The following is a 576716-nucleotide window of genomic DNA, read 5'->3' on the forward strand; positions in this document are numbered from 1 at the left end:
GTCATTATTTCAGGAAAAAGAAATCTTGGGCTTTGCTAAGGATTGCTACCTTCCTTTCCACTGGAACAGAGACCAAGTCCTCCAGCTGGGCCTAAACTAGTCTTGAGATCAATCTCTTTCTCTCCTTGCAGAGATACATTTTAATTTACTGGCTGATTTCCCTAGGTTTTGAAATGGCCCCATAAAATTTTGGAAGGCATTTTAACTTTATAAGGCAATTATATGAAATTAATTGTCAGAAACTTCTTGAGCCAACTTGAAATCAAAACAAACCATTTTCTCAGGCTGTAGACTCTAATTCTGCTCTAATTTTTTTAACTGAGTATTTGAATTTAGGGGACTATTTTCAATAATGTACTTGGGAAGGCTGGTTCTCTTCTTTGAGTTTGCAGGGATTGAAGAAAGAACAAATTTCTACCCATCAATTTCAGCCCCTGTGTTATAGCAAATACTCGGCGCCCAGGAAGAGACAAGCAACAAGCGCTAGGGAATCAGAAAAGACTTTTTATTTGTCACCGGTGCCAGCCCAGCGGAGTCAACTCCAAAGGCTGAGCATCTGGCTTGGGTTATACTGATCTTTTATACATATGTGCTTCCGGGTTGGGCGGGACTAGTATACTCAAGCTTCAGATTCCTGGCTTCTGGCTGATGCAAGAGGAAAGCAAGATTGCAGAAGCCAAAAGCATGCAAGGGGACTATCCGGCCTTGGATATCCGGCTGGCCCTTTTTATTCGCATTTACCAGCTTTCCTTCTCAATTGGAGAGATGGATCAGTATTATTTCATAGTTAACATGATTCCAGTGAATGTTGAACAGCTGAGTTTCAAGGGAAGAAATGTCTTTATAGTGTTTGTCAACTCTTGTGGTGTGAAAACTCCCACTATTGCTGATTTCAAGCTATCAGTGAGGTGTTAACCAGCAACCCAAATTCCTGGAAATACAATAGTTGGGTCTTATGAGCTCCTGAGAGGCAGCTCCAGAATAATACTGCAAGTGACTCGGCCAAATAGTGCCCCAAATGCAGGCTTGGGGACACTGGTGTGTTGTCCCTGCGATGTCCTGGAATTGGCCTTAGAGGTCACTAGGATATCACATAGCAAATCGTGACAAAGTGGCATTTTCAGATCCAGTGTGTGTGTTACCCAAAAACCCAGGTTAGTTTGAAAAAATAATGTACCCCGGAGAGCTGGACCCTAAATGTCCCGTTTAATTCTCATCGTTGCAGATTCTAAGTCCTACGATTAGAGTCATTGAGGATAATCCAGAAGGCATTTTAGACACAGGGGCCACTCACAGCTCTGTGGCTTGTTTAAACTGCTATGTTCAGCACAGGCTGACCACAGAACAGAACAAGCAGCTGGAATCCAGCTTGGATGCCACCCTTTGTAATGGACTACGTTTCAGGTTTACATCTGAAAAGCCACAGAGGCTGAGGATGCCTGGGGAATGTCTTCATTATCTATCACTTGAGGGCATCTCTTCTTTTTATTCATCTTCTTAAAATAGAAAGCTCTTTTTCAAGGAAGTTTTTTTTTTTTCTTTTATTGTGTCTAGTCATTCTGCTGACTGGTGCACTGTTTTCTTTCTTAACGAATGGATTTTTGTCCTGTCCCTCTATATTCCTTCTAACGATGGGAGACAACAGAAATCTAGTCATCACAGTGGAGAGCAAAGCAAATTTCAATTGAGGGCTGCTTACAGAGTTTGACCACATCTTTTGAAACAGCCCAGTCAGCAAACGTGGAGTAAGAGGACCAGGCCTCTGGTACAGCTATCGATAAGAGCCTCGAGCTTCGTCTTTGGCCAAGCGATACTCAGCTTCCCCATCTGAAAGTTTCAAGATGAAACTTCCCAACACTCAAAAACTTTGTCTTGATTTCAAGTTTCTTTCTAAGTTTCATTTGTTGTTTAATTCATTTTAGCGGATACCTACAGTGTTTCAGAAGCTTTACTGGTTGATGAATGAGATTTTGCATCCGCCAGGGTTCTTCTGTATCTGGCAGGAAATAAACGGTATAAACAAAGAGCTTAACTGAAGAGAATTTAATGAAGAGACAACCTCCAGAGCTGTGAGCAGGGTTAAGGGAATCATCAAAGCGTGATAAAGGGCCCAGAACTAGCAACAGCAGGAAGCATGAGATGCCATGAAGGGGTGATTTTGCTTAGAGGGGAGAGGGAAACAAGAAGGAAGTCTCTGTGATCTCCTGCCAGCGACCCCCATTTGCGAAACCCTACAGGAAGACCGAGGGCACGGAGTCAGGTGAAGCAATCTAGGAGGGCTAACCTTCTAGGGTTTCCAGCAGCCTGGGGAAGGATGGAAGATGGATCCCTGGACCAATCCTCTGGTAGAGAGTGGGCACTGTAGAATCAACAGCATTGACATCTGCCTTGCCTTTAAAGAGCTCTAGGCTAGTTAGAACAATCGCGTGAGCAGGTCTGCCTGGGTAGTGGAGAGGTGGAGCCTTAGCCAGGAGCCTTAGAGAGGCATCTTGGCTAAGCCTGTGGTGGGCTCAGGTGTGTGGAACTGAAGACCTCTCAACAGTCTACTTCATAAATTAATTTACATGAGCTGATGGGTGGGTGTGGGGCGTTGTTCAAGGGAGTAAGGAAGATATTGGTTTCCAAAACCAAGGGGCAAAGACAAATGAAGAAAAGGATGGTATCTGCTGGGTGAGAAGAAAAGTCAGAAGACAAAAATATTAGATAAATGAAGGGGTAGGAGTTAGTAAGTATCAACCATGAGCTGGTGGTAGAGAGTGGAGTATAGGGTAATTCACATCATTACAGTCCTTTTGCAAATGAACTAACAAGGAAGATGGTTGGAATAGGTAGTTCTTTGAATTTTGGTCAGGCTCATATGCCCACCGAACAATGGCGCTCCTACTCAAACAGGCTGTCGTTACAAATTTCACTGGAAAACTTCACATGGAGTTTAAGTCCAAGAATTGAAGGTTAGAGCTTAAAATGTACAGTCTTAGCATCCCTTACTATACTTTCAAACTGTGTGCAGAGTCTGAAAATAGTGGGTAAAGTAGCTTGGAATATCATCCCTCCCAATTTCAGGTTAAAGCTATAAAGTTGGGTGAACTTGAGAAGATAAGAACATCTTCTCTTATGAAATAGTTAAATCAGTTCCTCTTGATATCCATGGGAAAGTATGGATGGCCCTATAAAAATGATATACCAGATGTATGCTTCAATCTGTGAATGTATATTTCTATCAGAAATGCCTTCGTGGATATGTATGCCTAATTCCTTCGTATCCATTTCCTAAGTAGTACAAACCAGGGGCTCGCACATCCTCCTTTTAGGGAAAATGGGCATGCCGGTTGGCCAGCTGTGACTCCATGATACATCAAACCACTTGACAATCTATTCCCAGAAGAAAAGGAGCTGTGGTTCAGATGTAGGCTGACCCAGCTTAAGAGTGGTGGTGGGTCTGTTTAATGATATCTTAAAGAGAAGTACAGAGCAGAAATATGAATAGCGTGGCTAGCTTTAAATCCACAAGAAATTATAACTGTGAAAGAGCCTTCTCCAAACTTGGTCCTGAGGATGGCGCCTGCTGGGACAATGACTCATTTCTGCATCCCTGAGGTCATGGGTATGGTCACTTTTCATGCATGACCAGAATGATGATGAATGAGCAGGTGTAGCAATGTCTAAGAGACATTCCGAGGTAGTGCCCCATTGTCTGGTGTTCAGGGAAGGTAAGTCCACATATATTTCAAAAGCCCTTCATTATTAGTGGTGTTAAACTCCCACCATTATCATCAGTGAAACCCTGGCTGCTGAGACCATGATACCATCTCATAAATCAAAGGAGCAAGGAGCATTTTTGTATTTTCTTGCGGTTACTAAGAAATATCTATTCTCAGCACAATTTTCCCAGAGGTGTTTGGGATTTGGGGAGGGGAGTGATTTTTCTTTTGTTATAATTTCAAATTTATAGAAACGTTGCATATGCCCTTTACCCAAACCTACCAATTATTTACATTTTTCTCCATTTGCTTTTTTATTCTCTGTATTTATTTTTATACGTGTGTATTGTATATGCATGTATATTACTTATTTTCTGACCAAATGAGGGTAAATTGGACACTGTGACTCATTATTCTTTAAACTAGCATGTATTTCCTAAGAACAAGGTCATTTTCTCACATGCCATAGTACAATTCCCAAAAGCAGCCATTTAAAAAAAAAATTTTTTTTTAACGTTATTTATTTTTGAGACGGGGAGAGACAGAGCATGAACAGGGGAGGGTCAGAGAGAGGGAGACACAGAATCTGAAACAGGCTCCATGCTCTGAGCTGCCAGCACAGAGCCCGAAGCGGGGCTTGAACTCACGGACCGCGAGATCATGACCCGAGCCGAAGTCGGCTGCTTAACCGACTGAGTCACCCAGGCACCCCAAAAGCAGCCATTTTAACACCTTTAATAATATTATTATTATTATTTGAATGTTTATTTATTTTTGAGAGAGAAAGAGAGCACGAGCAGGGGAGGGGCAGAGAGAGAGACAGGGAGACACAGAATCTGAAGCAGGCTCTGGCTCTATGCTGACCAGAGCCCAGTGTGGGGCTCGAACCCACCAACGATGGTGAGATCATGACCTGAGCCGAAATTGGACGCTTAATGGACTGAGCTACCCAGGTGCCCCAACACTTGTAATATTATTATCTAATTTGTATTCCTTATCCAAATTTCACTGATCATCACAATAATAATCCTTTATAGCTTTTTTTTCTTAGTCTAAAATCCTATTCAGTATCATGCGTTGCATTTAGTTGTCATGCCTTGTCCTGGTGCCCATCAGTCGAAAAGCCCAAGGAACATATCTGTCATCCAACAAATTTGGGTTTGTTGATTCTTACTTCAGTTTCTGTACCAGACCCTGAGAAAAGCTGGTTGGTGCTCAGTGCCCTCCTGCCTTTGATAGTGTTTGAATCTGCGGCTTTACTTTCCCGGAAGTCTTCGTGTGTGTGCAGCTGGAGATTGAGCCTTGCTTCTGATGTTTCCCCATCTGTTATTACTCTTCATGCGGACTTATCACTTACAGGGTAGCTAAGCATACTATAAAGGCTGGGGCCTGATGGGGAGGCCACCCTAAGAGAGCAGGGGCTGGGGAGCCAGGGGTCTGCCCTTTCCCTCGGGTTTGCTGGTCACCCTACTGGAAATGAACCTTTCCAGGATGGCTTGTCTTTGGGGTCGATCCAGTTTTGTGGAAAGGCTTCAGGCTGTTCATCTGCACATCCTTCTGTCCCCTTTGCAATCAGCAATCGCTCTCTGGGCGACCAGGAGGCAGGGTGTTCACTCTGAGGGCGGAGTGGCCCTCTTGTGGCAGACATTTATATATCCTGGGAAATAGATGGCCCATAAAAGAAGAGCAAGCAGAAGAATCAGAATGTTAGAGCAGTATATTGGTTTGCTTGGGCTGCCATAACAAAGAAGCACAGACTGGGTGGCCTCAACAGCAGAGATTCACTTTTTCTTTTTATAGCTGTGGAGTCTTGAAGTCTGAGACTGAGGTATCGGCAGAGTTGGTTTCTCCTTGGCTGCAGATGGCCACCTTCTCCCTGTATCCTCACATGGTCTTCTCTCTGTATGTATGTCTGTGTCCTCATCTACTCTTCTTATAAGGACACCAGTCACACTGGATTAGGGCCCACTCATATGACCTCATTTTACCTTAATTACCTCTTTAAAGGCCCTATCTCCAAATATGGTTTCATTCTGAGGCCCTGGGGGTTAGGACTAAAATGTGGTTTATTTATTTTTATTCTTTATTAATTTTTTTAATGTTTATTATTTATTTTGGGGGGGGGCAGGGATAGAGAGCGAGGGAGACACAGGATCCAAAGCAGTCTCCAGGCTCTGAGCTGTCAGCACAGAGTCCAACGTGGGGCTCAAAGCCATGAACCGTGAGATAGTGACCTGAGCCAAAGTCAGATGCTCAATTGACTGAGCCACCCCAGTGCCCCTAAAACGTGAATTTTAGAGGACACAATTTGGCCCCTAACAAGCAGAAAGGAGATCTTAGAGATTGTTTTGCTCAAATCCATCATTTTAGAAAACAGATTAACTGAATTGTTCAAGACCACACAACTAGAAAACAGCAGAGACTTGGCATTTACATGAATGTTCTATACTACTCTTTGTGTCTGGAAAAAGCCCACAGCAAATTCAGGATGTATGTAAACTGAAAGAGAAAGCTCAAAGTTGTAGAATATGAAGTTGACTAAAAGGCAAACATCTATGCCTATTTTACTCAGGCTTTTAAAATAGTTGTTCAATTCTTTAATTAAGAATGCTAATTAAAATTTTTAAGAAGCGCCATATATGCAATTAGCTTTAAATGACAATAAGATGTGATGAATATAAAACCTAGTATATGACACGAGTATCCGATTATGTACATATATGTGTTCTTAGATGACTGTCATCACCATGCATCTGGTATTTTGTTTTTCTGCTCCCCTTCATGTTTGTTATAAACATTCTCACTTATATCATCATGTCTTCCACATGCTTATAATGGTTATAGACCATTTTCTCCTGTTGTTACTACACAGTTGGCTAAACCATCTTCCTCTCTGTCCTTCTCTCTCTCTCTTTGCTGTTACGCACATTTATTTGGCTATAAGGTAAAGGAAATGATGTTTATTAAATGCCTACACTGCAAAATGCTTAACATAGAAGAGGATCGGGATTTCCACAAACGGTTTTGAAAGTAATTTCCAACTTTCTTTGAGAAATTGCGATTATACAACACCCATATATCCTTTACCAAGACTGACCTATTGTCACTATTTTGCCTCATCTCCTTTCTCTCTCTTTCTCCATACATTTTTATGTTTATGTCTATGTTTATATTTACACATGTCATGCTTTTAGAACTTATTTTATTTTATTTTATTTTGTTTTTCAGCATTTTTTCAGAGTAAGTTGCATACATCATGTGTTTCACCCCTAGATGGCTAAGAATATATTTTCTAAGAATAAAGATATCATTTTACTTAACTGTGCTATAGTCAGAAACTTCAGTGAATTCAACATTGACACAATTCTTTTACCTAATTGAGTGTCCATAGTCTAATTTTGTCAAGGGATCTAGCGATGACCTTTATAGCACTTTCTTCTCTTCCAAACGTAGGATGGGGTCTAGGAACAGTATTGCATGTAGATGCTGTGATTCCTTAGTTTCCTTTCATCTGGAACATTTCTCTAGTCTCTCTTTTTCTTTTCTGGTATTTACATTTTGGAAGAATATCATCCCCTTCTATTTTTATTAATAGAATGTTTCTTATTTTGGGTTTGCGTGGATGTTTCCTTATGATTAGATTCAGGCTAGACATTCAGGTCACGTGGGCCAGAATAAGAGAGGCAGCATTCCCAGACAAACTAAGAAACTCTTGAGAATAAAAGAGGGTGCTATCTATACTTGTGCCGAGATAGATGCGTAAACGTGGATCATCTCAGGTAAACTGAGATGTATGACGAGCCTCTTCATGTAAGTGATTATTCCCATTGCCCGGTGTCCATACTGGAACCTGATTGGCTAGGTCACTTGCTAAGGTGGTGGGGTCAAAAGCTAACCTCAGCTACTTTGGCTGCCTGTGGCAGACCAGAAATGCCCTGTGATCAGCCCTTGGGCCCTGGGAGTGGTGGGTAAATCTCCAGCTCTTTCACCCTTGGGTGGGGTGGCTCTGAGGTGCCTGTACCGAGCTATCTCCCAGAGTTTCCAGTGCGACTGACCCCCATTGCCTGCCGCAGCATGGTGACTGGCTTGTTATCACAAACCGTGTTTGGCCTTCCTTGTCTCCCTCCTGCCTCCCTGCAGGCCCTTCCTGGGATTACCTTCCAGATAAACTACTTGCACTTTAACTCTTGTTTCAGGGTTTGCTTCGGGGGAGCCCAAACTAAAATGACCAGGAGAGGGGGATTAGCTGTCGATTAGTGCTCATTGTCATACTTTATGGCCAGTTAAAAAACAGGATTCAAGAACAAGTCACAAAGTCACAAACCAGCCAGAGGTCCCACAGAAGAAGCTAACTACACCAGCTTAGTTTCTTTCCTCCTGTGAGAGGAAAACCCAACTAATTATAGTAACATTCCGATAGGAAATATTTACACTTTTACACTCCGCATCAACAGAGCAGAGCAGGATATCATGATAATACCATTGCCCCGGTACAGGACAGGGCAAAGTATACAAATCTAGGGAATCTATCCTTTTAGGGAAAAATACTAATTTTCAAAAACAAAAATCTAGGTGAGAAAGAGAGATTTAAAAATCCTATGCTGTCACAAGTAAAACTTCATTATAAAATGGGTCTTAGTCTGATGATCAACAGCTTGGGTTACGTTGGACCGTACAAACGTGTTTCGTGTTCAAACCAAAAGCCAGTCAGTCCATATTCCAAATTCAGTATCTGGTGATTTTTTTTTCTCCGAAGTCACTCAGTTTCCCCAGAGAATTTTCTCCTGCCCCAGGGAAATACATGCCAGGTGACTAGCATCCTAGAAGAGAAGCGAAGCGGTAAATGGAGAGATGGAGATTGTACAGCTCATCTTTCGTGATGCATCCACTGTCTTAATTCCTTTGTTCCAGTATGGTCTTATCCTGTCCTTAGCTGTGTTTCAACTAGGTGACTTTCAACTCAAGACCTCTCCCGTTCAGTTTCACTCAGCTTTGCCAGGCTGCGCAGGAATGGGGTAGGCGATCTGAAATTATAACTGCTTCTTGGGCCCTGGGCTAACCCTATGGCTTTTCAGCTCTACCCTTCACCCCCACCTTCTGTCGTATCTGGTACATCCAGTTACTTTTTTTTTTTTAATTTTTTTAATGTTTATTTATTTTTGAGAGAGAGAGAGATAGAGTGTGAGTGGGGGGAGGGACAGAGAGAGAGAGGGAGACACAGGATCTGAAGCAGAATCCAAGCTCTGAGCTGTCTGCACAAGAGCCTGACGTGGGGCTGGAACTCACCAGCTGTGAGATCATGACCTGAGCTGAAGTTGAATGCTTAACCAACTGAGTCATCCAAGCGCCCCTGGTACATCCAATTCATAAGCTTTTCTGAGACTCCTCTAGGTGAACCATCTTGTTTTCCTTTCCCAGTGCCCTCTGCCCCATGTAGGTGTCAGCTTGCTTCACTCCATTAAGTCAGTTGCCACTAATCTCTCTGTTCAGCCCTCTGAAAATTTGTTGGTATATCTTGTCCACTGTGATCTTTTCTTCCTTATTTTCGTGGAGTTTTCATCTAAAAATAAATTCTTTGCTGCCATTTTTGGTAGGGCTTGGGAGAAGTTGTGGAGATGATGCCCGCATTCAAGCCACCGCAGCTGATGGGAAGCCCAGCCCTTCCTTCGAACTTTCTTTTTTTGGGACCCTTCTTGCCAAGCTCTCCTCAGTTCAGGCTCACCACGCCCAGGAAGCACATGGCTCCCTTTACTGCACCTTACTCCAGTTGTTCTCACACCTTGTTTATGCTGTTCTGCCTGAAATTCTAACTTCTCTTTAACTTTCTGCTTTAGGTACAACCACATTTTGGGAAGATCTCTATTTTAGAACTTATTCCAGATTTCCTTGTGTCTTGAATTAGTTGAGTAGGAATTTGTCTCCCTGCACCTTGAGGGTAGGGAGGGACTTGACCTTGTTCAATATTTCTCTCCCCGAGACACGCTTTATGAGTAAATATTTTCTAAGTGTTTATTCCACTGTATTAAATTGAAATAATATTTTTTCCCTTTGTTATGTTTCTGGGATATCTATTTTTTCTTTCAAATGGGATAACTGTGTGTGGTTGATGGAGTTTCTGGTCCCAGTTCTTCACTGCAGTGTGACAGTTACACACCCACACCCTTGCCATGGCCCTGGGGGTGGGTGGTGCCTCTTCCCTGCCTCTCGACTTTGGCTGTGGCCACCTGGTTTGCTTTGATGAAAGGGGTGTTAATGGACAGGATGCAAACAAAGGCTTGGAAAGAGATTGTGTGGCTGGGCTTCTTTTCGTCCTCTTGTCATCACTAGTTCTAGGAGGAAGAGAGACATTTGGAGCACAGCTCCCCTAGCAGATTGAAAGATCTGCAGCTCGAAGGAGAGCTATCCAGCTGACCTGCCGATCTGGGAGTGCGGCGCTAAATATTTCTTCTTGTGTGCCACTTAGTTTTGGGGTCAGTTTGTTCTGTAGCAATATTTAACTAATACCTGATGTCAGAAGGAACAAGTGCTTTTATATCCTTTCTTTGTTCTGTGCTGGTTTTGCTCTCTAGGAAGCCGGAAACCAATTTACCATGCCATCAGCATGATACATGTGTATCTACCAAAAATACTCATGTGGCTCTCCTTGATTTGATCATAACATCTATTTTTAAATGCCTTAAGAAAAGAAAATAGAACAATAACCGCACCACCACCACAACTCTGGACCTTATCTTAGAGTCACTCTCAACTGAATTCATTCCATTATCTTACAGTCTTTTTGGAGAAATAATAAAACCCATTAAAGATCTGTGTCCTTTTCTCGAACTTTGGTAACTATAACTTTAATTTGTAATATAATTATGTAATTATGTGCAATCCATATAGTTGTTAATTATATGGCACTGCTAAGCTGAATCCTTTTTTAAGGAAAACAACCTTTTTGATAATGATTTTTAAATCAGAGACTTGGGGCACCTGGGAGGCTGGCTCAGTTTCGGTTAAATGCTCAGCTCTTGATTTTGGCTCAGGTCATGATCTCACTTTTTTTGAGTTCAAGCCCGGCATCTGGCTTTGTGCTGTTAGGGTAGAGCCTGAATGGGATTGTCTCCCTCGCCCTCTTCCCTCCCCTGCTTGCTCTCTATCTCGCTCTCTCTCAAAGTAAATAAAAATAAACTTAAAAAAAAAAATAAATTGGAGGGCACCTGGGTGGCTCAGTGGGTTAGGCAACTGACTTCTGCTAAAGTCATGATCTCACCATTCCTAAGTTTGAGTCCTCCAGCCCTACTTCCGGTGAACACGAGCCCCCATTTGGTTAAAAAAACACACAAGCCCCACTTCAGGGGAGCCCTGCTTCTCTCTCTCTCCCTCTCTCTTTCTGCCCCTCACTCACTGTGCCCCCCCCTCAAAAAATAAAAAAGTAAATTGGAGACATGACAAAATAGTCATATGTTGGATCATTCTCATCAAATGCTATTAGTTTCCTTCAACACCCACAATTTACTTTTAAATTTGTTAAAGCCCAGCTTTGTTGTTTCCACAATACAAATTAAAATTAAACATAGTGGCAAAAAATTCTTTTATATTCTCGAATTGAGAGTTGGCCAATTTACTAAATCTTTTAGGCTGTGAGGGTTTTTTTCTTTAGTGTAAAGAATCAGTTATGCCAATATCCTGATGGAACTCGACTTGCTTCTTGCTTCTACTCCGGAAAGGATGGCGGAATCCACGGGAGCAAGGGTAACATTATAATGATAACCGTGCATTTGCTTCTTAAGTTGTTGTACGAAGAATGTTTTCCTAACGCAGATGCATACGTATTAGTAAAACTTACTTGCCGCACACATCACAATTTTATGAGATGGCCATTTATTTTGCATCCGTGGTTAAGAACCCCTAACGTAAGGAGGGTTCCTAAATGTCATGTTGTAATTATGCAAAAGAATTGCTGAAGTGATCGGGGGAAAAAAAATGGCATTGTTGAAAAGGCCTGTAATTGAGAGCTTGACCGAAAAAGAGGAGACAAAGCGAGGGTCCCTGGGCTTTTGAGCTAGTCCAAGTTTAACAAGCTCCCTTGGGCTTCCTTCACAATTCCCAGAGGAAGCAGTCCTGCCTCTCTTGTCCTCCTGACCCCCCATTCAATCATAAAGCGACAGGCTTTAACAATCCCAGAACAAAAACCTCATTGCCCAATTTAACCTTCCAACCCCCAGAGCTGCATGGTCCGCTAATCCGGCGCACAAAAGCAGGCCTGCTGCTCTTTTATTCTTCTGGGGGCTGGGCGCCGTGTTGAGCTCGACAGCTGATCGGCTCTGGAACGTCCCAGCAGCGTGCCTGGGCCCCCCGATGTTTATTTAGCGGCCCGCCGCCCCGGCGCACGGCCTCCCCGAGCCGGTTCGCGCGCGCTCGCCCGCACCGGAGCCATGTACCGGCGCAGCTACGTCTTCCAGACCCGCAAGGAGCAGTACGAGCGCGCCGAGGAGGCGCCGCGCGCCGCCGAGCCCGATAGCCTGGCGGAGGGCCGGACGGCGGCGCCCAGCCTGGCCGCGCTGCAGGGGCTCGGCGAGCGCGTGGCCGCTCACGTCCAGCGGGCCCGCGCGCTCGAGCAGCGCCACGCTGTCCTCCGGCGGCAGCTGGACGCCTTCCAGCGCCTGGGCGAGCTGGCCGGCCCCGAGGACGCCCTCGCCCGCCACGTCGAGGGCAACCTCCAGCGCGCCCGGGACCTGGCGGCCGAGCGCACGCGGCTGGAGCGCCAGGGTGCGGAGGCGCAGCGCGTGCTAGACGAGTTCCGCTGCAAGTAAGCGGCGGGCCCGGAAGGAGGGGGGGTGGGGTGAGCGGAGGCAGGGTAGGGGCGGTCGCCTGGCGACCCAGGACTTCCACCCCGCAGAGGGCGCGCGCACCACCGCGCCTCTCACCCACCTAGGACCCGCTTCCATTCCGATGGCACTTCACGGTTTGCACGAAACGGCATCATTTGCTTGTAATGTGCTTTAAAATGTAGCTATAATTTACATGCAGTAAAACGCACAGGTTTCGGGGCGCTTGGCAGGCTCAGTCGGTAGAGCCAGCGACTCTTGATCTGGGGGTTGTAAATTTGAGCCCCACGTTGGGCGTAGAGATTACTTAAAAATAAAATCTTTAAAAAATGCACAGGTTTTAAGTGCATAGTTCAATGAGTTTTGATGATGTATGTACCCATGTAACTACAGAAACAAGCAGGGAACTTTGACCACCCCAGAAAGTTCCCTCCTGTCCTTTCCCGGTCAGTCTGTACCTCTCCCCCACAAAAAAGCGGGAGGCGCCCAGTGTTCTGATTTCTGTCACCGTAGATTAATTTTGTGGAATTTCACAAAAATGGAATCTTACAGATTCGTGCTTGTATGTCTGGCTCCTTTTGTTTTTGAGATATATTCATGTTATTTGATCCTCACAGCCGTATCCTGTAATACATGGTACTGCACCTGTTTTGCAGATGAGGAGACTGAGGCTTAGACAATGTCAAGATTTAGGGCAAGGTCACTCACCTAGTGAGTCCCAGCAGCGGCACGGAATTCAGGGCCTCGGCGTGCTGAGTCTAATCATCTTTACCGCATCATAGTTGATACCCGGAAATTATTTCAATGTGTGTCCTCTAGAATCTTGCTACTCAAATTGTGATCTGTGGATGAGCAGCATTGCCATCATCTGGGAGCTGGTTAGAAGTGGAGTTAAGCTTGAAGCTTCAGGAGCCCTGGTCTAGGGCATGTCCCCCTTTCCCACAGAATGAATAAGATGATAAGATCGCCTGAAGAATTGGGGCATGCGGACCTGGGTGGCTTAGTGGGTTTAGCCTGACTCTTGATTTCGGCTTAGGTCACGATGTGAGTTCCAGCCCCACATGGGGCCCTGCGCTGACTGCACAGAGTCTGCTTGGGATTCTCTGTCTCCCTCTCTCTCTGCCCCTCCCCCACTTGTGTTCTCTCTCTTTCTCTCTCTCTCTCTCAAAATAAATAAAACTTAAAAAAAAAAAAAAAGAATTGGGGCACCTGGGTGGCTCAGTCAGTTGAGTGACCTGCTTCGGTTCAGATCATGATCTCAACAGTTCATGAATTCAAGCCCCACATTGGGCTCGCTGCTGTCAGTAGAGATCCTGCTTCAGATCCTCTGTCCCTCTTTCTCTGCCCCTCCCGCGCTTGCATGCTGTCAAAAATAAATAAATAAATGACATTTAAAAAAAAGATCACCTAAAGAACTATTAAAAAGAAAAAAGGATACTCAGCAATTTGTCCCCATCCTCCAAGGCTATAAATACAGGAACCTGTATTTACTCTGCAGGGACTACTTCAAGGAATTTATTTATTTATTTATTTATTTATTTAATTTTTAAAAACTTACATCCAAGTTAGTTAGCATATAGTGCAACAATGATTTCAGGAGTAGATTCCTTAGTGCCGCTTACCCATTTAGCCCATCCCCACTCCCACAACCCCTCCAGTAACCCTCAGTTTGTTCTCCATATTTATGAGTCTCTTCTGTTTTGTCCCCCTCGCTGCTTTTATATTATTTTTGTTTCCCTTCCCTTGTGTTCATCTGTTTTGTCTCTTAAAGTCCTCATATGAGTGAAGTCATATGATTTTTGTCTTTCTGTGACTAATTTCATGTAGCATAATACCCTCCAGTTCCATCCACATAGTTGCAAATGGCAAGATTTCATTCTTTTTCAGTGCCGAGTAATACTCCATTGTATGTATATACCACATCTTCTTTATCCATTCATCAATCGATGGGCATTTGGGCTCTTTCCATACTTTGGCTATTGTTGATAGTGCTGCTATAAACATGGGGGTGCATGTGTCCCTTCGAAACAGCACAGCTGTATCCCGTGGATAAATGCCTAGTAGTGCAATCGCTGGGTCGTAGGGTAGTTCTAATTTTAGTTTTTTGAGGAAACTCCATACTGTTTTCCAGAGTGGCTGCACCAGCTTGCATTCCCAAGGAATTTATTTTTTGATGATCCGGCCGGTGTAAAATACATGCCAACGTGGCGGTGTGATCTGCATTAGCAAAAGCCTGGAATGAACCTAAATGCCTATTCATAGGAGATCAGATTGTGCTTCATATATGCAATGAGATGCTACCCAATTGTAAAACAAGAGAATAGCATGTTACTATCCTTTACTTTTAAAAAAAAAGGGGAGAAGAGTAGAATTTTTTGCTTGCATTAGGAAAAAGGGGACACAGACACATGCAAAACCCCAATGGAACTGATTACCTGTGGAGGATAGGGGAGTAGGAGCTGGGCAATGGGAGAGATAGGAAGGGAGACTTTTAATGGAACAGCTTTTTAGGTAATTAAAAAAAATTGTCTATTTTATGTAAGAGATTTATCTATTTTAAAATTACATAAATTAATTTAAATATACAGATGTCCAGGCCCCACCCTGGACCTCAGATGGGGCCCAGGAATTTTAAGTTTTATGAGCTCCACTGATGAACAGCCAGGTTTGGGGGCCCCTGGTCTAGGGTAGTCAGAGCGTCTTGTCCAAACGTGCTCTATGTTTGAGTTCCACGTTCTTTAAAAGAATTTTTTTTTTAATATTTATTTTTGAGAGAGAGATAGAACACAAGTGGGGGAGGGGCAGAGAGCTTGGGAGACACAGAATCCAAAGCAGGCTCCAGGCTCTGAGCTGTCAGCACAGAGCCCAATGCCAGGCTGGAACTCACCAACTGTGAGATCATGACCTGAGCCGAAGTCAGACGCTTAACTGACTGAGCCACCCAGGTGCCCCTGAGTTCCACATGCTTAATCTGAATCTTGGGCAGGTTATTCAACAATGTGTACTGAACATATTAATCAGTCAGACTCATTGATTTCATTCCTATCAGCCCTGTTTCTGGGTATGATCCCTAAAAACAGATTTGGAGCCAGAAGAAAGGATCTGGAAATCCACCTGTTACAGCCCTTCATGGGAAAACTGTGGGTGGCAGGACTTGAACTCGGGTTTTCGCATCTTATGCTTTCTAGAACACAGGGTCTTGAAGAGAAGTCATTCTTGGATTCCTGGGGAGTGAGGTCCAGAGATAGGACTCATTCAAATGAAGCTCATGTTTTCTAAAGCAAAGGGAAATGTACACTGGTTCAGACACCCAGGGCAGCTCCACAGGCCAACAGGAAACCCTGGATCCCCAAATGGTCTTTGCTTAGTTATTAGGCCCCAGTCTACTGAGATTTGGCTGGGTGCACAGGACTCCTTTGAGCCCTCATTGAAGGAACGGCCATGTTGAATTTTCCTGATCTTTTGGTGATTTTACTTGGTTCTGAGTTGTATGTTTGTCGTGGAGCTGTCCCTTCAGACTCTGTGATTTATTTAATAATTTCCATTCATTTATTCCCTCCCATTGCCCCCTTGCAGATACTTTAATATTCCGACTAAAGTCTTGGGATTTGAAAATTGTAATAAAAATCATACCCATACCCCTGCATGCAGGGGTATATACACACCAAATTTAGTTTTACATCCCAGAGGTGACTTATTGGTTAGCCAAAGCCAGGTGAAAATAATGCAGCCTTGGTAGGCATATTCTCTTCTAGGATAGTTGAATAATTTCAAAATCAGGTTTTCAGAACATCAAATAAAGACTAAATAAAACAGAATGAAATAAAAACAAGTAAAACTACCAAAATACATTAATGAATACCGTCAATTATCTAAATTGCTAAAAACCAAAAGTAATTATGTAAAACAATCAGGTAATTGAAGCCAATGCGTTTTTTCACTTTATGAATTCATTTGTATATTCGCTTATGTGGATATATATATGAATATATCATGATTTCTTTTTTAAACTTTTAAAAAATTTTTATTTATTTATTTTGAGAAAGAGAGAGAGAGAGAGAGAGAGAGCAAGCAGGAGGGGGAGAGAGAGAATCCCAAATAGGCTCTGCACCGTGAGTGCGGAGCCTCAAACTCACGAACTGTGAAATTATGACCTGAACTGAAACCAAGAGTCAGACGCTTAACCGACTGCACCACCCAGGTGCCCCATATCATTTCTTATTATGAAGTCTTTATAATGAAATCACTTGCCTTTAATATCTAGACTTGTCTTTACAGCATGAAAATTACCCACGATAACACATTATTGCATTATTTATCAAACATGTTTTTAAGCTACAGAAATTCTTGGATGTTTCTAGCAGGAAAGAGCGATGAGAAAATTTGGATTTTTGTTAACAGTTTTTTTTTTTTTTAATCTTTTTTCAACGTTTTTTATTTATTTTTGGGACAGAGAGAGACAGAGCATGAACGGGGGAGGGGCAGAGAGAGAGGGAGACACAGAATCGGAAACAGGCTCCAGGCTCCGAGCCATCAACCCAGAGCCTGACGCGGGGCTCGAACTCACGGACCGCAAGATCGTGACCTGGCTGAAGTCGGACGCTTAACTGACTGCGCCACCCAGGCGCCCCTGTTAACAGTTTTATTCGCGAAGCTAACTAGCCATTAAAACAGAATTTCTGGCTCCATTAGAGCCACACACAAAAGACACTGCTAACTGTGACATCCTGGCGGGAAATGTAAGACTTGTATAAATATGTTTTGCTTGCTGGTTATAGCTGAGCTTCTTAGGTGGCTTTAGAACTGGGAGTGTGTGCAGTGCACATATTCCTGATTGTTCTTTCCCGAGGTTGGGACTCGCCCTACAACAGCATGGTTTTCTAGAGGCCTCTTTCGGTACTTGACTTGAGCCCAGGGCATGCGTGTGCAGGGGCCCTGAAACCTATGCTTTGTGGGTTGGGCTGAGTGCTAATTAGGATTCGCTTCAACCACAAATGGTGTAAACTCCAAAGTGACATTGGCTTATCCAGGATGGAAATTTGTTTCTGTCTTGTGGAAGGTCTGGCCTAGCAATTCAGCATGCCACTCTGCAGTATTTGAGGCTCAGAAGGCTCTGCCTGGCCTTCTGCAGGGTGGAGGAAAGGATACAGAAGGGCACACCCACAGCATCTCTTATGGAAGATATTTGGAAGCTGCCACAGACTTATGCTTATATCCCATTGGTCAGGACTTAGTCACATGGCCACACCTAGCTGCAAGGAAGGCTGGGAAATGTAGTCTTCCCTCTAGGCAGCCTTGTGCCCCTACCCATATCAAGGGCTTTGACTCTTGGAAGAAGGCCATGATGGATACTAGGGGCAGCTTATAGGGAATGAGGGCGGAGTCATTTGGGAAGGAGCCTTCTCTTTTTCATAAGGGGATGAAAGTCCCCCTAGAGGGAAACTCTCAAAACAGAATGATTTCTGTGGTCTCTCTGCCTCTTGATCTCTATCATTTTCTTCAAGTCCAGGGAAGAAGATGACTAGGAGGGAAAAATACACCTGTTCCTAGTATCTGTTGCTTTATCAGTTTTGTGTATGTTTAAATTTGGGAGGTTTCCCTGCTCTACCCAGGCAGCATGGTGTGGCTATCAGGGCATAGTTTTTGGTGTCAGATTCAAGTGTGAGTCCTGACCCCACCCCTCTTTTAGTTTGGGGTCTTCCAGAAGCCGAGCCTGATAAAGGGGTTTGAGGGCAAGTAGCTTATTTGGGAGGTGACCTCCAGGAGCACAGGTTGGGAAGTGAGGAAGTGAGGCGGGAAGGAAAGGCAGAAAACACTGAGTGCCCTCAGCAAGTTAACCTGGAGCGAACTTACCAGATGGAGAGACACTTCAGTTGTCCTAGCTGAGGGCAACGGGGCTGGCGTACTTATGTACCCACTCACCTTCTGTCAGAGGTCGAGGGCTGCCCCAGGGGCACTGACTCTGTGGCCTGTCCAGCCTGCCCTGCCCACTGGCCCAGAGCAGGCCTTGAGGGCACAGAGATGAGGGTGAAGTGCCCTGAGCATCTGCCCAAAGTTATAGGCCAGTTTCCCAGCCTCAATTTTCTCATTTTCCCCCGGTGGTGGGAGGGTGGGGGGAGGGCAATGATAACTGCCCTCTTCCAGGGTTTTGTAAGGATTAAATGGCATAATCCAGAAAAACGGACACATGTATAGACACAATAGTACAGGCAACCCAAACAAGGTCAAGGTCAGGTTAGTGGTGTTTGTTGTAGGTCATGTAGGGTGGTCTCCCATTCTCTGTGTCACTGCTGTACTTGGGTTAGGAGTGTGTGGAGATACGATTCCCTTATCCTTGATGTGGCTGGGCAGGGGTAGGGGGGTGGTGGAGGGGTTGGAGGGGGCGGAGGTTGGGCCTCCAGGCTGGGGGACTCTGGGGGACTCCTGTTCACTTACCGCTCCCAGTTACCCCCATGCACGGTGGCCACAGCACCACTCTGTGAGTGCGCCATGCTGTGGAAAAGGTGAGGAAGCGACAGGCTCAGCGGTGCAGCATTAGCTACTATTTTAAACTTAAGGACCTCTCCTTTTTTTATTTTTTTTTTAATGTTTATTTATTTTTGAGACAGAGAGAGACAGAGCATGAATGGGGGAGGGTCAGAGAGAGAGGGAGACACAGAATCTGAAACAGGCTCCAGGCTCTGAGCTGTCAGCACAGAGCCCGACGCGAGGCTTGAACTCACGGACCGCGAGATCATGACCTGAGCCGAAGTCGGACACCCAACCGACTGAGCCACCCGGGCGCCCCAGTTAAGGACCTCTCCTTAAAGAGACAGCATATACTCTGTAACGCTGATTGTGTGGTCATTACATATGGAATCATGGAAGCTGCCCAACTTTTGCTTATGTGTCCAATTTGCAGGTATGAAAACGAGTGTGAATGTCAGCTGCTCCTAAAAGAAATGCTGGAACGGCTTAACAAGGTGAGCTGAGCACATCCATGAGTCTGAGTAGGGACAGAATGGAACTAAATGGCTGAAATGACCATTGTGCATTCCTCTCTGTGTCTTTTTAGGATTTGCCTATTTCTTTTGCTGTCACTCTTTCTTGAGTTCACAATTGCTTTTTTTTTTTTTAATATTTATTTTTGAGAGATAGAGCATGAGCCGGGGTGGGGCGGGGGGCAGAGAGAGAGAAGGAGACACAGAATCCGAAGCAGGCTCCAGGCTCTGAGCTGTCAGCATAGAGCCCGACGTGGGGCTCGAACCCACAAACCATGAAATCATGACCTGAGCTGAAGTCGGACGTCTAACCAACTGAGCCACCCAGGCGCCCCTTGAGTTCATAATTTCAACTAAATCTTTTTGTGAACTCACATACCCAAGACACATACTCCTTTCCCACCACACACAGTGTCTTGCCAGAGAATCCGAGACCTTTAAGCTTATGACAGCTAGGCTGTCAACACAAGGCAGCATCACAGCGACCCGCTGGGATTTTGCCATTTCGATGTACCGGTCCCAAACACCAAACTCAGGAAACTTGCTTTGGTTATTGGGATGCAAGGATAACTCTGTTCTGTTGGCTGAGAGTCTCTTCTACAGGGGAACTCTCAGAGAACAGAGGAAGAAATTTCCGAAGAAATTTCCATTTCCCTTCAAGCTCTCCCCTCTTGGAGCCTGGAGAGCAGCTATATGGAGGGCACCAGGGATTCTCAGCTTCTTGCTGGGACCCTCCTGCAGAGTTGTGTGGGGTTGTTCTTTGCAGGGAGTTTCCTTCTTCAGATCCTCCGTCATCAACGTAACTGATTGGATTTTCTGCTCTAGCCAGGGGAACTTGACTACCAAATGGAATAATCCTGGATCTCAGAGGTTGGGCAAAACCAGGGATGGCAAATAACTGTAATTTCAGAGCTCAAATGTCTTGAGCTCATGGAGCTCTGTTCCGTTGAAGGGTGGCTTATTTCGGGCACATGGCCGCTTTCCCCCTTTCCCTTCCTTCCACACCCGTAATTCCTCATCAGAATTGCTGATAAAACACAGCACCTTTCCCTGCTGGGCCCAGATGTGTGACCCTAGGATTCTTCTCCACCTGGAGCCCCAGGCAACCACTTCAGATAGTTGAGGTTAGCTCAGGATGTTTGCCAGTCCCTGGCTTTGCCCAGCCTCTGTTGTCCAGGATTAGTCTGCTAATCAGTGGGAGTTAGAACCACAACTAGGGAAACTGAATTTTTCTTTGTCTGTGTTATCTACCACGTGATGCTTCTGTGTCCTTCCCTTTGTGAGCATATAATGCATTGCCCAAACAAGGACACTGTGTTTTGAAAGGAGCTGCTGTCAATAGTTGCCAAGGCCAAGTGATAGAAACTGGAATAGTCTCAGGCCAGCCAACATGTGAACACTCCGGATATAAACACAAAGGCAGGGGTGGGAGTGTGCTTCAGGAGAGCCCTAAGTGCACAGGCTCAATGATTGGTCTTGTATTGGGTTGGGTTGCTATGGCCCCAAGTCTGTTGAAGGTGGGATTTGGGTGTTAGCATCAGGCATCGCCCAGCTGTTCTGCTCATATTTGTAGCTCATCCCCATTCTTGTTTTTGGTGGTGATCCCGGGCTGCCAGATGGGGCTGCCATCTTGTCCACAGACCACTACCTTCAGGGACATAGGTGCCCGACACCCTTCACTTAGCTGCCAGTTCAGCCCCTCCCCAACCCACCACATTTTGCTTTGTGCGTATTTGTCCTCACTGCAAGCAGACCACTCTCCGGACCTATTTCTGAGGTTGTCACTCATGCAGTGCCATCGTGTGCACTCTTCATAGAAGAGGGAGACAGAATGTAGTCCCTCTTTTTAGCTTTGGTGGAAAGTAACACCAAAGATTTATTTATTTATTTAAAAAAGTTTTTTTAACCTTATTTATTTTGATCAAGAGAAAGAGAGCAAGTAGGGGAGGGGCAGAGAGAGAGAGAGAGAGAGAGAGAGAATCCCATGCAGGCTCTGCATCATCAGCGTGGAGCCCTACGTGAGGCTCGAACTCACTGTGAGACCATGACCTGAGCCAAAACCAAGAGTTGGGTGTTTAAGTGACTGAGCCCCCCCACGCGCCCCAGTAACACTGAATTTAAAAAGAAGCTCCAGCCTTCTGTTGTTTTTCTCTTGTTACAAAAGCAATAACGTATTCTCAGAAGAAAAACACGGCAGTGGAGATCATGAAAACTAAGGGAAAAGGCCTCCCCGCCATTTTGTCCCCCTGAAACCACAGCTGCAACACCTTTGTGTATATTGTGACAGGGAGTCTGGACAATTGAAGTATGGGTCCCATTGAAGTAAGGGTTACGAAAGTTCTGGGGAAAGATGCTACCAGCAGCTCGGGCCAGAGCCATCACAGGGCATCTGCGTGGCTCTTCCCTGGATCCAGGGAAAGACACTTGCACCCAAAGTGAGCTATGCAGCCCAAAACGGGAGAACAGCTTGATCACAGGACCCTTCTCGCCACTGTCGCGTATCTGTGAGACTTTGGGGGAACTGCTTCATCTCCCTGAGCCTCAGCTCCTTCATTTCCCAAGCGGGAGCAGTAAGAGTTGCCACCACCATGGAGCGGATGTCTGTCGACCCACACAGTAAGAATGAAGTGGCAGGATAGTGCATGTGACTTGCCTGTCGCGGTTATTATCGCAGAGCCCTTGATGTGATGGATGCCAGCTTAGTTTCCCCAGAGGGTGGGATTCATAGCTCTGGTGGTGTGCGAGGTGATTTTAAATTTTTTTTTTTTCAACGTTTTTTATTTATTTTTGGGACAGAGAGAGACAGAGCATGAACGGGGGAGGGGCAGTGAGAGAGGGAGACACAGAATCGGAAACAGGCTCCAGGCTCCGAGCCATCAGCCCAGGGCCCGACGCGGGGCTCGAACTCACGGACCGCGAGATCGTGACCTGGCTGAAGTCGGACGCTCAACCGACTGCGCCACCCAGGCGCCCCAAGGTGATTTTAGATGGTGCGTGGAGGAACCATTTTTTGGGAGCTCTGAATTTATTTTTATGGTTGCCTTGACATCATCAAAAAGTTCCTTTTTAAATGCATGCAAGTGAAAATGAGTCAGTTTGAAGAAAAATATGGAGTGACTAATAGTACAGGTGGTGCTCGGATGTAGCAGGAATCACGACACAGGGATTGGCCGCCCGGGCGCTAGCTTGGAGCCTCAGCATAGTTGTGTGGTTATTTATTTCACCCTCAGAAAAGACCCAGTCCAGACCCTTTGTTGCCAGCGAGGAGGCCCACCCTTGGTGAGATTCAGTGACTTAGGAGCCCCACAGCCCATCCTTGGCAGGCGTAGTCAGGAGCCAGGTGTAGTCAGGAGTCTTTTGTGTACGTGGCTCGTTCCCTGCCTCTGGTCCCTGACTCTCAGGAGACAGACACAAAGCCAGAGTCTCTGGGTAAAGATGGCTCCTTCACACTTGATGTTGGTGCTCCGTCCATATCCCCTGGGCCACCCACTGAGGTCACACAGACCTGCTGAGCATACTGGCAGCTTCCTGCGTGTCTCTGGCTGTGGGGATGTGCATGATCCGCTGGAGGCATAGGCTGGAAGTGAGGCAGTTAGCTCCCCAGGAGCAGCCCTGGGCCACTGAGGGGTGGGAGTGGGTGGATGTGTTCCCCAGCTGCCCCATCCCTTGTAGCAAGGGTTCACAGGTGAGTTCTGTTGAGTCTCTCCACGTGCCCCCAGCAGGACTGAGGTCTGGTTGTCCACGGCGGTAACCTACTCATTACACAGCGTTATTGCCTTTTGTTCCTTTCCCCGGATCACTTCCTCCCTTCCAGTGCTTCTTGGAATAAACAACATGTACCCAATCCTTGCCTCAGGGAAACTGAAGGGGCCGGCCAGGGGAAGGCTGGACCTTCTTGTTCTCTGTCCATTGAGATGGTCACATGAGAAGATGAAAATGCAAGAGTATATTCATGTCTTGTTGGCTGGTCCTATAAAGGATTTTGGTGGACAAATCTTGGAATGTCTGCACACATCAGATCAACATGGTTTTGACTGTCATCTTAGTCTCAGCACCCCTTTCCTTTGCTCTGGTCGAAGAGATTCATTCATCCCTAGGTGTGGCCATGGAAAATGGGGTACAGGAGAAACCATTGACCCGGTGTTTGAACCATGTTTGGAAAATATCACTGTGTATGTTGACAAGATTGATTGCTGCTGCTTTCATCAGACTGTTATCTCTGAATATTGCCCATGTAATCACATCTCCAGAACAGAGTTACTGTATTTGTAACAGCCACATAACCTAAAACAAGCCACTCTCTTCTAGGCATTTGGAAATAAAATAAATTCCTTAACATACCACTTACATACTATGGCCAAAGGTATTTTGATGTAGTAAGAATTCTTGATGACTTTTAAATATTTGGGTTTGGCTGAACTCCAGGACCCGTTTTCTCTCTGTATATATGGTTATTGGTCCCAATAATGCCCAATGTTGCTTATTTTAAGAAAACTATAAGGAGGCTTTCAGGTTTCTCTCCTATTTTCCTTTAAAATCCCCAGAATTTTAAAATGATGTAGGTTCTAGTCAAATGCTTTCACTTAAAAACAATTTTTAAAGAAACACCTAAAGCTGTCATAGGTGCGGTTTTTTCATGCAATTTGTATATCTTTAATTTGTCCAGGAAAGGGTAAGAAGCAAGGGCATTTGGGGAACACCAGGGTGGGGCTTGATGCCTTCACCTTCAGGGCTACAGGCCTTCATTTGCCTGAGAACAACTCTGGGGCTGGAGATGAACTTCCAGGGCAGAAAAGGAGAGGGAACTGGGAAGGCTGAGTTCAGGAGGAGGCTGGGGGCAGGGAGGCTGGGAGAACAGAAGGGGAGAGGAGGAGCCAGGAAGAGTGCCCAGAGAGAGAAGACAGTGGGAAGGGAGGGAGCAGAGTCTAGAACATACTCAGCACCGTCCTCCAGGCCAGCCTGAGCCCCGGGAAGGAAGGCAAACCTACAATTTCTGGAAAGGTTTTTGGCGTCCAGGGTTGAAGTGTTTTTAATTAAATCCTAATTAACTAGAAATCTCAATGAACTTGAATACCCATTCTTGAGCAGCTTTTCTTTTGGGGTCGGGAGGAGGGGGTGGCTGATTGGATGCTGGATTTGAGGCTGGGTAAAGATACAGACAGTGGGTTTTTAAAGGGATTTCTGGCATCCCTGTGACTGGGTTGGCAAGGCTGATTCTTCAGAGGCACGCTGGACTCTAGTTATTTCTCTAGTTTCTTTCTCAAAAAGTGGTTTAGATCAGCGATTCTGAAATTTCCATGTCCACCAGCAGCACCTGGAGGGCTTGTTAAAATACACATTTCTGGGGCGCCTGGGTGGCGCAGTCGGTTAAGCGTCTGACTTCAGCCAGGTCACGATCTCGCGGTCCGTGAGTTCGAGCCCCGCGTCAGGCTCTGGGCTGATGGCTCGGAGCCTGGAGCCTGTTTCCGATTCTGTGTCTCCCTCTCTCTCTGCCCCTCCCCCGTTCATGCTCTGTCTCTCTCTGTCCCAAAAATAAATAAAAAACGTTGAAAAAAAAATTAAAAAAAAAATACACATTTCTGGGTCCTGACTGCAGAAATTCTGACCCAGTACATCTGGGATCTGCCAGATATTTTACACCCCGAATCATTGTACACTTCTCATTTTCCCTCATCATCGGTAACCACACTTCAAGAACCACTAGGTCTCAAACACATGCAGCATCAGGGTTGGAATGTTTTCTAACATTAGACTATTGACCCAGCGTCTCGATTCGGAAAGAATCTAGATGCTTCTGCTGGTGGAGCTTTTGAAAATGCAGCTGACAGCATCCAAAGCATAATAAAAACACCAGCGTCCACACATTTCTGAGTTCTGGTGCAAACAAAAGAAAACACTTCCAAACGAATTTTCCTCAACATACCAGCAACTGCACATTCCAGAGGTACCTACTCACCTTTGGGAATTTGGGGGACGGTTTATCAGATGACTGTCCTCAAATCAGAAGAATGTGCGTGCAGAGGCATCTGTATAATCCCTATTTTAAGGGCAAATATTGGCTAGCCTTTGTTATCACCACGAGCAGCTTTAAAGGCTTGGCTGATGGAAGCTGAGAGTGGTTGTTTGGGCACCATCCTAAGAGGGAGATGTGGAAAGAAAGGCAGGCACCTTGCAGGATGGGGTCAAGACTCAGCACTTAACTCTTGACTAGTAGAGACAGATTCTAGTCCTGTTGTTTCCCGGTAACTTCCGTTAACTAGCTGCATGACCCACTGGTTGATCTGGCCTCAGCCTGGCCATCTATAAGGAGAGACTCTAGTTTCTGAGCTGCGATTGGCAGAGCCCACAGGCCCATGGAGCTGCTGAGGGGCCTCTGAGGGAAGAGGGTTGCTGGATGGACCCCACTGTGGTCATGCTGTTCCAGAAACACGTCTCTGCATTGCCGCTATGCAATGACATCCTGGGATATTTTGTGGGAAGGATGACACATGTGACTTAACAAACGCTTGAGGACCAATGATCTCGGGGTCCTCTCTATTTCTAAAAGTGTGAGTGTTCGATCCCTTTATAAGTAATGACACAAAGTGTCCTTGAAACCGTATTCCCTGTTCTTCAGCTCTGGTGACTGTGGGTCAATCATGGATGAGTTTTTGGTAAAAATGAAGATGCGTGAGAATTCTCTGTCCTGCTTCCTCCTCAGCAGTCTTAAGAGGGGGGTATGGTGAGAGGCTGGGGATGAGATTAGTGGGTAGGGAGGGTAGAAAGATATCCAGAAGGACCAGTTCAAGGTCTTCCACCAACTCTGTCCCAGATTGAGCCCTGCCCAATCACTTCCACAGCAAACCCCTGCTCCTGAAGGGGGTACAGCTGCATCCCCAAACACTTTGATCCTCCTTCCCATCATTGTGGTCTTATTAGGACGATCAGTCAAGATGGTGGTCTTGTGACCCATGATGGCCATCACAGCCCTCTCCCAGAACTGAAGAGACACAGAGATGAATTCATTGGCAGCTGGGTCATCCTGAGGGCGGAGCCATTACCTCCTGCTGTTTAGATTCCCAGGACTGTCCTGCTTTCTGTCTTTCTTGAGCCCCGGCTGCCTTCCCTTTGGTGTCTGTAAGTTATCCTGGCTCTGTCTGGTTCCTCAGCCCTTTCCCATTGCTGGACAGTCACCCAGGCTTTCTTTGCCCCATGCTTTCTCTCTCAGAGGGGCTTCGCTAGGCTCAGGTGATAATTCTGGGTAGTTCAGAGAGCCAGTCACCAGGGCCTCCAAGGGACCTGCCCACTTGCCCTGGGGAATTAACACCTTGATTGTATAAGGGCATATTCGTTACTGTCCCTGGGACACAGGATTTGAGGGCCCATCGTTAAGTCCTGAGGACAGAGCTCATCAAAAGTCAGTGAACGATCAGATCAATTCATTAATCAAAAGAATGAGCCCAGAAACTGAACACCCATAGTTAGATTGCACATGAATTTAGTTCAGACCGTTCAGAGTTCAGAGCCCTGTACCTGGGAACATGCATTCTTGTCTTGTAATTTGGTTCATTCTTTTACTTCTGATTAGGAAAAAAAAGACTTCAGACCCTGTTTCGGTCTCCCAAAGGGTGCGATTTTCCCCTATGCTGTTGTGTCTGCCAGTGGGCAGCGGAGGCCGGCTCCAGGGCCAAAGAGTGAGAGGAGCCTTGGGGAAAGCAGAGGAGTCTAGGGGCAGTGGGCAGGGGGCCAGCTCTAGGCTGGGGTCCTTCCCTCCTTCTGTCTGAGGGTTCCTTGCCTGCTTGCTCAGTGTTGGCCTCCCTGGTACCCATAGAGGGACTTCAGATTCTTCCAAGGGAAGGATTTAGTAACTGGAAATTAGAGGAAAGACACTGGGGACATTCCCCGCCCCCCAGGCAGAAACCTGGAGGAGATACCGAGGAAGAATGAGATTCTCCTTTGTGCCTAAAATTAATCCTGTAGAGCTGCGTTGTCCAGCTGAGGAACCACCAGCCACGTATGCTGGGGAGTGATTGAAACACAGGGAGTTCAAATCACAATGTGTTGTAAGTATAAAATATAAGCCAGGTTTCAAAGACCTTGCCTGAAAAAAAAAAAAGGATGTAAAATATCTCATTAATAACTTTTAAATATTGATTACAGTGGCGCCTGGGTGGCTTAGTTGGTTAAGTGTCCGACTCGTGATTTTGGCTCAGGTTATGATCTCACAGTTCATGGGATCGAGCCCCACATTGAAGTCTGTGCTCACAGCGTGGAGTCTGCTTGGGATTCCCTCTCTCCCTCTGTGCCCCTCCTCTGCTCATGCATACATGCTTTCTCTCTCTCTCAAAATAAATAAACTTAAAAAAAAAAGTGTTTACATGATGAAAAGACAATATGTGGGGTATATTGGGTGTAATAAAATATATTACTAAAATTACTTTCACCCATTTCTTTTTATTTTATTCCATGTAGCTACCAGAAATTTTTAAAATTATGCCCGAGACTTGGACAGTGCTGTATTAGGATAGCTTATTTCATTTTTACTTGCATAAACCCTATGCAAACAGGAATGCTTTAAGATGCATTTCTGATGTTTGCCAACTGACCCAGTTGATTTTGTAGAACTCTGAAGTTCTTTTAAGAGAAACTCAAAGTTATTTTTGGTAGATAAAATACCCTCAGAAGTTCGAGTTGGGTGGGGATTAACTGCTCCCCTACAATTTTGCTCAAGTTTCGGACCAAATTCACACAGGCACATATTTCTTTTTTTCCCTTCTTCTTTTTTTAATGTTTATTTCATTTTTGAGAGAGAGAGAGTGAGCGTGAGCAGGAGAGGGGCAGAGAGAGGGAGACACAGAATCTGAAATAGGCTCCAGGCTTCGAACTGTCAGCACAGACCCAACGTGGGGCTTGAACTCACGAAGCCGCGAGATCATGACCTGAGCCGAAGTCAGAGGCTTAACCGACTGAGCCACCCAGGCGCCCCGGGCACGTATTTCTTAAGTAAACATTTTCATACAGCCTGTTTTCTAGTCTCACGAAGTCCCAGCTCTCCCACATGGCAGTTGCTGACACAGCACTTTGCATGAAAAGCTCATTCAAAGCAGGTGATCCTTTGGAGTCAGAAACCTGATATCTTTATTGTTAGCCTCCAACAATCAAAATCTTCCTATGCCAGTCATCTTTTATAGGAGTGATGAAGGAATCAAGTGCCTTTCTGAGGAGTGCAGGCCAAAGGCCTCCCTGGAATCTAAACCCTATTTGTGCAAAAGTGGGATTTGTCTCAAAATACCTGGGCCCTTGCACATGTTGACTGTTGTAACTCTGTTCACACGAGGGTGGACAGTGTCTTAAATATGTTAGCCAACCACCTATCTGCCTTTGTTAATGAAAGCCGATTGCTACCATTCATGCTTTTTAAAAAGTCATTAATAAGTCAGTAAAAATTCCCTCAGCAAGACCTCAGGTATTGGCAGTTGACATTGCAGGGGGGTCTCAGGAGAGTGACAGTCTTGAGGAACCCAAGCAATGCTCACCTATAATAGCGTGCTGGACCCAAGGGACACTCAACCTGTAATACTACACTGGACTGCGGTAGCATTAAGGCAGTTCCAGCCATCACAGCACTGTCCTATTAAGAGCACAGTAATCCGGGGCGCCTGGGTGGCTCAGTCAGTTGAGCATCTGATTTCGGCTCAGGTCATGATATCACAGCTCGTGAGTTCGAGCCCTGCGTTGGGCTCTGTGCTGATAGCTCAGAGCCTGGAGCCTGCTTTGGATTCTGTGTCTCCTTCTCTCTCTGCCCCTAACCTACTCGCATTCTTTCTGTCTCTCTCAAAAATAAATAAACATTAAAAAAAAAAAGAGTATAGTAATCCAACCTATTTGGTTCATCCAAACAAGATCAATGAGATAAAAGTCGGTGAACTATCACAATGTTTGATGAGGACACTCAGCCTTGTGTCATACATGTAACTTCCCACTTTAAAGGAATAAACAGCATTCACCACAGCAATCATTCTAAAAAATATGCATATTGTATTAAAGAAACATCGTATCAGAGTAAGTGTCAGCAGTACTTGGGAGAAAACTATTAAAACGAAGGTTTCATCGTTAACGGAAAATTCTTTCTCAGTCTTAGAAACTCAACTTACTGATGCTGAGATATAGAACAGATATATAGCTGTAACTTAAATTTTAAGGCTGTTGGTATGTAAATATATGCTAATTTTCTCCCCGATCTTTTAGGGAAAATCTTTGCAACCCTGACACTATTGACATTTTGGGCTGGAGAATTCTTTGTCGTGTGGGGCGTGTATTGTAAGATATTGCGCAGCACTCCTGGCCTCTACCTACTAGATGCCCGTAATCACACCCCACCGCCCAAGTGGTCACAATTGAAAATGTTTCCAGATATTACTAAATGTCCCTTTGGGGGTAAGAAACTCAATCTCTGTTGAGAACTGCTGTTCTTGACCAGAATCAGTGGGCTCACCCAATGCCTTATTGGAAATGTGGAATCTTAGACACTCTTCCAGACCTACAGAACAGGAATCTGTGTTTTAATAAGACCCCAGCAGGTCCATGTGCTCATATGCCCGGCCGATTTCACACCCATGTATCCCTGCCTCCACGTGTGGCTCCCTTTCTCATTGCAGGAAGCTGATGAAGCCTTACTGCATAACCTGCGCCTTCAGATCGAAGCCCAGTTTCTGCAGGACGATATCAGTGCAGCAAAGGACAGGTACAAAAAGGTAACTGTGACCCTTCTGAAGCCCGTCCCTCAGATAACCTGGTTTGGGTTTGGCCAGACAAGTCCAGGGCACTCGTGGCTGAAACATGAGCCTGCTATCGTGGGTTACTTTTGTGTGGATTGCTCCTGAACCAAGGGGGCGATGGGTTGGTTGCTGGATGGCACTCAGGGAGCCAGACATATGTAGAGGAGGAGTCAGTAATGTGTGCGTTGAGGGGAGGGAACTGATGTCCGTTTCTTACGTTACAAAGTTATCGTACATAGATCCGTCTCGAGTGAGCTAGGATCTGTCCGTTGTTTCGGCTCAAAAAACGCAGAAATACAGAAAATGCGATGTAGCTATTTATTAGCCCTGCCTCTAAGCCAGTTAGTTGAGGGAGCACACGGCATTCAGGAGCTTCTTCTCAGGAAGCATTCCTCTCTGCCTCCCGCCTCTGCTAGCTGCTCACAGGCCTGACTTTGGGGGGCTTTAGCGTACTGGAAAGATCAAATCCTGGAGCTGTGTAACCATGGGCGAGTGCCGTCCCCACTCTGTGTTGCTTCATCTTCAAAATGCGGATGCCAGACTCTCCTTCTGCACAGCTGTGTGGTTAACTGAGTGTAGCAGACCTGTGAGCCTGGCCGTGGTCCCGGGGGCTGACCTCTCCAGTGGGCTGTGGCCTCCCTCCACCTGCCAGTATCTGCCGCTGGGCCTCCGGACGCTCGCCAGGCAGTGGAGGGTGGCTGTGCCTCATGGCAGGTGTTGGGGAACTAATGCCGCGGGAGCAGCTTCAGCCAGTGACGGATGCACATTGTTGGATTCTTACCCTAGCTCCCTCTTACCTGCTGTTCTGCGTGACTCCCAGGATCCCCAGCTGGCCTGAGCGCCAGGCGCCCATAGGGGTAACTTACCTGGTAACATTCTTATTGGCTGCCTTGCCTTTCCTGTCTCACTTCTCCCTCCAATAATGTTTCCTGGCATCTTCATCCAAATGAACTGTTTGCACTCAGACCCTTCTTTCGGGGCCTATATCTGAGCCGACTCAGGGTGCTATATAACAAAGTACCACCAACTGGTTGGCTTTATACACAACAGAGATTCATTTCTTACCATTCTAGAAGCCAGCACACTGAAAGCAGGGTGCCAGCCAGCATTCCCAGGTTCTGGTGAGGGCCCTCTTCTTCGCTTGCCGATGTCCCCCTATCACTGTGTGCTCACCTGGGCTTTTCCTGATATCAGCTCTTTGAATTTTTTTTAAATCTTTTTTTAATGTTTATTTTTGAGAGAGAGAGAGAGAGAGAGAGAGAGAGAGCGAGCAGGGGAGGAGCAGAGAGAGAGGGAAACACAGAATCCAAAACAGGCTCCAGGCTCTGAACTGTCAGCACAGAGCCCCACACTGGGCTTGAACTCACAGACCGTGAGATCATGACCTGAGCCGAAGTCGGATGCTCAACTGACCGAGCCACCCAGGTGCCCCTCGCTCTTTGGTGTCACTTATAAGGGCACTAATCCTGTCCTGGGACCCCATCCTCACGACCACATCTAAATCTAGTTATTTCCCAAAGGCCCACCTCCAAACCCCATCCCACTGGGGGTTGGGGCTTCAATATGTGACGTTTGGAGGGACACAACATTCTGTGTCTTTCTGCTTCTGGGGAAACTGATGCACTGTGGTAGTATAGGTGAGACACCGGGTACAGCCTGGAGCCTGGTGAGTGCTGAGTAGTGTTAGACTCTCTTCCTGCCTCAGTGTGGACCTGTCTCAGCACAATGGGAGGCCCCGTTACTCATACTGAAGGGGTCCCCTTCCCTATGGTGTTCCTCTGCTTTTCTACCAGGCCTGGCCTGTTTCCTCCCCCCACCACTTCGAGGCTGTTTAGAACAATGATAATAATAAGAGCTCAGACTGTGAAGCTTTTGTGCATTATCTCGTTGGTCCCAACAGCAGCCTCCTGAGATAGTGTCTTAGGGTGGGCTGCCTACGAGGAGAGCCCAAGTGGTGATTTTCGTGCGATTGCTGTATTAGTGGTGAGCTCCCAGGAGGAGAGGAGGGGGAACGGGGCACGGGGGTAGGAGCTGAGCAAAGGTGTGGGATTAGCTGGAGTATGGTTCAGCTTGATCCCACGGGGGGCTCTGCAACATGAATCACTCACTCCACAAGGTTGGTCCCACTTTGAGGCAAGAAGGTTGGCCTTTTGTCCTCCTGTGCCAGAGAGTCATTGGTCTGGGGTGGGGGTGAGGTGGGATTGGGGGGGCATTGCTTCCTGGACAAGATGGCCATTGTCTGGAGGAGGGCAGTTCTCTGCACTGTGCCATCAGCCCTCATGCACGGAGCTGGGCACAGGTGTTCTTTCTGCTGGGAAGGGGGATCAGGACCCCCCCTCCAGATCGTTAGTCCTCCTATATGGAAGAACCTGAATTTTGGGAGATTTAAATTGCTTACCTGAGGCCACACACAGCTAGTAAGTGATTTAGTCTGGGACCATCCTTGGAAGCACTGCCCTGTTCTGGGGTCAGAAAGGGTCTTTTGTACTCTGCAGGGTCTCTCTGCCCCCACCTCTGCTTTCTCTTGTAGTTTTGCCATCCTGGGCTCTAGGAAGACCAGCAGCAAAAGCATCCATGTAACGGAGGGGAAATGGCGAGATCGACAAGCCTCTTTATTTGTCTTCTTGTTCTTGTGAAGATTAAAGGGAGTGTGAAGTGTCCACACGGGTCTTGGTCTGTCCTGTCTGTGATGGTGAACATGTGAAAGCATTCATCCCTGGGGTCACCTGGTCCTGGAGGCAAGACCTCAAGGAGCCCAAGTTTTAATGAGAATGCTTTCCTTCCCCCAACAGAATCTTCTGGAAATTCAGACCTATGTCACCATCCTGCAGCAGATTGTCCAGACCACCCCTCAAGCATCTGCCATTACAAGTGGGATGAGGGAGGTAAGAATCAGAGCCCAGTCTGCAGGGAGAGCATACCTGGGGAGGGCGCCTACACCCACAACGACCTAGTTTAGCAGAGACTCAGGTAAGGCTTCAGGTCAGGTCCGACTGGGCACCGAGCCGCATTCCCTGGTCACGCTCTCGCTCTGCATTTGCCTTTGAGGTTTACCCTTCCCTGCTTTCACTCAGACTGGGAACAATTTAGGCATCTGAGGACACAAACTGTGTCCCTGACCATTGTCTTAGGCATTTCCTCTTGAGAATTTCAGGCTGTTCTTCCTTGCGTAGTTCGTAAGAAACTGCCAGACTGTTTCCCAAGGCGGTTTGCATGGTTGCAGCCCATCAACGATGAGTATGTGAGCGTTTCTGTTGTTTTGCGTCCTTGCCAGCACTGGGGATGTCAGGTTTTTATTCTGTTTGTGCTTTTTGCTCATCTAACAGGTGTGTTGTGTATCTCACTGTGGTTTTAACTGGGTCCCCCAATGACTCATGATGTTGAGCCTCTTTTCGTGGGCTTATTTGCCATCCATGTATCTTTTTTGTGGTATCTGATCCAGTCTTTTGCCCATTTAAAAAAAGTGTTTTCTTTTCTTATTCTCCTTATCAATTTGACCGTAAATTTTGAATACAGAGAGACCCAGACAGTACGTGGCTGTATTTTCAAGGTTGGCCTCTGTTAATGATTATGTAAGTTTGTGGAATGAAAACTACTGTGGAAAAAAAATAGAGATTACAGAGGCTGATTTTTTTTAATGTGAATTTGGATGTAAAAGCCTTTTTAAAAATTTTTTAAATTTATTTTATTTAAAAAAAATTTAATATTTCCTTATTTTTGAGAGAGAGAGACAGAGCATGACCGGGGGAGGGGCAGAGAGAGAGGGAGACACAGAATCCCAAGCAGGCTCCAGGCTCTGAGCTGTCAGCACAGAGCCCGATGTGGGGCTCAAACCCACAAACCGTGAGATCATGACCTGAACTAAAGTTGCATGCTTAACTGACTGAGCCACCCAGCGCCCCACTTTTTTAAAAAAGTTTTTAAATATTTAGTTTTGAAAGAGCGAGAAAGAGGGAGAGCGAGAGAGAGTGGGGGAAGGAGACACAGAAAACGAAGCAGGCTCCAGGCCCTGACCTGTCAGCACAGAGCCTGACATGGGGCTCAAACTCATAAGCTGTGAGATCATGACCTGAGCCAAAGTCCGATGCTTAAAACCGACTGAGCCACCCAGGTGCCCCCTCATTTCTGATAGAATGTTCCACATTCCTTCACTGAGCTCTCTAGCTGCTGACGTCGTGTTTTCCTAATGTGGTTTAGTGGATTTTTTGATGCATAACACGAGACATGTAAAAATAAACTGACAATAATGCAGATTAAAACAAAAATGTCATGGTGCCCCTTCTCCAGAGGTTGTGGTAGGTTGTTACAAGGTTTGGGGGACTGGTCAACTGGTGAGATTCTGTTATTCTGCAAGGACGACTTGGGACAGTGGTGCTCATACCCACTGACATTTGGAATCACCTGGAAGTCTGTCCAGACCACACCCCAAGTCAATTAATCAGCTGCCTGGCAGGTGGAGCCCTGCCTCAGTCATTTAGAAACTCCCAGGGCAGCGTGTAGACAAGCTCCAAACTTGTGGGCCAGGGGAGCTGGCTGCTTGGGTCTTTTTGTTTTAACTTAATATTTCTTTATAACAAAGCCAAAGAAATCCCAAAGCTTCCTTTGGAAGACACTTTATTTTTTAAAAATGTTTATTTATTTTTGAGAGAGGGAGGGCACAGGAGGGTGGGAGTGGTGGGAGGGTGGGTAACAGGGAAGGGGGAGGGGGAGGAGGAGGGACAGAGAGAGAGAGAAAGAGAGAGAGAGAGAGAGAGAGAGAGAGAGAGAGAGAGAGAATTCCAAGCAGGCCCTGAGCTATCAGCGTGAAGCCCGACCCAGGGCTTGATCTCATCAACCAACATGAGGTCATGACCTGAGCCGAAATCAAGAGTTGGATGCTTAATTGACTGAGCCACCCAGGTGCCCCAGAAGACACTTTAAAACTCTGCTGAATAACATCTGTGAGGTAGGAAAGTTGCTTGTTTTGGCCTCCATGGGGATATTCTTGTCCACATCACCCATCAGTGACCATTTCAGGTGACTGCTCTCCATAGTTGATATAACTGAGGCTTCTAGAAGGACCTAAAATAGCTTCTCTTGAAGCCTTAATTTTTTTTTTTGTCAGAGGTTTCTTTCCAGATACCTTATTTATATTGTGCAAATTCATGCCCCCCCGCCCCTCCCCGCCCCCCCCCCCCCCCCCCAGTTCAAAGCTCTTTTACACCAAACACACTTTTTAAATCATGCATCTATATTCTTGTAACAAAATTCTTCTGAGTTGTAAGAATATAGAGACTGTCTGGACAGTCTGAGAGCTTCAGTGATCGTCAGTGATCTTTGCCTCATCTGGAAGCTGGTCAGAAATGCAGAATCTCCAGCCTGAGTGCAGACCCCCCTGAGTAAGAATCTTCCTTTAGCGAGACCCCCCAAAGATTCACATTACAGATGGAGAAGCACAGATTTAGAAAGCACCACGTTCTTTATTACTCTTAGCCTAAAAATTCTATATGTGAGATAGATGGTCCCTTTCAGGTTTGTCTGACTGACTCTTGTTACTTAAAAAATGTGTTAAGTCACCTTTGCAAAATGAGGCTATAATTAGTGTCGTTTCCTAGGACAGCAGGTCAATGGTTAATGTGTCAGTAAAGCATAATGTCAGTGCCCTCTAGCTAGAGGCCACTGAGGACGCACCTATGGTCAAATAAAGCCGGGTGTATTATTCACTGCAGCAAAGGAGTGTGTCCCCTGGGGACTTGCAGGGTGTCTCAGAGGAGGAGGGATGTGTGAGAGGATCGAGGCCTGTGGTGGGTAATTCGAGGGGAGGGATCAGCTAAGCAGGGCTCTGCTCTGGGTTGGATGCCCTCAGGAGAGGGCTGGTCCTATGACTGAGTATCCTGATAATTTGTACCTAGGAGGGTATACTTGGTAATCAAGCAGCATCGCTTGTTACTGGGGCGGGGGTGGGGGGGTGGGAGCGGGAAACGTTTGGTCATTTTTGTGGGTGCCTAGACACAGGACGGTCTTGTTTCTTTCTCATTCCGCCATGGTCCCAGTGGTGACATCTTCAGATGTGGGGAGGGGGCATCCTCTATAAGTTTGTAAGTAGGGAGCACCACGGCCTGGCAGTTAGTGCCAGCTGCCAGCAGCCAGGCTGTCTTTCTTCCTTTTCAATGAATATCCAAGGGTCTATTGTGCGTGAGACACTCCCGCTGTGGGTTGGAGGGAGCAGGGGTGTATGATGAGTGGGAGCTGGGCATTGAGGAGAGATAGGGCCAGACAAGCGGGCAGGCCCCTGGCAAGGAGGTGGTGCAATGTATTTGCACTTTGTCTGCCTCTATCCCGAGGCCGCAGGCCTAGAATTTGCAAAGTGTGGCATAGATGCATATCTTCCACACACTGGTGCTCAGAGTCTGAGTCCCCCTCTACCCCCCGCTACCCCTTCGTCTGCGCCTTTGAGGCAGGGAGGTGGGGACTGAAACACAGAGAAACAAAGAGGACAGAGATAGAGAAGCCGACTGAGAGACACAGGTAAAGAGACACAGAGATGGACTGAGAGAAAACATGCCTCCATGCACCGAGAAACACAGGAGCACACCAGCCCTGGAGTGAGCACACAGCTGAGGAGGGCCGTCTGCAGTTAGGTCTCTGGTTTCCCCTTCTCCCTGGGCTCAGGGACAGACAACAGAGCCCTATGAGAGGCTGCATCCCCAGCTTCCCTTTTGCGGAGGAGGAAGCACCTTGTCCGGAATCTTTTAGCCAGTGTATGGCACATGCAGTCTGAAATGTGGGTCTCGTAGCATTTATGGTTCAGACGCTGAAGACAAAGTGGAAAGGCATTAACTAAGGGCGGCCACTGGGGGCCTGTCTTAGTCAGCTCAGGCTGCTGTAACAAGCAGCACAGATGGGGCAGCTCACACAACAGACATTTGTTTCTCATGCTTCTGGAGGCTGAAAGTCCAAGATCAGGCTGCTGGCAGATTCAGTTCTTTTTTTCTTCTTTTAACTTTATTTGTATTTTGGGAGAGAGACAGAGAGAGCAGGGGAGGGGCAGGGAGAGAGAAACAGATCCCAAGCAGGCTCCACACAGTTAGCTCAGAGCCTACCTTGGGGCTCGAACTCACGAACCATGAGATCACGACCTGAGCTAAAATCAAGAATCAGACATTTAACCAACTGAGCCACCCAGGTGCTCCCAGATTCAGTTCTTGATGAGGGCCTGCTTCCTAGTTTGTAGACAGCTGCCTTCTTGCTGTGTCCTCACATGGTCTTTCCTTGGTGCATCTTGGAAAGAGAGAGCACTCTGGTGTCTCTTCCTTTTCCTATAAGGACACTAATCCCACCATGAGGGCCCCATCCTCATGACCTCATCTAGATCTAATCACCTCCTCAAGGCTCTAATTCCTAACACCATTGCATTGGGGGTCAGGGACTGAGCAGATGAATTTGGGTGGGGTGGGGAGGATACCCTTTTCCCTCTGGATTTGCTCACACATCAAGTGCATGGGAGTGCTGAGTCTGGCTTTCTTTGTGCAGGAGAAGCTCCTGACGGAACGAGAAGCCGCTGTCCTGCAGAGCCAGCTGGAGGAGGGCCGGGAGGTAGTGTCCCTTCTGCAGGCACAGAGAGCCGAGCTGCAGGCCCAGGTAGGGTGTCACACTCTCGTGTCCACTGCTCGCCGTTGGGCATTCCCACCACACATGTCAATAGGGTTCTACAACACATTTTATTCAGGTGTCAAGTGCATGCAGAAAAGTGTACAAGTATCCATCTGAGGGAATTCTCACGAGTGTCACATGCCTGTGTATCCAGTGCTCAGAGCCAGAAACAGGCCATCCTGAGTAGCGTGACCAGCTATGCTGCTTTAAGTGAGGATTTCCCAGGATGCAGGACTTTCAATGCCCGGACTGGCCAAGTTCTGGGCAAACAGGAACCATGGTTCATGCTATTCCCAGGCCCCTCAGGGGTTCCCCTTGTGCCCACTTTGAGTCACCACCACTCCCCACCAAGGGTAAGGCTGTCCTGACTCCTGCACAATTGATCCGTTTTGCCTGCTTTAACCTTATCCTTAAAAATAAGAAGAGATGGACACATATTGGGATTTCTATCCTCCAATCTATGCTTCCTGTTTCTCTTTTCATGACCTAAAATCTCCCCTTTGGAATTTGATTACAGGCGTGGGAAAGGGTGGTCATGTCAGTGTTTGCCTCCCCTCAGGATTCATTCGTATAAAGCTCCCATTTCTACCCCTCCCCCCCCCTTTTTTTTGGCAAAGCTTAATCTGAAAACTAAAGTCACCGGAAGAATGCTCTCCTGTTTCTGTGGCCTTCCTTCTTGGTTAGTGAGCTTCGTGGTTCACACCCCTGATTCCTTCCAGTTTGCTTTCTCTCATTACTATCCTGTTGTAATGGGAGACATTGGGTTAGAATACTAAACCTTCATATACTGTGCAACTACATTCCTAAATCAAAAAATAAATGGACATTTGGTTTGACAAGTACACATGAAGGGACAAGAGAAGAAAAAGTTTGGACTATTTAGGAAACCTGGAACATTTATATGTTATATGTTACTCTGTCTCTATCCAATGTCTGCAAAATCAAAAAAAGTTAACACCACACAGATCTGGTGCTTTTGTAGGTATTCAGTGCCCTCCAGATCTGCCCGGGGTTTCATGAGGGGACCATTGAGTTCCAGAATCTTCATTTCTGCCCCACCACACACTGTCACTATGCAGCAACTCTCAGGGGCCACTGAAAGCAAACCAGGGTCTGGTGATTGTCTCCCGAGGTAAAAATCACAGCTCGAGAAATCAAGTACTGCCCTTAAAACTCATCCTTTCATGGCAAACCACGGGTCGGGGACCAGATGCACCATTTTGGTGACTTGGTAATTTGTGGCTTCCTCTGAGGCCCTGGAAGAATGGAGTGAGAGTGAGTGAATGTGTGTGTGCGTGCACATGCATGTACATATATGTGTTTATGTGTGTAGACGTACATGTGTGTATGTGTATATGTGTGTGCATGTTGTGTACTATATATATGTCTATATTCATATATGTGTATATATGCATGACTTTGTATGAACGTACGTGTGCACGTGTTTATGTATATATGTGTGTATGTATGCGTGCACGTGTGTGAATGAGAGATTGGAGAAGTGGATGCAAGCCCACTGGTCCTAGAGACTGGTGTTTTCCAAACCACTGTTTACAACGTATTATTGGGTTGTAAAATGAATTCAGCAGAATTGAGTGGCATTAATAAAGAAGAAATTGACAACACTAGACTAAGAATAAGAAATAACAGAGTACATGGCATGTAACAGTGGGATTTGCTTTGTGAAACCTGTGTTTTAAATATATATGTTTGCATATTTAAATATATATATTTGCTCAAATGCATACACACATGCACACACACGTTTGTATGATGTGTATGGTTTGTGGTGTTAAATGTGGCTCTTTAAGTGGGCGTGGTGACAAAGTTGAAAACCCTGCCCTAGATACTGAGAAAATGAAAGAGCCCAGCTGATGTGGTAAATTCCTGTTCCGGGGCAAAAAGGTTTCTGTCTCTATGTACATATATGTATTTGTTGAATGTAAAAGTAAGACATTTCATGAAGGATCAACTTAGTTTCTGAGGATGTGAAATAAATCTGTCTGCTTGGCCACCTGTCCCCTTCCATAGTTGCTGCAGGAAGGCTTTTAGGTCTTGCTCTGACATTGTTGTCTCTCTAAATCGGGGATCTTCACTTTTTCTGTGCCCTGCCCCACCCCCCAGCAGTCTGGCAAAGTCCGTGGTCCACTTCTCAGAAAAATGTGAAAGGCTGTATAATAAAAATAAAGAACATATAATTAAAAGAAAACCAACTATATTGAACCAGTTATCAAAATATTACCAAATCATTTTCTATATAATAATACATGTGCTCATATTAAATACCACTAGCAGTGGGTCTAATGCAACACAAGTTGTGTTTTCTCTCGCTCCTGTCAGGAATTACTACACATGCAAGGGCTTGAAACAGTAGTCCCTTGTCTCACACTTCCATAAGTTAGAAGGCTGGGTGGGCTTGGTTGGTTTTTCTGCTCTGGGTCTCACAAGGCTGATACAAAGTTGTCGGCCGGCCTCCTTATCTGAAGGCTCTTGGTGGAGAATCTTCCAGTCTCAATCAAGTTGTTGGCAGAACTCAATTCTGTGTGCAGGTGGGATTGAGGACCCTATTTCTTGCTGGCTGTTGGCCAGGAGTTATTCTAGAAGCCGCACACATGCCTTGGCTTATGGCCATCCTCAAATCCAGCAACAGCGCATAGAATCTTTCTCAGGCATCTAATCTCTCTGACTTGTGCTTTTCAGGACTCATGTGATCAGGAATAATCTATAATAATCTCCCTATTTTTTTTAAGTCCACTGATTAAGAGCCTTAATCATATCTGCAAAGTCCCTTTTGCCATGTAACCTAACATATTCATGGGCGGAAAGCTAAGGGGCAAAGGTCATGGGGACCACAGTCTGCCTAATTAGCACTAATTAAAACACAGATGTGGCTGGGCCCACCCAAGAGTTTCTGACTCGTTCTGGGATGTGGCCCAAGAATTTGCATTTCTAGATTTCCAGCTGATGATGCTTCTGGTCTAGGAATCACACTTTGAGCACACTGGTGTAGGGGTGGGCCCTAGGTTGGGTCAGAATGTTCTACATCTGGCCTACCTTAGTCCCTGGCTTGGGGCTTTCACATCCTATTTAGGAGTCGTTCATGGCTGGCTTTTTGTTGATTTTGAAAGGTTTTAGTGACTGCCCAATAGAGTAGCTAAGCTGAGTGCTGTAAGGGAGATTTGGTGGCTTAGCCCCTCAGTAGTGCCAATGCTGTGACTAGGGACAGGGGAGGGGGGTGGGGCAAAGAGAACTCCTTGTAGCCTGAGGGCTTCAACCTGGCACAACCAAGGCATATGGTTCTGCCTGTGGTTGGAGCTTCTGATGCTTCCAGAGCCCTCCATAGCATGGTCCTTAGGGTGAGGTCCTTAAACCAGCAACATCAGCATCACCTGGGACCTTGTCAGAAATGCACATTCACAGGCCCGGCCCAGCCCAGACCTACTGAGTCAGGAACTTTGGGGTGGGGCCCAGCAATCTCTGTTTCAACAAGCCCTCCAGGTGGTTTTGCAGGCTCAAGTTTAAGAACCCTCGTCCAGGGGTACTTGGGTGGCTTAGTCAGTTAAGTGTCCGACTTCAGCTCAGGACATGATCTCACAGTTCCTGGCTTCAAGCCCACGAACTCTGTGCTGACAGCTCAGAGCCTAGAGCCTGCTTCAGATGCTGTCTGTCTCTTTCCCTCTCTCTCTGCCCCTCCCCTCTCATGCTCTGTCTCCTCAAAAATAAATAAACATTAACAAACAAACAAAACACTAGTCCAAAGGATGGAAGAAACAGCACCCTCAGTGCTGGCAACCCCTTCTTTGAAGCTAAACATAGTCCATGCATGAGACCACTGGGATGGTGCTTCCCAGAGGTGGAAGAAAAGGGACAGGCACTTCTGGCTCCCTAAATTACATTTCACTGAGAGTTTCTGAGGCAGGGACATGGAAAAAGTCATGTATTACTTGGAAAGAGTGAACCTCCCGAGTATCGTTTCTCATTAAAGTTGCCTAGCACCATCTAGTGGTAGATTTTGGGAAGACAGCATGTAATCCGTGAAGGGCACTTGATTTCTTCCGTTTCCTTCTTAAATTGTTTTTCTTTTTTTTTAATTGAAGTAAATTAGTATACAGTGTTATGTTAATTTCACGAGTACAATGTAGTGATTCAACAATTCTATGTGTCAGTGCTCATTAAGATAAGTGTACTTTTAATCCCCTTTATCTGTTTCACCCTTCCCCTCTGCCCCCTCCGCTCTGGTGACCACCAGTTTGTTCTCTGTATTTAAGACTCTGTTTTCTTTGTCTGTTTTTTTCTTTGTTTGTCCACTTACTTTGTTCCTTAAATTCCACATGTGAGTGAAATCATATGGTGTTTGTTTTTCTCTGATTTATTTCACTTAACATTATACCCTTTAGTGTATCCATGTTGTTGCAAATGGCATGACCTCTTTCTTTTTTATGGCCTGAATGGTATTCCATTGTATATGTATATACCACATACATCTTCTCCATGCATTCGTCTACTGAATGGGAGGAGATATTTGCAAATGACATATCCAATAATGGATCTATATCCAAAATATATAAAGATCTTACACAACTCAACACCAAAAAACAACTAACCCAATTAAACATGGGCAGAGGACCTGAAGAGACACTTTTCCAAAGAAGACATACAGATGACCAACAGACCCATGAAGAGATGCTCCATATCACTCATCAGCAGGGAAATGCAAGTCAAAGCCACGATGAGGTATCACCTTACACGTATCAGAATGGCTAAAATCAAAAACACAGGAAACAACAAGTGTTTGTGAGGATGTGGAGAAAAAGGAACTTGTTTCCTTTTTTCAAAAGACCTTGGACCCAAAGGAATCTGGGGGCCTAAGAGGACCGAAGCAGGAGGTCACCCGTCCAGATGGGGCTCACTGTGAGGCACTGCCAGGGTCCCATTGACCCATGCTGTGCAAAAGCAAGCCCCACAGCTGTGCTTGAACGCTGACTCCTTCGTTCATCCGTGACTGCCAAGTTCCATGTGAGGTTCAGCAAATACCGATCAGAGCATGATGTAGTTCCTGCCTGCAGCGGCTCACAGACGACCTAAACGGTCCAAGGAGAAACACAGCAGTCACTCTTGCTCAGGATGAAGTTCGGGTTGCAGCACGGCCCACACCTTCCACTTGCCTCGCTCTCCAGTCTCCATGCAGCTACTCCCCTCCAAGAAGCCCTGGGCTGGGAGTGAGATGCTCTCTCTTCTTCTCCTGACCCTCCTGTGGTTTCTGACACCTGCCCCTTGGCTCATCACGTCTCCTCTTTCTGGAAGCACCTTCTCTTCTTCAGTACCCAGGACTGGCCTTCTCTGACATCTTCCAGCACCTGAGGGTCTCCCTGTACTTTGTGATGCCCTGGGCATGTCTCTGTGACCGAGCCACCTCCCCACACTGGGCTGTGGGCTCTAAGGAGGAGCGTCCGCATCTCATTCTCAGGCAGCCAAGCTGGTGCCAAGGTTGTTCACATCAGAGATGTCTCTTTAGCCCCCTTTAAGGCAGTGAAAGTGGGGCTCTTATTATTTTTCTTGAACACCCCTCTTCTGATACCTCCCAGGGCAGGTATCCCTCCCGCAAATTCCATCAGAGGACAGCCATCACCCACCCACCCACCCACCCCCAACAGCAAACCACCAGCTCGTGAGATACACAAAAAATCATGCTTGCCCTGTAAGGTTCAAAGGTTACAGGTGACATTTTTCTAGTTTCTGATTTCCCGGTTTGTGACAATGCTTTGCTATCCCGTTTACCATTTAGAAGTTGGCTAAGTGAAGGTGCTCAGGGACGGATGGGTCTGTGCGTGGATCACCCTCAGTCTCCTCCCAGGTCTTCAGTGAGAACATGCTGGTGTTGCTTGCCTGTTGATGTGTGGGAATAGGGGGTTTTCCAAGGGCCTGGAGTGAGTGCACGTGTGTGTGTGTGTGTGTGTGTGTGTGTGCACGCACGTGTACTGCTCACCTGCAGTTGGGAGGAGGCTGACACAGGGAGGCCCATGGTTTTAGGAAGTGTCTCAGACCCTGCACAGGTGGCTCTGAATCCTGTACTTATTGGCAAGTCACTTTGTGCCTGTGTGCCTCAGTTTCCTCAAATGTAAAGTGGGTGCAGTGGCATCCCCTGCCCATATGGTTGCTGTGAGGCTCATGACTTGTTCCCAGTGAGAAGTTGCCAGCACAGACCATTGTCCCCACCCCGGGCCGGGGAACCCATACCCAAAGGGGGCAATCGATTCGCTTCACTCATAATCTTTGCTTATGTTTACTCTGTTCTGGAACACTTCAAACATATACAAAAGTGAGAGGACAGTCTCATGAGCGCCCGTACCCCCATCCTCCAACACATGGTCCCTCCTTCATCACCTGCACTCCACATACCCCCATGTGATTGTGAAGCAATCCCTGACACCAGACCATCTCATCAGGCAGTATTTCAACTGTACCTCTAAAAGATGAGGGCTGCTTTTATAGAATGTGAGGCCGTTAACCCACCTTAAACATTTTTTTTAATGTTTATTTTTGAGAGAGAGAGAGAGAGAGAGAGAGTGCACTTGCAGGGGAGGGGCAGAGAGAGAGGGAGACAGACACAGAATCTGAAGCAGGCTCCAGGCTCGAGCTGTGCTGCCGGGGCCCCAGCGTGGCCAGGGTCCCCCAGGTTTGTTCTCGGGACTGCTCCATAGAAAAGAACGTCTGACTTCAGGGTTCTTCCACTCCTGGATGGCTTCTTGTCTCTGAGATTCGAGCTTCAAAGGGGGTCTTTTAAATTCCTTATTTCCTGGAAGCATTTCCTAGAGTGTATGAACCCTGGCGTAGGTAAGAAAATGTGGCCGCACCAGGAATTAGTGGTATGCCTTGGTATTTGACATGACAGGTAACTGAATTTAAAATCTTTTTTATTTTATTTTTTTTTTAACGAGGAACAGAAACTCGATCACAGTAGCTTAAGCAGCAAAGGGTGCGCTGTGATTTTCTTTTGAAATAATTTTAGACTTCTCAAACGCTACAAAAATAGCACACAGGTTTCTCACAGACTCTTCACCCAGCTTCCCCAAATGTTAGCACCTTCGCTACCACAGAACCATGTCAGGAAATTAACGACAATACCATCCTGGTAATAGACTTGACAAACACTTCACAAATACCCCACCAACATTTTTTTCCGGTCCTGGATCCTACTTGCGATTTAGGTGTTGTGTCTCCTTAGTCTCCCCAATCTGAGATAGTCCCTGCCTTTCTCTGTCTTTGATGACTTTGATGGAATTACTTTGTGGAATGTCCCTCCTTTTGGGCTCCTCGATGTTTTTTCAGGATTAGGCTGAGGCTATGCATTTGTGGCTGGAATCCACAGGAGTGATGTGTCCTCAGTGCGTCTCATCAGGGGAGTGTCATGTGGGCATGTCTTCCTGCCGGTGATGTAACTTGGATCACTTGGTTAAAGTGGCGTCTGCTGGGTTTCTCTACTGAGAAGATACTCTTTTTTCCCCCAGAGGAGCAAGATATAAAAGGTCGTTTATGAGATTTGAGAGCAGGGTGTGGGGCAGGAACCAGGAACTTGGATCTGAGGCAGCTGCTTACTCCCTCTCTTTCTTCTCTCTCACAGGCTCTCTCATCTCTGTTTGCCTTTGCCCTTAGGCTTCATTTCTCTGCCCCTCGGGAGAATTGCCTTTGTCAGTTTCTCCATGCACGTTATGAAAGATGGCCACTCCAAAATGGCGGCCCCAAGGTTATATGAATCTGCCACCCACTTTCTGCTGTTTCTGAGATCCCTTTCCAAATTCCACAGGGAGGAAGCATGTGATAGGCCTGTCGGAATCAGGCCCAGCCCTGGTTCTGTACGTCTGGTCAGGAGAGTGGAGTCACACTGCTGCTGGGACTCCTCTATGAGTGAGATGGTACAGGCATCAGACAAGGGGGATGACATAGGCTGACAGATGACTTCCCAAAGTGTTGAGTATATGTACCCCTTCTTTTCCTCCTTCCCTCTCTGCTTCCCTCCTTCCCTCCTTCTCTCCTTTCCTTTCCTTTCCTTTCCTTTCCTTTCCTTTCCTTTCCTTTCCTCTCCTCTCCTCTCTCCTCTCCTTCCTTTTTTCTTTCCTTCCTTCCTGATGCAGTAGATACATTCCTGAAAACCTTTGTAAGCTGTTTTCAAATGTCATCACTTAGGGAACTTCACTATTCTAAAGCGACATCTGTATGTAAAGTGAGGAATCAAGGGCACCTGGGTGGCTCAGTGGGTTAAGTGTCTAACTCTTGATTTTTCTCATGGTTTGTGGGTTCAAGCCCTGCATTGGGCTTCATGCTGATAGTGCTGAGCCTACTTGGGATTCTATCTCCTTCTCTCTCTGCCCCCTCCCCCGCCAAATAAATAAACTTTAAAAAAAAAAGTGAGGAATCAGGTGTCCTCCTAGGAATAATCATTCTCTAGATTTGTCCAATATGCACATTCAGCTGCATGTGAGATACCTGGTGGCAAACATACATGAAGTTGAATTCAGATACCTGTCCAGCCCCCCCACGACTCACTGTGTGGACCAGAGACAGGGCCAGTAACGTCACGTGGGCACTGGTTAGAATTGTAGAGCTTCTGGCCTCCCCCAGACTTGCTGAGTCGGGATCTGCAGCTTAACAGCGTCCTCCAGTGGTTCAAATGTGCAGTGAATTTTGGGATGTTCTAGGTACAAGTGGCTTTTTGGTTTGGTTTGTTTCATTTTGTTTTGAGGACTGATAAGGCACGGTGAATTCTTTTCTACTTGGGAAAATGTGATTGTAAAAGTCACGACTGCACACATACTAAGCTTGTAAATAAATACACATGTTGCTCTTTGCACATTGTTGGGAGCTCTTAAAGTGACTATAAGGCCACCTTATATTCTGTCATATTTCTATTTTCCTACCTCAATTTGGACTTGTGCTGTGTCAGTATGCACCCGCCCCAACTTAATCATTTCAGTGAAAATAACATCTTGTCTATTTAGTATGTGTGCTTTTTTCTGTTTATCTTAAATTTTTTTTTAATCTTTATTTTTGAGAGAGATACATACAGAGTGCGAGTGGGGGAGGGGCAGAGACAGAGGGAGACACAGAATCTGAAGCAGGCTTCAGGATCGGAGCTGTCAGCACAGAGCCCGAGGTGGGACTTGAACTCACAAAACTGAGCTTAGGACCTGAGCTGAAGTTGGACGCTCAACCAACTGAGCCACCCAGACGCCCCAGGGCAGTTCTATTTATCTTTTAGCCAGGTTTATGCTAACTCAGAATGTGAGTGATACAGTTTATTTGAATTGTACATTTTATTCCACAGACAGGGGTTTTCTTTTTATTTTCGGGGTTTGTCATCCGGAGACGTCTGTGTCTTGGGGAGAGGTGGGGTGGGTTTCCTTATGGCTGTGTCTTTGCCCACAGACGGCAGCCCTGGAACAGGCTATTAAAGATGCCCACGAGTGTTACGATGACGAGATTCAGCTCTATAACGAGCAGATCGAAAGCCTGCGGAAGGAGATTGAGGAGACTGAGAGGAGCCTGGAGAGGTCTTCCTATGACTGCCGGCAGCTGGTGGTTGCCCAGCAGACCCTGAAGAACGAGCTGGAGCGGTACCACCGGATCATTGAGAACGAAGGCAACAGGTGTGGTCACAGACGGGCACGGCCCAGAGGCTGCATGTCTCTCTCCGTCCCGGCCGCTGGCTTAGTTCACAGGTCCTCATTGGGTGCTTCCTGTGTGCCAGGCACGGTTCCAGGTGGTAGGGGCGTGGCAGGGGAGGAATCGCAACCCTGTGGCCTGGTGGAGCTGGAATGCTAGTTGGGGAGGCAGCTGATGGATGGCTTTGTAACAGATGACAAGTACCAGGGAGTGAATTGTGATGGGGGAGAGGGGAGCGGCATTGGGGTGATGGTGGGAATGTTTGAAATTTTAAGTAGGGTTGTCGCAAAAGACCCCATGGAGAAGGTTGCTTTGGGTCCCACGGGCCTCTGGGGACATAGATGTCTTAGCAGGTGGGATGACCGGGAGTATTTAATGAGATGCTGCAGGTGAGGTGCCTAATGCAGTGCCTGGCACTCGACAAGCGCTCGGAGGTGTTGGTGTTATTACTGCTGCTACCGTCATTGCTTTTCTCACCTGGCCGCGTCAGTAATGTGGCTGTCAATGCACTGGCTCGTCTTGTTCATAGTGGAGCCGTGAGTTAAGCTCCATTAACTTCAGGATAGCTGAGAAATTACCTCTATCCCTATCCCCTACCCCTGTCCCTACCCCTGTCCCCTATCCCTATCCTGTTTCCCTGTACCTATCCCCTATCCCTGTCCCTATCTCCTGTCCCTATCCCCTATCCTTATGCCCTCTCCTTATCTCCTGTCCTTGTCACCTATCCCTATCCTTATCCATGACATTATCCCTATCCCTGTCTGTCTCCCTATCCCCTATCCCTATCTGCATCCCCATCCCTATCTCTCTCTCTCTCTCTTCCTCTTCCCCTGTCTCTATCTCTGCATCGTCTACACCGACACCTACAGTCTCCATCATGACTCTGTCATCTGGGTGTACTGACACCTACACTTACATCTGCATCCACAGCCGCACCATCCACCTGTACATGTATGCCACATTACCTGTGTCATCTGCTTCTGTGTCATATAATCTGTACCTGCACCGACAGCATTACGTTTACACTGACACCTGTAACATCTACCCCTACACCTATCCCTACATCTACATCATCTCCGCCTACCCCTACACTTACGTCTACACCATCTATGTGTATATCGTCCACACCTCCATCTACATCACCTCCATCCACATCTACACCTACGTCATCTAGGTCTATGTCATCTTCATGTGTGTGGACACTTATACCTGTACCTACATCAAGTGTGTCTGCACCTACATCATGTCCGTGCATACCTATATCATGTACATGTGCATCTATCCATATGTGCATCTGCATTATTTATATCTACACCTACATCATCTATATCTGTGTCCATGTCCCTGGCCATATCCATAGATATCATTCAGAGAGCAGATTGGAGACTCATAGAAGATACCTCATAGAAGGACTGTCACTTTAGTAAGTTGTGGTTCTTTGATTAAGTTTTGCTGATTTGGGGGTTTAGACTGAATTAAAAGAGAAGCACCCAGAATTGCCCCACCAGGAGCAGTTCTTTCCTTGTCTCGTGAAATTTTAAGTAGGATGGTCACCAAAAGACCCCATGGAGAAGGTTGCTTTTGGCCCCACAGACCTCTGGGGACATAAATGTCCCCATGGGTGCTCTGTCTTGGCTGTGAGTGCTCCAATGTTTTAGCAGAGAAAGCAAGATTTTCTTTTTCTTTCTCTAGTTATGGTCAGTGGATTGTTGCATAATCCTACATTATATTTGTGTCACAGTGTACGCTTTATGCACGCGTGAAAATATGTCTTGAACTGGCATTTAAGTGACTGTGTGGAGATTTTTGTTTTGGAGGCAAGACTTCATAAAAAGGTCATTGGGTTGCCTTTTTGCTGATTTGCTTAGAACTTCGAATTTTGTTGTAATTTCAAGTTGGTAGAAATGTTGTAAGCATAGAACAAGGAACTCCTGAACACTCTTTTCTCAGACTCACCACTTGTCTACGTTTTGTCTCAATTGCATAGTCAGTTTTTTCTCTACTTATATATAATGCATATTATGTTTTAAAAAAGAATTGGGGATGCCATATCCTGGTTGCTGTAAATACTTCCACCTGAGCTCACTACTTTTTTATTAAAAAAAGCAAAAACTTGGGGCGCCTGGGTGGCGCAGTCGGTTAAGCGTCCGACTTCAGCCAGGTCACGATCTCGCGGTCCGTGAGTTCGAGCCCCGCGTCAAGCTCTGGGCTGATGGCTCGGAGCCTGGAGCCTGTTTCCAATTCTGTGTCTCCCTCTCTCTCTGCCCCTCCCCCGTTCATGCTCTGTCTCTCTCTGTCCCCAAAATAAATAAAAAACGTTGAAAAAATAAATAAAAAAAAAAAAGCAAAAACAAAAACTCTGTTCAACAGAGAAGTGCCATTTTTTACATTACAAGCAACCCCCATTTTATAATTCTCCTGTGTGTTTCACAGGGTATGACTCGAGCTCAAAGAAACCCTTCACATCCTCATCTAGTGTATAAGTGTGTATGTTTCATGAATAATGTGATTTAGAGAAAGCTTTCCTCATTTTTGGTCACATTGAAGAGTCACTCTTAATCCCCCACCATCTGTTTGGTTTGATGAATTCAAGGTGGCGATCATCCTCTTTCTGGTTCTTTCTCCAGGCTGAGCTCTGCCTTCATTGAAACTCCTGTCACCCTGTTCACCCCAAGCCATGGAACCTTTCTCAGCTCTCGGCTTGGTGGGAAAGGTAATGCTTCCTAACCCTGGCTTCTGCTGTTTTCTATCATGGAAAAGTGGGGGAAAAAATCAAACGGCTTTCTTCCTGAACTTAACATTTATGCTTCCTTCTGATCCATTTGGAAATTAAACGCTTTTATATGAGGTCTTCTCTCTCTGATTCACTCCCACAGGTGCTGAGTGACTGAGCCAGAATGTTTACAAGGAGAAAAATCAGACTGGGGGATAGGCCACCTTGGGAATGTCATCCTTGAACTTGAAGCATTAAATTGGGGGGAAATATAATTCAATATTCACCTTAGCAAAGGAAATGAGCAATGCCGTGCAAAAGTGCTTAATGCAGTGTCTGGGGCAGAGTCCACGCTCAATTATCGCTCACTTCTCTTCCATGCAAAACCGAGCACAACCAGCTTGGTTGGCAACCATGGCTTCCGTCTTTCACGTTTGGTCCTTTGGGGATGGTTTCATGCAGCTGAGAGATGTTACCTTCACAGCTAAATCTCCCTAGTGCTGAACAAACACAGTGTTGTAGGAGAAAAGAAGAGGGTGTTGCCTATAGTGTTTTCAAATCCACGTCCCTCAGAGAGCTCAGAGGGATTTGTGGAAATGGGGTTTCGGAGTCTGAACGTGTTGGAAGGGGGCAGCAGTCCCAGGGACTGGGACTAGCTCTGGGAGCATGCGGCCACACACGGGGCCCTGTGCACACAATGGTCCCCACACTTGGTGTAGTGCTCTGCTGTCACTGTCTTGAAATTCTTTTTTGTTTTTTCTGTATTAAAATTTTTTTTTTTTTATTTTGAGAGGTGAGGGAGAGAGATAGAGAGAGAGAGGGGATGCACACACGTGGGAGAATGGCAATGAGAGAGGGAGAGAGAGAACCCCAGGCAGGCTCCACACTGTTAGTGCAGAGCCCAACGTGGGGCTTGAACTCACAAACCGCAAGATCATGACCTGAGCTAAAATCAAGAGTCGGGGGCTCAATTGACTGAGCCACCCAGGCACCCCACTGTCTTGAAATACTTCATGATTTTGAACAGGGCCTTTCCCTCTTGTACCAGGCCCTGAAATTCTGCAGCAGTTCCTGTAAGCCCCCCCTTCCCCCAGCAGGCTACCTTAGACAAGTCCCTTTGCACATCCCTTCCTCCCTTATGGCTTCATGGCTCATTTCTGCCATTCCCTGGTCACTTAGCTGTCTGAGTCAACCGGTGCTAGGTACCTTCGCTTTGTCTGTCAGTCCTCTGGTTCATGGGGGGAGGGCATGGATAAGACCTCTGAGATGAAATCTGCTTGCAAGTGGAGTTGAAAAGCCTCATAGACGAGGCAAGGCGAGATTGTGTGTGTTTTCTTAACCGTTCAGTTTTTCCTTTTAGAAGACAGCCTTGGGATCAGGGGATTCCCATCATTTCTGAATTTAGTACCTCGCTTCCTCTTTGGCCCAGGAGGAAAGGGATGCTACTGAAGGGGCATTTGTATCTATTTAGCTTGGGATGCGTGTGGAGCACAGGAGATTGAGTCCCCTGCCTGAGGCCATTCAGAACACACTGGAGGCCCAGTCCGCTCTGCGAGGATAACTCTGTGGAATGAGTTCCATCGACTAGCCGGTAGAGCCAAGTATTCACCATGAGCTCAGCAGGGGCTGGGGTGGGGACTCCGAGTGTTACTGCAGTAGAATGTCTCAGTAAGTCGCAGCCAGTGGGGTGGGAACTGTGAAAACTGTCAGAACAGGCAGTACCTTCCCTCCTCTCTGCAAGCCCAGAGGGGTCAAGAGACTTGCCCAGATTCACACAGCTGGTTGCAGAGCTGGGACCTTAATGTGGGCCATGAATGCTGCTGGTCAGATCCAGGCATCTTTCTCTGTTCTTTTTGCCCCATGTATGGTAAACTCTACCCCTGCGCTAGGCCTTGGTCTCCAAAATAGCATATTTTCCCACAAACACATTTTCTTCCTCTTCCATTGACAAACTTGACTTATGCCCCTGCCCCCTCCCCCCCTTTTTTTTAGATCTCACTAGGGCTGTGCAGGATATAACAACAGCAAAACCAAGACAGAAAGGTCTCCCCAAGAACATTCCAAGGAAAAAGGAGATTATAGCTAAAGACAAAGCTGATGAGAGTCTGGAAGACATACCACTGAAAGGTCCAGAAGACACAAAGCTGGTGCAGGTGGTACCCAAAGAAGAAGGTGAGTCTAAGCTTGAATCAGGAGCCGAAGAAGCCAGTCTCCCAACCCCAGAAGGGGCTCCGGAAGACGTGCCAGATGGAGGGAAGATAAGCAAAGCCTTTGGGAAACTGTTCAAGAAGGTCAAAGACAAAGTGAAAAGCCCCAAAGAACCCGAGCCTCTGGCTGACCTCTACACCAAAGGGCGGTACGTGCTGGTTTCTGGGGATGCCAGTTATGTGGACCCTGGGTTCTGTTCCTTCTCCATCCCAGCCAAAGGCGGAGTGGTTATTTCCATTGAGGATGACTCTGTACATCGCGACAGCGCTGTGGAGCCTTCTCCTGAGCCGCCCGGGCCCCCTGTGGAGAATGGACAGGGGGACCTTCAGGAGAAGGAAGGCGGAAAGGCACCTAACCAGCATACTGCCGACAAGGAGAATGAGATTAGTGCCGAAGAACCGAAAGGGCCTGGGGAGAAACATGATGACCAGAAGGAAGAGAAGGAAGAGAAGGAAGAGGAGGAGGAGGAGGAGGAGGAGTCCAAGGGGCCCTGTCCCGTGATCACACCTGGTCCAGAGGGACCATCTACACCCCAGTCGCAAAGGCCTGGGGTCGGTCAGGGTGGATCTGGGGGGCACACGGCTAGGAGCAGTGATGCACAGGAGAGAAGTCCGCCCAGGACTTTGGCATATGAGAAGGTGGAAGTGATGGAATCCATTGAGAAGTTTTCCACGGAGAGCATCCAGACGTATGAAGAAACGGCTGTCATCGTGGAGACCATGATTGGGAAGACGAAGGCAAACAAGAAGAAATCGGGAGAGAAGAGCTGTTAAGATGCCCGGGGTCAGTGGGAAACAACGTCTTTGGGGCCACTGTAGGGGAAGTGCCTTGATATTTTAGAACAGATGACAAAAGAGTGAAGGTTCCTTGTTTGGATTAGACCATAGTTGGCCCTTCTGACGTTGCCAATGAAGCCTTAATTAAAAAGTTTTCTTTGCTTGCACACCCTTTGTCTAATTAACAGGGGCCTTGGGAGTGTAGGTGGGTCAGCCATGCTCAGGACAGGGATGCCCTGTTCAGGGGCCATCAAACCCTGCTCCTTTAAGGAAAGAGACATGCCCTTCATCACTGGTCATGGAGAGACTCATTAGAGAGTCAGGGAGTGTCTGGGCCTCACACAGAAACATGCTAGTGGATGCATTGGTGCCTTTTTATTGCATCTCAAGCACAAACACCTGTTCACATGGAGGAGTGTTTTGTTAGAGGTGCATGATGAAAGGTGTCTGTCTTAGTTTGGGTTCGCTGAGAAGTTGATCCTGAAGCAGGGATTTGAGTGTAGTTTCTTTGGGGGTGTGATCCCAGGAAGCGCCAGAAGTGGGGTGCAAGAGGGATCCCGGGATGGCAAGGCAGCCAATAAGAGGTCTGCTACCAGATCAGTTAGCACTGCGGGCACTTGGAGCTCAGTCGCCCCCAAGGGATTCTGGGAGATGGAGTAGAACCCATGCCCCAGAGTTATCCTGCCCGAGTGAGGAGGGAGCAGAACTATCTCCTCCTGTCCGCCAGTGGGGAGGGCTGCTCCCAGGGCACTGACTTCAGGGGCAAGAAACCCTCAGGTGCAGAAATATAGCTGCAGGCATTTGGACATCGGGCATGGAAATACATGGGTCATGAGGATCTAACTGGGGCACCCAGGCCGTCTGCCACAGCTTATGTCCCGTGTCCTTTTGTCTGAGTACTGAAAATGTTCTCACTGAGAAATTGCAATCCTAGGTCAGGTTCAAAAAGAAAAATCAAATGTCACTGCGTAGTTCCTTGTGTGGGATTTAGTTAACTGATTAGTCCAACAAGCACTCATGAGCATATACCATGTGCCGGACAGCGTGCTGTGCTGCTGGGGGGAGATTTTTCACGTTTATCAGTGATCTCAATTACCGTCACACACATACACACGCACGTGTACGTATAGATACTGTGTCACATCCTAGGAAACAAATTCCTTCAAACTAGAATTTTTAAAAAATTTTTTAATGTTTACTTATTTTTGAGAGAGAGAGAGAGAGAGCGTGAATGGGGAAGGGGCAGAGAGGGAGGGAGACCCAGAATCTGAAGCAGACTCCAGGCTCTGAGCTGTCAGCACAGAGCCCCACCCAGGGCTCGAATTCATGAACTGTGAGATCATGACTTGAGCTGAAGTCGGACACTTAACTGACTGAGCCACCCGGGCGCCCCACTTCAAACTAGAGTCTTTACAAAATTTCTGTGTTGCCTCTAGGCATCTGTTTTTCTACTACCGGTCCAAAAGAATTTTTTTTTTTACGTCTACCAATTGAGAAACTGCTCCTACCCTATGTAGATGCTCATATGGGCACTGAAGAAATATGCTTAAATGGATTATTACATCTGCCTAAACAAAAGTATCCCGTAAGACAGTGACACGTTATTAGACAAAATTGATGGAGTCGTAAATTACATTCTATTATTTCTTTGTTATGAATAATAGAGTATTTAATAGTCACCTTTCCTATTCAGAGTGGTAAAAAAAACTTGTTCTGAATTCATTTGAGGTTTTGACTTCAAGAAAGAAATATGCTTTTGTTGTTCTTTCTAAAAGATGAATGGAAGGGCCCACTCCATTGCACACTTTTGAAATATTTATAATTTAAAAGCTTAAGAGAGAATGATGGAAACCATTAGCTAGAGCCCGGAATGTACTAGGAATTTGGATCAGTGTATGTTATATTCAACATCACAGCCACTGAAGGCTTTATCTCTTCCCCGTGAAGTCTTTTTACTGTGTGGACTATATGTTCAGTTCATATTCTTATTTTCAAAGGCAGGGTATCACTTTGGAAAGAAATGTTATTTTTATATTACATTCAGTCCACCATCAAAAATGGACTGGGGGTCTGTTCTGTGCCATGCATGGTTCTGGGCACTGGGGAGACAGCAGAGAAAAATCAGACGTGGTTCTGCTCTCACAGACATGACATTTTGGCATGGGGAGGAAGGACATGCACAAGCAAGCAGATAACTAAGAGAAAATTAGTCTGACAATACTAGGAAAGGAACCAACAGGACGACATGTAAGAGTGGCCATGGGTCTACTTTGGACTGAATGGTCAAGCAAAGACCCCATGAATGCGGTGACATGTGATCTGAATGACAAGGTGGGCCAGTCATGTACAGACCTGAGGAAAGAGCATTTAAGTGCAAAGGCCCTGGGGCAGGAATGGACTTAGCATGTTCAAGGAGGCGAACTAAAGGGGACTACAGAGGGACAATGGAGGAGGGGAGGTCAAGGAGGGAGGCAGGAACCAAGAAAACACTATTTCTTGGCAGCCTTGCCTCAACCTCAAGCTGGGCTCGCCATGTGGAATGTGGGACTGCATACAATGGACACCTTGGGGTGTAGTTGGGCTAGTTGCCCCCAGTCCCCCAGAACCCTACTTGCTCTTTTCTTGCCTCCTTATCTCCACTTGCCCTGCTTAGTTTGTTTTCCCAAGGAGCTGAAGAATGGGTTCATCTCCTAGCTATCCCTCTCCCTGAGGTCTCTGAAAACAAGCACTTTATAATTTTCTAAAAACCGTTTCTTGTCAGTAAACACGGGGGCTCAGAGCAGGCCTTCCTGTAGCTCAGTGACAAGAGCACCCTGGAGCTTGGACAAGTCCTGGAGTACCTAAAGTGCCAGTGCTGCAGGTGGCTGGTCCTAACTGTTGCACCAGAGTCCCAGCCTCAGGTCCGGGACTGAGAGTCTCCTGAAGCTGCCTCCTCCACAAAGAAGCTGAATCCCAGCTGCCCACCCCTCCCATCCGCCAAGCGCTGAGTCGGTGACCCGTAACTGCTGTCGTGGAAGCCGCCATGGGTGTTGATCCCCCAGTTTCCCTGACCCTCACTGTTCTGGTTCATGCCTACATCCCCACGATTCTCATGCCAAGCACATATGACTCTGACTTGGGGGATCCTGTGGTATAGGATTGTGCTCGGTCCACATACCCGGCAGGTTGGGAGCACTGAGGTGTTGATGCTCCTGGGGGCCACCCTTGATCAGGATGGATAGGACCTGGTGCATAAATACCCCAGCTCCTTCTCCCCTCCATTGGGATAACTCTGAGGTGTTCTACACTCCCCCTGGGGGGTCTGAGCCCCAGCTGCCCGCAAAGAAGCCCATTCACCCCATGTCCTGAATCAGTTTCCCTCCACCCCTGCCTTACTTTCTTGTCCCCTGTATATAGATGCTCCTTTCCAGTAAACGACTTGACCTCAACTCCTTGTTTTAGACTCCACTTGTGGCAGGACCCAACCTAAGATTGCTGGTTGGCACATGCCCAGCAACAACCCCCACTCCTCAGGTGGCAGCCCCAACTTTGTGGGTTTTTTTAAAAAAGATTTATTATTATTTTTTGGAATGTTTATTTTTGAGAGAAAGAGAGAGAGAGACAGAGCATGAGCGGGGGAGGGGCAGAGAGAGAGGGAGACACAGAATATGAAGCAGTCTCTAGGCTCCGAGCTGTCAGCACAGAGCCTGACGTGGGGCTCGAACTCACAAGCCGTGAGATCATGACCTGAGCCGAAGTCGGACGCTCAACCGACTGAGCCACCCAGGTGCCCCACTTTGTGGGTTTTTTTTTTAAAGGTTTATTTATTTTTGAGAGGAGGGGAGGGGCAGAGAGAGAGGGAGGCACAGAATCCAAAGCAGGCTTCAGGCTCTGAGCTGTCAACACAGAGCCCAACATGGGGCTTGAACTCACGAACCCCAAGACCATGACCTGAGCTGAATTCAGATGCTTAAGCAACTGAGCCACCCAGGCGCCCCTCAACCCTGCTGCTTTAGTATGAAAGCATGCTAACATGCAATATAAAAGTGAATAGGCATGACTGTTTTCTTTCTTTCTTTTTTTTTTTAACTTAAAACAAATTCTTTCAGAGAGGGATAGAGTGTGCGAGCAGGGGAGAGAGGCAGAGGGAGAGGGAGAATCTTAAGTAGGCTCCAGGCTCAGCTCCCACAACTGTGAGATCATGACCTGAGCTGAAATCAAGCCAAATGCTCAGCCAACTGAGCCACCCAGGTGCCCCATGACCGTTTACAGTAAAAGCTTACTTATAAAAACAGTCAGAGGGCTGTATTGGGTCCCTGGGCTGTAGTTTGCTGATCCGTGATCTAGGGCGTGCTCCAACAGGGTCTAATACAAAATTAATTTACATATCAGAAGACATTTCTTTTTCTTCTCTTTTTCTCTTTCTTTCTTTCTTTCTTTCTTTGAGAGAGAGAGAGACAGAGAGCATGAGGAAGGGGCAGAGAGAGAGGGAGGGAGAGAGAGAATCTCACACAGGCTCCACACTGTTAGTGCAGAGCTTGAAGCAGGGCTCAAGTTCTCCTGAAGCGGGGCTTGAACTCACGAACTGTGAGGTCATGACCTGAGCTGAAGTCAGGTGCCTAACCAACTGAGCCACCCAGATGCCCCAGAAGGCATTTCTAACCTGGCATCTCTACTTGTTTCTTCCTTCCCCTTTCATGTTGGAAAGTTCCATTTAGGTCTTCCCTTGACTTAAAGCTTCTATTATAAGAAAAGATCTTCAAGCAGCCATTACAGTCTAGCTTTCCTACAATTTTTGTATCATAGGTTTGTCCTTGGGATGTTGCTGGTGAACAAAGTCACCTCAAACCTCATAGGACATTTGGCACATTCATGATAGAGGACATCCTTCAGATACCTTGATTAGTACAAATGCTTGCCTTCAATTTCTCATGCTTGGATAAAAGCGAATAAATGCCACAAAAAAACCCACACTGACTTATGTTTCATTCAAACAAATAGGGGTTTTGAGTTGAGATGTATATTCTATCATGAGATACCTCCCTGGTCAATAACTCTGCTGTGTTGGTATCCTTACTAGTCACACCTGCCCCTTCACTTGCATTCTTGTATCCTTCTTATCAGGAGTCTATTGGGTGGCTTATCTGTCACCTGTGGTCAGTCAGTGGCTCCAGAGAAAAAGATAAGTTGCAGCCTCTGCCTTCTGTCCAGCCTAGAGTAGCCCATGGGGTGTCCTCTTGGGTGCAGATGGACATCTTTGAAGGCACTGTGAGGTGGGTCACCCACACTGGGATGGGGGGGCAGGTTGGCCTGAAACCTCTGTCCATGGTGGAAATCAGTGTCAGTTACCATCAAACCAAAGGAATTCCCAGACTCAGTTGGCCGTCATGGCATTGGAAACTCTGTGGGCTGAGATTTCCAATCACCCCTGCCCCAACCCAAACCATGCAGGAATTTTGCAATATGTAGTCTTCGTCTCTTTGGGCCGAGTGCATTTCTCACCATCAGTTCATTCCATCCCCAGGTTCAAAGCAGCGAGACTCTTCTAACAGAAAAATGAAGCTGGCAGGCTGACTTGGAGAATTTGCCTTAGGTTAAATTTCCATTCCTGGTCCCTTATAAATCCAAAAACAAATTCAGCGGGAGTGTTTTGAACCCAAGGAAAGGGTTTCTTGGCAACTAAATACATAAGAGACTACTGGAAGAATTCAAGAACTACTTGATTAATTTGCAATGCAAAGAAGTGACCTTTCTCCCTAGAGCTCCAGGTGCTGGTATCCCCTATATTGGTTATCCCCTCTCCTGTGTCAATGTCCTTGGGAAGCCAAATAAGGCACAGGAGGCTGTGGGTGGCCATGGAATCTGACCATTGGCAGGTGGATGGTGTTGACTGGGGATGGCTTTTTGTGCAGTGGGCTCTGTCCTCAACAGACTTGAGCTCTTCAGAGACTAGAATTCTCCTTTATACCAGCCTGTGTGTTTCGCTATGCTTAACACCTCTAGATCCTGTCTGCCAACTTTTGCTCTCCTGACTGTCCATTTCCCTAAGCACCCACGTGCTGAGTGCTGGCCCTTCCCCCAACTTTGCATTGACCCCTTCTTTGGAGACAGAGAACCACCCAGCTGGCTACAACCAAATTATCTTCCCTGGTGCTGATGTTACTTCAAACTCTCAGAGTTTTTGGAACCCCTTATTCTCTCTTACAACCATGGTCTTTAATCTTGGCATTTTGATTTTTAGAAATTTCTATCAAATTAAACTCTTTGCATCCAAGAACTTACTCTGGCTATGAGAGCACCAGTTCCCCTAATTAAGCATTTCTCTCTCTAAATCTAAAATGCTTCAGGGCATCTGGGTGGTTCAGTCAGTTAAGCATCTGACTTTGGCTCAGGTCATGATATCATAGTTTGTGGGTTCGAGCTCCAGGTCAGGCTATGTGTTGACACAGCCCAGAGCTGGAAGCCTGCTTTAGATTCTGTGTCTCCCTTTCTCTTCCTCTTCCCCACTCACACTCTCTCTTTCTCTCTCAAAAATAAACATTTAAACAATTAAAATGCTTGGCTATGTTTCCCAAAGGTTTTATAGTATGTGGTTTTCACTGCGATGAAAGGCATTGATCACCTGAAAGCTACTCTTACTAATTTATAAGTGATACTAACAATGACAGTACAGTAATAACACAATAAGAATGATCAGTTTTAACTTAATCTTTTGGAAATCAATTTTTGGACTTAAGTATTGAAAAGCAGTGTCTCGGTTTGTCACAACCTCAGACTTTGGACCTTACTCCTTTCAATGGCTGTTTTTGGCCTCTCTAAAGATTTTACTCATTGGGTTTGAGAAGCATTCTATCATAGGAGAAAATTAAATGTTGTTTTTACAATGAACCATGATAAATAAAATAGATTAATGTTTTATTAATAACTATTAAGATTGCTAGAATAGCGTGTGGTTACATGGGTTACAGCTACTTTGTAATGCTGTTCATGACTATCCATGAAGAGAGGTTTGCCATGTAAATCAGTATTTACTATATTTTAAGAGAATGTCAAGCTTTATCTGTGGTAGAGGTCATTGACCAGTACTGGCCAATGCATAGTAGCTCAAACGGTATACAGTAAAACCTTGGATTGTGAGTAACTTGTTCTATGAGTGTTCTGCAAGACGGGCAAACATTTCTAATAAATTTTAACTTGAGACACGAGCGATGTCTTGCAATATGAGTAGTACGTGATGCCGAATGTCACATGATCACCACTGAGCCAATGGTTCTTGAAATTCACTTTGATATACAAGTGCTTTGGATTACAAGCATATTTCCGGAGCAAATGATGCTCACAAACCAAGGTTTTACTGTATATGTAAATCTCCTTCAGGCTGAACATAAAAGAGTGGATGAGTGTCCTCCATGGGTTCTCTTCTGTATAGTGATTTAGCAGTCTTGTGTTCTGATCACAACCCATAAGATCGAAGATCAAAGCAGCCTGAATCCCTGAGTCTCTGGCCTTGGGGAGTCACCTGAACCCTCAGAAGAATTAGTGTGAATGATATACTTTTGCTGTGTTAAGCCACTGATATTTTGGGGCTGTTTGTTATTACAGCATAACTCAGTCTAGCTTGATGAATGAATACATTCTATAGTAGTCTTTCTAAAGGATTTTTGGCCACAACCCACAATTAGAAATATTTTATCTTGTGAGCCAACACACACACACACACACACACACACACACACACATTCAAGGCAGATATTTTAAGAAATACTTACTGATATGCATGATGTATTCCGTTCTATTCCAGTTCCTATTCTATTCTATTTTATTCTATTCCAAAATGTTGGTTTTGACTCCCTAAAATTTTTTTACAACCTAATGGGATATAACCTGGGTTTGAAAAATGCTGCTGTAGATTGTAGTTTGTATATGATTTATTTTCTAATTATGAATCTCTTAGGCAAATATGAAGGCAGGCTTTTTATTTAGCTCTCTCTTTGGCAACTTTTTATCATCTGCTCCTAGAACAGATGACAGTGTTTTTATAGAATATATATCACATCCCACATAATTTCTGGAAGGTAATGCTTTATTGTTAAGTCTCCTAATTTACAACATGTCTTTTTAAATTTACTTAAAAAATCCTGTCATGGGGAGTAACAATGTTAACTTGAGTAATCATTATTCACTTATTTTCATTTTTTAAAATAAATGATTATAAATAACTGTCTCTTGCATTAGGATCAGGGATATCATAAAAACCTCACTAGCTGGACATATTTGTGTGTTAATACTGGTGCAAAAAATGAAATAGAGACCAAATATTTGTATATAGCACTATATATATTTTTATATACTGTATACTTATATCAAAACTTGCCATTTCTATTAAGAAGCTGATAAGTTACTCTCTAATTTCATAAACTATACCACAGCTGTGAAAATATGGACAACTATTTTATATTTTTGCTGCTATATAAGACATTTAATGTTTATACAGAGAGCTGCAAAAATCACAGAGGTGATGTAATGGGAATCAATGAACATTTTCACCTGAATTTCCGCCGGCCTTTTTCTTCAGCCAGAATCATCTTGATAGTCTCTGAATATTCTTTTAGAGATGAATATGGTGTCTGTTTCTTCAATAAATACACATACACACATTTTAGGTATATGTGTGTATATACATTTATACAAGTGTATATATATATACACATACATACACACATGTATATAGTCTACATATGTATATATATTTCTGTGTGCACTTGTACACATATGCACACATAATGTCCTTTGGTTTATTTTCAGACTGTTAATATGAAATGGATTTTTGATGGTTTCCATTAATTTTTTCTTTAAATCTAAAGTGGTTTAAAAAGACCTTCGTGACAGGTAATAAATTTCTTTTAAAAATCATAAATATTATTACATTTTAAAGCATCGTATAGAGAAGGTCAGACAGTGTTAGAGAAGACAGAAATTCATGCCAATATGGGGGGGGGGAGGAAGAAAATGGGCTTTCCAGAGTTTTCTCTTAAAGTTGCCACCTTCAGGGAATGGAACCTAGTGCCCTGTGTTGCTGGCTTTAAAGGAAAGGCGCTCCGAGCTTCGCTACATGCTCCCATGGGAAGGAGTGGTTGACCTGTTCTTGGGAATCAAATCAAACAAATAACTCATTTCTTGGGAATGGGTGGGACTTGGGACTGGGGATGAGGGGCAATCCTTGGGTAGAAAAACAAAGGGATGACGGGTCAGAGAGCATTTCTATTTGGTAATGAAATGGTGCTGTGTCTTTGGGGGGCAGGGAGAGACACCTGTCTCCTTTGGGTTGCATGTTGAATATCTTCATGGATTGCGTAGCTGTCAACATGGTGACTGTGTGCTTTCCCTACGGAGGCCTTCTCTGGCTTCCTTCTGGGCCTCACGTGGCTGAGAGATGAGTCAGCATTCCTCCTCCCACCCCCACCCCCCCACTTTGGCAGAAGAGGCTTCACACAAATGGAGGTCCACATCTTCAAACATGCCCCTTTTCACCCTTCACACGCCTCTTCTAGAACACAGGCCATTTCCCCAACACAGCAAAGAAATCACAACCATATGTTCTGGAAATCAACGCCCGAGTATATGTGTGCCAAAAATACTCATCCCATGTCTCACTTACATCAGAGTAAGAAGCCCCAAAGTGTTTTGGGAAAAGGAACGTTCCTGTGTTCTAAGCTACTAAGCTATTCTTTACTAGACATGTTGCCAGACCTGCCTTGCCTTTTTTTTTTCTTTTGGATAGCTATGTGAGGAACCCCAGAAAATTGGGGCTGGGATGAATTCTATACAAACTGAGTAATTTTGGCTTCTCTAGCAGATTTTACCATAACTCAGAGCAGCAGCTGGTGAAAAGGACAGCCAAGTTACGCAGGTTTTATATGTATCATGCTGGCTGAGTAGGACAACACCTGTTGGTGTTGGTGGTTAAGATTTCCAATGCTCATGCTTTTTGACTCTTTCTTTCCCCAGCCAGTAATCAGGGCTGTCACGGATGGCGCCTTTCGCATCATAACCACCATCTACGTCACTGAAAAATCTTGCTAAGCTCGAAACATTTTCCCCCAAAGGATCGACGGCATCTGTTGTGCTTTAGCGATTCAGAGCTCACCTTCTGTTATAATCTTTTTCTTTTTATGTAACAAGTCCTCAGTTGAGACCATGAATAAGCGTTCTTGGAGTCACTGTGCGTGGCGTTTTCAAAGCAGTCTCTTCTCAGATATGAAAAAAATGGAGGAGAAAGCTGTCCCAGTTTTGTTTGCTGGCTACCACCTATTTGAATGACACAAACAAAGAGCTTAGAGTCACAAATAGGACATAGGTGTTGGTGGGAACACTGTATTTGGGGCCGAGAATGAAAAAGATTGCTGCCATTGTAACAAAAAGAATCACTGACAGTGAGCGAAGCTTCAGATCGGGAGGCTGGGATCGCTTGTGTGAGGGTGACAGTAACTGCGAGGCTCCTGACAGAGTGTGGAAGGAGGACAGAGAAGGCAGAGATGGGGGAGTGGGGGAGGCGGTGGCGGCCCAGGCGCGGTGCTAGTTCTCGCGCAGGATGCTCTTCAGACTTCTCTCCACGGCTTCATCCAGCTCCTCCTCCAGCTCCTCCTTCTTGGACATGGCCAGCTTGGACTGGTAATCCCTCACTACCTGGTCAATGTAAGGGGCGCTCTGCGTGCCATGCAGCATCAGTGTCCACTCCTTCAGCACCCCCTTCTGGGGGGTGCTCCCGACAAACCCCAGCTCCAGGGTCCAGGTTCCTCGAGCGTCTTCCCCCCACGTGTGGGTGGTCATGAAAGGCCACTTGTCAAAGCCCACCTTGGAGTCGTCATCCCGCGGACGCCGGCTCAGCAAGATGGACTTGGTGCCCATTGGGGAGGTCATGTTGATGTTCAGGTCTCCTCTCCTGCTTGCATTGACCGTGATGACAGCTTGGACGTGCTCAAGGTAGCGGACGAAGTTCTCTTTCCCCTCACATGCGTCGGTCGTGAGGGTCAGCACCAACTTGCCAGTGGAGGGTATTTTCCTGAGGGCAAAGTGAGGAGATATGGTAAGGGTGGGCACACTAGACTTGGGGTTTTGAAGGCAGGTGCAGGTACCAGGCAGGTTCAGCCTTGGGGCTGATCAGACAGACCAGCGGTGTGACCCCGAACACCTTACCTATGCCCTCTGAACCTTCTGTGCGGAAGGGGTGTAGTGGATGCCGTTCACTCCCTTCTCACTTCTAAGTCACCTCTGAGTTCACCTGTGGCTGCCCTGACTGCTTCCCACCTCAGGTATCAGCATCTCCTGCCTTCTTTCCTGGAGCTTTCCCCCACATCATGGGAGCTTCCTCAGCCAAGGTGCAGGGCAGTCCCAAAGTGTCAGGGATTTAACTCCTCAGGGACAACTCTCTACCAGTGGTTGGGATAGAAAGCCATAGATAAATAGACCCTGGCTTCCCTGTTCCTCAGCAGGACAACTCAATGTCCCCAGTGGGACTGAGCCTATTGCCCACAGTGACAACTCGCTCATCAATGCACTTCTGACTGGCTCATTCATCTCTGTTCCTCGCTTGTGCTTCCTGGGGTCATCTCTCAAAACGTTGTCAGCACCCAATTTCACTTCCGGGTCTGTTTTGGGACAGCCCAGGCTGAGACAGGAGCTCATAATGCCTTTCTTTTAAAGTGCAAAGTATCTTGATAAATAGAAGTTATTGCTCATATGATTATTACTATCATCGAGAAAGCTGAAATGGGGTTAATTAAACCTAGTGAAAGATTCCTCAGTTGACTTCCCATGCAACCAATCTTCTTCCCGGATATGGCCTCCTTTGAAGGCAAGATGCTCAAAGGTTCTTGAGTCAGAAACATAATAAACTACATTTGAGGATGGCACGGTGTAATGGAAAGACTCCAGACTTCAGGAACAAACCTCTCTGGGTTAGAATTCTCTTCTATGCTTACTGGTCAGGAGAGCTTGGGCAAATTATTTAAATACTTTGAAGTCTCACTGTCCTTATAGTTGGGTTTTATGAAATTAAATAAGACCATGTATGAAAACACAGAGCACAGTGCCTGGATCATGGGGTTTTCCCTATGTGAATATTCTCCCTTGACACAATTTTTATTTTGGAGCATAAAATGGTGGGCATTTTAAAGCATACGTCTTGTAGAGCCCATCTACAAAAAGATGATCACACACCCAGCTCAGAGGCAAGTCTTGGTTCTGCATGACCCTTGGAACCAAAGCCACAAACCTGGGAGGGCTTGCTGAAGCTTACCCTGTAGCTCAATGATAAAGTCAGTACTCTCCTGAGGAAGTTTCAAAATATATGCTTTAATAGCTTCATGGAATGCTGCCGTATGCACTCTGCATAGACGTTGATGCTGAATGAGGCATGAAATATCCATTGGCCATGGAGATCCAGTGATGGTGGTGGAGGTGGTGTACCAAACTCTGGGAAAATCATCCAGTTTGGTGGAGAGCAAGCCTTAGGTCAGCTTTGGAGGTCAAAGTATGGAAGGCCACTACCTAGATCTCTTAAAAAAGATGTATTTACTCACAATAGGGTCAGCAATGTAGCGGGTAAGCTAATACATGACCAACAATCATTTGGGCTCCTGCCTATAGGTAGAGAGCTATGTGGGTAGAATGAAGGTCCAGTCATAGGCAAAGCATCTGTACTATCTGAGCTCATCGTCCTTACCTGTACAATGGAGATATTTCTTCTTATACCGAAGAATTGCTGTGCAGATAAAATACATACATACACTCATGTATCGTACAAATACAAACGCCTAGACCAGAACTGACCATTAGAACTTTCTACAATGATGAAAATGTTCTGTATCTGTAGTGTCCAATATAGTAGCCACCGGCCACATGTGGCTATCGAGCACCTGACGAGTGTGAGTGAGGAACTGAGTTTTTAATGAAATTTAATTTTAATGGTTAATTTAAATGTATTTAATGTCATTAAATAGCCACCTGTGGCTAGTTGCTCCCATACTGGGGAGCACAGATCTAAATTATTTGCATATGTTCATTTTGAACCTGATGCCACCACCACCATCACCATGAAAATCTCTCGGGCTTCTGTTGTAAGCACATTCCATTTTTGTCAAACTGTGGATCCTGTTTGGCAGGTCTCCCAGCCGCCTTGCCGGAGGCTCCTGGAATGTCCAGACCTCAGGTATGAGTGCAATGCCACATTCCTTCTGAGTTTCTATACAGACAAAGAGGCAGGTCCCAAATGGAGGCTTTCCTTCTAGACTTGAGCCTCAGGGGCTCTGGGACTCCCCAAGAGTTCACTAAGTGACAGTCCCTTTAGAAGCCAATTCGTGGAAACCCTGGCAGAAAAGTGACATTGCTGCTCCCGGGGGGACACTGGAAATATTTCTTTGACTGGCTAAGGGTCAGTGATGGCATGGCCACCGAAGCTGGGAATCAGATCCCCCCCGCCCACATGCAACGGGGTTTCTGTAAATGAACAACAAGCTCCTTCATACAGGAAGGAAGGTATTCCAGGGCCGAGATGAGCTCTTAGGATAGAAAGGGAGAAATCCATTTTGGACCAAACCTGAAACAACCTTCAAGCACACCATGGCTAAGGGGGCTTCAGTAGACGCCATGACTTAGCCAGATTCCCTCCACAGCTGCTTTGAGCTTGGACAAATGACTCTCGGCTACCCTCTTCCCTGCAGGAGGGGAAACTAGAAGACAGGCTCCCTATTGCTCTGTCTAAGGGATGAGAGAGCATATCCGTGAGAAGGGCTGGAGGAGGCTAAAAAATGATGGGCATTTTGCTCTCACCTTGGAAAGCAGAAGACAGATTGGAGTGGGCACAACCACACCGCTTGTATTAGGATTCACAAATTGTCCCAGCAGCCTTGGGGCTGGGGTATGCGTGGGAGGTGGAGTCCACTCCAAGTACCCCTGGGGAGTCTGGCTTATTTAGTGCCATGGAGGTATTGCTTGCCTTCGAAACTCTGCCATTCCTGCCCTGCCACGTGAACTGCCCACTGAATGCATGGCGACCAGGCCCCCGAGAGAGGGAACATTCCAGTGGATTCTTCTTGGAATGCTACATCACTTTGAAATGAAATGAAAAGCCCCGTGTGAATTAAAAGTAGCAAGCTTGGAAGAGAAAGAACGCCATTTCCCCCCTCAGAGGTAAGCTTCTCGGCGGGTATCATGGCGTCCGCAGAGCAGAGGAACAGGATTTCCAGGGGTTTCTTACCACCGTTTTTTTTTTTTTTTTTTTTTTTTTTTTTTTTTTTTTGGCCACTTGTATTTTCTGCAATGTATTTCTCCATGTATTGCTTTTATGAGAGGAAAAGGAATACAATCCATCCTTATTTTGAAGGAAAAGCAAATCCTTATTTGCTCAGGAAAAGTTAATTTATAGGTCGAAATAGGAGATGGTTGTTTGTGGAACAAGAGGAGACTCCGCTGAGATCCTTAAACAGTCCTACAGGCCACATTCTGGAACTCATTCGCTGCAGAAAATGAAGCACCCATCGAGAGGTTTGAGCTACTCTCTGAACTTTGAGGGAGTATGTACAGAAGCCTCGTGTTTGAGTCCTATAGGTCAACTCGGGGGCCTGAGGATGGCTTGTAACTTCCTTGCGTGTTGTTGCAAATAGTGAGTGGCCCACTGCCTCGCCTCTAGAAATAAGCACTGCTTCCCAGAAGGAACCTGTGGCCTGCTACCTGCGTTCTGAATCCTCAACTGTGTAAAAATAATTAGTTGCGCTACAGTTGTTTTATTAGGGTAATGATACTATTAATAACAGCCATCCTTTCTTGGGTGTCTAAGATGTCCGCTCCGTGGCAGGCACAGAAAAACACTCAACAGGTGGGCATTCCTCACACAGGAAGACAGTGCAGCTCGGCAGTGACAGGTCCCACCGCTGGTTCATGGCCAGGTACGTGCTTCTCTCTCTCCCTCCCCCGTGCTGCTTCTGGCATTCACATCAGGTTTTAACATCTACTTCCAAATTCACTTAAAATTCCAAGTTTGCCACAGCCTTGAAGGAGCCGAGCAGACAGATCTCTTGGGTGGGTGCAGGGAAGGGCGGGGACAGCCCATGCTTCCGCCCTCAGAGGACGCGCGGCTACCGCTGGCCGGCCAGCAGGCCTGGGTTTGCTCTGCTCACTGCACGTGGCTGGCCTGGTGCAGACGCTCAGGCCAGTTATATTTTTCCTTCTAATTTTAGTTGCACACCCTCCCCACTGACTTTGCTGATAAAGTCTCTTTAGAAAATTGCTTTTCAAATTGACTGCTTCCCTGGGAAGATTAATGCTGAGGAAACCCATAGACCTGATAGTTGGCACTCGGCCCACTCAGGGGCCGTTTCTGTGAGCCCCACACGTCAGAGCAAGTGGCTGTAGATACCTCTGTCCCAGCCCCTCAGGAGAGTGATTCATGGTGACCAAGGCCTTTTCTGTCAGTAGCACAGAGGCCTGGGCGCTGCCCTAAGGACCAACCTGTACCACCCTCTGAGTTTCGCAAAAAGTACATCTGGGGCACCGGGGTGGCTCAGTTGGTTAAGCGTCCGTCTTCAGCTCGTGTCATGATCTCATGGTTCATGGGTTCGAGCCCCGCATCGGGTTTTGGGCTGACAGCTCGGCGTCTGGAGCCTGCCTCAGATTCTGTGCCTCCCTGTCTCTCTCCCACTCACACTCTGTTTCTCTCCGTCTCTCGAAAAATGAACAAATGTTAAAAAATAAAAAAAACAACAACAACAAAAAAGCACATCTGCCCTGGATCTCACCCACGTGCACCTGAGAACAAAGTCAGGTGTGGGGTGGATGGCAGTGCAAAAGGTGCCAGGGGACGCAGAGTCCTTCCAACAAGGCTGTGGCCTCCTTCCCCAATTCCTCTGGCTGGAGAGCGGGTCCTCCCACCAGCGTTTAGCCAGTACTGCTGGCTGAACATTTATTCATTCAAACAATATTTGCCACGTGACTGCTGGGCACCGGGCACCCTTCCAGGCACCGAGGCCATACCAGCAAACAAGACAGACTAGGTTCTTGTCCCTTGGAGGGCCCAGCTGAGTCAGTGCTGAAATGGCTTTCCAGTGTCCTTTCATTTAACACTAGGTGCCGATATGGGGTAAAGTTCCGAGCTGGTTGGGAGCTGCTGGGCCCGTCACATCTCTGGGCCCCAGATCCTCTAACTGGAACATGATAGACTTACCGCCTCTGGCTCCAAATTCAACATTTATGTGGATCACGACAGAATGCTATGCATACTGAGAAACTGAGATAAACTGTCCTTCATCACAGCCTGCGTTCTCTGCCTCACTCTCTTCCCTCCCCCCGGCCTCACAAATGCACAGAGCTGGGGGATTACGAGGGATCCATCCTTGTCCGGAGAGCGCTCAGAAAACAAGGCCTGCTATCAACGTGTACCTGGACTAAGCTGACCATTCCTCTGCAACCCGGCCACCTTTCTGTTAATTGTGGGCGGAGCTAACTGTGGATAATGCCTTCATGGCATGGCCGTGGGGATGTGTCGGCCCCTACCTGCTGCTGCCTGAGCTGTAAAGGAGCAAACACCATAAGCCTTTCTCCCTCTTGGGAAGTCCCTTTCTGCAAACCTTTCCCTCTCTGCAACAAGGGAAGGAGGTTCCAGGCCCAGGGCTTTGACTGACGTTGGAGTTGCTGGTTCTGTGAATCAGAACGATTTACTTTCTCTTCCTGAGCCTCCTGCCCTCTCACCTGTAGATGAGACTACCCCTGCAGCCTCCTGTGATGAAATGAGGCAGTGGGAGAAAAGCCACAGCCTCGGTGACCAGCGACCGTCTGAGAGCAGCTCTTCTGGGCCCGCCCTCTCCCAGGACCGTCTCAGGCAGCCGTCTGGGCTGCTGGAGTGTCCTGCAGGCCATGTTGGGGGGGAGCAAGCGGTGGACCCGAGCGCAGGGGACCCTGGGAGAGGCACAGGCTGTGAGACTGGGTCGGCTTTCCTTCAGGCTGGACTTGACACCCCTTCGCGGGGTTGTTATCTGATGTACGCTTCGGGTTCTGTGTGCGTTCTTTAGCAGCCTTACTGTGATGGCATAACGACCAGATGGGCGTCGGGGCTGAGCTGTCCAAGATGGAGGCCGCCTGCCACATGAGGCCACTGAGACTGAAATGAACTGAAATTGGGCCCGATGGAAACTTTGGTTCCCAGGCACATGAGCCACATTTCCAGCGCTCCCTAGCCACGAGCTATTGTACTGGACGCTCAGATACAGAACAGCTTCACCACGGTACCAGCCTTCTGGGCCTTCCGAGTCACGCAAAGACTGTTCCGAACTCGAACAAGGGCAGCACAGCGGTCAATGCCCGTTGAATGTTTCCTTTGGATTTACCCTTCCCTTCCCCATTTGGACAGTGGTTCCCAGTCTGGTCTCCATTCTGTCACCTTGTTTGTAGTCTCTGGCAGAGACAAGGACTCCAGGAGGGCAGTTATGGAGTTTGGGGAGGGGGCCCACCCTCTAGGTGGGTGTTTCAGAGTCCCCGCCCCAAGGAAGGTTTTACTAGAGGAAGCCCCCCAGGCCCTTCTGCTATCTGCTGAGCCTCACCTCCTCCAGCAGGGGGTTGCTGAGATACACGGAGAGGCTCCTCAAGCGATGGAGTTCTGGCATCAGAGTGCCTGGGTTCAAATCCCAGTTTGGGGCTCAAGAGCTAGGCGTTCTTTGGTGTGTCCTTAACCTTTCTGAGCCTCTTGTCACATGTAATGGCACTCCCCAGCTGCCAGCAGGGCTTTCTGATGTATCACCTAATGTAGGGCCCGAGCGCACAGTAGGAGCTCCCTAAGGCCAATGTCATATAATGAGACAAGCTGAGGGGTTACATTCAGAAGGGCTTTGTTTCAAGTCTCAGTTAGACCTTTGTGACCTTGAGCACACTTCTTGTGCTTTCTGCATCCGCCTCCCCACCTCTTCCTCCCTCCCCACCTCGTGAAGAGGTAACAGTGATGGCACATACCTCCTGGACTTAACCACGATTGATTACAAATAGTGTAGGTCAAAGGCCTCACCCCAGCCACCTAGGAGGTGTTTCTCTCTGAGGCACAACATGGGACCACTTTGCTGTCCATCCTGCAAAATACTCATACCCTGGGTGTGTGAGGTAGGGCACACCCTCAACGGGGTGGCTAGATAGCTTAGGTGGATGTAAAAGCACACGGCACACAGTAAGTGCCCAGTGAAAGTTAATTCCTTACTTACAGCCTCCGTGACCTTGACCGAGTCGACCAATTTGTCTGGGCCACGGTGAAGCCTGTCTTACCGGGCAGAGGGGCACAAGGATGAACAGAAATGATTCAGGTGCATGGCAGCCTTGGGAAAACTGATAGGAAGGCTGTAGGAGCAGCTGTTTTTTACTAGCATGTCAAGTGGGGCTTATGCAGCTCTGTTTAAAAAAAGTTATTAGTGGGGCACCTGGGTGGCTCAGTCAGTTAAGCATCCGACTTCGGCTCAGGTCATGATCTCACAGTTCGTGGGTTCGAGCCACATGTCAGGCTCCATGCTGACAGCTCAGAGCCCTGAACCCACTTCGGATTCCCTCTCTCTCTGCCCCTCCCCTGTTTGCACCCTGTCTCTCTCTCTCAAAAATAAATAAACATTAAAAAAAAAAAGCTATTAGAGAAAGGACTTGGGCTGATGCTTTACTTTTCCACCTAGTGCTGGAGGGAGCTCTGCTTAGGAGATCATGGACTGGTCATGGACAATACAATGTCCACTTAGTGCCATTTTCTGGGAGTCCAGGGAATGAACAGTGAGGACGGTGGCTCAACCAACAGTGGTTGGGATGTTGGGAGGACAGTGTACGTCACAACTTTGAATTCATATAGGAATCAGACAATTATGGCATCTAAAATTCTACATTATGATCTTTCCTTTTCCCACAGTGTGAACTAGGAGTGTCCAAAGTCACAGATGAGAGGGAATGGGAAAGTTACATTTACTGAGTGCCTACTATGTGCCAGCATTATGTCTGTTGTCTTATTAAGGTCTCCCAGCAGCCTAATGAGGAAAGAGAGAAGGAGGTTTTGCTTCGGGAAATAAGGAGGGAATTCAGGGGGTATAAGACTTTAGATGGCAGAACCCCCTACATATTAATTTGCACTAACTTGTAAGGACAATGTAGCTTCTCCACATGCCGGAGAGGTATCAGCACTTCCTCAGAGTCTGCCATCAAAGAGCCCAGAGATGTTCATATTCCATTACAATTACCGACAGTATCTTCGAGTAGCATTTTGGTCATCATTGCTGCTCTGAAATGATCGTGGCCATTAGACTTGCATTAGACTCCTGCCGCTAGGAGCTTTTTACGTAATGTGTTGATGAGAGAAAGGACATACATTACTTCATCACGAATTTGTTTTTCAACAAATTTTTATACCTAGTTTTCAATATTATTGGCTTCCTTTCTTTGTAGTCCTATGTATTTTATCTAGTGCATCTAAAAACATCGTGCTGAGATGGGGTCCGTAGACTTCACTGTCCTGGCAAAGGGGCCAAGGTACAAAGGTTGAGGATTGCTAAAAGAGATGTTCAGGGAGGTCAAAAGTATTGTCCCAGTTTGGTGAAATCAAGATTGGAGTCTAGGTCTGAGTAACTGATTTGTAATCTGCAGAGGATCTAGGACCGAGGGTGAAAAGAGAGGGAGGATGTGCTCTGAGCGTCTCACTCTGACCAAACTCAGATGATCGACAGAAATGAGGCCAGGGTGGGTGGTTAGAGGGATGGGTTTTAGCACTATTTAAATGACATAATCGCAGGTGTGTTTTCAGAATCGAACACTGCACAACAATGAGAGTGAAGGAGTCACTACTGCACATGAGCACTGGGGTCATAATATTGAGTCAAAGAAACTGGACACATCCCTATCATGTGATTCTAGTTAGAGAAAGTCCAAGAAGTGGTAAAGCTAATTTATAGGGACAGGAATGAAAATGGTTGTGTATAGGACGTGGGGATGAACCGAAAGGGGGCACAAGGAATCCTTCTAGGGTGATGGAATGTTCCATCACGTGATCGGGTGGTGGCTACCTAGATGTATACATCAAAACCCAAATAATGCATTTAAGTTCTGTGCGTTTCACTGTATGTAAACAATGCCTGCATTAAAGAAAATAATGATAAGAATTGCTACTTTCATCTTACTGATGAATCAACGAGGAGAGAAATTAAATACAAGGGGTCCTTATTATCCAATCCTCTTGCTGTGATTGGAAGTTAAAAGGGACGTAGGTGCAGGTGACCAGACTGGTGGTTTCTGTGTGGGGAACTCCTCACTCAAATCCCTCCAAATGGCTTTCTACCTCACTCAGAATCAAATCAAGTCCTTACGCTGCCTCACCAGTAGAACGAATAAGAAAATTGTGTTATAGTCACATAACAGAACATTGTTTAGCCATGAGAATAAACCAACTACAAGTACGCTAAACATGGATGAATCATTCTGAGTTAAAGAATCCAGATATAAAGGAGAAGACAGTGTCTCATTTCATGTATATTAAGTATAAAACAGGCCAAATAATCTACGGAGTTAGAAGAATAGTGGTTACTCTTGGGGAGGCCATGATGGAAGGGGACACAAGGGACTTCTGAGATATTGGTCACGGTCATGGTCTATTTAGTGATCTGGGACCTAGTTACACTGGTTGACTTGTGCACTTAAAAATAATAGTATAAGCCAGTGAAACAATAAAGGATCACACCTAAAAGCACGGGTTCAGAGTCACCTAACTGTGTTCTACGTACATGGGACTCCTGGGCTTGTGCAGCTCTATAGCTCTGCCTGGAAGCTGGTTGTCCCTGAATCAAATCCAGTGTATCTCAAGCAGACAGAGAGGGAATCTGAGATTGTTGCCAATGCCACAGCACCACCTCTGGGGTGTTTTCAACATGCAACTGCCACCCCCCACTTACTCAGGGTCCTGCACGGAGCCTCCTACACAGTGGAATCTCTCGGGCACAGTTTTCCAGTCTTTAGCCATTTTCACCATGGCGCCTGCATCAAGGACCCCGTAGCCAAAGAGGTGATTAAACTCCAGGCCAACCCCATTCCTCCGCCATTGATGGACCTCGTCGTGAAGCTGGTTCCGTTTGGAGGTAAGCACAGTCAGATGCTGTATGTCTCTCCAGGTCAGACCCAGGCTGGATACCAGAGGCAGAGAGATTTGAGAACAAGGGTAAGGGGGAGGGCACAAGGCAAGAGAGAGAGAGAGAGAGAGAGAGAGAGAGAGAGAGAGAGAGAATGACTAAGCACATATACCCTTTGTAGGATTTGGAACATCTATGAACCGCGAAGGGAGGATTTCCATGCACCATCTAGAGCCGTTATATATCTACATTTAAACATCTTGTCTTTCTTACTTAAATAAATTTACTTCAAATGCACATTCTAACACACACTGGAATGGCTGAAACGAAAAAGACTGACAATACTAATTACTGGCAAAGATGTGAAGCCACTGGAGCCCACATACTTTGCACGTGGGATTGTAACTTGCTGCTGACACTTTGGAAAACCATTTGGCTGTATCTTCTCATGTTGTCCCAGTGTCCAAGCTATGGCCCAGAAGCTCCATTCCTAGGTATGCATCCCCCCAAAAATGTGTGTATATATCCACCTGACATGTACTGGAACGTTCACAGGCCCAAACGACAAAGCCCCAAATACCTAGCCACAATAAAATGAATAAGCCAACTGAGGTGTATTTATTGGATGTGAAATGCTGTCCTACAATGAGAACGAATGAACTATAGCTACGCTGAATAATACAGATGAATCTGTCAAATAGAATGTCACCCTAATGAAGCCAGACACAGAAGAGAACATACTGTATACTATTTCTTTTGTTTAAAGTATCAAAACAGACCCAACTAATCTGTGCTGTTAGAAGTCAGGTTAGTGGTTAGTCTTGGAGGAGGGGCTGGAAGGTGACACAAGGAAGCTTCTGGGTGAAGGCAGTGCTCTGCTTCTTGATCTGGGTGTTGGCTCCATGGCTATGTTCCATTTGTACAAATGAGGCTGTCATTTCTTCAAGGGCAGAGATGGTATCGTCAGCATATTCGTGTCCCCCGGGCCCAGGACAGCAGTCCTTTGTACGCTGTTTGTCCGGTGAATAAGCACATCTGCTTGCAGATGCTACTGTCTTTGGAAATAAGCGTCTAATATAACTCACTGCCTGTGTTTTTCAAAGGGCAAGTCAGACCCATCTGTGGGCCAAGAAAGCAACTTAACCGCACAGATTATCTATGTGGGCTGCACATTAAAATCTTCTGGTGAGACATTTCAAATCCCATTGCTTAGGCCACATCTCAGACCAATGAAATCAGAATCTCTGGGAGTTAGACTCAGGCTTTGGAAATTGTTAACACTTCCCAGGCCAACTCTAGTAGACAGCTAGGCTTGAAAACCCGTGATTTAATGAATGGGACTATCATTAAAAAATGAACAGAACAGAACAGAAAAGAGTAAGAGCGTGAATTAGCATGTACTACGGGAAACTATTTTTCTTGGAACTGTGTATGTGTGTGTGGTGTTGGGTTGCTATGCAAAATTTATTCCTGAGAGTCATAATCAAAAAGTTGGAAAAACCCTGTTCTGTGGTTCTCTTTAGAAGTCAAATAATTCAAAAGACCAGGAACAACATAACTCATTTGATTTCAATACATGCAGCGTTCATTGGTTCAAAGCCTTGAGTCACAGCCAAAATATGCCAATGATTCATGTACTCTTGCAATGCAGACCTTCAGCTATTAAGGAGAAAGTTTCAAGGAAGGTCACTGCTTATTTGGGAAAATTATGAACATATCTTGATATGGTTCCCAGGACCCAGGTGAATGGGGTGAAACTTCCAGAAGTTGATTATGGCTAAAAGCTCAGTGTTTTGGTGGAATGAGATTCTGAATTAATTAAAAACAGAAGTGTTGATAAATGAGGAGCTGGTGGTCTCGAGATGATCTGAGGGCAGGCTGGCAGGTGGATTATCGCCCATCTTTGCTGGGGGTTCTGCCACAAAAACATGCAATGCTTCCTGGAGCTTGGAGAGCTCGTTAGATATTTCTCCACAGTTTTATTCTCATGGAGTCCATGAGAAATAGAGAGAATGCATCAGAACAAAGATCTTCTCACTTCTAGAATAAACCAGATAGACCATACTCTTATGTAACGGAGTTTGTGACACTGTTTGGCCAGCCATTTATGCATACCTGAGAGGTAAAACTAAGTCCCTCATGATTCCCCCTTCTGAACACTTTCAGAATTGACAGAATACACTGTTGTGCAAAACAGTATTTCTTCCATCTGCTTTAAGCTTTATTCCTACCATGGTAGCTCAAGAATTGTAGGCTATGCTTATCAAATAATAAAAAATAGTAAATTTACAGATGATCTACAATATAAAGGTCACTGTGAACAGTGTAATAGGACAAATAACATGAAAAATATTTTATATAATGGTTGGGAAAATAAGGCACAGGTATATGGAAAGGTCCTGCACAATGAAGTGATTCTATGAAGGTTCACTGAGTGTATACCAGCTCTAGGCACTGTGATAGTTGTGGGCATGTCATAGGAAGCTCCCTGTTCTCTCAGAGGCTACAGCCCAGCGGGAAAGACCGATAACTCAGTGTTTAAAAAGGGAGGGCTGCCATGATGGGGGAGCTCTCAATACCAAGAAAACCAACAGTGGAGCCGATGTGTTATCCCATCTAGGGGGCTTCAGACTCTGGTCCTCAAGTCTCCTGCATCAGAATCACGTGGGGACTAGTGACAGATGTAGATTCCTGCCTCAGTGCCCTTTCTATATTTTTAAGGTAAGACAACAGAGATCCAGAGGTGGTAAATGATTGCCCATGTAGATACCGGGAGACTGGAGGACATAGCTATTGTCTCCCTCATATCTACCCTCCCTGTTCCTTTTTAAGAAAACCTCAATTTTATTCAGAACAGCAACGTTACCAGCTACAAAGCTATAGTTCCCAGCCTCCTCTGCAGTCTGGGGTGGTCATGTGACAGTTCTGGTCAATGAGAAATAAGCAAAAGCCACTCGGTGAGGCTTTTCAGAAAAAACTTTAGACGAGGCTGACTCCGATGGTGGGTATCTTTTGTCCCTTTGCTCTTCCAGTTTTTTCTATCTGAAATATCAGTGTGATGGCTGGAGCTCCAGCAGCATCTCGAGAACATGAAAGTGGAAGAGTAGAAATCTAGGAAGAGCTGGATTCCCCACATCCCAGGGGCACCCTCAAAGTAGCCCTGGGCTCCTTACCTCTGTTTCATCTTTCACATGGCAGAAAAATAAAACCCTGTCTCAGTTTAACTACTGTCATTGGGATTTTCTGTTTCCAATCTTGACCCAGTCAGAGGCAGAGTCCAGATGGTCACCTGGCAAACAACAGTATATCCTGATTCATAGGTTCATGGAGCTCTTGCTTTACTGCATGCCCAGGCCACGGAGCTTCCACAGGCTGGCTACTTACAGAGTCCCTGGAACAGCGCTTGAAAAGACAAATCCCTGGGCCATCCATAACCCCAGAGATTTGTATTTGGTGACTCTTGGTTGAGATGTGGGAATCTATTGTTTTCAAAATTCCATCCAGTGCTCAACGTTACCAGTTATCAGGGAAATGCAAATTAAAAGTAGAGTACAATTCTACTGAACAGTCATAAGAATGGCTAAAGTGTGGAAGGCTGGCAATACCAAGTGTTGGCAAGGATGTGGGGCCACCGTTAACTCATACTGCCTGAGCAAGCGTCAATGGCTATTTGGAAAAACTTTGAAAAACTGGGGGTATCTACTAGCACAGCACATATGTATATCCCGTGACTCAGCATTTTGAGTGCCTGGTATGCACCCAACAGAAATGCATTCATACGTTCACCGAAAGAATGAATATGTAAGAATATTCACAGCAATATGACTCATAATAGCCCCCACCTGGAAATAACCCAAGTATTCATTTATGCAGTGGGGTAATTAACAATGAGGATGAATGACCCATAGCCACACACGACACTACGGAGGAATCTCTCAGACATACTATGAAGCAAAAGAGCATATACTGGTACTTAGGTAATCGTCTGTTTCTTGATCTGGATGCTGGTTAACAGGGGTCTGTTAGCTTTGTAAGAAGTCACTGAGCTGTATCTAATATTTGTGCACTTTTCTCTGTGTCTCTTACGCTTCGATTAAGAGTGTACATGAAAAAAAATCCATCTTCTGGAAGGTCAGTTTTGGAAACTTTAGTCAATATGTGGGCCATATTACCACAGATGGTTCCATCAAGCCACAAAATTACCTCTCTATGACCTACCCCTCAAACCCAGCTCAGCCTTCTCGAGCCACACAGAAAGCCCTGGGTCATAGAGAGAATGCAAAATATTTGTAGCTGGCAGTCACCCCCTGCCCAAAGAAATCATTTGGAGTTTTTTCTACTGTTGGTCACACTGGGAAATGTGAACAATATTCCCTGTGACTCAAGAAGCCATTTTCAAGCATATTGGCAGAAAAGTACATTATTCAAGTAATGACTGGGCAGGACAGAGGAATAATGGCTTCCCTTTTTTCCCCTGGAGTCCTGGGGGGTAGTTGTTCCCCTTTCATGGGTCCTGATGGGCATACATTTACGTAGGATAATTTGTTTATTGCATGCAAACTGCTTTGGAAAAGCTTTCTTATTGGACCTCTGGGTGGCAAACAGCCCTCGACTGCTGTCGACACAACTGGGGGTCACCAAGGTCCCCAAGTTGTCTCATCTCACAATAAAGAGAGATGAGTTGCTGGAACTGTTCATGGAGGGGCTTTCCCAGCCCCTCCCCCTGGATGATCTCCTGGGGCTATTTTGCTCTGACCAGTGGTTTTAACTGCCGGCTACTGGAGCTGCTTTGCCGACAGGTGCAGAAAGCCAGAGGAGCCTTGGAGATTCCCTCCCAGGCATGGCTCTCAGCCAGTGACTGGCCACCACCAGGACATGGCAGGCCAGCATCCTTGCCCTGAGGGAGAACATATTCTGAGGCATAATTTACACGCCAGAGCTCCCCATGGGATCAGGCTGAGGCTGAAACTTCTGAAATTGCATCCTTACTTGGATTCTTCCTCATCCTCAACCTGCTTCTTCTACTTTATCCTGGTTTCTCCCGAGAGCCCTTTCTTAATAAATTGCTTGCCACCAACTTCTATCTCAGGGTGTGGACCCAACCTCAGGCAGTTGGTGTTCTCGGGAATATTAGGACTAGCTCCTAGGATGGGCTTGAACCACCACTGGCAAGGATCACTTTTTTCCTCTTTATGGCAACAGAGATTTAAAACCATTGCTCCAAAACAAAGTGTGCCCAGGTGGTGATGCCTTTTCTGTAAGGCTATCTGCAAGGGTGTTAAAGAATGGCGAATGATTGGTGCACAGCCCATGAACCTGTTTAGAGATCCAGCAGCCTTGTTCCATTATGTTGATGTATTTAGGTTGTCCTTTTGTGTGCACAGAGGCCTGGGCAACTGACTCTTTGCTTGCCAAAATGCAAGGCGACTTTGAGTCAAGTTCTGTCCTCTTAGATGGAAAGGGTGACCAGAAACCCCTTCTCAGTTTTGGAGCACCCCCGATCCCTGTTCTCTTCAAGGCTCAGTGGCAGCCAGCAGGCTCCCACTGTTTGTCTGCTCCCGCCTGGAGTGAGCAAAGCCAGCTCAGACACCGGGGCCTGACAGGCCTTGAGATAAACAGTTTCATCTTCAGGAAATGCACATACGAAGCAAGTTTTGGTTTCTGCACTTCATAGGAACACTTCAATCAGTGTCTCCTGGAATCCTAAAATTTCCACCTGATTTTTGCTAGAAGAATCAGAGTTTGGCCTGATCCAATGAAAGGAGTCACTCCCAGTTGGGGGCCTTATCTGTAAGAGGAGGGCAATTACGCCTTTTCTGCTTAAAGACAGAGTGTTGGACTAGATAATCTTTCAAAGTCCTTTCCTATCCAGGAATCAACGCTTACCTTCTTTGCAAGTCAGAAAGCACACTGTATATATGGAGAGAGATGAGGAGGGCTGCCTGGGGATTGACGCTAGAAGCTCCGGTTGCCTAGCAACGACTGACAAGGATGGGAACTCAATGCCCCTTCCCCAGGGACCTGAATCCAACCTCTCACAAGTTGCTGGTGCTGCATTCTTGAACAACTCCCCACAGCGTGGGCATCTGCAATCACACCACACGGGTGATGCCTGAGACCACATGTTCAGCTCTCAGAGTAGTGGGTGGGTAGGAAACTCTGTTGGGGATCAAATCCAAGTGTGTCCAGCAACAGCAATATGCGGCCTCTCCGTGGGATGGTGAGAAAAGAGAAGATAATCTCCTCCTACCTGTAGCTCGGAAGGTTTCTTAGTAAAGCCCATTTCCTGGTCTACATTGTGTGATTCTGCCCACCTCGTCTCAGTGTTAAAAGTGAATTCGCCTTATAAGCTAATGAATCTTCACTATGGGCATCCTGATTACCACACGTTCTGAAATGCTTTGCTAGATACTAGTTTGGCAATAGTTTTCTTTCATTTAGCTGATGGTCTTATGGAAGTAAAACAGTCAAAGGATCCAGATGGTTTTCACAAAGAAATATCTACCTGCCCCTACTTGGTATCTGAGTAAGCAGCTGATATGCACTATGGAGTGTCGGGGTATTGTGCTTTCCTAAGGATGTTATTTGTGGAATGTGTGTGTATGTGTGTATCACTTAGGGCCTGTGGTTCATTCAGAAATGTCCATCACAGTCCATTGGCCCTGACTCTTCAACACTCTCACACCCACTTTTGCCTCCATAGACACTTGGTATTGGGTAGAAAGACAAATGTTAGTCTACCCTTGGCCCCGAGACGGAAACATACTTAGCCTCTAAAGCCAGTGCAAACACTCCAGCTGCCTCGGGGGCAGCCGCGGATGTCCCAGAATGCCTCAGAGTGCAGTTGCCATACAAATCTGTGGTTGCCTGGAAGGGAAGATATTCAATCATGAGCGAATAAGTCACGCTAGTTTGAACCCCAAAACAATATGAGGCAGAGGGTTGTCTATTTCTTTTATTTAAGTTCTACCTTGTTCTGAAGATTAAGCTGAAGGTAAGGATAAGCTAGCATCCATCTATCTATCTTGCCATACCTTTTATTCAAGCTTCCTAGTAGCCCATGCAAAAAGGGACAACCCGTGCCAGTCTGAGTGCTCACAAGATAAAAAGAAGTCAGTTGTTCAGAGAGGCATATTTGCAGTTATTCCAAAGACTAGAGAGACATCTGTTTCCTGGGTCCTGACAGGAAAATCTATAGGTGAAAAGTTGACAAGTCAATACTACCTCCAAGTCAGTGCAACCATGAGTATCATTGCCCTGGGATCAGTTGGGAAAACCCAAGCTCACAGTGTCATTTGTCCCCCTTCAGAAAGGAAAGGGTGGCATTTCCAAAGAGGGAGGAATAAACACGCTGGGCTAAAGTTTGCCTAGAAGGACAGGCCAGTAAAAAGAAGATGTTTCTCTAGATACCATGAGGAGATGCTGGGACACATGGAGCCACGATAACGGATGTGTGAGAAATCACTTCCAGAATTCTTAAGTGGGGAGACTGATCCATCAGGTTTTAAAGGACTTACACGAAGAAGAAAAAAACTGCTCATTTTCAATGAGCCAGGGTGAAAGCCAGGGGCTTCATTAAGATCATGTATACACCACAGGACTTCTCCTTCCTCTGTTTGTCTGTAGGATCCTCAGAAAGGCCTATTAGCTTGAGGTACAAAGTGTCAGAGGAGTTTAAAGGCATCTATTGGGGGAAAGTTACAATATTCAGAGTGAACTCAAGGCCCTTCCCGGGCCCAAGAAGAAAGAGAGTCATAGACAAGGTTGAGGACAAAGTGACACCATTGGGGTAGGGAGGGACACCTTCTGGCGGGAGGGGGGTGCGGAGGAGTGAAGCATCACAAACAGAACAGGATTGGGGCCTCCCTCACTTCCTTTCTGCTCTGCTCTTCTCCCTTTCTGCCCATATAGCTCTCCTAGGATAGGAGAGGCTGAAGCCTTCTTCTGCTTGGGAGGAGCGGGCATACTTGCTGGTTCCCCAAGACCAAGGGGGAGCTCAGGAGGGCTCAAGGAAGGAGGCAGGTAAGGTCTGTGTCCCTTCCATAAAGGGATCTCTTGGCTCACAGGAGAGGTGAGGTGGGTGGCCAGTCAAAATGGAGCTCAGCAGAACTACTGAATCACCAACCAAATTCAGGGCTTGGGGGTCTGAGGAAAGGCTGATATGTGAGTGAAATACCCAGAGAGAGGAAGAGATCCAAAAAGGCTCATTATGCTCTACCGATTAGATTTTAAAGGGATCTGGAAAATTCACCATGTTACCTAGCTGCCCAGGAAGGAAGGACTGCTCAGAAAAGTGCAATAAGTAATCTAACTCTGGGATGCTTAATCTTTTTTTTTCCCCCTCAATTATGGACATATTTTAAAATAGAATGAAAACCATTGCTCTTGCCTTGAGAAAACACGTGTGTGCCCAATTTTGGAGGGCTTATGGACCTACTATTTTTTAATTACTGTAATAAACGGATGGGCTCTTGGCTCAGATGGTGTGATGCCTCAGTTCTTTTCTTTTTTTTTTTTAAGAGAGGGGGACAGAGAGAGCACCAGAGCGCTCGCGAGTGGGGAAGAAGGGCAGAGGCAGACAGAGAATCCTAAGCAGGTTCCACGCTCAAGGCAGAGTCCGCCCCTGGACTCTCCCACAACCCTGGAATCATGACCTGAGCCGAAATCAAGAGTCAAGGCTCAAGTGACTGAGCCCCCCAGGTGCCCCGATGCACTAGTTCTTAATATTAGTTCTCCTTATAAGTGGTGTGCTGCGGCAACTTTTTGATCATCAGAGTTTGTCATTATTTGTAAGGCAAAACAATAAACAAGAAAGACAACCTATGGAAAATATGCTGGAAAGGAAGCACAGTTCTTGTTTCCGACTTGCACACCGTATGGCTCTACCTTGATAACAAAGCATTACCTGCCCTGAAAGACAACGGATCTCTAGAGCCTCAACAGGTGCGCTGACTCTTTGAGGGTAGGAGGGGAGATCCCCTTCTTCCCATGAAGTCACACAGTGGTGACGCATGACGTCACTCTGTACCTGACGTCCCATAGCGGCTGTGCACTTCACCGCCTCACCGAGGGCCCGGGGCTGCACTCACCACGCCGGCCTCAGGGTTCCTCTTCCTCCCGTTGCTGAAGGTGGAGGCCAAGGTGGAGGAGCAGCTCTCGTCGTACAGGGCGGTTCTGCCGTCGTTGATGGCCGAGTTGATGGAGATGGTCCACATGCTGGAGGCGTAGCCATCACAATTACAGTCGTCGTAGCTGCCGCCGTCCCCGGAGGCCCACACGTAGATGCTGCCTTTGCCGCCTCGACCCTGGGGAGGGGGGCACAGGGAGGGAGGCCACCAGATCCCACGCGCCCCGCGGGGGAGGAGGTGGTGCGGGCTGACGGAGAGGAGGGGGCGGGGCCCCGTCCCGGGGAGGAGGGGGCGGGGCCCCGTCCCGGGGAGGAGGGGGCGGGGCCCCGGCCCGGGGAGGAGGGGGCGGGGCCCCGGCCCGGGGAGGAGCTGGCCAGCCTGGGCGAGCCAGGTTTCCTCGGCATCTGTGAGCGGCTCTGTGTGCCTGGAAAACCACTCTGCTGCCCACAGGGCGCTGTGAGAATGCTCCTTCTTGTGTCCGAAGGATCCAATACAAAAAGTTACCTGACTTTAGTGTTTGAGCTTGGGGGTAACACGGTAAGAAAAGCTGGAAGAATCGCCTTAAAATTTACAAGAAAATTGCTTTTAAAAAGCTAGAAAGGTAGTACATCCTCATGGTAAGAAATCAAAGTATATGAAAAGAAAAAGGAAAGAAAAACCCTCCTACAGGTCATCATTATCACCCAATTCTTGTTCCTCCTTTCAGACTTTTTTTTTTTCAGCAAAAATGTAAATGTACATTTATATTTATCCTTAGCTCTATAAGATGTAAAAGATATTTATATATCTCTGATTTTCTAGTTATATATTTTATATATACATTTACATATATACGTAGATATTTTAAGTTTAAAATACACATTTTACTCCAACATATATAAATCTTGCATATCAAATATGTGTGTGTGTGCGTGCATGTGTGCAAGCTTGTGTGTGTGTGTGTGTGTGTGTGTGTGTGTATTTACCTGGTTGGATCATACTAGAATTCTTTTAAACACAATATTATATGACATTTTACCTGTGTAAGGGAACACCAAATATAGGAAGAAAGTTTTATGTGAACAAAAATAACTTTAAACACATAATAATATGCACAATGGTTATTACTATGTGCTAATTAGTTATAAACAGCAAGCTTAGCTATAAATCCCTACAGTTCATGTTGCTCTTCTGTTCAACCACATTCTTATTTGCCTGTCCTTTTCTTTTCCTGTTCTTTGCCTTCTAGGAGTAGTCTCTCTCCCTCCACAACCCAGGAGTGCCCATCCCCTCTGGCTTCCTATGTTCTGACTCTGGGGGCAGTAGGGCTGGGGGTACTCTGTTTCCCTGCAGGCTAGGTGGGCAGGGCAGATCAGCCATGCAGTGTGGGAGGTAAGGGCAGGTGTACAGCCTCCGCCCCTACTCCCCACCCCCTTCCTTCATGGCTTGGCCCAGGGCAACTCAGTAACTCCCCAGGACCAGAAGATATGGATGTTATGACAGAGAAAGTCTGTCCCTGCGTGGCCATCAGGGGTCTATGGTCCTGACTCAGGGGCTTAAGGGCAGAGATGCCAGAAGGCAGAGAGACAACCGGATTACCTCCAAGGTCTCTCTGCCTCCTGGCAATGAGAAAAAACATTTTGATTGCTTCTAACAGGACTTGGAGTTAATTAGCCTCTGATTGACTGAGTCGATACATCAACAAAGATTTATTCAGCCACCAGCTGAGAACGGTCACAGTGTCTTGGAAAATCAATACTGGAAAACTCCACCGAAGTCAGTAACTGCTCTCAGAAACCAGGACAGACGGGCAAATGTATCATCCCTACAGCTGGTGCAGGGGATCACACGCTCAGACAGACTCAGATTTGGGCTCAATGTCAAGAAATGGCACCCAATGAAATTGAGACAGGTGTGGATCAGGGTAAACAGGTGAAGCCCACCAAACGTGGAACTTTCCTCTGAATCAGTCCACAGATGGGCTGCTGGTGAGACAAAGCAACCTTTGCTAAAAGGTAATCGGTGCTAGAAGCATTGTCACTGTGTTGTAGGGTTTTGGGAGACGATTGTGACTCTAATTTTTCAGGCTTCTCTGTATTCATGCCTCCTCTGCAATATGACTTTGCAGTCTTGCCCACCAAAAGGAGAGGTGTACTTCCCACCCCTTGAATCTGGCTGGCTTCCTGTCTTTGCTTTGTCCAACAGAAAGTGGTGGAAAGTCAGGCTGTGTCAGTTCCAAGCATAGGTCTCAAGAATCCCTCAATTCTGTTGCACCATGGAACAAACCTGAGTTGGTCTGCTGGTTGATGACAGATTTAGCCCAGATTACCATCCCAGCTGACAGCCCACAAGTGGCAGACATAGGAGGGAGGCTACTCCAGACCAGCCGGTCTGTAGTTCACCTTCTAGCTGACCACAGATGCATGAGTGAGGCCAGCTGGCATGAGCCGAGGCTGGCCCAGATCAGCAGAACAACCCAGCTGACCTGCAGACCCATGAGCAGGACTTGAATGGTGGTTGTTTTAAACTACTGAGTTTGGGGGGCAGTGTGTTATGTGGCCTGGCCCACTGATGCACAGAGCACAACTGTCAGCCTGTTTCTGAGGAGTAAGCAGCAAACATTAGTTTTGTATTGGACTGTAAGACTTGCCCACAAGACTTGCCACTGTGATTCCTAGCAATAGTAAGCCTTGTTTTTCTAAGATGTGGTGTGTGTGTGTGTGTGTGTGTGTGTGTATGTGTGTGTGTTTATATGACATAATAATAGTTACATCTAATGATTGGGTATCAGGACCAAATAGTCCCCAAGTAGTCTGGGGACAGATACATGGGAAAAGGGCACCTATAAGAGAGCTGGTTATGGAATGGGTCTGTTGCTGGCACACCTTACTTTCCTGTTAATTGATGCCCCAAGATCTAGTTCTGCCCCCAGCTGCTCCTTAACGGGAGCTGGGCAGAAACAGACCGAACAACTGTGACCCATATTCCAACAATAAGTTGGGGAATACAATGAAAGAAACTAAGATGATAATGAGAAGAAGCACTACTACGGCACTTACTGTATGCCAGGGACTGCCCTAAGGACTTTACATATTAACCTATTGAATTCGATGTGAAGCACCATTTATACTAACCACAGGAAGGGTAAAATACTTAGAAAGAAACCCAAGAAACTAAGAAAAAAAAAAGAGCTAAGTACTAAATAAGACTTTGAAGGCTTTGAAGACTATGGAGGGACACATGAAGATTTGACCCAATGGAAAGACACATCAACACATGATGATCTTGGACAGAAAGAAAGCATTGCAGAGATGTCGATTTTCCCCAAGTTAACTTATAAATTTAACATGCCAATCAATACACTGTATCAATCAAGGTTCAGTCAGGCAAATAATGCTGTATGTAGTTCAACAGAAGGAATTTTATCCTGAGACTCCGTGGTAAAGGAGAACCAAAGACCAGATGGGGTTGGGAGGCTCACCTAGAGACTTGGATGAGATGGGTCAGCAGTCTGCACTGCCGGAGGGAGCTGGGCCTGGAGGGTCGGCTGTCTGCTGGGGCTCTCCCACCCTTCGTCAGTAGCACATGCTCATATAGTAGACCGGCCATCAGACTCGCCCCAACCCTTTACATTGGAATTCCCTTCTCCACCTCCACTTCCCCTCCTACAGGACTTTTTCTTTTCTTTTAAGAAGGCAAGTGCATCACAATGACTCTAAACCCATATCTTTCTATAATAACACTGAATGTAAATGGATTAAATGCGCCAACTAAAAGACATAGGGTATCAGAATGGATAAAAAAACAAGACCCATCTATTTGCTGCCTACAAGAGACTCATTTTAGATCTGAGGACACCTTTAGATTGAGAGTGAGGGGATGGAGAACTATTTATCATGCTCCTGGAAGCCAAAAGAAAGCTGGAGTAGCCATACTTATATCAGACAAACTAGACTTTAAATTAAAGGCTGTAACAAGAGATGAAGAAGGGCATTATATAATAATCACAGGGTCTATCCACCAGGAAGAGCTAACTATTATAAATGTCTATGCGCCAAATACCCGAGCCCCCAGATATATAAAACAATTACTCATAAACATAAGCAACCTCATTGATAAGAATGTGGTCATTGCAGGGGACTTTAACACCCCACTTACAGAAATGGATAGATCATCTAGACACACAGTCAATAAAGAAACAAGGGCCCTGAATGATACATTGGATCAGATGGACTTGACAGATATATTTAGAACTCTGCATCCCAAAGCAACAGAATATACTTTCTTCTCGAGTGCACATGGAACATTCTCCAAGATAGATCATATACTGGGTCACAAAACAGCCCTGCATAAGTTTACAAGAATTGAAATTATACCATGCATACTTTCAGACCACAATGCTATGAAGCTTGAAATCAACCACAGGAAAAAGTCTGGAAAACCTCCAAAAGCGTGGAGGTTAAAGAACACCCTACTAACGAATGAGTGGGTCAACCAGGCAATTAGAGAAGAAATTAAAATATATATGGAAACAAACGAAAATGAAAATACAACAATCCAAACGCTTTGGGATGCAGCGAAGGCAGTCCTGAGAGGAAAATACATTGCAATCCAGGCCTATCTCAAGAAACAAGAAAAATCCCAAATACAAAATCTAACAGCACACCTAAAGGAAATAGAAGCAAAACAGCAAAGGCAGCCTAAACCCAGCAGAAGAAGAGAAATAATAAAGATCAGAGCAGAAATAAACAATATAGAATCTAAAAAAACTGTAGAGCAGATCAACGAAACCAAGAGTTGGTTTTTTGAAAAAATAAACAAAATTGACAAACCTCTAGCCAGGCTTCTCAAAAAGAAAAGGGAGATGACCCAAATAGATAAAATCATGAATGAAAATGGAATGATTACAACCAATCCCTCAGAGATACAAACAATTATCAGGGAATACTATGAAAAATTATATGCCAGCAAATTGGACAACCTGGAAGAAATGGACAAATTTCTAAACACCCACACTCTTCCAAAACTCAATCAGGAGGAAATAGAAAGCTTGAACAGACCCATAACCAGCGAAGAAATTGAATCGGTTATCAAAAATCTCCCAACAAATAAGAGTCCAGGACCAGATGGCTTCCCAGGGGAGTTCTACCAGACATTTAAAGCAGAGATAATACCTATCCTTCTCAAGCTATTCCAAGAAATAGAAAGGGAAGGAAAACTTCCAGACTCATTCTATGAAGCCAGTATTACTTTGATTCCTAAACCAGACAGAGACCCAGTAAAAAAAGAGAACTACAGGCCAATATCCCTGATGAATATGGATGCAAAAATTCTTAATAAGATACTAGCAAATCGAATTCAACAGCATATCAAAAGAATTATTCACCATGATCAAGTGGGATTCATTCCTGGGATGCAGGGCTGGTTCAACATTCGCAAATCGATCAACGTGATACATCACATTAACAAAAAAAAAGAGAAGAACCATATGATCCTGTCAATCGATGCAGAAAAGGCCTTTGACAAAATCCAGCACCCTTTCTTAATAAAAACCCTTGAGAAAGTCGGGATAGAAGGAACATACTTAAAGATCATAAAGGCCATTTATGAAAAGCCCACAGCTAACATCATCCTCAACGGGGAAAAACTGAGAGCTTTTTCCCTGAGATCAGGAACACGACAGGGATGCCCACTGTCACCGCTGTTGTTTAATATAGTGCTGGAAGTTCTAGCATCAGCAATCAGACAACAAAAGGAAATCAAAGGCATCAAAATTGGCAAAGATGAAGTCAAGCTTTCACTTTTTGCAGATGACATGATATTATACATGGAAAATCCGATAGACTCCACCAAAAGTCTGCTAGAACTGATACATGAATTCAGCAAAGTTGCAGGATACAAAATCAATGTGCAGAAATCAGTTGCATTCTTATACACTAACAATGAAGCAACAGAAAGACAAATGAAGAAACTGATCCCATTCACAATTGCACCAAGAAGCATAAAATACCTAGGAATAAATCTAACCAAAGATGTAAAAGATCTGTATGCTGAAAACTATAGAAAGCTTATGCAGGTAATTGAAGAAGATATAAAGAAATGGAAAGACATTCCCTGCTCATGGATTGGAAGAATAAATATTGTCAAAATGTCAATACTACCCAAAGCTATCTACACATTCAATGCAATCCCAATCAAAATTGCACCAGCATTCTTCTCGAAACTAGAACAAGCAATCCTAAAATTCATATGGAACCACAAAAGGCCCTGAATAGCCAAAGTAATTTTGAAGAAGAAGACCAAAGCAGGAGGCATCACAATCCCAGACTTTAGCCTCTACTACAAAGCTGTCATCATCAAGACAGCATGGTATTGGCATAAAAACAGACACATAGACCAATGGAATAGAATAGAAACCCCAGAACTAGACCCACAAACGTATGGCCAACTCATCTTTGACAAAGCAGGAAAGAACATCCAATGGAAAAAAGACAGTCTCTTTAACAAATGGTGCTGGGAGAACTGGACAGCAACATGCAGAAGGTTGAAACTAGACCACTTTCTCACACCATTCACAAAAATAAACTCAAAATGGATAAAGGACCTGAATGTGAGACAGGAAACCATCAAAACCTTAGAGGAGAAAGCAGGAAAAGACCTCTCTGACCTCAGCCGTAGCAATCTCTTACTCGGCACATCCCCAAAGGCAAGGGAATTAAAAGCAAAAGTGAATTACTGGGACCTTATGAAGATAAAAAGCTTCTGCACAGCAAAGGAAACAACCAACAAAACTAAAAGGCAACCAACGGAATGGGAAAAGATATTTGCAAATGGCACATCGGACAAAGGGCTAGTATCCAAAATCTATAAAGAGCTCATCAAACTCCACACCCGAAAAACAAATAACCCAGTGAAGAAATGGGCAGAAAACATGAATAGACACTTCTCTAAAGAAGACATCCGGATGGCCAACAGGCACATGAAAAGATGTTCAACGTCGCTCCTTATCAGGGAAATACAAATCAAAACCACACTCAGATACCACCTCACGCCAGTCAGAGTGGCCAAAATGAAGAAATCAGGAGACTATAGATGCTGGAGAGGATGTGGAGAAACAGGAACCCTCTTGCACTGTTGGTGGGAATGCAAATTGGTGCAGCCGCTCTGGAAAGCAGTGTGGAGGTTCCTCAGAAAATTAAAAATAGACCTACCCTATGACCCAGCAATAGCACTGCTAGGAATTTATCCAAGGGATACAGGAGTACTGATGCATAGGGGCACCTGTACCCCAATGTTTATAGCGGCACTCTCAACAATAGCCAAATTATGGAAAGAGCCTAAATGTCCATCAACTGATGAATGGATAAAGAAATTGTGGTTTATATACACAATGGAATACTACGTGGCAATGAGAAAAAATGAAATATGGCCTTTTGTAGCAACATGGATGGAACTGGAGAGTGTGATGCTAAGTGAAATAAGCCATACAGAGAAAGACAGATACCATATGGTTTCACTCTTATGTGGATCCTGAGAAACATAACAGAAACCCATGGGGGAGGGGAAGGAAAAAAAAGAAAAAAAAAAAAAAAAGAGGTTAGAGTGGGAGAGAGCCAAAGCATAAGAGACTGTTAAAAACTGAGAACAAACTGAGGGTTAATAGGGGGTGGGAGGGAGGGCAGGGTGGGAGGGAGGGCAGGGTGGGTGATGGGTATTGAGGAGGGCACCTTTTGGGATGAGCACTGGGTGTTGTATGGAAACCAATTTGACAGTAAATTTCACATATTAAAAAATAAAAAATAAAAAAAAAATAAGAAGGCAAGTGCATTTATAAATTTTTTTTAATGTTTTTTGTTTATTCTTGAGAGAGACAGAGCATGAGTAAGGGAGGGGCAGAGTGAGAGCGGGACACAGAATCTGAAGCAAGCTCCAGGCTCTGAGCTGTCAGCACAGAGCCCGACGCGGGGCTTGAGCTCACAAGCTGTGCGATCATGACCTGAGCCAAAGTCAGACGCTCAACCAACTAAGCCACTCAGGCACCCCTGAACACATCATCATCAAATAGTGAAAATTTTACTTCTTCCTTTCCAATTTGCATGCTTTTTGTTTTTTTGTCTTACCTAACTGCTGTAGCTAGGACTTCCACTACTATATTGGGTAGGAGTGAGCAGAGTAGGCAACCTGGTCTTGTTCCTGATCTCAGAGGAAATCCTTTCAAATTTTCTCCATTGAGTATAATGTTAGCTGTGGGTTTATCGTATCTGGCCTTTATTATGTTGAGCTAGTTCCTTCCACATCTAATCTATCAAGGATTTATATCATGAAAGGATGCTGTATTTTGTTAAATGCTTTTTCAGTATCTATTGAGATGATCATGTGGCTTTTATCTTTCATTTTATTGATATGCTTGAGTTACATTTATTGATTTGCATATGTCAAACCATCCTTGTGTCCCAAGGATAAATCCCATTTGGTCGTGGTGTATAATCCTTTCAACATATTCTTGAATTCAATTTGCTAGTATTTTGTTGTGAATTTTTGCATTTATATTCATCAGGGATATTGGTCTATAGTTTTCTTTCCTTGTGGTATCCTTACCTGGTTTTGCTACCAAAGTAGTGCTGGCTTCATAGAATGAGTTTGGAGGTGTTCCCTCTTCTCAATATTCTGGAAGACTTTAAGGAGGGCTGATGCTAATTCTTCCTTAGATGTTTGGTAGAATTCACCAGCAAAGCCATCTGGACCTAGAGATTTCTGATTTCTGTGTTATTTTTTAATTGACTCAATCCCTTGATTTGTTATTGATCTGTTCAGATTTTCTATTCCTTCCTGATTCAGTCTGGGTATATTGTTGCTAAAGTGTATCCATTTGTTCCAGGCAATGTAATTTGTTAGTATATAATTATTCATAGTGGTTTCTTAAAATTCTCTGTATTTCTGTAGTATCAGTTGCCATGTCTTGTTTTCCTTCTAATTTTGAGTCTTTTTTTTCCTTAGTCTAGCCAAAGAATTAGTCTTGCTGTCAAACGTGTTTATCTTTTCAAGGAACAGGTTTTTAGTTTTGCTGATCCTTTCTTCTGTTCTTCTGGTCTTTATTTCGTTTATTTTTGCTCTGATTTTTATTATTTTCTTTCTTCTGCAATCTTTGGACTTGACTAGTTCCTCTTTTTCTAGTTCCTTGAGGTGTAAAATTAGGTTGTTTGAGATTTTTCTTATTTCTTAATATATATGTTTATTGCTATAAACTTTCCTCTTAGAACTGCTTTTGCTGCATCTTACAAAATTGGGTATATTGTATTTTCATTTTAATACGTTTCAAGATAATTTGTTTCTATTTTTAATTTTTTGAAAGTGTTTATTTATTATTTTATTATTTTTGACAGAGACAGAATGAGAGTGGGTTAGGGGCAGAGAGAGAGGGAGACACAGAATCGGAAGCAGGCTCCAGGCTCTGAGCTGTTGGCACAGAGCCTGACAGGGGGCTCGAACTCATGAGCTGTGAGATCACGACCTGAGCCAAAGTTGGACGCTCAACCAACTGAGCCACCCAGGCGCCCCAGTTTGATTCCATTTTGATTTCTTCTTTGACCCATTGGTTGTTTAGAAGTGTGCTGTTTAGTTTCCGCATATTTGAAGATCTACTCACCTTCCTCTTGTTGAAACTTCTAATTTCCTGCCTTTTGTGGTCAGAGAAGATAGCTGAAATTGATTTCAATCTTTTTCAATTTGCTAAGATTGGTTTTGTGGCCTATCATATGATCTATCTTGGAGAATGTTCACAGGAACTTGAGAAGAATGTATGCTGTTGGTGGATGGAACATCCTGTATGTGTCTGATAGGTCCATTTATTTTATAGTGTGTTTCAATTCCAGTGTTTCCTTGTTGATTTTCTGTCTGCACAATCTCTCCTTTGCCGACGGTGGGATAGTAAAGTCCCCTCCTGTTATTGTTTTGTATATTTCTCCCTTAAGATTTGTTAGTATTTGCTTAATATATTTCAGTGCTCAGATGTTGGGAGTGTATATGTTTATAGTTGTTATGTCTTCTTGACGTACAGAGGCTCCCCAATTTATGATGGTCTGACTTAGAATTTTTTTACTTTGTGATGGTACAAAAATCATACTCAATTCAGTAGAAACAATGCGCTGAATTTTGAGTTTTTAATCTCTTCCTGATCTAGTGACATGCCGTACTCTGTCATGATGGTGGGAGGCAGCAGGAAGCTTCAGTCTACTCACCCACGTGATCATGAGGGCAAGCAATTGGTATACTTGCAAACATTCTGTACCACATAATCATTTTGTTCTTCACTTTCAGTACAGCGTTCAATAAATTACCTGAGGTATTCAAGTCTGTATTATAAAATAGGCTTTGTATTAGATGGTCTTGCCCAACTGTAGGCTAAACTAAGTGTTGCTAGCACATTTAAGGTAGGCTAAGCTATCATGTTTGGTAGGTTAGGTGCATGAAATGCATTTTCAACTTATATTTTCAACTTTTGATCGGTTTATCAGGATGTAACTCTAGTGGAAGAAGATCGGTGTTGACCCTTTTATCATTATATAATGACCTGCTTGGTCTCTTGTTGCCAATTTTGAGCTTGAAGTCCATTTTGTCTGATGTGAGTATGGCTACACCTGCTTTCTTTTGGCTACTATTTCTTGGAGTATCATCCTCTGTCCCTTCACTTTGAGTCTATGTGTTTGGAGCTGGGAAGGGTCTCCTGAAGGCAGTGTGCAGTCAGGTCCTTGTTTCAATTCATTCAGACACTTTGTTCCTTTTGATTGGTAAGTTCAATCCATTTACATTTAAGGTGATTATTGATATATGAGGACTTACTATTGCCATTTTATCTTTTGTGTTCTGATTGTTTTGTATCTCCATTGTCTCATCTTTTTCTTTTTCTTTCTTTCTTTTGTTTGATTTTTAGGTTGGTGGTTTTTTATGACATTTTGCTCAGTCCTCCCCTGCTTTTTATTGTATTTTATTTTTTTAAACTTTTTCTCAAATGTTTATTTATTTTTGAGAGAGAGAGAGAGAGAGAGAGAGGGAGGGAGGGAGGGGGAGAGAGAGAGGAAAACACAGAATCTGAAGCTAGCACCAGGCTCTGAGCTGTCAGCATCTGACATCTGACGTGGGGCTCGGACTCACAAACTGGGAGATCATGACCTAAGCCGAAGTTGGAGGCTTAACTGACTGAGCCACCCATGTGCCCCCTCCCCCGCTTTTTAGATGTTTTGTTTTTGCTCTAGATTTTTGTTTTGTGGTTCCTGTGAGATTTGTATAAAATGTCTTATAAATAAAATAATCCTTTTTCTGTTGATAGCAACTTATCTTCATTTGCCTCTACAGGTTCTGGCATTTTCCTCCTCCCTTTTTATACTTTTGTTATCACAAATTGTCTCTTTTTATGCTGGGAGTTCATTTCCAAATTGTAGTAGCTATATTTATTTTTAATGCCTTTTTCTTTAAAGCTTTATGTTACATTTAACATCCTATTATAAGAGAGGGTTATAATTTTATGATTCTATCTATCACCTTTGTAAAAATCTGGGGTATTTTTGTCTTTTCATTTTAGGCAGAAGAGTTCCCTTCAACATTTTTTTTTTTAATGTGTTTTTTTTTTTTTTTTTTTTTTTTTGAGACAGAGAGAGACAGAGCATAAGCAGGGGAGGGGCAGAGAGAGGGAGACACAGAATCCGAAGTAGGCTCCAGGCTCTGAGCTGTCAGCACAGAGCCCGACACGGGGCTTGAACTCACGAACCGTGAGATCATGACCCGAGCTGAAGTCGGACGCTTAACCGACTGAGCCACCCAGGCGCCCCTCAACATTTTTTGTAAGGCAGGTCTGGTGGTGGTGAACTCCATCAGCTTTTGTTTGTTTTTCTCCTTCATATCTGAAGGGTCACTTTGCTGAATAAAGTATTCTTGGCTGGAAATCTGAATTAGGACATTCACTCTCTCCTGGCCTGTAGTTTCTGTTGAAGAAATCTACTGATAATCGAATGGGATTTTCTTTGTAGGTTATGTTCTCTTCTCCCCCCCCCCCCCCCCCCCCAGCTGCCTTTAAGAATCCTTCTTTATGGTCAATTTTTGACAGCTTCGTTATAATATGTCTTAAAGAGGATCTTTCAGCATTGAGATACTAAGGTGACTAATTAGCTTTGTGGACTTGTATGTCTAGTTCTCTCCTTAGGTTTGGGAAGTTCTCAGCTATTACTTCTTTAAATAACCCTCTGTCCCCTTCTCCTTCTGGTATATCCGTAATTCTTTTGTTGGTCCCCCTAAGGGAGTCTGATAGCTCTTGTATGGTTTCTTCACTTCTTAAAAATCTTAGTTCTCTCTCTGCTATTACCTGAATTATTCTAGATTCCTATCTTCTGGCTCGCCTGTTTTTTCTCTTTCTTCCCTCCCATCTGCTCTGTTTCCAATACTTTGTAATGTGTTCTTCATTTCCTCTGTTGAGTTCTTTAGTTTCAGAATTTGAGTCTTTTTGGCAAAGCACTCCTCCTGTTCATTAATTTCATTCCTCAGTTCATTAAATTGACTTTCTGAGTTTTCTTCTAGCTTGCTGAATTTCTTCATAACCAGCTATTTTGAATTCTCTATCAGTTAGATCCTAATTTTCTGTGACTTGGAGACTGGTTGCTGGAGAACTGTCTGCCATTTGCTTTTGGTGATACCATCTTACTGTGATTTTTCATGGTGTTTGATGAGATGAGCCTCTGCTGACACATTTGAAGTAATGGATGCCTTTCTTATTTTGGTAGAGTTCTATTGACTTTGATTTTAACTGTTCAACCGGTTGGGAATGAAAGACCTTTCTTTTATTTTCCAGCAGGTGACGATATAGTGTAATTTTTTCCCCTCTTACCTAAACTGCTTTACGGCTGTATTTGGGAGCACACACTTTCCACCCACCACCTGCTCTTCTGGCGGGGTCACTGAGGCTGTCATAGTTACCCGTGCACTAGCGTCTCACCAGTGCTGAGGTTGCCAGGGTTGCTGGCATGCGGCTGGGTCTGCTAGGGTCATGGGTACTGCTGCTGCCCAGGGTTGTTGGGGATACCACGGTCTCGGAGGCCTCTGCCACTGCCAGGGTCACCGGGTTTACAGGCACCACTGCTGCTGTTCCCCTGGTTTTCCTGCCTCCATGAGGTCCAGTCTACCCACCTTCAGTGTACAGATGTATGGTTCTCTGTGGAGTCCTGATGTGCTGTCGAGGAACCCCTGTTGGGTGATGGGTGCCCTACTCATTGCAAATTAAAGGAAGAAACAAAAGATTTCTCAGGCTGCCATGTGCTGATGTCACTCCCCCCAAATTTCTTAACAGTTCATGCAGATTTTGTTATTTTGCTCATAATATAAAAATGTCACAAATCGCTTACCATCTGCTAAGGTCAAGTTCTAGCCAGAGACTGGTGCTATGGCTCTGTGTGCCCCCACCCAGGACATCATTCTTTCATTCTAGGAGGTGGAAATCCACTTTGTCGGTCCCTCCTGCTCACCAATCAGTAGCGACCTGGACGAATGACCAGACCAGGCCCTGGCCCACTGGTATTACCTGCTTGCAGATACTAGGGAGGCAAGCCTGTTGCAGGTTGCCTCTTCCTAAACACTCAGTTAGACTAGTTTTTATTTTCCAGTCACTTTGACATCTTAATACAACATTGACGTACTTAAAAAAAAGTTATCACGTTTTTTATTGCAAAATCATACTCATTGTAGAATAACTGAAATTTAGACTCTGAACAGGAAAATAAAAATCCTTTCTAATTTTCCACAAATAGAAAAGATCCCTGGTGATATTTTGTGGATTCCTGCCAAGTTGATATATAAATGCTAAGTATAAGAACAGGTTTAGGGTTAAATTAGGATCATAAAAGAGATCCACTTTTGTGGCCAGAATGCTTCAAATGTATATTCACTATTATATCAGTAACATTTCCTAATGTAATTAAATATTCCTCTACACTGTAATTTTTATTAGTCTTATTCAATAGCCATTCCATAATTTATTTAGTCTTTTATCTAGACATACCTGGAAGGCTGTTTCTAAGTTTTAAAGTTCTGCGATGAACATCATTTTATATGTCTTTGTATTTCTGTTTATTTCCTCAGGCAGAATTTCTAAAAGGGGGAATTTAGGGTAAAAAGGAATGAATGTTGGAAGATTCTTGATGTATATTGCCATATGATTGCTATTTATAATGCATATGAACAATTTATTTGTTTCACCATCAGTGTGTAAGAATTCCACAATCAGCCCCCATGGTTCAAGATTGAGAATCCTACATTTAAAAAATCTAGTTTTGCCAATTAGGTGGGCAAAAATGGTACCTTGTTGTTTTGAGTTATAAATTTTTCCATGACCATTGAGTTTATCTTCTTGCATTCTCATTGCTCATTTGTACTGCTGCTTTATGAATAAGGTTAGCAAAGCACCAAGCCATAAAGATAATATCCTTTGCCTATTTTTTCTTTCGTATTCTTTTTGATTTGTTAGAGCTTTTCCTATATTAAGGACCTTAGCCAAATTTCTGTCATTTATGTTACATATATATTTGCCCAATCTTTTCTTTTATATGTTGCATTTTGACTTACAGAAAATTTCCCCCCTATATTGCATAAACCTATTAATTTTTGCAAATACTTATTTTAACTACCGCCTAGAACAATGTATCGATTTGCAAACACTGCTTTTCTGTACTCACAGTTCACTGAACAATTTTACTCAAACTATTCACAAACATCTTTGACATTGTGTTTGTCCTCACTAGATCACTGTTGAGTTGCCTTTCGAGTCACCTAGAAGTTGTTCTGGGTGCATTGTGGTAGTCATTGGTGCTATCTGATAAATGTTTCTAGCTGTCCACAGTTTGGGTCCATGATGACATCCCTTTGTGGTTGGGTGGGGTCCTGTAAGCCATTTTAATTAATGAGTTTTGAGTGGCAGTGACTGATACATAGTGTCATTTCTAGGCTGAACCATTGACTGGTCAGGGCCAAATGCCGTGGGACACCCTCTTTCCCTCGGCACAGTGACGAGCAATGTTCCAGATGCAAGCTCTGTTCTCTGAGAGACTGTGATAAGCAGAGCTCACTATTGACCATGGTGATGCGTAGCTGAATGAGGAATAAACCTTTGTGGTCTGAAGCTTCTGAGCTTTTGGGGCTATTTGTTACCACAGCATAATGTAGCCTCTCCTTACTGACCCAGTTCATCATGTCCCTTTAATTTGGGTTATATCAGATGCACCATTAAAAAAAAAAAATCTCTGTGTAATGCAGTCCCTGGAATTTTTATCCCAAGCCACAAGTGGCCATCTGTATAATATTAGAGCAGCTGCTGTTTTCATTTTTCCTAAATTGTGTATTCTTACTTTTGACAGCTTATCCACCTACTGAATTGCTTTTTATTTGGGGGGATGAATAAAAACCTTTTAATCTGAAAAATATTAAGCACAACAAAAGTAGAGTGAATAGTATAATGAATCCCCACGGATCCATTGCTGAGCTTTAACAATGACCAGGCTTGCAGAAATTTTGAAAGGTTTTATGTAGTAATATTTCTTACTTAGTTTTGGTAAATATTTTCCTTTTGCTTTTATGCTTAGAAAGTCCCTCTCTGCCACAATATCAGTGATTGGATTATATTTCCATGCAGCTGTTTTGTGTGTTCATTATTTGTCACTTCTAGTCTTTTCTGTACTCCGTGTTGAAGGTGGTGGTGAATTCACAAAGGGCTTTAAATGGGGACGGTGGATCCTCCTGTAAGGAGCTACGCTTACGCTTACTTTCAGAAGGCTGCTGGCTTCAACTGTAGGAGAAAGGGGCTGGTCTCAGTTTGTGTTCCTTCATAAAAAGACCCTGAGACCAGGGCCAGGGAGCAGGTAGTTAATCTGGGGGGAGGTGGTCTCAAGAAGCCTAAGTTAGTGGCAGGGGGACAGGAAACAGGGAAGGGAGAAACATCCAACCGAGTGTGAGCTGATGAACAGGTTGTCCCTGTGGGAGCTGGGGTCAACTTCTCTGGAGAGCCCCTGTGACCCTGCCACCAGGACAGTGCAGCTGGGTGGTGGCCCCTGGGGTGTTAACTCCTCCCAGTCTGGGCTGTGTGCACACTGGGGAGCACACTCCACTGGAGCCTGGCAGGTCCTCACCCAGAGGAGTAGAGAGGCCGGCTGGCTGGTGAGCAGGAAGCCTCGGCTGGCTGGAGCTGTGTGCCACAGCCAAGTCACCAGGATCACGGCGTCTGCCTCATGTCCCCATCGGGTTCCACGGGAGTTCAAGAGTGTGCTGGTGGTGTCATGATCTCTGGAAAGGCCAACAGTGGATGGTATGGTTGCCCTTGGCTTCTGATTAAATCCTTCCCTCAAGGCCATGTTTAATGGCGCCTATTGTTGCCTCTAATTATGACCTATTTTGCCATGTATCCACTTTGGAAGGAAGACCCTTATGCAATCGTGTCTCATTTCTAGCAGGATCCAAACACACCATGATTAACCTTTCTGATGTCAAGGGGGTTGGTGAAGGGTTTACATTCATGTCAATCCCTTAAGCTGGTTGGTGTTTTCACTGGGTTCAAATAAGTCACCACCGCCAATAAGGCCACAGGATGAGTGACCAAGGGTCTTGGTTCTCCTGGGACTGGGAGCTCCTTGGAAGTGGGACTTTCAGTGTTAAAAATGGGAAACCAAGATGGTTGACCATCCCACCTATGGCTGGCCAGCACTTAATAAGTTTCACCTAAAACCTGCCAGCCTTTTCTTCCATTTCTCTTGATCACAAATAACGGGGACTGTAAGTGCAACAATCATTTCAGAGAATGGATTGCAGACTCCACACTTTGGCAGCTCCTGCTCAACTGTGAACCTTTGCTTGGTTCCAAAGCATAAATCAGGGCTCATGGAGTGTTCCTGAGAGCTCCTTGGCAGGAGGCATCCATTGCCTGCCAGAGGCCCCAACATTTGCTGCCACTGTGTCAGCCCCACTGCTCTGATTAAGTTTCAGCAGGCTGCACCAGGGCTCTGCCTTGCCAACACCCAATTCATCAGCGTCTCCCTAGGCAGCCCTCTGCCCCCCTTGCCTGGAGGGTTCCTTTAGAGCCACACTCTTGCAAGTGATCTCTCTTTACTGCATTCCAGTCCGAAGATCTGGGATCTGTGCTTGGGTCCTTCAAAATCCCATAGGGATTGATTCCTAAACAATCAGTGCTCTGTCTCATCTGTGCCTCAGAAGGCTTTCTGTAGCCTCGTCTTTAAATATTCCTGTAGCCTTGTCTATTTCTGTAGCCTTGTCTTTAAATATTCCCTCCGGTAGCAATCCTGAACCGTGATTACTAAGAGGTTGGGGTGTAGCCATCAAAGCCAGCCACAGACTTACCAGGGTTACCCTGGGTAGCTGTACTTCCTCAAGATGTGGAAAGAAGTTCATGAATCAACTGTCACTTTCCAGGCCCTCTGTGTCGTCGGAATTGCCTTCTGGTTGTCAGGACAGCGTCAGACTCCGTGGTCCCCAACGTCTGGGCTCTGTTACTCCACCAGTCTCTGCAAAGGCTGTGTCTTTCTGACCAGCAAACACATCACCTTACTGGTCCTTTATTACCCAGACAGCGATGACTCCAAGCCTAAGATTAGGTTTTGTCAAACTGCACCCTCGAGATGGCAGCAGATGGCAGTGGGTGTCGGCCCACGTCCCTTAGACCTTCCGTGCACTGTGATTTCCAAATGCCAGCACAGCATCGGCATCTCTTTGTAGAAGGGCTTTCTCCCAAGAGGCCGACAGCTGGTGGGCACACCTGCCCCAGGGGGGCCGCAAGTACTGTGGCATTTATGTGGATCAGGATTTTCACCTCTGATAGCTTCAGGGTCCATGTGGTTTTCCAGCTTCCTGGTGGGACTGAGCTCAGGGTGTTCACAGTGGTGGCTGGCTCGATAACACACACTTTCCTGGTCCCTTTCTTCCCTGTCACACCTCCCCATTCACTACTGGGGTTCCCTTTGCCTCCCAAAGCAACTACTTGAACAATCCTTTTTTCAGCATCTGCTTTTGGGGGGGCTCCCAAACTAAGAAAAAAGTCAATTATTGGATTATTTCATAATTCAGGGGTCTAGGACTGTCACCTACTTCCCACAGAAGATGTGAAAAATGCTTTTACTATGTGGTCAACATGTAGACTAGAAAGGGGAATAAAAAGTTGCCTCCTCTTTTTTCTTGTCTGCTCCTTGCTGCCTCAGGTATTCATCGAGCAAATTTAGGAGATACAAACTCAAATCCCTAAGGAGTCAGGTCGGTGATGTTTATGTGGAGAACAAATGTCAGACAATTGGGAGTGGGGAGGTCTGTGGCGAAGAACACATCCCCAGAAAGGTCTCTCGACTCTTTTTCCTCTTCTTCTATCATTACTATGTTGGTCAAACAAAACCTACCTGCAGGATGCTAACATTCAAAGACAAGCATAAGACCTACCTTTGTCCACTAGGTAATTATCTGACTCCTTTGTTTAGGTGGAGACCATCTTTCAGAGGTGGACTTTCCTTTAGAGTAGACCAGACAACTGAAATAACTGAGAGGAGATCTTTGCTCATGTATCATATACCATCATGCACGAGATTCTACAGTTCTGTCCCCCCAAATTGTCACCCTGAAACAAGGAAAGAACCACTCCCACAGCTCGGGGTTTTGAAAGTCGAATGAGAAATCATGTATTTTTCATTATACTTCACTTTCTAAAATATTTACGTGCTGTCATCTGAAGATAAGTCATAACAATTTTTCTCTTAAGTTTTGGAGCAGTTGGCATGCTTTCCAGAACAATCACACTTGAAAGGGCCTTTTTAGTTGTGACAGGGGAGGCTACAGATGGAGGAGAGAGAAATACTCAGACTTAAGATGCGGGGAACAGTTCAGAAGTTGTGGAAAATGACAGGAGCCACTGGGGAATGTGCTGCATTGAATGCCTTGTGCATTTGTAAATTGCGACCGAGGGCGGATGCACCTACATGTCTCTCTGTCGGCCTTGTATGTCAAAAAAATGCTTCTCAGTGGAAATCCATGTCTGCTGGACATCTGCCAAGTGTCCCCCAGGGGACTTGTTGTCACCCGGTCCTGGGCTCGGATGTGTGACCATTTCTCTCCAGCCACACAGTGAACAGTGCGATATGCAAACAAGCTGCCTGTGCGTCTAAGTTTCATCCTAACAACTCCTAAGGGTTGAGGCACTGAAATGGCACTGAAATGGGGCAGCACCATTGACTCCTACCCCCTCACCCGTCGATCCTGTCGCTAAGCCCCCTCTATAAACTGAACTGTGCTTTTCAAGCATCAGGGGCCCTTGTGGTTGTCTCAGATGGGCTGAATGCCAATGGCATCATGAGAATTTTTGCAAGCTTCTCTTCTGAGGAACGATATTAGAGAATGAAGGAAAGATGACTCTCAAGGTGCCAGATGAGAATGAGTTGTAATGGGATCAACGGTCAGCCATCTTGGCTTTCAAAAAGGGAGTCAGGTGACATCAAGAGTAACTAAAAGAGTGACCATACTGTTTCTGCACTGCTCGAGTCTGGCAAAATCTCTTTTTTTGACTTTCCCTTCTAAGACTGAAAGGTGTATGGTTTTCTAGGGCTGCTGTAGGAAAATACCACAAACTGAGTGGTGTAAACCACAGAAATATATTGTCTAGACATTCTGGAGGGTCAAAGTCAAGGTGTTGAGAAGGCTGGTTCCTTCTGAAAGCTGGGAGTGAGAATCTGTCCCATGCCTCTCCCCTAGCTACTGACAAGTTTGGGTGTTCCTTGACTTGTAGAGGCATCACCCTGATCTCTGCCTTCATGTTCTCTTGGCACTCTTCCTGTGCATCTGTGTCCAAAAATATAAAAAAAATCACGTTTTTTATAACATGATTTTTTAAAAATGCTTATTTATTTTTGAGAGACAGACAGAACGTGAGCAGGGGAGGAGCAGAAAGAAAGGAAGACACAAGACACACAATCTGAAGCAGGCTCCAGGCTCTGAACTGTCAGCACACAGCTTGACGCAGGGCTCGAACCCACGAACTGTGAGATCATGACCTGAGCCGAAGTCAGATGCTTAACTGACTGAGCCACCCAGGCGCCCCTAAATTACCTTTTTAACACAGACACCAGTCATATCAGATTAGGGGCCCACTCTGCTCCAGAATGAACTCGTCTTAACTAATTACATCTTTCATGGCCCTATTTCCAAATAAGGTCCCTTCGGAGATATGGGGGGGTTAGGATTTCAATATGTGAGTTTTGACTGAGGGCGGGGAAAATCCAGCCCACAACAGAGAAGAAACATGGTGTTATATTTCTATCGAGACTTCTGGAAGATTTCAACGGTTTAGAAGAAACTTCTCCATCAGTGGTCTGAAAAGCCAGTGTGGGGGTAGACAGCTGCCACTTGACATTACCGGAATGGAAAAGAAGGGGCTCTGTTAGCAACCTTCTGACTGATCTCTGACCCTTCAAGTTCTAAACCTTTCCAACAGAACCACATTTGCTAGTTTTGGAGCCCAGCAGAGAGAGAAGTGTCTGCCCTAATTTGGGGTCAATATTCCCCCTCAGGCATTGGAGGGGAGCAAACGGCAGTTGGAATAGAGCCTGACAGGTTGTGACAAACAAGAATGCTAATGGCGTCATGTCCACGTAGAAGGAGCACATGAACATAAGCCCCAAGCAAGAGGAAAAGTGGATTCAGAGAAGGACACACAGAGCCAGTGAGAGACAGGAACTATAAGCATGGCCAAGACCCATGACCGTGGGGTCCCAGTGGGAATCTCCACACACTCTCGTGGCTGGAGCCCTGCAGCCACGCTGGGTCCAGAACGTCTGTCTGGTCCTAGCCTGTACGAGGTTCTGCCTGAATCCCCTCTCAGTGCCCTTGTCTCTCCTCGTGCATCCCTATAAGAAACCCCTGAAGTTGAGCCACTGGGCCCCTGCTCCTGCAGCTCAGAGACAAACCAGAGCATCTGGCTTGGTAATCAATCCCTTCAACATACCACCTGCATAGGGTTGTGCAGTGTTCCAGAAAACGAGTCACCTCTGCTGCCTTTTCCTAGTCACTGGGGATGTTTTTTTAAGTTTTATTTATTTTGAGAGAGGCAGAGACAGCATGAGTGGGGGTGGGGTGGAGAGAGAGAGAGAGGGGTGGGGGAGAGGGAGAGAGAGAATCCCAAGCAGGCTCCATGCTGCCAGCTGCGGAGACTGATGTGGGGCTCAAACCCATGAACCATGAGATCATGACCTGAGCTGAAACCCAGAGTCGGAAGCTTAACTGACTGAGCCACCCAGGCACTCCAGCACTGGGGATTTTTTAAAACCACATTATCCTGTGGTCTTAGTATCTTAGGGTTACCGGATTCATTTTCTAGAAGTCAGTTAGAGCAGCACCTCTCAAACTTGAGTGTGACCTTGTTAAAATGCAAATACTCTTTAAAAAAATTAAAAAAAATTTTTTTTAACATTTATTCATTTTTGAAAGGCAGAGAGAGACAGAGCACAAGTGGGGGAGGGGCAGAGAGGGAGACACAGAAACAGAAGCAGGCTCCAGGCTCCGAGCTACCAGCACAGAGCCCGACGCGGGGCTCGAACTCACAGACTGTGAGATCATGACCTGAGCCGAAGTTGGCTGCTTAACCGACTGAGCCACCCAGGCACCCCTAAAAATTTTTTTTTAATGTTTATTTTTTTTTGAGAAAGAGACAGAGACAGAGCATGAGCGGGGGGAGGGGCAGAGAGAGAAGGAGACACAGAATCTGAAGCAGGCTCCGGGCTCTGAGCTGTCAGCCCAGAGCCTGATGCAGGGCTTGACCTCATGAGATGAGTAAGGTGAGATGAATGACCTGAGCTGAAGTCGGACGCTTAACGGACGAAGCCACCCAGGTGCCTCTAAAATGCAAATTCTGATGTATCAGGTGGGTGGGTGGGGCAGAGCCTCTGCATTTCTCACAAACTTGCAGGTGGGCCAGTGGTCACACTTCGAGCACCACTGATGTGGATTATCACATCATTGATAATCAGTAAATAATCAGTAAAGAAGATGGGGCGCCTGGGTGGCGCAGTCGGTTAAGCGTCCGACTTCAGCCAGGTCACGATCTCACGGTCCATGAGTTCGAGCCCCGCGTCAGGCTCTGGGCTGATGGCTCGGAGCCTGGAGCCTGTTTCCGATTCTGTGTCTCCCTCTCTCTCTGCCCCTCCCCCGTTCATGCTATGTCTCTCTCTGTCCCAAAAATAAATAAAAAACGTTGAAAAAAAATTAAAAAAAAAAAAAATCAGTAAAGAAGAAAACGAGGCACAAAGAAGCTAAGGACTAATCCGAAGTCCTGTGGCCAGAAAGGGATAGGATTGAGATGAGAATTCTGGCCTCCCAGCTCTGAAGCTCAGCTCTCTAACTTGCACATCCCAGTCCTTAAAAAAGTCCCTGCAGCAGAAGCACACCTCTTGTCATGCAAGCTGGCTGTCTAGTGAAAATGAACACGGGGACAGACCAGCAGAAGAGCCCAGGGTTCTGATGATCCAGTGCCCCAGGTGTTTCCCTGGGTGTGGAGCCTGTGACAACCGTGATTGGGAGAGAAATCAGGGATGGAAAGACACAGGGGCCTGGCTGTGTTCCAATAAAACTTTATTTGCAAAGACAGCTAGTGTGTTGGGTCTGGCCTGTGGGCCAAGGTCAACTGAGCCCCTCTCTAAGGGGCTGCACTTTGTTTGACCTACTGTTTACTATTGTTTAGGGCCCAGACACCGTTGATTTTTGTCCATTGAGATGGTTTAGTCCATTAAGACTAGAAATTGCAGAAGCAAGAAACAATTTGAGGATCCCAAAGTTAAAATTTACACCTTAATTTAATCAAATCAAATTGAACTAATTTAAGCAATTCTTTTACAAATTTTATACTTCGTAGTATTCATAGATTTGGATTCCATAGAAATATGAAAAAGGACATGAGAACAACAGTTAAGGAATGATTTTCGAGGCCATGGTTGGTGAACAGAGGGGAGAAAATGGGATAGGAGAAGACTTAGCCTAAAAAAACCCCACACTGTTAGGCCCAAACTTAGTTCTGAGCTTCCTGGCAGCCAAGGGAAAGAATGAACCTCATTTCTAATGTCTTAGAATGGGTTCACTAGAAGCAGAGCCCAAGGCAGGGACTTGAGCTCACCAGGTGTATTAAGAACGTGCACTAAGGGGAAATCTGTCAATGAGGGAGTGAAACAAGATAGGCCAGGTAGGAACCTCAAAATGGTGTGCTCTCAAGCAAAGTCAACCCTTGCTTGGCCTGATTCACTGGGGTCTCTGGAGCATACATTATACTGCAGAGTGGTACCTACTGGGGCCAAGTGGTCTGGCCTCTTCTACCTGAATCAATCATTGGCTGTGGGCTGCCTCCTCGGTGTGTGTGTGGGCATAACCATCTGGATGAAAGCCTCCCATCAGCTAGGGCAGTTCTACAGGGAAGGGGCAGCTGTGTGAGTCATCGTAGCTGGGAGGTTCCCCCTCCCCACCCCACCCCCACCCGATAAAGGGGACGTAGTGGGCACCACTGACGTTCACCACAGTTTTCTATAGGACTTTTAATCTTTGAACCATCCAATTTCATTCATGTATTAATTCCACATCTACTTATTGAACAGCTGATCCACTTTTCAAGCACTAGGCCAGTTTCTGAGACTAGCTGGAGAGGAAAAGACCTGTTCTCTTACCTTAGGAAACGTTTAGAAAAAGTTGCCTTCACGATTATCAAAAAGATAAGTGTTGGTGAGGATGCGGAGAAAAGTGAACCCCTGTGCCCTGTTGGTGGGAATGTAAATTGGTGCAGCCACTATGAAAAACAGTTTGGAGGTTCCTCAAAACATTAAAAACAGAACTACCATATGATTCAGCAGCCCCACTTCTGGGATAATCTGAAGGAAATGATAGTACTATTTTTTAAAAAATTTATTTAAGTAGACTCCATGCCCAGTGTGGAGCCCAAAGTGGGGCTTGAACTCATGACCCTAAGCTCAAGCCCTGAGCTGAACTCAAGAATCAGATGCTTAAAGGACTGAGCCACCCGGGTGGCCCTGAAGTTACTATCTTTAGATATCTGCACCACTATTTCACGTCAGCGTTATTTACACTAGCCAAGAAATGGACACAACCTAAGTGTCCATCAATGCACGAATGCATAAAGAGAATACTGTATATACACATACATATATACCAACCCCCCCCCCCCATACCAGAATATTATTCAGCAATAAAAAGAAGGAAATCCCGCCATTTGTGCCAACTTGGATAGACCTTGAGGGCATTATGCTATTTAGTTGTCCACTCTAATTTTCTTCAATATTTTTACCTGTCTAAGCTACTGTTAAATTTCAGGTGTTTCATACCCATACCTATTTTGGTGATATAAATGTGTAAATAATAGGTTCATGTATATTTCACATAGACCATAAATAACAAAGATAAACATAAAACGGATGCATTTTGCAATTAATCTGTAGCAGTGCTAGTTTATATATCCAAATATGGCCATATCCATTTCATCCATTTGAAATTGGCCAAAATCCAAGAAGCAGACTTTCTAAAAATTCCTAAAAGGCACTTGCAAAAGTCCATATACTAAACCTCACACACTTGTCTTTCCCTCAGTGAGGACCTGGTTACTCTTACTCTACCACCATTGTTGTAATATTAAAAAAAATGTTTTTTAATATTTATTTTATTTTTGAGAGATAGAGACAGAGTTTGAGCAGGAGATGAGCAGAGAGAGAGGGAAATATGGAATCCGAAGCAGGTTCCAGGCTCTGAGCTGTCAGCACAGAGCCCGATGCAGGGCCCGAACCCACGAACTGTGAGATCATGACCTGTGCTGAAGTCGGATGCTTAACTGATTGAGCCACCCAGGTGCCCCACCATTGTTGTAATCTTGGGAAAATGCAACTCCTGCCCATGGCTGGTTAGACAGGCAAACTAAAAGCATCAAGAGGGTATCACTATCACTTGATGGTAAGTCCAGTCCTGAAGAAAACACTAAATACAACAAAATGATTAAGTACTCTTGAGTGGTTGGTGTTGTGGCACAAATGGCGATAATTTGGCACATCACAAGGGCACTAGAAGACTTTGAGTTTGGCAATTCAAATCTGGAGACTTCTATCCAAGGCCCAGGACTCTTAGAGCTGGGACAGGCCATCCCCAATGTGCCCTGTGTTCTTGACGCATAAAATTCACAAGCTTAGTGAAAACAAAAACAAAAACAAAACAAAACCCTGTGCTTTACTCCACAAAGTTTTGGGGGGACAGGTTAAGCGTCCACAATGGCCTGGATCAACACCAACCCTTCCCGGGGCACTTCTCACTACCAAACACTGGTATATTTATCTCATTTACACCTTACAATGATCCCAGGAGAAATGTAGGATTATCACAATTTTACAGGCAAGAAAACAGAGGCGCAGCAAGCAAGGTCAAGTCATTTGCAGATACACCCAGACACTGACTGATGGAAATGGGACCTGAACCCAGAAGACTGATCCCAAGGCCTGGCTCAGGTCTTGTCCAACGTGATCCCTACTCTGAGATGCATGGAGGGTACCAACTTCTCCTCCATCGGTCGCTGACCTGGCTGCCCTCCCTTTGGGGGCTCTGCCTTGGTCTCTTTGCCTTGAGTTTGTCCATTCCTGGGCTAATCCCAGGGATGGGGAGCCTGGAAATCCTGTGGCTCACAGCCCTGCCATGGGAATATCGCGGATCCACCACCCCGTCTGCACCCAGACTCCACTGCCTGGGGGCTGCTCCCAGCTGTTGTGTGGCAAGGTGGGGGTGCCAACACAGACCCCAGGGTGGCCGTCCTTCCTCCCCGGTCTTCACAGGGGTCAGACTAACATCACCATCTGAAGGCACCCCTGCCACCTTACTCCCCCTCCCCTTTGCCCTTTAAAGGAGTCCCCTCTGATAAATCTGCATGGCTAACCCTGTTTGGGGGTCCATTTCTTGGATGCCCTGAGCTAATGCACAGGGTAACAGCCCCACCTCTGCCCCATTCCCTGCTCCTTGTTTCATTCTCATCACCTCCACTGGACACCCCACCCTCCACCCCTCCCTCCAGAGGACCTGGGCCTGGTGGGCACAGGAATGATCTTACCTTGTTGACGCCATCGGCCATGGCCTGAAGCGTGAGCTCCCGTGGTCCATCCACTGTCTTCCCGTTGTCTGTCGGGCCCCAGCTGGCACTGTAGATGTCGATCAGCTGAGGCATGTGGCTGATGGAAGAGGCCTCAATGATGTCTGTCATGAATGGCTGGTCTAGCATCCGGATACCTGTAGACCCAATTGGACAGGGAAACACCATGTTTTGGTCCCCCAGTGCACTGGAGATGGGGGAGGGGTGATGAGGGCTCAGGTCCTGGGTGTGGGTGGAGGGCCTGCCACCTGGGTGTCCTGGGGGACGCTGCAGAATCTGGAGTCCAACCTCAGGTTGTGTGGGCTACACCTTTAGAGGCTAAAAGAAGGACACATACACTGTCCCACTCAATCCTTTTAGGACTCCACCCACACCTTTCCTTATATAACTGAAGAAATTTTTTCCCACTGGAAACTTTACTAGAATTTCTAATGGGGAGAGACCACCTTTGCTGAAGAGATTCCTTGATAAGTCTATTTCCTTTTCTCTTTTTTTTTTTTTTTTTTTTAGCGCGCGGGAGAGAGAGCACGTGCATGTGAGCAGGGGGTGGGAAGAGGGAGAAAGAGAGAGAGAGAAAGAGAATCTTAGCGTGGAGCCCCATGTGGGGCTCTATCCCATGGCCCTGGGATCATGACCTGAGCTGAAATGAAGAGTTGGACATTCAATTGAGTGAGTCACTTAGGCGCCTCTTGATAAGTCTATTTCTTTTATTTCTTTTTTTATCTTTTAATTTAATGTTTTATTTATTTTTGAGAGAGAAAGAGAGGGAGAGAGAGAGAGAAAACGAGCAGGGGAGGGACAGAGAGAGAGAGGGAGACACAGAATCCGCAAAGCACGCTCCAGGCTCTGAGCTGTCAGCATAGAGCCAGACACAGGGCTTGAACTTGGGAACCACAAGATCATGACCTGAGCCGAAGTCGACGTTCAACCGACTGAGCCACCCGGGTGCCCCGACAAGTCTATTTCTAGGTGGAAGCTCAGCCTCCAGTGACTAGGTATTGACCAGGGGCCAGGGGAGGGGGGCGGGGAAATAAACCCACTGTGCGTGACAGTGGGCTGGTGGGAATTCAATTGATATTAAATTTTTAAGAGAAAATCCTAGAGGATAAGGGGCAGAGAGAGGAATGGGGACAGTGCAAAGATCGAGGGAGTCAGAAAAAGATGATTCCCAAGTTGCATGGTAGCTAGAAGGGGCTGTGGGGAGGACAGAAATGTTGTATGGGTAATTCTGAAATATCCTGGAAATGGGGTGCATGATACAACCCCCTCCTCTTTCTCCCCTATGTTACCTTGGTAAAGTTTGTGCTACTCCAATAACCTGTAGGATGACTTCTTGCTGGGACATTAAAAAATTTGAGTCCTGCAGTCCACGAGTGTGTGTGGGTAAGCCTGAGCTGCACAAACGGATGCAGAAGGGACATGCCTGTGGGCGTCCACAGTTCACACCACCTTCTGGCTGTCCAGAACAAGCCTCTCCAGGGTGAATGCAGCAGCCACCACTGGGATGGGCATTTTGCCCTGCTACTACCCTCCAGACATTGCTGCTTGGTGCCATGTCATACTGTTCTCTGCCTGACACGCTATTTCTCTTCTGTGCTAAGTAGCCTAGAATGTTAGAGTTGCTGACCTAAGTTGTTCTGTCCACAGGAGTCACGAAGTAAAGGGACCGGGCTCTACACCATCAAAACCTGGATCCTGACACCTCTTACCTATATTTATCATGGTCAAAAGACATGATTACACAAACATCTCTCTCTAACATAGCATAACATTTAAATAAGGACAACCCAGGTCCTTGCAGGGCTTGCGATGCTGACATGAAATTGTCTTCTCTCTAAGGGTCTCTCCTCCCTCCTCAGTGTCCCATAGCTACCTTTGTCCTTGCATACAACTTCCCCCAGTGCTCCTCCTTCTCCTGACTAACGTATGTGTTTAGTAGGCATTTCCCTAGCAGTCTTTCCGGATCCGGCATCCCCCGTGAGCACCACACTTTCAGCCTTCCAGTATAATTATTTGCTTGTGAGTCTCATTTGTGGAAGATTACAACCTAAAGCAAGCACTGCTAAGAGAGTCATCCAAAATAGGGGGTGGGGAGGACATGGAGGAGGCAAATCCTCTGCACAGCTCTTGTTTCTGTTTTTGGAAGCCACTGCCGACTTTTGACTTCGGTCAATGACAATTTGTTGATTGCACCTTCACCACCTCCTGGAAAACATCCTTTTACTTTAGACTGAAATAGACATAATATAGCATTTGTTAGCTGAATAGCCAACCTTAGATAGTCAGTTTAACACTGTTAGTGCCAAAGATAATGCTTCCAAAACAAGTTGGACCTTATGGTTTTTGCCTGTTTAAGCCTGCACTCCCTGCTCTCGGTTCTGAGCACGCTTGCATTTCAGTCGACTCTGTGTCTCCCGGACTGCGATCTCTGAGACCCAAATAAATGTTTTTAGTTGCTTCATAGCAATTCTGCGTCAACACATTCATCACTACACAGCAAAATCTTTTGAGTACAGGGCATGTGTCCATTTTGTTCTTTTCTTGTGTTCTAGGTTATCAGCATTATTTTAAGCTTAATAAATATTTGGTGAATAGATGTATAGTGTCGTTACTTGAATTGATTTTTTTTTCCCTAACAGAAAGGACAGGTCCAGAAGAACAAATAATAACATGTCGAGATTTCCCATCCTCTACCCATAAATCAGGTCACTATTCTTGCCAACAAATATCCAATTATCAGTTAGCATCCTTTCTCTTGGGAGAAGCTCATATTGAATGAGGAAAATCTTTGGTTTGAACTTTCCAGAAGCTAAGTTTTACGGTTCATTTTATAAGGGATAGACGTCTAAAGCATCACATTTTGCTTTGGCCCTACCTGTAATTTTATTTATTTAAAAAAATTTGTTCGACAACAGTAAAGCAAATAGTGCAGCTGCTTTTGGCAAGAAGCCATGCCCACCTTGTGGGTAGGGAAACCTCGCTGAGAGGCTGGTATTCACTTGCCTGCAAGGAGAAAACTCAAATGGTCTTGAACTTGTGTACAGGGTCAATGGCCGGAACTGAACAGCCTGCTTCAGCTGGAAGGTGAAAGAGATTCAACCCTGCCAAAGTGGATCTGGACTGTCCCAGATGCCAACCGATGGCAACACTGAATTTCATCCACTGGATTTCATCCACTGCACTACAGCCAGTGTGGCACATCCAGATCTGCCCTTTACCCTCTCTCTTAGCAGCTCCGGTGTCTCTGCCTCTTCCTCTTCCTGCCCTCCCTGGCTCTCTTTGTGCTGCACAGAACATCAGAGCTGCTGTGCATTAATCTTCTGACTGTTTCAGAGTCCAGGGAGTCAAGGGCCGCCACAGACTGGGAGCAAGGCTCTCATTCATATTCTGGGGCCAGGCGCCCGACATTCCTTTAATCTAGTTAAGCTCAGGAGGAATGAGGCGTGCATTAATTGAATGAGATACAGTGTTCATTTTTGCAAGCGACTGCACCATTAGTAGCCAAGACAGAGGCTCAGGGTGACCTGAGGGTTCTCTCTCTCCTCTGTCCCTGGATGCTGTAGGAGTTAGAGGGGGCACAGAGAGACAGAGACAGAGAAAGAAAGAATAAAGGAAGGCAAGAGAGTAAGGGCGAGAGCCAGAGGGAGAGAGGGAAGCCGAGGGGGCTAGGACTTGGTGTTTTCACATTTGTAAAATGCTCTCTACCAGCTGGTGTGATTCAATGGCATGGAGAAACCCAGTGCACGTCAAGATTTCTACCCCCCCACCCTGCAGTCCTGATCACTGCACTAATGACCGATGGGGACACTGTGACTTCCTTCTCTAAGAGCTGCAAGGCCCAGGGATTTGAGCTAAATCCTTTCTATCTCTGCTCATATTACAAAAGGGGAACTTGTACCCGACACTGGCAAAGCCGCACCTGCCAGCAAACCTCAGTGTTGCTAATCACCACCTTTTGTGCTCATGAATATTAATCTGCAGGCCCAGGAGGGAATTCATGCTGATCTAGGTCTAAAGGATCTGAAAACATGTTCATCATGTGCTAATATGTGATTTTCATTGGTTTCTTTTAAAACTCAGATAAAGTACCTGTGAACTCAGTGAAATGTTAAGAATTCTACTGGCCAAATATGGGAAAGCAATTCATTGCTGCAGAGAAATTTCAGGGTATTTTGATAACGGTCAACCGTGCGTTTTTCAAACTCTTTTTCAGAACCTTTGAACAAAGGAGATCCCATTTCCAAAACTCAATGCATAAATCTGAATGCTCTGGCTTAGCAAGAATGGCAGGTAAGGCCAATCCCACCTGGACTGGCCCTACCCTGGGGTGGCTCTGAGGACCTCCGTGGAAGCCCAGGTGTGGTGCTGTAAGGCCCGCCCACTAATCAGCTACTGTGCCCTCATCTTATTCGCTGCCACCTTACTTTGTTTTATTCATAGCGGCCACCATTGTCTGATATTATCTTGTTCATGTGCTCATTCTTCTTCATTCACGGCTTGTAAACTACGTGGAGACAGGCGTCTTGTTGGCTGGCTCACAGCTCTGTCCCACCACCCACAGCAGAACTGGGGACATGGTAGGCACCCAACAGTCACTGTGGAGCCCTGGAACGGATTGTCAGCAAGAGACAGCATCTCCTAAGGCGCGGTGCAGTTTTTGAGCTTTAATAATCTCAGAAGTATAAATCTGACAAATTCACAAGGAACATCATTTGAAGGGTTCATTGTTTATACTTGTGCATTTTATTTTGCTTTTGCAAAGTTTGAATACTATATTTTTAATTTTAATTCTTTGTCTTAATCCCTTTGATCGAAGATGTTAAACACTTAAAAATAAAAGTAAGAAAAGAATTAGGTTATTTTCTTAAAGAGTTACTTAAATAATGGCATTTTCAAAGTCAAAAAATGGAAATTAATTTTTTTCTTCAAAATTCATAAAAGTAAGCAAGTGGATAAAGAAATGTAAATAATTAAATCTTCAAATACACATAGTTCTGAAGTTATTAAAGCTTCAAGGTGAGCACTTCTGGAACGTGTCATATGTATGGGTTTACATGTTACAGAGTGTTAACTCTTTAGGAACCAGACTAATTGGAATTTTTCCTCCCTCCCTGCAATGCGTCATCTCGAAGAGGTGGTAACAACTGTGTCCATGATAGGTAACAGAAATCAAAGAGAGAGCTAGTTTTAAGGAGGAAGTTTCTCAAAGTCACACCTATCCAAAGGCAGAGTGGACTGTGTTGGAAGGGAGTGAGTTTCCTGTTGCTGGAGGTGTGTAGTTCCAGGCTGGATCCAGACTATATCAGAAAAGTAGGAAAAGAGAAGTTGTTCAAGCATTTTAGTGTAGGGGGTCAATGGTAGAATTTCTGGCTTAGGGCATTCTAGGTGCAAAATTATCCTATAGCTTACAAGCTGTGTGGCCCCAGTTTGGTTCTCTGTAAAAGAGGGATACTAATATATATATATATATATATATATATATATATATAAAAAATTATAATATATTAATATAATAATAAATAGTATAATAATAATAATTATTATATATTTATTATATATAAATATATTTATATTTATTTATATAATTATTATATATTATATATAATATAGTTATTATATATAATATTATATATATATGCAAAACTATTTACTCAACTCTTTACACAATCTTATCATGCATCATTATATATGTATATATACATATACGTACACATACGTATGTATATATACATATATATGTACATATGTATATGTACATATATGTGTACACATGTATATGTACATAAATGTGTACGTATATGTATATATGTATGTATATATACATATATAATGATGCATGATAAGATTGTGTAAAGAGTTGAGTAAAGAGTTGTGCATCGCACTGACACATTGGAAGAGTAAATAATGTGTTATTTACTACTACTGCTGCTATTATTATTGCTATTATTATTATATTGTTGCTACCCTTATGCAAGTATCTGTGGGTTTGTGGACTAAAGGATCTTTGGGGCCCAAGATTTTGAGATTCTAATGAATAGGTGGAAATGATGAGCCCCTGGAAATTTACACACTCTATTTGTAACACCTGAATGGTGTTATATTATGGTCGATGGATGGTCGTGATACTTGTCAGCCTGGAGCGGCTTAGGGCATAGGTATAAAGGGGTCCCCTGTCCCTTTTTCAATGGTGGGCCCTGGGGCAGCTCCTACTGGTGATGCCAGCACTTAGAACATTATCATGGTGCCCTTGGAAGGGAGGGAAGAGGGGAGAGGATATAAGAAGGCTCAAGTCTCCTTGGAACTAATTTGATTGGGATAAAATAGCAAAGGTGAGATGGTACTGGTGGAAGACAAGATACTTTTGCTTCCTGGTAGAAATTCTATCGGCTTTGGGTCCTCAGATCCTAATGCCCTTAATCTTTCAACTCCATTCATCCATCCATTCTTCTGTCCAGTGATTAATCTCTACTGCTTATCATGGGTTTATTCACTGACCCTTCCTTCTCTTTATTCCTTTTTTGCTTCCCGTCACTCAGCAAATAGGCTCTGAGCATCTGCTGGGTGCCAGACCTTGTTCTGGGTGCTGAGGTGAGAGAAAACAGACAAGGCCCCTGTCCTCAAGCAGGCTGTTTTCTGCCTGGGGAGAAAGATATTGATCAAATAACCATGTACAAGAATGTGGGCAATAACTGGACAGTGGTTAGTGCCAGGAAGAAAAAACTGCATGCTTTATCAAGTGTAGATGAGAAGGCTGGTCTGGAGGTGATGCTGAAGGTAACAATGGGGAACCTGAGAAGTGCAGGATAAAGAGGTGGCCAGGTAAAGCCTATAGGGGAGGTATTCTGGGACGAGGGAAGAGCAGATACAAAGGCCCAGCAGTACAAGGAGTGTGGCTACACTTCCTGATTTACACTTGCTAGGCGGTTTTATCTAAATTATATTTACCCGGGGACTAACCATATATGCACGGGAACTTGAAACATGATGAAGATGGCACCACAAATCAAAGGGACAGGATGGATTACTGAATGGATGATATTGGCGTCATGTTGGGAGAAAAATATAACTGGATCCCAAGCCAGCATGACATGCAAATGTGGAATCCGGACGGACTAATGATCTCACGTGAAAGTTTGGGAGAAGGTATTTGCACTGACTGTAACCGACCAGGGGCTAAGATCTAGGACATACCAAAAACATGTGCAAATCAACAAGAAAAAGACAGGAACCCCGGTGGAAAAGTGAGCAAAGTTTATGAAGAAAAGAGAAACCCAACAGGCTAATAGGCAGATAAAGAGATGCTCTATGATTTTTTCCTTTTTTCCCTTCAGAGGACCCATTTTATCATCTTATCTCCACTTTCCTATTTCTGGACTAAGATTCTACATTCCCTTAACTGAAACCTTTTTTTTGTTGTTGTTGTTGTTTTTTTGTTTTTTTGAGGACAGGATGAAGAGAGACACAGGACTCAGGAAGGGCGTGGAACAAGACCTCGGGCGCCTCTCTAACCTGTGATGGGACACCTCCAGACTGCCAGGGACTAGCAATGATCCAAGATCACCACCAGGTGGCGCTCTAGACATCCCTAGCTCAGAAACCCGCAAGAAAGCTTCTCTGGAAAGGTATAGTTCATTTAGAGTAATAAAAACTAGCCAACTTCTGGAATTGCCAGCCAGAAGGAACAAAATGTTTCCCATAAATTTGTAAGGTCTAGGAGGATGAAATTCCGCTTTTATTGTGATTCTTGAGTAACAGTCCAGGGCTTCCTCATGAAGAATTCCTCGTGCTGCTCCAGTAAAGCCCAGAGGACACTGGGTGTCCTAATGGGCACAGGATGATGGGGACCAGACTTCTGAGCCCCTTAAGCAGTTAGCACCAGCAGAAGTTGTTACAGAGGAGCACCACTGGGATTAAGGGAGCGGAAAAGGAGGCTCCTCTGCTTAAAATCTTTGTGTGGCTAGGCATGCCTCCCACTAGTTCTGGCCTATTTCTGGAACATTGGAGCATTGCTGTGAGACCTGAGCTGTCTGGGGTTTCACAAAGCACAGGTCAGGTCGTATCTTTGAGGGATCAGGCTGCAGTCACTCACCTTTGGGATTGGGACTCAGTTAGCAGGTGAGGCAGAGTTTATGGGTTGCACCTGCCTGAATCCACTACCCTGTCCAGGTGTCTTTGCCTGGGGGGAGGCATTCTTTGCCTCAGGACTATGCTCCACCCATGTGAACTGGCAGGCTGGACAGGGTGCTGAGGGCCCAGGAGGCACTCCCCCCCCCCCCCCCACCAGTGAGGGGTGGGAGTTGGTAAACAGCCTCTTCACCTCGGGGGTGCAATTCTATAGTCCCTCAGAGCCCTGCTTGTCCTCAGCTCATCTACACACCCTTTGTTGGCTTCCCTCCCTTAGCCGCCTCTCTTCCTCTTTCTCTCTGGCTTCCTGGGATCACCCTCCCAAAGAAACTCCTTGCTCCTGTAAGCAATTCATAAAGGGAGCCCTCACTAAAATGGAATCAGTAGTCCAGAAGGGGGAGCCATATCACTCAATATCAATTACAGGAAGAATCGTCAATTACAGATCCCAGCAGAATTGTCAGCAGGAAAAAATCAATACTTTCCAGCCCCAACTGGAAAAGATGTACATTGCATCTCCTATGAGAAACTGACTATGCGCGCAACTCAGCCAAAAAGAAACCACCCTCACCCCAAACTCCTGCTTTTCTCCAATGGACTTCCATTCAAAACAACCCCTCTCAACTTTCTTCTCCCTAAAATGACATTCTTCTGCTTTGTGGGAATTGCCTGTGGTTTTGCTATAGCTTGCACGTCCTGAATTGCCATTCTCTGTTGTCATAAATGTAAACCTGTTTTGCTGGCTCTTTTATTTCTTAGGTTAACACACTCAAATCTTTGTCTCACGCTTCCCTTTTAGGGAATTCCAATGAAAAGAACAGGAAAATGAGGTACATTTGGTGAGCTGCTCAGATGTTTTCAGAGTGCAAATACTAGGAGAGAAAAGGATAGAAGGCAGATGGAGAAAAGGACCCCAGTGAACCCTCCTAACGCTTGAGCTGCTCTTAACTCAATTTTGCAGGGACTAGTTCTAAGAATCCCTGTTCAAAAAAGCCCAGTTACTTCAGGCTCCAAAAGTATTTTGAAACTGTACTTTGGGATCCAAATTATTTTGAAAACCATAATTGTGAATGGGAAATCCAGGTTTGAAGTTTTCAGTTGCCTCCAGTTCTGTCCTGTGGATGGGGAACCCACCTCGCCTCAGATACCACCCAAGGTATGAGCCTGGCTTATAAAATATTAACTGAGTGTTATTCTTTCCCCTGAGCTCATAATGGCTCCTGACATTTTAATGCCAGCATTTTGAATGCATACAAACTAGAGAGAGCAGAAACCCAAGGGGCAAAGCTTCCCCTATTTTGTATTTCAGAACTCTCCAGATGGATTCTTTTGTGAAATTCAGCACCCAGCAAGCCTCTTAGCAAACAGTGTTGAAAGAGGTTGGTGGTGGGTTTGTATAGGTTGTTCTTGCTTTATTTAGGTCCCTGGAAATGCAAGCGTCAGCACAAAGTATGTTTATGGTTCTCTTAAATTGCTAGGAAAAAAAATACCAAGACAGTTGTAAAAAAAAGAAAAACAAGGTTGAGTGACTCAGCCTGAACAAATTAAGAACCCATTTGATGCAAAACTTGGAATGTGCCAGGAGTCACTCCATTCTCCTGCATCTTGTTGACAGCTTATGAACCCCTCCTTCTCACTCCCTCTCTTTTTTGAGAGGAAGATGTTGGTTTCTAAGTTTCTAGTGATCTGCCACGTCATTTCTAAAGCTGCCTTTAGGATGAAATTGTCAAATGTCCTTCCTGTGGAACATGATACAAAGGTTTAGGTAGAATATATTTCCTTAAAGATGAGATGCACTGTGTAAAAAACCGTTTTTTAGAGTTTTGAGTATGTTTACAATAATTTGTATGCATCTCTTTATATTCTACAGTCTTTATTTGAGTCTTGTTGATAATGACACAAAAGAGTACAGCAGTGCAATTCCATTTATATTAAAGTTTAAAAATTGGCAATAACCAGTTTTTGTTGTTAGTAATCGGGATCATGGTTACTCATTTTCTTTCTTCTTTCTTTCTTTCTTTCTTTCTTTCTTTCTTTCTTTCTTTCTTTCTTTTATTTTGACAGAGAGAAAGAGTCTGAGTAGGGGATGAGCAGAGAGAGAGGGAGGGAGAGAGAATCCCAAGCAGGTTCTGCACTTTTGGCACAGAGCCTGATGCAGGACTCGAACCCACGAACTGTGAGATCATGACCTGAGCCGAAACCAAGAGTCAGATGCTTAACTGACTGAGCCACCCAGGCGCCCCAGGATCAGGGTTATTCTTGTGTATATGGGTAGTAACTGGGAGGGGACATGACAAGGCCTTTGGGGTGCCTGCGATGTTTTGTTTCTTGATGGTTTCCTTGGATGTGGTGGGTTGTGAAAACTCACTGAGCTCATGAGCCATGCCCTTTTCTGTATTTATGTTACACTCGAAAAAAAATCTGAGTTTATTGATACTGCCAGATCGATTAAAAAGATTGTCTTTTTCACTCTTGCTAAAGCTATTGGACCCAGCCCTGCTGCTCCAGTGGGATTTTTTTTGCCAGGTCCTGGCCAGGCTGGAGACCGCAGTGTGATGCCTTCTGGCTCATGGCACCTGCTGTTTGGCAGGGACAGCTTACCTGCAACCTTGGAGTTGTATGCCACTCCGACCCCACAGATATTGTTGTTGGCTGCGGCAGAAACCTCCCCTGCACATCGGGTCCCATGGCTGTGGAGAAAAATAGAGGGAAGTTAGACACGGCATCAAAAGACTCTGGGGGAGGTTCCTTAAATTCTATCAACTGGAGGGGCGCCTGGGTGGCGCAGTCGGTTAAGCGTCCGACTTCAGCCAGGTCACGATCTCGCGGTCCGTGAGTTCGAGCCCCGCGTCAGGCTCTGGGCTGATGGCTCAGAGCCTGGAGCCTGTTTCCGATTCTGTGTCTCCCTCTCTCTCTGCCCCTCCCCCGTTCATGCTCTGTCTCTCTCTGTCCCAAAAATAAATAAAAAACGTTGAAATTCTATCAACTGGAAGCAATTTGCTGTCGATGGTCTGGTTAGCCGGAGCTGGCAGATTTTCCTTCTGTGTATCGCCTTTCTTCCCCCTCTCCCCTTCCACCTATTTTCCTGACCTTGACCTGCTTCTACAAGAAGGAGGCTTCTCAGAGCATTTTCCACCTTGAAATCTGATCTTTACTTTCAAATCTGAAGTGTCTTCCTGCAGAAAATACACTTAGAGGTTTCCAGGAAACACCAAGCATGAGAGGACACGTGTGTGCTGGTCGGATCACAACACTTCAGCACTTCCTAGTGGTTGGAGAACTAGGATTGTGGACTAGTGGTTATTTTCAAGGCTGGTTCTCTACACAGGCATGCAAGGCTGCCTGTCAGGTATAGGATAATGGTTACCTACCTCTTCTGGAAGATAGCCTCCTTGGAGGGCGTATGGAATGCTATAGATTCCCACCTTCCTCCAGGAATAAGAAAGCATGTGTTGGCAACATTTTGCATGCGATTTCAAGGGACTCACAGAACCTTTGAGGCTGACCAGATTAAGGAGCCCCGCCAGGCATTAGATAACCTTTCCAAGGTTTTCCCAGCCTTATGAGTCTGAGCAAGGCCTTCCCATGGCTTATGTTCTAGAACGTTATCGGGAGCAGACACCACTAATTTTTGTCCTTCTTGTTTTGCTCTCTCCTGCCTTCTACTAAAGGGTTCCAAACAGTTCTATCTGTCCCGTGTGCATTTCCCCTCCCGTTGGATTGAGCTGGCCTGGGGACTTGCTTTGACCCACAGAGCACAGTGGAGATGTGATGTATCACTTTGTAAGAGGGCTGACAGCTTGGTGCCAGGTGTCAACGAGGGGAGCCTGGGCTAGCCTACAAGTGGACGAGACCACGTGGGGGGAGAGAGAGAGAGAGAGAGAAAGACCCAGCAATTTCTGCCATTCCAACACCTCAGATGAGGCTCCTGGCACGTGAGGGATGATGCCCTCCTCCTCCAGACCTCGCTAGATCACCCCGGTGGGCGGCACGTGGAGGGAGACTGGCTGTTCCTGCCCAGCTTACGGGTCTGTGAGCAAATAAGTGTTCGTTTTTTTTTAGGCCACCAAGTTTTGGGGTAGTTTGTTAAGCCACAATGGACAACTGAAACCAGCACAAACTCTGAGCCTATCAGAGTGTTGTGTTCTAGCCCTAAACAGCATTCAAGATGTGGGAGATTCCGAAGGTACAAGTCCTCTGAAACTACTGGTCCCCAGTCCCCAAAAGTCCATTCTAATGGTCCATGAAGCAGCTAAAGGAATAACTGGGCCACATTATCCGCTCTGCTGGAAGAGTGTCAGCACCGCCTGCTGAAGGGACAGGGCGGTGAGCGTTGGCTTTTCCAAATACGATAAGGAAACATGGGTGAAGGGGTTTATTGGCTGCATGGCCCTAGGAGTTTAGATTTCTAAATTGTTGACTAGTGTGCTGTTTGCATCATCCTCTTGGGGCAAGCAAAGCTATTGTTTCAGCCCTTAAAGAACCACACCCGAGGACTGGGTATGGGGAGGGGGATATATATATATATATATATATATATATATATATATATATATATAAAATTATATACTCATCATATATTGTATGAGCAAAAGTGGGGGTCCCTGGGTGGCTCAGTCGGCTGAGCGTCCGACTTCAGCTCAGGTCATGATCTCGGGGTTCATGAGGTCAAGTCCCACATCTGGCTCACTGCGGTCAGTGTAGATAGAGTCTGTTTTGGATCCTCTGTTTCCCTCTCTCTGCTCCTCCCCTGCTCATTCTCTCTCTCTCTCTCTCTCTCTCAAAAATGAATAAACAGTAAAAAAAAAAATAAAATAAATTAAAAAAGAAAGTAAATCCTACCTCCATAAAGGCTACATCTTTCATGGGCTCCAAATGTCCTTTGGAACAAGAATGAAATCTGTATATTGTGTTCAGGTAAACTGTGTAGTTACAAGGGCAGAGGATGGCCCTAAAAAAATCTATGAAACAAAGTGCTGTACACATAGCTGTCTACTTGTCTTTAAGTTTTCTGTGGATCACATTTGAAATTTTTGAGAAGGTGCTCAGTCTACCACGGATGAGATTTTCATAGCCACCTATTCCAAATGCTGAAGGACCTTATTCCAAATGCTGAAGGAATTGCTAAATAAAGTTCTGAAAAGCAGCACGGAAGCACACACATATGTGTGTATATGTGTATATATATATATATATATATATATATATATATATGTATGTTTGTATATGTACATATAATTAAATATGTACATTCTTTTAAAAATGTTTTTAATGTTTATTTATTTTTGAGAGAGAGAGCGTGATGGGGGTGGTACAGAGAGAGGGAGACACAAAATTCGAAGCAGGCTCCAGGCTCTGAGCTGTCAGCACAGAGCCTGATGCAGGGCTTGAACTCACAAACTGTGAGATCATGACCTGAGCCGACGTTGGATGCCCAACCGATGGAGCCACCCAGGTGCCCCTGACATACGTACATTCTTTATGTTGATTCATAGATCTACTTTAAAAGTACATAATTGGAAGAGAGCCAAAGCATAAGAGACTCTTAAAAACTGAGAACAAACTGAGGGTTAATGGGGGGGTGGGAGGGTGGGGAGGGTGGGTGATGGGTATTGAGGAGGGCACCTTTTGGGATGAGCACTGGGTGTTGTATGGAAACCAATTTGACAATAAACCTCATATATTGAAAAAAAAAGAAAAAAAGAAAAGTACATAATTAAGTATATAATGATATATTTATATATAATATATACTCATACATTCTATATAATCCATATATTTAAATACATGCTTATATAAAGTACCTACCAGATATAAAGTGCATATATATATCCTTTACATATATGCACATGTATTTTTTAAAATGGAATTTAATGGATACTGATTAAATTAAATTATTTTTTATTTTTTTAATGTTTATTTTCGAGAGAGATTGGGAGACAGAGCACAAGCGAGGGAGGGACAGAGAGAGAGGGAGACACAGAATCTGAAGCAGGCTCCAGGCTCCGAGCTGTCAGTGCAGAGCCCAACACAGGGCTCAAATCCACGAACTGTGAGATCATGACCTGAGCCGCAATCAGCCGCTTAACCGACTGAGCCACCCAGGCTCCCCTGAACATATAAATATTGAAATAAAAGCTTAAAAATCAATGCCATGTCTAATTTGGCTAAGCACTAATTTCCTTATTATTTAATAATTAGCCCTGTCAAGATATCCTCTCCGAGAGCTGACGTGTGCAATTAGACCTTGCCTGGGATAGTCAGTTGTGCCAGCATCCTCGGAGAACACGGATGGCCTCATCGTGAGGGGAGCCCTGTCCTAGGTGACGAAGGAGGCAGGGAAACGAATACCCATCGGCCACTCACTAGGCCGTTATCTACTACCAGATGCGGTGCTCAGTGCCTTGCTCGCCTCGCCCCCTTCGGGCCTCCCGGGAGGGCTATGAGAAACCACGGCCCTGTTTCACAGACATCAGAGCTGAGTCTCAGAGGTGCTGGCCCAAAGGCGCACAGCTAGAAGATGGCTGGGGCGGGGCTGAGACCAACACTCGGTTACTGAACCGCCCCGCTACGCTCCTATCTTTGCCCTAGACTGCTCCCCAAAGGCTAGTGGATGAATGTGTGTGAACTGGCTGGAGCGAACTAAAGGCACTCAGTGCTTCCATAGCCTTAATTTTGGCCTTTAAGCGGGGAGACAAGCGTTGTGGGCTCTCCAAAGGAACATATGGGAAGAAACGCTTCATTGCTAAATTAGGCAACACTAATTATAAACAACTAGTGGCAGTTCCCTATAATTGTTCATGGCACCATGTCTTTCCACACCCCTGGGGCTTCACAGGCTCTGTTCCCACTGCCTCCAATGCCTTCCCCTGTCTCCTGCCTTCCTGATTGTCTCAGACAAGCGTGCCTGCTCCCCCGAAAGTCAGGAAAATCTTTTTCCAAATCCATTTTCATTTGGCCTCTTTGCTTTCTTGAGAAAGTTCAGTAGCTCCCTCTCGCTTCTAGAATAAAACATATGTCTGTCAGATGTGGAGCTATAGGGGGTGAGGAACACATATCAGCCGCTCAGTCGGCCTCCTTCTAACTGAGGCTAATGGGAGGGAGGCAGGTGGTAGAGTCACAGATGTGTTGCCAAAATGGCCCCAACCCACCACTCTTCCGAGTCCATGCCCTTGACAATGTGCTTTTCTTGCTCCTTCCATGAAGAGGTGAAGCCTGTTTCCCGCCTCCCTTGAATCTGGCTGGACTTGTGACCTGCTGTGGCCAAAACAAGGTGGTAGAAATGGGGAGCTTACCCCTCAGCTTGAGACCCTGCCTAGGTGTGTGTGGACAAGCCTGGGTAAGCCTATTAAGTGATGAAACCCATGCAGCCACGACCCCAGGTCCCCCAGCTGACGGCCACCCGTCCTCCAGACATGTGAGAGAGGGCATCCTATCAACTGGCTCCCAGCCACCCTGCAGGCTGACCGTGGATGCATGGGTGAGCCCAGCCACAAACCCGAGCCTGGTCCAGGTCAACAGAACTGCCTAGCTGACTCTACTAACTTTTGGGACGATTTGTCATGTGACATTATTTGGCGATCGATAACTCACACATAAACAAACAAGGCTACAGGGACAACCCATGCTTAACTTATGGGGGATTGGGGTTCAAAGCTGGACTCTCATGATGACTGGGGCTTCCCCAAAGAACTGCAGCGGCTGTAGAGGTATCCAAGTGAACACCTGAGGCGCGGCCCCGACCCTGGGGATCTCCAAAGAGACAGCCCAGGTACACCCCTCCTTTCCACATCGCTGGCCTTTCGCTAAAGGGATTTGGTCATCCCTCTCGCCCTCCCTAGCCAAAGTCATGTCCTTCTGTATGCACTCCGTTCAAGGCACAGTGTAGGTATACTGAGTAAAACGAATATAACAACTCTCATTTATTGATACCTACTGAGGGTTGAGCACTGTGCTGAGAGGGGTGCCTCAGCACCTCTGTTATTGTCCCCGTTTACAAAAAGAGGAATCCGAGGCACAGGGATAATAAGTCACTTTTCACGTAGGAGGCAGTAGCAGAATTCACACTCAGGTGAATGTTCCCAAACCCCTGCTCTTACCCAGAACCCTTGACTATCATCTATTCCTGACTAACAGAAAAGTGCGGACAGAAAGCGTGACAGTTAATTTTATGTGTCAACGTGGCTGGACCAAGGGGTGCTCAGATATGCGGTCAAACATTATTCTGGGTGTTTCTGTGCGGGTGTTTTAGATAACATTAACATTTTTTTTAAAGTTTATTTATTTTGAGGGGGGGGAGAGAGAGAGAGAGAAAGTGTGTGTGGGAGGGGCAGAGTGAGAGAGAGAAAAGGAGAAAGAGAAAACCCCAAGCAGGTTCTGCACTGTCAGCACAGAGCCCAACATGGGGTGCAAACTCACAAACCGTGAGATTATGACCTGAGCTGAAATCAGGAGTCAGACACTTAACCGACTGAGCCACCCAGGTGCCTCTGGATAAGATTAACATTTAAATTGGTGGACTTTGAGTAAAGCAGATTGTGCAGCACCTTAATGCAGGTGGGCCTCATCCAATCAGTTGAAGGCCTAAATAGAACAAGAAGAGTGACCTTCCTGAGCAAGAGAGAATTCTCCAGCAGACAGCCTTTGGACTTCATCTGCAACATTCCCTCTTTCTGGGTCTGCAGGAGGCTGCCTTTGGACTTGAACTGGAACATCAGCTCTCCTGGGTCTCCAGCTTGCCAGCCCGTGCTGCAGATTTTGGGTTTGCCAGTCTCCATCATTGCATGCGCCAATTTTCTATAATAAATCTCTCTCTCTCTCTCTCTCTCTCTCTCTCTCTCTCTCTCTCTCTCTCTCCATATCCTTTTTGTTCTGTTTCTCTGGAGGACCCCGACCAATACAAAAAGTAACTGAGTTTTCACTGGTTCTTTAGCTCACTCATCTGTTGGTACCACTGGCCAGGTTTTCTGGTACAACATTATCTGTTACTTTGCAACATGATTTTTGTTGCTGGCAGAAAATGCTAACTGATCACCAAGCTCATTTTCTTTTCTTTCTGGGATCCAGCTAAGCTCCATTTCCAGGTCTCCCTTGCACTGGCATGCAGCCATATGACTGGATTATGCTAACGTGATGGAGGCATACGGATGCATGCTGTGTCGGGGCATAAATACCACCCACGAGTGTCTATCTGTGCTCTTTCCCCTCTTTTAGTTTGACGTGGACAAGCATGGTAACTTTGGAAATGTGTGTCACAGATGAAAGAAGCCCACATCCCTGAATCGCTGCTTGGAGGGCAGCTGTTCCTCCAGAAGACGTGCAGGAACTGGTAGGTGAATTATAAATAACTTTTATTGTGTTAAGCCACTAAGATTTGGGGATGTATTTCTTATAGGTGCTGGAATAACCTGAACTTGTAAACTTAAAAAAAATTTATTTTTGAATGTTTATTTATTTTTGAGATGGAGAGACAGAGTGTGAGTGGGAGAGGGGCAGAGAGAGAGGGAGACACAGAATCCGAAGCGGGCTCTGGGCTCCGAGCTGTCACCATAGAGCCCGATGCGGGGCTTGAACCCATGAACCGTGAGATCATGACCTGAGCCAAAGTTGGACACTTAACTGACTGAGCCACCTGGGCGCCCCTGAACTAGTAAACTTTGATTTTAATCTTATTGAATAGTTCTACCATATTTATATTAGTAGTTGCTGCTTGATCTCTTATCTGGAAGGAGACATTCAAATAGTAAGTAACTGAAAGAAACGAATTTGAAAGATATCGTAAGGACCAAACAGATGACAACAAGGGGGACAGCAAGGATGTTGGATGACAAGCATCAGAATAAGGCCATCCTCGAAGAGCAGAAAAAAGTCTATCTTGTCTGATCTCTTATTCTCTACCCTCCTCTGAGGTTTGTGTGGTGTGTGGGAGGGCCTTTGGGCATTGGCCGATTTAATGGACCTTCTGAGGCTGGTGAGCAGAAGTGATTCTGTTAATGGCATGAGACCTGGATGACATTTTGGTGTTTCTATTTTGGCTCAGTTTATGTTTACTATTATTATTATTATTATTAAAAATTTTTTAATGTTTTATTTATTCTTGAGAGAGAGAGAGAGAGAGAGAGAGAGAGACCAAGCACTAGTGCGGGAGGGGCAGAGTGAGAGAGGGGCACAGAATCGGAAGCAGGCTCCAGGTTCTGAGCTGTCAGCACAGAGCCCAACGTGGGGCTCAAACTTATGAGCCATGAGATCATGACCTGAGCCGAAGTTGGATGCTTTACCAACTGAGCCACCCAGGTGCCCCTATTATTATTATTTTTATTTTAATGTTTATTTATTTGTGAAAGAGAGCATGGGTGGGGGAGTGGCAGAGAGAGAAGGGGATGGAGAATCCACAGCAGGCTAGGTGCTGATAGCAAAGAGCCTGATGCTGGGCTTGAACTCACAAACTGTGAGATCGTGACCTAAGCCAAAGTCAGATGCTTAACTGACTGAGCCACCCATGTACCCTGTTATTATTATTATTATTATTATTATTATTTAAAAAATACAAACAGGGGACATGGGTGGCTCAGTCAGTAAGCATCTGACTCTTGATGTCTGCTCAGGTCATGATCTCACAGTTTGTGGGATCGAGCCCCACATCAGGCTCTGTGCTGACAGTATGGAACCTGCTTGGGATTCTCTCTCTCCCTCTCTTTCTGTCTCTGCCCCCCTCTCTCTCTTTCTATCAAAATAAATAAACTTAAAAAAATACAAACAAATTCAATGAATAACATAATTGCATATGAATCTCATATGGCTACCACCCAACTCTATCAAAGCCAAATGTTTCCCATACTTCAGATTTTTTTGTGTGAGTATGCTATAGCTTATTAGATCAGCCATCTACTGATAGACATTTGGTTATTTTTATTCTTTAGTCTTGTGCATGCGTGTACAATTAATATTATGCCATATTTGATTAAGCTTTTTTTGCAAATCAGCCTAAAGAAAAATACAGATTCACCCCCCCTCAAATTGCTTAATATATCTGTACAAAAATGCTAGTATCCTAGATAACCACAATGCCATGATCACACATAATGTAACTAACAAAATGGTAGTAGTTTTTCAGAGAGAGCAGGAAGACAAAGCCCTTGCTGTGATGGTAGAATGAAAGAAGGCAGTGGCAGTGTGCAGAGAAAATAGGAAATTGATTCAAGAGACATTTTGCGAACAGGGGTGTCATTCAGCAAGATTTGGTGATATAATGAGCACTTCTAATGTTGTTCTCTTAAGATACCTTCAGTTTTCCCATGAGGGTAAATTAAATCTCGTTCAACCATGTACATACTTTCATTCTATGATAGACCATATAGTTCTTAATTTTAAAGCATATGCCTTGAGGAAAACGAACCCTTGAAGGAACACAAGGGCAGGTAGAATAAAGAACACATACCCCATTTGTCACAGAGACTCTGGTCACGGCACAAAATTAAACAGCAGAGCGAATATGTAGTACGGTTACAGTCTCTGGTCTAATCCCCATCTTCCTGAGCAAAGCAAAGTGTGGAGTTCTGTGCATGACTAATTAAGGCACCCTGGATATTCTCATGACCAAAGGAGTGTATAATTACAAGGGTGCATTCCATGTATTTTTATATAGGGATAACTATTTTTAAAAATTTTTTTTTAATATTTATTTATTTTTGAGACAGAGAGAGAGAGCATGAACAGGGGAGGGTCAGAGAAAGAGGGAGACACAGAATCTGAAACAGGCTCCAGGCTCTGAGCTGTCAGCACAGAGCCCGACGCGGGGCTTGAACCCACGGACCGCGAGATCATGACCTGAGCCGAAGTCGGACGCTTAACCGACTGAGCCACCCAGGCGCCCCAGGATAACTATTTTTTCAAGAAATAAACATTTACAGATTCACTCGAAGACCTCCCTGGGCCCATACCTCTCTTTGCTTCCTCGTAAGTGACCACTGTACCCAGGTGATCCTTGGAATCCCTGTGCATGTTTCTATACAATTACTTTATAATCAGATGTACATAAGCATATATGCCACTACTGCTTGTTTTCCAACTCAGTATACGTGTTTCCTTGTATACAATCTTCTTAAAATTTGCTTTTTGCTCTTGAATTTCTGACGTTCATTCATAGACTCTGGTGCGTTCATTTTTAGTGCTGTATAGCAGCACTGTGTGTAGTCCATTTATAGACAGGCTGCAATTTACTTGTTTGTCCTCCTAGGGACAGGCATTTGGATTGTTTGCAATTTGCTTGCTCTTACAAATAATTTGAAAGGAAACATTCTTGTGCGTTATTACCCGGTGCACGTTTGTGACCGTTCCTCTAGGATATGTATGTAAAGGTGAAAACAGGTTCTTTGAATATATATGACCTCCTGCAGAGTGGGAGAGTGCCAGCATTTAGTATCATCAAACTTGACCTTTTTTGCTTATCCAAAGGTTGTGAAATGGTATTTCATTGTTTCACTTTGCAATTTCCTCATTACTAGGAATGTTGAGCATCTTTTCATACACAAGTTAGCTCAGGTGTTCTGTTAATCATCTGCATATAACCTTGGTCCATTTTTTCTATGGAGTTATTTTTTTTCATTGACTTGTAGCTGTTCTTTTTAAAAAAAATATATATACATTTATTTATTTACTTTGAGAGAAAGAGAGAGAGAGAGCAGAGGAGGGGCAGAGAGAGAGGGAGAAAGAGAATCCCAAGCAGGCTCCGCGCTGTCAGCACAGAGCCTGACATGGGACTCAATCCCACGAACTGGGAGATCATGGCCTGAGCCAAAACCAAAAGTCAGACACTTAAGCAGCTGAGCTGCCCCGGTGCCCCTGATTCGTAGCTGTTCTTTATTGGATACTAACCCTTTTGTTTCGTAGAACTTGTTGCACATAAGCTCCTGGTCTGTGGCTTGTCTTTTAACTTTGTTTATTGTGATTTTGAACCAAAATGTTTAATTTTAACTTAGCTTTCTCAATATTTTCCTTTTCCTTGTGGCCTAGTGTCTTGTTTAAGGAAGCCACTCCTATTCCAGGGTCATAAGGACATTTTCTTACAGTTTACTTCTAAAAGATTTATATACATTTAGGTCTTCATTTCCCTAGAATCTGTTTATGCTCTGTGCGTGATACCTATTTTCCCATATGAATAACTAGCACCATTTATCGAATATCACTACATCATCCTTTTTCCATTGTGTTTATTGCCATCTTGGCCATATTAAGATTCTTTTATGTGGTGGTCTGCCTCTGGGTTTTCTATCCTGTTTCTTTGATCTTTTTTTCACTCCGTGTGCTAACGCCGTTCTCTCACAATTATGATGGTTTTGTAATGTTTGATATGTGGCAGGTAGAATTTCCCCACCTTGCTGTCGTGGTTCATCTTCCCCTTTTATGTCTTCTTCATTTTCATTCTCCTCCTCCTCCTCCTCTTTCTTTGTCTTCTTATTGTATTCATGACCCTTTGCTGTACCATATCAATTTTAGGATCAGATTTTCTAGTTTCACAGAAAAATACTATTGAGACTTTAGTTGAAATTGCATTGAATTAACTTCATATCTTTATATGGTTCCATCCTCCCATCTGTGAACTTAGTAGGCAACGCCATTCATTCAGGACTTCTATGTCTTTTCTAAATTTTATAATTTTCTCCTTAATGTTCTCATGTATCTTTCCTTAGATTTACAATGATTTCATTGGCTATGAGATGTGGCATGGTGTCAGATAAAAGAGAGATAGGCAGAATTCTTATTTCATCCAGCATTAAAGAGAGTGCCATCAAAGTTTCAGCATTAAGAATAATGTTTGTAGGGGCGCCTGGGTGGCTCAGGAGGTTATGCCTCTGACTTCGGCTCAGGTCATGATCTCACGGTTCGTGAGTTCAAGCCCCACATTGGGCTGTCTGCTGTCAGCACAGAGCTTGCTTTGGATCCTCTGTCTCCCTCTCTCTCTGCCCCTCCCCACCTCACACACACGTTCTCTCTCTCTCAAAAATAAATAGCATTGTATGTCAACTCTACTCCCCCAGCCGTCCAGAAGAAGCACGTTTGCTGTAGATTTTTAATAAACGGTGTTTATCTTCAATTCAATAATTATCTCTTCAACTGCACCCAGGCTAGATGTTATCACATTCGTTGAGACTTCATTCCAAGTGCAATTGGTTCCTTTTTTATATTCATGTTTATTTTTGCTTGTGTTTCCCCATCATTTATTTTTCTTTTTAAATGGATGTTATCCATGCATTTATCCCTCGAAGCAAACATAACATAACTTGCTTTATTGTCTTTTTCAAGTCTTTCCATAAAACTAATTTCACCTGGTATAAATTCATGTCCTGATTTTTAAATTGTGTTTGATGTGTTTTTTTCCAGATATTTTGGAATGTTAGTTTGTAGGCTTAGTTTGAGTTGCAGGGTATTTTTTCCTTTTCTTCCTCTCTTCCTTTGGGCTCTTTCCTCGTTATTGTTCCCTTGGTTGCTTTAATGGGCTCCTTAGCTCTATATCCCACAACCAAGTCTTATAATGATGTTTTAGGGCTCTGGATTCACAGAGATACTGGAGATATGGGGAATTCATTCAGCAAGCCAGTGAGAAACTTGGCCAGGTTCATGGACATGAGGCTGTCTTTGCCTTCCAGACTCCAGTCTCCCTAGGTCTATACAGATTCTTACATAAACAGAGCTCTATATGGCTAGCTACGGTCTGTTCAGCCATGTCTTTGGAAAAAGAAGCTTTCATGTCACATGAAATGCAGAGATCAGCCATGTTTCCTGGCTCATATCCAAAGGTCTCTACAGGGTAAGACTTTGGAGTAAGCCCAAAGGTTTGGATAGGTAAGCATGTAGAGCTGCTTCTGGGGAAAACCTTGGGTCTGCTTACAATCATCTAGTACTTTCTGGAGAAGTGAAGAGGCATTCCATCTTTCTGATGCTAGATGCTAGGCTCTTCAATTTTCCCCACAGATCAATCTTGTTTCATGCATTTAAGCTATCTCCGGATATAACTCTTCTTTTAAATCAGCACTGCAGAAACAGAGACACCAGACTCTCTCCAGAAAGTTTAACCTTGAGCTACTGTTGTCTCATGTCAAAGGCTCAGATGAGAGAATGAAGGGCTAAGAAAGATGGGTGAAGTGTTGGGTCATCCATTAACTCCTTTGGAAGAAACTCCCCTCGTTTTGTATCTAGTTGGGGAATCTTTGACTTAGCTCCTATAGACACCCCTTCACTGCATTTCACAATTAATATTTGCTGCCATTTAGGAAATGCCTACCACGTGTCATGCTCTGAACCAAGTATGTGTCTCTAGTCCCTTATACAAACTTCCATGGTGGAGTTTCAGGCCCAGTTTACAGATAGGGGGAACTGATTCAGGGATCACTTAATCTATGCCAAGCAATTAACATGACACTACATTTGTCCATCATAATCTGCTGTGTTTTTCTCCCATAAGGAAAGAATTATTGCCACCTGAGTACCATAGAATCTATATGGCATGCATAACATTCGTTTCCAAAGTAGAAATAACAATACCAACATACAGATTTCTTCTATGATCTATATAATTCTCTCCATAACCCCCAAATCTGTGTTATGTCTATTTCTTTTAGCTGAGGGGAAAAATTTAAATAATGAAGACTTGCCTAATCCAGGTAAGGGACCAGAAATGTTTTAAAAAAACTTTGTGGGGGTGCCTGGGTGGCTCAGTCGATTAAGCGTTGGACTCTTGATTTTGGCTCAGGTCACGATCTCATGATTTGTGAGATTGAGCCCCATATGGGGCTGTGAGCTGTCAAACATGGAGCCTGCTTGGGATTCTCTCCCTCTCTCTCTGCCCCTTCCCAACTTGTGCGCAGGTGCGCCCACGCTCTCTCTCAAAAATAAATAAACTTTAAAAAACAAGTATATGGTATTTCTCCGATGGCTCAGTATAGCTCACAAAGTTAAACTGTGTTGGATTTCACTGTGTTCTGATTTGGATAGAGAGACAGTTGATTACAAGCAGCCACATTTGAACTAATATGGGCTTATGAGGTTTTCTCAAAGCTCACATGAGAGAAAAAGTTAGATTAGGTCTTTGAAAGCAGTTTAAATTTTATTATCCAGGAGGTGATTTCAGAATTAGTTCATAAAGACAGACGGGAAAGATGTTCATGCATTTCTAAACCATTAAATGTCACCAGGGTAAAGTATTGGTTTCCATCAACGGGCAAATAACCAACCGGAGATGGCCGTTTTTCTCACATGTTCATTTTTGGCCTGTCACATAGAGTTCTTCAAAATAAAATATGACTTTTAATAAGAAAAAAAGTTAATCACTAAAGATCTTTCTTTTTTTTTTTTAATGTTTCTTTATTTTTGAGACAGAGAGAGACAGAGTGTAATCGGTGGAGAGGCAGAGAGAGAGGAAGACACAGCATCTGAAGCAGGCTCCAGGCTCTGAGCTGTCAGCACAGAGCCCGACGTGGGGCTCGAACTCACAGACTGTGAGATCATGACCTGAGCCGAAGTCGGACGCCTAACTGACTGAGCCACCCAGGCGCCCCCTTTTTTTATTATTTTTTTTTATTTTTTATTTTTTATTTTAGATCTTTCTTATTTGAAGGTTTAACTAACGCTATCAATCACACAAGCCCACGTGGAGATAAATGTTCCTCAGTATCCATTTATTGTTCTTCCTTCCCTCACCCCCATTTGGGTTGCTTGAGCAATAAATGTCTTCTCTCTCCCTGAATTTATAGTAAACTTTTTGTGGCCAGGAATTGCATCGAATCCCAAATCTCTTACTCTTTAGGGCTTAATAGATAGAGTGTGCTGCACCCTTGTGATGCTCCATAAATATTGCCGATGGCAGGGATGACATTTCAGTGGTGAATGCCTGTCAAAGAAATGCTATGCAAGAGGGATTTTTATGGACAGCAGCACGGTAATGGAATACAGATCTGCAATGCATCACCAAACATTGACCTAAAACCGAGCAAGGCTGGAAAATTATTGACAAAGCGTGGGCTGCAAACCTCGGAAGAAGCGGGAAGCTCTGAAGTGGACAGATGTCAAGGCCACTCAACATCTCGGCGTGGCTGACAAGGTGTGCCGCCCATCTATCAACCAGCCAATCAACATTTACTGAATGCCAGCGAAGAAAAACATGTCATGCTAGATCCTGATACCACATAGGAAGTCGGTTATATCTGTTCTGCATATTAGTGAGGTTCATTAAATGTGCATGATTTTCTACCTTTTTGCAATTTGGATTACTACTACTACTATATTATTGCTTTGCTTGGCCATCTGTATTTTCTTGCTTGCAAGCTAGGAGGAAATTTACTCCCTTTGCAAATTTCTCAACTGTGTTTCAAATATATCTCTAGAGCTCAGATACTGCATGTAATTATTAAATGGTTCACAGTAGAATAAATACACTTGCTCTGCTTGAAAAGGAATAATCCTACAAAGTCAAATTTAGCACCGGGCAAGAAATTCTAATATCCCCATCCTCTAAAAGCAGTTCTGCATATGCATGAAGTTTGCTTTCATAAACGGTCCTTGGCTGGGAGTTTTAAATAGGTTCTTGAAGAAATGCACACTTGAAGGTGCTCACGCTCAGAGGAGAGCACCTGAAGAAACCGGCATGCCTTTGTGTCTGCAGAACTGGCCAGAGACTCATGCTGGCACAGCAGCGAACACAGCTCCAGCCAAAGGCAGGTGCTGGCTCAAGGTTCCCGGAGCCTCTGGGCAGCAACATTCCCTGAGTGCGGTGAGAGAAGGGTCCTCATCTATGCCTCGGGCCCAGTTTCTGACCCAATCACAAAATCTTTCCTCCTTTCTCCTAAAGCCTGTGTGATGCACACCTCTTCCATGAAGCCTTCTTAGAATGCTGCCCCCTGTCCCGGGCTGTAACTCCCAGGCCAGGTGTCCAGGTTACCTCCTGAACATGTCTGCACCTCCCGCTTCCCCTCCTTCACCTAAATTGTACCCTCAGCCTGGAATATACCCCTTAACTCTACCAGTTACCTTCCTTCAAATCCTAGAGCAAATGCTACCCGTTCAGGGAAGCCTGTCTCTGCTTCTCTGGCTAGAGATAATTTTGCATTGCTCCATACTGTCCAAGGCATCTTTGTTATGAGGCAGTGCGTGTGATGACCCCGTCACTGGTGTCAAATCCTGTCTCCACCACGTATTAGCTGTATGACCTTGTCCAAGTTACTTGGCCTTTCTATGCCTCCATTTTCAAAATGGGGATAGTCCTGATAAGAGTTATTTCTTTTTTTTTTTTAATTTAATGTTTATTTTTGAGATAGAGAGAGACAGAGTGTGAGTGGGGGAGGGGCACAGAGCAAGGGAGACATCAGAAGCAGGCTCCAGGCTCTGAGCTGTCAGCACAGACATGCAGCTCGAACCCCATGAACCGTGGGATCATGACCTGAGCCGAAGTCGGGCACTCAACCCACTGTGCCCTGATAATAGCTATTTCAAAGGTTTATTATGAGAATTAACTGAATTAATACATGCAAAGCACTGAAAACAGTGCCTTAAACACAGTAACTGCTTAATAAGCTGCTATTTTAGCCCTAGCTACACTTAGCACTGTGGTGATTTGGGCATCTGTCTCCACTCATAGGACATTTTGCAAGCTCCTCAGAAGTTCGCATATCAAAGCTAATAGTTTCATAAATACCAAACTAAATTATGCCCCATGCTTTTTAAATTTACTTCTTATTACGGAAAAAAAAACCCCAGAGATCTACAAAAGTAGGCGGAAATCTCATGTACCCATGATAAGCGTTAGCACTTACTAACCCATGACCATTTTATTTTCTGTATTCCTCCACTCATCTTCTTCCTCCTGTCCCAAGCCCTAAGTTATATGGAAGAAAATCCCAGGCAAATATTTCAACCAGAGGGAATTCTGAATAAACTTATCCTACATGCATGGATAGGATGTTATATTCAACTTCTCCTTGGGCCAAGAAGGAATCATCTCCAGGACCCAAATTTTCAGACCACAGGTCCTGCTAGTGGTGTGGGCTTGGACTTTGACCCACTTTCCTTCCATAAGCATTTACAATAATAATTATGTTTCGAGAGGCCATGATTTGAACTGGTACCATCCAGTCTTTATAATAACAAGATGGTGGATAAGGATCTTTGAATATGACTTGCTTATTGGGAAAAGCCCTATTTATAGGTCAAAGTGGCTCCTGTGTCTTGAGTCAGTGGCTTCCTAATAAGCAAAGATCCTACATGCTTGATTCATTATACTGTGTCGCAGGCAATCGGACACTGGGGAATTTTTACCACTGACAATGAAGAATTGTGTTGCAAGAAGCCCTAATTTGCCCTAGTTAGACGATTTTAGCCAGTTTAAAGTTGAACTTTCAAGAACAAGTTTGCAAATGAAAGTATTTAAAATAGAAGCCAATTCTGTTTGTTTGTTTGTTTGTTTAAAGAATATTCTTACAGCATATCACACAGGGAGACTTGCTTGGGGTGATTGTGCTGGGTTCAGAAAATGGGCCGTGGTGGGGCGGGGGGGGGGGAGGGGACCATTGTGTTGGTTATATTTTTGTGCCTGCATCAATCCACCAAAGATTAATTTAGTACCTACTAGCTGTAGAGAGAACAAGTGACACATGTATTGCTCCTGCCCTGCTGTCATGTGGACAACTGGTAAGCAGTCATGTTGAAGCCGGGCACCCCCTCTTGGTCCTCCTCAGTGCAATGTTCCAAACCACCATTACCCGTTAGGTCTTGCCCTTGGCTTAGTGACATCTGTCTGGGGACTTCACATCTCTGTGTCTGAAAAGTGTTTATTTGCTAAGGGTAAGTTAGGAGGTCGGGTTGTAAGTTGTGGAGGGTATGAGATGCTTCATGTCAGAAGTTCTCAGACCTTTGGGATACACCCTCATCTCCTAAGCAGACCCTTTCGAACACGACGTGATAATTTTAAAGCTGTCATAGAAGAAGCTGATGAAGAGTAAATTGTGCTGTTGAACATAGGTAATGATCTTTTTTAAAATGTTGCAAATGTGACTGGTTTTTCTCCTTTCTTCTTTTCTGCATTTTTTGTAATTGCCAAACCCCCAACTCATGTGCCCTTTTGTGTCCCCCAGTCACACTCTGGTCAACTTGCTGACTGTAGGGACAGAGTATAAGTCACCTGGTCCACTGGGGACCCATATCTGGCCACTGTCTGGCCATCATGCTTTGTGTCTTTTATCATAAAAATGTTGCTTATAAAAGAATGGTACAGTTTGGATTTAAAAACCTGTCTGAAGCTTGGGTTCAAGTGTTGGCTCTGACACATCCTAGTCTGACCAGGGAAGAGACACACAACCTCTCTGAGCCTGTTTCCTTCTCACCGAACAGAGAACGGAAACATTTATTTTGCCTACACACGTTTGCCATGGAAGTGAAAGAAATGAGTAGAGTGATGTACACATATTGTTATACCATTAATTGAAGTTCATATGTTCTTATGAACTTTATCCAAGAACATCAATAATAGGGAAGCACTAGGTTTAAAACCTAGCTGATTTTGAGTAAGCAAGCCACACGACTTTATTTCTCAATATCTCTCATATGCAATCAACCGTAAAGGCAAGAATTTTACTTGGAGAAAAAAGAGACTGCATGTTTACATGTTTAGTAGCAAAATAGGCGGAAGAAAAGTCACACCTTTGGAAGGACCATTGGGTACGTTAACGTGGTAGGACGCCAAGCAATGCTTCGAACCTATGGGTTGATGACACTGCATTGTGTATTTGGAAATGGCTAAGAGAATAGATCTTAAATGACCTCATCAACAAGAAAAAATATTTCTTTGGTACTATGCATGGTGTCAGATGCTAACCAGACTTAATGCAGTGATCATCTTGTGACATATGCAAATATCAAATCGCTATGTTGTATACCTGAAATTGGTATAATGTCATATGTCGATTATGCCTCAATTAAAAAAATACTTCAAACCTTTGCCAATTATGCTTACTGCTCCATTGCAAGGAACTACATGAGCCCTTATAAGGTTACAGCAGAAGCATTTTTCCAAAACACATAGAAACAGAGCAGAGGGCCAAAACAGTTGTCTTCAACAGATCAAGTGGAACGAGCATGTTTTTTATCATCTTATGGTGGGTTGAAAAGGATTTCTTATTATTTCTATTTTCTTTTGTCTTTTTAAAAATGTTTATTTATTTTTAAGAGAGAGACAAAGAGAGACTGAGGGGCAGAGAGAGAGGGAGACATAGAATCCAAAGCAGGCTCCAGGCTCAGAGCTGTCAGCACAGAGCCCAGTGCGGGGCTTGAACTCACAAACCATGAGACCATGACCTGAGGTGAAGTCAGATGCTTAACTGATTGAGTCACCCAGGCGCCCCATCTTCTATCTTTAGTAAAGTGGCAAATAACTCCCAACTCATCCAAACAAAATAGTCCAAGACCATTCTAGAGGAACATTGCCATATTAACAAAATCCAAGAATTTAGAGAATGTAGCTATGACGGAGAAAAATCACAGTATAATTTAGGGAAGCACTAAGATTATTTTCCTGGGAATAGCCAAGTTTTCAAAACAGAGTCAAACAAAACCCCCAGATCTAAAGTCAAAGGTGGCCCCCGAGGCCCAGTATACCTGTTGAACCAGTCGTCTGTGTATCGAGGGTAGGGGTAGGGGTCATTGCCGCTGAAGTCATAGCTCGCTTCGGCGTTCTGAAAAACACAAGGCGTCTCATTAGGTCAGTCAAGCCAGGTGGACAGGCCAGAGAGGATGCTTCAAGACATGACTGTCTGATGCTTACAGGTTCTCTGTGGAGTGCTGTGTTAATGTTCCTCCCTGGGCCAGCCCTTGCAAAGGGGTGACAGAGCTGGTGTGTCATTGGATCTCTCTGTCCCTCCCTTTATCCTCTTCCCAGACTTCCTCATTCCATTCTGCTTCAGGCCCTCAATGAACTAGCAAATTTGAGTCCTGTGCTCTCCAGGACTGTCTCCATTTTAAGTTGAGTTACCATCTGTGGGTGAATGGGCTTCACCTAGAATCCAGGACTTATGTTATGCTTCCTTGGCTTGATGGTCAGAATGCTCTCGGTCTTATGTCACAAGTGAGGCAATCTCTGGAGTTTTCTTGCTTTGTGCAGAAGGCTCCCTGCTTCAGACTGACCTAGGCTTGTGTCCTTTATATTTATGGGTGTTAAACCTCTGCCCAAGCCCCTAACATCAGCACAATATCAACCTCATTGAGTCACTCAACAAAGGTCAGAGTCTAATATATGCCAGTGATTATGCCAGATATGGGAACGCCCTTGTATAACTTACAGCCTAGCTGGGGGCACAGACATCAATCAAATGACCAAACAAATAAATATACAATTATGAACGGGGAGTACTCTACACCCTACAGTATTTGGTTAGAAGTTTAAATTCTATGCATCTAACACCTCCATTTTTCCCCTTGAGAGTCTCCCCCCCCCCCAAGAAATCAATTACATATCCACTTAAATAGTTTTCCATTTAGGCCTTTAGTTGGCCGACCTTTTATTTTGGCCCATGATGGGAAATGATCTACCATCTTTTGGAGACTAATTCATCCTTCCCACTGCTTTCTCTGCTTGCCTGGAATGCTCAGAACGAGAATCCCATTTTTCTCTGTTCTGTTTTTGAGTTTTGCAGTAGAGACCCAGATGGCTTCCTGGTCCACAGTATACATTTGGCTAGAAAGCACTGGATTAGGCATATATTCCAGTGTGGGCATTTCTTGATTTCATGGGTCCTGAGACATTTTCAGGAATCGTGCCCTTGTATGAGGTAAAACACTTTAGTCTGTAAACTTTATGTATCAGTGGCATAATGTTTTTAAAAGCAAACTGATGAATTCCATTAGTTTGCGTTTCCATTTGCTGGATGGACAAAGGGCTATTAGTCACCAGTAGTTGTAGTAATCAGAATTATAATACTAATTTATTTAAATAAATGTTGTGTTTGGGATAGACATCACCCTGAAATTTGTGTTTTTTTTTTAATTTTATTTTTTATTTTTTAAAGTTTACATCCAAATTAGTTAGCATATAGTGAAACGATGATTGAAATTTGTGTTTTTATTTTTTTCCAGTTTTTATTATTTAAATTCCAGTTGGTTAACATGAAGTGTAATATTAGTTTCAGGTGTGGGATGTAATGATTCATCACTTATATGCAACACCTGGTGCTCATCACAAGTGCCCTCAAGACCCATCACCCATTTAACCCATCCTCCCCACCCCCCGCCCACCTCGCCACCAGTAACCATCAGTTTGTTCTCTCCAGTTAAGAGTCTGTTTCTTGGTTTGCCTCTATTTTCCCCCCACTATGTTCACTTATTTTGTTTCTTAAATTCCACACATGAGTGAAATCATATGGTATTTATCTTTCTCTGACTTATTTTGCTTAGCATAGTATTCTCTAGCTCAATCCACCCCATTGCAAATGGCAAGAGTTCGTTCTTTTTGATGGCTGAGTAATATTCCATATATCTCACATCTTCTTTATCCACTATATACATGTATATATATCTATATCTATCTATCTATATCACATCTTCTTTACCCATTCATCAGTTGATGGACACTTGGGCTCTCACCATAGCGTAGCTATTGTTGGTAATACTGCTGTAAACATTAAGGTGGATGTATCCTTTTGAATCAGTATTTTTGTAACCTTTGGGTAAATACCAAGTAGTGCAATTGCTGGATCATAGGTAGTTCTATGTTTAACTTTTTGAGGAGCCTCCATACTGTTTTCTAGAGAGGCTGTACCGGTTTGCATTCCCACCAACAGTGTAAGAAGATTCCCCTTTCTCTACATCCTTGCCAACACCTGTTGTTTCCTGTGTTGTTAATTTTAGCCATTCTGACAAAAGGTGTAAGGGGATATCTCATTTTTTTTAATGTTTATTTATTTATTTTGAGGGAGAGAGAGAGTGCAAGCAGGGCAGAAGGGTGGGGGGTGGGGAGAGAGAGAGAGAGAGAGAGAGAGAGAGAGAGAGAGAGAAATATCCTGAGCAGGCTCTGTGCTGTCAGGGCAGATGTGGGGCTCAATCCCATGAACTGTGAGATCATGACCTGAGTTGAAATCAGGAGTCAGAGGCTTAACCAACTGAACCACCCAGGTGTCCCATCTCATTGTGGATTTGATTTGTATTTCCCTGATGATGAATGATGTTAAGCATCTTTTCATGTGTCCGTTGGCCAGCTGGATGTCTTCTTTGGAAAAACATCTATTCATGTCTTCTGCCCTTTTCTTAAGTGGATTATTTGTTTTTTGGGTGTTGAGTTTTAAAAGTTCTGTATATATTTTGGATACTAACCCTTTATCAGATATGTTGTTTGCAAATATCTTCTCCCATTCCAAAGGTTGTCTTTTAGTTTTGTTGATTGTTTCCTTCACTGTGCAGAGATTTTATCTTGATGAGGTCCCTGTAGTTTATTTTTGCTTTTCTTTCCCTTGACTCAGGAGACATGTCCAGTAAGAAGTTGCTGCAGCAGATGGCAAAGAGGTTACTTCCTGTCTTCTCCTCTAGGACTTTGATGGCTTCTGGTCTCACATTTTGTTCTTTCATCCATATTGGATTTATTTTTGTTTATGGTGTTAATTTTTTTTTTAATTTAAGAATTTTTGGCATTATTGAGGCATTGATATACTTCATGTATGATGAGTTTGGGCATGTGCCTACACCCATGATAACATCACCCCAGACAAGGTGCTAAAAGCATGTTCATCACCTTCCCAAATTTCCTTTTGTTCTTTTGTGTCTGTGTGTTATTTATGTTTTTGTCTCGGTGAGAACATTTAACATGAGATCTACCCTCTTAACATAGTGTGAAGCACACAATACCGTATTGTTGACTGTGTTGCACAGCACAGTTCTAGAACTTACTCGTGTGCATAACTGAAACTTCATACCTATCAAAAATCAATCCCTCATTTTCCACCTTCTCTTACCCCGTTGGAAGTTTGGGTCAATGCATCTTCTGTGTCAAATAAGCCTATCTTTTATTCTAGAATATAGGTCTTCCTTTAACACCTGGTCATCAGAGAGGACAACTTCCTGTCTCCTCTGGCCATAATGATTGGCTCCAAATTATCTGTTCCTCCTTCTCCCCTTTGGTCCCAAACTACACTCATTTACCTTTTTAAAAAAATTTAATTCTCTCTCTGGTCTCTATTTCCCGTCTCTGGGAGACACTCTCAGATCAGGCATGGTTTTTTTGTGTGTAGTTTTATTTTTTTTACTTTTCTTGAACTGTTTGGATTTCAGTCCTTTTGAGGGATACTATTTTGAAATAGTTACTATGTTTGGTTACCCTAACGTTCTCTGAGTTTTTGAGACAAGAGCATTCTTAGGTAGAGTTGGTAGATGGAGTGTCGAGAGAAACCCAAATTAATACTTTCTCTTTGGGGCTTCAAAGCTGGAGTCGAAGCCGAAGCAACAGACTGGGAGGACTGTAGGCTGAGCCTAGTTTGTTTCTCTACAGAAGAGAGCAAAATTGCCTGGCATAAGGCAAGTTGGACAGAACATTCAATACGTAGCTATTGTGGGGCTCTCAGAGGGGGCCCTCTTTTTTTTTGTTCTGGAGTGGGATGGGGGTTGGAATGTCCAAAGTCGGAGGGGTCTGGGACTCATCTGGGGACAGGGGACTCATCTTGTGTTGCTGCAGATCAGCAGCGGCTCCCCGGGATGTCTGCGTTTGGGGACTTGGGGTGGCCCCACTCTGCATTTCTTTGGCCATCATGTGGAGCAGTGGGCAACAGAATACTCTGTGGGAGGCTGACAGGGGTGAGAGTGTGGCAGTAAAAATCAGCTGGCCTAGAAAGCTCGGGAGTCAGGACACTGGGGATCCAGGGTTCAGGCAGGATCCACACGAAGTGACAACCAATCCGTGAGAATGGGGACGCAAGAGTGGAATCCAGGGGCACAGACGCGAGCCGCAAGTGCACGCACCCCGCATCCTCAGCGCTGTGCCGGTCCTTTGAAGCTCAGGGACAATTCTGGAGACAGGAGCGGGGGGCACCCCCTGAACTGACCAAGGTCAAATTTCTGCCTTGAGCGAGTGCCATCAGGCTGGCAGATAAGAAGTTAAATTCCATTAGAGAAAAGAAAAATCGAACTGGTCTGCACCTCTGTGTTTGCTGCCTGATTGCCCACGGTCACACTCTTTCACCCGGGTTCACTTTTCTGGTTTATAATTATTACCTGTGATCTGGGCTGAGGCTTTTTGCCTCCAATTCCTGGTCCTGGAGAAAATGGCTTGCCCTGAGGTGGGTGGGGCTGGGGGGAACATTGAAGAGATCTGATGGCAGAACTGGCACCTGAGAATCCGTGGAACCCTGAGTCCACTTTTGTAAGACGAGAAAGACCGTGTGTTGTCAGGGGTCAGATTCACTTGTGAAGGTTGAAATGGTTGATGACTTACAAACTTTTTTGCTGTTGTCTTTTAGTTAATTTGGTGACTAATGCTTAATTCCTTGTGGAAGAGTCTAGGCTAAGTATCGAGGAAGGCAAGTGGCTGCTCTGGCATGTCTTTTGGCCAAAAATCAAACGGTTTATGGCCAGAAAGAACAGTGAGCAATTTTTTGTAAGTGTTCTGTTTATACTTTTATAGCCCAAACCGAATCATTTATTGATTTGAGTTACAATGTTGCCTTCCATAAAATTATTTGTGTACAGGAATAAATTAAATGGGGCTTGAGTTATGCTGGAATATTCTAAAATAGCCAATAACGTGGACGTTTAGGGGGAAGTGGTGTCTCTGGAAGTTGAATGCTCTGGTCATCCCAGGCTAAGCCAGCCGCTTGTTTTGATTTGGATTCTTCCATAACTTCTTTTGGAAACGCATTAGTCTTATTTTCTTGCTTTAGAAAATACTAACTGTTTAGCAAACATAATTTAATCACAGATGATTCAGGATCAGGATGATTCAGAGTCATCATGAAGAACTTGAATTATCATTGTCCCGTCGTGCAGAAAGTGAGAAGGCTGGACTGAATCCAAACCGACCTCAGGGCTGCCCTGGAAGTTATTTCTGGAAGAAACTTCTGATAATGGTTCGTTTCTCTTATAAGAGTTGAGTGTGGGAGGAAAAAATAAACCCTCTGGTACTTAATAATTCTGGGGCTTAATTTCTGAATATTTGACTGCGGGGTCAGAAAGCAGGTCTAGATTAGTCCTTAGAAAAGAAGTTTCAGGGGCACCTGGGTGGCTTAGTCGGTTAAGTGTCGGACCTCAGCTCAGGTCATGATCTCACAGTCTGTGAGTTCGAGCCCCATGTCGGGCTCTGTGCTGACAGCTCAGAGCCTGGAGCCTACTTCGGATGCTGTGTCTCCCTCTGTCTCTGCCCCTCCACTGCTTATGCTCTGTCTCTCTGTGTCTCAAAAATAAATAAACACCAAAAAAAATTTAGAAAGGAAGCTTAATAGTTATGACTTTGGTTCTTGTTTGTACTGTGAGCTTTCCACCAGATGGCCTGCCTGCACATTAAGCTAAGAAAGGACAGGAACTTACTTATTTTCAAGTAATCTTCTGATTTCTCATGTCCGAGGTGCTGCCTTTGTGCAGCCATCAAAGTCACAGGCCGACAAATGGCACATTCGGATGCCAGAGCTGGTCTCACCGCGAAAGCTGGCGGTGAACCCAGTGGCAACCATGCCCCTTGGCTTTCACATACACAGAGAAGCTTCTAAGACTCCCCGAGACTGAACCTGGCTCCGGCACTGCCACTCTTGCCCCCAAATCTGGAATTTAATGCCTCTGGGACCCGCAGACTGTCCCTGTTGGGGTTGTACACAACAAATGTGTCTGTAGGCATCAGCTTGGACTAGAAAAAGGGAGAGAGGCATTCAGGTCAGACAGATCTGGTGTCACACCTAAGCAGTTTGGTCTTGGCAATGATCTTGTTTTCTGGAAACCCTAGTTTCCTCATCTTTACAATGCAGGTGATAAGATGTAAGTACCTGGTTGCTATGAGGGCAGAATGAAAGAATCGATGTAAGCTGGCAAGTGCATTGCCCCAAAATGGGGGCATTCTCTCACTCCTACTTCTTCTGTGTCCTTCACTCTCTTTGATCACCGATAGCAAGAGTCACAAAATATGGTATGTACCAAATCTGACCCTCTACCTGTTTTTGTAAATAAAGTTTTATTGGAACATAACCATGTCTATTTGTTTAGTGGCCACTGGCTGCTTTCACACTCCAACAGCAGACTTAAGCGGTTGTGACAGAAACCTACAAATCTCGAAATATTTACTTTTATAGAAAGAGTTTGCCAAATCAGGCTGCCCTCTGAGAGCCCGAGGCCTACACTATAGCATCCTGTGCAGTCCTTGTCTTCCTGAGGGCCCCCTTTTGCTCTGAGACTTGCCCGTCCCCTTTCCTCTTCTCTCTAGGTGGGTTGTAGCTGCTGAAAAGGAATCTGATACAAACTAGCCTTACTACATGGCTAAGAGTTTGACATTTACGTCTCCAGGGTCTCATGCCAATCAAAGGTGGGTCATCGGGTGTTACTATGGTCAGAAACTGGTAGGGGCACTCTTGGAGGCAGAAGGCTGGGACTGTAGGGAGGCCTCACCATTATTGCCACCATCTCCCTGTCCATCACTGGTTGAAGGCTGTTTCTAGAGGCAACAACCCTCTAGGCCTTTGTCTCTCCATCTACAAGTGTCCTGTCTGCCACACAAGGCCATACTCATCTTTCATTTTGAAATATGATGCTGTGCTCACATTCTGACAATACCTAGCTTTCCTAATAGGCCAAGGTAGGTAACGTGGGGATCCATGGCTATGAGTGAACAGACCTCTTTAGAGCGCGAGGAGCAACCTCTGTAGTCTGACTACAACATTGGGAATGTGGTCTTTTTTTCATCAGGGCTACCCATGCACAGTTGTGCATAAGGGTGCATGTCCAAGGGGAGGAATTCAAGGCTGCCCTGGACTCCACAAGCTGTGTGCCCTGGGGTGGGGCTTTAAAAAAGAATTGGCCTGTCTTGGGGTGGGGGCACTCTTTTCTCATTTGTTTGCCCAGAAGGGAACACATTTTCTAATTTGCTGGCCGGGAAGGAGGGTGTGGTTTTGCAACTCACCCACCAGCAGGGAGCGCTTTCATCAATGCCACACAAATGCATGTAAGTGCTACCATGTCCAAGAACTATGGCAAGTAGATCTCCCCAGTTAGAGTCATCTGTAAGCTCAGATATCAAAGAAATTGGACCAGGAGACAAGGTGTGCCCTGTGAAATGTCACACTTAAATAATATCTCAAGTGATAGGAGTTTATGAGTACAGCGTGGCATGTGATTAATCGCCAATGAGATTTCCCACAGCTATAGGCACTCAGAACAAGAAAGTACATCTGTCTCGTTGGTCCCTTTATTCTGCCTTGCTACTTTCCCTGAAGGCATTTAACCAAATAACCCAGCTAGGAGCTGTGTAACCGTATTAGCTGAAATTGCACTGCGCTCCTGGACTAATGAAAGAGAAATGAGTTTCCCCAGATAGACTTGCAAACTGCAACCATATTGCCCCGGAACAAAGCTCGTCTGTATGGAAACTGAGCAGCAAAATAGCCCAGTCCTTTAGAGCCTACAGAATTTTGCTGCTTGCATCTAATATGGTCATGGCTGAACGTTCCCAACTGTGCCTATTTTGATTTTCCTCAAATAATTCTCCCACATGCACTGCTTTAACGATAATGTTCAGCTCACTTTTGACTGAAACCAACATTAAAGGGATTTATGTCTATATTAAGTCTGGCCGTAAAACTTAATGAAATTTAACATTTCTCCAGCACTCAAAAATTAAAAAAAAAAAAAAAAAGATGCATAGTCAGAAAATTGTTTGAAATCTTTCTTTTATACTCCTAAGATTGCCAGAGTTGTGCATTTTTCCAGTGACGGGGTGTTCTCTTATTTGACGCCTCCTACCATCACTTCCTTCTTGCTCTGGTAAATTCCAGTAATTTCTCTAGCCACTGGAATATTCTCGGGGTAAGAGAGCAAGGTAGCATCCTAGCCAGGCCGGGCAAGGATCACCCCAGACGGTGTCCTGGACCACTAGACTTTTTATATTTTCCAAAGCTAAACAGCTCCTTCCTTGGCCCACAGGGTCACTTTTATCAGCAGATTTGAGAGAGGTTCTAAGCACTACACATAAGAAGAGAAAATAATATTAATTCCCAATGGTTAACACAGAGTCTTAAGAATGAGTGCCCTTTAGGGGCTCCTGGGTGGCTCAGTTGGTTAAGCCTGTGACTCTTGATTTCATCTCAGGTCACGATCTCGCGTTGTGTGGGATCAAGCCCCGAGGGGGGCTCTGAGCTAACAGCGCAGAGCCTGCTTGGGATTCTCTCTCTCCCTTTCTCTTTGCCCCTCTGCAACTCGCACACATGCGCTCTCTCTCTTAAAATAAATAAACATGAAAACAAAGAACGAGTGCTTTTTTGTTTTCAAAGGAGTTAAAATTCTCTTATTTTATTTAATATTCTCCCAAACCCTGGGGATAGGAGAGCAGGTGTACTGAAGGAAGAGGTAGGGCTATCTCTGAGAAACAGTCAAAGCAACATCTTTGGTGGCTTCTGTAGACTTATCCCTGCCTGTCCACATCTTGACTTGTCTTGTCACTTCAGAAGGCCAATGAAATGGGTTTTGGCTAGATGAGGCTGATTCCCACCCACGAAATTTAAGAGCTGCCCTGAAAGTGTGAATTCCTGGGGTTGACCTGCTGCATTGACGAGAAGCTGCCACTCACCACAGTTAATCTCTGAGGGCTGGCTCGGTTCCACTGATAGGGTCCCTCACTTGTTCCGAAAGAATTTACATCTTTATTATCACTAGCTGCCAAGTCAGATTTAGCATTTCCTTCAATTACGGATGGAGGCTACAAGCCACGATATTATTAGCAGGACCTGGGAGCTTGTCACCAGCATGTAGTTTCATATCACGTTACAGTTGTTGCAGATACGCTGAAATATTTTTCCTATTCACTCCTACCTGCCACTAGATTTTGTTGTTCAACGTGTTGAGAAAGAATGATATGTATTAACATTTCACACTTGTATTCTTACACGTGGATAACTGTGTCTCAATACAGTTGCTTTCTTTGATTATTTCATGTATTTTGTTTTATGAATTTAAAATAGTTTTCTGAGAAGGAGGGGAGAGAGCTGTGTGTGCAAATTGGTGCCATTTCTTGGAAGAGGAATTTGGCAAAATCTACCAAAATAAAAGATCCACAGACTCTTTGACCCAGCCATCCCACTTCTAAGAATTTATCCTAAAGATATACTTGCACATGTATGAAACATTTGCTTTTGAGTGTATTCCTGGCAGCATGATTGTAAATGTTCAATAGTGGGGCCGACTTAAATAAACAATGGGGCCTCCATAAGATGCCAAACTCTGCAGGCTCAGCAAAGAATGAGGGACCAAGCCTATCATGAACTCATTCCTAACAAGTATTGTCAAGTAAGAAAGGCAATGTGTAGGGGCTCCTTGGTGGCTCAGCCGGTTAAGCGTCTGACTTTGGATCTCGTGGTCCATGGGTTGGAGCCCCACGTTGGGCTCTCTGCTGACAGCTCAGAGCCTGGAGCCTGATTCAGATTCTGTGTCTCCCTCTCTCTGCCCCTCCGCAGCCTGCACTCTCTCTCAAAAATAAGTAAACATTAGAAAAAAATTAAAAGAAAGGCAGGGTGTAGGAGCCTTGTGAGCTCCTAATTGCACAGAAGAGAAGGATATTTTTATTTTTTATTTTTTTATTTTTTAATTTATTTTTTATTTTTTATTTTTTTTTTATTTTATTTTTGGGACAGAGAGAGACAGAGCATGAACGGGGGAGGGGCAGAGAGAGAGGGAGACACAGAATCGGAAACAGGCTCCAGGCTCCGAGCCATCAGCCCAGAGCCTGACGCGGGGCTCGAACTCACGGACCACGAGATCGTGACCTGGCTGAAGTCGGACGCTTAACCGACTGCGCCACCCAGGCGCCCCGAGAAGGATATTTTTAAAGTATTTTTTAAAAAGTTTATTTATTTATGTTGAGAGAAAGAGGGGCACAGAGAGAGAGAATCCCAATCAGGCTCCACCCTGTCAGCACAGAGCCCTACACGGGGCTCAGACTCACGAACCATGAGATCGTGACCTGAGCCGAAATGAAGAGTCAGACGCTTAAACCACTGAGCCACCCAGGTGCTTAGAGAGCATATTCTTTATAGTAAATGCATACAGTATTTCTGGAAAGATACCTAAGAACCTATATATACTACTCTGCCTCTAGGGAGGGTCATGGGGTCTGGGGTGGAAGACAAAATTTTCATGGCATAACACTTGATTTTATGTAAAAAAATTTTTTTTTGCCATAATAACAACAGGTAACACACAATGAGTGGTTGCTTTGTGCAAGGGGCTCTTTCGGATGCTTTGCATGCGTCAGCTTCTCCTTACAACATCCTTAGGGGGTAGACAATATTCTTATCACTCTTGTTCCATGAGCAAGGAAACTGAGGCACAGGGACACTGAGTATTTTGCCTGAGGTCACAAAGATGAAAGGAGACAGAGTCTCTGACAGTACAGAGCCTGCTTAGCATTCTCTCTCCCTGCCCCTCTCTCTCTTTCTCTCTCTCTCTTCCTCAAAATAAATAAACAGTCTGACTCAGAAAGGCCTCTCCTCTAACCATGCAGTCTTGCTGCTCTGCATAAGAACATACCATTCCAGGGACACCTGGGTGATTCAGTCGGTTAAGCATCCCACTTCAGCTCAGGTCATGATCTCACGGTTCGTGAGTTCGAGCCCTGCATCGGGGTCTCTGCTGTCAGCACAGAGCCGACTTTGGATCCTCTGTCTCCCCCTCTCTGCCCCTCCCCTGCTAGCACGAGCACTCTCTCTCTCTCTCTCTCTCAAAAAGAAATAAACATTAAAAAAAAAAAAAAGGAACATAACCATCACATTCTATTGCATGCGTTGCTTAAAAGAGAAAAATACCTAGCAAATTGAAGTAAATACACAATTTAGTGTACTTACACCCTACAATGTCCATGGGTCATTTTGTCTAAATCCAAGTGTGTAAATTGAGCCAATAATTGAACCCCCACCCAAGACACACCTCACTAAAGGGCCAGGAAACACATCTCTTTCTTTGCGTGATCCATTCATTTTTCAAACAGCATAGTTTTGGTTAGTAAACTCTCTCATCCTAGGTGGGTATGACGCCTTTGAGGCCCAAAGCAGCAAATATGCTTTCAAAAGAGAAATCTCCTTCTCCTCCTTTCAACGGCAAGCTTCAAGCTAGTCCCTTTTCCTCTCGATTATGTTGTTCCTCTTAGAAGCAGAACTCTTTTTGAAAAACAAACATCACAGTGTATGTAAGCATGGGTGGCTGGATTCCTCAGAAACTGAAATCTTGGAAATGCTTCTTCTTCTTTTTTTCCCCCAGAGCCTCTTCAGCACTACTTGATGGCCCTAGGCATTCTTAAAAAAAATTTTTTTTTAATGTTATTTATTTTTGAGAGAGAAACAGAGCATGAGTGGGGGGGAGGGGCAGAGGGAGAGGGAGACACAGAATTCTAAGCAGGCTCCAGGCTCCGAGCTGTCAGCACAGAGCCCGATGTGGGGCTCAGACCCACGAACTGTGAGATGATGACCTGAGCCAAAGTTGGACGCTTAACCGACTGAGCCACCCTGGTGCCCGTTGGTGGCCCTTGGATTTCTGAATACAGTTTGAGAACTGCTGGCCAAGAGAGATGTTTCATGCGATGCATACACGCCGTGCCTTCACTAATACGGCCTTGCAGGCCAGACCGTGACTTCTTTCAAAGCAGTCCCCCAATCCTTCTTATTATGCAGCGACAGACAAGTCTCCGTTAAGCGCACTGTGTCTTTAATACCTCCCTCAGCCTTGCCATACGTCTTCTTATCTGACAGAGGCAAGCATTGGCAGGCAGGGTATCCAGCTTGAGTTGTTTTCACTGTATGTATTTTGACAGTTACCTTCCATTTATGTCAAGGGATATTGGTTGTTTATCTGTTTGAAATAGTGATTTATAGTTTCCCTTCAAAACACATTCATTTATAATAAAAGAGGTGAGTCAATTTAAGGAAATCTCCTAGGTAAATAATAACACCCGTGGCAAGAATCATGCAGGTGTGTTTGTGACCGGTCAATGTTTGGGAACCACTGGAATAAAGCACTGGCAATATCACGGCTTCGGGTTCTCCTGTTATCAGCAGACTCGGCCTCGAGAGGGGCCAAGAACTGATTATCTGCACAGGGGATCTGAAGGAGTAATGGAAAAGATTTTCTGTCCTCAAATCTCAATCTTGTCACTTGTCATTTCGACGTTCTAGCTTCCATTCTTTACATTCTGTAGGCTCTTGGCCTTTATTCATTGTGTTCGGCCTGTCACCTATTTATTTTTTTCAATGAACAACTATTTCTCGAGTACCAACTACTTGCCAGGCATTGTAGAGTAGCAAGCCACTTTTGGAGAGGAACATACAAGAGCTGGGGTGCCTTGCCTTTGGCCGTCATGAGTGAATACATTAATTATGGACTGACACCCAAGTGTTCAACACAATCTTTAGCAGCCAACTGTGCCTTTCAACTCAGGCTGCTCAGGGGAATTGCCTGGGGACCTTCTAGAAGGATGGATACTTGAGTGACCCCTGGATTCTGATTTAATTCATCTGGGGCGGAGCTTGGGCATCAGTAGTTAACAAAACCCAACTCTGCAGGCGATTCTGATGTATAGTCAATACAGTGTGGCCTAGGGATCAGTAGCACTGACATCACCTGAGCACTTGTTAGAAACGCAGAATCTTAGACGGTACCCCAGGCTGGCTGAATGTGAATCTGCATTTTAACTGGCTCTCCAGGGGATTCGTGTATGCACACTGACTCTTTTATTTGTAAAGTGCTGCAAGGGGTCAGGCTTGCCTGTGGCCCTTCCCTTCCCCTTACACATCCATAATCTCCCTGTTACAATCTTCTCCACCCACTTCCCCTCCTCCCCCATCCACCTAAACTCTACGACAGGAAGAAACTGAATTTGATAAGCCATTCATATCTTAGGATGAATAAGTTCAGTACAGTGCCTTTTCCAGTATTATTTGCTTTAGCAGAAGGGAAAGGACATGGAAAGGAGCCAAAGAACTCAATCTCTAATAGTAGAGAATGAAGGGTGGTATTTTGGAAGCATCAGGAGCTTCTTGGCATCTTTCAGAGTGAAGTGCTTTCTATGGAGAAAGTCAGTTCTGAGAATAGAGTTGTCACAATGGATTACTTGGCTCTGAAGACGTGGCCTGATAGACCAGGGAAAACAAGAAAGCAAGATAAGGTGTGCGGTTACTACGCATAATATTATTGGATTGTCTGTGCTCCTGGCAGGTGAGAGCTGTCACAGGAATTGATTCTGCAAGAAAGAAGAGTGGAAGTTCAAAGTGAAGGTTTCCTGCTGTTAAATAATTTTTGATGAATATTAAGGTGTGAATTATTTTTTGCTTCCTGCTGCTTAAAATAAAGTTCTGTCAAAACTTTAAAAATATACCCAATTATAGACAAAACTTAATGCCAAGCTGTTTTAATAGCAATAGGAATTAAAGCATTTCTTTAAAAGTGTGTGTATATTTCAAAGCTGCTCAGTTGTACAGCCCTGCCTCTTTCCTGAAAAGAAACAATATGGGTTTCCTGGGTTCTAACAAGTGATATAGACAAACTAAAGTTAACGCAGTAGGATACAATTTGGATTTAATAAAAATGAGGGTGCACAGAGACAATCACCTCTTTGAGCATAGATCCCGCTTGAAGCCAATGCTGGTGTACAACCTGTTCCGTCAGCTGGGTGGTCAATCCTCCCGGCCCTGTGCTAACCCTGCTGGATGCCCCCCCCCCCCCCACACCTTTCCCAGGGCTCTTCACTGCCGAGGTGCCTCTGTGTCCCCACAAGGACAAGGCTGACCTTGAGCGAGTTGCACAAAGGCAACTGGTGGATGTGCTGAGAGCCTTTATCACTTCATTACCCGTCACATCAGGAGAGGGTGACAGAGGCAGCAGCTAACTTCAGGTTGAAGGAAAAGAAGAGATGTGGGTTTAAGAAAGGCAGTCCAAGTTAGTCTTGGCAACTTAATGAGAAGATGGGGAGAGCGATCCCACAGGAGACTGCAGGGATGTCCTCCTGGACCCAGGACGGAAGGGGGGGGCAGCCCTCGGAAGGGTTGACAGTAGCTGCTGTTGGACCTCACCCCTTGTCTGGGAGGGAAGATTGAAGCGGCTGGGAGTCGCCTGTTCCAAAGGCTGTTCAAGCCCGCTTCTCCCAGTCTCGCAAAGACAGAGTGTGCTCTCAGGCCCTGCAATGGCAATCGTGTAAATCAGCAGGACGAGAGTGAGACATTGTTTTGGAAAAGGAATCAGAAGAGCATCTAGCAGCCAGGGTCTAAATTTGTGTTGTCAAGGTGACGAGGTACAAGTTGATTTGTGCTTCCCTCTTTTGGCTGTGTGTTCTGCGATGTTGTAGAGATAGGAGATCACTGCTTCCCCTCCCTCAGGTCCTCTGTGTGTTCTGCTCGCCTCTGAATGGCTGCTGGGGTCCCAGGCCACTGCCTATGAGTCCAGATGTCCTGGGAGAAAGGGAGACACCGCTTTATAGCCCTCCCTGTGTGACTGACTCAACAACTTCAGTATTGCCTGCCTCTCCCTTTTTAGCCCTAAAAATAGCAAAGAGTTCACTGATAACTGAGTCACCTCAGCGAAGGGGCTGTCCAGTCCAAATGTTATTTATTGGAGACTATCTCCAAAAATGCTATTTTTTCCACCTGTCAGAAGCATAGCAACATGAAGAAGTAGATCACACAGGGGTCTATTGTTAGTATACATACAGGTACAAGTTTTAGGTATAAATCACATACGTGTATAATTCAACACAAATTAATGTTGGTTGAGCCTCATGGTAGTTTTGAGAATTGAGTATTGTAACCCCCATTTTACAGACAGGAAAACTGAGGCTCTGGGGGAATGTGACTTGCTCAAGTCTTTTTAATTAGAATGGGTTGACTTTGTCCTGGGAATGTGATCTGATGGAGACTCATTCTCTTCTCTCTGCAGGTCTTTCCTACCATGAAAAGTGGGGAAAAAATTACGAGACTTATCCCAGTACCCTTGGAAATGGGTGGGCACGTTAATATACCTGAGATAAATGATGTAGCAGCAAGATGTGTGTGTGGTGGTGGTGGGGGGGGTGGGTCTCAAGGTTTTCCGTTGCCACTTACTTTCTCATCCATACTAAATCAAACACAAAATCTTCCCGCAATCTTTTCACTTGTCTTTTTTTTTTTTTTTTTTCCAAAGTTAATTCCTGCTTTGGTGATTCCTTTTAGGATAACCTTGCTAACAGGAGAGGATGGATACCGGGTGTTATGATCTTGGGAGAGAAGCCAGAAGGAAGAAAGGCACATTGTAAATATCTTAGTGTTTACAGCTGGGGGAAAAAAAAAAAGCTAAGTGGATCAGTTCTGTTCCATGAAGAAGTTGTTTGAGTCTTACCTTTGAACAAGCCCAATTTCATGTTCCCGGCTAATGTGAAACGTGACACGGAAAAGGACTGATCCCTAACTGTTCTGGAGGAAGATGAAATGCACGTCTGGTTCCTTTCACAGCTGTTCATCATTTTAATTGGTTTCGAAGCCAAAAAAACTTGACAGCGCTTGTGATGGGAATCCAACTTCATAATTCAGAAACTATGGAAAAGTGATTACAGCCTTCATTTGGAGGCTGTGCACATACTTTATTAAGTTGCTACGAGGATGGAGCGCCAGAATCCACATTAATCACACCGTCACTTTGTGCATGGGGGCTGCACCAGTTGAATTATGGGTGCTAGTGTTTTGGGAAGGAACTACAGTGCTCTAGACCTTTTGGGAAGCACATGCCCTGGCTTATGGGGCTCCTCACCACCCCATTACCATCCTCAGTCGTGGCATTTCTAAGACCCATGGAGAATGCTCATCTTCCCCCTTGCCTTCCCGTTCCATGGTCTTCTCCCCCCTGCCCCACTGACTCCCCTTCAGTTCCATCTCTGCACCTCCCTTTTGATCTTCTCATAGTGCATAATCGTCCCAATCACAGACACCACATCTCATTCTTCGCTCTCCACTGCATGGTCTCCCGCCCCTTCCTTCACTAATCACCACAATATCTCACTGGAGCCTGCAAATCCCCTGCCCACTCTGCCTTCTCTTTGTGACTTCTCCAGCCCATTGGTGCCTGCACACTTTCTATCAACATCAGACCACATTCCCTAGAGTGGTCGGCACCACGGTCTCACTCCTTGGCTTAACCCCCAAGGCTATTCATGATTACCAGATTTCTCTCTAGCTCAGGGGTCCCTAAACTTTTTCTGGAAGGGCCAGATGGTAAATATTTTAGGCTTTGTGGACCCCATGGTCTTTGTCACAATGACTCTTTTCTGCCTTCGGTGAACAAGTGGGTGTGGCTGCGTTCCCATAAAACCCTATTTACAAGGAATAACCGCAAAAGGGCAATGGGTAGGCTGTAGTCTGAGGGACCCTGTTTTGTTGTGAGTTGAACTGTGTCTACCAAAAAGATATGTTGGAGTCATAACCTTGGTATGGAAGACCAAATCCCCCGTGAATGTGACCTTATTTGGAAATAGCACCTTTGCAGAGGCAAACAGGTTAAATGAGGCCATACTAGGTTAGAGTGGGCCCTAAACCCAATGACTGGTGTCTTTTTAAGAATGCCATGTGGGAGGAGCTGGGTGGCTCAGTTGGTTGAGCGTCTGACTCTTGATCTCAGCTCAGGTCATGATCTCACGGTTCACGAGTTCAAGCCCTGTGTGGGGCTCTGTGCTGGTGGCATGGAGCCTGCGTGGGATTCTCTCTCTCCCTCTCTCTCTCTCTCTCTCTCTCTGCCCCTCCCCCACCCACTCTCTCTCACATAATAAATAAATAAACTTTTTTTTTAAAAAAGAACGCCATGTGAAGGGATAGAGACAGAGACACAGAGGGAGGAGAATGCCAGCTGGAGGTGGGGGCAGAGATTGGAGTGATGGCTCTATAAGCCAAGGAATGCCAAGTGTTGCCCACAATCACCCGAGACCGGGAGAGAGGCATGGAACCAACTATCCCTCAGAGTCTCCAGAAGAACCAGCCAGGTTGTTACCTTGATTTCAGACTTCTGGCCTCCAGGACTGTGAAAGAATAAACTTCTGTGGTTATAAACCACCCAGTTTGTGGTAATTTGTTACAGCAGTCTAGGAAACACATATATGGCTTCAGGCTCTAGTGTTACCTTCCTGTACTCCCTGGCAATCGCTCCATCCATGCCTATGCTCTATGCTGTTTCATCTGCATAGAGTGAAGGGAGGAGAGTTCCCTCCTCCCTAAACCAGGCTAACTTGAGTCAGCTCAAATATCACCCCGTTTAAGAAGATCCTTCCCCATGTGACCCTCTGTCTTGGCTAGATATCCACTGACAATACTTGCCTCGCTTTTCCATCCTATCCATTTCACTGTAAGTGGTTCAAAGATGGGGACAGTGTTTTACTTGATGCCTCTATGGACATAGGGGATGTCAATGCATGTCCAATGAATGAATGAATGAACTAATTGCAAGACAAATGATTGTCTAAACTCATTTTGTTAACTCTAGCTTCACTGGACTGTGGAAGTTATCAGGTGGAACGTGCCCATTTTCTACCTACCAACAAGATGATTAAAATAAGATTGTTTGTTTTTGGAACCGGGCAGAACAACACAAGCATGCTTCCACAGTTTTTCAAACCTCTAAAATTCACCTTTTCACTAGTTGTGGTTTTGTGAATTAAATGTTAATTTCCCCAAACTTCCTTTTCTATGTGCCAGTGTCCTATTACTTTATTTATACCATGATTAGCTGCGGTGGTGCTGTCTGCAGCATTATTTGCATATTTTAATTGCATTTTTCTCCTTATTATTTCAGAAAAACAAGGGAAAGTTGGAAACATGAAATAAGTTGACACTAGACATAAAAATAGAGGTCTCATACACTTCATTCAATTGAAACAAGATAGAAATCATTGTGTGTCGCAAACGGTACACAATTGAATTTAACTCAGCTGTGTTCATTTGCGACAGAAAAGAAGAAAAAGTTTTAAATATTTCATCTTTTTGAAGACAAATCATCCAAAATTGTATCTAATAATTCAGATATAGTAGGGATCGTATAATTATGATAATATTTTTAGCTTTCTGGGAATATAATCACATTATAAATTCACATTTAATGAGCAAATTTGGGAACTGCATATATTTTCAAAAACTTTCAAATGGAAAAGTAATAAGAACTCCATTAACATAATTTCCTTCACTTGAAAATCCCAATATCTATTTGTCTACAAATCTTGATGAAACTTTTAAGATACAGACATTGATGGGAAGAGGAAAGGAAAGGAAATGGAGTGTCCTGGGGTAGCTTGACTTACGGCTCTCCCCAAAACAGGCAAGTGATTTTCTGGAGTCATTGGACTTGAAGACATCAAGTCCACATCCTGAGCCCCTTATTCCATGCTGGGGACACAGCTGGAATGGATGACTGGACAAGACCAGATCATAGCTTGTTCACTCCCAGACTCATGCTACATAAGTGAGAACAGTGTTCATGGAGAAGAGTATTCAACCCCCAGAGCAACTGAACTGTTTCTAGACTCCTTGTACTCTAAGGAAATTAAGTAGCAGTTGGATTTCCATAGGGCCCAGCAATCCCAAGATAAAGGAAATCTTCATTTCACACAAAAACTTGCATGTGAATGTATATGGTGACTTTATTTATAACTGTCCAAACTGGAGGTCATCCAAATGTCCCACAACTGGACAATGGATAAATCATGGTATACACACACACACACACACACACACACACACTGGAATACTACATAGCAATGAAAAAGCAACAAATATTAATATATACAACCACATGGATGAGTCACAAATACATGACCACAGCCAGATTCAAAAGGCTAAGATTCCATGTATATGACATTCTCTAGGGAAGGTATAACTATACAGACAGAAGATAGGTATGTGGCTATAAGGGAGTGAGGGTGGGGGTTTCAGAGGGGTTGCCCACAAAGGACAGCATGACTGAAGTGTTTTGGGGTGATGGGGATGTCCTGTCTCTTGATTGTGCTGGGAGTTATGTGATTTTATGCATTTGTCAAACTCGACCAAAAAGAATACATTTTACTTTCTGTCAAAAAACAAAAAACAGAAAAAAAAAGGAAATTAAAAAACAGCCATTGACTTAATGGCCAGAGTGATTGTATGTAACAATAAGTAAAGTGCTCTTATCTTGGTGAAGTATTATAGATGCTTTCTGGTCATAGCTTTGGAATGTACTGCCTTTTCCCTCAAATGTTTTTATTTATTTATTTGTCCATTCTAAAGACCTGTGTTCAAAAAACTTGACTACTAGGTGGGTCATGAATTCTCTCTGACTCGGTCAGCAAGATGCGAAAGTGCTGCATTTGGTGTTTTCGCTGCTGGTGCATGCCATCACAGGACAAGCTAAGTTTCCTTCAGGGTCATATTCTTTCAGGTTCAGAAAAAGTTTAACTCCATTTAAGGAGAAAAAAAAAAATACCTTGGGGGATATAGTCAAAATGTGTTTGTTAAAAAGGGTCCTATTTCTTGAAAAGCAAGCTGTTCCAGATGGGGTTCTCTGGGATGTGGGGGCAGAATGGAACTCTGTTTCTGAGAACCTGGCACACATCTTGGAGAATGAGAGCTTCATCCTTTTCTCAACCCTAACCCTTTTCTCGCCTTCCCATCCCCACCAGCAGCTCATTACTCGGTTTTTAAATTGAGGCTTGGCTGGCAAGAGAGCTTCTCTTCAATTCGTCTTCATCTCTGGTTAATTACTGTAATTGACGTAACACTGTTTCTATCCCTAAATCTATTAACCAGCAAATGTTCAAGTCATAAACTCTCAACTCTCATTAATCTCATTGCTTAACAGTTTTTTTTCCTTAAATCATGTGTTTTATTTCCTCATTATGGAAATTTCAAGTCCACAGTGAAAATAGGGACACGTTGACCTCAGCATCACCTTTGTTTTTCAAGGGCATTGGAGAGTCTTTGAACGTCGCAACCTTCCCTTTATTTTCCCTCTCTGTGAGATCGAAAGGAGAAGTGATGTTCTTGGGAGGGCTGTAAGTTGATTCAGTCTTTTCAGAGGATAATTTGATAAGCTTTATCAAAATTAAAATTGCATGTACTACTTGACCCAGAAATTTCACCTCTAAGAATTTATTCTAAAGGGATAGTCACACAAGAATTCAAAGACTATGGGGGCACCTGGGTGGCTCAGTCGGTTAAGCGGCTGACTTCAGCTCAGGGCATGATCTCATGGTCCGTGAGTTCGAGCCCCGCGTCGGGCTCTGTGCTGACAGCTCAGAGCCTGGAGCCTGTTTCAGATTCTGTGTCTCCCTCTCTCTGACCCTCCCCCGTTCATGCTCTGTCTCTCTCTGTCTCAAAAATAAATAAACGTTAAAAAAAAAAAATTAAAAAAAAAAAAAAGAATTCAAAGACTATGGTTAAAGAAATATATTCATTCCATAGTTTACAGTAACAAAACATTGGGGGAAACCAAAAAGTCAAATTTTAGGGGCCGAGTTAAATAAATTATGGTGTATCCATACTATGGGAGAGAATATGTTGTTACATAACAAGGCAGATTGTGCAATATGATCTACTGTATGATTCCGATTTAGGGAAAAAAGTCTGGAAGATTCACACAAAACAGGTACTTCATTAAAATTGGGAAGCGAGCGAGGGTTATAGATGAGGGATAGGAGAGGGGAGAGAGGGAAATGGCAGTTTTTCTTTTATCTAATCTTCTGTATATCTAAATCCTTTTTATGAGGACCAAGCTTCCTTTTCTATTAAAAATGCAAATATGGAAAAAAGCAAGAGTGACGCGGCTCTCAGGATTTAGTAATCATGATTAAACAACATCCCTCTCAGCCTATACAGTGACTGGAGAGTTTCCAAATGTCTTGGCATCTATTTCCTTCTTTTATTATGAGACAACCTGGGGAGATGGGCGGGCATGTATCTCCTCCTAGCGGGCAGTGAAAATGCTGACCTTTGAATCCCTGCTTTTCCCACGTTCACGGGGCGTTCTCAGTAGTAACTGATTTCTAAAATAGCTCTTTTGCTAATAGGTTATTTTTTAAAATTGTACTTTTAAAACTGAAGTATAATGTATCTGTAGCACAGTATGTGATGCTAAGGGTGCAGCCGGGAGAATTTTGACAACGTGTATACCCATGTAAGCATCCAGGCAGTCAAGATACAGAACATTTCCATCTCTTAAGAACCTCTCTCATGCCCTTCTCAGTTAATCCCCATGCACCTCGGCCAACCACTCTTCTGAATGGAACCAGCGAGTGTGTACTTTTCTGTGTTTATTCTCAGCCCTCTTCAGCTAACGGTGTTTTTGAGGTCCGCCTATGTTGTTGTGTGCATCAGCAGTCTGTTCCTTTGGCTGGAGGATGGTATTCTGTTGTATGAACACACCTCGATTTCATTTATCCATTCACTTGTTGATGGGCATTTGAATTATTTCCAGTTTTTGCCAGCATGAATAGAGCTGCTATGAACATCCTTATACATGTCTTTTTATGAACCTATGCTTTCATTTCTCTTGGGTAAATGCTTAGGGGTGGGATAGCTGGTTGTATGGTAAGTGTGTGTTTAATTGTGTAAGCGACTGCCAAAACTCTTTTCAAAGTACCCCGTTCGGCATTCCCTTTAGCAATGTATGAGGTTGCAGGTAGTTTTTGCCCTGTGCAAATACCTACCTCTGGGTGACTCTGTGGCTATTTTTGCGTGGGGCCAAGGTTGAAGGAAGTTTTCAGTAAACACAGTACTGAGCCTTTACCGAGTTCAGGCCCTGTCCTTCCCCAGATTATAGACCCACCGGATAAATGAGACCTGGACCCTGTCTCAGGAGGGGCATCCCCTCTCTCTGGTTTTTTGGCTGGCCGTCCTTGGAGCTGCAAAGTCTAAGAAGTCTCTAGGCCTTAGCATATTTTCAAATCCTTTTTGTGTATTTTACTTCCTTAGGTACTTGCGATAGATTTTCTTGCTGTTCACTTGAGAAATCTCCCTCTTACTCTCCTGCATCTTTCCCTATATCAGTTGCTGAGTGTGGCCGGCACACACAGCCGTGGGGACTAATGACCTGGCTATTCATTCCGAGCTCCTTTGCTACAGGCACATCCCAGTCTGGTATTTTTCAGGGCACTCTGCACCCGCTATGGGCTGTGCACAGGGAGTTTGAGGCATGGATTGTGTCGCTTTAATGATTGTCTTTATTTGTATCGCAGGTGAGGTTTTCCATTATGGTGGTAACGTACAGTTACCTTCGGAAACAATCTATTAAGTCAAAACAGTGAGTTGAGTAAAAATGATTAAATAAATAATTGCACAGTGGGTCATATTTAGAACACCCCAGCTCTGGTCCAATTCCTCACTAGCTATTAAAGACACTGAGCAATGTGGTTAATCATCATAATCAAAAGAGATTTGCTAAGCACCCATTGTCATTCAGGATATAATGAGCCCCAAAGTAGATACGGGTCTCTGCTTGGGACTGAACATCAGTGATACTGTTACTAAATATATTCCTATCAAATTCTTTGTGATGTCTAACTCTCCATGATGTGTGAAAAACCCGAGCATCCAATTAATTTCCAGATCAACGCTGCGTGCTTTCTGATTAAACATCATAAATGCTATCCAGAGCTCTCTGTGGGCTGGTCTGGGTTCCTGCTGATGGTGGAGCAAGGCTTTAAGATTGTTGCTAAATCCTCCTCTGTTTCCCAAGACAAGGCTCTTTCTGGACCCTAGTGTGCCTGAGCTTACAAGGTGCCTAATGAGGCTTGCAGTATTTGACAATATTTTTGTCTTCTCTTTTTAGAGAGATCTGTTCTGCGCATATCACCTTATTTTAAATGTTCCTGACTTGTTTGTTGTAAGAGGAAGAGGGGAGTAATATTTAGTGAGTATCTCCTAAATTTGGGGTACTTTACATTTTCTCTTGCTCTCTGTTTAAAAAAAAAGCAAAACCTGACAGCTCTTTTGCAAGTAATCTTTCTCTTAGAAAACTCTCCTTTGTGTTCTCCTGGCCTTCCATTCTTGCCCACCCACAATTCATCTCCAGAGCAGACAGATCTTTGAAAAATACCAAATCCCAGGCATCTCATTCCACATCCCACCACTGCCTGGAAGAAGAAAATTCCCTATGCTTCTAGGATGAATTTGCAAATCCTTATGGCTCACAAAGTCCACACTTTCAGGTATCTTTCCTCTTGCCCAGTGTCATCTGGGGCCATTTTCTCCCTGAATTGATATGCTCCTCCCTTTCCTTCAACACGCATGCACAAGGTTTCTTCAGGTCTTTGAAAGGGCTGAGCATATTCTTGCCTCAGGGCCTTTGCACAAGCCGTTTCCATTGCTGCCAGTTACCTGTCTAACTCCTCCTCATCCTTAAGGCATCTTCTCCAGGGAAGACTCAGACCAGATCAAGTTCCTGACATTACACACATTTAGGGGACTCAGTAGTCTTCCATCATAGGAAGGCACCACAGTGACAAATAAACAGTCCTTTCTGTAATTATTTATTTGGAGTCAGTTTTCCTTCTACACGATACGGTGTTGAGGGTAAGGACTGTGTCCCCCTTATTCATCAACGTAGCCACGCTGGCCCCCAGTAATTCTTGCCCCTTAGTATTCTTGACCTTGCATAGAGTGTCCCACAATGAAGAAGGCTGATCCATAGAACAAACAGGATATTGTGAAAGGGTGGTGGGTGGCTTCTGAGGCTCAATCGTGACAGGCGTGGTCGCTTCCATTTTGCTCCCTCTCAGATCACTGGCTCTGGGTGTGGTCAGCGGCCACCACGCGGTTCATGAAGACCGGCACAGGGGGAGCGACTGTGGCCTCTTGCCAACAGCCATTCCCATGTGATCCATGTTGGAAGCGGATAATCTAGCTTGGGTCAGGCCTCCAGATGATGTGGCCCCAGCTGATATCTCAACTACAACCTCAAAAAAGATCCTGAACCAGAGCCATCCAGCCAAACTTCTCCTGACTTCCAGACCCACGGATGCAGTAGGAGATAAAAACTGTTGCTTTATGTGTCCAAGTTTTGGCAGTCATTTGTTATCCACAAATATTATATTATATCGATAACTAATATACCAGATATTTTATTAGGTAACTAATATGCCACACGTCCTTGTGTAGTAAAAGCACTCAATAAATAGTTGTTGAACGAATAAACGAAAACATGTTTCTTTTCTTTTCTTTTTTTGTTTTTAGAGAGAGAGAGAGAGAGCGAGAGATCGAGAGTGGGGGAGAGGGGCAGAGGGAGAGAGAGTGTCTTAAGCAGGCTCCATGCTCCGCACAGAGCCCGATGCAGGGCTGGAACTCATGACCCTGGGATCATGACCTGAGCCAAAATGAAGAGTTGGACGCTCATTTGACTGAGCCACCCGAGTTCCCCGAAAATATGTTTCCATTACCTTTGAGGAATGTATAATTGAGAGGTTGACGTACCTGCCTCAAATCACAGTAGATAAATAGTAGAGGCATGCCAGAACTCAGATCCACACGTTTGTGTGGCACTCACTAGCACCATTTCTATTAACCTGTTTTATCCTCCTTGAGGAGAGAGATCCTAACATCTAGTTGGCCAAAGGAGTTTTTGTTCAGAACCTTTTAGCAAGCACACCATGGATAGGGTGACCCACTGGTTAGTTAGTACTAAAGTCTCCAAAGCGGGCATACCCATCCCAGGGGCTGGGTAAAAGGATCCACTGGGGTGTGATGATACAATAAATATTAGAACTTGCTTTTTTTTTAAGCTTGATTAAAAAATTATGTATTTATTTCTAACTGGAGTGAGAAAAGCATGGCATAAAATTGATCATCTTAACCATTTTAAAATTTTTTAATGTTTGTTTTTGAGAGAGAGAGAGTGTGTGTGTGTGAGTGGGAGACGGACAGAGGGGGAGGGAGACACAGAATCCGAAGCAGGCTCCAGGCCCTGAGCTGTCAGCACAGAGCCCAACATGGGGCTTGAACCCACAAGCCGTGACATCATGACCTCAGCTGAAGTCGGACATTTAACGTACTGAGCCACCCAGGCTTCCCCATCCTAACCATTTTAAAATGTATTGTTTGGTAGTGTTAAATATATTTACATTGTTGTGCAACCAATCTCCAGAACTTTTTCATCTTGCAAACCCGAAATGCTACACCTGTTGGGCAGTAACTCCCATTCCCTCCCCAGCTCCTGGCAACCCCCATTCTGCTTTCTGTCTCTAGGAACTATGACTCTAGGAACCTGATGCAAATGGAATCAAACAGTGTTCTTTTTGTCACTGGCTATCTCACTTAGCACAATGTGCTCAAGTTTCATCTATGTTGTAACTAGGCAATAGAATTCCCTTCCTTTTTAAGACTGAGGGATATTCCATTGTGCGGGTATTTTGTTTATCCCTTCACTTGTCGAGGGACACTTGGGTGCTCCTACCTTTTGACTATTGTGATGAAAGCTGCTATGGACATGGGTGTGTATTATCACATTTTAAATATTTATTTTTCTCTTACCCTTTAAAGGTTCCTTTCTTGAATTTTTATAACGTACATAGTCCATTGGTATAGCAGTACATACATACACTGTGTGAATAAATAAATAATTATGAATATATTCAGAGAGGCTGTTCAAAAATCTCTACAGATAGGGATATGTGATTAAAACTACAGATCTGTGAATCAGCACCTCAGAGTTTGCTTCCGGGGGAATTCAAGACATTAACAAATGCTAAACTCTTGGAAATCGCTCAGTCACAGTGATTAACATCTAGAGCATCATGCATGGAAAAGGAACATAACTTTGACTTTATGTCTGTCATTCTCCAAAGCAAGTGCTCAACAATTTCACTTGCTTATAAAACCAATTTAGCTTTTGTTTCTTAATCAGTGATTTTATTGGAAGCGGGGAGAGTTTCATAGGATTTTAGAGTTATAACAGGCAAGAGTCCAATTTTGTCAGCTTACAAATAAGGATGCTAGCCCCTTGGACATTTAGCAGCTTGCGAGAGGCCATGCTGCTGGAAAGCGGTATTGCCCTGACTGGACCCACATTGCAACTCTCTGGTCTCCTGTTTCTACCAAAGCCATTTTCTTACATCTTGAAGGAACAGTTGGTTAGATTGAGGTATTTCAGCGGACTTTTTTTTTTTTTATAACATTTATTTATTATTAAGAGATAGAGGGAGACAGAACATGAGCATGGGAGGAGCTGAGAGAGGGAGACACAGAATCCGGAGCAGGCTCCAGGCTCTGAGCTGTCAGCACAGAGCCTGACGCAGGGCTCGAACTCACGGACCGCAAGATCATGACCTGAGCTGAAGTCCGACGCTTAACCGACTGAGCCACTCAGGAGCCCCTCAGCAGACTTTTTTTAAAGGGTCAATGTAAAAATTTTAGGCTTTTGCAGGACTGACGGTGTCTGTCACAACTACTCTACTGGGTCACTCTACTGTGAAAGGAGCCATAGCCAGCAAAAAAGTGTGGCTGGGTTCTGATAAAACTTTATAAAAAGAGGTGGCTGGCCCATGCATCAAGGTTTGCCAACATTTAAGGGAGATTATAGAGGAGACACAGGTTCTCTTTGCTTCCATGTTTAAAAAATATTAATTTTTCAGGTTCTCCTTAGAGCTGTTTAGTATTTGTGAAATAATTTATTCTTTTTTTTTTTTTTTTTTTTTTTTACTAAGTAGGTTCCATGCCCAGGGTGGGGCTTGAACTCATGACTCTGAGATCAAGACCTGAGCTGAGATCAAGAGCCCTTCGCTTAACCGACTGAGCCACCCAGGTGCCCCTGAAATAATTTATTCCTCAGTAGCATGCAGTCCCTTGGATACCAGCTTAGTGTGCTTTCTTTACAGCCAAAGAATAGCTTACTTGGTCCTAAGATGTATCATTGTCATTTGTCACGCCCCCATGTTTCTGTCGTGTTATCCCGATTGCCAGCCATGCTGGGCATTGGGGCTACTGTGTTCTGCTTCCTCCTTCTCGTACTTGCTGCACACACACAGACAAGTCTTCTCCTCCCCCAAATGTTGAAACAAGAGTGTATTTTTTTCATTGTGTCAATATTAATTACTCATAATTTAGGGCTCGATATTATTTTCTCTATTAATTTCCACACAGTGGAATGAGTCTAATTTGAATGATAAGGTTCATTTGCATTTAAATTGATATCTTAAGCATTCCCTGTGAGGAACAAGTAGCATCCATGGTTCTAATTATAAGCATTGTTTCTGGGGCAGGTTTGTTTTCCTTTCGAAGGATTTGTAAATATGATGCATGGAGGTTAAAATTGGTAATGAGAATACAGCTCATTTGCTAGCTGTAGGAGCTCAGTTGAATGAAGTCAGCGTGACAAATGGTGAACTTCACACTTCACTCTACACTAGCTGTGTGAGCTAAGGGAGTTCACTAACCTCTCTGATCTTTAGTTTTCTATCTTTGAGAGGCACATAGTACATACACAACAAATGGTGGGTATCAGTACTGATGTGATTCGGAAGAAGCTGATGGAGACAAAAAGGACTAAACAGAGGGGATCAAAATATTAGAACCATGGCAGGGAGATGAGCTGGGAGAGAAAAGATGGGTCTTGTACTCTGTTGACAACAATCAGTCCTCCCTGAGGGCAGGCAGATATGGGAGTGAAGACCAGCCAAACAACAAATGAAAAGTCACAAACCAAACTATCGTGGAAGATAGCAGAACTGTGGTTGCTTGCGAGTGATTAGCAGAGTGGTTAATGATCCTGTGCTCTTTTTCACAGATAATGTATTTTTCATTTGTAAAGTGCCTGGTAAGACTCCCAACAAGGTACTGACAGTATCAAATGACTCAGTGTCTGTTTGGTCACCATGCTGGCACCCACACAGAGACTGGCTCCTTCCCACTGAGTCTTCTGGAACATTCTCTGCGAGTTGAGCAGGGGACATGTTTGTGTCTGTCTGTGGGGCCTGGAGGAGAAGAGAAGGGAGGGTGGTCCAAGATCAGTACCAGAAGGGCATCAATGCTTTCAGCGTTCTGGGGAGGTGTGTGTGTGTGTGTGTTTAAATCATCATTTTTAATTTATTTTCTTTTATTAGCGCGAGAGAGAGAAAGAGAGAATCTTAAGCAGCCTTCATTCTCAGCGCGGAGTGCGACAAGGGAGCTCAATCTCACAACCCTGGGATCATGACCTGAGCTGAAATCAAGAGCTGGATGCTCAGCCGCCTGAGCCACGCAGGCACCCCTGTTTTTTTGACAGATCAGCAAAGACTTAGTGTTCAAGTCAGTAATATGGGCAATCCTGCTCCTTTGATTCTCAAGCAGGGCAGAAAATCATGTTTTATAGATGGAGAAACTGAGCACCTTCAAGATCAAACAATGCATTTTTACTCACAGTCACTCAATGGGAGTCCTTGGACTCAGCGCTCCCTGAATAGCTTAGATTTACACTAAACCTCTTATTTTAAAAATTGGCAACGTTTGAGCTATAAAACACAAGCTTCTATTTCCATAGCTTAATGAAAACATCTCCCACACACTGTAATACATCTTATTCTTCTTCTGCCTAGCAGAGCACGCGTCGTGGCGAGGTTGTGTGTGCGCGACATTAAAAGTACAGACCTCGCCATCGTCCTGGGGATGATGAGGAGGAACATTGCTCAGAGCCAAGCCCTGGCTTCCTGCACTTGGCTTCAGGTTTTAATTATCTGCTGATAATTAAGGGTTCTTTCTTTGTGACAAATAATTTCCCGTAGGTTGGGAGCCTGCAGGGTTACTGTGGTTGGGAAGCTAATCTTATTTCTATGTCAGAGATTCTCTCTGCCTTGGCCACGTAGGATGGAAAATTCAGCTTTGTCCAGGTTCCAGAGCGCTGTCCCAGAGCAGACTCAGAGATGAAGGCTTGTGGGATTTATTGAGATGATTGATTGAAGATGTGGTCTCCCAGGGGAAAACCAGTGAAAGAGGGGAGAGAAGCAGGATAGAACGAGGGAGGAAGCCAAGTCAAGACGGGATTTCGGGCAAGTCCTGCGGGGAGCCCTGGAGGGTGAATTGCACCTCAATGTAGGGCAAGCCTCTACAATTGGAGGCAGAAATCGAGCAAAGTCAGGGTGGGGGCACACAAAAAGGGTACAAAGGGGTCAGAGCGGGCCAGACATAACCTGATCCAGAGGGTTCTCTTTGGTGGCAGAAGGTGGGTTGGGAGGACTTAGCAGGTGGAGATTGTGCTTAGAGGGGCCAAGAGGCTTGAAGTTCCCTCAGAGGGACCCACAGCTGGTTGTCTGCCTGGGCTAGGTTTTGCCTGAGCACGTGGAAACATCCAGATATGTGGTTCCGCACTGCGATGTGAACTGGCATATGTAGGGGAGCAGGTGCAGCTATGCCTCAGGGTTGGGGGGTGCTGGAGACTCTAGTGGGAGGACGAGCTCTGCCGTCCTCTGGCCAGTCACAATCCTCTTTGGCCTCAGTTTCCTCCTATGTAGTGAGTTAGGGACTAGACCAGAACACCTGTCAAATCCCTAGAGTTGTTACCCCAAAAGCCCATCTTCCCACATACCCAGGACAGACCATCTTTCCTCCATTTGCTTCAACCATGTTTACTTAGAGGCACTGAAAAGAGATTAAAAACTGTTAAGTGCCCTGGGCGTTTGGGTGGCTCAGTCGGTTGTGTCCAACTTCAGCTCACATCATGATCTCATGGTTCATGAGTTTGAGCCCTGCATTGGGCTCACTGCTCTCAGTGCAGAGGCGCTTGGGATCTTCTGTCCCCACTCCCCCCCCCCCCCCGCATCCTGCTCATGCTTAAAAATAAATAAGCATTAAAAAAAAACAAAAACAGAAGTTGTGTTTTAGGGGTGCCTGGGTGGCTCAGTCAGTTAAGCATCCGACTCTCGATTTCGGCTCAGGTCATGATCACACGATCTCACTGCTGGTGAGGTCAAGCCCCGTGTCAGGCTCTGTGCTGACAGCTCAGAGTCTGGAGCCTGCTTCGGATTCTGTGTCTCCCTCTCTTTCTGCCCCTCCCCCCCGCTCACACTTTCTCTCTCTCTCTCTCAAAAATAACTAAACCACTCAAATAATAATAATGAGAAGAAAACTTAAGAAAAACCACTGGTAACTGCCCTGAAATCAACCTACAGCGCAGGCAGCTTTAAGGAAACATGTGCTGGAGAAATGGGATGTCTATTTCAATAAGGACTGAGAAGTCTTAGGGGATGAATTGTGGCCACATGGATCCACCTCAGAGTCTGCACATGTGCTGCAGGAAGGGGTCTGATTTGCTGGACTTCCAGGTAGAGCCATTTTGGGCTCATCCAGGTTGTTGCTGGCCTCAGAACTGGTTTACCTGGGTCCCCACTGAGCCTGCAGAGCTGGGGTGGCGGCGGGGAGGTGATGCCCTACCCTCAACCACCTGCGAGGTTTGTGCGTTCCGTTCTCCTCCAGGTGGAGGGAAAACACTATTTTCAACGAAGATGACCTGTTTAGTTTTCTATCGCTGCTGTAACCAGTTACTACAAACGTAAACAACGAAAATACATTATAGTTTGCAATGGTTCTGTGGTCCGAAGTCTGGCCCCGTATCAGTAAGCTAAAATCCAGGTGTTAGCAGGGTGGTTTCTTTCGAGAAGCTTTAGGGAGGAATTCGTGCCTCGCTATTCAGGTGGTTGGCAGAATTCAGTTCCCAATGGGACCAGGGTCCCTGTTTCCTTGCTGACCGAGCTGAAGGCCACTCCTGGCTTCCATGCCACCCAAATGCCTTGGTTTGGGTCTCCCTTTCTCCATTTTCTGGTCCAGCAGTAATGGGTAAGTCCTTGCCCTTGTAAGTCTCCTCTGTCCTCTCGCCTCTCCAGCTTTCCTCTCTTACTTGTGAGAACACGTGATTACACTTGGTCCACCTGGAGACTCTCCCTATTTTAAGTTAACCTTAAACCCATCTGCAAAGTCCCTTTTGCCATGTAAACTATTCACAGGTTGCAGGGATTAAGGCATGGATATTTTGGAGGGCCATTATTCTGGTGACCCCATGGCCATTCTGTCATCACATCTCCTCCCTACCCTTGGTTCGGATTGAGACCTTTTCTTCAATCTTTGAGGTCAAATCTTTCTTTTGATGTCATTCATTCATTCATTCATTCATCAATCATTGATCAGTCACCTGTTTGGTTGCACCTCATGGGCCAAGTAAGCGTTGAGGCTGTGGACAGTAGTAAGGTATGGACCTTGTCCTTGCTGAGGAGAACCACAGCAATGCAATGCCTGGCTAGTGACACCGTCAATGCCCAAGATTCTCTTCACTAGGCCAGGGCACCCACGCGCCAGCTCTGGGAGTGTTGGCTGCTAAACAATCACCGCTGTCCCCGTTCTCTGGATAATTTGCCTTTGGACAAATGGGACTCGCCAAGCCCAGGGAGTTACACAGGCCCCAGGGACCACTGGAAGTTAGTGACTAACACAGGAGTTCAAAATGCTGAGCCTCAGGGAGGGATGTACTTTGTGATGTGATTCATGCTGTAGAGTTTCCCAGGAGTCAGGCTGAGGCTAGACGTCTGTCCTGCCTTGCTTCCCATCATCCCCTTGTCCTGAGAACGGGCACCCCAGAAAATCACTTTCTCAGTTGCTTTCAGGGGATGCGGCCTAAGGTAGTAGTAATGATAATAACCAGTGTGCACACACACATTCTACTTTTATAACAACGAAGAAACACAAATGTCATGCTTTCCATAGGTCCATGCAGCTATGTCTCACTGGAATACATTTCTAAGTGGCCTTCAAGGCCAAAACGTAATTCAAGCAGGCAGTAGGGTAAGTGCTTTGCATTCCTTCAGTCTCTGGGACTTGGTTTGGCGTTGGCTTAAAAAGCAGAACAGAGGAAGGCTATTCATGAACTTTTGGCACACTTTGTAACAATGGGATAGGGAAAATTAGAACAACACACTAATTGACTCTTCGAATTTCATTTTCAAAAGGGCCTTCGTAACTTCATTATGTGTCCTTAAGGCAGGAAGGGAGGAGGAGTTAAGAGCATGGCCTCTGAGGTCTCACCATCTCAGGTTTGTGGCCTTCTTCTGCTAAGGTCTAACTGTGTGACCTCAGGCAAGTTGCTTAAATTGCAACTTGCACTCCTTAACAGCGGTGTGTCTAATATGTCGGAAGCAGTTCTAAGGGCCTTGTGTACACACTCACTTGACTAATCACAACCATCTTTAAGGTGTGGCAAGTACAATACTTATTAATAAGTATTACTAACCCATTTTACAGATGAGACACAGATTAACTTGCCTAGGGTCACATAGCTAGCAACTACGTCGGGTGGGATCAGAACTCAGGGGGTTTCTGGTCCTAAAGCTCTTAACTCCCATACTAAATTTCCCTGCCCCTCCGTTGTAGCAGGATTACTGGTCCTAAAGCTCTTAACTCCCATACTAAATTTCCCTGCCCCTCAGTTGTAGCAGGATTATTATTTCTGACGGAGTTATTTTTGCGCTAAAAGCAACCATATTAACAAATGTAAAACCTGAACAACAGTCTATTTTTATTAACTCAGAGGAAAGGCAAGCCATTCAGTTCATGCTGAAATCTAATCAAGAAGTCTATTGCTGTATAGCAAATAGACTTTTTCTATTTTCTATTGCTGTATAGCAAATTCCTACAAACTTAAAAGAACACAAGTTTATTATCTCAGAGTTTCTGGTCATGGGTTAACGGGGTCCTTTGCTCGTGATCTCGCCTTGCTTAAAGCAAGGTGTTAGCGGGGGCTGTAATCTCATGTAAGGCTTGGGATCCCCTTCCAGGTTCACTGGTTGTTGATGGAACTCAGTTGCCTGTGGTTGTAAGACTGAGACCCTTAGCTTCTTAATAGTTTTTTTTTTTTTAATGTTGATTTATTTTTGAGTGAGAGAGAGTGCATGCACACGAGTGGGGGAGTGACAGAGAGAGAGGGGACAGATGATGAGAAGCAGGCTCTGTGCTGACAGCAGAGAGGGTGACACGGGGCTCCAACTCATGAACAGTGAGATCATGACCTGAGCTGAAGTCGGTCTCCTCACCAACTGAGCCACCCAGGCACCCCTGACATCTTTAGCTTCTTTTTAAATTTTTTTTTATGTTTTTATTTTATTTTATTTTTTTTTATTTTTTTATTTTTTTTTTTCTTTTTCTTTTTTTTTTTTTTTCAACGTTTTTTTTTTTTTTATTTATTTTTGGGACAAAGAGAGACAGAGCATGAATGGGGGAGGGGCAGAGAGAGAGGGAGACACAGAATCGGAAACAGGCTCCAGGCTCCGAGCCATCAGCCCAGAGCCTGACGCGGGGCTCGAACTCACGGACCGCGAGATCGTGACCTGGCTGAAGTCGGACGCTTAACCGACTGCGCCACCCAGGCGCCCCTGTTTTTATTTTATTTTTGAGAGAGAGAGAGAGAGAGAGAGAGAGAGGAGAGAGAAAGAGCATGGGGGAGGGGCAGAGAGAGGGAGACACAGAATCCAAAGCAGGCTCTAGGCTTTGAGCTATCAGCACAGAGCCTGATGCGGGGCTTGAGCTCACGGACTTTGAGATCGTGACCTGAGCCGAGGTTGGCCTCCTAACCGACTGAGCCACCCAAGCGCCCCCCTCTTTTAAAATTATTTTTATGTTTTTATTTTGTTTCTGAGAGAGATGCCTTTAGCTTCTAGCTCCATTCCCTGACATGTGCATCTGCACAACATGGCAGTTTGCTTCTTCAAAGCCAACAACTCAAAGCCTCTGTTGCTTAAGATCACTCTTGCTTCTTCTTTTTCTGATCTATAGATCCTCTTTTTATGGGGCTCCCCTGATGATGTAAGACACCTAGAATAACTTCCACTGTGATTAACTCAAAGCCAGGTGATTCAAAACCTTAATTACACACAAACAATCCCTTTAACCCTGCCCTATAATGCAACCTAGTCACGGGAGTGATATTGCACCATATTCCTAGTCCTGTTCACACTCAAGGGGAGGAGATTATACAGGGCATTTAAACGAGGGGGTGGGTATCTTGGGGGCATTTTAGAATTCTGCCTACTGCAAAGGCTTTGGCTTCAAGGAAAAATGATTGAGAGATTTTAAAGAGAAGAATGGGGTCTAGTTGAAATCAAAGTGTGGTCCTTATAGTTCTTGAATACAACTACACAAGCGTTCTTTACCTGAGGTCTGGGCATTGTTTCTTGGTCTTTGTTGCCACATCAGAAAACTGAGACTGGATGATGGGTCAGACCTTTAGTCTCCATCAGATGCACAGTGGCCCTGGCAATGACCACAGCTAGGCCAGGCTCTAGTGGACACACCTACTTGGGCTCTGTGGCTTGACAGCCAGGTTTGGACAGGCACTAGAGATGGCCACCCATTCCTTCCTTCTGAATGGGGCATGTGGATTCAGGAAGCTGGGCAGACTCCCAGATATTCAGGACTGTGGCTTTAAGGAAATACAGTTGGGAATAGGCACGCGAAGAAAGGAGAGGGTAATGCTGACGTCACCTTAGTAGGGGCAGCATTTTTCATCATGGCTGCAGTAAGGAGATATTGGCACATTAATTATTTGTAAGGTCTGCTTTAAGCAAGGCTTGGTCACCTAAGCATTTTTGATTCCCTGAGGTAAAAAGCCAAAGTAGAAAACTTTAGTGAAATGTTTCACATCTTGGGAATTCAGTGAGCATATCTGATCATGAGAAGGAGAGTAAGAAAGTAACAAAAGCCGTAGAGAAAATATTTTTTACATTTACATAAATGACTTTCTTGTGGCTTGTCATGTAATGTAAATATTGGTATCCTTTTTCTGAATAGATACGGTTGGTGATTAGCAGAATAGAATCCTAATAGTCTCATTGGCACCCATCCATCCATCCATCCGTCCGTCCATCCATCATCCATCCATCCATTTATCCATCCATTCACAATTCAGTTATTTATTTATAGAAGAATCTCTATTAATGATCTCCTTGGGGAACAAGGCCTCCAGTTGATTCTCTCATGAACAGAAAATTGAAAGACATCTTGGTTTTTAAGCCGTTTAAATTTAGTCAAAGAGATGAGACTGCGTCAAAGGCCGTTAGAGAATTTAAGGTAAGAAAATGACTTTTGTGGGTTGCTTTTAGTCTGGGCTTCTTGGTGGAAGCAACTCTCTAGATGAAAAACTAATTATAATCCAATCATCCTTTGTATAGAACAAGCTTCTAGACAAATTCATATGCTGTCTCAACCTAAGAGAACATTCTTTAAATGCATTTTAGTATCTTCCCTTCTCTAACTTTTGGGGCTACTTCCTTGTTCTTGCTGTTGTGTTCCCATAGTGGGCAGTATTTTTATTTTCAGGACCACACTGTACACATTACGATGTAATTATATACTTACAAGTGTGCCTCCCCCATTGAACTCTGAAATCCCTTGGGGGCGGGGACCAGATTTTTCACATTTTATAGTCCAGGCCCCTAGTACAGCATCTTGCACATGGTAGAAACCCTACAGGTCTCTTAAATGTTGACCTGGTCCAATGGAACAATAACTAGTCAACTGAGCAACAAGGAAAAATCGATTATCCAGATTTTTCTCTTTGTTTTCCCTGTAGTTATACATCTAGGTCCAAACAAGTAGATTCATTTCAGTTAAACCAGATTTTATTTTCTTCCATTTTTATATCAAAGTACATTCCTGTAAAAATGAACAGATTCCTCTACCACATGGGTTGAGTCAGACGATACTCATTTGATGGATGATCTGTCCAAATGATTAAGAAAAAGTTCTTATTCCCGGTAATCAGTCTGGTGTCCTGGTGATAAAGCACTTACTATGACCTGGCCAGCATTAGCAAGTACACAGAAAGAAGCCAACTCCTCCTTCCAATAAGACATAAAGGTTGTTTAAACTTCAATTTCAAGTGCAATATTAATGTGGTTATTTAAATATTAATCGGTCTAAAAGCCCGGAGCCATGCATGTGCTTAATACTTCATAGCATCTGAGTCATTCGGGGCTGAGGACTGAGCCCATCTCCAGCAGGTGCCCTTTCATCATGGCGGCCACCTGCCACCTGGAGCCCTGGTGCGCATGTGGCTGCCAAACTCAAAGGCCCTTCCTTTGGGCTCAGAGATGGCAGCCCTCCTCAGTGCTCCAGAGGCCCCTCTTCAGAGACAGTCACCTGTCAGGAACCCATCAAAAGAATGGAAAAGTGCAGGTCCTGAGGGGTGGGCTTTTTTCTTCTACAAGAACTTCTTTTGGTGAAATAACCCTAGAGCATCAATATATCACGTTCCCACTTTTGAACCAAACCAAAGGACATAATTTGTCCTCTCCCATATGGGAACTTAATTACATTTTTACCACCTGACGAGCTGTAGACATTACAGAAAAGAAATAGCTCTTGGCTACCTGCATGTGAATCATCCATACTGGGAGTCATATTCTCTTCAGGCCTTCAGCCACAGAGACTTCAGTTAATTCCGTGGCCCTCTATTTTCTTCACCAGAGACAAGCATTATGGGGAATGGAATGAGACATCCACCTATGAGGTGGTTGACAGCTGGGAGTAGGGAGTTTTGCATGCTAGAGTTTCCCTTCGTCGCTGATAGAGGGCCATCATATGATTGAGCTCCTGATTTCATTTGCAAAAGTAGGAATGGTGAATCAATATTCAGTGCAACTGAACAAATATCTATTAAATGTCTGCTAACCATCGTGCTAAATGTTAAGGGGGACACGAAATTAAAAAGTACACACTTTCCTACGAAGAACTTGTGATCTAGTTGTAAGGTTGTCATACATTACAGGGGAACAGCTTTGCTGAATGAGTGAATGAGTGAGGTGCCAAAATGAATGATGAGATTAATCATCAGAATCTGGGAAAGCTTTCAAAGAAATACACGTTACAAGGCCTATCCCTAAAGATTTTGATTCAGTAGGTCTGGGGTAGGGGCAGAAACCTATATTCTCCTTACCAAGGAAGGGGTCTAGAATGGGTAACTTTAACAGCCGCTGCATAAAAACAACCATAATATGTCAGTAGTGGATGACAACAAATATTTATATCTCTTACGGGTCTGCAGGTTGGCTGGGAGTTTGATGATCTAGGCTGAGCTCAGCTGGGTGGCTCTGCTTTCTTGCTTCTGGGGTCAGCTGGTTTTCACCTGCTATTGGTGGGGCTCCAAATGGTGCCTCTGTTTCTTATTGCCGTTCTACAGATTGATGAGAGTGGCTTAGCTTCAGGCTCTGCCAGCTCCTCACCACCCCCCCCACCCCGCGCCGGGTCCAGTGGGCTAGCCTGGGCATGCTCTTCTACTGGTGATGGTAGAGGCATAGGAGGGCGCATGGGAACCCGCAAGGCCTCTTAAGGCCTCGTCTCTGAACTGGCACAGCACCTCTGCATTATTAAATTGCTTTAAACAAGTCATAAGGGCCAGCCTGAATGAAGACAAGGGGTGGGAAATTTACTTCACCCCTCTAGAGGAAGTTTCTGCAAAGCCCCACAGCAGAAGCCACAGGTCTAGGGAAAGATGGGTAGTTGGTGAATGTGTTCTTCTACAGTCCATGGAGAAACTCCAGCAAGAGCACGTGAATCTGCATTGATTTTCAGCACAGGGTCCAGGGGCTGCTCGGAGGGTGACCCACAGTTTCCCAGCGGAAAGATGAAGGCTCTCGGGAAAGACGCAGCCCATCACCCCTGCCAGCAGGGTAGATGCCTGCGGCCTGCCCTGTTGTCACGTAAACATCTGGAGATGTCATTCCCTGGCCTGGAGAAATCCCCATTTGGAAAAATTGCTGTCTTACCATCCCTACACTCGCCTTGGAAATTAGCCCTCCCCTCTGAATATCCATGAATATCCTTTTAGTTCAAAGATCTGTGACAGAGAAGTGGCGTGTGGATCCGAAATTCTCCTTCCCAGGGCCATCCTTCATTATATCCCTGGCCGTGAGCCAAGGGTTTTCTTTCTCCCTGTGTCACCTGTTTGCCTGGATGTTCTTTTTCAAATAAATGTCTTATTTTTTTCAAATAAAACACACTTTACCTTTCAGAGAAATCTCATAGAGTCTCTTTGGTAACTTCCACTCTTTTGGCTTCAGCTTTACAAGCTCATGACCTTACCCTTAAGTCTGGACGAGGCGCCCTTTTTCTCTTTTGAGAACTCTGAGCTGACTGTGGAGTGCACCGAACGATGGCACTGGTTTTTTAAGGCATTCCCCTGCTTCTCCTCCAGCAGGACAAGCTGCCGTCGTGTGAAGTTGTAATCTCAACTCTTTTGCGAAGGAGATAAACATTTGTGTATCTGCCCCCACCCCCCCACATTATCTCAATGATACCATGCAACAAACCTGATGTTCATTTTTCCCATTTCACAAATGAAGAAATTAAAGCTCAAGGGGGTTTACAGGGTTAGTCTAAGGCTGCAAAGCTATGAATTAGGGAGCCAGTTGTCACACTCAGGTTTGACTCAGTTTCCCACTGTTGTCATACTATAATCCCACCCTTGCTGGCTGATTTTCAGCTTCCGGCATCTGCCACTCTGTGTCTGAAGACTCCCTATCCACTAACTCTATTCTGCGTGTATGGTGGGGAGGCCAGGAGAGCCAGGGAGTTAGCCCCTGATCTCCCCACCCTATACCTGCTTCTGGGGCACAGCCTTCAACCACTGATTGACAAGAGTTGGGTGATAACTCTGAGAAGGCTCTGTCTACACTGCTTCCCAGAGTGCTACAGTCAGATCAAGCTCCCATTAGCCCTCAGTGGTAATTGGCTGCCTAACAAATCCTTTCTTGGCCGCTCTCCTTTCTGATATCACTTCCCTTCTCCCCGGCTAGTGCTTCCTGGGATCTTTTCCCAAATAAACGACTTGCCTTTAAATCTCTGTCTCAGGTATGCCTCTGAGAAAACACCAAACCACAGCGAGAAGACTCTTCTTGGATTATACAGAACCACTAGCCATTTCTTCGCCCCTGTACCTCAGCAGAGCAGGCCTTGGAGCAAAGCAGGAGATGCTCAGTTCTGTACCCCCCGCCCCTCCTCTGAAAGCTGCCACCTCCATCACCTTTCACATGTTCTTGAAGGAGTCTCCCTGTTTTCTGTACATCTGGAAGGACCCCTAGGCTTGGACCAGTACTGTGAGCACAGACCTATGGTGGTCACCACCTGAGGGCTGCAGCGTAAAGTGATGAACAGCCCTGCCTGCCTGCCTGCCCCTCACCTGTTAGATGCATCCCACACCTGTGTCCTCACTGACTCGGACTCCTCTGGAGAACAACCCTGTCTGGTTTCCCTCTTCCTCTGGGGGCTTGCCTATAGCAGGCTCAACACACAGGGATTCAACTGAGTTTGAGCATACATCCAGACCGTTTGCACAGAGAGAACAGGAACTCTGATTTTGACTCGGTCTAAAATTGTTTCTTGGCCAATACCCATTCCATGTTATTACTGACGGGATGGAGAAAGGAGGATTTTAATCATTTGGAATAGTGAGCATTGACCAGGGGGACTGGATCCCTTGGATTAAATTCAATCACAGAACCATAGAGTAATAATAAAAGAAGTGTCTCTTATTATCCTTTGCCCCTAACAATCAACAGATTCACTGTAGATTTGTTGAATTAAATTAGCACTAATGACTTACATTTATATACTGATTTTCAGTTTTCAAACGATTTCAATTCTCAGTTTAAATAGAGAGAACACTGGAGTACCAGCATCCTCAAATTTGTCTCTTTAATATACAGAATAAAGAAGATTTGAAAATAATTCTGCTTTGGGAAACATTTTGCCTGATTTGGTTATCAAGCAATTTTTGTCATAGCCGTCTAAGAACCTCTGATAGAGCTTTCCCTTCTCATTGCAAATAATCAGTAGCAAGAGGGAATTTTCTCCACACAATACATTTCTGTTTATTGTAAACCCTTAATACATTTAAGGGTCATTAACCCATGTGAATGTTGCCAGAACCAGGCCCATATGACCTTTGGCCTCTCACCCATGTCCCTGCTGAGCTCTGTCCAGCTGCCTGCACCACGTCTTTTTGTCAAGGGCTTTCTCTGAGACCCTGGAAGGTAGGAGGTGCTGGAATGTTCACATCCACATCCCTAGGACCAGCCTTCAACCAATGACTGATGGGAGTTGATGTACAAAAACCCAGCTCTGGCCCGCATATTCTACTCCATCTCCTGGATTCCCCAGTGAGCTTGAGTTGGAGCCTCTCCCCATGGTGACTTTGATAACACACCATCTATGGCCTGCCTTCCCTTCCATATCTCATTCCCCCCTCTCTCCTTGCTTCCTAGAATCACCTCCCAAATAAACTACTTGCACTGTGACTCTTGTCTCAGGGTCTGCTTCTGGAGAAACCCAAACACAGACCTTCCCAAAGCACATTTCACTAGAAGCGCTGGGCAAACTCATCACATCCGAGCCATTAAGTCACCTAACAAAGTGTGACGCTGCCTGTTAATCCTTTACTCAAACAATTTTTGAGTTTATCACCGTCCACTGATTTCATTGCTCTCCCGGGCAGCTCTCCTCCACTTGCCATTCTCATTCTCTTAATTATAGTGTAAAATTTTTAATTAAAAATAAAGAAGATAAATTTGGTTGGTTAGTAGCTTCAAAGTTGTCACTCCCAACTCTACACGGGGCGAGAGAGATGCTGACTGGAGCAAGCCAGTTCAAGTTCAAGTTCTCCACTGAGAAATTTAGAAGGAGATCTCTGGATGCTGTTTTTTCACCTGTACCAATGACGTGGAAACACTTCACAGCCAGGCATAATTATATATGATTTTTTGGTAAGATTCCAAGTGTTTGATAAATGTTGAAGACTCGGACCTTCCTCTGGATGGAAGCTGTCAAAACGTGCAGTTTTGGACAGAACTCATGTGTTCTGTTCTATTCTTAGGTGATGTCTAGTTTAAGTTTACAGGAGATAGTGTCATCTCCTCGACAACATCCCCACCAAATGGCCATCAACCCTCCCCTTGACCATTTTCAGATATGGAGAACTCATTATTTCCCAGGAGACCTAACTCCTTTGATTAGTAACCTCAGCGACTGGACAGTTCTTCCTCTGACTGAACTATACTCTTTGTCCTGCACTTGTGGGCGGGGATTTTCTTGGAAGAAAGTACTGAATAAGTTGAATGTCTCATTCCTCATGGAGAATTTGAAATATGTAAAAATGTATCTAATGTGCTTCTTACTTACCGTTTTCCCCCCAGTTTTTTCAGCTGTCCTGAGTATGTCATGGTTGGGAGTCCCTCAAGCATCCTGGTCACTATCTGTCATTCTCCCTCTCTGAGACGGCCATTGGAAGCAAACTCGTCCAATAATTGAGGATTGGGATGTTTAAACTATTTTTTTTTAGTTTATTTATTTTGAGAGAGAGAAAGAGAGAGAGAGAGAGGAGAGAGAGAGAGAGAGAGAGGAGACAGAAAGAGAGAGAGAGTAGGGAAGGGGCAGAAAGAGGAGGGGAGAAAGAATCCCAAGCAGGCTCTGTGTTGTTCGCACAAAGCCCGATGCAGGGCTTAATCTCACGAGCCATGAGATCACGACCTGAGCTGAAATCAAGCGTTGGATGCTTAATAGACTGAGCCACCCAGGGACCCCAAGGACTAGGATGTTTAAATAAATCACAGCATAAGACAATAGTATGTAGCCCTCATAATCATGTTTTGAAGACTATTTACTACTATAAAACTATTTACAACTTGTCAAGTGGAAGAGGGGTGCTGTACATGCAACAGAGCCCAATTTCATTAAAAAATACACACAGAGAAGTGAAAGCCCAAGACACGCTAAAATATTAAGAATGGTGCCATGGCTGCTTTTGAGTCTGTATTGTGATTTGTCCAAGTTTTCTACAGAGAACATGTATGTATTTTTTAATCGGAATTTTTTTTTTGAAAGAAAGAAAACAAAATAAAAAAACACAATGCTCATAGAAGCCATGGAGTTGTTCAGGTATATATTCTGATATTGCAGAATAGAGGGGAGCTTGGCACCTCCCTCCATGGATGTTTCATTTTCCAATTTCAGATCCGGGTTTCTGGCAGATGAACCCCACTGTTGATTAGCATTGTACCTGCCATTCATCAGAGCCCCCGGGGGTTGTTTTCCCATGTGAATTACTCTCTCTTTGGACTCTGGCAACTGGCATTGGGGGCAGCCTGTCCCAGAAGCACAAGGGCGGGGTGGGGGGTGGGGGAGAAGGGAGGGGTGCCTAGGTCACTCTCCATGTGAGTAACCTCAGGATGTTTCCATAGTGTAGTGATTCCCTTGCGCAGTGTCCATTCATTGGACACAGAAGTGACCTGCAGAGGTCCTGGACTGGCTGGAGGGAGGCCAGGCACTGACAGCCGCCAGCCCGTCTGACAGCCACTCCACCCTGAGGTCCTACGAGCTGTAAGATGCAGTAACATTGGTTTGTGGAAATGAATAAAACCCTATTTGGCAGCTCTGCAGGGTGCTGGGTCCTGGAGATGGGGGGAAACTTAGCAGCCTGTGAAAAGAATATAAATGCCTCTGTGTGCAGAGAGTGGCCCTCTGAGGAGGAACCGGCCGCCCCTGCACACTATCATCCCTGCCATCTCTTCCTAAGGAAAGGCCTCTGGGTGTCAGAGCCTTGGAGAACACGCAACACACGCCTTTCCCACTCTCTCCTTCTGAGAACTCTTTAGGGCCCTGCAGTTATTGGGGAGGCAGAGGAAGGGAGGTCATTGGAGGAGGCAGATGAGGCCGTGCATGGAGGCAGAGGAGGGGTGCCTGGGTGGCTTAGTTGGTTGAGCGTCTGACTTCAGCTCAGGTCATGATCTCACGGTTCATGAGTTCGAGCCCCGCGTCGGGCTCTGTGCTAAGAGCTTGGAGCCTGGAGCCTGCTTTGGATTCTGTGTGTGTGTGTGTGTCTCTCTCTCTGCCCCTCCCCTGCTTATGTGCACATGTTCTCTTTCTCTCTCAAAAATAAATGAACATTAAAAAAATTTTTTTTTTAATTTAAAAAATTTAAGGAGGCAGAGGAACAGCCAAGGAGTCAGCTCCATGGTACTTGCAGTGGGGGAAGGTCACAGAGAGGAGGCGGGAACTGTTTCCTCAGACACAGCAGATGGGTGCTGAGACAGAATCTGCAGCTCCCAGGCCGTTTCTTAGTGTCTTCTCAGCAGAGGTGGATTCTCCTCTTTGGGAATAAAACTTCGATTTAATTTCTGTTCTTTCTTTCTGGGGGCATATTGGCTGGACTGTACCAATGGTTCATTTAACTTTTCTTTAAATTCTTTTCTTTTTTAAAAAAATTTAAAAACATTATTTATTTTGAGAGAGAGAGAGAGAGAGAGAGAGAGAGAGCAAGCAAGGGAGGGGCAGGGAGAGAGGGACAGAGAATCCCAAGCAGGCTCTGTGCTGTTAGCACACAGCCCGATGTGGGGCTCAAACTCACAAACTGTGAGATCATGACCTAAGCCGAAATCAAGAGGTGGACGTTTAACTGACTGAGCCACCCAGGTGCCCCCAACCCTTTAAAAAAATTATTATTCCAAAAGATAGCCCAAAGTATACTCCTCTAGATTTGTAAGACCCATGAAGCAAATAGAAGCTCAGCACATCGGTGCTTCCTTTCCTGATGCTTAATGCACTAAACAGATGATAAACTTTGTTCTCTCTTTGCAGTGTGGACACACATACCTTCTAGGATGAATAACCCAGAACGTTGATCTCCCAACGCTTCTGCTTGTTAACAATCTTTACCTAAGTCTACATTCTTCCAACTGTGAGTCTCTTAAGCTAACTAAAGTAACATTGAAAAAAAACCCTTAGATCTGGAGGTTATAGGAAAAGTACAGCTTAGTAATAGTTTGGATAATTTCAAGCAGACACAGCAGTGCTTGACTAGGATGCTCCCTGGGGTTAACATAAAGCAATCTCTTCGTGTTGAAAGGGTTTGCAGGTTTCATCAGGAAAGCAGTGTTTGATTTGCTATGTAAGAAGTTAGAGCACGTGGGTCTAGCTCAACAGTGTTTATTACGATTTTCTGTTAATATGTCTTACTCGTCAAGAGATACCAAATGGTGCGCTCAGCGTTGCAGGGGAAAGCCGGGGTGGGGTGCTCCTAAGCACAAAAACAATAAAAAAAGATGACGTCCTTGCTTTCATAAAGCTACGGTTGCGATGTGAAGTGCCCCTCTTTTTGGCTTTTTGCGATTGGTTTTATCCAGCGAGAACCCAAACGGCTCATTTCCACCCTTCAATTCAATATCCTCATCGAGAGCTGATGGGAAACCTTGCCGAGGCTCTCTCTTCTTCGTCTCTCCCTTGTCTCTTGGCTCTGTTCTTTCAGACCCCAAGTTTCCTCATCGTCTTCTCACAAAGCCACTACCGTTACCTGCTGCCAGGCTCCACGCTTTGTCCCTTTGCTTCGGGCCTGAGCTGAGGCTCCAAGAGGGGCCGGGCTAGCGTGCAGGTGTGCGCATGCGTGCATGTGTTTCTGTGTGTGTGCCCCCCGCCCGTGCAGATCGGCTGGTACTTACATAGTTCGAGGCCAGGTCCGGGTGCAGGTAGTCAATCCCTGTGAAAAGAGCACCACAAGATGAAAGGTTAATACCTGCCACTGTGTCCTCCGGAAAGTTGCTCAAGAAAGTGCCCTCCTGGTGGGGCTGGCGCCAGGACAGTTGGACGGGGTGAGCCCCTGTGCCTTAGTCCCAGGCTTGCGTTTCCGTTCCCGAGTGAGGGTGGGGCGTACCCACCAGATGCGTCAGAGGGGCGAAGCCAGTTAAAGCTGGGGCCCTGGGATAAGACTTCTGACATAAATGTCAGTACTAAGGGGCTTAGTGGCTGCAAGATGGATGGTTCATCAGAGCAGCGATCTAAGATTTGTGAAAATCCTGACATTTCCAAAGCACCAGCAGACATTTCTTTTGAAATGAAAGTGGCCCTGGGGAGGAAAAACGATTATTATTTAACAGGGTACAGACAGCCATGGATTAGGGGAGCGTCTTCTGGCACGGAGATAATAAGAGGAACACAGGCTGCGTGGGAAAAGGCGATTAGGCAGAGAGCAAATGTCTTCGGATGAAGTGTCCTGGGTGGGAGCTGATGCTTGTCTCTGAGGAACGTGGCTTTCCAGGAAGCCCGAGACTTCAGCCTCCCTGCACCAGCCCCGTGCTTTCTCCTGGACGTGGCCTGTCTTGTTGCCCAAGATTGGTTATAAGGGTAGAATTACCAGCACCGGCGCATTCCATCACAGGTGAACCTCTGCAAGCACGTGGAAATTCAAGGCCACACTGGAACTCTCGTCCAGGTCTGCAGAGCCGTAGAACCTTTGCAGCAGTTACACCTGAACATCCAGCCCTTTGCAAAACCGGCCAGGTTCCTGCACCACCTGACATAATGGTCACGAGTGAAGGTTTTGGAGTCAAAGACCCGAGTTTGGATCTCAGCAGTGCCGCCAGCTGGCCCGGTGACTTCAGGCCAAGTGCTTGGCCCCTCTGAGCTTGTTTTCTTCTCCACCAAGTGGGGGTGTGATCAGTGGCATTAGCTCCATTGACATTCAGTAGCTCTGTTGGGTTTGCCATATTTAAAAGCTAGAGGTATCACTCAGTGCCTCCGATAGGTAGCATCTTCCCTGTGAGCACACTGAGGCCTGGCTGCTGTTACAGCTTTGCCCCACGTAAAAAAGAACCAGTATCAGGATGTTTATCTCAAAAAAAGAAATCTTCCTTTGTTTTCTTCTGGTTGCGCAAGAAATTTCTGGACTGGGAGTCACCATTCTACAGAACATATGTTACATTTTGCTGCTGATATTTTGACATGTGAAGGGTTCAGATGGCTGCCTCCTATAGTCTAAGAGAGTATAGCCTATCACTTACCACCCACCATCCTCCTCCTCCTCCCCGCCCCCCCCCCCAACGATTGTGCAAGGACAGGGGTTAAAAGATTCAAAGACTAGGGGCGCCTGGGTGTCCCAGTTGGGTAAGCGTCCTACTTCAGCTCAGGTCATCACCTCACAGTTGGGGAGTTTGAGTCCCACATCGGGTTCTGCACTGTCAGTGCAGAGCCTCCCTGGGATTCTGTCTCTCCCTTTCTCTCTCCCCCTCCCTGACTTGAGTGCAATCTCTCTCTCTCTCAAAATAAATAAATAAACTTGTTTGTTTTTTTTTTTAAAAGAAGATCCAGAGACTCATATTTTAAAGGTTGCAAGCCCTGTCCTGGACCCTTATTCAGAAATTGTCTCTTTCAGCTGTGGGATGGGTTGGGGATGAGCACAAGCTATGGAGACCAGCAGATCCAGTTATCTTCTAGGCTCAGACACTATAATAATTGTGAGGCTTCAGCCAGGCGGCATCATCTCCTGGAGCTTCCGTTTCCTCATCTTTGAAACAGGAATATTATGTACCTTGCAAAGCAGCGTTCAAGATGAGGGCCGATTCGGTGAAAGTGTTTAGCATGTAGTAAACACCCGATAAGTTATATTTACGGTCATCACCCTTAATAGCATCACCTACCACATCATTAGAGTCCTGTGGATAATTCAGAAGAGCAGAAATAGTTTTAAAAATCTCCTTGGTCTTAGAATATTGTGTTGAAATCAAATTATTGTACATATTTGTTGCAGTTGGTTATGGTTTGTGAACTCAATGTCAGGCAAAATATTTTGTAACAAATAGATAAGTTAAACATAGACATGCACACAGAAAATATGTTTCTTTTCTAGCAGGGCATCGATTTTTTTTGGCATAATTATACTTCTTAAGCTTATTTCTTTAATGATCTCTACACCTCATGTGGGGCTGGAACTCCAGACCCTGAGATCAAGAGTTGCATGCTCTGCTGATTACGCCAGTCCGGGACCCCGGCATAATTGTCCTTCTATTCATGCTCATACTGTGTAAGAAGATCCTGGTGTATGTGTAGCCACACCTACACCTCGGGAAGGCCAGCTACAAGCCTCCCTCCCAGACACTCTGAGGCAGAAGCATCCAGTACGCACAATCCCAGATGATACACCTCCCCAACAAATCAAGCTGACTTTAGACACCTGGGTATTTCCCCCGAGGGAGTGCACCGTTCTTGGAAGAACTCCAATACGAGGTCGAGGTGCAGAACGGATGGAGCGAGCTCCTATTCCATGCAGGGAGTCAGTTTTTATTTTTATTAAAAAAAAATTTTTTTTAAGGGGCCCGTGGGTGGCTCAGTCGGTTAGGCGTCCGACTTCGGCTCAGGTCATGATCTCATGGTCTGTGAGTTTGAGCCCCGCGTCTGGCTCTGTGCTGACAACTCAGAGTCTGGACCCTGCTTCTGTGTCTCCCTCGCTCTCTGCCCCCCCCCCCCCCCCGCCCCACTCATACTCTGCCTCTCTCGAGAATAAATAAACATTAAAAAATTTTTTTTAGTGTTTATTTATTCTCGAGAGAGACAGACAGACAGAGAGAGCCAGCAGGGTAGGGGTAGAGAGGGAGGGAGAGAGAATCCCAATCAGGCTCCAAACAGTTCGAAGCCCGATGCAGGCCTCGAATCCACGAACCGTGAGATCGTGACCTGAGCCGAAGCCAAGAGTCGGACACTTAACTGACTGAGCCACCCAGGGAGTCAGTTTTTAAAACACGATTTCATGTTCTGATAGTGCAAGTCGTCTGGATCAGAAATTTTCCGAGAAATAGTAGTCTATTCTCTGTGAAAGGAAAATATCAAGGCAGAGAGATAAGAGACCTGAAGGAAATTAAAATTAAAATAAGATAACATTTGCCTAATTAAAATGAAGGATCTTGAATTAGGTTGAGGGGAAGACTAAGTGTTAAGTTAGAATAGATACAGTCTTTGGTCTAAGAAAGAAGAGATTGATAGAACCATGAGGGATGACAGACATGATTCAAAAAAGAACGAACTAAATGAAGTATGAAAATAATGGTCTGGTAATTAAAGAGTATTTTAATATTTTTGTATATTTGATTATCTTTTCAGGTGGAATGTACTGAATACATTTTCTCAGTCAACTCTTATTTATGTTTTATTTCTTGTATTATTAATGTATTCATTTTTATTCTTCACTCATTGGTTTATTTCCAGCAGTGAATGCCAGGCACTATGTAGGTCCTGGAAAATCATAGACTGTGTAAGACACAGAATCTGAACTGTTCAACTATGTATGGCTCCCAGTCTACAGGGGGGACCAGCTCATTGCCAGCCAATCACAACGCGCTGTAGTATGCAAAGGACAATTACTTGGTTATATTTTACATTAGTATCCTGTCATCAGTGTCAGCGTTTTGAGAAAGTCTAATCCACAATAGTCCAAATTCTCAGGAAGCTCTGATGGTTCTGGAGACCTTGGGGAATTACCAAGGAGCTCCATGTACATATTCCTAGTTACAATTCCTAGTTAGTAGTTTGGTTGAGACGTATAACAATACCACACACCTCCTTTGGAGGTAGGTGTGTTTTCTCCTCTTTCATCTGAGTGGGCTACAACTGCTTCTACCAATAAGATGTTGCATGACTTTCAAGGCGAGGTCAGAAAAGGCCAGACATCTTCCACCAGTTCCCTTTAGACACTGGTCCACTTGGGGGAAGCCAGCTGCCACGGAAGAAGCCCATATGTCGGCCCGTGGTATGAAAGGCTCAGCTGAGCTACAGGAGCCAATGTCAACGGCCAGCTATGGGAATGAGCCATGGACGTCCACCCTAGCTGAGCCTTTGGATGACTGCAGCCCAGCCAACATCTGCCCACAACTGTCTGATAAACCTCGAATGAGAAGTGCCCAGACTGGCTCTCCCTGAGTTCCTGTGCCACAAAATCATGAGCAAAATAAAGAGTTAATCTAAGCTGCTAAAGTTTGGTGTCATTCGTTACACAGGAATAATGACTGGAACAGATACCCCAATGGCCCTTCTGAGAACCATGAAACCCAAGTTAGGGGAGAAAGCACTGCTTTCCTATGTGATGCAGACTTCTAACTCTCTTGGGAAAGTGTGGCTGACTGCCTGGTCCTTAAGCTTGGACCTCCACTTAAAAGGAGGAGATCCCACTCACAAAGACCCACCAGGGGGCAGAGCCAAGGGGTGGGCTTCAAGCACTGAAGATGGTGGTTCAGATCAGTTTGGGTAATTTTTTGTCTCCCTAAACCTTAGTTTCTTCATCTGCAAAATGTGGGTAATAGTATGAATCTTACAGGATAATTGTGACTGTGTTTCTAAATTGTCAGGCAGTGCCTAGTACACAGTGAGCACTCAAGAAATGTTAGTTTCCATTGTTATTTCAGCTTGAAGTTCTCTCTGACCCTGCCTCCCTGGCCTTCAGTCTTACTTCCTTGGCTCCATCTGATGTTGACTAACGGCCTTGACTCCTGCCTTCGCTGACCATCTTTGACCCCAAAAGCCTGCACCTGTCCTGAACTGTGCCGGTGATGGCTGGTGGCTCCTATCCATCTCTGTGTCTTGTTATGGCCACATCCTGTTTTCCAGCTCAAGTTTCCAATGTGAAACAACTCTATTTGCAACAAAGGGGCTGAGTTGTTATCATTAAGTGGGGTCCTCGCTGACATCTACATACATGCCCGGAACATCAGAGCAAACCTTTAAGAAATGCTTTCTGCCCCTTTGAGCCGCAGCTAACCGTGGAGGTACTCTCCTATTGATGTGTAGTGTATGGAAATGACATTAAGTTGCATCGAAATGAAAGTAGGAGATACGTGTTTTAAACATTTATTTTGAGAGAGAGTGAGAGAACACAAGCAGGGGAGGGGCAGAGACAGAGGGAGAGGAAGAATCCCAAGCAGGCTCTGTGCTATCAGTGCTGAGCCTGACGTGGGGCTGGATCCCATGCCCGTGAGATCACGACCTGAGCTGAAATCAAGAGTCGATGCTTAACTGACTGAGCCACCCAGGCGCCCGAAAGCAGATATTTATTGAGCATGTATTGAGTCATTGGATTTGGCAGAGAGGATGTTGGCCTAGTTCGGAGTTGTGCAACCAGAGAGTGTAAATGGCTTTTAAAACTGGGCTGTCTATAGATTGACTCTTCCACATGCAGATAATCAAATTATTTCCCATGGAGGCCAAAATAAAGAGCCAATGATTATAAAATATGATGTTTATTTTGCTCTTAGGTATGAAGGTCAGTATCTGTGTCTGTCTTTACCTTGGTTGGGAATGATATCTTGTTAAGCAAATATCTGGGAAATGATACCATACCATCCACTGATGCTCCCAGCCTCACCATAGTGCTTCCCATTCTAGGTGTTAGGGCAGAGGTGCCCAATGACACAGTGACGGCTGCCAAGCATCGTCCTTGTTGCGTAGGAGGCCACTCATGTCTCAAATGTGTTTGTCTTACTATTCCAAAGCGGATTTGGAGAACAGCTTGGTAGTCTTTCTCTTCTTCAGTTGCCATACTGAATAAGCATGCGCTGAATTAAAGACGGTCACAAATCCTTCGTTTCTTTCCACAGCCAGGGTGTGGAACCTATTCCCCCTCCTCTGGGATCTAGCCCTGAGACCACTCATCCAACAGAAGTGGCAGAGTAATGCTTGCTCATTCCATGTCCAGCCTACAGGTGGCCTGGAAGCTTCCACTTCTCATTTCTTAGAATGAACATTGGGTCCCTAAGCCATCTGTAAGAAATCCAACCACCTTGCTGGGGAGACCGTGTTGAGAGGAGAGGTCCTGGCACTACGTGGAGCGGAAGGGAGGCCGAGCCATTTGAGCATCCCGGTCAGGCCTCCAGTCGACACTGGCCCCAGTTGCATTCTGACCCCAGCTGCGTAAAAGACCCCAGGGAGACCAATAACAGAACTTTCCAGCTGAGCCAGGTCAACCCACAGAACTGTGAGAGAGAACAGCGGGGTGGTTGTGTTAAGCCACTCAATTTTGGGGTGGTTTGTTCTGTAGCAGTAGATGACCAAAAAAGCGGAGAAGATAGGAGTTTAAATGGGGGGTTGGGCAGAGAGTTCAGTTCTGTGGGGATTCCCAAAGGCTACTAAAGCAGAAGAAATAATACCAAACAGTAAACTCTGCTGAGACTTTCTTTCTAAAATTTTTTTTTAATGTTTATTTTTGAGAGACACAGAGAGAGAGACAGAGCGTGAGCGAGAGAGGGGCAGACAGAGAGGGAGACACAGAATCCGAAGCAGGCTCTGGGCTGTCAGCATGGAGCCCGATGCGGGGCTTGAACTCATGAACTGCAAGATCGTGACCTGAGCTGAAGTTGGATGCTCAACCAACTGAGCCACCCAGGTGGCCCAAGACTTTCTTTCCTAAAGGGTTTGGCTTCTCAAGCCAGGAAAGATGGATCAGAGTCAGGGCTCATCTTCCCCCTTTCTTCCGGTAAAGAAAGAATTCTGACATGGGCAGCACGGGCTGTTGGAATTTTTGTAGGAGCAATGTGCCTCTCTGTGGCTACCGCAGTGCCAATTTTAGGGTGCCCCTCGAGTCCCCCAGATGCTGTGTGATTACAGTATATCCTAGGCAGACTTCCCCCAAACGTAGGTGCATCTTTCTCCCGGGTGAGCTGGCTTAGCCACTTTTGGTTTCCAAAGCATTAGGAAGGAAGAAACAGTCATAAGCTCCCAACATCCAAGTTCACACGCGTACTTTCTCCTGCAGAGCTCCTTTCTTCTTGTGAAAGCCCTCGGCCACCGGAGAAAGCTTTTACATCCACTTCAAAACCTCTCACACATCAGAAAACACGAGGCATTGTTTTTCTGTGGATATTTAATGAGACTGTGAGAAGACAGCACCAATTCTAAGCATGCCGGCTCCCTGTGTCACCATTAATTTGGCTTCAAAGGCTTGCTTTGGAGAGCATAGTGTTCTTTGAGGCGCTTCAGAAGGGAAAGGCTCCATTGTTTCATCTCTGTATAGGCTTTCTGTGTAATTGCGTCAATAGAGCACAGCCGCACAGGGGACCTTTTCCTGGAGGATCCAGGCGGCTGATGAAGGACAAGAGTATCTCCCCAGTGACATGACCGCAGGGCAGAGATTCTCCAGGACCTTGGCAGAGCCAAGGACGCGTATAGTTACAAAAACACCAATTCATCAAACGCATTGGTTTTTGTATCACAAACTATAGGAAATAGTTTGTCTGGTAGGCATAGGGGGTAAAATAACATCTTATAGGGGGCATATGTCATAAAATGTTTTCAAGGTCTGCTTTACCAGGGTTCATTCTGAAAGTAGCAATAAAGTCGAAATTTCTCCAGACTCCAATCCTGTTACCAAAAAGCTATTTTGTGGATGTAAAACCACACTGTGTAATAGAACTTTCTGTGATGATAGTAAAGTTGAATTGAATTTCAGCAGCCGCTAGCTCGCCCCTTGTGGTCATTGAGGACTTGAAATGAGGCTAAGGTGATTGAGGAATTGAATTTTTAATTTGATTTGGCTTTAATTAATTTAACCTTCAGTGTAAATTGCCACATATGGTCAGTGGCTATTGCACTAGACTGTGGATCTGGAGAAATAGATGATAAACACAAGTGGGTTTAGAAGATATTGGAGGTAAGGTATAAACAGTGGCTCAATAAGAAATTACAGGTCAGTGATGGTCAGTTTTCCTTCATTCATTTTTTTCTTTATTAATCCAATAAATATTTGTTAAAGGCATCCTGAAGTTTGAGGACCACTGATCTGGAGAAAGGGAAGGATTTTGCCACAATATAGATGGTGGTTGAGTTTAGCAGCATCTCCAAAACAGTGAATCTTTCTTAAAAAAATTTGTTTTAACATTTATTTATTTTTGAGAGAGATAGAGAAAGCAAGCAGGGGAGGGGCAGAGAAAGGGAGACAGAGAATCTGAAACAGGCTCCGCCCTGGGAGCGCAGAGCCCAGTGAGGGGCTCGAACTCACAAACTGTGAGATCATGACCTGAGCCGAAATCAAGAGTTGGACGCTTAACTGACTGAGCTCCCAAACAGTGAATCTTTTATATTGCAAAGGCATGCAAAGACACACTTGCTTCCAAATGATGCAAAGGCTTTGAAATACTCACCATCATCCATAATTCCAATGGTGACACCTTTCCCTGTGTATCCCAGCTCCCAAGCTTCTGCCACATTCAAATCAAGACCAGGAGTGCCATCGGCTTGCCCTGTGTTGATCTGGTTCAGGAATTCCAAAGCAGAGAATCTTGTTAGCCTGGTGCAGTAAAGCACCTGTCTAAATGTTTGCAGCTGTCTGGTATTCCAGGGCCAACTCAAAGGCCAAGTCTTCCAGGAAACCATACTTACCGATGTTTCCCCATCCACCTCTTCCAGCCTTCTCCCTCCATTTTTTTAAATGTACATAATTGACGTTTCTATGTTATGTAATTATGCAAACACAGTTTCAATCCCTCTATCTCTTGCATTTTAATGTTTATTTATTTTTTGAGAGCGAGAGAGAGAGCATGGGGGAGGGGCAGAGAGTGGGAGACACAGAATCCAAAGCAGGCCCCAGGCTCCAGGCTGTCAGCACAGAGCCTCATGCGGGGCTTGAACTCGTAATCATGCCCTAAGCCTAATCAGACACTTAACTGACTGAGCCACCCAGGCGCCCCTCAATCGTTCCATCTCTTATGATTGGATTGCTATCCTTAAACTCCTTAAAGCTGCTATTGCAAGAAACTCTCCAATTTGGAATTAAATGCTCACTCTTGTAGTCCTTATTTATACCTCATATTTTGAATTTAGCACATACTTTCTTGGATTATTCTTATTTGAATGTGATTTCCTTGCTCAATAACGATATGCTTTGCGAGAGAGAGCACATCCTATTTACCTTTAATTTCAGTACCACCACACCAAATCTTGCTTAAAAATGTCTGAGGAACTGATTAAAGATAGTTGGTTCACTTTTAGTGCTTGTTCTAATGGAGGAAAACAGTCCTTTCCCTAACAAAAATTCAAAAAAGGAAACAAAGGAATTCCAGATAAATAGGTTCACTGCCTTCTTTTCATGCATCTTTGTCCTGTGCAGGTTTTCTCAAAGATGAGTTGTGGAAACAGCGCAGTCAGAATTTGTATCGGCAGAAGCCCACAGTGACCCGTTGCTAAAACGCTGTGTGGATATCATTAGCTCTTTTTGCAAAAACGACTGGTCTTCCAGGCACATGTTAAGATTACACTCTCTATTACTTTGGAAGTTAGTAGAATGCCCACGTGACTGGTTTTGGCCAATGGAATGCGAGCTCGGGCGTCAATTGTCACATCCAGGCAGAAGCCTTAGGGCGCCAGTGTGTGCCCTGCTCCTTCCCCTTGTTGAGGTGCTCTTGAGAGCAGGGGTCGAGATGGAGCTGAGATGGAGACTGGGTCCATGAGGAAATAGGAAGTGTTGGACGTATAGTGAGTGGGCAACAGCTTCAATTTGTTAAGCCAGTGTGATTTGGGGGTTGGTTGTGATTGCAAGACCCATGGTAGCCTAACGTGATTAACACACAGAAGCCTTTTTCACTTGCCCAGATCAGATTTGTGGGATTCCATGCCAAAAAGCCAAGGGCACAGTCGAGCTGTGAAGATCCAAGAGGTAAGTTGTGATGCATTCCCATAAAAGTATCAGTCCACAGGGCTATAATTTAGTCTTCTTTCCTGCTCATCACCTTTTGATCTTAAATAAGGTGAAGCATCACTCGTATTTTAAAATTACTCACTCCTTTCCCTTCAAGATGGCCTGCAGATAGATTGGTTTAGAGGCTCTGAGTCTCTTTTAAATATAACCCAACCTGTCCAAATGGGCCACGGAGGATGCTGGTGGGCCAGAAAATACTCACTTCACCTGACAGATTGGACCCCCAGGCCTTGAATCCTGCATCAGTGAAGCACCATGGATGTGACTTCCTGCCATTATTTTAGGAAGAACTAATGGATGCTACTTTCATTGCTTTGGTCTTTGAGCTCTCTTGCTTGTCCCTTGTGAAGTCGCCTGATTCTTTCTCTTATGCCTGTGGTTTCATTATGTCCTCCCATCACTCTGCCTGTTGAAACCCTTGGATTACTCCCCCTAGACCCTTGACTCAACTTCTGCATGATTTTGCAAGTCTCCCCTCATGCACTGGTGTGCTTTTTCAGAGTCTGGAGCAATCTGATCAGCAGAGATCATGGCTATTTAGCAGTTCCAGAAGAAACAGATTAGGGAACATGATGTATGGGTGGTGATAGAAAATCAATACGTATCAGAGGGGACAGAGAGGTTCATGGAGTCAGATGCTGGCTGACATTCCATAGAATAATGAGGAAATAGAAATGAGTCTTTTATCCAAAGTCTCAAGGTGGGAAATGTTAGGAATAATACGGAGATGCTTACCAGATACCACTGCTTTGTAAAAAGAGGATCATTCATGTTGATGTCAATCTCATTGATGTCTCTATACCCCCGCTTCTTTCTGTCAAATCCTTCCTGCTGCAAGGCCATCTTTACCTGAAATGACATATTGGCAGAACACCTGAATATCAACCTGAACACCTTCTTCTGGAATTCATTTCCATGAACTCAAATTCCATTTGTACATAAGGTGTTTTCTTTTTTTTCTGCAGAAGCCAAGTTCATCTCCTGTACACTCTGCTCTCTATGATTATTTTCTGAAAGCATTTGCTCCTCTCTGTGCTGAATAAATTGGCCTTGGTGATGCCTCAAAGTGAGTTTCTTTAAAATGAGAATTCGACAGAGAAAAGTACTCTCAAGGAAGAAAAGGTGGTAGGGGTTGTTGAGGGAAATAAACAAAGCAACCCAATACTTCTATTAAGTAAGGAAGCTTGATGTGGACTCAGGGAGGGAGAGAGTCAAAACTGCATGGATTATTTTTCTGGAAGGCTTTCGAGCCTTTATGTTTGTTGACAGGATTGTGCTGTCACATTTGGGAATCAGCCAAAACCAAAACCAAGACTGAACCAGCCCAAACCAAAACCAGACCAAAAGAAAACCTGCGTGGAGAGCCAGCTAGTTCACGGCAGAGCTTTCGAAGGTAAGTGAGGGATCTTTGAAAAGAAATGGACGGTGTTGCCATCCTGGCAATGACAATACTTCAATTTTTGGAAAGTCAGACAGGACCCCAAGCCCTTGGATGGAAATGAAACTTAGGTGCTGAATTGTTCAAACAGGTTCCTGGACACAGCTAGACTTTGTCCCATTCACGAAACTTACCTTCACTTGGGCAATAATGCATTTATCACCCAGTGGCTGTGGCCAGTCTCTGAACAGCTATAAACTCAAGGACTACGCAAATGTAGAAAAGGGTGTGGGCTGAATACGTAGTTTTAAAATTATATTTTGCTGCCCAACATCCATTTCTTCGTTTTGCAAACATCCTCAGTGTATTTGGGGGACTACCTGGAGTCCACTAGGTTCTGCGTTGGTGGGAGTGAAATGTGAGACACCTTATCTGCTGCAAAGAAATTGCAGGCTCTCTCTGCCTTAGAGGAGCCCCGGTGGGTATGGATTTGCATTTTGGGAAAGTAATGTGAGGGGAAAAGGAGCCCTTGAAGGCTATTTATTTCCTAGGTTCACTCCCCAGACCTTCCCTGTAAAACGTTCTTACTACAGTTCCACAACCCGACCCTGGAGCTCCCCCAAGACTAATCTTTTAGCCTCTCACTGATTGGGAGCTCCCCATACCCTTCCAGGAAATCCTCTTTTGCTTAACTAATCCAGAATTGATTTCTGTTGCTTGCACTTGAGAACTCTGATTGGGACCAGGGAAGACAAGAGGACCCATGTCTACAGTGACGGTAGGGAGGGAAAAATGGAGGGATCGTAAACGTGGCTGGAAACCTCCCCTCCCTTGCTGTCCTAGAATGTGCAGGAATGCTGTAGGAGAGTGGTACTTCATTTCCTTCTACACACTGACATAGGAAACCTGGGGGCTCATTTGCCAGAAAATCTTTAATTCTACCAGAAACTCTGTATGTGTAGAAAAGAAGTGGTAGGTGTGGCATTTGCTCGATTCCTTGGAAGTATTCCAACAACAGATACTCACTTTGGCACATAGCAAATATTTGGAAGCATGGGATGGATGTGTTTTCTTTTTTTTTAATTTTAATTTTTTTTCTATTAGAAAGAGAGAGAGAGAGAGCACTCATGAGTAGGAGAGAGGCACTAGAGGGAAAGAGAGAGAGAGAGAGAGAGAGAGAGAGAGAATTCCAAGCAGACTCCATGCTCAGCACAGAGCTCAATGTGGAACTTGATCCCATGACCCTGGGATCATGACCTGAGCTGAGATCAAGAGTCAGAAGCTCAACAGACTGAGCTACCCAGATGCCCCACGGATAGATATTTTTATAATGGAAAAAATCTAGACATAACTAGTGCCCATCAAATGGAGAGAAATTATGATTCAAATATACATGCACATATATGTATATGATGTGTATTTTCTATATATTCTATATATGTATCTTCTGAGAAGCAGATGCCAAGATGAGATTAAATATGCAAGGTTTTTATTAGGAGAGAAAATGCAAGACACTGCCATGCAAGCTTGACCCCGTAAAGGAGAGCATGAACAAGGTTAGGCAAAAGTGTCCTCAACTGCCCCATAGTGTAAGGAAAGTGTGACAAGTCTGTTGGGGTTCCAAAGTCGACTTTCAGAGGAACCCTGTGTCTCCCAGGGATGATCCTGCCTCAGTGCTCCTGCTGTGCTCAGTGACTGGCTGGAGCCGCCTGGGAAGCATGGCCTGTTGCCAACACAGTGACAGGTTTCAGAGCGCAGCAGCTGGGGTGCTTGGTCAATTACTCTCCTGGAAATCAGAGGTGTGCTCTGTGTATCCTCACAGCTGTCACAGAACAGATAGAAGATAGATCTACCTACACACACACACACGCACACACACACACACACACACGTTTATGTAAAGAGCCATAGTGCACCCCTCTTAAAACGTTTCTTTTACTATGGACGCAGGTACTCAAGGAAGAGGGGTAAGAGTGTCGCTTTCACTTGGGAAGGAGCCTGAATTCGGCCATCGCATCTTCCCATAGTGGTCCTGAGTAAGACCTTTATCTGCTCCGCTCATTAATGGTAAGCCTGGGTTGGCTTCCGTTGTGGGATTCCCATCATATTGGATTTGTTGTCATGACTGATTTTGTTGAGGTAGCGTTGTTCCATTGCTAGGGTCTTTGCTAAGCAAGAGTAGCTGCCCTGTGGATGCTCGAAAACTCCCTTTTGGAGTTGCTGATTCTCAGCAGCATAAGAACAAGCAGACCCACATCGGATTTCATCTTTTTTTAGATAACAGAGCAGGAATGGCTACGACAATAGCACTCGAAACTTAATTAGACTGAGTGCAGTCTAATGAAAAGACTTAAAACTCATTTCCATAAAATTAATTTTTAATTCCATAAATTAGGTTTTAATGGAGACCAGCGATGCTTTGGAACGCTGTGCTCTCTGGACACCACCCCTCCTTGCTGCTCAGAAGTGCCGAAGCATGACGTCGGTGTCTGCAATCTTGTCATTTAGTGTTACTGAAAATTAAAAATCCTAAGACTGCAGACCTTTCTGAGCCTTTTAGTTTATGTTCACGTCTTCAGTGAAGATCACAGTTACAATACCAAGACAGAGAACACCTTTAAAACATATATTTTTCTTGTTATATGCAAATAACTGGAGAATACGTATTTTTCCCCACAGTGATACCACGGACTACCATAAATTGCTTTCTTTTTCTGGGTTCTTGTCCAATGCTAATTTTCATTTAAACTTAATTTTTACATAAGAGTAATTGAACGACAGATAAAATTCTGCGTTCTTTCTTCTCTAAGTAGTGTACACAAGGATTTTAATATGCTTCTCTAGGGCTCTCATAAATTAATTTTTAATAGCTACCTAAATATCCCATAGAATAATGTACAATAATTTACCCAATGATATCCCTCTTACTGGTCATTTGGATTGTTTTCTACTATAATTGAAATTTCCAGTAGCAGAAAGATGAGATTATTAACTATTTTTAAAGACCCCTGGAGGAGATTTCAGTGTTATAACCCCTCGTGTGATAAAACAGTTAATATCAGAGAAGTATTTCCTGGTGTTCAAATTCCTTCCTCACATTATAACTACAAGGTTACTTTTATTCTCTCTTTCTCCTCCTCTGAATGTAACCTTTCACACATGGTACCTTTCATTACCACTTCGATGTGGCACCAGTGGCCTGCAACTTAACCATAGCTCCTTGCCTTCTTGAAAAATAATGTACAGTTAGCTTAGGTATTTCATTTTAGACTGCTCATCCAAGTTGTCCATTGACCTAATCATTTATATAGATAAACAAGATAAGAAAGCAAGAGTGTTTGTTACTGGGAATTATTTTATTAGAAACGAAGAGATGGATATTCTGCAATTCTGGTTCAACTTTTAAATCTTTATTTGACACCCATGCTTGAACAAGTTTTACTCCAGAAACTCCCCCCACTTCCTTCCTTCTTATAGTCTTTCTCTTTAACGAAGAATTTTCAATCAACAAATGTGTTTGTACATCTACAATGTGCCGGTTACAGATCATTCTAGGAGGCAGATACTATCCCTGCACATTTGCCTTCTATTTTAGACGTTTCATTAGCAAGGTACTTTCACTACATATAATCTTCTCAACAAGACTGTGGGGAGGATATGGTTACAACTGAGGAAAGGAGGGTTAGCGGCCATTGTTCAGCTGTTGAAAACATGGCAGAGTCACGCAGGCTGACCAATTCTAAATCCTCCACACTTTCCACCAAGCCACATTGCCTCTTGCTAAGGCATGGAACACAGTCAACCTTCCAGTATCTGGGACAACTTAACTGTGGATTTGACTCTCTGAGGATCAGGGTCTGGATCGCTCCCCCGCTGGGCTGATAATTAAACAGCTGCTAATTAGCATCCACTGTGGGGGCAGGAGAGGGGCCAGGAGAAAGACGAGCAATATGGGAAACCTGCTTCCAAAGGGTGAGACGACTTCGCTGGGAGTGAGTGTGGGAAAAGAAACAAAACACAAAACTGACATGTTTGTGAAAACGCTAAAGTTTTAAAATCTATGATGCTGTAGATGTGTTACACCATTATTTTGTGTACTACCAAGAATTATTTTTATGTACCACCTTCATGGGTTAAATTGTGTCCCTCTGAAAGATATATTGAAATCTTAACCTTCAGTACCTCAGAATGTGATCCTATATGGGAACAGGGCTGTTGCTGATGTAATTAGTTAGGAGGAGGTCATACTGGAGGAAGATGGGCCCTTAATCCAACGTGGCTGGTGTTCTCATAAGAAGAGGACAGACAGACACACGAGAAGAATGCCACAGGAAGACATAAGGACACACAGGGCAAAGCCATGTGAAGAGGGAGGAGGCAGAGAATGGAGTTATCCTTCTACAAGCCAGAGAACTCCTGGGTCTACTAGAAGGTGGAAGAGGCAAAAGGAGATGGGCTGCTAGAGATTTCAGAGGGAGTGTGGTGTCCCAACACCACGACCTCAGACTTTTGGCCTCCCGAACTGTGAGCGAGTTAATCTCTGTTGTATTGGGCCTCCCAGTTTGTGGTATCCTGTTATAGAAACTAATACAACCACTAAGAATTGAATTCAGCCCTAGGAGATTACTACGACTCCTGAGAATGAAACCATGTCACGATGCTTCCTTCTCATTTGTAAACTTCATTTTGTACAGGAAGTGCTCTTGTAGTCCCATTTGGACAAAGACTTCTTCAACCATGTATAACTTTTGTAAAAAAAACAAACAAAAAGAAAAAGGGAAAATGTTAGGAAGTACATTGGTTAGGATGTTCCTAAACTGTTGCACATTTGGAGCCTCAGAATTGTCCACGTCTGTGTTTTCCTACGGGATGTCATCCTCCGTGCCGTCGAGCATGTTGGTGATCAGCATTTCTTGAAAGAGTGCTCCGCTATTGCCTCCAGGATTTTCTGCTAAATTGCCAACACCTTCTGCATGTTTTGATGCCCCAGCCTAAGGCAGTACGATGTCGTCACTCTTGTCATTTGCCAAGAGCGGTTGTAAGACACGTGCATAAACCCATGCATTTGAGAACAGGTAGCGTGTGATCGTTTTTGCTTTTCTCGATTTTCTGATGGCAAACTTTTGAGCAGTTAATAAAGTGGAACTTCTCGAAGTTTGCCCCACCCCAGGACCGGAGTGAACTGGGTAAGTGTCATCCGTGGAAGCCAAGAGGTTTTGTAGAAAGAGCTCTGGATTGTGGTGCCGCCACAGAGGTGGGTTTGCAACCTGCATCTGCCCCTACTAACTCTGTATCTTTGAGCATAATAGTGATATTTCTGAGACTCCTTATCACCGGAATGAGAGGAACTACTTCTGAGGGTTCATTTGAGGAATGAGTGGCCTCATCCTCTGTGGAGCACCTGTGAAACACAGCTCCGGGCACACAGTAAATGCCCACATATGTCAATTCCCCTCCCACCCTTCAGCCAGCTCACCTCTACCTGGGGTGCACACCAGGTCACCCGGGGAGCTTTAGCAATCCCCACACGTGGCCCACGCTTGGACCCAATCAGACTCTCCAGGGGATCCCAATCTGCCCCAAGGTTGACACTGTCCTGGAGGCCAATTTTCTTCCCCTGTAAAATGCCTATTTCCACTTCTCAGAATTGTGGGGAGGCCCCGGTGGGATCCAAGCTGTGAAATCCTCACTCGGTAGAGAGATCTGCAGATGGGAAGCCTTGGGGCCATCACCTCCCAAGGCGAGGAGGCAGGGAGATGCCCACTCCCCCTTAGCAGCCAGCTCTCCCAGTGCCTGTCCTGCCCTCCTTCTTGGTTCTTTCTCTGTGAGAGGACACGGTCAGATTGGGTCACTTACTCTCTGATTGGGCAGGACATCCAAATCACCCACGTGAGCTGCTTCTTTGATTAAATAAAAATTGTTGTTTTACTTTATTTATGTATTTATGTATTTACTTATTTTTAAGTTTATTTGTCTATTTTGAGAGAGAGAGAGCAAGCATGAGTGGGGAAGAGAGAGAGGGAGAGAGAGAATCCCAAGCAGGTCCCATGCTGTCAGCGCAGGGCCAGATGTGGGGCTTGATCCCATGAGCCATGAGATCATGACCTGAGCCAAAACCAAGAGTCAGATGCTTAACCAACTGAGCCATCCAGGCGCCCCCAAAATTGTTGTTTTAAAATGGAGAAGTAGGAAAGAAGAAAAGAAAAAACATAATTTCACACCCCCAACCTCCTGAGAATCCTTGTTGACATTAAAAAAAAAAAAAAAGAAGGTAACACATGTGCATGGCTAGAAAATTAAAGCAGTACAGGAAGTTGTATAATGGGAAGGGGACGTTTCATCCCCCTCTTTCCTTCCTTGCTCTCAAATAGTTCTCTGCTCAAAAGTGATCACTGTTCGTGACTTCGCATGAGTCCTTCCAGAAAATGTTTACATGTTTGCACTAATACACATACATAGAAAGAGGAGGTTTTTAAAAATTATTTATTATTTCTTTATTTAAAATAAAAAAAATGTTTATTTATTTTTGAGAGAGAGAGAGTGCATAAGTTGGGGAGGGACAGAGACAGAGAGAGGGAAACACAGAATCTGAAGCAGGCCCCAGGCTCTGAGCTGTCAGTTCAGAGCCTGATGTGGTGCTTGAACCCCTGAACTGTGAGATCATGACCTGAGCCAAAGTCGGACGCTTGACTGACTGAGCCATCCAGGTGCCCCAAGAGGGAGTTTCTTTTTTTAAAGGAGTATGTTTAGCATGATTCTTTTGTAGTGTAGTGGATTCAATGTTCCCCCCAAAATATATGTTCCCCCAACTATATATCCCCCCAAATTGTATGCTCACATCCTAATCTCTGGAACCTGTGAACAAGACTTTGTTTGGAAAAAGAGTCTTTGTAGTTGTAACTCAAGATCTTGAGTTAAGACCATTCTGGATTATCAGGATGGGCCCTAAATCCAATGACACGTATCCAGGGACCAGTGTCCTTATTAGACTCACACTGAGGAGATGCATACACAGAGAAGAGCAGAAGGCCAGGTGAAGGGGGAAACAGGGCCTGGAGTAAAGAGCCACAGCCCATGAGTGCTGGCGGCCAATAGAACCTCCAAGAGGCAGGGAAGGACTTTCTTCCTCTGGAGCCCCGGAGCAGCACAGCCCTGCAAGCTGATGGCCTTGACTTTGGACTTCCATCCCCTAGAACTGTGAGAGAGTAAGTAGAAGTTGTTTTAAGCCACCGAGTTTGTGGTAATTAATACAGTAGCCATAGGAAACTGATACAATGTCGTAAATTTGAAACGTGTGTGTGTGTGTGTGTGTGTGTGTGTGTGTGTGTGTATACACACACGCACATGTATACAATATTGATGGATAATATCCATATGTTTGATAAATATATATAGATATATTTTATAAAATGTAACCAGTGGATTTATATGTATAATACCTACATGTTATCCGTATATGATACCTATAATACCTATGTTATAATATCTACATCTGTTCTAATATAGATATGACATCTGGTAGTATCTCTTTTAAATTTACTCCAAAAAGATCAAGAAACATCTGCTGTTCTTAATGAAACATATGGATGGCTGTCAGACAACCTAAGGTGGCTACTCTGACCACCCAGGAATGTGTCCCTTAAGAACCCCAGGGAGTTGTGCTGTGGGTCCTGGCTGAGAACCGGTGGAGAGTGGAACTCTAAGACCTGCTCTGGTCCTGTGGTGCATCCGACAATGCCTCTGTGGGGGAAGCAGAGGGTCCCAAGCTTGGCCAGTGGCACCATCGCCTGGAGGGGGGTGGTGGTGGTGGGGTTTGTCAAGAGTCCCTAGAGGTGGGCCTGGCCTCAGGGTCTCTTAAAGCTTTCCAAGTGCCTGATTCCTAAGCTGAGGCTGAGGAACTGCATGCTGGGGTCTCCTCCCCCTCCTCGCTCTTGTCCCAGTTCTCACACTGCTCAAACCACAGATGAGAGCAAGGGACAAAGCATCTATGCTTCCAGAGACCACACCAAGTGGTCTCTGAAAGAGAACAAACTCACATCTGTAAGATAACACAGCCCATCTGCTCCTTGAAAAATCATCTCTCTGGATTCACCTAGTGCTAGCTGGGAGGGGCAGGGACGGCAGGCTGGGGAGGTGTGTGGGCGGGCATCAAGGCTAGAGCAAGGTTTCCAAAAAATGTGGATCTTCTGTTTATTAAAACCTCTTAATTTGCACACGAAATGACCTAGCCTTTATTATGGGCTGAGGACTTTTTTTCCCTTGATAGGTTAAAACAAAACAAAAATAGCTGTTCCAGAAACATCACGCCCAACGTGTTAGCTAGGACAACCGTGGGCGGGCTTGAAGATGCGTCCACATGGGGCGCAGGATTAAGGCTGAAGTCAGAAGGCTCCTCTGGCTCCTGGCCTGATCATCCTCCCTGGTGTCAATCTCCTGGGTAGGAGAGAAGAATTCAAGTCCTTTCTGATGTGTGCTTACAGAGTCAGTGGCCAACACGGACAGGCTCTGTTCTTCCTCTCATGAGATGCCAGAGGCACACTGGGGGCTTTCCCTTCAATCTTTGAGTTGCTGGGGGGATTTAAAATGGATTGGGCTGGGCTTCATCTCCTGGAAAGGACGATATAGCTTTACTTCTATTTAGATAGAATATTGACTTTTATTCAGAATAAAAGGTTGCAGAAAAGGAGGCAGCATTGTAGATGAGAGATTGGTCTTTGGGATAGGCAGATATAGGTTACGGGCCCCGATGTATCTGTCGTTCACCAGCCGTGTGATCTCACGCAAGTTGTGGAATCTATTTAAGGCTCAGTTTGTTCACTTGGGAAATGGGGATGAGCCCTGATACCAACTAACATTTATTGAGGTCTGGCTGTGTGTCAGGAGGGCTTTAAGTATTTCATGTACATAATTTTCACAACAACCTCAAGGCTGCTTAGGAATGAAGGCAGGACAGAGTGAGTGGCTGGGTAAAAGTCACACAGGTAGCCAAGGGCAGAGACATGGTTCAGATCTGTTCTGGGTTGAACTGTGTCCCCCTAAAAAGTCACATGTTGACGTTCTAACTACTAGTCCCTCAGAATATGATTGTATTTGCAGATAGTGTCTTTTTTTAATGTTTATTTGTTTTTTTTGTTTTGTTTTTAAAATTTTTTTTTTTAACATTTTTATTTTTGAGACAGAGAGAGACAAAGCATGAATGGGGGAGGGTCAGAGAGAGAGGGAGACACAGAATCCGAAACAGGCTCCAGGCTCTGAGCTGTCAGCACAGAGCCCGATGCGGGGCTTGAACTCACAGACCGTGAGATCATGACCTGAGCCGAAGTCGGCCGCTTAACCGACTGAGCCACCCAGGCGCCCCTGTTTATTTGTTTTGAGAGAGAGAAAGAGAGCACAGGCACGTGAGCAATCACGTGAGTGGGGATGGGGCAGAGAGACTGGGAGAGAGAGAATCCCAAGCAGGCTCCCTACTGTTAGCGCAGAGCCCAATGGGGGGGTCCTATCTCATAAACCGTGAGATCATGACCTGAGCCAAAATCAAGAGTCAGATGCTTAACCAACTGAGCTACCCAGGTGCCCTGGAGATAGTGTCTTTAAAGAGGCTATTAAGTTAAAATGAGCTCTGTAAGGTGAGCCTTAATCCAGTATGACCAGTGTCCTATTCTAACACGAGGAAATTTGGACAGAGACACACAGAGGGAATGTTGTGAAGATATAAGGTCAAGACAGCCATCTCCAAGCCAAGGAGAAAGGCCTGGAACGGATCCTTCCCTCCTGGCCAACATGCTGACAACTTGATCTTGGACTTCAAGCTCCAGAACTGTGAGACATGCATTTTTGTTGTTTAAAACACCCGGTCTATGATACGTGGCTATGGCAGCCCTCAGAAACCCATAGGATACCAGAGCAATCTGGTTGCACAGTCTGTATGCTTCCCTACTGCACCAGTTGCTTCTCTGTTCCCACTTCGTAATTTGGATTATGGAGAGAATCAGAGAGATTATGCATATGGACCCCTGGCTCATAGTATATACTCAATAAATGCCTGCATTTGCTGCTATAATTGTTGCCAGTGTTCTAATATTTCAGGCCCTGTGGAAAGGCAGTGGCACGGTGTCTTCAAAAGCAGCCCAGGCACCTTTGATTCATTCTTACTGCTCTTAGCTAGTTGGAGACAAATTAAACATGGCAAGAGAAACCAGCTAGAGCCTGTTCCCCTGTGAGTCCTGGAGGCAGAAGACCCACCTACAGGAAGAACACAGCTCCACCCCTTTTTGACTTCACCTTTCCAAGGCAGTGCGTTATCTCAAATAAGAGACCCAGAAAGATCATTGCTGGGGGTGATGTGGGAGATTACAGAGGAAAGAGGCCACTCCTAAGCTTAGACACTCTAGCTTACCTGCTGTGCCACCGCTGCTGGCCTTGGTTGTCAAGATCCAAAAAGGGATCTAGAGATGAGAAGGGTTTGGGGAGGGAAGACGTGACCCAGGAAGGTCAGTCGCTGGGAGGGAGGGGGCAGGCAGGAGGCTGGCTGCTTGATTTCCCTCTTGAGCATGCAGGGATGCCTTTTTGGAAAGGCCAGTTTTAGGCAAATCACATTGCTTAACTTTTCAAAGAACAGGGAGTTAAGCCACAATTATGGCTAAATGCGCTGTATTGATTGCCCTCATTTAGAGAGGTTTGCCTATCTTGCAAGAATGAAGACAGTCAATTGAGGAAAGAGGATATGGCTGCATGCCACTGGTCACAGTTCCAGTCACTGCGTCTCTGTGACAAGATATTAACAAATTGGTATCTATCATCGAAAGCACTGTATATAAGATATACCATGAGATAAGTCAGTGTAATTAAAGAGGGATCAAAAGACGTTTCTAGCGGAGCAAAGTGCAAAGACAACCTATGGGAATGCCTTGAGGAGGTAAAATGCCATCACCTGTGTTTGCTGGAACGTGTGTAGGGATTTGAGGTTGTGCCTTAGCATGATCTCAGTCTTCCTCTTGCTCCTATTTCCAAGATGGTGGAAGAATGTCATGGGTTGGATTAAGGGGGCTGTATTAAGGAAAAGGATATTAAAAGATGGTAGGCACTATGCCAGATGTTGAGGAAGGGATGGTTAGGCTGGGGTGTACTTGAGAGGACAATTTCCCAGGGCTGCCAGGAACCGGTAAACACTGTCCTTGGCGAAAATGATGTGGTCCTGTCAATGAGGTTCTTTTGAGAGATGAGTGTGGAAAAGAAGCAAAGGGAGGCTGTCACTTTAATATATGAATAGCTTTGGCCACACACCTAGTGTAGACAAAGAGAGCCTGCCTGCGACATGCAGGCATGTCGTTTGTTTCCTAACAACAAACGGTGGACCTCAGTGTAACCGAGAAGGTTTCTGGGAGGACACGTGAGAGGAAGGCTCTGCCCTTGTCCGCTCCAGCTGTGGCCCAACCAGTGTCCTCACACCTGACTAACCCACCCAGTGCTCTCCCTTCCTGGGAAGGCACCTGGAGGTGAAGGTGAAGAGAAGGACCCACAGAGTAGGTGTCATGGTGCCCAGCTGGGAATGAATGGCTCCAGCACAGCAGGAACATAGCTTCCTAAAGCTCTGTCCCCTGCGAAACTTCCACCGTGATGCTGATGCATGGCTGCTTCTGCTGAGGAGGATGCTGAGTGAGGGCAGGTCTGGGATGCCTAGTCCCCATTCTGTGCTGCAGGGAGGGCTCCATGATGTGCTTCTGGAAGGAGAGGATGAATCTGACTGAATATGCAATGAAGTGTCACTAATTATCCTGTCTAATGGCCTGGTTTGGTCCTGTGGGTCAGTTACCTTCCCTCTGTTTCCTTGACCGCATGGTAATGATGGTGGCCTAGTCCCAGATGTTGCCTCAATAAATGTGCACAGGGAGATGTGGGGATGGGTGGAGATTGTGTATGACTTGATCCAAAGTCATGACTCTACCGAGGGCTAAAGACCATGCTCCAAATGAAATGCTTTGTGGCGAACAAGCAGTAGATTTGGAGTCAGAAAGCACTGGGTTCAGGTCCTGGGTTGATCTACTTCTTATTTGTGTGTGCTCTGGGTCCCTCAAACTTCTGGATCCTGTTTCCTTCTTCTAGAGCAGGGATTGGCAAATGCAGCCTGCTGCTTGTTTTTGTAAATACAGTTTGTTGAACACAGCTGTGCTCATTCGTTCACATGCTGCTCCTGGCTGCTTTCTCACTCCAAGGGCAGACTTGAGTAGTTGCAGCAGAGACCATATGGCTAACGATGTATTTGCTTTCTGGCTCTTTATGGAAAAAGTTTGCTGACCCCTAACGTATAACATGGAGATGAGAGAATTCTTGCCTGTACAAGGCTTAATGGTGGGGAACACATGAAATAACCTTTTGTTGGGAACTATGAGACCTACTATAAATATTACTGCCTATAATTATGTTGAATAGCGTGTCTATGGAATCCATCTCATCTATGAAGGAAGAAGTAGGGGCAGAATTTTGAGTTGTAGTACAAATGGTGCGATTTGAGGGGCCCAGAGAAAGTTTCCAGTGACTCAGATCGCCTCCCCTGCGCACCTCTACACTGACTGAATTCCAGCCACGAAGAGTTAAGCTTGAATTCTAAGCCCTCATTATCCATGTTGATTATGTCTCTATTTAAAAAGATTTGGAAAACAAGTCCTCCGGGACAGGCAACACATCCAGGTGTTACCATTTACAAACACTTGGGCATGAGGTCCTTCCTTAGATGGTTTCCCTCCAGTGAAGCTGGTTGAGATTGGTGCAAGAAAGGAAGGGGAATTTATGGAAAAGGTGATTTTGAAATTCTTGGGCTGTTTCCAGGGCTTAGAATCGGGCACCACCAGATTGTTGGTACAAACCAACAAGCTGCTTGCTTCTAAACACAAATGGATCCTTGAAAGCGCGTGGTCTCCTTTTCTTTCGCAAACTCTGAAGAAGGTTCGATTTTTGGGTTAGGACAATAGACCAAAGAGTTAAAGACGAGAGAAGATTCACTTCCTCGGTTCTTTCTTCCTAAAGGGTATCTATTTTTAATCTTCCTCAAAGGTTAGGCCCTTTGTCAACAGTGATGCCTTGCCAATTCCTTCCTCCTATCGGTCTTTCATTAGTTGCCAATAGAACAATTCCAGGTTGACGGGGTGGAAAAGAGAATGTGTGTTGAAATCGCAATTGGCATATGTCTGAAATATTTGGGGGCTGGTAGCTGCATCCTCTGCATCAGGCAGCCAGAGTATAATTCACATGTCAGGTCGAGCAGCCCACGAATGACAAAACACCAACAAGGAATAAAGGTCAGAGCGATTGATTCTTAATACGTTTCTGCTTATGCACAGAGCACCCAGGGATGGGGTGTTAATGAGCCTCAGCACAGTGATGCAGAACAAACGAAGAAAATAATAAATCGGCTTTTCAATAGTGCCCCTGGAAGGTACTGAACCAACGGGTGCTTAGATCTGCCCTCTGACAAATGCAAGGAGAAAACAGTTTTTCATTCTGCAGTATCTTAGTTTTCTGTGGCTGCTGTAACAAATTGCCGAAATATAGTGGCTGAAAACAACACAAAGGCAGCCTCTTACAGTGCTGGAGGTCAGAAGTCTCAAATCAAGGTACCCGCAGGGCTGCGCTCTTACCGGGGCTCTAGGAGAGGATCCATTTCCTTGCTTTCTCTGCATTGCACAGACTGCTGCATTTCTTGGTTCATGGCCTTCCTCCAGCTTCAAAGGCAGCAACAGCGGGTCAAAGTCTTCATCTATGGTATTACTCTGCCCCTCTCTTCTGCTGCCTTCCTAGGAGACCTTTGCAATGACATTGGGCCCACCTGATCATTCAGGGTAATCTCCCTACCTTAAAGCTATTTGCCACGTTATGCTTCACCGGTTCTAAGGACTGGGATGGTGACATCTTGGGGGGCCACTATGTTCCCTGCCACCTGTGACACGGCAGCTGATATTCATGCTGGAATATGAGGCTGATGGTTGATATTTGTTCAATGAAGATATCCGTGCAGGGATGGAATTTGATGGAGACACAGAGCACCCACTACCATGAAAAGGAGAGCTGCCAGTCCAACCAGCTTTAGAATTAGAAGGACTTGCTCGTGAAGCTATAGAAATAACATGTTCTGTGGCCCATCTATGTGATGTCCTGAAAACAAGATAAACTTGCAGCACAAAATCTGATATGATCATCCTCAGACCCTGGCCCACGGTTGTGCATTTGAGCTCAGAAACACAAGGTCTCTATTAACCACTGAGGAAGCTATTGTATGTCCCTCTCCCACATGCCACCTCAGCTGTCCCTGGCCAATACTTCTTTTCCACTTCCCCCAAGAAACTTCCATTTGCAAAATGCACAACTGACAGAAGGGAGGGAGAGACTGGTGGTGGCTCGTTTCATGTGGGGAGCCATAAATCACAAAAGGCTGAGTGCCATTTGTGTGAGTAGAAGCAGGAAGAACCCTGGTGGCACTATATATAGCAGATTGCAATTTTCAACCCCTTCATTTGTTCGGAGCATCAGAGAAATATGCAGTGGGGGTGGGAAGAGATTCCATCTTAACACTGCAAGTCCTTGACACATTGGGAACTTGGTAAAGAACTGTGCGCTTCCAACACCGCATTGGAGAAGGTGATTAAACTAACAAACAGAACCAAGGACAACCCACCAGTGAGTCAAGAGGTCAATGTTGGTGTTCTAGCTACTGTTGCTGCCATCACAAATTATCCCAAGACATGGTAGCTTAAAACGACCACTTTATGATGCTTACAGAGTCTGTGGGTCAGGAATTGGAAGGTGACACAGAGGGGTGGCTTGTCTCTGCAGTGTTATTTCTGGGGCCTCAATGGGAAAAGCTCAAAGGCTGAATGTGATTCAAGAGCTGGGGGCTACGTAAGATGTAAAAATGGTCATTACTGAGGTAGGAGCTTGGGATACATCTGGCCAGAAGAACAATGCTGTTTCCTTTGGCCCTACACATGGCTGCCTTGCCCATTTCCTCTCCTCCACCATGGATTGGGAAGTGAGACAGAGGGTTAACTAGGGAAATGGCTTTCCCTCTCCCAAATGGCTAAGGTCTAGTTTTCTCTGCAGTCACCAGCATGATTTCTCCCTACAGAACACAGCAGTGCTTCAGTCCAGACTTCGAGGTTGCCAAAGTATCCTCACCCCATCTGCCCAGCCTACATCTGCACACCACAGACTTTCCACCGTGACTCAGACAGGCTAGTCTCTTTATAAACCCTCACATGTGCCCATGTGCCTCTTGCCCATACTCTCCAATCTCAGTGTTTTTGTGTCAAAATGTCGATGCACAACTGTTGGTTGCAGCCACTATAGAAAACAGTAGTTGGGGGGGGGGGGATCCTCAAAAAATTAAAAATAGAACCAACATACGACCCAACAATTCTACTTCTAAGAATACATCCAAAGGAAATGAAGACACTACCCTGAAAAGTTCTGCACACCCGTGTCTACAGCAGCATTATTCACAACAGTGAAGACATGGAAATAAACTAAGAGTCCATCGATGGATGAATGGATAAAGAAGTCGTGATATATATATATATATATATATATATATATATATATATATATACACACACACACACACAACATACATTATTCTGTCATAAAAAAGAAGAAATCCTGCCATTTGTGACAACATAGATGAACCTTGAGGGCATTATGCTAAGTGTGCTAAGTGAAATCACTCAGAGAAAGACAAACACTGTATGATCTCACGTATATGTGGAATCTTAAAAAAAAAAAAAAAAAAAAAAAAAGACGCACACAAAAGAGATCGGATTTGTAGTTACCAGAGATGGAGGGGGTTGGGGAGAGGGAGAATCAGAGGAAGGTACAAACTTTCAGCAGTTAGAGAAATAAATACTGGGGATGTAACATACCTCATGATGACTACAGTTAACACTGTTGTAAGGTATAAAGGAAAGTTTTTAAGGATAAAATCTAGGGGCACCTGGGTGGCTCAGTTGGTTGAGTGACTGACTTCGGCTCAGGTCATGATCTCACCATTTTGTGAGTTCAAGCCCCGCGTTGAGCTCTGTGCTGACAGCTCAGAGCCTGGAGCCTGCTTCTGATTCTGTGTCTCCCTCTCTCTCTCTGCCCCTCCCCCACTTATGCTCTGTCTCTCTCTGTCTCAGAAATAAATAAACATTAAAAAAATTTAAAAAAAAAAGAGTAAAATCTAAATGCTCTCGTGACGAGGAAAAATATTTTCTCTTTTTTTCGCTTTTCCTTTGTATTGTATCTCTGTGAGAAGATGGATGTTAACTAAACCTATTGTGGTCATCATTTCACCATATATGTAAGCCAGGCCATTGCATTGCACTCCTTAAACTCATACAGTGCTGTAGGTCTATTATATCTCAATAAAACTGGGAAAAAATATCGACACACAAACCATTGCCCACACCCTCCCCATTCTTGAATATCTGCTCCGTTTTCTGAAAACGGCCAACATTATTTTTGCTGACTTCTTTGCAAAAGGGTTGTTTAAGTCACGCAGTTGGGACTCGAATAGTCATTTAGAGCATTGGACGTTTCCTACCATTGGGTGTACCCGCCATTAAACTGTAATTTTCTTGGGGGAAACAAAACCAAGTATAAAAATATATTTTGTTACAGTTTCAGAGAAAACCTGGCCATTTCCATGGTACAGCTTTGCATTTCTAGAACTCTGGGCATGTGAGGGAACTATCGCCATTTCTACCCCCCCCCCCCCACATGTGGCTGGTGTATTATTATTCCCTGATGAGATCTTATTTCTATTCACCCCTTTCCCCCACTTCCAGACATGAATTGGACCACTCCAGTTACACAGGCAAAGGAGGGGCACCAGGTTGTCCATGCCTAGTCAGCATTTTAAAAAACTATGTCATGCTTTGTTTCATGCTATACAATGTGGTCACTTTTACGCAGCCAGTTAATGAAATCTGAAAAGTGCTGTGTAGCCCCAAGGAGACTTCCAGGGGAAAGCCTTACTATTTTAATTGTTGAATAGGTGTCCCTAAAAATATGCGATATTTGTGACAAAAAATACATGGTATGTCTTTTTTCTTCCTCTTTTTTTCTTCCTTTTAATGTTTACTTTTGAAAGAGAGCATGAATGGTGGGGGGGACAGAATAGGAAAATGGTCACTTTAAAATAAAAACAGCAAAGGAGTGCCTGTGTGGCTCAGTCGGCTAAGCGTTTGACTCTTGATTTTGGCTCAGGGTGTGATTTCATGGTTTGTGAGATCAAGCCCCCAGTCGAGTCGGGCTCTGGAACGACAGGGAGGAGGCTGCTTGGGATTTTCTCCCTCCCTCTTTGCCCCTCCCCCACTTGCGAGCATGCATGTTCTCTCTCTCTGTTTCTCAAAATAAAACGCATTTAAAAAATCTAAAAACAAAAACAAAAACAGCTGCAACGAAATCAAATTTCTTCTCAGGAGAGAGAACCTGAGTCCAGAGAGATCTCAGGTGTGGAAGCACCTGACTTCAGGGACAGGTCGAAACAACTGCCTGTCCCACCTACAGTTTTCTGTCCCTGAACCCAGGCTCTTATGTGCAGAATGGAGACATTTAGACCTTATTTTCCTTTCTCTTTTCTCAATGCTTTAAAACACCTTTACTATTCATTTCAGGGAAAACGAAGGAATCCCATTTTCCTAAAGGGAGATGAGGCGGTTTCCTCTTTTGGCTCCGTCTAGAAATTGGATAGAAAAGCAAATTTGTTTCCTGGTTTGAAATGAAATCACAGCATCCTGTTCGCATCCATAGTTGAGGATAAAATGGACGTTCTTCAAACGGAATGCGGAGAATGTGCTCCAAAGACAGAGCTCGGCAAACGTGCCCTGTGATGGTCTTTTCCTTTATGAACATCACAAAAACCTAAAACCCAGCTCAAGAATGCCCACGGTTTTCACCTTATTCTGCTGAAAGCAATAATCCATTTAAATTCAGAAAATCTGGCAAGATCATTAGAAAGTCTCATTCTTTGGGGGGCCTGGGGGGCTCAGTCTGTTAAGCGACTCCAGCTCAGGTCATGATCTCATGACTTGTGAATTCGAGCCCCACGTTGGGCTCTGTGCTGACAGCTCAGAGCCTGGAGCCTGCTTTGGATTCTGTGTCTTCTCTCTCTGCCCCCCACCCCCACTTGTGCTCTGTCTCTCTCTCCCTCTCAAAACTAAATACAAACATAAAAAAAAAAAGAGAGAAAGTATCATTTTTTGGAGATTGTCCTTTGTTGTTCCTTGAGGTAAATTCTCTGGGAATGCATGTTGGGAATGGAGCCAACCAAAATCTCAAGAGGCCCTCTCCACCCCTCATCGGTGGTTTCCTTCCATATGGTGTGAGTTTGCAGGTGATTTCCAACCTGCCTTCCTTTGACCACCTGAGGAACCCCTGGATTTTTTTTTTTTCCTAGCAGAGGTAAACATACCTCAGTTTCCCTGGGTGTCACTAGCAATATAGTGTTGGGTGGTTTCTAGAATGTCCTCTATACTAAAGAAATCCTGTGTTTGTCGCTACTGAGACAGACTACACAGGTCTCTCTTATCATTTCCAAGAATATAAGCAATTTTGCACTTGGGCATCTAGGATGCACACCCCATCCTCTGAAATGCACAGCCCCATCTGTCATTAGCACTGCATATCTGAGTCTCTAGTCAGCTCTCCTCAGAGAGAGCTACAGCATCATCTCCATGGATTGGTTGGAAATATTTTCCATGATGCTACTTAGTACCATCTGGGTGAACTATATTATGAATCGGCAAATAATAAAGTGTGAATAGTGGGCAATTTCCAATCTAAAACCAGAGGTAGGGGGGAGGTGCACCTGAAGCTTAACCAGCTTCACGTTTGGAAAACCATAACTGCCTTTGTTGCTCCTCACTTGATCTATTTCTACGTGGTCGGCCATTTGCCTGATGTTTGCTCAGCACCTGGTAAGCAAAGAGCTTTCAAAAATGGTAGAAAAGAAAATCAATATCCCTGCCCATTTAGTCGGCCTCTCACCATTCAGTGACATTCACACAGTGCTGGGGAGGGAAGCAGGAGATCAATGCATCTTAGGGACATGGAGAAGGCATTCACTCAACTCATCTGAGCAATCGATGGCATTCAACTAGTTGCTAGCCTGGATTCAAGTGACTAGATTTTTATAAACCTGTGGCTTGTTTCTCTATTACGACATGCAAGCTCTCTGACTGATGGGAAGCAGCAGCAAATTATCCTCCAAGGAACCAATAATTATAAAAATCTCAACGATGACACTATATGCAAAATGCCTTATAGTCTTATAACATGGTATTACTATTGTGGCAGCTTTGAGACATGTCTATAAATTCTGTGATGGTCTGTCCAGTCAAGAGGTAGGGTGTATATGTCCTTCCCCCTGCCCTGAGTGTGTTGTGACTGATTCAACTAGTACCGAATGGTAGAAGTGATGCTATCTGATGACTTCCAACAGTAGGTCAGAAAAGGCCAACTGGTTCTGTTGGTTTAAGTAAGCCAATAACCCATGTACAGAAAGAAGTTCAACTACACTGAGGCCACTAGGCCAGAGAATCCACGTGAGAGTGCTCTGGTCAACGTTTTCTGCTGGGCTCCCAACCTATAGCCATGTGAGTGGCCCATCTGACAGCAACCACATGAGACCCCAAGTGGGAACTGCTGAACCCTTTTATGAGCGAAGAAACCAAATCTCACAAGGCTCGAGTAACATGCCTAAAGTCATACAATTTCAAAGTTGCCAGTTTCTTCTAAGTTTATTTCTTATTATTTATTTTGAGAGAGACAGAAAAAGAACCAGTGAGGCAGAGGGGAAGAGGGGGGACAGAGGAGGGGTTGTTTATTATTATTATTATTATTATTATTATTTATTTTGAGAGAGAGGGAAAGAGAGAGAGAGAACCAGTAGAGCAGAGGGGAAGAGGGGGCAGAGGAGGGGCAGAGAGAAAGAGGGGGACAGAGGATCTGAAGTGGGCTCTGCGCTGATGTGGGGCTCCAACTCACAAGCCGGGAGATGAAGACCTGAGCTGAAGTTGGATGCTTAACCGACCGAAACACCCAGGCACCCCTCAAGGTTGCCAGTTTAATGCCAGATTTGTCCCAGTCTGAAACTAATGTCTTTGACTCTGTAGCATACTGCCTTTCCAATTAGCCAGTTAATTGCAGGGGAAGCCCACCGCCACCGAAAATGTGTGAACAAAGATAGAAATCTCACTATTTTAGACACTTCCTTGAAGATTCTATTGGTGTGAAGATCTAAAAGTTCCTCTCTCCTTCTCACAGGGTGGAACCCTTGGAAGCTTTCCTACTAGGTAGTGCCCCACTGGCACTAGTGATGTCCCACCACCCCTTTCTATTTGTCCTCAGAAGCTCAATCTTTACCATCAGCTCCTCTGCCAAAAAGGCGGCCATCTTTTTTTTTTTTTTTTTGAGCAGAGAACCAACAGTCATTGACCACCCAGGGCCCTAGACTACCTTCCCCCCAGTGGGCATCTCATCTGATTTTTGCTCCCCACATTGGGAGAGGTGTGCTGCTACCCTCACCTCGTGGAGGCAGAAATTGGAGCTTACGGAAGTTAAGTGACTTGCCCAAGTTAGTGCGTAAGTTTAAACCTACAGTTTTCTGACTCTCATCGTACTGTGTTCTTTTCCATTGTTCACAAAATACCTAACCCTTAAAAAATGAATTACAGTTCAGGGCTCCTGTGGCACCTGGCACTTTCTCACTCTGATGACTCAGGCGAGAGTATTTATTCTCACTTTTGGAGGTGCAGGGTACCCAAAGGTAAAGCTGTTGTTATTTATTTTATTTTACTTTATTTTATTTTATTTTACTTTATTCTATTCTATTCTATTCTATTTTATTTTTGAGAGAGAGAGAGAGAGCTCGAGTGAGCGAGGGGCAGAGCGTGAGGGAGAGAGAGTGTGGAGCCCAGAGCACGGCTCGGGCTCATCAGATGCGGGGCTCGAACTCACGAACCATGAGATCATGACCTGAGCCGAAGTCAGATGTTTAACCAACTGAGACACCCAGTCGCTCCAAGGTGAAGCTGTTTTTTGCTTAAAACCTCTGGAAAACCAAAGAGTGCCTGTGTGGCTGCTCTTCCAAAGCCCTAACCTTGAGAGTGTGCTGGCAGAAATAATTTCAGGCACAAATGTCTTGCTTGAATTGGTAAGTAATTGTGACAAGCTAGGTTGCCTCTGGCAAGTTATTGAACTTCTCCGGGTTTCTGTTTTATAAGGTGTAAAGTGAGAGAGACCCAGATGAAAGTCCACACCCTGGGAGCTTACCATGGACACACAACTATCTGCACTTGCAGCCATAAACATGAAGTGACTTATAATGAAGACAGGCATGGATATAATAACAACAGTAAACATTTACTGAATAACTGACCATGTGCTCTGCACGGTTCTCAGCATGCTCCAATTGTTTAATCCCTATGGTTATCATCAACCCTATCTTACAGATACCTCGACGTGGGGGCTTGTCTGAAAGTACATGAGGCAGGATTTGAACCCTGGCCGTTTGGCCACTTCTAAATATGTCAAATAAGCATTACAGATAATAAATCCCCTAGAAATTCAGAGGGGACCATGGCATTTCCAGCTGTGACAACCACAGTATTCCTGCTCTCCTCACCCCTGGTACCCACCCTACCTCCATAGGCATCTCCAACATCCGGACACCCCGGAGTGATGAGAGTGATATGACAAAACATGAATGAATGTGAAACATGAGTTTCTGTGAAATCAGTTGCATAAACATGGAACATACATTATGGTGGCTCTATTTCCCCTTTTCAACTTCTAATTTTGAAATAATACCAAAAAGTTGGAAAAACAGTGCATGGAATCCCTACATATTCTTCACTCACATTTTCCAAATACTAACATTTTACCCCATTTGCCTTATCATTCCCTCTCTCTCTCTCCACACACACACACACACACACACACACACACACTTTTTTCTGAATTGCCAGAGAGTGAGCTTCCAATAGTATGCTCCCATAAGTTCAAATATGACCATATGTGTTTCGTAAAACAACCACATTTTCTTACATAACCACAGTTCAATAGTGAAAATAAGGAAATTAACACTGATACAATACTATTATCCGATCTCCACACCTTGGTCAAATTTCGTCACTTGCTCCACTAATGTTCTCTGCGGCAAAAAAATAAGAAAGGTTCAGGATTCAATCCAGGATGATTTATATACCTTTCAAAGGGGAAAATATTGCAAATGTTCCATCTCCAGAGAAACCAGAGCCAAAGATAATATAAGACGGGGTCTTCTTTGTAGGACAGTGAGGACAGTGGCTAAACAGACCACAGTCAAACCCAACCATTGTTTTGACAGTAAGATAAAGGCACAGTTCACAGAACCAAGCACGGGGAGGCTATGGCAAAAAAACAATCAACCTTTCAGCAGGTCAGTGATCATGAACGCTGTACACAGCTGTGTTTCTTTGTGTTCGCAGAGATCCTTAGGTTCTTAAATTTTAAATTTTTTTTTTTAACGTTTATTTATTTTTGAGACAGGGAGAGACAGAGCATGAACGGGGGAGGGTCAGAGAGAGAGGGAGACACAGAATCTGAAACAGGCTCCAGGCTCTGAGCTGTCAGCACAGAGCCCCACGCGGGGCTCGAACTCACAGAGTGCGAGATCGTGACCTGAGCTGAAGTCGGCCGCTTAACCGACTGAGCCACCCAGGCACCCCAGGTTCTTAAATTTTAGAAGCAGCATCAGAAACCTCTGGAAAGCTTGTTGAAACATGGACTACCAGGTTTCCCCCTTCCCCCCACAAATTCTGATTCAGTAGGTCTGGGGCGGGGCCTGAAAATGTTTATGTCTGGCAAGTTCCCAAGTAATGCTGGTGTTTCTGGTCCAGGGGGCCAGTGTGAGAACTACCACTCTAAGGTAAGGTATGCCAGCCAGATGAAGTTTCATCTGGGAATTTCATATGATGACTTAATCAATGACCTCCTACTTATCAAATCCGATGCCCTAGTCTCAATTCCATTGGACCCTGTGAAGAAGATGGATAGGGGGATATTTCTCTACTCGTTGGAGGCCTCTCGTTTCTACCAAGACACTGGAATGACTCCAGTTCACACTCAGGAGTATCAAGAAAGTTCTGTCTGTGTGTGAGGCCCCTGGAGTGTGCAATTTTTAATTCAGATGTCATTTGTGTTTCTCAGAAGTGCTTGCGCATGTGGCGATGATCTGAAAGGTGAAGCAAAGTTGGAAATTGCTATAGTATCTAAAAAATGTTTTTTGGCTATGTCATGTGAATTCAAGTATTAAGTCAGGGAACCATGTCCCAGACAGAACTGAATTTTATTCATCTTTGAATCTCTACATCTCAACTCTAGTATTTTATAGCTGTGTCACTTCAGAAGAGCTTCTTAACCTCTGTGTCTCAGTTTCCTCATTTATAAAAGAGGCATAACAGAATTCACTGATGGTAGATCACGTTATTGTTCAACAGGTAGTTATCGTCTGCCTGTTGGCCACCATTGTCGGGGAGCATGCTTGCCTCCCAAGTGACTTTGAACTTGGTCATACGACTTGCTTTGGCTAACAGAATGTGCGTGTAAGTATGGGGGCTTTAGAAAGCGTAGGCCTCAACGGCTTCCTTTGTTTCTGTTTTCCCTTTGGGAACTTCTGACTTCTGTCGGAAAATCCACTGGCCAAAAATAATTTAATAAGATAATTATTATTCAAGAACAAACTTGAACCCGGTCTTTGAGAGCCAGGTTCTCTCAAAGCCAGGCTTTGAGCCAGGACTGGCTGAGCCTACCCTAGTTCAACTGAACTATAGACAAACCATATATATGTTTATGAGAGCTAAGTGTCTATTGTAGACCCCTGCAAGTTTGTTATGCAGAAATAGCTGACATGCACAACCTTACAGGACTGTTGTGAAGATTAAATAAATTAACAAGTGCAAAAGGTTCAGAACAGTGCTTAGCATGTAATAAATGCTCTTAAAGGTGTGAACTGTAACTATTATTACACCCAGTGCCTAGACCATTGGGAAGTTTTTGATATAGGAGACATTGAATGCTTCCCTGATGTCTAGTATTCCTTTCTTCTATGTCCTAACACCTAAGACCTGGGTCCTGGATTACACATTTGATCTTGACCTGATCACTTTATTTCTCTGAGTCTCTGTGACCATATATCTGATAGATTTGGACACTTCTACCAACCTCGTAGGTTTTTTTCCTTTTCTTTTTTTCCTGCATCACATCACGGGCATAAAAGCACTTTGAGATTTTTATCTTCTCTTCAAGAATAAAAGCTATTCTGAGTAGATCACAGTAGACAGATCACTCAGTGTCCCCAAGATCTGTTTGCCTGATGCTCAGACAAGGACGGCATATACAGGGGTTTTCACAAATACCAGAGACTCTGCTGGGAGGGGACGGACTCTTAACATTGGGTTTTCAAACTGGTCACAAAAGTCAGATCGACATTCTTTAATTGTACATTCAGTTTTCACAAACCATTCTTTATGTATCAGGCAGATCACAGCTGAGAATAGAAGCAGCAGTGGGTTTCTCAACAGAAGACCTGGATTTAAGGGGTGGTTCATGGCTCAGCCTCTTGGTGATGGCCTGGGAAAGCCATTGAACTTCTGGGTAAAATGAAGGTGATGCTCATAAAAGCATAAACCATACAGGGTTATTTGAGAATCTGGTCATGCCAGTGCTGCTGCTGCTGGTGTAAGATGTATTTTTTTTTTTTTTTTAATAGTTTTGGAGGAAGTGTAAATTGGCAAAGCCCACATGGAGTGTGGGCTTGAAGAGTCCATCTTACTCTAAAGTGAGCATCCTGTTTGAGCCAGGAATTCCATTCTAGATCTTTACATGGTCTTTGGGTTCTTATGACCCATTCTTGACCCTATTTTCCATTTCCTGCTTCTTCTCGCTGTGGAGATAAAAATACAGTAGATGTTTACCCATCTTCCCTGTTACTAGGGAAGGACTTGTGACCTGTTCTGGCCAGTGAGGGGCATCTGAGAAACATCTTTTCCCCTCCACAAATACTGGAAGAGCCCCTTCTCACTTTTGAAGCCATCTCTCTGCTTCCTGTCGTTGTAGGCTGATGTACAACGATGTGCTCTCTGGACCGGTAGCAGCCATCTTGCAGCATGGAAGGGCTGAGAGCATTACAGAGACACTAAACTGGAACCTGGATTGTTAGCTGTTGGTCCAGCCCTGGAATCGGCAGCCTTGGCAATCCAGATTTTCTGTGACATGGCTCATTTAGGGCCTTTGTTATTTACGCTATTGTTAGTTCTGTTACTAGCAGCAAAAGAGCCCTTAACCGATGTACCCTTTTACAGTCTCTCTCTCACCCATCTCCACACACACCATACGCTCAATGTCTATAGAAGGAAATATCTAGAGCGGCCTTGTCAAATAGGTAGCCATTGCCCCATGTGTCTACTGAGCACTTGAAATGTGCTCAGTCTGAATTAAGGCATGCTGTAAGTATAAAGTACACAGTGGATTTTGAAGACAGTACAGAAGAGAATGTAAACTATCTCACTGCAATTTTATATTGATTGCATATTGAAATGATAATATTTGGGATATGTTGGGTTATATAAAAGATATTATTATTAAAATTATTTTCACTTTTTCTTTAGCTTTTTTTAAATGTTTATTTTTGTTCTTGAGAAAAAGAGAAAGAGAGAGACAGAGAATGACTGAGGGAGGGGAGGGGGGGTGCAGAGAATCTGAAGCAGGCTCCAGGCTCCGAACTGTCAGCCCAGAGCCCTTTGCAGGGCTTCAACCACGCACCATGAGGTCGTGACCTGAACTGAAGTTGGATGCTCAACCGACTGAACCACCCAGGCGCCCCTGTTGGCATGTAATTTTAGATATGTTTCAGAATATTTCAGATATTCTCTAATAATCCTCTGTAACTCTGTGGTATTGGGCATTATTTCTCCTCTTTCATTTCTGGTATTGTTTGAGTACACCCCCCCCGCCTTTTTTTTTTCTTTTTTTTTCTTTTTCTCTTTTTGATGAGCGTGGCTAAAGGTTTATCAGTTTTCTTGATCTTTGCTTAACTGACTGAGCCACGCAGGTGCCCCTCTTTTCCTTTTTAACAATGTGGGTATTTTATATTTTATAGCCATTTATGGCTCACATTCTATTGGACAGCACTGTTCTAGAAGAATAGATACCAAACTAATGATAATGGTCACCTCTGGGATATGGAAGAGAATAAGAGGCTTGACAGAGTAGGGGATATATATATATATATATATATATATTTCTTGAATTTTCTACAATAAGCATATATTTGTGCATTATTTCTGTGCGCTTTAGGAATCTGGGATAAGATTTAAAAAATGTATTAATATTTGCAATCATGCTTTGTCAATTGTAAAGTTGTGTACATGCTAGTTGTTTAAATTTGATAATCATCTATTTTGGAACATCACTGCACTTGACTGTAAGTACCTGGTGTTTTAAATCTCTATAATATTAAATATTAGATAAAGCATACAGAGAAACACTCAGGTAGCCTTTGTGTAATGTAACAGAGTGTATCTTATTTTACCAGCAGAACCCTATATATAAAATGAACTTGCTTTTGAATAACTGGGGGCATGTTTATGAGGCCAACATCAAGAAATGAAAAAGGTGACTTATAAAGAAGTTAAGGTATTTTGGGGTTAACTCATATATTTTATTTTAAGGTATTTTGGGGTTAACTCATATATTATGAACAATACTTATGATAATTCTCTTTCCACTGGTAGAACATAGCAACTTAACAAAACATCCCAAATGTCGTCTTGGCCCTTGCCTTTTTGTGATGCCTTGGGAGGTTTATTTTTCTCCAAAAACCTCTGAGTCATTGAATTTCAGATTTAGCATTGATTTATTCCTTTTGAGAGTTTGCCAACTACAAAGATAAATTGCTTGGCCTAAGTGATTAAGGAAGAATAATGGTTTGCTTCTAGTCAACACTGTGTTTAGTCCTTCTTTATTATCTTTAATTAAAAAGCCAGCCCACGATTCTCCACCTGCTAATGGATCTGGATGGAGGACAAAGTAGCAACCGGGGTCCTGGAGACTAGCCTGGCTGTGGGTGGGGAGGGCAGCCCAAAGGGTGTCTCAGCAGCTCTGCTTGCTGGCTTCCTGCAAAGCTTTGATGAGTGACATTAGGTGTGTACCCTAGAGTCTTTGAGTGTTACTACATGACTTTGCACCATGGGAGCAGAAAGCCACGTGGTTTTGCTTCAGTGTCATCATTTTACTCACAGCTCAGCCATAGATTGGATGTGTGACGTTGGGCAAATCAATGTCCCTTTTGGATGCCATCTTCCAGGCCAGTAAAACAGAGTGTCGGTCTCAAAAATAATCTCCAAAATCTTTTCCAGCTTTGAACTCACCTTCCCCTTCCCTCCTCTTCCCTTTCCCTTCTGCATCATCTCCTTTCTCCAAATAAAACACGTGTGTTGTCTGACATTTAAAGCCAGGGTTAATTATCTTGTTAACAGATGTCCCTGCTACTACAATATATGTATTATATATCAAATTATGTATACTGTGTATATTTAAATTATGTGTAATATATACATTGTGTAATTTAATATATTACATACATTACACATATGAATATATCGCACATATTAAATTATATAGCTGTATGTTTAAATTACTATATAATTACATATAACACAAAATATTATATACAGTGATATATTATTTTATATATAATACAATCATGCATAAAATCATATACAATTATAAATATTATCACATAATTTATGTAAATATATATGTATGTGTACACATATATGTAGATTTATGTGTGTATGTATATATATAAATACACATACATAGGGAAGAAGCTTTATTGTAGAAAACATACTCATAAACTCCCAAACTCTAACAACTCCTCTGGGATAGGTCAGAGAAAAAAAAGCAATCTAATTATATTTCCAATTTGTAACAAAACCTAAATTTAGCAATGCTTCATAAGCGCCGTTTGGAAATTTAATTTTAGAGAATGGCTGGTGAGCTTCCGTTCCATTTTGTCACCTTTGTTTTTCCATTTTCCTGCCACCCCAGGTAGAACCAGAACTCCTGAAAGGCTGAAGTAAGAAATCTTTGCTTGAGTTCGGTGTGTGATCCATCAGTAGAATGGCTTCAGGAGTAGAGTCAGACTTACGACTCAACAAATGCAGCCTGTTAACAAATCTCTTTTCAACACGGGTATAGTGTGCCTGTATCAAAGCATGATTTACTTGGATCTGTTGAGGCGGCAATAAATAAATTTGGAAGCACTGAATTGTATTATAAAAACATGACTGAGCATTTAAAGTGAAATAAATGGTATGTTTGCCGACAATCTCTTTCTCATGCATTAATACAGGAAAACCGATTTACTCAAGAAATGGTAATAGAAACCAGCAAACACCTTAATTTGTGTTATTATCCCAGCCAATATAAAATTCAGGGAAGTGGAAATGGCACTGGTGGAGACCAGCAGCAGCAGCTGTTCCAAAACTCCATGGAGCATGGTCTACTTGAGGGATGCCATGTTGCCATGGCAGCCAGCGACTCCAGTGAGCAGTGCGCAACCTCAGACAGCTGGCTCTGCCCCTTGGGGTGCACAGCATTGGTCCTTCCTTGGGTATTTGGCAGGGTGGAGGTGGGGGCACGAGACCTAACATTTTGTTAAATCTTTGGAGGATACAGGATATATTCAGGTTGGTCCCTGCCTTCGGAGGACTTACAATTCATTAGGCCGAGACGCTCTAAGAAAAGCTATGTGGTTAGATGGTATAAGGGCTTCTGGCGTCCTGAGAAAGTGTCTTTGCTGAAGGCGGTAGCAGTCGAGGAGGCCTTCTTGGAAGGCAGTGGGATTTAAATGAGATCTTGAAGAATACATGAAATTGAAATGGACTTCCTCGATCCCACTGTCGCTGTGGAGTTTTCAGTTAGCTTGTTTCCAATCGTATTACTCCCAAACCACGGAGGTTGGGTGTTGGGTTTGGTGTTGACCCAGTCTGACTGATGTGCAGGTGAAGAAACGGAAGAAAGAGAAGGCGAGTGGAGGGCAGAGGTGCTGTGAGGAATAAGACTGCGGTGGCCTGAGGCTGGGAGGAGCCCAAAGGGAGGTGCTTGGGGACTGGGGTGGGCAGCTCCACATCCCTCAGGGGTGCCGGTGGGCGGCTGTTTTCTCCTGACTGACAGGTGACTGGGACAAGAGCCCTCTCCACAAACACCCCACCCCTCCCTGAGTATATGTCTCAGGTGAGTATATGTCTCAGGTGAGTATATCGCCGGTCCCAGAGTCTCAGACAAGGGGCTTCCCCCAGGCAGTAGCTCTGACATTTGGAAGACAGTAATCCGTTTCAGTACTTGATGAATCTCGACAAGGAGTCATTCTTGCTATCATAAACCGTACTCCATCTTTGACTGTTTTTTTGTTTAAGGAAACTTTTAATTTTAGAATAGTTTTAGATACACAGAAAAGTTGGAAGTACAGAGAGTTCCCATATACCTCATACTCAGTTTCCCTATCATTAACATCTAATATTAGCATGGTACATTTCTCACAACCAAACATTATTATTAACTGAAGCCCATATTTTAGTCAGGTTTTCTTAGATTTTACTTAATGTGCTTTTTTTTTCCTGTCCCATTATCCCATCTAGAATTCCAAATTACATTTTACTTTTTTGTCATGTTTCCTTATTCATCTTGACTGTGACAATTTTCAGGCTTTTCTTGCTTTTCATACCTTGACAGTGTTGAGGGGTACTGCTTTTGGAAGGAATTTAAACCCACACACTGATTGAGGATATGATTGCCATTTGGCCATTTGCTTTTCTAAATGCATTTCATCATTTACTTGACCTCGAATCTCGTGGTTGATTCATTGGCGGTCTTGAGTTTTCAGCCGTGCCTGTCTCCATACCCTTGCTGTGGCCTCATCGTGTACTTTTGTACCTCTTGGCTTTGTGTTTGCTCATCTGGCTTGTGCTGGCCAATGGCTTGTGGGAGAACTGACAGTGAGCCACGACTGAGCCTCGGGCTTACGAGGACCCCTGTGATTTCACTGACCTCTGCTTTTGTCATGGCCACGAAAAGGACATGGCTGGACTAGCCCACTGGTGTCAGGAGAAGGATGAGAGTTACAAGGGTTGGAGCTACCTTCAGCTGAGCCAGGCTTAGGTCAGCTCACTTCCAGCCAACTCAAAGATGAATGGACAATATTCGATGACTGTTATTTTTTGGCCTCTGAGCTGTGGAGACATTTGTTACGCAACAATAGTTAACTGATACATACCCTAGGGCTGAATACACTTAAGACTTAGAAACTTTTTTAAACAATTAGTTAAAAAAATTTTTTTTTCTTTGGGAACATGTAATTAAGAGGCCCACGTGCCTCATTGGGTTATTCTAGTGTCTGTCATGAGAGGACAGGTGTCTCATTGAAAATCCGAGTTGTCTCCTCTCTGAGCCAAATGGACAATGTCTTCAGCTGATTGGCAACCTGTGATCTGGGTAAAATCTAAATGGAGCCGCTTAAGAATGAGCTCATTCATTCCTTCAACAGCTAATTATTAGGTGCCTAATATGTGTGGAGACTTCTGCCCACTGCTGATTGTATAGGAGAGAGCAATAGTGGGCAAAACCCTGGCCCCCGGGGAGCTGGCCTCATGGACAGGATGTGAGTAAAAATGCAATTACAAGGGGAATGCATTTCTGAAAGGAAAGCTGTTGTGAGGGATCTGACCTGTTTGTGTTCTCAGGAAAAGCTTCCCCAAGGAAGGCTGACCTGAATTCCGAAGAGGGGAGCATTCTGTGTAGAGAACAGCTCACTTCACAGCAGCAGGAAGCACGGAGGCTTCCTGGAGCCGCATCAAGCCCGATAGGGCTGGATATCAGGATAAGGAGGGGCCTGTGAGGCAGGAGGGGGCTGGCCCGTTTAAACACTCTGGTTATTTGGCAATGTGCCCCCTTTCCATGGTAGATACTGAAGTAGGGAAGAGAGTCCTCTCCTCACATCCTGTAGCATGCTTTTAAGCACGTCAGGCCTAGGGCACCTGGGTGGTTCCGTCGGTTAAGCGTCCAACTGCAGCTCAGGTCATGATCTCGCAGTTTGTGGGTTCGAGCCCCGTGTTGGGCTCTGTGCTAACAGCCTGGAGCCTGCTTTGGACTCTGTGTCGCCTTCTCTCTGCCCCTCCCCCACTTGCTCTCTCTCTCTCTCTCTCTCTCAAAAATAAATAAACATAAAACAATAATTTAAAAAAAGCATGCCAGGCCTAATACTCTCTCTCAGGCTGTAACTTGAGATTGGGCCAAGAAGACACATGCTGGTTAGGGACTCTCCCATGGAAGTTGCTGGTAGCTGAGCATTAGCTGGTGGGGTCCAGACACTGGAATCTGGCAGCAAAGAGTGACCAGGACCAAGGTACGATGGCGTCTGTTGGGGTGTCTTACAGAGATTACCTTAACTCTGAATCAGTCTGGTTCTGTAAGAGAGGGCTTTCTAATGAATTGCTTTTCTGATTTGGGTACTCAGATGATTTCTATTGGTAAAGCCAAGAACCCTGACAAGAACAGATGGGTTGGTGCCAGATCATGCCACGTCTTCCAGGCCAGATTAAAAATCATGACCTTTAGCCTAAGAGAACTAGAGGCCCATAAAGAAGTTTGAGGCAAGAGAGGAGACTGTCAGATGAGAGCCAGTACTTATAGCCCGGTGTCTCCGACTGAATTCTTCTAGCCGAAGATCCTAAGACAAGGAGCTGAGTGCAGACATCTTATTTTGGGAGGAGATCTCCGTAAGCACCAGTGGGGAAGGGGAGGCAGCCATAAAAGGTGAGTTATCAGCTGGTTACTACTGTGGGAAACTGGGGTCAGTTCATCTGGGGAGCTGTGGGAATAGTATAGAACATGTCTCAGAGCTATTTATCCATCTTTCCCATCAGTCATTGACTGATGGCTGCTCTGGGGAAGGGGGTATTCACTGTCCAGAACTTCCCATCAGTCCCGAGCAAGGGCTCCAGTGATCACGGAACCAGCCCAGGTGAAGAGTTGCAGATATTGGCAGTTGGAAGTCTCAGAATCTCTGCATTTAGAAAAGGGTAAAGCTGAGGGGATGTTGAGGTAGGTGGGGGAGGGACACAGGCGTGTACACTCACCCGGAAAAACACACCATCTGGTCCTTACTGCTCGCAAGGTGAAAAATGCTATCCTAGGTTGAAGGCTATAGAAACAAACGACAATGGGTGCCCCATGGAAAACCAACCAGTTGATTCAAGGAATAACAAACCCCAGTTACTTTCTTTTTGGTCCCTATTATAACTCATTTCTGCTTTACAGGAAAGCCCAAGCTCTGCAGGAGAGAGAATCTTGGCTCATCTTCATAGCTCTGTAACCTTGAGCGTGTTACTTAACCTCCCATTCCTGGAGGTTAGAACAGGATGCTAGAACCTGATTCCAGAACAGAAGACTATGCACCAACAGCATTCGTTTGCTTGGGCTGCCATAACGAAGTGCCACAGACTGGATGGCCTAAATAGCAGAAATTTATTTTCTCAAAGCTCTCGAGGCCAGAAGTCCAAGGCCAAGATGTTGGCGGGTGTGATTTCTTCTGAAGCCCCTCTTCTTGGCTTGTAGTTCACCATCTTCTCCTGTCTTCGTGTGGTCTTCCCTCTGTGCATATCTGTGTCCTAATCTCTTCCTTTCAGAACACCAGGGATATTGGATTAAGGTCCACTCTAACCTTTAACCTTTAACCTTTAACCTCTACTACCTCTTTAAAGACCCTATCTTTACATACAGTCTCTTTCAAGATACTGGGGTTCAGAGCTTCAACATACGAATTTTGAGGGGGCACGGTTTATCTCATAACACTCACTAAACAGCTTACTTATCAAGACTCCCTTCAAAGTCCTTACCTCTATGTGTTCACCAACCCAAAATAAGTAATAATAAAGTGACAAATTATGCCCAACCCCAACAAATTCTAGGTCTTGTAAGATCCACCTAAAAATCACCTAAGTCACCCCTAAAATCATTCACTATCAAGGTAGTGTTCTTCCTTACTGCAGTAAGTCTAGCAAACGTAGGCCTGCCTGATCAACAGTTTTCTCTGTTGTTCTTTGTGGAATCCACAGGATCAAATAACATGATAAAGGAAGACTCTATCATAATACCTAGCATTTAGAGGTGTTCCATACCTGTTAGTTTTTTCTTATAACCCAATCTCATCGCAAGAGAAAGGATTTTCAGAGCTTAAGCAATAATTTTTATTATCTTTCTTTTATTATGCCCCATTGACAAATTAATCTCACTTCAAAAACCTTCTGTCTTGCTGTTTTATCTGAATAAATCTGTGCCTAATACAAGTCAGCAGTTTCTAAATGGTTTTCGACTCTTCCTCATCGTCTTTGGAATGTTGGAATCAATCACAGGTTAGTCAAAGGTTTTTTAGTGTGTAATACAATTCCGTTGAACGTGGCAATTGCTAGGAATTTCGCAGACTCTAGCAATTGAGTGTGAATTATGGAACCAACTACTGTTATGTAAATTACGGGAACATAGAGAATAATTCCTCTCTCCCTTTAGATCAAAGCGTAGCAGTCTTTATATCGAACAGAATACTTATCACTACCTGATTTTATTAGAGCTACTTCCTGATATGTCTGCCTTTCTCCAAAGCAGAAAGCGACTGGAAGGAAAGAACTGTGTTTTATTAGCTCTATTCTTCCTTTGTAATCTAAGATAGATTTTTTTTTTTTTTGCATATGCACGGACTTAAATACAAACTGATGGAATAGAATAGAATCTAGCCTTCAGCAGGGAGGGTATTGGACGGTGAGGGAGGAGGAGGACATCTGAGTGCCTCTCATATATCAGCTGCTTCACATTCTGCCTTCTATTCAATCCTTAACCACAGTCCTGTGCAGTCAGAATTGCTATTCCTTTTTCACAGACAAGGAAGCTGAAGCTTGGAGAGAATACCTTGGCCAAGGTCACAGTTTAGGTAGATGTCGGACACAAGGAAGTCCAGATCTACTATTGCTTCCTAATGGAAAGCATTAGTTTGCTTTCCCATTGAGTGACTTGGGTAGATTACATTGAAAGCCAACCATGTATGTAAGGCAGCTAAGACATTATTAGTTTGCATAAAGGCAATGGCAATGACAACAGAATAAACCAAGCAAACAGTCTCAAGAGGGAAAAAATAAATAAAAACAATCAAAAGGATTGTTGGATGCTGTAACAGTTTGCTTGTTTTAACGATGTTTTGCTTTCCTGTGCTTCCCTTGGTTTTGGTCAGAGCTTTCATCCATGTAAGTTATTCCTGACTTTCTGTTTTGTTCTTCAAGGACGGTTAAGGCAGAAGGACTGTAGCCTCTCCCACATTCCTTCTGCATTCTCCTCCATGAGCTTAAAGCTGCCTCCTATAAACTCCAGTGACTCTACCTGAAGGTCCTTCTCGAATGTTAGTGCCATGTCTAGAGAAGCCAAATGTGCTGGAGAATTAATTCTAGTGGGGGCACCCTTGACCACTACCTAACAGGGAGTTGGTTGTATAAACACACTGACTCCCTCCCCATTGGGTGGGGATAACCGTGGGGCATGTTCTATAGTCTCCCATAGATGCTCAGCAGGCCTGAGCCCCAGTTGCCCCCCGTGGTAACTGGCTGAAGAACACACTTTACTGGCTTCAGTCCCTTTCCTGTCTCACTTCCCTACTTCCTCCTGGTGCTTCCTGAGGAACTTTCTCAGGGTACAAAGCCCTCTTAAACAAAGTGGGCTGCATAGGGAGTGGGGACATAAGAATTCAGCCCTCCTCTGCCTCAGTGAGTGGTAACTACCGGTACGCAAAGAAAATGGTGGTTCCAGGAGGAAGAGGTGTGGGGACAGAGGGAATATCCCTGAGGTGCGTGACTGGGAGATGAATCTAGGTTTCAGAGTATGTTCCAAATAGTAATTCTTTTTTTTTTTTTTTAAAGTTAATTTATTGATTTTGAAAGAGAGAGAGAGAGAGAGAGAGAGAATCCCAAGCAAACTCCTCACTGTCGGTACAGAGCTGGACGCGGGGCTCAATCCTGCAAACTGTGAGATCATGACCTGAGTTGAAATCAAGAGTCGGAGGCTTAACTGACTGAGCCACCCATGCACCCCGAAAATATGTTCTATGCATTCTATGTTATTTTGGGGAACAACAAGGACGAGAACCCTCTGTCTCCTGGGCACACACCCCTTTCACTAGGAGTATTCTTCCTGGAAGGGCATTGCAGTTGGATTTCTGACATGTTAATATGGGGAGTGGTGATATCAGCGAGGAGAGATGCACATAGAGGCTGAATAAAGATGACAGATGAGGCACTGAATGGACAAGGCTAAGTCCTAGAGCTTTGCCACTATGGTCCCAGCAGTATCAGCCTCACCTGGGAGCTTGTTAGAAATGCAGTCTCAAAACCCACCTCCTGAATGAGAATTGGCATTTTAACAAGATCCCAGGTGATTCATACGCACATTGAATTTTGAGAAGCACTACCTTAGGAATCTAAAAAATATGAGGAAAATATGACCCTCGGGCTTTTAATTAGTTTCCCCCTCATTATATCTACATATTCACCTGCCTACTTAAGCTCTGTCTTTTCTCTCCCAAAGTATTTTCCAGACTCTCTAGTCCTGGGAGAGTTCTTATTTTTGTCCAGTATAAATAATTTTGCCTATCCTAAACACGAAATCAAATTACTATATAAACGATTCCAGGGGCTTTCCCATGTCTTCACAGTTAATGCATTACCGGCAGTCATGTGATCTTTGGCAGAAACGTGGCCTCAACTATCAAAGGAAGACTCTGGACTTGAAGGCATCTAATATCCATTCTGTCACATGAATTTATGATTCTAAGTTCTCATATTTCAGTCTGATAGATACAGAGAAGAGTGTTTCTAAGAAGACTTCTGTGATCAAGTAACGGCCCCAGTTTATTCATACCTCTCTGTGTGCTCACCTTTGAGTATTTCCTGCCCACAATGAGCCTGGCTGTGTGACTCGTGTTGGCCGATGGGCTACACGCGCCAAAAGCAGAGATTAAAAAAAAATGATTCTGCTTGCCCTCCTTTGCTACATGTAGGAACCACCACCATGTGAATAAACCCAGGCCATCCTGTTGGAGATGCAGGGCCCAGTCACCCTCACTTTCCTAGCCAACAGCCAGTACTGAACACCGGACATGTGAGTGAGGCCATTCGAGACCAGTGGGCTCCCAGCTACGCCCCCAGCTGACTGTACCCACACGAGGGACTCCAGACCAGGCAAGCAGATCATCTGCCCAACGGAAGCCATCTCAAACTGCTGACCCAGAAAATCAGGAGCCTATAAATGCTTCTTGTAAACTACTACACCCCGATGACCGAAAGCTAATTTGATACAACTTCTTTTTCTTTAAATTTCGATTGCAACTTTTTGCAGGTGCGTAGTTTGGTAGTGACTTACAATGGTGTGATATAGGCGCCCGTGCAAAAAACAAAAATGTCATTTTCATGATTAGATATTAGTTTCCCCCATTACAGTTGACTCTTTCGGGTTTCACTACTGACTGATTCTTGGTTGGCTATACTCTAATTGAAGAAAACAGAATGTATGTTTTTCTCACAAAGGTAGCAGCATGCTCCCTCCTCAAACACTGGCTCAGAAATGAACACTGTCCACGATGAAATAGGGCTCCCCCCCACTGCCCCGTTTTCTCTCCTTTTTTCTGATTGCAGCTGAATCGAATGATCTTGCACTGGGCCATTCTGATTGTATGCGTGCTCTTCCAATAGGCTTCTTGTCTAAAGTAGCAGATGTCTTTCCCTCTATCTCTCTGAAGAAATGACAATAGAAGTAAATTGTGGCCCAGTAGCTTATTCAAAGCCGCTGAAAGCAGAGGCAGGCTTCAGAGAAACCCAGTAGAACTTTGACATTCGTAGGCGTCCCTGGCAGATGGTGACTGTTGGGTGGAACGCTCCATGTAGATGAAAGACCACCAGCCACAAGTGGTCTGGGGCCATGATGTTTATAGAAAATGACAAACGTATCCATTGTTTCCTGACTTAAGTCAAAACAAAACAAACCAAAACAACTCCCACGCTGCAATCATAGCCACTTGACATTACTCAGTTCATATACAATGCAGAATGCATTGTGTCTTTGAAACAGGGGCTGGTAATGTTTTCCATCTATATGGGACCTGGGCGAATGACAAACGTGATGACAAACAAGTCAACTTCAATATCTTTTGTACCTCAAATGCCTGTTCATCAGGAGCCAGTCACATCCCTCATCTTTCACGGAAGGGCTGGCACGAAGCAAGGTACCTGCGGAACCTCTGAATGGCAGCTAACAGACGAGACCGCAAGTTTGAAGACGGTGGGTTTTTTTTTTTTTTTCTTCTTGTACCGCATTACGGATGGAAATGGGACCGAAGGGTTCTGTCCTTGGTGTTCTTTGGCGTTTGCAACTGTGCTCCTGCAGGGCGCTCATTGTGTGCAAGTAAATCAGCATGTAACCTGGATGGTGGGTCTTAAAATGCATCCAGTCTTTTAACTAAGTTTCATTCAAAGCCCAGAATGGGCACTGGAAAGGTCTAGCACATCAAAACACATCCGAATGACACATCACGTTTTAAAGGACGGTCTGTAAAATAGAATCAGGCAAACACTTTTTTTTCTCTTCTGATTTATACCCTTCATCTCTGCTGCAGACTGTCCTCTGGCTGTTTGGTTATTATTCATCTTTCCAGCCATCTCCTAATTGCCCTTCTTACATCCAGGTCTTTCTTTTTTAAATTCATTTTCTTTGTTATTTTCCAACCTTTCATGCGTTGTTTATGGTTTGATTTTAAAAAGCTCTTCCCGTGTCTCCTTTATTTTGGGGTAGTATTTTATTATTCCTTCTATTTTGAGTTACTTCTTCTTTCTCATATTTCAAGAAATGTCTGACAACTGAACGCAAAAAGGAATAAAGAGCAATGAGGATGCTGGAGGAAGAAATGGGGATTATACTGAGGCGGAGAGGAACAGATGGCTGCTGCTAGGGAAAGAAAAACACCTCTAATAAATGAATATTTAGTTACTCATGTTCCGAATCCAAGTTTGCCAAGAGAGCTCTAATGGACATGGTCAGAATCAGCCGGGCAGCACAACAGATTATGAGAAACTGCGTCCACTCCGGTGAGAAACATAAGAGAGACGGGTCATTTAGAAGGGAAGGAGCTTCCAAGGGCACCTGGGTGGTTCAGTCGGTTAAGCGTCTGACTTTGGCTCAGGTCATGATCTCATGGTTTGTGGGATCGAGCCCCATGTCGGGCTCTATGCTGACAGAGTCTGGAGCCTGCTTTGGATTCTGTGTCTCCCTCTCTCTCTGCCTGTCCCTGCTCATGCTCTCTCTCTCTCAAGAATAAATAAACATTTAAAAAATTCAAAAAAATAAAAAAAAAATAAAAGAAGGGAAGGAGCTTCTGGATAACCCAGAGGAATACTGGATCTCTATCTGCAGAGTCCACAAGGATGTTCCAGGGAGGAAAGTTTTCTGGGGGTGAAAACTATCAATGTATAAACACAGAAGTCTGGAAATACTAGAATTAATTTTTTTTTTTAAGTTTTTAAATTTATTTTGAGAGAGAGAGACAGCACGAGCAGAGAGGGGGCAGAGGGAGATAGAGAAAATCCCAAGCAGGCTCTGCACTGTCAGCACAGAGTCCAATGCGGGGCTCAAACTCACGAACTATGAGACCATGACCTGAGGCGAAACCAAGAGTCAGATGCTTAATGGACTGAGCCACCCAGGTGCCCTAATACTAGAAATAATTTTAATTACTTTTGCCTGTTGGACCGGGAATGTAATGTTGGCCAAGAGTGGCCCTGCTTGGAGCCTGAGAATTACTTATGGAACAGAAACTGTCCTCCTGTGTTCAGTTCTTAGAACCTTGCTCTCACATCACAATATCACACACCACAACCACTACATCGCACATCACAATATGGGAAATATGGAGGCGGAGGAGACAGGGAGCCATTGTTTCTGGTAGTGATCGCTCAAGTTGAGGCCAGTTTGGAATCGTAACTCTCTTGTACTGAGGCAGGGTTTCCGTATCTATCTTGAATCCTGGGAAAGAATGATAAGTTGCCAGCTCTCCAGATTCTCTTAGCATCAGATCCTGTCGTGGGATTCGAGAATAAGTAGTTTCCCTTGGAGGTGATCTCAGAAAGCTCTAGTAGGGCAATAAGGAAAGGAGACAGGAGGGAAGGAAACCAGTAGAGGATATGTTTTCAAGCCTGTTACCTGGAGAAAAGTGTACAGGCCCTTGCTGAAGTACTATTTTACCTAGACATTCACTTGCAAAGAGATTGAAACACAGGCGGATACACATAGACATAGCTACAAACACAGATGTGTATGCATGTGTATACGTGTACACACACACACACACACATGCCATATAATTTTAAAACACTTGAATTGCTCCGCATGCCTGGTGCTTTTTCTCTTACATTGGTCTACCTTCAGGTCAGTGACAACACAAATGGAAGCAAGAATGGAAACGTGTGACAGCAGCAAAAAGAGGGGCAGTACTATGGAAATGGCAGCTCATATTTATTGTGCAAGGATGGCTTGCCCACACACGGTGCTGGGTGTTTTGGGTGCATTAGCAATCCCGTGGGGTCAGAGCTGCTGTGATTCCCATCTGACTACTGAGGGATGAGCCATAAAGAGGGTGAGGTTTAGGAGTGGAACGTAGGCAGCCTGACTTCAGAGGCTGCGTTCTTAACCTCCCAAGCTCCCAGGACAGAGCCTAAGAGGCAGTAGCTGTACCGTCAGCAGTAATGATGGAGTTGATAACCGAACACAGATGCCTGTGGTGGCTAATCTTTAAAGCTGGGAAATGGACATGGCTTTTAGGTTCAGGGAATCCCACGATGCCTTGCCCCCAGGCATGCTTGGCCATGGATTCACCACCGTGGGGTGGAGACTGGACGTGAGATGGACCCAGGGGAGAGGGAGGCTGTCAGGGAGAGCTCAAGGGCAGATATCACAAGCCTGATGTGTGAGTGCCTCCCGCTGAAGGACGGGAACTTGCTTCCGCGAGAGGGATCTGCCTGGGCGGGAGTTGCCTAGCTCAGACAAAGATCAGCGATCAACAAAGGTCCCAGTTCACTTCAGTATATAACTTTGCTAAGACCACCGCCGGTTGTGCTTTTCTGGATTTTGAAAAAGCCCATTTTCACATTTCTTTTTTTTTTCCTTCTTGTCTATTCAACTCTATTCTCCAGCCTCTCCCACTCCATCCCAACCAACACATTCACAGACACACACCACTGCCATCACCACCGCCACCATGCACATATCGAGACCCCAGTAGTTCTGTCAAATTTATGTCAGGAATTACTCCTTGGGGGGCCTCCAGAACTCACAGGGCATCTGCCCCTTGGGTATCAGACGGGCATTCCTGACCGGAGGATAATACAGACTTTTCAAGGTGACTCCAAGAAGAAAGTGGTTTCATTTCTTATTTCTCTGGCTTATTTTAGAAAGGAATTAAGAAGATCTGACAGCATTTAATACCACTTGTTGTAAGGAAGTCCTTCCAAATGTCTATCCTAAATCTCTATTGCTGCAATTTAACAATGAGCACATCACCAGAGGACAAAATGCCAACACAAAAGAACGTTAGGCATAAAAACCATGAGGGAGTCACAGATTAGCATATGTTTAGAAGCATCTGATAATGTTAGTAGCAAAGGTAACATGTGAAAATTTAGTTTTGGAGATCGGTGGCTAGCAGAGACTGGAGAATTGGAAAGGACACACACACACACACACACATATACACACATATATTTGTAATTTTATATCTTTGCTTAATATTTATTTATTTATTTTGAGAGAGGGAGAATACACACTCATGAGCAGTAGAGTGGCAGAGAGAGAAGGGGAGAGAGAATCCCAAGCAGGCTCTGTGCTACCAGAGCAAAGCCCAACACAGGGCTCATACTCACAAACCGTGAGATCATGACCTGAGCTGAAACCAAGAGAAGGACTGTTAACCAACTGAGCCCCCCAGGAGCCCCTACATATTTTTTAATCTGTAGGATAAATCAGTATCCTCCACTAGAGATATTATTTTTAAAATCATTCAAAAGCAACAACCAGCATCTCTGGATTCATCTGGTTTAAAGCATGATAAACGTCGAAAGACTAAACCCATCTTTACAGACAAGTCAGAAACCATCCTGTGCCCACTGCACAGAGACCTTCTCCACCTTGGTCACACCTGAGGCAGTAGTAACTGTAAGTTATTCAGAGGACAATTCGGGCAGCACCCTTTTAGTCCAGAGCCACCAAACGGACACAGTTTTTACATGAATAGTAAACACTGCCTGGAACTGAAATATTTTAGTTCCTGTGTGTTTGGAAAATTCTCCCCAGCTTGGTTCATTTGCATTTCTGCTCTGTGCTTGAATCTAGATGTCCCAGCAATGTTTTTGAGCCCAGCTCTGGTTTTCCTTTGATATTGCAAAGTCAGTGCTGGATAAAATACAAAATAAAAAGCTCCATAGGATGGAAATCAAAACTGATTTGAAATTCTGGAAGTTGCTAAACGGTAGGTCCATGTATCCAGTGAGGTGCTATTTCAAGGCACAGTTTAAACAAAGGGCTCAGTTTTAGGTCGCAGTCACATTTGTTTGGCAACATCTGTTACTACTTGGAGTAATTTAGCCTCTTTGGGGTGGGGGTGGAGGTTCAGGTCTATTTACTGCTGGAGAGAAGCACTTAGTCTTTGATAGAAACAAAAGTGAGTCATTAGTCACTGCTATGTTGGCTGAAAAATGGAGTTTTCAGAGTTTACCTTGTGCATGTGAACTATTCATTTACAATCAGGTACACATGATTTGTGTCTCATTTATCTATTAGGAAATGGTCTGCAAATGGGTTTGGGCTTGGATTTCTCAAAAGGCTGATGGAACAAACAGTCACCCTTTTATCTCCCAGTCTGTCAGCATCAATGTTAATGCCGGCCTGCCATTAGCAATGGTTGACTTGCAGACAGAAACCTTCTAAATTATGGTCCTTTGTTGGGTGAATCCCTTAGCAATGACCCAGAAAGCAAGTATGGAGGGCCCTCCCCTCCCCAGGATGCAAACATGTTGGAAATGAGGTTGGTGAGTGGCAGGGACAGCAGCTCCTGTTGGCCTGGCTTGACAGTCCCTCTCTCTTTTCCCACGAAGAAGCCACACTGTAAGATCTAATGCCAGCTATTCCTTGCTGGGCTTTAGTGCTGCCAGTGTTCTCCTTGGAAACAGCAATACGAGGTGCTTTGGGGATCCCCTCTGATGATGGAGGTCAGGAGACTGTTTTGTAAAATCTGAGGAATAGCGTGAGAACTCTTGGAGCTGTTCTGTCAGTCACTGGCCACATCGCATGTGGCTTTGGGGCCCTTGAAGTGTGGCCGCTGCAAACTGAAATGTGCTCCGAGTGTGACATGCACGCTGGATTTTGAAGACTGAAGATGAAAATAAGAACGTGAACATCTCACGAACACATGGTGGGATATGGATTACGTTTTGAAATGATAACATTGTGTTATATTGGGTTAAGCGGAATGTATTATTCAAATCACATTTTACCTGTTTGTCTTACTTTTTAAAAATTTTTAAGTTTTATTTATTTATTTTGAGATAGAGAGAGAGAGAGAGCAAGCACGAGTGGGATGGGGCAGAGAGAGAGGGAAGGGGATTTCCAAGCAGGCTCCACACAGACACAGTGCAGAGCCTGATGCGGGGTTTGAACTCATGAACCATGACATCGTGACCTGAGCCAAATCAAGTCGGGTGCTTAACTGGCTGAGCCACCCAGGCATCCTTTGTCTTACTTTTTTAAATGTGCCTACTAGAAAATTGAAAGTCGCCTACATGGCACCCTTTATTTTGGGGGGCTCATTTTATTTTATTTTAAAATGGTTTTATGTTTATTTATTTTTAAGAGAGAAAGAGAAAGCAGGAGAGGGGCAGAGAGGGAGACACAGAATCCGAAGCAGACTCCAGGCTCTGCGCTGTCAGTACAGAGCCTGACGCAGGGCTCGAACCCATGAACCGTGAGATCCTGACCTGAGTGGAAGTTGGACACTTAACTGACTGAGCCACCCAGGTGCTCCTTGGGGGGCTCGTTTCATATTTCTAGTGGACACTGTTGGTCTTGATGTCCTTCACAGAGGAAGACACTGACTAGGGTAAGTGACCCAAATTCTCCTTTGGGGAAATAAACTCTGGAAGGAGGAGGAAAAAGACGAGTTTGGGACATGGAAATCTAACAGCTTTAACGTTCTGAGTTTATGTGCTGCATTCCCTGGGTTAAAGACAATTCTCTATGGCAGATTTGGTGGCTGGAGCTAGACATTATGGGTGACACTCTACTTTAGCCCATGGCTCCCTCATGGCCACACCTGTCCTCTTAGAGTTTTGAAAAAAACAAAAACAAAAAACTGTGCAAAGAAGGGTGGACATTTTCCCAACCAGGGGTCAGGTCAGGCAATGTTTTCCTGTCCTGTTAGTGCCCAAGTTTTCTCTTTGTCTTTGTGACAATGCTTCATTTTCTCATGTGCTACAAATGTAACTATTTGGCCTGTTGACTTCATAGGACTGATACCTGAATCAAGCAAGTTCATAGGTTTGGAAGTATTTTGAAAAGTAGTAAATGGTTCTTAAGGAGCGGGTCACCACTGGGTCTTGAAAGAAAAGAGTGACAGTCAAGAAAGGAACGGATTTACTTCTGGAGAAACCACAAGTCATCAGAAGTCCCTCGTTTTCCTGCCTCTGAGGTTGTTGTTGTTTTATGATTGCTCCCACACTGATGTCAGAATCTGTGCCCGGCAGGAGAACTGTGCCAGATGGGAGAGTTTTGAAGTCCATAAAATCTAGTCTCCAAACCTGAAAAAGGAGACCCTGCCTTTCAACGTCATCTGCTTTGTGAAGAACTTTGATGAAGTGATGTATTTGCAGCCAGGATGGATAATTCTCAAAACTAAAGGTTGCAGAGTAAAGCAGTCAGGCTCCATAACTTGAGTGAAATATCATTTATTTGTCTATCTGAGTCCTTCTGTTTAGTGAGGGCTGCTGTGAGCACATACCGAACAAGGAACAGAGAGAAATGCTTTCCTACAGATCTTTTGAGCAAGCTGGTTCTAATGGCAGTTGGAGTATATGTCAATTACAGCAGCAGGGAAAGAGAAAGAGAATTATTCTCTAGAGATATTGCTAAGTCTATAAAATCAGGTTTGGAGTCATGGTTTTACGTCTTGTAAAACTCTCAGTCTCCTATTTCATTCCAGTCTAGATTCCTTGCGGGGTCATCTAAGGGGGTCATGTTTCCGGAAAAGAGACTCTTCTGGGGTCAGAAGATGTGTGTTCTTGTCCCAGCCCTGATCTATCCTTTATAAACCACACAATGAAGGCACATCCATCACTGTCAACGTGTACTTTAATGGCCCAAGACACCTCCTAAAAGCCGAGAACTTCTTCATATTTCCCCACAATGAAATGATAAATCACCCACTTTTGGATTCAGTCATCTACTTTCTGGGTCACCTTGGAAGACCAGCAGCTTACAACATCAGTTAAATGATGATGATACCACCTGGCCCTTCATCGCTCCTGTTAGGATAACAGTCAGGTTAAATATGTTTGAGCTCTTTAAGAAATATATACAAAGGAAATATTCACATAACATCGATCAGGAATTACCAGGAAATAAATTATTCTACTTAAAAGAATTTTCTAGGAACTGAAACTTACCTATTTAGCACCAAATGGACTTAAAAAGTAGGTGTTTTCCATGGAAATCTTTCCAAAATCCACTAAAAATGTGGAGTAGAAATGAGCCTTTTTTTCTTAAAAGCAGAATGTGTTCATTAAGGGGCTCAATTAATACTCATTGATATAATTGGAGTTTCTCAGAGTAGATTTGCCCTGAAGTTAATGGTCTTACACTACTCTGGTTGTTGAATCTTTCTGATGGCTTTTCATTGTTAGCACTTCTATTTCTGATGAAGACTTCATTGATTTGTTCATTTTCTTCACAAATGTTTTCTGATGGCCTACTTGGTCCAGGGTCCCATGTGACCAACTGGGTATGTGTAGATGAACGACGCCCAGTCCATGATCTCAAAGACATTTCTGTGCACTGAGGAGACAGACTGACTTCGAGAATTACATCTGCACAGAAAATGTAGTTTGCGTGGACTGGCGACATTTATTGTGGCATTTTAGAGGCTAGGTAAGATGAACAAGATAAGTTCTCAACCAGTGTAGCTATTATCATATTATTATTTTTGGTAGGCCTTCAATTAAAACAATTTTTTTTTTAAGATTTCATTTTTAATTAATCTCTACACCCAACGTGGAGCTCAAACTCACAACCCTGAGATCAAGAGTTGAATGCTCCACTGACTGAGCCTTCCAGGCACCCCATTCTCGGGAGCTCTTTTAAATGGTTGGTGATATTAGATGATAAAATTTCTGCATGAAAGAAATATTATCACACTTGTTGATTATCATCAACATTTTCTACATTGTGATAGCAAACGAGCTTCCAGACGCTGTGTCTCCGGGGACATGGTCAAACTTTAGTACATCTGCTTTCTCATTTCTCAGCCTGTTAGGTCAAGTCTTTAAATCAACAGTGTCTTTAATCAAGCAGACAGCATGGTGGATGGAAGGAGTCCTGGATGGAAATTAGGAGACCTACTTTTGGCCTTCAGCTCTTCTGTTAACTCTTTGGAACTCAGTAAGAATGAGAAGATAGCATTTGAATCTGCTAAATCTCTTCTAGCTCAGCAATTATGTAATAACTACCTGTAAGGCTTTTATTTCCTCCTTGCTACCCTAGTACTAACCTATTTTAAGGTCCTAAGAAAAGAAACTCTCCCTGCACTGACTCACTTCTCTTCTGGTCATGGATGAAGCAGCAGAAGAGAGGTTGCAAGTCCTTCCTGACCTGTCTCTCACCAGTCTCTTCAGTTTTATGACAGACTATGCAAAAATGGCCATGATACTTCACTTCTCCCACATGCTTCACTCACTCCCTTTGTGATGCAGTTTTTGGGGGTCTTTTCATCAAGAAAAAACGAAGTCTCTTTCTCCTCCTGTTGAATCTGGACTGGCCTTATGACTTGCTTTGATATTTGTTCTGTGATAGAACTTGGCAAGAATGATGGTGTGTCAGTTCTTAGGTTAGACCTCAAGAGATGTGGTTGCCTCTGCTCTCCCTGGGGCCCTACTCAGTCACCAAGCTGGACCAACCTACTGGAATATGAGAGACCACAAAGAGCAGAGACGAGTAACTCAAACGTCTCAACCAAGGCTCCAGACTTGTTAGGGGGCCTGGGTAAGATCAGCAAAATTGCCTACATGACCCAAGTTGTCCATGGATATATGAGGGAGTCACCTAGCTGAGTTCAGCCTAAATTATTGACATGTAGAATAGTTAGCTAAATAGATCATTATTGTTTTAAGCCATTAAGTTTTGGCATGGTTTGTTATGCAGCAATAGCTACCTGATACACACACAAAACTCCTTACATTGTAGCCACCCCGGCCATCATTCTGTTCCTCAAACACACCGAATTTGTTTTCTCCTCAGGACTTTGCACTTCTGCCTGGAATGTTCTTCTTCAGATCTTCGCATGTTTGGCCCTTTTGCGTGTGTGAGAGTCAGGTGTCATCTTAAAGGTCACCTCTTTGGAGATGCCTTCCCTGACCATCATAACCTAGTTACAATGTACCATAATTCCGTCCTAATTGTACCACCTGCGTATCTTCTATCTCATTGCTCTGCTTTAGTACTCTGCACCGTATTGACTATTTCTTGATATTTTCTTTGTTATTTATTGCGTTCTTGGTTATTCTCGATCTTACCTAATTAGAACGCAAACGCCACAAAATGAGGGAGTCTGCTCTATCCCCAAAGCCTAGAAAACTCCTGGTCGCTGGTAGGGCACACAATAAGGCATGGGGAAGGAGTAGAAGACATTCTTCAGTTTGCTGCAATTTGACAGAAGCAGTATATAAAAGGTAGGTAGTTGTATCCACCTGCATTCACAGAGTTCTTTTCCGGTCTAGCTATGTCTGGCTGTTCCTGACATTGCCAGCATCACCTTTTAGCCACACCAGGCTGTGTGTCATATCCATATTCCATTCCAGGTAATGGCTTATTACCTGTGGTCATGCTGTTCACTTCAGAATGGCCTTTGGCACACTCCCATTCATCTCCCAAGGCTTTCAGTGAAATTTTCAACTCCTCCCTCTATTCACCTCTGGTCACCAAGGAGAATTAATTATGCCTTTATCTATGTTTTCAGAGCTCATAACAAATGTTTCTATGATAATTTCCTCCATTAGCCAGAAAATGCATTGATGTTGGAAACTATTACTTATCCAACTTTGTACTCTCAAACACAACGAAGACTCTCCAAAAGTATTTGCCAAATTAAATAGGGCACAACTTGTGAAATAACTCGGCATGGTAGAGGGAATCATAATCTTACAAGGTCACGCGGCTGACGCTCTTGTTTCTGGCGTTGACCTCGCTAGGTAAAAACACTTTTTAAAAAATTAACATCTCCTACCACCCTTACTGGAATGAGTGAACGAGCCAGCCACCCTCTGGAAGACTTTTCCTCCCAAATTACCTACCTAGACGAGTCATGCATGCCATTTGGATTTACAAAGCTCTTTCTAAGTATCAACAGAGTTTTGAGAGAGACTCTTCTCTAAGGGGTCCGAAGGGTTGTGATTAGGGGGGACAGCAGTTTCTTCAGGAAAGATATGAAGGCTGAAAGAGTCTGAAGGCCGCTCATCTCATATCACTCTGAACTCTTTACATAGGACATAAGAAAGATTTCTGGATGCGCCGAAAGTGTTTCTGTTCGTGAACCTAGCGGTCGCACCAGGCCTTGCACGGGTGGAGTGCTAATGAGAAACGGTGGGGCTGAGGGTGGGAATACTGTTCCCAGGCAATATGCATTTAAACTTAGAGAAAAGCAGTTTCATTTTCAAAATCCAGTGTCCTAGAGATGTCCTAAGTCATCACCTGCCCGGGGCCATCTGTTTGAGGATTCAATGGTTCTCTTCGGGAAGCTTCAGCCTTTTACGGCAGTCAGTGTGCCGCCTCCCTCGCCAAAGGGCTTATTTTAATTCATTAATTAATTTTGGCATACTTCACTCATTCGGGGTCAATGCCGGCTTGAAAACAAATCATCCGCTTGACCTAAATGATTTATCTGCAAACCAAGAACCAGCTGTGGAACTAAGGAAATTCACATAAACTGCACAAATTATACTGTCGATGCATTTTAGCAAAAGGGAGATAAGACTGTACCCTTCACCTTTATGTCCATATAATTGTGTTTTAGGAAGCTGTATAAAAACAGTTCATTCTAATAAATCCCATGTTCAGTACCAAGACATTCTTCATGCAAATTCTGCCTCATTTTGGGAGCAACCCTTTTGCAGAAAAATGTCCAGCTAAGAAAATACTGCGGCACTCGCAAGCAAATGCCTACCGGTAATGAAATGCGTCATGTTTAACTTTATTACGATAATAATTTTTAATGTTTGTGTGTATGGCACACTGACATGGCTGCACTTGTAACGGTTTGATTCATTACCCACGGAGTAACTTGATACACCTTTTTTTTCTGTTTATTTATTTCACAAAGATTTAATGAGTGCCTGCTATTATAGATGCCCAGTCAAATGCTGTGAGTGTCAAGAATAAATAAGGTAAATGAGATAGCTTTCTATGTTTGCTGTATGGTTGAGCTTTCTTGTCCGAAGACACATTTAATAGGCTACACGCTTTATGTTTTTCTTATTAGGTCCTCATAATGACCCTTTGAGGGAGATAGCACTCTACCCATTTTAAAGATGAGAATACAGAGTCTGAAAGGAGGCAGGTGACTAGTTTAAATCACGAGGCAAACCAGTGGCAGAGCTGGGATTTGAAGCCAGAAGAAAAATGGGGCCTGGCAGGGAAGTAAAGGATAGAAAAAGCAAGACTGACCGACCGCAACTAAGCAATCTGGAAAAGCTGTTGGTAAATTGAAACATGCTCAGGGTGACTGATAAAAAACAATTGTCAAACATTGACATGGGCTGGCGAGGGGGTTGTGGGGTGGATCCTGGGTCATGACATTCCAGGATTAAAGACAATTTACTATCAGCTCTTTTGAAGTGAGCAGGGAGACGTACTGCAGGCCAACAAGAAAATTCTTATTTTGCTCAAGGCCTGGGGTTGCCTGAGGTTCTGGGTTAGTTGGGATAGCTTACAGAGAAAAGTCTGACAAATGTGGGATTTTTTTGCTTTGTGTACATCCCACACCCGGAAATTTCTGGGTTCACACACGTTGAGTTAATGTGAAGGTCAAGGCTGAAGTACTGAGAGGAAAACATCTATATATGTTCTTAGTTTTGATCTCTTGGATCCTGGTTGTTGGCAAATGTAGAGATCTTTCAGTTTGGGTATCTTACAGCTTCACCATAAGCGTGTGTGTGTGTGTGTGTGTGTGTGTGTGTGTGCATTTTTTTCCAGCACCAAAAGGCATATAGAACACCAAATAACCACCGTCTTTCAAATTCCTTAAGTGAAGTTAAAATAATCAAGACACTCCTTTGGAAACAATTTGCAACTTGCTGGTAAGCAATAGGAGGGTGATAAATAACCAAGTATATATTGTTTATAACCTTGGTATTTTATAAGGTCATAAAGAGAATTGGGCTATAACGTGAAATGAAAGGGCCACTTTTGCTTTGCAATATTTTAGGTTTTATGACAGTGTTTATACTGACTGTCCAAATAAAAGGTGACCTCAAAGATAAGGCGATGCCCCATTTTCCCAAGAAGAATATGCAAAAAATGTCTCACGGGCAATGTAAATATGAAAGCTTCTTGGGAAATGGATGGACCAGGCCAGTGCCTCCTTGTGGTAATTATTTGTTGACTCACATTGAAAATGACATCTGTGGAGTGTTGATTTAAAACCATTACTTTTTCAGACCCTATTTTATCCAAAGTTTTTCCAGGTGCCTTGGACATCAGGGCCCTCCTCCTGCTGGAAGCTGCTTTATGAGTCATCACACAGTTGTCAAAACAGGGCTTCTAACATTTTACCTCGTGTTGTGATTTATCTGCGGCAGGACACTTATTTTTAATCCATATCCGATGCCAGTGCTACAATTTCCCTCCTAAGTTCCAAGTTCCTATTCATGTAACATCAAACAGCTCTCTTCTTCATTGATCCTGCAGGTCACACTCTCCACTGATCCTGTCTTGCTTTTTTAAAGTGATTTGAAAAGGCTTGTTTACAATGACACCCCACCCTGAAGCCCAGGGCCATATCCCAGGCGATGGTGACTACAGTCTGGTGACTCTGATCACCTTTGTGAAGTTTCTCTGCGTCTTGCATTCTTTCGCTTCATCAGGTAGCTTCTATGAGCATCCAAAATTAGCATCATTTAAGGTTGTTTAAGGCAAGTTATGTCTCCCCCCCCCCCCAAAATGTATTTTTCAAATAAAATAAATGTGAGAGCACCTAATATTCTAAGAGGCTTTGTGAGGACTTCACCTTAAGGCAACACACTCACTTTTGAGGGTCATTTTGGTAAAGCCTCAACTCATATCAGAACAGAGTCAATATTTTATGAGTTCAACTGAACAGTATTATTGAAAATCCTTCTCAGTATTAATCAAAAAAGCGTGTAAATGAGGAAATGAGAAAAACGAAAAATATTTTCATTGTAATAATTGAAACATAAATAAAGCTCACATTTCCCTTGGCCATGCCTGTACCTTTTAGACGTCCAGACATCAAAATCTCACCCTCTTCAACTCATTGGAAATGACCAAAAAGGATGTAAAAAGAGAAAGCTGCACGCGGGTTGTAAACCAGGGGGTGTGCCAGGAACTGCCTGGCATTTCTTGGAGATTCAGTGGAGAGGGGCTGGGCGGCGATGTGTGGAGAGGACTCAGCCAACCAGCCTCTGGGAGATGCGTTTTCATCCCGTCAAATGGCCCTGGGTAGAAGGTGCCCAGAGCAGTGCAGACTCCAGGCTCCAGTGGGCACAGATGGCTCTACCAGGGACACAGGGCTGTGGACTTGTAAAGAGGGCAGCTGTCACCGGCCAGCCCTGGAGATCCTGCTGGGGCTAATTCGTGCCTGCTCAGTGAAGGGGCAGGAGGCAGGCTGAAAGACCATCCTTCAGGCTAGGGCGCCTTCCCCTGGGTCTCTGAACAGATGGGATCAAACCAGAGTTGAATCTCAGCTTTTCACTCCTTCTTTCCCCGGGGCCTGAAGTATGTAGCCAGCCGGCTGTCAGGGAGCCAGCTCATGTGACAAATGAGAGTAAACACACACCTGCTTCCTTGAGGAGGAAAAGAGACACCCTAAACCTGACGAAGCCTGGGTCATCCATCCCGGAGAGTTAGAACTGGTGCCTTTCCCCCAAATAGATCTACAGGGTGGGATAGGAGAAAGAATGAATGTCTTTCTAATTCCCAGCCAGATTCATGAAAACACAGCTGAGAAGAAGGCGCTTTGATAGCACTAAAGATTGCCTAGGAGCAGAAACAGGATTATTAAATTCAAAACTGTCACGCCAGAAGAATGACAGATAAGGTAGAAAATCGGATTAGTGAGGAAAAAGCCAAATTTGGGAAATTCTTCCAGAACTCGGAGGGAACAATGAAGGTATAACAATGATGGAAGACGGGAGAAATGGAATCAGGGATCAGAGATATCCAGTGTTAATTTGGACATGTGATAAAATTCCAATAAAAAGTCCCAAGGGATATTTTTGGGGACTGGGTAAAAATTACCCCAGCATCCTTCTGAGAAGACTAACTAGACAAGGAAAGTTAAAAGGATGATCGTTACAGACAGTTGTGATGAAGGAAGTTGGGCAGGCATGAAAACATACCATACGGCCACATGATGCAAACAGAGAGGTGAGCCCGAGAAAACAGAGTGGATGAAGCAGAACGGAACCCCAGAAACTGACCCTTGTGTTTAGCACACAATAAGGTGGTTTTGCAAATTAAAGGGGGAAAGGATGGATTGTGTATTAAGCCATACTGTGAGAATCATGCAACTATTTGATGGTATTTTATAACAAACACCAAAATACATCCTGTTGTGTTAAAAATTATTGCGTGGAGAAATATAATCCAAGACAACCAGGAAAATGTCTGGTGAAAAGGCTGGAGAAAGGCTTTCTAGCAAAAAAAAAGAAAAAGGAAAAAAAAAGAAAGAAAAGAAAACCATGAAGGGACAAACCGTGAAGTAAATTTTTTTTTTTTTTAAAGATACTTTTTTTTTTTTAATTTTTTTTTTTTCAACGTTTTTTATTTATTTTTGGGACAGAGAGAGACAGAGCATGAACGGGGGAGGGGCAGAGAGAGAGGGAGACACAGAATCGGAAACAGGCTCCAGGCTCCGAGCCATCAGCTCAGAGCCCGACGCGGGGCTCGAACTCACAGACCGCGAGATCGTGACCTGGCTGAAGTCGGACGCTTAACCGACTGCGCCACCCAGGCGCCCCTGTAAATTTTTAAAAAAATGAGAATTTAGGGGCACCTGACTCAGTTGCTTAAGATCCAACAGTTGGTTTTGGTTCAGGTCATGATCTCACCGTTGGTGGGTTCGGGCCCCGTGTTGGGCTCCGTGCTGACAGAGTGGATCCTGCTTGGGATTCTCTATCACTCCCTTTCCCTCTGCCTTACCTCTGTTCACCCACACCCTCTCTCAAAATAAATAAAACATAAGAAATCTGAAATATGATTAGGGTGTCAACGATATTTTCAACATCATTAACTTAAAACAACCGTAACAGCAATAGAAGCACAAGTGCACACACGGTGTCCCGATCTCAACACTACTGGGATTTAGAAGTTGGATAGTTCTTTGTTGTGGGCTCTGTCCTGCGCACTGCGAATGTTGAGCAGCATCCCTGGCCTCTATCCACCACCTCCCCACCCGCTGTGGTGATCCTATCTCCAGGCATTGCCAAGTGTCTTCTGGGGCCACAAATCTTCCCTCCCCGCACCCCCCCCCCCTTCTCACAATGGTGAAAACCATTGTTCTAAAGCTAAACTATAACATGTAAGCTATGGGGGGTGGGGGAGGCTAAGTCTGGAATCCCCACCTAAGTCAATTGAAATAGGAAAGCAGCCAAGTGGAGAGCAAGTAAGAGCGTGTTGAAATCTAGTGTCTCCCTCAGAGATCATTTCATAAATACTATTGGCTAGTTAACATTTTATAATTAGAGAAAAATGGGTTCATATATGTTTCACTTCTTATTGTAATCATGAGGAGAATAAAGATGGGTTATAGCTCTCAGAGCAGAAAAGGAAGGAAAAGAACAGTAAAAAGATAATCCGTAAAGGACAGAAAAAAGAAACTAGCCTAGAGGTCCCACGAACAAATATATTAATTTTTAGCACCTGGGTGGCTAAGTCGGTTAAGCATCCGACTCTTGATTTCCGCTTAGGTCATGATCTCACTGTTTGTGGGTTCAAGCCCTGCATCGGGCCCTGTGCTGCCAGTGTGCAGCCTGCCTGGGATTCTCTTTCTCCCTCTCTCTGCCCCCACCCCCCAAATAAATAAACTTAAAAAGTTTTAAAAAAATAACAAATATGTTACTTTTGACAATAAATAAAAATACCTTAGAGCACCACACTAAAAGAAAATTACTTTTAGTTGAGGTCAAAAGTCCAAATTCAACTGTATGCTATTTTTAAAAATTACCTAAAGGGGTGCCTGGGTGGCTCAGTTGGTTAAGCATCTGACTTCTGCTCAGGTCATGCTCTCACAGTTTGTGAGTTCGGGCCCTGCATCGGGCTCTGTGCTGACAGCTCAGAGCCTAGAGCCTGTTTCCGATTCTGTGTCTTCCTTTCTCTCTGTCCTTCCCCTGTTCACACTCTGTCTCTCTTTCTCTCTCAAAAAGGAACATTAAAAAAAAATTTTTTTTTAATTACCTAAAAAAGTAATTGTTCCAAGAAGGCAAAAAATAAAGGGATTAGCAAAGCTAAATCAGGTTCATGTACTAACAGGAGAGTAAGAGTGGCAATATTAATTGGACAAAGTAGACCTGAAGACAAAGAACATTGAATGATAATGACTTTTTATTGATAAGAAACTATGTTTACAGTAAGGACATAACAATGATGACTCTGAACCAAATACTATCACATCAAAACACATAACCCATACTTGCCATTTGCCATGTGCTATAGACTGAATATTTATATCTCCCCAGCCCTCAAACTCATATGCTGAGATCCTACCCCTCAATGTGGTAGTTATTTGGGGGTGGAGCCTTTGAGAAGTGCTTGGTTCAGGAGCATGGAGAGCTCAGGAATAGGATTAGCACCCTTATGAAAGGGATCCCATAGCTTCCTCGTCCCTTCTGCAAATAAGGACACAGGGAGAAGATGGCCATCTGCGAATGAGGAAGCAGGTCCTCGACAGAATCTGAATCTGCCGGCACCTTGATCTTGGATTTCCCAGCCTTCCGGGCTGAGAGTAATAAACGCCTGTGGTTTAAGCCACACACTCTGTGGCATTTTTGTGACAGCAGCCTGGGCAGACTCCAGGGAGCCACCACCCTGAAAAAGGAGACACATGGGAAAGACCCTAACTCAACCTGCAGCCTGGAGCACGCCAGCCAGCCAGTGCTGCTTCAGACCATGGCGCCAATGAACCTGGCCCCACTATGCTAAATCCATTTCCAAATAGCCAGATGATGCTCCGATGTTGAATAGTCTCTTTCTGTCCTCCCTGCCCGAGAAACTCAACCGCAGCACCAGGACACTCACCATTCCTAATTCTCTAATGTAAACAGTCCTTTTTTGACTTTGAACCTGGCTGTCCTCATCGTGTACAACACCCAGCATGTACTTTGCAACACCTGTTCACTAAATTTTCTGCTCAAACGCCAACACTTGTAATTAATGTAGTGTATGCAATTGTAATTCAATTCAAATGTCATGAAAACATTAATCCTGTAAAACACCCTTAAAAACAAATATAAAACACAAAGGGTCCACTTTGAATATCATTTAAGTGTAGCTCACTCTCTAGATAATATTGCTTCCTTATCTACAGTGAAACATGACATTTTATGTTCATGTAGCATCTTTGGGCCAACAGAGGAAACCTTTCTGAGTGTTATCACTAGGAGATGTCACCAATGGGCCTGCTGTTCCCCTTTTATAGTACAAGTAAATTCATCAAAACTTTCAGGGTTGAGGTGACTTTACCATAAGAAGACTCTTCCCATATTTTCACCTTTTGATGAAAAAGGTTATGGTAATTAATATTAGAAAATAAGGCAACACAAAATGATAAACATTTTCAATATAAGGGATGAAAGGTGATCCCGCAAAGGTGAACACCGCCCCCCCCCCCCCCCGAAAGGACTTTTAATTTCTAAATTAAAAAAAAAAAATTATGTTTATTTTTGCGAGAGGGAGAGAGAGACAGAGCACGAGCAGGGGAGGGGCAGAGAGAAAGGGAGACACAGAATCCGAAGCAGTCTCCAGGCTCTGAGCTGTCAGCACAGATCCCACTGCGGGGCTCGAACCGACAAACCATGAGATCATGATCTGAGCCCGAAGTCAGATGCTTAACCGACTGAACTACCCAGGTGCCCTGAGAGGATAATTTCTTTCTTCTTTTTTTTTAATTCGTTATTCTTTTATTTTCTATGATATTTTAGGGGAAAATGTAATGATTGATATTTATAGGATCAAGCTAATGTTATCTAAAAAGAATTATGGATAAATCTTCACTTAAATTTAGCATTTATTTATTTTTTTATTTACTCATTAATTTAAAAAAAAATTTACATTCAAGTTAGTTATCATATAGTGCAACAATGATTTCAGTAGTAGATTCCTTAATGGAGGATAATTTCTGATGCTCTCCTTGTACTCTGTTCCTGCCCAGGACTCTGCTTCATGCATGGTGATTACTCAGCAAAGACTATTGAATTGGAGGGTATCATACATTCCAAAATGAATATTTTTTCTCACGAACCATTGTTGTAAAGTATCCCTTGCTCCTGGCTTTTCACTAAATGTATTTTCCCAGAAAAACAAAACAAAACAAAATAAAATAATGCAACACAAAACTTGCTGGAAATACAGGAAGGCCCATTTCAAAGCAGTGATTTGAGCTCAGAGGTTCTCCTTCCCTTCCTACAAATATTCTATTGGAATAACCAAAGGGATGTAAATTTAAAAGAAAATATGCAACAGAGCTGAAAAACTCAGAAGGACAGACTTGACAGGCCAGGCTGGAAGAATTTCTGGAAGACAGGAAACAGATGGCGTCAAGGTGAGGACAGGTGAAGGGTGATGGGGGTACATATGGTTTGGCTGCATCAGAGGTAAGGATGTCAACAAAATGTCATGTGGAGGTTCTTGGAATTTATTCTCTATCTTAAAAAAATTGGTAAATTTTTAAACCAGTTTTACATTTACAAAAACCCTTTCTTTCTTTTTTTCTTTTTTCTTTCTTTCTTTCTTTCTTTCTTTCTTTCTTTCTTTCTTTCTTTCTTTCCTTCTTTCTTCTGAGAGAGAGAGAGAGAGAGCATGAGCAGGGGAGGGGCAGAGATCTCACGAACCATGAGATCATGACCTGAGCTGAAATCAGGAGTCGGCCACTTAAGCGACTGAGCCACCCAGGCACCCCAAGAATGTGGGATTCTACGATAGATCCCATGATTTAGGTTTCAGAGTTCATGTAGGTGATTAGCTAGCTATGTCTCGTTCTGGGACGTTGGGAGTTTTTGATGTGACGTATGTGGTGGACCCTGCGGATGTCCTGCTCACATGCCACACCGCTTCTCTGGCCCCGAGGGAGTCGCCTGCTTTGTTCAGACAGCCCCATGGCTTTGCACAGGCAGTTACATCCCTGCTGGCCTGCGATCAGGTACTGGAGCAGTGAATTGGACAGACACCAGGTCTTAGGACTCTGGAATTCCTGAAGCCCTGCCCCCTCAAAAGCTGGCACAATTCTTGCCCCGGGGCTTTGCCACCCCTGGATGGAGCAGTGCCGGAGGTCCCTTGCTTGGGGAGAGGCAAGCAGGAGACAGTGGTTATCAGTATGGAGAAATTTGTATTTTCATTTGTAAAGATGAGGCAGATAAAAGAAGAACCACACACCCATATCCGGAAAAGCAGCAGCTGAAAGAGGAGACTACCTGAGCACGAGGAGCAAATGTCCACGTTGCAATCGCGATGGCGCTTTGGGACGCTGGGGCCAGATGGCCTGGGTTAGCGTCGGCCTCTGCCCTGCTCTCCTCACGGTGAAATGTTGGTAATAATAACCATACATGTCCTAACTATCTAACCCACACCGGTTGGTTGGATGAAATGAGTTAACATATGTAAAGCATTTAAAACAATGCTGGGAACACATTAAATTCTCAATAAATGTTTGCTGAATGTAACTGTGGATCTCACTGAAAGCATGAAAAAACAAACAAACAAAAAAAACCAAAACAGAGATTATCCCAATTTTAAATTTATAACCTCAGTGAAATTTAAGGGATATTTCTATCACTATGACATGCACAGTTTGCTATGAGAAAAGAATAAACAGGAAAAAGAGAACCTTTTAAGAAATTCAAAGCAATTACTGTTCTCAAATTTAATTTAGGAATAGAATGGACATTGTTAAAAATCAAGTTAATGAATTCAAGGAATTGTCTCAGAGAACAGGACAGAGAGAAAGAAAAAGAAAGCAAGGGGAAGAGGCATGGAGGAGAGATCCAGAATATCTTATATTTACATAATGTCAATTTAAAAAAAGGAGAAAGAGGAAATGAGAGGGAATGAGGAAAAAAAATATTTTTGATCTGCACAGGTTTTCTTTCAAATTAGTAACTCTCACTGGATGACAAACAGGATTATTCAAAATAAATCAGATTGTGGAATATTTCTAAATTTCCAGAATAAAGGAAAAGTCCTACGATCCTTTAGACAAGGCAAAAAAAAAACAAAAAACCCTCAAACAAAAAAACCCACAAAACCTCTAAAGGAGGGAGACTCAAACTGGACTTCTTAGGTACTGGGCTTTTTACTTGAAACACCAAATGCCAGGAGAAAATAGAATAGGGTTTACGGAGTTTAGAGAAAAATGGATTGTGGCTCCTGAATTCATGTGTGAGGGCAGAAGAAACAAAGTAAGGTTGCTTATTCTAGCAAAAGGCTGGAAAGGGAAAAAGGGAAATATCAAAAAAGTATAGTAGAAGTATAAAAGTATAGTATAGTTTTAAGAAGACTTAAAACGAAGGGCATAAGTTCCACACAGTGGTCACAATGAATATGAATGACTTAGATGCTTAATAAAAGACAAGGTTGTCCCACTGAATGAACCAAAGCCATCACCAGTTATGTGGTACCACCAAGAGACACATCATAAAAAGAAAGGTTGCAAATAAAGAGACAGTGAAAGATGGGCTGAAAGAATGCAGAACAATGCCTACTAGAAAGGCAGGGTGGGCAGTATTAACATCAGAAGGAAGAAACCATGGGGAAAGTATCATAGGGACAAAGGAAATATTTCCTATTGTTAAAAGGAATATCTTCCAGGGGAACACAACAATCACAAAACTTTACACATTCATTATAACTTTGGAACTGGAATCAGCAACTCTTAGAAATAAAAGGAAACGTCACCTCGACCACAATTATAGTAGAGAGTTTACATGTTGCCTTCAAAAATTGGCAGACCAGGAAGAACAAAAAATGGCAAGGATACAGAGTATTTATGTAGTGTAATGAACACATCGGATTTAATGGTTATGTAGCAAACTGCAATTGTCAAGGAGATACTGCACGTCATCTTCAAATACTCATTTAAAAAATAATTATAGGCTACTTAGAAAGGAATAATAATGGAAGATCACATTTCAAAGCCTGTGAGATGAATCCAAATCTTGATTCAAAGGAAATCATTTTAATACTGTATATTTAGTAATAAGAACTATATAGCTTTTATTGCAAATAAAATAACAGCATTGGGGTGCTTGGCTGGCTCAGTCGGTGCAGCATGCAATGCTTAATCTCAGGGATTGTGAGTTCAAGCCTTGCGTTGGGTATAGAGATTACTTAAAAAATTTTTTTTAAATAAAATAACATAGTGTTTACTTAAGAAACACAAACAATAATTTCAAAGGAAATAGGAAAAAGGTATTATTAAGATAAAAACAAACAAATATCCTCCCCCCCAAGAGTAGTATTGAGAAACAAATCTAAATTTTGGTTCTTTCAAAAAGCCGACATAATAGCCAAACCTAAGTGTAATAAAAAAACAGAGAAAGAGAAGAGAGCAGTATACTACATTAGGAATAAAAGCATATAATTATATACTGAAAGGATTTTTAAATGGTAAGGAAATTCCATACACAAGTTTACAGTAACAAATTTGATAATTAAGATTAATAAATACTCTTCAAGAAATGTATAAATTACCAAAATGGGCTCAGGAAGTGGCAGAAAACCTGAATAGACAATATGCAATTTAAAGGAAGTTGAAAAGTTGTCAAAGATACACTTCTAAAAAAGGACCAGAACAACCCAGTTTTTAAATGAGTTACATTGACCTTCAAGGAGCATATTGTTCCTTTGCTACTTAAACTGTTAGGAAACAAAAAGTTTCCAGTTCATTTTATGGGCTTCATGATTCCCGAGAAAAAGATTGCTCCAAAAAGAAACTGAAGACAAATATCTCTTAGGAATCCAGACTTTTAGAATTCTAAATAAAATATCAACAAATTGAATCTGTATTATAATAAAGATAAAGTCTCATGACCAGGTGAAATTTACACTAGTAATTTGGAGGTGTTTTTATATTAGGAAATCAGTCACTGTAATATACTTTATTGCATTAACTGTTTAAAAGAAAAACAATATGATGATGTAGACATATGTTTCAAGTATATTTTCTATATTTGATAGCTTCCATTTTTGATAAGTACTCTTTATGAATTAGAAGCATAAAAAGTGTTTGAAATGTGATACAGTGTTTGTTAGGAAGCAAAAGATACAAAAACAAAACAGGCACTCTTGTTACCATGGACAACACAATGATGCCCACACTGACAGCTCTTACTCATTTCTTTGGAGGTTGTAAACAAAACAAGGTCAAGAAAAATGTATGAGATATAAATATGACAAAAGAGATAAGAGGGTTGCCTGGGTGACTCAGCCTGTTAAGCGTCTGACTCTAGATCTCGGCTCAGGTCATGATCTCAGGGTTTGTGAGATCGAGCCCTGCGTGTTGCTCTGTGTTGACAGTGCAGAGCCTGCTTGAGATTTTCTCTGTCCCTCCTCCCATCTCAAAATATGTAAATAAACTCTTAAAAAGAAGAAGAAGAAGAAGAGAAGAAGAAGGAAGAAGAGGAAGAAGAAGAAGAAGAAGAAGAGGAAGAAGAAGAAGAAGGAGAAAAGACATACGAAATGGTCATTATTTATACTTTCTTTGAGTTTCTCCTTAGAAAATTCAAGATAATCGTGTTTCAGGCTATCATAATTAATAAGGCTTAGCAAGATGGAGAAAATCAACATTTAAGAATTTCATAGCTTTCCTATGTGCTAGCAGTAGTTTTTCAGAGAAAATAATAAGAAAAAATGTATTCATAATAATACTTCAGACTATGAAAGTCTTGGGAAAATATCTATACGTAAGACACAAGACCTAATTAAAAAAAAAAACAACTATGAAATTTGAATTTTGAATGAATACATTGGGAGACATACCATGACCTTGAAAGAGAAGACTTAATATTGTGAAGGTGTCAATTTCATTGCTTTTCAGCAATCTATACTCAATGGAAACTCAGTCCAAATATTTGATATTAAGATTTTTGTATATAGTAAAGTCATATGGTTAGGGCTGTATAAATTAAACAAGTGGTATTGAATCAATTAGCTAACTGAAAAAGAAACCCCTACATCACATGAAATTAATTTCCATAAAGAGTCACCATATGAAAGTATAGTTTTAATTAATTTGTCAAATACTTTTATGATTTAATCTTGTATAAATTTAGGAAAATATAAAAATATCTTTTCTTATTCTCTTTTTACTTTTTTAATGTTTATTTTTGAGAGACAGAGAGAGAACATGAGTGAGGGAGGAACAGAGAGAAAGGGAGACCCAGAATCCGAAGCAAGCTCCAAGCTATGAGCTGTCAGCACAGAGTCTGACGTGGGGCTCGAACCTACGAACTACGAGATCATGACCTGAGCTGAAGTCAGAGGCTTAACTGACTGAGCCACTCAGGCACCCGTCTTATTCTCTTTTTGAAGGGCTGGATGGGGAAGATGTTTTGAAAATATTCTTTTTTTTTCCTAAAAAAAAAGAGAAAACAATTCTTAAAGAAAAAAGTACTATGTATTAAAATAAATTTGTGATAAATTAACATTAAAATTGAGGATATAAAAGAAGTAAATAGAAATGCACATAAATGTTTATTTGGTTTTGGACTGGGGACTCAGTGAAGAAAAGACCTAGCTGTGACACGGTAGTAAGGATTGCTGCTTGTCTACTCAATATCCACACTCTCTGGTCTACCTTCTTTAAAAAAATTTTTTTTTATTGTTTATTTTTGAGAGAGAGAGAGAGAGAGAGAGAGAGAGAGGGAGAGAGAGAACATGAGTGGGGGAGAGGCAGAGAGAGAGGGAGACACAGAATCTGAAGCAGGTTCCAGGCTCTGAGCTTCCAGCACACAGCCCGACGTGAGGCTCGAACTCACAAACCTCACAGATCATGACCTGAGCCGAAGTCGGATGCTCAACCGACTGAGCCACCCAGGAGCCCCTCTAAAAAAATTTTTTTTTAATGCTTATTTTTTTGGTCTACCTTCTTAATAGAAGTCTGCAGCAGTGAGGGCAGCCACATGCTCAGCCAAAAAAGTATACTTCCCAGCATTTCTTGCCAATAAGTTTAAGCAATGATATTTTTGGACTACTATAGAAGTCACTGTTTACTCTTGGTCTTTTCTTGATCTTGTTTGGGATGCTCATGTGACAGTGGAGTTTCAGCAGTTATTTTGTGAGTTTGAGATTAGAAGCCATATGTTCAGAAGGACAGAACCAAAACAAAGTACAGGAGCCTGGTTCCTTATGCTTTGCAGAGCTGCCATCGCAGCCCTACCCTATTTGCCTTCAGATTCCATTTATGTGAGGAAATAAACCCTTATGGGTTTATCCTGCTGTGATTGGGTCTCTATTACTAGCAACCAAATACAATTTCTAACTACACAAAACAAAACAAAACACCAAAAACCCTCTTATACCTTAAAAAGCACCATAAATATAAGTGTTACAGCTGCTATGGAGGGCAATATGGTAACATCTATCAAAATTACAAATGTATATACTTTGACCTAACCATTCAATTTCTGGGAATTTACTCTACAGATATACTTAAACAGGCAGGAAGCAATACACATAAAATGTGTATGGTAACACAAGATGAGTAGCAACCCAAATATCCATCAATAGAGAACTGGCTAAGTCAAATATGATTCATTCATACAATAGAATATCATTTATCTGTACAAAAGACCAAGAAAGCTGCTCTTGTACTAATACGGAAGGTACCGAAAGGAAGATGCACGAGGGCGTTTATTGTTTACAACTGTTTGTGTTAAAAGGGGAAGAAACAGGATATATATTTATGCTTTGCATGTACAAAGGACTCAGGGGGAGTTACACAGGAAATTAATAACGGTGGTTATTTAGAATAGGTAGGGGTGAAATAAGCTAATGAGGGAAGGAGAGAGAAGGAGACCTCTGAAGAAATTTATACATATATATGTATTATATATACATAATTTTGATCCAGGTAAAGATATTACTTACTCCAAAAACCTAAGTATAATGAAAAAGAAGGCAATATAGCATCAATGGTTTAGGCTTATGGAACTGGGTATTGTCTTTTAACAGTGTATCAAGGCACCATTTAACCTCTGGGAGTCTCGACTTCCTCATTAGTGAGGAGGGTAGTAAGAGCCACCTCCATGGGTGGAGGACAGAATTAAATGGGATAAAGTATGAAGAATGTATATTCCAGGCTGGGCACATGGTGATAAATAGTGGTGGTGAATATGGTTCTTAGAAAGTGTAAATGACAAAGAAGATAAGTTATTTACCATATGGATAAAAGAAAATGGGCTAATGTTCTTACCATAAAATGGGATCATACAGATTGTTTAGGGAAACATTAACACTCCACCCAGAGATGATAAGAACATAAAAAAGCAAATCATTCATTCCTGATTGAATGACCCACCGTATACTAGGCAACGCTTACACGTCATACTGAAGATCACTGCCTTCTTACAGAAGACCTATAAATGTGTCTGTTAGCCATCTGGATGTCTTCTTTGGAAAAGTATCTATTCATATCTTCTGCCCATTTCTTCACTGGATTATTTGTCTTTTGGGTGCTGAGTTTCGTAAGTTCTTTATAGATTTTGGATATCAACCCTTTATCTGATATGTCGTTTGCAAGCAGACACATGAAAAGATGCTCTACATCACTCATCATCAGGAAAATACAAATCAAAACCATGATGAGATACCAACTCATACCTGTCAGAATGGCTAAAATGAACACTCAGGAAACAATAGATGTTGGTGAGGATGTGGAGAAAGAGGAACCCTTTTAGCATTGTTGGTGGGAATGCAAACTGGTACAGCCACCCTGGAAAACAGTATGGAGGTTTCTCAAAAAATTAAAAATAGAACTCTGCTATGACCCAGCAATTGCACTACTAGGTATTTATCCAAAGGATACAAAAATGCTGATTCAAAGGAGCAAACGCACCCCAATGTTTATAGCAGCACTATTGACAATAGCCAAATTATGGAAAGAGCCAAATGTCCATAGACTATTGAATGGATAAAGAAGATGTGGTGTATATATACACATATATATATACACACACATATATATAAAACAATAAATAATATATATTATAATATATTATATATTATAATATTATAAATAAATGATATATAAATAAAAATATATAATGGAAAACTACTTGGCAATGAAAAAGAATGAAATATTGCCATTTGCGACAACGTGGATGGAACTGGAAGGTATTATGCTAAATGAACTAAGTCAGTCAGAGAAGGATAGATATCATATGATTTCACTCATATGTGGAATTTGAGAAACACAACAGATGAACATAGGAGAAGGGAAGAAAAAATAAGAAAAAAAAACACAGAGGGAGGTAAACCTTAAGAGACTCTTAAATACAGAGAACAAACTGAGGGTTGCTGGAGGGGAGGTGGATGGGAGGATGGGTTAAATGGGTGATGGGCATTAAAGGAGGGCACTTTTTGGGTAGAACACTGGGTGTCATATGTAAGAGGTGAGTCACTGGGTTCTACTTCTGAAGCCATGAAAACACTGTATGTTAACTAACTTGAATTTGAATAAAAAAATTTTAAAAAAGAAGACATATAAATGAGAAATACAGGGAGAAATTCACTTTCATTAAAAATCAAATATGCGCAAATTGAAGTAACATAAGATACCTTGTTTGGCTTGCCAAACTGAAGACGATGAAAAGTTATAATAATACTCCACTGTTAAAAATGTGTTTAAACACCTCAAAAATGGGCAAACTGATTAATGCACCAATTTTATCTCTAGGAATTTCTCTTCTGCAAACAATCGGCAATATGTTAAGAAGCACATATAAGAATTTACTTATGACAATGTTCTCTGACACTCAGTTATTAAAAAAAAAAGTGAGAAATGGCCATTGTTACAAAATACGGTAAATGTTAAATAAATAATGCTAAAATCATATAATGGAAAACAAAACATCTTTTAAAAACAATATTATAGAAGGAAGTAAAAGAAACATTTTACCATAGGATGACAGATTTGTAGAGTAATAAAAAAGATAGATAAAACACTGAAAGGATATACATACAAAATGTTAAGGGATACTTCGCTTTGCCTCTGGGAAGTTTTTATTTTTCAAGTTATGGACTCAATGTTTGTGTCCATTCAACATTCTATGTTGAAGCCCTAACCTCCAAAGGCATGGTATCAGGAAATGGGGCCTTTGGGAGGAAATTATGCTTAGATGAGGTCATGAGGTAGAGCCCCCAGGATGGGATTAGGCCAGGAAGGGGACCCTCACCAAGAGCCAATCTCCTGGCACCTTGATCTTAGACTTCCCAGCCTCCAGAACTGTGAGAAATAAAAGTCTGTTGTTCAAGCCACTCAGTCTATGGCATTTTGTTACAGCAGACTGAGCTAATTAATACAAAAGTTATACTCTTTGAAGACATACATTGATTTACAGATTTAGACAAATTGATGTGATACATATTTTTAATAGTAAAAGTATTTTTTAATTGTTACCGTTTTCAGATCTTTTTTAACTTTTAAATTAATAAACTTTATTTTTTAGAACAGCTTGTTTATTTATTAAAAAAAACTTTTTTTTAGCATTTATTTATTATTGAGAGACAGAGCATGAGCATGGGAAGAGGGGGAGCAGAGAGAGGGGGAGACACAGAATCTGAAGCAGGCTCCAGTCTCTGAGCTGTCAGCTCAGAGCCCGACATGGGACTCAAACTCACAAATCATGAGATCATGAATTGAACCGAAGTCAAATGCTTAACCAACTGAGCCACCCAGGCGACACTCAGAACAGCTTTAAGTTCACAGCAAAACTGAATGGAAAGTACACAGTGTTCCCTTATACTCCCCGCCCCCACACATGGATAATCTCTCCCACGACGGACATGACACCAGGCACCACAGGGGAACATTTTTCTACGACCGATGGGTTAATTTCTAAGAGAGGAGCTTCATACTGACTCTCCAATATGCATCTGTTACCTCAGTAACAGATGGAGTTACTTTTGTATCCAAAACTAATTGGGCTCCTTTTTGGTATATACATCTAGACTTCCAAAAAGGTCAACCTCACCACCCATTTTGCTCTTCAACCTAGATACTGATTAAACTAACAAATTGACAAGATTAAGCAAAGTTGAGAGATAACAGCTCGGCAGCCTCTGGGATTCTGCCACTATTCCTCTGTTGAGTGAAATGAAATATCTCCTTTCAGGCACAAGGCGGTTTGGAGCAAAGGCTCTCATCCTTATTTCCTTCCGTAAATAGATCCAATAGCACAGCCCATCTTTCTTTTACGCAGGCTTTTAGGATAGCCTCGTGCAGTTTTCTAGAATTGCGAACTCTAATTCGATGCAGAGTGAAGCCGAGTGTATTAGTTTGCAAAGGCTGCTACAACAAAGCACCACAGACTGGGTGGCTTCATAAGAGAAATTTATTTTCTCACACTGAGGTCAAGGTGCTGGCTGGGTTGGTTATTTCTGAAGCGTCTCTCTTTGGCTTTGGTAAATGGACATCTTTTTCTCCATGTCCTCACATAAGTCTTCCCTCTGTGTGTATCTGCGTCCTAATCTCTGTTTCTAAGGACACCCAGTTGTGTTTGATTAAGACTCACCCTAATGACCTCATTTTAACCTAATTAGCTCTTTAAAGAGTCTATCTCTAAATATAATTATAGTCTGAAGTACTGGGGTTTAGAACTTCAACTATGAACTTCAGTGGGACACAATCTAGCCCATAGCACCAGGTATTGTGTTGCTGGAGCCCCACCTATGGTGCCTCTCTTGGGCACCTCACATTTCTCTTCTATGTCCTTGTAACTGCAACTGTCCTCATCTTACCGTCCTTAGGGTTGCTCCCTGTCAAAGCCACCCTCCACCAGACCAGACCATCACACAAAGCTCTTGTCGTTCCTCTTCTTGAAATGCTTTTCTGGATTTCCACTGCCTTTGGGAGCGTTCTCATATATCTTAGGGTAATAGAGTGCCTGCTAGGGCAGAAGTTAGATGAGACTCCACTCAAGGACATTCTTGCAATGTCTTCTTCCACAAGAAGGGCTCTCCTGAGAGCAGAGCTGTCTGTTCCTGAAAGGGCCATGTGGGGTTTCTGCTTTGTCAGGTAGATTTAGGGGAGAGGGGTAAGGGGACATACACATGATCCAGACTGCAGAGCTGGCCCCAGAGGGTGGAACAAGACCATTTTGCACAAGGAAGGCAAAGGCATTCGGGGACAGAAGGAAGAACCATACAAGCTCTGGATTCTGGGTCGAGTTGCTTTCTTAGGGTGGGCTAGGAGTGGGCACATCAAGGGCAGGTGTAAGGTTAGAGCAATGAGGCCCCCAGAGTAAGGGCACCTTAAGGATAAAAGCATGCAAGTTTTACGGTCAGATCCTACACAGGCCCAGGGCATCTGGGAGGTACCCCAAGCCTCCCCAAGTCTCCCGGAGCTTCTCTAGACCTCCCCTAGGGAGGCTTGTGAGAACATCCAGCGGCCAAGGTGGGAATTTTAAGTAAAAGGAGCCATGGGCTTAGTGCTTGGCTAAAATGGAAGAGCACCACCTATGGCTGCTAATGGCGTTGCTGTCTCTGAAGCTCCAGGCTGCTTGGAGAATAAGGATCTCCTTCCAATAAGGTATGTGGACTCTCAAGTCACTAGTTAAAAAACTATATAGCCACATTTGCTCCTATGCCTGAGAAGCAAATCACACTGGACACAAACGAATAAGCCTTCCCCTCCTTGGCCTACCTCCCTCTTCGGGTTCCTTAGTGTCACCCTCCTGTCTCCTCCGGACTTCAGCACACACACCATATGTGCGCGCGCGCACACACACACAAGCACACACACGCACACACACAAATTATTTCAGATAATTTTCAAGTAGTCATATGTGTCAGGTAGTAAGGTCTTCTTTTATGGCTGATTTTTGGCAGTGGGCCTCCAGAAAGAGTGGTTCACCTGTTATGCACTCTATTTTAAAAACACTCAGAATGCGAAGCTCCTTGAAATGCCTTGTGTCCTTTTTTCACTGTGGTTTATTCTCCCTTAGCCTTGGAAACTCATCATCTGTGGCTCTTCTCAGTACTGCTGCATATCAATCACTATCTGATTTGTTGGCCTTGCCCATTGGATGGACCATGGGGTGATTAATTTTATGTGTCAACTTGGCGAGGATTTGGTGCCCAGATGTTTGGTAAACACCAGTCTAGACGTTGCTGTGAAGGTGTCTTTTAGATAAGATTAAAATTTAAACCAGTAGACTGAGTAAAGCAGATTACTCTCCATTATGTGGGTCAGACTTGTCCAATCAGTTGAAGGCTTTAAGAGCAAAGAGTGAGGTGCCTTAGGAAGAGGGAATTCTGCTTCCAGAAGGCCTTTTTTTTTTTTTTTAATTTTTTTTTAATGTTTTTATTTATTTTTGAGACAGAGAGAGGCAGAGCATGAGCAGGGGAGGAGCAGAGAGAGAGGGAGACACAGAATCTGAAGCAGGCTCCAGGCTCTGCGCTATCAGCACAGAGCCCGATGCGGGGCTCAAACTCACGGACTGTGAGATCATGACCTGAGCCGAAGCCGGACGCCCAACCGACTGAGCCACCCAGGCACCCCCAGAAGGCCTTTAGATGCAAGACTACACCATCAACTCTTGTTGGAATTTCCAGCCTGTCAGCCTGCCCTGCAGATGTAAGACTTATGCGCCCCTACAAACATGTGAACCAATTCCTTCGAATAAAGCTCTCTTTATTTACACAGCGTGTTGATTCTGTTTCTGCGGAGAACTTTGACTGATACAGACTGTGACTATGACCGTCTCCATCAGGTTAGGGACAAAGGCTGAGGGTGTTGGGGAGTGATGCCTGGACAGTTTTACGAACTAAGCAAAGCAGGTAGGCTTACAAACATTGCAAACTCATCTTGAATTCTTGACAAAACCAGGATTTATATGTAAACATCTACCAAAATATGGCTGAAGGGTCATATTCAGAACATTACAGCCAATTGCTACCTTCTTCTCCCTCCAGAAGCTTAAGCTCCTGGAAAGGTAGTTAGTACATTTCTTACAAAACATCTGACACATTCTACGTGTTAAAGAAAAGGTTAGTTTCCTTTAAAAAAGAAACCATTCTGTGCAGAGAGCTTACTCTTCCAGTCCTATGGAAGCTGCACCTAATTTCACATTTATCTTTCATGTTCTTCCTCTTGCCTTTGAAACTCTCATCTAACATTAGCATTTGATTAACCTTTTATTCAAGAGACATCTGGGTTTTGTTATACACTATTATGCTGATTCTGGCTTGTTTTTATTTCAGATAATTTTCAAGTAGCCACACGTGTCAGGTAGTAAGGTCTTCTTTTATGGCTAATTTTTGGCGGTGGGGCTCCAGAAAGGCTGGTTCCCCTGTTATGCTAAACTTGTTCACTGTGGAGAAAACAGGAACCGTCAAGTAGTGACAGTGAGATCTTGTTTTACTGTCTGGAATTATTTGGAGTAATGTCTTGGCCATCTTTCCCTTATATATATGCATTTTCAGCTGTCTTTGAAAATTACATTGTCTATCAATGAAACTTCATATAAAATACAATTTAACTGAGAAAACTAAAGATAAATCTGCAGTTACCGTCACATGGGAATATTCTCAGCAGTCCCTGTGGATTCTGTAAGATTTTTTTCAAGTGTTCTCTGAGGCCATAGTGCTGATCGACAGCCAGGTCTGTGGTGTTAGGGCCTGGATGATGTAGACTATGGCCTAACTTCTAGATCTGGAGGAAGTAAAATTCCGCTCCTAATTCTTTAATAGTAATGATGGGTCATGGTTGCCAGGGACAGAACTGATCCAGAATTTGCACCATGCTTTGGCACTTCCTCAAAGCTTTGGTCTGAAGATTACTACTCTCATGGGGCCACTCTGTCTGCCTTTGTCTGAAGGAGGAGCTCAAAATACAGTCTCCTCAGGAATTCGGGGCTATTGAGAGATTCACAGCTTGCACATGCCTGCTCTCACACAAAGAAATGACAGGGGAAATGTAGCAGACGTAATTCCTGGAAGGTAGAGCCAAATGTCCAAGATATGGGTCAGGGAAAATCAAGGAATGCTTTCATGGATAGGCTGAAAGGCATTTTCAATAATAGCATGCTGTACCTTACACTTAGCCAAACACAAGGGGCAATTCCAGGAGATTAGCTGAGCCCTGTTAGTTAATAAGTAGTCAGAGGCAAGATTGGTACCACTGAAGACCAGCATGATAGCCTCACTTTTTAACTTATTATATCCATAAACCTCAGTGTCTCCAGCTAGTGGGAACAATGTTCCCCAAGCGGGAATGATGAAACACTCCTGGCTTACCTCACATGGTGCTCAGAAGGCTGAGAGGTTTGTAAACTCCCAGACCATTTGAGATGATGATGATTAGGGTGGAGTTAATAATGTAATTTTCCCAGGAGAGTCAAGGCTACACGGATGCCTGTCAAAGATCTAAGTATCAATGGAGCATGAGTGATATTAGAGATATTAGATACGAGATATTAGAGATATTAGATATTAGAGACGAGAGATGTGGATTCCAGCCGTGGCTCCAGCAGACCCAGATGATAAACTGGGTCATCTCTGGAAAGTCTGAAAACTTCAGGGAGGCTCATTTTGTTCATCTGTACCCATAGAGAGGCCTGCTAGGAGTGAAGAAAGTAAGTAATTTTTACTCCAGCTGATCCTGGTCTAGGTGTGGCTGCTAATTGCACCTGAAATCGAATTGTCCTCTGTCTCTATCCTTAGCATGACAAGATAGCTCTTGTCTTAGTTCTTTAGCACAAGAAACTGAAGCCTTAAGTACCTGTCAAAAATGTTTACCCTTTTTAAAAATTAAAAAAAAATTTTTTAAATGTTTTTTTTTTTTTTTATTTTTGAGAGAGGGAGAGCACAAGCAGGGGAGGGGCAGAGAGGGAGACACAGAATCTGAAGCAGTCTCCAGGCTCTGAGCTGACAGCTCAGGTGCGGGATTTGAACCCACAAACCGTGATGTCATGACCTGAGCCAAAGTCAGACACTTAACCAACTGAGCCACCCAGGTGTCCCCAAAATGCTTACCCTTGATTGAAATCATATGGCGGTCATACTCAGCTTGACAGAGAAATGGTTAGAAATTAGGCCTGGTCTGTAATACATAGATACTTAATGTGAAGAAGCCCAGCCTCAGCAACCCTTCCCCTTGGTCCAGCTGTATTTGTGCTCTTTGAATGGGATAGTTTCTTCTGGAGATTCCAAGACTGTTTTTGTGTGTAACCATCATAGTGGAGGTGGGTAGCAAAATGAGCTCCAAATAAGATTTCAATTTATCATACAGATCTTAGATCACTCCATACCTCCATGAAACCTCCTTAAGAATTCAAATTCATCCTGAGCTCCTCCATCTGTGAATATATTTTTTCATTATATGTCTCTCTACAGAGTTTACCCCTAAATTATTCTTTAGTCTCTTTATTTACATATATACTTAGCATCTCAATCTATCTACCTATCTTCTATCTATCTATCTATCTATCTATCTATCTATCATCTATCCATCCCTTTACCTATTGTAGCACCTTTTCCTTTTCTGTTTGAATGCAGCATCTTGAGGGATGGGATCAGGTTCCTATCCAGTTGCTCAATGGGGCACAACCCATAGAAGGTGCTCTTGGCAAATGGTTGATCAGTTAACTGGGCTAATGGGGTCTTAGCCATCACACTCAGATCTAACTCCCTAAAGAGGTCCCCAGTTCTAACCATCCTTCAGGCAAGGCAGTGAGCAATGAGAAAAAATCTTTCCCAAGAACAGGGAGAAATAAGTAATCTGAGATCTAAATAATTTTGAAATCACGATAGGTTATCTACAAGACTCACTCAGACTCATTCTCTCCAGCCTGTATGATAAATAGGAAGAAGACAAAAGGTCTTACTGCATTAAAAAAAAAAAATCCTGGCATAACACTTTTTTTCACAGCATGTATGCCCTTTCAAAGGAAATATTTCCACTAATGAGTCTCCTTTGCTTGTCCATTAGTTATTAGACACTTCTTAGAAAAAAGCCAACTTTCCTTTAATTAATGTGGCCGTTCTTCAGGCTCTCTTTGGAGATTTTCTTTTTATGCTGAGCTACAGAAATGAGATGAGGAGGTATTATATTGCCATGAGCTTATCTGTATTTGATACAATGGGGCGCTTCCCTCTTTCTTTCCTTCAGTAAGCTTGCCTTAGAAAAGAACACCCCATGGGTTAAAGATAATATTTGACTCAACAGCAAGTACACCCAGTGAAAGAAATGGATGTTCCATACTTAAAGTTACATAGGAATTGGTGCATAAGCACACTGAGAGCCACTTCCTACCTCCTCTCTCTCCTTAAAACTCTTAAATATTATAGGAGGATAGATAGATTTTTTTTTAAATTCTTAACTGCACTAGAAAACAAGAAAGGGTTTCCTTGCTGGAACATATACCATGAGAAATTCTTGAAAGATGGCATCAAAGCAATACAGAATATTACAGGCAGAAGAGAACTCTTATGGATTGCATGCATGGCACTGGGAAGCTCAAAGTTTGAAAATGGATATAAGGGTCCAAGGGCAATAGTCAAGTGGTTTTCTGGGGCACCATAGTAGGAATAGTCAAGTGAGGTAACAGAATTCCCTGGCAATTCCCAGAGAAAGCTTCTTCCCCCTGGCAGGAGCAATGAGTGTAGGAGTCAGATTGGCAGGGCAATGTCCAGAGGGTTCAGAGACATCCTCATTCCTTTAAGAAAAAGTGCTTGAATATCCTCTTTGCTGCACAAGCTGGTCATGGTTTGCAATGGCTTAGTTAACAAATAGAGCATGCATAGAGATGCACAGCTACCAATAGAGGACAGCCAATGTAAAGATGAGTATATGATAAAAGTCTGTCCTGGGACGAGAAGCTATCCCACCCATGTTAAGTGGGAAGATTAATGAGAATAAAGAGAAACATTACATTTGGTCACTTACATGCCCAGACCAATCATCTCGAACTGGTGGTGAACTGGATGATAGGTTCTTGAGACCTTCTCAGCATTACCATGGGAAAGCAGTATCAGACCAAGGATTTGAACTAGTATAAAGCACCCAAGTTTGGGATCCTATCCCCTATGACTTTCATAACTCATTATTTGATTCCATCACATGCTTTTCCAGGGTGTACTGAATACAGCATCCAGTCTGCTGGTCTACAGTATCTAGGTGACCACTGATCTGGGAACACCGGAGATCAAATGTCTCAACAGCTGGTGAATGAGTCCATCCCAAAGCGAGATAAAACTAAATGGGAAAGGGAGCCTGGGTGGCTCGGTTGGTTAAGTGTCCGACGTTGGCTCAGGTCATGATCTCACTGCTCGTGGGTTCAAGCCCCACATCGGGCTCTGTGCTGACAGCTCAGAGCCTGGAGCCTGCTTCGGATTCTGTGTCTCCCTCTCTCTAACTCTCCCTCCACTCATGCTCTGTCTCTTGTCTCTCTCTCAAAAATAAATAAACATCAAAAAAAGTAAAAAAAATAAATGGGGACAAGGTATAATTAGTAAAGACACCAGTGAACTTCCTCTGGGTGACTCTGAGAATGAGGGGAAGGCTCTAACACACTTTCTGAAACACAAGGACCCCATGTTCAATTTCTAAGTGACATCAATTTGGTATGAAGCCTAACCACCATTCCAGGACCAAAACACAACTTTGACCCATGAATTACATTTCTGGTGACTATCGTAAAGAAACAATTGAACCTGTACACCAAGAGACATGAAACATGGTTTATGTAGTGAAAATTTGAAATAATTGAAGTTTCTATCAATAGGTTAATAAACAGTGTACATGCATTTTGGAATGCCATGAAGTATTTAATAAGAAAAAAGTCAATACATATATACTTATAAGTCAAGTTAAGATACACTACTATATGGAAAAAAGAATTTGCAAAATTGTTTATGTAATATGACCCATTTTGGTAAAAATTACTCTTGACACACACAGAAAAAACCTATTTCCACATGCACACATGTATCTATATAGACATAGTAAAATATCTGAAAGTTGACTCAGAGGCAATATAAATTCCATTAAATGAGAGTTTATTATGTATTTTTGCCATGATGGATATTCTAGAGATGAACAGTACTGAGATACAGCTTTCTTTTTCATGAAGTTTGCAATCAAGCTAAGAACCAATTATTCTTTTATCCATTCACTCAGGAACATAATGGTGATCTGAATACTCACAATTCCCTATGATTCCCTTAAAAATATTTACTGAGTACTTTTTGCATGTCAGGCACTGTGTTAGGCATTGAGGATAATGAATAGTTATAGCATCTGCCTTTATGAGGTTCACAGTCCAGTGCAGGAGATGTGTAACTGATAATTTTACACATCGTATTTTTGACTTCTGGTTAAATATGTTAGATTGCACACACATGTTTATTTCTGTTTCTTCCATAAACTGCACTAAAGTGAATCAAGGAATAAAAAAAGATGCAAACCCATGATGACAAATAAAAGGGGATTAGAGATACAGCAATTGAATGATGTGAATAGAAAATAGAAGACAGAAAGTGAATGGACAAAATGTCATTGACTTTTTAGAGCTAATCGATGAATTTAGCAAACTTGTGGGATACAAAATCAGGACATAAAAATCAGTTGTATATCTATGCACAACCAACAACAAACAATCTGAAAAAGTATTTAAGAAATGAATCCCATTTCTATTGGCATCTAAAAAAATAAAATACTTAGTAATATATTTAACCAAGAAAATGAGAGACACATACACTGGAAACTACAAAGCACTGCTAGAAGAAATTAACACACAAATGAATGGAAAGACATCCCATGTCCATGGATTATAAGATTTAATATTCTTAGAATGTTCACATTACCCAAAGTGATCTACAAATGCAATGCAATCTTTATCAAAATCCTAATGGCATTTTTTTCTTTTTTACGGAAATAGAAAAAAACAATTCTAAACTTCATATGGTACCACAAAGGACCCTGAACTGTCAAAACAATTTGAGGAAGAAGAGCAAAGCTGCAGACCTCACACTTCCTGATTTCAAAACATATTATTAAAAAGTTACAGCAATCAAAACAATGTGGTACAGGAATAATGACAGATACATAAATCAATGGAGCACAATAGAAATCTCAGAAATAAACTTATGGGGAAAAGATGGCTCACAGGTATATGAAAAGATGTTCAACATCAATAATTATCAGGGAAATGCAAATCAAAACTACTATATCACCTCATACATGTTAGAATGGTTATTACATTAACAAACAAAGAAAAACCCAGGAATAGCCAATGTTATTAAAGATATACATGAAAAGGAACCCTGGTACATTGGTGGTGGAAATGTAAATTGGTACAGCTATTACGGAAAACAGTATGAAGTATCCTCAAAAAATTGAAAATAGAACTACCATATGATATACCAATCCCACTTCTGGGTATTTATCCAAAGAATTGAAATTAGATTCTTGAAAAGGTATGTGCACCATGTTCACTGAAGCATTATTTACAATAGCCAAGAGAAAGACAACCTAAATGATCATCAATGGATGAAAGGAAAATACACTGATGGATGTATTAAGGAAAATGTGATACACACATACAATGGGATATTATTCAGCTACACACAAAAACAAAATCCTATCATATGCTACAACGTGGGTGAACCTTGAGGACATTACGCAGAGTGAAATAAGCCACTTACAGAAGGACAAATGTTGCATGACTCCACTTATCTGAGGTCTCCAAAGTAGCTAAAGTTATAGAAGCAGGAAGTAGAGTGGTGGTTGTCAGGGGCTCAAGGGAGAGGAAAATGGAGAGTTGCTATTCAACAAATATAGAGTTTAAATCATTCAGGATGAAAAAGTTACAGATATCTGCTCTGCAACATTGTACTTACAGTTAACAGTACTGGACTGCACACTTAAGATTTTGTTAATAGGGTAGATTTCATGTTATGTATTATTTACCACACACAAAAAAGTCATTGATTAGCTAGACTGGGAAGCTGGAAATTAAGTGTATGTGAAGGGAGAAGCCAATAAGATGTAAGCTGATTTAGACTGTGGCATCCCAGAAAGACTCAGCAATCAGAGGCACCAACTACATCAAAAGGTCAGGAGAGAAGTTGAAACCTGTATGAAAGCAATTAGGGTTACTATTTAGGAAATTGGACCAGAAAGTTTTCATATTAGAGATAACAAGCATGCAAATGATTGGAAATAGATGTCATGTTAAAGTGGGGATCAATCGAAATGATCTCACAGTACAGGGGTGAGTAATATTCTTTTTATGGCTGAGTAATATTCCGTTATGTATATATACACCACATCTTCTTTATTCATTCATTTATTGATGGACACTTGGGTTGCTTCCATAACTTGGCTTTTGTAAATAATGCTGCAGTAAACATCAGGGTGCATGTACCCTTCTGAATTAGTGTTTTTGTATTCTTTGGGTAAATCCTGAGTAACGGAATTCCTGAATCACATGGCAATTCTATTTTTAGATTTTTAAAATGTTTATTTATTTATTTTGAGAGAGAGAGATAAGGGGGAGGGGCAGAGATAGAGCAAGAGAGAGAATCCCAAGCAGGCCTCACCCTGTCAGCACAGAGACTGATGGAGGGCTCAAAGTCACAAAGTATAAAATAATGACCTGAGCTGAAATCAAGAGTCAGATGCTTAACTGACTGAGCCATCTAGGGGTCCATATTTTTAATTTTGGGGGTAATTTCCATACATGACATGATTAAATCCCAGAGTGTAAGAGCAAGACTCTTCACTCCAGGCTGGATATATGGTGTATTCTTCTTTGGAAAACCAACATGGTCAAGAGATAAGATCCCAGTTATTTGTGGATAGACAAACAAATCACTATGTCTCTACTAATGCACCTAGAGTTTCCAATCAATTTTTAAATATGAATGAACAGCTAAAGATCACCAGGCATTTGAGAAAATATTCTAAAAGTTTAAGTAAACAAACCGTAACAAAACACACAAAATACAAAACACTCAAGGGAAACAGAGACAATGCAGGGAGTAGGACAAAACTTTAACAGAACTAGAAGAAACATCCTGGAGAGAATAAAAACTGCAGCAATGAAACAAGAGCATGATGCTATAGCAAAAGAACAGGAAAGAGATATTGCATTTAAAAATTATATGTACACACATATGACATACATGTATATACACATATATCTACATATGTATACATGTGTGAATGTGTATGTATTAGAAAACCTCCCCAAAATGTAGATCAAAAAGACAAATAATATGGGAGGCAAAAAAGGAAAAATAAGAAAACTATAAGATCAATCCTATAATTTGCCAAACAGCTAACTGATAGATGTCCAGAAAAGAGAACAGAGAAATAAGTTATCATGTCTCCAGATTAAAGGGGCTCACTAGGTGTTAACTACAATGAGTGAAAAAAATCTCATCCAAGGAATATAACTGTGAAAGTTTAGAACATAGGAATAAGGAGAAAATAACGAAAGTTGTGTGAGAGGGAGGGAAAAAGAGAGAGAGCAAGAGAAAGGGACAGGGGGAAGAAGAAAAACAAGGAAAGGAATCAAAATGATTATCAGACTTCTCATTATCTTTGCTTCTGTAAGGAAAGATAATATAGTAATACCTCCAAAATTCACAGATGTTTATTTCCAACATAATAATCTATAACCGGACAAACTATTAATTAGATTGAATGTAGAATACAAGTTCTAAAATATCATGTGTTGTGAGAAACGTCCTTCATCAGATTAAACGGATACAGTGAATAAAAGAAAAGTATGAGATCCAGGAAAGAGGGATTTAATACTGGACAGCAAAAAGAGAATTCCTGGAATTATGGTGAAGGAAGTTCTAAAGTAAGAGCTGTGAGCTAGTCCAGCAAGCAACCACTGCAAGTGAAGTGAAGAAAGGATAGCTCCAGAATGGGTGACTCAACTAAATAAAGGAATTGATAGTTTATCAGGCCTGTTTGACTATACTGAAAGGAGATAGAAAAATATTAGACAGTTTAAAGAGAAAATTTGACATAGAGACGTATGAAACTTAAGCAAATGAAAAATAAGGCAATCATTAACTCCAGGAGAACAAAAAAAGCTGTTTGTGAAAGGATATGTTATTGGTATAATAAGTGGCTCCACTGTGAATAATACTTAAATACTCATAATAATATAAACACTGAATGTTAATTTAGCCCCATATTTATTGTGATATAACTATATTCAAAAGCTGTAACACTGGGTGTTGTATGGAAACCAATTTGACAATAAATTTCATATCTTGAAAAAAAAATAAAAAAAATAAAAGTAAAAAAAAGCTGTAAGAAAACATTTGTGTGTGTGTGTGTGTGTGTGTGTTGTGTTGTGTTTGAGAAAGTTAAATTCCCATCTTCTATTGAAAAAAAGTCAATATAGTACATTTGAAATAAAAAAATACAATACATTTCACTCTACACATATTATTTTAAAATGTGGAGTTAACAAAATGAACAGTAGAAGAATTAAAGGACAATGCCTCTCTGATGGACAGAGACTGGGGAAATGTGGGGCAAAAGAGGTGTCTTTAGTTAAGCCTTGAATTTATTGCTTAAAGCTGTATTACTTTGGCAGTGAAAATAAAATTACCTACTATAATTAAATGTGATCATGACATATGTATAAAATTGTGAAAAGGCAACAGTGAATAAAAGTGCTCACAGGTAAATTTCAGAAATCAATATTAATCACTATGTATCTATATGCTAGAGAATTAAATATTACTAATCATGGCTATCATCTTTTGATCATTTAGCATCATTTCATTTAATGCTTACATCAACTCTTGAACTAGGTTCTATTATAATGAACCACATTTTATAGATGAGGTCATTAGAGGCTAAATAACTTTTTAAAATATTTTTTTAATTATTCATTTTTGAGAGACAGATAGAGACGGTGTGAGTGGGAGAGGGGCAGAGAGAGAGGAAGACACAGAATCAGAAGCAGGCTCCAGGCCTTGAGCTGTCAGCACAGATCCCAACGTGGGGCTTGAACCCGCAAATTATGAGATCATGAACTTAGCTGAAGTTGGATGTTTAACCAACTGAGCCCCCAAACACCTATAACTTCTACAAACATACACAGTTGGAAAGTGCAGTGGTGGGCCTAAGATTAAAATCTGACTCTATCCAAAGCTCATAAACTTGGCCACACGTCTATACTCCAGACATACTAGGAGATTATAGGAATTCAGAGAGGGCAAGAGGTCTGGATTCACCCTCTTTCCATACCAAATAGAGCAAGTTTCCATGTATTAAAAAAAAAATTACCTCCAGTGTAATTTGCTATTTGATAAGACACTGGATTGAATTTTAAGAAATACTTTTACATAAAGTTCTTTTAAAATTGGCTTCCTACACATTTTTAGTCAGGTTATATTTAGAATTTTCAGCACAGAATTTAAAATGCTGCCCTGAATCTCTATGAACAATAATAACACTTCACTGTATTCAGAGAACCTTCCTTTGTATCATCTTATGTGATTGCCACAGTAACTCTTCAAAATGAGCAGGGTTGATGTCATTCATCATTTCACAGATGGGGGCATTAAGGACCATAAAAGTGATGTGGTTTTCTGGGACCCACAAAGACAATAAAGGATGGAGTTGTGATTAGAACTCATAACTCCTGACTCTTTAACTCTCTATCAGACAAGTAGCTCCTTACATGGCTCTTCAAGTGGTAACCATTGGTGTCACTGCCCTGAAAAGGGTATTTATGTTTGTCTTATGCCAAAGTTTACACTTTGGAGAAGCTCATCTCTTGTATGTATGTCTATATGTATATATATATGTATGTATTTCAGCTTATTTTATTTATTTTTAATTTTGAATGCTTAAATTTTAAGTCCAGTAGAGTTAACATGCAGTGTTATACTAGTCTCAGGTGCACAGGATAGTGACCCAATGGTTCTATACATTACTCAGTGCTCATCATAATAAGTAAAATCTTAATCCCCTTCACCCATTTCACTTCACCCATTTCACTCATTCCCCCCCCCCTCCCCAACCTCCTCTCTGGTAACCCATTAGTTTGTTCTCTATAGTTAAGAGTCTGTTTCCTGCTTTGTCTCTTTTTTCCTTTGTTCATTTGTTTTGTTTTTTAATTCCACATATGAGTGAAAATTTTCTTTCTCTGACTGGCTTATTTCACTTATCATTATACTCTCTTTGATTCATCCATGTTTTTGCAAATGGCAAGATTTCATTCTTTTTATGGCTGAGTAATATTCCATTGTGTGTTGTGTGTGTATATATATATGTATGTATTTATTCATTCATTTATCTCTTTATTCATTCATGTATCTATTCATTCATTTATCAATGGACACTTGAGTTGCTTCCATAATTTGGTTATTGTAAATAATGCTGCAATAAACATTGGGGTACATATATCTTTTTGAATTAGTGTTCTGTATTCTTTGGGTAAATACCAAGTAGTGGAATTCCTGGATCATTTGGTAATTCTATTTTTTAAAAATTTTTATTTAATTTATTTTTTAAATTTACATCCAAGTTAGTTAGCATATGGTGCAACAATGATTTAAGGAGTCAATTCCTTAATGCCCCTTACCCATTTAGCCCATCCGCCCTCCCACAACCCCTCCAGTAACCCTCTGTTTGTTCTCCATATTTAGGAGTCTCTTATGTTTTGTCCCCCTCCCTGTTTTTATATTATTTTTGCTTCCCTTCCCTTGTGTTCATCTGTTCTGTGTCTTAAAGTCCTCCTATGAGTGAAGTCATATGATATTTGTCTTTCTCTGACTAATTTCACTTAGCATAATACCCTGTAGTTCCATCCACATAGTTGCAAATGGCAAGATTTCATTCTTTTTGATTGCCGAGCAATACTCCATTGTGTATACGTACCACATCTTCTTTATCCATTCATCCATTGATGGACCTTTGGGCCATTTCCACACTTTGGCTATTGTTGATAGTGTTGCTATAAACATTGGGGTGAATGTGCCTCTTGGAAACAGCATACTTGTAACCCTTGGATAAATACCTAGTAGTGCTATTGCTGGGTCGTAGGGTAGTTTTATTTTTAATTTTTCTGAGGAACCTCCATACTGTTTTCCAGAGTGGCTGCACCAGTTTGCATTCCCACCAGTAGTGCAAAAGAGATCCTCTCTCTCCATCTTCACCAACATCTGTTGTTGCCTGAGTTGTTCATTTTAGCCATTCTGACAGGTGTGAGGTGGTATCTCATCGTGGTTTTGATTTGTATTTCCATGATGATGAGTGATGTTGAGCATTTTTTCATATGTCAGTTGGCCATCTGGATGTCTTCTTTGGAAAAGTGTCTATTCATGTCTTCCGCCCATTTCCTCACTGGATTATTTGTTTTTTGGGAAAAATGAACCTGGACTACTTTCTTGCACCATACACAACTCAAAATGGATGCAAGCTTAAGTGTAAGGCAGGAAGTCATCAAAATCCTTGAGGAGAAAGCAGGCAAGAACCTCTTTGATCTTGGCCGCAGCACCTTCTTACTCAACATATCTCCAGAGGCAAGGGAAACAAAAGCAAAAATGAACCACTGGGACCTCATCAAAATAAAAAGCTTCTGCACAGCGAAGGAAACAATCAGCAAAACTAAAAGGCAACAGACAGAATGGGAGAAGATATTTGCAAATGAGATATCAGATAAAGGGTTAATATCCAAAATCTATAAAGAATGTATCAAACTCTGGTGAAGAAATAATAATAATCTGGTGAAGAAATGGTAATTCTATTTTTAAATTTTGTAATATTTATTTATTTTGAGAGAGAGAGAGAGAAGGGGGGAGGGGCAGAGATAGAGGGAGAGAGAGAATCCCAAGCAGGCTCTGCAATGTCAGCTCAGAGACCAACATGGGGCTCAAACCCACACTCTGCAAGATCATGACCTGAGCTGAAATCAAGAGTTGGATGCTTAATTGACTGAGCCACCCAGGCACTCATATTTTTAATTTTTTGAGAAACTTCCAGGCCATTTTTCTACAGTGGCTGTACCACTTTGCATTCCCACCAATAGTGCATAAATGTTCCTTTTTCTCCATATCCTTGCCAACACTTGTTGTTTCTTATGCTTTGATTTTAGCCATTCTGACAGGTGTGAGGTGATTTCCTATTGTGGTTTTGATTTGAATTTCCCTGAAATGATTGATGTTAAGTATCTTTTCATGTGTCTGTTGACCATCTTTATGTCTGCTTTGGAGCAATGTCTGTTCATGTCTTCTGCCCATTTTCAAATTGGATTATTTGGTTTTTGGGTGTTGAGCTTTACAAGTACTTTATATATTTTGGATACTAACCCTTAATTGGATGTCATTTGCAAATATCTGCTCCCATTCAGTAGATTGTCTTTTAGTTTTGTTGATTATTTCTTTTGTTGTGTAGACTTTTCATTTTGATGTAGTCCCAATAGTTTATTTTTCTTTTGTTTCCCTTGCTTCAGGAGAAATATCTAGAAAAATGTTTCTGTGGTTGATGTCGGAGACATTACTGCCTGTGATCTCTTCTGGGATTTTTATGGCTTCAGGCCTTACATTTAAGTCTTTAATCCATTTTGAGTTTATTTTTGTGTATGGTGTAAGAAAGTGGTCCAGTTTCATTCTTTTGCATGTAGCTGTCCAGTTTTCCCAGAACCATTTGTTGAAGAGATTTTCTTTTCCTATCACATATTCTTGCCTCCTTTGTCAAAGATGAATCAACTGTATAATCATGGGTTTATTTCTGGGCTTTCTATTCTGTTCCATTGATCTATGTGTCTATTTTTAATTTTTTTTAATGTTTATTTATTTTGAGAGAGAGAAAGAGAGTATAAGCCGGGGAGGGGCAGAGAGAGAGGGAGACACAGAATTAGAAGCAGGCTCCAGGCTCTGAGCTGTCAGCCCAGAATCCCACGTGGGGCTTGACCCCACCAACCATGAGATCATGTCCTGAGCTGAAGTCAGGCACTCAACTGACTAAGTCACCTAGGCGCCCTTCTATATGTCTATTTTTGTGCCAGTACCACACTGTTTTGATTACTGTATCTTTGTAGTATATCTTGAAATTTGGGATTGTGATGCCTCCAGTTTTGTCCTTCTTTTTCAAGATTGCTTTGGCTATTTAGGGTCTTTTGTGGTTCCATACAAATTTTAGAATTATTTTTTCTAGTTCTGTGAAAAATGCTGTTGTTATTTTGATAGAGATTGCATTAAATGTGTAGATTGCTTTGGGTAGTATGGATATTTTAACAGTATTTGTTCTTCCAGTCCATGAGGATGGAACATCTTTCAATTTGTTTGTGTTGACTTTAATTTCTTTCATCAATATTTTATACTTTTCAGAGTATGGATCTTTCACCTCCTTGATTAAGTTTATTCCTAGGTATTTTATTATTTTCAGTGCAATTGTAAATGGGATTGTTTTCTTAATTTCTCTTTCTGCTACCTTATTATTATAAATGCAACAGATTTCTGTATATTAATTTTGTATACTGCAACTTTACTGAATTCATTTATCAGTTCTAGGAGTTTCTTGGTGGAGTCTTTATGGTAGTATCATGTCATCTGCAAACAGTGGAAGTTTTACTCCTTCCTTACCAATGTGGATACCTTTTATTTCTTTTTCTTGTCTGATTGCTATGGCTAAGACTTCTAGTACTATGTTGAATAAAAGTGGTGAGTGAACATCCTTGTCTTTTTCCTGATCTTATAGGAAAATCTGTTAGTTTTTCACCATTGAGTATGCTGTTTTCTCTGGGTTTTTCACATATGGCCTTTATTATGTTGAAGTATATCCCTTCTAAACCTATTTTGTTGAGAGTTTTTATCATGAATGGATGTTGTGCTTTGTGAAATGTTTTTTCTGCATCTATTGAAATGATCATATGGTTTTTATCCTTTCTTTTTTTGATGTGATGTATCACATTGATTGATTTGTGAATACTGAACCACACTTGCATCCCAGGAATAAATCACAGTTGATTGTGGTGAATGATTTTTTTTAAAAGCATTGTTGGATTCAGTTTGTTAATGTTTTGTTGTTTTTGCATCTGTATTCATCAGAGATATCAGCCTATATCTCTCTTTTTTGTAGTGTCTGCATCTGGTTTTGGTATCAGGGTAATGTTGGCCTCAAACAGTGAGTTTGGAAGCTTTCCTTTCACTTCCATTTTTTTGGAATAGGTTGAAAAGTATAGGTATTAATTCTCCTTTAAATGTTTGGTAGAATTCATCTGTGAAGCCATCTGGTACTGACTTTTGTCTGTTGAGAGTTTTTTGATTACTGATTCAATTTTGTTGCTGATAATCAGTTTCTTTAAATTTTCTATCTCTTCCTGATTCAGTTTTGGAAGGTCAGATGTTTCTAGGAATCTATCCAGTTCTTCTAGGTTGTCCAATTTATTGGCATATATTTTTTTCATAATATTCTCTTATAATCCTTTATATTTCTGTGGTGTCAGTTATTACTTATTTCATATCTGATTTACTCTGAATCCTCTTTCTCTCTTTGATGAGTATGGCTAAAGGTTTATCAATTTTGTTGATCTTTTCAAGAAATCAGTTCCTGGTTTCATTGATCTGTTCTATTGTTTTTCTGGTTCCTATTTCATTTGTTTCTGCTCTAACCTTTATTATTTTCTTCCTTCCTTTTGGGCTTGTTTGTTCTTTTTTTAAACTCTGTTACATGTAAGGTTAGGTTGTTTATTTGAGATTTTCCTTGCTTTTTAAAGTAGACCCATATTGCCATAAACTTACCTCTTAGAACAGCTTTTGCTGCCTTCCAAAGATTTTGGACTGTTGTGTTTTTATTTTCATTTGTCTCTATGTGTATTTTTATTTCCTCTTTGATTTCTTGGCTAACTATTCCCTGTTTAGCAGCATGTTATTTAACCTCCACATATTTGTGCTGCCCCAAGACTTTTTTTTGTGGTTGATTTTTCTAGTTTCATAGTGTTGTGTTTGGAAAAGATGTTTGGTATGACTTCAATCTTTTTGAATTGTTGAGAAGCCTCATTTTGTGGCCTAATATGTGATCCATTCAGGACTTTGTTACATATGCACTTGAAAAGATTGTGTATTCCAATGGAATGATCTGGATGGAATGTTCTGAATATGTTTATTAAATTCATCTGGCCCAATGTGTCATTCAAAGTCATTGTTTCCCTGTCGATTTCTTGTTTGGATGCTCTATCCATTGATCTAAGTGAGGTGTTAAAGTATTACTATTGATTACTTTCTTAATGTTTGTTATTAATGGCTTTTTATGTATTTGGGTGCTCCAAATTGGGTACATAAATATTTACAATTATTGTATCTTCTTGTTGGATTGTTCCCTTTATGATTATATAGTGTCCTTCTCTGTCTCTGTTGCAGTTTTTGTTTTGAAGTCTATTTTGTGTGATATAAGTATTGCTTCCCCAGCTTTATTTTCACTTCCATTCACATGATAATACTTCCCCATCCCTTCCTTTTCAAATCTGCATGTGTCTTTAGGTCTGAGATGGGTCTTTATAGGCAGCATCTGGCTTTTTTAGCCATTCCATGACCCTATATCTTTTGATTGGAGTGTTTAGTCCATTTACATTCAAAGTAATTATTGATAGGTATATACTTATTGCCATTTTGTCATTTGTTTTATGGTTAAGCCTACCTTTTAAAGATATATTTCAAAAGTATTAATTTCTTAAACTTGAATGAACCTGAAAAAGAAATGGACTCTTTTATAATGAAAATCATTTTTCACTGGTCTCCCAGTATTGGTATGTTGTATAAAATATCCACAAAATAGAATTTGGTAGCAACTGCTAATGCTTATAGCTCCTATACAACTATAATACTAAAACAGGTTTACAAGTTAAATATAAACATCACAAAAGCAATAATATCCGAAGAAATAACATGAACTAAAGGACTCTGTGAATTTGCCATAGACTACTACCCAGTTTTCCACCGCTCAATCCCATCTGAACTGGTGGGCAAATTTCTTTGCCTTCTGTTTATCTATCGCTGCACAATACACTACTCCAAAAGTTAGTGGCTTGAAGTAACTATTTTATTTGGCTGAAGAGTTCATGGGTCAGAAATCCAGAAGAGACACAGCCTGAATGGTTTGCGTTCAAGTAGCAGCAGTTGGAGAGACTGAATCTGAAAGATCCACTTCCAAGACGCCTTCTCCACTTACATATCTGCTGTCTTGGTGCTCCTTGACTTCTCTTTCTTCTCATGGCATATGGGCTTCTCCACCTGGCTTCTCCTAATAGGAAGATGTTGGCCTCAGGGTAACATCTATAGTGGCCAGGCTACAGGAGGCAGGAGTGGAAGCTCCTAGAAAGCTACAGCTAAGGGTTATACCGACTTGGCGCAGCATCACTCCTACCACATTCCAGTGGACAAAAAGTAACAAAATCTGCTCACATTCATGGGGATGGAGAAATAGACAGTGCCTATTGACAGAGGAGGGGCCAGGTCACACTGCAGAAGAGCACCCATGATGAGAGATGCTGGCCCAACCATCTTAGCAAAAATACAAGTGCCTCATTTTGGCACAAACGCCCAGTACATCCTTTCTCATTAACCAGAGGCTGCATGATAGTAATCACTGCCAATATGATTAAAAACACGAATGCCGAGTTCATGGCAAAGTCTGAGTCCCAAGGAATCACCCATAAGAATAAAACATGCTTTTATTCATATTTTTATTATTGTTCTGAATAAAAATGCACTGTGCAAGGAACTTCTGCTCTTCCCCATATCCAGTTTGTCTCTCCTACCTGAGCACATGAGAGCACCACACTTCTCAGCTTCTTCACATTGAGACAGGCATTGTGTCTCTTTCTGGCCAATGCATGGTAAGGAGAAGTGATATGTGCCATTTCCAAGATAAGGCATTAAAAGTGGATTGAGCCCATCATGCTTCCTCTTCCCCTTTCTCTTCCAGTGCCGGGAAAGCCATATGTTAGGATGATGGCATCTCAAGATGATGGAAATGTCAACAGCATTGTTATCGAAAGATCATGTTAATTAAAACTTCCACTGACCCAGTCTAGACATGTAGCAGGAGTAAACAGTAAACATTTGTATATTAAATCACTGAGATGTCAGGAGAAATCTGTTTTGTTACTGCAACATAATCTAGTGTATCTTAAGATTGTTATTATTTATTTATTTATTTATTATTTCATTATTATTCATTATTTATTCATTTTAAATATTTTATTCTTTTTATATTTCTGATAGGAAATGCAAGGACCTTATTATAATATAGTTTGAGGAGCACTGTTTTAAAATTTTAATTCACTAGAATTTTTCCTGGGTAAAGGCAAGAGAAGAGAATAAATAGAGAATTAAGTGGAAGAAAATGCACAAGGAATAGGAGTTACTGTCACATTTCCTGCCCAGCAAAAGCTATAGTGAATCTGTGGAACTAGTATGTACTTTCAAAGATAAAGTCACTCTTTTAGCTTTGAAGTTTTAAACACTGATTTGTCGACATTTGTGCTTTCATTGTGATTCCCTGAGATTAAAATAAGGCAATTTATTTCCAGACATTTAGACTTTCATTGCTATTTAATCATAGAGATGGTAAAACAGAGGTACTTAAAGAAGGTTAAGTGACTTGCCCAAGTCGCATGATTAAGCAGTAGAGAAATTCTTTTGAAGACAGATAACATATGTTTTCACTCTTATGTGGATCCTGAGAAACTTAACAGAAGACCATGGGGGAGGGGAAGGAAAAAAAAGAGAGGGAAGGAGGCAAAACATAAGACTCTTAAAAACTGAGAATAAACTGAGGGCTGATGGGGGGTGGGAGGGAGAGAAAGTGGGTGATGGGCACTGAGGAGGGCACATGTTGGGATGAGCACTGGTGTTGTATGGAAACCAATTTGACAATAAATTTCATAATAAAAAAAAGGCACTTAATTTTATTATAAAAAAAAGAAATTCTTTTGAGTGTTCCTATATATAAGTCAAATGACAGGTTATATTTTAGCCACAGAGAATATGATCTTTAGTTGAATTAGTCTATTTCTGAGATGCCTTGAGTTACTCGCTTAAAAGGAATCACTTTATTAAGTTTTAGAAGAATTTTATTTGGTCCGCACTTCAATGCCACCTGGTACTCTCATGATTAGCATTGATGATTACTCATTGATTTTGGTTCTTTGATTGAAACTTTTCATAATTAAACATCAACCAGTTGCAGATGTGTGAACAAGTTATCAAGTGAATTCAAATGATCTCAAAAGACCAGATTGAAAACTGGTTGGTCTAGTGATTTGGGTCATGTGAATAACTGGTTAGATTGCTCCAAGGCAAACAAACTGATTGCTCAGAGAGCAGGTGTACACAAAGCAATCAACTAGATTTCAGAGTGATGCAGTCAAGCCATATCAACAGCCTTCAAATAGCCTCCCTGGTGAGACAGTTTTTCATCTGACCTGAATGATATTTTTGGGACTTGGGGTGCTTTATAATTTCCTTTCAATGTGGGGTCAGTGTGAGATACTCCTTAGAGTCTATATTAATAGATTTATATCCTACTGGACAAAAGATTCCGAGCTTTGCCATTTCTCTGTCCTATTTAACATTTTTATTGAGAACTGGTTGAGGATCTTGATGTTGATCAAAGTCGTAGATGACAGAAAGCTGAAAGGAGACTGAATCAGTATCTAATAAAATCTTGACAGGTCATAATAATGAACTCTAACAAAATGGAAGAAATCAAAGTCAAACCTAAGTCCTTGCTTTAGGACCAATACCCTAATCCTGTAAGGATGGATTGGTTTGTGCAGATTTGAGAAGACACTAGACTAATAAAAATTAGTTGTAAGGTCAGTATCAGTCAATAATAAGGTCTGTGACTTCTAAAAAGGCTAAAATGATCCTATGGTGTATTAATAGAAGAATGGCTTTCAAGACACAGGAAGTGAAAGTCCAGTGCTACTCTCACCTCATTATGCCAGAGCTGGATTGTGTTTAGTTCTCAGACAATGTTCAGAGAGGTGTAATCAGGAAGGCACAGGAGATGAGCACAAAATTCATTTAAAACATCTCAAAAAACTACAAATGTTTACTCTGAAGAAGGTCCAGGGGGCATGGTCACCAACTTCAAATGTTTCAAGAGTTTTCACATGGGGGATGAAATCATTTGGCTCTGGAAGCAAAACCTGGATTGTGGACCAATGCTTTAAGGAGGTAGCTTTGGGACCGCCTTAAGGAAGAATTTTTATGGGGACCACATTGGCAAACAGTGAAGTCAGGGGCTAGTCATGAAAGTGTCTTGCCAAATGCTGGATCATCCCATCTTGGGAGGCAGGGATTACAAAATGGTGTCCCATGGACAAATTTGTTTGGTTGACATATTTTCTTTAGCTTTCTAGTGTGTTAAGAATTTTTGACTTTGTCACTAAAATTTTTTGAAAGCACAAAGATTTTACAGAGCGGTGGATATTTTCTGGTTTTGTTAAAAAAATCGAGAAGTCTGGTAACCACGGGCCTTCATTTTTGTGAGGCAAAGGATCAGCCGCTGCCTTTTGACAGGGTGTGTACTCCGATTCTCTGGTCCCCACCACTCCTTCTTGTGTTCCCCAGCAAGTGGCGGAAGATATTTGCCATTTGTCCTCTTGCTTGAGTTACCGCTTTGCTTACACCCAATCCACCTCAGTTATAACTTACTTGCCTGCCTGGCCTCTCCAGGCTTGGGTTTATGACCCTGGCTACACACACTAATTGACTGAGTTGGAGAATAGGGCTTATTTAGAAATCAGTGGTTTTCAAACAATTTTTTTTTTTAGTTCACTTACCTCCACTCTCCCACACCCACCATGCCAAATGAAATCTTACACCATATCCCAGTTTATAAAACATGATAGAGACGTTATTCTCTTTGAAGGTGGATGAATAACCTCTACCTCATCACTTAACGTTTCCCTTGGACAACAAGTGAAGTTTTAGGGCTCCAATGGACTGGTTTGAACAGGATATGAAATTTTCTTCCAAAAGATGAAATTACTAATGGGGTGCGTAGGTGGCTCAGTCAGTTAAGAGTCTGACTTCAGCTCAGGTTATGATCTCATGGTTCATGAGTTCGAGCCCCGCATTCGGCTCTGTGATGACAGCTCGGAGCCTGGAGCCTGCTTCTGATTCTGTGTCTCCCTCTCTCTGCCCCTCCCCCACTCATGATTTCTCTCTCTGTCTCTCAAAAATAAATAATAAGCAAAAAAAAAATTAAAAGATCAAAATACTAACATAAGTTGTAGTTCTAAATACTTTGGAGTATTGTTTTAAAGAAAAAACAATCCCATTTCTGAGATGAAAATAAGGATATGCAAAAGAAGGAGCACAACCTAGTGGGAATATCTGGGATCTAGTCCTGGTTTTGACATTAACCAGGTGGAAGGACTTCAGGGCCCCTGTAATCTCAGATACTAAGATCTGGAGGGGAATTTTGGAGACTAACTAGTCTACGCTCCTCACTGTACAGATAAAGAAACTGAAGACTGTAAGATACAATGGTTGTTCAAGAAAACTTAGCTACTGGTCATCAGAGCTAGTCTAAGAGTCCAATAATGACCTCAAGTTGCCCTGGGGGAGCATGCTCCTTTTCTTCCTAGTAGACAATCATTTGAATCTCTTTCCACACAATGGGTTTGAATCACTTTGCTTTTCTTCAGTTCTCTTGGGAGGGCTTTCTCTTGCCATTTCTCTGAGGTGTCCTTACAAACTAACATCCATTAAAGCAATTCTTTACATGGGGTGGGCTGCTCTCCCTTTTCAAGGGGAACGGAAAATGGAAAATTGTTTTGTCTTACCTGTTTTCTCTTGGGCAATAAGTTCTTTGTTGCTAAATGGGACATACTTGCCGAAGAGAAGATAGAAAACACAACATTTTCAGTACAGATAATGGGAAACCAATTAGATAAACTCCAGCAACCGGCTGTTATTCAGACATGAATCTCTTTGTATAACTGCTGTTTACTCATTTCTAGACCTGGCTTCACTTGTGTCCTCTCCTCAACCCATAAGGGTTTGAAACTACTGGAAATGGTAGGAATTCAATTCCATTCATTTTCAAAATTCCCTTGGCTTGTATTTAAGAGCATGTCTGTTTACAGATGGAGACGTGATCACAAACATGTCAACGTGCATCATAAAGGAAAAATGGCCAAACCAATAAAAAATACCCAAAGAGAGTTTTAAAGAGTGGTGGGATTTTTTTCTTTGTTTTTTGTTTTTGTTTTTATAAAATCTTTCTGAGGCATATCCAACTCCAAAGCTAACTGTCTCACAAAATATTATCTCAGGAAAAGTCAGTAGCTGCATAGACATACCTATTTTAACCATTTTTTTTATGTCTTCATTGAGGAGCACCTAGGGGCGCCTGGGTGGCTCAGTCGGTTGAGCGTCGGACTTTGGCTCAGGCCACGATCTTGCCGTCCGTGAGTTCGAGCCCAGCGTTGGGCTCTGTGCTGACACGTCGGTGAGTTCGAGCCCAGCGTTGGGCTCTGTGCTGACAGCTCAGAGCCTGGAGCCTGCTTCGGATTCTGTCTCTCCCCCTCTCTCTGCCCCTCCCCCACTCATGCTCTGTCTCTCTCTGTCAAAAATAAATAAACATTAAAAAATTTTTTTAAAAAAGGAACACTAATAGTCTCCTTCAGCTAAGCATTGAATAAAATTCATTTGGGAGCAGTGGTTTAAGGAGTGAGAAATTACCCTCTAGACAGATTTTGAATCTTAACAGGAAATTATTTTAAGAACTCTATCTTTCTGAAATGCATGAAAATGTGATCTGAATTGAATCAACACAGCTTGCATTTTTATTTTTCTTAATTGGAGATTAAGTTTCTTTCCTTTGGGTTTACAGTCAAACTTGATGCTTCTCATGGTTTTTATAGCTCCTAAAAATTAGAAAAGAAGTGCCCAGCTTAGATTCTCCATGTCAAATAGGCTGTTTTCCAGTAATTTCACCCAGGAGCTCCCAGAACCAGGTCTTAGCTCTGAGATATTGTCTAATTGGGCTTGAGTTTTTATTTTTTAAATTTTTTATTAAAATTTTTTTTTATATTTATTTATTTCTGAGACAGAGAGAGACCAGGCTTTGTGAGACAAGAGCGCAAGGCTCAAACTCACAAACTGTGAGATCATGACCTGAGCTGAAGTTGGTCACTCAACCGACTGAGCCACCCAGGCACCCGGGGCTTGAGTTTTTAAAAGCTTGATTCTTATCCATTCTGAGTCAAATGTGATTCTCTTCTTCAAAGTATACCACCTAGCCCAGACACAGCACTGTCCATGACATAAAACTTAGAACTACCCGATGATCCAGCAATTGTACTATTAGCTATTTACCCAAAGAATACAAAAATACAGATTCGAAGGGGTACATGTACCCTGATGTCTATGGCAGCATTGTCAACAATAGCCAAACTATGGAAAGAGCCCAAATGTCCATTGACTAATACATGGATAAAGAAGATGTGGTATATATATATACACACATATATATGTGTGTATGTGTGTATATATATATATATATATATATATATATATAGGGTTGATTACCTACCCACTCCCCATCAACCTGTTCTCTCCACCTTTTGCCTACCGACATAAATGCCGACTCTATACCATCCCCATTTCTATCTTTGCCTTCTTCCTTTCTCTCCCATTCCTTATCTAATCCATATATATATATGATGGAATATTATTCAGCCATCAAAAGGAATGAAACCTTGCCATTTGCAATGACGTGTATAGACTAGAGTGCATTATGCTAAGCAAACTATCAATCAGAGAAAGAGAAATATGATGATTTCACTCACATGTGGAATTTAAGAAACAAAACCGATGAATATATGGGAGGGGAGAACAAAAGAAAATGAAAAAAGAGAGAGGGAAACAAACCACAAGAGACTCTTAAAGACAGATGCACCTGGGTGGCTCAGTTGGCTAAGCGTCTGACTCTTGATTTTCACTCAGATCATGATCGCACGGTTTGTGAGTCTGAGCCCCATGTCAGGCTCTGCACTGACGATGTGGAGCCTGCTTGGGATTCTCTCTCTCTCCCTCTCTCTCTGTCCCTTCCCTGCTTGCACACTCTCTCTCCTTCTCTCTCTTTCAAAAAAAAAAAAAAAAGAGGGAGAGACTTTTAAAGACAGAACAAACGGAGGGGTGATGGAGAGAGGTGGGTTGAGGATGGGCTAGATGGGTGATGGGTTTTAAGGAGGGCATTTGATATGATGAGCATATGTATGTAAGTGATGAATCACTGAATTCTACTCCTGAAACCAATATTGCACCGCATGTTAACTAAATAGAATTTAAATAAAAATTAGAAAAGAAAAAGAAAAAACTCATGCTCCAATTTTTATTTCATAAGCTTCTAATTCATAACTATGAATTACAATACCTCTTGAGAAAAAATAGATTACAGGAAAAAGCTGAAGAAACTTATTGATACTTTTAAGGGGTTTTAGTAAGAAATACGTACAAGGACAGTCAAGTTATTCTGGTAAAATTCAACTGAGCTCAGACACATTGACTAGATTGGTTTTGGCTTGACCTGCCGATCCCCTTCCTACATCATTTGTCACTTCTCTGTCTTGTTTGCAGGTCTGAAGTTATCTCCCAGATTTCTAAATGTTCAAGTGCTCTAGGACTCTGTCCCGTATGACTTGTCTGTCCAATTTACACTCATGTTTTAGATAATCTCAACTGATCTCATGGCATTGAATGCTGTCAAGATGTGGGTGACTCCCAATTTATGTCTCCAACTCCCACCTCTAGCCTAGATCTTTAAATCATTTGCTTATTTTACTTGTCCACTTGGATACTCAGTGCAAGTTTCAAAAGTGAACATGCTTCAAACTAAACTCTTGATTCCCTACCCACTCCCCATCAACCTGCTTCTCTCCTCATTTTGCCCACCGACATAAATGCCGACTACATGCCGTCCCCATTTCCACCTTTGCCTTCTCCCTTTCTCTCCCATTCCTTATCTAATCCATCAACAAAAGAATCAGCAAATTGAAAGACTCTACCTTCACAATATGTCCCCCAATCTGACTTGTTTCTTGCCACCTCCACTAACTTCTACCCTGGCTTAAGCAACCGGCCTTTCTCTTCTAGAATGCTGCAATCACCTAACACTGATCTCCCTGGTTTCCAGCTGTGCCCCCCATCCCCATGCCCAGCCACAGTCTATTATTATTCACTTTGAGGCAGAGAAATCACATTTCATTCAGAATCAATGAGAAGTCCTTACCTGACCGTGGTCTTGCTCCCTTGCTCCTCTCTGACTTCATTTCTTTCCCCCTTCTCCTCGGCTCACATCTTCCCAGCCTTACTGGAATTCTTGTTTGTTTTTTTTTTAAAAAACACATCAAGTGTACCCTAGACACCTGGCTTTTATCCTTGGTGGTTCCTCTGCTGGGAAGGCCCTTTCTGCAGATAGCCAGAGGATACCTTTCTTAACCTCCTTCAGGTCTATGTGTAAATGTCACCTGACTAGAGAAGACAACCCTGGATGCTTTTTATAAAATGGAAACACCCCCTCCCCTGGCCCTCTCTTCCTCCCACTTCTGCTCTATTCATTTTCATAACATGTTTGCCAACAGTCATATACCTACTTTAGTATCTGGTTTTTGTCTTTTTCATACCCGGTAGTATATAAGTTTCATGGGAGAAGAACTTTGTCTATTTTGTTCCCTGTTGTGCCCTGGTACCTGGAACAGTGCTCGGCATGTAGTTGAACTCAATAAATATTTGAGGAATGAATAAATAGTTTGCTAGCAAGCAACCAGATAATGTAATTACATTGTGAATTTAATAAGCATACATAAAATGCTCATTTTTAGAGGAAACAAGAAAAACATTTTAGGTATTTAAAGACATTTCCTTTTGCATCTTGAGAAAGGTTGGGGAAGGAATCAGGTAAGGCAGGTTGGGAGAAATTTGCTCTACACACATTGAAGATTTTGCCTGGAAGTCCTAAAAGCTTGCCAGCTCACCGTTTGAGAGTCTTTATCTTGTGAGTTATAAAGTTGATATGGAACCACTTTCTTCTCTTTGTGTTGTTTTTCTCTGCACTGGGGCTCGTTAGAATTCTCTCAAAGAAAGTTAAAACTCCCCAGAGATCTCTGGGCTTGCTAGAATGGTGTCTCCCAGAGTGCTCCTCCTTCCTTTTAGTAAGCCTGGCAGCGTGAACCGTAGTAATCATTTAAAAATATGCTCACAACATCTAGGAAAAACCAGGCCTACTCATTAGCAGCTTTCTCTCTGCCTTTCTGAATTCATGGTAAATAATTCTCCCGTGTTCCCCACGAATACTTAATTATAGCACGAGCAGCAGCTCTTTGAGGCAGGAAGCTAGGCATATCTGCAATGCCCAGAGGAGATACTGAACTGTTGCTCCCTGCTGCATAATAAAGCCAGCAGATTAGGGCAGATTAGCTTTTCGCACAGGCTGGAGCATTTCTGAAGACTCCTTCCTGCATTGTCTCCCAACACACTTTTTCTCTGGATGCTGTCACGTCACTTTCCAAATATATGCCCCATGGAAGGTTTACACCTGCCAAGCCCAAATCTTAAGTGCAAATCAGAGTGCAAAGGTAAGTCAGAGTGCAATCCACATGGGTTTCTTGGCTTCATTGTTTTGGGCTCCAAGCATGGTCAAGGTTGTGTGCTTCCAGATTCCTTTTCCTCTGAGTTAAATGCAATCCCTGGAGGAAGGCAGTGAGGGGAAGCTGGGCTGTCTAGAAGGAGCTATTGACCCTAGAAGGCATGCCAACTCTTCCAGGAGGTCAAGGCTCAAGGCAGAATTTTGACACCCATGGTCTCCTGCCCCTAGTGTTACTCATGGTTGTATTGCATCTTGTGGTAAAAGGGACTTTGCAGAGGAAATTAAGGTTACTAGTGTGCTGACCTTAAGAGAGAGAGATCATGCTGGGTTATCTGGATGGATCCAATGGTGTCACATGAGCCTTGAAGTAGAAGAGGAAGCAGAGGGGTGTGAAGCACAGGAAGGATCTGAGTGTATTATTGGTTTCAAGATGGAGAGAGCCACATGCGACAACGCTGTTTTCAATCTCATGCCCAGCTAGCGTTCTTAACAACATCTTTTACACATGCAACTCCCCATCACAGAGAACATTTCCAGGAAATTCAAGCTAAGACACCATCTTTGTTTATATTCGGAGAGGAATCCAAGTAGGATTCTGAAGTGGGTGTGGTAAAAACTACACATGGTCAATATTGACTATGACAATTTATTGGGAAAGTTAGAAAGTGATGTACCACGTCTCAGTGCCTCACAGGTCATTCCCATCCACAAGGAACCTGGTCCCAACACAATCTTTGTGCAAAGGAGCTGGGAAAATTAATTTATGAACTACAAGTCCAAGAGAGCAGCACTGCGCAGTGGTGAAGATTCCTTACAAACTGTGGGACGAGCCTCCCTAAGGTTCTATTGCCACACCTGTAAACTGGGAATCTGACAGTATGTAATTCACAGGCGACGTTTGAGGGTTAGGGCTAATGAGATGATGCATGCTAAGTCCTCAGCACAGCATTGGGTTTGTGCGATTTGTGATAGTAGCTGTGGATTTCAAGCCTATACTCTCTGGGCCCTCCTCTAAGTTCACCTGCGACTGCTCGCGGCTTCTCCGCTATCTCTCTGCTCTAGGGCTTTCTCCTGCATCCTGAGACTCAGCCTGTGCGCAAGGCAGCCCAAAGTGCTAGGGATTTAACATTCGGGATCAACTCAAACATGAGACAGAGCCTGTAGATTAATCATTCCTCAATCAGCTTCACTCCTTGTGGGACAAGTCTAAAGCACATTCTACACATCATTCTCAGAGAGAACTCGGTGGGACTGAGCCTCTGGTGCCTATGATGAAAACCTGCTAAAATATCCACCCTCTATATGCTTTCCTCACTTCCTTTTTTAATTTCAGTCTTTCCCTTGTGTTTCCTAGGACCAACCACCCAAATAAATGACCCTCTTCTGAGTTCTTGTCTCAGGGTTTGCTTTTTGCAGGAACCCAAATAAAACGGCAGCATCTAACACTCACTGTTCTTAAACTGTTATCAAATTAAAGTGAGAGGAAACCCTGGAGCCCTCCTCTCTGTTCTTTTCTGACTCAGTGATCTGGTTCCTGCAGAAATGTCATGAGCACGATCATTGAAGGACTGTGTCCTTGCTTTCTCCTCACTAACGCGCAGAGGGTCACTAGCTGGCTGGCTGGGCATGGAGAGGTCTGAGCCAAAATTCCTTCCTAATGGATTTCATTGTACGTGCATTCGCTTGCATTTATAGCTTTTTTTTTTTTTTTTTTTTTTGTAAAACAGCTTTTCTCTTGGAGCCTGAAACACAAAGCACATTCTGGAAGTGTGTGTTTGCTGCTTATGGATTCTTGAGGAGAAGAAATAAGGTGGAGAGAGGGAGGGAGGAAAAACCAGAAGAAGGGAGGAAGAAATGATATTTGCTTAACTTTGCTATGCTCTCCTTTTAGGTATTCACCCTTTTAGGGTTGGCAACATGGTTTCCTTTTTTATGATAGAAAATTGAACTATTTACAATAGGAAATGTCCAGTTCACTGAAGGGACCACTTGGTTCCGTGATTTTGAGAGACTGTTAGGAGGTTGGGGGTGGGGATGGGGGTAGTTGTTGCATTGGGTGTGAGGATGGGTGTCCTCCATTTTCCACCAAACATTTTTTATTTTTTACAATTTTCCTGTGCTTCTGTTTCTCATTGTCTACCTTCTTCTTCGCAATGTAGCTTCAACATCACTTTATTTCAGTTCTATATCTTTTTACTTTATTTCTGTTTAGAGTAGATGTGCCAGAGACACCCATGAACATTTATTAGCCCATGAACAAATATTAGCCCATAACCATTTATTATTAGGTAGGAAGGAGTCTTTCTTAGGAATTCTGGCTAATCTGTACTTTAACCCCAAGACATAAAGAGATTTCATTCTACTTCCAGACCCCACCAATGGTTAACTCTCTGGTTTGTGGTCTACTGGACTGTCACAATTATACATCGTGGACACTCCTTTCCCTATGAGAATCCTAATTCCAAATATGTTGTTCCCTTGTCCAACCAGGACACCTTAACCTGGATTGCACAAGATGGTCACCATTTCTGGGGACTTGAGTTGTTTTAAAAAACTCATGTGTGACTTTGTACCTCCATTTCAGGTTGGTCTAACTCATGCTACAAGAAAATGAGAAAATGGAGTAAAGGCAGCCATGAGTGGCTTCTGGAGTAGAAGTTCTACAAATATTATTATATTTGCTATACAGTAAATTTACCCTGCTTACTTTTTAAAATAAGTAACATATAATTAAGTCTCTCTGCTTCCTTCCCACCCCCCCCTCAGTGAAGCATTTGGAAGATAGATTGGAGAAGTCCTATACATTTCTTAGAGCAGCATCTCAAAACCTCAAACCTCACCATGTTAGAGTTAACAAGTATGAAGATAAAAAACAATCTATTCTTTGGGTATAAATTCACTTTAAAAGGCACTCAAACTATCTAATTTCTATTTTTACTGTCCCTCAGGCTGAGAGGCTCTCATGCATTCACTGTGATGGTAAGGACAGGACACCCCAAATTCTACTAGTTATCCACTGGCTAAAGGTTTGATCAAAATGAAAAACCAAATCAAACCAAAACAAGAAACAAAACAAAACAAAACAAAACCCAAAAGACAAAAAAACAATAAACAACCAAAAAGTGCAAGAAGACATTTTTTTCCATGACATTTTCCATTTGAAGATAGATCTTTCACAAGATAGTGATGCTTTTCCTTTTATTCTCCCAACTTTTAATCTAAGTAATCAATTAGTTATTTAATACTATAAATCAGGCACAATACATACAAGTGACACATGATTATTATAAAAAGTTACTATGACTGATGTGTATGACTGTGTTTGAAAAGGGTTGTATGCTAAGAGCTTAGCAATTGTGACAAAACTGTATGTTACTTGTGGAGGAAAAGGTAAACGAGTTGGTTTGCTTGCCTTGAACTGCTGAAGTTCCAGTATTCTTCTCAGAAAGATGTCACAATCTAAAGATTGTGAGTAAATTGCTATATAATTGCTCTGATCATCTCACGGGCTTCTTCAGGTCATGGTTTCCATGTCATCAATGCTTAATCTTTCTGATCTGAGTCTATGTACAGCTTTTCTAGGTGTTCGCCAGTCATGGCTAAATTACTGCACCTGAGTTAGATCTAAAAGCATTATTATGTCGTGTCAGAAAATGACCCAGAGCAATTACAAGCCTTTCTCAGCTTCTGTCCACCACCTGAGTTTGAAGCATGCTAATAAATCCATTTTTTAAAACAATATCAATTAGTGTATTATTAAATCCCACAGACAAAGAAAGTCTGGCCCGCTCATTATTCAGAATTTTACCAACATATCACACCAGTCTTGTCCAGTTAATTTCAAAGAATGAGAAAACTTCTTTTTTTGTTCTGATGGTATGGTTCTATGAAGTTATTGTAGAATTATCCAGTGAACATAACTTTTGTGGGTTTTTGCAGCACCCTCAAAACTCCACGAATATGCTCAGAGTAGACCCTTAAAGAACAAAACTAGGTCACTATTGGATCATGTGTCAGCCATCTACGGTCATTAGACAGGGGGATGTGTTCGGATGAAGAAGAAGCTAGAGAAGTAAAAGTTCTATAGATAGAATGCATGGGAGACATCACCCATTCTTTGAGAATGGGAACTGAGATGAGTTTTCAGCAAACTGATAGGAGTTTCTGACTTGCGAAATGATTTTAAAATGATTTCAAGTGATCACTATGTGGTCTAGTAAAATTGCTCTGAGAAGGGAATAAGTGTTTGTAATTCTCAAATCAAATTAACTTTTCTCAACAAATGACATTCAGATTATTTGTTGTTAAATTATTTGGCCTCCATATGGCTAATGTGTGTTGCTCATTAAACGATGGGAACCTTCATGTTTTTTAATGTATTTCATTTCAATGCTATGTCAGATATGCAAACAGGGTTCAAAGTAACTGTGAAACAAATATTATCTTAAACAAATCTATTCTCTGCAGATTTTAAGCCACTCTTAGAGCTGTGGGGAGTTGGTATGTAGACTGTGGACTGCAGTCAGATTTGGTTTCAAGACTCGTTGACGTTGCTCTTAGCTGAAGTTTAACAAATCCCACAGACATTTTGGGCAGGGGATATTTGTTCTTAAACTTGATGCTCAGAAGTCATTTCTAGTTTTATTATTTCAGCCCAGCATTGGGTTTAATGATTCCCTCTTTAAATTATTTTAGCTACCCAAACTTTCCAAACATATTGCCCTCATGTGGGTGGTTGTACCGGGACCGTGAATATGATCAGCAACCCAGTGTATTGGACTTTTGAAATTAAAAACTGGCTCTTGGGTCACATGGGTGGCTCAGTCAGTTAAGCCTCCAACTCTTGATTTCATCTCAAGTCATGATCTCATGGTTTGTGAGTTCGAGCCCCACATTGAGCTCTATGCTGACAAGTGTGGTGACTGCTTGGGATTCTCTCTCCCTCTCTCTCCACCCTTCCCTTATATACTCTCTCTTTTTCAATAAATAAATAAATAAATAAATAACTGGTTCTTCATGGGGTTCTCAGTGACAGGACCTGGAAGTCATAAAATGGTAACTTGTTTCTTTTACCTACAATTAAGAATATACTGAAAGGAGGAGCTAAAGAGAAGGCTATGCTGTTTCCTAGAGGGTGCACATTTTAGAATAAGGACAAAAATACAAGATGAGAAGAACTTTTTCATGGATTAAAACCCTGAGGAAAAATTATTAATCATCCATTCATTTGGCAGTTATTTATTGAACGTCTTCTATGTATTCAGAACTGTGCCGTGCAAAGATATCCAGAAATAAGCAAGACGCATTTAGCAGAAAGAGATGGAAAGGCGAGAGAACACCTTTAAAACAATCTGCATCAGAATCTATTTTCTTAGCTGTTGTCCTGACACTTAGTGAATGAATACGAACATATTGAAAACAGAACTTTATTGGCCTGGACAAAAAGCACATATGATTCTTTTCCAGTCTTTCTGTTGTTTTTCTTAAACACAAAAAGTATTCGCTAGATGAGGGTCAACTATCCTTGAAACTTTTGTTCTGAAGCCAGAACAAAACCAAAGTCAAGTCTGATCCTCTACCTTTTCCCTTATTTCTTGAGCTGATAGCACATCTTGGTAGTTTCTATGACTAAAAACTACCTAGTAGATTCATCCCTGAAAGCCTGTAGCTACTCAAACCCTCCTGCTCTTATAGGCCTGGTTGCTTGGGTTTTGCATCATCCTTCCCCAGCTGCAGGACAGTGAGTGAGAAAAGCCAGGAAGAATGTGGAGACAGGAGGAAGAAGGAAACTAGGGCTGCAAGCATGAGTCTAGGAGATAACACGTTTCAGAGAATGATAAAACAACTTGCCCTTAAGATGTTGGCTCCTAAAATGTAACTTAAAACATGTACCCAAGAGATAAAAGCCTGGACCAGTAATCCTTTCTGGCTATCTCGTCCTTTCCTTTTTCTTCCTCTCCTTCTATTTATTTTTCTTTTTGCAGCCTGTGTGAATGTGCTTGGAACCCAAAACTTGAGGTATCCTAATTCTTGACATATTTGCCCTTTTGTTTAAGATCTGTAAACCCACAGGGCAGAGTCCTTATAGTGCTACTCTTACACTGATCATAATCAATGCTTTTTGTTTAAGAATAGCACCCCCTCCGATGAGGATGAGGAGAAAAAGGAAATCTCATGCATTGTTGGTGGGAATGCAAACTGGTGCAGCCACTGCAGAAAACGGTATGGAGGTTCCTCAAAAAATTAAAAATAGAACTACCCTACGATCCAAGAATTCCACTACTGAGTATTTGTCCAAAGAGTATGAAAGAAAACATTAAAAAAACATATGCATACCTATGTTTATTATGGCATTATTTACGATAGTAAAATGCTGGAGGCAGTCCAAATATCCATTGATAGATGAATGGATAAAGAAGATGTGGTATATATATGCAATGGAATACTACTCAGCCATAAAAATAATGAATTATTGTCATTTGCAACAACATGGATGGACCTAGAGAGTATCATGTTAAGTTAAATAAGCCAGTCAAAGAAAGGTAAGGATCATAAGATTTTACTCAAATATGGAATTTAATGAACAAATGAATAAAGAAAAAAAAAAGACAAACCAACCCCCCTCCCCCCACCCCCCCAGACTCTTAACGATAGAAAACAAACTGGTGTTTACCAGTGGGAGGTTGGGGAGTTGGGGATTGGTGAAATAGGTGATGGGGATTAAGAGTACCCTTATTGTGAGAAGCACTGAGTAAGGTATGGAATTGCTGAATCACTATATTGTACACTTGAAACTAATGTAACACTGTATGTTCACTATACTGGAATAAGAAAAAAAGAATAGTCACCCCCATATTTTGCAATCAGCTGATGCCCAAATTAGATAACCACAAGAACATCATGCAGGAAAGACTCAGGGCTTGATCTAATATTTTGAAATGAGGCAGTCATCACTAGGAGATTTTTTTCCCCAAAGAATTATGAGATTTTATGCTTTTTTCATTTCCTAGAATGACTTTATTATTGACAACAGTCTTAACATTTACCCTTGATGAGAGGACAGAGAAGAGGTACAGGAGATGTATGATTGTTAGTGTCCCTGCTATCTTCTAATGATCATGGGCAGGGCAGATGGTTGTCCCACCACGTAGAGGCAGATGGTTACCAGGATCCTTCTAGTAGGCAGTGATGGGGGAATAGCTGCCCCTTTTGGTTACAACAGACAATATTTTGAAGATAAAGACAAATGATTAGAATCACTAGTGCATGATCTCCTTCCTTACTACCTAGCCCATTTTATTTTCTTCTCTTTTGAAAATATCACTCTAAACTTCAAGAATAAACAATTCAAAGATTACTTCAAGTAAGTATAAGAATATCATAACCTAATGGGCCCAAGGAGTCTCTCTGACCCAAACAATGGCTTCTTCATTTCACTGTTCCTCAGTTCTCTTTCCCAAGCCTCTCTTTCCTTCTGTCCCAGTTTCTTTTTTTTTTTTTTTTTCTCCCTGGATGGTCTTGAGGAAACATCTTTAATTGTGGAAGAGGAGAACTCAATGGGACTTTGAAGCAAATATATAAATAAAAGGAAAACAATGGGCCATAAAGGGTAAGATCATGGGACAGTGATGAAGTGTAGGGAAAACCAATGTCACAGTGCGCCAGAATGGTCTTTGTCTACTGGTATCCACTCTGGACCCATAGGTGAGACATACAGGATTTCTGTCCTGTATAATACCTCTTCCCAAGGTATTCCCCAAGCTCTGAGTTGGTACAGCCAGGGCCAATGCAGTTATGACACAGAAAATAGAGCTTTTCCCTTAGATAACGATGCCAGGTTCTACAACAGACCCTTTGAGAATGCCTGGCATGGGCTGGCAGCAGGCAGCTTGGGTCTTACTGTGAAAGCAGATAAAGTGGCTTCTCAGAGCAGAATTTCCACTCCAGGGAATGGGGGATCCCCTGGGTTGAAGAGTTGAAGGAAAATTGCCTATGGCCTGTCAGTTGGTGGTCTGCTGGGGGCATCTGTTTCATCTGCATTCCTAATTAAAGCCCAAATTAAACCCAGCCAAATGTTCACATGAAAAGCCCCACCAGAATGAGTTTCCAGATTCTATCAACTCCAAAAGAATCTCATGTGTAAATCTCTAACTCAACTGTCTGGCCCACTTTATATCCACTTTCCCCCCAAGAGCTCTGGGGAAGAGGTTGTGCAGCCATCAATGTGCAGAGAGCAACTTGCTTGGATTATTAATTTCCCTTAATTAACAAGGAAATAACTTATCTTATTAATAATTAATAAGATAATATTTTCTCTTACTCAATTGAATGAGTCTGTGAGTATAGGAGGATGGCAGAAGGGATTTGATGGAGGATTCAGGAATGACCAAAGTTCCTATTCTGGAAATGGAGCTGTTTTGTGGCTAAAATATTAAGTTTGACTGTGGGGAAGTTGAATTTAAGTTTCCAGGGGGAGTAGGAAATGAGATCTAGATTCCAAGAGCAAGATAAAGATTCCAAATTAAAAATGGGGGTCATGAGCACCATTAAGGCATGGTGGTAAATTAGATGGGTGTGAGAAAATATGGAGAGAAAGGCTACAACTTTGCATGGATACTGAGAAGCCCATTGCCTACCATGAGCCAGGCACTTGCCGACCCGCTCATTTCTCCACGTCCAGGATGAGGCACAGCAACCTCCTCAGAACATGTGGACTCACCAGAAGAAACCTTCCATAAAACAACTCATTAAACAGCTTGGTTTTTTCCCATCCATCACAGGCCAAAACATGTTCCCGGGGAACCAGAAGTCCAAACACAATAATGCAGGAGAAGATAGCCAGTAAAGGGGTGGTGTCCCTGTTTATTCCCCACCGTCTCCACAGCCTATAAAATATTTATTTATCATGCACAAGGTAGAGGAGTGGAGAGTCCCCAGTACCACTCTGCCAAAGATCCATTTTGCCTATCACAATACTTGAGTGCTTTTACTTCAAAATTCCCCACCCATCCCTTTATACATTCCCTCACTGGGCTCAGATGTGGCAGCAGAGGTTGTAAGGCAGGTGTCCAGGGAAACTCACCCTGGGGTCTCTCTCCAGCTGCTGCTTGTGATGTAGGCTGCGTCTTCTCTTGGCCTTTGCAAGGCCATTGTGGTAAAAGTGGTATAGGCCGTCAGTGAAGGGGAGCTGTAGAGAGTCAAACAGACATAGGGCATAGTTAGCTTCTGGGGGTGGCCCCAGGACACGGAAACCAAAGCTGGGGCTGCATGCAAGGGTTCCATGAGATGAAGTATATGTGAGAAAACTGCTGGAAACTTCCTTCCTATCAGACTTGGACATCTATTTCCCTATCTGTACTCCTTTCGTTTTCTCTATATACTGCCCATTCACCCCTCCTCCTCAAATACCTTCTACTCTTTCCTCTATTTCTTTAGTTTCTACCCATTCTTTGATCTCCTCCTCCATAGAGTCTTCCCTTTATATTTATACTCACACCAAGTTCTCCATTCTCTTCCCTTGAACTAGTATTTATACTCCATGTCTGGTTGCTCCAGAATTGTGTTGTGATATACTCCTGTCTTCACAGCTGCATTATCTGTACTGTACCTTAGACTTTCTCTGTGACTCCTTGATGCCTTCCATCATATTGAGCACAGTGCAACCATGTAAATATAGTAAGCACCTATTAGATGGTGGACCGGATTTCCTTCTATCTCCCTAACTTACGGATCCTTGGGATTAGGTATGGGTGTCAGAACTAGTTGCAGAAAACCACAATAATGAGAGCTTGTCTGCTCATCAGGGCCTGTAAGAATCAGAGAACATAAGACTCTCTTGTCCTATGACCAAACTGCATTTGGGGACTTATGATGTACAGAGATGTATTAGTACAACAACAATAGCACAATACTTTTGAAATTAAGTTGGTATTAATTTGTTTAAGTTATTTATTGTAATCTCCAGGGCATCCACCAAGAAAATAACTAAACAATATATAGTATAATAAACAACAAGGTAATTAAAAAGGTACACTAAAGGGGTGTCTGTGTGGCTTAGTCAGTTGATATCTGACTTCAGCTAAGTCATGATCTCATGGTTCATGGGTTCAAGCCCCACATCGGGCTCTGTACTGACAGCTCAGAGCCCGGAGCCTGCTTCAGATTTTGTCTCTCTCTCTCTGTCTGCCCCTTCCCAACTCATTCTATGTCTCTCTCTCTTTCAAAAAATGAATAAGTGTTTAAAAAAATTAAAAAAAGTGTACTAAAAATATTTAACACAAAAAGGACTTTATGAAAGAATAAAAGAAAAAAGTTTATAAGACATATAGAAAGCACATGGTAAAATAGCAAGTGTAAAAATCTTTTAAGTATTACATTAAATGTAACTGGATTGAAAACTCTAATCAAAAGACAGAGTTACAGAATGAATAAAAAAAACATTATTCAACTATATGCTATCTAGAAGAGATACGCTTTACATTTGGGGGGGGGGTATGATAAGGGAGCGTAAGGCAAGCTGAAGGCAAAGCACAAGCTAACAATAACCCTACTCCCCGAGAGTGGGATATGTGTGACATTCTTCAGGCACTCCTGGCAGCCCAAGAGCAAAGGAAAGAAAAAAAAAATGGTTAACTGATAGTGATCATAGTCATGCAGGACATGCAGGACCAGTTTACAAATGTCTTAGTAATTTACAAGAAAAACGCAATATTATCAATAGCCTAATCTCCAGAAACCTATAGACTCAGTTTCCTGGAGCCCCAACATTATCCTCCCCTCTGGAGTGCTGTGGGGAACAAAGGCAAGAAGGAAATGGTAGGTAAAATTAAATTTCTTTATAATCCGTAGCCCACTGACAAATACTTGAGGAAAATGTAGAGTATAACATTTCTCCAGGAACTCCCTATTGTCTTAATGTTAATGCCTTACTAGAGGAAAACAACTTAGCTTGACAATAGCCAGGCCTCTGGTATCTTATGAGTTCTCGTTAGTATATGAAAGTCCTTTCGGAGGCCTCCCTTTTGCCTTTACCTCCCTCAACTCCATAGTATATAATCAGTCACTCTTCACACCCCCAGTGCAGCTCTTCCTTCCCATGAGTCCTGTCCCTATGCTTTAATAAATCAACTTTAGCACCAAAAAAAAAATACACTTTAAATTCAAATGCACAAATGGGTTGAAAGTCAAGGGATGTGGAAAGATATACTGTACAAACAACAACCAGAAGAAAGGACTGACAATACTAGATATAATTGATTTTAACAAAAATTGTTACTACAGACAAGGAATGACATTTTATGGTGATAAAAGGGTTAATACATCAAAAAGACAGATAATTATAAATATATATACATGTAACAATGAAGACCCCAATTCACAAAACAAAAGCTGACAAATCAAAGGGAGGAATAGGAGGGCGCCTGGGTGGCTCAGTCAGTTAAGCATCCAACTCTCAATATTGGTTCAGGTCATGATCTTGCAGTCATGAGAATGAGCCCTGCATCAGGCTCTATGCTGAGCATGAAGTCTACTTAGGATTCGCTGTCTGCCTCTCTCTCTCAAAATAAACATTTTTTTTTAAAGGGAGGCATAAATAATGGATCAATAACAGTAGACCATTTTCAATAATAAGCAGAACCAAGAAGTATGCAGACCAAAAAGTAAATTGAAGACTTGAACAAAACCAAAAACCAACTAAATCTAAGAGACATTTATGGAACATTCCACCTAACTATAGCAAAATTCAAAGTCTTATCAAGTACACATGGAATATTCCCCAAGATAGATCATATGTTAGGTCACAAATCAAGCTTTACTAAATTTAAAAGGAAGAAAATAATACGAAGTGTGTTAGCTGATCACAAATTCTAATTACATTAAAAATCAATAACAGATGAAGAGCGCCTGGGTGGCTCAGCTGCTTAAGCATCCGACTTCAACTCAGGTCATGATCTTGCAGTCTGTGAGTTTGAGGGCCACATCAGGCTCTGTGCTCACAGCTCAGAGACTGGAGCCTGCTTCAGATTCTGTGTCTCCTCTCACTGCCCCTCCCCCACTCATGCTCTGTCTCTCAAAAATGAATAAATGTTAAAAAAATCAATAACTGATGAAAAATTTAGAAATTTGGGAAACAACATACTCCTAAATAATCAGTGGGTCAAAGAATAAATTACACTGACTATTCCAAAATACTTTCAGATGAATGAAAACAAAAACAGAATTTAAAAACTTTTGGGATGCAGTTAAAATAGTGCTTACAGGGAAATCCATAGCTGTAAGTGCCTATTGTGAAAGAAAAAAGACCTCAAATCAATAACTGAACTAGAAAAAGGAGAGCAAACTAAATACAACAAATAGCAGGAAAGAAATTAGAAGATTTAAGTTGGAATAAATGAAATAGAAAATTAAAAAAAAATAGAGGAAATCAACAAAACCCAGTTATTCTTTGAAAAGTTCAAGAAAATTCACAAAACTCTAAGAACATTGACTGAGAAAAAGAAAGGTTCAAATAAATACAATCAGTGATGAAAGAGGAGATATCACTACCAACCTATAGAAATAAAATATATTGTAGGGAATACTGTGAATAACTGTATGCCAACAAATTAGATAACCTTGGTGAAATAGACAAATTCTCAGAAAGATATAAATTTCCAAAATTTACTTAGAAGTAATAGAAAATTAGAATAGGGGCGCCTGGGTGGCGCAGTCGGTTAAGCGTCCGACTTCAGCCAGGTCACGATCTCGCGGTCCGTGAGTTCGAGCCCCGCGTCAGGCTCTGGGCTGATGGCTCGGAGCCTGGAGCCTGTTTCCGATTCTGTGTCTCCCTCTCTCTCTGCCCCTCCCCCGTTCATGCTCTGTCTCTCTCTGTCCCAAAAATAAAAAAAAATAAAAAACGTTGAAAAAAAAAAAAAAAAAAAAAAAGAAAATTAGAATAGACCTATAACAAGTAAAGAGATTAAATTAATAATTTTCAATCTTCCTGTAAAATAAAGTCCAGGCCCAAATAATTTCACTAGTGGGTTCTACCAAATGTTTTCAGAATTTATACCAATCCTTCAGAAACTCTTCCAAAAAATGTAAGATGAAGGAACACTTCCCAACTATTTCACCAAGGCTACTATTACTCTCATATGAGAACTAAAGATAGATATCACAGGAAAACTACAGACCACTATCCCTGACAAATATCAGCCCCTAAGTCCTCATCAAAACACTAGCAAAATGAATCCAGCAACATGTATAAAGGATTATATACCATGACTAAGTGGGATTTATCCTAGGAATGCAAGGTTCTTTTAACAGCTGAAAATCAGTTAATGTAATAACAATATCAATAGAATAAAGGGCTTTTTTGAAAAAAAAAAGTATTTATTTAGCTGATTATTACACAAAATCAAATACTCTTATGTTAAGACATTCAAAAAACTTGAAATGAAACGGAATTTCCTCAATCTGATAATTGTATCTATCAAAACACACATAACATCATATTTAATGTTGAAAGTGTGGTTACTTTCCCCTTAAGATCAGAGCAAGACAAGTTTGACTGTTCTTTCCATTTATATTCAACAGTGTAATGGTGTCCAGCTGGGACAATCAGGCAAGAAAAAGAAATAAAGTCATTCAGATTGAAAAGAAAGAAAAAAAATCTCTATTTGCAAAAGACATCATCTTGTTCGTAGAAATTCCTGGGAAATCCACAAAGAACTATCCAAATTAACAAATGAGTTCAGTGTGGTTGCAAGATATAAAATTAATATACAAAAATCAATTATAATTCTGTATGCTAACAATGACCAATCCAAGAATAGAGTTAAGAAAATAATTTCATTTACAATAACATCAAATAAGTAGAACATTGAAAATAAATTTAGCAAAAGAAGTATAAGACTTGTACACTGAAAAGTACAAAATATCATTGAAATAAATTAAAGAAGATATAAATAAATGGAAAGACATCCCATGTTCATGGATTTTTAAGATGGAAATATTCCCCAATTTTGCTAATCCTAAAATTCATATGAAAATGCAAAGGACCCCAATTAGCCAAAGCAATCTCAAAAAAGAACAAAGTTGGAAGACTCACACTTTCTCATTTCAAAACTTAATAGAATGCTACAGTAATCAAGATGGTCTGGTATTGGCATAGGAGAGACATACAGTTCAATGGTATAAAATTGAGAGTCCAGAAATAATTTACAGTAATTTATGGTTAATTGATTTTAACCCCGGTGCTATGAAAATTCAATGAGAAAAATTTGTCTTTTCAACAAGCCATGCTTAGAAAACTGAATATCTACACAAAAAGAATCAATTTGGATCCCTATCTCACATCACATAAAATTTTTAACTCAATATTATTTATAGCCCTAAATGTAAGAGGTGAAACTCTACAAATTTTAGAATAAAACATACGAGTAAATATACAAGTAAATATTCATGACTTTAGGCTAGGCAATGATTTCTTAGAAATGACACCAAAAGTACAAAGGACAAAAAACCCCAAAAACCCAAAATTGGACTTCATTAAAATTAAGAATGTGCTTCAAAGGAAATCATCAAGAAAATGAAAAGACAATCCACAGAATGAGATAAAATATTTTCAATTCATATCTATGATTAGGGACTCAAACCAGAATATATAAAGAATAATTTAGCAAGAAAGTCAAATAACTCAATTTAAAAATACGCAAAAGATTTGAGCAGTTATTTCTCCAAAGAAGATATACAAAGTGGCCAATAAGCACATGTAAAGTTGTTCATTATTAGTCATTAGTGAAATACAAATCAAAACCACAATGAGATATCACTTCACACCCACTAGAAAAAAAAAATTAAAAACCAGCAAGTGTTGGTGAGGATATATGGAGGAATTTGAAACCTTGTACTTTGCTAGTGGATAATAAAATGGCACAGACACTTTGGAGAACAGTCTGTCAGTTACTCAAAATACTAAGCACAGATTTTCATTTGATCCAGCACTTCTAATCATAGGTATATATCCAAGAGAAATGAAAGTATTATATCTACACAAAGACGTGTACACAAATGTTCTCAGCAGCATCATTCATGATAGGTAAAAACTAGACACAACCCAAATGTCCATCAACTGAGTGGGCACTCGGTAAGTGTTGGCAATAAGTGAGTAGATAAATAAAATGTGGTATGTAGATACAAAGGAATATAATTTGGAAACAAAAAGGAATGAAATACTGATATATGCTATAACACAGATGGACCTTAAAAACTAAATGCTAAATGAAAGAAGCGAGACAAAAAAAAAAAAAAAAAAAAAAAAAAAAAAAAAAAAAAGGCTACATATTGTATCACTTCTTTTATATGAAATGTCCAGAACAGAAAAACAGATAGAAATACAAAGTAGATTAGTATTTACATCAGGGGCTAAGAGGAGGCAGAAATACAGAGTGATTGGTAATGGTATAGGGTTCCTTCTTGGGGCAATCAAAATGTTCTAAAAGTAGATCGTGGTAAGATTTCACAACTTTTTGAATATATTGAAAATCATCAAATTGTACATTTTGAAAGGGCAAATTTTATGATTTGTGCATTATGTTTCAATAAAAATGTTATTTAAAAAATCCTGTGATGAACAGCCTTGTAAATGTCACTATATGCACAGATGAGAGGGGTTTTTTTTGAAGGATATATCCCAGGAATGCACTAATTTAATTAGAGATTGTGAACATCAGCATTTTGACAAATATCCCCCCAAATTTTTCCTATCAAGTTGTAAGTAAGTTATAAAAGTAAGAATAAAATTATCCATTGTCCAATACTTCCAAACACTGGACTGAAATTTATTAATTGAAGTTTAAATTTTGCCTATTTAATAAACAAAATATGCCATCTTATTTGGATGTCTTTGTTTTTAAAGTTTGAACATCTTTTCCTATATTTATTGAACATTTTAATTCCTTCTCTTCAAATTGCCTGTTTGCATCTTTTCTGCATTTTTCTATTGCTTGTCATAAGCCAGGCACTGTGTTTTGCACTGGGGATACAAAGATAGATATGACATGTAAAATAGCTCACAATCCACCAGGGAAGGCCTATTTACAAACAGCAGCATATAAATAGTACTCTGTGATGGAGTGATTTAAGAGCATGAGTTCTGGGGTAACTTGGTTTAAATTCTGGATCTTCCATTTAATATGACCTTATGGCAAGTTATTTAACCCTTCTGGGCCTCAGTTTACACACTTATAAAATGGGAGAGTCCCCTTTTCATGTTGCCCTGAGAATTCAGTGAGATAATGCATGGAAAGTTCTTGGAATAATGCCTGGAACATAGTGGGCACTCAGTAAGTGTTGGCAAGTATTTTTATTGTTAGAGTACAGAGTGCTACAACAGTGTTACAAGGTGCCATTAGAACCCAAAGGAGAGATTATTTCAGTCAGAGGGATATCGGGAACATTTCATGAAATTTCTGGAGGAAGGAAAGGGTATTCAGACAAAGGGAATACTTTTTGTTTTTATTAAAGTGTGTATTTTCCCAATGTTTCAATTTTGAAGAGTGTGGCTATTTTTAAAACATAGGTGTAAGTTCTTCTACAGTCTTCCCATCAAGAGATGGAATACATGACCGCAGCTCTTGAATCTGGGGAATGTGATCACTTGGATCAAAAATGTATGTTTAAAATGATGCCGTATGACTTTTGCGGCTGGGCCATAAAAGGCCACGTGACTTCCTGCCTTGTTCATCGGAACACTTGCTCTTAAAGTCCTGATCTGCCATTAAGAAGTTCAACTACTCGCAAGCTTCCATGTTATGAGGAAGCCCAAGCAAATTTGGCAGCTTTGTGCAGAGCTTTGGTTAACAATCTTGGCTGGGCCAAGTCTTCAAGTCACCCTATTTTGGGTGCTAAATATATAAATGAGGAAGCTTTGAATGATTCCACACTCCAGCCATGCTAGGCATTCTTCAACCACCAAGTCTTCTCAACTAAATTCCTATGTGGACCATCCACAGGTGATCCCCTGTGCCTTGCCTGAATTTCTGATCCTAATCCCATGAACATAAGAAAATGGTTGTCATTTTGTACTACTAAGTTTTAGGTTGGTTTGTCACCCAGAAACAGAGAACAAGCAACAAATACCTGGCTAAAAAAAAAAAAAAATTTCCCTCAGTTTTCAGGACTGTGCAAACTTGAAACTCTATGGTATTAGCTCTGTCTATTAATTGGTGATACCAGCCTGGAACAGCTCAGTTAGAGTCCTTCAAGCAACCTTCCTGGCACAGTGGGAAGGGGTCTTGGGGCCAGAGCAGCAGATACTGGATGAACCTCAAGGGCACAGCAAACTTGTCTAGGAGTCTGGTGTGTGAATGAAAATCTTTTAGAACACTGCAGCTTTTGTGATTTAGTTCCTGTTCATTAAAAATCACATTCTCCAGGGCAAATTAAACATCAATATTTCATGTGCATTTTCCAGGCTCAGTGGTTCTTGAATGGTGTTTTCCACCTAACTCCACTGATATACTCAAGGTAATGTTAAGATTTGACTTCAAAAGTGAGGGTGGGTGGAGGATGGAAAAGGAAAGAAAATATAAGTGTGCTGACCTTTTGCTTTCCAAAGACTTGTGCCTGTCTTGACTGTCAAGTGGTATGAACTTGGACTTTTATCTCCTGTTGTGGAGAGCAGGATGAATCTGAAAATTTTTAACACTAGCAAGGATTTGGGGGTAATCAAGCACCTGTGAGCATCGCAGGGACATTATTCTGGTTTTGTTTTACTGATTTTCAGGAATTAAATTTGAATGGAGGCAAAAGGAAAATTCTTTCTTACAATGGAATTCCAACTAATAAATGTAGAAGTAATGATGGAAATTGGTTACCACCTTTTAGGAAACACTGTAGTAATAATCGTGGCTGGCAAGCATCACCAACAGATACTAAACTTAGTGGGTGAAATATAATGATAAATAAAGCGAAATAATACTTTTATAGTAGAGAAACCTAACAGGCACCATCCATCCTAAACAAGTGATCAAGTTAGCCTCACTCAAGGTGAAATGTCCCAAAATCAGGTGCCTCATGACATGATGTACCAGGAAGGAGACAACATTGCAGATCCTGGATTGGATCCCAGATCAGTGAAGAGGACATTCATGGGGAAAATTTGAAAAAGTCCATAGATTAATTAGTAATATTATATCAATTATTTTCTTGACTTTGATAATTGTGCTATGTTTATGTAGGATGTTAACCTAAGGAGAGCCAGATAAAAGGTATGTGGTAACCCTGTGAGCTACATTTTTTTTTGTTTTGTTTTGAGCTACGTTTTTTAAGTAATCTTTTTGTATGTGGTAAAATGTACATAATATAAAATTTATCCATTTTATTTATTTTTAAGTGTACAATTTCAGTGGCATTAAGTGCATTCACATTATTATGTAGCCATCACCACTGTTCATCTCCAGAACATTTTCCATCAAAACTGAAACTCTTTATTAAACAATAACTCCTCATTCTCTCCTCCCTGCAGCCTCTGACTACCAACGTTTTGCTTTCTGTCTCTATGGACTTCGACTACTCTAGGCACCTCATATAAGTGGACTTGTGCAGTTTTTGTCTTTTGGTGACTAGCTTATTTCACTCCGCACGATATCTTCCAGGTTCACCGATGTGTAGCATGTCTCAGAATTTGCTTCCTTTTTAAGGCTGGATAGGTCCTAAATGTATATTGTATATATTGATGAACACTTGGGTTGCTTCTACCTTTTGGCTAGTGTGAATAATGCTGCTGTGAACATGGGTGTACCTGTGTTATTTGTGCAAAAAAAATTTTTTTTTTAAGTTTAAAGTAATATCCAAATCGAAATTGTTAAAAATGTAAAAATATTTTTAAAATTAAATTCGAGGGGCGCCTGGGTGGCCCAGCTGGTGAAGCGTCTGACTTCGGCTCAGGTCTTGATCTCATGGTTCATGAGTTCAAGCCAGGCCTCGGGCTCTGTGCTGACAGCTCGGAGCCTGGGGCCTGCTTCAGAGTCTGTGTCTCCCTCTCTCTCTCTGTCCTTCCCTGCTTATGCTCGCTGTCTCTCGCTCTCAAAAGTAAATAAATAAACATTTAAATAAATAAATAAATAAATAAATAAATAAAATTAGAATGTTCTGTAGGAGGAACCGTTCAAGCTGGAGGCCCCACCACTTCCTATTGTCACATGGAAGGTCACTTCGATGGTTATGTTACCTGAAGGCTGTTGGGTTGCACCCCTGGCTTGGTCTAATTGCTTTATCTTATAAAATGGTAAAGATTATAATTTGGGGAGGGGCAGGGCTCTTCCAGTTGAGAAGGAGTCACCGGCAGAAATCCCAGGTCTCCTGTCGATCAGCACCCTTCACATCACATTGCTTCCACCGCAGCCTCGGTCTATGCCCCAGTCACCTTTGCAGCCGTGGCTCTACATCCCACAGACTGCAGGCTGGAGTTCTTAACAAAGACAAGGGCGACCGAAGGACAAGGAAGCTGGTGCGTGACATCCCCTCTGCGATGTCCTCGCAAGCCACGACCTGGGATTCTCTGATGAGAGGCACTGTCTTGGCTCTGTTAGAAATGGAGCTAACTGGTGTCATGGAGCTGAAACTGGAAAGTAGCAAGAAACAGGTAAATGGATCGCAGACCTAACAGAATAGTAGTCTGCAGCCATTTGTTATTTTTTGGCATCATCTTGCCTCTTGTCTTTGGACTGTGCAGCCCACATCTGCTGGCCTCTGAGCACCTGAGGAGGGCTGTCTGAGATCATTATGCAAGTAGGAAGGCACCACAAGCAGAGAAAGACAGATGCTGGGTAACTTACAGTAGTACAAGGTTGCTGCCTACACAGACCTTGATGATGTAATGCTCATGCATTCCTCAGTTTTTAAAGTAGAATGCTAATCTCTTTTAGGTTTATTTATTTATTGGGGGGGGGGTGGGTGCAAAGGAAGGAGAGAAAGGGAATCCCAAGCAGGTTCCGCAACGTCAGCAAGGAGCCCAATGCGGGGCTCGAATCCATGAACCATGAAATCATGACCTGAGCAGAAATCAAGAGTTGGTGGCTTAGCCGACTGAGCAACCCAGGTGCCCCAAGTAGAATGCTAATCTTAAAATAGAAAAGACATATTAAAAACAGTCTTAGGTCCCTAAACACTCACCTGAGTGTCCCAGTAAGAGATGTCTCATATACATCAACATTTGGTATATTTTCAAATGTTTTCTTTATTTAAAAAAATTTTTTTAGTGTTTATTTATTTTTGAGAGAAAGAGACAGAACATGAGTGCAGGAGGGGAAGAGAGGGATGGAGCCACAGAATCCAAAGCAGGCTCCGGGCTCCGGAGCTGTCAGCACAGAGCCAGACACAGGGCTCGAACCCAAAAACTGTGAGACTATGACCTGAGCTGAAGTCAGACACTCAACTGACTAAGCCACCCAGGTGCCCCATGTTTTCTTTATTTAAACACATACACACCCTTCTTTTACACCATCACCTTTTTTTTTTCCCCTTAAGGCAAAATATGTTTGGTTCTGAAGGAAGGAGAAAAACAAGTGAAAGAAGAATTCACAGCAAATTGTCAGCTTGAAGTTTCAGGCTGGGTGATGGTATAATAATGTTGCTAGCTCAGACTTGCAGTGTTTTTAGAAATTCTCATTATGCTGCAAAATTTTATGGAAACCAGCAACACTTCCTATTGCCTTTATTCCTTACCTCTTGCTTCCTTTTCCTCCTGATAACCATGGCTCCAAGCTATAGCTCTTCTCCAAACCCACACACTCCTATCCCTTAATGGGAGGGAACCTCTGAGAACTGCAGCCAATTATGCACCAATAAAAAGGTCTGTTAAATCCTCACAGAGCCCACCACCTGCTTTCCTTTGGACCAGGGTTTTTTCCACTTAAGCAATTCCTGGATGCTCCAGAAGGTCTGTGAGCATGGCTTCCACCCCAAATTTTGTGCTGCTATGCATTTCTTACTTTTTAGGAGACCTCACAGCTTCTTACCAATTCACAGATGGGTCCAGAGTCCCCATACAGTTAGGCCTCTCTGGTTTAGACCCATCATGTTCTTTGCGTTTGTCCATTGTGCTAATTTTCATGATGCTCAGTCAGCTAAGTTGGAAGTCCAGTTTGGTAGAATTGGATGTCATTCCACATATAAAGATTTTTTATAATTTTATTATCAAAAGGAGCTGCTGTCAAGGGATTTAAGGAGAAGGGATGCCTGGGTGGCTCAGTCGTTAAGCATCCCACTCTTGCTTTCGGCTCAGGTCATGATCTCATGGTTTGTGAGTTCAAGACTGGCATCGGACTCTGCAGCTGGCAGCATGGAGTCTGCTTGGGATTCTCTCTGTCTCTCTGTCTCTCTCTGCCCCTCCCCTGCTCACACTGTCTCTGGCTTTCTCAAAATAAATAAATAAACTTTAAAAAGAAAAAAGAGGTTTCAAGAAAAAAAAAAACCCAGAAAACAAAACAATACATCAAGGACTGGAACCAGCCCAGCTGATAATTGCTCTTCAGTTTCACTTTGGCCCTGTGTTTTACAGTCAGATCTAGGCTCTGCATTACACTGACATTTCCTGAGACCATTCTTAATTTCCCTGGATCTCATGCAATCTCTTATGGATGAGAGACTGCAGTCTGTAATAAGGTTGGGGGACAAAGAGAACTGAGGGAGTCCCAGGCTCTGCCCTACAGATACTTACAGGCTGGTGAGGAAATGTACAAGCAGGAAAATTATACTGTGTAATGGACAGAAACATATGACAGTATAGAGAAAAAGAAGAATAGAAAGAGAGGTTGTGGCTGTTAAGTAGGCAGGAGACAGTAAGAAGAAGAGAGGAGAGGGGAAGGGACAGGCTGACAATTTCTGTGAGAGAGGCAGGGTAAGTTAGTGTGGATTTAGATAGCATTAAAAGGCCTTTTTTTGCATCCTAAATTGTGTGTGTGTGTGTGTGTGTGTGTGTGTGTGTGTGTGTGTGTGTTGAAGCTTGGTCTCATGAAAGTTTAGTTATCTCTAGGAGGCTAACTCCCTAAGCCATGACTGGCTAAATGCCTCCATTGAGATTTGCTGATGGGATGGTGGTTTCTCGGGCCAGAAAGGAAGAGAGTAGGACTAAAAGAAGCAGAAAAGAGGATACCAAAGGCCTAGGTATACCTGTATTGCAATCATGCCCCAGCCTGAACCACCTCTTGTATATAGGTTCTAAATGTTCACCCCTACTGACTTGTACATCTTTCTCTCAACCAAAGTTCCTCCTCTTCAAAGTCTGGACCCAGGATCACACTTCTAAGCTATTTGAATTCTCTCACTTCTTCCTGTTTTACTTTGGAAAGAGAGATGGACAAGAAATGGGTCTGGAGAACAACTGGTAAAAACCACCTCCTTTCCTGCAAAAGACTCTTCTTTTGTCTTATGCCTCCCCAGGACCACTATTAGCTGCCTCTGCTGTCAGGCTCTTGGGTGATTCACAAAGAAGCTCAAAGAACATGATCAGTAGCTGAGGATTGGGGAGACAGGCAAACCCGCAGAGGGAGGCTGTCACTCCAATGCTGAGGAGCCCCAGGGGTCCTCATTAAAGCCCTTTAGTATTGGAGGAAACTTTTCAGTCACTCAGGGTTCAGTCATGTATGACCATGATAATGTGTGCTACAAAGCACCACAAATCTTGGTAGCTTTAAACAGCAACCACAGTTGCTCACATTTTCCTGGGTTAACAGCTTATGCTCATTGAGTGTTTGTTCAGGTCTTGATTGGGCTACTTCATGCATGTGTGGTCAGTTGTAGTTTATGTAGTTGGTTCTGCTTCAGAGTGTTGACTGGCTGTGAGCAGGGGTACCTCAGGTCTCCTCTACATGGTCTCTCATCCTCCAACAGCCATGTCCAGGCTTGTTCTCATGGATGATGCAGGGTTCCAAAAGTAAATACAACAGTGCAAAAGACCAAATGGGAATGTGTAAGGCCTCTTGAGTCGCAGGCTTGGAACTGGCCCATAGCACTTTGACCATATTCTTTTGGCCAAAGCAAGGCAGAGGCTAGCCCAGAATAGAGAGGACTGCCAAAGTTCCAGGGCAAATATAGGAAGGTCAATAACTGGGCCATGAATGGAATCAATGTATCACAGTCAGAACATACCAGGAAGTCCACCCTAAAGATGAATCGGGGACCAGCTGATGCCTTGGGACATCCAGTTGCCATCTCTTCCCAGAAGGCAAGGCATGGATATCACCATTTTTGGATCTGCTAGATGGGACAGTTGACGCACAAAGGGAGTCAGCATGAGGCCACAAACCAGGATGTTGCCATTTTCCAGCAGAAAATGGCTAAATCCATTTGTAAATTTGCCTTGCCAGGCCCTTCAAAAAAATCATCCCATTTACTGATTGAAGCAGTCCTGCAAGGTGGGTGTTATTATTTCCATTTTAAGTATGAGGAGACAGAGGTGCAGAGAAGTTCATTTGGACCCAGGTCTGGCTGACTTTGAAGCCAGTGCTTTTCTTCTATTTTTCACTCTCCCTCAAATTTCTTCCCTACCCTGAACTTGTCTTTCTCTGAGTCAGTCAGAGGATGGGCCCTGCACGTTACTGACACCTGCCCAGGGACCATTACTGGTTTCCCTGGATTGAGTGCAAGGTAAGCGAAGGAAGGGAGAAGGACATAGTTCGGCATGATTTTTTTCAATTAAAAAAATAAAAAAGTGTGTTTAACCTAATACACAAATTAAATATGAATTCCCATCATGAAATAGAAAACTATTTTTTAAAGCAGACTTTTATATCAGCTATAAAGTCATAACTGGCATCCAGAGCAAGGGTAAGAATAGTTTGATTGACAGCTCAAGATGATGAGGGAACAAACCATATTCCTCAGGTTCACACTGGGCTATACCCCCTCCATGGGTTGGGCAGGGACCAACCAACTTCCGCAGTACAGAGAGGAGGTGCCTTTTATCCAGATATTTTCTGGAGAACACCTCCATTTACTAGCCTGTCTCTTAAACCAGGAAGCCTGAAGGATTTTTGATCCATACTTTTGAGATTAGGCCTTTACATTTTCATTTTTGCACTTGTGGCTTGCCATCAAAGGCTCGTAGTGACTACTTACTCTAAGTGCTCTGATCATTTGTCTCATTTTGTTCTCATTGTCAGACAACTGAATATCCTTAGTCAATCCCAGGAGAGCAATTCCGACCCATAGCCAAGGGGATCATGCATGCTGCACAGAAGGAAATGCTTCTTCCTTATGGGGAGATTCATACACAGGCTGGTTTTGTATGAAATGTTAGGGATCAGAAGAATCTTAAGCCTTAAAAACTTGAACTACTGACACAGCACCTAAAGTTTCATCTTTCAAAATTATCCTGGTATGCCAAAAAGAACGTTCTCTCTGGAGACAGACTTGGGAACAACTGCAGGCTCCATGTGGACAATCTTTGTATTGCTTACAAGTACCTGGTATAGAGCATGTGCTTCATAAATATCTATTGAATGAATGAAAAAATTGCGAAGTTCTAGACTGAACTTGGAGGAGTCACTAATAGCTGTGTGCCTCAGCGTAGATGGCTATCTTTCAGTATGGCATTCTTTGGGCATTAGTAAGACATTTAATGCTTTGGGAGGCAAGCAGGAAATATAAATATGTGAGTCAGGTATAGGACAATAGGGAGAGGTGAGGCTTGTGGCAAATTGGAGAGTACATGCCTTCCTTACGACAAAAAGATTGAAAGAACTATGTTGGGCAAAGAAAACTTAATTCGTGAGTCAATGAGTGATGCATATTGCACCTTCTAGCTCTGAACAGTCTAGAACTCTAATAAATGCTTGGCAAAAGGCACATCTTAAGAGGGATTTTGAACTCCTAGAAACTCATGAGATTGAACCAGGGTATAAATACCCTCAGGTCTTTTAGCATTAAAAAAAATCTATTTCATCACAGACATGACTGAGACTATCTGTTATTTTTGTCCATAGTTGGGCCCAAGTACTCTGCAGCAGTTGTGGAAGACAAGACAGATTAATCACTACCAAACATCAGCTCTGGGGTTGATTACAACGGAGAAGAAGGGGTGAAAGAAAAGTAGTCACCTGAGCTGGTGTCTTCACAAGCAAGGTGTTTCCTTTTTCTTTGAAATCTGGAATAATCCAGAAGAAAGCTGGATTTGACCAAGCCAATAGCAAATGTGATTTCTTAATGAAGTTCACTGGTGCCACATTAAATTCCACATCGATAAGAGGGCAGGAGAAAGGGGATTCATTTGGAATTGTATTCAAAGGGATACATTTGTTGGTTTGTGTATATGAGAGCAGTGATATCAAGACTAAGTTAAATATTGAAATATCAGTGTTGGTCTCACTGGAATAAAGTTGCAGAAAGAATGGAAAAGCTTGTGAAGGAAGAAAGGGACTTTGCAGGGAAGAAAGCTGATTGCACTTTCAAAGAGTAAATAGCTGTAAAAATGGTGTCGCATTTGTCTTCATTGCAGCAGAAAGATTTTCACAGTATATTGCTTTTGTAGAAACAAAACAGTGTGTGCCAACTAAGGTTACTGCTTGGAAAGATGTTCAGCTAATATTCACCTAAGTGTTAATAACAGGTGGCAAAACCTGGAATGATTTAATTTTTTTGGTTTACCTCTTTATTATTTTCTACAGTGAGCTTTGTAGACTCTTAAATTTTGACATATATAATAAAGATAACTTCACTTTGTAAAATAAAAGCCAGTATGCTTCATAGTATCTCAGCATTTTCACAGTGGAAATGGCCCGATAGGGTACCTAGCACTATGTCTCACTTTGCAGAAGTTAGGACACCTTAGTTGGCACCGGAGTTCTTCTTGGGGAAGCAGTGGTCTTTATCTGAGAGAGTCTTGTGATGGTTGGTAGAGTCCTAAGTTCATGGGTGCCTAGAGAACAAAAAGATCTGTTCTTCCTGAGAAGAATCTGTTTTGACCCATGAGAGGAAGGAATTATAAGCAGACCAAGGGACACAAAAAAGAAAGGGGAGAGAAGTCAGTAAGAGATGTGAAGCTGGCATGACATTGGGCAAAGGGGCCACTGCTTGAGCCCCAGTGGTGAGGTGACCAAAAGTTGTCTTTATGCCTGCCTGATGCTTACTTTACAGTTGTTTGTATTTTGCAACATAAATCCCCTCTCTGCATCCCTGACATCTTTAGTAAAATACATTATAGTTACAAATGCCTTGGGTGAGTGGTTAGAGTTAGGTAGGTGTGGGGAAATCAAGATGGTGGCTGACTTTCACACCTGCTAGCCTAATGAAGAATAGAGATTGCAGGTGTGGGATAGGACATCAGCTATTAACCTAGAAGTTTTATTGGGAGCAGAAAACAGGATCTAGAAGTGAAACAAGGATCCAGATTTTACCCTTAGAATTTACAGGAATGTTGAGAAGGGCTTAGGACTTCTAAACGTACATAATTCAGGAGTGGGGGAGGGGTTTGAGTGAATCTTATTTAGATCTCAAGGTACCGGGCATTTTCAGTTGACATCTGGATTATATACATAAGAAAAGTGAGGTTCAGAAAGTTAAATAACTTGGTCAAGGTCATACTGCTCTATAGTGGCAGAAGTTGGATGAAACCTCATGGCTATTGAGAAAGTGGAAATTTTCTCAGTTTCATAGAGGGAGAGAGACTTGAATGATAGTTTTGAGCCAATATACCCTTTTTGGGATAATTTATTTTCAAAACAACTTCTTTCTTTCTTTCTTTCTTTCTTTTTTTTTTTTTTTTTTAAAGAAGCAAACTTTATTCTTCCATTGAGGAAGGGTAATTATTTTTTCCTAGATAAAAGTACAGGTTTAAAATGTTTCTAATGGATTAATATCAATGAAGGAGATCCAACCACAAAGTAATTCATACTATCTGCTATTCTTCAGTGTATAACCATACATTCAAATAAAGCAGAAACCAATTGCAAAGAAAAAAAAACATTTTGAAATAACTTAGGATGCTTTTTGAGTATAATTACTAAAGTTGATGACTTTACAGAACCAGCTGATTAGGGTTGAAATAATTTCAAACTCACAGAAAAATTTCAAGAATAGGGCAAAGAATGTTCATAGAACCTCTATCCAGAGTCTCCAGTCACTAACATTTTACTGCACTTTCTTGATCATGTTTTCTATGTATACATATTAATTTTGTTGAATTTTCTGAGTGTAATTTGTAGATGGCATTTGTTTCCTAAGGACAAGACAGTATGAGTATTATAATCAGAAAACCAACTTTGATATAATATTATTTTCTCACTTGCAGACATCAAGACATCACTAATATTCACCAGTTGTCTTAATAATATCATTTATGGCTTTTAAAAAATCTGACCAAGGTCAATCCAGGATCACATGTTGCATGTAGTTTTCATCTCTCTTTTAATCTGGAAGAATTTCTTAGTTTGTCTGTCTTTGTCTTTCATGACCTTAATACTTTTGAAGAGTACAAGCCAGCTATTTTGTAGAGTTCCATTCAATTGGGAATTGTCCAATGTTTTCTTACCATTAGATTGAGGTTATGTTTTTTGGCAGGGATATCACACACATCATGGTGTATGGTCTTGATACAATGTACAGTCTTTTAAATGCAACTACGTTAAGATTAACCATTCTGATCTCACCCAACTAATAGTGAATTTACAGACTGAGCTCAAGACACATTTGTGGGCACATTCAATGCTACTTGCTCACAGACTTCTGAGCATTCAAGTGTGAGGATACTGAGTAACTTAAAAGCAAAACCTATGCTAACAATGAGAAAGTACACTTTGAAATAAAAACAATACCATTTACATTAGCATAAATTCAAAAATGAATTTATATTTGTTAGATATAAATCTAACAAATCAGGTGCAAGATATATTTGAGGGAAACTATAAAACTCTGATCAATAGTATCAAAGAAATAAATAAATGGAGAGATATTCCATGTTCATGGATAGCAAGACTTCATATTGTTAACATGTAACTTCTTCCCAACCTCATCTATGGATTCAATTCAACCCCAATCAAAATCTCAGTAAATTGGTCTGTGGACATTGACAAATTGATTCCAAAGGTTATATGTAGAGACAAAAGACCTAGAATTGGCAACACAGTATTAAAGGAGAGGAACAAAGTTGGAGGACTGACACTGCCTGATTTCAAAATTTACTATAAAGCTATACTAATTGAGGCAGTACAGTCTTGGTGAAAGCATAGAATAATTGATCAAGAAAACAGAATAGAGAGCCCAGAAATAGGCCTGCATAGATATAGTCAACTGACCTTTGACAGAGGAGCAAAGGTAATACAATGGAATAAAGATAGTTTCTTTAACAACTGATGCTGGAACAACTGGAGATCCACGTGCAAAAAAAAAAAATCCAGGCACAGACTTTACACCCTTTACAAAAATTAACTCCAAATGGATCATAGACCTAAATATGAAACACAAAACTATAAAACTCCTAGAAGATAGCATAGGAGAAAACCTAGATGACCTTGGGTATGTGATACATTTTTACATACCACACCAACGACACAATCTATGAAGGAAATAATCGATAAGATGGGCTTCTTTAAAAATAAAAACTTGTGCTCTCTGAAGGACAATATTAAGAGAATTAGAAGACAAGCCACAGACTGGGAGAAAATATTTGCAAGAGACACATAAAGGACCGTTATCCAAAATAAACAAGGAACTCTTAAAACTGAACAGTCAGAAAACAACCCAGTTAAAAAAATGGCCAAAGATTTTAACAGACACCTCACCAATGAATACATACAAGTGGCAAATAAGCAGATGAAGAGAGTCCATATTATACACCATGAGAAATTGCAGGGACACCTGGGTGGCTCAGTCGGTTAAGCGTCCAACTCTTGATTTCAGCTCAGGTCATGATCTCATGGTTCATGGGTTCGAGCCCAACATTGGGCTCTGTTTTGACAGGGTGGAGTTTGCTTGGGATTCTCTTTCTCCTTCTCTTCCTGCCCCTTCCCTTCTCTCCCTTCCTCTCTCAAAATAAACAAATAAACCCAAAGGAGTTGAAAACTCATGTTTACACAAAAAGCTGCCCATGGATGTTTACAGCAGCTTCATTCATAATTGCTAATACCTGGAAGCAACCAAGAGGTCCTTCAGTAAGTGGATGGATAAACTGGTATATCTAGATAATGGAATGTCATTCAGTGCTAAAAACAAAGCAAAGCAAAACAAAACACGGAGCTATCAAGCCATGAAAAGACATGGAGGAAACTTAAATACGTATTACTAAGTGAAAGAAGCTGAACTGAAAAGGCCACATTTTGTATGATTCCAATTCTCTGGTATTCTTAAAAGGGCAAAACTATGCAGGCAATAAAAAATATTAGTGTTTTCCAGGGGTGGAGGGAAGGAGAGATGAACAGCAGAGAACAGATGATTTGGAGGGCAGTCAATAGTTTGCATTATATTATAATGATGGATATTTGTCATTATACTTTTTCCAAACTCATAGAATTTACAACACAAAGAGAGTTGTGTCAGTAAGGCAAACTGAATTTGGAGTGATTATGGTGTGTCAATGTAGGTTCATCTTTGGTAAAAAATGTACCCTTCTAGTGAGTGATGCTGATAATGGGGAAGGAGATGAATGTGGGGGAGTGGGAAGGGGTATATAAGAAATCCCTGTATATTTAAATTTTGTTGGAAACTTAAAACTGCTTCAAAAAAAGATAGCTTTGAAAAATATATACAGCCTATTTCAGTGGATTCTGATTGCTATAATTACCCAACCAGGGAGCAACATGTTGGGAATGGAATATAAAATATGTGGCTTTTATTTTTTATTTTTAATTACTGCTTTTATTTATTTTCATCATTCTTTTCCTGTTAATCTTGGAAAGCATGGTTGGGCAGTGGAAAACATAGGGATAAAGAGTTGGACATTTTGAATAAACACAATGCCTCCAAAACTGTAAAAGAATATAATTGAAAGGATTCAGTAAGAAGCTATTCCATTTAAAAAAAAAAAAAAAAAAAAAAAAAAGAAGCTATTCCATTCTTAGCAGAGAGGCATATGGACACACAGAAAGTGATATGCTATCTCATAAAAATCAATCAATGAGAAACAGTGCAAGACCATTTCATACAGAAGGCAAACAAGCCACATTATTTAGATGAATAAAGTAAATATGATTTCCATAGAGGAGTAGAAGTCTTGACAGCTTCTTTGAACAGATGCCACTCATGCAGCAGAGAAGCCTAATTGTTTGTATGTGCCTTCAGCTTCTCTGTCAACAGGAGGAAGCCTGTGGAGTGAGGATGTCATTTCCTTGCATAACCAGATGTGACAGAGGATATTATTCAGCCTCAGCTTATCTGGGCATGTTATAAGGTTAGCCTGGTCTGAGAAAGTCCGTTGTGTGTAGAACCAGAGCTTTCCACACCCCAGCTTATAAAATGGGTATTCATTAAAGCTGAATGGAGTCATCAGATCAGGTGAAGTCTAACAAACTGGAGTAGAGAACTTATAACATGCTTTCCTTTGCACATAAATCTACGTGTGTCAGTCACCTTTCTGTCTGTAGAATCCATGCCTTTCAATGTGCTTATCTCTGTAGGACTCACTAAAAACCTGTTGATAAAATATGAATTGCATGGATGGATGTTCCTTTGGAATTAGATATTTCCAAGGGAGGAATTAGCTATTTGAAGGGAGACTAGCAGAGAGAGTGGAGTCACTGACCTGAAGTCACAGCACTCAGGACACCTTGTCCATTCCTAAGCCACTACTGAGCATTTGTCTCCATGGACAACATTCAGCTCTCTTCTGTGATTCTGGGAGCCACTCTTGCCTACAACCAGGAGCTCAACAATGTGAAACAGCTTGCATTGTACATGGTTGTTTTCTATATTGTAGGACTGAGTGAACAGTCCAAAGTGGGATTCAAGCTATGATTCACTACCAAAAACTAAACAACTAATTTATATCAAGTTTATGACAACCAGGTAGTGAGACAGATAGAGGGTACCTGATTCTCTGCCTCACTCACTGTTTCCTTCTAGCCTCAGGCAAAATTTCCAAACACTATTTCAGAGATGAAAATTTAAGAACATACATTATTCCTTTAGAGGAGCCGGGAATAATCTACCTGTCAGATCCGCTGTGATGACAGTGATATACTACTGTCCTGGCTTTTCTTTTTAGCTCCTAAGTTAGAAGGTCTGTTTTAGATTCATGCATTCATATGTTGGGAGAGGAAGTAGGATGCATTTAATCATTTTGTTCTTAGCTGGAATAAATTTCACAGATGGAACTGGCTGCCTCTACCAGCCATTTATTGTGGCTCCAAAGACAATAATTAAGCCATTCGTATCCTTGATGTCATCAGCCAGTGGCAATGGGATCAAAGACATGTAACCTGACTCCCAGTAGCATCATCTGTTAAAGGGGATGATGCTACCAGCTTCCAAAACATGACTGATTCCATAGGACAAAGGAACCAGGCTGGGAAACCTAGGCCCCTCCAACTCACTATTAGCTCAACTTGTTATCCTAGACTTTCCTGTTACACTTTCCAAGTATCCTTCAACGCCCCCTTCTACATAACGACAATATCCAAACTCGTCTGCATGGCTTGGGTGACCCCTCATAAACTGACCCCAGTCCACTTCTTTGGCTTCTCGGTCTCTCTCCACATTTAGCCAGACACAACCACTTGCATTCCCTCCAGAATCCTGGTGTGTTCCCTTGCACACGTCATGGGATCCTCTATAAACCCTCTTTCCTTTTGGCCTGTTGAAATTATGAGTCTCAATCCAAATTCACATCAACCTGACACTGTCTGCCCTGGGAAGACTCCCTTTCTGCTGACAGTCATTGCCTCATGGGTACTATATCATAAATCTACCACAAAACATATTGCCAGTACTCTAGTTGTTTACAAAGAGCACTGTATTCCTCTGATTTCTTTAAATCAGAACCTATATTCTATCTAACTGATGGCCTCTGTGCATCAGATGGTGTTGATGCCCTGCCTTCATTCCCGTGGCCTACCCGGGACACCGCCTGTAGACAGTACCTATACATGACAGAGTCTTTGTGCATTTTTACCTCTGGAAGCATGTTTGGTCTTCTTGGGGAAAGCAAAAGTGCCAGCAATTTGATGGCTCGGGTGCAGCCCTCAGCAAAGAAGGAATGGCAGCTGGTGGTTAAATTTCCCAGCTTTCTCAGTCTTTGATGGGATAACTCAGAGATGTCATCACTTGCAGAAGGTCTAGAATGTTGCAATAATGGTCTGCATTTTGTTTCTGCCTCTCTGGATCAATTCCATGGTTAGTTGTCTCCACACTGACTGAGCTTGGCCATGTGCACTTGTTTTGGCCGATGGGACTTAGTAAATGTGACACAAGCAAAGATTTGTTCCCAAATCCATGTCTCAGTGTCTGACATCATACTTGCTTATTGAATGTACTAAGTACATGATTGTTGAATGAAATGAATATTTTTCTGCTTCTATACTATCCCCTGGTATGACTGTGGCTCCTGTTAGTTTCTTTGTCCATTCCTTTCAAACTCCTGTAACTTTCCCTTGGTCCTTTCCTCTTTTCCAGTTAATGGCCAGGAAGGTTTGTTTTGGCTTCAGCTGCTGGGTCTAAATTTAGGTTAATGTCAAGCCTCACTGAAGACACAACTCTACAAAGTTCTCTTTGGCACTGATTCTGCCCTCCCTCCCCCACAATATGGTACCACTTCTGGACTTCGAGATCGACAATGGCTTGTCTCCCATCCTTCTTCCCATGTCTTAGGCTCTGCAAGGTCTCTCTTGGTCTCCCATTCTTGGCTGACAGTCCCAAGAAATACAATCAGCAGGAACTGACTAGAATGGACCCTTGGATGCCAACTACCTTCTTGTGTCTGAATTTCCATCACCTTGGAAGGGAACTGATAGCCTCCTGATGAAACTGATTTTTTCCCCTTCACAGAAGTAGAGAGCAAGCTAAGGGCAAGGAAGGATAGAATTTGTGGATTACCTTATTTTCTGTCTTAGGTTTCTTTATATCCCATCAAGTCACAACATTTTAGGCCATTAATGGTAATTAATTAATTGAAGCCATTTAACACAAGCACAAATTAGGATCTTCATGTAACCTTTCCTAGCATGCTTGGTCTTCCTGATTGCAGCATTACGTAACACATCAGTCTGTCATTTCGTGAGCATCCGATGATAATGTAAGCTTTTAGATTTTTTCCTCATCATTTATTTTTATATTTATTGAGTGCTTACTGAGTACAGTGCTGTATTAATCACTAAGGGGGCAGTCAAAGAAACATCAATTCTTGTTCTGTATTTCACCTAGTGTAAATCCAATAGGTTGTGGCTGGTGCAGAATCCTTGCATCTACAAGCCGCTTTGTTTGGAAAACTGGTCTTTATACAACTTTTACAAGTAAAGTGGTGAAAAGCAGGCCAGGGGGATCTGCAATGAAGTGGCGTGGTCAGATCCAGTTGGTGCGTGTGGCTAATTACTCATAGGAATCTCATGCAGTTGGGGTTTCGGTCTCATCCAATGTGAAAGGCGGATACAATGGTTCTCTGGTCTCTGAATCTCAGCCAATAAATGACAGGGTTCAAATGCTCATTGCTAGTAGTGAAGAACATAAACATCATGCTTTATTTCCTTTTCCTCCTGTGTAAAATGAGAGGTTAATCTAATGCCTTTCTATGATTCCTTCCTGTAATTCCATCACTGTAGATATTACTCGTAAAAATTTAAATGACTCCAGATAAACCACTTAGAATAATTAGGCTAACATATCACAAGTTTTTGGTGGGATAGCAATTTCCAAGCCGTCTGACAAGTGTTTAGAAACTATTATTTACAAACACCATTAAAATGACATATATTTAAATCACCTCAATGCTTTTCCTCTTTCCCCTCCCATACACTTCTTGAAGAAATTGTCTTGATACCTCAACTTCATCATATTTACTGCTACCCTTCACAATGTGGCTTCCTTCCTATAGCAGATGTGATCACTTTTCTGCTCGGATCCCTTTGGGCCTTAGCATTTAGGGCAGGCCAGCTCTGCATTCTTCACCTGAGTTTTCTCTAGTTGGCCGAATTCTGCTCTTCTGAACATGTGCCAGGTCAAAGTACTGGAGACTTAATGCCACCCAGGAGTAATTAGCAATCCTGAATCGATGTGTGATTGCAACTGGCACATAAATACCCCAGCTCCCTCACAGCTCAGGCAGGATACCTCTGGGGCACATGTTCTACACCAGCTTTCCAGAGTTTCCTGGTGGGACTGAGCCCCCAGTTATCCACAATGACAACTTGCTTTCCCTTTCCTGTTTCACTTCCCCCACTCCCCTACCAGTATTTTCTAGGTCCATTCCTTAAATAAACAACTTTCATTTAAATTCTTATCCCTTAATCCTGGAAACCCAAACTAACAGATGTGTCCTCTTCCAATGTGCTAAGGTGGCACCTCCAATTTCAACAAGGACTTCATCTCTAAAATCGGTGGCCTTGGTTGCCCCATTCTTTCTTTCTTAACCCTCACCTACTTTCCTTTCACAGTCCTCAATTCTCCTTCCCTATCTCTAACAGTCCAAGCTCTGTCTCCTTGCCTGGCTCCTCTTTTCCCCTTCAGGTCCAAAGTTCTCCAGGATTTTGTCCTGGGACCTCTTCTCTCCTTTTTCTCTCATCACTCTTCCTTGGCAATGCTATCTATTGCTGTGGTATGACTGAGGTGTATGTGGATGGATGTTTGTGCATTTGACTTTCAGATCCTTGGCCAGCTTTACCTCTTTTTGACTTTGGTAATTAACCTCTATGGGCATTATCATTATCTGGATGTGTTCGGGACTTGGAGCCTAGTGAGTCAACACCCTAGTCACTAACCAGAGCTTTCTCTCAGTTCTCTCGCTATGAATCCCAATTTACCTTCTGTTCTAGTTTATTGATAGTCTCTAGTTTTTAAAAACTTCATTTCTCTCTCTCCCAACCTCTACCACCCCCACTTAAGTGCCGTTTAAGAAAATGATGCAGTTGGTGCCACTATAAATCGATTCTCTCCCTCTTGGCCCCTCAGTGCTGCCCAGAAGTCGTCCTTTGTCCTTTGTCAGCATCCCTTCCCTTGCCAGTAACAGTGTGCAAAATGTTGTCCCCCTTGAAGCCCCCACCCCATCACCTCTTCCCTCACTGGAAGTGTTGACTTTGCCTCCTTCACCTTTGAAGTAGTTGTGACTCCTCAGTGGGTATTCTCCCCATATCCTCTTCTGTGACCTACACACTGAACTTCATCTGCCCATCCTGTTTTTTTAGCTCAGAGAGAAGAGAGTTCCCTTTTCCTACTCAGGCTCCTTTCACTTTTCAGTAAAGCCTAGCTAGCCAAGAGACAAATGAAAATGAAGAATTTGGGATTGAAGAAGTTCTGGGTAAAGCAACTGTGATGAAATCACAAGAAATTTTAATGTAGAACAAATACCAGCAATACTGTAAATCATGGTTATATGCAGAAGGTTAATATTTACACGTAACCTAGTGCAAAATATGACACACCTAAGGAGCACTGCAATGTGTGAATAGGGGAGGCAAGAGAAAGTGTTAGCAGGCTAATGTCCCCACTTTGCTGAGCATGGACTCCACAATTCACTGAAGTTGAAATACATAATGAATTAATCAAACTTGTCATTAAATATATATTATCTACCTATCTACCTTTTGCATGTAAAATAGTCACAAACTCCTCAGTACCATCACACTAATTTTTTTTTAATTTTAGGGAGACCTATTACAAAATTATATCTCTTCCATGACTAATTTGTCTGAAGTTTAACAATGTCATCAAATTTTTTTTTTCAGTTTCCTTTCCTTTTGTTAAATTCTATAATAATCAAATGAATAATTTAAAACTTAAAATAGTGTGTACAGGGGCACATGGGAGGCTCAGTCAGTTAAGGTTCCGACTCTTGATTTCCACTCAGGTCATAATCTCCCAGATTGTGAGACTGAGCCCCATGTTGGGCTGAGTGTTGACATCAGGGAGCCTGCTTGGGATTTTCTCTCTCTACCCCTCCTCTGCTCATGCTCTCTCTCTGTCTCTTTCTTTCAAAAATAAATAAATATTGGGGCGCCTGGGTGGCTCAGTTGGTGGAGCGTCCAACTTTGGCTCAGGTCATGATCTCGCAGTCTGTGAGTTCGAGCCCCACGTCAGGGTCTGTGCTGACAGCTCAGAGCCTAGAGCCTGCTTCGGATTCTGTGTCTCCCTCTCTCTCTGACCCTCCCCCGCTCATGCTCTGTCTCTGTCTCTGTCAAAAATAAAAATAAACATTAAAAAAAATTAAAAATAAATAAATAAATAAATATTTTTAAAAAAAGTAGTGTGTACAATATAATCCCAGTTCCGTAAAACAATTTATCTAACTACCTTTTTTCTCTCTCTATATATATATATTCTTACAGAAATATCTGCAATAAAATTTACCTAATGCTATTAATGGTTATTTCTGAGTAATGAAGTTTGGGGTAATAAAAAAAAAACCCACCTTTCTTTCAGTGCTTTTTTTGTACTACTTTATATTAAAAAATAGTAATGAGAATGTGTAATTTTGACAAAAATAATTAAGTTATTGTATTTTTTACATGATCAGGGAGTCTTAATTTATGTCAAGTTAACAACTTGGTTATTCGTATTCATTGCATTCATGAGGACTGCAACAAGTAAGAACACCGTGTTTACACTGAGAGATTCGCCATCCCCCCAGTAGAAGAATTCACAATTTTGTTTGCTTGTTTGCTTAAATCTCAAGAGGAAAGACGCTCAATTATCTAAGAAATCTGACGCCAACATAAATTAGATCATTCATTCAACAACTACTCACTGTAGGCTTAGTTTTATCAGGCGTCGCATTTACACAGAAAGCAAGACTTATGATGTCACTACTCTCAGCTTACATTAAAACACTGGAACAGTGAAAGCCAAGTATCCCAGGTCAAAAAATATTTTTCTAATGCCGTTACGTGGCACGTGTTTTAAGCCTAAGTTATTATCTTCCTGTTCTTGATGTCTCCAAATAAGTCATCCTAACATGTTTCTCATCTTCCTTTGAACTCTTTCTACCTTGACACAATGTAAGCATTAAGTGAATCTATTTAGGAAAATTTAGGAGAAGAATTGGATGTTCATGAGAGTCAAGCAAAAATGAACTATTGGAACCTCATCAAGATGAAAAGGCACAGGGAAGGAAACAGTCAGTAAAATTGAAAGGCAACCAATGGAATGGGAGAAGATATTTGCAAATGACATATCAGATAAATTGTTGGTAACCAAAATCTGGAAAGAACTTATCAAACTCAACACCCCCCCTGCAAAAAAAAGTAATCCAGCAAAGAAAAGGGCAGAAGGCATAGACATTTTTACAAAGAAGACAGCCAGATGGCTAACAGACACATGAAAAGATGATCAACATCACTCATCAACAAGGAAATACAAATCAAAACCACAATGAGATACCACCTCACACCTGTCAGAATGGCTTAGATGAACAACTCAGGAAACAACAGATGTTAGCAAGGATATGGAGAAAGGGGCACCCTTTTGCACTATTGGTGGGAATGCAAACTGGTGCAGCCACCCTGGAAAGCAGTATGGAGGTTCCTCAAAAAATTAAAAATAGAGCTATCCTACAACTCAGCAATTGTACTACTAGGAATTTATCCAAAGGATACAAAAATGCTGATTCGAAGAGGCACATGCACCCCAATGTTTATAGCAGCACTAGTGACAATAGACAAAGTATGGAAAGAGCCCAAATGTCATCGGCTGACAAATGGATAAAGAAGATGTGATATATATAGAATGGAATAGTATTTGGCAATCAAAAAGAATGAAATCTTGCCATTTGCAACATGAATGGAACTAGAGTGTATTATGCGAAACGAAATAAGTCAGTCAGAGAAAGACAAATAGATGATTTCACTCATGTGTGGAATGTAAGAAACAAAACAGGAAAAGAAAGAAAAAAGGAAAAATAAGATAAAAGCAGAGTGGGAAACAAACCATAAGAGACTCTTAAATACAGAAGACAAATTGAGGGTGGCTGGAGGGATGTTGGGGGGGGGATGGGCTAAATGGGTGATGGGCATTAAAGAGGGCACTTGTTGGGATGATCACTGGGTCTTATATGTAAGTGATGAATCACTAAATTCTAATCCTAAGATCATTATTACACTGTATGTTAACTAACTTGGATTTAAATAAAAATTTAAAAATGCATATATTAATTAATTTGATACAGAATTAAAATAATAATTATAAAAATAAATAAAGTTATAAATAAAGAGCAACCCTAGGATTCTACAGTTCTCATCTTCTTGTCGACTTCCTAATGGAGAAGCTACCAACATCTTGTGATATTGTTGAGGCTACTTCATTTGTGTCAGAAAATTAAGGGTTTGTGTTCATGTTTCACTTTCAACCTAAGAGTTTGTTATATTCAGTTATTCTCATCAGAGGAGCTCAGCACATCACAACATTCTCCAAAAAGTTATGGTCAAATTGTTTTAGGGACAAAAAAATGATTTGTCTAGGGAATTTATTGCTTTTTATATATACCTAACATAGAATAATAGAAGCCATTCATTAATATGGAACCATTACATTTAGGGTAGAACTGTTAATTCAAATGCAATTTCTTGATTCCCTAACCATTAGTGGAGTTTAGTCACTTAATGGACTTCAGCTATTCAGCTATTATACACACACACACACACACACACACACACACACTTCTTTAGAAGTATATTAGTATATTAGTAAAGAAGGTGAAACTAAAACTCTTGCTTTTGAATGTCCTGTGATTATTTGACTCTCAAATAATAACCCACAAATTCAGTTCAGGGTTTCTTTTTGAAATGATGAATCTGAGCTCAAATGTAAAATGAAGCCACTGCTCTAGTGGGTGGAAAAAAGTATGAACTTCAGGTTTTATGTTTTATTTTTAAAGCCTGACTTCTTTGAGCAGTTACAGCCAAATATATAATTATTGCAAACTTAACTATAGCATCACTCCCTGATGTGCTGTAACATTGTGATCTACAGCTAATAAGACCTTTTGAAAGAGACATTGAATTTTAGATATTCATTCATTTGAGAAAAAGAATTTTTTTTTGATCTATTCTATCACTGATCATTTATAAGTTGGGAATTTAGGGAAACGCAGGAGTCTGCCAGTCATTGACATGCTGCCTGTTACCTACTTCTATTTCCTAGCTACACTGCAGCCTACAAATAAATGGATGCTACAGGGGTAGTTTCTTGAAAACTAGTACTTCAAGTGCCTCTTCTCTGAGTTAATGGCCGAATAGTCACCTTGTGATCCAGGTGTACTTATCAGTGAAGAAGCGCATAATGAGTACCTATTATGAGTAAAGCATATTGGTCGCCAGTGGGACAAGAGTATTTAATGGGTTGTGTATTCTTCCTGGAGAAGAAAAATCACAAAGACCTGTAAAGTTGGTTGACATTACGAGGTGGAGATGTAGGAGCTTTCATAAGTCTTTTAAAAATTATTATTCTTGTAATTTGGTTTGGTTTGGTTGTAAGGTTCAGCGAATACTCTTGCAACCTAAGAAAGAAGGATATTTATTGACAGGATATTGGCTTGGGTAATGTTGGTGGTTCTAAAGATAAACTCTCAAATCCCAGTGCCTTAATGTAATAGCAATTAACTTTCTGACTCATAAAGCTCTTCTAAGTCAAGAATTAGGGACCTGGGGTCCTTCCATCTTGCACTCTACCAAATGCATCTTTGGAAGCATTTGGCTTCCAAAGTTATTGTTCTTAATCACATCAAACCTCAGAAGAGAAGAGGTGGAGAATCAACCTACGGTCAGTTTTTACGCTTCAAGCAAGGAAGAAGTGCACATCACTCCTGCTTACATCCCACTGGCTAGCATCCTCATATGGTGGTACCTATCTGCAAGGCAGGCTGGGAAATGTGGTACTGCTGTGGCCCAAGGAGAAGACAAAATTAGTCTGGTAATTAGCCTTTACCTTCTGTCCCATCTTTTGCTGGGAAATGGAGCTGGGAAGTTATAGGAACTCAGATGAAATGTCTGCATCTCCCATGGCCTGGATAGTCTCTTTCATGACAACTAGACCCCATTTTCCTCTCTATAGCAACTAGTGAATCAAATTTCCTAAGAAAGTCAGCATGATTGGTTAAGATAATTACCATGGGCTATAGTGAATTTAATTCTGGATTATTTCAGCCAGGCACTCTCAAGGATCATGGCCAACTCCTGGATGGGTTCCCATTGGGCTGTTTACTCCTCATTCAATCAGTTGTCACTCCCAAGAAAGTACAACTTATAATTGTTTTCGTGAGCAAAAAAATGTAACCAGGTCATCACCTTATTATTATTACTCCTACCAATAATAGGTTTTTTATTCTATGCACTTGCCACTGTGTTCAAAACCTTATACACACTGTACTATTTATTTTTCACAACCACCATACTTTATTATTTTTCACAACCACCATATTTTCAAATAAACATGAGCCTCTTAGAGATTTCATAATCTAGACAAGTTTCCGGTACTTTCTAATTCTAAATCCCATTATCTATACCTTTGAACATTGCTGTTCCTGGCTTCCTTTAGTCACAAGAGAGGCATTGGATATAGTGAGTGCTGGGACAAAGGTGACTGGTGCCAAGAAAAGGAACAGATTAAATGCAGGGGAAGTCCCAAAGAGATAAAGAATATTTCAGTCTAAGTCAGTCAGATAAGGCTTAAAGGATTAGCTTGGACTTGACCTAAAGCATACTATATTAAGTTAGAGTCCAAAAGGAATTCATAGCTTTCATGTTGGGGAAGTCGAGTTCTGGGCTATTTACCTTTGGTTACCATGGTAATAGATCGTGTAGGGTCAGAAAAACTGTCCCTTAAGGGATTCTTAGATAGGAATCCTCTTGGAAACACTTAGGATCAAATCTATCTCTTGTTTTGTTTCCCCTTCTGAACCATGTTAATCTTGATCTAGAGGAGAACAGGGCAGAGGGTGGAAGACTACTTCTTCTGACTCACAATTGATCCACGATGAAATGAGAGTGAAATTATAGAATCTGGATTCAATATTGTTAATACCACTAAAAGGGCAAAAATAAATATATGACAAAAGATTCTTCCTATCCATAATAGCTAAAGAGCTCCTACAAACGGAAAATTAAGACAGACGATCCAAAAGAAAAAAAAAAAAAGAAAAAAGAAAGAAAGAAAAAGGAAGAAAAGAAAGAAAGAAGAAACAAAGAAAAAGAAAACAAAACAAAACAAAACTTTTCAGGGCAAAAGACTTGAACAAATGATGTGTAAAAAAGGATTTCCAAACCACTAATAAGTATATGAAGAGGTATTCCGCTTGAGGTGATCATCAGGGAAATGCAAATTAAAATCACAATGAAATATCATTATGTACCCACCAAAATAACTAAAAGGAAAAGGCATAAGAAATCAAATGTTGCTGAGAATGTGGAGCAATCAGAAACCTCACACATTGCTGGTGGTCAGTTTGTCTGTGGCAGGCGGAATCCTGAGATGACCCCCAAGATTTCCTCTCCCTCGTGTACGTGCCCTGTATCATCCCCTCCCCGTGAGTGTGGGAACAGGATTGTGAAGATGATGGATGTCATTTATGTTATTAGATTACCTTTTGTGGCAGAGGGGAGGGATTTTATCAAATGTAGTTAAGGTCCCAAATCAGTTTACCTGAATTAAGACAATTCTCCTGGGTGGGCCTGACCTAATCAGGCTCACCTAAACAGCGACTGAGCCTTTCCTGAAAGAAGGGTGAAAGTGTGAGAAGGTTTATGGAAATGGTCATGCAGCAAGGTCATGAGCGTAGCTCCAGGAGCTGAGAGTGGAACTTGCAAAAATTGAAGACTCCAGGTCTACAACTACAAGGAGCTGAATCCTAAACACCTGAATATGCTTGGAAGTGGACTTCCCCTTAGCTGTGCCTGTAGATGAGGACATAGCTGGCCAATATCTTAATTTCTACCTGTAAGCCCATGAGCAGAAGACCCAGCTAAAATGTGCCAGACTCCTTATCCATGAAAACTATGAAATAATGAATTTGTGTGGTTTTAGGACACAAAGCCTGTAGTATTTGTTACACAATAGAAAACTGATACAGTCTCCTAAAGTTGAATGTATATATACCCTTTTACTCAACAATTCTAATCCTAGGGATATTCCCAACAGAGAGACATATATGCTGGGAATACATACATTACAAATTCCACAGAAACAATAATCATAATAGCCTAAAACTAAAAACTACCTAAATGAGCAAGAGGGGGAACTTATGGGGTATGGATAATACTTTATTTCTTGATTTGGATGCTCATTACATAAGTGTGCTCAGTTTGTGAGTTTATGAACTGTGTTCTTTCCTAAGTTATACTTCAATAAAATTAAAAGAAATTTGATTTTAACATTAAATTCAATTAAAGAATTCAATTCAATTAAAGTTAAAATTAAAAAGTCAGTTAAAATGAAAAGAAGTTTATTCTTTCATTGTATACCAGCACAATTATTGCTAGAGTTTTTCAAATGCAGTGAGCACACATATAAAAGTGGTCACATGTGGCGCCTGGGTGGCTCAGTCGGTTAAGCGGCCGACTTCGGCTCAGGTCACGATCTCGCAGTCCGTGAGTTTGAGCCCCGCGTCGGGCTCTGTGCTGACAGTTCAGAGCCTGGAGCCTGTTTCAGATTCTGTGTCTCCCTCTCTCTGACCCTCCCCCGTTCATGCTCTGTCTCTCTGTCTCAAAAATAAATAAACGTTAAAAAAAAAAAAATGGTCACATGATTTTACTTGTGTAATTATCCTAGCCTCAGTCCTACCTGAACAAAAACCAAAACCTACTGTAGCAAAACAAAAACACTTCATTGTCAATTGTTTGGATTTCTACCTTAATTCTTACTTGATTTTTGGCTAACCTTCAATATACTGTTTTAATAAATATTTTTTTTGTTCTTTTTCCAAGAGATTTAAAATTAGTAGTATGTTAAGAATTTTAAGGGGTGCTCGGGTGGCTCAGTCGGTTAAGCATCCGACTTCGGCTCAGGTCATGATCTCACAGTTTGTGAGTTCAAGCCCTGCGTCAGGCTCTGGGCTGACAGCTCAGAGCCTGGAGCCTGCTTCACATTCTGTGTCTCCTCTCTCTCTGCCCCTCCCTCTCTCGTGCTCTGTCTCTCTCTGTCTCTCAATAATAAATAAACATTAAAAATTAAAAAAAAAAGAATTTTAAGGCACTCGGAAAAACACCTCTGATGTTATTGTAAACTCACTTACTCTCCTAGACATATACATATGTCTATACATCTTTTTTGATGAACAGATGTCTTTTAGCCAGGTCACGATAAAATAGAAAACTTTAGTCTCAACACACCTTTCTGACAGTAAAGTTAGAGGTATTTTTGTCCCATTTCGGGGAGGAAATACATTTGTTTGGTCATGGCCTTGCAAGAGTTTGGTAAAAAAAATCACCAGGTATTCATTTAATATCTCATATATAGACCACTGTGCTAAACATAGGGCTTTAAGAAAAGACACAGTGTATTGTTTCTACTCTTAAAAGATTTATGATCTACCTGAAATACATACTCATTCACATTTGTTAATGACATAGGTTTATATGTTAATACCAAATAGGTGTTGGATATAGAAAAAATTAAAAAGAAAGAAAGGAAAGGGAAAACATCAGAACTCTAAAATGGTGCCCAGAGAGCAGAGTTCTTGGCTGTCCAGGAAGCAGTTTGGTAGGAAAACAAAGTTATTTTCCACAAAGCAAATTTGGTTTTAAATCTGAGTTTTTTTTTCACTCTCCAGATATAAGTTTAACTGGTTGGGGCTTTATGTTTTCATCTGAGAATTAGGTCTGATGGCAACAATTTCTACCTCACAGGCTTGTGAGTTTAGATGGGATAACTTAGTAAAATAGCAGGTTCCCCTAGTCTGCATAGCTGACCCTTCTTTGGGATATATAAGTAATCACCGAGGATCCTTGGTGTCTGACCCTGAGCATTGGAGAGGATGGGGCGGTAGGGAATTGGAAGATACACTAAGTATTAGAGAGAGGAAGGAGAAGGAGGTATTGTAGGTTTAAAATGAAAAAAAAAAAAAGAGTGACAAAAGTGCAGTATGTGATGAGAACAAGACAGGACAGTGTGTGAGAAACCTGGAGGAACAGATAAAACTAAGGAAGTTTCCTTACAGGCTGGCAAACCCAGTACTAGGCTGGCCATCGTGAGGACTAGAGGTAAGTATGGAGGATATGGTCCTTGAATATTTACCTTTTAAGTGGAAAGACAATACTTACACCCACATTTACTTACATATATAAAATGACTGGAGGAAGAGTGTTGGGATGTACTAGCTTATGTCACGTAGGCTTTGCTTTTTCATCCCGTGGGAATTTGGAGAAGAGAAAGCACATTGTGGTCCATAGCATCAGGGAAGGTTTGGAGCTCAGTCGTGAAGGAAGAAGGGTGGGACATGAATCCAAGGAAAGAAAAGAGGGCTCCTTCTACACAGGTGTGGCACCATGCAAAGATTTGTCAGACAGAAGCATTCTGCCATAGGCTGATTTTTTTTTTTAACTTAACTATGTATCAGAACAAAAATCATTTGGTTAAGAGATACTGTTTTTGAGAGGGGGTTATAGAGAGGGGAGGAGAGGTGGCAAGGTAAAAGTTCATTTTTCCCAGATAGAAATTGCATGTTTGTGGCTGACTCAAAGCCAGTGGGCTCCTCTCAAATAAAGAGTAGGGGTGAGAGAGACTTAGGTATCTGATTTTACCCCAAAGTATGAGTTCCCTGAGAGTTCACAGTAAGCATATCAAGATTCTCCAGATATATTTAGGATGAGATTGTCCCTACACCTCCTTTCTCAAACTCCACCGTCAAAACTACAAATCCCCTCATTAAGCCGTTTACCTCTACAAAACAAAACAAGACAAAACAAAAGTGACCCCTTGGAGAATTAATAAGTCAAGTCATTATCTGTCTTAGTTACACCCGGATTTGCTTAAGTTGCTAAGATCCTAAAGGGCATTGTCTAAAGGGGAAGTAAGGAGGAGGTAGCAATAATCTGCCTACACTATGAAAAGGTGCATGGTACGCAAAGAGTAGCAGGTATTCCCGAATCAGCTGCAGCCCCTTGACAGTCAGAAACTAAAAAACCCGATGCCATATCCCTTTTCAGCCCACCTCAAAGCTCAACACATCCTGCAGAGCACTTAGCCTGTTTGGCATGTACTAAGAGGTAAAGAACATGAGTTTATTTCTGAAAGATCTGGGTTTAAATCCAGATCTGGTTGGTTTTTACCTTGGGCCCTGATCTGAGCCAATGTCCTTATCAGTACCATGAGCTTAATAATAATAGCAGCTTCCTCGGAGTTGTTGAGAATATTAAATAAGAATATGTGTAAGGACTCCAGCACACAAGGGTGCCCCATTGTTGTCAGGTAATAATAATCACGGTGACAATCACTGTTCTATCTGTGGCTCCTGGGTCCTGAATCTTGTCTCCTAACAAGTTAGGGAGGTGGGTTGGGAAGGATGGGGGGTCTGCTTGTTTCCTGTGTTGAAATAAACATAAACTCTTGAAACAGCCCCAGACCCTGGGCCAGAACGACAGCGGGCTGCTCCCTCAGCTCGCATCCTCTCTCCCTGCTCCACCCACGCTTCCCGGGAGCAACAAGTTCCCTTCTGCAAAGACCCGCCCGCGCGCCACTGGTAGACCCGGCGGGCTTCTCCCAGACTAGTATGACTGGCGGGGAAACCCACCGAGGGTCGAAATCGCTGCTGCCAACACCCTACCGGGGAGGGAGAGCCAGCTGCTCATGAGGGAGCCGCGTCTGGGAGGAAGACGGGAGGCATGGGAAGTCCGGACAGAGGGACTGATAGGAAACCTAGTTCGCACTGCCCTTGAGAGGCAAAAGCAACAAAAGAAAGCACCCACCGCTCGTTTCCCGCCCCTCTCCTGGGATCGGGAGAGAGAAGATAGGGCCCCGAATCCCACACCTCCACCCAGCCTCCACCCAGACCTCCACCCAGCCTTCTGGTTGCCAAATCTCATTCTTACGTCCTCCACGCTCCCCTTGCCCGGTTTCTCCGTGCATCTTCTCACTCTACCCCACCTCTCGCCAGGTCTCCTAAGGACACTTGCGATTTCTGACAAGATATTTCGTAAGAAGGACAAGCAGGTAAGCCACGGCCCCCACCCAGCACTCTCCTTTCCGCTGCGTCCCAGATGGATACCCTGGAGTCACAAAAGGAGTCCCAAGGCGTCTTAGGTTGGGAGCCTTAGGCAGCTGCCCGAACAGTTGAACTCTGGCAACTTCTTGGAATGGGGATCCCCGCGCCCTCGTGAGAAAGCCACGGTGGCCGCCCACACACCAGGAGAGACACCCCAGCTTCTCCATAGGGAACTCCTCTAAAATCTACCTTTCCAGCTTCTACAGCTGTGAGTTGAGAATCAGAGCTAACTAGGAGTACGCTTCGGGGGCGGGCGCTCGTGGGCAGGGGCGAGGGCGAGAAGTTCCACCCGGATTTTGGAAAGAAACCCCAGTTCATCTCCAAGTCTCCTGGAGCCAGAGAGCTGCTAAGGAACAGGGGCCGAAGTCACCGGGAGGGAAGTCCTCCTAGCGCGGGGTCCGAAAAGCACGGAGGTGAATTGCAATATCCAAGCTTTTAGCCTTGTCCCTTGGAAACTACTCTTTCTCCAGGGGATGGGGGCGGGGGATACATCCCTGGCAAAGACTGCCAACGTCAAGCCCAGATGTTCAGCACTTCATTCCCCCATCCCCACCCAGCCTTGAGAACTTGGTACCTCGGACAGCAGCCCGGGCGCAAGGCATTGTCAGAAAGGTGTTATCTTGTTTTCGCCACCAAGTCAAAGAGCAATAAATTATTTTTATGACCTTACTAGTATAATTTGAAGGACATTTTAATTACATAACCCGTGAAAGATCACCGGAGGCAATGTCGTGTTAAAGAGCCCATGGCAGAATATCTGCATCGCATGAGAAAGAAAACTTGCAAATCTGCAATGAGATTGCGCAGGGCTGCCCCCGTTTTGAAACAACATGCGAAATGCAAGGGAGATTTTACCTTCCGGACTCCAAAGCCGTGTTCTGCTGCAACTTGGCGAGCTTCTTCCTCTCCTCCTTTATGCAACTCCACAAGAAAATGATTCGTGAAGACCGGTCTCTCGGCAGATGCAAAAACCATGACACAGAAGAGGAGCCCGGCGGCCGCCTTCCACTGGGAGACACAGCCACCTTTCATCTTTCTTGGGAGTGAAAAGTGGTGCTAGGAGGCGCGCAGGCTGGTGGAGCGGAGGACTCGGAGGAAAGGTGCAAATGAAAAATGTATATATATAGTTTTTTTTGTTTGTTTTAAAAAAAATCTTTGTGTAGAGAAAGAGACTGATTAGGGGGCTCAGCAGCAAATCAATGTGTATTCTCCTCCAGCATCTGGCTGGCGGGGAAGCCGTGTAGTCAGGCTCGCTGGCAGAGGTGCGAATGTGGGGAGCTGTGTGTATCTGAGAGAAAGAGCGAGTGTATGTCTGTGCTTGAGGCTAAATCTGCATTTTCAGCTCCTCCTCGGCTCCAATTCCACTGGGGACAGAGGAGAGCACCAGCCTGGCTGACGTGCGCTCGCCAGCAGCCAATGAGGGCCGGAGATGCGACGGGCCCCGCCCTGGACCGCCCCGGGCCCACCCCTGCCCGCCCCCAGACCGGCCGGTCCGCCTCCGCCGGCGGGGGGCGCTGAGCGGCGAGCCCGCGCCCCCGCCCCTTTCAGAACCCTGGAGAGCTCCTCCATCTCTCCACCCGGGCCCGCCTAGCTCCCAGGAAAATCCCCCCAGCTGTAATCTGGTCGGCGGCGCCGGAGTGATGTCATTGTTTGTGGAAATCTGTAAGGCTCTGGAAAGGGAATTACGGCGTGTGCCGCTCCCTGAGGCTCCGAGGGGAGCTGGGGCACCGGCCTCTCCCTATTCCTCTCCCCTGCTTATTTTCCGCTGCAAAATAACTCTTTCTCTCTCTCTCAAGGCACACTTGCCTCTCTCGCGCTCAACAACAAAGCAAATATTAACCTTCCTCTCACCACTTTGGACAAATCCCGGGGAGGGTTACTGCCTTTCCCCACACGGGGAAGGTTGGGGAAAGCAGCCTTCTTGGGGTGACTCATGGGGACGAGTATTTATTTATTTATTTATATTTTTGTAGGCTCTGGACTTGTCTGGAACTAAGCAGCTGGGAAGCCTAGCAGATCAAGCTCACTCCCACCAGCATCTGTGATTAGATGAGACTCCTCCGAGAGTCAGGGTTGCTCCGCAGAGACCGCCTTCTAGAGAGGCGCGGCCGGGATTGACATGCCTGGAGGTACATTCTCAGACTTGGGGACAGACGTTCGGTTGCACAAGGACGGCGAGAGTGTGCGTTTGGGAAGGTATATCCACCAGTCCTAGGCGCTGGGCCAAGACGCCAGTTGGGCATTCTCAACTGAGTCGAATTCAGGCCAAGTGACACCGGGTCAACGAAATTATCCAGTTAAGAAATGTGCACTCCCAGACTACAAATGGCTTACACTGACTTCTTCCTGTCCCAGTGAGAGGAAGCAGGGGCGAAATGTCTGCCTCGAAATCAGGGCGATTGTTTTAAAGTACCCCAAATATTGTTGAGTTATAGAATGCGTACACTGATCCCCATTATCATTTAGCTCCAAAGTTCAAAATTCTGCTTCACTTGAATAAGAGGTGAGATCTTTGTCCTAGAGGCTTAATTAAGTGTATGCAATACAGTGAGAGAGAGAGAGAGAGAGAGAAAGAGAGAGAGAGAATAATGTTGACACATTTTACACACACACACACACACACACACACACACACACGAGCGTTTTATTTTTAACAGACTTCCCCCTTTTTCATTTTATCATGAAGTCGGACTCTGCACAAGAAAACATTATTGTTAGAAAAGAATACACACAATGCCATGGGACACACTGTCTTCAGAGCAGAACCTTTTTCCTGACATAGTTGGCTCCCTCAGAGCCCTTTCCAAACTAGCCAAATAAAAACACAGACGTTATTGAAAATTTTGATTAAAGCATTAAAGAAATCGGTATGTAATTAATATTAGGATTAGTAGTGGTAGTACTTGAACTCCTTTAAGAAACACTGAGTACTTGAACTCCTTTAAGAAGTGCTGAGAAGGTGCTAGCACACAGACTACAGATAAAAGGGTCCAAAGTGGAGACAAGTTTTCTGGGAAGGTATTAATAAAAGGGAACAGAGCTGCTCTGGATTCCTCAGTTCTTTACTGCTCAGAGGTTCATTTCTGCTGAGATTTTTTTTTTAATCCCCCTATCCTACTCCACAGCTTACCTCTCATAGTCCATCTGTTTGTTTTTAACACAAGGTTTTCTTACTAAGAGACCTTCAACTCTTTCTCTCTTTTCCTTATATTTCGCCCATATTTTGAATCAAAGTACTAGGCTGGTATGAAAAAATGCCAAATGATTCTTCCTGCCCTGTATTGTCATTTGAGAAAAACGGCACCAAATGTGAAAATTACATTAGATGGATTCACAATCATGGAGATCATTTCAAAAGCAGCAACAGAGATAAAAATCTAAGTCTTAAGAAAAATAGATCCGAAGAGCATCAAATAAGTCAATTTAGAAGATTATGGGTGTTGGGAAATAGCGCTGCTAATGTAGCTAAATCTCTTTGGAAATGAACATGAAATTACCATCTATTCAGAGATATTTATTAATTTTTTCTGAAACCACAAAGCAATACTCCATTTCCTAAATAAATTCCAAAGATGAAATGCTAGTAAGTGTTGAATCTTATGTATTTGAATTTTCAATAATTAAAACCATGCAAAATTGGGTACAGGCTAAATAAAACCCGGATGGTTGATTAAAATAGGACATTTTTAGTGTTTTACGTAGAATACAGTTCATCAAACTATTGCCAGCACAGCATATCAAATGAAAATGGGAATCTTTTTGTGATGTAAATGCTCAATTTTAAATGCATAAGAATGTCATATGCAAGTGGAGGAAATATATTGATACATTGAATTGTTATTTGAAATACAAATACACATCCATGTGCATACACACCTAGCTTTTTCAAGGTAACTATTCCTAGGCTCCTTCGTTTTGTTTTGTTTTCTTTGTTTGAATACCAACAGTAACTTTGGAGCAAAAAGGTGAACAAAAGAGAGAAACGGTAGCAGAATGCTTCAAAGACTAAAATGGAATCCAGTGGACAGGAACTCTCCCGCCGGCTCTGCGGTTACTGGCGATGCCACTTGGGCTAAACCACTGTATCCTTCAAAGCCTTTATCTCCTTATCTGTAAGAGGAGATGGTTGGATTAGAGACCCTGCAGGTCCAAAAGCCAACTTGTAATTTCAAAGAGTTGCCAAAGTAGACTATGATATAGAAAGAATCATCAATAGCTTGAGAGATGTTAAGGACAGTCATACTTTTTTATTACATGGTGGTGGTCAACGGGCTTATTTATTTTTATATCCCCCGCCCCCCCCCCACACCAATAGTCTCTTATTTGCCAATTTTGTGGATTTGAGGAAAGAATAACTAACACAAACTGGCTGACACTCAGTACCAGACAAGAAAACCATCAATATGTTGAGGTTCTTACTATTTAAGATACTGTTGTATCTGTAGAAAAAAACATAAGTTTGGTTCCAGTTCAAATGTGCAACATAACCCACAGAGTCTCTTTGAAGACATTGCCCTACAAACACCAGAATATTCCCATTATATGGATTCATAACTATAAATCAACAGACCTATGTGTATTAAAACAACCCAAACCACCTGGGGTATGATTAGGACCCTTCCATTCAGATATACTTCTAAGGAGAACTTTGGGCACAGGGAGCTTCAGGTCAAGGAAAACCTATCACTGGGGAGGAAAGGGAAAATTAGAAGCAGCTCTAGGGAGGCTGCTGGACCTTTGAATATTCTTTAGTCCATTAGGGAAAAGGTCTTAAGTTTCTGTTGATTTCAGTTGGGTGGGGTGTAATCTGAAAGGGAATAGACACGTACAATAGAAGGTGCAATTTAAAATTCAGCCATCTTACATATCAGTTGAGTTTTGTCATTACTGTTTCATTCATTCTGAGTATTTTAAGTGCAGTAAAATTAATTTCACTGGGTGCCACAATTCTTTACTATCATACTGTATTACCAACCCCTTCAAGTAGATTCCTCCTAATGACCGTGCCCTCCCTGTTCTTTCCACCCCAGCCCATACTCAGGTTTTCTGAAATATTGTTACCACTGTACAGGTTTCTACCAAATTTTGGATTCAATGTTGATCAAGTTTTAAAAAAAATTTCCCCAGATGATTTTTATTTGCCAAGATCTCACCTAATTTCCCAGTGATATTTATCTACACTCTCATATTTGCAGTAACTCAAGATTCAGGTATTTGGAAATTTTTAATTCATTCCTTAGTGTACACTCACTCCTTCTAAATTATTGGGATTTACTTGGTCCCTCCTCCAATTTCTATAGCTTTTATCACCTTATACCTTTTCCTTGAATGACCTATCTCTGTTTTTCCTTTAGTTGCAAAGTCTCAGGTGACTTTAGTTACCTAAGCCATCTTAAATTAATATAGTGGGGAGGACTCATGAGGCTTTATTATCACCAAAGCATTGAATCTAGAATGTTTTGGGTTGTCTTCATTTTATAACTTCATCAACAAACCATCAAATTTATTCAGACAAATTGACTATTCATAAATAAAAGCTACTCATTGCTTCCTTATTTTCCAAAACAGTAAAAATTTATTTTTTGTGTGTTAATTCAGGTTCTATTATTTTGAAAGGATTTGAAGTAGCTAAACAATGAGGACCAAGAACCCTTTTAATCTTCTTTTGAAAATTAGGAACACATTTCTATTCACTATCTTTAGATTCCTCTTTTGGTCTACAGGGCTACAAAATAATGTTTGCTCACTTGGAAAATTAATTAGCTATTTCTCAGGGCTTATTGGAACATTGCTTATTGTCTGTAGAAAGTGATTACCTATTCATGAATTCTTTACCTTGTGTTATTTCTCTTTTCTTTTTCATGGTCTTAAAAAAATACAGTAAGTCTCCTTCAATTCACTTTTGAAATGATTATGGAAATTATCTTTAACAGGGAGATGTTTTGTTGGACTCCTCAAATAATGTAGAAGTAATGTAGAGAGAACAAAGGAAATAGCTTGTTAGCAAATATAAACTGAATTTAAGAAGACACAAATTTTATGAGCAAAATGAAAGTTCAAACATTACAATGTATATACTAGTTTTTTAAGACTAACTCTGTCATTGCAAAGAAACACCTGATTCTAGAAAGTCCTTACTTAGACCTAGTGTTTTGGGTAATTATACACTACTTAGTATTGATTTGGATGGCCTTGCCCAAGTAGAGAAATTGATGTATAATGTTATTTATTATGCCAGAAGAATAGCTATAAATTGATGACTGTGCTCTTGGATATCTCATTTTTTATGCCTTGTGAAAATATTTTATGCTTTCACAGTTTTAGAAACATGGTATAGTCTATTTTTAGGGAATTCATCATTCAATATCCATTTTATCTTCTTATTACGCTAGAAAGATTGAACCAAAAAGTACAACATAGAAATGTATTTCTACAACTAGCTACTGAAAACAATACATGGTGGCTTTTATACATTTAGAATTTAAAATTCTTTTAAAATGCCCTAATCAGGGGTGCCTGGGTGGCTCAGTCGGCTAGGTGTCCGACTTCAGCTCAGGTCACGATCTCACAGTTCATGGGTTCGAGCCCCGCGTCGGGCTCTGTGCTGACAGCTCAGAGCCTGGAGCCTGTTTCAGATTCTGTGTCTCCCTCTCTCTCTGACCCTCCCCCATTCATGTTCTATCTCTCTCTCTGTCAAAAATAAATAAACGTTAAAAAAAATTAAAAAAATAATAAAAAGAAAAAAAAAATAAAATGCCCTAATCAGGATATTTTAATTCATATCAGACTTAAGAACAGTATTCTTAATTTCTAATAGCACATTCCATGATGCATTAATTTATGCTAGTATCATTCAGTTCATGAGCATGTTTTATATGGATCACATGTTTAAAAAGTCAACATCCTTTAAAAATGGGTCATTTCCCGTTTAAAAAATCCCAAAAGGTTCCTTCTTTTGCAATAATCCAAGATTTGGCAACATGGTCACAATTACTTAGATTTAGTAGCTATCCTTCTCCAAGACCCCCTCCCCTGCAATGTAACAGGGCCTGAACTGCCAACTTTGCTAGATCGTCTCCCAGCCTTTTGATTCATATGCTTTACATTTGTGACCTAGCTCAGAAAGCCATCCGAGTTTGTGACTTCTGGGGTAAACGATCTACGAGGTTTCAATTCATTTTGCTATAGAGATTTTTATAATGCCTCTGACAGAACACATTCAAACAGCATGGGGATAAGATATGTTCTCTAAAAACAATTATTAGCATCGATGTTAAAAAAAAAAATCCTACCAAATTAGACTCAGGCTTCCAGAACACAGCCTTCCAGGGAAATGAAGCAGTCTTGGCCAAAGGCATTCTATCCACATCAGAGAACACAGAGTAGATAAATTGGCATTTCCTCTCTCCTGTGGTAGTGAAAACCTTGGCAAATATATCCAGTATGGTTACTTTTTCTCATGTTCCGTATTTTGCTATAAGGTAGTCCTTAGCAGAATGCCAGGGGAAGACAGAACAAGCATTGCCAATATGAGAAGAGTGAGATATGGAACTAGGGTATGAATTAGTCTCTAAATACCAAAGAGAGGGTATGGTGGTGTTATAGGAAGATCATGAGGCTGGAAGTAAAAATTCCTTTGTTCAGTGTTGGCTCTGTGTCATTTTAGCCATGTGACTTGAGGTACGTTGCTTCATCCTCAAAGCCTCCAGGTAAATTGGGAGTAGGGACTATTTGCTTTGATTGATTGTGTCTCAGATTCTGTTTAGGGCTAATTTTCAATGATAATATTCTAAATTAAGCCCTTACCTTTTCACGCATCTCATCTCTCTCAAGTTCTATTGGTTGTGTACACTATACAGTAGTACATAAAGCACAACAATGAGATTGCACAAAATGTAGTAAACAACTATAGACACTATAGCACTATGTCAATCATCCTAAACTTAATGGCTTATAATGAGTATTTTTATTTTTATGTTACGGCTGCCTGTGGTTTGGCTGATCTGGGCTGGGCTTGGCCAAAACGGCTTTACTTCAGGCTGTAGATTTCTCCAGCCTGTGAGTTTCACTTAGATCTTCTCCACGTGTATTCTTTTCTGAAGCCCAGGCTGAAGTGGCAGTGGTTACCAGAGTCACACTCTTCTTACGATTTATCACTGCACCTCGAAACCCAAGCCAAGCCACCGAGCAACACTTATGGCCTTTTACCTCGTGTCCACCAGAATTCTGTTGGCCAAGATCAGTCACATGGCCAACCCCAATTCTGTCCAGAGTGGAGGAGTCACCGGAGAGAATATGTATTCAACAGTAATCCAGACTCTAACACCAGGCAAAGTCCAGCGTCTATAGACATTTTCATTATGAAGCATATTTCCACAAGCCAGTTTAAGCAATTGTCTCAGGAACCATTTTAAAAGGTTAATTTCTTTTTTCTCTTAATTTTTAAATTTATTTTTGAGGGAGAGTGAGAGAGAGAGAGAGAGCGCAAGCAAGGGAGGAGCAGAGAGAGAGGGAGACACAGAAAGGGAAGCAGACTCCAGGCTCCAAGCTGTCAGCACAGAGCGCATTGCAGGGCTCGAACCCACAAACTGCGAGATCGTGACCTGAGTGGAAGTCGGACGCTTAACCGACTGAGCCACCCAGGCGCCCCTAAAGGGTTAATTTCTAAATTAATCTCTATAATGCATTTGGGGTATGTTGTTCTAAAACATTGAGAAAGAACATTTCAACAATTTCATTTCTGTGTGGAAGAATGAATCACTCTTCTCATGGAGGACTTTAGAATTAGAGTGGGTGTCCTTTTGGACATTTTCTTCAGAATAACCAAGTAAGCATTGCTGGAGTCTCAGTTTAACCTGAATGACAATGTTCCGCATGAGGATTATGGAAGCAAGACTGATCTTGGCTCAAAATGGATCAGCTAAGACAAAACCACAATAAAAAGTGTGAAACCCAGAGTTGAGAAATAGTAATGGAATCTAGTTACGTGATCTTAGACTTTGGACACATTCCAGATTGTAGTTCCCCACTTGTATTAATTCTTCTCCTCCTCCTCCTCCTCCTCCTCCTCCTCCTTCTTCATCTTCATCTTCTTCCTCTTCTTCCTTTTTCCCCCTTCTTTTGTTTAGAAATGTTAGAACTACAACTAGAGCTGGCTTAAACAATGAAGGAAATTTCTTGCTTGACATTCTTGAAGAGTCTACAGATAGATACACATTCAGATATGGCTGGATCCGGAGCTTTCTCCATCTTCACTGTGGGGGTCTGTTATCCTTGTTGTTGGCTTAACCTCAGAGGAAAGGGGACTTTTATTCCTCCAGTAGTTTTGACTAAATATCAGAAGACTAGTTCATTAACTTGGCTTGTGACATGTGACCAATTTTTCCCCTACTATGGGGTTCAGATAATTGAAATCAGCTACTGGTCAGGCCTGTGTGTTCTGCCTTCCACTGAAGCTGACACATGACCTGAGCTGCATGGACTGATAATAAAGAAGTTTTTATTAGATGAAGGAAAACAAGGGGACTGTCCCTAGAGATCGGGACCAGGACATTAGATGGATAAAATAGCATATGTCTATCACAATTCCTGTTCAGCAAAGATAAACAGTGCATTAGGATAAGGGACAATCTATAAAGCAGAACTATACTGAAAGGTATTGACTTGAATGAAGCTAAGATATAAATTGTCTGGTGCTATAGTAACACATCCTCTAAATGCTGGGCAGAGAAAGTAATATTTGATGCATTGGCTATTTCTTTGTGGGTGTTAAGGACTGTTCCATTTGTGTGGGCTCATCAGGCTATGATAGCTCTTAGCCAATGTCACAAACATGTCACAGACTCATGCCTAGTGACTAGTCAGTGATGAGTTGACTCAGCTGGTAAGAGTATAACCATCGTCAAATCATGGGTTCAGTCTTCACAAGGGGAAGTCAGTTACTCACTTCACCATGTAGCTGTATATAAATGCCAGGAATCAAATGGTTACAAAAATAAATCTTTGAAAAGATATACACTGATACTAGAATGAGTCCTCATATATCCCTTCCACTGACAGGGAAAGGAGGGCTTTTGTTCTCAGTTCCACATGAGATGGCAAAATCACCTCAACTTTCAGCATTGCCCACAAGACTTTATGTATAATTACATTGTTTCTCCAAGGTGCCCTTATTATTTCTCCTCTCATCTTTTTCAGGAGACATGCACCAGGAGGAACTGGCAAGTTCCCTTGGCAAGAACAGGCAAATAAATAAGGAGCATGAGCTTGCGTCTTTTAGCTGAGGTGATTTGTCAAAAACCACAGCGCTGTGGCTGTTTGCAGATTTTAAGGGTTGTGTTCAACTTTAATCAAGGGGAATTTGAAAAGCCAAATCATTGAATGAATAGAGAAAAAGATTTTGGTGGAACATGAAGTGAACTCTTCACATATGGCCGAATACACTGGCCTGAAGTCATTTCAAACACAGGCTAGAGTGCTAGACAATTGTGAATTACCTACTCATGTTTGCCTAATTAATTGAGTGGTAAGTGATACTGAGTGAGGAATCCCATGAAGAATAATTGGCTTTGACACTCAAGAGAGAATAAAATACCTGGCCAACCAACCCCCGAGGGTCAGCTACTTGTTGTAAGTACCAGGTGGTGAATATGGATAAATCGAGTTCTACAATATTATCCGAGTTTACAATATCTTTGTAATTTTCATTGTTATATTTTATTATGTAGATCTCAACTGTGCCTATTATATCTGTCTGGTTATTTCCATTTTCCTCTTCAGATCTCCTCTTCACCCTTCTCCACTGTGTGCTGTGCCCCAAGAGATTGACTTTTATGGACCACGTCAATGAGATACATTGTGTTATGGTTTCCCATTGGATTCAGCTAACAGGAAGAACTGTTAACAAAAAATCAGAGTACAGTAGGAGAATCAACTCAAGGCTTTTCTTTTCCAGGCTTTCCCTGTTGGGTCACCATGTGTTGACTTCGTCCTTTTCCTGGATGCAGCAATTTCTCCTAATGAGACCTCTCTATACAACCCATTCTCCACATTCTACTGACTACCACCTTCTCTCATCTCTTCAAGCTGAAGGAGATAATGTCTCCAGGATGTTGCTAGTCCCAAGGGCTTGACTATACTTTGCTGAATTTGCTTGATCTTCCCATGCATTTGCAAATGGCCCCATAACAGGTGACTGACATCTTTCCTGTGTGACATATAACACATGTTATATATTTTCAAGACATAGAATACATGTACCTTCAACTTACTACATATTTAAAGACAGCACTTGTGATTAATAGTCAAAACAAATCGCAGCCTTCTGGGAGGCCAACTGGGTGAAAACAGTAGTCAAAGCAAAAACAAACTAACAAATAAGAACAAAAATGTGACATATATGGGGTAAAGGGGAATAATACTGAGAAAAACTATGTTAGGAGGCATGAATAAAATGGGAAAATCAGGATTTGGGGGGACAATTTCCCAGGACCAAAAAACCAGAATTTAAATTGTGAACAACCAGGAAATTCTAATATCCAGGGGCTAGAAAGTGGAAGAGAGAGAGAGAGCTCAGAAAAAAAAAAAAAGTATGTGGGATGGGGGGAGGCCCTAAGGAGGTCAGATGAAGGTTACAGGACCCTGCTGGGTGACAGGATTCAGAGCCTTCTGTAGCATCCACATTGTGGCTCTTTCCGTGGTGCTGGCCAAGCCCAAGCTGCTGCATATTTCTCCTCTCCCTCTGAGGATCAGGTGAACTGAAAGAATTCTTAATGCTTAACTGATGTGCCTTCAGACTTCCCTGGAAATTACTTTGTACTAAAGGCATCCTGCAGAAGAGCAAACTGTACCAGGCTAAAAGAAGAAGGGGGGTAATGTCATTTGTCTCCAAGTTATTACACATTTGTACATGATTGATGCTCGCGTTACTGCCACTGGCAATTGATCTAAGTATATTACCATGCTAAAACAATTTACCATGAACACAGGTGCGAATGTGACAACTTTGAGAAGCAGTTTCAAAATAGGAGGCCAGGTTGGAAATAATCTTAAGACCACAGGGTGGAAATACTCCAAATGCTTGCACGTAAATATAAAACAAAGTTTCTTCTATTTCTTCCAATATTTTGTCCTCAGCTGAAAAATGAGTACTCTATGTAATGCTATGTCCAAGAATGATTTCTAAAAAACTGTTAAAGGGAAGGATGGGAATACATTAGCTTACACAACGAAGGGTATTTTCGTGTTTGGGGAAGAGACCACAATTTAAGTCTAGGGTTAATTCCACCTTGGAAACATATCCAAAGGAAATGAGAACACGAACTTGCAAAACTATCTGCATCCCCATGTTTATAGTAGCATTATTTACAGTAGGCAAGACATGGAAACAATCTAAATGTCCAACAATGGATGAATGAATAAAGAAGTTGTGAGATTATATATATATATATATATATATATATATATATATGTATTATATATATATGTATTATATATATATGTATTATATATATGTAATATATATATATATATATATATATATATATATATATATATATATATAAAATTCAGCCATAAACAGTAGAGGAAATCATGCCATTGGCAACAATACTGATGGGCATTATGTTAAGTGAAATGAGACAGAGAAAGAGAAAGGCAAAAGCAAATACTGTATGATTTCGCTTATATGTGGAATCTTAAAAAAAAAAAAAGCCCTTGTGGTTTCCAGAAGCAGAGGGTGGGAGGAAGGGGAACTGGAGGAAGGAAGGTAGCCCCAAAGTACAAACTTCCAGTTATAAGTTAAATAAGTACAAGGCATAAAGCGTGCCACAGCGTGACTGCAGTTAACCCTGCTGTATGGTACATAGAAAAGCTGTTAAAAGAGTACTTCCTAAGAGTTCTTAATCACATGGAATTTTTTCCCCCTTTTTTCCTTTCTTTTCTTTCTACTGTTTCTACACGAGAAGATGGATGTTAGCTGAACCTATTGTGGTGATCATTTCACAATATATGCAAATCAAGCCAGCATGCTATATACCTTAAATTTATACTGTGATTTGTGTCAATTATTTCTCAATATACTGGGAGAAAAATAAACCTAAGGTTCTACTCTACTATACCGTTGTTACTTCTAACAACACTAACCAATGGAAATAAACAAGTCCTTTTTAAAAAAGCCTCTTCAATCTGATCATTCTTTTTTTTTTTTTCCTTTCAATTTGAGAGAGAGAGATTGCAGGGGAGAGAGGTGGGGGTGGGGGTGGGGGTGAGGGGAGAATCCCAAGCAGGTTCCACACACAGCATGGAGCCTGATGCGGGGCTTGATCTCACAACCCTGCAATTATGACCTGAGTGGAAATCAAGAGTCGGATGCTCAACCGAGTGAGCCACCCAGGGGCCCCCAATCTGATCATTCTTAAAGAAACAAAAAATGTAGTATCTTGGGAAAATATTGAATGTACAATCAATGAGGAAAGTTTCTCCATCTGACAGTTTTGAGAAGTTTTGCAGTCCTGCTATTAAAGATCTTAAGTTTAAAACAAAGAATTTAAAATTGATGGGGGCATTGTAGTGACTTCTGAAAACTGCTCCTTGGATTAGAATGAAATGGTGTAAAGATGGAGAGAGGAACCTGGAACCAATTACAACAACGAAGAGACAATTAATCCAAGGAGACCACCAAACAGAAGGAGAAAGTGTCTTCCCACTTGGGTGACCAAGTTCTCAAAAGGCACAGTACACACTTACAATCCCACTTCCAACCCTCAGTGCTTGGAAATGCAATCACTTGAAAGCCACCGTGTGCTCGATCTCTTGCCTTTTATTCTCTAATTTTGGAAAAGTCTCTAGGGGTGATGGCAACGACATTAAAGGACCTCAGGATACAGGTTCCCAGTCTATCAGGACATTTTGTGCGACGTTTTGGAACTCAGCGCCTCCCCCCCCCCCCCGCCCCCAAATAGTACCTGAGCTATCTTGTTCACAAGGTTATCTTGGATTTTAAATAAGCACACAGGAATGTAAAAAATACATCAATAAATGGCAAACCAGCCATTGGGACCGAATAGAATCATTCCAGAACCCAATGGGAGAGCCTGGGGGAGATCCTAATCATCCTCAAGGTATCTGAAATTTTCTGGAGGCTACTTCCTCATAATTGCCTTTAATGCTGGACTCCTGGTACCCACTGGCAGCTTTTCACATTGTATTAACTCAGATATGGAACTCAAGACCTCAATGAATTTCCTCTCCCAAATGTGCACATCCAAACCCACGAAGGTACTTCAGAACACCTTTGCTTATGGACTTAGCAGGGGGCAGCCTCTGTAGACAGCAGGTAAGTAATAGAAAGTAAAAATGCTTTCCCTGTTATGTTGATTTTAATGACCACTGATAAATTGAGCATACAGCAATGGAATCATGGATTCTTCCTTAAGATGGTACAAAAATAACTATACTACTCAAATAAAGCTGCCCAAATACTCACTGGGGCAGTCCAGTGAAACGTTACAAAGAAAAACCACTGAGAAGCAGATATGGAATTATTCCATCTCTATCAGTTTGTTTATGCCAGGAGAGGAGAAAAGGAACAAACTTGTGGTGTGTACATCCTTGGATACTTAGCAGATATTTTAAAGCAAAAATAGGTTCAGAGCACATGGCACACAGGCTTTAGACTTAATATGCAAGGCGCTTTTAGCTAACAGCTCATCCTTCTCTTAGAAATTTGGCTCATTAGAAGTTTCTGTACTTTAGGTCCAAAATAAAGTAAAATACAGATAACAAATTTCTTTTGAAACTAGTGGCATATCTTTAGGAGTTCCTGGGGTCTTTGTGGAGGGTCTATTTTGATGCTTTGAGTCATAATTTTTGGACAACAGTGCTACAGAGGATGCAAAACAAAGACTACCATACTTCTTTCCTGCCCTGCTTCAGACCAGTTCATTATTACTTTGACCCCATTAGCAAAATAAGAGTCTATCCTTTCACAATTAAAACAAAATCCCACCTTCTCATCAGAGTGTGTTGTATGTACCATAAAGCAAAGGTCTTAATTATGCAGCAGAGTCAGGAATAATACATTGAGGATGTCTTCAAATGGATGTGTCAGTGGGTATGTACATTCATGGGTTGGGCTAATACGACCTTGAATAAGGAGGACTTCAAGTGTTTAGCTTCCCAGGCATATTGAGATGAATCTGAGAACCAACATGTCAAGGGCAATATACTTGGTGGCTCCAATCAAGCATGTAGAGTTACTTATTTTATTATTATATAGCCCTGGCAGGGTGAGGAAGGGAGAGGGTGATATTACCTACAGTAGCTGAGAGCTATCACATTAATGCTGTGATGGCTGGAGCCAGAGCATCAACCTTGGATCATGAGACAACCCGAGGAATAGAGTTAATGCCCACCTTGCACATTAGAGGTACACCCCTTGCAATAGTCAGTCTTGACTAATCTAGTCGGCCAAGTTGCTAACACAGCTCTAACACCTTGAAACTTGTCTGTCTTTCATGCTAAGCACTTTGCAGTGCTGGGGGCTTTCCTAAACAGTGGGGGGGAAGACCAGGAAAATGAAGGATGATGCAATAGAGTTAGATAGGTCAGAGTTCAAGACCTGCATGGGTACTTGTAAGCTGTGACAAGATTTTAAACTTAATGAGCCTCCATCTGTTTTTTGTGAAATGCTCTAGGATTGCGAGAATTTTTTAAAAGGCAAAATATACGCAGTACTTTGTATAGAGTAAATCCTCAGCAAAAACATTATATTATTATAAGCATAGTTATTACACTGTTAAATAGACCAGTCTTTCAGCCCCACTGGATGCTTTTGTTTTAGTTTTAGTCACTCTTAATCCTAGCATATTTTCAGACTCAGCTAGATCCAGTCTGGTTCTCGACGGTGATTAGATTCAATGTAGCCTGGACCTTTTGGTTAAAGCAAGCAGTTATTTGGGGCTTCTCTGCCATACCCTGGAATTTTATCTGAAAACAAGATGGAGATAATTGTATCTAAGAATAAATGATATAACTGCTGACCATTGTGACATAAGCAGAAATGCGAGTAGATTCCAAAAAAAAAAATCTTTATTAAAAAGGAGGAATGCGCCCTTAGCCTATTTTTCCTTTTTGGGGGGGTCTCTTTCTCCTTCTTCTTCATCACTTCCTCTTCCTCCTCCCCATTCTTCTAATCTTCCTCCTCTTTCTCCTCCTCCTCCTCCTCCTCCTCCTCCTCCTTCTTCTTCTCCTTCTCCTTCCCCTTCCCCCTCCCCTCCTCCTCTTCCTCCTCTTTCTTCTCCTTCTCCTCTTCTTCTTCTTCTTCTTCTTCTTCTTCTTCTTCTTCTTCCTCTTCCTCTTCCTCTCCTTCTCCTTCCCCTTCTCCTTCTCCTTCCCCTTCCCCTCCTCCTCCTCCTCTTTCTTCTTCTTCTCCTTCTCCTTCCCCCCCTCCTCCTCCTCTTTCTTCTTCTTCTTCTTCTTCTTCTTCTTCTTCTTCTTCTTCCTCTCCTTCCCCTTCCCCTTCCCCCCCCCCTCCTCCTTCTTCTTCTTCTTCTTCCTCTTCTTCTCTTTGCTGGTTGGAATGCAGATGTGATAGATGGAGCTGTAACAGTTATCCTGGAGCATGAGGTAATGTTGGGAACATAGCTAATGCACAGCAGAGCACAAAGATAGGAGGCACCTAGGCTCTTGATACTATGGAACAATATACCAGCACTGAACCTGGACTTCTGAAACCACTGTTATATCGAGTTTTCTATTATAGCCAAACTGAATCTTAATCAATACACTGACCTTTTGTGGCAGCAAGGAGCAAAAAAGTTATTTTATATTGTGCTAACAACCTTATTTTGCAACAGAAGATCACATGACATGCATTTCTAACTTACCTAAATTCAAGGATAAGCATGAAATAAATTAAAAAGAAAAACACACTGTAGACAATTCCATTCTATGTACCACTTAAACACACTTGTGTCCCAGAATGACTGCGAACCAAGGAAGTTCAATCTGCTGTTTTCTCAGCCTGTGTCAGCTCCTGTATGAGTGTCAGATAGCACTGGGTGTAATCCCAGAGTTTAAAAATATCTATGATTTCTAAAGTTCAGCCAACATTTTTTCCTAGTGCTGAACCAAATGAAGAGCAACTGACAGCGATTTCAACCTCATATTACTTTCTTCTTAATTCCTGGAATTAGCATAAGCTATGTTTCCACTGTGTTTGAAATCAAGGTGGTCTCAGGAAGTATAGATTCCGGCATCTGACAAACGGACAGAGCACTGAGTTGGATTGGGAAGACATGGGATTTTGAATCATAAGCCCTGGATCTGTCATTCTGGGGCCCTGGATCTGTCATTCTGGGGCCCGTAGCCAGGAGCCAGGTATTGAAAGGAACCAACTTTTGGAAGATCTCCTGTGTCTCAGGCACCGGGCCAGGTACTTCATAGAGCACAACTTTTTAATCTTTGGAATGGACCTCTGTGATTTTTGCTCAGGGACCTCGGCTACGCTGGTATGGCATTTCCCAGAATTTCCTCTGCCGGTTTCCAGATTAGAGTTGGCCAAAAGAGAACTCTGTGAGAGATTCAGAGGGGTGAAATGAAGCCACAGCCAGTATGCTCTGAAAGTCAGATACGGTGAGAAACAGATGTGGAGATGGGGTCTGGTTTATCTCTGCCCGCACCTCCCCCTACCCCCTGATTCTAAGTGCAGCTCTTTTTGCTGACCCCCCAGCCCTGTTGACCAAAAGCAATCTCAGGTTTACTGGCGGACTCTGGGCTACAAACTCACAAAGTCAGTAGACCGATGAGCAACAGCTTTCCCTAGACTTCTCCGCCAGCCCCGACTACTGTTGCAGAATATGCTTGGCTTCCAAATTCCCCGGAAAACTCTGACACACCCACGTGGGGCAGTGCTCCAAGCAACCAGGTTGATGATTTCCCACTGATCTTCCAATCTGTTCTTTGGGCCCTTTCTTCCCCAGCAACCCCACAGTTATGTGAAGTCCAAGTCCTTATTCCCTAGCACTCAGAGTGATGGTGCTTTCCTGATTCTGCTCTTGTGCTATATTTGACTGCTGTCAGGCATCATTCTTAGACCACATCAGCTCAGTCCCCTCCAAAATCGTTTGAACTGAAATGGATTTTGATGTTAACCTCTGGATTTTTTAAATGTAAATTCCTTATTAAAAAATCCATGTAAAAGCCCAGTCAACAATTTTTTTTTTTTTAATGAAATTGATGTCAGGAGACCTATCATGTCAACTCATGTTACCCTTAGAAGGTTTCACATGAGAAATTCATGATTATTGTTGCTGTTCAGACTTTGTTTCTTTTTTTTAATGTTTATTAGATGGGGGGAGGGAGGAGCAGAGAGAGAGGGGGACAGAGAATCCCAAGCAGGCCCCATGCAGTCAGTGTGGGCCCACACAGGGCCTAAACTCAGGAACTGTAAGATCATGACCTGAGCTGAAATCCAGAGTCAGATGCTTAACCAACTGGGCCACCCAGGTGCCCCAAGACTTTATTTCTTTTGAAGCACTGGTATACTTCTTTCTTTTTTGGACGTTCACCAGTTTCAGTTTTTGCCCTGGCTTCCAGGAGGCTCGGAGGTATATACGATGCCTAATTACAGGAACTATCTTAGCTCCCAGTTGTTTGGTTATTCTTCTCTTTCATGCATTTAATTAATTCTATTTTTATTACTCTTGGACTATACTTATCCTTTATTTTAATTTGTGTCAAATAAGATGTGGTGGAGACAGGACAAGGGACTGGCAAGATCAGTTTATTCTGTGCCAACCTAGTGTCATCTGGCCTTGACACTCTCTATGTCATTCTCTTATTTTTTCTTCCATTTCACATATTGAGGATTCAGGTAGATGAGGGCTACTGCATGATTAATGACAGGATAGGGGCCTGAGTGCAAAGGTGACCCATTCGTTCTACATTGTGTCAGGCTGTCCACTGGCTGGCAGAGTCACATATAAACACACAAGACACCGTGGACTGAGAAATAAGCATCTCGGTCCTTCTTGACCTGACTCGAGAATGAAGACGTTGACACGGGCCCCTTCTTTGTTGAACAGAGAAGTCTCTGAGTATAAATGCAACCCGAAGCAAGCATGTTATGAAATGGAAGTTGGTGACAAGGTGGCAAAGGTAATGAAGTTGACGGCGTGATGAAACTGATGACGATGGCTGTGGTGAAGATGATGTGTCATTCTAGTGCAAAGGAAAATTGTGATTATTTTTCAATCACTTTACTCCCCCATTATGTATGTTTTCAAGAGGTGCAGGATATGGGAACTTACACCTTAACCCACAGGTTCTTTTCTGGATGGAACAGATTCCTTGACTCCAAAAATCATATAAAGTAGCTAAAATGATTAACCAAGTGCTCACTGTATATGTCAGGCACTGTTCTAGGCACTTGACATATGTTAACTCATTTCATACTTAAAATAGATATTTTCCTTGCCCCCATTTTACATATGCTGAAACCAAGGCATTAAGAGGTTAAGTCACAGCGCCGACTGAGATCACAGAGCTATTCAGTGGTAGAGCCAGAATTCAAACCCAAGGAATCTAGCCCCCAAGTCTGTACTCTCAAACATAATTTTGTGTTACATTCCCTCTCTGGTGGCCTGGGAAAAGAGCCTGCACGCTCAGTTAAACAGATTTGGATTCAAATGTGGATTCCATGACTTCCTAGCCATGTGACCTTGAGCGAGTTACTTAATCTCTTAGAATCTCAGTTTCTATGAGGTTCTCTTGAGTACCAAGTGATGGGATTCTTATGAATCAACCATTTACTTACTTATCGAGCACCTATGAACTTAGAACTAAAGCTAAGTGTTATGAGCAGAAAAGTAAACCACCATTCCAGAGTTTTACTCGTGGATACAAGCATCAACATGCTCAAAATACTTGCTTAATTGGAATAAATTTCCCTGCAGCTGGTCCTCAGACATTCCAGCTTCCCATAAGATGACAAGAAAGGCTATCATTGAAGAAACCCTTTGCCTTTTCTCTTGACTTTTCCCCGGCAACTCAGTGCATCCCTTGCTCAGAGAGTTTTCTTTATTGTATTCCTTTGGCACTGTTAGCTCCTTTGAAAACCTACCGTCTATATTCCCCTTTAGAAATCACTAATGCATCCCAGGACACTTGCTGAGACCTGGACACTGAATTTTCAGAGGCCTAATGGGTGACTGATGTGAGGTAGGGCTAGACGAATGTCATTCCCATCCCTACATTAATGCCATCGAGCAAGTGGCATCCCGGCTGTAAGTAGCATCCTGTAAGTGCTAGTGTGGAAGACCAGCTCTTGGAAGGCGCGAAGAGGCTGTGTGTTGGCTCTGGGCAAGGGGGAGGCAGCAGTTCCAAGAGACAGATTGTGGCTGTTCTTTTTTTCCCTCTTCCTTGAGTTTGTTGGCAATAAGGCATATGACATGGATCGCCCAGCCTGATCACTGTCTCAGGTTGCTAAATAATCTCCGGCATTTACGAAGGCAGTACCACATGTTCAATGAAGAGAAGCTACAGGACAAAGAAGGCAATTATTTTTGGTGACGGAATTCTGCCCCAATCCGTGTAGTCACCGAGGCTTTCCAGATCAAGGGAGGGCAAATGAAAGAGAAATGCTTAAAGGAATCTGCAGTCTGACGCCTCTGGGTTCCTGCTCAGTTGTCCAGAACTGAGCAGCCGACAGGAGACTTGGTTGCTTCCAGGCTGAGCATCCTTGAGACACGGCTTCAATCAGGGCCAGGGGCTTTTTGGTTAAACAGGGATCAATTTTTTCAAGACTGTGCTTTCCAAACATGCAGCTGTGGGACACTATCCCTACTGGGGTGGGGGAAGTGCTCAGAACAGAGTCTGAATATCCAGGAAATCCTGCTATAACTCTCCTCTCCTTCCCAGGGTTTCTTTTTGCCCACCCATCGACCAGCCCCTGTAGTTTGGCATGGGGGGAGGGGTCTGCGGTTGAAACGGCACTCCCATTGGATGCTGGAGAGAAAAGGGAGGACCTGGCCACACCCCCAGAGGAGGCCTTGCGCCAGAGCTGGGATTGATTGGCAGGTGGGAAAGGAAGGGCAGTTACCTGAGTAAGGGGCTGGAATCTGGGGAGAAGCAATTTCGAGAGTGCTGGTCACCTGGCGTGTGTTGGAGGGGGTGGGGGGCTAAACGAATGCTTTTTATACTTTGCAGTTGTTCAACAAATATTGTATAATTGAATGGAGCCCCTAAACTTTTCTCACTGGAATATAAGGGGGACGATAAGGGAGCGGAGACTGATGGCTTCGTTTTTAAAAGTGGCAGAGGGGACGCTTTGTCTAGAATCATTTGAGTCTGTTGGATTCAAATCTGCCAATTAGAATTGTTCTCCATCCTCGAGGAATTTGGGAACGCATAAACCCCTCTTATCTCGATGTTTGGTTGAAGATTACGAACAGAAGGCTCTTTGGACATAAACACAGCGACGGCAAAGACCTATTTAACATTTTATTATACTATTTTCCTTTTTTTATCTTCACAACTGTACGTGTTGGTCATTATTGTCACACTTTCCGGATGAGAAAACTGAGGCCCAAGGGACTTTTTATAATGGCAGAATGCAACTGAAAATGAGGTCTGCAAACTCAGATCCATGCTTTACCCTAAAGCCTCAATTTCTGTAGGGCATAGTCAGCAATGGTGGGGAAAAGTGAAGAATGAGTTTCATTATATCCTCAGGGAAAATAAACTGATCACAACAATTATTTGTTTAGGATTCTGTTGTAGTGTATACCTTTCCCTACGGGGGAGACGCCCAGAGGCGTCATTAGCCAGTCTGTCCAGAGCCATAGAGCCTAGTGTGTAGTCGGGAGGACAAAGTTTGGACATGTGGCAAGATAACCATTGAGGCAGAAAATGCTGTATGTCAAATCAGTGTAGAGAGGGACTGAAAAAAGGGAGGACTTCCTATAGGAGACAAACCTTGATGTGAGCCGGGAAAGCATGAAATTAATGCAGGATCGGATGTGATTGATTACTGAGGGAGACAACCCAGTTAGAACTGAGGTTTTAATGAGGCTTGCAACGGAGATTGGGCCAGGTTATGGGTGGGCACTGAATGCCGCGGAGAGAAAGTTAACTCTCATCCTGCATTACAAACTTACTCCTTTATATACCCTATGAGCATAAAATTTTGAGTTGTACTTAATGTGTGTTACGTATACATAGGGGCCAAGGGCAGGTCCAAGATGGGCTGCTTTGGCAAACGTGATTTTGAGTTAAAAACCATCAACACCCAGCAGACCTTTTGGGAAAAGATCTTTACCCACCCCCCTCCCCACCCAACTGCCTGCTTGTAGCTGGAATAAACCTACCTGCCAAGGGCAACCTTTGTTTTTCAAACACCTCCCCTCACCCTTCTGCTAATGGTCTTCCTTCCCTTTTTATCCTCAGACCCCTCCCCCTCTCCTTAACTCATACCAGCATCATGTTGCCTATCTTTGGAATTCCCCTGTCTGTGAGGTTTCCCCATAGTACACTATTACATTTTATTTTTGTCTGCTGATCTGTCTCGCATCAGTTTGATTCTTAGTCCAGCTAGAAGGACCTTGAAGGGCAAAGGAAATTCTTCCCCCTGGAATATATACATATATTTAAACACACCAGCACATCACATACATTATGAAATGTACCCCAATATAGTAGTTAAAAGTAATGAATTAAGACGAAAGTTTTAAATGTCTTGACAATTGACGTGGCCAAAATATACTTAAGCTGATGTTCATTGTTATGAAAAAATGGATTCAAATCCATATTTCAAATAGTCTCTTATTTGGACTTTTTGGGGTTTTTTCCCCCTTCTTTTCTAGTTCTTATTTTATACCATTGGTTTGAAAGGTAAACATTCTATTTCTATTCTTGAGGAGTTTACTTCTAACCTGTTAAGAGCGACTGCTGGGGCACCTGGGTAGCTCTGTTAGTTAAGCCTGGGACTCTTGGTTTCGCTTCAGGTCATAATTTCATGGGGGGGGGGGAGAGGTTGGGGGGACTGGTGAGAGCCCCAAGTTGACTGCTTGGGATCCTCATGATCTCTCTCTCTCTCTCTCTCAAAAAAAAAGAGCAACTGCTAAGATGTCTGAAGCCGATGGTCATTGCTCTGGGGGAGAAAAGAAGAATCAAGAATTCATGTTTTAGGGGCTCCTGGGTGGCTCAGCAGGTTGGGCATCTGACTTCAGCTCAGGTCATAAACTCTCTTTCGTGGGTTTGAGCCCTGTGTCAAGCTCTATGCTGACAGCTCAGAACCTGGAGCCTGCTTCAGAATCTGTGTCTCCCTCTCTCTCTGCTCCTCCCCTGCTCATGCTCTGTGTCTCTCTCTCTCAAGAATAAATAAACATTTAAAAAAAAAAAAAGAATTCTTGTTTTTTTAAAAAAAAATTTTTTTTAACGTTTATTTATTTTTTTGAGACAGAGAGAGACAGAGCATGAACAGGGGAGGGTCAGAGAGAGGGAGACACAGAATCTGAAACAGGCTCCAGGCTCTGAGCGGTCAGCACAAAGCCCGACGTGGGGCTCGAACTCACGGACCGTGAGATCATGACCTGAGCTGAAGTCAGACGCTTAACCAACTGAGCCACCCAGGCGCCCCAAGAATTCTTGTTTTATCCCTTATTCCTTTTCCAGCCATACTGGGATAATCTGGAATAAGAATATCTTACAAATATACTTACTCATTAATTATTTAATCAATAGGAAACATTACACACCCTAACTTCCCATAGGCCACTGCTTTGTCCTGGACTAATTTCTGTCTTTCCTGGAGAAAGTCTCAGGAAAGCAAGTTTAGCGTAAGTGTGTGTGTATGTGTGTGTGTGCACGCACATGCTGTTCTCCCAGAGACCTTTGTGTCTGAGAATATTGACATCTTGCCCTTACAATCAAATTGTGGTTTTGCTGGGTTCTAAGTTTGAAGATGCTACTCCATCTTATCAGATTTTTAGGCAAGATTTCTTTGTGATACAAAAACCTGTGCTTGTATTTACTGAATTATTTTTGAAACAGCCTTAGAAAAATCATTTAGTTATAATATATATAATTGAGAGGAGATACCAGTAATATGACTTAGAAAGTGTTGTAGCACCCTAAAACATCCTTCAGCCACCAGGACATTGTTCACATTTTTATATTTTTCCCATTTCTAATGTCTTAAACATTTTTTAAATGACTTGAAATTATACAGTCTATGAGGATACTACTTTTCTGATCTAATATATCTACAACTGAACAGATCATTAAAAAAAAACAAATCATGTGCCTCTTAAGCATAGAGTGGCAACTCCTGAGATTTAATCTACTCACTGATTTTTGCAATTATAATTGAATGCATCTGATACAAAGCATTCAACTAAGTTCTTTTGAAAAACGCATGAAGATTTCAGTACGGTTTAGTTGCACAGATACCTGGTAGTTCAATTATACATCTGTGCATTTGCAAATTACCGTGAAATTGGTAAATTGATGTAGCTTGTGTTGTTGAAGAAATACTTCTTCTTGATTTTGGGATATGGGAAATGATGCAATTGTAAATGCCACAGTCTTTATGCCTTTGTAAGAAGTAACATATTTGATCCTCGAATCCAAGAAATGATAGAATCATGCTTTATATCATGATATCTCTAAGGAATCAGTCAGAATGACTTCATTCTGCCTTGTTTCCTGGCTACTATACCTCGAATGCCTAGAGGCTTCTAATTGTACAGTGAGATTTCAATTATTCACTACTCATGGGTTGCATAGATTGCCATGAAGGATGTGACCATTGCTTATGAAACTTTTAAAATATAACTGTTCACACTCAGACACACATTCCTGATGTGTGAACAGTGTGAAATGATGCAATCACTTCATTTGTAAAAGTCTTTTAAATTTCTGGATGGAAATATAGCTCTTAAGAAAATAAGGCAGTTTCAATAAATTTGTGGATGTTTTAGGACAGACTCTTAGAAACAGATCAAGAGAGGGGTGCCTGGGTGGCTCTGTCAGTTGAGCGACTGATTTTTGATTTTGGCTCAGGTCACGATCTCACAGTTCATGGGATCGAGTCCCGTGTGGGGCTGTGCGCTGACAGCAAGGAGCATGCTTGTGATCCTCTGTCTCAAAATAAATGAATAAACTTTAAAAAAGAAAAAAAAAAGAGACCAGGAGAGAAGCATTCACATGTGAGAGGTTTACTAAGGATGTGCTCCACGGACACTGATGGGGGAGTGGAAGAAGCAGGACAAGGAAGGGGGAAGTAGGTGAAACAGGTGTGTGATTTTAGGCAAATCTCCATCTGGTTCTGCAGAGGAGCTCTGGTAGGTAAATTATGTTTCTGAGTTTGTTTCAACTGGAAGCAAGGGAGCTTCCATTACTAAAACCCAATACAGGGGTGTACAATCTCCAGGTATCTCCAGCAACCTGTATAAGCCAAGCAGCTCTAACAGCCTGAAGGCAGCCACTGTAGGAGAATCACTGGGTAGCCTTTAGAAGTAAAAGCACAGAAATGGTAAAAATTGTGGTCCAGGGGCTCTGAGCAGAGAGCACTGACCCTATTTCACTGTCCCTGTGTCCTGATTTCCATCCTTCTCTGCCTTTGGATCTCCATTCAGACTGAGTGCTCACTAAGGTTCCACTCCCTTCTGAATTGGGGACCTCAGTCTGGAGAAAGTCAGAATGTGGATTCTCACGTGGACTTCTAACATGAAACTTTTATTTCTTCTTCACCCTCATCATGATAAAGTTGTGATTCAAGTAAATCAGTATTTTTATTTCAAATTCACAAATAAGAAAGACTCTGTACAAGCGAGTGAATTGCTTCCGTTTACACAGCTGAACGAGAGGCAAACCCAATCTGATTCCCATGCGACTGATCATTGCACTGACTACAGCAGTTTCTCTGGGACATGCAATCGAATGCTGACCTCTCTGTTTCTGATATAAATGCATTCTTCCATATGGCACACGCCATGAATTTAGGGCGCATTTTTAAATGCTCACTGGTACATGGAAATGCCAAGTTGCTTCCGAAAGTGGTAACTTTGCATGGTTCAAGGATTCTTGCTAATGAAATCTAGATTGGCATCTCACTCTTAAATTAAGGGACTCGCGCTAGTAGTCCACAGATGTGTGGAAGCTATTTTCAAATAATTGTCAAATTTATAAATGGAGAGAATTCACATCAATGTTTGGATGTCTGGCTCATCTTTGCAAAAGTCAGGTGAGCTAGTAACTTGGTATCTACATTCTTCTGCATCAACAATTTGTTACAGCTAAGCATGGGGTGTTTCCTTGGACTGTGCTCTTGAATTTGCCAGTCTGCCCATTGCTCATTTCCATTACCTGCCTGGTCCCCAAGGCCACCTATGCTTGCTCCTCTAGCAAGGTTTAAGCTCATGACAGGAGAGATCAGTAATTTTGGGGGCCCCTTCACTTTGGTTTCTGCTGTTGAAGAACTTAAAATGTTGAGATTGGAGAAGGCTTTGTTGTCAAGTCTGGAAATTTTCCCAATTCCCCTTTATTTAAAGACTGGGTCCTTTATGAATGGCTTTGTCTACTGGACATATTTTTTTTTCTGCCACTCCTTTGGGCTACATATTTCTTAAGCATTTGATTGCTAACTAACATCCTCTATAGGAGACAGAAGGGGCCATACAAGAAACATAAAAAACATTTTGTGTGGAAGTAAATCCAAAACTGACCAGTTAAATTAAAAGTTCACCTTAACTGTAACATTACTTTTTTCTTGCTACTCCTCCATTCTTTAACACCGAGGAACTCTTTCCTCTGTGTATTAACTATTTTATGAGTAAATTTTATTAACTGTTTCATGAGCACACACATCAGATTTTGCATGTTCTTTGCTCAGATGTGGGTAAAGATCTTATATTTTCTCTGTGATGCAACAAAAAAAGACATAGATTCAGGATCTAGTGGTCTGTTACTTTGCCTTTAAATCTGGGATCATCACTTTGTCATTAAATCTCCTAAGGTTTCAGTTTCTTAGTTGATCAAATAAGTACGGTGGCAAGTTGGGCAAGATAGTTAAGTTCTCCTAGACTTTAAAAGCCATACGATTGCCCAATTCTTCCAGGATCATTTGAAAGCTTACCACTCAGGCTACACAATTTTCCTACATCTTGACTGTGAGATGCCCAGGTTCCAGAAGGCATCCCCTGGAGGAGGCATTGTCTCCTGTAGCTTGTGGCAGCTTGGAGAATAACTTCAGGGCTGGGAGAAGAAGGGCTAGGAATTCTGTTCCATGATTGTACCATTTTGAGTTACCTTCTGGTGGTCTAGCTTCTTCAACCAAGATTCTGCTCTGTTGAGGTATTATCACACGGAGAATTATTAAAATGCAACTTAAATACATTCATCATACTCTAAAACATCAACTTTACCCTAAGGATCTCCCTGAGACAGGCCTGGGCCCTGGATGTTTTGCTGGAAGACCTCAATACATCTGCCAAACCAAAGCCAGTTCATCAATCTTACCCAACCAGAATGTAAGTGCAAAGAAAAACGAATAATTCCATGGAAAAATAATGAATCTGAAAGTTATTTCTTTGAAACGAAGGAAAATAAAATCAATTTGGTGTTGCATTAATTTTTGATGATTTACAGTGCTAGTTCTAACGCCCAGCAGGTACCATTTGACATTTTCATCTCCAGTGCTGTGACGAGATTAGCACTTACTGGTATTGATTTAAACTAGGATTTATACCCGGGTTGTCATTTTTATAGAAAGCACAATAAAAGAGATTAGAAAGAAATTGCCAAGCGGCCTGAGTCTAATCAATTGTAGAATGCTTTCATTGGGAATTTGCAATTTTACCAAGCAGAAAGTTAACACGCAGGATAAGCAATAGGAAATGAAATTCACATCAGGACTTAAAGAAATGTGGCCAGGCCAAAAGCAAACCGCATCACCCAATAAGACACAGGCTCTAGTGCAGCATCACTCTGCTAATTTGCCATGGAGTTGGAGGAGAATCTGTGAAAGGCAGCATTTTAAAGCCTACTGAACTGGAGCAGACACCCGCTAAAAGACTGAAGAGGAAACATTCATGATGGCTTTTTCAAAACAGAATATTTAAAGCTGCATTTGGCGAGAATTTCTCAGAGCCAAAGTCACGATGAATCAAGAAGGGCACATGACTTTTAACCGGTTTTGGTTGAGAAGGAGGAGCTAGATCAGGATCGGCTGGAGGGCAGGAAGTCTGGCCAGTGAACTCAAAGTTCACTGCTGAAACTGAACCCAGAGCTCAGGGAAGACAAAGAGAAAACTAATGTGGGGGAAGCATTGACTGCTAACTTCTGAAGCAGAGCTTATCCAGCAGTGTGACATGTGAACACTGAGGCCAGAGGCTCAAAAGGGGTATTAGTAGGACTCTTGACTTTCCACCAAAGCGATGCCCAAACAATGGCAGGCAATCTATTTTACTTGAAACATGACCCAGAAAGGAGATTCTATTTAAGTTAATCACCAATTAAACATGTAATTGATGGCAGTATTGCACAGAGGGCTCAAGATAGAAAAGAAATTGTTGGAAGGCAGCACACAGAATGAGCTACTTGATGGTGGATAATTACAGGACAGAATGACAGAATAGGAGCATAGATTTATGGCCTTGGGAGATAGACATCTCAGAAGAAGAGGTAGTTAAGTCTTTCAGGGAGGGAAGGTAAAGGGGGATCAAGGACAGATCATAGATAATATGATCTAAGGGTGGCTCATAAAGTAGAGCTCTGAAGAAGAAATGGAAAGACAGGGGAGAGAAGAGCATTCTAGGTAGAGGGAACAGCAGTGCGGAGGTATGGAATCATGGTGCAGCACGCAGGACAGATGTAAGGAGAGAGGTCCGGGGTTTGACCTTATTCCCTGGGCAATGGGGAAAACTTGGGCTGGTTTCAGGAGTGGGCACGCATGGTGGGTGCACGGGCCAGGTGAGGAGAATGACCTGATCAGAATTGTGTTTTAGAAAGGCTCTCTGATGCCTTCATAGTCTACACCACCTGGATCCATGCAATGGTCTTCTGTGGTGCCTCTGTCTCCACCTTGCCTTCAGAGTGTGATCCTTTAGAAATATCACCTCTCTGCTCAAACTTGTCCATTGTTCCCCATGACACTCAGAGAGGGCCACTAACATACTTTGAAGCTGATGAGGGCTGCTCAAGCTGCAACTTCTAACACTCAACAAAGATTCTCTCTTTCCTTCTGGCCCTTAAATACATCTGTCTCAGAGCCTTTGCACATATCACTGTTTCTTCCTGGAATGCTTTTCCCTAGGAAAGCTCCATGCTCACTCCCTGAGTTGATCTAGCTACTCAGAAGTCATCTCTTCAGAGAGGTCTTCTCCAGCCATCCTGCACGGTCAGTATGACTTTGAGTGACTGAATGGATGGATGAATAAACAAAGGGGGAAAAAATGGAGGTAAAGTGTCCCTTATATGGTTTGGAAGAGATAACAAAGCATGTGGGAATTAAGCATAATGGGTAGTTGTTGGAGGTTACTTCAATATGGAGGAAGTAGGTGTGGGAGACCTAGGCATTAGAAGGTGCAAAGGATTCCTCCCAGATCCTGAAGTGGAGGACTGGATGCATCCTGGAGGAAGGACACATATTTGGCGGGAAGAGGGATAGTCAGAGAGTAAATAAGAGTATTATCTAATAGCTGCGAAGTATGTATTATATGCCAGGCACTGTGCAATTACGTATATTATCTCATTTAATTCCCTATGGCAGATCGCTCTACTTGTCATCATTTCCTCCTTTCAGCTGAAGAATCTGAGGCTCAGAGAGATCAAGCAACTTGCCTAAGATCACACAGCTAGTAAAATGTAGAACCGAGATTTAAACGCAGGTAGTTTGATGCATTTCACATACATTTAAATTCCTTTGGCTACTGCTGGTGGTTTTCATTGTGACAACCAACTGCCACAGTCTATATGAAAGATTAGAAGGTGCGTACATTGGATACAGTGGGGTACTCTGAAAGCATTACCAGTATAATGTTCCTGCTATTGTCTTGGGATTTTTAGGGAAGAGAGGCTCATTTATTGTTTTACTCGAATCCTTTCTGCTATAGACCTAACTCCTTCTCCATTGCCTGAAACCCACAGAAATATTACTGTTAAGTTCGCCACACAGTGCTAGCTTCGCTGCTGCCTGAGTGGTCTGGATACCGCAGAGCTAGGGGAACTTGCCATATGTGAATGCTCCCCCTGGAGTTGTGTGATACGGCAGCTCTGAAGTCCTCGTGACATGTGTTCTAAAACTATCGTTCACTATACATAACACTCCTTAGTGAAGCAAAGGTAAGCTTCAGAAAGAGGAAATGAATAAAAGAATGAGGACCTTGCCAACCATGGAAAAAAGGCTCCAGGATGTGGCGAAAATCTCTCCTAAAGACTAGAGACCAGGGCAAATCGTTGAACACATGATAAGATTGGGTGGCTGGACACAGGTGTGGAAACAGAAAGACTAGCAGGGCCATTTTCATAAATACTTTATTCACTGCCAGAACTCTGACCTTTTCTCCAAGCTACGCCCTTTATAAACATATAAATGGGCAGTCATTTCCTATGAAATTACCTATCAAAAAGGGGTAGTTGAAAATATTACTCAGAATTTTTTTTTTTTTCATGTAGACAAAGAACATCAATCTTGCCTGGTGGACTGAAGTTTGCGGTTTCTTTCTACCCACCCTCCCTTCGGTTCTTTACTTTTAATTTGCTTAAAACTCATCTTTGAAATCTCTTTTATTAAAAAATATAAATAAATCCCTTTTATTATGAAATAGAATACACACACAGAAAAACGTACAAAACACAAACCCACATTTTGACAAAATGATTATAAGCACTCAAATAACTGCCACACAAAGAAATAGAACATAACCACTCCTGAGGCTCACTCCCTAGTCACCCCTCCCAACAGGATCGCCCTCTCTGGAGGTAGCCATTCTCTGGACATTTATGGTCATCAATTCCTTGCTTTCCTTTATAGTATTACCATCTAAGAGTGCATCCTGGAACTATAGTTTTGATGACTTTTTGAATTGTATGTCAATGGAGTTTTTTCTTCTGGTCTTGCCTTTTTTGGGGGGAGGGTGTTGAATGATATAGGTTGAAGATCCAACTGTGTGGTTTGTAGCTTTAGCTCATTTATTCATTCTTTTTTTTTTTTTTTTTTTTTTTTTTTTTTTTTTTTACAGCATGGGTCAGCAAACTTTCTCTGTCAAGGACAAGAAAGTAAATATTTTTAGTTTTTGTGGGCCACATACGGTCTATTATGTATTCGCTATGGAAAAAGCAGGCCATCAAGTTGCATTTGGCTCATGGGCCATAGCTTGCTGACCCCTGCTATATAGTATCCCACCATTTGATTAAACACTCAATTCTTTTTTTTTTTAATATGAAATTTATCGTAAACACTCGATTCTATCAATGAAGACCATTTTCGTTCTCAGGGTTTGGGGTTTTTTTTGCACACATTAGAAATAATAACATTATTGTCATTATACAATAATGTCTTATACAATTGTCACTTAGATTTATCCACAGATTTAATTTCTCTCCTTGATTTTCACATATTATAGCTTATTCCTGTTTAGAGTTTCTGCTGACTTGCATTAATAGTGTCGTGTGTTTCTGTGTGTCTGTTTATCTTTGAGTATGTACTGAACACTGTGTTTGAAAAATTATTTGTAGAAATCATTTGCAATTTAGGATGACATATTTTTCCTGGGATGACCTTAATCCAGTTTTAGGATTTGGAATGTTCTGGACTACACAGAAGAGGTAATGTGAAGCTGCAGTCTGTGTTAAGACTGGATGACTTTCATTTCACCCTCACTCTTGGAATCTTTCTGGTAGTCTCTGAACTCTGGCATGTGTGGCCTGATGATATTTTCAAAAGGGTAATTCAGATCATCAGCCCTGTTTTTAGGATACACACTTGTCCTTAAGGGTAAAAGTGGTCTGGACTGCTGGTCTTACCTTTCAACCTTCCTCTTTTGGATACTGGCCCAGTAATTCCCCACTTTCGTTAGCTTAGACTTTTTAATGTACCTTTTCCCCCCTGCTTTTCTAGTTTAGGTAACATATTACCTGGTCATTTATGACTAGAAGCAGAAATCTTCCTAACTTACATTTTTCATTTAAAAAAGGACAAATTTAGAAATTAAAAAATATATGCAAACAAATGAAAATAAAAATACAACAATCAAAATGCTTTGGGATGTAGCAAAGACAGTCCTGAGAGGAAAATACATTGCAATCCAGGCTTATCTCAAGAAACAAGAAAAATCCCAAAGACAAAATCTAACAGCACACCTAAAGGAAATAGAAGCAGAACAGCAAAGACACCCCAAACCCAGCAGAAGAAGAGAAATCATAAAGATCAGAGCAGAAATGAACAATATAGAATATTGTTCGTATAAAAAATATTAAAAAAACTATAGAGCAGATCAATGAAACCAAGAGTTGGTTTTTTGAAAAAAAATACACAAAATTGATAAACCTCTAGCCAGGCTTCTCAAAAAAGAAAGGAAGAGGACCCAAATAGATAAAATCATGAATGAAAATGGAATTATTACAACCAATCCCTCAGAGATACAAGCAATTATCAGGAAATACTATGAAAAATTATATGCCAACAAACTGGACAACCTGGAAGAAATGGACAAATTCCTAAGCACCCACACACTTCCAAAACTCAAACAGGAAGAAATAGAAAATGAACAGACCCATAACCAGTGAAGAAACTGAATCAGTTATCAAAAATCTCCCAACAAATAAGAGTCCAGGACCAGATGGCTTCCCCGGGGAATTCTACCAGATATTTAAAGCAGAGATAATACCTATCTTTCTCAAGCTGTTCCAAAAAATAGAAAGGGAAGGAAAACTTCCAGACTCATTCTATGAATCCAGCATTACTTTGATTCTGAAACCAGACAGAGACCCAGCAAAAAAAGAGAACTACAGGCCAATATCCCTGATGAATATGCATGCAAGAATTCTCAACAAGATACTAGCAAATCGAATTCAACAGCTTATAAAAAGAATTATTCCCCATGATAAAGTAGGATTCGTTCCTGGGCTGCAGGGCTGGTTCAATATTTGCAAATCAATCAATGTGATACATCACATTAATAAAAGAAAAGATAAGAACCATATGATCCTGTCAATCAATGCAGAAAAAGCATTTGACAAAATTCAGCATCCTTTCTTAATAAAAACCCTCAAGAAAGTTGGATAGAAGGAACATACTTAAGCATAATAAAAGCCATTTATGAAAAACAAGCCCACAGCTAATATCATCCTCAATGGGGAAAAACTGAGAGCTTTCCCCCTGAGATCAGGAACATGACAGGGATGTTCACTCTCACCGCTGTTGTTTAACATAGTGTTGGATGTTCTAGCATCAGCAACCAGGCAACAAAAGGAAATCAAAGGCATCAAAATTGGCAAAGATGAAGTCACACTTTCACTTTTTGCACACAACATGATACTCTACATGGAAAACCCAACAGACTCCACCAAAAGTCTGCTAGAACTGATACGTGAATTGAGCAAAGTCGCAGGATACAAAATCAATGTACAGAAATCAGTTGCATTCTTATACACTAATAATGAAGCAACAAAAAGGCAAATAAAGAAACTGATCCCATTCACAATTGCACCAAGAATCATAAAATACCTAGGAATAAACCTAACCAAAGATGTAAAAGATCTGTATGCTGAAAACTAGAGAAAGCTTATGAAGGAAATTGAAGAAGGTACAAAGAAATGGAAAAACATTCCATGCTCATGGATTGGAAGAATAAATATTGTTAAAATGTCAATACTACCCAAAGCTATCTACACATTCAGTGCAATCCCAATCAAAATTGCACCAGCTTTCTTCTCGAAGCTAGAACAAGTAATCCTAAAATTTGTATGGAACCACAAAATGCCCTGAATAGCCAAAGTAATTTTGAAGAAGAAGACCAAAGCGGGAGGCGTCACAATCCCAGACTTTAGCCTCTACTACAAAGCTGTCATCATCAAGACAGCATGGTATTGGCACAAAAACAGACACATAGACCAATGGAATAGAATAGAGAATCCAGAATTGGACCCACAAAAGTATGGCCAACTAATCTTTGGCAAAGCAGGAAAGAATATCCAATGGAAAAAAGACAGTCTCTTTAACAAATGGTGCTGGGAAAACTGGACAGCAACATGCAAAAGGATGAAACTACACCACTTTCTTACACCATTCACAAAAAATAAACTCAAAATGGATGAAGGACCTGAATGTGAGACAGGAAACCATCAAGACCCTAGAGGGGAAAGCAGGAAAAAACCTCTCTGACGTCAGCCGCAACAATTTCTTACTTGACACATCTCCAAAGGCAAGGGAATTAAAAGCAAAAATGAGTTATTGGGGCCTCATGAAGATAAAAAGCTTCTGCACTGCAAAGGAAACAATCAACAAAACTAAAAGGCAACTAACGGAATGGGAAAAGATATTTGCAAATGACATATCAGACAAAGGGCTAGTATCCAAAATCTATAAAGAACTCACCAAACTCCCCACCTGAAAAGCAAATAATCCAGTGAAGAAATGGGCCAAAGCCATGAATAGAGACTTTTCCAAAGAAGACATCCAGATGGCCAACAGGCACATGAAAAGATGTTCAACATCACTCCTCATCAGGGAAACACAAATCAAAACCACACTGAGATACCACCTCACCTCAGTCAGAGTGGCTAAAATGAACAAATCAGGAGACTATAGTTGCTGGCAAGGATGTGGAGAAACGGGAACCCTCTTGCACTGTTGGTGGGAATGCAAACTGGTGCAGCCGCTCTGGAAAACAGTGTGGAGATTCCTCAAAAAATTAAAAATAGATCTACCCGATGACCTAGCAATAGCACTGCTAGGAATTCACCCAAGGGATACAGGAGTACTGATGCATAGGGGCACTTGTACCCCAATGTTTATAGCAGCACTTTCAACAATAGCCAAATTATGGAAAGAGCCTAAACGTCCATCAACTGATGAATGGACAAAGAAGTTGTGGTTTATATACACAATGGAATACTACTTGGCAATGAGAAAGAATGAAATATGGCCTTTTGTAGCAACATGGATGGAACTGGAGAGTGTGATGCTAAGTGAAATAAGTCATACAGAGAAAGACAGATACCATATGTTTTCACTCTTATGTGGATCCTGAGAAACTTAACAGAAGACCATGGGGGAGGGGAAGGAGAGGAGGAAAGTTACAGAGAGGGAAGGAGGCAAACCATAAGGGACTCTTCAAAACTGAGAATAAAGTGAGGGTTAATGGGGGGTGGGAGGGAGGGGAAAGTGGGTGATGGGCATTGAGGAGGGCACCTGTTGGAATGAGCATTGGGTGTTGTATGGAAACCAATTTGACAATAAATTTCATATTAAAAAAAAAAAAACTTTGAATGGGCAGATTGGAAAAAAAATAAATAAAAAGGGACAAATTTTAAATTATTTTCCACAAGGAAAAAGAATATTATAAGAAAATTGGAAAGTCATTTTTATAGAATTAAGCCCACACACAAAAAAATGCAGTGTTCCAAAATCTTTAACCATTTTCTATTCCTCTGCTGGTTCACAGGAAATTTCTAACCTATGAATTGTTTTATTATTAATTTTTCTATCAAAGCTAAGTCAATTCTGTTAGAACCTTTGAAAATTAATTTCTTAGCATAAATACAAACAAGATTACAGCTAGATCCCCATATTCTGATTATTCTGTTTGTGGATTTTTCCCCCTTTGCACTGCTTACGAATTCAAAGAAAAGAATCCGGTCCAATAAGTGATTCATCTCACACTAATGAATAGATACATCACTGCAGCTTGTTCTGATTTATTTCCCAACAGAATTAAACTACAAAGTGAACTTGAGATGCGGGTGAAGACAGCGTGTATTGTCACCGCTTGCAACAGTTTCATGGTGCTTAACGAAAAGCTGAAAAGACTCCTCAAGATTTGAATAGAAAATGGATAGGACAAATCAATGAAAACTTGATTTCTGAAGGAACTGTAACACCAATGTGGATTACAGGTTTCCTTGGCACTTGTCCTGGATGGGGCCAGATGAAAAAGCACAGGGCGTGTCAGATCCTCAGCCTTGAATATTGTGTTTAGATACACATTGTGACAAACATTTATTAATTTGTATCAAGTAAAAAAAATACAAACAAAATAATAAAACCACATTACTGAGAGCTATAAACATTTCACGGAGACTGGGGTGAAAAGGACACAGCAAGCATGAGTTTTGTTCTTTTTCCTCGTTGTGTGCTCTAAATTCATCTTTCCCTCTATGTTACCCAGGGGAGCAATGATCTTCGGTATATAATGGAAAAAGCTAGAGAACGAAGGTTTTCACCTCGCATTGGGCCTTTAACGCATCCAGACTGAACCAATGTTGCGGCTTAAAGTGCCAATTTGCTGGTAATAGAGTCCTTATGGCTTTTGCTGTGTATGTTATGCAGCCAAATCAAGGACCGAGTGACTGTGGGAGATTTAAGTCTGCAGTCGTTAAACAGAAATAGAAATGTGCAGTGTCTTTCCTGGTCAGCCAACTGTGCAGCAACTGTGGCTAATAGTGAGAGATTCGACTGGAAGTCAGAAGATGCCCCCATTTCGGGAGGCTTCTCAGTGTGACTCTGGACAAATCATCTCACTGTTCAGCATCCTCGGCAAATGTGTAGGGAGAGCTTATTAATACTCTCTACCTAGGACTGTACTGAATGCTAAGGATCATGGCCCAGGGCACGGCATTTAGAAGTTCACTGATTAGCTGTGGAGGGTGATTTCGACGTTGCGGCCTGATGTCCCGCGTTCAGTGATATGTTCTGCCATTTCCTAGCCGGGAAGCCTTAGGTAAGTTATCCTGCCCCGGCCTCAGTTTCCTCATCTATAAGGTAGGGATAATGCGTGTTACCTTATAGGACTGCTTCCAGAATCACAGACCCAAGTAAGCATGGCATAAACACAGGTGTGGCTGCTGTTATAAAAGCAGTAGGTGCGATTGTTATTCTTTGTAGTAGCAGCAGTAGCATTTCGGCGTTTGCACCTGAGATATAGTTATCAAGATAGATAATGAATAATAAGTGCCCAGGGAGAGGTTCAAAAGAAAGGTCCTACGTGAGAACCAAACCATTCACACTCACAAAGCTTAACGTCTACGTCAGTATGACCTTACTTTTCCACTATATTCATCACCATGCATCGCTATTTCAGGACACTCTTGCCTGAGAAGTTGTAGATAACTTGATTGATCATTCCAGAAACTGTCTGAAAGACCCATCAACTCTTCAAAGAAAGCTCCAAATGATTTTATACCTTGCATCTTTGAACCTCACAGATTGGAACCCCCACCGTAAATTCCTCACCACGCCGTGTCCACCAATCTCGAACCACTATGTCACGATCCTTGGCCGTATTCTTCATCAAGCCTATGACCTGTCCCGCTGAAAGACTCACTTTAAACTAGACTTCAAGCTCTCACACGCACCCCTACTTTCCCTGCCCCCTCTGAATTGCTGCTTAGATGCCCTGCAGAAGAATTAACTCAGCTCTGTCTTATTGCTAGATTGTTTTGGAGATATTTTCGGGAACTAGCATTTCACCTAGTGGGAGGCAAAATGGGAAAGAGGAATTTATTTTCTTCTACGGACAACTAACACTATGCCTTATTCGCAGGAATTGCTCAACACTGACCAGATGAACATCTGGAGTGACTGAACACATGAATGCACCATCCCCTGATAAACTTAATGACTCAAGGGGCACCTGGGTGGCTCAGCTGGCTGAGCGTCCAGATTTGGCTCAGGTCATGATCTCACAGTTCATGAGTTCAAGCCCTACATCGGGCTCACTGCTGTCAGAGCTGGCTTTGAATCCTTTCTCTCTCTCTCTCTCTCAAAATAAATAAACATTTAAAGAATAATAATAAACTGTGACTCAAGTCATTTTAAAAAAAAATTTTAAATCTATATTTATTTTTGTTTTTTGAGAAAGAAAGAGAGAGAGAGAGGGAGACAGTGCAAGCGGGGGAGGGGCCGAGAGAGAGGGAGACACGGAATCTGAAGCAGGCTCTAGGCTATGAGCTGTGAGCAGAGAGCCCAATGCAGGCTCGAACTCATGAATCGTGAGTATGACCTGAGCCAAAGTCGGATGCTTAACCAACTGAGCCACCCAAGTGCCCTTCAAGTCATTTTAAATATTAATAAAATCCATGCTAGAAAAGTTAATATTTATGACCATTTATTTATGAGGTGGGCCTTGTGCAAAGTTCCTATTAAAGGGTAATTTTTTAAGAAGTAAAATCATGATCTTATAAAATGAGCACCTGTCAATGATTTATTTAACTCATAGCTCATCCATCTGGCTTATCACTGCCATCCATTTTCTGTGAGCTATTTCACAACTTTGTAAGTTGTAGAAAACTGATAGTAATACAAATGACTCTTGTGGATGATATGCAATTTGAGGCCAGTGGAATGCAGTTAATCAACGCCCTGGCTATTGACTAGTTTTGCATCTAGCTGTCGATTGATTTCATTTCTTATCTATACTTATAAATGGGTGGCACTCTTCCATTATAAATGGATTCTTCTTTGAACTGGCTGTAACATGTTGTCAAACTGCTTTCCAAAATGATTAGATCATTTTATATTTCCCTCAGTGTATGAAAGTCCCAGTTCTTCCACATCTTTGCCCACACCTGGAATAGTCAGTCTTCCTGGTTTTAGTAATTTTAATAGGTGTGAGGTGGCATCTCATTGTGCTATTAATTTGTATCTTCGTAAAAACCAGTGATGTTGAGCATCTTTTCATGTATTTATCTACCGTCTATATATCTTCTTTGCTGAAGTGTCTGTTCAAATCTTTTGCCCACTTTTATTGGGTTGTTTATTTTCAGATTATTGAGTTTTTATTTTTTTTTTAATGTTTTATTTATTTTTGAGACAGAGACAGAGCATGAATGGGGGAGGGGCAGAGAGAGAGGGAGACACAGAATCGGAAGCAGGCTCCAGGCTCTGAGCCATCAGCCCAGAGCCTGACGCGGGGCTCGAACTCACGGACCGCGAGACCGTGACCTGGCTGAAGTCGGCCGCTTAACCTACTGAGCCACCCAGGCGCCCCAGATTATTGAGTTTTTAAAGCTCTTTATGTAGTTTTGATACAAATCTTTCATCAGTTATATTCTTTGCAAGCATTTTCTCCCGCTTTGTAGTCTGTCCTTTTATTCTCTGATTAGTGTCTTTCAAAAAACAGACATGTTTCATTTTGATTAAGTTCAGTTTATCAATTTGTTCTTTCTTTTTTTTTTTTTTCAACGTTTTTTATTTATTTTTGGGACAGAGAGAGACAGAGCATGAACGGGGGAGGGGCAGAGAGAGAGGGAGACACAGAATCGGAAACAGGCTCCAGGCTCCGAGCCATCAGCCCAGAGCCTGACGCGGGGCTCGAACTCACGGACCGCGAGATCGTGACCTGGCTGAAGTCGGACGCTTAACCGACTGCGCCACCCAGGCGCCCCTATCAATTTGTTCTTTCATGAATCATCCTTTTGTTGTTATATATAAGAAATCTTTGCCTACACCATGCTGCAAATATTTTCTCCTATGTTTTCTTTTATACAGCTTTGGGTTGCTCATAGAAGTCCATGGTACATTCTGAGTTGATTTTTGTATATTGTGCCAGGTAGGAATCAAAGATATGGAAACCCAATTATTACAGCCCCGTTTGGTGAAAAGACTATCCATTCTTCACTAAGGTTCAGTGTTACAAGGTGAAGAGCTCTGGAAACTGATGATAATTATTGCGAAACGTTATGAATGTATTTAATACCACTCACTTTTACATTTAAAAGTGGTTAAGATGGTAAAGTTTATGCTATATATAAACGCCACCATAAAAAATGGGGAAAAAATAATTCAGTGAGGAAAGGATAGTCTTTCCACTAAATGGGGCTGTGATAATTGGGTATCTTTAATAGATATGGGTGTATTCAGGTTATCTAGCTCTCTTTGAGATTTAGTAGCTTGTATCTTTCAAGGAATTCTTCTATTTCAACTGTTTTCTAACTTATTGGCACAACTTTTTAGAAATACTGTTACTTTGGTTTTTAAACAATGTAGAATATGTAGTGATGTTGCCTCCCTCATTCCTCATGTTGGTAATTTGCATTTTTATTCAATCAATCTGGCTACATGTTAATCAATTTTATTGATCATCTTAACCAATTTTTGGTGTCATTCATTTCCTATGTTGTTTCCCCATTTTCTGCTGCATTCACTTCTATTCTGATCTTTATCATTTTCTTTCTTCTGTTTACTTTGAGTTTCATTTGCTCTTTTAAAAATTAGTTTCTAGGGGTGCCTAGGTGACTTAGTTGGTTAAGTGTCCAACTCTTGATTTCGGCCTAGGTCATGATCTTGTAGTTGTGAGACTGAGCCTTGTGTTGGACGCTGCATGCTGGGCATGGAGGCTGCTTAAGATTCTCTCTCCCTCTCCCTCTACCCATCTCCTGCGTACCCTTTCTCTTTCTCTCTCTCTCAAAAAAAATTAGTTTCTTGAAGACGAAGGTAAAATCATTGACTTGAGATATTCTTTTCCAAGTTAGACATTTAGTATCGTAAATTTCCTCCCTACGTACTGCTTTGTCGACAACCCAAATTTTGATATGTTGTGTTTTTATTTTCACTTAATTCAAATACTTTCTAATTTCCCTTTAGATTTCTTGTTTGACCAATTAGTTATTTATAATTGTGTTACCTCGTTTCCAAGTATTTGGGCATTTTTCTCCAAGATTTTCAGTTATTGATTTCTGTTTTAATTCCAGTGTGGACAGAGAACGTACTTTGTGCAACTTGAATACTTACTCTGTTTACTTGTTCTATTAAGAAAGAGACTGAATCTCTGTTTATAATTGTTGATTTGTGTATTTCTCTTTGTAGTTCTCAGCTTTTGCATCATTTATTTTGAAGATCTCTTATTAGTACATGCATATATAGGATTATTATGCTTTCTTGATGAATTTATTTTTTTATTGCTTGAACTGATCATCTTTATCTCTGGCAATATGCTTTGCTCTGAAATCCACTTTGTCTCACATTTATAATGTCACTTCAGTTTTTTTTTTTCACTAGTGTGATGGACATACTCAAGATGACCCTCATTGTCATGTCCTTGTTTAATGGCCTCCCCATAAGTACTGGTGGAACCAGTGACTAGCTTCTAAACAATAAAATATGGAAAAGGTGATGGGATGTCACTCCATTTTTTCTTTGTTTGATTTTGGATAGTTTCTATTGCTGTGTGTTCAAGTATATTAATTTTTTTTTCCTTGCTAGTTCTAATGTGCTATTCATTTCATCCAGTGCTATTTTTCATCTCAGATGTTGTAGTTTTTATCCTTAGAATGTGAATTGGGATCTTTAAAAAGCATTTTTCCATGTCTCTATATAACTTTTGAACATACAGAATATGATTATAATAATAGTTTTGATGTCCTTGTATGCTAATTTCAACATCAGGATCAGTTCTGGGTAACTTTAAATTGACTGAAATTTCAATTGATTGAAATGCTTAGCCAACTGAGCCACCCAGGCGCCCCCCACCCCCACCCCTCCATCTTTATCAAAATATATAAAACCTCTTTAAGGAAGAGTTAAGAGCTCAACATAAAAGGCTGTCAGATGAGAAACATTACTGGGGGAAGTCAGTACTGCTGGGTCCGAGTTTGACCAGATGTATTGAAACAGCAGTGTCCGTGGTCATTGTCTAGACTCTCCCATTACTCTCTTCCTCCCCTCCCAGCAGATTCTAGCCAGAATTCCTCACAGGCACTTCCCAGGGGCTGTACAATTCCCCAAGTCCAGGGGATGAGCCATTCCGTTTTAAAGCTGGAGGAAGCAGAGTTTATGTTTCTTTTTCTCCTTAGCCAACGTTGATTTTGACAGGAGCTTCTGCTGCTGTGTCAGCCCCTGAGATGGGGGTCCATCTAGATGAACTAGAAGGAGGGTGGACCCCTTTCTACTCACAGGCTCTGAAGGGAACTTTGAGCCAGTGCCGGTCTTATAACACTTCGGGAACTCTGGGTGGAGTCTCTAGCCTCCGAGGCAATGCTGAGACTGATGCTGTCACGGAGGTGATTGACAGGGGCTCCCGGCCACCATTAATCAGAGAAACAAGCTGGCCTTTCCTGCCTGTCTGCATTTGCCTGCAACTGGCATCCTAATAGCTGACTTATTACTATTATTATTTTTCTTTTCCTTTTTAGACAAGAAGACCTGCATATATCAACTCACATTATGCATGCCTGTGCATTCAAAGAGCCTTAAACAAATGAACAAACAAGCAAGAAAAAAAAAAAAACTGTAAAGGAATCGCACACAGCATAGAAACATGGCAAGATTTCTAAATAATCACAGGAAAGGGATTATGCCAGAGAAATTCTTTATATTCCACCCTCCCCCACCCCCACTCCATATTTGGATCTAGGGGAAGCAAGGGTCAGTGTGTTCCTGGCTTTGATGCTGAATACTCAGTGACCCTTCTGTGCTAGCTTATTTTTCACTCCCAGAATGGCTTTAGAGATTTCATGGTTCCTGTAGTAGAAGGCTTAGAGGACTCCCAAGACATCCCGTGGCTATGCATAGCTCCGTCACTAGCCACGTCACTAGTCCAGACTCTAATTTTGCATCTGCATAACTACTGTGGCAAACACAGTGATGGTTTCTATTCATTTTCCTCACAGGTGCCCCACAATTGTCCTGACCTGACTTCTTGCCCATGAAAGGGTATCTTTCCTGCATCCAAGTAGGGGGCGTCCTGCCCCACTAATAGGCCCCTTCTTTGCAGTCTCACCTCACCAGGAAGATGGACAGTAACACGGAAACAGCCATCTGACCGCATTGTGGGGGATTCCCAATGCTGCCGTTCCTACAGTGTCCCTCACATCTGGTCTACGAGCCAAGGGAATGGACCTGATGGTGGCTGGTGCCTCAGCCTTGGGTAGGACTCAAATGACACTACAACCAGAGTTCACATTTCACAGCCTGCTTTATCTTATGGGGAAAAAAATGTAGACAGAAAGATCTCTGTAGCAGAAGAGAAAGTCCAGAAATAGACCCAAATACATATGGGAATTTATATATAAAAAGACTAAAAAGATGCATCATTTATAGCAGTGTTAGGGCTCTAAGATAGATACGTGGGAAAACAATTACGTTTAATCCATCTCCCACACCTAATACCAAAATGAATTCTAAAATATTCAAAGGTTTCAGTGTGGAAAAAATGAAGCCATTCATAATTAGAAGAAAGAAGAAAGCACTTTTAAAAATAATCTTGATGCGGAAAAGACTTCCAAAGCATGACCCCGGAGCCAGCAGCTATAGATATCGATCAGCTACATAAAAATTGCTCAAAATCCTCTAAGGTAAAAATCGTGTATGCTAAGCAGACTCAAAAGACAAATGATAAATAACAACCAAATGCAACTCATAGTCAAAGAGTTCATTACCTGAACAGATGAAGATTCATGTGAATGGATTAGGAAAAATACCCAAACCAGGACGGAAAACTGACAATGGACGCAAATGGTATTTCAGAAAAAACAAATACAAATGACTTAAGTAACAAGTATTATGCAATGCATAATAATAAAAATTTAAATTAAAATTACAATTAGAATATCATTTTTATTTTATAATCGAAGCATTTAATAACTGTGATGGCAAGAGTGCTTACAGCAAACTTTATATCTTGCTGCTGGGAGTGACAGATGGTTCACTCACTATGCGGGGGGCAATTGGCAAAATTAACAAAGATTACATGTGTGCATAGGTAGGCCAGCATCCTCTGGGAGTTTATTGTGGAGATATATATATGTACAATTTTTGTTTGTCTAAGTATATTAGCTTCCCATGGCTGTCATAGCAAATTACCACAAACGTGGTGGCTTAAAAGCAGAGAAGTTTGGGGCGCCTGGGTGGCTCAGTCGGTTAAGCGTCCGACTTCGGCTCAGGTCATGATCTCACAGTTCGTGAGTTCAAGCCCCACGTCGGGCTCTGTGCTGACAGCTCAGAGCCTGGAGCCTGTTTCAGATTCTGTGTCTCCCTCTCTCTCTGCCCCTCCCCTGCTCATGCTCTGTCTCTCTCTGTCTCAAAAATAAATAAACATTAAAAAAAAATTAACACACACAAAAATAAATAAAAGCAGAGAAGTTTATTTTCTCACGTTTCTGGAGGCCAGAAGTCCAAAATCAGCATCACCGGCTGAAACCAAGGTGTGGGCAGGGCCACGCCTCACCTGCAGGCTCTAGGGGAGCGCCCATTCCTTGTCCCTCCCAGCGGCTGCTGGCATTCCTTGAATTGTTGCCACGTTACTCCAGTCTTTACTGTCAGCATCTGAGCTGCCTAGGCATCCCCGTGCACAAAAGTCTCCTAATTCATTATGCATAAGATACAATGATACGAAGCTAAGGTCAAGATGACCTGTGGGGCCACCAGATAGTGGAAGAGAAGACAGGAAGACATAGATATTATGATACCTTAAAACTTGGGCCAGAATTGTCCTGCTTCAAGGGAGTTGGTTCTGTAGAGAAGTTCTAGCAAGTTACAAAACGCAGGTGTCTCGGTGGTCAAGAACCACAGGGCCAGGCATCGCTCTATAGGTCTCCAGTGCTGACTTTACAGTGAAGCCAGGATTGGATTTGCTCAACGTTAGGATATTTCTATGGCTCGCTTCTTCATTATCAGGGACAATGGTTTCTTCAGTAGGTTTGGGTGGCCATTGAGAGAGAGCCTTTACACAGAAGGGCCCTCTCTACTTGAACACAGAAAAGCCACCGCATGCAGTTGGTGATGGTTTCCTAATCAAAGGATACTGGGACAATGGGTGGCCATGGCCACAGGGCAGGCAGACTCAAGGTGGAAACAGACCCCGTGGCCCCCAAGATGTTTGTGGCTTGTGGCCTCTGAGTTGATCCGGCTTTCCGAGTTCTTTGCTTTTGTCCCTGGGTGGCTGAGGTGAGTCTCTTGTCCTTGGACCTTTTCGCTTACCTCTTATTTGAACTAGTGTGAGTGAGTTTCTTCTTGTAACCCTAAGACATCTGACCGGAATATGGTTCAGTTTTTAACATTCCTTTTGCAAATAAAACACATGTATATCATATCATCTGAAATCAAAGCTTGTAACATGTAGGAGGGATCAACAATGTTGTTACACGAATGCCAAACCATGACCACAATGATGTAAACTGCGAAATACTAACGGGAAAGCATGAAGCGGCGAACAAAGCCATTTAGACTCAGGCGCACCTGTGTTTCAATCTTGACGGTATCATTTACGTGCTGTGTGACTTTGGGCAAACGAGTTAAGCTTCCTGAGACCATTTTTCCATCTGCATATGGGGGAGATACCACATGCTGTTTTGCCGAGAGGATTAGAGATAATACATGTGCTATGCTGAGCGAGGTACTTGGCACCTAGCAGATACTCATTGTCATGTGACGCTGAGTTCATGAGCAATGAACTAGTTCATGGGTTGTGGCTGTAACGGCAACTGTCGGAGTGAAATGAAAACTACATTTGTACGAGTACACTAATCTGAAATCAACAAATGTAGATCCACCGGTGGCCGGGTATGTAAGTGAGAAGGGTTGGAGCGTGTGTGGAGAAGCAAGCTGATCCTGACTGCGTGAAGAAACTGCCTAACACAGGGTGAGGATATCGAGGGATTAGCTGCCAAAATGTACTTTGTGTTACAGGGAAAACCAATGAATTCCTCCTGCACATGGAGTGAGTGGCGTATCACAAAAGCCAGCCAAGAGAGCATGGAATGTCCTATATGTTGGATAAAGGAGAGACATTAGGAACAGTTATGACAGTGACTGCAGTGCCCATGACAGAGGAACAGACGGGATAACCCCCAAACGCACAGATATGGGGATTAACCGATCTCCAAAAACTCAGAATCTCAGGTCTGTGAGTTATTTCATTCAGGCCGCTAACCCCAGATGATCTGGAATCACAAAAGATACTAGGTGTTCCCCTTGAAAAAGTTGAAAAAGTCGAAGTGCTTTGCTCTAATATTACGAATATTATGTCACCTGGGGATGCAAATCCTGTTAAAATGCAGGTCCAGACACCGCAGGTCTGGATGGGGCCTGAGACGCTGGATATCTAACATTCTTGCAGGTGATGTTAACGCTGCTGGTCCACAGCCTGCAACTTGGTGGAGCAAGTCTCTATATGACAGAAAAAGCCCCTGGGGAAAATAACTTTTAGCCATTCCTCTAGATTTTCCACATCCACAGTACGTTTACACAGAAGGAGTTGAGAACGGAATAGAAATTAGAACCTGGAAAATATATATTCTTCCAACCCACTTGCAAAACCCTGGACATCGGAGAAGAGCTTTGGGGTTGACACTTCCACCTGGTGTCCAAACTGACAAGCTTGCTCTGTCCCTCCACACCGGGACACTTCCTTCAGCCTGGCCCTGCTCTTCAACGGCTGTGCCAGAGTTAGAAAGAGGGTGGAGCATGATTTTGGGGTGAAGACAGGAAGCAGCCTGTGAAATCATGTCACTCTAAGGTCTGCAATCCTTTCCACTGTGACAGTTCATTGTCACTTAGCAGAAATTGCTGGTTATGAATATTTAACAAATTTGCAATTAGCTCATCTACCAACATGATTACTGAGATGGAGTAAGCCATTGAATGAAGCTGCTAGGATTATGTACATAATGCTTTCTGATTACACATGCTTACACATCTGCTTTTGTTTTTCCCTCTTCTCTGGCACCATTTTTGCTAATTTTTATCAAACCACACGCCACATCTCCCTGCTTTCTATAGTCTTATACCATGCTAAGCGGGTAGAGGAAGGCATTTTTCAGATTGTGGAGAATATTTGGCGTTGAGCTTCGGAGGCAACTGCTTCTGATGCAGGGTTACCCTGCAATACGAACGCCTGGAATCTTTCCCGAATTCCTCACCACTTTCATCTGCAGTCCAATTACCAAATTGCCCAACTTCGTCTCTCCATTTCCAAAAAGGCATTACATATTATCTGCTTGATTCATCCCAGTTGGGCTGTAATGCAGATAAATTAAAAAAAAATAAAATAGGGGCACCTGGGTGGCTCAGTCGGTTAAGCGTCCGACTTCGGCTCAGGTCACGATCTCCCGGTCCCTGAGTTTGAGCCCCGCGTCGGGCTCTGTGCTGACAGCTCAGAGCCTGGAGCCTGTTTCGGATTCTGTGTCTCCCCCTCTCTCTGACCCTCCCCGTTCATGCTCTGTCTTTCTCTGTCTCCAAAATAAATAAACGTTTAAAAAAAATTAAAAAAATAAAATAAAATAAAATAAAATAAAACAAATCCACAATGGAAGGGAGAGATCGCTTCATTTAAAGTACAGGAAATGTTGGCAACTCATTGGCCACGTGACCTTGTCCCTAACTCCTTTTATTTCCTGGACTTGATTCTCATCTGTAAACAGAAGACAACCATTACCTTCCGGTATTTACTTATTAAGATCATACATTGTTCTCCCTATTCTGCTGGAAACAGCTCCCTGCTACTTGGAGAAGTAAAAGAAAAAAAAAAAAAGAAAAGTAAAGGATTTACTCTAGGGTAGGAGGTAGAAGAGTAGGGCAGAGAATCATTTTTCTGTATTCTATCCAGTAGGAGCTTTTTCCTCTGGTGGTGAAAACAATTCCAGCAGCAACGTGGTAGCAACTTGTGCTTGATCCTAGGTACAAAACAAAACAAAACAAAACAAAAAAAACATCGCACAGGGCAAAAGAGACACCATCACTAGGCTTTGACTATTAATTGGGTCTGTTGTTGAAGGGCTTTTATTTTTTCTAAGTGTATTTCAAACTGTCATCAAGGCAGGGCACATCATATTATCTTTGAGCTCTTTGTTGAATGGTGCTGTCTGATTTGTTGATAGATCCCGTACTCTGTTTTTCTTAGCATTTTTAGAAAATGATCTTGATTATTTCTGGCATGCAGCTTGGATTTCTAAAAAGCCAGTTTCAGAAGTGTGAAAGACAATCATGAATAGTATAAGAGTTACCAGAAGCTACTGATAATAATAGTCATGCTATTTTGCATAGGAGGGTAGGGCTTTTATGTTTTCAAAATGCGTTCACTTGCATTAGGTCATGTATTCTGCTGCTACTCACAGACACCTTCTGTTTTTCAGGATGGCCTTTTCCCAGCCCTTCTGCTGCTGGAGCTAAGGCTTTGCATTTGGAATCATCCCAGCTCTGATTACACCCTAAGGACCAAACGTAGGAGTCAGCAACCTGCTTGTCTCCCTCATTTCTTTCCTATTGCTTATCATTAGTCCTAAAAGGATATTCGAACATTTATTCATTATTCATTCATTCAGTTAGCCTTTCACCCAGTGACCATTAGGCGTCAGATAGCTGCCGTTTGCTCCATTGTGGGGAAAGAGAAATGTGATACCCTTCCCATTCTCAGGGAGATCATTGCAATGGCAATGTCAGCCAGGAAAGTCAAGGCCCCGTGGGGTCACAGCCTTGCTGGAGGCAGTCATGGACAAAGGCTTGTGGACAACCGACTTGGCCTGAAGTGGTCAGCAAATGCTTCCCGTGGGTAAGTCCCTGGGTATGTGTACTTAGCCAGGAGAATGGATGATGGATGGGAAGAAGGCCGTTTTGAAGAGGAGGGTGGAAAGACAAAGATTTGGTGCCCAAAATAGCATGGCCTGGTGAGCAAGGCAACACAGCAAAGCATTCTACATTCTGCTAAGATACAGTTATTTGTGTAAGTCTTGGTTATGGAAACTAGCAAATATACACAAAGCAGAGGGAATGGTATCATGAGGTCCTGCATGCCCACTGCCCAGTCTCAATGATTTTGTGTTCTTAAAGGAAAATGAAATTCATATCTGCCATTAGCTTGATGGCTTCAGGAAGCCACACGATGGAAGAGAAGAGAGGACTCTGAAACAGGTCTGTGCTGACCCACAAACTTGACGAATGACAAAGCTGGCATTGCAGATCTGTGGGGAAAGATAATTAGCCGTACGGAGAAAATATTTTGGGTCCCTCCTCCACAATCGATGTAAACCTCAATTCCCATTCCAGGCTGGATTAAAGACAAAAAGCAAATCATTAAAATTTTTGGAGAAACCGAGGAAGAAAACTATGGGTTTGGGGGTCTGGGAGGATTTCTTAGAGTTAAAAATCACAAACCTTAAAAAAAAAGTTGTAAATCCAATTATACTAGGACAAAGCACATTTGTTGTAGGCCAAGATGAAAAATTCAAAGTACAAACCCCAGTCTGTGAGAAAATATCTGAAATGTATTTAATAAATGTAAATGATCAGGATTAAATTCCAGAACATATAAAAACTCTTACAAAGATTAACAATCCAATAGAAAAATCAGGTCGTTACCTGAGCAGCCAATTTTTAGAAGAGGAACATTTGAACATTTGAAAATACATTAAGCCTCACTTAGGCTTCCTGATTTCCTGAATCGGGAAATTCAGGAAATCAGATTAAATTCAGGAATTTAAAATTCAGAATTCAGGAAATTCAGATTAAAACCACAATGCTCTGAAGCAACCAATGTTGGTGAGGATGTAGAGAAAAAGGAACCTTCGTGCACTGTTGGTGGGAGTGGAAACTGGTACGGCCACTGTGGAAACGGTATGGAGGGTTCCTCAAAAAGTTAAAAATGGAACTACCCTATGATCCAGCAATCGCACTACTGGGTACCCAAAGAATACAAAAACACTAATTCGAAGGGATACCTGCCACCCCTATGTTTATAGCAGCATTATTTACAATGGCCAACGTATGGAAGTAGCCCAAGGGTCCATCAACAGATGAATGGATAAAGAAGACATATACAATGGAATGTTGTTCAGCCACAAAAATGAATGAAATCTTGCCATTTGCAATGAGATGGATGGAGCTAGAGAATACAACGTTAAGTGAAATAAGTCCGTCAGAGAGAGGCAAATACCATATGATTTCACTTGTATGTGGAATTTAAGAAACAAAACAAATGAGCCAAGGGGAAAGAGAGAGAGAGACCAAGAAACAGACTCCTAACAGCAGAGAACAAACTGATGGTTACCAGAGGGGCAGTGGGTGGGGGATGGGTGAAGAACTAGGTGATGAGGAGTAAGGAGTGCACTTGTCTTGATGAGCACTGGGTGACGAATGGAATCGTTGACTCACTATGTCACACACCTGAAGCTAATATAATGCTGTGTGTTAACTAACTGGAACTACATTTTGAAAGAGTCACAACGCTCTAGGGTGGATCACATAGCAGGATTCACTGCTGTTTTTATTTTTATTTATTTATTTTTTTTTTAAATTTTTTTTTTTTCAACGTTTTTTATTTATTTTTGGGACAGAGAGAGACAGAGCATGAACAGGGGAGGGGCAGAGAGAGAGGGAGACAGAATCGGAAACAGGCTCCAGGCTCCGAGCCATCAGCCCAGAGCCTGACGCGGGGCTCGAACTCACGGACCGCGAGATCGTGACCTGGCTGAAGTCGGACGCTTAACCGACTGCGCCACCCAGGCGCCCCTCACTGCTGTTTTTAATATTTTACATCTCAAGCTGGGTGGTGGGTACATAGTGTCCACTAGACTATTCTATATACCCTATTATATATGTGAAGCATCATATATATGCACATATGTGTATATATGCACATATATTTATATGATACATTTATGTCTATAGAATATATACATGTATACACACATATGTTATGTAATGTTGTATTTCATTAAATGAATTGGCACAAAACTCTTTGCAGGGTTTGATTATCTACCATGAGCACCTTAAGAATTGCATGGTATGGGGGGCACCTGGTGGGTCAGTTGGTTAAGCACCTGACTCTTGATTTCGGCTCAGGCCACAATCTCATGGTTCATGGGTTTGAGCCCCATGTCCTACTTGGCACTGACAGTGCAGAGCCTGCTTAGGATTCTCCCTCTCTCTTTCCCTTTCTGTCCTCCCATTTGTCTCTCTCTCTCTCTCTCTCTTTCTCAACATAAATAATAAACAAGGAATATGCAACATTCCCTTAAAAAAAAAAAAAAAGAATTGCCATTGTATGAGAACAGTGCAGTTGAACTTGGCTGGTCCCCAGAAACTGCAGTTGACATAATTCATAATTTCAATAGAGAAAGTCGAGGCCTGGCATGCTCTGTGCCATAACTGGATGCGTTGATCCTGAGGCATGCCATTCAACCTCTGTAGACCTCCATTCTCTCACTTGAAAATTGAAGGCATCCTATGAAAGGCCCATCGGCACTGCCTCTTGATTTACAATTCTCTATTACGGCAGCAGTTCTCAAAGTGTGTTGGAGAGAATCCATGAGATGCTAATCAGGATTCCTTGAGAACAGAGCTCTGTTATCAAACAAGTTGGAAATCATTTATCATTGTAATGTGTCGTCCTTTGGGAGTGTGGTTGTGCAGTATGGAGGCAGGGAAGGAACAGGAAGCACTCGCTTGTGGGGGAGAGAAGCCCGGGAGGAAGACCAAAGCACCTCCAGCATGTTCCCTTGTGCTGTCCCATTTCTGGCTCCGGGGACGTGGGAGTCCTTTATTTGACAGACATATATTCAATCCCTTTGTGCAGCCAGAGATAATGAGACACAGAAGGGGCAGGGAGACCTTCTGTTCTATGCTCCCCAAATCCCCTCTTTGGAAGCACGCTTAGGTGGAAGCCTTATATTGCTTTGGCCTGTGAGAAAACAAAGCCAGCTGGCTGCACCTGCTTCCTGCTCAGAGCTTACCAGATGTAATTGAAATCGGGAGAGGCTCACACGCAGCATGGGTGCCTTCCTTTGTGAGGCTGGTAAACAGCTTCAGCCTGGGGTTTTATTTTCTGCCAAAAGCAACGGCCCAATGAATAGCTGTTGTGTTCTTGGGACCTCACTCGACCCACTCTGGGTTTCAGATCTGCACCTTTTTAAAAAATTTGTTTAATGTTTACTTCTTTTGGGAGAGAGAGAAGTGGGGGGAAGGGGCAGAGAGAGAGAGAGACAGAGAGACAGAGAATCCTAAGCAGACAGTCAGCACAGAACCCCATGTGGGGCTCAAATCCACGAAACCGTGAGATCTTGACCTGAGACGAGATAGAGAGTCGGAAGCTTAACTGACTGAGCCACCCAGGTGCCCCTCTTTAAAAAGAGGAGGTTGGAGGGGTGCCCGGATGGCTCAGTTGGTTAAGTGCCTGACTTTGGCTCAGGAGCTCGCCTCAGTGAGTTTGGTTCGTGAGTTCAAGCCCGCGTTGGGATCTGTGCTGACAGCTCAGAGCCTGGAGCCTGTTTTAGGTTCTGTGTCTCCCTTTCTCTCTGCCCCTCCCCTGCTCACACTCTCTTTCTCTCTCAAAAATAAACATTAAAAAAAGAGGACACTTGGTAGGATTATTTCTGAAGGTTTTTCTTGTTCATTCATTACCTAAGACATTTATTATGTGGCCTTGCAAAGTCCCTTAGGACTTGGTTGAAGGCAGCGTAGAAGTATTCAACAAGGGAATGTGTAGTAAGGCATTCACTGCACAAATAGTTATTGAGCATCTACTGTGTGTATCACTGTTTTCAGTGCTAGGGAGACAGCAGTGAGCAAAAATAGAGAAATTCTTTTCTCTTGTAAAGATTACATTTTAGTATAAGGAGATGACGATACTTAAAAAAACTGAATATCAGGTACCATCAAGTGCCACAAAGAGTAAGGAAGCAGGATATGTGGGCAGAGAGTGGCAGCCAGGGGTTATTTTTGTGTGGGAAATTCAGGGAAGACCTTTCTATGAAGGTGCTATGTGAGCAGAAACTTAAATGTGGGGAAGGGTAAGCCACTCCTGGTGGGAAGAGTATACTAGGGAAAGGAATTGACATGTGCAAAGGCCCTGAGGTGGGAGTGTGTCTGGCATGTACAAGGGACAGCATGGCAATAGGAGGAGAGTGCCTGGAGATTAAATGGGGGAGCTAGTGGGAAGTGGAGAAAATTCTGGATTTCATCTGGAATGGGATGGTAAATCAAAAGAGGGAACTGAGAAGAGAATTGACATGATTTGGATAAAGGTTTAGAGAAAAGATTCCTGTGGCTTCTAAGAGGAGAGCAGTCTGTGGTGGGCAGGAGCACAGGGAGGGGAAGCGGGGACCCAACAGGAGGCTCTCCCATCGTTCATGTGAGACACGGCTTGCAATAGGCTTTGGGGTGAAACTGAAAAATCCTAGGAAAGGACTCCAACTGGCTCAGCCACAGCCTGAGTGGCAGGATTCTGTGACCAGCAGCTCTTCCTTGAAATCCACGGCCGGGACAGGAGAAGTGATGCCCCAAGGGAATTGGTGGAAAGGATGTGCATTGCACCATTGGAGAGAGAAAAACAAAATGGAGGGAAGGAAGGAAGGAAGGAAGGAAAGAAGGAGGAAGGAAGGAAAGAATAAAGGAACGAAGGAAGGAAGGGCAAGAAAAAAGAAACTCACCATGGGAATGAAGAGTTGAAGACATGAAAATTAAGAGCTGTGCTCAAAATTATTTCCTCGCATAATCTTGTAGTTTTGAAACAAAGAGCATAGGGTTATAATACATTAATGCTTCCTGTGACATAATCAATAAATTGATGTGCACTGATTACTTCTTAATGTTCTGGGTGAGGGAGGAGGGTTTCACTGCATGTTAAGATAGAGGGAATTAACAGTATCAAGCCACTTTTCATTCTGCCTTTTGTCTTGAAATTTGCCACTTCTCAGCTTCAGCGTATCCCGTCTGATTTATTGCTTCCTGTAGTTCTTGTCTCACTGCTACCACCCTGTTTGGAAAACCCTTCTCCTTTCAGAAAAGGCAAATCCTACGGGGACTCAGCCCACAAGGAGGTCAATGACTTAGCAAAAGAGGCAAGTCATTACTTAGCCTGGTGTTTGTGGGGAGTGCTTTGGGGGCAGGGGCATTGGGGGAGTTTGGGCTGTGGAAGGTGTGGGAACAGTAGAGGGCCAGGCTTGGTGCAACAGGCAGGGGATGCGGAGCTGGGCAGGCACAGATCAAAGCAGCAGTGGACAGACAGGAACCAATGGAACTCTGGGAAGGAGCACAAAGGCAAGGAGAGCCACTGGGAAGCTTCTGTGCTAGCTTAGCCCCTGGGAAAGGAATCCTCCCTCTTGAAATGATGGCAGTGAGAGAAGACTAACAGGGACAAAACTCAGGCATATCTCAGAAAACAAAACTGAAAGTTCTCTTAAATATGGAAGAAACATCAGGGTGCCTGGGTGGCTCAGTCAGTTAAACATCCGACTTCGGCTCAGGTCATGATCTTACAGTTCATGAGTTCAAACCCTGTGTCGGGCTCTGTGCTGACAGCTTGGGACCTGGAGCCTGCTTCAGATTCTGTGACTCCTTCTCTTTCTGTCCCTCCCTCGCTCATGCTCTCTCTCTCTCTCTCTCTCTCTCAAAAATAAATAAATGCTAAAAAAAAAAAAGTGGAAGAAACAGCTCCTTAGCACAATGTAGAAGAAAACCAAAGTAGCCCGATCAATCCATCCGCATTGACATATTTATTTTCTAGCTTATATTAAGACGATGCACCAGTTACTATTCTCAGCACCTTACAGGTATTAACTCACTGACTACCCCCAAATAATCCACTTTGCAGACGTGAAAACTGAGGCACAGAGAACTTACATAATGGAACTGGAATTCAGACCTGAGCAATTTGATTCCAGATGCCAAGTTCTTAACCACCTTCCTTCCCGTGGGGGATTCTGATACTGGTTCTGGTACTTTTGTAGTCTCTCCCTTGCTTCATCTTTGAGAAATGTCAATTACATATAATCCCTTCCCTCTCTGATGGTTCGCTGGGTTGGAAATTGCAGACATTCTTTATAAACATGTCAGACACTTTAAGTTGTGAGCCTCCTTCTATGGTGTGAGAAGTAAGCAAGATGATTAATTTTCAGAAGTACCAAATAAAAGCCATGCTGTGTGGTTAACAATAGGTTGACAACCTATTGGAAATATGTACAAAACCACCCCTCCCCCCACAATGGAGCCCCCAACCTTTAGACACTTCACTTCCTGGTTCTTCTTCTCCTCTTCATTTTGCAGCCTTATTTTTTGTGGGTTTTGCAATGAGCATGTGCCAAAGAACTGAAGTCTCTGTGTCACCTCAAGGAATGTGCATTTGTTCCGATCAGACTACTTTTTGGCCTTATGTGGGTATACTGTCGTCCGGGTAAGGCTGTAACCTCTGTAGTACTCAGCCAATGAGGAACCAGGGGAGGGACTTCATGCTAGGAGATAAATTGTCTGCTGTAACTGCCCTGAGTGTGCCTGTCCATCAGACACCTGCTCTTGCAAGAACGTTGATTAAAGCCTTGTTTCACTGTGCTCCAAGTCTCTGCGTCCCTCCTTTGATTGGGTCTGTGGGGCTTATTTCTCACAGTGGTGTAACACTTTTATTAACATGCATCAGAACATATATGAAGGGACCCCTGGGTGGCTCACTTCGTCAAGCATCGGAGTCTTGATGTCAGCTCACGTCATGATCTAACCTCCCATGGGGCTCTGCACTGACAGTGGGGAGCATGCTTGAGATTCTCTGTCTCTCCCTCTCTCTCTGCCCCTCCCCTGCTCGTTCTCTCTCTCTCTCTCTCTCTCAAAATAAATAAATAAACAAACATTAAAAAAAGAATATATGTGGAATCGGCTCAGGCATATATGTATTCACACACACACACACAACCAGTATCAAGTGGCAGTTGGGGAAATTCTTTGGGTCACCAGGAGAGGGCTGGGTTCCATTTATCTCTCAGCATCATTGCCAGGCTGTGACATCAAGGGAACCACTTGACCTCCTCTACCCATGGACTTCCACCTCTTCCAGGTACCATTAAACAGCTGACATTTCTCAGGCAGAGCCTCAGGAGAAGAGAGGACCACGACTCCCACAACTGTGCAAGTTCATGGTTCTGGAGCAAAGCTAGCAGTGGCTGTGTTTGATTCCTGGCCCAGATTAGACTCTTACCACTAAATATGCTGAGTTATTTAAGAGCTGCAGTACAAAGCTTGTTTGGAAGAAATGCCAGCCCACTCATATTTAGATGCAAAACACCTGCATTTGGAGAAACCTAAGTCAACAGCAGGTGGTTCCCATTTCCTGAAAACCAAGGGTGAACTTGCCTCCATTAGCTGGATTTTTTTTTTTTTTTTTACAGGTTTTAGCCTGTACACCTGCTCAGACTGGAGGCCACGCTCTCTCAACCAAATTTGCTTGAACTTACTCTGGATATCCCTGAAGTGGGATCCCCATCATTTCTTATCATTCCTCTAGATCACACAGATTAAGAATTTATATGATCAGGATTCAAAGAGAATGAATCTGGCCTTAGAGACAAAATTAAAAGGAGAAAAACAAGACTCACTCCACCGCTATACATATCCTTGGCAGGCAGGCCTTATTATTTAAGGCAGGCAGCATGTTGGAGAGGAAAATACTGTAAGTAAAAAAAAAAAAAAAAAAAAGTTAAGAGATCTAATTTCACCTTCTTCTTAGGTACTTAGTACCGTATCTGGCACTGCAAGGCTCAGCAGAGTGGTATTTAGACGTTGGCATCTTTCCATCTCCTGCAGTCCTTCTAGAAAGCAGTCAGGATTCCCTTGTCCTAAATGGGTCCTCAGCCGTCTTTGCACATTGGAATCACCCCAGGAGCCTTAGAAGCCCTACACTTGGGTTCCACCCCTAGTAAGTCTGGGTGTCAGTCAATGGGATCTAGGCAAGCAGCACTCAAAAATGCCCCCAGGTGATTACAGTCAACAGCAGACTCACAGTACCGTGGGTCTGATGGCTTGTTCTTGGAGGAGACCCCTGGCTTCATACTCTGATTTCACTTTTTAATTTAATTCTACTAACCACGTCTTTTCTCCCGACTCACAGGAAATCCCTCCCATCCCTCCTTTTTTTTTTAAACAGGTAGAATTTTGGGGCGCCTGGGTGGCTCAGTTGGTTAAGCGGCCGACTTCGGCTCAGGTCACGATCTCGCGGTCCGTGAGTTCGAGCCCCGCGTCGGGCTCTGTGCTGACAGCTCAGAGCCTGGAGCCTGTTTCAATTCTGTGTCTCCCTCTCTCTGACCCTCCCCGGTTCATGCTCTGTCTCTCTCTGTGTCAAAAATAAATAAACGTTAAAAAAAAAAATTAAACAGGTAGAATTTTAATATATTTACTGAATAATGAGTTGAAGAAAGAGGAGTTATTTGTAAGTTTTAGGTTTTATTTTGGGGAAAAAACTACAGAGGCAGGAATTCTTTCTCAGAAAGGTAACAAACAAACAAAAAGACTTTTGCTTCTGGGGTCTGAGAGCATAACGTGTAATAAAGTGGCAGAAAGAATTATGAACATTTGCACCTTTAAAAAGCTTTGTGTTTTATTTGTAAATTCAGAGAAGAGCAAATTTTAGAAAACTCATTTAGAAGCAAGTTGCTTTAAGGATTTTTTCCCTCATAATATTAACTGACTACTAGAAAATCATAAAGAGGGAGTTGTTTAAAAATTCAGCTACTTCAGATTTACTCAAATCTGAAGATCTAATTGGCTCTAGTAAATGATTCATGATTGGGGGAGCACCCCATCTAGCAACTAGAGATGCTCAGTTGTAAGAAACGGAAGGTTTCTATTGGAGAGAGGGTAGGGCAAGAGGTTATCAACTAAAGAAAAGGAAGGATTGTTACATTTCCTTTTTGTGGGGATGGAAACTGCAAGGTTTATTATCATGCAGATGACCTCACCCGCACAGATCTGAAAGTTTCAGACTGCTAAAAGATCACATTCCTGGGATAGATTGAAACTGTAATTAAGTCTTAGTTTGTTGTCCTGGCCTCAGGCGAAGGACTCCAACTTGGGCTCCTGTGATGTTTCTTTTTTAACAGTGCAAAGAGAGGACTGTTCTTTTGAATAGGGATTCCTCAATGTTGTACTTTAGGAGGAGGTGAATAAAGGAGAAGCTGACCCAGGGCCCCTGCCTGTGTAGCCCTTTTGCCCTGATGTCCTTCCTCCTCGAAGGAAGGACAGCTAAACAAGCAAGTCTCAAGGCAGGCATCTTGCAACACCATAGTGATGTAACTGATTGTCCTGTTTCATTATTGTATGTGTACTATATTTAAAGACATCAGTTTTGGGGGTGACTGGGTGGCTCAGTCAGTTAAGTGTCCAACTCCTTTTTTTTTTTTAATTTTTTTTTTTTTAACATTTATTTATTTTTGAGACAGAGAGAGACAGAGCATGAACGGGGGAGGGTCAGAGAGAGGGAGACACAGAATCTGAAACAGGCTCCAGGCTCTGAGCTGTCAGCGCAGAGCCCGTCGCGGGGCTCGAACTCACGGACCGTGAGATCATGACCTGAGCTGAAGTCGGCCGCTTAACCGACTGAGCCACCCAGGCGCCCCATCCTTTTTTTTTTTTTAATGTGTGTTTATTTTTGAGAGAGAGAGAGAGAGAGAGAGAGAGAGACAGAGTACGAGTTGGAGAGGAGAAGAGAGAGAGAGAGAGAGAGAGAGGGAGACACAGTATTGGAAGCAGGATCCAGGCTCTGAGCTGTCAGCACAGAGCCTGATACGGGGCTCAAACTCAAGAACCACGAGATCATGACCTGAGCCGAAATCACTATGCTTATCCAACTGAGCCATCCGGGCACCACTTGTGTCCTACTCTTGATTTCAGCTTAGGGCACGATCTCACAGTTTGTGGGTTCGAGCCCTGCATCGAGCCCTGCTGACAGCACGGAGCCTGCTTGAGATTCTCTCTCTTTCTCTCTCTCTCTCTCTCTCAAAATAAATAAGTAAACATTAAAAAAAAACCCACCAGTCTTCTGAAATTGGAGATGCTGACAGCTCATTAACTTTTGAAGGAGCTAAAATCCACCCAAAATTAATATATGTGTCAGAAAACTAAGAGGTATGTGCAGAAATATGTGTATATTCTCTAAACCAATTTTTCCCAATTCCCTTTATTTTTCCACTCCCCCTATTCATGAGAAGAGAAAATAAGTAAATAGAATAACATGACATGCATGAACAAATGATATGAAAATGAAACTCATTTCTAATGTGTTTATCTACCTGTCTTCATTTTGCTTAAATAAAATGTAATGAGATATTTTGTCATTTAGCAATTAAGCTTTGGCTGTAATTGTGCCTTTGATGTCCCTAAGTAGGTCATTTAAAAAAAATAACCAGGCATTTCCCCAGTTTTTCTATGATATACTGTTTGAATTATAGTTTAATATTCACGATTTCTTTGTGTATTACTATTTGCATGCCTATTCAGTGATGTGTGGTTAGCAATTACATTAGCGTTTAACATTTAGAATTGTTTCCTCTTTCCTTTCAAACACACCTATCATTTTTATTTTACTACAGAGACTATAAACTATAAGTCTGGATTTCTAATGTGCTTAAATTACATGTAACAGCCTCAGATTTAATGGCTCAATTATCCTGAAAGCTTGATATTATAGTCATAATAAATGGTAGAAAAATCAGTCATCCTGTATCAGTTATCTGTTGCCACATAACAAATCACGCTAAAGCATAGTGGCATGAGACAGCCATCTTATTATGACCATGGATTCTGTGGGGCAGGAATTTGGGCAGAACAGAGTGGAGATGGCTTGTATCTGTTTCAAGATGTCTGGGACCTTAGGTGAAATGACTCCAAGGCCAGGTATGTGTTGACGGCTGGAGCTGGAATCATTTGGAGGCATCTGTGCTCACATGTCTGATGGCGATGCCGACTCTTGGCTGGAACAGCTGCGCAGGACCTTCGCTGGCGATTTCTCTGATGGAGCTGGTTTGGGTTTCTCGCAGCATGGTGGCTGGATTCCAGCAGGAACATCCCAGGGAACGGATGGAAGCTATATCACCTTTCGTGTCCTAGCCTTGTGAAGACCATAGTGGGGCTTCTGTTACAGTCGCAGAACTTATATCTGGCATCAAGGAGAGGGACATAGATCCCATTTCTCCCGGGGAGAAATGCCGAGTCACTGTGTAAAAGGGATCTATGGGAGGGAGATGTTAACGTGGCCATTTTCAGGAAGCACAATCTGCCGCACACCCATAGTTCCCTCTGACATCTTTTTTTCACTAGTTCTTTGGAGCTAACTTTTCAAGGTTTTATACTACTTGTTTATTTCAGAGATAGTCTTCCCGGTAGGTAAGTGAGGTGGACCGCTAGGTCAGCCACAAAATCAGTGCCTCCACAGTTTGCACAGGGTTGGAAACCAGGAAATTAGGAAGGAGCCCCTAACATTTATTTATTTTTTCCTGTAAAGATAACACTGTTTTCTTTGTGTGGCTTCCAAAACAACTGGCTTTGCAGGAGCCCTGAGCATCTTTGTTGTAGGAGGATGCTGAGTGGATTCTGAAAGAAAAAAAATGGTGAGTTTAGCCTGATAAATCAGCCTTAAGAGACACAAAGAGTGTGGTCACTCTGAGGGAGTTAGATATTCAACACAAAGTGAGGGCACAGAGCACTTGGCCAAATCTAGGCTCGAATTGGAACTCTGTTACCTCCTGGCTGTGTGGCCTTGGGCAAGTTACTTAACCTCTCTGAGTCTTGGTGTCCTCGTGTGTAAAAGGAGGATAATTGTAGCCTGTCCTAAGGTTACTGTAAGGATCAAAGGAAGATAATGGGTGGGAATATACTTTGAAATCCATAAAGTGCTGTGCAGGATAATCTGGGAATGATGGCAGGTTCTCTGGAGGGTTAAGTGGCAGAATGAATGTAAAACATACACACTCTAAGATGAACAGTATCTGTGATGCAAAGGTGAGACGTTGTTCTTTCTCTAAGTCACATGCTGGGAGTGTGGCACCTTGGGTGCACAGTAGCATTTCTCCCGCCAGCAGCCCGTAGTAAATGCTCAACAAATTCTTTTCAAGTGTTCAATCTCTGAACGATTTCTGTTCTTGATCTTCTACAATGAATCACATATTTGTGCAAATCTTTGCTGGTTTGAAGCTGCATAACAAGCTCTAATTCAGTCATTCCAAGAGCTGTATCAAGTTCAACATTTCTGATTTGTGGTGTGGAATTTAGATATTCAAATCGCTCTTTGCATTCCCGAAGAGTCTCTCCAGAGAGGGCTAGTCTCTCTCTAACTCTTCTCCACACCAGGCCTCTCTGCTCATGAAGGCATTAAACATTCACGCAGCTGAAACCTGTCACCAAGCTAGCTTTCTGCAGAGAATGGCATCTGGGTCTAAACGCGTGTGCTATTTCTACAGCTCCAGGAGCTGAGCCGAAGGATCTGGGAAGAATAATGCATGGGCTGTGTTCTCAAATGAGTGAATTGTTCGTGCTCTCAGAATCTTCAGAGTTGGTTGATAGTACAGGGTGAGTCCAAAGGGAATAATGGTGTCACGATATGGGCTATTCAAGGGGACCCTTAATCAACAGACTGTGCGTGAAAAGAAGAGAATGCACAAGAACTGGTGAACCATCCTGAGGACAGAAAAGAAACAACGTGTTTTAGCAGCAGTCCACAGACAGGATGGCTCAACACAAACGTTCTCTGCCAAGCGCACAATTTTACACATCACCTTCTGGAGAAGTGGCCGTCGCCTTGTGTGCGCGGGGGACCGAAAATCAAATCAGAATCCACGTGGGAGACACCCAGCCCTTGGTGTTTTTCAAACCTTTCAGGAGATCGCAAGTGCGGTGACGTTGCGAACCAAGCTAGATGGGGTCCTTGTTTCGTGTCCTTCGATACTTGATACTTGGCTACTCAGCGTGTGCTTCCTGGACAAGCAGCAGCACCCCCACCTGGGAGCTTACTAGAAATGCAGAACCCTGGGCCTCCCCACCCTGCAGATCCACTGAATTAGAATCTGCGTTTCACAGTATCTGTAGCGATTACTGTGCCGTGACGTTTGAGAAGCACTTTGCTAGAGCAGTAGTTCTCAAATTTTGGCCACATATTAGAGGTAGTTGGGGGATATTTAAAAAACCCAGAGGCTCATACATATCTCGCTGGGCTTAGACCAATGAAATCTCTGGGCTGATCCAAGGCCTATCCTGTAAATGGATCAGTTAACAATTGCTAGTGTTCAAGACTGCTTAGCATTTCTTCTTGTCTTTTTATTTTTATTTTTATTTTTTATTATTTATTTTTGAGACAGAGAGAGAGCATGAGCAAGGGAGGGGCAGAGAGAGAGGGAGACACAGAATCTGAAGCAGGCTCCAGGCTCTGAGCTGTCAGCACAGAGCCCGACGTGGGGCTAGAACTCACAGACTGTGAGATCATGACCTGACCTGAAGTTGGCCGCTTAACCGACTGTGCCACCCAGGCGCCTCTGTCTTTTTTTTTTTAATGTGTATTTTTATTTTTGAGAGACAGAGAGAGCAGGGGAGGGGCTGAGTGAGAGGGAGACACAGGATCCAAAGCAGGCTCTGTGCTGTCAGCACAGAGCCTGGTGTGGGGCTTGAACTCGCGAACCCTGAGACCATGACCTGAGCGGAACTTGAATGCTTAACCGACTGAGCCGCCCAGACGCCCCTGGACTGCTTAGCATTTCTTGGGTAAGCCACACCCTGACTCACACATCATATTCCCATTTTTAAATCTCTTTAAAGAGGAACAAGAATTCAATGACAACGACAACAGCAGAAATAACGATTGGAACATCATCTAAGGGTAGAATCTTCCTAGTTTTAACATTTTCTCCCCAATTTTTTTTATAGTCATGCCACTTTTAATTCACAGCAATTTCTATTCACCTCTACTGAGGTGAGAAGTTATTCACCTTTATTGAGATTTTCCCAAGTAGTCAACTTAATTTTATTTTCTTTTAAATGTAAAAATCCCTTTGCACTCCTATTTCATTGTTTTACATGACTTTTAAATACCTTGCATAATTTCAGAAAAGGGGAAACAGGGCATGATCAAGTTTGGGAACAAATGCAATTTGATTCTTGGTAAGGGCAGGACTCACCTTTTGGAAGCAGAAGAGGACAGGGAACTTAGAAAGTATTCTTTAATAGCTCATGTTGACCCACGAACAGCAGATACAAATGCAATTCTCCAGGCGAACCACACTCAGTATTTCCTGCCTCCAAACAAAGACAGAAACCACCAGAACTGTCACCATCCATTATGTGAGGACACAGTTGCCTGGCCACATTTTGTGCACAAATGTGTTGATGTTTTTGGACATTCGCTCCAACAAGTGCCAGGGTTCCAAGTTCCCAGTCTCCCCACGTGCCATTTGCAGGAAAATACACCTTTTGATAAGCTTTGGCTCAGAATGGGTGGTACAGGGCAAGGACTCAGAGGACTCCTCAGGTGTTGTCGGAGGCACAGACTCCTCAGGAATCCGGTTTCAACGCGCACTCAGCTATTTTCAGACCTAATTTGTTCCCCAAGCAAAATCTAGGCAACATCCTAAATTCCTCTCCAAGCCTCTTTGGAAATAACACGCTTGCATGTGTCCCTTTGTCTTCAGTCCAAACCAACAACGATGCTTCTGCCAATGGCGATGGTTTAAGCTATTATGGTAAGCAAATGAAACAGCGACAGAAATAGAAACTCCAATTAAAAGATAATGTTATACCAGATCATTCTTGTTCCACATTTACTCTATATCCCTAAGTGCTACCGTACCCAAGGAAGACCGAGAACACGCTGCACATATTAAGCCCTGCTACAGCTCTCTGTTCTCTTCAAACGCATCACATTAGCAGTTACATTTCCTCCTTGCGGGCTCTAGGAAGACCTGAGGTCAGTGAAGCATGTTATAGTGACTATGAAATATGTGTTCCAATAGACATGCAGACTAGCTGTTATTGGAAATTGCAGACACAATGTGTATATCAAATATTGATAAGCAATTTATTTCAACAGCAACCTTGAAACATCGTGCATATTATCAACCCACCCATTTCTTAAGGGCAGTTTGTCTGGGGAAATGCCCACGAATTTTAATTTTACAACTAAATTTTTGCCTACGATCAGCTTACAACCCCTGAGTGAAAAGAATACACATTAAATTGGGAGACCATAGATAGATCCATTTGCAAATGGCCTGGTGCATCAGTACCTTTAAAAAATTGTCACTGCTATGTTCACATGCAAACACTGCCTAATTCAGAACTGAAATCTTTGTATTATAAAATAAATAAATGGGTATTATAAAATGCATAAAAAGTATTATAAAAATACTCTTACTGAATTTCATAACAATAAACCCAAACACAATCATTTTGATTAAAAAGCCTTCCACTTGTGGGAGAAGTATATTTCATTTCAGTGAAAACATCGTTCTTGTTCTCACTATAAAAGGTATTAAAATGTATAAAGTATTCAGTAAAAAAAAATATCAGAGAATGTAGAAAAATACAAAGCAAAACTGAAAATTACCCATAATCCTACCACTTAGAAAAGACTCCTCTTAATATATAGGGGTTTATGGGGCGTCTGGGTGGCTCAATTAAGCCTCTGACTTTGGCTCACGTCATGATCTCACAGTTCGTGAATTCGAGCCATGTGTCGGGCTCTGTGCTGACAGCTCAGAGCCTGGAGCTGCTTCGGATTCTGTGTCTCCCTCTCTCTGCCCTTCCCCTGCTCACATTCTGTCTCTCTCAAAAATAAATAATATAGATAGATAGATAGATAGATAGATACAGGTGTTTATTCTTTCCCACAATGTTTTTATGAACACACACTTATTAAAGGATAGAACACCATAAAAACTGCTTGGAGCTAGATCTACATTATTATTTGTAACTATTTTTTTAATGTTTATTTTTTGAGAAAGAGACAAAGAGAGCGTGAGTGGGGGAAGGGCAGAGAGAGGGGGCGGGGGGGGGGGGGGGGGACAGAGGATCCCAAGAGGGCTCTGAGCTGACAGCTCAAACTCACCAAGCAACTGTGAGATCATGACTTGAGCAGAAGTTGGATACTTAACCAATTGAGCCACCCAGGTGCCCCTTATTTGTAACTATTGCATGGTTATCCAGAATATAAACTGTATCTGTTTGCTTCATAAACAAATTATTGTTGAACATGTAGATGGTTTCACTTTGAAAATTAACTGTTTACCTCAAAAATTGTACACCATGTGTACAGAGGGAATCAGGTCAGTATAGCATCAAAGAAAAAGATCTCATAAGTGCTAGGACTGTCCCATTCCTGGCCTTTTTTTTCCCTTAAAGGTCCTTTGGCGGCGGTCTGTGACAGGCTGTCACATGTGGGAAGTGAATGTACTCCTTGTTCTCCATGGGAAGCAATGTGTATGAGTGTTTCCACGGACCGACTGTTGACCCTGGAAGGAAGAGAGCTCCCCGGAGCCATTTCAGATCCTGGGCAAGAGGACTACCTTGAAGAGATGAAGGGACTGTCCTCGGGGAGAATGTGTCCCATGGGCTGGACATGGAGTGGCTGGCCAAAGGAGAGCCATAGTCCACACTGTGGGATCTGTATCCACAAGAACCTACAAAGGTACTGCACAGAAAGAAGGTTGACGATTATTCACCTGGCCCCAGAGAATCCCCACATGAGATAATAAACACATCCAGTGTATCAGAACTGGCCTTTTCACAAGCCCAGCTCTGCTTGGGCCAGTCCCCAGAGGGTACAGACTGGCAGTCAGCATGTGCAGGAGAGAGCAGTGTGGGGAAATAATGGAGAAGGACCATTCCTATTTATAGCCCCTGAAAACTGACAAGCCATAGTCAGTTATTTCATTACTATTAAGGACTGGTCATTCTAACTTCTTCTTCTTCTTCTTTTTTTTTTTTTTAACATTTTTTTTAAATTTTTTTTTTAATGTTTATTTATTTTTGAGACAGAGAGAGACAGAGCATGAACGGGGGAGGGTCAGAGAGAGGGAGACACAGAATCTGAAACAGGCTCCAGGCTGTCAGCACAGAGCCCGACGCGGGGCTCGAACTCACAGACCGAGAGATCATGACCTGAGCTGAAGTCGGCCGCTTAACCGACTGAGCCACCCAGGCGCCCCTTTTTAACATTTTTAAATGTTTCTTTATTTATTTTGAGAGCCAGAGATAGAGAGCGAATGGGGGAGGGGAAGAGAGAGAGGGAGACTGAGAATCCCAAGCAGGGTCTGCCCTGTCAGCACGGCACCTGACCAGGGCTCAAACTCACAAACCTGACCTGAGCAGAAATCAAGAGTAGGAAGCTCAACTGACTAAGCCACCCAGGCGCCCCCTAAATTGAGGTTTTGTGTGTTGTTTTTAAAAGTGCCATAATACTGTCCAATGCCCACCCTCATTTGACTTGCCCAGCTCTTTACCCCGGACAGGTAATTCACATTAAAGGGAAAATGGTAGAAAAAATGAAACAGTGTATATCCTGTGTACTGTGCGTGTTCGGGAGGCTGGTTACCCAGTTTTTGGTGGTTCCCAACTGAAAACACTGTGGGTCTGCAGCAGATCTAGTTGGTAACAATGCTGTCAAATGGGGGGTAAGAGGGAAACAGGATTTGAAGTCTCTCCTGTATCATTAAAAAGGCCCAAAAGGCAAATGTAGAACCACAGAAAAAGCTGGAGTATATGGTATCCCCCACTTGGATATTCATAGTGAACTCTAATTTATGCGACTGAGATGAAAAGAAATAATGTTTCTTGTCAAAGAGCAACTCGGAGACATTTGTTAGCTCATGCTTATTATTTTGTTTTGTAGGCAGATTGTTTACTCACATGAGAAGGAGTCAGTTGGTGGATGGGGCCAAGGGATAAAGGCAAAAACAAGAGTCATAAGATGGAAGGAAGAAAATGAGACTGTTGACGGTCTGGGAACAGCAAATCTTGTTTGCACAATTTTTTGTGTAAACTGATTATCTGGAAGCTGGCAGGGAGAAGTCCATCTGGGCAGACTGTTTTCCAGTAGGCCAGCCAGGGGCATCAACGATAACAATGTTCACTGTGTAGAAGTTCTCCAGAAAGCCTTGGGAGTCGAGCAAAGGGAGGAACCATCTTTATGGAACTGCCACCATTTTCCTTTCCTTCACCACCTCTTTCTTGGTTCAGCCCCGCCTGTAACGTGCAGCTCTGGAAAATTCCTCATTGTTCGCCACCTTTCCCTCCCCTTCCTTTTGTACCTTCTAAGATGGTTTTAGCGGGTTTGCATTAGCAAAAGGTTAAGGAGGAAACTCAGATGTTCCTAAAGGCTGAATTTTTCTAGGTTAGAAAGAACAGAGAGCTTTCCCTCTTTCTAAATAAGTGAATTTGGGTGGGGTGGGGGGAGGGATAGGACGAAAGAGTCAAGAACGGCTCAGTTTTTATTTGGGGGGAAAGGTTTATCTATAGGGATGACGGTATGATTTGGGGGAGGCTGCTGGGGGACATGGAGGAGCGTTTGGGGGGAATTTTTACTGTACACAATGTAGTATATTTCTCCTGTGGTGTTTTTCAAGAGTTCTGCAATAAAGATTTAAATTGCTTTTCAGTTCTTTTGTAACTCTTCTGAAAGCAATGTTGTGTTGAGAAAGGCAATGAAAGAGCCAAGTTTATTCCAGTTATACATGGTAAAGATTTGCTAAAGCTACAATAAAGACACTTTTTTTTTTGAACCCAGCGTTCACCAAACTTTCTTGACCACGCTTTCCTATTTTTAGAGAATGTGATTTCATATGTAATTATTTGGAACTCACTTTGGGAAATTTGATTCCTGGCTCACATTATCTCAAGGTAGGCCAAGAATTATAAGAAAAAAAAATCGCTCTGTCTCCTAATTTAATTTAAATAGCCATATAAAGTTTAATGGGGAGGAATGTTCCCCCCCCACCCGTTAAAGTGTCACCCCAAAGTCATGTCCTTCCTGGAACCTCAGAATATGAACTTATTTGGAAATAGGGGCATTGTGGATATAATTAGTTCAGATGAGGTCATACTGGAGCAGGGTGGGCCCCATAACCCAATCTGACTAGTGTCCTTCTAAGAAGAGGAGAAGAGACACAGAGACAGACACACAGGGGAGAACGCCCCGTGGAGATTCAGGCAGAGATGGAAGTGATGTATGTGTCTGGAAGCAAAGCGACATCAAACGTTGCTGGCAACACCAGAAGCTACGAGAAGGGCATGGACTAGATTCTTCCCTAGAAGCTTCGCAGGGGCCGTGGCCCTGCTGACACTTCGATTTTGGATTCTAGCCTTTACTACATCACTGTTGTCTTTTTTTAACGTTTATTTATTATTGAGAGACAGAGAGACACAGAGGGTGAGCAGGGGAGGGGCAGAGAGAAGGGGAGACACCGAATCCAAAGCAGGCTCCAGGCTCTGAGCTGTCAGCACAGAGCCCGACGCGGGGCTTGAACTCACAAACTACGAGATCATGACCTGAGCCGAAGTTGGTTGCCTAACCAACTGAGCCACCCAGGTGCCCCTGGATTCTAGCCTTTACAACTGAGAGAGAATTCATTTCTGTCGTTGAAAGCCACTCAGTTTGTGGTAACTTGGTAAGGCAGCCCGTGAACTAGCAAAAAGGACATGTCTCTGAATTCAGGAAACACCTGATTCGCAAACTTGCAAATGTAAAGACCACGAAGCACTAAGAGGTAATGAACCCACGCATAAACTGAAAACAAAACCCTAAAACTACAGGTGAATCTCAGAATAATTATGGAGAGTGAAAGGAGCCAGATTAAAAAAAAAAAAAAAGTACATGCTGTATGGTTCCATCTACAAAATCCTAACAATGTAAAGTAACCTATTATGACAGAAGCAGGTGGTTGCCTGGGGCAGAGGTGCCTTAGTGGCAGGAGGGGACAGGGGGAGGATTTGCTAAAAGCACAAAGAACCTTTTGGGATGATGGATACATCTACTCTGATGATTGTTAGAACGGTTTCATCATGTATATATGTCGAAACTTATCAAAAGTGTATACTTGAAATGTGGGCAATTGATTATGTGTTAATTATACCTCAGTAAAGTTGTTTAAAAGAAAACCACTTAGGGATTCATTAGTTTAAAATAACCAAGAAAGTGTTGTGCAAGTTTGCATGGAGTAGTGGCTGTTTCATAAAGTCCTTCTACTACTGTGCACATGCTCTCTCTCTCTCTCTCACTATATTCTCGTCCTTAATTGAAAGTGGTAAAGCAAACACATTACTGAAACAGCTCTAATTATTTCCTCTGGACGAGTCTCCAGCAAATTAAGAAGAGGGAGCCGAGAAAGCCATTTCAGCCCTGAAATAACACGGCGGGGTCTTCTGAGACAATCAGCACACAGCAAAGCCAGGTCGTCCCCAGCTTTCATTGTGCCCAGGGGGACATGCCCATGGCTGTGTTTAGAACGCACCTTGGGAGCCACCCCTGTTCCCTCACCGCGTGGACACAATTCATTTTCTCCCTCACTTTCCTCCTGGCTTTAATTAAACATCACAGCTGAAAGAGGTTACCAAAGCAGATTATGAGAAGGGACACAGGGTGCACATGCTGTCATTTTATGTGTTCGTCTTGGCTGCTCAGTCACAGTGACCCCTGGATCTTTCTATCTGGAAGCCTTTTTCTTGTAGATTCATCTCTATCCAGATTTTAGGACATATTCTATTTCTAAAGGGCTCCACAACAGCCCGAGTGCTTTCCTCTTAAGGATCTCTTTCACTTGGCCTCAGATACGCCATTTCTCTGGCTGGAATTCTATGTCCAGGTGCAGCTCATGACTTCAGGTGCCTGCTTCTGTGTGTCATGACTGGGGACTTTTCAACAGGACTGCTCTGTGCGTATAGGCCAGAAGTGCCTGGACATTAAACATCCCCCTGGGAGGGCACTCAGCAAATGAATGATGGGAGAGGGTGGTCAAATACCTCAGCCACCTTGCCCCTCAGGTGAGATGGCTCCACACTCTTCCCTCAGGCTCTCCCGGGACATGAAGTTTCAGTTGCTCATTATGTAGCTAACCTAACCACACACCCTTATAGGCCCCCTTTCCTTCCTTATATGGTGTCCCCCACTTCCTTGCTAGTGTTGAAGGCATCTTCCAGATAAACCACTTGCCTTCAAATTCTCGTCTCAGCATCTGCTTCTGGGGAAGTCCACCCAAGACTAAGACCTTGTCTTAGAGCTCACTGGGTACTTGACTTGCTGACGCCCCTTCCATACCCTCTCAATAGACTTTTTATAGATCCCCATTTCATACAGTTGAGCATTCAGTTGGATTCCCATCTACTGCCATAATCTTGAGCCCTGAGGCTAGCTTTCTGCAGTCCTTCCAATGGAAGACAGCTCGGAAGAGTGCACAGTTGTTTCTCACGGGCTCATGAGATCATCAGGGAAAGAGGTCTAGTGTGGTGGCTGAAAGGGTGAGCAGATCTCAGCAGGAATATGCTGGACAAAGCTTGCCGAATGCACGGAAGCCAAGAGAAAGAAAAGTGCATTTGGTCACCTGAATAAAGATATACCTTCTTGGCTTAAGAGAACCATGGGAGAGAGAAGCCCTATAGGGACCTTCTGAAGAACCCATGAAAGGATTTTTTTTAACCATTAGTCAGGCCAGTGACTGCAAAGACCCACAGCCCAGTAAAGTCTGCTCTACCTTCTTGACTTTCCTCCCCTCAGGGCTCAGACCCTGCCACCAAGGAATGGAGGAGGGGAAGGGAGAACAGGAAAAGAGTAGAGGGCCATTACTACTCACCCCATTCCCCTTTTCAACTGCAGGGCTCCCATAAACTCAATGAAGAATTTTTCTCCGCTTGAAGTGCCAAACTGTGAGACCTCCATTGTGAGATCTCCACCGTGCTGGGACCATCTCTTTATCTCACCGTGGTTAGCATAATAAAAGCCCCGAAGATGTCTATGACTTAATTCCTAGGACTTGTGACTATGTAACCTGACATGGATGGCAAAAGGGACTCTGCAGCTGTGATTAACATTATGCACCTCGAGATGGGGAGAGTAGCCTGGATTATCCAGGTAGGTCCAATTTAATCCCATAAAGCCATAGAAGCAGAGAACCATTTTCAGCTGGGGGGAGGGAGATAAGATAAAAGGAGAGAAGATTTACCATGGCTGATAGCTATGAAGATAGAGAAAGGGGGCCACAAGCCAAGGAATGTGGGTGGCTTCTAGAAGCTAGGAATGGCCCTCAGCTGAAGGTCCTACAAGGGAAAGAAACTGGGGCACCTGGGTGGCTCAGTTGGTTAAGCGTCCGACTTCGGCTCAGGTCATGATCTCGTGGTTTGTGGGTTCGATCCCTGCATCGGGCTCTGTGCTGACAGCTCAGAGCCTGGAGCCTGCTTCGGATTCTGTGTCTCCTTCTCTCTCTGCCCCTCCCCAACTTGTGCTCTCTCTATGTCTCTCAAAAGAAAAAATAAATGTAAAAAAAAGGGTGGTGGGGAAGAAACTGAGTTCTGTCGACGACCAAATGAGCAAGGAAACGAATGCTCCCCTGGGGCCACCAGAAAGGCCTGCCAGGGCATTGACTCCGGCTCCGTGAACCCATGTAGGACTTCGGACTTAAAGAGCGGGAATATAATAAATTTGTGTTATATGAGCCACTGTTTGTTGTTATTTCTTATGGCAGCAATGGAAAAAGAATACACAGATCATCTCAAGAGTTTCTCTTTATGCTTGGGAATTGCCCAAAAGAAAAAGCAAACCTTTGTAAGTGGCTGCCTGTCGGGTTGCAAAATGAATAATACTTTGCCAACCCTCTGACTGACCTTCTGTTCATCAAGGAAAGAGAGAACCAGGGTACACGATTTGAAACCAGTGGGTTTGTCCTCACTGTTGCCTGTAACTGGACACCAGACATGCCGCCCATTCTCCACCTTATCTCACTTTTCACTTTTGCTTGAGCTTCTGACTCCTAAGAGCTGCATCTGCATCCAGACTGTTGCTCAGAGAGAGAATATGGAGAGTTCCAGTTGATAAAAGCAGCACTTGTTCAGTTTATCCCTGCCTTTAAATTCACCCTTTAATTGGACAGAAAACCCATCTCTTTATTGGATCCTAGAACCTCAGCTAATATATTGACCTGTTTTTTTTTTTTTTTTTCTCCTGTACAATTTCAAACCAGTGATTTTCCAGGCATCAAAGCAGAGTGGAGAGGTTTAATTAACTGATAGGCCTGTGGTCACCTGTACTGGGTTTGACAGTGTGTGTGACTCTTACAACACAGACTCATTAAAAACACTTCCTGCCTCACACTTGAGATTAAGGGTGTCTCATGAAAGCCAAACACTGAACAGTGTACTTACTAGAACTTGCAATTGTATTTGAGCGTATTATATTGGCTTTGGAATCAGAAAAAAAAAAAAAATCCAGAGGATTTTACTTATTTTTTTCAAAGAATATTCCAAACAAACTCATTGAGAGATATGTAGGTGTTTTTATCTCAGGTACTTGTCATTTTTTTTTTTTTTAATGTTTATTTCTTTTTGAGAGAGACAGCGAGTGCAAGTGGGGGAGGGGCCGAGAGAGAGAGGGAGACACAGAATCTGAAGCAGGCTCCAGGCTCGGTTATCAGCACAGAGCCTGACACAGGGCTTGAACTCACAAACCATGAGATCATGACCTGAGCTGAAGTCAGATGCTTAACCAGCTGAGCCACCCAAGGCGCCCCGCAAAGTCATGTTTTAAAACGATTTGTGTTTCTCCCAAGGATGACACTTTGTAAAGAACAAGCTTCAGTGCTTGTTATTCAAATCTTCTCTATCCTATGCTTTTCTCTCTCTCCTTGATCTTTCAGTTACAGAGAAGGGAGGTTTAAACATCTTCCACTACCAAGATAGATTTGCCGATCGATTTCTTCCAGTCTTCTGCCAACTGTGTTTATTTTAGAGCTTTATTGGTATCATATAGCTTTTAGAATTCCTGCATTTTTTTTTGTGAATTGAAACTTTTACCAATTTTTAGTGATCCATTTTACCTCTGAATAATGTTTTTTCCAGAAAGCCTATTTTTGTGTAATATTATATACATCTACACCAACCATAGTGTTTGTATAATTCTCATGCCATTTGTTTTAGGCATGTTTATAAATACTATTTGCCTGACTTTTTTTTTTTTTTTTTTTTTGCTTGACATTATAAAAGATTGTATGGTGGTCTGTAAATTTTTATCTTGTTTTTTTTGAGAAGAGCAGAGTTTATTGAGGACTAAATTTTTGTCTTTTAACAAAACTTACATTGATAGTGATTACAGATATATTTGAATTCTTTTAGTATCTTATTTTACATTTTCTTTTTTTAATATTTATTAATTTTGAGAGAGAGAGAGAGAGAGAGCGAGCGAGCAGGGGAGGGGCAGAGAGAGAAGGAGAGGGAATCCCAAGCAGACTCCACCCTCAGCATGGAGACTGACAGTGGGCTCCATCCAAGGCTGTGAGATCATGACCTGAGCCGCAATCAAGAGTCAGACACTCAACTGACTGAGCCACCCAGGCGCCCCTTACATTTTCTTTTTTTCTTTACCTTTTTATTCTTCTTTTCCTACTTTATTTTTTTACCTTGTTTGTCTTCTTTTGGATCATGAGGATATTTCTCTAATTTACTTTTCTTCTTTTTGGGAAATCATATATCTTATTTATATATTCTGTTTCTTTGACTTCGCTGGTTACCCTAGATATTTCCCTCCTTAGATTTTAAATTATCACTGGAGTATAATTTACATACAGAAAAGTGTACATATAATATAAGTGCACAGCTTACTGGATTTACATAACATGAACACACTCATGTAGCCAGCATCTAGATCCAGAAACAGAACCCCCATATGCAGAAGACCTCCTTATACACCCTAGAAAATTGAATACACTTGCCCAGTGTAAGCTTAACAAGGTCTATAATTCAGGACACTCTTTATGCTTCTCCTAACAGAATGTGATTTTACTTTTGAGTGTTTTACCTCCAACCACCTTCTAATTTCTATACTGTTGTTGTCAAGGATTTTATTCAACCTTATTTCTTAACTCCATTAACTAACCATGACAGGTCTATCATTTTCATTGCTTGCTATTCCTTCTTGCAGCTTAGATTTTCCAGCCATGGTGGTTTTCCTCTTTGAAGTTTATCATTTGAAGTTTCTGTACATAGAGCTACTGATTGAAAAGTCTCCATTTTGTTTGTCTACAAATGCCTTTAATCTTTTTTTTTTTTTTTTTTCAAATTTATCTCTTCTGGCTGTACAATTCTGTGCTGAGAATAGTTTTTCTCTTAGTGTTTTGAAAAACTATTCCATGGTCCTGTGCTTTCTATTGTCATTGATACAATAGCTCTCTTTCTAATTGCCATATATTTGTCTTTTTCCCTATTTAGAAGAGGTTTTATTTTTTAATGTGGGGTTATATAATTTTACTAGGATAAATTTACATGTGGATATCTACCTACCTACCTACCTACCTATCTATTATTTATCTCTCCTGATCAGGATCAATGTGCTTTCTGAATTTGAGGATTGTGAAATTCTTTCAACAGTTCTAGAAATTTCTCAGCCATTATATTTTCAGAGATTGCCTCTTAATTTTCTTTCTGGAAACTTGATCACACACGAGACCTTTTCATTCTATCCTCTAGCACGCTGGCTCTGTGCAGCGTTTTCCCACACATCTCTGGGTACCTTTGTCAGTTCAATTCTCCATTCATGAATTCTCATCTCAGATGTGTCTGATGTGCTGTTTTCCCTGTCCAGTGAATTTCTCATTTTATTTGTGAAGGTTTTCTTACGAAGTCCCATTTAGTTCTTTTTCAAACATACCCGGTCAGTTTTTATTCCTTCATCATATTTCCGACATATTTGTCTACACTTATTAAACCTATTTATCCGACATTCTCTGTTCAGTCTAATATCTGCAGTCATGACTAGTCCGGTTATCTCATTTGGTGGTTTTCCATAGTGCCTTTTTTTCTCATAGTGCCTTTTTTCTTAGGTAGTTGGTGCTATTTGATTGTGAGCTCATTTCTTTTAGATCATCTCTGGGAATGCTCTGGAATTTTGAGTCAAGGAGATGGTCCTCCAGAAAAGATGTGGCTTTGTCTGCCAGCTCTTGGGATGCTACCAACTCAGGAACACTCATATTTATGATCAGGGCTTGGATTATTTCTGGACGCATGGGTTACATTATTTCTGCCGAACTTGGTGATGGTGGTTTATGGTCACAGATTTTTTTTAAACAACTTTCTTTTAAAAAGTATTATTATTATTATTATCAATTATTAATGTTTCTTCCCTTGCCAAGGCCAGACATGAATGGATTACCTCCCCTCCCCTGCCTCCTTTCCCATTGGCAGGGTATTTTTTCCTAGTCTGCACTCCAGAGCATTGTCTTCTGAAAGTCCCAGCCTCGTATGTGGATCTTTGATCAGGTCTCCTACCCAGTTTGGACCCAAGTTTTGTCTCTTGTTCTCTATCACATGCCCCACTAAAATTCAAGGTTTAGAGCACCCGAGATCGGAGACAATCACGGAGAAAATTTGGCAACAACATTGCTTACTTCTTTGGATTGGCTTTTTGTCATTTTTACTCTACAAAGAATTCCCTTATTTCTTCACCAGTTAGCTTATCCATGAATTAAAAAAAAATGCTTGGCTATTTTTTTTTTTTTTCAATCCAGTGTTAAGCGATATATGTATTAGAAACTAGGATTTCTCCCGATGTTTTATTGTATCACATTACTGCTGCATTTGTAACTATGCATATGACGAGCAGTTACCACTTTGGCCAGCTGGGGTGTAATGCAGATGGAGAGCTCTGAGAAACAGTGTAGAATGTGCCCACAGTTATCACAAGTGAAGGATGAGAAAACTGAGGTCTTTTGGGACCAGCTCCCTATTCATCACTGGATGAAGATGATTCCAGAAACATTGACTCTGACACTTTTGGCTTGCTCTGTACACAGACAAGAAGTGAACCCTCAGGCAGAGAACCACTGGTATTTGCTTTCAAGACATGGAAGGGGTACTGAGAGGTTCTAGAAGACACCCTGACAGTATCTTCTGTGGGACATTAGGTGACTCCAACATGAAAGCATATCTGAATCTTGAACAGTTGGGCTTTGAATTTCTTGCTCTCAGCAATTCACGGACGTATAGAAGGATAAGAAAAAGATTTAAAGATCAAACAGAGTAGACATCAAGACCACTGAAGCTCTGGAAAGCTGGCTAGGCCATTGAACGTTATGACTTGTGTCTCTCACACTTCCAGCAGAAGGTGGGAACACGCAGAAGACATCAAATTCTGTGCTCTGAGAGGGATGACATAAAGGAAGGAGACGAGGCCACAATAATGGAGAAGGCCAGCGACAGGCCTAGGGCCCTCACTCAAGGGCCATCCTTTTGCAGAACAGAGCTGATAGTAATGGACTACACACAGCAGTACTCTTTCTTGCAATAGGAGATTTATGGCTTTGCACTTTAAAGGTCAGAACCTGCGGCATATGTGTGTGTATGTGTGTCTACAGAGGGCAACAGGGAAAACACTCTGCTCAACCTTAGGACAGAACTAGGTAAGTCCAGGTTTCTCTGCTCAGTTGCTCAGTCTCCATTTGTAGAAGACCTTCTCTGCCTGGATCACTAACATCCAATAATCAGCAATAACAGAGAAGGTTGTGAAAATGCAATCCCCTCTATTTCCAACCACACTATTTGACTGGAGTCCCATGGGTTAATTGAAGACTCCTGTCAAAGGGTTTGTTTATAAAAGACCAACACAAGTGTTGTCTGGAGAATCAAAGTCATATCCTAAAACAGAAGTGACCTTTCTCCAGCTTTAAACACCGTTCAGTTTGCCCAATCTCCTTGAGGAAAGCAGCCATCTGTAGGAAAATGAAAACCACAAAGCTGATGGCTGTATAAACAACACAGCTGACAGGAAAAGCACAATTTGTTTGCTGCTGATCAGTGTAGATTTGCCCAAACTTGGACCCAAGTTGCTACCTGTTCAAGGATACCAGTTTCCACGATGCCCAAGATTCTGAATGACAAAGGAATCTCTTAAATATTCTTGAGATAATCGATATACTTCTCATCTTACACAAATGGCAAGATATTCTATGTATTATCTTGTCTTTGGCTTGTCACACTTAACATTAATTCTTAGAGCTTGCCCCATATCAGTGCACAGAACAGTACACAGTTCACAATCTTCTTTGTGGCTGTGGGGGGTTAACATTCTAAAAAGAAGCCACCAACTAGATTCCCTAGTTATGGGTAGTTAAAGTGTTTCCAGTCTTTCTTGATTAGAAAGAAAGGAACCTGGCCATTTGCAGCAACGTGGATGGAACTGGAGGGTATTATGCTAAGTGCAATAAGCCAGTCAGAGAAAGACAGATAGCATATGTTTTCATTCATAGGTGGATCTTGAGAAACTTAACAGAAGACCGTGGGGGAGGGGAAGGGGAAAAAAAAGTTACAGAGAGGGAAGGAGGCAAACCATAAGAGACTCTTCGATACTGAAAACAAACTGAGGGTTGATGGGGGGTGAGGGAGAGGGGAAAGTAGGTGATGGACACTGAAAAGGGCACCTGTTGGGATGAGCACTGGGTATTGTATGGAAACAAATTTGTCAATAAATTATATTTAAAAAAATAAAAAAAGAAACTGTAGTTGCGATGATCAATATGAATGATATTTCCTGGATAATGAGCGGTAAGTCCTAGAGTTGGGAAAATTTGCTGAATTAAGAGATGTGTGCATTGGGATTTTAACGGATTTTGCCAAATTTCTCTCCATAAAAGCTGTATTGATTTTGCTTCCCACCTCCAATACATGAGGGTTCTGCTTTTTCCACACTCTATATGCTCTCCAATGTAAGGTGTTGTCAGACTCGCTGATCTTTTCCAATTTAAAAAGAGAAAGGGGGGTAATTTCAATGTTAATATGCAATGTTCTTTAGGAGCAACACTGAGCACCTTTTGTGATGTCTAAGAGCTGTGGGCTTCCTCCTCTTTTCCTTAGGCTTCCACTAAGGTGGTTTTTTTCTTTTTGGATTCCAGGGACTCACAAGAATTATGTCTGGAGCAAATTGAGGCTGACCTTTTAGGCAGAAGAAATTCAAGACAGACCTAATTTGAGAATCAAGCTTATTGAATCTGTGTATGTAAAAACCACAGAGAGAGAAACCATGCCAATAAGACGGTCATACAGATGTATATTTAATCACACAGAACATATATTTACAAAAATATTAAAGGGAAAAAAGCGGGTTAAAATATAGTACAGTGTGATCTCTCTTCCTCTTTTCAAAATGCACTATGTATTTCTATAGAAAGGTGATTGGAAGGATATATATGAAAAATTAACCATGATTATTTCTGGATGGAAGAACTATGTGACATTGTACTCTCTAATTTGTGCTCTGCCGCCTTTTTGAATTGTTGTCAATTACTAATTACTACCTTAAAGAACTAAAAATAATATTATATTTTGAAAATACATTATGCCTCCTTAGTAGATAGTCACAGAAAATACACAAAGTGATCAGAAGAGCACTAGACCAGGAGCCAGGGACGCAGGATTTTTAGCCCAGTTCCACCTCTAATATGCTCTGAGACATAGAGCTTCGAGTTTAATTTTTCTGTGCCTCAGTTTCATCACTAGTAAATGAAGGAATTGGAGGAATTTATATCTTTAAATCCTCATACTTAAATCCTTTCTTCTTTACTGAGATGAGCCACTTTTAAACAAATGCTGATTAAGTCCTTTTATAGATTTATGTTTACTCTTTGCACTTCAGAAAATGGAGGTGATTCTCCATATGGCTGTCTGTTGTTTCTTATGTAAATGTATTGTCTGTGACCTGTATCGCTGTGCAATGCAAAGCAAGTCTTCGCACAGAGTAATTATCTTTTCTAGGCTTATTGAAAGAGGTTACCTTGGTAACAAGAAATCAAACCCACCCACTTCTTCTTAGGGGTCAGAACAAGGTTCTCCTTGTAATCATCATTTCTGTTCTTCAGGTACAAACTGTGAAGAAATCTCCGTGAGAATATTCAAATATTAGTAACAAGTACGTTTGCACTCAAACACGCAATGCTTTGAATTATTCTCTTACCATTTCATATGAGCAAGTTTATTCCCATAACCAGAGTGTAGGAAAGTCCTTGAGGACAGAGACATTCCTGTTAACTTCTTTAGCACTTTCCCACCCCGCTGGAGAGTAATAGCTACCATCTGTTGAATGGTCACTATATACCAGGTACAGTACTGAGTGCTATATTTGTGGATCATCTCTCTGCTTCCTACAACAACACGAGGGGCATCAGTTAGCTTTTGTTATGTGACTCCCAATTTATTGGCCTAAAACAAGAACTGTATATTTAGCCTATGGTTCTGTAGATGAGCAACTCAGGACAGGCTTCATATTCTGCTCTTAAATGGACTTGCTCATGTGTCTGTATTCAACAGCTAAACTGTCTGGGGTTTGCCTGTTCTAGGATGGCCCTCCCTGGCCTTTGCTATTCCACGTGGACTCTCATCATCCAGCAGGGGACCTTGGGGTTATTTGCATCACGATCACAAAGTTCGAAAAAGCGACAAGAGATTGTGCCCTAATGTGCCGAGCGTTTTTTTATCATCTGTCTGCAGTATGCTTGCTACAGTGTCCCATTGGCCAAAGCAAGTCACATGGCCATGCCCAGAGCCAGTGGGAAGGCACTGCCCAAGGGCATGGGTAAAGGAGAGTATTTGCAACGATCTACCACACAGACAGTTGAAAAGTAGGTGCCTGGTGAAGAGTAGTTTGCTAGTGTGCTCTTGATAAAAAGTGAGCCAATGGGGGCAGTAGGACTAACCCAGTCCATGGAGGCAGAGTGGCAAGAAGCACATAGTTGTAGGTAGCAGGATGCAGAGCAACAGGGAAGCACTCACCTGACTAATCTTACCAGAGGGATGCTGCTCACTTGAGGTGACCATTTGTGTCCGCTGAGGCCTGTTGTCCTAGGAGAAACATTTAGCACACTATCATTCATTTTCAGAGGTTTCCTAGTTTGCATCAAAGATTCTTCCCGTCCGTCTGGCTCCTTAGCGCCTTGGATGGCTCTTATTCAAGTCTGGAGATGACAGGATCTCAGAACACTGATGCTTCTCCCTTGGCTTCTACCTGTTAACCTCACTCATGAAGGACAACTCATGATGGCGCACCTGGGTGTCTCAGTGGGTTGAGTGTCCAACTTTAGCTCAGGTCGTGATCTCACAGGTTCGTGAGTTTGAGCCCCACATCGGGCTCGCTGCTGTCAGCACAGAGCCCACTTGGGATCATCTGTCCCCGTCTCTCTGCCCCTCCCCTGCTCACTCTCTTTCTCTCTCAAAATAAATAAATAGACTTTAAAAAAGAAAAAAAGAACAACTCATGTTTATTATTAAGGCTACATTTGTAGGACTCTCAGACCCATAAGAGGAGGTAGAGCTTAGGGAACTGCCCACCATGATTTCATAGGAAGCTGTAAGATTAGAACCAAAGCTTCTTCGTCTAGGGGAAACTTCCACTGAGGGACACTCTAGCCCTGGGCACTCAGTTACGTGTGATTCTGGCCTCTCCTTCACAGTCAAGGGTTGGTTTTGAAAAAAACTGCAGAACTGTACAAAATCTCTCTTTTCCTTTCTTTTCTAAGCCAGGAGCACACGGTGTTCACCATATAGCCTCCCACTCACTTCACGGAATTGACAAGGGAAAATAGCGGGCTGGTGGCCCGAGCACAATGACTTGAGCAGGGTGAAGTCTGGGACAAGGCTGCCCTGGGATCTTTCCTGCCCTCCCTTTATGTCCTTTGCCCACAAGGTTCTGAAGGCTGGAGGCCAAGGCTGGCAGTGATACCTGCTGGGGGAGACCCAGCCCTAGGCTCCCACCTGCACCAGGGCAGCCCTGATGAGTCAGTCCAGAGACTGTTATCAGTGAAACACTGGCAGGCTGTTACTGAATAGCTTTTCATCAGCCATCCAGGGATCCCCTCTCAGGGCCTGGGGAAAACAAAGCCGGAGAAGCAGGTGGTATTCAAAGCACTGAGTAGGTGTCAAAGGCAGCATCAATTCAGCCAACTGGAAACTCACTTTATAAATAAAAACACAGCTTTATACCACCAGTAAGCCTAGCTTGGCAATGCAGGATATACCCCACACCCCCGTAATAGGGCTCATTTTTATCTCTTCCATGAAAGGAGATTGCAGAAACGATGACCATTTCGGTGCCCGTGAATAGCACAAATCAGTCAGTGCAGCAATCTCTTTCTTAGACCTGGGTGTGGAGGGGCTTGGAAGGTGTCTTCTGGTCTGATCCTCTCTCGGGAATTCTGCCCACATCCCCCAAGAAAGCTCCCAAGGAGACTGGCTTCTGGACCCTGCCCCACCACCATCTCAACACACAGACACAACAATGCGACCTCTACAATCCTTTCTTCTTGCCAGCTCGACCCAACAAATGTGTCCGCCCTCTGCCCTCTTCTCCCATCCTATATCCCGACCCCCTACCCTCTGACCAAGACCAGCAAACCTCAACAGCCCCTGTCCAGCCTTCTCACCTCCAATACCACTACATCACGTTGCCATCTACACTGTTGCCAGAGGCATGTTCCTGGAAACCTAATGGAATGTGTCCTTGGCCTGACCAAACATTTTGATAGTTGTTAAAATCCAAACTCCTGCCTGATGTAGGAGTTTCTCCTCGAGGTGGATTTCTGCCTTCTTGTCCACTTACCTCTTGCTGCTCAGCTGTCAGGGGCTCACTGAGTTCCCGATGCATATGGCTCCATTTCCTGTTTCCACACATCTGTGTTGCCGGTGCTGGTGTTGTTGGACTCGCTCTCCCTTCATCTACCTGGTGACTTCTACTTAACTTCACAGAAGGGCGTCTCATCTCCTGGGAAGCCTTGGTCCAGAAGTCAAGGTCAGGGAAGGCCAAGAGGCCAAACCTGGGATGGGAAGCAAACATGAGGAAAGGGTGAGGCATATAGCGGAAGAAAATGTGCAATAGTCTTTCTTGTCTCTGTGTCACTTACAGGGTGGATTTGTGGATGCTGCCTTGTCCCCAAGAGGGCTCTCATTAATGAAATGCTCATGTAACGATTCGTGGGTCCTTTGTCATCCTCTTTTCTCACACTCTGTCAGACTTCAGAACAGGCTTTAAAGAAATGATGTGTGTGTGTGTGTGTGTGTGTGTGTGTGTGTACACAAAGTTCCACAGCTTGACGACCTAGATTCACAACTAACAGAAAATCCCTTGAAGCGCTCTGGCCTCCAGAACACCATGTAACTATTTTCAAAAGGATTTTCTTTGTCAGTGTTTATCATCAGGTTCTTTAAAACGACTGTGTTTTCCAGTCTCCTGGGTATGTACTTGTACAAGAAGTGCAGGAAGGTAATTAAAGTAGGTCCACATACATGAGAAAAGAAAAGGAATATTCCACTCATTGAGGGGGTGTTTTTTGCTCCCGGTTCTCTCCAGGGGAAGTTCAGTAACACAGGGGTCAAGTCATTTCAAGAAATGGGAGGCTTCCACATTTATGAGCCGAGCTGAGCCATTTCCGTAATTACTTTTTACAATCATTGGGGGCTCAGGAAGGGAAAGACATGCCTCTCCAGCAACCTGCAATTATAAAATAAATCAGCATGTGTGTAAATTAAATGCTAACTGGATCTTATTATTAGTTCCAGAGCTGGCTTCTTCCCTGATGCTCTCATTTCACAGACAAGCATACAGTGTAGCAAATGGCAGGCTGCCCCAAATTTTCATTCTAGGAGGTTTGCGGGGGAGGAAGGGGGTGGGTAGGGGTTTCTCTCCCACAGAACATTGTAGCAAGTTTGACGCGCGCTTGCCTGCGTGTGTGTGCGCGCGCGCGCACGCGCACACGTGCCCACAGAAGACTAGGATTAGCAGTAGATGCTGACTCCAGAGTTCACACCTTCCTAACTGTGAGGTTTGCTTCTTCTTTTTTTTTTTTTTTTTTTTAAAGTTTTTTTTTTTTTTCAACGTTTTTTATTTCAACGTTTTTTATTTATTTTTGGGACAGAGAGAGACAGAGCATGAACGGGGGAGGGGCAGAGAGAGAGGGAGACACAGAATCGGAAACAGGCTCCAGGCTCCGAGCCATCAGCCCAGAGCCTGACGCGGGGCTCGAACTCACGGACCGCGAGATCGTGACCTGGCTGAAGTCGGACGCTTAACCGACTGCGCCACCCAGGCGCCCCATGAGGTTTGCTTCTTCTTAGTGGTACCCACAAAGAGGATGCCTTTAATCGACCGTGTGGTGATGTTAAAGTTTTAGGAAACCTTATTTTTTCTAAATGAGACCTTTGTTTTTTTTAAGTTTATTTACTTAGAGAGAGACGGGGGAGAAGAGCAGAGAGAGAGAGAGAGGGAGAGTCCCAAGCAGGCTGATGTGGGGCTCGGACCCATGAACTGTGAGATCATGACCTAAGCCAAAATCAAGAGTCAGGCGCTTAACTGACTGAGCCACCCAGGTGCCCCATGTAAATATTTTATTAAAGAAGGAATCCCAGGGCACCTGGGTGGCTCAGTCCTTAAGTGTCCCACTTCAGCTCAGGTCGTGATCTCGCGGTTCATGAGTTAAAGCCCCGCGTCAGGCTCTGTGCTGACAGCTCGGAGCGTGGAGCCTGCTTGGGATTCTGTGTCTCCCTCACTCTCTGCCCCTCCCCTGCTTGCACTCTGTCTTTCTTTCTGTCTCAAAAATAAACATTAAAAAAAATTTTTTTTAAAAAAGATGTAATCCTCAAAGGACCCAGGAAGTGGTGAAGGAAGTCTGAAGATGGGGCCGGAGCTTCACATTCCTGCACCATCAGTCAGCCAGTCACTGGCCCAGGGCTACCCTGGGAGGCAAATGCCAAGGAACTTCCAGCATTGTGCTTGCTGTCTCTGTGCCACATGGGCAACATGGCTCCAGTAGTCCCAGGGCGTCCTCTGAAGACGGGCACAGTGCAGGCCACTAGAAGCCAAAGCAAGGACTCCCAAACTGGTAAAAAAAAAAAAAAAAAAAAGTTCAAGGAGGTTCAATAACTACATTGCCATCTGTGATGGTTGATTTTATAGGTCAAGGTATTACCAAATTTATGGTGGGCCATGGGGTGCCCAAATGTTTGGTCAAACATTATTCTGGGTGTTTCTGTGAGAGGATTTCTGGATATGATTAACATTTAAATCAGTAGATTGAGTGAAGCAGATTGCCCTTCCTAATGGAGGTGGGCTTCGATCAAATGGTTGACGGCCTGAATAGAACATAAAGGCAGATCTAAGAGAATTTTTCCTGCTTTCAGACTCAGGCTGAGACATTGACTCTTTCTGGGTCTCAAGCATGCTGGCCTTTGGGTTGGAAGTACACCATCGGCTCTCCTCGGTCTCTAGCTGGCTGACCCACCTGCAGATCCTGGGACTTGGCTGTCTTCATAATCACATAAGCCAATTCCTCATAAGAAATCCTCCCTTCCCTTTCCTCCCCTCCCCTCCCCTCTTCCCTCTCCCCTCGTCCCTCTCCCCTCTTCCCTCTCCCCTCTCCCTTTCTCTCCTCTCCTCTCCTCTCACTGATTTTTAATCTGAGCAAACTGGAAATATGAAATGGCCATTTACTGAGATGAAAAAGACTGAAATGCTTTTGAAGTAGCAGGAGATCAGAAGGCCAGTTTTCAACAGTACGTTGGAGGTGCCTATTATTCATCCAAATGTAGAGATCTAGTGAACAGTATGGTTTAGAGTGCAGGCTGAGGTCCAAGCTGGAGAGAAAATGTTCCAGTCTATGGCATAAAAAATGGTATTAAAGCCACGCAGCTAAGTGAAATCGTCAAGGGAGCGAGGATAGATAGGAAAGTTGTACCCATGAGGAAAAGGCAGTGTTGGGATAGTAGTTGAGGGCAGAGCTGTCAGGATTTGCTGATTGATTGAATGTGGAGGAGGCAGTCTGGCGAGAGGAAGAAGGGAAATCAGGTGGGTGTTCTGTGCAAACTCCTTCACCAGGTGGTGTCCCCATTCCTAGCTGTTGTGGTCCTTGCTAATGACTCTTAACTGCCTCCTTCTCTGGAGAATTGACCTTTGCCAATAGAGCCCACTCATCTAGAAATGGGGGGAAGCTTGCAACCAGTGACTCACTGATACTGGGGTCATGAAGCCTGAGTGCTTGCCTCACGGTGAGCCACCTCTGGTGTTCTTCATGCTCCAGTGCTCCCCGTAGCATCAGTCTGAGGCTAGACTAGAGTGGAACCCACCGTGTGCCATGTTTGAGTGGAACCCACCGTGTCGCATGTTTGCGAACCTCCTTCTCCTGCCCTTACAGCTTCCTCCACACCCTCCCAGGGCTTTCCTGAGGCTCTCTCTTAATGCATCACTTGTACAAGAATCTCTATTTTAGTCTCTGCTTCTAAGGAACCCAACCCAAGACAGCCCTTACTCTATGGTTTGGGGTTTGAGTAACTAGGACAAGTATGGCGACATTTACTGAAATGGGGGAACACCAGAGGGCAAACAGGTTTGAGAGGAACAAAGGAAGAGTTCAGTCTGTCCTTGTTAAGTTTAAGATGACAACCGGACATCAATTGGAGATACCAAGTAGGTAGTTGGATGGAGTCTGGAGCTCAAAGGTGAGGTCTGGGCTATAGACTTGGCCAAATAAGAGTACGTAATTTAGACTGCAGAGTAAGGGGATACTTCTGTAAAGAAGAGATATTAATTTATGATGAAGTTTAAGCAGGAATTCGTGAGGCTGTGAGTAGGAGAAAGAGCCTTCCTGGCAGAGGAAACAGTAAGTGTGAAGTCTCTGAGTCATTTCTTACTGATATCAAAGTATCCTAATTCAGTGATTCCAGAAGCTTGGCTTAACCTTTGTCAGTGGGTAGACTTCCTTTGAAGCTGATGGATTTGGGGGTATTTAGTGCTAAGTGACCTTCTCATCTCCTGTTGTTTTGCAGGCAGACCCTATCTTCTCCAGTAGGCAAAATTCATTAAAAAGACCTATTCAGAAAAAAGAGAGGTGCACACACAGAGACAAGATGACAGAAAGGAGAAAAGAAAGAAACAGAGAATGACAGAAAAAGAAAGAAAGAAAGAGAGGAAGAAAAGAAAGAAAGAAAGAAAAAGAAAGAAAAAAAGAAAGAAAGAAAGAAAGAAAGAAAGAAAGAAAGAAACAAAGAAAGAAACAAAGAAAGAAAAAAAAAAGCCTAGCATCTGGAAGAATTTGTTACTTTTTGGTAACAGGTAACAGTGGGGTATGCAGAGGCCAGTGCTCACAGGAAGCAAGGATTCAGTCAGGGGGCAGCTAAAGGGATGCAGAGAGAATTAAATGGTAAGTCTGATTATAAAGTAACTTTTGAAAGAAATTTAGCAGTGGGAAATTAAAAGGGAGTGAAAGTGAGCAAGAAAGGCAAATACTGTGATGAGAAAGAAGAGTACTGATGCAGAAGACAAATATTGACTGAATTGGACAGAAGATTGGGTACAGAGAGCAAACATTCTCAGGATAAAATCTGGGTGAACCAAATCCATAAAGGAGAAAGATTCCAAATGCAAATGCAAAAACAACAAGAAAACAAAACAAACAAACAAACCCCCCCAAAAACCCAAAAACCAAAAACGAAACAACCCAAACAGGACCAGCCAGCCCTGAATTGGAGCCAAAGACATGGACCTAGGGAGCATCCTGACAGAGGGACTCTGCTTCTGACCCCAACTGAGGGGCAGTTAGCATGGTTACAAGCTCACCACAGAGCCCAAAAGCTCATCTTGTCTGCAGGGGAAAAGGAACTTGTTACATAAGTGGAATGATTATACCTGGCCCATCAGCAAGGGAGAAGCTGGCTTCCCGCATAAAGAACAGCCCCCGGGGAGGAAAAGTCCTTGCAGAACACAGGGCTGTGTGCAGCCTTTGTATATAGGACTGATGGAGAGAGGAATAATCAAGTGTTCTTGCCGCAAGTACAAATGATGAGAACCTGGGTTATTTTTATGTTCCGTGCAGTGGCAATTAAAGGTCCAAAGGAAAAACAACACGTGGCTCAAAGGACAGCTTAACTGAAGAGAACACACTGAAATGAAAAGTGACTCAAGCTTCCTCCAGCCCCTCCCTTTGCCAATAAAATAAAACTAGAGAATCAGGCAAGTTCATGCAGGAGTCACCCAACGTTCTGATCTGTTAGTTGGTTTGCTGTTACAAAAGAAAGATGGCGGCAAGGAAGACGGGGTGGTTGGCCTGGGTTTGCTGTAGCCATGTGAGCTTGGGCACGTCACTGAACTCCTACAGAGCTTTGGCTTTGGGAAATGAGAAAGGAATATTTTATCTCTAAGGTCTTTCAGGATCTAAAATGGTGGGATTCCAGAAATCATTTCGCTTGGGTAATGCCACATGCCTGAGAGGCGCGTATCCTACACTGGGGGTGTGTGATGGGTGGAAGGTGAAGAAAGAACATCAGCAGAGGATGTACATGGCGAGATGACGTGGGCTGTATTCAAAGCCCACACTTCGTGGAGTGTATTTCTCAACATCTACTCCCCACAGACTAGCTACTGCTTTTTGATTTCTATTCCTGGAAAGACATGAAGAAATGAAAAAGCTTACTCTATCATGAAAAGTTTCTCATGTGTCAGTGGCCAAAAATCCAGTACATAGAAAAGAAAAGAGCAATGTCAATACTACATCCTTTCCTCGAAGTCTAAAGGAGTTAAGTTAACAACACGTTCGTGGTTTGCTCACCGCGAGGTCTTTTCATGGCATAATATAGGGAATAATTCTAGAATGCTTATGTCAAAAGTAGGTCTGAAGAAAGGAACATTTTTTTTTCACATGGAAGAGGCTATTGTTTACTATCCGCTGTTACACATTATCTTTTTTTCTAGTAATCAGTGCTGTGAAATGAAAGGCACAGACAAATCACACAAAGTTAGTTTTAAAAGGTAGTGAGATAACAGAAAATACATATATTGGTCTCTGCCCCTTGTTCTGGTACAGAGCTCCTAAAACCCTTGTAACATTTCTAATTGATAAGAGCACCAGGTGCATCTTGTGTTCTAATATTTGGTCTTTGATCCTGATTCCTGACACCTAATTCCCTTGGAATTTTCTGAGTTGTAGCCATCTTAGGTTCTAGTAAGGTGACTCTAGATACCTCGTGGATGGGGGTTGGTCACCAGCAGGACTGAGTCATGATTAGAAGCTTGAAATTTTCAGCCCGTCTCCCATTCTGCAGAGAAGGGAGAGGGGCTGGAAATGGAGTTAACAATTTATCATGCTTACGTGAGGAAGCCTCCATAAAAAGCCCAAGAGGACAGGTGTGAAGAGCCTCTGGGTGGCTGCACATGTGGAGGTGCTGGGAGAGTGGCCCACCTGGACAGGGTATGGAAGTCCGACGCCCCTTCCCACATACCTTGTCCTGTGCATCTCTTCTATCTGAATGTTCATCTGTATCCTTTAACACATCCTTTTTTCTAAAAATGTTTATTTTCGAGGGAGAGAGAGTGCACAAGCTGGGGAGGGGAAGAGAGAAGGGGGAGACAGAGGATCTGAAGTGGGCTCTGTGCTGATAGCAGAGAGCCCGATGTGGGGCTTGAACTCACAAACCATGAGGTCATGACCTGAGCTGACATCGGATGCTTAACCAGCTAAGCCACACGGTGCACCGTTCACCTTTTATAGTAAACTGGTAAGCAGCAAGTAAACTCTTTTCCTGAGTTCTGTGGGCATCTCTAGCAAATCCATTGAACCTAAAGAGGGGGTTGTGGGAATCTCCAACGTATTTGATTGGTCAGAAGCACAGGTGATAACTTTGACTTGCGATCTGCATCTGAAGTTGAGTGGGGCTGAATTGTGGGACTGAGCCCTTAACTTCGATCTGACGCCATCACCAGGTAGATTGTGACAGAATGAGATTAATTGTAGGACACCCAGCTGGTGTCGCAGAATTGGCTGGTGTCGGGGGGGGGGAAGCCCCCACACATCTGATGTCAGAAGGGCTGAGTGTGGGAGTCATGTGAGAGTAAAGGAGAGACACAGAACTAGTGTAGATTTTTCCTAGTTCAGCACAGGAAGAGGACTGATCCTTCTCACTCCATATGTCCAAGTATATTATTTCTTCTTCTACAGTTCAACTTTAAAAAATAATCCAGTAAACCCACTGACTGTCATTTAAAGGATAGGATTCCCATAGGCCTTCTCAAATTAAACCATAATCAGATTGCGATGAGTAACAAAATTTCTTCTTCTTCTTCTTTTTTTTTTAAACCTCTTCTGTAAAGAATGCACTGTCTGATTATACTGGGGTTTAAATTGGATACACACTCATAGATTTTAATAAAAATTATGATGTCTTTACTAAACTTCCAATATTGTCTTTTAATAATATCTGCTTTAGGGAACAGAAACATTATTAGTATAGTTTGGTGATTAAATCCACTATGCTGTTTGCCACTGTAGATTCATATATTCATCCTGCATTGCAAGTTTTATTTAAAAAAAAAACTTGCAGCACATTTTGGCTTAACATAACTTCTCCCAGAAAACACAGCCCTGACTTGGCATGACAGGTGCCATCCCTGCCGAACCTAAAATTTCTGACATGAAAGAGCCCAGAAGTTATTACTCCTACAACAAGAAGCATCCAGACAAACTGACATCAGTGACTTTGGGGGGGATCCATAAGAGAACTGAGCTTGCAGGGAAAATCGGCCACCTCCAACTCGGGAGAGATTGTTGAATGTTGGGAGCTGCAGCTGAGATCTTTTACCTAGAGCAGGAGCCAGAAGTCGTAAACTGGCCAAGTGTCAAGAGACACTTCAGTGGTAATTTTGATGAATTTCTGGAGGATGAGTGTGGGCCAGCATGAGAGCGAGAAACCCCTGGAGGCCACGGTCTTAAGGGGTCCCTCACATTTTTGTAGGCTTTACATATAGGAACCCTGCCAAGTGTTCATGATGAACATCTGAGAAAGATCCCCTTGTGGCTGGTGAACATCTGAGAAGGATCCGCTTGTGCTCCTGTCAGGATGAGAGGAAACAATTCTTGGGAGAAGTGTCCAGAAGCTTTCTCCATAAAGAATGCCTACTCTCCAGGGAAAGGGTTTAACCAGAGCCTTCTCCCAGGGCTGTGGGGAAAGGGCATTCCTCTCGCGCCAGCCCCCTCTAGCCTTCCTGTTTTGCCTAAGGAAGGGGAAGTTCTACGGAAACACGTGTAAAGGACACAGGCCAAAGACACAAGCCCACAAAGACTGAGGTTTAATTAACTGAGATTATAGAATGTCCCTCATCCCTTACAGCTTACCACCACACCAACTGGACTTCAGCATAATAATAGTGAGCTACAGCTAGAAGACACAGCTAGCAAGTGCTGGCTAGCAAGACACAGATTTTCTCTGAGGAAGAGGAACTAAAGAAACACAAAGTCATGAGGGATGATAAAAATAAACAGAGAGCAATAACAACAAAACTAGAGGAATTTAAGGCTTCTGGCCCTATAGCTATAGGAAATGTTAAATGAAGTCCAACTCCTCTTTAGAGTAACATTAATCTTCACGCTAGAGGCTTATTTACCTCAGTTCCTACTACCCCATATGACATATCCATCATTCAATAAGAGATTATAAGACACGCCCCAAACAAGGAAAGCACAATCTAAAAAGGCCAAACAAACATCAGAATCAGACCCAGATGTGACATAGAGTTTGGAATTATCAGGCAGAAAATTTTAAATAATTATGATTAGCATGTAAAGGAATCTAATGGAAAAAGTAGACAAGGTTAGATGCAAGAATAGACTGATAATATAAGCAGAGAGTTGGAAATTCTAAGAAATAATTACAAAGACACGTTGGAAAAAAAATACTGTAACATAAATAAAGAATGTCTTTGAAGAGCTCACGAGTAGACTGGTCAAAGCCGAGCAAAGAATCAGTGACCATGAAGGTAGGTCAATACACAATTCCTAAACTGAAATGCAAAGAGAAAAAAATGGTAAAAACAGATCAACATTCAAGAACTGTGGGGCAATTTCAAAAGTTGTAACACGTGTATAATTGAAATATTAAATGGAGAAGAAATAAACCGTAGAGCAAAAAAAATATTTGAGGTAATAATAGCTGAGAATTTTCCAAAATTAATGACATACACTGAGGAGCTGAGAGATTATCAAGCAGAATAAATACCAAAAAATAAAAACAAAAACAAAAAACCCTACACCTATGTGTTATAAAACAATTGCAAACATTATTGATATTAAATCAAACATATCAATAATTCCCTTAAGTGAATGTTCTAAATACACCAACTAAAAGATTGAAATTGTCAGGTAAAAAAGAAGACCTGTGTGGATACTGTCTATGCAAAACCCACTTGAAATAAAAAGGGTTGGAATCATATGTACTATGCTAATACTAATCAAAAGAAAACTGGAATAGCTATAGTAATTTCAAAGAAAGCAAACTTCAGAACAAGGAATATTGTCAGGGATAAAGGTAACACTATACCATCTAATGACAAATGGGTCAATTCTCCATGAAGACATAAGAATTCTAAATATGGATATACCTAGCAACAGAACATTGAAATACACGAAGCAAAACTGATATAACTGAAGGAGAAATAGACAAATCCACCATTATACTTGGTGACTTTCACACCCTTGACAGTAATTGATAGATTAAGCAGGCAGGAAATCAATAAAGATATAGTTTACCTGAATAGTACTATCAATCAACTTGATCTAATTGACATTTGTTGAATACTACATCTAACAATAGCAGAATACGTGTTCTTCTCGAACTCAAATGGAAAATTCTAAAACATAGACCACATTCTAAGCCTTAAAACATACCTTTTTGAAAAAATTTATTTCTTGGTTAATTTACATCCAAGTTAGTTAGCATGTAGTACAATAATGATTTCAGGAGTAGATTCCAGGGATTCATCCCCTATGTATAACACCCAGTGCTCATCCCAACAAGTGTCTTCCATATAGCCCTTTACCCATTTAGCCCAACCCCCCAGCCGTAAAACATACCTTAATAAATAAAGAATTGGGTTAACAATTCCAAGACCATTATATGTACGTGTATACACGTAGTGAATAATTAAGTAAATGGATGGCAGGTGTTGGGATTCATGTTCCTCGTGATTGGCATAGGAGATTATAGATAAGCCAGGGAGAAGAAGCTAGAATGAACCATGTGGTAATGGATTATAGTGTGTTGGACATCAGCATGAAATTGTTATGTTAATACAGACACAGGTAGTTACATATGGAAATAGTTATCAATATGTGTATAAACACTGGTTAGTATACACATATGTATCTCTGTCAGCTGAGAGTGTCCAGAAGCAATGACATCCCAGTAACAATGAGCAACTTTGTGTCTAGATTTCGGTTTCCAATACCATTCTCCAATAAAAAGAACTAGGGCTCCTTGGATAAATGGATGATTCTAGGACTGGGGCAGGAAACATACAAGATAAGCCTGGAGCATCTTATAGTGCAGAAATCAAGGCAGTGCTCAAAAAGCAAAACAAAATGAACAACGTGGTTTGAAATTCACACCTTATAGACAATATGCCAACGGTACACAGTAGCCAACTGAAAGAGTTCTCAATGGTCAAAGCTGGGAAACTTTGAGCAAAAAAAAATGAATACAGTAGTAATGGATTATAACTCAAAGTATAAACTAAATATCCGTGAGCCTGTACTATTATAGATAAATGATTAAATAAATAAATGGGAATAAATAAATTTTCCATGCAGGAAAATTCCAAATAATTTGTGTAGATATTTTGTCTTTAAGAAGGGAGAGCATTGTATTATGCATAACAGCCAAGATAGAGAAACAACCTAAGGGTCTGTCGACAGATAAATGGATAAAGAAGATGTGATATATTTATACAATAGAATATTATTCAGCCATGAGAAGAAAGGAAATCCTACTGTTTGCAGACCGTGATTAGTAGACATTATGTTGAGTGGAATAAGCCAGAGCAAGACAAATACTGTATGATTTCACTTATATGTGGAGTTTAAAAGAAAAAAGTCAAAGTCATAGAAACAGAGAGTTGAATGGTGGTTCCCGGGGACTGGGCAATGATCAAAGGGTACAAATCTTTGTATAAGATGAGTAAGTTCTGGGGATGTAATGTACAGCATGGTGAGCATAGTTAATAATACTGTACTGTACAGTTGAAGTTGCTAAGAGAGTAGATCTTAAGCATTCTCAACACACATGCGCGTGCACACACACACACACGTAACTATGTGAAGTGATGGATGTGTTAATTAACCTGATTGTCATAATCATTTCACAAAGTACAAGTATAGCAGATCACTTTGTACACTTTAAGTATTTATGTTTTTCTTTGTCTATTATACCTTAATAAAACTAGAGAGAAAAAAATGTAGAGCATAATTCCCTGTCCCTTAATTATGGGTAAGGCACAGTGTCTTTCTTCCAAAAAGCACAGTATGGAAAGGTAGAAAAATCAAGGGAACTTCACAGTGGAGAGTCCTGGTGGAGGTACCTCAAGCTGGATGATTAATTGCTAAGACCAACAGTGATAAAAAGACACACAGTGATAAATCACATCGATAGTGTGTACCCTTGAAAATACATGATGTGAATGGCATTTTACCTCTGTGGTTTTCCTCCACCCAAACATATTACCCTAGGTTAATCATGAGAAAAACACCAGAAAAATCTCCAAGAGTGGGACATTTTACAATATACCTGAAAACTTTAAAGGTTGTCAAAAGAAAAGAAAGCCTAAGAAACTGTCACAACCAAGAGGAGCGCAAGGAGACATGAAGACCAAATGTAATGTGCCATCCTGGAATAATGACAACAAAGGAACATTAGGTAAAGATTAAGGAAATTTGAATAAAGTATAGTCTTCAGATAATGAATATCAATACTGGTTCATTAATCATGACAAATGTACCATAATGTTAGATGTGGATAATAGGGAAAAACTGAGTGTATAATCAAACTCTGTACTGTCTTTGCAATAATTTTGTAAATTTGAAACTATGATACTATAGTGGTAGATACTTGTCATTATACTTGTCAAAACTCATAGAATGTACAATACAAAGAGTCAACCCTAATGTAAACTTTGGACTTAATAATAATGTATCAGCTCTCCAACACCAACATGGCGGGACTTCAGAGAGCTACACAGCAGCCCCCAGTGGAAGCAGGGCCCACTTATACCAAACCCCACTTCACCTGTGCCTGGCAACTACTTGTTTACTGGAGCAAGACTGACTATGAGCCAAGGCAGCGGGCCTCTCCTCCAGACCAGCACAGCCAGGACCCTCCATGTACCAAATGTACTGAAAATCGAGTGCTTCAAAAAGACACTTGCAGTTCTGGTGGAAATGGGACCAGGAGGCTTTTTTATTCTTTTCTTCTTCTTCTCCTTTACCCCTTCTCCTCCTCCTCCACCTCTTCCTCCTCCTCTTCCGCCTCCTCCTGCTCCCCCTCCTCCTCCTCCTCCTGCTCTCCTTCCTTCTCCCCTTCCTCCTTCTCCTCCTCCTCCTTCTTCTTCTTCTTCTTCTTCTTCTTCTTCTTCTTCTTCTTCCCTTTCTTTTTCTTTGGAATCAGCCTTATAGTTTTTTGATGCTCTGTTTGGGTTTTTGTGTTCCCTTTTCTTCTCACTTTTTTTTAGGATCAGGCTCCCCCCACCCCTTTTTTTACAGGCTTATGTCAACAAACAAATCAAAGCATACCTAGTTAAAGATCCAAACACTCCCCACTGCAAGCAAGGAGGAACTCTGCATAGGACTAACTAGTGGGGTAGAGCAACCAAAACACAATAGCAGAGTGCTCACAGCATACACCAGAAACACTTCCTGATGTGCCAGGCCCTGGACAGTGTATGACCTCTTTCTAATATAGTAGTACTCTCAGGTGCAGGAAGGATAACAGGCTTTTAAAACTCACAAAGACAGAAACTTAGCCAAAATGATGAGATGGAGGAATTCTTCTCAAAAGAAAGGTAGAAAGAAGAAATCATAGCCAGGGACTTGCTCAAAACAGATATAAGCAAGATATCTGAGCAAGAACTTAGAACAGCAGTCATAAGGCTACTATCTGGGCTTGATCAAAACATAGAAGACACCAGAGAAATGTTTGCTGCAGAGATAAAAGATAGAAGAACTAGTCAGGATGAAATAAAAAATGCCGTAACTGGGATGTGATACTGATTGGATACAGTAACAATGAGGACTAAAGAAGGAGAGGAGAGAATAGGTGATATAGAAGATAAAATTATGGAAAATAATGAAGCTGAAAAAAAGAGGGAGAGGAAATTATTAGATCACAAGGGGAGACTTTGAGAACTTAATAATTCCATAAATAGAAACCATGTCTGTATCATAGGATTCCCTGAAGAAGAAGAGCAGGGAAAAGGGTCAGAAGGTTTATTTGAACAAATTATAGCTGAGAACTTCCCTAAGATGGGGGAGGAAGCAGGAATTAAAGTCCAAGAGGCACAGAAAACAGCCTTCAAAATCAACAGAAATAGGTCAACACCACAATATATCATAGTGAAACTTGCAAAATACAAAGATAAAGAGAAAATTCTGAAAGCAGCTAGGGAAAAAAGAGTAAACACATAAGGTTATCAGCAGACCTGTCCACTGAAATTTGGCAGGCCAGAAGGGAGTGGCAGGAAATAGTCAATATGCTGAATGGGAAAAATATGCAGCCAAGAATTCTTTATCCAGCAAGGCTGTCATTCAGAGAAGGAGAGGTAGAGTTTCCCAGACAAACAAAAATTAAAGGAGTTTGTGACTGCTAAACCAGCCTTGCAAGAAATTTTAAGGGGGACTCTCTGAGTGAAGGGGAAAAAAAAGAAGACTGAAGCAACAAAGACTACAAAGGATCAGAGAACATCACCAGAAGCACCAACTCTACAGCTAACACAGTGGTACTAAATTCGTATCTTTCAATAACCACTCTGAATATAAATGAGTTAAATGATCCAATCAAAAGACATAGGATATCAGAATAGATTGAAAACAAAAACACAAAGATCTATCTATGAGCTGTTTACAAGAGACTCATTTTAGACCTAAAGACACCTAAAGATTGAAAGTGAGGGGATGAAGAACCATCCATCAAGCTAATGGATGTTAAAAGAAAGCCAGAATAGCCATACTTATATCAGACAGACTAGATTTTTAAAAAAATTTTTAAAAATATTTATTTATTTTTTGGAGACCACAAGCAGGGAAGGGGCAGAGAGAGGGGGAGAGAGGATTCGAAGCATGCTCTGTACAGACAGGCTGACAGCAGCGAGCCCGATGTGGGGCTCCAACTCACAAACTACGAGGTAATGACTGAGCTGAAGTTGGATCCTCAACCTCCTGAACTACCCAGGTGCTCCAGACAAGGTAGATTTTAAAACAAAGACTGTAACAAGAATAAAGAAGGGTATTATACCAATGTAAGTAGTCTAACAATTGTAAAGAAAAACTAAATGATTGTAAATATTTATGCCCCCAACTGGAAGCACCCAAATACATAAATCACTACAAGTTAATAATAAATATAAAGACACTCATTGATAATAATACCATAGTCATAGGGGACTTCAATGCCCCATTTACAACAATGGACAGATCACCTAAGCAGAAAATCAACAAGGAAACAATGGCTTTGAAAGACATACTGGACCAGATGGACCTAACAGATATATTCAGAACATTTCATCCTAAAGCAGCAGAATACACATTCTTCTCGAGTGCACATGGAACATTCTTCAGCATAGATCACATACTGGGTTGCAAATCAGTCCTCAACAGGTACAAAAAGATTGTGATCATATCATGCATATTTTCAGACCACAATGCTATGAAACTTGAAATCAACAACAGGAAAAAACTTGGAAAGCTCTCAAATACATGGAGGTTAAAGAACATCTTACTAAAGAATGAATGGGTTAGCCAGGAAATTAAAGAAGAAATAAAAAATATACGTGGAAGCAAATGAAAATTAAAACATGACAGTCCAAACCCTTTGCGATGCAGCAAAGGCAGTCCTAGGAGGAAAGTACATTGCAATTCAGGCCTATCTCAAGAAGCAAGAAAAGTTCCAAATGCACAATCCAACCTTACACCTAAAGGAGCTAGAAAAGGAGCAGCAAATAAAGCCTAAAGCCAGCAGACAAAGGGAAATAATAAAGATTAGAGAAGAAATAAATGATATAGAAACAAACAAAGCAGTAGAACAGACCAATGAAATCAAATGCTTGTTCTTTGAAAGAATAAACAAAATTGATAAACTCCCAGCCAGACTTAACAAAAAGAAAAGAGGACCCAACTAGATAAAATCAGGAATGAAAGAGGAGAGATCCCAACCAACACCACAGAAATATAAACAATTATGAGAGTACTGTGAAAGATTATATGCTAACAAACTGGGCAATCTGGAAAAATGGACAAAATCCTAGAAACTCACCCACTACCAAAACTGAAACAGGAAGAAATAGAAAATTTGAACAGACCAATAACCAGCAAAAAAATAGAATCAGTTCTCAAAAATCTCCCAACAAACAAGAGTCTTGGGTCAGATGGCTTCCCAGGGGAATTCTACCAGACATTTAAAGAAGAGTTAATACCTATTTTTCTCAAACTGTTCCAAAAAGTAGAAATGGAAGGAAAGCTTCCAAACTCATTCTATGAAGCCAGTGTTACCCTGATTCCAAAACCAGACTAAGACCCCACTAAGGAGAATTACAGGCCAATATCCTTGATGAAACTGGATGCAAAAACTCCTAACAAGATACTAGAAAATCAAATTCAATAGTACATTAATGTAATTATTCACCATAATCAAATGGATTTATTCCTGGGATGCAGGGTTGGTTTAATATTTGCAAATCAATCAATGTGATACACCACATTAATAAAAGAAAGGATAAGAACCATATGATTTGGTTAATAGACGCACAAAAGTATTTGACAAAATACACCATCCTTTCGTGATACAAGCCCCTCAAAAAAGTATGGATAGAAGGAACACGCCTCGACATCATAAAGGCCATATATGAAAGACCCACAACTAATATCATCCTCAATGGGGACAAACTGGGAGCTTTCCCTCTGGGTCAGGAATACGACAGGGATGTCCACTCTCACCACTGCTGTTCAACATAGTACTGGAAGTCCTAGCCTCAGAAATCAGACAACAAGAAGAAATAAAAGGCATACAAATTGGCAAGGAAGAAGTCAAACTTTCACTCTTTGCAGATGACATGATACTCTATGTGGAAAACCTGAAAGACTCCACCAAAAAACTTCTAGAACTGATAGATGAATTCATCAAAGTCACAGGATATAAAATCAATGAACAGAATATGGTTACATTTCTATACACCAATAACAAAGCAGCGGAAAGAGAAATCAAGGAATTGATCCCATATCTAATTGCACCGAAGCCATAAGATACCTAGGAATAAACCTAACCAAAAGGTAAAAGATCTGTCATTGAAAACTATAGAAAGCTTATGAAAGAAACTGAAGAAGACACAAAGAAATGGAAAAACATTCCATGCTCATGGATTGGAAGAAGAAATATTGTTAAAATGTCTATACTACCCAAAACAATTTACACATTCAATGTGGTCTCCATCAAAATAACACCAGCATTCTTCACAGAGCTACAACAAACAATTCTAAAATTTGTATGGCACCAGAAAAGACCAAATGGCCAAAGTAAGTTTGAAAAGAAAATCAAAGACAGAGGTATCACAATTCTGGACTTTAAGCTGTATTACAAAGCTGTAATAATTGAGACATTATGGTACAGGCACAAAACAGACACATAGATCAACAGAACAGAATAGAGAACCCAGAAATCGACTCACAAATGTATGTTGAACTAATCTTTGACCAAGCAGGAGAGTATCCAATGGAAAAAAGATAATCTGTTCAGCAAGTGGTGCTGGGAAAACTGGACAGCAACGTGCACAAGAATGAACCTGAACCACTTTCTTACACCAGACACAAAAACAAATTCAAAATGGGTGAAAGACCTAAATGTGATACAGGAAACAATCAAAATCCTACAGGAGAAAACAGTCAGCAACCTCTTTGACCTTGGCCACAACAACTTCTTACTAGACATGTCTCTGGAAGCAATGGAAACTAAAGCAAAAATGAACTATTGGGACCTCATTAAGATAACTTCTGCACAGCAAAGGAAACAATCAACAAAACTTAAAGGCAACCGAAAGAATTGCAAATGACATATCAGATAAAAGGTTGGTATCCAAAATCAATAAAGAACCTCTCAAACTCAACACCCAAAAAACAAACAATCCAGTGAAGAAATGGGCAAAAGACATGAATAGACACTTTTCCAAAGAAGACATCCAGATGGTAACAGACACATGAAAAGATGCTCAACATCACTCATCATCAGAGAAATAAAAATCAAAACCACCATGAGATATCACCTCCCACCTGTCAGAATGGCTAAAATTAAAAACTCAGGAAATAACAGATGTTGGTGAGAATGTGGAGAAAGGGGAACAATTTCACATTGCTGGTGGGAATGCAAACTAGTGCAGCCACTCTGGAAAACAGTATGGAAGTCAAAAAATTAAAAATAGAACTACCCTATATCCAGTAATTGCACTACTAGGTATTTATCTAAAGGATACAAAAATGCTGATTTGAAGGGGCACGTGCACCCCAATGTTTATAGCAGCACTATTAACAATAGCCCAATTATGGAAATAGTCCAAATGTCTATTGACTGATGGATGGATAAAGAAGATGGGTAAATATATACAATGGAATATTATTCAGCATTCAAAAAGAATGAAATCCAAGAGCACCTGGGTGGCTCAGTTGGTTAAGCATCCGACTTTGGCTCAGGTCATGATCTTGCAGTTCATGAGTCGTCGGGCTTGGTGCTGACAGCTCCGAACCTGGGGCCTGCTCTGGATTCTGTGTCTCCCTCTCTCTCTGCTTCTGTCTTTCCCTCTCTCTCAAAAATAAGTAAAACATTAAAAGAAATTTAAAAAGAAGAACAAAATCTTGCCATGTGCAGCAATGTGGATGGAACTAAAATGTATTATTCTGAGAGAAATAAGTCAGTCAGGGAAAGGTAAATACCATATGATTTCACTCATATGTGGATTTTAAGCAACACAACAGATGAACACAGGGGAAGAGAAGGAAAATAAGATAAAACAGAAATGGAGGGGCACCTGGGTGGCTCAGTAGGTTAAGTGTTTGACTCTTGATCTCAGCTCAGGTCATGATCTCACAGTTTGTGGGATCAAGCCCCACATCAGACTTTGCACAACGATATTCTGCCATCGATATTAGCACATCAGGGGTAACAAATATGCCACACCGATGCCAGGAATTAATAACAGGGAAAATTTGTGGGGGGAATCATGGAAACTCTCTGTACTTTTCACTCATTTTTTTATGTAAACCTAAAACTGTACCCCAAGTAGTCTATTAAATAAAAAACACAAAAGAAAAAGCTGAAACATGTAAAAATTTAAAACCCTCCAAACTTATAGCTAGGAGGATTTACTCCTGCAAATTGAGTAGAGAGGAACAAGCAACCTAGAAAGGACTTTAAAAATAATTGGAGAAGGGGGACCTGGGTGCCTCAGTCAGTTAAGCATCTGACTCACAGTTCATGAGTTCAAGCCCCGTGTCAGGCTCTGTGTTGACAGCTCAGAGCTGGAGCCTGCTTCAGATTGTGTCTCCCTCTCTCTCTGCCTCTTCCTGGCTCATGTTCTGTCTCTCTCTCAAAAATAAATACATATTAAAGAAAGGTTTTTTTTTTTAAATAATTAGGGGAAAAACTCAAACTGGCTGCAGTACTGTAGCTCTGGAACAAAGTTTAGCAATGAGGTTTGCACGGCAAAACAGAGTGCATTATGGGGAATCTCAGGATGGAGGAAGGTTACCTACGGCCATCTGGGATGGTATATCAGTTATTTCTACTCCCCAAATCCTGTTCTCAAGTGCTGTTCTGCTGATTCATGCTTTTGCAACACCAAACAAAAGAGGTTATCCACATTTCTGGCCAAACACATACCTACCACCTGGGACTTTAGATCCATTAAGCTCTCCCCAGTGATTGATAATGGAAAGTCTCCATAGCTTCATTAGCAGAGACAAATATTTGACTTCATGAAGGAGCAATGTCCTGTTGATTCCATCTAAAAGAGACTTTGAATCACTGGGCCAGCTGGTGATGCCCCACACTTAACACTGCCCTGCCACTTTTAGATAGAAAGGACAACTGTCTCCTTTCTTTTCTCATTAGAGGTCTTAATGGTTCATTCCAAGTACCTGTTTCTTCTCTTCTCCTTCTCCTTCTCACCCCCTTCATCTTTGTCCTCCTGTCCCTCTCCCCCTTCTCCTTTCTCTTCTTCTTTCTCTCCTCCCCCTCCCTCTCCTCCTCCTCCTTCTTTTCCTTCTCCTCCTCCTCTGACTTCCTTTTTTTTTTTTGTTTTGGAAAAACATTTTTTATTTATTAATTTATTTTTAATTTTTAAAAATTTACATCCAAATTAGTTAGCATATAGTGCAACAATGATTTCAGGAGTAGATTCCTTAGTGCCCCTTACCCATCCCCCCTCCCACAACCCCTCCCGTAACCCTCAGTTTGTTCTCCATATTTATGAGTCTCTTCTGTTTTGTCCCCCTCCCTGTTTTTATATTATTTTTATTTCCCTTCCTTTATGTTCATCTGTTTTGTCTCTTAAAGTCCTCATATGAGTGAAGTCATATGATTTTTGTCTTTCTCTGACTAATTTCACTTAGCATAATACCCTCCAGTTCCATCCACATAGTTGCAAATGGCAAGATTTCATTCTTTTTGATTGCTGAGTAATACTCCAGTGTGTGTGTGTGTGTGTGTGTGTGTACCACATCTTCTTTATCCATTCATCCATCAATGGACATTTGGGCTCTTTCTATACTTTGGCTATTGTTGATAGTGCTGCTATAAACATGGGGTTGCATGTGTCCCTTTGAGACAGCACACCTGTATCCCTTGGATAAATGCCTAGTAGTGCAATTGCTGGGTCGTAGGGTAGTTCTATTTTTAGTTTTTTGAGGAACTTCCATACTGTTTTCCAGAGTGGTCGCACCAGCTTGCATTCCCACTCTGCCTTCCTTTTTTGAAGCATAATTGACATATAACATTATATTAGTTTCACTGAACATAATGATTTGATATTTGCATATATTTCAAAATAGTCACTGCAACTAGTCTAGTTGATCTTCATCACCACACATAGTTACATTTTTCCCCTGTAATGAGAACTTTTAAGATCTACTCACTTAGCAACTTTCTAATATATAATTTGTATTATAGTCACCATGTTATACATTACATCCCCAGGACTTATTTATTTTACAACTGGGTTTGTGTAACTTTTGACATCTTTCATCCATTTTACGTACCCCCCTCCCCCACCTCATCCTCTGCCTCTGGCAACTGCCCATCTGTCTTTCGTATTTGTGAGTTTGCGTTTCAGTTTGTTTGTTTTTTAGATTCCACATATAAGTGATATCGTACGGTATTTGCCTTTCTCTGTCTGATTTATTTCACTCACTATAATGCCCTCAGAGTCCATCCACATTATTGCAAATGACAAGATTGCCTTCTTTTTTATAGCTAAATTTTATATATATATATATATATATATATATATATATATATATATGTGTGTGTGTGTGTGTGTGTGTGTGTGTGTGTGTGTAATTTATATAATGATCATGGGGGTGCAGATATCTTCTTGACTTAGTGTTTTCATTTCCTTCCAATAAATACTCAGAAATGGAATTGCCAGATCATACGGAAGTTCTATGTTTAACTTTTTGAGTTATCGCCATACAGTTTTCCACAGTAGCTGCAGAAGTTACATTCCCACCAGCAGTGCACGAGGGTTCCCTCTGTTCTACATCCTTGCTAGCACGTGTCACTTCATGGCTTTCTGAAAATAGTCACTCTAAAAGGTGGTGGTCATACCTCATGGTGGTTTTGATTTGCATTTCCCTGATGATGACTACATACTACTTGTACATACCTAATTGCCCCATAGTACTTAGTGGGTAAAGCAAATGTTTCATTTTGCTCGAGATTTTGAGAGTCAGGAATCTGGAAAGGGAGTGTTCGGGTGACTGTCATCTGATTCACATGGCATTGGCTGGGGCAGCAGGGGCTGGAGGATCCACACCCTCGTTCCCTTCTTTACCCACATGTCTGGTGTTCTGGTCCTCCTCGGCCCATCTGGGTGTCTCATCTTCCAGGGCCTTTTCATGTGGCTTAGGTTTGTCATAGCATGATGATCTTCAGGAGTCATACTTCTACTTCTTCCAAGGATCTGCTTTTCTCCTTGGGAAGGCCAGACTTAGAGTGAGAGTTCCACAAAACACAAAGTGGAAGTTTCCAGTCTCTTGTGGGCCAGGCCTGGATATATCTTGTGTTACTTCTGCCACATTCCATTAGTCAAAGCAGTCCCAGAATCTATCTACCCAGAGGCATAGGGGAGGAGTCTCAGAGAATGAGTTGCCATCGCTAGTCTGTCCCATAGCTTCCAATACCCTACAGTACTGTCAAGATGGCAGGGTCCAGTCTAAGCTAGCGCATATCCTATAAACCAAAATAAATATAATAAGAAAACAAACTTCTAGGGAAGTACACATTTGTAGGAACATCCTATGAAGTAATCAACAAAATATGGACAGAGATCAGTAATGATTAAAACTATCTAAAAGGATGATGGGAAAAAATTGTTGGTATTCCGTGATGAAACCTGTATCTTGTTTCCGGTTTTGTTCTATATTATGCCACTTAGTGGCAAGCAAATCAGATGTCCTTGTGATAATAAATCTCCAGAGTAAGTTGTCTTGTCATTAGTTTGGTTGTCATCCATATGTGAAAGCAGGAGACATTTTTTGTAATGTTCCAGAAACTTTCACTAACTGCTATGTAGGGATTTTAGAGCGGTGAGCAATGTGTATACCATTTAATTCACATTGCTTTCTTTCACATTTGGGACAACTGTGGCCAGAGAGTGAAGTCATCTTGTCTGGGGCCCCACAGTGATTTAGCACATTAGCCAGAATGGATATCAGAAAGCCAGTTCAGTGCTCTGCTGTCATATCAGGTGCCTGGGGAAGAGATGGGACCAGTTTTATCTACAAGTATGTGGAAAAGCTTCTAATCCTCATTCCTCAAAAACTACTATTGATACCTGAAATTCTTCCCATAAGGACTCGCTTGATATTACTCTGATAAAGAATAGTAACATTAAGTGAATGTCATCGTATATAAGAGGACTGGGAAGGAATTAAAACATCAAATTAGTAAGGTTCAGTATAGACCTGTTTCTTAGTCAAGTCTCCCCTCCTGTCTGGAACAACCTAGAACAATATGAACAACATGGAAGGTTTTTGATGTGGAGATATGACAGGGAATGTCCGAAGGAAGAAGAACAGGGTGGATTGTGGGAACTATGGGCCCTAAGAACCCTTTTTTGGCTTTTCCACGTGGTTGGGGGCCTTATTTAGAAGGTCATATCGTGGATGAAGTGAGAAAGGAGTTCCCATCTTTCTGGTCTCAGCTCAGAGCCCGGGAGGTACAGGTGGATACAAAGGTGTGAGTTAGAAAAAAATAAGAGAAAGAAACAAGATGAGAACATGCTAGTTGCCAAATGAAACTGACAAATAGTTCAAGCCTAGACGCAGCATAACTGTTACTCTATATGTCAGGCTGTATCATGTGATTAAAAAAAATTAGCAGTGTCTTGTCTGTCTTTTTGTTGGTGCCAAGATGCTGTATGCCACAGATGTTCCTCATAGAAAGATGTCAAACCTGAAAAGACGGTGCTGGCAATCAAAGGCATTGTACATCAGAGAATGCAAAATGCAACAAATCGCCATGTACCAGCAGTAAATTCCCTCTGATTGCTGCGCCCAGCCCGCTCCCCGCCAGCCGTCAAATCTTAAAGATTCGTATCTTTAAGGCATCGTATCATAGGCATCGTATCATAGGCATCGTATCATAGGCAACCCAGTTTCCTGGGAGCTGAGCACTAGCCTGCACCATGTGAATGACACACAGCTGAGACAGTCAGGCGATTCAACCTACCGCAGTCATAAAATAAATGAACATCTACAGAAAGGAAACCTCCTCGTATGAAGTATCAGTTTACCCTCATTTAAAGGAATTTTAGTTCGCTTTGCCAAGTTACTAGGCTGTGGAGGTAATGCGTCCCTTGCCTCTTGGTGACCTGGTCGAAATGTGGGTACAATTTGGATATCCTCACTTGCCTTACAATATCCTACTGTAAAGACGTCTGCAGACAAATGTCCAAAATGATGCCTAGAAACCCCCTGGGACAAAGGGTTCAAGAACTGCGGCACTAAAGACATTAGAAATATATCAATCCAAAGGCCATGTCGAATACACTCAACTTGATTTAGAGTAACAAAGATTCCCCCTCCTACCCATCTTCTGTGTCCCAATCAAGCTCTGGATACACAAAGATAAATAAAATATAGCTAATACCCTTAAGATATTTCCAGTTTTTTGGAGGGCAAAGACAAGGGAACAGACCACTCAGATTCCATGTGATCATCTCTATGCTAAAATACACCTTGGAGGGGTGGAATCTTGGTGAGTGCGGTCCCTCAATAGACTTCCTGCAGGAAGTGTCATTGGTTGGTCTTAAGGAATTAATGAGAATGAGCCAAGGGGATTGCATGACCGGTGACAAAGGGAATAGACCAGCTCATGTCTTGCATGGCACACATTGGAATTACAGACAATAAGCAGACAGAGCCGTACAGAGGATTGTGCCCGTGAGTGGGGCTGAAAGGCCCGCCTGAGCAGTGAGCGTGCGGCAGTGTGGAAGCCACTGCTAGGAAAGTGCCTTCATCCTGAAAGACAGGGAGAAGTGACTCCCAAAGAGGTTAGTTACCTAAGGCAAGGTCAGCCAACTGAGGAAAGGGCTCTGGATCTGAACCTTCAACGTGGGTACTTTGTCTTAAATGAGGAAGGGCTTTCTAGAGGTCACCTCTCAAAAAAACAAACAAAAACAAAGCAAAACAAATTCTTTTTCTCTTTTAGGAAAATCATTGAAGCCGGTAGAAGGGGACTTTGTGCTTGGCATTCTAATTCCTTGTCCCTCTCCCTAGCTCTGCTCATGCAAACGTCCTGTGTTTGCTTGGATGTTTGCTCTTTTTCTGCCTACCTAATCAATTCCCCCCTACCTACTTTTTCCATTACACATTTCCACAGCTAGAAATACCCATTTTGCACTTTTAAGTATTCAGCCTTACTTTCTATCTCCAGAACTTGAAAAACATGACATGGTAACATGTCCTTTTGTTCTGGGACCTCTGAAAAGACAGGTTTCGCTCTTTTGGATCGTATTTTAAATGCTTTTTTTTTTTTTTTTACAATACGAAACAAAGTATTCTGTTTTTCTGCCAGCGATTTAGGATGTGTTCGCTCATCATATCCCACTGCTTACTTTTGACTCTTTCGCAAAGCTGATTTCAGTTATTACCACGGCATGGGTGGGAGAGAGCTCAACTGTCACCTCTGAATTCCATGGCTTCTTGCTTACAGGTGGACTGTTGTCGGTACTATGGGGCAGCCTCCCAGGTGGGAGAGGAGGTAGACAGTGGACCTGAGGGGCCAAGGGAAGATATCCAGCACACCATGTGAAGAATATTGTGTGCCAACATGAAACTACACTAACCTTAATTGAGCAACTATTTACGCATACTTGTAAAGCAGCAACCAAACATACTTTGTTGCTAACAAAACAGAAATGAGAACATGCCCTGCAGAGATACAAATACATGAAAACCAGTTCAGTAAGAAGAGACTTGCAGGTTCTAGATGTTTATATTCACAAAGTCACGCCAGTTTACCAGCCACTTTTGTAAGGCTGAGGCAGTGTGGCGGGATGGGAGGGTCAGGTACATGTGGGACAGAATTGAATTTCCCTATTTACTAGCGGTAGGATCTTGGGCTGGTTACATAACGATTGTAAGTGTCAGGTCTTCTCTGTAAACTGTGAATGAAAATAGCTTATCAAAAGTGTATGAAGATTGTCTCATTTTTTTATTCCTTCAGATACAAATCCATAGTGACTCTAGTTAACGATAGTGTATTGTGGTGCACCTGGGTGGCTCATTCAGTTAAGCAACTGACTTTGGCTCAGGTCATCATCTCATGGTTTGTGGGTTCGAGCCCCACATCGGGCATTGCACTGACAGTGCAGAGACTGCTTGGGATTCTCATCTATCTATCTATCCTTATCTCTTTGCCCCTCCCCAACTTACACACACTCTCTCTCTCTCAAAATAAATAAATAAACTTAAAAAAAATAATAGCGTGTTTCGTATTTGAAAGTTGCTTAAGAGGGTGGATCTTAAAAGTTCTCATTACAAGGGGCCCCTGGGTGGCTCAGAGGTTAAGCATCTGACTTCAGCTCAGGTCATGATCTTGCTCTTTGTGAGTTCAAGCACCATATTGCTCTCTGTGCTGACAGCTCAGAGCCTGGAGCCTGCTTCAGATTCTGTCTCTCTCTCTCTCTCTCTCTCTCTCTCTCTCTCTGCTGCTCCCCTGCTCACACTCTGTCTCTCTCTCAAAAATAAATAAATATTTAAAAAAAATTTTTTTTGAAAGTTCTCATCATAAGAAAAAAACATTTGTGACTATGTTACAAAATGTTAACTAGGCATTACTAGACTTACTATGGTGATCATCTTTCAGTGCAGGCAAATACCAAGTCATTAGGCTGTACACCTGAAGCTAATATAATGTTAATATGTCAATTATACCTCAATAACAAACATTAAAAAATGAGTCATGCAAAAAAGAAGAAGAAGAAGAAGAAGAAGAAGAAGAAGAAGAAGAAGAAGAAAACTAATCTTGAGACAAGGATTATTTGGAAGGCGATCCAAGAAGCTATTAAGAGTGTGGGAAGTGGGATGGGGGAAGGGAAGGAAGGTTTAACACAGAGTGCATTAGTGGGCAGGACGTACAGAGGGCAACCAGGGCCTAAATCCTGCTGGGACTTCCAGGACACAGCATAGAACATGCTTCTGATTTGTCCCATGAAGGACAAGGAAACTAAGATATGCGTTCCTGTCCATCCTGGGCTGATCTCAGGGGTGGGAACTCCCTGGCACCTCTAGCCTGTCCAAGGCACAAGCCTATCATACTAGGTCCTCCTGCTAATAATAATAATAATAAATAAATAAATAACCTAGATGGAGAGATGCAGGTGATTGTGGGAGGAGTCTGATGGTGTGTAAGGGAAGATGGGTGCTTAGGGAATATGAGCAGGGTGCCAACAGCATGCAGTGTAAGAATTAGGTGAGCTAACACAGGTAAAGCCACCCGGACAGTGTTTGGGGCCCGGAGGTAATCCAAAATGTCGTGGCATTAAAACAATCATAGCACGGAATGATTTAAAACTGCCCAGGGGTCTAAGCCACTCCCAGACGCCCCTGTCACATAACCCTCCAGTTATTTAGGAACAACCTGTCCACAAGTACTGATGAATATGCTTCAATCACCCTCTTGGAAGAATCAGGGTGTTCCAGTACCCCAGAGTCAGACACATCATACCCGATCGTGTTGAACACGTTGTGCCTCCAGTAGTCAAGCGGACAGCCGGCTTCTTTTTTTTTTTTATGTTTGTTTTTATTTTTGAGAGAGAGAGAGTGTGCGCCTGCGCGTGGGGGAGGGGCGGAGAGAGTGGGGGGACAGAGGATCAGAAGCAGGCTCTGTGCTGACACCCTGGCGCCCCTGACAGCCGTCTTCTTGCCAAGGTCCCCTAGTCCATCAGGAGTGAATACCGAAGCTACAGTGTGTCCAGGGACAGTGTCCACTGTTACAGAGTTCTAATTGGGAAGGAGATAAATAAGCAAAATAGCTAAAATTTTGAAAAAGCTAATTTATGGTAAAGTAAAATTAATTTAATTTTTGATGCCATTTTGGTGACGAGAAAAAGCTACAAAAGGGGAGGAGGGAAATGTCTGTGCATGAAAAAGAAACATTTTTTCTTAAAGTCGATTATCTGAATTGTCCGTATCATTATTTGGCTTTCAGGAAGCAGAGAGAAGTTCTGAGAAAACCAGTTCCAACTTCTTGGGGTATTTTGAGCTCAACTGATGATATCTGAATCTACAAAGCTGTACATATTGATTAGCATAATAAGGTGTTGTTTTTTTTTTTTCCACCAGAAAGAAGGGCACATGTGAATTATTTCCACACAAAGCTGTTGTGGGCACGTACTTTTTCATGTCCAATCAGCCCAAATTCAACATATCACAAGGTTGCAGGCTAACTGCTCTACTGTTATTACCATTCCCCATTATCATTATTTACTATGATAACATACAGACCTGCCTCGAATCTGAACATCAGAACAGCAACCTCCTCTCAAAGAAGAAAGCCTTGACCTTCCCATAGTCATCTCTTATTGAAAAGGCAGCTGTGAAAAGTGACATTTAGGGAAGAAAGTTTAAGGGACAACATCCTAACCCCCTCCATGTGGTCTGAGTTCTGTCCCTATAATAAATGTGATCACTGTCAGACCTTATTCTTGAATTACATCTGCTTTGTCCCTTGCAGAATCACTCTGGTTGTGCAGGGATTTAATTTCAGGCCCCCATTTGATGTAAGGTCTAGAAAATTAACCATCATACAGGACATTTTCTGCATTTTTTTTTTTTTTTGGAACTGGTCTCAGGAAATCTTATATAAAATTTTGCAAGAAAAATATCTTTGAGAATTTAGTGCCAAGGTAAACTCATTTCTATTGAACCATTACATCCTTCTTTTTTGGAAAACTTTCTGTGTTTTCATTGTTTTCCTGGCTGCTAGGGGACGAGGAGCCACATAGTAGCTGTTAGAGCCAGATTAGCTCTCATAGTTAACGTACTTGCTTCTCCTTCCCTCTCATGAGTCTCTCATTTGTTTCCTTGCTTCGTTATGCACACATCCTATATGTTAAGGTATCTCAAGTTCTGTCCTCCGGAAGGGGGTCAGGTGGGAAGTGGGGACAGGAAGCTGACACTTGACAGTTTAGTCAGTGCCTTCTGTGTTGCGAGTATCTAATGTCCCGGATCCGGATCCTCCTTTTGTCATTGTGATGCAAGTGAGGGGCCCTGGAACTTAAGCTTCCTTCGTTTCATGACAAATATGCCTCTGTCTATGTCTTTGTTGCTTGATGGAGTGCCTGTTCGGACTTTAATCATAAATAGCGAGAAAGGTGTGGTGAGTGCTCACTATGGACCAGTTCCTGTTTGTTGTACATGTTGTCCCTGTCTCATTCAGCTAATTCCATGTGTTAATTCATCTAATCCTCACGATAATTCCCAGAAGGTCGATATGACAATTATTCTCATCTTAGAGACGAAGAAAGTGAGCTACAGGGAGGTTATGTAATTTGTCAAAGTCTCCTAGACAGTACGCTAGGGGGGATGCAAACCCAGGCATACCGCCTGTAGATCGGGAACTCTGCACCACCCCCACGATTCTATTTCTCAAGCAGGGAGAGAACAGATCCCTGCATGCGGCCTGGTCCCTGACAAAGGACCATGTGCCCTGCCACTTGCCCCCCTTTCTTCCTCTCTGATTTTGGTAGGCTTGGAGACATTGGAGGGTACAAGAGACCTAGGTGCAGCTTTGTGGGTGGGACTCAGGCAATGGCAAGCTTATTGCATTTCCTGAGTCCAGCACAGCGGACGGGAAAGAGAAAGAATGGCTCTGGGCTGCCCTGTCCAGGTCGAGAAGGCACTGCTCCAAAGTGGAGGCTGGGTACCTCATAGAGAGACAGAGGTAAAGCCCTGAGTGGACACTGTTCCACCCGGGACCCTTTGGATCTCTTTTACTGTTGGTGTGCTTCTGTCCTGCAGCCTCGGTGTGCTTTGAGGTCTACTGGGGTTCTTAGAGATCTGACCTTGGAGTAATGGAACTGCTTTGCTTGCACAGAGTCACAGAGCTTTCCCCCAGAGGGGCGGTGCCCAGGGACTGACAGCATGGGAGTATAAAGACCTTGCTCCTCTGGAACACTCTAAGGTGTAACTTACACACCGCTATGGGTTCCGGGTGAAGATACTCTCTGCAAGATATGCCTGCAATTGCACTCCTGGGAAACTTCCTCGCTTCTCTGTCCTGCTTCCCTCAGCCCCTTACCAGTTTCTCCCCGGAACTTTTCCTTAACAAATCTTCAGCACAGGAATCTTTATCTCAGTGTCAGGACCTTAACCTAAGAAAGCCCCAATGCTTATATGTTTAAAAATGTTTAAAATCTGCACAGCCGGTATATCAAACACATATGGAAACACGTTAGGACCTCTTACAAAATAACGCATAAACAAATACTTGTAATTAATCAAATAGAAACTGAGCATGAATGCATGACACTAAGTAGATGCAGTCACTTGCAACACATGCAGCTGCAAGCAGGGGTCTCCCTGGAGGAGGTGAGCTTATGGGTGTATAAAGTGCATGGCATGAACAGGGGCATCTGGGTGGCTCAGTCAGTTAAGAGTCCGACTCTTGATTTTGGCTCAGGTCATGATCTCACGGTTGGAGCGATTGAGCCCCACGTTGAGCCCCACATCCAAAGCCTGCTTGGGATTCTCTCTCTTCCCCTCTGTATGCCCTTCCCCCTTCTCAAAATAAATAAATAAACTTAAAAGAAAACCAAAGTGAATGCCATGAACAGATTAGGAGATATAAACCAGTTCATACCAACTTGCTTTAGTAGGGTCATGTTTGAATGCTTTCAAAGTAGAGTTCTCTCCTTATTCTACAAGCCAGAAGTCTGAAATCAGGCTGTCTGCAGGGCTGTGCTCCCTCTGAAGCCTCGAGGGGAGAATCTTTCTTTGTCTCTTTCATCTTCTGGTGGTTCCAGATATTCCCCGGCTTGTGGTTGCATCAATCCTATCTTTGCCTCTGTCTTCACATGGCCCTCTTGCTTCTCTTATCTCTGTTCCCCTCTTCTCTCTCTTTTTTTATTATGAGAGAGAGAGAGAGAGAGAGAGAGAGAGAGAGAGGAAAATCCTAAGCAGGCTCCATGACCACCATAGAGCCTGATGTGGGGTTTGACCCACAACCGTGAGAACATGACCTGAGGCGAAATCAAGAGTTGGACGCTTAACTGACTGAGCCACCCACACACCCCTCCTCTTCTATATCTTATAAGGACATGTGTCATTGAATTTAGAGCCCATCAGGTAACCCAGCATGATCTCATGTCAAGATCCATAACTTACTTACATCTGCAAAGACTCTTTTCCCAAATCAGTTCCCATTCATAGGGTTTGGGGATTAAGGCACAAACATATCTTATAGGCAGCCACCATTCAACCCACTATAGGGCCATTATGAATAGTGCTGCTGTGGACATCTTCACACATGTCTTTCGGGAGCCATGTGTGTGCATTTCTGTTGGGTTTATACTTGGAAGTAGAAGTAGAAGCTATAGGGTTTTGGTTTAGTATATCCCATAAAACAGTAGACCAAAGTGGTTGCAGTGTACCTGAAAGATGACCAAGACTAATCTCAGCAATGCAAATACAAAATTGAGAAAAAACAAAGTTCAGACATGTAACTAAACAACGCAGAGTTTCACAGATGATTAGTAGCAGAGCAGGAACGAACATATTTTTTGAAATGGCACAGGACTCTGCTTAGCAACACTAATATCCCTGAGTGTTTTCCTTGAATTTCACATTTCATGTAAAACACAATTAGGAGATATGTTTATTGGCCCAGATGCCAATATGCTGACATTTCTGTTCCACATGCACAATGTTGGCTCCCCAATGGGCTCGAGGAGAATGCCAAAACAGGGGATCTGACTCTGGCATCTTAAAGATGAGAAACTCAAGCACCAAGACAGGAAAGGGCTTTGTTAATGCTCCTGCAAGAAAGCAAAGTCTTTCATTGTCTTACCACCTGCCATTACGATTTCACTGATGTATAGAACTAGCTTTCCTTATGACCTCGTGTTTGCCAGAGTCTGACAACCAAAGAAATTATTAAAATTCTTTTTGGGGCCTAATGGAAGGGGTTCAGTTATTGCTCTTCAGGGAGAAGAGAAGAGAGAAAAGGGAGGGTGAGTAGAGGGGCCGAATTCCCAGTTAAAGGTGACAACGAAGGGCCAGGAAAATTCAGGATGGCAGGATCACCAGAAAGACTTTACAGGGTAAGAATGCCTGACATGGGTTTCTATATTACATGATGCGTGGTGTTCTTCCAACCCCAAATACTTGGTGAGGGTAGGTATGTTATGCAGACATTGAAGAAGATACTGGATTGTAAGAATTTAGAAGAGACAATTGTTATTGAATGATGACCCGCGGTCAGAGGTGCCACGGGAATATTTCTCCCACCCCAGAAGGTCACAGAAACCTTGGGAGATAATGGAAATTTATAGCATGTGGAAAAAGGAGAGGGAAGGCAATAACGTAGAGGCCTCTGTGAGCCAGGAACACTCTGGACATATCAAGGTTCCACTATATGTGTCTTTTGTAGTAGAGTTGGTTTAGTACCAGGACTTTCCGACATCTAGTCCAGCTGGTCCCTTCCGTAAACTAAACACAGCCAAAAATGTCCAAAGAAGGCCCACACAATGGTTGAAACCTTTGGAAAAATCATCTTGGCTGTTCTTCTAGATTGGGACATGCATAATATCAATATACTCTTTGCCTGGCTAAATTCAACCAGGAAACTGGTCATCAGTCACTAGCATTACAGCTACTTGGGGGGTTTATTGCTGCTTATAATTCTTTCTGTCTGTGTTCTAAATCACTCCTTGGCTTTTGAACATTTCCTCTGCCTTCCGCAGTGGGGCATCAATTCATAATATAGGTGGCTTTTTGGCTGCCATTGAAATCCTACATTTCAGCAAATGTTTCCCTCCCAGCCCAAGGACAGGCCGATCCCAAGAGTGACCCTCACTGATGGCCTGGTTTGTATCTACTTTGTGCTTTGATTGCTTTTTCTGACTCCTGGGGATTCAAATCAAACTGTCATTCTCAGGAGCAAATGTCTAGCTCTGAACAAGATGTACTTTCGCAAGAGCCTAATGTTGCAGGAAATGATGTATCATATCTCCCCTTAGATTGATGAGTAAAGGAAATTGAGGTGGCCTTTGCCTCGTTTGGTTGACAAGGGGCTCAGGGGGATGTGGGCATTGTTTACCACCCAAATCCACAGATGTGGGCTTTGGGACAAACTGAATGTAGAGAAGATGGTCTGATCACCTGGATGTGGATGGAACAGCATGGGGTGTCCCTTTGAGAGCCACGAAGGAGCTGTCCCTATTCACTCCCACAATAGGGAAAAAAAAAAGCCAGACAACAGTCTTGGGGCATATGTCAGTACTTGACCTGTGTGAGGGTGGAGGAAGAAGGGAATTAGTGACTTTTTCTTTTTCAGATATGTGGAGGCAGAAATGTTTGTGTCAGGAAGAGAGTAGCAGTGGCCCTGGGAGAGGGCAGATGCCCTCCCTGGTGCTAATTTAAGCCCTGGAACTGTGAATAATATGCCCAGCTCCTAAGGCACTGGAAGCATTCAAGTCTAAAATCTCAGTAAATCATGCTACGTGGGGCTGAAGGAGAACTCAACTCTTCTGATAATGGGAGAATTGGCAAGAGAATGGGCACGAGGAGTAGCGCCTGTCATCTTAAAGGTAGAGAAGACCCTTCTAATATGTATAAGGAAAGGAGCCTGTATCACTGCTAACATTCTCCTTTGAGAGCATGAAATCCTTCGAAGTACCAGGATGAAGAAATTGTTTTGTGTAAGAATAAAAGAGACTTTTTTTACGTAAAAAATTTTGTACTTCAGAAGAAGGCCAAGTCTTTGTCTTGAGGAATTTTGAGCTCTTCCATTTTATCTAGTTGGCTCCCACTGAATCTTACAACTCATGGAAACTCGAGTGTTTTTATGGGCCATGGAAGAAATCTGAGGTGGAAACCAGTTTTCTATTTGGGGGCTTGTGAGCAAGCCAAGTCTAAGCTTTGACAGTGTTCCAGTTACTATTGTTGCATAACAGACTACCCTCAAACGTAATGGCATAAAACAATCATTGTATTGTGCTCACAGATACTGTGGGTCAGGAACCAGGATTGGGCACAGTGAGAACAGCTTGTCTCTTCTTTTCAATGCCTGTCATCTAGCTGGGGAGATTCAAAGAGAGTGACTTGGTGGCTGGGGCTGGGATCACCTAGAGGCATCATCCCTTACTTGCCTGCTGGGTTTTGCTGGTAGCTGGCTGGGATCTCAGGTGGGCCATTGATTGCAACACACACACATGGGCTCTCCATGTGGTTTCTGTGTGGGAGCCAGTTTGGTTTTCCTGCATGAAGCTGGATTACAAGACCAAGTACTCTAAAAGAACAATGCGGGAGTGGATAGTATTTTAATGGTCTATCCTGGAAAATCACATAGTATCATTTCTGCCATATTTTGTTAGTCATGGCAGTGACAAAGTTCCCTACACGTGGGATGGGAAGTATCATCGCAGCCATCTTTGGAAAATACAATTTGCCACAACCACCAGTGATTCGTAGAACAATGTGACAGATAGAGACGTTGGTGCTGAATGGAAGAATAGAGCAGACCGACCGTGCACCACAAAATAGCTATAGTTGAAGAAGACCAAGGCTTCAGAATTTACACCTGCAGGTTCAAGGTCTGCGGCCCCAGTCTCTTCCATAAACACGTTTACAAATGTGTATGGCTGGTCACGTCGGGACGAGGGAGGAAAATTTGAGTAGCTTAATGAAAACTGACCCCTACTGCTAGCCAAACAACTCAACATCATGCTCTTATGCCTGTGAGTTAGTGTTGTGCCTCATCTTCATATAGAAATGCAAACATGGTTCCAAAGTTCTCAGGGTCAAAAAGTCTCCAGTCCCCTCTGCCTGTTGGACCATCATCTACAGTGGGTTCTCGATTAACTCGTGGGATGCTGGACGAAGAACACATAGCTTTCTTTGGAATCACAAGCCTGCACTGTATTCATTTTCCTAGATCATTGGTTGAATGCAATCATAATTTTAGAAGGATTACTTTTGGGTTTGCTCCCCTAGGAAATTCAACTCACGGATTGCATCCTGTGTGGGAATTACAAGGGAGCATCATCACCTTTGCACAATAAAAGAACAGTTAATTATCCTTATTTTTATTAACATTAGATATAATTTGTATCTATATGGCCTCTTTAGAGAGATTTAAAAGTCAGATGATATATTTCAGGCACTAAAAAGGAGCCTGTTCACTTAGCTTGGTACTTAAAATCATTATGAGGAGCAAAAGGTCTGCTTCTCAACAGTAATCAAAGTTTCCAAAGGGATCAAAGGCTCTTTCATGTCCTAAGGTCTCTCTCTTTTATAAGAAGCATACTTGTGGGACTGAGACAGTAGCTGCTTCACTTCTCGTTGTGTTTGGGAACCTGCTTGGTAGGCTGGATAGGCTCTGCTCTACCAAGTACCATGTCCCTGGCTCTGTCCAGCTGAATCCAGCTCCTATATCACCTTGCTTTTTGAAAATATTGGCTTAGAATCCTAATTTACTTTTTTTTTAAATTTTGAGACAGGGAAAGGGAGAGAGTGAACATGAATGAAGGAGAGGCAGAGAGAGGGAGAGAGAGAATCCCAAACAGGCCCTGTGCTTTCAGTGCAGAGCCTGACATGGGGCTCGATCTCACAAACCATGAGATCACGACATGAGTTAAAAATCAAGAGTCAGACGCTTAACCAACTGAGCCATCCACGTGCCCCCTAAATTCCTATTAACAGTTAACTCTCAAAGAAAAGAGGTAAATGCACTGAAAGGAACCAAAGCTTGCTGCCAGCCCCTGTGATGACTGCATTTGCACTCCGAGAACGATTGAGATGAGTTAGCAACTGAGGGGCTCCTGAACATCTACCATGATCTTAAACTTTTTAATAGGCCTAAAAACACATTTGTAGTGATTCTGGGAAAGGAGATGGGGAGAGAGACCTAGTGGATGTAGAATGCCATCCACCAACAACCCCAGTGCTCTTCTATAAGCCTCTAACTGGAGAATCTTAACAATGAAACAGATGATACAGTTGACCGTCCTATCGCTAGGAAAGTGACATGGAAGTACTGTGCCCCACTGGCCCCCATATGAACCATCCTCCCCCGCCACGCACTTTTATAACAAAGGAGATGGAGAGGGTGAGGAGAGAAAGGGTCTGAGGGGGAAGAGTTTTAGAGACCCCAGAATCGATCTGTTCAAACAACTGACATGTTTGGGTTCCTCTGGGAAGGTAGCTCTTTATTTTTCTCTTTGTTCTTCAAGAGGGTGCTTGCACCCAACTTACTATCTTCCCTTTAAGAAAACTGGATTTATGGAGCAAAACTAGTTTTACACGGAGACATTTTGCATTCACACGCATTCACACATATCCCTTAAATGTTTCTCGGACAATGAGCCTTTCAGTAGGAAGACAAAAGACAACAGCAGAAAAAGAAAAGAAAGAGACTTCTTTTTTTCAAATTTTTATTTATTTATTTATTTATTTATTTATTTATTTATTTATTTATTTTATTTATTTATTTATATTCATTTATTTTTTAAATATAATTTATCGTCAAGTTGGCTAACATACAGTGTGCTCTTGGTTTAAGAAAGAGACTTCTAAAGGAAAATGAGTAGGATCAACTCACAGCCTCAACTTTTGCTGTTCAAGAAGCCACCGGCTTTCCTATTTGCTTTTCAGTCTGGGAGTTAGCAGCAAAGATTAATGACAGCATCATTCTGCCTGCATGCAGAATGCTTTATTATGGCTTCCAGGTACACAGCAAATATAGTGTTTTACAGCAAACACAACTACTGCAGTAGTGTGAGAATCCAAAGCGATACTTAACCTGCCATTGTGTCCACATCCAGTCTGTAGGCTAAAAACATCTTAACGAGACTGTGGCCAGCAGCTTGGATTCTGGACATTGGAATGCATGAGGTCAGGTCACTCCTTCGTTTTACCAAAGAAGTACTTTCCAAAAAATAACTTTGTTTCAGATAAGACTAGTTTCCCTGGCAAATAAGCGAAAAGAAACATTACTTTCACTCAAGTAGTTCCTAAGACAACTTACCATTAGTCCTTTATGAGATTTCAGAAAGGTGCATAGGTTATTACTTTCCAAAACTGGGTGGATTCTGATCCCAAACTATATCTTCAGCTTCAAACCAGCATGCAAACTCGTTGGCGAGGTAGAGCTCTAATATCCCATCATGTAATTGAAAGAATTATATGAAATTATATATATAAATTGATTTTCATTTATCATCAGTGCTTAAATATGATCCAGTTCCAATGTTATGACTTGTAGTCAATATTATCTACTCATGATCTGTACTTGTGGGGAATATAGGAGTCCAGTTTTTGCTTTGCAAAGTGACAAGACTAAGTTCCCAAATATTCCAGCATGATTTAAAATGCTATTAGTTTGGAAGATGCTACACAGGGGCCTGGGTGTTTTCCAGCCACAAGCTGGAAAGTTTGTTTATTGTACAGTCAATTCCATCACCTTCAAATGCACCCTTATAAACTAATTACTGTTATATATGAACCTTAAATTATATATTACTATTCAAAGATTTGGTCTATTTTATTTATTTTTTATTAAACATTTTTTAACATTTATTTATTATTGAGAGACAGAGAGAGACAGGGAGGGGCTGAGACAGGGAGACACAGAATCTGAATCAGGCTCTAGGCTTTGAGCTGTCCAGCACAGAGCCCGATGCGGGGCTTGAACTCACAAACCGAGAGATCATGACCTGAGTGGAAGTTGGACGCTTAACCGACTGAGCCACCCAGGCACCCCAGATTTGGTCTATTTTAAAATGTACACTTTAACCATGGACATATAAGGAAGAATATTCATATTTTCCTGAAAACGACATAATTTGCAGAGAATTTTTTTAAAAATTGGATTTGTGTGGATAACTGCTTCTCTAAAGCTCAAAGTATTCATTACCCATGAGCAGTGTAGGTAGTACCTTAATTCCGATGATGCCAAAATGTCAGTGATGAGTACAAGGACACTGATTGAACAAAACTAGGATACAAAACAATTGAATCAACTAGCCCCATAAAATCAATTGAGTTTTTCATATTGTCTGATGGCAGAATGCCAAATATGGAAGTGAAGAACCAACCAGACTCCGTCAACCATAAAACAGTCTGATGACAACTCAACAGTCATATCATTGACTCAACTCTACAGACATATTCCTAATTTAACCACTAGTAAAAATGGAACAAGAGAGGTTTCTTGCTCTCTTCACGTGACCTCTGAGTATGAGGAACAGAAGGGAGAGAAAGAGAGAACTGGAATAGAAGGAAGAGTTAAGAAGGGAAACTGGAAAAGGGCAAGTCTCACATAAGCTCTACATTTCAGGATATTGAGGTGGCCAAGAACCAAGGCTTCCACACTAGCCATAACTACTGTTTTTTGGCTAGCCACTGTCCACAGACATCACAGTAATAAGTGATGTGACACATCAAGGCCACAGAGCAATGACTTTTACAATTATCCTCAAGATGAGCTTCACTCCATCAATACAACCCACACCCACAACCAATGCAGGGATGGTTGTAAAAAATGGAGAAAATGAATCCTCTTTCTGACTTGCTTTTGTACCCAGTTAATGGGTATTGATCATGGGGAGGTTGCTTTATTTGATGATCTAATGAACTCTGTATAAACATGGGCCAAAAAATTCTGTAGTCCCAACATGAGTCCAGGTAATCAGGACTTCTTGGTATCAGTGTGGTGTCTAGCATCATTAGGCAAAGCTAGAGTGACTATATCATTTAACATCCAAACCAGGAGAGGGGATGCTATTAACAATTGTTTTAGGACAATAGACTTAAACCAAGACTATCTTGAATCAACCAGACATAAGTAAGGTCCCAGGAAATGCCTATCCAGAAAATAATGGGAAAGTGAAGAATTCCCTTTCTAAATCTTCTAACATTACCCCACTCATGAAAGAAGGTTGTAGAACATCTTAAGACTGACATACCATTAATTAGAGAGAGAGAGAGAGAGTGCATTGTCATCTAGGGCAATGAATTAAAATAGGAGCACAGTCCAAAAGGGGCAAATTGTGCTCCTTATGTGTGTGAAATGTACAGAAAACGATTTCACTTTCTCAAATTAAAAAAAAATAAAAGTGATCTCCCAGAGAGCTCAACCTCCTTCCAAATGACAAACTCCCTTATCAACTTCCTCTCTCCATTTCTTTCCAAACCCCAGTCATAGTGAAAGAACTTACGATGCAAAAATTATGGGCTCTTGCCTTGGTCATAAACAATATTAGTGGAGAGATGGCCTAGGCCAAAGGATCAAATGGCCCCCAGCCTGTATGCCATGATACTGCTGCAAGATCATGTCCTTCTGTCAAACCAATAAAGCAAGTATCTCAAGGCTGTTACCTATGTTAGAAGGTATTGCAGACCGGGGGCTGTGCTGTTCTACATCACAAGTAAATCCAACCTTGGGCAGATGCAAGAAGGGTTCAAGATAAGAAACTGATTCCTTCATATGAACCTGATGTGGTGTTCCTAAGCCTGAAGCTAAGTCTGCCAAGACAGCATTTCGTTTTGAAGCCTTAGAAGCAAAGGAGCGAAAATAACAAAAGATGAAGCCAGACACTTAACCTACAGTGGCCGGCAGTCCCATGTTCTTCCATTTCTAAGGGAGACGGCACTTTTGGGGAAGACAAAAGAGATGTGTGCCACTCACTCACTGAGTGAGGGACTGAGAGAGAGGTTAGGAGATGGGCTGAGTCTTAGAAACGAAAGCCCTTCCCATCTGGGAATGATCTTCGTGAGCATTTCCTCATGCTATAAAGCTGACTGTGGCAGGAGTTCACACAATCCAAAATATTTTTCTGGGAGAACACAGAAATGACACAGATGTTGAGTATGCAATACTAGGGATTCTGGCAGGACATGCTAAGGACGCAAAGCAAAAATTTCCACAGGAGGTGACTGTAAATGAAAAAGCACATGTTTACTGCTCACAAGGAATACTTTGCTGCTGACACTTCCGGTTACCAAACATATGGGCTTCTTCCCCATACTAACTGGGTGCCCTACAACTCAATTCCATCCTGACACTAACTGAAGTTAGTGTAGACCCCACAGGTTAACAGCTCAGTCCCACAGGAGTGTTCCCACACCAGTGGTGCCAATTCCAACTAGTAGGTTCCCAGATTATGTACAACTTCTGTCTGGCTGCAAATCAGAGGTTCCTGGGCCTCCATCCTTGCATTCACTCACTTGCCATAACAGCTCACAGAACTCGGGGAAACCCTTAATTATGTTTACCAGTTTATTATGTAATAAAGCATATGATGAAGGATACTGATGAGATACCAATGAACAGACAGATGAAGAGATAATAAAGTCTAGAAGGGCCCCAAGCAAAGGAATGTCTGTCCTTGTGGAGTTGGGGGTGTGCCACCCTCCTTTTACATGGATGTGTTTATCAACCCAAAGCTCTTGGAAGCCCTTACTTTTGGGGATTTATGGAGGCTTCATCATGTAGGCATGATTCACCACTAACTCAATTTCTAGCCCCTCTCCCCTTCCTGGAGAATAGGGGTGGGGGCTGAAAGCTCCAAGCCTCTAATTATGACTCGATTTTTCTAGTGACCAGTCCCTATCCAGGAGCCCACCCAGTGTTGCCCCATTAAAACAAAAGACATCCCTATCAGGAAATTACAAGAGATTTGAGATCTCTATATCAGGAGTCATGATCAAAGACTAAATATTAGAACAAAAGATGGTCCTAGTATTCTTAACACTTAGGAAATTATAAGGATTTTAGAAACTCTGTGCCAGGAACCAGATAGATATAGATATAGATATAGATATAGATATAGATATAGATATAGATATAGATAGATATAATTTCCCTTCTACAAGGTAGATTTGTAGAAATTATTGTAACTTTGTCAACCATTAAAGAAATTAGTTGCATTAAAAACAAAACAAAACCAACTTTATTCAACCATTAATGAAACCCATTTGGATATGTCAGAAAGTCCTCTCAACCTTGAAACACATTGATTCAGAATCTCAGCATATGGTCCACCAAGGTGGTTATCTCTATAGTGCTCATGCTTACCCAACCTTCTGTGACCCTGATTGCACAGAAGTCCCATACCTTTACATACAACAGTTCCCTGCCCTCGCTCTCTCTGCACCCAACATAGAGCAACCAGTCATACTGTAGAACATGACTTTCCTTTGTCTATATGCTGAAGGCTTTTAGATTTGCATAATGGAAGAAGAGAGAAACTCAGACTCAAAATTCTGTCTTTCCATGTTACTGGTGAACACCTCGGAATTATAACGCCACTGTTTAGAAAACTGGAAAAGGACTTAGAGATTATCTTCCTCATTCAACTTCTCATTCCACAAATGAAGAAGCCATGTCACAGAAAGGTGATAAGTCAAAGGTCAAATGTCTTACCTAAAGGTAAGTTAGGGACTAGAACCCAAGCTTTCTGACTCCCCATTCAAGGTTCTTTCCATTACCACACACCATTCTCTCAATCGTTATTTGCGTAACACTTCTCAAGAATTTTGTTTAAGAATTACAAAGACCAGGGTACCTGGGTGGCTCAGTCGGTTGAGTGTTGGACCCTGGAGCCTGCTTTTGATTCTGTGTCTCCCTCTCTCTCTGCCCCTCCCCTGCTCACACTCTGTCTCTCTCTCCCCCCAAAATAAATAAACATTAAAAAAAAAGAATTATGAAGATGTTTGAAACCTGCTTTACTGTTTCTAGGCAGGTCCAATATGTAGCCATAATGCTCTTTGCTGCTTTCCTTGGGCAGTGCGTGGTCCAAGCAGTTAGGCAGTCCACTGATAAGCTTCTCTAATACCCACAGGTTGTTTGAATCCCTGATCAAAAAGCAATTACTTTTTTCCCCCTCTAATTTGATGCTTACAACATTTTCCCCTACTAAAAACCTACTGTTATCAGCAAACACAAAATTTAGACATCAGTGCCTGAAAGCCTGATGCAATCTTGAAGGTTAAGATTCTATTCATCATTTAGAGCTTCCTGCTAGTAGGAAATATATTCAGGTGACAGCAGGAACATATGTAAGAGGATCTCAAAAGGGAAAGAAATAAAGAGTGCAATTAATGTGACCTGAAACCAAAATAAGAAAATCTACTTTGAATAAGCAACATCAAGAGATATGGAAAATATTTCTTTGGCTAAAGGGAGAATGCTTTGCATCTGATTTCTCTGACAATGAAGTTTTCAAGTTGAAAAATGCTAAGGGTTAAGAGATAAAGCTTACTTCTCAGAACCTTATGTTTATGCATGTTTTGAGGTATTTTTAGGAATCTGAAGGTAGATAAAGATTGTGAGGGACAAATTTAGATGTTTTGTTTCACACAGAGAATAAAGTGATTAGAACTGAAATTAATTAGTACGGAGGTGGAAGAGGGGGTGTTTATCAAGCCATAGAAGTGTCCTAGTAGATTTTTACAATAATCTTTCTTTTAGCTTCAGGAAAATGATGGAAACACTGTAGCAACAGAGGTGCAAAACCAGACAAGAAAGCCACGGTTGGAACGCACTGGGACAACATTTGTTCAAAGAAGCCTGCCCCAGGTGTGTAGAACAGACAATGAACATATCATGAGAAGAGTCACTGTGTATTCATTGTCCTTGAGAGGAAAAAAAAAACCCTCTAAACGGAATCACATGTACCGTCTCTCTAAATGCATGCATTCGAAGAAAGCCCCGTGTATGGAAGCAGAGAGAGTGCAAACTTTTGAAGATATGCAGTGGATTTAACCAAACTGTTTTGTTTCATCCCTAAACCCCACCCCTTGGCAGCTTTCTCAGGTGGCACCCTTCGGATAAATGCCTCTCTTCTCCCCTACTGGTGAATGAATATTCATGGTTCTAAGGAATCAGCTCGATTCAGGACTGAGATATCTCACAACACTGGGTACCACACAGGGACTCAGGGAAGCTGGTTTTTATTGTTAAGTACTGTCCACCTAACACATGTCTGTGCGTGGTTAAAGGTGGTTCAGCTTTACAATTTTTATAAGGAGGGACTTCTGTGCCTTTTGGTAGCTGCGTATTTTCAGTAGGGATCAAGGCAGATCTGTTCTATGCTGTTTCATGTTGGAACAGGTTGTTTCAGCAAAAGACCCTAGCATAATTAAGAGATCAAAGGATAGGTAAATTACAAAACAATGGAATATTCTAGTTATAGGATTCTCCGTGGCTATACGGTTTACAGAATAGTTAAGATAGAAAAACATGGCATAGCAGGTATCTTTAAGGTCAAACTGGTCCCCCAACATTAGTAGAATACTGACTCTATTTCCTTTCTCTCATCTGATGATATCTATGCAGGTTTTTACATTTCATCGATTGTTGTCCTCATGAATGAATTTAAAATAGACAAATTTTGCAAGAAATGCCTAATCAATACAAATCCTGTGTCATCCTTGGATGCCTCTTGGAATAATCTCTGTGCTTATTTCTTCCGATCAGATTTCTTCCCTTCAAGGGTCAACTCCTCTCTTCTTACGAACACACCAGCCCCAGTGGCAAACTCCCTTCCCTGAGCTCTTAGCACCTTCAGCTTTTCCTTCAGGAATGAATGGATTCTTCAAAGGACTGTCTGATGACTTTTTTTGCAATTGTGTCTTGCAGAGATATTCAACTTTCTCCATCTTCCTGTCTCATCTTCCCACTAACCACTAAATCAAATTCTGTGTCCACAAGGAGGAGCTATTTTTTCCCCATCTTTCAGCCACTTTTTGGACACATACTTATTGAACTTACATATTTTTAAAACATACCAAGAGAATCCTAAACATGCAGAAAACTTGCCATACTCTCACAAGCTCCATTCTACCCACAGCTCAGTGAGTCCACAAGAAGAAAAATACCCTAAATTGACATGATTCACTGGGTTCCCACAGCAGGAAAACCTATTCATCCTCTGTGATTTCTTCAAAAAAGTCTTGCCAGAGATAGATATTATATAAATCTAAGAGATTCCTGGTATTGCAATGTGGCCTGATGTAATTCTTAACTGTTAAGTACCTTTATTGATTCTAAAGAATTCATCAGAAAGAAACGGAATAATAAGGTCCATTAACACTTTCCATGATGCATAATCCTTTTCAGGAAGATTTGATGCCCTAAAGGACCCAGAGCTGAGAAAAATAATTTGCTCTCCAGCCCTCCTGTGACTCTTCTCCAAGAAGGAAGGCAATTTCTCTCAGCAAGGTTTGCATTTCAAGGACTGTTTTTCACATCCAAGATGTTATTATTGTATTAATCTTCTGCTTGCAAATGGATATGAAATATTAACAAGGGTTTATTTTAGCTGTTGTTCTTTAAATAATGCATGGTGTTCCTTCACAAAGGCTGGGATTAAAAGAAACTGCTTAGTTCTGACTGCATTCAACAACATGGGAAAACTGATAAGCCCTAAATTCATACAACCCTCTACAGTTTTCCTACCAATGGGTTTAACCAGTTGCTCTTTACCTACAAGTTCGGGCCATAGAGAGCAGTGGTTATAAAAGAGGTTGAGAGGCTTGTATTCCCCTGGGAGCATGATAGTGTTCCTGGATTGAAGATTAAGGAGAGGGGCTATTCATTTATCTATTTAATCATGCAAATTGTATTTATTCCTTGTCTATCGTGTGCCAACCACACTGCCGTAGCCATAGACATAGAAGTCAACAACGTAGACCTGCTCCTTGCCTTCATGGGACTTACACTCTACCTTGGAACAAATCTTAAATGCATAACCCTGTGCATAAATATACACTTAGAGTGCACTGGGGAGGTTGAGGCATAGGCTAAGAGGATATGCCCTTGGTTCCGCCCTCTCTGTCTAGGCCCCCAAACTAAGTCTTAGGCACTTTGCTCTTCTAAGACATCCTGGTGAAAATCATGATGGAAATTAAGCAGGAAGAAGCTTCGAAAAACACTTTGGTGTTGACGTCTGTGAGGCTAGGGAGACACTGCGTCCTGAAAACTAGATTTTTCATCCTAGCCCTGACATCTTGGGAAATTCAGTCCCTGTGCTGAGGATTTGAATTTTATCTTGTGTATGATCAGGAGGTCTGGCTAGATGATTAGGGAGGTTCTTTCCAGAGCCAGGATTCACTGTCTCAAAGCATAATTTTTATACCTTCTACTTTATCCCTGCATCCATCCTCCAAGAAGTGTAATGGGTGATCCACCTCGAACAAGGGGGCCTTTCTCAGGCATCATTATGAGCTTCTGTGACAAGTGCCAGGAGCCACGCCAAAAGTGGGGGAAACAAACCATTGCGAAGACATGAGACACAGTCCTTGCCCTTAGTAAGCTCCAGCCTAGCTGGGAAGACAAAGACACATGGAAAGGAGCTTCAGTACAAAGTGCCACAAAGAGGGGCGCCTGGGTGGCTCAGTCGGTTGAGCGTCCGACTTTGGCTCAGGTCATGATCTTGCAGTCTGTGAGTTCGGGCCCCACGTCGGGCTCCATGCTGACAGCTAGGAGTCTGCTTCATATTCTTTGTCTCCCTCTCTCTCTGCCCCTCCCCTGCTCATGCTCTGTCTCTCACTCTCTCTCTCTCTCTCTCTGTCAAAAGTAAACATTAAAAAAAAATTTTAAAAAAGGTGCCACAAAGTGTCATAATGGAGGAATGTTCAAGGTCTATGGAGCACAGAAAAAGCATGCTTTTGGACTCTTATATCTCAACCAGAGGACCACCTGGACCTAAGGCATCCACTGAGTCTCACATTTTTTTTTTTTTTTTTTTTTTTGCCACCAGAAGGGCAACGGAATGGGCAGGCCCCCACTACAGGATAGAAGATGACAACTAGGATATGGATGCCTGTTGTTGAAGCAGCACCAATAGCACCAGGGCTGGAGACCCTTGGGCTTATGCTGATTAACCTCCCCCCAGTGTCCATGACCTCCCACCCCACCTCCACCTCCACCTCCACCATGTATATGCACTGGTTTCTTGTTTTGGCTTCTTTGTTTTCACTGTGCTCTGTCTCTCCTAGTCAGTCACTCAGACTCGATTCATCTCTTCAGCAAGATCTCAGACCTCTCCCTGTCCCTTGCTCCTCCCTCTCCTGCCCTTACCAATAGTTGGCTGCCAAGTTCCAGACATACCTTCTTCACAGTCCCTCTTTTTCCCACTTCCCTTAGCCTTCACACTTGTCCTGGTCCCGTGTAATTGCAATAGCCTACGCTCTACTCCCTCTTGTTTTCTCTTCTTTCAGTCCATTGTTTGTGATGCATGGGGGGATCCTTCGGGGGTTGTAGGGACTGCGTTCTAGCCCTAGTGCACTACGAAAGGAAGCTGCAAGGGCTGTCCTTGTCTCTCCTATAGTACTGGGCCGGTGAGTGTCCATTAAGAGTCTGGAAGAGGCCATGATGAGCAGTTCTTGCCACCAACATTCCTCCACCACCCATCCTTCTCTTCAAAAAGAAAACTTGAGTCACTTCTGCCCAGACCCTTGTGGCATCTCTGGGTACTAAAATAGAAGGCTTACTTATTCTGTGGCCTTGGGCAAGTGACTCACCCTCATGAAGCCATATCAGTAAAATGGAGATGATTCAATTAAATGAGATAATGTTGAGAGATGCTGTATGTGGGATCAGTACTCAATAAATATCAGCCACTCTGTTTGTGTGTTCTGACCTTCTGTCCAATCCTTCCATGTCTTTCCTGCTTCCTGACCTGTTTACAGGCTGTTCCTTCTGTCTGGAATGATCTCCTCCACCTGGCTAACTCTGATACATGACTCAAGTCGTCCTTCCAACCTCTTCCATCTAACTTTTGATGCTCCCATTTCATGCTTTCATGGCTTTCCTTGCACCCAGTGCCTTCTCTCTTTTTATTAGAGACAGAATGAGTGGAGGAGAGAGGCAGAGGGTGAGACAGAGAGACAGAAAGACAGAGAAAGAATCTTAAGCAGGCTCCATGCTCAGCACAGAGCCCAACACAGGGCTCGATCCCACAACACTGGGATCATGACCTGAGCTGAAAGCAAGAGGTAGACATTCAACCAACTGAGCTGCCCAGATGCTCCCCAACACCCATGCCTTCTCATAATACAATAATTCTGTTCTTTTTCCATGTTTTTGTTTGTTTAATGACCATCTCTCCAGCAAGGCTGCCAGCTCCATGAAGACAGGGACCATGCCATGGACTCTGTCACTGCCTTTCCAGGACTCAGTCCACAGTCAATGCTCAATATGTAATTGGCAACAGAATGGGTGCATGAATTAAAAGGGCCAATCTTTTCACACTAGCTCATTTTTAGGTTATGTTTAAAACCCAACATCTATCATATAGTCCATATATTCACATCTATTTCCATTCTAAACTGAAATGCTTTGTTTAAGAAAATGTGGGTGCAGCTTTCAGCTTTGTGCAGCAAAGCCAAGGACAGCAGAAAGGATTACTCAAGACTCCACGCAAGTCAAGAGAGGCAAGAGGGAGGCTAAAGGAAGTCTCCCTGAGCTTTTCTCAAGCTCCTGTATTTATTAAGCAAACGTTATAGGAAAATACGCACAACACGCCAGCAGGCTATGTGCCAGTAAGAACGTATAGAAAGCGTGCAGAAAAATAAGGCATTCGCAAGACTACAAAAGAGCAGATGCAGAATGCAGGGTGGAGAACAAGATAAGATATTCCATAGATAACATGGTCTAAAGAGTTAAGAAGCACTGGCAGGACCCAACCGTTATATACACATTAGATACTGGCCGCTGTTTTTAGCAAGGCCAGAAAGCAATATTGTGCTCTGCAGTGCGTTCTCTATAATCTCCTAACCCAGGACATAGCTATTTGATTTCCCACAAGAAAACCCCAGCAAACATTTCCCATCCCTCCTGTTTTCTCACTAAGTGTAGTGTTCAGCTGTTGTCTGGAGCCATAGTTTTCACAGCCTCCCCTCCCTACCTTGACAAATTAGCAGTCACTTAGGAAGCTCTTCTCTATAGTTTTGCCCAAGGACTTTATAAAAGGTTAAAACCAACCTTTTTGAAAGATGGGCTTTTATTGGCAATTTATTTCTATAATTGATGGAATTAAACTAAGAGTGGCAAATTAGCCAAGTTTGATTTCAGGTACAGAGATTGACATGAGTAATCCCTGTAATGCAGTTCTAATTGCTAACTGCGTGACTCTGTGATTAGGAACATCACATTATTTATTTAGCCTTTGATGCTAATCTCAGAACCAGGACTAACCAATAGCGCTTTAAATTTCCACTGTCAGATACTGTCTGCTGCTTCTGCAAAGTCAAGACTACAGGCTCAGGAAGCTGCCCACGGGGCTTCCAAAGCCTAATAAAAGGGGGCATCATTTCTGCCTGAGCAGTATGAGAAGGGGGATGTCCTAGGTGCTGAAATGCTGGGGAAGGTACAGATCATCAGGACACCAATGAGGGTCAATGGGACTTTTACTGCTCTGCCACGTCTTAGAAGAAGAACCATACCTGGCAATTCTGTGAGATTAACAAGTTTAACAGTAGAAACAGCCATAGGGCAAATTGTGAAGTAGGCTTGTTTTGCCTTTGGTATTCGTCCTCCTAGACCTCCTGCAGCTTCCACCCATGCCCACTGTGAGAGGCTCCCTGGTTTGGTCTCATCATAATTGTTCTCCTAGGTGATAATTTTGGGGACTGGTCTGTTCTCGATTACTGTGATGAGGGAGGCAACATGCTATGGTGGGAAGCACAGGAGATTTGCCATCACAGGAACCTGGATTTAAATCCCAGCTGACAGCCACAGGACCTTTAGCAATATTTAATTACCTTTGCTGAACTACAGTTTTCTTGTATAATACCTGGGGACAACAAGAGCTCCCTCATAGAGTTTTATACAGTGCAGGTTAGGATCAATAAAATATTACTTTCCTTTTATTTGTAATGATTAAAGGGTCCATTTGTTAACTTTCAGCTAAAATATTTGCATTTTAATGAGAGTTTTATCAGAAGTAACGTCTTAGTCCAAAGTTACTATCTGTTGGTAAAATTTCAGATACTGGAACGTGTGTGTGTGTGTGTGTGTGTGTGTGTGTGTGTTGAGGAATGAAGTACTTTTGGCCCAATGTAGTAGATTGAACTATTGGTCTTTGTTCTTTATTTCCCTGAAGTTGACTTTTTTATTTTGTCATGCCTCGTGGAGCCAGTAACTGGGTTCTTGGCCTTTTTCTTAAAACTGAGCACCGCCAACCCTCATATCTGCAACACGGTCAAATGATCTCTGCTCTTGGCTGCCCCAGGCCAGAATCCATGTCTGGATTTCTGGTGCCCACGCTTGCCTGGTTTCTTTGCATACACACGCACCCACCAAGTGGGATATGCCTGGTTTTTGAATTCCTGCCATCGATGATCTCTTCCCTTCCATCACTGACTTGAGGACAGGTGGTGACAAGTGGTCAGTTGTTATTTTTTACAAACCTCTGATATCGTGTGATCAGCAGAGACATTACATTTAGGAGGTGGGCCAATACACGCACTGCATTCAGAATTGACTATGTTTCCACTAGACTTACTGCACAGAAGACCTATTACTAGTTTTCTGTCATAAAGCCTGGTAAAAGCTTTGTCATTAATTCTTAAACCACTGAGAAGAGATCTAGAAAGGGAGCAAGTATTCAGGATTTCTTAAAAAGTAGATTCATCCAAAGGTGGCCTCTTTGTCAGGGAGATTATATCTATACCTTTAGCACCAACTGCAAAGTTTCCCTACACCCAACAGGTCACTTGATGGAGTTCACCACTCTCCAATCAACACTGTTAAGATTGCTGCTCATTTATTTTGGATTAAAGTCTTATTAATGAGAAGGTACCTTGGGAGGTCTCAATATAAAGCTATGGTCAGATTACACTGAGAAAGCAACTGACAACCTCCAGGGTTTTGTCTGCTGATTTTCATCACAACTTAGAGCTTTACCTATTTTTCTTTAAAAAAATTTTTTTTTCATGTTTATTTTATTTTTAAGAGAGAGAGAGAGAGAGAGAGAGCATGAGTGAGGGAAGGGCAGAGAGAGAGGGAGACAAAATCCTAAGCAGGCTCCAGGCTCTGAGCTGTCAGCACAGAGCCCAACACGGGGTTCGAACCCATGAACCATGAGATCATGACCTGAGCCAAAGTCAGATGCTTTAACCGACTGAGCCACCCAAGCACCCCTAGTTTTACTTATTTTTCAACAGCATGGAAACAAATGTACTCATTGCACATCACCTGTGAGTTTGGAGGCTTTGGAGAAGCACAGTTGTGTGATATAGTTCTGCCCTCCAAGTGATTGTTATGTGAAGGTAAGGTTTCTATGATGAAACAAGATGAAGTAAATTGAGAATACTTGATTATGAAATAAAATAATAATGCAACTGACACATCACTCAAATTTAACAAATATCAACACAGTTTACTTCAGATTCTCTCTCTCTCTCTTTTTTTTCAGAAATAAAATACTAGAGATATAGGTGAAGCCCTCACTCAGAGTTGACCATGATTCTGAATTTGGTGTTCATTACTGTCAGCCATAATTTAATACTTTTACTACCTAAAACATACCTATAAAAATTATACTCAACGTTGCTTTTGGATTCAGAATTACTGATAAATATAAGCTTAGTTCATTGATTTTAAATGTGTATATCATTCCATTTTATTTAAATATTATTATCTATATGTATTTCTTCTATTGATTGATAAGATATCTGACGATTATTTTTTCATTATAAATTGTTCTGAGAGCAATATCCCAGAACATATCTCAGTGTCATGCTTGAGAATTTTTCTAAGATATATGCCTCTAAGTAAGGCTGGGTCACAGAATAGTTGCAATGTCACCTTCCTATCTATGAATATAGTGTGTCTTCCCTTCTATTTAGATTCTTCTATATGTATTTCACTAAACTCTTAAATTTTTCTCCATAAATATTTATTTTGATAAATATCTCTTACCTCTTAGAATTTTTATTGCTTTTGCTAATAAATTTATTATTATTATTATTATTATTTTCATTAGTTCCTGATAGATATTGATCTTGTATGCAGAAATCTTGCTAAATATGTATAATTTGTATAAATGATATATACATTGGGCTTTTTTTTCATGTAGATAATCATATCATCAGTAAATAGTAACTACTTTGTTTCTTCTTTCCAATGTTTATATGTGATTTCATTTACTTACAGCACTGGCTATCAACAATATATATAGAAATGACAAAAGTGGCTATTTTTATTTTATTCCTGAAATAAAAGTAATGTTTCTGACACTTCACCATTAGGAATAATTTTTGGTTGGCATCTGCTTTTAGGTAAATTAACCTTCCCTTTATTTCTAGCTGTTTTTGTTTTGTTTTAATAATTTCTATCATGAGTGGGTATGAAATTTCATCAAAAGGTTTTTGAATCTATTAAGATAACCATATGCTCTCCTTTAGTTAATTTCATAAAGTCATTAAAATGTTTTCAAATTTTTTGTTATCTTTTCATTATGTGGGTCAATATCATTATTTCTTATATCTTACTGGCTAATGTATGTGCATATTTCCCATTGGGGTCAAAGGCAACAGCCCCTCGTGAAATTGTGACTAATTTATACTGTAATAACATGTGTTCATCCCTTTCACCCTCTGAGTTCCTGTCCTTTTCATTCAAAATAAATCCAGGATCCTACATCTATATAGTAACCACTCATATTTATGCAGTATACCTCTTCCCATTGTTTTCATATTTACCCTTAGAAGAGTTGTCAGCCACTGTCTACACAACTAGGGAACCAAGGAAATGTATAGCCTTAATCTGTTGACTTCAAGATCTTTTTCACAGAAGTCCTGGCCATGTATAGTCTGTCCTGTGTTGGAAACTGAGACAATGATGTCAGATCATTGGTAAATATTGGTAAGATCATATCTCTGTAGGCTACCCATCACACTCAGCTCAGAAGGCTGCCTGCAGGAACTCAGTTCACCTTAGGATTTAGGAGTTCTTTATATTTATGTGCCAGTGCCACTCCTAACTCCCATCTCTTAAGATTCTTCTTCTGAGCACTTTGGTGGCTCAGTTGCTTGAGCATCAGACTCTTGATTTCGGCTCAGGTCATGATGCCAGTGTCATGGAATTGAGCTCCACATTGGGCTCTGTGCTGAGCCTGGAGCCTGCTTAAGATTCTCTCTCTCTTAAAAAAAAAAAAAAAAAAGAAGTTTCCTCTTCAAAGATCCCCTTGTCCTTAACTCTCTCTCTACTGCACACAGAACATTAGAACCTTCCCTATTCTTCCATCCTTGTGTTCATTTACTGCTATGTTTTGCCCAGTGTTCTCAAAAGTTCACCTGATGACTGATGCCAATGCATTCTATCAGACTGCATTGACAGTAAGCCTGACATCACAGTAGTGTAAAATTGCTAGGGAAGTTTCTAATTTTAATAATCTATTGTGTCACCCAATATTGTCATCCTTTCAACATGTGGTACTAGACACATATTTCAAGTGCTTAGTAGCACATGTGACTTGAAACTACCATATTGGACTATTGGACAGAACAGTTTTAGATGAAAATTCAAGTTCCTAGAACCCAGAAATTCCTGCCCCAAATAGCCCCAAGCCTACTACCATGGCTTGCATGTACCCCATTCCCCAGGTCTTTTTTTCCTAAGGTAGGTCATGTTCAGTGTGTATGTAATTCTTGGCCCAAGGGGTGACCAATAGATGACTATTTACGAGTAAGAAGAGAGGACAGAATGGAGCTTGGGCATGCAGGCAAGCAGCCCCTCATGAATGGGACAGAGCTCAGGCTTGGGAGACAAGGGCACAGGCTGTTGGCAAGGAGCCTCCATTTATGCTTTTGCCCAACCCACCAATGTTAGGGACAGAACTGGTTTATCCAGCTAGAAGCTTTTTACTGACCCTCATCCAAGCTATACCTTGGAGGCAAAAATCCCTAGTATAATTTTTAAACCTCAGTCTGTCCTACCTCTCTCCTCCCTAAACCTTGAATACTCCCCTGCATTTTACTGCCTTCCTCTGCATCCCATTCTCACCCCATCTCAAAGATCAATATTTGTGGATGACTGTATTTGGAACTCCATTCCATGGCTACTCCAAATATGCCATGGTGCTTCAGACTTTGGGAATGGTGGAATGGTGCTGTGGCCTTCCAGTGTTTTATAAACAGTTTCATATATCTCTTTTCCTGTGAGGCACTCTCACTGGCATGCTTCCACCAGCACACAGCACCTATCAAATCAGTGCAGCTGACCTGAGGAATCTAGGACTCCTGAGGGTCTTAGTTTGGAATCCCGCCCCCTAGTTTGGAATGACACAACTAATCAAGTAGTTTATTTATCAAGAAGCTTTATGAGAGAACGGGAGAGTTGAGATAGAGAAGAGAGGAAAGCCAATAAGAGGAACACTATAGAGTGGGCTTTTTCTGCAGTAAATCGGGGTTCCACCCTGCTAGGGGTGTCCCGAGAGTATAGAACACTGCAGAATTGTCTCTTGCAGGCCAGGGAGGTTGGAGCATTTGTTCATCAGCTCTTGTCTCTCATTGATTGAGAGTCACTCCAGGAGCACAACCTTGCAGCCCTTCTGGCCTCCTCCTCTGACCTGTTCCTGGGGCAAGAACACCCTCTCAGGCAGGCGAACACGGAAGCCATGGCATGTACAGGACCATCACCCCACATGGCTGAGGGTTTCTGGGAGGGCACAAGTCAGTTAACATATAAATATCTCTCACCCAGGGATGCAAAAAAAGCAGTTTATAGAGAAAGGAGAAATAGCAATAAACATATGAAAAATGACCAGCGTCACTATCAAACGAATAAATACAGATCGAAATGGGATATTTTTCACCTACCCGAGCCATTTTAAAAGAATAACACCCAGTGCTAGAGGAGGTATTGCAACATGGGCTCGCTCAGAAACAGCCAATGGGAATGAAAATTGGTACAACTTTCTGCAGAGCAATTTCACAACATGGATAGAAATTTTGTCTTATTGTCCTAGTAGTTCCGTTGCTAGGAATTTATCCTAAGGACTCACGATCAGATATGTAAGTATGATGACATTCACTGCAATGTTGTTTGCAATAGAGAAAAACTGGAAACAAGATCAATCTCGATAAAAGGAGATGCGCCAACCAAATGAGTGCAAGTCCCTCCAGGGGAATATTTTCAGTCACTCAAAAAGCTGATGGAGACCTATGAAGAGTGTATTCTGTTTTCCTTTAAAAATAAAAAGTATATTTCTCTATAGCTATGTGACTATAAATACCTGAACCATAGGTAACCAATGGTTCTAAATCTTGACGGCACATCAGAATCACCTGGGGAGCTTTTATGAAATACCAATGCCCACCTCCAACTTCAGGTCAATCAAAACTGAACCTGCAAGAGGTGGGTCCCAGTGTCTGTGGTGTATGAAAGGTTCTCAGACGACTTTGATGCCGAGTGAGGGTTGAGAACCACTGACAGATGCTATAATGGTAACAGTGGTTACACGTGCAAGACAAGGTCTTTGTTTCTTTCTTTTATAAATACATTTCCGAGCTATTTCCAATTAGCTTGTGGTTTTTAAAAAATACCTATTTATTTTGGGGGGAGCACAAGTGGGGAAGGGGTAGAGAGAGGGCAACAAAGGATCTGAAGAGGATCTGCGCTGATAGCAGAGAGCCCGATGTGGGGCTCGAATTCATGAACCATGAGATCATGATCTGAGCCAAAGCCGGACACTCAAACAACTGAGCCACCCAGGCACCCCTAGCTTGTGTTTTTTAAAGACAGACAAATAGAGCTAATTTCACAATGTAAAGGAGAACCTGGGCTTGTACAACTTGTCCAGTTTTCCTAGCACAGGCCGGAGGTCCCTGACATACAAGCCACCCATTGCCTTTCCACCCAGGAGTGGTCTCAGCAGTGGCAGCCTCACCTAGAAGCCTGTTAGATATGCAGCGTCTCTCCTCCACCCGAGTGGAGTCCTGCAAATCAGAATCTAAGTTTTAACAAGGTCCCCAGAGGATTCACGTGCTCAAGAGAGCTCGAGAAGTGCTATCTATTGACCAAGGATATCCTAGGCTTTAAGTATCTCCTAACGTATGAAAAGTGCCAAGAAGGAACATCATTAAGCCCTCTCTAATAAGCTCCAAGAAGAATAACTTATTAACATTAAATATTGATTTCAAGTTAAGAATTCCTAAGTGTCCCTCTTTTGAAGCCATAGAGGTAAACTGTCTTAGAGTCACATTTATCCATTAGTCCACATATGGCATAAGTATAAAGAGCCGTCTCCAGTGAGAGGATAACTCCTTCAGTAGATCATTCCGATGGTAAATGAGACCCCGTTCATGCTTCTACTATCACATAAATTACTTATGTTACTCATTTAGAACATGCATTAGGATGACCTAGGCCGATTTGTATTTTTGTTTCCAAGTTTTGTTTCCAAGAGATTAAAATATGCTCTTTCCTGAAATGTGCATTAATTTCTCCTTGCTCTGTTTTCCAGGGGAGTGGAAAAGAGCTTATCATGGACCTAGAATAATAATTTATTTCTAAAAATCACAACGCATTGCAAACTCCAGATTGTTCAGATTTAGAGACTACTTATCAAAACTTCTGAGGGATTTTGAAAAACATAATTTTCAAGCCTCTAGGTGAAGAATTTTAAATGTTTCTCCAATATTCTCAATCAGAGTAGGTTTTTGGCACAAAATAACTCCTCTACAGGGGTCTGCTGGTGGGTGTCTTCATAAACACCATTTCTAATCTATTCAGAAGATGAAATATATGAAAAGGCTTTATTAGCAGTCTTTTTCTTTATCCTCTGACAGTTAGCCAATCACAGAAGACAAAGAAGTCAAAAGCAAGCAGGAAACCTATACATGTAAAAACAAGCAGCCAAATAGACTCCCCACTGAGAGTACCTGCTTGTGAACCTGAGATGGACGGTCTCCCGGTCACTGCCATCAGTGCCGTGTTTCCTATGGACCATGAATCAGTGTCGCCGAGCACATTTAACTCATCTGGTGAAACAGCATCAGCAAGACACACATTTCCTCTTAACACATGGCCCAGAGCTGCCTGAAGTCCTTGGCACTTACTAATCCATGAGGTCCCACTCCAGTTTCAGGTGAGGGTCCACAGGAGGAAAGAGAGGATGCTCAGAATGGCAACCAACCAACACTTGTCTACTATTTATGGTACTGAGTTAATGGAAGAACAAGGTTGGGTCATCAGGAGATGTCTGTCTTTAATTAGGACAATGAACCTTCCTTCAGATTTTTTATGTTGCTCACTTTAGGTGAGGATGGGAAAAAAGATCTTCACAACTGCAATATTTGGATAAATCAGGTTTATGAGAATGGCTACTGCTTTTTCATAATATAAGAGACCATTTTGGGGGAAAAAACATTGCTTGAAGCTTTTCCTTGGTGTCTGGATTCCATTCGATACTACTGACTAATGGGTCATCAAAGCCATCTGACAGTTTACAGAATGTCACAGACCAGTCAATGTAACTTTCCAGAATGTGATTTTGAGTAGGAGCATTGCTAAGGTTTGAAAAGAATAAATACAACAGACCTTTCCACATTGTTTCTGCTTGATCCTGATCTCAGGATCATGGTGGACTTCATGAGAACTCTGACCTGACCCTGGGCCCTTTCTTTCCAGCAGAGCCAGTGGTATGGCCCAAAGGTGAACACCAGAACTACCCTGTGAGATTCCCAGTGGGTCTCACGCCAATGTGCCAAAGTCTTGAATAGTGTTCATCTAACTCTGTGCAAAGGGACTGTTTGGAAAGCCTGGGATAAAATAGATACATTTCCCCCCATTAGCACAAATTAGTTCTATTGATTAGTTTATTGGATGCCACCCAGCACAGAGCAGGTTTCCAAGAGGATAACACCTACATAGTGGCTAAATAATTTAATTAGAAAGCATAAGGGACACACAAAGATACCCTATGGAGGCAATAGAATTGGGCAGCGCATAGATAAGGTGCCATAGGAAAGATGAAAAGAACAGGACGGGATACAGAAAAGGCACCAAGCATGGTTTTAATACCCACCAATTCCCCACTTTGTAACTTATTAGCTCTGGGGTGTTGGGCGCATTTCTTAACCGCTCTGAGCATTTATTTCCTCATTTGTAACATGAGAGATAACATTAGTACCTACGTCCAGAAGCTGAGTAAGCACCGAAGAATTAAAGATTCTCATTTGTGTAAATGGCACAAGCCAGCAGCTCAGAGTCTTTCTTAATACTCCCTCTCCTCTCTCCTCATATCCCTGAACCTGTCAAGTCCCATGCATTTCCCTTCCTTAAGATGTTCCCATTCCACTCTTGTCTTCCCCTTTCTACTCCAGGCCATGCCTCCCAAACTGCTTTTACCTCATCGGTAAATTCCTGGCGTGGTTCTTTATCGGTCTCCCAAATTGTGGCTGTTCTACTCCAGACATCCTGAACTCTAAAACTAGAGCAATCTTTTAAAATGAATGAGATCCACCCCGCCCCCGCCGTCTCTACCCCTTTGCTGTAGCTTGAACTTGTCAGTGGCTTCCTGCTGCATTGACCCTTAATGTTTCCTTCACAGTCCCCAAGGTGCCTCTCCACTGCCCTCACCTCCCACTCATCTTATTCATCATGTCCCAGCCACATGTGTCTACTCTCCGTTTCTCCAATTTTCCATGTTCTATCTTCCCTTGGGGCCTTTGCACCAAGGGAGGCTATTACCTCCACTTCAGGTGCTCTGATCCCACTTCTCAGTTTTCTCAGTCCCTTCCTCCAAGTGTCAGCTTAAATGCCATTTCTCTGGGCACTTTTCCCCAAACCCCAGACCAATCAGATTTCCAGGAAGTGCAGTTTCTCCATCAGAACCCTCATCCAAGTACATGCATTTATTCGCATGATCATTCGACTCATGCGCGTCCCCCGACTTGTCTGCCCTCCCTGCCAGGGCAGAGCCAATGCCTGTTCTGCTCCTCATTTTATCCCCAGAACCTATTGCAGCTCCTGGCTGTGAGGGGTATTCAATATGTTTTGTTTGAATAGTAAAATAAAGAAATTAACTGATGAACGGTTGGAGCTTAGTACAATGCCTGGTTCAGCGAAAGAAGCATTCTATACCTGTGATAAATTATTACTGTCATGGTTGTCGGTTGGGGCAGCAGAAAGGAGGGCAAAGGAATACAGACGATGGCAGAAACATCGCTGTCATGCGTCCAGTGCTTCACAAAGGCAAAGCATTTTAGTTCATTCCACACGTTGCTCCAAGTGCTGTCCGTGTCCTGCCCCTGCTCTCTTTGGTTGCACCTTCACACATTGAGAGCTGCTTCTTGCAAACACCTGTGACTCTCTGCCTAGAGGGTTCTTGTTTGCCTGCTTCGTTTCTGGCCACAGGAGCCCTTTCCATGAGCACTCAGGACAAGCCACAGGTGTTAGAGGGCCTGCAGTTCTGGAAGCACCTTTCAGCCAGTGGTGGCCAGGGCTTTGCAGGGACGTGTTTTCTGTCCCTTTGTTAGGTAACTGTCCTGTTCCAGTTGCCCACAGACATGACTAGTGAGAGACCACTTTCTCCAGGGTCTGCTTCTGGGGTGACCTGGAACACCCAAACACTGTCCTCCCCCACTAACAGACTCCTGATTCTTTAAGACTGGGGTGAAAATCCTTACCAATGTGCCCACACCAAGCTAACGGGTTCATTTTGTTGGCTGCCACAAGGCTTAACATTTAAAATTTTGAATAAAATTTGAATATCCCTGCGAAGGGCCTGGACACTTCAGCTTGGAGGTCTTGGCTACCTCCTGCTGCCTTTCTGCTGACAACACATTTATATTACACTCATGGCTTATGAAAGTTTCTGGCGTTGTGATCGTTGCTAAGGCTTAGCTCAATAAAAACCTTAGTGAAAGCTTCTCTGACCACTGAGGCTGAATAACTAAATCCCTGCCTCCTCTGGGTCCCCAGAGCAATATATGTGTGCAAGATTCCGTTACAGTCCATCCTTCCTGGCATTGGAATGAAGGGGGTGCACCTCTCACCCACCCCTCCAGGCTTCTCTCCTCCATCCATATCTTCTTTTCGCTGTAAATTCAGGTGAAATACACATGACACCAGATTAACCATTTTGAAGTGAACAAGTCAGTGGCATTTAGTACGCAGCCATCTGATCCCCAAACATTTTCATCACCCCGAAAGGAAACCCCATACCCAGTAAGCAGTTACGTCCTCATTTGCCCTTCCCTTTGACCCCTGGCAACCGCCAATCTGCCTTCTGTCTCTGTATTCTTAGCACTAGGCATGAAGTCAGCATTCAGTAGTCGGTTTGGGTGAACGAATGATGGTTCACTGTGATAGCACCGCAAGAAACGAGTGGCACTGGAGCATCTTCAAATCAAAGCACGCTGTGGTTGGGAGGCTTCCCCTGGATCCAGACTGCCTGAATTTGAACTCCAATTTTGCCATCTGCATAGCTCAGAAGAGATAGTTATTTGTGCCTCAGTTTCCGTGTCTGTAAGATGAGGACGATAATAGAATCTGCCTTTTGAGAAGTTATGACAATTCCGTGAGTTAATATGTGCAACGCACCCAGAACGGTCCCCGGGGCGCAGACAGCCAGATTAGTGTGCGTTAAATAATAACCAGCGCCACACTCTGTTGATATTACAGTGAAAGCCTGTGGGTTCATCTTCTGAAAGACGTGGAACAAAAATCCTGGTCTAGAAAGCTGCCATGCTGAGCTGGAATAGCTCCGTGAGAAAGGACGATCATGCTGCTTTTGCTCTTAAGTAATTGTCAGCCTTGTAATCCCACTGCTGCTGTCCTGGCTGCCCTTCACCCCCCCACCCCCAACACCCAGGCCTCCGCTATCTGGCCTCACTTTTGTCCTTTAATGCAGCTGGCTTGCAAATTCCAGGAGGCTAAGGACCCTGCCTGTTTTGTGCATCCTGTGCTTCCCATACACCTAGAGCCCAGACAACACTCCGTGATTGGCTGCTGAATAAAATAATTCGCGTATAAAATGATGTATCCTTGCAGCCACAAAATTTCAGAACGCATTACCTTCTGTGCTTCCTCGGCAGCCCCCCCCCCCCCGCCCCGCTTCAAAAGGAAACTTGTCAGAGCATAAAACATTCTGCTAAGCCTGCTCCTCCCTCAGCTTCCCATCTATACCTATCCCTGCCTCCTTTCTCCACCTCTGCCCTTGGTGGAGGTGGAGAGAGACAAGGGTGCTGATCCCTGGTGTTCCCTCACCCGTGAGCTGCTCTCCACACAGCATTATGTTCTAGCTGGGCCTCAGCCTTGACGTAAAACTCTCCAGTTGTAGATAAATAATGGCTGTAATTAATAATAAATGACCAGCCTGGGGAATTGCTGGGCAGGATTTAGTGGCTGGAGATTTACACAGCTGCATTCATTGCCAATAGAAGTCATGGATATGGGAAAAAAAAAAAAAACAAACCTGTGTTGCTATCATTTCTGATACAGGACGCTGCTAATAAGTGCCATGCAATCGGCAGCTTGCAGCCCTGGAGAAAATCGCAGTTGTAACCGCACATTTTCCTGGGTGTGAAGGAGAGGAGGGTATTTTTATCCTTTTGGTCTCTCTTCCTCCACATTGGGGTTAGAGCTTTCCAAAGTCTGGGCGATTTATGTGTGGAAAGGCAGAGATCTGAACATGAAGGCGAGCCTGATGAAAGGATCTGGACTCACCGAAGGAAACGAAATGAGAGCCCTGTGTGCTTTTATTTCTTTATTTTTTTCAGTGAAGTGTAATCGACCCATAATGTTACATTAGTTTCTGGTGTACAACATAGCGATTAGATAGGTCTATGTGTTAGGCTACGTTCACCAAAAGTGTAGCTACCACCTGTCACCATGCGACTCTATTATCACACCACTGACCGTATTCCCAATGCTGTGCCTTTCATCCCTGTGACTTATCTATCCCATAACTGGGGATAGATAAGTAGATAAGAGTACACATAACTGTGTACTCTTAGAACCAATGGGACTGGTAGGTCTTGAAGAGATGATAAAGAATGACTTCTACAGAAGTCAAGCAAAAAATATGCACTGTAGGCTGCGTGGCTGGGGTAACCACCCTGTGAGCCTCCTAGCTCGATGTCTAACTCGGCACTCGGCACTCACTCCAAGCTTTTTCATACCATCTGGTTCTTTCAGGCAACGCACTTCATTTCTTAGTCCAATCCCCTCACCTGCTCCAAAATCATGATTTCCTAAGATGGAAGTCAACAGCTGCAAGCATTTTCAAGGTCAGTTAGCAGATCAACCGCTCGTAGACAACAAGGAAGAAGCAGGAGATAGAATAACACAAGGTTGTTGCCAGGATTCCAAGATAGCAAAAGGCTGATCACTGTGGCTGACACATAGCAAGAACTTAATGACTGAAAGCCATCATGGTGATGCTCCAGGCTCAGGGCTGTCTGACAGCCACACATTGTTCCGTGTCCTCTACCTGAAACAAACAAGGTTTAGGAAACTGCTATAAAGCAGCTCATAGCACTATAGAAAATTGCAGGTGTCGCCACACATTTTTCTGGGAGCAAAGGAGAATGTCGATGTCCTTCCAGTACCATTGCCCTTAATGTATAGAAGCTGAATGGAGGCTTTAAGATGTTAACCAACAAAACAACAGCTTGTAAATGGCAGAAGTGTGTTTGGAACACAGATGTGTCCTTTCCAGACCTCACACTCACTTATCTTACTGTACTTCCTCCCTGAACATCAGTCTCCACTCCCCTGGACCTTGAGGCTAACCTTGACTCTGTGACAAGAAAAGGAAGTGTGGCCATTAGGTGCCACCAGGGGCTCGCCATGTCAAAACCTATCAGACCACACACAGCACCCTCTAGTAAGTGATGAATGAGGGACACACTGTAGACATATGCAGATCATATAAGATACTAGATAAGGGACCACAGTGACCATGTGGTCAAGACAAAGAAATTTGAAGTTGATGCTGGTGCAGATGACTGGGGGCTGTTGGATGTAGGCTTTGAGGAGGCTTCTGGCATCTGTCCTGAACAAGGAATATTTATAACTTTTGATTCATCCTATGCATAGTTACGGCTTGGGAAAGGCACAGGATATTGTGAAGGTACTAAAAGAGACACCAAAAAGAATAGGCATTGTCTAAGGTTGGATGCCATAGAAAGCAGAGCCCAAGAAAAGTACTTGAGTGCATTTGACTTTTTGAGGACATTCTCTTAGGAAAGAACTACAAGGGAGTGAGGATAGGGAAAGAAATAAGCCAGGATGTAGTTGCAAAGGAAATTTAGTCTTGGCCTGATTCCCAGGGGTGTTGTGTAGTATAAATTATATTACCAAAGTGCCCTCGTCTTGAGGCAAGGGGGCTGGAGTTTGCACTCTGCGTAAATCAATCATGTCTCTCAGTTTCCCCTCCCAGGGTGGAGCATCCTATCAGCAGAGGGCAGTTCTCTAGATAAGAGACAACTGTGAGCCCTTAGCAGCCAACAGTAGCAGCGTCTGGGGAATGGTTGCATGTCAGGGCACTGAAACAGTCTACTACAGACATTTTCCCTATAGGAAATGCCATGACAGGTGAGAATAAGTCTCAGTAGACGGACCGAGGCAGGCAATGCCAGAGGATTCGGAAGAAGCCAAAAGAGCAGTTGTGTTCAAGAGGCTCATGAGGAAGATGACTTTGAACGTGAGAACGGTGTGGTGAGAGGGATTGCTGTTCTCAGTTCTTCACTCCCCTGGTTATAGAAGTAACTGTCCCTATTGTTGCCATGGTTTCATGGCTTCATGGTGGGCTGAGGGCACTTCTTCACCCTTTGTTTGGGGCCTGACTTGCTTTGGCCAATGGGATACTAATGAACACCACTCGAACAGAGACCCTAAACATGCTTTAGCAAATTGGCTCCCCTCTCACACTCCTGGAAACTTCCATGACAAGGGCATAATCCTAATGGCTGCTGGCCAAGGAGAAGTATGTGGAGTAGACCTCAACCCAACTGGTGTCTAAGCCATGTCCAGTGAAGACACAGCTGACTCACAGACCAAAGGCAAGAAGATAAATGTTATTTACCAACTCTTTAGTAGGCAGCAAGGTCTAATAGTAATGGGGATGTTTAATTGACTACAAGAAAAGATTTTAATATGTCACTCTCAAAATTATAAATGGAACTAGGATTTTCTTAGGGCAGCAATACTAAAAACACAATTTTAAAAGGAGAATAGAATCCAAGTTTCTCCCCCTCCCAATACGCCATCTCTCCTTACGGGCTTTTTGGCCAGTCCGCCTTATCTGGCTGAGAAAAATAGCCCAATGACTTCATTTATCAGATTGAGAGACTGACGCCAGATGAGTAGGTGGTTTGCTACCGTTGTGTAGCTGTTTAACTACAAGCAGATCCTCAGTCCTGGGTTTATTCTTGATGACATGTTTTATGTAGTAGATGCTGCTGATGCTACACTTCCCCACCCCCTGCATCCTCTCAGCTCACCTGAGTTCACCTCTGCCTGTCTCCACCAGCCTGTGTGCTCTCTATCTATTGAGCTTGTGTGCATCTGCAAAAAGGTGCACCCAGGGAATGCAAGAGAGTTGATGCCTCTGGGGGCAACCGTTACCCAACAGAGGATGAGAAAAGTAGAAGAGGCCCAGCCTTTCTGCCCACTGGGGTGTTGACTGAGGTTGAATGCTCAGCCAGGTTGAGCCCAGATGCCCCCCATCCCACCCTGGAGTAATACTCATTAACATGTTCTCTGTTGGCTCTGCTTTCTTCAGTGTCTCTCTCCGCACTCTCTCACCATGCTTTGTGGGACTGTGTCCCAAATAAGGTATCTGCCTACAAGTCCTTTCTCTAAACTAAAGCTCCGTGTCACTTCTTCTCAATGCCGTTCGAAATGGCAAAGGGGAAAATATCTGTGTTAGGAATGGTTTGATTAAAGAAAAAAAATTCTACAAGTGATACACAATGAGGGCTTATTGTGGGGATTAGACTTTATGGGGTCCTGGAGTTGGCCAAGCAGTCCGTGTGAATCCATTGCCTTTGGATCTCCTTTTGGAAGTTGACTCTTAAACTGCTATTTTGGCTTTCTTCTTCAGAAGTTCTATAACTCCTCCAAAAAAGTCTATATAATTCTCTGGATGTGCAGCACATTTCTCTACTGAGGGCTGTTAAATTGAGTGAGCAAAGTTAATATTGAGTAACCACTGGTCAAAATAGTTAAAGTACTTTGTTGACCTGAAATGTTCGATAACATGCTTGGGCCTTCTCTGGCGGGGTGAGCTTCACACATGGAAGTAAATAGCAACATCCCTGGCTGCCGAATTGAAAGTCCAATGGACCATGGCTATTTTCCCCAATGAGCATCATCGCCTCAAAATGGTTTTCCAGAATGTGTCTCAAAGTCGACCTAGAACTTATGCCTAATTAATAAATGCTTTGTCCAACCTGTTGTGGTACCATTGCTCTTCCTAGCACAGAACATTGAGAAAATTAGCACATGTAAAATTAGCATAAATGTATTCAGTTTGTTCCCATTCTAACTTGACTTATGTCTGGAAAATGTGATACTGAATTATAAGCATATCTCAGAGATAGTGTGGGTTCAGTTCCAGATGATTGCAATAAAGCAAATATCACATTAAAGCAAGCCAAATGAATTTTTCAGTTTCCCAGGGCGTACACAGTTATTTTTATACTATACTGTAGTCCATTAAGTGTGCAATAGCATGATGTCTAAAAAATGTGCATGACTTAATTAAAAAATACTTCATTGCTGAAAAATGCTGACCATCATCTGAGCTTTCAGCAAGTTGTGCTCTTTTTGCTGGTGGAGGGTCTTGCCTCCGTGCTCATGGCTGCTGACCGGTCAGAGTGGCGGTTACTGAAGGTTGGGATGGGCGTGAAATTTTGAAAAACGAGACAACAAGAAGTTTGCTGTATCAACTGACTCTTCCCTTCACAATGATTTCTCTGTAGTATGTGGCAGGGTTTGATAGCATTTACCCACAGCAGAACTTCTTTAAGGAAAATGAGAATCAATCCTCTCAAACCCTGCCACTGCTTATCAGCTAAGTTTATGTGATACTCTAAATCCTTTGTTGTCATTCCAGCAATTTTCACAGCATCTTCCCTGAGTGTAGATTCCATATCAAGATTTATCTCAAGTATATTCTATCACTTCCTTTGCTCATCTCTAAGATGCAACTCCTTTTTTTTTTGAAAAAAAAATTTAATGTTTATTTTTGAGAGAGGGAGTGAACAGGGGAGGTGGCAGAGGGAGAGAGAGATAAGGGATCCTAAGCAGGCTCCTCACTGAGAGCGGAGAGCTCAATGTGGGGGTCCGACTCACGAACCGTGAGATCATGACCTGAGCCAAAGTCAAACACCCAACTGACTGAGCCACCCAGGTGCCCCATTCTTTTTTTATTTTTAAGTTTATTTACTTATTGAGATAGAGAGAGAGAGCAAGTGGGGAAGGGGCAGAGAGAGAGAGGGAGAGACGGAATCCCAAGCAGGCTCCACAATGTCAGCACAGAGTCGAGCAAGGCTCGACTTCCTGAGCCGAGAGATCATGACCTGAGCTGAAACCAAGAATCAGGTGCTGAATCAACTGAGCCACCCAGCCTCCCCTAGAAGATGCAACTTCCTCATGTCTTCAAGGTTTCTCATGAGATTGTAGCATTTCAGTCCCATCTTCAGGCTCCACTACTGATTCTAGTTGTCTTGCTATTTCTGGAACATGCACAACGTTTATCAGTGAAGTTCGCTGTCTTTTATGAGCATAGTTTGTGGGGCCCCATGGCAATTACAATGGTAACATCGAAGATCATTGATCAAAGATCACATGACAAATGTAATAATAGTGAAAGAGTGGCAAATATTGTGAGAATAACCAAACTGTGACACAGAGACACGAAATGAGTAGATGTTGTTGGGAAGACAATGGTGTTGGAAGGCTTGCTGGATTCAGGGTTGCCGCCAATGTTCAATTTGTAAAAAAAAAAAAAAAATTAAAAAATTAAAAAAAAGCAGTATCCGTGAAGCACAATACACAGAAGCACAAGAAAACAAGATATTTCTGTGCAGGAAATTGAAACTGGGCAAAGGAGAAGTATTTCCCCAACTACCACACATGTGTCTGTGTACACACATACACACACATCCACACAAAGAGCCCCAAAGTACAGGACCCAACTTCAAAGTGATAAATATGTTCCATACAGTCAGTAAGAGGATCAATGAAGAATGAGAGAGAGCAAGAGAAGCAGAGCAAATACAGTGTGAAAAAGGCCAGACTTAATTTAAAAAGAACATGACAACAGAGGGAAAACCATCTCAAGAGAGTCACGTCTACGAGTTTTTTCAGAGCTCGATTTTTTAAAGAAAATGTACAATTTAAACAGGAGATTTATTTTTATGGAGGACTTAGAATACACCGTACATAACAACGTGAAAACAGGGAAAAATTCTTCCCCTTCCTGAATCTACACTGTTATTCTCCTACACTGACTTTGACCTTGGCCGTGTGGCTTGCTTGCATCAATGGGACAATAGTAAATGTGACAGGAGAGACTTGAAAAGTGCTTGTACCTTGGGCCTTTCCTCTCTTGCTGTTCTTGGAAATCTGCCACCGTTACACAAATGAGCCCAGACTAGTGTGCTGGCTGTTAAGAAACATGTAGCCCCATTCCCCGCAGTGAACAACCAGCCAACCCCAGAAGCAAAGCTGCCTAGTTGACAAGAGACTGACCACAGATCTAGGAGTACGCCCAAACAAAGCCAGCAGGCCAGCCCACCTAAGCCTAGCCCACATCGTCAATTCCCAGGAGCATGAGCTATATAAATGGCTGTTATTTCAAGGTGCTAAGTTTTGGGAGGCTTTGTTGTGCACACCTGACTTGTACCAGTGACATTACAATATGAGGTAGAGTGGAAGAAAGTATCGGACAAGGTCCCCGCCAACAGGACCTATGATCTAGTTGGGAAAACAAGAACAGGGAATAGAATATCTACTTAATGAGGCAGCATGCTGTCTGTCAGCATTCTGCTCTGACTTAATAAATTGTAGAAAAGGCGGTAATTAGGGGTATAAGCAGGAAGTGAGAAAGAAGTAAAAGGTGTGAGCTAATAATGTATCATTAGAGAAGGAAAGGTAGGACCCGGGCCACTTGAATTAGTACAATCCAGGCAGGTATGTAGGGAGACAGGGGAAAGGAACAAACACAGGAAATCGGGTAATCAGTCAAGCAGAAGCAGGAGGGTTTGGGATCTTCTTGGCCAAAGAAATTGACATGAAAGCAGAAGGAAATAGGTGACTGTTTAAAAATCTAGAAATATTTAATACTCAGTAAATTCAATAATGTGCTGGCCTTTGAGACTGCATTGAGCTATTGATGAAGATGCTGAAAATAAGTGTCATAGTTTCTAGGGTGCCATGTGCCCTGACACTGCCCTTCCCTTACGAATTCCATGATCCAATGGCAACTTTGTGCCGCCATGTAATTATTTTGGGTCTTTGATTGGGCCAATGAATCCTCCCAGAGGGAGAAACAGGAGGACTTCTAAATCTCTCTGTGAGGCGGTAAAATATAAAACTTGGGAGCTGCCTCAGTCATGCTTTCCTCTTTGTGGGAGAAGAAATGAAACTATCACAGAGAAATGGACATGGAACCCAGGCACAGACCAAGTGCCATTCACTTGGATGAGCCCTGGGTTAATTCTTGTCAGGCAGGGGGAGGAAGCAGTTTTCCTGAGCCCTCTTAGGGTCTATAGTTGGATCTGAAAATTAAGCTGACAAAGGCAGACAAACAGGAGAAAAACATACGAATTTAGTCAATAAAAGTTTTACATGACAGAGTAGCCTTCATTAGGAAATGCAGATCCATAGAAACAGATGGACCTGCGTATTCCTATGCTAGGTTTGATGAGGAATGGATGGTCATGGACAAATTCAATAGGTCAAGGAGTATGATGTAAGCATAGCTAACTGGGGGGAACATAGCAAGACCTGGTTAGTTAGGATCCTTCTTGCCATCCCTTTGTCTCCAGATATAAGGTTGCTCTATCTTTCAGGTGCAGGAAGGCACTTCTCACATGAGGGTTTATGACCTGTTTTAGGGCAGAAGGCTGAGGACAAGGCCAGAGAGACCTTCCTGCTTCCGCCTTTTTGTCAGACTCCTTTAGTTTAAAATATTCAAGATGTCAAGGTGCCATATTTGGGGGTAACATGTCCTGAACGTCGTCACTTGTCACTGTCCTTTCCAGGGTTTGGTTGTGCAACCCCCCTCGAATCTGGCTTAAGCTGGGTTTGCAGTCAAAGTGAGAACTCATGAGAACTGAGGTGCCTGATTAACATGCAGACCAATATTTCCCCAAAATCCTGGATTCCACCTTCTTTCGTGGACTTGAGAGAGACTCAAACAGAAAATGCTACTGGGACTGGGGATATTTAATCAAAGTCAGGAAAGACCATCTACTGTGGTTATGGGGTGGCCAATGAGAAGGAGAAAAATGCTCTTTTTGTCCTGGAGAGGATAAAGAACAAGGCCGTAAGAAAAAGGGGAAACGTGACTGGAAAATTGGAGAGAAAAATCTCTGTTCTCTTCTTCCCATACATGCTGTGTGTGCACAAATGGAGCCAATTCTTGATCTCTTAGCATTACTCATGCAATGTCACCTTGATGCACTTGCACCTGCCAATCTTGACACCTGGAGGCCCTAGATGCCTGCGTCAAAGCCTGTCTCTCCCGTGTTGTGTCCTCAGATCCCAACAGAAGAACTCTGTCCCTTACCTGTGGCCTCAAGGTGTGCCTACATCCCATCTAAAGTTCTCACCACACCCTGCCCTGTTTTGTTATTGATTGTTACATGTGTGATCTCCCCACCAGATTTGTGCTCCAAGAGTGTAGGGAGAGAAGGTAGTAGAGTCTAGATCAACAGTCTGCAGTTCACATGGACAAGAACGTGACTCAAGGTGCTTCTCCTAGCTGTGAGCCCATCAAATCTCTGACCCGTCTGAATCCAAGATGGGAGAGAGTTATTTTAATAACACTGACTTTCCCACGGCTGCTCCTAGCTGCAGAGGGATCTGGGAAGCTAAGAGGGGTCTGGGAAGCTAATGACTTGTAGTCAGACACATGGTCACTTTGAGCAAATCCAGGATCTGTTAGGATCCTAGGATCCTAGGGGAGAGGAGAAGCCAGCCAGCGGCATTCTGAAAAAGAATTCCATTTCTCACATGACTCAGGGAGCCCAGCAAGGGAAGCATTTCTGTCTATCGAGATGGACTTCAGATGTGACTTAGGGTCAGTGTTCTCACCTGTAAAAGGGGGTGATAGTCATCCTTCACTCAGAGGGCAGCCATCAGGATTATTACATGAAGTAACCCATGAGACTGCTTGGAATGGCAGTTGGCACTGGGTAACTGGGAGTTTTTCCTAGAAACTATTTCACACCGAGGGCCGTGAGTCCTAAAAAGGCCAAGTGGCTGACCTGTAAACCAGAATGTCACAAAGAAAATGGGATCGATGGGAATTTTGTGAGTCAGTGTTTGTCCACGACCGCCTCGAAGGCGTGACCTTTAAGACAGGGAGAGCAGATGTGAAAGATCAGCACGGTTCTCACTGATCTCAGCTACCTTCTCTATCCTCCCCGGGACAAAGCACACAGATGCCAGGGAAGCGCTGTGTGTGCTCTCTGGAGGGCAGGATGTAATATGCAGTTCAGTGTTTTCATAAAGTCCCCTTGGTGCGCCCAAGCTAGCCGGGACCACCAGGCCACTAGCTCATTAATGGGCCTTTTGTCATGCAAATGAGATCTCCAGCCAAGCACATTTTCAAAGTGTTGGGAGAGAGGCAATTGCTGTCTTTCTTTAGCACCTGCATAAAGCAGTGAACACAGGCAATTTCTTCCTTGGAGTCCAGGCAGAAAAGCAGCAGAGATAAAAGGCAAAGAAACTCTCTCTGTGGGTGACTCTAGCTTGCTTCTGGTACAGACAGTTGCAGGGAGGACTGGGCAGGGAGTCGCCAAGAAGGGCAGGGAAGCTAACAGGCCAGGTGTGCTGGGACAGGGTGCTGCCCAGTCCCAGGGGCCAGGCTGCTCCTCTTCTGTGGTTAATTTAATTGTCAACTTGACTGGGTCACGATGTGCCCAGATAGCTGATTAAACATTATCTCTGGGTGGGCCCGTGAGGGTGTTTCTGGAAGAGATTGGCATTTGAATTGGTGCACTGAGTAAAGCAGATGGCCCTCCCCAGTGTGGGTGGGCAACGTCCAATCCATCGAGGGTCTGGATGGAACAAAAAGTAGAAGGTTGACTTCTCATTCTGCCTGACTGTTGAGCTGGGACGTGGGTCTTATGCTCTCGGTGTGGTGTTCTTGGTAGTCAGGCCTTCAGACTCACATTCCCATCTATACCATCAGCACTCCAGCTTTCAAATTCCCAGCCTTCCAGGGCCTCTAGCTTGTAAATGGCAGGCCACGGAACTTCTCAGCCTCCATAATTGTATGAGCCAATACCTTATGATAATTCTCTTGATGCATGTGTGTGTGTGTATTCTGCTTCTCTGGAAACACCAACCACTCTTCCTTCTCCTCCCTCTGCTCCTACCTTATCTTTTCCTCATCTTGACTTTTATTTCCTTTCTTCCTGACTTTGTTCTGCTTAGCACACATTTCCAGGTGCAGAGATTAGAATGACAAGAGAAAAACACATGATCCCTGGCCTATGGAGCAAGACTTTGCTTGGGCTGTCAGCTGGTAGAAATGAGCAGAGCAGAAAACGTGTGGTTAAGTGACATCTGTGATTTATGTAGGAAGAAGGACTATGTTTCCCAGAGGCTGCATCCATGTCAAAAGTATCAATAATAAGGATGGGTTTTTTTTCTTTAAAAAAAATTTTTTTTAATGTTTATTTATTTTGAGAGACACAGAGAGAGACAGAGCACGAGCAGGGGAGGGAAGAGAGAGAAGGGAGACACAGAATCCGAAACAGTCTCCAGGCTCTGAGCTGTCCGCACAGAGCCCGATGCAGGGCTCGAACTCATGAACCGTGAGATCATGCCCTGAGCTGAAGTCGAACACTCAATGCACTAAGCCACCCAGGCGCCCATAGGATGGCTTTTTTCTTACAAGATAAAAGAAAGTAATTCCAGGTTCTTACTTCTGTAGTTTGTGTTGGGTAATATCTCATCACGAGAAAACCCTCCAAGGGCTCCCACAGTTCTGAGAATAACCTTTGGGGTCCAGTCTAGCCCTTGGACTCCACTCAGCACCTATGCTGATGCTCTGGTTCCTCTGGCCTTGTGAAATGCACCAAGCCTGTTCCCACCTTGGAACTTTGTTTAACTGTTCTCTCTGCACCCATCAACCCAACACCCATCAGCAAACACCTCCCTGCCCAATGAGGTCACAACTAGTTTTCAGTTCGTTGCCCCATCTCAGTATAAACGCCCTAGAGAAATGACCACTGACAGCCTCTTTCAATGTCCAGTTTAATTTCTTCATAATAGTTATCACTATTATATGGTAGTGGCACTATCATTCTCTGAAATCCTATTTTGTGTTTACTTGCTTACCAGTTTCTTCTTTCTTTTAAGGAGGTGGTAAAAAAAATCATAAAATCAAATAATAATAATAAAAAAACATTAATAGGTGGCAGAGCCCAATAGTTTACGTGTTTAGATTTCACGACCGTGCATCTGGCTCTAATTCCAGCCCTGTCACTTTCTAGCTGTGGGGTCCCAGGCAGGTTACTTTGCCTCTCTGGGCCTGAGTGTCTTTTTACCTTGTGCGTCTGCAAAGTGCATAGTACTTTGCAAATTGCAAACCACATAGTAGGTGCACAATAAATGTCTGTTGAATAATAAATGGCTTCACCATTCAACCCAGTGGTGGCCACAATGAATTGGCCACTCTTGTGGGTATGCATCAAAGCTTTGCCAGACTACCCTTTTCTGAGAATTATCATTCAATAATTATAAATGCCTAAATGTTTTGTTACATAAATTTGCATAAAAATTACTAAATGATTCTAGAGAAAACAGACTTATTCTAGAGAAGCCAAATGTAAAGTTAAACCTAATGCTGTACAAATATTTTAAGAAAGCATTTTTCTTTCCATATTGGGTCTGGCTTTAGCCTCAGGTTGTAATTTCCTTGAGGGCGGTGGGGTACTAGATTTCTCTCCAGCCTCAAGGGTGACATTGTCCTAAATGAAATATTGAGGAATTTTAGACCTTGTGGGAGAAGAGTCTATTTGTGAACCTATGAAATGTCTTTCCTTTGGGTATTTTTTCCACTTACTGTAATAAAGTAGTAAATAAAATACTTAATGAGAAAATATGCTAATGATACTTTACACATTTTGTGTTAATATGACTCCTGCAGAATTGACATATCAGGGCATTTTATCCATTTGTGTAGCAGTCTACCTCTTGTGAATTTGTTCCTTTTCTTTAGCTCCCGGAGTGGAGAACCTTGGCTGAAAGACCTAACAATAGTACCTTCTACCATTCATTGAGCACTGGGCCAGGAAATGTGCCAAATTCCTTACATATATTCATTAAACTTCATGAAACTCTCTTAGAGGATAGTATGGTAGTTCTGTTTTATAACAAGGAAATGAAGAATCAGAGAAGTCAAGTGACTTGTCTAACATCCCATAGCTATTAAGTGGCATAGGAGAGATCTGAACACTGTTCTTTAAACCCTAGGAGTCTGTACTGATAGAAATAAATGATTGCATAAATGAATCCTGTAAATAAATAGGGAGAATAGAAAAACAAAAACGAAAACAAAAACAAAACCTCTAAACCCCATGCTGTTAACGATTACCTTAAAGGATCACCCTGGGCAGAGTTGGGCAGAAAAGCTAAACTTTGTGGTCATCCCACCTGGGCCCTGATGCCTCCAGACCTGAAGCCTTCAGACCCAAGTTTTGAAGGTCCCTCTTTTCAGCCTTCTACCTATTGCCCTGAGCTGGCCCCCAAAGAAAGCTTCCTAGAACAGTGCCCATGTCTGTTGCCCTTAGCTGGACTTTCCATCCATCCATCTATCCATCCATCATCCTCTATTGATTTCAGAGTTGGCAGGAATTCTTAATGAGGTGCTTAATTTCCCATCCTATTACAATGACACTTGACCAGCACCAGGATTTCAAAAATGGCACCATTTTTTAAGTTCATGGCCCTTGTTAATTAATTCAGAGATGTCCTCTCTCAATTAAAATCTTCCTGGCGGACCTAGAAATATTTACACTCTCACTGTCATAAACTGGCAGGTTCTTTAACTATTTTCTGTAACGTATTCATCTAAAAGATTATTTGCAACAAATTTTCACAACTAAACAAAATTACAAGCTTTAAAGAGTATCTGATTTTTATAGCACCTCCTCTCTGAAGATACCTATAATTATTTCTCTTAAAATTTTTTTTCAATGTTTACTTATCTTTGACAGAGAGAGAGAGAGAGAGAGAATGAGCAGGGGAGGGGCAGAGAGAGAGGGACACACAGAATCCAAAGCAGGCTGCAGGCTCTGAGCTGTCAGCACTGAGCCGACATGGGGCTCGAACCCACGAACTGTAAGATCATGACCTGAGTGAAGTCGGTTGCTTAACTGACTGAGCCATCCAGGTGCCCCCATTTTCTCTCTTTTTAAGTTTGTTTATTTATTTATTTATTTATTTATTTATTTATTTATTTATTTTGAGAGAGACAGAGAGAGTGTATGTGCGCACATGAGCGGAGGAGGGGCTGAAAGAGGGAGAGAGGATCCCAAGCAGGCTCTGAGCTGTCAGTGCAGAGCCCGACATGGGGCTCAGTTTCACAAACCACGACGTCATGGTCGGAGCCAAATTCAAGAATCAGACACTCAACCGACTGAGCACCCCTATGTGATTATTTTCTTAAGGGAAAGGAACATGGATCACTTTGAAGGGAAATTCACCATTTCCAATTGCATCAGAGCTTGGAATACCAAGTTGAAGACAGGGAGCCAGGAAGCTGTATCTCGGTGCTAAGTACCACTCCACAAAGAGCGCACACGTTTCTGCAAGACAGGACCCATAAGTACCCCACTCCTAAGACTTTAACAAGGATTAAAAGAAATAAGGCCTGAAAGCATTTAGTACAATGTCTAGCACATAGGAGGCGACCCATCCCACCTTCCATTCAGCAGCTCAGGAATTTCCTGAAGGGGAATACAAGATACACTTGCCGTGTTTTAAACTCTGTTCAACAGAGAAAGCGCATTGCTAGATTATAAGACTCCGTGGCATATGAGGTTGCTGAGGGCCGAGGAAAGCCGCAAACCTCTTTTCATACTCGAACGAAATTACCAGGTGCTCCTCCAAATATCTCCCTCAAGATCTCCAAATGAGAAGTTTCCAAACCCTCACCGAACATTCACATTCAATTCTCCTGTCAAGACTGCCCTTTTGCCCTTCTCAGGTCTGAATCTGCGCTGAATGTCACTAGTTCTCTCGGAGAGTAATGACTCCTATAGCCGCAGCATCAAAACATTTAACTGGCCAAACACAGGCAAAATTCTGGGTATACGTGTTCTGGAAGTCTGAATGGAGGTGTGTGCTCTGAGGTGGTGAACTGACCCTACACCTCTCGAGTGTAGAGTTTTAATATCGTTCTACTTCTGTACGCGTTAGCCAAACCATAATTTACTGCTGCAAAACCCAATAGCCTGTACTTTTTCATGCAATTTTATTAGATTGTTTCTAATAATGTTTGAACACAGAGTAAAGCAAACTCATGTTTCCATTTTGAGCCACTGATGTTCACTGGAGTCCAGTAAGAGCTCCACGTCCTCTTGAGTTCAAAGGAGGAGAGGAAAGGGAGGTGGGTTTGGTGCCCAGATGCCCATCCCATATTGGGGAGAGACTTTTCAGCCATCTTTAGAGTAGTTCTGATCATGCAGCCAACCCCCCTCGTCCCAACTTTCTTTCTTGGCACTGCGTTTTTCTCCTCCCTGTCTCTTATTTTATGTAGCCATTTGGATAAATACCCATTCCTAAGAACATCTTAGCATGTTGCTTCCAATTAGCCTCTTCTGTTGATTTGGCTCCATTGCCAGCACCTGCAGAGGTGCCCAGTAACATCCACAAGGTTGTTTTTGCATGATTGCACGGCAGAGGGATAAAGCCTGCGTGTGCATCCGAAAGTGGCTTGGAAACTGATCTGACACATAAATATCCCAGGAAGTGATTAATAATTTAAACCCTGACTCAAGCTCAAAATAAACGTGCAGTGATAGAGAAAGATGAGCCCTCTACAGCATTGTGCTGGGAGTGTCCAGTGAATGGGGATGTGGCTCATGGTGAGAAGCTTTCGGGGTGTTGGCCTTGCCTGTCTTTCTAGGTCATATTATATATTATTATTTATTTATTTTTAGATGAGGGAGCAGAAGGGGCACAGATAGGGAGAGAGAGAATTCCATGTCAGCGCAGAGCCCAAGGTGGGGCTCGATCTCACAAACAGTGAGATCATGACCTGAGCCGAAATCAAGAGTCAAGTCGGACATTGAACTGATTGAGCCACCCAGGTGCCTCAACGGGATAATATTTTTAAAGCAGAAAACACACAGGATTTCAGAAGAAAATAATTGTTTTGAAATACTTTTATCAAAATACAGTAAAAACAAATTATGATAGAGTAGTATATGTGGGTTTTTTTCAGTTCTCAAATGTAATTCTTTTTACATTTTATTTCTTTTTACAATTTATTTTATGTATATCTATTTACATTTTAAACATTTTATTTTGAAATAACAGTAGACTTAAAGAAATGTTGCAAAAATAGTATAGAATGTTTCAGTACACCCTTCACCTAGATTCCCCTAATGTTCATATCTTAGATAACCGTGGTACATTTATCAAAACGAAGAAATTAATATTGGTACAATTCTCTGAACTATACACTCTGTTTGGATTTCACTGGTTTTTCCATCAATGTTCTACTGTTTTAGGATCCAATCCAGGGTCCCACATCTTAGGTAGCTTTTTCTTTGGTCTTTTATGACTTTGACAATTTTGAAGAATTCTGGTCAGTTATTTTCAGAATGTCCTTTAATTTGGGTTTACCTGATCTATCTTATGATTGGATCATGCTTCTGCATTTCTTACAAAAATGTGTGTTTTCTTATAAATGCATTTAATAATCAGCTACATAATAAATGTGGTAAATAACTACTTCATGCTTAAATAACTATCCCAATATGTAACTACTCTAATTTTGAAGTGGTGATAGATGTAAATAATATTTTATGAGCTGCAACACCTGAAATGTGGCATGAAATTATGTGTGACTTCCACCAGTGACAAAATAACAAATAATGCTAATAGTGCTGTGGATTGTTTCCAAGCTTTATATTGGAAGGAAATGCTAAATATCAGTCAGGAAAATAAAGAGTTTTTTCAAGCCAAGTTCAGAGTTATCCTTGGTTTACATAAAACATGAAATGAGTCACCCCCTCCAAAAAGGGGCTCAAATGCATACAGATGAAGACAAAAAGTGAGTGTTTTTTTTTTTCCAGATTCACAAAATCATGGAAAGGGGGAAGTTAGAGGTAGAATTTTATTTGCTGCTTTGGTAAATGCATAAAGAGAATCCTACTTGTTTTTATTTTTAGTGTTTGTTTTTGAGAGAGAGAGACAGACAGAGGGTGAGCGAAGCCTGATATGGGGCTTGAACTCATGAACTGCAAGACCATGACTTGAGTCTGAAGTCGGACACTTAACCGACTGAGCCACCCAGTTGCCCCAGGACAATCCTACTTGTATATCCCACAGGTGATTGGAAGGACCTTGAAAATAACTGTCAAGGGGCGCCTGGGTGGCTCAGTCAGTTAAGCGGCCAACTTCAGCTCGGGTCATGATCTCGCAGTCTGTGAGTTCGAGCCCCACGTCGGGTTCTGTGCTGACAGCTCAGAGCCTGGAGCCTGTTTCAGATTCTGTGTCTCCCTCTCTCTCTGCCCCTCCCCCGTTCATGCTCTGTCTCTCTCTGTATCAAAAATAAATAAACGTTAAAAAAAAATTAAAAAAAAAAAAAAAAGAAAATAACTGTCAAGACAATGGGCTGCTGATCCTTGGAGCAGGATTAAAAGAAAAGCTACACTCATATGTTGCAGATAAGACCAGACAAAGTGTGCCTTCTTTGGGTGTTAGCATCTCCCTCGTCATTGTTGATAACAGAACTGGTGGCTTTTAATTCTTGTGTAACAACTGGCCACCAGATCTTACAGATCTGGAGTAAAAACTTACAACTGGAGTAAAAAATGAGAGGAAAGTATTTTTAAGGGACGCTGTATTTCTTACACTGGACGGATGCGCAAAAATTCACAAAGAGAAATCTTGTAATTGTCAGCGAACGTAACTTCGTGGAAGCATCTTATACAAATTTTAGTTTGTTGTTTTACTCTCTAGACCTGGATAGGAAGAGGGTTCCAGGATGAATTTAGGTTACTGTCGCTCAGTTGTAAAAATGCTTTCTTTATTTGGATTACAGCAAATAGCCCCAAACCAGAGCATGTGATCATCAAATTACTTCTCCAGCATGAAGGTCATCCATGGCTAGTCGTTCTCTAACTGGCATCTCAGTGCAGAATTCCACTGTGTTGGAAATGCCTGGTTCTGAGGGCCCTGCTGGAGCCAGGGAAGTGTGTTTTCAGGGAAAACCAAAACGAGCTTGTTTCCTGAATCTTTTGTGTTTATAATCGTAATAACAATTACAGGTTGCTTAAGACCCATTAGAAAAGGAAGAGAAGTTTGGAGAAAGGCCACCTTGGTCCTGGTCACTCTATTGCTCACACGTTCAACAGATAATTCAAGAGCACCTTTTCTTCTATAAGACATTGATGAACAGTCCCATGTGTTTGGGGCAGAACCCTGGAACCTGGGGTTTGTGAGTAGGGAAGACCGGTCTGCCTCTTGTCAGATCCATGCCTCGAAGGCTCTCTGATCTGACATTGACATCAGTGTGCACTGTATGTTCTTCTTGGGGGTCCTTTTTGGGGGCACAGTCAGCTTCCAAAGGCTACAGGCCCCTCCACCCAGAAGCCCTCCATGATGCTACCAGCTCACATTTCTTCCTCATCAACAGGCTTGCTTGTTACCTCTAAGTCAGATGTTAGTTTCTACAGTAGCTGTGATAATATATACAGAAAAGTTTCTTTTTCTAACTTATCAATAACTGTTTGTCCCTAACATCACCTATTCCTGCAATCCCAGGAAAATTTAGAATCAATACCTAAGAAAATTTGCCTACATGTTAACGGAGATTATCTCTGAGTAATGTCTTAGTGATGATTTCTTGTTGTGCTTATCTGTACTTTTTCAAATTTTACATCCTGAGGATTTATTATGTTGTCATTAGAAAAAAAATTGAAGTCGTTAGTCACCTAAAAAGCATCAAATGTAATGTGCTGATTCTTCAGTTTCAGGACATGTACATTCAACTCAAGATGGCGGCATGGATAAAGCAAACACGATTCTTTTGTGACTATTTTCTGTATGATGTAATCTTCAAAACAGGGTAAATCCCTCTCTTTAATGTAAGCATCAATGATTTATGTATAGCTGTTACTTTATGTTAGCAACATATGTTTAAGATTTCTGTGTTCAGTTAACATTCTAGGACTCCAGGAAATTTTCTTTTCAGGAGAGCTTGCCCTCCTGTTGTTGATTTTAAAATAAACCAATCTTCACAGGAGAAAAATCTGATTCCCGTCATAAAATGTTGGGACTATTTGTTCATTATTAGTTTAATTTCTTCCAACAAACATAACACACAGCCAGAGAAGTGACTTCAAACCCTCAGAAATGATCAGGTCCAATGTATCTTCCATAACTAGGGGTGCACTAAGGTATATGAGCTCACTGGAAACCATCCCAGGTTCTGCTACATTTTTAAAATCATAATTACAACAATGCCATTGGAGGAATGTTGAGCTGGATAAATGGGGTTTTAGACAAGCGATAATAGGTGTAGAGTAGCATCAACCCAGCCCTAGAGATAAATCCTGCTTTTTACAAAGCATTGCAAAATGCTGGAATTTTCCTTGTGCATATGGAGGAGGGTTTTTTGTGACCATAAACAGTTTGACACAAACAGTTCTGGAAGGAAAGTGAGGAGAATAATGTGTAAACAGTGTGAACTTTTTATAGAGCTTTTGGGGTATTCTTATGCCACAGTGATGATTATACTGTAATTATTACTCATGTGTGTAAAGCTATTCCTACTCTTTTAATGCCTTCTGGAAGCCACCACAAATTCCAGTTACCGAAGTGTGGCATGAGTACACAATTACATGTGCACACACACAGACACACAGAAAGCTTAAGAACCACTGTACTACAAAAATCCCTCTTCAGCCTCCCCTGAAGGTACTTATCCAGCCTACGCTTAACTTTTTCCACTGACCAGAAGCTCACTCCCTTACCTGGAAGACCTCCCCACTTTAGAAAAATGTTCTCTTTTTTGGTTGCTGTTAATTTCTGTTGTTGTTATTGTTAGGTTGATGTGAAGGATACTGCCCACCCATATCCACCTGTTTGTCCTAGTTCTGACCTCAGGAATAAGAGGGGATAAGTGTAACTCCTCTTCTGGACAGGCTTTCAACCTTTTGAAGAGCAACATTGTATTCTCCCCAGCCATTCTCTTTACTCACTAAAATGTAAATATTTGCCTTAGAAAAATGAGATTGTTTGAAAATGCCGTGTCTAAGAATCACTTACAGGAAGTCTTTTCATTTGCCAGAGGATCCATAATGGCTTCAGATTTCAAGTATTTGTTGTTTGGTCCTACCAACTCTGTCTGCATCTGGCAGTATAACCAGCATACCCAGTGAGCAGTTCAGCTATGCCTCTGCAACATTGGTGAGTCCCAGCTAAGGGTGCCTGAAGTTGTTCGTGGCCATGGCGCCTTACATCCACACCATTTTAAAAACCCATATTTAGGATTGATCTGCTGAAATTGATCCTTCGGTGGGAATTTTAATTCTTTCCAGGTGTGCATGTGCGTGCGTGTGTGTGTGTGTGTGTGTGTGTGTGCGTGTGTGTGTGTGTTTCTGTGTGTGTGTGTTTTAAAACACTTAGCAATACAGTGACTAGTGACCAGGTATGATAAAAGAGAAATTATCCTAAAAATCAAGGGATGAAATTTCTGCCCCTTAACGAGTTGAGGTTAGTATTCATAAGTTTTGATTGTGCCTCTATCTTCCAACCCAGCAGAAGTTGACTATGGAGTTTTCTTAAAAATCAGTGGACAAACATCTTGGTGACTGCTGCATTGGATAATGGGTTCCTACTGAAAATCAGAGATGTAGGGGTTCCTGGGTGGCTCAGTCCCTCAGTTGGGCATCTGGCTGAATCTTGACTCAGGTCATGATCTTGTGGTTCATGAGTTTGAGCCCCCATCAAGCTCTGCACTGGCAGCCCAGAGCCTGCTTAGGATTCTGTCTCTCCCTCTCAATAAATAAATAAATAAACCTAAAAAAAAATTAAAAATTAGAGATGTAAACCAAAATTTATGCTAAGTTCATTCTTATCTCCAGTGTCTTGAATAGTGCCTGGAACAAAGTAGATGCTCAATAAAAAATAAAAGCATGTCATAATACAACTTTCTTCAATGGACTATTCTGTGGATATCAATTTGAGCATAATATTAAGCATTAACATTATTAACATTATGAAAAAATGTCTGGAACTAGAAAGTGCTTATTGCAATAGTAAGGGGAAAATCAAGAGTCAAATTACATGTATTGGACATTGCCAATATTAAAATACACAAATGTCGACCTCTCATCTCCCTATCCTAACCCCTTCATCACTGAAAAGAGAAAAAAAAATTTTTTTTAAGGCAGAAAAAGTCATCAAGACTGAAAAAGCACTGCCACTTATTAGTAACCCACGCCTTTTCACAAAACCCACCAGGACAAGGCATTTGGTCATGTCCTAATCCTCAAGTGTCTTCTTTGAAGCAATGGCCACAGGAAGCAAGGTTGCCTCAATACTTCCAGCTTGTCTATACCAATTATGAGAGAGCCATTGGAGAATCATAATAGCTAATATGTATTGAGTGACTTCACTGTGGGTCAAGTGCATTCCAAGCATTTCTCACACTTGTCATTACAACTATTACTGTTCCCATTTTACTAGCAAGGAAACTAAAAGGCTAAGTTTCTTGCCCAACCAGATTTGAACCCGGGGAGTGTGCACTTGGGGTCCACACCCTTAACCATGTAGCAATCTGCCTCTCAAATCTCTGGTCAATAAGCTTTTCTAATAGAACTCAAGTCCATTCCCCTTGTGATCTCATTTTCCTACAGAGCAAACCCCTCTCAAATTCCTTCCCTGGCCTTCCTCCAGGTAGAACTTTCTAGAACATGCATGCCTTTGCCCCCTAATTCCTGTTTACTTCAAATGCATGTGGCATTTCTCACTGTATTATCATTGTCCTATAGGAACCCATAACTGGGGCAAAAGGAGTTGTACCTCCTTGGTTTCACCTTACCTTGACTTTAGCTTCATTTGGTTGAATTCCTAAATGAGTTTTTGGCCCACCTGTTTCTTATCTCAAAAATGTAAATGTTGTGCAGTCTCTTCCTCCTTGTCTGTTTCTCCCAATGCCTCATTTTCTTAACACATGTCATTTCTAGTACCATCACATATAAAACATTTCCAAACATTCCTAAACCCAACCGAATCTGCCAGTTACATTTTATATGTGTGTTCTTGACAAAATACATCATCCTCTTCCAATACAATAGACTTTTACTTCCAATCATTGTTACCAAAGTCTATGGAAAATGAAAATGTTAGCATTTTTCTCTCTTCAGGGCAGGTGGTTTTATGAGTCATTTTTACTCAGGTTTCCCCCCAAAACTTATAAATGACATTTTAAATAAAATATAATTCATTTAGTTTAAAAGGGGAGATTCTGTTCTATTTCAAAAATAGGAGTGGTAGTAAAAGGAACCAATAAATGAGTAATATATTTTAAAGCCTGAACCAAGTTTATCCCTTTCTTTATGCAGCTCTCTACTGCCAATCTGTGCATAAGCTGGCATGTGCCAACAGGCCAGCCTCTGCTTATAAAACCATCCGGGTCATAAGACGATTCAGTCCTATACAGTTCACATGATCCGATGGTAACACAAATGACAAATCTGCAACATGAAAATGGTTTATAACAAATAATTCAGTTATTTGGGCTAAAACTTCTTTGGCAACACCAAAGCAGCTACCCTGTTAAGATTCAAACTCACTGCAAATCATTTATGATGTCTGAAATGGACACAAATCGGTTTCTTGCATACAAAGCAGTCTTATGTTTTTCTTTAGGAAATAATTGGCATATTAAAAGTACAGCTCTGCGTTGCTTTGATCATTCTGGAGCCAGGTGCAAGTAGGTGCGTCGGCTGGCTTCCTTAAGGGGATGCCTATTGCGGGAACTCTAGGGAGCGTGGAAGCAAAAGCCTTTACTCTCCTTTCCTATGACGAGCTGACTTGAACAAATGCTTGCCTTTATATGGGAAAAGTATTCACAAGTCACTGGAAATACCTCCTCAGTTAAATTCTACACTTGATGGTCAGTTAGGGGGCCGATAAAATGGACCATCAAGTCCAAATGTGCTGGAGAATTCACCAGATCAAATGACAAAGTGTATAAATACATGAGCTGCTTGTGAGATAATGAGCCAGTGAGTCACCAAGGAAGGTTGCTCAAGAGTGGTTTCCATCTGGCACCTTAAAGAAAGCCAGGAACATCAGCCCTGAACAACAGAAGGGTGAGAGGGGGGTTGGCTCTGCTTCGCTCGCCATCTGCAGATTTAACTGCAGTTGCGTTGGAAAAGTCTGTGTTCTTCTCAGCTTTCACATATCCCAAGAGTCACCTTTATTTAAGAACAAAAACAAAAAAGTTAAACACCCTCTACTATGCAAACACATCTAACTACTGCCCTTTCTCCTTATCTTCACAGCCAAGTTTCCAAGAGCAGTACTCCTGTTCGATGGTGGGGTTAGTTGAGTGTAGTCATTTTCCAGCTGTATTAAGTCAGCTTAGTCAAAATGTAAAATGACGGCTTCTTATCACCGGGTAATTCCTCTGTCTGACGTGCCTCAATACTTCTCCAACCCAGTTTCTTACTCCAATCTTAATTCCAAAGCCAAATACGAGGACTTTTACCTTCTTCATTTCTGTATTGCTTAAGCTATTTACAGGTTTGAGAAATTTTGTGATTAAAAAATAAAGATCTACCCTGAAGCAGAGACTAGGAGCTGACTAGGAGCAAACACTCCCAACATTCCCAAAGTTTAGCATCCCAGACCAAGTAAGGTTGCCATAACTAGACCTGTGAAATAAATGTGATGTTCACTCTGAACGTTTCAAGTGGAAAGTGGAGTAAGTTCCACTAATAACAGAGCCAGAAGTGACATCATTAACATGGTGACATAGGTGGTTCCCAACTTAGTCCCCTCTCACAAGAAGACCAAATAGCAACTATATATAAACAAGACACCACGATGATAAGCCCAGAACTGGAGGCGAAGCTGAAGTACCTCTTGGATGACAGAGGCTGAGAAAGGTCCACATTAGAAGAGTAAGAAAAGTGGCTACACTCTGCCTGCATTGCCCTCCTCCAGGCTGGCACAGTGATATACCGAAGGACCTGTGGCCTATGGTTCTTCCAGTGGGAAAAGAGACTCAAGGTGGGCATCCAGCTCCCTCAGTGTTACAGGCACTTCCCAGGAGTCTCACTTGGGTCCCCCTTCACGAGGTTCGCTGGGCTTCATTTAGCCAGGGGGCTCAGTTGGCAATTCTGCCTGAATTGGATCCCCAGCCAATAGGTCACACTGGTGTGCAGTTCATTCTGGGTCTCCACCTGGGCAAAGGAGGAAATTCATGGCCCCACGCAACTGCTGAGCAGAGCTTCCAGCCCTACCCTTCTGGGAAGCCTGGCCACAGATGCCCAGCTGCAGAGCACATCCTAAGGGCCACCCGGGCAGGAAAGCAAACTTGCAGTCCTGCCCAACTGTTGACCATCTATCTCCTAGCCCCACATAACCAAGGAGCCTGAACAATGACTCTGAGCACCCATGAAGTCTAGCATACGCTCTTGCTCTGCTGGAGAGCCCAGCCTATAGTCCTATCCAGCAGTGGAGCCCAGCATGTGGCCCTGCCACATTGCTGAACACAGCCTGCAGCCTCACCCAGTCACCAAGAACACAAGTAACAAAAGCAAAAAGGAAAAACTGAGATCACCTCAAATTAAAAAGCTTCTGCACGGCAAGAGAAACAATCCACAAAATAAGAAGGCACGCTATAGAATGGGAGAAGATATTTACAAAGCAAATATCTCGTAAGGAATTAATATCTAAAATATATAAGGAACTCATGTAACTCAACAGCAAAACAACACCCCAAAGCAATCTAATTAAAAATGGACAAGGGATCCAAATAGACAGTTTTTGTTTGCCCCAAAGAAGGCACACAAATGGCTAACGGGTATATGAAAAGGTGCTCAGCATCACTAATCATCGGGGAAATGAAAACCCAAACCGCAATAAGATAACACCTCCCACCCGTTAGCTTGGCTATTATCAAGAAGACGAAAGATAAGGTGAAGATGTAGATAAAAGGGGATCTTTGTGCACTTGTGGTGGGAACGTGAACTGATATAGCCACTATAGAAAATAGTATGAGGGTTGCTCAAAAAATTAAAACCAGAACTACCACGTGATCCAGCAATCCTACCTCTGTGTACATATCCAACGGAAATAAAATCACTATCTCAAAGATGTAGACGCACACTCACGCTGTTCATTGCAACATTATTACAATAGGCAAGACATGGAAGCAATCTAAATGTCCACTGATGGATGAATGGACGAAGAAATTACGTGTGTGTGTGTGTGTGTGTGTGTGTGTGTGTGTTCAACGGAATATTTTTCAGGCATTAAAAAAAAAGAAATCCTGCCATTTGTAACAACATGGGTGAAACTTGAGGGCACTATGCTAAATAAAATTAATCAGACAGAGAAAGGCAACGACTATATGATTTCACTTAACGTAGAATCTAAAAGAAAAAAACAAGCACCAGACTCATAGAAATAGAGTAGAATGCTCACCAGAGGCTGAGGGATGGGAATAAATGGATGGAGGTGGCCAAAGAGTACAGACTTACAGCTATAAGATAAATAAGCTATGGGGATCTAATGTACAGCACAGTGACTGTAATTAACAATACTGTATTATATGCTTGGAAGTTGCTAAAATTTATCACACCCCCTCCCACACACACACATACACACACACCTAACTATATGAGTTGATAGATTTAACTTAACCTTATTAACAGATCTTAATGTGGGAACTCTTTTGCAATATGTATGTATATCAAATCATCATGTTGCTTACCTTAAACTTACACAATGTTATGTGCCAATTATATCTCAGTAAAGCTGGAAAAAATATCGGGCAGCCAAATTTATTTACTAATTGAAATTAAATGAAGATGCCTATTATAACTTCAAGAGAGACACAATCTAGTCAAGGTTCATGTGAATGCTCACAGAATGGGCAGACATGATACCTGAAGACCATTCCTGAAACTGCAAGTATGGAAACGCACGTTGTGTCATTCGGAAGCTTTCCAGAGGCTATCTAATTCTGACCCATCTCCAAATTTTACCCCAATCCCTGTACTAATTCGGTAGCATCCCCAACTCTGAGACAAAGACAACATAACCCAAACCCTAACATGAATCCAAGATTGGGATTGGGATGGAAAATCTTAAGTATGGTGGAGAGTCTACTAGGCATATTAGTTGGCCTGGCAGGATATTTCAAAGTACTGATGGTGCTCTGTTTCGTCACCTGCATGGTGTCCCTGCAGATTCTCCCTTACTTGCCTGTTAGAGAAATGCAAGGGAGAGATGTAAGGGTAATTTATAGCTAATGTGCAGACACTATATCCTCTAGTTTTTAAGATTAATGACTCACCATTATTCTGTGTTAGGTTGTACAGATTTGCATGGTGATTTGGAGCCCCTTCTACTGTAGGACACAGACTACTAAAATAAAGAGAGTTTGAGAAAATAAAAAAAAAAGGCTGAGCTGACTGAAAGACCCACACCTCTTCTTGGATCCATAAGAGAGGAGAGGACATAAGGCAAATCACTACTCCCAAGATTGGAGAGATAGACAGGTGAATAGAAGGAATCATGGCTTATCAGAGCAGAGACTCACAGCTGGGCTAGGAAAACCTGAGTTGTATGCAAAAATCACACTGAAGGATTAGTGTGGATGGTTCTGAGAGTTAAGAACTAGGGGCCCAGTCATGAGGGGTGGGGGGTGCACAATATGGTGAGATTGCCCGCAAGGAGCTTGACTGGATTCTCACAGTAAATGTCAGAGAAAAATCCCCTCCTGCTTCTGACGGGAGAAGGGAAAAAGAAGCCATTTTGAAATACTCCAGAGCATCTGTTCTCCTTGACAAGGCCGGCCCTCAGGGGAACTATTTTGTCCCACCTAAGAGGGGAGGAGAAAACTGAGAAATACTTGTGTAGTTCACAGCCCAGAGGCACAGGCTCACTAAAAGACAGAGAAAAAATTATGGAACTGTGGATCACCTCCCCCACCCCCTGCCACGCCTCACCACCATATCACTAAAGGCCTATTTATAGGAGTTCCTATTAGCAGGTACATCACATCTGTCTAGAAATTACAAGGCATACAGAAAGGCAAAATATAAAGTTAAAGAGACAGCACAAGCATTAGAACCAGACATGTCAGGGATGTTGGAATTATTAGACAGGGAATTTAAAACAACTATGGGGCACCAGGGTGGCTCAGTTGGTTAAGCGTCCAACTACTTCGGCTCAGGTCATGAGCTCACAGTTATGAGTTCGAGCCCCTCATCGGGCTCCATGCTGGGCATGGGGCCTGCTTGAGATTCTCTCTCTCCCTCCCTCTGTCCTGCCCCACTTGCGTGCCCATGGACTATCTTTTTCTTTAAAAATAAATAAATAAATAAATAAATAAATAAATAAATAAAGCAACTATGATTAATATGTTGAGATCTTCACTGGATCCTATATACAGCACACAAAAACAGATTGGCCATGTAAGCAGAGAGATAGAATCCTAAGAAAGAATCAAAAGAAATGCCAAAAACACTGTAAGAGAAATGAAGGATATCTTTGATGGGTTCATTGATAGACTGGACACGGCTGAAGAAAGGATCTCTAATAACCTTGAGGATATACTAATAGAATCTCTGAAAACCAAAAAGCAAAGTGAACAAAGACAAAAACAAAAATAAAAACCAGACTATCCAAGGACTGTGGGTGGGACAACTACTGAAGATGTAACATATGCATAATGGAAATACAAGAAGGAGAAGAAAAAGAAAAAGGAACAGAAAAAATGTTTGAAACAATAATAACTGAGAATTTCCCCCAAATTAATGTCAGACACCAAACCATAGGTTCAGAGAATATCAAGTAGGCTAAATGCATAAATATATATATATATATACATATGATATGGACATATCATATTCAAACTACAGAAAATCAAAGGTAAAGAAAAAAAAAACCTAAGAGAAGCCAGAGAGAAGGAAGAAAACACCTTATCTGTAGAGGAATTAAGAATAATACCCCACTTCTCAGAAGCCAAGCAAGAATTGAGTGCAGTGAAATATTGGAAGTGTTGAGAAGAGTTTGAAAGGGAAAAGGAGAAAAAAAAGCTTTGGAAGAGCACAGTGGAGTGAGCTCCACACCTTGATGGTGGCGGGGGGGGGGGGGGGGGGCGGGGGGTGGGCGGGCATCTGAGAGTCGAAGAAAACCATTCTTCTGCTTCCTGCCTGGACCTCTCGGGGATGCAAACACCGCATTCTCTGCTCCTTTCATCCACATCATATAAGTCATTAGAGGTGTCATCATGGTGCCCCTTGGGATGCAAGATACCCCATTTCCCTTGAATCTAAGTTGTGTGCAAGAGAATCCTGCAGTTTATTATGACTTCAAGCCTGGCATGAGGTTGGCAGGGGAGGGAGGGTAGTTTTAGGGCCCACCAGCCGGTATGCCTGCTCCTGGGGTCACGTGGTTAAGCAACCACGCATCATTGCATCAAAAGGTGATGCTGCATGTGTATGTTAGGAGCCCAGAGAAAATCTGGTCACAGCTTCAAGACTGAGTGCAGGCAGGAGTTGAAGTGAGAACGGGGCTCTGCCTGAGAAAAACACAGGCACCACTGACGTCCAGAAGATCGCTATAGTCAACAAACAGTGGACACAATCCAGCCCCTACTCATTTCCTTGGAATATTGGAGCCGTCTGGCAGCTAGAGCTTCTGAGCTCTAGTCTGTAAATGGGACACAATGTAAATGGGTTTCAACTGACCTGAAAAATCACTGGATTTCACAGGGACAAAAGCAGGACGGGATTAGATCAGCTTGTACCGGAGAGATGGGGTGCAGACTGATCTGTTTTTTCAGTTATGAAATCAAAGAACATTACAAAATGGCACACCTGCATTGGAGACTGAATTTCCATACACGCTGAATGGGTTTTTTGTTTTTGTTTTTAAGCTGAATGTTTGTTCTTTTGGACCTATCACAACATCCCCAAGTTCAAAACAAAACAAAACAAAACGAAACGAAACAAAACGAAACAAAACAACATTTTGACACGGTTGTATGTCAAAACTAGTCACGTCAAAAAGTTATATACCAAACTTCCAGTTGTAAAATAAGTAATTCCTGGGGGATGTAACGCACAGCATGGTGACCATAGTCACTAATACTGTATTGCACATTTGAAAGTTGCTAAGTGGTACGTACATCTTACAAAATTCTCAACAGAAGAAAAAAGTGTTGTGACCATGTGGCGATGGATGGTAACTAGACTTATTGTGGTAATCGTTTTGCAATATATATAAATATCAAATCATTATGTTGTGCACCTGAAACTAATATAACGTTATATGCCAGTTATAGCTCAGATAGGTAGGTAGGTAGGTAGATAGATAGACAGAGAGAGAGAGAGAGAGAGAGAGAGAGAGAGAGAGATGGCATGTATGCAGGACTTGAGGATTGCAGGGACAGTTTGAGAAGAGATCACTGTCTTTTTTTTCTTTTTGCCACACAAAATAATAAGGATACCACCAAGAATAAAGTAGTAAATAACAAAAAGTTTACCATCATGAATTGAAAGGAAGGCCAAACATGCAGCATAGTTTTTGAAAAGAAACATCCAGTGAATGAAAGCAATGTCTAAGGATCCACACAACTTATGGTAGCTAAAACTGTGTTCATAATAAACCCTAAAGTCTTAAATGCCATTTAATTAGGAAGCACAAAATTAAATAAATTAAACATCTAAGTCAAAAAACTGACTAAATGAATAAAATGAGATAAAGGAAAACAGAAGGGAGGAAATAAGGAAGAGAAAATCGAATATGGAATTAGAAAACAGAAGCAAAATAAAAGATTACACACCAAACAGCAAATTTAAAATATTATTAATTATAATGATGTATTATATGACAACAGTAAAGCATAAAAATGACTACCTTAAGAAAAAGAAAGAAGAATGTGGAAATACAAAAAAAAAAGTAAAATATGGAAAGGGAGTACTGATTGATACAGAAAAAAATTATAAAACCAAACATTTCTTAAAACTTTTGAAATAAAATTGAAAGCCTAGATCAGTTGTAGAATGGATAGAAACTTTAAAGAGTTCCAGAAGAAATTAAGAAAGTTTTCAAAGAATTACATCTCTAAAAAGCACCAAGTTTAGACAGTTTCAAACTATGAAAAAATAGATTATTCTTATCCTATTTTAACTCTCCCAAGGTAGAGTAAAAGATTTAGTGTTCAAATTGTTTTCGTGTCTAATGTGATATCCAAATCTATCGAAAATAACATAACAAACTCCAATTGCGTTTAGCAATATGGAAATCAATAAAATATTAGCAAATATAACACATTTTAAATTATAAGGTACTGCATTTTAAATTTTTAATTTTTAAATTTAAATTTTAAACACATTTTAAATTATAAGGCAGCACATTTTAAATTATAAGGTACTGTAATTAAATTATATTTATCTCAGAAATACAGAAGTAGCTCAAGACTGGTAAATCCAATATAATACACAATTTGTTAATATAATATCATGTAAATAAAATAACATAAAAAAAGGTTATTGCATCAAACAAACAAAAGGCACTTGCAAAAACCCTACTTTTATTTTTCATTTGAAAGGAAAAAGTTGGTATAATAATAGATGACATATGAGTCATGAATGGAGTAATAATCATATAGAATAGAAATTGCTCTGTTTAAGGTAAGAAATACAGACACATCTATTTTAAAGCAAGATGAGGATACTATCAAAACCTAGGGGCACCTGGGTGGCTCAGTCAGTTGAGCGTCCAGCTTCGGCTCAGGTCACGATCTCACAGTTCATGGGTTCAAGCCCCACATCAGGCTCTGTGCTGACAGCTCAGAGCCTGGAGCCTGCTTCAGATTCTCTGTCTCCCTCTCTCACTTCCCCTCCCCCGCTCATGCTTTGTCTCATTCTGTTTCTCAAAAATAAATAAATGTAAAAAAAAAAAATTAAGAAAAACAAACAAACCTATTTGCTATTATCCTGGAAGTACCAGCCAAGGAAGTTAAGCAAGAAAAGCATATTATATGTGTTGGAAAGAAATAGGTAGCATAAATATTATTTACCCTGATATAAAAAAAAATACTGGACTACTCCAGCCAAAATACAATTGAAAACAATAAGAGAATTCAATAAGAGGACTGGGAACTAAGTTAATTACAATAATTAAGGGTTTCCTTATCTTAAAAAATATAGCCAGCTTAAAATAAATAGAAGAAAATACCTAATTCAAATTATCAGCCTAAATAGTAAAATATGTAGAGATAATGTAGGATCTATATTGAAAAACTTAAGACTCTATTAAAATTTTCAGTTAAGCGAAATGGTTGGACCGCATGCATTTAATTCCTCTCCTTCCAGAGGGGAATTCTTATCATTTAAAGACTATAAATATCAAGAATATTAAGAATTCTTATAACTTAAATTCTTATAATTTAAAGAATAAACCACTTTAAACCCAGGGGTTGAAGAGACTGAGAGAAATAACGGTTGGATGAAAAATGGCAACCGATTTATGGCAGAAAGGAGGCAGATGGAGAGGGGTGAGGCCTTAAAGGAGCAGCCGAACTGCCATCTACAGACCAGGACGTTGGCTATGCTCTCGGCTCTCAGAGCATCTCCAACTCAACGTGGTGGAATCTGGTGCCGCCGAGAATGGGGTGACAACGGGATCGCACACACGCAGAGGTTGGTTGAATGTCTTTTTAGAGAACATTTGCATTTCCTGGCCCTCCCTATCATCTCCCAGTTCTCCATTTGTCAACCTTTCCCCACCCATTCTCTGCTTCTCTCCTTCCTCCTCCAGTCCTGGGCTTCTTTGCCCTCTGGACTCCAATTGGATTGAACCGACGAGGGGAACCGTCTGGAGACTGGAGGGTGGAAGCAGAGAAGGAAGTAAGGGTGTTTGTTTCCCTATCTCGTTGTGGCTTTTTCACAATTCGGCTGTAGCCCTTCATGGGGCCAGCTCCTGTCTGGAGACCCTTCCATGAAAATAGCTCTCAAGAGGCTCCAGAACATGTTCCCTCCCTTTGTCCCTTCAGGCGCGGGGATGGTGATGGCTTCTACCGCTCCTGGTCCGGGAGGGCTTCCCCCTCCAGGGCTCGGTCCATCAGCCCCGCTCATTTCATTAATCGTTGCTCAGGCAGATGCCTGGACTGTGCGTGCTGATTCCTGCTGGGCCCCTGGCTGATTCTGCTACGCAATGAACGCGGCCCGCGTACCCACTCCCACTCGAGACCCTGAGGGACTGTGCGGATGGGAAAGCTCAAACTCCGAGTCCAGGTATACAGAGATAGAGATAGGGGCTAGGGGCTAGGGATAGGGCTAGGGGTTAGCGGATGAGGATAGAGGATAGGAATAGGGGAGAGAGAATAGGGATAGGAGATAGGGGGTGGGGATGGGAGTAGGGATGGGAAATAGGGATAAGGAGAGGGGTAGAGATAGGGATAGAGATGACAAAGATAGAGACAGAGATATATCTGTATCTTTTTAAAACCTATCTATCTATACTGCATATAGAAATTTATTTATATAGTATGTTGGTATAGCATACTTTTTTTTTTTTTCCTGGTAAGAGACTAAAAATACCTGCTAATCTTTTGGGAAAAAATTGTATAAGACAGAGCATGGCACAAGGCTTTGATCTTCACTGTAAGACTTTCTGTACATTCAATCAATCCGTGGTGAGCCTTAAAGCCAGACTTTCTGGAATCAAATCTCTGCTCCATCATTAACAGCTGTATGACCCCTTGGTGCCTCATTTTTCTTATCTATAAAACAGGAATGATGATTTTTTTTCACTTCATAAGGTTGCCTTAAGCTTCATTAAATAAGTGTGAAACGCTCACAACAGTGCCTGGCACATAGTAAGAATTCGATTAATGTTATGTTTATTATTACGTAAGAGTGGGTGTATCTCTGGGACCATATTATTTATGCTCTTCAGTATTTAGACAAATAAATGATACTAATAAATCAGGAAAAATAACTAATAATGTTTTCAAAATAAAAGGCACATGCATCCTCACTCACATGCTGGCATAGATTATTTTTTCATATAAACTAATTGTCACCCATTAAAACACCGAAAATATGTCTGAGACCTCACAGCATGGAACGGAAACAGGTTTCAGGTGGGAGAAAAGGAAAGCAGAGGGGTTTTTTGAAAGAGCACTGGTCCCAGACTCAGTCTGAACTCCCTATTCTGCTCCCTACTAGCTGTGTGGCCGGGGGTAAATCACCACCCGTCTCTGGTCCTTGGTTTGTTTGTGAGAGTTGCAACAGATGCTCTCTTGGGTGCTGCACAGCTCTGGAAGTCTGTCCCATTTACTGGGAGATCAGGGACACTCTCTGCAAGGACTAATGTCCCCGGGAGCATCTGAATGGCAAGGCAGGAGGCAACCCACTTTTTGCCACTTTGGGTTGGCCTCTTCCTTGGACACAAATTTCTTCTGAAAACAATTAGTGAGGGGCGCCTGGGTGGCTCAGTGGGTTAAGCGTCTGACTTCTGCTCAGGTCATGCTCTCACGGTTGGTGGGTTCCAGCCCTGCGTCAGGCTCTGTGCTGACAGCTCTGAACCTGAAGCCTGCTTTGGATTCTGTGTCTCCCTCTCTCTCTGCCCCTCCCCTTCTCGTGTTCTCTCTCTCTCCCTCCCTCTCTTTCTCTCTCTCAAAAATAAAAATGTGAAAAAAAAAATTAAAAACAATTAGTGAAACATATGGAGTCATTTTATTTACCAAAGAGGAGCCCCAAACAGCAAGAGAAAAGATACTCCCTATTTACAACCTGGTCAGGATTCCATCCCCATGCTCAGAGGGGGTCCAGAAATTAGTGCATCTTTACACCTGAGCCCAGGAAAGGCAGAGAGGAGAACTTCCGTCCCTCCTCTCCAGTCTGTCATTAGTCTTCAGGGTGTGGGACTACTCAGGCATCTGGAGAGAAATTAGGAGTGGGCAAGGCAGCTCTGCTAATTTATTTCCAGGGAATTAGATGAAGTAGCTTCGCCTTACTCAAGGCTTACATTTCCAATCCTCTCTGGCTATCCTTTTTCCCCCCCTGCTTCTTTCTGGTTGGGTTATGTTAGCCACATGAGTAATTAGCAATTAGCAGCATACAACTTGCTATGTGCTAATGGCAGGGGATTTATTTGGCTCAAAAATCTGCTACTTTAGTTTTGGGCCCCTTAAGTTTCATGGTTAGATATTAAAACTCGAAGTTATAAATGACAAAAAGCAAATGGAAGGCCCAAGGAATGAAGGAACTGGACAGTATATATGCATTATGATTCATTCATCGTATCCCCATAAAATAACCCTACCGTCCGCTTTTTAAGATGTCACCTCGTCTACCACGATAGATCAGAAAACGCTCTTGTGCACTTTCCCCTTTCTATGGCCAAATTTAAATTCCCCATGAGATGGAAGATGCACTAATTTAAATCTGATGACAAAATTAGTTAACAGCACAATAACCGCACTTTGAAATTTTTTCAGCTTTCTATCACGTCAGACTCGGGGTACCTTTGCTTAGGAAAGCCCTGACCCACTGCCTTCTCATATCTCTGCCTCCCAATAACCAGCGTGGAGACCCCAGCAACAGAAACATGCACGGAAAAACAACGGGGGCCTGAAGAAATTCAAGACAGGAGGAGAAGCGAAGTCGAGGATGACCATAGCTGGACTGCTAATTTCTGTCAAGCTTACTGTTGACTTATTTTGGCATGACTTATTTACACTCACAGTTTGGGGCTACGAACTGATTTATAAAGGTGTCTTATCTCTCCGTTTATTTGCCTTACTTAAAAAAATGTTTAATGTTTATTTGTTTTTGAGAGAGAAAGAAAGAGGGTGCGAGCAGGGAAGGGCCAGAGAGAGAGGGACAGAGGATCCGAACTGGGCTCCGTGCTGACATCAGAGAGCCCGATGCAGGGCTTGAACTCATGAACCATGAGGTCATGATCTGAGCCAAAGTCAGGCGCTTAACCCACTGAGCCACCCAGACACCACTCTCCATTTCTCAAGCGGGTGGTGAGAGGGGGGCCTGGCCAGGATACGAGGCCGGTGTATTTTCTGAGCCAGCCAGAAGCATTGCAGAAGAATAGGGCAGAACACTGATTTTATTTACCTTGTTCTAGCATCCTGTTCTTCATGCTGTCCAACTCTTGCCCGACATCCGCTAAACCAACCAAAATGGATGGATAAATAGCCAAGGTAAATCCTCTTCCAGATGAACACATCTGGCATCTGTGTTTTAACAGTGCTCAATCCTAGCTCATGTTCTATGGGATCAGAAACCATGCTTCCTTCCACACAGGCTCCATGCCTCAGGGTCCCTTGGTGCTCACACAATCAATACCCTTTATAACACCAACCTGCCTACCTGGGGTGACTGTGAAGATAGAAGAAAACAAGTAAGCAGATGTCCTATACTACATGCTTGGCATGGAGATCAAACTTGTGTTCAAAGAGCAAATAGCCTGACTGAACAGACCCATGTGAAAATAGAGGACTATGATTTGATGAGGGGTGCGTTCACCGCTTTATAACCTGCAAAATGAAATATAAATGTGATGATGCATGGTCTCATTCTTCTAGCTTTTATCTTCACCAATGCTGCTCATAATCTTGGGCATCTGACAGTTGATGGAATAGTACACTCACAAAGTTCTTTTCTTACAGTTCATGGCCTTGCTACTGTACACGAGTTTAGTTGTTACTTCTTTAGATACTAAAGCTACAGACCTCTATCTCTGCTTTTCTTGTGTAGCTTTTACTCCTGAATGTTTTTGGTATTTATGATATATATATACATATACATATGAGTATATGATAGTATACTATATATAATTCTTTGACTTCACTAAACTCATTTTGTGGCTGCCCCATTATCCTTGGTGTTTGTATAGCAGGGAACGTGTGTGTGTGTGTACGTGTGTGTAGACAGCAAAGGAGTCGCCCCTATCGTGTTGAAAACACTGGGGAGTTGATGATCTTACCTGGGGCCAGAGCTTCTAAACTATGGAGTTAAAGAAACCCAGAGAGTGAGCCTATCTCCTTAACAACTTAACTGTTGCTTTAGTCATGGCTTAGACAGAGGAGGACTGGGATAGGTCAACACAGAAGGCTCTAAGGACAGAGGGGACGTGAGACCTGGACAAGCCATCCAGGAAGTCAAGTTCCAGTCTGGGAAAGCAACGTGGTGGAGCAGGGGGAATGTGTGAACTGGCACAGAGTAGAGGACTTGTCACTAAGAAACCGTGGGCAGGGGGCGCCTGGGTGGCTCAGATGGTTGGGCATCTGACTCTTGATTTCAGCTCAGGTCATGATCTCATGGTTCTGGGATCAAGCCCCATGTGGGGCCCTGTGCTGACAGTGTGGAGCCTGCTTGGGATTCTCTCTCCTTTTCTCTCTCTCTGCCCCTCCCCCGCCCATGCACACACAGGTGCCCTCTCTCTCCCTCTCTCTCAAAATAAATGAACATTAAAAAAAAAAAAAAGAAAAGAAACTGAGGGCAGAAACTCAGGTTCTGAAGAACTAGACAGTGGGGTCTGTGCTCTGATACTGAGCAAATAGTCAGCAGGGTCAGGACACAGGAGGTCTGAGCAATGAATGGGATCAAGATCTAGCTACGGAGTGATTCCTAACCAGATTTCCAGCCTCTTCACTCCTGGCCAGGACACGAGGCAGGTGGACTATATTTCCAGGATAACCAAGGGCATTGCGGAATAAAAATCCAAAGCTCCTAGGGTGGCTCAGTCAGTTAAGCATCAGACTCTTGATGTTGGCTCAGGTCATGATCTCACGGTTCGTGGGTTGGAGCTCTGTGCTGAGCGTGGAGCCTGCTTGGGATTCTCTCTCTCCCTCTCTCTCTGCCCCTCCCCTGCTTACACTTATGCACATTCTCTCTCTCAAACTAAATAAAATAAACTGTAAAAAAAATCCAGGGACATCTGAATGGCTCAGTGTCTGAGTCTTGATTTTGGCTCAGGGTATGATCTCAAAGTTTGTGAGATCAAGCCCTGTATCGGCCTCTGCACTGACAGGGTGGAGCCTGCTTGGGATTCTCTCTCCCTCTCTCTCTCTGACCCTCCCTCATTCACACACATGTGCATGCTCTCTTTCTCTTAAAAAACAAATTAATTAATTAAAAAAATCCAAAGCCCCTATATCAGAGGTTACAAAGTGCCCCATGGATCAAAACCAGCCCATAGGTTCAGTAACGGTAGCCAATACCTATATTATACCTGCCATGTGCCTCTAAATGGTTTATGAATATTAATATATAATATATAATATTAATAAAGAAATTTGTTAACAAATATGAATAAATTCCATCTTTACCACAACCGTGAGGAGTATAGATTATTGTCTCCCCATTTTACAACTGAGGGGTTTACACAGAGAGGTTAAGCCACTTGGCCACAATCACTCAGCGAGGAAGTGGAAGACTCAGGAATTGAACCCAGAAGGTCTCTGAAGCCTGGGATCCTAAGTGCTGTGCTCCACTTTCTCATTGTGTCTTATTTGGCTCAGGGGCTGACATGTAATAATTTAGAACGCGTTGTGAGCATTTAAAGATTGGGAGATAGTACATAAAATTCACAGTTCTAGCTTCTCTTAAATAGTTGGAATGACTGTCAACCTGGGTCCACATTTCTCCACAGCAAATTGTTGGAACTGGCAGTTACGGCCTCTTAAGTGGTGCCTGAGGTCTCTGCTTCCCCAGAACCCAACACTCCCTCATGTCCACACCTGACTCCTTTCACTCACCCTGTTGATGAGGCAGCTTTTAGACCAAAGTACTGATCTTTCTCTACCCGTGTTGTCCAACATGGTGGCCGCATGGGAATCTTTACATTTAAGTGTCTTTAATTAAATTAAAAATTCCCTCCCTTAGTCTCACTGGCCTCATTTCATTTTTTTTTTTAATTTATTTGTTTATTTTGGGGCAAGGGAGAGGCAGAGAGAGAGGGAGAAAGAGAATCCCAGTAGGCTCCTGCACTTTAGTGCAGAGCGCGATGCAGGGCTCAAACCCACCAACTGGCGAGATCATGACCTGAGCCAGAAGCTCAACCAACTGAGCCACCCAGGCTCCCCTCACTGGCTACATCTCAAGTGTGCAGTAGCTACACGTGATTATTGTTGAATTGGACAGTGCAGATAAAGAACATTTCCATCATTGCAGAAAGTTCTATTAGACATCGCTGGTCTGGAGAGAAGACTATCCTTCTCATTAGCTTTTGCACTGTATTCCAGCAACCTGAGGAAGACGATATTCACAAATTGTCCCTGCATACGGCACTGTGGAATTATTTCCTGGAATGATGGATATGAACCAACAAAATGCAAACCTGCCACCCGCTGAGGTCTCTTTGTTCTAGAGCCCAAACTCCCTTCAACACTCCATGGAAGTTATAATCTTGCCCAAGAGTTCTGGACATATTCATGGCACCCTTGTTCTCACAGTGACTTCTGTCTCCTGACTCCTATTTCCTTACTGTATAAACCTAGACATCCAACTAGCCCTTTGGCTTTGTTTTCCACATACAAAACACAAAATATCCACATAAAAAATGCTTATGGGTAGGGTAGGGGCAGAGAAGGAGCATTTCAATGGAGTTGTCAATGTAACATCAGGCATCTTCAAATTTCATCCGGCCACCTAACCACAGAGTACTCTCCACTACCCCTTTCCTCAAGGCAACCTTCAACATAACCCCATGTTAGTGTCTCCTCTCTCTCCGACCCTTTTCTCTTTCTGTGTCTTCAGTTCTCCCTCTCACGTGTACCATAAATTCCTTCTCTGGTCTCACATCCTCTTTGGTGATATTTTGTAGTCCTGCCTCATTGAGACCCTTCCCCCCCCCCCCCCCCCAGAATCTTAGCTACTCAAAGCAAAGTTGCTTTGGGTAATTTCCCAAGTAAGAAACACTCCAGTACTAGCTATTAAAAGAGTGGACCTTTCACCTCTGAATATGAGCATAATTTCTTCTTTCTTTGACCCCCTTAAAGCCTGCAGCATTATAAAGCTTCTTTGCTCTGCTATGCTAATGGAACAAACCAAATCTGCTACACATCAGGGACACACTATCCCTGGATTCACAGAAAGGCTTGCAAGTGCACAGGAACCCATAGCTCTACTTTGTGCAAGACTTGAAATCTCAGTTCAGATTAGGAAGACTTAAAAATTCCATGGAGGAGGAGTGCCTGGGTGGCTCAGTTGGTTGAGTGTCCGACTTCGGCTCAGGTCATGATCTTGCAGTTTGTGGGTTTGAGCCCCGCGTCAGGTTCTGTGCTGACAGCTCGGAGCCTGGAGACTGCTTCAGACTCTGTGTCTCCCTCTCTCTCTGTCCCTCCCTCGCTTGCTTGTTCTCAGTCTCTCTCTCTCTCTCAAATAAATAAAAACGTTTAAAAAAATTCCATGAAGGACTTTTAAAAAGGATTGATGTAGACTTCTCAGGTTGTAACTTCTTTTTTTTCCTGAAAGTCACTTAAATGAAAAGGATTCGTATTTCTATGTGAAAATAAACATTTTGAGTCTTAATTCTCCAAGGCACAACTGTTACCTATAATGCCAACATGACTTTTTTTTAAGTTTATTTATTTTGAGAGAGAGAGTGTGCAGGAGAAGCAGAGAGAGAAGCAGAGAGAGAGAGAATCCCAAGCAGGTTCTGCACTGTTAGTGTGGAGCCTGATGCGGGGCTCAAACTCATGAACCATGAGATCATGATCTGAGCTAAAATTGAGTCGGACATTTAACCAACTGAGCCACCCAGGCGCCCTCCTAACATGACTTTAATTTTCTGGGTTACTAAAAGAAAATCTGTTTGGGGACTGACTCCTATCATTTAAACTTTAACATAGTGATTACCCAACATTAGTGTGCATTAGAATGCCCTAGAATCCTCCTTAAAATACAGATTGCTGGATTCCCCCATGGAGTTTCTGATTTAGTAGGTCTCTGATGACAATTTTGGTTTCTAAATGCACATATAGAGAAATCAAAATTAAAAGATTAAACTGTGTGTGTGTGTGTGTGTGTATGTGTGTGTGTGTGTGTGTGTGTGTGTGCACCCTCATTGACCCTACTGTACTTCTTATAAAGGTGGGCTTATTTTTGTTTCTGTCAAAAGGGCCTAGGCTCCTTCCAATTCCCTAGGCAGGTTGAAGAAGATTTGGGGGTCACAAAAAGTGATAGTGTATGCATGATTATCCCACCCCATTTGGGGGGCGGTGGTGGTATTTAATCCAGTACAGAAACGAAGATCTCCTAACTGGCTTCAGATCATCCCAAAAGGAAGACAGGACTCCTCTGTTGGATAATGTTTTCAAAGTGTTCTAGGTAAGAAAAAAGGCTCCCAAACTGGGACTGTACCTTTAGTTTTCAAGGATCCCTTGGTACAGGAATAAAGTAAAATTACGGGGCAGGAAAAATATGAGGGCTTATGAATCAGTCCATGTGCATGCGTACCTTCATCAGGACAATTGTTCCCCCAGAACCCTCTTGGATGCTGGGATTTCTTCATCCTGAGCCTTTTTTGTAACCCTGGTGACCATCAGCACATCCTGATGACTGGCATCTGCCAGTCGTGGTCAATGTCACCATAACAACCACTTTTTCCACTGCTCTGTGTCTCTCCCACTGGTTCTTCCTCCTAAAACTGACAAGCTCTTTTATACACTGCATGGTTCCATTTTAACAGGTTATTTTATATAGGGTTATATGAATAACCAGATATATCCTTTGTGTTTAATCACATAGGTCCACCAAACATCACATCTCTCAAATGAGGAGTCCCCAAAACCCAGTGCCGGTCAGAATAATTTCAGCTTTCTTCTCGTCATTGGGTTCTTTCTTCTAAAAATGGAATGACAAAAAATATCACAGTTGATCGAGGCAGCCTTAGACTTAGCCCAGCTGATAGGCTTTACAGTGAGTGACGAATAGCTTTGTTATTAAGTCTTCTCTAACAACAACAAGTTGTGCTTAATGCAAAGTCCCCCTTAAATCATGAGAAGCTGGATAATCTCATAGCTGAGAGGCAATGCTTAACTAAGCATGCATTGCTGGGTTCCATGAGCCTCCAGTGTCCTGCAAATATAGTGTTCCTTCTCCACTAACGGAAGAGGATGATGAGAAAGGAAGTCCTTGGTGAAACCGTGAATTCATGAAAGATGGTCTTTGTTCTCCGTCCCCTCCTTCAACTTTTTCCCTTACCCAGTTGGATCCATGGATGCATTCTTGCAACTTCTCTGTAAGACTTAAATCATTACAAAATTAATTTTTTTTTTTTTTACCTAGACTGTGACTTTAGTTATTACTGAATGAAAGGTCCTGAGAGTGACACATACCCTGCTTCACTTTTCCAACACTCTGTGGCTCACCTCCATCCCTCCCAAAACACTGCTTTTCTTGGTCATGTTTTTTTTTTTTTTTTCCCTGGGAGAAGCAAAGTCTTTTCAAAATAAGATTTCTATACATCCCATTAAAAGAGAAATTTATTGTATTTGAAAATATATGAGTTCAAAGTTTTCCACTGCTTTATCTACAGATCTTAACAGCTAATGCTATTGAGTACTTCCATATGCTGATTACTGTGCAAGTTGCCTTCCACATTATTCCTTGGAATCTTCACAAAATCTCTAGAGGTAATCTCTAATGAGGAAACTGAGGCAGGGAAGATTATGCAAGTTTCCCAATGTCACACGACCATCAAGGGTAGGTCAATGTGACAAAAAAAAATCCATTTTATCTTCCAAAGGGGGGAACCCATTTCCTGTTTCTTCGGAGAGGGGAAAATCTGAAGCTCTTGGGAGAGAAGGACAGTTCCCATAATAAGCCTTGCTGGCTGTGAAATTGACTATTTTCCAGGGTGATATAAAAAGCAGGCGGAAAGGTGATGTTAATGACACTTGAGGCTCCTTCTTGGTATCTTTGCACTTCCAGATGCTGAGCGGGAAAATCTCTCTGTCCCTAATTACTTTTGACAGTCTTGAAAATGAAGTCAGGTCAGAGTTACAGTCAGAATATTCAGGCAGAATATTCAGGCTGCAGCTGAATTTATTACAAAAGGACAGAAGAACTTGATTTTGGTGTATACGACTCAGTAATTGCTAAAAAAAAAAAAGAGCAGAGGCAAAGCTGAAAATATAGATAATTGGAGGAACAATAATCATTATTATGGAGATAATAGAGGTACATTCCTCTAGAACCACGGCTTTTGGTCAGCACTTAAATCATAGGTTCTAAATTTATCCGTCCTCTGTGATGCAAAAGCAATGTTCTAAACAATCTGGAATGTGGTAATGAAAAGAAAAGAATGACACAGAATATTGTCCTCACAACCTCAATGGCCTTCAAGTGTATTCTTCTAAAGAACTCACATCATGGTGAGACCCAGAAGCTCTTTAGAAACCAACTCCTACCTTTGAACCTGCCACGTTCACGTGGGCCCCACATGCTTCCCTCCTGCCATGTCCCTTGACTGGCACGCCCCTGACACCCTTCTTTGTCAATCTGGGTCTTGCCATCCTCCGTGGCCTGGCTCAGTTTTGCTCTTCCAGACCTCTTTCCCTGACCACCCCCACACAGCATGAATGGTCCATTCAACAGACAATTATCACACATGGTCTTGTGGTCATTCTCAAATTATTGTCTTCAATGACCATTTGAATCTTGAATCGTATTTTCATTTCCCATGTGTAGCAGACTTGTTTCTTTATTTAGCTTGGAATTTCCTTAAGGCCAGGGTTGTGTGCCCCATGACCAAGTGGAGAGGAGGTCCAGTAACTGGCAGATAAGGCAATGGGGCTGTTGGGCAGAAGTGGAAGGTACAGAGGAAGAGGAGATGGCCTAAAGATGCTGGGGTTGAGGTGGGACATACAGTAAACAATGTACCAGGTGTAGAGCTCAGGAGAGAAGTCTGCTGGATTTAAAGAAATTGGGGAGGAGAAGGAGAGGAAGAAAAAGAAGAAGGGCAAGGGGAGGGAGAAGTGAAGGAGGGAGAGGTGGAAGAAGAGGGGGAAGAGAAGGAGGAGGAGGGGGAGAGGAGGAGGAGAGGAAGAGGAAGAAGAAAACTGGGGAGAGTAATTCTGATTCTACCACTTCCTAGTTGAGTCAGAAAAGACCAGTTCCCCCAGCTGTGTGTGGTTTCCTCGTCTGTAAAAAGAGGATGAAGGGACTTGTCTCAAAGTGCCACCAGGAGGATAAAATGAGATACTGCATGTAAAGGTAATTGTGGTCTCTACCCTCCTTTCATACAAGTCCTTTCTTTCTACTACAGGGGAACTAAAACATGACTATTGGAATTACAGGAGTGGAGGAAAATCGAGGAGATATTTTGAAAGCCAAGGGCGAATATAACAGACATGTAGCAAATTGACCTCTGTAACGATCAATCAAGGAGACAACAGAAGGAAAGTAAGCACTAATTGGGCTCCAGTTCTGTCTCAAGCGCTCTGCTGGACTAGGTTGCCATGGTTGGTAAATAAAACACAGTCTTCGGGACCCTGATTCCAAATAATGAAAAGTATCTCATAGCAGATTAAATACTCAAGGTCTGGAAATTTTTAAATAGCATTATTTAAAGCCAGAACATAAACTGGAGTAACAAATTCAATGCTAGTCAGCTCAGCATCATTTGTGGGGAAATACCAGGAACGGTTGTGAAGGGAACAACTTGATAAACGTTAAAGTAATTTGATTAGAAACATGCTATATATTCTTCTGATGGGAGAAGATATTCTAACAGCTCACTGGTTGGCTTCCTTTGAAGTCATTTACTGCCATGGTTTCTGAGTTTAGACCAACATCCCTCCTGTTAACGATAATGGATTAGGAGCAGTAACCATACGATAGCTAACAGCTTAAGATTTTTTTTCAAGTGTAGAGGTAGAACAAAGAATAAAAACGATGGAAATATAACGTTGAAGGTGAAAGAGACCGTAAGGAGGGATATATAGCTTAAATCTGAGAACCCCCCAGGTAAAATGTGTATTTTTAAATTTCCACAGAGTTTGCATTTGGAATATATACAGGTATCTGCATCTTTTCAAGAACACTGTATGGAAAACAAAACTTATTGCAAAATTTTTTTTCATCAGTTAATAATATGAAGCAACATTGGGCAAATGGATACATTCTAGTAGGATTGCAGTTATATTTGCGATGTCTATCTGGGAATTTAAAAATGATGATGCTCAAGGAAAGAATACACTCAAACTGTGAGTGCATAAATACACTAGGAATCATTAAATGAAGATGGTTAAGTAGAGTTGTGTAGGACTCGAACTCTGGGGATGAACTTTCCTCAGTGCCTTTGATAGCTCATGGCACATTCATCCCCTCGGAATTCCTCTTGACTCTGATCAAGGGCTCTGGTTGGCATTGCTCTGCCTATAAGTCGAATGCTCAAGGGTGGCTGAGCATGACTTCTCTCCAGCCTGAGAGCCAAATGGGACACAAGGATGTCCAGCTCTCTCTCCAGGAACTCTCTAAAGGCTCTGAGGAGCAGGTGGGAGGGGCACGACCAGCCATCCTAGGTCAGCTCCACATCAGATTCACTGCCCTGTGGATGTGGAATCACCCTCTCTCACATTGGTTCAACCACCACCACTCCCAACCCCCGGAGCCTCACACACTGTCCTTGGATGCCCACATTCCATCCCACCCCGAGGCAGCCAACTCACATCAGTGTTTTGCTTCATTTCCAAGGGCGAATGCCTGCCTTCCTCTAGCAATAACCTGTTATGTGATCCTGAGCAAACTGTATCATTTATCACTGTCTTGTGGCAACCACAGCCATCTCCGAGTACTCTAGTGCCATGAAGTGCCATCCTTCAACCCACCTACAAAAGTATCATTCCCTCCATCCTTTCAGGGACCTTTCTAAAACATCTACCAGGTGGGAATTGTAACATCCGCATTACCCACTTGACCAGGGTACCTGGGGGATGAATTAAGCTAATTCATGCCGAAAGCTGTGGAAATAGTTGAAATTACTGCACAACCTCAAAAGAAGACGTGTTTTAACTCTGCCATTTTCTATGGGATCAGTTGGTTTTTTTTTTTAAACTTCCTAGAGGAGAAATTTAAGCGATATTGTTATAAACAATCTCTAAACATTTAACGTTGTTGCAAAAGACAACTTGATTGTGAAGCCTCCTATTTGTTCACTCTTCACTACAAAGCTAGGAACTAAATGCTGAAATGAGGATTAATGATATGAAGACATTTGATTCTTAACTCTTTGATAGCTCATGCTATGTTTTATTACTCTGTCTCCCTAGGATCTAGCAAAGTGCTGATCCCACAATAGAAGCTTCATAGGTAATTCTTGGATTAATTAAGGAATATTCTCCAGGCCACACAGCTCATCAAAATAATACAGACCGTCAGCTTCTTATTTCTTTATGAAGAAAGAAAGCACACAATGAATTCCCTCCATGTAAATGCTTGTGAGATGCTAAGCATCTTCCTGAAGAACTATGGGACTTACCTCCTATTGCTTATTTCTTTTTTTTTAAGTTTATTAATTTATTTTGAGAGAGAGAGAGTGAGCAGGGGAGGGCAGAGAGAAAGGGAGAGAGAGACAGAATCCCAAGCAGGCTCTCACTGTCAGCACAGAGCCCAATGTTGAGCTCAAACCCACGAACTGTGAGATCATGACCTGAGCCGAAACCAAGAGCCCGGTGCTTAACTGACTGAGCCACCCAGGAGCCCCGGCGTCACTGTTTCTAGTGACAAGGACCATTCCCCACTTCCCTCAAATACACATGGACGCCTTTTATTTCTCTTCTGATGGTTAGGGCATTTTCTGTCATGGAGATGGGCAGAATGGGGGCACCCATGCCAACTTCATGAACAGGCCTAATGCAATGTCTGGGTGGCATACCAGTTTGTATTAGTGAAACTAAAAGGAAAAAGGCTTGGAAGTTAATTCGATAAAGAAAGCTCCTTATCCAGATGCTGAAATGACTGAGAAGCCATGTGGCGTTTCACCGTTCCCAGGAAGAATCTTCAATTTGGTCAGAAGTCGGAATATTCACTTTAAAATTTTAAAAAACTTTTAAAATGTTTATTTATTTTTGAGAGAGAGGGGGAGGGAATGAGCAGGGGAAGGGCAGAGAGAGAGAGAGACACAGAATCCGAAGCAGGTTCCAGGCTCAGAGCTGCCAGCACAGAGCCCGGCGAACCTGGAGATCATGACCTGAGCCGAAGTTGGACGCCTAACCGCCTGAGCCACCCAGGCACCCCTCACTTTACAACTGGAAGGACAAGTGGCTGCCTGGATATGGGGTGTCAGGAGAGACGGATTGCCAAGGGATACCAGGAAACCACGGCAGTGCTTGGTATCTTGATGTAGTGGTACTTTCACGGGTGTACGTGTCTGACAAAATTCATCCAAAGTACACATTTAATGTGTGCAACTTATTAAAGATAAATTATACCTAAATAGAGTTGACAAAAGATAAAAAGGTGAGGGGACAGGACAGAGAAAATTTGCAGGTTAAACACATAGCAAGAATTAGCAGGTGAGGGAGAGAAAGAACTTTTCTTTAATTTTAGTAGGGCTGTTAAAAATCGTCAAATGCCGTATTACCTAAAGTGGGTTTTATTCAACAAGTCTTGCAAAGTGAGAGAAATGTATGCTCCAAGGTGAAGTGAATGTGGGAAATGGGTTAATGTTCTGTCATCACATAGTAGCATAATAAATAGGCTTTATAAAGTCTTGTAGACATTGTTTTTGTTTAATTTACATCACTTGGCATTCCCCAAACTTATTTCAAGTGACACCTATTAAAACATCTTTCCATGCAGACATAAGAAATGTCATGTAGCTAAGTAAGAGACAGCGCTGGTTAAGAGCACAGGCTTTGATAGGCAGATGTCTGGATCTGTTCGACCACTTCCCTAGCAGTGAGATCTCAGGCAAGTAATAGAAACCCTCCAAATGTTAGTTTTCCCCTCTGTGAAATGGGATAATAGAAACTATGTTATAGGGTTGCCCTGAGGACCAGACAAATAATTCATGGAAATGGTGAGGGCAGCATACAGCAGGACCCCCCAAATACTAGATTTTATGGGCTAGTAGGAAAGTTGTGACTACAGTCACATTTCAGACAACCTCCAGCCTATCAGCTCGGACTGTTTAGCCATCAGCAAGAAAACAAACTCTGAGTCGGTCAGGCTCTCCCACAGACATTCATTGCCCATACTTGGTATTGCACAGCTGATCTCCTCCCTCCTTATCACTCACACCATCTTACGAGCAGCATGGAGAGAAAGGAAACGCAGAACTGACTTAGGGTGAAAGCCAAGTTCATCCTCCTGGGGCTGACTAGGAGGTTAAGTATCCTACTTCCCTCAAATCAGTCGAAACTTGTGACAGTTTTGTTGTTCCTCCAAATAAAGATACAATGAACTTCGCAGGGTGGGGGCTTGGAGCGGGAGGAAGCCTAAAAGTCACAAACTCAGGGAGATCTCTGAAAACAACCAAACAAAACAGAAATGGAGACCAGTGCTCCATTTAGTTTACCTGCAATTCACCTGAACCAAACACCCAGACACCTAAGATGACTGAGAAATGCTGCTGCTTATTAATATTCAGATGTGACTTTTACCTAATTATCTTGTCCTCTCTACCAGTCCTCATCTCCAAGTCGACGACAGGAGCTAACGGCACTCCATCAGAGGTGGAGCCCACCAGCACAGCGCGCAGGCAGGCTTTCAGAACACACGCTGGGAGAGGATGGGGTTGCCATAGCAACACCGTCCAGCACTCTCAAATCCTCCCGCCCCTTAGCACCCTTCTTGCCAGGCTCTCATCTTCTCTGGCAGCTTTCTTTCTTTCTTTTTCTTTCTTTCTTTCTTTCTTTCTTTCTTTCTTTCTTTCTTTCTTTCTTTCTTTCTTCTTTTTTTACTTCATGATTAACATGGACAAAGAGTGCAGAGGGGCAATTAATGCCACATCATACGAAGCCCTGGATCTCTGTGTAGGCAAAGCACCCAGGATCAACATGATAACTATGCCCAGTTATTCCCAAACCAGGATGCACATGAGAATCATCCATGACTTGAAGCCTGGGTGCCTGGGCTTGATTCCAGACCTAGGGACTCAGACTTCTTAGAAATTCAGCCTGGGAATCCAGACTTATTTAATAAGCTCCACAAATTCAGGGAATCGCTAATTTACTCCAACCATTTTATTTTATGCATAAAGAAAATGAGCTCCTAAAGCCTCAGAAGTGAACGAACCAAACCTCCTGACCCCCTGGCAACTTATTTACATATTACAGGCAAACTGAGCCCCAGTTAATGCGCCCAGGTTCCAGGAGAATTATCTGCACGTGCCTGTTCTGTGCCCCATCTTGCCGTAACATATCCTTTTTCCCAATTCCCTGCCTCTAATTTGCTTGATTGATTCGCGGCTTGGCTTGTCTCTAAATGTGGCTGATTATAAAGAATCTCTGGAAATCCTAGAAGAAGCCTGCTAGCTGCCATGTGTTTATATTGGCTTCTGGATAGATTTTCCATCAAATAAATCTACAAACTTTATTTCTAGGCTAGATAATGAATAAAAATCCTCTCCTCCACTTTGTGAATATTTTATGATCCTTTGAAATTAGATTCAGAAATAACACACAAATAATGAATTCTGATTGTTTATAAATGAAAATAAATTTACTTTCCAGTCTTTAGAAATAAATGACAAATAACTTTTTTTTTTTTGAGCCCTGAGAGTTTTTGAAAGATACACTAAACACGGGACATGCCTGAGAAACAAATTAATGATAGACTAGGTTTTATTTATTTCCAAACTACCAGCTCTTGGAAATTGATCAAATGTCAGTGAATTTCCACCCAGCAACATCCTGGGTGGTAAGCAACTCTAAGAATCAGACTATATAGACTATTTAAGACTGAAATTCTCAGTATAAATGATACTGGTGGATGGCAACTTCTTACCCCTACTTAACCCAGACTCTTTGGGAGGGGGGGGTTGGGGGTGCAAGAAACAACCCTGTGAAATAGACACGACTATTCACCCAACTCTTTTCAACCAGAGTTTCTCAGCTTCAGCACTATTGACATTTGGGGCTGGATGATGCAGGATATTTAGCTGCATGCTTGGCCTCCACTTATTGGGAGGCCACTTATTGGGAGCATTTCTCTCTGTTGTTACAACCACAACTGTCTCCAGATATTTGCCAAATGTCTTCTGGGGGGGCAAAGTCACCCTTGGTTGGGAACCTCTGCTCTGGAGTTTACTAGCCCGGAATATCCCATCTGTGATTCTTCCTGCCGCTACTTTCAGAATAATCTTTTCCTGCGTAGCTTCAGCCAAATTGTCTGCTTAATTCTTTCATTTTAAAAATCTTTATTGAGGTATAATTCACATACCACCAAATTCACCCACTTAAAGTGTACAGTTCAGCTGGTTTAGTATGCTCCCAGACTTGGGCAGCCATCATCACAATCTAAGTTTAGAACGTTTTCATCACCTCAAAAAGAAACTCATTACCCATTAGCAGGCACTTCCCCTCCCCCTCTCCCCCAGCCCTATGCATCCACTAATCTCCTTTCCATTTCTACGGATTTGCTTATTCTGGACTTTTCACATATATAGAATCATACACTATGTGGTATTTTCTGTTTGTCTTCATAATGCTTTCAAGGCTTATCCATGCTGTAGCATGTAGTTAATTCCTTTTTATTGTTGAGTGATATTCTCTTGTGTGGACATACCATATTTTGTTTATGTAAGCATCAGTTCAGGGACATTTGGGCCATTTTTATTTTGGGGCTACTATGAATAATGATGCAGTGAACATTCATGTGTAATTTCTTTCTTTTTTTTTTTTTTTTTTGGCATGGATGTATGTTTTCGTTTTTCTTGGGACTCTGCCTAGAAGTAGAATTGCTGGTCATATGGTAACTCTATGTTAAATCTTTTGAAGAACTACCGACCCTTCCAATGGCTGCGCCCTTTTCATTCTCACCAGCAGGGTGTGCAGGTTCCACAGGTCCGCTTCATTCTTGTGATCCAGTTCCGCGTACTGGGTGGCTGTCTCCTAGGTGCTGTTCAGTTTAGTGACATTACCTAAGCGCTAGGCTGGGTGAGTACCCTTTGGCGATAAAATAAATGTTTAAAAAAAAAAAAGCGCATTCTCTTAGATCTTACAGATGGTAAGGTTTTTTTAATTGTTTATTTATTTATTTATTTATTTACTTTAAGAGAGAGAGAGAGAGAGAGCATGATCAGGGGAGAGGTAGAGAGAGAGAGAATCCCCAGCAGGCTCCACGCTGTCAGCACAGAGCATGACGTGGGGCTCAGTCTCACAATTGTGAGATCATGACCTGAGCCGAAATCTAGAGTGGGATGCTTAACGGACTGAGCCACCCAGGTGCCCAGTAAGGTTTTATTGTCACCACCATGCCAGTTATTGTCAGGGAGAAGAGCAGGGGAGCAATCATTAAAACCAAAATATTTGGTTTGATAAATTACTCAATCTCCACCTGCTTTCCTTTAACACCCTATGAAACAAGCCATCTCATTGAAACATACACTCTGCACTTGGCTATTTGTGAAAGAAATTCACCTTCCAAAACTGGACCTTCTATTCATGCATTTGCTGAGCTTTGTTTTACATTTTATATGTCCAAAGTGACTGTTGGCCACACTAGCTTTAGAAGTTTCCTGCAACCATGCATGGAAAGCAGAGTTTGCCCAACTGTCCATGTGGTTAAACCAACCAAAGATAATTTTCTGGGGACGATTATGGACAGAATTAACAAACGCTTCCTTCGATCACCGTTAAGGAGAGATGCGGAAGACATCCATTCGGGAACCTGTCCTTTCCCTCAGCTTTTAAACAATGTGGGTCCTGGGGCGCCTGGTTGGCTCAGTAGGTTAAGCGTCCGACTTCAGCTCAGGTCGTGATCTTGGGGTTTGTGAGTTTGAGCCCCGCGTCAGGCTCTGTGCTGTCAGCTCAGAGCCTGGAGCCTGCTTCAGATTCTGTGGCTCCTTCTCTCTCTGCCCCTCCCCCACTTGTGCTCTCTCTCTGCCTCTCAAAAATAAATAAGCGTAAAAAAAAAAAAAAAGATTTAAACAACGTGAGTCCCACCTCCAAGCTCTTGAGTCATTTAAGCAATGGTTCTGCATTTAACTGACACCATGGGATCGTGGCACCTCAGGTGACAACAACACGTGGACAACAGTGCATTAGGCACATGCTGTTTGTCAGTAATTAGGCTTACTTAAAAAAAAATTTTTTTTTTCTCATTCACTTATCACATCAACCCTGTAAAGCAGATATCATTTCACCCATTTTATAGGTCAGGAAACTTAAGCAACGTAAGTAACTTTCCCCAGACCCCACAGTTAAGAAATAGCAGGGTTGGGATTTTTAACTAGGCTGACCTGTGTTTATATTCAGTCTGCCATGGACTCCCTGGCATTTGTTGGGACGTATAATTTAAAACACTTGGTGGCTTGATATCTTCAAATCCTTGGCAAAAAGGAAACTGGATTTAATTAGAAATGCACAATGGGTAGGAAATCCTTTCATTTCCCTGGACACCTTGAGATAGCCCTGGATGAAGCTAGACTTGTAAACAGTCACACACCTGGGCCACATCACTGGGCTCCCCGCTCAAAGACTGCTTATTCTGAACATTCTGTGTCATGATAGCTTGACCTCAGGCTGAGGGACGTTGCCAGAAGGAGCCCGATGGCACCGCTTTTGGTTTTTTGCTGTGGAAAAGCAGTGGTTCAGGTCATGGACAAACTGTCATGTTGTGTCCGTCACTTGTAGCTGGGGGAACTTTGGCAATTTTTAACCTCTCTGTTCCTCATCTGTAAAATGGGCATGTTGCTTGTGTCTACTCTATGATCACTGTGAGGATTAAAACTGTTAACACATGTCAAGTGCCCAAGAGAGTGCCAACGTGCCAACACGTCTACAGAGGCAAGGCAATGTGTGTGCCCCATAAGGACATTTAGATCAAACAAGGGCCTTGAATCCCAAGAAAGAGAAGTCTACTTCGCCTAAATAGGACCAACAAGGGAATTCGATGGAAAGAAGAAGCTCATAGACTGTGACAGTCAGGGGAAGGACAGGAATGCCTGGGAGCCGTGAGAATCCAGGCAGCAGAAGGAAATGGGTAAGCTGCTGCTACCTGGTCTATTTTGAAAATCCACAGGATAAAATGGCGTTCACTTTTAAAATCGTAAATAATGGTGCCTCTTCTGGACAGTTGGTTGTTTTTTTACCTTCTGGATACCGTAGCTTTTAACTGATCGTGTTTCTTTCATTGTGACGGTTACTCGGCGGTCTAAGTCATCTAAGCGGCTTATCTCTGAAAAATGGCTAAACGGCATACCTAGAAATTTGTCCTGTAACTCGGCCTCTTGATTTTTGGTTACAAGTTGCTTCGCAGCTCTTATGTATCATAATGTGTTCTATCTCGGGTGCTATAGTAGCTACTTTCTATTCGGGGGTTCCTTTGAGCCAGGGGTGTGCTGAGCGCCTTAAATGCATCCTTTGCTATACTCCACACACCCAATCCCTAGCCTAAAATGAGGCTACAGCTATTATATTTTACAGCTGAAGACACTAAGGTTCAAAGAGACTAGGGGAGTTGCACAAGCTTACACAGGTATAGTAAAGCACAGAGTTGAGTTTCAAACATTTACAAGTGACCAAAACCTTTAGGGTAATACCCAACTTCCTGCCTCATTTACACACACCTTCAATTACACTTTTGCATAATAGCGATGGTGTAATAGCTGTAGCCAGCATTAGCTGACTGTATATTGTGTACCAACCCTGTGCTGAAAGAGGGGCATTTATTTATTTTTTTATCTTGTTTAATGTTTATTTCTTTTTGAGAGAGAAAGAGAGACAGGGAGCACGAGCAGGGGAGGGGCAGAGAGAGAGGGAGTCACGGAATCCGAAGCAGGCTCCAGGCCTTGAGCTGTCAGAACAGAGCCCGACATGGGGCTCGAACTCACCAACCACGAGGTCATGACATGAGCTGAAGTCGGCCGCTTAACCAACGGAGCCACCCAGGTGCCCCGAGAGTTGCATTTATTATCTCGTAGAATTCTGCAGCAGTGTTCCGGGTTGAACTGAGTCTCCCCAAATTTAGAGTTTGAAGCTCTAACACCAAAATGTGATTGTGTTTTGGAGCTAGGATCTTTCAGAAGGTAATTCAGCTCAAACGAAGCCATAAGGGTGGGGCCCTGATTTAATAGGACTGGTGTCCTATTGAAGACGAAGAGACATCAGAAGTGCTTGCACACAGAGGAAAAGGCCACGTGAGGACACAGTGAGAAGGTGGCCATCTACAAACCAAGCAGAGCATCCTCAGGAGATCTTGATCATGGACTTCCAGCCTCCCAAACTATGAGACGGTAAATTTCTTTTGTTTAAGCTGCCTGGTCTGTGGTAAGTCAGCCCAAGGACACAAATACAGGCAGGCATTGCTGCCATCTCCTCCTTAAGGAGAGAAAAGCTTCATAACACTGGATTTGGCAATAATTTTTTGGCCGGGACAACAAAAGCACAGGCAACAAAGGAAAAAATAGATACATTGGACTTCATCAAAGTTAAAAACTTCTGTGCATCAAAGGATATAATCAGCAGAGTGAAAAGGCAATCCACAGATTTTGGAGAAAATGTTTACAAATTATACCATGCGACAACAACAAAATGACCCAATTTAAAAATGGGCAAAGTATTTAAATAGACGTTTCTCCAAAGATCTACAAATAGCCACTCAGCACATGAAAAGATGCTCAACATCACTCATCATCAGGGAAATGTAAATCATAACCACAGGGAGATATCACTTCACATCAATTAGGATGCCTACTACCAAAAACAAAACAAAACCAGAAAATAGCAAGAATTGTCCAGGATGTGAAGAGATTGGAACCCTGTGCGCTAGTAGTCAGAAAGTAAAATGGCACACCGTTATGGAAAACAGAATGAATGTTCCACAAAAGTGAAAAATAGTATTACCGTATGTTTCAGCAATTCCATTTCTGGGTATTCGCCCAAAAGAAATGAAGGCAGGGATGTAAACAGATATTTGTACACTCATGTTCATAGCAGAATTGTTCACAATAGTCAAAGGGTGGAAACAACCCGAGTGTCCATTGACGGATGAATAGGTAAACAAAATGTGGCATATGCATGCAGTAGAATATTATGCCTTAAATCCCCTAAGGAGGGAAATCCAGACACATGCCCCAATATGGATGAGGATTAAGGATATTATACAAAATAAAATAAGCCATTCACAAGAGGACAAATATCGTATGATTCTACTTATATGAGGTACTTAGAGTAGTCAAAATCATAGAGACAAAAAATAGAGTGGTGGTTGCCTTCGTTTTAGGAACAATGGGGGTCAAAGGAAGAGGGAGTCATTGTTTAATGGGTACATAGTTTCAGTTTCACAAGACAAGTTCTTGAGATGGCTGGTGGTGATTGTCACCCAACAATGTGAATGTACTTAGTGCCACACAAAAATGGTTACAGTAATACAATGTGATGTTATGTGTATTTTGCTACAATTAAATTTTTTTTAAGTTTATTCATTTATTTTTGAGAGAGAAAACCCACACGTGCAAGTGGGTGAGTGGTAGAGAGAGAGGGAGAGAGAATCTTAAGCAGGCTCCATGCTTAGCACAGAGCCCGACGTGGGGCTTGATCCCACAACGTGGGGATCATGACCTGATCTGAAATCAAGAGTCAGATACTTAACTGACTGAACCACCCAGGTGCTCTCCAAAATTTTTTTGATTAGGCCACATAAAGAGCCCCACGTATCCACAAACTTAAAAAAAAAAAAACAAAAAAACCAAATTACTCAAAAGCAAGCGTCTGACTCAGTTTTGGCTGAGGTCATGATCTTATGGTTCATGGGTTTGAGCCCCATATGGAGCCCTGGATCTGCAGTGCACAGCCTGCTTGGGATTCTTTCTCTCTCCTTCTCTCTCTGCCCCTCCCCCCTCTCAAAATAAATACATAAACAAACTTTTAAAAAAATCCAAAATTACTCAAAAGCAAAAGAAATTATAATCCATTCTTTAAAATCTTAGAACTGGGGGCACCTGGGTGGCTCAGTCGGGTGAGCATCCAACTTCGGCTCAGGTCATGATCTCCAGGTTCGTGAGTTCAAGCCCCACATCGGGCTCTGTGCTGACAGCTCGGAGCCTGGAGTCTGCTTCGGATTCTGTGTCTCCCTCTCTCTCTGCCCCTAACCCACTCGCATTCTGTCTCTGTTTCTCTCAAAAATAAATAAATAAACATTAAAAAAAAATTTAAATCTTAGAACTGAATAAAAATTAAAACTCTCCTTTCATTACAGATGAGATATAGATAACGTGGTATTTAAGTCTTTAAGGAGTGCTCTTGTTGGGATGAGCCCCAGGTGATGTACGGAAGTGAATACCTGAAACTGATTTAACACTGTAGTTTAACTAGAATTAAAATAAATTTTTTTAAATTAATAAATCTTTAAGATATTCAAGAAAGAAAGAAGAGTCTTTCAACTTCAGAATAGGACACGATTTCTTAGGACAAAGAGCACAAACCTTAAAAGAAAGCTTGGATGCCCCAGAATCTATAATTTCTGTTCATCAATAACCCCATTAAAAACGTGAAAGGGCAGGGGTGCCTGGGTGGCTCAGTTGGTTAAGTGTCCGACTTTGGCTCTGGTTGTGACCTCACAGTCCATGGGTTCAAGCCCCGTGTCTGGATTTGTGCTGACAGCTCAGAGCCTGGAGCCTGCTTTGGATTCTGTGTCTCTCCCTCTCTCTGCCCCTTCCCCACTTGCACTTGCTCACTCTCTCTCTCTCTCTCTCTCTCTCAAAAATAACAAATCAACATTAAAAAAAAAAAAAAAGGTGAAAGGGCAAGCACAGCCGGGAAGAATATATCTGCAGCTCGTGTTACAAATAGCTGCTCTCCAGAATGTATAAATAATTTCTACCAATCAATAGGGCAAACTACTCAACAGAAAAATGGACAAGACATATGAAAGGAGAAGTTACAGAATACAGAGCAAAGAACAGTAAGTATATGAAGAGACCCTCAGTCTCACTACTAATCAGGGAAATGAAAATCGAAACAAAGTGATAGCATTTCAGAACCATCGGTTGGCTAATACGAGAAGTCTGCAGCTAAGGAGTGTTGGAACAGAAGCAGAGCAGAGGAACTCTTACTGCTGCTGGGAAGGTAAATTAACACAATCATCTGGGGGAAAATTTTTCAGAGCATTCAGTTAAGCTGAAAATGCATATGTCTGATGACCTCCCAACTCCATGTGTAAGCAAACAGAGAACCAACCTCTTGCATGGGTGGTCAAGAAGATACGTACAAAACAATCATGAGAGACGTTGTAATAGCAAACATTTGGCAGTAAAGGGTAAATCAGCTGCAGCACATTTATACAACTGAATACAATCTAGCAATGAACAGGTATAGACCAAAGCTACCCATAAACACATGGCTACAAATTACAAGCATAATGGTGAGGAAAAAACCAAGAAGAATATACAATATTACCATTTTATTTTTAGACATTTTAAAACTATGTAAAATTGTATGTGCCTAAGAATAAAACTGCTGAGTCCCAGGGTATGTTAATCTTTAGTTTTGTGAGATAATACCAAATGTTTCTTAGGGATTGCTTTGTATTGTTTCAAATGTTGGGTCAGGTGTGGCCACAAGAAACAGGAACAAGGAAACGAAGTTTATAATACTCCGAGGACATAGAGAGACTGATCACCCCATGCAGGGTGCTGCATGGGGGCAAGACTCAATCAAGCAGGTAGGGAGTCAAGAGAGAGACAGAGAGAGGCAGAGACAGAGACAGAGAGAGATAGAGAAAGAGAGAGACAGAAAGAGATTAAGTACCTGTGGGTGAGTACTTTTACTGGGGATCAGGGTGAAGTGCACGAGAAAAGGCATTCAGGAATTTCATTGGTACATTTGAATATCACTCCATGAGAAAAAAAAATAATTCATTCAGCATTTTAAATTTTTTTTTAACATTTTATTTATTTTTGAGACAGGGAGAGACACAGCATGAACAGGGAGGGTCAGAGAGAGGGAGACACAGAATCTGAAACAGGCTCCAGGCTCTGAGCTGTCAGCACAGAGCCCGACGCGGGGCTCGAACCCACGGACCGTGAGATCATGACCTGAGCCGAAGTCGGCCGCTTAACCGACTGAGCCACCCAGGTGCCCCTCATTCAGCATTTTAAATCTCTCTTCTCTTCAACCACTTACTTCAGTAAAGCCTGCCCTAACTACACAAAAATAGCAAGAGAATATAAGGTCCTTCAGAATTCAGAGAAACCTTTGGGGAGGCCATTGGATCCCAGTGCCCAAAACCAGAGATGAGGAACCAAATCAATTTCATCTACGTAACAAAATACAGTAAAACCTGGGATTGTGAGTAACTTGTTCTGCAAGTGTTCTGCAAGACAAGCAAACGCTTCTAATAAATTTTAATTTGATAAGTGAGCGATGTCTTGCAATACGAGTAGTACACAGTGCCGAATGTCACATGATCACAACTGAGCCAACGGGTCTTGAAACTCACTTTATATTCAAGTGCTTTGGATTACAAGCATGTTTCCAGAATGAATTGTGCTCACAAACAAACATTTTACTGAATAAGGCTCTTTACCTTAGCCGACATCTGGGGAACCTGTGTCGTTAGAGGGACTGTGAAACTTGTGTGTCTAAGGGAAGCTGTGTGTCTCCTGGTACTTCTAGGAAGATGACAAGTCTATGGAGTGTTTAGTTTTCCATGTGAACTTCATCATCATTCTTAAGGTCCAATTTGTGTTCACAGCACAACTGTGAGGTGAAAGAGTGGCACCAGAATTGTAATTTAGTCATGATGCACGCACTGGGATGTCCCTTGAATGCCACAAAATGCTGGGTGTCAGCTACTTGTTCTTGTCTTTGCTAAAACCACACACTTGCTCACCAGCTCACGTAACCATGACCTATGATGATCAACCGTCTCAGGCTCCAGGCTACTTTTTCCTACTACCAGCCCGGAGTGAGATCCTCTCCCTCTTTCCAGATAAGGGACAACGGTAACTCCCCTCATTGCGCGATGTACAGAACAACAAAGACCGCCTTGACAAAATGCAATGCAACGAAAATCCCCAGCGCCACCAAAATGTGCGAATTGTGGCTCATTTCCCAATGGCTACAAGTGGCTCCAATTCCCACTGAGGAAATACCAAGTGCACAGTTATTTTTAAGTCTTGGTTTACTGTTCAGTTATAGGAACACAAGGTAGGACTTGATAATCTGTAGGCTAAGGTATTATAGTTTCAATTTTTTAAAGGTTTGTATCATCTAGCATGTATTTGGAATAAGGAATGGAGGAGAGATCCACATCTGCATTTTTGCAGACAGCTAGCTGTTTGATCCAGAACAATCTATTACATAATTATTGCTCTCCCCACCTACATTTAATGCCATCTTTAGATATAAGCAATTCCTACATGTATCTGGGTCAATTTCTGAACTCCCTATTTTATTTTGTCAAACTGACCGTTTTCTCTTATGTTAAACTGTTTTTTAAGTAGTTTGGGTTTATACAACACTTTAGTTGCTCATAAGGTTGTTCTGCATTTCTTATTCTTCATTTTCAGGATTTCCCTGGCTATTCTCACATGTTTATCTCTCCAGCTGACCCCTTGTATCATTTTGTCAAGTTCCAGAAATAGTACTGATAACATTCTCATTGGGATGACATTGAAAGTAGAGATAAATTCAGTAGATTTGATGGCTTCGTATTATTGGTTCCTACTATGTGTCCTTCTGTTCACCTTGAGTAACCTCTCAAGTTTTTGTGAAAAATTCTGAAGATACAGAAAAGCTGAAACAATACTAAAATGATAATCCAACAACAGCGGTGAGAGTGGACATCCATGTCGTGTTCCTGATCTCAGGGGGAAAGCTCTCAGTTTTTCCCCATTGAGGATGATATTACACCTCACACCAGTCAGAGTGGCTAAAATGAACAAATCAGAAGACTATAGATGCTGGCGAGGATGTGGAGAAACGGGAACCCTCTTGCACTGTTTGTGGGAATGCAAACTGGTGCAGCCGCTCTGGAAACAGTGTGGAGATGCCTCAAAAAATTAAAAATAGATCTACCCTATGACTGAGCAATAGCACTGCTAGGAATTTACCCAAGGGATACAGGAGTGCTGATGCATAGGGGCACTTGTACCCTAATGTTTATAGCAGCACTTTCAACAACAGCCAAATCATGGAAAGAGCCTAAATGTCCATCAACTGACGAATAGATAAAGAAGTTGTGGTTTATATACACAATGGAATACTACGTGGCAATGAGAAAGAATGAAATATGGCCTTTTGTAGCAATGCGGATGGAACTGGAGAGTGTTATGCTAAGTGAAATAAGTCATACAGAGAAAGACAGATACCATATGTTTTCACTCTTATGTGGATCCTGAGAAACTTAACAGAAGACCATGGGGGAGGGGAAGGAGAAAAAAAAAAGTTAGAGAGGGAGGGAGCCAAACCATAAGAGACTCTTAAAAACTGAGAATAAAACTGAGGGTTGATGGGGGGTGTGAGGGAGGGGAGGGTGGGCGATGGGCATTGAGGAGGGCACCTGTTGGGATGAGCACTTGGTGTTGTATGGAAACCAATTTGACAATAAATTTCATATTAAAAAATAATTTAAAAAATAAAAGTAGGTCATACAAAAAAATGATAATCCATTTACTCACCACTTAGATCCAAATATTGATATTTCCCATATTTTATTTCTATCTATGGATTTTTGGGTTTTCTATTTATATTTTTGCTGAGCTGTTTGCAAATTATAGACATCATGATACTTTATTCCTAAATATATCAATATGTAGCTCCTAAAAAAGACATTCACCTGCTAACCACAATATCATCATTATATAACTTCCCTAATATCACCTAATATCCCATTTACATTCAAATTCCCTCAACTGTTCCAAAAATGCCCCTTATGGCTTTTGGATTTTGTTGCTCTTTGCAACTTTGCTGCATCCACTCATTTGTTTATATAATTTACATACTGTAAAAGTCACTTTTAAAGCATATAATTTAGAACGTTTTAGTATGTTTACAAATTTCTATAACCATCACTACTATCTAAATCCCTAATATTTTCACTAACCCAGAAAGACACCCCGTACCCATTAGCAATGACTCCTCGTTTACCACTCACCATGTCCCCTCCCCTAGCTCCCAACAACCATCAATCTACCTTCTGTCTCTAAGGATTTGCCTATTCTGAGCATTTCATAGAGGTGGAATCATACAATATGGAGCCTTTCGTGTCTGACTTTTTTTTTTTCACCTTACTGTTTTCAAGGTTCATCTGTGTTATGCTATGTTATAGTATGAGTCAGTCCTTCATTTCCTTTTAGTTCAGAAAAATGTATCATGGCAAGGAGGCACACCATACTTTATTGAAAGATTTTATTCTCCACCCCATCTTTCCTCTACACTGCTTTGGGATAGGGTACCGGCACTGGATCACAGCAAGACCTTCCCTCTCTCTCCTCTGTCATTTGCCGTTTTTCAAACATTAGAATGCAGAGTGTTCTCATTTAACTTCTGGCGGTCGCCTTTCTGGCTGATATTTAATTTTAGTCCCACTTTCAGATTTAAAAAGGAAAGAGTTTCCATATAGCACCGTTCTGCCATTTTACCCCAGATATGCAAGAGCAATCATTTTAAATTGATAACATATCAATGCATAGCCAGCTACAGCTTATCATTACAAAAGGCTGTGGCATATACTAAGCACAATTCACACTCACAGCTCATCATTTTAGTCAGTTGTGATACTTACATAATGCAAAATTATGCCACCAAAATCATAGCCCATGCAATGTACTGAACATGACCTAGCAACATGATTTTTTAAATAATGCTTTAAAATGTGATTTGGAGGCACCTGGGTGGCTCAGTCGGTTAAGTGTCTGGCTCCTGGTTTCAGCTCAGGTCATGACCTTATAGGTTCGTGAGTTTGAGCTGAGCACAGAGCCTGCCTAGGATTCTGTGTCTCCCTCTCTCTCTGCCCCTCCCCTGCTTGCTTGCACTCTCTCTCTCTCTCTCTCTCTCTCTCAAAAATAAATAAATAAACTTAAAAAAATAAAATAAAATGTGATTTGGTAATAATAGACTGTAGGAATACTGACTTGCTAGAAACTCTGAAGCTCAAGTACAAGACAGATGAGTAGCGTAGACTCACCCAAAACTCCAGGAAACTAGATTGGTAAATCAAGAAAACAGATCAACTTGATGATATAGAACCTAATAAAATTCTTGGTGTCTTTGACTTTCCACCTTTAGAGGCATAAGTATACTGCCCCAGTTTCCTTCACTGGGAATTTACCTTCTGGCTGAGCAGGGATCTGCAAGTGAGTGCAAGATACAAGCAGGAAGGAAAACTCAGGGTTCTGAGTTTTGCCAGCTGCTTCACTGTGCAGAACCCAAGGAGAGAGACTCACTCAACAGCAGTCACTGATGTCTGGTGGCCAGATGGTGGCTGGATATCAAGAAGCAATTCCCCTCTCCCGTGATCTCTCCTCTGAGGTCATATGTCTCCTCCTGGTTTGTCCCTGGACTCTAGGTTGGGATCTTCATTCCCCATAGACTTACTCTTAAGAATTATTACCCAGGACTAGGCTGCATTCAGCATTTGGAAATGCACAGACCTGCCCTGTACATGGGCTTTTCTCTGGTCACAGCGGAATCCTCTCCAGCTGGCTACACCTGTCCAAACAAATCCATTTGTTCTACATTTTGGAAATACCTCAAGATGTTCCTAATATATATTCAGATTTGGTAACCACCGAGGACCTTGTGGTAGAGAGTATCAAGTTTTAATATTCATCTGTATCATCTGGGAATCTTGTTAAAATGCACGTTTTGATTCTGTAAATCTTAGTGGGGCTCGGGAGCCTACATTTCAGTCAGGTTCCAAGGTGATACTGACATTGCTGATCCCTGGAACACACTCTAAGCAGCCCGGACAACAATCTACCAAGTGAGAAGGAAAATGCATCCTTCGTGTGTTGATGCTTTGTGCATTAGGGCTTACATGATATCCCGCTACACTTCTGCAGTTTTTCAAAATGCTTAGAAGCATGGAATTTGTGAGTTTGAGGTAAACCTCAGGCTCAGTTTCAGGACTATCCATTATCGCTTAAGTAGTATAACAGACAATATGATGACTGATGAAAAGGATGTTACAGATATTTTAAAAATTTAGAAAACAGCAGTATTTAAAGTAATGTAGTGTTGGAAGAGAAAGACATAACCTCTCACAAAAATTGGAATAGAGTGGTCAGTCAAAAAAGACACACACACACACACACACACACACACTCACTCACTCGCTCACTCACACAGCCACACACACTAGTCAGTACACCTGTGACTTCCACAGTAATTCAATTGTTTCCAGAAGCTCTGGTTTAAAACAATGATACACTTTTAGGAGGTTACCTCTAAAAAGATAACTTGCTGTCTATTAAATGCCAGAATCTGAGAAAATCCCCACTGACCATAAGGCAGACAGAGGTGAACTGAAGAAGTCCCCTGGAGACTGGCCTTCACCACACTCATGAAATAAGAATTGCCTAGAAGTAGGAGGGTGACCTTTTGAACTGGTTCCACTAACTTACTTCCTGACACGAAATCCACATAGACACCAGGAAGGACCCCAGCAGCCAGGGCCCTCTGGTCTGTGCTGCTCCCTCAGGAGGTGAGAGTGTTCCCCACCCTCCTCTCTGAGGTCCTCATCCTTCCTCAGGGAACTTTCTCCATTCCTAGAACACAGCCAGGCTGCAGATACTGGGGCCAGGCCCACAGCACAGACACCCTGCCCTGGAGAATGCAGAACTCACAGGAAAACACTATTTTTAAAAAGGCACATTAGTCTAGATCATTCAAACTTAACAGCTTCTGCTACTGGGAGTTATTGTCTGTGACCCTTATTTATACCAAGCCCAATTTTCCCAGGGCTACCTTTTTCACATCAATATTTTCTTGAGAAGATTTGAATTCTTTGGTCAATTTTGACTCAATGATTCATTGTTCATTTTATTATCTGGCGATGACTCTATCAAGTCTAACTTTTCTCAATTATTGCCATTTTCGGCACTTTCCACATGTTTTTTTTTTTAAGTTTTTCTCCTACAACAGATTTTATCATGTGAAATTGCCCCCAGTGTCAACATTATTTGGGGTTGATCATTTCTCCCAGTAATATGCATCGCCAGTGAGACGGTTTGAATTTCTTTCTTAGCGAATCCATTTTACAAATGTCATCAACATTTGAGCACATTACAGATTTTCCCTTCTGCGAGGAATGATCTATTTTATTGCTAATACACCTCTTTGGTGCATGGATCAGCCGGCTGCTCTGGGCCGAGCTCTAGGCTTGCTGTCAGTTTCACGTTTGCTCCACATGCTCTCACTCTGAGATCCCTGTAGAATGAGCCATAGCTACCTAGGACATCCCTTTTTCCTTGGGAGACTTAGAAACTCAAGAAGGCAAGTTGAGAAATGTCATGTGCCTTGAAGACTCTGTTCACAGGTTTCCCACTCTCCCTCCCATCTGCATTCCAAAGTCACAGTCGGTCACATGGTCAAACCCCAAATCAAAAGGGCTGGAAGCAAGCTCCTGCCACAGGGAAGCCATGCTAGGGCCAGGCAGACACGGAAGAATTGTAAACAAATGATGCGATGAACCATGCAAGCTTTCACCCATGCAAAGAGCCGGCATTTCCAGGAATAAGACTATTGCAGAACAACAATAAAAAAAATCTGTTCTGTGATCAGGTTTCTGCCTACACAAAAAAATCAACTGGCATAATTTCTACATTGAATTCATCTTCACTGGGCACACTGTTAGAATAAATACATGATGAAAACCCCCAGAGTTTTCTCTGAGCAAAACCAAGGGTCTTCTTCTGATTAACCTACACTGAGAACATTCTGCTGTTTTAGCTAAAAGGAGAGCCCTATGCTTCTCTGTGCTTCTCTTTCCGTCGCCGGGAGTCGCCCAAAGTAATCTGGGTTGAAAACCAGCACTCACTAACCGGGAGCCAGCTGGCAGGTCGTTGAAGTGATAGATCCAGATGACAGTTGACGGGGACCCACCCTGGGATGCGCGGCATGGCACTTGAGGTAAAGAAAAGAAGCACATTGAAGAAAGAAATGATAAGATTTAATGGGAGGCTGAGTATGGTGATAAAGGGAGGCAGGGGTCAAGGAGGACTCGGAGATTTCTAATTTGGAAGAATGAAAGCTTAGTGGTACCACCAAAAAAGGGGAATGACTGCCAAAAGCTGTTCTAATGCTGGAATTGTCTGGGACATAAGAGCCAAGTTGTTGTATTAGTCCATCACTGGGGGACAAACTTTCCGGTGATACAGTGCTGAGAATCGTAAGCAATTTTCACGTTGTTGGAGTAGATGATTTTTCAGTTCTGGTAAAGAGTTCCTCTTGCCCCCTACTGACTTTCACTGAAAATTGAGAAATAAGGTCCTATAGGAATGAAAAGTCAGAATCTCCCAATTGACCTGTTTTTCTGTTTTCTTGGTATTTTTGGGGGGGCGGATAGCAGTGTCAAAACTGCCAGGCATATCTTGAAAGCTTCACCGGATAACATCATCTCCCTCCACTGCCACCACTCTGCCCACGACTGCAGGCCCCGTTCTCAGATTCCTCACATAAAACCTCACGCATCTCTTTTCAGCCTGGTCATTTCGTGGTTAATAGATCTAGCATCAATTAAGCTCTCTTCTAATGCGTAAGTTCCAAGTGAGAACACCCAAACAAGAGATGTCCACTGCAGCTTTCCACCCACAGTTAATTCCTTAACTATTCTGCCAACAGAATTATCCTAACCCCTAAATCACTCAAGTGGCAGAAGATTACTATCCTGCCCTTTAATGACACCTCATTGTACTTTAGATACGAGTGCAGGGCCACAGCCTCATCCTGGCAAAATGCAAAACAAAAGGCCGTATGTACACATTAGATTCCTTCCTTCCTTCCTTCCTTCCTTCCTTCCTTCCTTCCTTCTTCTCTCTCTCCCTCCCTCCTTTCCTTCCTTCCTTCCCTGTTATCTTTATAAAAATGGAAACTGAGGTCACCAAAGTTATCTTCCCAGCACTGAAGGCTAACTGGCCATTCTCCTCCTTAAAGGTGGGTCCAGCGAGCGGCTTTCAATCCAAGTGGATTTCTACAGAGACGAGTAAATTGCACTTTCCTTAAGAGGAAATGCCATCTGTTAGCACTCTCGAAAGTAGCACTGATATATGATTCATTAGCTTATGTATATTCTAATATGATCTGTGAGTTAAAAAACATTTTTTTCAGACCTTTGTGGCTCTTATGACTCACTTTGGAATATTCTCCACTTATTTCCATGTTATTATTTGGCTCCAGGATGAAAATTAGAAGCCGAAGTGAATATTTTATGACCCACACTGTCTCCTGGTTTCCTTATGCATAATGCCAAGTATTTGCAATTTATAAAGGCAAGTGAAGAATTTCAAAAAGTGATACTGTTCAAAATTGAAGAATACTATTCAAAATGGAAGACTTGAATTTCTAGCACACAGAGTCTTTATTCGTATACTACTTATATTTTCCCTTAAAGCCAGGAATAACATTTATTTTTCTGGCTCTCACCCCACCTACTCTAGCCCATTCCCCAATGCCCTGTCAAAGAAACCCCATACGTATTTCTGGGGACACGTAGTGGTCTCCTACACTTGCTCACAGATAAGTGGTTGCCTTCATTTTCTTCCTTTTCTGCTCCAACCCTTCTCAATGGCATCCATTTAGGACTCAAGTGTTGATAAAGCTCCAGAAAGGTGTCTCTCTCACCTCTAGAACTGGCAATAGAGCTACTCCTTCAGGTACACTCCAGCGGGATACTGCTGCTTCTTGGCTAATTGTTCAGCAATCCTCCCTGAAACTGAACTCAGAAGACCGTGAGGTAGTGCCAGCAATTCTGGAACCCTCCAAATTTTGAAGCTGTATCATGTTTCCAGCAGAAGTTGGGAGATAACATGTCTGCAAATTTTAGATTACACGCTGTTGCCCAGATAATGTTAAATATGGGGGCCTTAGTATTTATATTAGCGTTTGCTGATAAAGCTGCTTCTCCCTAGGACAAAAGATGAAAAACATCTTCATGGAGTTTTTGCAACATGATGGGCAGTATGACTTCATTCTTTGTTTTGCTAGTAAAATCTCCACTGATTCCCGGTTCTTTGGGGGTTATTTTAGAGTTTTGATGGAAGGGCAAAAAACAGGGAAAGAACAGGGGTCATAGAATGAGCCAGAGGCATGAATAGGTCCCACCAAGGGAACACAACTGTGCATGTGCTTCATGAGTAAGTATATTAATGGAAAGAACGGAGTCTTCTCCTGAATATATTATTAAAATGGTTTGAGGAAAATCAGCTATTGCAGTTTTGACCCAAGTGTCAAGCGTTTTGAAATCTGGAAATGCATCCCTTTGTGTAAAAATACATTAAACGTATCTCTTCCACTCAGCTTCTTCCCACCCACTGTGTGTGTTTCTCTACCTTCCACAGTGGCTTGGAGAATGTCAACGAACATTTATTTTAAGCTGTCTGTCAGAGTAATGAAATATTTTTTGTTGCTGCTGGCTGTGTCATAACGAACTCCGGTTTTGAAAGGTGAGAGGGGGCAGGAAATTTTCTGAGGAGTTACAAGACTGAACCATTTGCCTCCATATTTGGCAAGTAGGCAACTAGCAGGAGTGGCAAGTGGAGAAAAATGTTGAAAAGCCTTGGAATTCTTGAGTCAGGAAGAGGGAACATCTTAGTGGTGAGACAGGGCAGGAAGTCCGAGAGTATCACCAACACTGCAGAGATGAGGTGGGGCACTGGATCAGCCAACATCTCAACAGAAATGGCTGGTAGATTTGACCATGTTGGAAGTATAGTTACATACCAACACACCTCCTCAAAGCTCAATCACTTAAAACAATAAGAATAAATTTGGCTCATGAGTTTGTGGGTTTATGATTTGTGTTAAGCTCAGCTGGATGGTTCTTCTGCTCTCGGCGGGTCTCACTCACACGTGTGGTGGATGGCTTGCTGTGAACTGATTATGGATTCACCTGGGGGGGACTCAGTTCTGCCCCTCCTGCCTGTCATCTTCCAGCAGACCAACCGAGGCATTTGTGGCAAAGACAGAAATGCAGGAGACCTCAAGCTAAAACATGGAAATTTCACTTCAGCTTTGCTTCCATCACGTCGGCTAGCATCCTACTGGGCAAAGCAAGTCGCTTGGCTGATTCCAGGGTCCAGGGATGGGTCAGGTTTCCCACTGTGAGAAAATGCCACACTGCAAAGTCTCACGGTAAAGGAGGGAAGAATTGGGCCACCATACAAGTCATTCCATGCTTAGGTTGATCAGTGTTATCAGAATTCATAAGCAAAACATGGTATGAGCGAGACCAGAAACTATTCGTATTTAGAATAAAGCTGGGTGACCAGGAAACCGATTGAATAAAAGATCTTTTTAAGCAGCGGCGCGCAGGAGAAAAGTAACGCCCGTTGTAAGCACTAATACACCTCAATCTGTTTTCTCCAGGTACCTTTAAATAGAGTATTCCCTGTTTGTTAGTTAACATTTGCATAACACTTCACTATGTGCCATGTGACTCACAACAATATTTAGGAATGATCCTCACAGCAGAAGCCTAAGGAGGGTGGTGCGAGGCTTATTTCAGTTTATTATGGAGGTGGTTGAGAAGGCAGATGCATCCCAGTGACACCAAACTAAGTAACTGCTATGTGGAAAGTTTCAACGGTCCCCCGGGTATTCAGTTTATACAAGCAAATACGTTTCTGGCTGAACTGACTGATGATTGGACTGAAGTAAATAAACCAAACAGATGTTTCAGCAACATGTTTTCACAGCTTCCAAGCATATTAAAGATTTTAAAAAGACCAGTTCATTTGCCTCAGATTGCAGCAGATGAGCCGGTATTATAACTAATGACCTGTTAAGTTTTATATGTGGTGAATCACTCTGTGACCTAAAATATCCAGCCCCGGTGAACTTGGGGGGATCATACTATTTTAAATTGGGTTCCTGGGGCGCCTGGGTGGCTCAGTCAGTTAAGCATCCAACTTCAGCTCAGGTCACGATCTCACAGTCCCTGAGTTCAAGACTGCATCAGGCTCGCTGCTGTCAGCACAGAGCCCGCTTCGGATCCTCTGTCTCACTCTCTGCCCCTCCACCCCATCTCAAACATAAACTTAAAAAAAAAAAGTGGGGTCCTCCTGCAGCCATTTCAGAGACAAGGATTTCAGAGAAAGTATTTTATCCAGGAGGTGATCCCAGGAAACACTGGAAGCGAAACAGGAATAGACACAGCCCATAACGGGTGCACTCGTAAGCCACTACCATTGGGTGGCTGATGCTTCACCCCATAGAGAACTGGGGAACCGTGCAGGACATGTACCTGAGTCACCCTGCCTGCTGGGTGAGGGAGTTGTGGTGTTTGTACCCTGTATCTCGTCCATCACTGGCTGACTCCTGTTCTTGGGTGTGTAAATTTCTTGGCACTTCCAAATGACATGTGCTTGGGCAGAGCAACTTTCTGTAGCTTCAGAGAAAGCCCCCACTGATGATATTTAGATGTCAGCAAGTAGGAGTAGATTAAGTATGCTGAAATGCTGAGACCCATTTGTTGCACACGCTGATATCAGGCAAATCCGTGTCAATGTGGGATATAGGCATGTTTGTGCGAGCCCTGTTTCTAAAATCAAACAAAAACAACAAGGAGAACAAAAGTGATTTTTAAAAAGAGAGAGGGAGGGGTGCCTGAGTGGCTCGATCGGTTGGGTGTCCAACTTCGGCTCAGGTCGTGTTCTCATGATTTGTAAGTTCAAATCCCATGTAAGGCTCACTGCTGTCAGTACAGAGCCTGCTTCTAATCCTCCTTCCCCCCTCTCTCTGCCCCTCCCCCTCTCGCACTCTCTCAAAAGTCAATAAAACATTTAGAGAGAGAGAAATTGGAGAACCTGGGTGGCTCAGTTGGTTGAACATCGGCTCAGGTTGTGATCTCACCATTTGTGAGTTGGAGCCACACATCAGCCTCACTGCTGTCAGCACAGGGCTCACTTCAAATCCTCTTTCCCCCCTCTCTTTCTGCCCCTCCTCTAACCCCTCTTTCTCTCAAGCATACATAACAGTTTGAAATGAATACACTTTTATTTTTAAAAAATAAATAAAAATAATTTAAAAAGAGAGAGAGAGAGGGGCGCCTGGGTGGCTCAGTCGGTTAAGCGGCCGACTTCGGTTCAGGTCATGATCTCATGGTCCGTGAGTTCGAGCCCCGCGTCGGGCTCTGTGCTGACAGCTCAGAGTCTGGAGCCTGTTTCAGATTCTGTGTCTCCCTCTCTCTGACCCTCCCCCGTTCATGCTCTGTCTCTCTCTGTCTCAAAAATAAATAAATGTTAAAAAAAAATTTTTAAAAAAAAGAGAGAGAGAAAGAGAAGGCGAATATGCTGGTCCATGTTCAAACAGGAGACAGAAGCCACCCTGGTTATTGGAGCAAGGAAAATTTAATCTAAAGAATTACGAACGAGGAGAAGGTAGTTTATTGCCAGGAGGGGTAAAAGAGAACTCTAAGTTGTCCAAAAGCACAGGTGCAAAAATCATCTGCGATCTCCAGGTTGAGGGGCCAGTGAAGGAACTCAGGATGAGGAGAGGAGTCCCCCCACCCTATCCCCGAGGCAGAGATTCAGGCAAGGGCACCACAGGGATGGAAGGTGAAAACTACATCTTTCAGTGATATCAGCCCCAAGGAAGCTTCCTTGAGCAACAAGGTGATTCAAGGTGGTGGTCAGGACAGAGGCTGGGACCCTCAGGCTACCTTCAAATACCAGCACACCCCACGCATAAGGCATCCCAGTCGGTCTTCCTGTGTGCAAACCCCTTCTATCTTTCCCACTGCCACGACTCATTTTCCAGGGTCTTCCCCAGAGGCTCCCCACCCACAGACCCCTCCCAAAGCCCCATGGATACAAATTCTTTCACAGGGCAGGGCTCAGTCCCCACTCTCCTACACTTATTTTTTCTTGCTGCCTTGAATGATAAGAATGTATACCTTTGTCTCCTGATTATTTATCTTCTGTGAGGCTAGAGACCTTTTATTTTTTAACCTTGTAACTGCTTTAATAGCATAGTCCAGCACAGTAGTTATGAGCCCCTGGGGGCTATTGAATCACTTGAAATGTGGTTCGTCCAAATTCAGATGTGCTGCAAGTATGAAATATTAACTAGATTTCAGTAACTCAGTATGAAAAGAAGAATTTAAAAAATCCCATTAATAACTTTTTAAGTTGATTATGTGTCAAAATAATATTTTGAATGCAATGTGTTAATAAAATATCTTATTAAAATTAAGAACCTGTATCTTATTACTTTTTAAAAATGTGGCTACTAGAACATTTAAAATGATGTGAGTGGCTCACATTGTGTATTTCTCCTGGACGACACTGCCTTAGAACATTCACATGTAAGTACATTCTCAACAAGTGTTTGGTGAACAAATGAATGAAGTGAGCTTCCTCTCTAGAAATTTGAAAATGCTTGAATTTCATGGTCCAGATGGTTTGCATTTTATAAATTCAATATTTTTTCATTTTATCCAATTTAAATGTAAGACCAAAGAAGTCATCTAGCATAAACATCATTTCATAAAAGAAAGGAAACATTTTAATACTCGGAAAGAAGCAGCCAGTAAGTGATTTCATATTAAAGGGGCTGGTGGTCAGCGTTACACAACTATTTTTTAAATGAACAGAAGAAATAGAATATACACTTAAATTTTCAGGCGTAGAACAAATGCAATGCAAAATGCTACGCTGAGGTTATTAGACTGTGAGTGAAACACACCATGTTGTCTTTACAGTTGGAGCAGACTAGGGGTCTAGCTTTTCAGGGCTGTAGGAAGGGGGCTGCAGGGCTGACCACTGAGCCAGTAAGGCCTCTGCTGTGACCAACTTCCCAGCAGGAATTTGAGAAGGATGGTGTCCCCCTGAACAGTCACAGAGCGAACGCGGGTGTGTTCAGAATGGCCGCCAGTGTCTAACCGGATGAAAATCTTACCTGGGGAGACATAGTGTTGTCAAAGAAGAACCAGAGCTGGAGAGAAGTTAAAGCAGTGAAGATAGATTTTATTCAATTAACTTTTGTGAAGGAGGAAGAGGAATTCTGGAATAGAACTGGACGTAATCCCAAATACAACCAGAACAAGTGGGGATTTACAGCTAAGGAGCAAGTTGGACTGAGGGAGATGGTAGATGGTAGAATGTTACTAGGAGGAGAAAGCAGGTCTGGGAGGGATTCTGGGGGGACTGACCTTAATAGGATTCTTGCTGAGGGCAGGCCATGGTGATCAGATATCGCCTGGGAGGATGGGAGGCATGAGGAGTTTGATCAGACATCTAAGGTGGCGAATTCTCCATAAATGACTTCTTCTTTTTTTTGTTTATGTTTATTTACTTTTGAGAGAGAGAGACACACACAGAGAGACAGCCCAAGCAGGGGAAGGGCAGAGAGAGTGGGAGACAGAGAATCCAAAGCAGGATCTAGGCTCTCAGAGCCCGACATGGGGCTCGAACCCACGAACCACGAGATCATGACCTGAGCTCAAGTCGGACGCTTAACCGACTGAGCCACCCAGGTGCCCCATAAATGACTTATTCTTGCTAACACTGGATGGGCTTTTGAGGGGGGAGGTTTCAGGGGAGGCTGACTCAAGTTTGGTCAAGCAAAGAATCTTTGTCAGTGTCTTGTCAATAAGCTGACATGATTACTGCTTTATCGACATCCACAAGTGGATCTAGAATTACTCATTTTCCTATCAGTTCAAAGATTAACATAATCACTGCCTTTTTGTCTCCTCTGTCCCTTATCTGAGTCTTGTGTAGTCCAGGCATCTGAATGTCCTCTCCTCATAAGGGCATCAGATGTGGGTAAGGGGACCAAGACTGTAGAAAGAGTCCTGGCAGTTATTTCTGCTACAGCTATTTGGGTTCCTCACCTGTCAATTTCCCTGGAATGTCATCACCAGCCAATTGAGAGGATCCTAGGCTGGGCTGAACAAACATCATCCTCCTTATGGGAAGCTGCACTTTTTAATCAGAGCTTCTGTTTGCTTCACAGCTCTCCAGAAGGCGAGGACATTTTCTCAAGTCCTCCCTCCAGTGACAAAAGACAAAAATAATGAAAAATAAAAATGTGGGGAAAGAAACCTATTTTCCAGAAAAATGTTTGCCATCAAGGCTGCTTTTCCTTGACTACTTTGTGTGTGTGTGTGTGTGTGTGTGTGTGCTGCTTCTGGAAAAGGCCTTGTTTGTAAATGTCTGAAAAGTAGAAAGTTATCTTTGTAAAGGAAAAAAAGGTATCTCTTTCTTCTCTGCATTGATCTTAGGAATCCAAGTGTTGGAATCTAGCAGCCTGGGATTTGCAATCAAACACACTGAGATCCAGGTTTACAATATCAGCCTCCCTGGCACTGCTTCCTTATAGACTGTGTGGGTGGTCCTCCCACATAGGAAAGGGGGGAGCCTGCCCCTGCTGCACAGCCCAAGCCCAACAGGACAGGACCAACTGTCCCCTGAGCAACATGGGGTTTCGAGGTACCCACCGCCATGCAGTCGAAAGTCTACGTATACCTTTTGACTCCCCCAATTTTTCAAGCCTACTGTTGACTGGAAGCCTTACTGATAACACAAGCAGTCGAATCACATATATATATTTTTTTATGTTACATGCATCGTGTACCGCATTCTTACAATAAAGTAAGCTAGAGGAGAGAAAATCGTAAAGAAAATACTTTACAGTACTTTAATATACTTACCAAAACATATCCACCTACAAGTGAACCCACGTGGTTCAAACCATGCTGTTCAAGGGTCAGCTGTATTTCTTAGGCACACAAGAAAGAAAACTTGAAGGAAGAGGGGCCTGACATCCTGTAAACTGTATGTTTCCTTTAAGTATGTAATTATTAATTAACATAATCAGTATCATGTTTTCACTATGTCTAATTGCCATGTATAAATACACAAACATACAGATTAAAATACACTCAAGACCAATGCTACAGTGTGGTATCTTTCCTACCAATCTTCACCTATTTTCAGTCACACGAAGGCTCGCTGTAACAAGACTTTTTCTACTCTCGTTGCCATGAACGAGAAAAATGAGGACCCAGAAGATGATTTTGTTGCTGTAAGACTGCAGATGTAGTTCTGACTTCCCATCATCTGTTTATTTTCTTCATTCAAGAAGTGTCATTTCCTCAGCACACCCTGTTAGCATTTCTTTGGACTATGCCAGAGTTCTTTCTTTCTTACTCCTTTTTTTTTTTTTTTAAGAAAATCGTTTTGCTCCAAGTGATTTGGCCAAAAGAAAATCACCCCAGAATACACTGCAGTTAGAGTTTTCTGTCCTTTGAAGCTTAAACCTTTTAAATTACTAAGCTCCAAATGCCCAAGATTAACTATTAACCATGTCAGAATCCTTCGGCCCACCCTAAACCTATTCCTACACAATGTTTCTCCTTTTTTCTTCCATTTTTTTAAAGTTTATTTATTTATTTTTTTTGGGGGGGGGGTGGGGAGAGCACCAGTGGGGGGGAAGGGCAGAGGGAGAAAGAGAGAGAGAATCTTAAGCAGGTTCCATGCTCAGTGCATGAGATCATGACCGTGAGATCATGACCTGAGCTGAAATCAAGAGTCAGCTCAGCCGACTGAGCCACCCAGGTGCCCCTCTTCCATTTTTAATACACTTAAAAAGAATAGGTTTCATGCAGGTTGCCTGTCCCCCACAAGAACTCATTTTTGGTACTAAACAGGAGAAATATACCACCTCTCTCTTGGAGGTTTTTAAAACAGTCAACCTTCACAATCCTGCCTGATGGTAATCTGTTACGCATTTGTGTAGCAGAATTCAAAGCAGACTTGGCTGTTTAGAAACTACTCAAATTTTCTTCCATCCCTTGGAGTTTAAGTCTGTCAGAAATACTACAGTTTTAGTCACGAGGAGAAAAAAGCAGACAGACGTCATGTGCACCTCCCACAGTCTCTGGCTCAAAACCCACTCAGGTTCTGAAATAATCTCCCACGTGATCTCACAGATTTGTACGAATGCAAAGCCAGCTACACCAAGTTATTACAGTACTAAGAGGAGAATCAGGAGCATCGTGAGTGCCCTTTACTCACAATTATGATATTTACCTAAAGAAGCACGTCTTGTATTTATGAAACAAATTGCAAATGTCTGGGGTTCAGCTAATTGTCCCTCTTTTTCCAGTTCTTTTCCTCATTCTACTCTTTATTCAACAATAAAAAAAAAGAAGCCCTAAAGACATAAGAATGAGTATCAACAAACACGATAGACACTTAATTTAGTCTTGAAAAAAAACACGAAAATATTTTGTAGTCCCAGCCATTATCCCCATCGGAGGAGAAAGAGATTCGAATGCATGAATTCCAAACTATATATTGCTCAAAGCATGGATGTTTTCACCCTAGACCAATATGGCATTTAAGAGGTCGATCCAGCATGCAGATGGCTCGTAGTTCAATCTGGGAATGAGGAGCTGTGCATGCGTGGCCTGAAAGCTGAACCGGGAGAGCTAGGGCAATAGCAAGCTGGGTCAGCAGGGGTCTTACGAGGTCAACTGTTGAGAGATAGAACAATGAGAGATGTCAGAAATGAAGGTGCAAGGTGTGAGCAGAGATTTATAAAGATAAAATCCAAGAAACCATTCCTTCCTGGTTCTGCAAGTAAATAAGATGATGGGGAGAGAGGGAGGAGTCAAAATGTTTAGTGGCTATAAGTTTATCATTCAAATCAGGCACACTGGAAAGTAAAAGGGATCTTTGGATAGGGTTTCAGAATGATGTCCTCCACAAATATATATTCAAGTCTTAATCCCCAGTGACTATAAATACAACCTTATTTGGAAATAGGGTTGTAATCAAGTTAAGATGAAGTCAGTGGATTAGGGTGGGCCCTCACCTCAATGACTGGTGTCCTGATTATCAGAATGGGGAGGAGACAGAGAGACACAAGGGGAAAATACCATGTGAGTGCAGAGGCAGAGATTGGAATGATATATCAGTAAGTGCCAGGGATCAGTGTCCACCATTGAAAGCTAGGAGAGAGGCATGGGATGTATTTTCCACTAGAACTTCTGCAAGGAACCAACCTTATGGATACCAGATTCTGGACTTCTAACCTCCAGAACTATAAGAAAATAAGTGCCTATTGTTTTAAGCCACCTAGTTTGCAGTATGCAAAAAATAATCTACGGGGTCAGCAGGCATTAACCAGAATGATGCTTTCCAAACTGGGACATGGCCACCCTAACCAAAGATGCTTCCATGTTTTAGGTCTGGGTGACGAAGATGGTGACAAGATTAGCCACATTATGGGGAATTGGAGACTCACAGCTTGTGGAGGAAGATGCTGAGTCTGGTTTTGGACACTGAGGAATGAGCTGCTAAAAGACATTCACCTAATTAAAGGTGCAGGTAAGTTTTATACAAGCCAGCCCTGTAGAAGAAAGGCCAACACGTTAGGCTTTGTCACACATGACGATGCTGCTAATTTTGTCTTAGTATAGAACTCTTCTTTTTGAAAGCCTTTTCATATCAATTACCCCCAACTGATTTTAACAACAGCCCTGGGAGGTATAATTATCTTTAATTTATAGATAAATAAAGTGAGGCGTGGAGAGGTTTAGAAACCTGTCCATAGTTACATAAAGAACTAAGTTATCAGCAGAGCAAGAAGAGGAACCCAGGATATTTCCTTCCTAATCAATTTCAATGTCAGCCATTGCCATTCTGTTCCTTGTAATGTTCAAATTCAAAAGAACATAAATTGTTGCTGAATTGGCCAATAAGCAGCCAAAAAGAATGAGAACATGAAAACTTTGAAGAACAAGCAAGACAACTAACACTAAATTAATGTATGCTCAAGTAAGAAAATATGAGTCCTTCTATTAGATTATCAAATTTTTCTGAGAAGCAACTCCAGAAAGGGTCACGAATGATAAAACTAGAGACTGAAGGAGAGGGCCACATAAAGAGAAGCTTGACCAGGGACTTGATGTATGACACAGATGATGGCAGGAGCTCAAATGTGGCTAAGTGAAGCCACAGTTTTAAACATCAGGGCGCCTGGGTGGCTCAGTCACTAAGCATCTGACTTTGGTTCAGGTCATGATCTCACAGTTTATGATTTTGAATCCCATGTTGGGTGAGAATGAGCCCCACTTCAGGCGAGCCCCTCCTCTCTCTGTCTCTCTGTCTCTCTGCCCCTCCTGGGATTCTCTCTCTGCCTCACTCACTTGCATCCTCTCTCTCTCTCTCTCAAAGAAAGAAAGAAAGAAAGAAAAAAAGAAAGAGGAGAAAGAAAGAGAGAGAAAGAAAGAAAAAGAGAGAGAGAGAAAAAGAAAAAAAGAAAAGACATACATGTCAGCCACATCACATTATCTCACCTCACAAGATGGTGTGGCTTGCCCAAGATCACAGAGTTGATAACAGAGATTGCATCAGAAAAACCTCACTACTGGTCTCCCAGAACCGATAGTGGAGAGGACAGGAAGGAAAAACAGTCTCTGTAGGTCCTACTCAAAAGAGTCATTCTCCACGTAACCTGAAATGTATTAACGAAGATGAATGGCTCACACCAAATGAACAATTTTATATCATCAAATTATGTCTATTAAACTACATTTCATGCTTCCTAATTGTTGAATTAAAGAGGTCTGTTAGAATAGCAATAATACACTCAAACTGGTTGTGATTCGTGCTTCGACACCCATTTTATTAGAGCGATAACTCATGAGGCTGAACTAATCGCTCATTAATTAATGCTTAAAACTCTTTCCGAGATGGTGCAACCAAGGTATTCTATGAGTAATCTTAATGTGGTTTGTGGAATATACACCTCAGGCAGCTCCCTCAGCCAGGACTTCTTTCAAATCAATTTGACATTTGCTGTGCGTTTATTCATTCCCGTCTGTGCTTACCTGTGGCCTTTTCCCCTTAACTACCTGCCCGTCATCAGGTATTTAATGGAGAATGGCAAAGCAGTCCATTCCCAGAAAAGAGGATTTATAATTAAGAATATATCCCTTCCTTTTCTGAGGTCCAGAGAGAGTAGGGGTGAAAACACCAGGGAAGCAAATAGAGATCATAAAGAAAAGAATGAAGAAAGAAGAATAAGAGCTAAAAGAAAGGAAAAACAAAGCTAATGATGAAAAAGAAATCTTGGCATATCTCAATAGTGTTTATTCATCCCTATGTGTATGCATCTCTGGTATGCAAGGGCAGGAGCCAGGAGCCCATTCTGATGGAGGATGTAAATGTCCAAACATCATGGTTTGGACCCCCCGTAGTAAACAGGGGCTGTGCTCAATGAGTAGGTAAGGACAGCTACCAGCCAGAGAACCCTGGCTTTATTACTCGAGCTATTCACAAGCTGAGAAATGATGTGTTTTTAGGAAGGCTGAGAAGTTCTATAACAGCAGTTACTAAGATTTTCCGGTGGAAGCCCATACGATGAGCGGGACACAAAAGAGTCCCTTTCATGGTTTTCAAACTATTTCCTGCTGATCAGAGGTGCCTCCGGGTTCAATGTCTGGGAAAGAGAGGGAGAGAAGGAAAGAGGAAATCCCCTACCCCACTCATTTTCCTACTCCTGCATCAACCAAAGCATCTCACTCCTATCTGTGGGTACATGTCAGATTTGGTACTGCTTAGAAAAAAAAATTGAAAAATACTTCTTTCATCTATAGAGAAATGTGGCATTCACACACATGGTGTTATTATTTATTGGTAGCATTTGTGTTATTAATCTTTACAACCACCATCTGAAGCAGTCCAGACCATTCGAACTCACAAAGGTGTGGTAAAGGCAACACAAAAGCATCGGTTTCCTATCCCAGACTTTTCCCCACTCTACCAACCAGGCTTCCTGAACCCTTTGGAAAAATTCTTTTATTACTTTTGGGAAGTGGGAAGAGGAAAGCAGAGCTTCTGTTTAATTGAGGTATAGTTTATATATAAACTATGTACAGATTTTAGGTGTATAGTTTGATAAGCTTTGAAAAGTATAAATACTTCTGGAACCATGCCCCAAATCAGCATATAGCACATTTCCATCGCCTCTGAAATTTCCTCATGACCATCTCATCTCAGTGACCCATAGAGTCAACCATTGTTCTGATCTGTATCATTACAAATTAGTTTTGTCTATTTGCAACCTTCACATAATTGGAAATATTTACATTACCCTTAGGACTGATTGCCTTCATTCAACACATTTTGGAGATTCGTCCATATTGTTTATGTCAGTAGTTCATTTTTTTATCATTGTGTAGTTTTCCATGTATAGATATACTTCAGTTTGTTTACACATTCACTTGTCGATGAACAATAGGGATTGGTTCGATTTGGGGCCACTACGAACCAAGTGGCTATGAACATTTTTGGTGTGTGTGTGTGTGTGTGTGTGTACACATGCATTTTATTTCTCTTGTTAAATACTTAGGAATGTAACTTCTGTTGCATATATTAACTGTATGTTTAACTTATAAGAAATTAACTATTTGTCCAAGATGGTTGTGGCATTTTAGAATCTCACCGTAGAATTGAATGAGAGTTCCAATTGTTCCATATCCCTGACAAGACTTGGTATTTACAGTCTTTTTTAATTTTTTTTAATGTTTATTTATTTTTGAGACAGAGTGAGACAGAGCATGAGCGGGGGAGGGGCAGAGAGAGAGGGAGACACAGAATCGGAAGCAGGCTCCAGGCTCTGAGCCATCAGCCCAGAGCCTGACGCGGGGCTCAAACTCACGGACCGCAAGATCGTGACCTGAGCTGAAGTCGGACACTTAACCGACTGAGCCACCCAGGCGCCCTGGTATTTACAGTCTTTAAAAAACTTTAGCCAGGGGTGCCTGGATGGCTCAGTCAGTAAGTATCCAACTCTTGGTTACAGCCCAGGTCATGGTCTTATGGTTTCATGAGTTCAAGCCCCACCTCCGGCTCTGCCCCAGCAGCACAGAGCCTACTTGGGATATTCTGACTCCTCTCTTCCTGACTCTCCCCAACTCGTGCTGTCTCTGTCTGTCTCAAAATAAATTAGTAAACTTAAAAAATTTAAAAAAACACACACTAATGGTGGCATAAAAAACTTCAAAAAAATAAAAATTTTAGCTATTACAGTGAGTATAACGATATTTTAGTAAGGTTTCAATTTCCATGCTTATTGGCCATTCTTATATCTTTTTTGTCAAGTATCTATTTAAGTCTTTATCTCTTTTTATCTGATTGTTGTCTTTTAATGATTGATGCGTGATGCATAAGTGTTCTATAATAAGTCCTTTGTACTTTCCCACTATTTATGGCTTGCCTATTCACTTTCTCGATGTCTTTGTTGAGAAGTTTGTCTTTTGACAGAGTTCAGTTTATCTTTTTTTTTTCTTTTATATGTAGTGTCTTTAACAACAACAAAAAATTGACTACCTCATGATAGGAAAATATTCTCCTAGTTTAGGATTTTAGCTTTTACATTTTAGTCTATGATTAAATTCAAATTAATTTAGGGGTATGGTGTGAAGTAAGTATCAAAGTATTTTTCTATGAATATTAAGAGGTTCTGAACTCAATTACAAAATATGTATTGGTGGGGGAGGAGTTTCCAGCACCAGCCAGCAAGCAATTTTCTGACACCAGCTGGGTATCCTTCCATTCAACTCAATGCTGACCCTCTCCACCGAGAGACAGCATCAGATTCTACAGGTTAAGGGTTCTGTCCCACAGGACTGCCCTCCCCCTCGGATACCACCTGCAAGTGCCAGCTGTCACCTGTGTTTCTCATTGACCAGCTATATAGACTGGAAGTTCCGGCAACCCCCTCCTTAGGTTTATTTAATTTGTTCCAGGGGCTCACAGAACTCAGAGAAGCATTTTACTTACTAGATCACTGGCTTACTATGGACAGATATAAACATTATTTGGTTTTAAGACTTATTGTAAAGCTACAACAATCAAGACAGGGAGGAAGCCAGGTAATGATTGACATGTAGATAGTTGGAACAGAACAGGCAGCTGAGAAGAATGTAAACTAAACTAAAAGGACTTAAACTCAGGAACAGATGGCAGAGATGCATGGGGCAAGGTATAGGGTAAGGGCAGAGAGCTTCCATGCTGTCTTGGAATGCAACACCGTGCCAAAATCAACACATGTTCATCAACCCTGAAGCTTTCCGAACCTCTCCCTTTTGGGTTCTCATGGAAGCTTCATTGTTACATGGGTATGAATAATTAAATAATTGGTCATTTGTGATTGGTTCAACCTCTAACCCTTCTCTTCTTCCCAGAAAGAGGGGTACTGAACATTCCAACCTTCTATTCATGGTCAGTTGCCCTGGCCACCACCCCCATCCTTAGGTGATTTCCAAAAGTTATCTCATGAACATAAACCCAGTTATGATGGAAAGGGTCTTGTTATGAATAACAAGACACTCAGTTCACCTATGTGGCTCTGAAGTGATTTTAGGAACTGGGGTCGAGACCAAGTATTATAACAAAAGATGTTTCCATTGCTCTTATTATTCAGAAAGTCTCAAATGTTTTGGGAGCTGTGAGCCAGGAACCATGGATAAACACCAAATATATGAGAAATATTTTGATCATATGGCTGACAAGATATATGTTTCTTCTAAATCACAATATTGCAGATACCCGGTTGTTCCATCTCCATTTGTTGAAACGAGTTTCCTCTTTTTGTTGAAATCTCATTGAGTCCTTTGTTTAGAATCATTTCACCCTCCATGTGCCATCCTATTTCTAAGCTGTCAATTCTGTTCCCTTCTTCTGTGTGTCAATCAGTACGTTGACGCCTCACTATCTTGATTGCTGTAGCTTTGTAATAAATCTTGAGATAAGGTAGTGCAAGTCCTCTTTTCCAAAATTGTAAGATTTTTCATTTTCACAAAAGCTCTTTAATGTTTATCCATTCCTGTCAAAATCTTGTTTGGGTCAATTTAAGGATAATTGTCATTTTTAACAATTTTGAGTTTTCCATTTCATAAACATGGTATTTCACTTTACTTATTTAGGACATCTTTAATTTCTCTCAGCAATATTTGTAGTTTTCAGCATAAAGGTCTTATACATCTTTCATTAGATTTATTGCAATGTAATTAATGTTTTGTGAAACTAACATAAACAATATTGCTACTTTTACTGTAATTTTTCCAATGGTTTGTTCTTGGCATAGAAAAACACTTGACTTTTTTTTTTTTTGTAAAGGGCCAGGTAGTCATATTGTATTGTATTGTGTTGTATTGTATTTTTATTGTATTTATTTTATTTTTATTTTATTTTTTTTTTGTAACTACTTTTTAAAAAAATTTAAATCCGAATTATTTAACATATAGTGTAATAATGATTTCAGGAATAGAACTTAGTGATTCATCACGTACATATAACTCCCAGTGCTCATCTCAACAAGTGTCCTCCTTAATGCCCGTTGCCTATTTAGCCCATCCCCCCACCTAACACCCCACCAATAACCCTCAGTTTGTTCTCTGTATTTAAGAGTCTCTTGTAGTTTGTCTCCCTTTCTGTTTTTATATTATTTTTGCTTCCCTTCCCTTATGTTAATCTGTTTTGTTTCTTAAATTTGACATATGAGTGAAATAATGATATCTGTATTTCTCTGACTGACTTATTTCACTTAGCATAATACACTCTAGTTCCATCCACGTTGTTGCAAATGGCAAGATTTCTTCTTTTTGATCACCAAGTAATATTCCATTGTATATATATGCCACATCTTCTTTATCCACTCATCAGTTGATGGACATTTGGGCTCTTTCCATGGGCTTTTTCCATTTGGACTTTGGCTATTGTTGGTAGTGCTGCAATAAACATTGGGGTGCATGTGCCCCTTCAAATCAGCACTCCTGTATCCTTTGGATAAATACCTATTAACACTTGACTTTTTTATATTAAACGTGTATCTTTTGACCTTGCTAAATGATTTTTTCTAGGAGTTAATCATGTCTTTTATGTTTTGTACATATGTAATATGTAATCTGCAAATAAAAGTAGTTTCACTTCTTTTCCAATATTTATGCCTCTTATTTCTTTTTCTTGCCTTAATGCGTTGGCTAGGACTTCAGTTATAACGTTGAATAGAAGGAGGGATGGCGAATGGTCTCATGGGCTTTACTCTGTTGTCTCTCTCCCAGAAAGAGGCAAGAGTTCACTGACACAATGCCCTTTCCTGCTGTGTACGATCTGCAGGACACCATTTTCTACCCCTCTAGCTCTATTCCCTCTCAAAAAGATAGTCCCTCGTCAGAATCTCTTTCTCATGCTTTATACTTCAACTTAAAGAGCATCCTTCCCTGCATCCCTTACTTGACAACTCTAAGTAAAATCCCTCCCTGCTGTGATAACAACATACCGCCTAGGTAGTTTCCACCCATAATTATTACTTTTAGTTAGTTGTTAGTTATCTGCATCTCCCACTGAAATTTCAGCTCCCCCAAGCAAAAATCTTGCTTGTGTGCTTTACTAATGCATCCTGGGAACTTAGCAGAGAGTCTGCTATCTATACAGACATCTAGCAGATGAATAAGTAAACCTCTTTTGAGCCACTTCTCCTCCTCAGAGAAGAAATCACAGGCACTCCCTTTGCTCCATAAAGAGGATGGCAACAAGGTGTGGGAACACGCTGCTTAAACCCTGCTCATGTGGCTGATAATCCTTGAGTATGAAGAGTGTAGAGGAAGCCTAATCTTTCCTGTGAAGGTTCATAGGTCTCAGATAAAGAACAGGAGCAAGACTGGAGATGGAGTCTGCTCTGAGGTTAGGGCAGGGTGGAGGAGAATTGGCTAGGTCGCGAAAAAAAAAACATTGAAGGTTGAGATATCAGAGGATTTTGAGCGGGCTACTCACAGAATTAAATCTAGGCTTGAGAGGGTCGTCTCCAGGAGCCCATTTTAGCATGTGGAGAATGCAGTATGCCAGTGAGGAACCAACAATAAGATTAAAAGGCAAGTGATGGTGGTGAGCTGAACTAGGGAGTGACCAAGGATGTGGCATCAAAGGGAAATCATCAACAGAGACTGGAATCACTACAACGTGGGCCCAAGAGATCAGAGCAGGGTTAGAGGTGGTACTTTAGTGCTAACCCTGAAAAGAAAAAGAAAAAAAAAGTGTAAGGCCCCAACTCTCCTAATCTAATCTGCCCTCTTGACTTCCCAGAGAATCCTCAAGCACAGCATGTCAGAAAGTCAAGACTGCCTCTTCCCTACTGTCCCTAGCTTCTCTGTTGGAAGTTTTCACAAGGTCTAACTGAATCCCACACAAAAGGAACAAATAGCTTACTTAAAACTCAGACGTTTTTTACTGGAGGCTACTTTGTCTTTGTTTCTATCATTCTCAGGAAAAGAGAAAACCTCAAAGGTTTCTGGCACTTTATTCCTTTCTCCTTGACCACTCTTGGGTTTTCTTTGGGAAAAAAAGCTCGGGGTAAAATCAGATCTGCGTTAGGCATCTGTTCCTCTGCAAAGTCACAGCCATAGTCTCTGCTATCGTGGCAGCTTTTGGTTCTCCTCTCAAGAGCATTTGGATAATAAAAGCAGTTGGATAATAAAAGAAAAGGCCACACACACCCACTACCAGCTGCATTGAGAATGCAAACGTGGATTCTGTCAGGCAGTTAGCAAAGGAAGCCCCAGTCCTGGCTCCCAGCCACCAACATTACAAATGGCACCGCCTCCAGGCTACATTTTGTGGCCTTTCTGGGAGGAGTGGTTTGTGAACAAACCGTGCAGAAGAGGCTTGTATTCAGGTTGGTGCAGAAGAGGCTTGTATTCAGGTTGGTTTCTCAGTGCTGCCTGAGGAGACAGACTTTGTAGAATGAAGCAGGAGGGACTGTCTTTCTGGGTGTAGAGGGTGCCATGCAGGATGCTCAGAAGGGCGTAGAGGGTGCCATGCAGGTGGCTGGTCTGGCGTCTGAGGGCACACGGGGTCTCCACCCCAAGGATGGCAAAAAGAAGAAGTCTGAGGGCAAAGGGCCGACTTCCAGCTTTCCAACCCTACCAGCCGCCCACAGTATCTGGCAACCTGCAGTGTTCTGCAGCTCAAACTAAATAACTTTGCTTCTTTACAGGGATCTAAAATAAAGATTCAGGGAGAGATTTTTGCTTTTCATGGAAATGAAAATGAATTCCAGGCATGCAGAGTAACACAGTGGAGGACAAGGGAATGTCCTGGGCCCTTTCCCAGTTCTGGCTTTGACTAGCTGTGCGACCTTGGGAAATGCTTACAACCTCTCTAGTTCTTTGTCTCATCATCTATAAAATGTGGAGATCTATACAGATGATGTGTGTCATCCCTTTCAGCCACAATACTTTGAAGAGACAAAACCTATTCCCTCCCATCCCTGCCAAGCTAATAGCTAGTCTCCACTTGAATGTTCCCAGTGACAGGGAGCTTGCTACCTTAATAGGTATTTTAACAAATAACTATTAAAATACTTAATATGTGATAAATATACTTAATACACTTAATAAATATACTTAAGAAAATAAATATACGTTATAGGTATTTTCATAAATGTCTCGGTTTGAGTGTTGGAACTTTCTTCTTTGCATCTCTTTTTACCTCTGGCAATGCAGAAGTAAACATGTTCTGAAGGGGCCATATTTTTAAAAAAAAAATTAATGTTTATTTATTTTTGGGAGAGAGAGACAGAGACAGAGTGGGAGCGGGGGAGGGGCAGAGAGAGAGGGAGACACAGAATCCAAAGCAGGCTCCAGGTTCTGAGCTGTCAGCACAGAGCCTGATGTGGGGCTCAAACTCAGGAGCCGTCAGATCATGACCTGAGCCCAAGTCAGATGCTTAACTGAGCCACCCAGGCGCCCCTGAAGGGGCCATATTTCCAGGGTCAGCACTAATCTTCCACGCTTCTTCGGTAAGAGCTCCCCAGCATTTCTTTACTTGCTGCCAGTTCTCTTGGAATTTTCCTAGCTCATATCTCAAAATATCCATGCAAATTAAGCCAAAAAGGAAGAGAAGGCAAAGCAAAATACAGTGGGAATTTTTTCGTTTTTTGGGTTTTTTTTGTAGTTTTTGCTTTTGCTACCTGAGCAGTGGTAGTTTTTAAGGACACCGTTTCTCACAGAATCAAAAAACGTTTGAGCCAGAAAACCTGTTGGCGACTTCATCCAGCTCATCCTTTGATCTGGTAAAGAAACTAAAGACCAGAGAAGTGATGTGACTTCCCTAAGGTCACACAGCTGAGATTAAGCCCACGTTTCTGGATTCCTAGCTTTCACCTACAAATGCTTAGGTGTTTTCCAAGGTGTGTACCATGGAACACAGAGTCCCAGGATATCAGAAGGTGTTTCTTACGGGGAGGTGGGGGGGTTGGAGATAGGCTCTGTGGCAAACAGGTTTGGGAAATGTTCACTTAAACTATTTTGTTTTGTTTTGTTTTACGGAAAGGCCTCTTGGAACCTTACCTATGCTATGCTGTTGGGGCCCAGTCATGAAAGCAGCAACCACATTAGGGTTCTAACAGAAAGGATTGGCTGTGGGGCACTGGGGACTTATGGACCCATTAAAAGGACCGGAGCTGCAAGATCAGTGAAGGTACCATTAGATCCAAGGATCCCAAGAGTTGGGAAGGTGCAGGAGATACCACTGGGCTCTCCACCCCTGAGGTCAACATTCAGGGGAATATCTGGAAAGGACTACAAAACCTCACACTCACCAAGGTCATATGTGGGCCTGCCACTTGCTGGAGAGACAACAGATCTCTCTCTTCTGCCTTTTATCTCTTAGATCAGCACCTCTCCTGGGCAGCATCTAATCAGAGCCCTGCCCCCTGGGGAACCTTAGTAATATAGTTATCAGGCTTCTAGTTGCTACAATTTTGCAGACATCACATTAAAGAATGACATATCTTATTGCTGTTGTTTTTGGAACTGCTGTCTTGACCCAGTTTTGAGGCTCTGGGTAGAGACTGGTTGCTGTCCCTGATTAAGTCCACACCCCAACCGTCTCACCAGGTTCTCACTCTCCTGGCCATTATGCACCCACCGGAATCGCTGGGGCCAGGGACCAGACAATTAGGGACAGCCCCTATGCTCCGGAACCCACAAGATCATTCGAATTAGCCAGTCCCAGAGAGCCTGTGAAACCTGGCTAACCCCACTCTGCTTGCCATATCTCAGATGCCTCTACCTCTCTAGTTTGCTCTTAGTCCGTCCCCTGGTGCAACCCCCTGCATGGTCCTTCATGGCACCCCTCTCTTTTGGAGCTATAAGTAACAGAGTTTTGCCTTTCATCGAGACAAGTCACCAAGGCCAACTCAAGTCCCTTCTTTTTCACAGGAAATTCAATGATTAGCTCCGCTTTCGCTCACCTCTTCCTTTTCTGAAATCTTGACATCCTGTCAGCACTTGTCACAAATCTGCCTGTGACATCTCTTCTACTACTTGCCTGCTCCATTTAGCAGCTCTTAGTGTCAATCTCCTACCCTCAACTGCATCGTTCTGTTCTCAGAGGCACACACTGGAGCTTTAGCTACTGGGTTCTCCCCAAACACTGAGAACGATACTCAGCACGTACAGGGTACACAGATATCTGTAGGCAGGATAAACCAATTAATTAGCCACTTCAGTTTTTAGCACAAATTTTCTTTTCCTGTTCTTTTTTTTCTGGAATTTTAGTGGAAGCAGGACCTAGTTTGCATATGCATATATTTGTCATACAGATGAGAATCAAAATGGAGTTCCAGAAAAATGACTATTGTCAAGTGGTAGGAATGAATTTCCCTAATAACATCTCTTAGCTACTCCGGTGTTCTTAAACCATGAAGAGCAATGTGACACTTATGAAGTCCCAAATGACTTTCTTGCTTCCAAGAATTATTTCAGGCTTGGATTCCCAGCATTTCAGAAGCAATTTCTATTTCTGCCATGTTTATACTCTGCATCTTTACATCCTTTGAGCTTTTTCTTTTTACATCTATGGTCTGTTTACCTTACATCAGTGACCCTATCGTCTGGATTGAGCTGACACATTATGGTCCTCACGTAAGCACTGAGGAACTGAGGCACGGAGATGGCATGCAGTTGGTGGCAAAATTAGGGCTTAGAACTAAAGTCTCCTGCCTCTCATTCCATTGCCTTTCTTTTTTTTTTTTTTTTTAATGTTTATTTACTTATCTTGCAGGGGGAGGGTCAAAGAGAGAGGGAGAGAGAGAGAGAATCCAAAGCAGGCTCCATGCTCTCAGTGCAGAGCCTGACAGCAGGTTCGATCTCACAAACCATGAGATCATGGTTGACACTTAACTGACTGAGCCACCCAGGCAACCCACCATTGTTTTTCTTATGTGTTCCAAAATTGAGAGAAGTGAATGACGGGGAATGTGTATGTGCCTGTGTTTAATTAATCAGAGAAATTGGGAAGGAGTGCAAATTAGATAACATCCAATGGTTTTTCATCTCCCAGTGGGTTTTCCTGTAGAGAGAAAACCATACATACAACCTCTAAACTGATGTGTATCCCAACCAAAAAATAAAAATTAAAAAAAAGAAAAAAAAAAAGAGTGCCTGCTTTTTCTCTGAAATCGTGTTTAGGAGTTTTAGAGCTTGCACACTGCCTTAGTCTTCTCGGGCTGCCATAACAAAATACCATAGACTGGGTGACTCCAACAATAGAAATTTATTCTCTTACAGTTTGGAGGAGGGGGTGTCCCACAAGTCCAACAGGAGTGTGCCGGCATGGTGGTTGCCAGTAAGAACTCTCCTCTGGCTTCTTCAGACCCTTCTTCAAATCCTTCCTTGTCACAGGCATCAGGGTGTAAAAATCTAACCACGTTACACAGCCATTGGCTCTCCAGCAGCAAGATAAGGCCCAGTCCTGCTATTTGAGGAACTTCCTTCCTCACTTGTGTCTCTCCAGCTCCATCCACCATTTCCAACCTTGAATGGTACTTTATACCAAAATATAGCCAACGCTTGTTACTTGCTGTAGTGGTGTTCTATAAAGTCACTGTGAACAATCACTGGGAGAGTACTGAACCAGGGCTCCTAGGGGCAATACAGGGTTTAGTTCCCGGGAGTCTGTGGTCTCAACATGTTCACCAACCGATCAACACGTAACCTTATTTTACGTGACTTTTTGTTTAAAACACCTTGTTTAATACATATAATTGGGCCATTAGCCTCGAACTCACAGCCACCACAGTATAACTCTGCCCTAACGAGGCTTATCTGATGCATATTTTTTCTGTAAGAAACATCGCAGCCTTAGGAACACTACACAGCCCTCCAGCACTGTGTTTGGGGCCATTTTAAACAGGAAAATGGCCTTCAAAAGGCACAAAATGTGGAAAATGTGACACAGTACATAGACGATGGAAAGGACGCTGAAACAGTAGGCAGAGCCATGCCTCCTTTACCTCACCTGGGAGTGTGCGCATCAAGCGACTCAAACTTACGGTTGCCATGTGCGTGTCTGTGAAGGACCATGAAAACACAAGAACTGATTTTGGGGTAATAAGTATATCCTAGCAAATAGATGAGTTTAAAATTATGGAGTCCATGAATGATGAGGCTCATTGTACTCGCAATTCCCTTCTCTCTGGCTCCTTAGCCCTCTACCTTTGTGACTGTGCTACGATGGGGTAAGACACAGGAAGGTCGGGGCCTACACTCTGCAGAGCCACAGGGAACAGGCACTCATTAAGTATCTATTTTTTTTAATGTTTAGTTATTTTTGAGAGAGACAGAGCGTGAGTGGAGGAGGGGCAGAAAGAGAAGGAGACACAGAATCTGAAGCAGGCTCCAGGCTCTGAGCTGTCAGCACCAGAGCCCCATGCAGGGAACCCATGGACTACGAGATCGTGACCTGAGCCAAAGTCGGAGGCTTAACTGACTGCACCCCATTAAATACTTATTGAATTGAGTCAATCTCCATATGTATTACCCCCTCATAATATTGTAGCCAGGAGTCCATTGAGCCTGGTTGGCTATAACAGCTGGTACCCTTTTGAGCACACACAGCGAAACCCTCACCCAGGATCTGGAGCTCTCATGGTGGGTCAGATTACTGGAATCCGAAGAATCCCACTGGCCACCTTGTTTTTCTTTCTTTCTTTCTTTCTTTCTTTCTTTCTTTCTTTCTTCTTTTTCTTTGTCTTTCTTTCTTTTTTTCTGTCTTTTTTTCTTTCTTCCTTTTTTTAATGTTTATTCACTTTTGGAGAGATAGAGAGAGACAGAGTATGAGCAAGGGAGGAGCAGAGAGAGAGGAAGACACAGAATCTGAAGCAGGCTCCAGGCTCTACGCTGTCAGCACAGAGCCCAATGCGGGACTCAAACTCAGGAACCATGAGATCATGACCTGAGCCAAAGTTGGCCACTTAACGGACTGAGCCATCCAGGCGCCCAGGCCACCTTGTTTCTCAGGGAGGAGTGGAAGAGCTACTTGTCTGCCCTGTGTGGTGCAGGACAGCGTGTGGGCTTCTCAGACAGCACTTCCTGCAGAGGTGGCTGTCCCAGTCAGATGCCTCTGATGTTTAAAATTCTCTTGCTGGAGCTTTATTCTGTAGGTTAAGCATTTCCATTCAGACAATTATAAAGGAGAGGTGACCTCACATTTTTAACAGTCTCATATGGGTAGAGCCTTTGCATGTATTACCTTCTTTAGTCCATACGACGACTCTCGAAAGTGGATAGAAATGTCCCTTTTAGAGAGAAGTATACCAAAAGGCAGTGAAATAAGAGACATACGAAGGGACAGTATGTGGTCCAGCCAACGTTTGTAACCAGATTTGTTTGATCACAAAGACCTGGTTATTTTTGTTACCCTGTGCCGCCATTAGAAAACTCTTCAAGCAAAAATGCTCTGGCGGTTTCTCAAAATATTAAAGAGAGAATTACCATTTGACTCAGCAATTCCACTTCTGGGTACGTGCCCAAAAGAACTGAAAGCAGAGTGTCAAAGCGTTAGGTGTATATCCATAGTCATAGTAACATTATTCATAATAGCTGAAAGGTAAATGCAATTCAAGTGTCCATCGACAGAATGAATGTCATTGATGGATGAATGGGATTCTGAAGTCACTTCTCCTTTGCAAGAGTGAGCAACTTTGCCCATTGAACATCTCCACATTCTCTCTCTGTATGTAATGGAACATTATTCTGCCTTAAGTAGAAAGGAAATTGGACACATGCTACAACATAGATGAACCTTGGGAACATTATGATGATTAGAATAAGCTGGTCACTAAAAGGCAAAGACTGTAATGATTCCACTTACATGAAGTACCAAGAGCAAGCAAATTCATAGAGACAGAGAGTGAAAGTGATTGCCAGGGGCTGGGGGGAGGAGAGGATGGGGAGTTGCTATTTAGTGAGTTTAGAGTTTCAGTTTTACAAGATGAAAAGAGTTCTGGAGATTGGTTGTACAACAATGTGAATGCACTGAACCTACCAAACTAGGCACTTAAAAATAGTGAAGGTGGTAAATTCTGTGTATGCGAATTTTACCAAATTTTTTCCTTAATTTTTTTATTAAAAAAAATCTGACAGTGAAAAGCAAATAATAAAAATGCAACAAAAATGCCCCAGGACAGGAGATCAGACGGCCGTTATCAATCACAAATTATTTACTTTATTCATTCGACAAATATTGGTAGAGAACTTACAATGTGCAAAGCAGTGTGCTGGGGACAAAAAGGAATACAAAGTTGAATTGGGCACAGCTGCTAACCTCACGGGAGAACATATACAGAGATAATTAGGATATGAGGTAGGAGGGGCATGTGGGTGGCACAGTCTGTTAAGCATCTGACTCTTGGTTTCAGCTCAGGTCAGGATCTCACGGTTCATGAGTTCAAGCCCTGCCTCAGGATCTGTGCTGCCAGTGCCGAGCCTGCTTGGGAGTCTCTGTCTCTCCTTCTCTCTCTACCCACCCCCACCAGCATTTCTCTCTCTCTGTGTCTCTCAAAATAAATAAATAAGCTAAAAAAAAAAAAAAAGGATATGAGGTGGGAATTGTATATGCCATTTAAAAAAAAAGAGTATGCGGGGCAGCTGTCCTTTCTTTTTTAAGTTTATTTGTTTATGTTAGAGAGAGAGAGTGCACGCCCTCGTGCACGCACATGAGTGGACGCACATGAGTGGAGAGGGGCAGAGAAGAGGAAGAGACAGAGAATCCCATGCAGGCTCTGCACTGCCAGTGCAGAGCCTGACTCGGGGCTCAAACTCACGAACGATGAGATCATGGCCTGAGCTGAAATCAAGAGTCCAAGGCTTAACCAACGGAGCCACCCAGGCACCCCAAGCCAGCTGCCTTCTTAGCTGGGAGAGCAAGGAAGGCTCTTTAGAGAAGGGGAGCCATCGCCTGTCTGAAAGGCAGAGGGTGAGGGAAGAGTGGCACAGGCGAAGGGGTGACAGAGCACACGCTCCGGGGGTCACACACTGGAGACGGGGGATCTGAATGTGAGAGCAAGTAGGACACGATGAGGTAAGATGGGGAAGGATGGCCCCATGAAAATAGGCTCACTGCCAAGGTCAGACCTTCGTCCTGTATTTGTTAAGCAGCAGCAGGACACTGTCAGCTCCTGAGGAACAGGGTGGAGTGAATCTTTGGGGCAGTAGCACGTATCCATTTCCTGGGGCTGCCATAACAAAGTACCACAGACCGAGAAAGCTTACGCAACAGATTATTTTCTCATACTTCTGGAGGCTGGAAGTTGGAGGTCAGCTCAGGCCCCTCTCCTTGGCGTATATAGATGGCTGTCTGTCGTCTCTCTGTCTTCACAACATCTTCTCTCCGTTCCTGCCTATGTCCTAATCTCTTCCTGTAAGGACGCCACTCACGTTGGATTAGGGCCCATCTGTGTGACCTCATTTTAATGTAATTACCTTTTGAAAGGCCCTATCTGCACATAGAGGCACATTCTGAGGTGCTGGGAAGTAGGACCGGAACATACAAATGCGAGGGGCCACAGTCCAGCCCGTAGCACACGGTAAGGTGGCTCATGAGAGGCGGGGGGGAGCAGGAAGGCCGGTGAAGAGGCGTTATGGTGGTGGTGAGCAGGCCTTGGCAGTGAATGACCAGCAGGGAGGAACAAGGGGCCCATCAGCCCGACGGCTTTCCTCTTTGTAAAGGGGAAGACAACAAAAACGAAAGTTCTGTAAAGGGTGCAGTAAGAGAAAAGATAAGGCAGCCAGAATTAACTTGGCAAATTTCCCCAACCCATAAAGACATCCCCAGAGCCATCACTTTTCACCGCCTCTCTGTGGGGAGAAGGCTGCTGCCGATTCCCAGCCCATGCAGGACAAAATACCTCATTACTTTATAGTCTCACAGTGTTTACATCACATTCTTTCATGCCTAGGATCTGAATCTCAGCCAGGACGTGCCTGCATGACAGTTCCCGTGAATTAATAATGTTCCTGGCACAAAGTCCGGGTGGGCATTTATTTCCACTGCCCGAGGCTGGTGATGAATCGTGCTTTGCACAGGCTGCATAATTTCGTTTCTCCATAAGTCTGTGCCTTCTGCTGGCATTTTAAGGAATGTATTTTTATGAAGTTTGGCGCTATTCAGTAATTTTCCAGGAGGGCACATTGCCCAGGCCAGATGGACAGAGTTATTTCTGGTTCCAGCTGGTGAAGTCCTGTCTGATAAGATCCTACCCTGTCCTACTTGAACAGAGATATGCAGTCCGTCTGCAAGGTGGGTGGGGAAAATTACCCTAGCAGCAGCCCGTTAAGGTCGGTTAGGGTGGGAGGGCCACCCTCATACCTAAACTTCCTAAGTCAAGGCCACAAACGGACATCTTCTTTCTAAGATGAACCAGTACCTTGACATGGAAAATGATGGGGCAAGACGTCCAAACGGAGTCACCCAGTTACTGTATCAAGAGCCCCATGTTTCTTTCTGAAGCCGTTTGTCTTTAGAAAGAGAAAGAAGGCTGGCGCCCTGAAGTGTAATGAAGAGAAATAAACTTTGGCTTTCTGAAGAGGCTCACTTCAATTTTTCAGTCACACTACCTCGTGGAGTCACATAATCAACTATATTCTGCATTACTGGTGCAGAGCCTCTTTGCACATTGATTTCTCAGCAGGAAGGTGTGTGCACTGATCAGGGGAGGTGTGCAAAGTTACTGGCACAGCGTGTTCCTTGTATGAGAATGCTCGGATCTGAGGTATGAGATCTCCTCTCTTACTTCTTTATTAACCTTCTAAAGGGAACTAAGGCCAGACAGTACCTTCCACGGTAAAGCACCTCTCCACTGGAAGAGGAAATGACATCATTGAAAAATAAAAGCACCCGGTCTTTTTAACTTTTCTTTTCAGTTTTTTGGACTTGCTCTTAAATTTGTTGAATATTGAGAATTGTTTATCTTCCTCCCAGACTTTCCTCTTCCTGCTCTGGGGTCTAGCCACGTCAAGGGGAAGAAGCCCCTCTTTGTATTTTCTTTGCCCTCTGCTTTCCGTTGTCTTCCTGCAGGTGAGGATCCAGGAACCGCACTTTATTCCCTCGTTCCTTCCACTTAAACCTTCACTTCCTTTTGCCTCTTCAACCCGCCGGCTGCTAACATAAAATTCTCAAAGCCCAGCCATTTTTTTCCTTGCCACTTCAGGCGAATCTCTTGGCTTTTATCCAGGCGGTAAGGTGGTAAGATCAAAGTTTCCCAAGAAAGACAGAACTGCTATTCTCATGTAACAGATAGGAACACTAAGTCACACAAAAGCTAAGTGATTTGCCTTAGAAATGGCTTTAGAAATCAAGGCTTGTGTGGGTTTTCCTAGAAATTCTACAAGGGTGAAGACAATACTTTGAAGAAGGAAGTTTAACAACCAACCAAACAACACAAATAAATATTAGCGTAAGCCGTAAAAGGGAAAAATAATAAGTTGGAGTTCATCAAAAGTGTAAAGCTTGGCCTTTTGAAAGACACAGTTAAGATCATGAAAATAGGGGTGCCTGGGTGGCTCAGTTGACTAAGCATTGGACTTAGGCTCAGGTCATGATCTCATGGTTGGTGGGTTTGAGCCCCACATCCAGCTTTGCACTGACAGCGGAGAGCCTGCTTCAGATTCTCTGTCTCTCTGTCTCTCTCTCTCTCTCTCTCTCTCTGCCTCCTCCCCCGCTTGCACTCTCTCTCTCAAAAATAAATAAATAGTTTTAAAATTTATATATATAAAAAATGATAATGAATATAAAAGCCACAGTCTGGGAGAAAGTAATTACAAATCATGGATCTGATTAAGATCTTTTTTATTTTATTTTTTAATAAAATTTTTTTAAAGGTTTACTTTTATTCCTGAGAGAAAGAGCACAAGTTGGGGAGGTGCAGAAAGAGAAGGGGACAGAGGAGCTGAAGCAGGCTCCACCCTGACAGCAGCGAGCCAGATGCAGGGCTCGAACTCACAAACTGCGAGGTCATGACATGAGTGGAAATCAGACACTCAACCAACTGAGCCACCCAGGTGTCCCCAAGATCCTTTTACTTTGAAACTCAATAATAGGGAAATAAAAGACCCAATAAGAAATGCACAAAAGATTTGAATAGACACTTCAGTAAAGACAATATACAGGTGGCAGATAAACACATGGAAATGCTTATCATCACTAGTCTAAAATAATGAGGATGAAAACCCCAGTATAGTTACCTGCTCATTCTAGTGAGGGTAAGGAGTAACTCTTATATATTGCTGGTCAGAATGCAAAAAGATACAGACACTTAAGAAAGTGGTTTGGCAGCTTCTTACAATGGTCACCATACACGTAGCATATGACCCAGCAATTCCACTGGTAGGTATGTACCCGTGAGAAATGAAGTCATAAGTCCACACAAAACTTGTGGATGAATATTTTTAGTAGCTTTATTAATAACCCCTTGCAGAGGCCAAGCAGAGGCTGCCCCAAACATTGACTATTTTATTTTATTTTATTAATGTTTATTTATTTTTGGAGGAGAGAAAGACAGAGCATGAGCAAGGGAGAGGCAGAGAGAGAAGGAGATACAGGATCCGAAGCAGGTTCCAGGCTCTGAGCTGGCAGCACAGAGCCTGATGTGGGGTTTGAACTCACGAGCTATGAGATCATGACCTGAGCCAAAGTCAGACGCCCAACCAACTGAGCCACCCAGGTGCCCCAATGGCACATTGATTATTTTAAATAAAAGTTACTTAAGAGAGAGCCAATGCAAAAAGAACACTCTGGGGGTTCCTGGATGGCTCAGTCAGTTAAGCATCCGATTTTAGCTCAGGTCATGATCTTGTGGTTAGTGAGTTCAAGCCCTGCATCGGGCTCTGTGCTGACAGCTCAGAGCCTGGAGTTGCTTCAGATTCTGTGTCTCCCTCTCTCTTTGCCCCTCCCCTGCTCACACTCTGTCTCTCTCTCCCTCAAAATAAATAAACATTAAAAAAATTAAAAAAAAAAAAAGAAGAAGACTCTGACCACCCTTTGTGTCCAGAAAGCAAGAAATAAATCTCCCATGTGAAAGGCACCCTCCCTGTACCAGCAGGGAGGGGGCCATCCTTATCACCAGAGATAGAAAATTTAGAGCCTAGAAATCTATATAAACAACTCTTATTACTTTTTACTAATTTACTATCCCAGCCCAAATTCTGTTCAGATTCCTTACCTAATTGAGGCTCCAAAAGTTAAGTTTTCTTTGTCTTGTCAGTTCCTCATGGATTTATTGTCTCTCTGTCTTTAAAGTGTAAAAACTGCCGGTTTTGGTCGTTTCTTTATGTCTCCATTTCATTACTGGGGCTTCCATGTGCATATAATTAAAATGGGTGGGGGGTTTTTTGTTGTTTTTTATGGGTTTTGGATTTTTTATTTTTACTTGTTAGTCTGTTTCACGTCAATTTAATTCTTAGACCAGCTAGAATAACCTTGAAAGGTAGAAATAATTTTTTCCTATCCTACACCCCAAACTGAAAACAGCTAGATATCCAGTGGCTGATGAATGGATAATCTCTGGGACACCCATAAAATAGAGTACTTCTCAGCAATAAAAAGGACGGAAGCACTCTCGGTAGCAACAACATGAATGGATTTCACAAAAGTTATTGTATGCAAAAGAAGTCAAATTCTAAAGGCTACGTATTTTATGATTCCATTTATATGACAGTCTGGAAAAGACCAAACCAAAAGAACAGAGAGTCGATCAGTGTCTGCTCAGGGTACAGGTGGGATGAATGGTTATAGAAGGCACAAGGGAGCTTTCTGAGGTGTTGTGAAACTTCTGTATCCTGATGTGGTAATGATTACCTGAGTGTATATATTTGTCAAAATTCGTAGAACAGTACATCAGAAAACTAAACTTCGCCGTAGGTAAATTATACCTTGAAACATTTTCAAATGTTAAATGCAAAGAAAGGTTTTGTGGCAAATACTCTATTTTACTTTCGTTCCTTCTCCATAAAATCTTTCCCAGGGAGGTATTGTATGTCAGATGCTGCCTGTTAGTTCAGAAATCTAGAGATAAATAATGGGCTATTTACTCATAGTGTGTAGGGGGCACATAAAAGAAAATTCATCTGTTTGAGGATGGACTATTTTTTGCTGTGACAGAGAGAGCCCAGAGAAGTGTTAAGGTTGTGGAGGAGGAAGGATAAGAACACTCCCTGCTAAGTCTTTACTGGAGCCAAGGCTGGTGGGAACAATTAGAGGGTGAGGGGGGAGGGCACCCCATGTAAGGAACAGTGGGAGTGAAAACAGAGGGCAGCAAAGAGCCAAGAGAAGTGGACCCTGTCCTCCTCCCTCTGCAGCTGCTGCTGTGGGGATCAAACAGCCAATGGGAGCTTTACTGAGCGGCACTGACCCCTATAAGAACAGAGGGAAGGCTGGTCCCCTGACCCGCTTCCCTCACAGAACAGACATTTAGAAAATACTCACTAAATTCTGCCTCACAGTTGAATCCCAACTGATGAACACTGAAAACATGGAAGACCTAATGAAAATAGAAGATTGCTTTTAAGCAAGAATTGTTGACGGCAAGACCCTTTGGTGGATGCTGAAGTTAATGGGGAGAAATAGGATGAGAAACAGGATATTTTCATAGTCTCAAAGGGTTTCCTTACAACATTTTCCCCTTGGGAGAGTAGGAACTACTTTGTAGTGGAAAAACTCTGTAGACACCACCTTCATCGAGTGATCAAAGTAAGCCTCACTAGAAACAAGATAGACGGACACCATGTTTCTTCAAGATGATGTGCTGAAAGGGCAAAATATTTCTGTCATAGTATTCTTGTCAGAAATGCTGTCTTACTTCAGACTGCTGTAACAAATGACCATAGATTGAGTGGCTTAAGCAGCAAACGTTTATTTCTCACGGTTCTGGAGGCTGGGATGTCCACCATTAAGGAGTCAGTAGATCCTGTGCATGGTGTGGACCCTTTGAAAATGGCTGTCTTCTCATTGTACCTTCACATGGCAGAGAACAGAGAAAGACAGGAAGCAAGCTCATGTGTCTTTCCTCCTCCTCCTTCTTCTTCTTCTTCTTCTTCTTCTTCTTCTTCTTTTAATGTTTCTTTATTTTTGAGAAGTGGGGAGGAGCAGAGAGAGAGGGAGACAGAGAATCCAAAGGAGGCTCTGCACTATCAGCACAAAGCCCAGTGTGGGGCTCCAACTAAGGCACCATGAGATCATGACCTGAGCCGAAGTCAGATCCTCAACTGACTGAGCCACCCAGGCACCCCTCACGTGTCTCTTCTTATAAGATACTAATCTCATTCAGTAGAACTCCACCCTCATGACTCAAATCCCAGCTTCTAATATCACCACATTGAGGGGTAGGATTTCAACACATGAATTTTGGGGAAACAACAGACATTCAGTCCATAACAAATGCATAGCTTGGCTCTAAGTCTGAAACATTGGACAAACCCAAATTGAAGGGTA

General features: G+C 42.6%; 2 protein-coding genes and 1 long non-coding RNA gene across 3 annotated transcripts; 2 read left to right on the forward strand and 1 right to left on the reverse strand.

Moving 5' to 3' along the window:
- The first annotated feature begins 11949 nt into the window (after positions 1 to 11949).
- BFSP1 (beaded filament structural protein 1) lies at positions 11950 to 53407 on the forward strand. Its single transcript, XM_060611635.3, has 8 exons — positions 11950 to 12495; positions 19416 to 19476; positions 30132 to 30227; positions 33044 to 33136; positions 37764 to 37871; positions 47307 to 47527; positions 50171 to 50256; positions 52249 to 53407. The coding sequence occupies exons 1-8, from the start codon at positions 12122 to 12124 to the stop codon at positions 53235 to 53237; spliced, it is 2028 nt and encodes a 675-aa protein (XP_060467618.3). The 5' UTR covers positions 11950 to 12121; the 3' UTR covers positions 53238 to 53407.
- A 3867-nt stretch (positions 53408 to 57274) lies between these two features.
- Positions 57275 to 339198, reverse strand: PCSK2 (proprotein convertase subtilisin/kexin type 2). Its single transcript, XM_078444292.2, has 12 exons — positions 338681 to 339198; positions 300605 to 300709; positions 195158 to 195271; positions 192870 to 192978; positions 184416 to 184453; positions 139400 to 139476; positions 120362 to 120450; positions 109598 to 109773; positions 83431 to 83646; positions 81108 to 81208; positions 74168 to 74395; positions 57275 to 64281 (listed from the first exon to the last, which is right to left on the reverse strand). The coding sequence occupies exons 1-12, from the start codon at positions 338855 to 338857 to the stop codon at positions 63795 to 63797; spliced, it is 1917 nt and encodes a 638-aa protein (XP_078300418.1). The 5' UTR covers positions 338858 to 339198; the 3' UTR covers positions 57275 to 63794.
- LOC132664741 (uncharacterized) lies at positions 222185 to 224202 on the forward strand. Its single transcript, XR_009603819.3, has 2 exons — positions 222185 to 222506; positions 223923 to 224202. It is a non-coding gene; the product is annotated as an uncharacterized LOC132664741 (long non-coding RNA).
- Positions 339199 to 576716: the final 237518 nt, after the last annotated feature.

The sequence above is a fragment of the Panthera onca genome, chromosome A3 (assembly GCF_046562875.1).
Source record: "Panthera onca isolate mPanOnc1 chromosome A3, mPanOnc1 haplotype 2, whole genome shotgun sequence".
Lineage (NCBI taxonomy): Eukaryota > Metazoa > Chordata > Mammalia > Carnivora > Felidae > Panthera > Panthera onca.

Excerpts from the sequence above, each read along its gene's own strand:
- BFSP1 (XM_060611635.3), top strand. The coding sequence starts at position 12,122 with ATGTACCGGCGCAGCTACGTCTTCCAGACCCGCAAGGAGCAGTACGAG. Across the intron at positions 12,496-19,415 it reads CTAGACGAGTTCCGCTGCAA|GTATGAAAACGAGTGTGAAT; the intron begins GTAAGCGGCGGG and ends TCCAATTTGCAG. Across the intron at positions 19,477-30,131 it reads TGCTGGAACGGCTTAACAAG|GAAGCTGATGAAGCCTTACT; the intron begins GTGAGCTGAGCA and ends TTCTCATTGCAG.
- PCSK2 (XM_078444292.2), bottom strand. The coding sequence starts at position 338,857 with ATGAAAGGTGGCTGTGTCTCCCAGTGGAAGGCGGCCGCCGGGCTCCTC. Across the intron at positions 109,774-120,361 it reads ATACAACTCCAAGGTTGCAG|GTATCCGGATGCTAGACCAG; the intron begins GTAAGCTGTCCC and ends TTGGGTCTACAG. Across the intron at positions 64,282-74,167 it reads GGCTCCGTGCAGGACCCTGA|GAAAATACCCTCCACTGGCA; the intron begins GTAAGTGGGGGG and ends CTTTGCCCTCAG.